The following is a 487587-nucleotide window of genomic DNA, read 5'->3' on the forward strand; positions in this document are numbered from 1 at the left end:
ACAACATCAAGCTTCAGATAAACTAGACGCATATCTAGCAGCATTACAGACAAAATGATGAGCCCTCAACCTCCCCACTTAGTGTGTATTCTCCAGCACCTTCTTCCTGTGTCCAATAATAAAAGCCAAAGCATCATCTCATGTGTCATTTATCTCTTCCATAACCCACACATAATCATAAAAACAAGTGCTTATGTATATTCTCTATGTGCTGGATACTGTTTTAATGAACACATTTGTACATTTAACCCTCCCAAACAACACTGTGAGGCAGAGTCTGTTATTACCATCCCTATTTTATAGATGAGAAAAGTGAGGCACAGAGGTTTAGTAACTTACCCCAGGTCACAAGGCTTAGACAGCAAAGCTAGAATTTTAATGTAAGCTGCCCAGTTCCAGAAAAGTGATCGTAATCATGACAGTCTACTCTCTGGATTTACAATTACATATATATTTTTATATATCTTTATGTATAATCACCAAAAAAAAAACCCTCTTTCAAAACAATTTTAGTAGGGGATACAGTAATAAACTAGCAGATTATCTGCCATCCTCCATAGTTTGGGCAATACATACCAATCCCTTTTTTTTTTCTTTTTTTTTGAGAGTCCCTTGGACAGCAAAGATATCAAACCAGTCAATCCTGAAGGAAGTCAGCCCTGAATATTCATTGGAAGGACTGGTGCTGAAGCTGAAGCTCCAATACTTTGGCCACCTGATGCGAAGAGGTGACTTACTGGAAAAGATCCTGATGCTGGGAAAGATTGAAGGCGGGAGGTGAAGTGGGCAACAGAGGATGAGATGATTGGATGGCATCACTGACTCAATGGACGTGACTTTGAGCAAGCTCCGGGAGATGGTGAAGGACAGGGAAGCCTGGCGTGCTGCAATCCAGGGATCGCAAACAGTTGGACATGACTGAGCGACCGAGCAACAACAACTAACCCTTTTAAATTCCAGAACACATGTATACCTGTGGCGGATTCATTTTGATATATGGCAAAACCAATACAATATTGTAAAGTCAAAAAATAAAATAAAAACAAAAAATAAATAAATAAATAAATTCCAGAACACAGACTCAGTTTATGTTACAATGGTCAACATCTCTTTCAAACTAGCTGGGATCTAAACCTTTGGTTCAGTGAATAAAGTGGCTTGTCAAGCAGCCTCAAGTATATAGGAAAATCTAAAAATGGGGAAGCCTCCAGTTGAGGCAGCTTTGCTGGTTCCCCAAATTGCTCTGGCCAGCCAGCCACCTCTGCTCTGGATCCATTAAACTGACCTCAGCTGAGATCTACCCCACCAAAAGCACCCCTTACAGTTATTTTCATGGGGTTTTTTTTGGTTCTCAATTCCACATCTGTCTCTTTATGCCTCAATTCCCTTAATTGTAAGGACTTCCCAGGTGACTCAGATGGTAAAGAATCCACCTGCAATGTAGGAGACCTGGGTTCAATCCCTGAGTTGGGAAGGTCTCCTGGAGGAAGAAACAGCAACCCACTCCGGTATTCTTGCCTGAAGAACTCCATGGACAGAGGAGTTTGGCAGGCTACCGTTCATGCGGTCGCCAAAAGTTGGACATGACTGAGTAACTAACACTTTCACTTCCCTTCCCTTCTCTGTAAAATGGGCTAAAATACCTATAGGATTTTTTTTTTAAAGAATTAAATAATGTATGTAAAGCTTTCAGAAGGCTGACATAGAGAAAGTGATAAGCATTCGCTGTTACTGTACCGTAACCCTACTGAAGATGCATTTTCTCCCTCATTTTGCTTTTTATGTGATGATCATCCCCTTCCTGTGGACTGTTCCACCCATCTCGTGACACTATCACAGACACTGTTGGTTACTGATTGTTGTGGATTGAACTGTGTCCCCCCACAAAAAAAAAAAGATATCCTGAAGCCCTAATCCCTAGAACCTCTGGATGTGGACTTTTTTGGAAATAGGGTCTTTACAGACATAATCAAGTTAAGATGAAGTGATATTGGATGAGGATGAACCCTACTCCAATGTAAATAGTGTCTTTATGAGAAACACACACACACACTCAGGGAGACTGATGTGTGACAACAAAGACTGAGATTAGAGTGAGGCATCCACACACCAAAGAATGCCGAGGACTGCCAGCAAGCAGAGCTAGGAAGAAGCAAGGAGGGATCCTCCCCTACGGCCTTCAGAGAGAGTATGGCCCTGCAGACTCCTCAATTCCAGACATCTAGCCTCTGGAACAATGAAAGAACAAACTTCTGATATTTTAAGCCACTCAGTTTTTGGTAATTTGTCACACCAGCCCTAGGAAAATTTTACATGAATATGGACTTTTCACATTCACTCTCTGGGTTTTCCTTCTCTAATCCAAACTGTGTCTCTCATAAAATTCCCATTCGTGTTTTTGTGCATGAAGTTCCCTTCATCTCTGTAACATCTATGGAAATATTCAGTCACAGGGGTGACAGAAACTGCCCTGTTTTAATTTGTTATACATTAATTCTTCCCCTATCTCAAAATATGATCATGCAAAAGAGGATATGACACAGAACGCTGGGTGTCTTGTGTTTAACTCTGTCCATGTTAGGGAGCAATCTGTTATCACTGGGATCAGGTGCCACTCTTGTCCTTCTGGGTTATCATGACTCCTCAGTTGGTTCTGGCCATTTGTAATCTTGATGTCCTAATATTCTTTCAACTGGGAGAGTGACACAGAAAGCACTGTCATTTCACCAACTGATTATTCAATTCCATATTCCTGAATCCCATCTTTTCCAGCTTCTCTGAGTTAAACATTACGTTTTATTTCAGCTAAATCACCCCTGTAATAGCTGAATCTTATTCTGTTAGAGGTTTTGATGACTTCTCCATAGATGGAACATAAAACAGTGTCTAGCATATATACATTTTTACAGTTTAATTCTAGGCTCCCAAAAGATAAATCGCGAACCAAATGGAGAAAGAGACATGAATAAATAATACCAGATGAACAGACTAAAATATGTAGGAAAAGTTAAGTCTCTCTCAGTAAATGTCAAGTATGAAATTGTTTTATATAATTTTATTCATCGGACCTAATCTACTCCCACAAGATTTCATTTGATTTTCAGAGATTGATACCATTATGTTCTGCATTCCAACTATGAGATCAAAACATTTCCAGGGACAGACTACAGTTTCCTGTACTGTAATGCAGAGCTCGCTTTAACAATAGAACAGAGTGAGGTCTACAGTTCAGCTACATCCTACCCAACACCGGTCACCGTGAACCAGAACGTGTGGGTAATCACTGAGTGAGGACTGGGGCTGCAGAGGGAGTCTCCACTACAACAGCCAGTTGGAGCAAGGAAGCTTAGTGCAAGAGCAGAGGAATCACTTGTATTTTCAGTGTTGCCCCAACTGGGGCTGACTGGAGAGGGCGCAGCAGCCACGCTGGCCACACATATAGCGGGGTGTGGGGGATCGTTCACCAAACCGTTTGTCTTTTCCTCCTAGAGACACAACCAGATTACATGGTTCATCAGGCTTGAGATGCAGGGGAAAAAAACATTTCAGTTCAAGTGCAAAGGCAGCAAAATACCAATGGCTCAGTTCAAAGGCCATCAAGTAGGAAGAGTTCTCCATAAGGCGTAGGTCAGCTTTTTGTTCTATTTAGGTCTTCAACTGATTGGACGAGGCCCACCCACATTAGAGACAGCAAACTGCTTTACTCGTCTACAGATTTAAATGTTAATCTTATCCAGAAACACCCTCACAGAAACACTCAAAATAACCAGATATCTGGGCACCCTGAGGCCTAATTAAGTTGGCATAAAATTAACCATCACACATAGTAATCTCACTTATTTGCACAGTGATGATCTGCCACTTCACAGGATCTTCCCAACAGCTTCTGAATTAAATATACTGAGATAAGTCAAGAGGTTAAGTGCGTTATCTGAGGTGCCAGCAAGTGGAGGAGCCAGGACTTGAAACCCATGACTTCATGCAGCAGTTGTTTCCAATGGTTTCCAGCATAAAGGTTCCTTTTTAATAGCAACAAAACACCATAATTATGTTTAAATCTTGATCCAAGAAAACAAACTATCAAGAAAAAAAAATTTTAAACACCTGGGGAGAACTGAATATGATCTGGGTTTTAGATGGTATTAAAAATTATTGTAAATATTTTTAGAGACAATATGACAACGTTAGGTAAAAACAAAAATCACAGACCATTACATGAAGATGCTTTGTTTGAGATGATACATCATTAATAAAGCTTTTTTTAAAACTGTGAGTTCTTCCAGACAGAACTCCATTATAGCATAGTAGCATCCATGGCATACCTTTATCAAATATTGAATATTGAACTTGCTTTAATGTGTTGATGTCTCTCTGAGTCAGGCTCTCCCCACATGATGGCAAGATGGATGCAGAAGTCCTAGCTCTCACATCCTCTCAGCATTTTGGTTAGTAGGGCAGAAAATGTTCAACTTCCTAAACAGTCTTCCCAAAGCCCTGAACTTCGCTCTCATTGGACCTAACTAGGTCACCTGCCTTTATCTGAACCAATCAACTACAGCAAGGAAGTTTAATCCTGGAGCTAAAAAATAGAGCCAACCCCATGCCATAAGACATATGCTCTGGGAGTTGGTGACGGACAGTGAGGCCTGGCGTGCTGCAGTTCATGGGGTCACAAGGAGTCAGACATGACTGAGCAACTGAACTGAACTCAAGATTGGGGGAAAGGTATTTGCCCAAGTAAATGTGGGGTGCTCTTAAGAAGTCAAAACAAATGATGAATACCCAAAAGCACCAATTTCACCTCCCATATCTTCCTAGCACACCCAGGTTTGACTCTGGGTGTACTGTTCCTTAAGTTTGCAGGTAACAAGGAAAGTTATCCCTTCGTGGACAGACTATTTCCAAAAGACATGGAAGCCTTATAAGTAATCAGCTCAGGACAGTTGTCCAATTTTGCATTCCATGATTTTCTTAAACAATTTATCATTTATTTTATAGGCCTGAGACTTTCTTGCCTTCACTTGTGTTAAGCTCTCTATTCAAAATGCCCTCCCTCTCACCCTCCTTCATCTTGTAAAACTCCTGCTTAACTTTGATGTCTAGTTCAGATGCCATTTTCTTCACAAAGGTTTCTCTGAGCTCCTCTACATCCAACCTCATTCAATCTCTTCCAAACCCCTGTAGCGCTGCATACCTCTTAGGATACCTTTGCTCATCTCAAGAATTCAAGGGATGCAGAGCTAAATTATCATCTTATTCTCCCTTCCAGATTATAAATGCTCTGATGCAAGCCTGTTTTCATTCATCTTTACACGCCCCAGTACCAACTCATTGTCAGAAGTCAGTGCTTACTGAATTCCATCCCACCCAGCTTGTAGAGATACATCAATTCTCAGAATGATTCCAACCACCATTAAAATAAGTCAAAATGTCCTATTTCTTTATCTGGGTTGTGGGTTCAAAAGCATCATTATCTTATTATTATTATTCATTCTTTTATTATTATTATTCATTCCGTAGCATGTGTAATATATATATATATATTTTATAGCAAATAGGAAAAATAAAGCCTGCATTCTCATGAATTTTCCATCATTTACACATCACTTTCCTATGTGATGAGCTGCTGCATTGCAGAGGGCTCTAGGTAGATCATGCCCTGGCTTTAATTCTGCTCTGGATCCTTCTTAGGCTTCTTAGAGCTCAGTCACTGCTATCTTAAGAAAGCACTAGTTGAAACTTGATGCCTATAATTCTTAATTACAATTGCATTGCTGGCTTTATGTGCATCTCTGTTCATTTAAACTGGATGCTGACTGACAAATTGTGCTCGTCTGCCTATTCCACAGTAATTTAGTCGGGCAACCTGCAGCTTGCGCCAGATTGATGAGCAGCTGTTTGATCTGTTTGGGTATGTGTTGCTGTTTTCTTGGTGTAGGCAGCTTTGTGCTGTCGCTGAATGGATGGTTGGTTTCATCTCCTCCAGTGACATTGTGGACACTCTGGATAGCCTTGCCTGTAACTCCAAATGCATGTTTTTTAAAAAATCAATCACCTCCCATCCCAGACATATTATCACAAGAAGGGCAGGATGACATGGCTCATCAGACTCAACACAAACTCATTGCTGTTTTCAAGCCTGTGAAAGTTCAGACTGATACCCAAAAGGTGGCTCCCCTTAAATTACAATCCAAAACCTACTTAATTGCAACACATGGTAACTTCTCTCTAAAGCCTTTCAGTAGAATAACTCTACTCATAACAATACAAAGTACAAGTCAGTACAAAATATTCTGATTCTGAACCACCCACTCTTCCTCTGCCATATCCCATGGTCTTCAGCCCCTTATGCACGGCAAGTTTCTGAGTTAATTACCTGAATCTCTTCAAGCTGTGAAGAGATCTCCTTCTCCCATGACTCACACTTTATTATTTTTCCAGTCCAGGTTTTTCATGGTCCCTGTGGCCTGAGAGCAGAGTGAAGGAAAAGTGTCCCTAAGGTATAAGCAACTACTTTATTGAGATATAATTCATATGCCATGCAATTCACCCATTTTAAGTGTACAATTTAATGGTCTTGCATATATTACAGTATGAAGTTTTAAATTGTGGTGAAATACGTATGTAATATACAATCAGACATTTTAACCATTTTTAAAAATACAGTTCACTGACTTTAACTACCGTTTCAACGTTATGCAACCATCATCACTATTTTTAAAACTTTTTCATTACCTCAACAAAAACTCTCTAAATTTCAGGCAATACCACCCCATACCACTCCTCCAAGCCCCTGGTAACTACTATTCCACTTTCTGTCTCTATGAATATGCCTATTCTAGGTACCCCAATAAGTGGAACCGTACTACATTTGTGCTTATGTGACTGGCTTATTTCACTTAGCATATTGTTTTCAAGGTTAGGCATATTACCCCATGTGTCAGAATTTCTAAAGCCGAGTAATATCCCATTGCATGTATACACCACATTTTATTTATTAATCTGTTGATGCACATTTGGGTTGTTTTCACTTTTTGGCTATTGTGAATAATGCTGCAATGAACATGAGCATATAAGTATCTGTTTGAGTCCCCGCTTTTGATTCCATTGTGTACATACTTAGGAATGAAACTGCCAGGCCATACAGTAATTGTATGTTTAGCTTTTTGAAGAACTGAAATGCCAAACTGTTCCATAGCACTTTTTTTTCCATTTTTTAAAAATTTTATAGCCATCGTATGTGAGCCACCACCATTTTAATCTTAGAGTCTGGGGTAGCAGTCTGCACAGGGAGCAGCAGAAAGAAGGAAACTGTCCAATGTGAGATACCACATTATACCACCACCCCTATAAGGAACTTAATCTGGATCAGCTTTATTTGCAAATGTTTTCTGGCAGCCTCACTTACATCCTATGACACTGAGGGATAGCACTGTAGCCCCTAAGGTCACAAAGATCTGTCCCACTTGGAAACATGGTATTGGTTCCTATTAAGGGACAATATCAAGTGAACTGGTCAGTCACCCATGGATGACAATACAGCACATGCATAGCACAGTAATATATTTTATATTCTGTGTGTACAGAATTCTCCAGAAGTTGAAGTCAAATATTGGGTGAGGGGAAAATCCAACTTTTGTAACTCAAGCTAGTAAAAATCAAACATATGCATTTTTCCCCCAAATTCCCAACCTACATACCAACTCAATATCATAACCAATAAGGTCAATGCCCTCTTCACTGAGAAAAAAAAAGCAATTACTGTGGGTTCCTCAAATCTCTCTTGCCCCAACAAAATGTGTTTTTATCTTCATCTACTGTCTGTCTCTCTTCCTGTTGCCTCTTCATCAAGACTATCTCCCCTCATTGCCTCCCTCTGCAATGTAGACATACATTTCATTTTTCCTTCCCTTGTGACTTGCAGACAATTCGAAAACACAGAAGAGCATAAGAATAAAAGTAAACCATACTTTTTACAAGAATTAGACAGACACTATAGAAAGTTTCCAAATAATATCTGCAGGTTTGAAAGGTATCCTTTCAAACACCTGAAACTAAATCTCGGGGTGTGTACTCTTTACTTCTCCAGTGCATCGCCACCTTTCCCTCCAATGTGCCTTCTTCCAGTTCAGAATTTCCTCTTCCCACCGATTCAACCTTCAAAACGGCTTTTCAAAACGCTTCTTCTCCCTTCCGCCAGCCAGAATTCATTTCTTCCAAATTCTCACAACATTCTGCACCTTTATATAGCGCTTACTTTTCATTTTCCTTCTAATTCCTTGAACTAAGAGGTTGATTGGGTCAGTGACTGTGATGGGCATGGGGACAGGCGGGATCCAATAAAGACAGCAAAGCAAGGGTGGCTTGGGGGGGAGGGCTTGACTGGGATGCAGGCTCAGGAAGCAAGCGATGAAGTCCGGACACCTGGGCTCACGTTAAGCCCGCAGGTAATGCCGCCAGGTGCCGGCCCCACTTGGGGGAGGGCCCCACCTATGGCCACCATGTCTGCAAGAATGTGAAGGGTGATATCTCCTATGCCCGCAGCCCCTCCCCCACTAGCCAGTGACCGACTCCGGGGTACAAAGCCCAACTCCTTGGCCCGGGTGGGACAGCTTCTCCAGAGGTCCTGGCCCCAGCCCTCCTCCCCACCCTCCTCAGGCCAGGACTGGCTTGACCTGAGACCATGCTTTGCTCCGCTCCTTCCACCCTTTCCTGTCACCCATTCACCCCTCGGTTTTCCTAAAAAGCCCATGATAAATCACATGTGCCTGAACCCCGGCTCCTCACCTGGCCTGGTACCTGCTGTGCGTTGGCGTTGGGACCTGTTCTGCATCATCTCTGAGTCGGGGAGGACGATGTCTCCCAGGGCTGTGGAGAAGGATCATGGTGGCAGGAACCGGCGAGCACCCAGGAAATGTTGCTGGAACTTGAACCTTAGCCCCTAAGGAAGACAGTCTTGGGACAGAAAGCAAACTATGACAGTGGCAAACGCTGTGGTGGAGGAGAGGGTATGGTGTTCCTCCTGGTAGGATGGGAAGAAACTAAAATACTGGGGTACATTCTGCCTGGCCTCAGCAACTCCAGTTGAAAACCGGTCCTTCACTCAGATCAGATCAGATCAGATCAGACCAGTTGCTCAGTTGTGTCTGACTCTTTGCGACCCCATGAATCCCAGCACACCAGGCCTCCCTGTCCATCACCAACTCCCAGAGTTCACTCAGACTCACGTCCATCGAGTCAGTGATGCCATCCAGCCATCTCATCCTCTGTTGTCCCCTTCTCCTCCTGCCCCCAATCCCTCCCAGCATCAGAGTCCTTTCCAATGAGTCAACTCTTCGCATGAGGTGGCCAAAGTACTGGAGTTTCAGCTTTAGCATCATTCCTTCCAAAGAAATCCCAGGGCTGATCTCCTTCAGAATGGACTGGTTGGATCTCCTTGCAGTCCAAGGGACTCTCAAGAGTCTTCTCCAACACCACAGTTCAAAAGCATCAATTCTTCGGCGCTCAGCCTTCTTCACAGTCCAACTCTCACATCCATACATGACCACAGGAAAAACCATAGCCTTGACTAGATGGACCTTTGTTGGCAAAGTAATGTCTCTGCTTTTCAATATGCTATCTAGGTTGGTCATAACTTTTCTTCCAAGGAGTAAGCGTCTTTTAATTTCATGGCTGCAGTCACCATCTGCAGTGATTTTGGAGCCCAGAAAAATAAAGTCTGACACTGTTTCCACTGTTTCCCCATCTATTTCCCATGAAGTGGTGGGACCGGATGCCATGATCTTCGTTTTCTGAATGTTGAGCTTTAAGCCAACTTTTTCACTCTCCTCTTTCACTTTCATCAAGAGGCTTTTGAGTTCCTCTTCACTTTCTGCCATAAGGGTGGTGTCATCTGCATATCTGAGGTTATTGAGATTTCTCCCAGCAGTCTTGATTCCAGCTTGTGTTTCTTCCAGTCCAGCGTTTCTCATGATGTACTCTGCATATAAGTTAAATAAACAGGGTGACAATATACAGCCTTGACCTACTCCTTTTGCTATTTGGAACCAGTCTATTTTCCATGTCCAGTTCTAACTGTTGCTTCCTGACCTGCATACAGATTTCTCAAGAGGTAGATCAGGTGGTCTGGTATTCCCATCTCTTTCAGAATTTTCCACATTTTATTGTGATCCACACAGTCAAAGGCTTTGGCATAGTCAATAAAGCAGAAATAGATGTTTTTCTGGAACTCTCTTGCTTTTTCCATGATCCAGCAGATGTTGGCAATTTGATCTCTGGTTCCTCTGCCTTTTCTAAAACCAGCTTGAACATCAGGAAGTTCACGGTTCACATATTGCTGAAGCCTGGCTTGGAGAATTTTGAGCATTACTTTACTAGCATGTGAGATGAGTGCAATTGTGTGGTAGTTTGAGCATTCTTTGGCATTGCCTTTCTTTGGGATTGGAATGAAAACTGACCTTTTCCAGTCCTGTGGCCACTGCTGAGTTTTCCAAATTTGCTGGCATATTGAGTGCAGCACTTTCACAGCATCATCTTTCAGGATTTGGAATAGCTCAACTGGAATTCCATTATTTCCACTAGCTTTGTTCATAGTGATGCTTTCTAAGGCCCACTTGACTTCACATTCCAGGATGTCTGGCTCTAGGTCAGTGATCACACCATCGTAATTATCCGGGACATGAAGATCTTTTTTGTACAGTTCTTCTGTGTATTCTTGCCATCTCTTCTTAATATCTTCTGCTTCTGTTAGGTCCATACCATTTCTGTCCTTTATCGAGCTCATCTTTGCATGAAATATTCCTTTGGTATCTCTGATTTTCTTGAAGAGATCCCTAGTCTTTCCCATTCTGTTGTTTTCCTCTATTTCTTTGTATTGATCACTGAAGAAGGCTTTCTTATCTCTCCTTGCTATTCTTTGGAACTCTGCATTCAGATCCTTATGTCTTTCCTTTTCTCCTTTGCTTTTCACTTCTCTTCTTTTCACAGCGATTTGTAAGGCCTCCCCAGACAGCCATTGTGCTTTTTTGCATTTCTTTTCCATGGGGATGGTCTTGATCCCTGTCTCCTGTACAATGTCACGAACCTCAGTCCATAGTTCATCAGGCACTCTATCTCTCAGATCTAGGCCCTTAAATCTATTTCTCACTTCCACTGTATAATCACAAGGGATTTGATTTAGGTCATATCTGAATGGTCCAGTGGTTTTCCCTACTTTCTTCAATTTCAGTCTGAATTTGGCAATAAGGAGTTCATGATCTGAGCCACAGTCAGCTCCTGGTCTTGTTTTTGCTGACTGTATAGAGCTTCTCCATCTTTGGCTGCAAAGAATATAATCCATCTGATTTCGGTATTGACCATCTGGTGATGTCCATGTATAGAGTCTTCTCTTGTGTTGTTGGAAAAGGGTGTTTGTTATGACCAGTGCATTTTCTTGGCAAAACTCTATTAGTCTTTGCCCGGCTTCATTCCGTATTCTAAGGCCAAATTTGCCTGTTACTCCAGGTGTTTCTTGACTTCCTACTTTTGCATTCCAGTCCCCTATAATGAAAAGGACATCTTTTTTGCGTGTTAGTTCTAAAAGGTCTTGTAGGTCTTCATAGAACCATTCAACTTCAGCTTCTTCAGTGTTACTGGATGGGGCATAGGCTTGGATTACTGTGATATTGAATGGTTTGCCTTGGAAATGAAGAGAGATCATTCTGTCGTTTTTGAGATTGCATCCAAGTACTGCATTTCGGACTCTTTTGTTGACCATAATGGCCACTCCATTTCTTCTGAGGGATTCCTGCCCGCAGTAGTAGATATAATGATCATCTGAGTTAAAGTCACCCATTCCAGTCCATTTCAGTTCGCTGCTTCCTAGAATGTCGACATTCACTCTTGCCATCTCCTGTTTGACCACTTCCAATTTGCCTTGATTCATGGACCTGACATTCCAGGTTCCTATGCAATATTGCTCTTTACAGCATCGGACCTTGCTTCTATCACCAGTCACATCCACAGCTGGGTATTGTTTTTGCTGTGGCTCCATCCCTTCATTCTTTCTGGAGTTATTTCTCCACTGATGTCCAGTAGCATATTGGGCACCTACTGACCTGGGGAGTTTCTTCTTCAGTATCCTATCATTTTTCCTTTTCATACTGTTCATGGGGTTCTCAAGGCAAGAATACTGAAGTGCTTACTACTTTGTTCCTTATCCCAGAAATACTCTAGCCCCTGGCCTTCCAGGAAGCAGATTGGAGGTTTGTCTTCCTGTCTTCTTGCTTGGCTTCCTGGAGAATAAACCCTCTCTTTGGCTGCAAACGTCACCTCAGAGTCAGTCATGTAGGCCACACCTCAGGCAGGACTAGGACCCCATTGGGTAACAATTGTTATTCTACCCTTATTGTTGCCTGTGAACCTGCCTCTCTTGATTCTCTTGTAAATTATTTCTAGTTACTCCTTTGTGATCCCTGTCCTCCTGGAAGGAAATAGTACTGCTTAGCATGCCATGGTTGGTCAATAAGCGCTGATTAGCTGAACACTGAGATCATCCAGTGGCTTGGTTTCCACGTGCATCTCATGCAGGTGGAGGGCGACGTGCCGCCTGAGAAAATAGGGCACAGAGGGGTGGGTGCTTAAGACATGAACAAGAGAGACCTGGTCATGAGGAGAGAAGCTCACAGAAGCTTCCAGAATGTATTTCCCCACTTGTTTCATGGTATATTAACTGTTTTCTGGCTCTGTGCTTGAGGCTGTGACTGATGGGCCCACCCGGTCTTTGTCTGCTTTTATATTTTGGTCCCCAAACATGGAGGATTCTGCTTACCTAGAATTCAGAGTCTCAGTTTAATTTGCAAGTACATAGAAGATCATCTGGGGGGTGTTGCATAAACAGTCAGAAAGGACTTAGCGACTAAACAACAACAAAAAGATCTTCTTTCAAATCAACTAAGAGCATTTCCTCTTTCCTTCCTATGACTTCCATCCTCAAGTACACAGTCAGACGTAGGAAAGAGCCATAATGGTCATAAAGTCAAACATCACCAGATAGTTTTCCAGTCTTGGCTATCTAAATACCATGTCGTCTGTGTTACATAACTCTTCCAAAAAGCATGCTGCTTTAATTGTGCGGCACAGATCATGACAGATTGCTCTTTTTTTAAAAAATCATTTTCTTCAGTGTTTTCTTCACTCTGAGTGCAGGGAAACTAATTCTACCCAGGTGGGGTCCAGGTGTAAGTATGTGTGCTAACTCCAGAGGGTCTGCTTATATATAAAATGATTTCATTGCAGCATTTGAGCTTTGAAAACTTGCTGTCTTGTCCCTTTTTAACAAGTGCTCACTTCTCTCTGAATGTTCCCCTATCATCATGCTGACTAATGAATGGCCCACTGAAGTTCTGCAGGGATGGGACGAGCCCTGAGAAGAATGAGGGCAGTCTCAGGACCCATGGCAGGTTCTGGGCTGCACCATTTCTTCTTCCTGGAGTCTCTCCGGAAACCTATCTTTACAATAAAGGGGCTCAGTCTTTAAATTATCATCGTCATAGTCAGTGCTGAGGTGATGGAGCCTCATTTCAAATTTAGACTAGAAAATTACCTTACGATACAGTCTGTCTCTATCACCATGAACAAAGCTAGTGGAGGCTATGGAATTCCAGCTGAGCTATTCCAAATCCTGAAAGATGATGCTGTGAAAGTGCTGCACTCAATATGCCAGCAAATTTGGAAAACTCAGCAGCGGCCACAGGACTGGAAAAGGTCAGTTTTCATTCCAATCCCAAAGAAAGGCAATGCCAAAGAATGCTCAAACTACCACACAATTGCACTCATCTCACATGCTAGTAAAGTAATGCTCAAAATTCTCCAAGCCAGGCTTCAGCAATATGTGAACCATGAACTTCCAGATGTTCAAGCTGGTTTTAGAAAAGGCAGAGGAACCAGAGATCAAATTGCCAAAATCTGCTGGATCATGGAAAAAGCAAGAGAGTTCCAGAAAAACATCTATTTCTGCTTTATTGACTCTGCCAAAGCCTTTGACTGTGTGGATCACAATAAACTGTGGAAAATTCTGAAAGAGATGGGAATACCAGACCACCTGATCTGCCTCTTGAGAAATCTGTATGCAGGTCAGGAAGCAACAGTTAGAACTGGACATGGAACAACAGACTGATTCCAAATAGCAAAAGGAGTATGTCAAGGCTGTATATTGTCACCCTGTTTATTTAACTTCTATGCAGAGTACATCATGAGAAACGCTGGGCTGGAAGAAACACAAGCTGGAATCAAGATTGCCAGGAGAAATATCAATCACCTCAGATATGCAGATGACACCACCCTTATGGCAGAAAGTGAAGAGGAACTCAAAAGCCTCTTGATGAAAGTGAAAGTGGAGAGTGAAAAAGTTGGCTTAAAGCTCAACATTCAGAAAATGAAGATCATGGCATCTGGTCCCATCACTTCATGGGAAATAGATGGGGAAACAGTGGAAACAGTGTCAGACTTTATTTTTCTGGGCTCCAAAATCACTACAGATGGTGACTACAGCCATGAAATTAAAAGACGCTTACTCCTTGGAAGGAAAGTTATGACCAACCTAGATAGCATATTGAAAAGCAGAGACATTACTTTGCCAACAAAGGTCCGTCTAGTCAAGGCTATGGTTTTTCCTGTGGTCATGTATGGATGTGAGAGTTGGACTGTGAAGAAGGCTGAGCGCCAAAGAATTGATGCTTTTGAATTGTGGTGTTGGAGAAGACTCTTGAGAGTCCCTTGGACTGCAAGGAGATCCAACCAGTCATTCTGAAGGAGATCAGCCCTGGGATTTCTTTGGAAGGAATGATGCTGAAGCTGAAACTCCAGTACTTTGGCCACCTCATGTGAAGAGTTGACTCATTGGAAAAGACTCTGATGCTGGGAGGAATTGGGGGCAGGAGGAGAAGGGGACGCCAGAGGATGAGATGGCTGGATGGCATCACTGACTTGATGGATGTGAGTCTGAGTGAACTCCGGGAGTTGGTGATGGACAGGGAGGCCTGGTGTGCTGCGATTCATGGGGTCGCAAAGAGTCGGACACGACTGAGTGACTGAACTAATCTGATCTGATCTGAGAGTCTGTTATCAAAAGTAACTGGAATTCTGAAGATGGATGGTGGTGATGTTTGTGCAACCATGTGAACTTACTAAATGTCACAAAACTATAGACTTAGCAAAAAGTGTACGTTTTAACCATGTTTTGTGTATTTTGCCAGAATCAAGAAAAAAGTAACAGGTTATTTTAACCTGGGAAGGATTGGGCTCAATGGAAATTAGTCATGTGGTTCAGACAGTAAAGAATCCGCCTCAAATGTGGGAGACCTGAGTAGGATCCCTGGGTTGGGACAATCCCCTGGAGGTGGGCTTGGCAACCCACTCCAGTATTCTTGCCTGGAGAATCCCCATGGACAGAGGAGCCTGGTGGCCTCAGTCCATGGGGTCGCAAAGAGTCGGACACTGCTGAGAGACTAAGCACACACCTTCAGAGCAGTCATATTTACAGAAACCCTCCATTCTATTGGTTACTTCAGAGACTGTCACCTTATGTTGATATAGAACTGCCTTACCGTTGGCAAAGCACTTCTACGTACTGTATTCTAGTGGACCCCCTGTGTGTACGAAACAAGTAGGTTTATCAGCATATTGCAAATGAGCATTTTTGTAGTTATCTTTGCTGAATAACAAACTACTCCAAAACCTATGACTTAAGAAAAATACCTCACTTATTTTACTCACCAATATACAATTATGGGCAGTGAGTGCTTGGCAGGGATGGCCATCTCTGCCCCATGAAGCATTAGTTGGGGTGATTCGATAAGGACTAGAGAATCTACTCCCAGGAATGGTTCTCTCACATGGCTGACAAGTTGGTGCTGGCATGTCAGCTAAGAGGTCTTGTCCACATGGGCCCCTCCGCAGGCCCCTCTGCTTGGAATTCCTACAATGCAGGGTTTCAAAAGTGGTTGTTCCAAAATTCAGGACTCTCCAAGTCTCTTAAGGCTTGAGTCCACAAGCTGGCACATCATCACTCGATCTGTGTCTACAGAGCCCACCAATATTCAGAGAACAAACATGGGCCCAAACTCTTCAAGGGAAGGATGTCAACCGATTCGTGGCCATCTTTAATCTTCTACAGGACGTCAAGGCTTAGAGTGGATTAGCTGTGGTTACTCAGCTAATGAGACCCTTTTCTTTCTCCACCAAACTATTCTGGATTGATGTGATGATTAGTGCACTAAAATCCATCTAAGTCATTTGCAATTATTTCTTTCCTTTGAAACCAGTAGATAATATATTCAACCACTCTCTTAACTTAGAGTACAGGGATGAGTTCTTAAGAGTAATTTTTTAAACTACAAAATGCTATGAAACACATCACTTCTGAGTCTGAGATCTAAGTGTATATATAAAACCCTTTATTTTAGTTTCTACCAATGATTTAAACAGTGGGCTTTAAACACTACCTCCCATAATATTTATCACCAGTAAAATGCATATGAATTCATTATGTGTCCTAAATCTAAGCAATCTAAGCAATTTTAATGCCAAAATGTTATGTTTATCAAATTATCTCAAGTAGGAAGGGAATTCATTTGTTACCTAAAAACATCAAAGATTAGAAGTGTTCTATTAGAGGTAAGACATCTTTCATGGCATGAAGGTCCCATTTTACTGAGAAGCACTATAGATGAGGTAACCATTTTGCTTGGAACAATTATATCTTGCAGCCAAACTTTCTGGAAAGAAACTATTCCACCAAGTGGGAGATAACTGACCTGTGATGCTTCATGTTGACAAATGAGGTTGTTAAGCCATCAAGACTTGGGGAAACATCCTTTGCAATAGAGAGACCTGGCTGTCATCACCTTAACCAAATGGTCACACTCTGCATCCATATCACTAATAAAGGAACAATCTGACATTATACGCTTCCCAGCATGATACAATAGGAAATATGCACTCGCCCTTGTAAAGTATTCTTGCTAAAAATGTAACTTTAATCTACTTTGAGACCTAACCCCTTTTTCAACTGAGGTTCCTCAGCTGAACCATCAATCACAGAAAATGAGTTGTGATGATTTCCTCAGTTTTCTCAAGAATGAAATGAAATTGTATTGTGTATTGTTCAGTCACTCGTGTCCAATTCTTTGGGATCCCATGGACTGCAGCATGCTAGGCTTCCCTGTCCTTCACCAACTCCCAGAGTTTGCTCAAACTCGTATCCATCAAGTAGGTTACGCTAGATGCATGGGTTAGAACTCAATTTGCTATATAAAGTGGGTGCCTTAGGACAATACAGCTCAATTCTTTCATGGATCTTTAGTTGTGAAGAATCAAGTTAAATGAGGAAAAGTCAGACAATCCTGAGTCAGAGGCATTCCACAAACTCACCTGGTCTCGTCAAAAAAGATGGCATGAAGAAAAAGTGCTGGTTGTTAATTAAAAGGAAACTAATGAATTCTCTCAATAGATTTTTGCCCATTTTTTTACCTTCATTCTCAAGGATTCATATGGTCTATACTCTTTGTATTAAGCTTGATTTGCTGATCATAATATACGAACTTCACCCAAGCTATTGCATGATTCAGTACCTTTCTCCTTTTTATGGCTGTGTAGTATCCATTTTCTTACTGATGGACATTTGGGATGGTTTCAGTTTGGGGAAATGATGAATTAAATTGCAATGAGCATTCTGGCATAGGTCTTGTAAATAATCATTTCCCTTGAGGGTATACTGAGGAATAGAATTGCTTGGGTCATAGTCAGTATACGTAAAATTTTATTAGATATTGGCAGACAACCTTCCAATGTAGTTGAACCAATTTACACATTCAAAAAAATCTGAGAGTCAGCAATTCCCTTGTGGTCCAGGGAAGTTCCCTGGTTAGGACTTCGTGTTTCCACCTCAGGAGGCACAGGTGTGACCCCTGATGAGGAAACTGAGATCCCACATGCTGGGAGATACTGCCCGGTGAGGGGGTGGCGTGGGGAAGGATCTGAGACTCCCAGATATTTCATAACCTCACCCCTTCTGGAAGAAGTTGAAGAGCTATTAACAGGGAAAGGGCATGAGGAAGCCTTCGGGGGTGATGAAAACATTCTATTTATCAATCTGGTTACTAGTTATGTAGGGGTTGCCGTTTAGTCACTCAATTGTATCCAGCTCTTTGCAACCCCTTGAACTGCAGCATGCCAGGCTTCCCCGTCCTTCACTATCTTCCAGAGTTTGCTCAAACTCATGTCCATTGAGTGAGTGATTCTATCTAACCATCTTTTACCTACATAAAAAACTCATCAAGAGTCTAAAACTGCTATAAAAGTCTATCTTTAAATTCATCAAGATATACATTTAAGATTTGTATGCTTTGAATGTAGGTTTCATCTCAATTAGAGAAGAGAAAGCAGGAGACTTTTAACCTAACAGCCAAATTTATAGGTGGGTCTTGACTGGCTCCTGGTTCTAAACAAAAGTCAATTACAAAAGATAGTTTGGAGTCAATTAGAGTCTTAATATGCACTAAATATTAAATGTTACTAGGAAATAATTTTTAATTTTCTTAGGTGTAATGGTTATTTTGTGGTTACATAGGAGAATATCCTATTGGGAAATGCATGCTGGAGTATTTAAAGGTAGTTAGAAAGGTGACGGAGAAGGCAATGGCACCCCACTCCAGTACTCTTGCCTGGAAAATCCCATGGATGGAGGAGCCTGCTGGGCTACAGTCTATGGGGCCGCTAAGAGTCAGACACAACTGAGCAACTTCACTTTCACTTTTCACTTTCATGCATTGGAGAAGGCAATGGTAACCCACTCCAGTGTTCTTGCCTGGAGAATCCCAGGGACGGGGGAGCCTGGTGGGCTGCCGTCTATGGGGTCGCACGGAGTCAGACACGACTGAAGCGACTTAGCAGCAGCAGCAGAAAGGTGAAACGTCATGTCTGTAGCTTACCTTCAAATAATTCCGTGAGAATGTTTGTATGTGAGAGAGAATGTACAAACATAGAGATAAAGATAAATACAGGGGAAAAAAATGTTAACCATTGTTGAATCTAAGGATCGCTGGTGGCTCAGAGGGTAAAGAATCTGCCTGCAATGAGGGAGACCCAGGTTCGATCCCTGGGTCGAGACGATCCTCTGGAGAAGGGACTGGCAACCCACTCCAACATTCTTGCCTAGAGAATCCCATGGACAGAGGAGCCTGGAGGGCTACAGCCCATGGGATCACCAAGAGTCAGACATGACTGAGCGACTAACACACACACACACATTGTTGAATCTAGGTAGTGGGTATAAAGGTGCTATTTTTTTCAACCTTTCTAAACATTTAAAGTCTTTGATAGCAGCAGTCCCCAACCTTTTTGACACCAGGGACTGGTTTTGTGGAGGACAGTTTTTCCATTCACACTTGGGAGATGGGGTGGAGGATGGTTTGGGGCTGATTCAAGTGCATTACTTTTATTGTGCACTTTATTTCTTTATTACATCAGCTCCATGTCCAATCATCAAGCATTAGATCCTGGAGGTTGGGGACCCCTGTTCTCTAGTAAGTGGGGGGTGGAGGGCAGGGGTGGAAGATGTAGAGCCCTGAATGACCAGCTCAGAGTGCAAAATAGCTAAGAGAAGACCCTAGAAGGAAATCTAGGACTCTTGGCTCCTAACCCTCTGTGCCATCCCCTGCCTTGTTCCTTTCTGTGTTGCAAACTGTTTGTTAGATTTGGATATGCCTTTTTAAATTAATCTCCCTCTGCAAAGTACTCCCAGTGGTCTAACTAGGCAGCACAAAGACACCCCCAGATTTCTCTTATAAATAAATGGCACTTGCATTCTGCCTGCAAACTCACACCTCCCTCTGGAGATCCATCTTCCCCTACCTCCCCACCCTCTCACCTCCTTCCTCCCCCTGCCATCCCCTCTCTCCATCTCTCTCTCAACCACTTTCAAAATCTCTCCACAACCACTCTATCCATGCCCACATCCCCTTCTTCTAATGCAGAAGCTAAATTGAAAGCTGAGTGGCCCTGCCAGCACACAAAGCCCCATGATTCCTACCCCTCCCCAACACCCCCAGGGCAGGAGGGGGACTCAGCGGAATGCACCACTTCTGTTTGAGGTTCGCTGGCCCAGCTGCAGTGCCCAGCAGAGCTTCTTAGGTGGCTAGGCCGCTTTGAAGGTTTACTTTCAATTAAAAAAAATAAGAAAGAAGCCAAATCAGCAGCTGTCAGGGATGCAGGGAAGATTTATTCAGGGTGGTCAAAGGGGAGTTTGGCCGGCAGGAAAGGCCTGGAGGTAGACGGGAAGGAAATTCCAGCTGGAGAGAGAAATTCCTCCTGGCAAGGTCAGGCCTGCACCAGGCTAGTCCTTCTGGGTCGGGCTGCATGGAATCCTGTTGCTGGGCTGGGTCACAGTGGGGAAAAGCGTCCTGTTTGCAGACACTTGGAGGATGGGTTTGGGGAGGGGAGCTACCAGGGGAAGCAAACGGGTAGGGCCTTGAAAGCACAGCTTATTAATCAGATGAAACCAGGCCTGCGGGATCAAAACATGACTGATTTTAAAATTGCTTCCTGATTCAAAAGCTGGTGTTGCCCACCTTAGAATGTGATGAGGGGTGAGGAGGCCAGGTCCCTGGGCAGTTCTACAGGCACAGAGCTTCCATTGAAGTCTGCCTGTGTGGAGAAGCCTTGCAGATGTGCAAAGAATAGCAGCAGCCAGAGTCTGTAGTTTTTATCACCTTTCATTTCCTGTCTCTGTTCTTCTATGGCTTTAGACATTTGATGGGCTATTGTGAAAACTAATGTGTGCTTTTCAGATGGAATGAGCCAAGTCCTGCGTTAACCCTGATCCATGCCCAAGGAACTTCTCAAAGTACAGAGTGAAGCTACAGGCAGGAGTTTGAAAAAAATTCTCAGCCTCGCTCCCTGTGTTGACACCCCTTCTCCATCCCACCCAATCTTGGATGGAGTTGGAATAGAGAAGCTAGGGTGCGCTCCATGCTCTATCCCTTTCGTGCGGAAGCAATAACTGTCCACATTATACCTGTTCCCATGGTACAGTGGGTTATTGTTGAAGCTGCTGGTTACACTAGTAGGTGTTGCCTAAGTATCCCAGACCTCATTAGCTGGTGACTATTTTAAACATAACTGTATATAAACATAGATATGTACATACAGGTATATACATATAGTTTTATTATTATATACAGGGGCTTCCCTGGTGGCTCAGATAGTAAAGAACCTGCTTGTAATGTGGGAGACCCAGGTTCATCCCTGGATTGGGAAGATCCCCTAGAGAAGGGATTGGCAACCCACTGCAGTATTCTTGCCTAGAGAATCCCATGGACAGAGGAGCCTGGTGGGCTACAGTCCAGGGGTTGCAGAGTTGGGCGTGATTGAGCGACTAACATTACTGCCACAGAGAGACTTAGTATTTTTAGAAACAGATTGTGATTAAGCTCAGCTTTGATTTCCAGACATTGGACTTGTACTGTCCTGACATTTCTGTTAATTCCTAAAGAGACGCCATCACACATGTCCACAAACCAGTCTGTCAGCTGCGGTCAGCATGGAGTGACCACCCTCTTTTCTGCCTCCAGCTCTCCTTTGTCCACCGTACATGGAGCCCCCTGGGGCGGGGGTTGGGGAGGCCCGGTGCTGTCACTACCTGCTGGGAGACTCCAGTGGTCACCCTGGACTCCAGATGACATGCTGCCTCTGGGGAGCCCCGCATGCCAGATTCAGATGTCAGAACAACACTGGGTTCCTCGGGGGTGGAGGAATAGCTTCCTTCCTAGCTCTGCCTCACGTTTTGACATGTGATCACCCAAGGCTGCTCTGTTATGCCAAGAGAATCACAAAGTCTCAATGTTTTATCAACTTCTGGGATCACCTCTTGCCTGGAAGGTAATCCTCCAGTAAAATAATTTTATTAACTTCCGGTCCTGGTTCCTCTCTTTAGAGGAGCTCAAATATAGGCCAGGAAAATAAATATATATTATTTTCCACTCCTTTCTTTTTATTCTCTTTCTTCCCAGCTTTTCTTTTCTAAAATAAATTTAAGTTGCAGAATAAAACCTCATAGGATTTTAATATGAAATATTGATGATAGAGATGAGATGAAGGTATTATTTTCATCAACAATATCTGGGACTCTCCTTTCTCAAAACTTTGAATAAATCTAAAAATCCTATCATCATGCCAACACTTAGTTGTGTTTTTCTTTTAAGCTGAGAGTTTCAAAAATAGATTTACCTTATGAATCATAAATAATGCCCACAGTGTGAAATAGACTTATTCCTGAGAAGTTGACCATAGAGAAATTTTTCCAAAATGTACAATATTCTCCCTATGAGCATCCATTATATCAAAGACACAGTCTCATAAGAACAAAATTTTAGAACTGAGATGCCCCAATTAAATGATAGGAAAATTTTTGATAAGAAATATTTTAAATGTGGCTAGACTCATGGCATCCAGCATAATATGAAATTGGAAATTACTTTATAATAAACATAATTTCCCTTTTTACCTCCTGATCATAGAATTACTAATACAAAAGAAGCCTATTGTGTCTTTGAGGCTGTGCGCTAACTGAGCTGCAACACCAAATCTAGCCAGTAGGTGGTGCTTTCTTAAATGGGAAATACTTGAAGTTGAAAATTATTTTTTTATGAAGACACATGACTGCAGCCATGAAATTAAAAGACGCTTGCTACTTGGAAGAAAAGTTATGACCAAACGAGACAGCATATTAAAAAGCAGAGACATTACTTTGCCATCAAAGGTCCATCTAGTCAACGCTATGGGTTTTTCAGTAGTCATGTATGGATGTGAGAGTTGGACTATAAAGAAAGCTGAGCACAGAAGAATTGATGCTTTTGAACTGTGGTGTTGGAGAAGACTCTTGAGAGTCCCTTGGACTGCAAGGAGATCCAACCAGTCCATCCTAAAGGGAATCGGTCCTGAATATTCATTGGAAGGACTGATGTTGAAGCTGAAACTCCAACACTTTGGCCACCTGATGTGAAGAGCTGACTCATTTGAAAAGACCCTGATGCTGGGAAAGATTGAAGGCAGGAGGAGAAGGGGAAGACAGAGGATAAGATGGTTGGATGGCATCACCGACTCAATGGACATGAATTTGAGTAAACTCCAGGAGTTGGTGATGGACGGGAAGGCCTGGTGTACAGCAGTCCACGGGGTCGCAAAGAGTCGGACACGACTGAGCGACTGAACTGAAGATACTTGAAGGTAGAGGACCATGACTTTACAGCTACCTGTGACTGTTAAAGTTTTGAATACTTTGGGATATGTGAGAAATAGACAACACCTTTAACGGATCACTGGAATATAAAGAGTAGATGTAGGGAAAATGCCAATAAAGTAATAGTTTAGGAAAGATGGGCATAGGTTTGTGTATGTGAAATCTTAGAAGACAACTATTCTTTTCCAGTGACTTTCAGGGAAGGAAGATTTTTATAAGCTTTGAAATTCCTGAAATGCAGTGATTTTTTTTTTTTTTTAGCCAATAACTTGTAATGTTTTTACAAAGGAAAGATTAGCAAGTGAAACTCATGAAATAGGCAAGAAAAAAACTTTTTATTGTCCTAAGGAATTTTAAGAGGTTCTTTGAGAAAAGATTCCTCCTCTTGAAGAGAGAGAGAGAGAGGGAGTTGGTTTATCTGTGTGTCCACCTGTGGGTTTGGGGGCAGTTAATCTGTGTGGGGGCGTGTGAGTCCGTATGCCCTGCCTTGTGTGAATGCTTTGTGGCAGCCTTACCTCGGTAGGGGGAGCAGTCACTACTTGTTTTTTTATAGAACTTATGTAGCCTTAACTGCTTTTCTGAGTTTAATTCAGTATAACATACTGGCAAGTGAGGAGGCTGTTATCAGATTCCTCTAAATTGTAGCTCAAAACGGTATTACCCATTTATCCAGTGGCTGCTCAGAAATAAAAGGGAGAAAAATTATGTGGAATTACTGCCATCTGGTGGAGAAAATGGGACACTGCTGGTGTAGAGTGAGGTGGGGGAAAGACCTTCAGATTTGAACTTTGTTGATTTCCTCATGCGAAGAGTTGACTCACTGGAAAAGACCCTGTTGCTGGGAGGGATTGGGGGCAGGAGGAGAAGGGGACGACAGAGGATTAGATGGCTGGATGGCATCACCGACTCGATGGACATGAGTTTGGGTGAACTCCGGGAGTTGGTGATGGACAGGGAGGCCTGGCGTGCTGCAATTCATGGGGTCGCAAAGAGTGGGACACGACTGAGCGGCTGAACTGAACTGAACTGATTTGATTTTGTTTCTTTAGGATTTAATTCAGGTTTTTGTTTAGTTCACTCACATTCACCTCCTAAAAGCTCTGATTCACTAACTACCTCCTCTGTCGAGTAAGAATAGCAGTGGTATCTATTTTACCGATACCATCTCTAAGGAATCCTGTCTGGCGAAAAGAAAGCCTCTCATTTAAGTTTCTGCGTTATCCATACAAATACTATTCTGATTTATCCATGCAAATTCTAGCCATCTGCAGGCAAAGCCTTGTCTATGCTCATCTAGGAGTACAGCTACACAGCCTTGACACGGAAGGACCGGGTTGCTTGGAAAGATACAAGGCCAAGCAGGGCAGTTGGCAACAGTTCTGCTGTAGCGGCTCCGCCCTCTCAGCCCTACGAGCGTAACTATAAAAGAAATAATTCCTCATGCTTTGTCACTGCACTGCAGAGCACATTTGTGTGCATGTCCCTGTTGATGTCAAGCCAGATGATGCATAACTCCTTAACTAACTTGCCCCCCATTGCCTGCTACATGGTAGAAACCCTGATGGGGCTATGTTCTCAAAGCAACAGATGTTTCCTCGGTCCTCAGAATAGTGTAGAGGAGTACGGCTTTCCAAGTCCAGACCCTCTTTTTCTTGGTCCTCATGAAAGCCGAAAAGTAAGAACACTGAGGAATAGACCATAGTGCCCAGCTCCATACCACGGGGGACTGCAACCCCTTGAGAGGTACTCCTGAAAGTGAAAGTGTCTCAGTCACGTCCCAGTCTTTGCAACCATGTGGACTGTATTCCGCCAGGATCCCCTGTCCATTGGATTCTCTAGGCAAGAATCCTGGAGTGGGCAGCCACGCCCTCCTCCAGGGAATGAACTCAGGTGTCCTACATTGCAGGTGGATTCTTTACCCTCTGAGCCACCAGGGAAGCCCCTTGAGAAGTACTCCTAACTCAGGGGTAATGAGGCCCTTCAGCCCAGCTTAGCCACATGAAGCCAGAGGGACAAAATGCAAAAATAAGGATTGAACTCAAAGTTCAGATTCCAGAACTCAAAAAGGGCAGAAGATCCAACCAGTTGCCTAACTGCCACCTCAGCCATGACCCAGATGCCCTAGAATGGGGTGTGGACACAGGAAGGATGGAGTAATAATTTAAAAAGAAGTTGTCTTCCCATTTCTAAGAAGGAGCTGATAACTGTCTTTCTATGGAGAAAAAAAAGCATGTCTTTTACATCTTTATCTTGACTGTTGGAAATGTTAAGTTAGAGTGAATGTCCGAAAGATGTTTTAAGTGACCTAAACATTTCTTAGGATTTCTGTCTCTGTGCTTACATTGTCCATCTGACCTTGCAGGCTGATTACCTCATCTACTAGAGACTGCAGCATATTCATCAGAATGGGTTTAAATTCCTAATCTGATAATTCCAACACCCACGCTATGTCTGGTTCCGATGATTTCTCGGTGTCTTCAAATTGTGGTTTTAGCCTTTTGATATGCTTTGTAATTTTTTCTTCATAGCTGAATATACTGCATAAAAGAAACCACCATAGACTTCTAGCAATGTGGTAGTGAGGTCTGGGGGAGGGGAAGTTTTTTGTAGTCCTATGATTAGGTCTCCATCTTTGAATGAACCTGTATCTCACTGTGTACTCCAAATGTATTTCTGGGAGATTTTTTTATCTCCACAACTTAGGTGGGTCAGAACAGCTAGAGACGGCTGGAGTTGACTATTTCCCTTCCCCCAGGTCAGCTAGGCTCTGATATTATCCCAGCAGGTTAGACTCTGGTTAACTAAACTAAACTTTTCCAGAAGGATGTTTTCTTTTATGGTCAGTTCCTTATGATCAGTGGTAAGAGAGCAGAGAAAGGCAATATAAAAATTTGAAAGGAGAGATAAATTCCACTTATTCCACTGATCTTCACAGAACTACTCATCATTAACCAAACTGGCTCATTCTACTAAAAGTCCTTCTTCTCTTATTCCCTGGTAGACATTTAATCACATTAAGAAACTGCTGCAGGCCTGAGCAAAAATAGGATTGAAAAGAGAGACTATTTAATACAAAGTGTATAACCAGTCTGTAGACTGCAGTATCTGACTTAAGATGGAAATGTGAAGAGACTGACCCTGATGATTGAAAGAGAAATGCACATAGCTAAGAACAGCTTAGCATTTCCAGTGGTCATGTATGGATGTGAGAGTTGGACTGTGAAGAAAGCTGAGCACCGAAGAATTGATGCTTTTGAACTGTGGTGTTGGAGAAGACTCTTGAGAGTCCCTTGGACTGCAAGGAGATCCAACCAGTCCATTCTAAAGGAGATCAGCCCTGGGTATTCTTTGGAAGGAACGATGCTAAAGCTGAAACTCCAGTACTTTGGCCACCTCACGCGAAGAGTTGACTCATTGGAAAAGGCTCTGATGCTGGGAGGGATTGGGGGCAGGAGAAGAAGGGGACGACAGAGGATGAGATGGCTGGATGGCATCACTGACTCGATGGACGTGAGTCTGAGTGAACTCCGGGAGTTAGTGATGGACAGGGAGGCGTGGTGTGCTGCGATTCATGGGGTTGCAAAGAGTTGGACACGACTGAGCAACTGAACCAAACTGAACTGAAGAACAGCTTGTTTTGACATTTCTCTCCCCAAGGTATATCTTTAGCCTCACGTGTGTATCTATCCTACTATTGTTATGTTGTCTAGTTTACAATATTTTGAAATCAGTTATCTTTGCTACTAAATCATTTTGCAGTGACTATGTTCCTGTAGAGAAGTAACCATGACCTTTAAAAAAATACTGTCCTGTTACATAATAATGTTTGTCTTTTTTTGTCTCAGTTACCACAAAAGAACAAGTGATATAAATCTTTATCTCTCTCTCATACTCAACTTTCAGAGGCTGGATTGAATACACTGGAAAGTGGACACTCCCCATGTCAGTTACCTATTACTGAATATCAGAGTGTTCCCCAGATGTGGTGACTTTCATTGCTCAGGAGTCTCTGGGTCAACTGAGCAGCTCTTCTGGTCTGGGCAGTGCTAGGCTGCAGTCAACTGGCCTCATTTAGCCAACATTTGCCCAGGCATCTCCAATCAACTGTTGAGTCAGCTGGAGGCTGGCTACTCTTAAGATGGTCTTAGCTATACCAGCTTGCTTCTGTCCTGGGTTGGGAACATCCCCTGGAGAAGGGAAAGGCTACCCACTCCAGTATTCTGGCCTGGAGAATTCCATGGACTGTATAGTCCATGGAGTCGCAAAGAGTCAGACACAACTGAGGGACTTTCACTCCACTTCATACAGTGTTTGAGTGGCTGAGTCTTAACCACTGAACTGCCAAGGAACTCCCAGCAAATTGTTTTCTTGAGGGAAGGTGGGCCCAATATTGCTGTATCTTCCAATTTCTAACAAAATAAACAACAACAACAAAAAAAAAACCCTGAAAAATCTCAATTTTAATGTTGAATTCCCCAGTTTTTAAATTATCGCTGCTGTTTAGTTGCTAAGTTATGTCCAACTCATACTCATGTCCATTGAGTTGGTATTCCTATCCAACAATCTCATCCTCTGCTGTCCCCTTCTCCTCCTGCCTTCAATCTTTCCCAACATTAGGGTCTTTTCCAATGAGTTGGCTCTTCATATTAGGTGTCCAAAGTATTGGAACTTCAGCAACAGTCCTTCCAAGGAATATTCAGTGTTTTAAATTTTTAAATAATAACACCAAAATCCACTGATCCTATAGGTCAGACACTTTCATGAACCACCAGCTTGGCATCTCTGTAGGGAACCCACCAATGATAACCACTGCTGAGTTCCATGCTTTCCTGGACTTCATTCCTCCGTCACTTGCATCAACATTAAAATATTGAACACTTCTTAAGCACTAAAGCCCACGTGATAAGAACAGAGGGGAAGTAAATTTTGTTGGAATGAGGGTGCTGGGCTTAGTGTTGCTAGAGCTGCTCCAGGTTTATGCTCAAAACCCTCCATCCCCCCACTATTAGCAAGAGTGTCCTTGCTCAAAACCTTCCAACCCTGCACCTTTAGCAGGAATGAACATAAATCTTTAAAGAATCTAGAGATAAGAGGAAGCTACACACACACAAAGAGAAAACCCAAATAGAACCAAGATGGCAACAAATATGATGTCTAACAAACTGAATCTCATCATATCTTGATTTTACTACATTAGCATATTAGTAACACACTTACCAGTAGCCAGGACCAGACAGTAAAGACCAATGTTTCTGCCTTGCTGGCTCCTATCAGAGGTACTAGCAGAAGCCCTAACTGCATTTTCCCACCCCACCCCCAAGGGTAGCCTGGGCACAACTGGCCCCATCCCTTTGGTTGTCCAAGCTCTACCATTGGCATCAGAAATTAATCAGGCCTTCAAACATTAACCCTCTAATGATTTCTCCAAGATCCTGAGTTCTAATGACTTCACTTCTCTTTTACTCTCTCTAGTCTTAAAGATGACTGAGAGTGCCAGGCTGCGATGGTGCAGGAGCGGCTGAGAGGAGCTACCCCATGCCCAAGGTCAGGGGTGGTGGCTGAGAGGAGCTACCCCACGTCCAAGGAGTGGCAATTGCACGGGCACAGGAGGGCTGAGAGGAGCTACTCCACGTTCAAGGTCAGGAGAGGCAACCTCATCCAAGGTAAGGAGCAGTGACTGCACTTTGATGGAGCAGCCATGAAGAGATACCCATGTCCAAAGTAAGAGAAGCCCAAGTAAGATGGTAGGTGTTGTGAGAGGGGATCAGAGAGCAGACACAGTGAAACCATAATCACAGGAAACCAGCCAATCTTATCACACAGACCACAGCCTTGTCTAACTCAATGAAACTAAGCCATGCCATGTGGGGCCACCCAAGACGGACAGATCATGGTGGAGAGGTCTGACAGAATGTGGTCCACTGGAGAAGGGAATGGCAAACCACTTCAGTATTCTTGCCTTGAGAATCCCATGAACAGTATGAAAAGGCAAAAATATAGGATACTAAAAGAGAAACTCCCCAGGTTGGTAAGTGCCCAATATGCTACTGGAGATCAGTGGAGAAATAACTCCAGAAAGAATGAAGGGATGGAGTCAAAGCAAAAACAATACCCAGTTGTGGATGTGACTAGTGATAGAAGCAAGGTCCGATGCTGTAAAGAGCAATATTGCATAGGAACCTGGAATGTTAGGTCCATGAATCAAGGCAAATTGGAAGTGGTCACACAGGAGATGGCAAGAGTGAATGTCGACATTCTAGGAATCAGCGAACTCAAATGGACTGGAATGGGTGAATTTAACTCAGATGACCATTATATCTACTACTGCGGGCAGGAATCCCTCAGAAGAAATGGAGTAGCCATCATGGTCAACAAAAGAGTCCGAAATGCAGTACTTGGATGCAATCTCAAAAACGACAGAATGATCTGTCTCTGTTGTTTCCAAGGCAAACCATTCAATATCACAGTAATCCAAGCCTATGCCCCATCCAGTAACACTGAAGAAGCTGAAGTTGAATGGTTCTATGAAGACCTACAAGACCTTTTAGAACTAACACCCAAAAAAGATGTCCTTTTCATTATAGGGCACTGGAATGCAAAAGTAGGAAGTCAAGAAACACCTGGAGTAACAGGCAAATTTGGCCTTGGAGTACGGAATGAAGCAGGGCAAAGGCTAATAGCATTTTGCCAAGAGAACGCACTCGTCATAGCAAACACCCTCTTCCAACAACACAGGAGAAGACTCAACACATGGACATCACCAGATGGTCAACACCAAAATCAGATTGATTATATTCTTTGAAGCCAAAGATGGAGAAACTCTATACAGTCAGCAAAAACAAGACTGGGAGCTGACTGTGGCTCAGATCATGAACTCCTTATTGCCAAATTCAGACTTAAATTGAAGAAAGTGGGGAAAACCACTAGACCATTCAAGTGTGACCTAAATCAAATCCCTTATGATTATACAGTGGAAGTGAGAAATAGATTTAAGGGACTAGATCTGGTAGAGTGCCTGATGAACTATGGACGGAGGTTCAAGACATTGTATAGGAGACAGGGATCAAACCATCCCCATGGAAAAGAAATGCAAAAAGCAAAATGGCTGTCTGGGAAGGCCTTACAAATAGCTGTGAAAAGAAGAGATGTGAAAAGCAAAGGAGAAAAGAAAAGATATAAGCATCTGAATGCAGAGTTCCAAAGAATAGCAAGGAGAGATAAGAAAGCCTTCCTCAGTGATCAATGCAAAGAAATAGAGGAAAACAACAGAATGGGAAAGACTAGAGATCTCTTCAAGAAAATTAGAGATACCAAGGGAACATTTCATGCAAAGATGGGCTTGATAAAGGACAGAAATGGTATGGACCTAACAGAAGCAGAAGATATCAAGAACAGGTGGCAAGAATACACAGAAGAACTGTACAAAAAAGATCTTCACGACCCGGATAATTACGATGGTGTGATCACTCACCTAGAGCCAGACATCCTGGAATGTGAAGTCAAGTGGGCCTTAGAAAGCGTTACTACAAACAAAGCTAGTGGAGGTGATGGAATTCCAGTTGAGCTATTTCAAATCCTGAAAGATGATGCTGTGAAAGTGTTGCCCTCAATATGCCAGCAAATTTGGAAAACTCAGCAGTGGCCACAGGACTGGAAAAGGTCAGTTTTCATTCCAATCCCAAAGAAAGGCAATGCCAAAGAATGCTCCAACTACCACACAATTGCACTCATCTCACACGCTAGTAAAGTAATGCTCAAAATTCTCCAAGCCAGGCTTCAGCAATACACGAACCATGAACTTCCAGATGTTCAAGCTGGTTTTAGAAAAGGCAGAGGAATCAGAGATTAAATTGCCAACATCCGCTGGATCATGGAAAAAGCAAGAGAGTTCCAGAAAAACATCTATTTCTGCTTTATTGACTCTGCCAAAGCCTTTGACTGTGTGGATCACAAGAAACTGTGGAAAATTCTTCAAGAGATGGGAATACCAGACCCCCTGACCTGCCTCTTGAGAAACCTGCAGGTCAGGAAGCAGCAGTTAGAACTGGACATGGAACAACAGACTGGTTCCAAATAGGAAAAGGAGTATGTCAAGGCTGTATATTGTCACCCTGCTAATTTAACTTATATGCAGAATACATCATGAGAAATGCTGGGCTGGAAGAAGCACAAGCTGGAATCAAGACTGCTGGGAGAAATATCAATAACCTCAGATATGCAGATGACACCACCCTTATGGCAGAAAGTGAAGAGGAACTCAAAAGCCTCTTGATGAAAGTGAAAGAGGAGAGTGAAAAAGTTGGCTTAAAGCTCAACATTCAGAAAACAAAGATCATGGCATCTGGTCCCATCACTTCATGGGAAATAGATGGGGAAACAGTGTCAGACTTTATTTTTTGGGCTCCAAAATCACTGCAGATGGTGATTGCAACCATGAAATTAAAAGACGCAGTAATTACTCCTTGGAAGGAAAGTTATGACCAACCTAGATAGCATATTAAAAAGCAGAGACATTACTTTGCCAACAAAGGTCCGTCTAGTCAAGGCTATGGTTTTTCCAGTGGTCATGGATGGATGCGATAGTTGGACTGTGAAGAAAGCTGAGCGCCGAAGAATTGATGCTTTTGAACTGTGGTGTTGGAGAAGACTCTTGAGAGTCCCTTGGACTGCAAGGAGATCCAACCAGTCCATCCTAAAGGAGATCAGTCCTGGGTGTTCTTTGGAAGGACTGATCCAGTACTTTGGCCACCTGATGCGAAGAGGTGACTCATTGGAAAAGACCCTGATGCTGGGAGGGATTGGGGGCAGGAGGAGAAGGGGATGACAGAGGATGAGATGGCTGGATGGCATCACTGACTCGTTGGACGTGAGTCTGAGTGAACTCTGGGAGTTGGTGATGGACAGGGAGGCCTGGTGTGCTGCGATTCATGGGGTCGTGAAGAGTCTGACACGACTGAGTGACTGAACTGAACTGAACTGAGTAAGTATTCATTTTTTTAATATTTATTTTAAAATAATTTTAAAATAAATATCTTTAATTTAAAAATTTAGTAAGTATTTATAAACCACCTATACTGGGAAGTGGAGGCTAGTAATTACTCATACTAGACTAGAAAGTTTCATTTTATGGTAAGTTTCACCTGAGGATATCTTGAGGCCGTTAGATCAAAGTTTAGATATACAAACATGTTTCTAGAAAATGGATTATGTCGTTCTTTTTTTAGAAACATCTACACCAAACTAATAATTGTCACTGGTTCTTGGGTAAAGAAATTGTTTAACTGTTGTCTTTTTATAATAAGTACATATATTTTCATTATAATGAAAAACATTTTAAAAGTTCTTACAGTGCAGATTTAAAAGACTGAGACTGACATTCCCTTTTTAAGGAAAATGCCTACTGCGTGCCTTTTCAAAATAGCTATGAAGTGGACTGTACTAAGAGAATCCCAATGTATTGGGTTGGCAAAAAAAATTATTTGGGCTTTTCTGTAAGATCTTATGATAAAACTCAAACAAACTTTTTGGCCAACCCAATAATATTTCTGCCCCAGGGAATCTAAATCTTATGTCAAGCTTCACAGTCATCTTTATAGTAAGTAGCTAATATGTGATAGACTCCTAATTCACATTTGTTTCATGAATACCTGAATGTACCATCAAAGTATTTTATTCAGAGTCTCACTTCATAGAAGATTAGCCCTGTTCTGTTCATTTCTCATACCTGGCTCACATTTCATCACTTCTGAAACATACATTTCTCACTTTTCAACAATTCTGAAATTAGAATAGGACTTCCTTATAAGTGTGATTCTTTTAAACCTTGTTTCATAGCACTTTCTCTTTTATAATGTAAGATGGTATGTCTTAGATGGACAGCATCTTGGATTGAATGAAATACAATACATATTACGTTTTCTGACTATAGAAAATACATATGACTATTTAGGCATGTTTCCTCTAAGGTTCAACTGGAAAAAGTTTTCATGGGGCCACTCCATTCAACGATCATTCAGACCTCCAGTAATGAGATGAAATCCACAACTACTGATTTACAAATGGTAAAACTAACAAGCTACAGCATTGTAAAAACTTATGTGTTTATAACGATTTATTTCTCAAATTTTTCAATTATGATTGAATATTGAACATGTATTTCCTGTTTTGAAACTAATGTTAATGTGTAAGTGTATATAAAAAACCATGTGCATTTCTAAGCATTTATGATATACTTCAAAGATTTTCATATTTTAATGTTTTAGATGAATCAAAAGTTTAAAAGATCTAAGATTTGAAAATGACTAATCTGTATTATAAGAATTCTAAGAAACTGTAGAAGAAATACTGGTAAAATGTTACTGAAGAGATTAACTATGAAATCACAATGAAATGTTATGACAAAGACAGGTAAAGAACACTATAAAAAAATTAATAATGACAAAAAGAACAAAATGTCACCAGACTAATAAAATGCAACTCATCAGTTAGGTATAACCTACATTAACTGCATAGTAAAGGAATCACTCCAAGCACTGCAATATAAAATATTGAGCACATGAGTTAAAACATCAAAGACAGAAATATATTTGATTCATAATGATTGACATATACCAGTTCTGTGAATGTTATACGAGATACATCAGGTTTAATCTTATAGTCCTTTTGGATCTCTTAGTCTTTCTCATTCTTTCCTATTTTCTCATGGAGAAGTTTTAGCTGATGTGCAAGTTAGGACAAGGGGGCAGGAAGGAAACGGGAAAGCCATCCTTTCAACCCATTACCTATCCCTCACCCTGTCATCCTATGATTGCCAGGGACTCCAAGATAACTTCATTGAGAACCTTCAAGAGCTGCAGTGACCTCCTCTTTCCCCCATCATCCCACACTTCCTTCTTTTCTCGGATCAGAAATGTAGAGTCTGGAAGTATATATGCCCTCTGCTCTTTCATCTGAGCACTCTCACCTCCTGTTCTGCCAACTCAAACCCTAATTCAACTGCCCAGTGACCATAACAGAGTTACCCACCCCCAGGACAAAGGGCTAAAGAGCTCTTTTTCCTACTGTATGCTTTAGGGAATGATCTTTAAATGTGATGAGTTTTCATCACTGTAAAATAAAAATGGAAATTCAGTTAAGACTGTAGCAACACTGAACATTTAGAAAGAAAACCAAAGTTTTTGAATTTCACAATCAAAATTATCTTAAGATCTAAAAGACAAAGAAGAGGTGATGACTAAGAAAAATATAGTGCTTTTGTGGCTCTGAGTTTACAAAAATATTATTGTCAGTTTCTAATGATGCTGTTGTTATTCACCAGAATAATTTTCCACTGACTTGTAGGTTCCAGGCGTTTTTTATTTGTTTGTTTAAGTTTTCAAGTGTTACAATTTTATGGACTTTTTCAGTAGAGTGGAAATGGCAAGATGAAAGCCAGACTCATTTATGTGAGAGCAAGACTGAAATTTACATAAGCAAAATGATTATCTTTAAGAAGATGTTGACCGATTGTGTGACGATATGGACTGCTTTTTCACACGAAATAATTTCAAGAAGGCCTTCTGAAAACGCTTGTGACACAGGGGATACAAAAAAGGATTGACAAAGGAATTGAACCACTGAAGCCAAAATGTGAACTCATACACAGGGTTTAAGAAATCTGAAAGTGTGCCATGACATGAACGAATAATTGTGAACAGAGAGTAGGGAGCCCAGCAAACAGCAAAAACACCCAAGAGAATGGCCAGTGACTTGGCTAGTTTCTTGCCTCTGCGCAGCTCAAGATGTTCCCTTTGGTGAAGAACTAGGGAATCCGAATGGGAGAGAGAGCTCGTTTTGGAAGCAGTTAAACTATTCACCCGGGTTCTTAAGGAAGAAAAGAGGCTGCTCTTCCTTCCTGATTTCTCAGAACGAAGGGATGCTGCTGATTCCTCCAGGTTGGAAAGAGATGGCCTCGAAAACAGTCCATTCCTGAATGAGCGTCCGCTGCTAATGGAAGGGGCAGAAATGAATCCAGAATGCCCCCTACTGAGATGACTGCGCTTCCATAGGCTCCAGTAAATATACATGTTGAAATAAGCCACTAGCAAGACTGGGATCAGGAATTCGAAGACTAACGTGAGGGCAAGGATATGCTTCTTTTTAAGGAATTCAGGTTTGCAATCCCCCCGCAATTCCTTCCTAACCTCTGAAACTAGTATTGGCCCATGCACTAAGAAGGCCGCCACCCAGACGGCCACCATCAGAGTCACAGTCTTCAAGGTCCCAGTATGTCGAGCTCTGTAAGACACCTAAAAGAAACCAAATAAATGATTTTTAATACAATGAGTACATGTTGATTGCACAAAGCATACTGTCAGCCCTCAGGAGTTTCCGTGATGTGCGCAGTGGAGCTGGTCACTGAATCTGGGTAACGTGATTGGGCCAGGGCAGAGGGTTTCGTTTTGGTGAACCCTGGGCCGAGATGTAGACTTTCTTAACAGTTTAAGGTTAAACGTCTGACGCTATGGAAAATGTCAAGGTTAATATCTAAAAGAAGAACACAGTTTTTCCTAGTCCACAGACACTAATCTGAACTGTTAACTGAGACCAACTGAACATGCTCACAGTGTTTTTAACCTGCCAGCTGGGTCGTGAGCAGCATTTTTAACAAATTGGGATAATCAATGTCAGAATGTATCACACATCATAAGGATGTGTATTGTTTGATGAAACTTTTGCTTTGGGAAAGCATTAATAAATATACATAAGAGAGAGAGAAATGTGCATACCGAATCACAGTGTAAAATGCATTTGTCACTGAAGTCACAATAAAAAAAGTTTGAAAGACAGAATCTATTCGCAGTTTATGCTGAGCCTTCAAGGTGGGGTCAAAAAGGAAAGAACTCTTACCTTCCTCTCATAAGATGATGCACAAAAAGAAAGAGAGTTAAATCGGCTGTAGGAAGAGACTACAGTGTTACTGAGCAGAACCTAACATTTCTTTCTACAAACGAATCCACCCAGCAAAAATGGTACTGAAGCAACGGTGGCCAGCCACTTGGGGAGACGTGGCTGTGGTGAGTGCCACGGTCTTTTTTAGGAGTGAAGAATATTCTAAGCCCATTTGAGCACAGGGACAGGCTTCTATAAGGAAAGATGAGATTCTGTGGGGGAGCGTTGCTCTCAGATCCCAGGACCTTTGATAGATTCTCAAATCTTGAAGAGTATCTTCTATAAGAAATCTAAGATGCCAACTACCCATATGAGGGGTAACCATGTGACCCAAGACTTTTCTAAGGGGACTTGGAGCAGACAATCTCTCCAAACCCCTTTCAGATCAGTAAGATTTCTTCCAACCACGTTCCATGTTTCTCTGCTTATACTCGAGGAAAAGGAAATGATTTACCCATGACGTGGGGACACACTTCCCTTTTCACCATCTTTCAAGTACCATTTTCTCTGAGTTTTTAAGTCTTGTCCTGAAGTATGTTCTCATTTTTATTAAAAGGGTATAACAGTGCCAAGCACTGTCTTTCTTTAATGGCTTGTATGTGCTGAGGAGGGCTCACCAACGGGCTAGAGTAAAAGGAGGTTTGTTTAAATTTTTTAAGTTACTTTTTAAAAAAAAATCAAGGAAGTGGGTTTTTTTTCTCTTTTTGTTACCCTTTTTCCAAATTACTGGTAATTCTGAGGCTAACCTAAAATGTATATGGTGCTAACCACAAGCTCCCATGTACAGTACATCTTTTTGCCTTCTGCTTCTCATACCACTAATTAATACTTGCACTTAAGTCTAATGATTATGAAGATAGTAACAATACCCAGATGGTCATAAAACTGCATTTGGTTGTTTAATTGCTTTGTTCAGCCTTCGTAATGATATGGTACAATACGCTGAAAAGTGATCTCTTTTCTGTTATGTATAAGGTCAAATGGGTAACAGACATCCAAGGGAATTGAGATGATGATGCCAATCTCTCCCTCGTCTCTGAGTAGCATTTTAGACAGATGACGGTTCAAAATTGCTTGAATCCAGGCCCATGCCTCCCTGAAATTCATCCGTGGCCCACTTCTCACTTTTACAGAATATGTCCATTATTCATGATGTCTCCTCTTACCCTGCTTCCTCCCCCACTTCCATAAGACATCCGAACATTCTGTCAGTCAGGTTTCTTTTGTGAGGCAGAGCAGCCCCTGGAACGTGCTGGTGTTAATAATGAGATGGGACTGCAGGGCCATTCTAAGTGCTTATCAGGCATGGCCATTTGCACTGAGCCTTCCTTTCCCCAGTTATTGTCAGATTTCCATTTCTCAAGCCCCGCCTGTCACCCTGACCTGTTACATTGTCTTCTCGACTTTTAGCTACAGCAAGGGCTCTGTTCCCCATGATCACTTCCTATGAGCTCCTGTGGTCTTTGAAGGTTTCCTTCTGGCTTCCTACAGCTGTGTTGGAACTCAGCCAACAGAGGTGCTGGTGCTGCCTGAGCATCCCCACGAGCACTCACACACCGCTGCCTTTAGCACCTGTTACACTTGTCTCTGCCGTGTCCTAGGGACCCGGATCCAGCTGACCTGGCCCTCACCAAGTTTACAGCCCACATTGTCAAGGAATTTCTCAGGGCAAGACCAAGGAATAAACCCATCCACTTTTCTCTCTGGACATCACTCCTCAACTCTGTAATGTCTAGGCCTTTTTTCTAACTGGGAAAGCCGCCCCTTTCCTTTACACAAACCTTAGGTTCACTCAAGAGCTTGAGCCTGCAGTGAATAAATGTCCCAGTGAACACTAACTAGGAACACTCAGTTGAGATTAAAAAGAAAACCCAGAAGGAAAGGAAATGTTAAAAGTACAAATGGGGAAGATAATTAACTAGAGCACTGCTTTTCAAACATTTTGACTGTAACCTAAAGTAAGAAATGCATTTTAAACCCTAATCAAGGATACTGACAGAAGTATTCATAAAACAGTTCTTAGCTTTATTATACACAGGGTACTCTGATTTACTCTAATTTGTAAGTTCTGTTCTACTTCTTTTCATATTTTTTCATTCTAAGAAAAAGTGACGTAACAGGCCACTGAACTGACTTCATGACTCAATAATGAGTTACTATCTGCAGTTTGAAAAATGTGAGATTACAGGCTTCTGGATTGCTAATCCAAATTGATCTGTACTCTCTCCAGAGTTCGTCCAGGACAAACTGCCGTGCACTCTGGTGCCAGTGACGTACTCAGTGTCAAGTGTCTGGCTGTCCCACCACATCCCATTCTCTACTTCCTTGCCATATGGCAGCTCAGCTAGAGAACACACTTCCCGGCTTCCCGTACAATAAGGTAAGGCCATGTGACTGCATTTCACCAGTGAAAGGTGAGTGAAAATGATTGTGTGACTCTGCACTACTTGGTTAAAAGAAAATCCTTTGCCCTGGACTTCTGCCTTCTGCTCTTCTTTTCTGAAACCTAAAGTGACAACAACTTGACTTTGAGCATGCCAAGGAGGTTAATGACTTAGGATGGGGGTCAGCAAACCACTGATCATGGAGCACGTGTGGCCCAGCAACTATTTGGATGATAAAGTTTTATTTGAGCAATTGCAACAGATACCATAAGTGCCTGGTCTAGAGAGTACAGAGCCTGGGTCCCTGGGTGGGCTCCTGGAGCAGAGCCTTCTAATCTTCCTGAAATGTTCTATGAGAAAAATTAACTTCTGCCTTACAGTCTGAGTCTCAGCATTTTGGAATCTCTTTGTAATGGCATTTTATCCTATCTTTATCCAATGCACCCTCCCAATCCTGTCTGCCTCCAAGATGCACAGCTCTCCCAGGACAGAGCTGTCCCTGGCCTCTCAATGCCTCCAGCACCACACTTAGTCCCTTTGTTTATGGATCCATTTCCACATTAGACTGTTATGCTCCTCAAAAAAAAAAAAAAAAAAAAGACTCTGCAGATTCAGTTCTGTATCCCAGTCCTTAATAAAATCCCTGTCACACAATCATTCCCCATACATTTAGGTCCCTGGGACTCAGGAGTGAAGGAAGTTTCCCATCAAGGTCTCAGACTCTTCAGATCACTGTCCCATTATTTCTGTGGCCTCCTCCCATCCCTCATCCTTACTAACATCAATCTTATTCTCTCCTTTGTTGCTGATAAATTTAGCTTGCTTAAGAACTGTCATGAACTAATTGATGAGACTATTCCAGATCTTGGTTAGTTCAGACTTGCTTGGCATGGGTCCTAAACTGGCACTGGTTAGTTCCACTGTTACAACCTGTGGCTTCCCTGCACACTGTTTTTTCCTTTGGTCATTCAAAATTAATTTCTTCATGACATTCAGAAGTCTGGGAGTCTTTCTACCTGCCCACCAAGTTCAATCCTGAAGAAAACATTCAGGTCTCAAGTTTTCTTAGGAGTTGAACAGATAAACCTCCTGTGAGATTCATGCATATCCAACCTACTACAGACTCAGTTTACCACTTCTTACACCTTGCCTTGGATTCTGTTGGACATTTTCCCATTTTCATTGGACGCAGGGGAGTGACTTAACCAAACACACAGTAAGTGTTCACTAACAGCCAATGAGAACTTAGTGCCAACAAAAGGGTAATCAGGCTTCTCTAAGGTTGGTCAATTAAACAAACAAACAAAAATTTTTGCTTAGGGACCCAAAATTTATAAAATTCACAAATATATAATCTTCTAAGCAGGATAAATTAATGTTTTGACTTACAGCATTGGAGACTGACTGATATCGATCAAAGCTGATGAGTACGATGTTATACACAGATGCTGTACACAAAAGATAGTCAGTAGTGAGCCAAAAGACACAAATGTTATTTTCAAACTCCCAGTTGAAGAGCTTGTGAGGGATGAATAAAGGAATGGAGATCATACCTGCATGGGCGGAAAAAAATGAAGATTAACAAATACAGCACGTATCAATGAATACGAAGAGACGCAAACATGACACAATGAACTATCTGAAATGACCAAAAACTGCTTGATTATAATTTAGAAATTCATGGTATTTCATCAGCAAATTCAGGACTGATCTCCTACACGTTCTGTAAATACCATTTTAAAAATAGCTGTCACAAACATCATACCTTCAATGGCTCCTTGTTACTTTCCAAATTAAGTTCAGGTCCCAACATGTATTTCCAGCCATACACAGCATCCATCATCTTTTGTGTTCATGATCCGACCCAGACAGGATGGGCCGCCCTTCCCCTAAACACATCTCACATTGCCACATCTTTTTGCTTTTGCCAAGAACGTTCTTCTTGCTTGAAGATCTCTCTTTTACAGAGAAGTCTATTTAACTCCTTCTCATTCTTCACTTAGTGTGAAAAAAAAAAAATGATATCTTTCTTATCATCTTTATTGGAACTTCCTAGGTAGAAGTGACCCTTTGCCACCTGCCCTCTCCTGGCACCTCAGTCATCTCTCCCTCTCTCGTGTACAGACACATCCTACTTTATAACATTGTCACGTGTTAAGATTGGGACCGTGTTGAAAGTCAACCTTTGTATTTTTCACAACATCTAGAGTTGACTAATGGCTCACACATGTAACTCAAATAAATTAATAGCAGCTAATAGGTATTGTACAGTTACCATATGCCAGACACTGTCCTGTGTGCATTACATATATCATCTCATCTAACTGTCATAGAAACTCTGTAAGGCAGGGACAGTGTGAGAGAAAAAACCCTCTGCTACTCCTCCACTCCTGGCTCACTCCTCTTCACCCTTGTTATTGTTCAGTCACTAAGTCATGTCTGACTCTTTGCAACCCCATGAACTGTAGTAAATCAGGCTCCTGTATCCTCCACCATCTCCCAGAGTTTGCTTAAATTCGTGTCCTTTGAGTCAGTGATGCTATCTAGCTGTCTCATCCTCTGCTGCCCCCTTCTCCTTTGGCCTTCCATCTTCCCCAGCATCAGGGTCTTTTCAAAGAGTTGGCTGTTCACATCAGGTGGCCAAAGTATTGGAGCTTCGGCTTCAGCATCAGCCCTTCCAGTGAATATTCAGGGTTGATTTTCTTTAGTATTGAGTGGTTTGATCTTCTTGCGGTCCCAGAGACTCTCAAAAGTCTTCCCAACACCACAATTCAAAAGCATCAGTTCTTTGGCACTCAGTTCATGGTCCAATATACATGTCTCACATCCATGTATGGTCTCACATCCATACATGACTATCGGAAAAAACAGAGCTTTGACAGTATGGACCTTTGATGGCAGTGATATCTCTCCACCCTATCTGACCTCAAATTCACCACACCCACACCCACACCCACACCCACACTCTCAGATCCTTGCATAGGTATCCTGGTATGCAGCACACTTCCCTCTACGAAGCCTCCTTCTGTTTACTCAAATGAATCTTCCTCAGTGAGCCCTAACCCTGAAGTTTACACTATAACCTCTACCTCTAACATACTTCCTCCTCCCTATGTTTTTCTCAATAGCAAATGATCAACCTCTAAAATGTTGTGTAATTTTATTTATTTACTTATTTATATCGTTTATTGTCTGTCTCACCACCCATGTTCCCAGAAAAAATACAAGCACCATGAGGGCAGGGATCTTTTTTTTTTTTTTTTTTACTGTATTTTCCCTGATATATCCCCAGCACCTAAAAGGGTGCCTGGTTCAAAATAAATTAGTATCAGACGAATGAATAGATAAAAACGGGGAAGTCTAGTTTCATTAAAAATTGCTGTCAATCCTGAATAGCCCCTTCTTTCTGAAGCCAGTTAAGAAGCTGCATCTTGTGGGAAGTGGGAGGGAGATTCAAGCGGAGGGAACGTATGTATAACTATGACTGATTCATATTGATATATGGCAGAAAAGTGAAAGTGAAGTCACTCAGTCGTGTCCGACTCTTTGCTACCCCATGGACTGTAGCCTACCACACTCCTCCGTCCATGGGATTTTCCAGGCAAGAGTACTGGAGTGGGTTGCCATTTCCTTCTCCAGAGGATCTTCCTGACCCAGGGATCGAACCTGGGTCTTCAACACAATATTGTAAAGCAATTATCCTCCAATTAAAAATAAACTTAAAAAAAAAACAAACTGCATCTTCCATGAGAAAATGACAGTCAAAAGGTAGAGGGGAAGCTGAAAGCCCTAGTGAATTCTTTGGGCCAACAGAGTAATGTGTGGATAACAGTGATTGTATTGAGGGTATTATGGACTGAATGTGTCACCCTCCCCCAAAATTCACATGCTGAAGCCCGAATCCCCAGAGTGATAGGGCCTATAAGGAGGTAATTAAAGTTAAATTAGGTTGTAAGGGTAGAGCCCTAATCCAACAGGCTTAGTGTCCTTAGAAGAAGAAACACCAGGAAGCTCGCTTGCTCGCTGTCTCTCAAGGCTGGATGAGGATGAAGCAAGATGGCAGCCATCTACAGGCCAGGAGGAGAGCCCTCAGCAGGCCCCAAATCAGCTGGCACCTGGTTTGTCCTAGACTCCAGAGCTCTGAGAAAGTGAACTGCTATAAAGTCACTCAGACTGTGGTTATTCCGCTGGGGCAGCCCGAGCTGACTAACACAGAGGGTAGAGAAGAGTCAAGGTACCAGCGCACTTCACTCTTGTGCTTCGCTTTATTGCACTTCACGGATACTGCATTTATTAGGAATGGAAGGTTCATGGCAACCCTGCAGCGAGCAAAGTCTGTCAGCAGTATTTCTTCCAATAGCATTTGCTTCCTTTGCGTCTCTGTGTGTCACATTTGCTACTCCTCACAATATTTTTATTTTTTTATTATTATATTTGTTGTGGTGATCTTTGACGTTACTGTTTTAATTGTTTTGGCGCTCCATGAACTTTGCCCACATAATCCAGTGAACTTCATAAATGTTGTGTGTGTTCTGACTACTTCACCAGCCTGCCATTTCCTTGTCTCCTCGGGTTTCCCTATTCCATGAGACATAACAACATTGCAATTAAGCCGATTAATAACCCTAGAATGACCTGTAAGTATTCAAGTGAAAGGAAGAGCCAACGGATGTGGCAAATTTCAGTGTTGTCTCATTTTAGGAAATTGCCACAGGCACCCCAGCTTTCAGCATCCACCACCCTGAGCAGTCAGCATCCATCAACATCATGGCAAGACCTTCCCATGAGCAAAAAGATTATGACTCTGTTAAGGCTTGGTAAATGGTTAGCATTTTTCACCATAGAATATTTTTAAATTAAGGTGTGTAAATTGTTTTTTTAGACATAATGTTATTGCACACTTAGTAGACTGCAGCTATACCTTTTACATGCACTGAGAAACCAAAAAATTCATGTGACTCCTATTTTGATTTTTGCTTTATTGCAGCAGTCTGGAACTGAACTCACAATACTTCTGAGTTATATTTGTACTAAAGATACACTTTGCCATCCTGAAAATGTGGTTCAGACTCTGTCATCAACAACAACCTTTTGCCCTTGAAGATCCTGTCTGGGTCATCCATCATGTGCTTATGTAGGCCATACATACCCACACAAATGTAGATATGAAAAAGGTACCCATAGATGGAAGCATTGGTCATGTGATAACAATTTTATAGGTATCACTATAGATATAAATATTTTTCTGGAATAATATATAGGTGAGATATGTTAATGCACCTGATACTGGAATTTTTCCTCAATAAATCTTTCCTTTTCAACTAAATTCAGCCTAGGAAGCTGCTCAGGTAGCACAAATTTTAAGAAATTGCTTCTACAGGAGGCCAGTTCAAAAACCTGTGACAAGAGGCCATTCAGCCAGAAAGCCCACCGTACGGAGCACGCGACGCTCTGACCTGCACTGGCATTGCTGCGTGGATGTGAGCTCTGAGTCTCATGACCCTAAATGTTAAGAACTGCCATCTTACAGCTACAGAAAGTCTCTCACAAGGCCCATCTTGGCCCATCACCCCCACCACCGTGAGGTCCTATAGGCTCAGAGCTAAAAAGACACACTTCGAGCATGGCAAAGGAGAAAGAAGAGCATTGACACAAAACTCAAATCTAGTTACAAAATGCTCTCGAAGACTCTGCCAAGCCCTGCGCTGTCATGGTAAATATTGCATTACATCAGTGGACCTCTGCATGAAGCTGGCAGGTGGCAGGGAAAATGTGAAGGATGAGACTGGCTGATTAAATGAGATTCTGGCCCGTGTCCAACTGCTCTCATCAGGAGCAAAGCCATTTCTTTTCCCATCCACCTGACGATAGAGGAGGACCACCAGGACTGCTGAATCATCACATCCGCAGGGACATTTCTCAAAGAGGAACCACAGATTGTGATGCTCAAGACCACGATGGTGGGCCTGCCATGATGCTGACCCTGGGCCTTATACAGAGGCATTCTGTTGTTGTCTAGAACCATCTTCATTCAAAAGCTTCAGGCCTCAGTCTCTCTCCCTTGGATATATTTTTACCCCATCCCTTCTGACCATGAGGTATACAAGTCTTTACTTCCTTTGGAATAGTCAAAATACATCATCCATTTTAAATGTTGAGTATCATCTAAAAGTTGTACAGCTTTGTGAAGAAGGAGGGGGATACATATATTCATAATAGAATATTCTCTGTTCACATAAATATACTCGTGTATTTATCTGTGTGGGCTTCCCTGGTGGCTCAGAGGGTAAAGCATCTGCCTACAATGCAGGAGACCTGGGTTCGATCCCTGGGTCAGAAAGATCCCCTGGATAATGAAATGGCAACCCACTCCAGTACTCTTGCCTGGAAAATCCCATGGACGGAGAAGCCTGGTAGGCTACAGTCCACGGGGTCACAAAGGGTCGGACGCAACTGAGTGACTTCACTTTTACTTTATCTGTTTATGTGAGCATAAAGGGCTTCCCTGGTGGCTCGGCAGCAGGAGACTTGGATTCGATCCCTGGGTCAGGAAGAACCCCTGGAGAAGAAAATGGAAACCTACTCCAGTATTCTTGCCTGGAAAAATCCCATGGGACAGAGGAGTCTAGCAGGCTACAGTCCACGGGGTCACAAAGGGTCAGACATGACTGAGTAACTGAGCACACACACCCATACTGCTGCTGCTGCTAAGTCACTTCAGTCATGTCCGACTGTGTGTGACCCTATAGGCAGAAGCCCACCAGGCTCCCCCGTCCCTGGGATTCTCCAGGCAAGAACACTGGAGTGGGTTGCCATTTCTTTCTCCAATGCATAAAAGTGAAAAGGGAAAGGGAAGTCAATCAGTCGTGTCCAACTCTTAGCTACCCCATAGACTGCAGCCTACCAGGCTCCTCCGTCCATGGGATTTGCCAGGCAAGAGTACTGGAGTGGGGTGTCACTGCCTTCTCCGACACAACCATGTACATGTGAGCAAAGAGAGTGATGTGGAAGGATCTATATCAAGTTGTTAGTGTTGGTTACCTGGAGGGGCAGAACTGAGGAGAAAAACAAGACTGCTGCATGTTTTTAATGCTTCTATATTAGTTCTCCACTTTTTTCTGTGATCCTGTCATTTTTATACCTGGATTCCTGTCAATCTTTCCAACTAGAGGTTTCCTCCAAAACTTTTATCATTGCAATATCAGAAGCATAAACTGCTTTCCCAAATGCTCCCTATTTCTCTGAGGAATGTCATACTTCTCTTGTCCCCAGAACTCAATCTTTAACACATCTTTTTCCTGCCTGACAACCCCACCCCCATTGCATCTCTGCCTCCTGAACTTATTTCCACTCTTACCCTCGTCGGCAAAGTAATGTCTCAGCTTTTTATTTAAAGCAGAAACATTACCTTGCCGACAAATTTCCATCTAGTCAAGGCTACGGTTTTTCCCGCAGTCATGTATGAATGTGAGAGTTGGACTATAAAGAAAACTGAGCGCCGAAGAATTGATGCTTTTGAACTGCGGTGTTGGAGAAAGCTCTTGTAAGTCCCTTGGACTGCAAGGAGATCAAACCAGTCAATCCTAAAGGAAATCAACCCTGAATATTCATTGGAAGGACTGATGCTGAAACTCCAATACTTTGGCCACCTGATGGCAAGAACTAACTCCTGGGAGAAGACCCTGATGCTGGGAAAGACTGAAGGCAGGAGGAGAAGGGGACAACAGTGGATGAGATGGTTGGATGGTATCACTGACTCAATGTACATGTGTTTGAGCAAGCTCCAGGAGTTGGTGATGGACAGAAAAGCCTGGCATGCTGCACTCCATGGGGTTGCAAAGAGTTGGACATGACTAAGTGACTGAACTGACCCTCGCTCAGAGCCTCACTGCTGATTTCTGCCAAGGTCACTGCAGGATTCTCAGAAACCAAGCCACCCCCTGCTCCGGCTTCACCCACCTCCTACATCTCTTCTGATGCCTCTAATGTGAAGCTTCAACCCAGTCACTCAGTTAAATATCACACTGCCTTCTGAATAAGCTCCAATCCAGACTCACACTAGTATTCAAAGGCCTTCATTGTATAGATTCCAACTATTTCATCTTCACCCTTTGCTGTTCTCATATAGCCCATTTGCACACAAGCCAGCCTGGAGCTCCCACTTAGGAAGGTATACGCAATGATTTTCTATCAGCATATCGCTGTTGATTCTTAGAATTCTCTGCCCTCCCCAACTCTGCCTATGGAAATTATTCCCATCCCCTTAAGTTCATTTTGGAGGCCACTACCCCCTAACAAAATGTGTTCCCCCACCCGCCGCCCCGCCTCTGAGTGCCTATAACACTTGGTAGCTCTTTGTGGGTTCTCACATCACTGTGTCCTGTTAGTCATTTCTGAACTTCTCTTAGCTACTGTACTATTTTGAAGGCTTAAAAAAGAAACAGACTAACCTAGTCCTGTCTATCTCTCATCATCATCTAATTGCACTTGGTACTTAACAGTACTTATACATGGTAGGTACTCTACTAACATTTGTGAACTTGGTTTGAGTTGACATTTGTCTACAGAGAAATCCAGAGTGAAAAGACTAACACAAGTTGAGCAATCACTACGTTCCAGGCACTAAACTTAATTGTTCTATTAGTTTTGCTTCATTTTAACATAACTGTAAGTATTTATGTAGCTATACACAATAACAAATTAACTAGGAGGTCCTATAAAACAATATCAGCAGTAGACACTTCTGCATATTTACTTATTATTACAAGGATATGCGCTTCCCTGGTGGCTCAGCTTGTTAAGAATTCGCCTGCAATGTGGGAGGCCTGGGTTCAATCCCTGGGTTGGAAAGATCCCCTGGAGAAGGGAAAGGCTACCCACTCCAGTAATCTGGCCTGGAGAATTCCATGGACTGTACAGTCCATGGGGGTCACAAAAAGTTGGACACAACTGAGTGACTTTCACTATACACTCACTATTACAAGGATTGTGGAAAATGATCATCAGGCAGTAAGAAATTATGAAGTGTACATTTTCAAAGAAAGATTACTTTGATTTCTATGATCTTACAGTTATTTAGCACTATGATACCATATCATACACAAAGTAGGTTAGTGTTGGGTGTACTTTATAACATGCTATGATGTATCATATCATAAAATAATATCAACTATACTATTTGACCTGAACATCCTATTTTCTGATTGTGCCAATTACCAGTACATGCATCATTTCCTATAACTTCAACACTGTGATATTAAAGAAACTATGCTTACTTAAAAAGGAATACTTATAAACCTAAACATGCAAGGAAAATAGCTCCAGAAACAAAAATAACTCTTAGATTAAAGCAATTCTGGACTTACTTTTATTCCATAAAAAGAAACTGTTTTTAGAGGAAAATTCCCCTATAAACCTTATTTACATATATATATATATATATATATATATATATATATAATCATTCCCATATAGTGCCATACAGCCTCCCCTGAATTTAAATCCTTAAACTTTTTATTTCTAATAGTACCCAATTTTATACAGTCCTTTGAAATAATAAAAGCTTGTTTTATGTTTTTAGAAATAAATTATAATAGAGAAAGATTATCTTAAATGTAACTTACCAACAAAGAAGTCTGAAATGGCCAAGTTAAGGAAAAAGTAATTACTTCGATGTCTAAGATTTTTGTCCACCACAAAAGCTAAAATGACCACAGCATTTCCTAGCATTATAGCAAAAGCTAGTAAGCTCATTAAAAATGCTAAAGCAATGTTTGAAAAAGAATATATGTCTTTACTAGCTGGCATCACAGCAGAAGAATTTGTGTCATTAGTAAATGGCATCACATGAGAAGAATTTATGCCATGAGTATACATGACATCAAACTTAATACAGCAAACTAAGCCAGCAAGACAATTCCGACAAGTGTCTTTCCAGTCGAATACCTAAAATATATAGTCTCCTACACATAACAACATTTTTTAAAAGTCTAATGCTGATCTCATAGTACTTCCTGATTCTTGATAAAAGCAAACTTGTGGTAACAGTTTCCTCTTAACTGATACTGAAGAAGTGTTTCCAAAGACAGTGAAAGGTTTTATCTTAAACATTTTGATGTAACTCATCTATTTCCCACTAATAGAGCAATATTATATAAAATATAGTTGATGCACTCTATAGGTAAGGAATTGGGCTCAAATGAGAAGATATAAATCCAGTTAAATGTCTCCTTCTGACCAAGATACAATATCAGGGGTTGAATTCACCATCGCAGCTGAAACAGTGAAAAAAAAATGGACAAATACATGAAACCATAGTTTTTGAGGCACAGGACATCAGGCAATGAAGAATATCGATCCCTGAGAGAAGAGGAGAAAATGAGGAGAGCCCTGCAGTTGCCCCAGCTCATTGTCTTGAGAGATCTTCCAGGGCACAGAGCAGAGAAGGGTATCCAGGGGAAGCCCAGCAAATTCCCTGCGATAGGGAGGTTAAGCTGAGAGTTGGGCAGTACCAGACAGAACTCTGTGCTGGGGAGCTGCAGAGGGCCCTCCTCAAGCATTCACCAGGATACTGACCAGCACAGTGTGTGGGGAAATGTTCTCAGACAGGAAGAAGAACCACTCAAAAAGATTAAAAACACCCAGGGGTCACAGGGAGCCAGTTACAAACTTTGTTCCCACCAGTTACACACGAAATCTCAATTCATGAGGCATTGAGTAATATTACATATTTAGAAAGCTCTTGCCTCAGTAGTCAGAAATAGGTAGCCCCTTACTGAATACTGCTAGGATCCTGCCTCACAAATCTTAAAAGCAAAACCTAAGAGGATCAAACTAGTTCCAAGTGACTTAACAGCAGCTCAAGAGTATTTGTAGAACATAAAAATATCCAGTCCCCAACAAGGTGAAATTTATACCATCTGAAATCCAATTGAGAATAATCAAACGTTCCAAGAAGCAGGCAAATAACACCCATAATGCAGAGAAAAATGAATCACTGAAACCCATAATGGACACAAATACAAAGACATTAAAGCAGTTATTCTAGCTGTATTACATATTTTTAAACAGATATATACAGATACAATTTTTAAAAAAAAAACAGGATGGCAGAGTAGAAGGATATGCACTCATCTTCTCCTGTGAAATCTCCAAAACTGCAACTAAGCTCTGAACAACCATCAACAGGAGAATGTTGGATCCCACCAAAAAAAGATATCCCACTTCCAAGGGCAAAGGAGAAGCCCCAACCAGACAGTAGGAGGGGCGAAATCACATTTAGAATCAAACCCCATAGAGATCTCGTCAAGAAAATTAGAGATACCAAGGGAACGTTTCATGCAAAGATGGGTACAATAAAGAACAGAAATGTCATGGACCTAACAGAAGCAGAAGATATTAAGAAGAGGTGGCAAGAATACACAAAGAACTGTACAAAAAAGATCTTTGTGACCCAGATAACCACAATGGTGTGATCACTCACCTAGAGCCAAACATCCTGGAGTGTGAAGTCAAGTGGGCCTTAGGAAACATCACTAAGAACAAAGCTAGTGGAGGTGACAGAATTCCAGTTGAGCTATTTCAAATCTTAAAAGATGATGCTGTGAAAGGGCTGCACTTAAAATGCCAGCAAACTTGGCAAACTCAGCAGCGGCCACAGGATTATAAAAGGTCAGTTTTCATTCCAATCCCAAAGAAAGGCAATGTCAAAGAATGTTCAAACTACCACAGAATTACACTCATCTCACACACTAGCAAAGTAATGCTGAAAATTCTCTAAGCCAGGCTTCAATAGTACATGAACCAAGAACTTCCAGTTGTTCAAACTGGATTTAGAAAAGGCAGAGCAATCAGAGATCAAATTGCCAACATCCACTAGATCATAGAAAAAGCAAGAGAATTCCAGAAAAACATCTATTTCTGCTTCATTGACTATGCTAAAGCTTTTGACTGTGTGGGTCACAACAAACTGTGGAAAATTCTTCAGGAGATGGGAATACCAGACCACCTTATTTGCCTCCAGAGAAATCTGTATGAAGGTCAAGAAGCAACAGTTAGAACCAGATGTGGAACAACAGACTGGTTCCAAACTGGGAAAGGAGTCCGTCAAGGCTGTATATTGTCACCCTGCTTATTTAACTTCTATGCAGAGTACATCATGCAAAATGCCAGGCTAGATGAAGCACAAGCTGGAATCAAGATTGCTGGGAGAAATATCAATAACCTCAGATATGCAGATGATACCACCCCTATGGCAGAAAGTGAAGAGGAATTAAAGAGCCTCTTGATGAAAGTGAAAGAGGAGAGTGAAAAAGCTGGCTTAAAATTCAACACTGAGAAAACTAAGATCATGACATCTGGTCCCATCACTTCATGGCAAAGAGATGGGGAAAGAATGGAAACAGTGACAGACTTTATTTTCTTGGCCTCCAGAATTACTGCAGATAGTGACTGCAGCCATGAAATTAAAAGATGCTTGCTCCTTGGAAGAAAAGCTATGAACAATGTAGACAGCATATTAAAAAGCAGAGACATTACTTTGCCAACAAAGGTCCATATAGTCAAAGCTATGGTTTTTCCAGTAGTCATGTATGGATGTGAGAGTTGGACTATAGAGAAAGCTAAGTGCCAAAGAGTTGATGCTTTTGAACTGTGGTGTTGGAGAAGACTCTTGAGAGTCATTTGGACTGCAAGGAGATCAAACCAGTTCATCCTATAGGAAATCAACCCTGAATATTCATTGGGAGGACTGATGCTGAAACTCCAATACTTTGGACATCTGATGCGAAGAACTGACTCATTGGAAAAGACCCTGATGTTGGGAAAGATTGAAGGCAGGAGGAGAAGGGGGCAACAGAGGATGAGATGGTTGGATGGCATCACTGACTCAGTGGACATGAGTTTGAGCAAGCTCTGGGAGTTGGTGATAGATAGGGAAGTCTGGTGTGCCGCAGTCCATGGGTTCATAAAGAGTCGGACATGACTGAGCGACTGAACTGATAACAGATATAAAGGGATTCCCTGGTAGCTCACCTGGAAAGAATCTGCAAAGCAGGAGACCCTGGTTCAATTCCTGGGTTGGGAAGGTTCCCTGGAAGAGGGCATGGCAACCCACTCCAGTATTCTTGCCTGGAGAATCCCCATGGACAGAGGAGTCTGGTGGGCTACAGTCCATGGGGTTGCAATAAGTCAGACACAACTGAGTGACTAAACACATAGATAAAAAAGATATTTTTAAAAGACCCAAATTAAACATCTAGAAATGAAAACTAAAATGTATGAACTAAAAATACATTAGAAAAGATTAATGACAGATCAGAAATTGTGGAAGAAAGGATCGTGAACAGGAACACAGAGCAATATAAACTACTCAAAGTGAAAATTGGACATAAAGGAGAATTGTTTTAATTTAACAGAGCTTTACTACACTGTAGAACAACTTCAAGTGACTTAATATATACCTACAGAAGTCCCTGCAGGAAGGTAGAGAGGAGGGAACATAAGGGGAAAAACTGCGGAAATCATGGCCAAAAGCTTTCATCATTTGATGAAAACTATAAGCCGAGAAGTACAGTGAAGTTTAAACACAAGAAACTTGGTGAAAACTGCACAAAGCACATCAAATCAAACCCTTAAAAACCGGTGTTTTAAGAAAAAGTCTTAAGAGCAGCCAGAGGAGGAAAATTGCATACAAAATTTAAAAATATATGGATGGCAGCAGATTTCTCATCAGAAACAATGCAAGCAAGAAGATATTAGCCAACATCTTTCAAGGGTTGAAAAAAAAAACATCAACTTAGAATTCTGTACCTAATAAAAATAACTTTCAAAAAAAAAGTTGAAATAAAGAATTTTTCGGATGTATAAAAGCTGAAAGGATTCACCATCAGGAAACTAGCACTGCAAGAAATGTGAAAGGAAGTTCTTCAGGCAGAGGAAAGTAGATCCAAATGGAAATAGGAATCTATACAAAGGAATGAAGAACAAGAGAAATGGAAGTTTTCTTGCTTGTTTCCTCTAAATAGAAGTAAGTTGCTAAGGGCTAAGGCTGCATTTTGTTTCATTTTGTCTTATTATTTTTTTGTCTAAGTATGATATATACAACAGAAGTACATAAATCACAACCGTATAAAGTACACACATCATAGATGTGTAACTGATTAATTTTTACAAATCGAACATACCCCTGGAACTACTACCCCGGGCAGGAAATAAAGCACCTTGGGAACTTCTCTGGTGGTTGAGCCTGGGTGGTCCAGTGGTTGAGACTACACGCTTCCAATGCAGGGAGCTTGGATTCCATCCCTGGTTAGGGAACAAAGATCCCACATGGCATGACCTAAATAAATAAAGGAGAAATTTTTTTAAAAAGAAACAGTTCAGGTCAGGTCAGTTCAGTCACTCAGTCGTGTCCGACTCTTTGCGACCCCATGAATCGGAGCACTCTAGACCTCCCTGTCCATCACCAACTCCCGGAGTTCACTCAAATTCATGTCCATCGAGTTGGTGATAACATCCAGCCATCTCATCCTCTGTCGTCCCCTTCTCCTCCTGCCCCCAATCCCTCCCAGCATCAGAGTCTTTTCCAATGAGTCAACTCTTCGCATGAGGTGGTCAAAGTATTGGAGTTAAGCACCTCAAAAATTCCCTTACCTAGTCAGTCAACCCTTGTGGGTAAAACTGTCCTGACATTTATAATCATAAATTAATTATGCCCATTTTTGTATTTTATAAATGAAACTATATGTTCAAATTTTACACTAAAATACTTCATATATTCTATATGACATGTTAAAGTATAAAGAAATTTGTATTAATATATTCTACCCCACTATAATATGTTAATTTCATTTGCAGTGCTTCTAAATTTACTAAAGTGAAGAACTGGCTACATTTCCCTTTTCTTATAATTTCAATGGAAGGGAAAAAAAGAACTTTTTTTCTCACTTGGTAACCATAAGCTGAGCCTGGAGCTTCCTTATTGGACAATTCTACTTCATATGTACTCATTAGGTAACCGCTTCAAAAACCAAGAGTATGATCTGGGTAATAAAAAAGGATATATACTTCAGAATCTACATGTGTTTCGAATATATATAGTTTTCCAAAGGAAAAAGACTGATGAAGGAAGAAGCAAACTGGTTCTTCCCATTCCTCTTACCTCACACTTGGTAGAAACTTAGAATGAATTTAGCCTTCCAGTGACATCTCTTGATATCAAGGTCCTCCATTCACTGCCCATGCAGGCAACAATAAGGAAAATAATATCACATACCATTGACTTATTTTACTTATCCATCCAAAAGTAGTAGGTTAATAGAGGGGATTCTCTGGTGCCTCCAAAGGTGAAGAATCCACCTGCAATGAAGGAGACCCAGGTTCGATCCTTGGGTTGGGAAGATCCCCTGGAGAAGGGACTGGCTGCCCACTCCAGTATTCTTGCCTGAAGAATCCCATGGACAGGGGAACCCAGCAGGCTATAGTCCATGGGGTCTCACAGAATGAGACATGACTGAAGGACTAAGCACAGGTTAATAGAAAATTGGCATGGATAACAAACACACTTACTTAAGAAGATGGCCATGACAAAGAACCAGAGGACTGATATACAAACCTCCAGCGCTGTGTTTTGCAACATAAGGTGAGGGGAATTAAAAATAGGCTTCTGTGAGATAGATGATTACACTTTTGTGGTGAAATTAAGGAGAAAGGGTTTATCTTTTACAGGAATTTACAAACAAGTCTTCCCTACGTCATCAAAATTTTCTCTCAGTGGTTAATCCCTAAAACTAGCGCTACCATTAAGAATCCCAAGAGTTGGATGCTACTGAAGCAACTTGGTATGCACTTATAGTTGATTTAGTGTTATGTTTAATTTCTTCTGTATAGCAATGTGACTGTTATACACGGATATATATATAAAAGTTACAGATACAGATATATATACAGATACAAAAAGATACAGATATATACAAATATATATATATATATATATAAAGTTATATCTTTTTCATATTCTTTTCCATTATGGTTTATCACAGAGTATTGAATGTAGTTCACTATGCTCTACTGTAGGACCTTATTGTTTAGGATTATCACATCTTGGGCCAGCCATATAGACCAACCCAGTGACTTAACCAGAGGGACCTTCATTAGGGAGAAATGTTTGGATCAAAGTAGTGATAAGTGGAAGAAAATTGAAATTATTGCTAAGGGGAAGTTAGCTAATCAATAGGTGTTACAAAAGGCAAAGTCTAATAAATTTTGGTGCCTTAAGAGAAGCATAGAGCAAGAGAATATTATTCTCTTAGTTTTAACTCAGAAGCCCTTGGGGTGAAGGACTCATTTATCAAAATCTTCTCTTTTGAATAATCAAGAAGTAAGCAGAATAGCCAACCCAGTGAACATACATATATACACTTGTGAGAGCGGTCTGTGTCCTCATGATGGATGAACGAAAGGTCTGACGGTAACCGTATGAACAATACGAAGGTGGCTATGCCTTTTGGTTCCTATTTCGTAGGATAGAGCTATTATGGAAGACCTGAGTTAGGAAGAAAATAAAGGGAATATGTATCCACACTGATTAACTATAATCTAGATGAACAATGGCATGCCCATTAATTTTGATGGTGAAGATTTAAGGAATATGAGAATAGAAGTTCATCTTCTGGAATACAGGAGTAGAAGTTCATCTCCTAAATGTTCCATCTGTCAAAGCATTGTGTGTGAAAATAGCTTCTTGCCCAGCACTGTGGGTGAAAAGCCATGAAGAGGCAGAGGAACAATGGAGACACTTGGGTCACTGAGAAAGGAAAAGAATTGAGTACCACTTGGTAGGCCCACCCTCCTGAGAATGAAAAGCCTGAAAGTCTGTGTGGATGGCTGTGGGAAGCTCTATGTCATATCCAAACCAAAGTCCATTTAGCAGTCACAAGTACTTGCAGTATCTTATAGCCTAAGGGGAGGGGGGTCAATGTGATCAGGTGCCAGGTGTATTTCCTAATTGTAAGAAAACTTTTCCTCAGCCGTGTCCAACTCCTTGCGACCCTTTGGGCTGTAGCCCACCAGGTTCCTCTGTCCATGGGATTTTTCAGGCAAGAATATTGGAGTGGGTTGCCATTTCCTCCTCCAGGAAATCTTCCTCACCCAGGAATCGAACCCAAGTCCCTATGTCTCCTGCATTGCAGGCAGATTCTTTACTGCTGAGCCATCAGGGAAGCCCTAATTGTGAGAAGCTAATACTCTAAATGTCAATAGTAGGTCTGGTGGATCAAACAGCTTTTGCCTGCTTGAAAAAAGAGAACCTTAGGAGAATTAGGAGCTAGTCTAGGAGTAATTGATGAAGAGGGATTCACTTTTAATAAGGAAAGATATTTTGAAGGAAAAAAAAAAAAGACTTCTGGAATAAATGGGGAACCTCCAAGGCATTTTCCTCCAGGAGGAAAGATAAGGATGGCAACTGGATGGTAACACAGCACTGGGAAAATGGGCTTTTCAACCAGCACAGACACTGTGATAATCTGCCTAAACTTAGCAGCGGAAACAGGCTTATATATCACCACATCTGGGCTCCTCGCTGTCATAACTCAAATGGAGTCTGAGGCCCAATAACCAGAGATTCTCACTGCGTGGGAGACCTGTGGGCTCTACAGTCTGTGGTAATTTGTAACTGGAGAATGTTACCTCTCAAAGTGCTCTTTAGCAGCTTTAGTGTCATGATGGCGAACCGTTCCTTTCCTGTAACATTACTAGCAGGTATTGGACAAAACTTTAAACAGGACTAGAGGGCTCCCCATAGAGAAGAGTTATTCCCAGTTGTGGAACATCTCACTAAGAACCACTGTCTCTCTGACACAGAAAAGGAATTTGACTGTCTTTTCAAGAGGTTTGGAGTCCTGAAATAACAGAGACACACATGGTCTCTAACCTACACCTCTCTGCAAACAGGTAGATTTTGTTGGAATGAACAAAATAATGATATGTAATTATATCTGATTTATATTGTACTGTGTATCCATGACACTTCTGTGTGGCATAATACACAAATCATAGATAAATTTAATATTGTAGAAGCTAATACAATTAATGGCATTACCAAGGTTGATCTCATGTATTATGGGATTATATTAAAACCCCCTCATGATGTTCTTCCTATGGAGGAGAAATGGCTTAATCTCTCTCATCTAATGGATATATACATTAAGTGCTGATAACTGTAAGTCAGGAAGACAAAAGTATTATAAAGTTAGTTCAAAATATGAGGAGGTTTGTGCTAGTCTGTACTAATATTATTGGATTGTTCATCTGTTTAAATCCATACCAAACCCTTGTTACTTATTACAGATGTTTGCAATTTGGTGAATTTTGATTGTCTCTGTGATTATGTCACCCACTCCAGTGTTCTTGCCTGGAGAATCCCAGGGACGGGGGAGCCTGGTGGGCTGCCGTTTACGGGGTCGCACAGAGTCGGACACGACTGAAGAGACTTGGTGGTGGAGGCAGCGGTGATTATGTCATGCTTTAAGGCAAGTAATTACTGTCAAACCAAGAGTTATCATTAGGTCTAAAAAGGGCTTGCTCATAGGTCAGGGAGCTAGACCATGCTGTGAGGGGAAGTTCCAGTTCCAGAAGACCTGGAATTAGCCAGATCAAGACATGGAATGTGCTAGTTAATGGAGCTGCTTTGGGACCATGAGTTTGAGGAGTTCCCAGCCAGTCTGTTGGAGAAGGCAATGGCACCCCACTCCAGTACTCTTGCCTGGAAAATCCCATGGGCGGAGGAGCCTGGTAAGCTGCAGTCCATGGGGTCTCGAAGTGTCGGACATGACTGAGTGACTTCGCTTTCACTTTTCACTTTCATGCATTGGAGAAGGTAATGGCACCCAACTCCAGTGTTCTTGCCTGGAGAATCCCAGGGACGGCAGAGCCTGGTGGGCTGCCATCTATGGGGTCGCACAGAGTCGGACACGACTGAAGTGACACAGCAGCAGCAGCCAGTCTGTTCCAGCTTTCAGCATTGTTGATCAGTAACAGTGAGACTGGTGATTTGCATCTGCTCTTCACGTCTCAGGAAGCTGTGCTGTTGGGCTGATTATGAAGCAAGAATATGCCTATGTAACCAGCAGGGAATAAGAAACCCTGGCTGAGACTCCCATTCTGGCTCCCTAGGTTCAAGGTGCTCAAAGTCAGTTGGTCCTAGGGAAGAAGCACACATGTGTGGCCCTTACAAAGAGAGGACATCTGGAGCTCAGCCTGACTTCTCCAGACCCTCTTTGTAAAGCAGCCTTGGGTGGTGATGTTTATCTTTCCTCTATGCTGATGCTGTATCAGATACCCTTCCTGCAATAAACCACGGATTTGTAAGCATTTTCATTTTGGTTCTGTGAGTCTTCCTTAGTGATTGAACCCTATCTAGCTGTCACCATTAATGCAGTTAGATTCCAGATGCTTTAGAAAAAAAAGGCATAACAGCCATAATTTCTCACCCTCATCTCCCCTTCACCTCCCCACCCCCACGCCACATACATACACACATACACACTCTCTCCTAGGATGACAGCTCACATCTCTCACCCAGGAGAAAGCAGGCCGCCTAAATAATACACAGTGGAAACTTGAGTCTGTCAAAAACTGCAAGATACAAGAAACTACTGGGACTTGACCTTATCTGTGGGGTGCGGGGAAATCCCAGGAAATAGTGGGGAAAGGGCTTTGGTAAGAAATGGGAGTGATGAAAGAAGAAAGACATGAAGAATGAGCTAAAAGGAAAATGTAAAGTAGGTCTGAGAGAGCATTCACTTGGAACACTGCTAAAGCCTTACATCCTCACTCACTGTGGGCCCAAAAAAGCTGTCACAGGACCCATCCATAAAACCCCAGCCAGTCTTCATCCACAGTACTGGTCAGACTCTACTGAAAGTTTACAGTAAAGAGCTACCTAAACCTGCATCAAGGATCAGTGTTGATTCAGAATCAACAAAACAGAAGAGAAGCCCAAGGCAAGTAAGGAACACCAGACAAGCCAACAGGTGTCTCCCCGCCCCCCCCAGGTGTCTTAATTTATGTAATCCAGAAGCAGATCCTGAGACAAAGATCTATACAAGAAGTTTATTTGAGAGCTGATTCCAGAGTACTAGGAGAAGAGTGGGAAAAGGAAGCAAGCCAAGAAGGGTGCATTGAAGTTACACTTTGACTAATGAAATCTTAATCCTCCTGGGACACTCTGGAAGCCAGTGTAGAATGCACTTCTCAGAGTTATTCCCATAGTTGTAAAGGAGCCAGAAATCACTGGATAAAGATTGCTAGAGTTTGAAGATGGCATCAATTTTCTGGTATTTCCAGCCTGAGGTACATATGCAGAGCAGTATCAGGCCACCAGAAAAAGCCATCAGCAAGGAAATGCAGATACTGGCAGGTGGGAGGTCAGCAGGGATGAGCCACAGCAGTGAGGTCAAAGGAGATAACAGGCTGGGCACTAACAACACAGTTATAATCCCAAGAGCTTTTCTCCAGCAAAGCGTAATAGCAACCTTTACTCTTTCCAACCTTTACCTTTCTTAGATGGCAGCTAAGGACTCATTTTGTAGACAAGAAGGAACGGGTTCTGTCTCATTGGTTACATTAGGGGCTCCCATGTAGGGCTTTTGAACCTGAATGCCGTGTCCAGCTATATCATACTTTAGATTCATGTCCTGGAACTGAGCCACCCAGAAGATATATGCCACCCCTTACCCAGTACCACCATGGACACAAACCTGTTAATGGATAGACACCAAGGGACAAAATTGGCCTAACTAAAGATGTAAGGGTGCTCAGAATACCCTCATAGAGTGAGTAGGATATGTGAGTTGATGCTACTAGAGTGCTAGAGTTTATGATGTAGTTAATGAGTGGATGTTCCAAAGAGTAGATAAAACTTTATTAATAAAATATATTATGCAGGTTTTAACCCTGTTGCAAGAGACCAAATGACATGCAAAGCCTGAAATATTTACCATCTGATCTCTTTTCAATGTTGACCCAATACTGTAAGCCACAAGTGAGTCCCCAACCCTAGTCAGGCTCTCAATACCTCACCCCAGGAGAGGAGATCTCAAGGAAGAACCAGAAGGATTGGCTGGTCTGCCTTTCTGTTGTCAGGGCTCACCAAGACCACCTTCATGTTCTGCGATTTGCTAGAAGGGCTCACAATGCAGTAAAGATGCTGTACTCACAGTCACAGTTTAATTCAGCAACAGGATACAGAGTAGTATCAGCAAAGGGGAGAGTCCAGGAGAGACCAGGCACAAACTTCCAGTGTCCTCTCCCAGTGAAGTCAGATGGATAGTGCATAATTTTAGCAATGATGAATAGCAACACGCATAAACTATTGCCAACCAGAGAAACTCACCTGGGCTTTGGTGTCCAAGGTGTTCTGGGGGATTGATCATATGGGCATTTAGCATCCACATAGTTGACCTTCATTACTCAGTCTCCAACCCTTTCAGAGATCACACTGATACCACATGGCCCAAGATTCATACCATGAATCACACTGTTAACACAGACTATCTGGCTTTGCCTAGGCCCCAAGTAAACAAAAACACTTAAATGGCCAAGATATTCCAAAATCTTAGAGGTTATTTCCAAACTTTTCTTTGAAATAGGAAGCGTTTGGACAACCCAGATCTGCTGAGTTAATCCTTTATTGCACCCTTGCCTTAGTGTTTTCCCAGAACTGGATGAATGATGGAGAAATAAAGAAGTAGCTCAGGAAAACATATCAAGAAGCTGGATGGAGAACAGCCTGGGGAGAGGCCTCCTAAAGAATGAGGAGCTGTGTTTCCTTCACCTCACAGTGGGCTCCTTCCTGGGTACTCATGGATGGTAAATGTTTTCGGTTGTTGTGTCTTCTGTGTGATCTTTCAAAAGCTTTCCACCAAGTTGAGGGACGTAAGTCAGAGGCAACTAGACAGAGCTGTGGGAGCTATAAAACATGGTATCATTAAACAATAAGAAAGCTTTAGCAAGTACTCCTTTAGAAATGCAAAGGGAATTAAATACACAAACTGAGAAGCATACAGAAAACTTATGGCAGCTTAACTTAAGAAAAAAGGAGACCAAAAAAATCAATATGTGAAAAAGAATAAAAGAAGGAAAAAGCTATAAAGAAAATGAAAAATAGTCTCAGGAAGAAAAGAGCTTGGTTTTTGTACTTTCTCTTCATCCCTAAATGTAAGCCTGCTAGAAAGTCCCTGCATGGTGATGGTTTTAGTCTCTTGTTGGTGGTTTAGTTGCTAACTCATGTCCAACTCTTGTGATCCCATAGACTGTAGCCTGCCAGGTTCCTCTGTCCATGGGATTCTCCAGACAAGAACACTGGAATGGGTTGCCATTTCCTTCTCTAGATGATCTTCCCAACCCAGGAATGAAACCTGGATCTCCTGCATTGCAGGCAGATTCTTTACCAACTAAGTGTGAGGAAAGCCCTAGTCTCTTGTTGGCTGAAGGAAGTGGAAGACGTTGGAGACTGAAACCGAGCAAGACCTATAGGGTTCCTAGGCATGGAAACCTTTTTGTGTTCCTCATTTCTTCTTTGTAGGGATTAGGCTTCAGCTTCTATGAGCTTCCCTGAGTTCCAAAGAGCAGGTTGCTAATCAGAAAAGGGAGGCCATGCAGAGACAAGAGAGGAGCAATCAAGAAACAATAATACAGCCTTGCAGGCAGGGTCCTGGTTCTGCCTCAAGGGATACATATAACAGTATCTAAATGAAGATGTTAACTACTAGATGACCAGTGCATTTTCTTGGCAAAACTCTATGAGTCTTTCCCCTGCTTCATTCCGTATTTCAAGGCCAAATTTGCCTGTTACTCCAGGTGTTTCTTGACTTCCTACTTTGGCATTCCAGTCCCCTATAATGAAAAGGACATCTTTTTTGGGTGTTAGTTCTAAAAGGTCTTGTAGGTCTTCATAGAACCATTCAACTTCCGCTTCTTCAGTGTTACTGGTAGGGGCATAGACCTGGATTACTGTGATATTGAATGGTTTGCCTTGGAAACGAACAGAGATCATTCTGTCGTTTTTGAGATTGCATCCAAGTACTGCATTTCGAACTCTTTTGTTGACCATAATGGCTACTCCATTTCTTCTGAGGGATTCCTGCCCGCAGTAGTAGATACAATGGTCATCTGAGTTAAATTCACCCATTCCAGTCCATTTTAGTTCGCTGATTCCTAGAATGTTGACGTTCACTCTTGCCATCTCCTGTTTGACCACTTCCAATTTGCCTTGATTCATGGACCTCACATTCCAGGTTCCTATGCAATATTGCTCTTTACAGCATCGGACCTTGATTCTATCACCAGTCACATCCACAACTGGGTATTGTTTTTGCTTTGGCTCCATCCCTTCATTCTTTCCGAAGTTATTTCTCCACTGATCTCCAGTAGCATATTGGGCACCTACTGACCTCGGGAGTTCCTCTTTCAGTATTCTATCATTTCGCTTTTTCATACTGTTCATGGAGTTCTCAAGGCAAGAATACTGAAGTGTATTCTGAAGTGCCTTCCCTTCTCCAATGGACCATATTCTGTCAGACCTCTCCACCACGACCCACCCGTCTTGGGTGGCCCCACGGGCATGGCTTAGTTTCATTGAGTTAGACAAGGCTGTGGTCCTAATGTGATTAGATTGACTAGTTTTCTGTGAGTATGGTTTCAGTGTGTCTGCCCTCTGATGCCTTCTTGCAACACCTACCATCTTACTTGGGATTCTTTTACCTTGGATGTGGGGTATCTCTTCACGGCTGCTCCAGCAAAGCGCAGCCGCTGCTCCTTACCTTGGACGAGGGGTATCTCCTCACCGCTGTCCCTTCTGACACTGAATGTGGAATAGCTCCTCTAGGCCCTCCTGCGCCTGTGCAGCCACCTCTCCTTGGAGGTGGGGTTGCTCCTCCCGGCTGCCGCCCCTGGCCTCGGGCGTGGGGTAGGTCCTCTGGGCAGCCGTCCCTGGCCTCAGGCGTGGGGTAGGTCCTCCCGGCCACCGCCCCTGGCCTCAGACGTGGGGTATCTCCTGTTGGCTGCCGCCCCTGGCCTCAGACATGGAGTAGCTCCTCTCAGCTGTTCCTGTGCCGTCGCAGCCTGGCACTCTTGGCCGCTGCCCCTGACCTCGGACGTGGGGTAACTCCTCTTGGCCACCTCCCCTAGGGCATGGGGTCCTCCAGGCTTCTGCCCCTGACCTTGGACATGGGGTAGCTTCTCTCGGCTGCGCTAAATGCGCCGGTCACAGCCGCCTACGCTAAGTGTGCCGGTCCCAGCCGCCCAAGCTAAGTCTGCTGGTCACAGCCTTGGAATACGGAATGAAGCAGGGCAAAGACTAATATAGAGTTTTGCCAAGAAAATACACTGGTCATAGCAAACACCCTCTTCCAACAACACAAGAGAAGACTCTACACATGAACATCACCAGATGGTCAACACCGAAATCAGATTGATTATATTCTTTGCAGCCAAAGTAGGAGAAGCTCTATACAGTCAACAAAAACAAGACCAGGAGCTGACTGTGGCTCAGCCCATGAACTCCTTATTGCCAAGTTCAGACGTAAATTGGAGAAAGTAGGGAAAACGACTAGACCATTCAGGTGTGACCTAAATCAAATCCCTTATGATTATACAGTGGAAGTGAGAAATAGATTTAAGGGACTAGATCTGATAAATAGAGTGCCTGATGAACTATGGACTGAGGTTCGTGACATTGTACAGGAGACAGGGATCAAGACCATCCCCATGGAAAAGAAATGCAAAAAAGTAAAATGGCTGTCTGAGGAGGCCTTACAAATAGCTGTGAAAAGAAGAGAAGCGAAAAGCAAAGGAGAAAGGGAAAGACATAAGCATCTGAATGCAGAGTTCCAAAAAATAGCAAGAAGAGATAAGAAAGTCTTCCTCAGCGATCAGGGCAGAGAAATAGAGGAAAACAACAGAATGGGAAAGACTAGAGATCTCTTCAAAAAATTAGAGATACCAAGGGAACATTTCATGCAAAGATGGGCTCGATAAAGGACAGAAATGGTTTGGACCTAACAGAAGCAGAAGATATTAAGAAGAGATGGCAAGAATACACAGAAGAACTGTACAAAAAAGATCTTCACGACCCAGATAATCACGATGGTGTGATCACTCACCTAGAGCCAGACATCCTGGAATGTGAAGTCAAGTGGGCCTTAGAAAGCGTTACTACGAACAAAGCTAGTGGAGGTGATGGAATTCCAGTTGAGCTATTCCAAATCCTGAAAGATGATGCTGTGAAAGTGCTGCACTCAATATGCCAGCAAATTTGGAAAACTCAGCAGTGGCCACAGGACTGGAAAAGGTCATTCTGATCCCAAAGAAAGGCAATGCCAAAGAATGTTCAAACTACCATACAATTGCACTCATCTCACATGCTAGTAAAGTAATGCTCAAAATTCTCCAAGCCAGGCTTCAGCAATATGTGAACCATGAACTTCCAGATGTTCAAGCTGGTTTTAGAAAAGATAGAGGAACCAGAGATCAAATAGCCAACATCTGCTGGATCATGGAAAAGCAAGAGTTTCAGAAAAACATCTATTTCTGCTTTATTGACTATGCCAAAGCCTTTGACTGTGTGGATCACAATAAACTGTGGGAAATTCTGAAAGAGATGGGAATACCAGATCCCCTGACCTGCCTCTTGAGAAATCTGTATGCAGATCAGGAAGCAACAGTTAGAACTGGACATGGAACAACAGACTGGTTCCAAATAGCAAAAGTAGTACGTCAAGGCTGTATATTGTCATCCTGCTTATTTAACTTCTATGCAGAGTACATCATGAGAAACGCTGGGCTGGAAGAAACACAAGCTGGAATCAAGATTGCCAGGAGAAATCTCAATAACCTTAGATACGCAGATGACACCACCCTTATGGCAGAAAGTGAAGAGGAATTAAAAAGCCTCTTGATGAAAGTGAAAGAGGAGAGTGAAAAAGTTGGCTTAAAGCTCAACATTCAGAAAACGAAGATCATGGCATCTGGTCCCATCACTTCATGGGAAATAGATGGGTAAACAGTGGAAACAGTGTCAGACTTTATTTTTCTGGGCTCCAAAATCACTGCAGATGGTGACTGCAGCCATGAAATTAAAAGACGCTTACTCCTTGGAAGAAAAGTTATGTCCAACCTAGATAGCATATTGAAAGGCAGAGACATTACTTTGCCAACAAAGGTCCGTCTAGTCAAGGCTATGGTTTTTCCAGTGGTCATGTATGGATGTGAGAGTTGGACTGTGAAGAAGGCTGAGCGCCGAAGAATTGATGCTTTTGAACTGTGGTGTTGGAGAAGACTCTTGAGAGTCCCTTGAACTGAAAGGAGATCCAACCAGTCCATTCTGAAGGAGACAAGCCCTGGGATTTCTTTGGAAGGAATGATGCTAAAGCTGAAACTCCAGTACTTTGGCCACTTCATGCGAAGAGTTGGCTCATTGGAAAAGACTCTGATGCTGGGAGGGATTGGGGGCAGGAGGAGAAGGGGACGCCAGAGGATGAGATGGCTGGATGGCATCACCGACTCGATGGACGTGAGTCTGAGTGAACTCCGGGAGTTGGTGATGGACAGGGAGGCCTGACGTGCTGTGATTCACGGGGTCGCAAAGAGTCAGACACGACTGAGTGACTGAACTGAACTGAACTGAAGAAACCTCCATACTGATCTCCAGACTTCCCTGGTGGCTCAGTGGCAAAGAATCTGCCTGAAATGCAGGAGATGCAGGTTCGATCCATGGGTTGGGAAGATCCCCTGGAGAAGAAAATGGCAACCCACTCCATATTCTTGCCTGGGAAATCCCATAGACAGAAGAGCCTGTTGGGCTATAGCCAATGGGGTCGTCAGAGTTGAACACAACTTAGTAACTAAAACAACATCAACATACTGTTCTCCAAGGTGGCTGTATAAACTTACATTACCACCAATGGTGTAGGAGGGTTCCCTTTTCTCCACACCCTCTTCTTACTGTGTCCCTCTTGACAAAAGCAAGGTGAATCTTTAAGTCTATGTTCAATTGCCTTCTATTCACTTTTTTTCCCACAGTGACTGGATAAGGCAAGGTAATGTTAATTTCTGTTCTTCAGTTCAGTTCAGTTCAGTTGCTCTTTCATATCCGACTCTTTGCGACCCCATGAATCACAGCATGCCAGGCCTCCCTGTCCATCACCAACTCCCGGAGTTCACTCAGACTCACGTCCATCGAGTTGGTGATGCCATCCAGCCATCTCATCCTCTGGCGTCCCCTTCTCCTCCTGCCCCCAATCCCTCCCAGCATCAGAGTCTTTTCCAATGAGTCAACTCTTCGCATGAGGTGGCCAAAGTACTGGAGTTTCAGCTTTAGCATCATTCCTTCCAAAGAAATCCCAGGGCTGATCTCCTTCAGAATGGACTGGTTGGATCTCTTTTCAGTTCAAGGGACTCTCAAGAGTCTTCTCCAACACCACAGTTCAAAAGCATCAATTCTTCAGGGCTCAGCTTTCTTTACAGTCCAACTCTCACATCCATACATGACTGCTGGAAAAACCATAGCCTTGACTAGACGGACCTTTGTTGGCAAAGTAATGTCTCTGCTTTTCAATATGCTATCTAGGTTGTACATAACTTTTCTTCCAAGGAGTAAGCGTCTTTTAATTTCATGGCTGCAGTCACCATCTGCAGTGATTTTGGAGCCCAGAAAAATAAAGTCTGACACTGTTTCCACTGTTTCCCCATCTATTTCCCATGAAATGATGGGACCGGATGCCATAATCTTCGTTTTCTGAATGTTGAGCTTTAAGCCAACTTTTTCACTCTCCTCTTTCACTTTCATCAAGAGGCTTTTTAATTCCTCTTCACTTTCTGCCATAAGGGTGGTGTCATCTGCGTATCTGAGGTTATTGATATTTCTCCCAGCAATCTTGATTCCAGCTTGTGTTTCTTCCAGCCCAGTGTTTCTCATGATGTACTCTGCATAGAAGTTAAATAAGCAGGATGACAATATACAGCCTTGACGTACTACTTTTGCTATTTGGAACCAGTCTGTTGTTCCATGTCCAGTTCTAACTGTTGCTTCCTGACCTGCATACAGGTTTCTCAAGAGGCAGGTCAGGGGGTCTGGTATTCCCATCTCTTTCAGCATTTCCCACAGTTTATCGTGATCCACACAGTCAAAGGCTTTGGCACTGTTCTTAGCTATATTAGCAAAGTTAATGAATTAAGTTAAAGGATCTAAACAATGTCAATAGATCTTGGACCACTAGTCACAAGCCACTAAAAGAAAATTATTTTACTTCGTTGTTTAATAGCAAATTGCTAATTGTTGGCGGGATTTATTTATGCATATTTTTGTTTACAGAGCTTGAATTTTTAAAGTACTATAGATACTTAAAGAAATAGACATACATCAGATGCGATAGAGAAGGAAGGGAACTGGTACACAAGTTACAGAAAGACTTGACACTTTAATAAATTTAAATAAATTCGAATAGAGTACCAAGAACAAAATTCTGAGCTTTGCTCCTAACAACTGCATGTTCACACAAGGTGAGAGAATGAAATGTAGCCAATGTGATTTCATCATTATTCTATTTCCTGAATGTTCTCTGCTTGGCAGCCCATATCTGTGAAAACAGTCAATACAACCTAAGGCTACGTCCCCAGGGCTGTCGAATTGCTTTCTCTTTCCACATAGAATTACAAAAAAAAAAAAACACTGCAGATTATCTGCACAACCATAAAATAAATCCCTGTTTACTTTCTGGGCCAACCTACTCACCATCTTATCTACAGTGGTTACAGTCATCTTGTTTACTTTTGCACCTTATCTAATACTACAAAATCAGCAGTGTATTTATCAACCTTGCTTTCCTTCCCCCTTCACAAAGAATGCTCTCTAGCCTCTCCAGTTTAGAGATTGGAATTAAGAAATTACATAAAATAAATGCTTCATTGGCAGGCAGATTCTTATCCACTGTACCACCAGAAAAGTCCCGTATCCATAGTTCTGCTTATTCTGGGCATTTCATATAAATAGAATCGTATGCTACATGCTCTTTTGTGACTGGCTTCTTTTACAGAGAATAATGTTTTCAAGATTCATCCATGTTGTAGCATGAATTTGATTTCATTCTTTTTAAATGACTGAATAATATTTCATTATGTGGATAGGCCACATTTGTTTATCTATTTGTTTATTGATGGGCATTTGGGTTGTTTCCACTCTGGGCTATTATGAATAATGTTGCCATAACATTTGTTTCTAAGTTTCTGTGTGGACATATGTTTCTAATTCTCTGGAGTTTATACCTAGGAACAGAACTGCTGGTGAAATGGTAACTCTATTTTTAACTTTTTGATGAGCAGCCAAATTGTTTTCTAAGGCAGCTACATCATTTTGCATTCTAATCAGTAAATCACAAGGATTTCAGTTTCTCCACATTATTGCCAATACTAGTTATTTTCCATTAAAAATTATATTTTCTTAGTGGATATGAAGTGATTTCTCATTGTGGATTTGATTTACATTTCCCTGATGTCTAATAGTGTCAAACATCTTTTCACGTACTTCTTGGCCATTTGTATTTTGTCTTTGGGGACATGTATATTTAAGTATTTTGCTTGCTTTTCAGTTGGGTTGTTTGTTACTTTGTTGTTGAGTTGTAAGATTTCTTTACATATTCTGAATACTCACCTTTATCAGATCTACAATTTACAAATATTTTTCTCCCATTCTCTGTGTTGTCTTTTCACTTTCTTAATAGTGTCCTCTGAAGCAGAGAGATTTTAATTTTGATGTATTCCAATTTATTTATTTTTCTTTAGTTGCTTATGCTTTTGGTGTCATATCTAAGAATCTATTATATAATCCAAGGTCATGAAGATTTACTATTACGTTTTCTTCAATGTAGCTTCTTCCAAACCCTTACAAAACCAAAATAGCACAGCAGTACAGTGGACAGACAAAAGACTGAAGAGTGTGCTTTAACAGTCTTAAGTAGAGAATTTATTTCCAAATCTAGTCATTATGACTACATTTAAACAAGTTAGATTTATTTTCTTGGGCTCCAAAATCACTGTGGACAGTGACTGCTGGCATGAAATTAAAAGTCGCTTGCACCTTGGAAGAAAAGCTATGACAAACCTAGACAGTGTATTAAAAAGCAAAGACCTAAGTTTGCCAACAAATGTCCCTATAGTCAAAGCTGTGGTTTTTCCAGTAATCATGTACAGATGTGAGAGTTGGACCATAAGAAGGCTGAGCACTGAAGAATTGATGTTTTCTAATTGTGGTGCTGGAGGAGACTCTTAAGAGTCTCTTGGACTCCAAGGAGATCAAACCAGTCAATCCTAAAGGAGATCAACCCTGAATATTCACTGGAAGGACTGAGGCTGAAGCTGAAGCTCCAATAATTTGGCTACCTGATGCAGAAAGGCAACTCATTGGAAAAAACCCTGATTCTGGGAAAGATTGAGGGCAGGAGGAGAAGGCGGAGACAGAGGATGAGATGGTTGGCATCATCAACTTAATGGACATGAGTTTGAGCAAACTCCAGGAGACAGTGAAGGACAGGGAAGCCTGGCATGTTGCAGTCCTTGGGGTCGCAAAGAGTCAGACACTACTGAGTGACTGAACAACAAAAATATATACAAACATGGTCTTAAAACTTCTGGTTTTGCATGTAAGGAACTTGGAAGTTGCCACTCCCTTCTGCCAAGTAAAAGAATGAATGGACTAAAAAGTAAACTTTTAGAATTCATAAAAGGAGAAAGGACATAGGGCAAACCACTCTCCCCAAAACTGGAGAGATAGACACAGAGCCCTAAGTTACTAGAGCAGAACAGAGTTTGAAAACAGGAAATGCCACGGGAACTAGCGCCAGGAGAGAAAGCCTGAACTATAATTGATTTGCTGGAGGATCAGTGTCGACAACTCTGAGAGTGAAAAACTCCAGGAAGGAGTCTTCCCTGGCGGTCCAGTGATTAGACTCTGTGCTTCCACTGCAGGGGACTCAGGTTCCATCCCTGGTCCTTAATGGCATGTGGCACAGCCAAACAAAAACTTTTAATTAAGAAAAACAACTCCAAGGGGATCCACTCACAGGTAAATCCACAATACTGTGAGATTTATCTCCGGGAGCTTGACGAGGTTCCCACAGAAATATCAGAAATACTCACTCATGCAGGGGAAGGGGAAAGGAAATACTGTGAAATATGACGGAGCACTCTGTCCTTCTTAACTAGGCCTACCCAGTGGAAACTAGTTAACTGGAGCCTGATCTACCACGGTTTTATCAAACCCTAACAGATATGGAGAAAGGGAAGTACCCAACTCCAGCCCACTGAAGCTATCCTGTCCTACCTAAGAGGGGAGGCAGAGAAAAAAAAAAGAAAAAAAACTTGAGAAACATTTGCAAAGTTCATAGTCCAGAGGCATAGGCTTACTGAGAGACTGAGATCTACTAATAATCACAGAACAACTGAACACTTCCTCTCCCTCATACACACCTCACCAGCACATTACTAAAGGCCTGTTTACAGCAGTGTTTTTAAACAGTACATCTTGGCTGGCCTTTCAAGGGAAAAAAAAAAAAAAAAATCACAAGGTATACTAATAGGCAAAAGACAATTTGAAGAGACAGAGCAATCATCCAAGCCAAACATGCAGGAATGTTAGAATTATAAGGCCAGAAATTTAAAACAACTATCATGAATATACTAAGAGTTCTAGTCGGAAAATGCAGGCAGTATGGGCAAGAACAAAAGGGCAAACATTAACTGGAAAAATAGATGCAGCCCCATGTTCATTGCAGCGTTATTTACATTAGCCAAGACGTGGAAACAACCTAATTGTCCTTCAACAGATGGCTGAATAAAGAAAATGTGAGATATATATTCTATAATATTCTAGTTTTGGAAACAGTGGCAAACATTTGTCATCCCTGAGTTCAGTTCAGTTCAGTCGCTCAGTCGTGTCCGACTCTTTGCGACCCCATGGACTGCAGCACGACAGGCTTCCCTGTCCATCACCAAGTCCCAGAGCCTACTCAAACTCATGTCCATCACATCAGTGATGCCAACCAACCTTCGCATCCTCTGTCGTCCCCTTCTCCTCCTGCCTTCAATCATTCCCAGCATCAGGGTCTTTTCCAATGAGTCAGCTCTTCGCATCAGGTGGCCAAAGTATTGGAGTTTCAGCTTCAACATCAGTCCTTCCAATGAATATTCAGGGCTGATTTCCTTTAGGATGGACTGGTTGGATCTCCTTACAGTTCAAGGGACTCTCAAGAGTCTTCTCCAACACCACAGTTCAAAAGCATCAATTCTTCAGTGCTCAGCTTTCTTTACAATCCAACTCTCACATCCATACATGACTACTGGAAAAACCATAGCTTTGACTAGACGGAACTTTGTTGGCAAAGTAATGTCTCTGCTTTTTAATATGCTGTCTAGATTGGTCATACCTTTTCTTCCAAGGAGCAAGCATCTTTTAATTTCATGGCTGCAGTCACCATCTGCAGTGATTTTGAAGCCCCCCAAAATAAAGTCTATCACTGTTTCCATTCTTTCCCCATCTATTTGCCATGAAGTGATGGGACGAAGAATTGATGCTTTTGAACTGTGGTGTTGGAGAAGACTCTTGAGAGTGCCTTGGACTGCAAGGAGATCCAACAAGTCCATTCTGAAGATCAGCCCTGGGATTTCTTTGGGAGGAATGATGCTAAAGCTGAAACTCCAGTACTTTGGCCACCTCATTTGAAGAGTTGACTCATTGGAAAAGACTCTGATGCTGGGAGGGATTGGGGGCAGGAGGAGAAGGGGACGACAGAGGATGAGATGGCTGGATGGCATCACTGACTCGATGGACGTGAGTCTGAGTGAACTCTGGGAGTTGGTGATGGACAGGGAGGCCTGGCGTGCTTCGATTCATGGGGTCGCAGAGTCTGACACGACTGAGCTACTGATCTTATCTGACCTGACCTGATGGAACCGGATGTCATGATCTTCGTTTTCTGAATGTTGAGCTTTAAACCAACTTTTTCACTCTCCTCTTTCACTTTCATCAAGAGACTCTAGTTCTTCTTTGCTTTCTGCCAAAGGGGTGGTGTCATGTGCAGAAATATCAAAAATCTGAGGTTATTGATATTTCTCCCATCAGTCTTGACTCCAGCTTGTGCTTCATCCAGCCTGGCATTTCACATGATGTACTCTGCATAGAAGTTAAATATGCAGGGTGACAATATACAGCTTTGATGGACTCCTTTCCTGATTTGGAACCAGTCTATTGTTCCATGTCCAGTTCTAACTGTTGCTTCTTGACCTGCATATGGATTTCTTAGGAGGCAGGTCAGGTGGTCTGGTATTCCCATCTCTTTCAGAATTTTCCAGTTTGTTGTGATCCACACAGTCAAAGGCTTTGGTGTAGTCAGTAAAGCAAAAGTAGATGTTTTTCTGGAACTCTCTTGCTTTTTCAATGATCCATTGGATGTTGGCAATTTGATCTCTGGTTCCTCTGACTTTTCTAAATCCAGCTTGAATATTTGGAAGTTCATGGTTCACATACTGTTGAAGGCTGGCTTGGAGAATTTTGAGCATTACTTTGCTAACGTGAGATGAATGCAATTGTGCGGTAGTTTGAACATTCTTTGGCATTGCCTTTCTTTGGGATTGGAATGAAAACTGACCTTTTCCAGTCCTGTGGCCAGTGCTGAGTTTTCCCGATTTGCTGGCATATTGTGTTGAGGGAAGGCAAACATGTGTCCTTGGCAACTCACAAAATCCTAGGGATAGGAGTAGCAGAGAAGCTCCAAGAAAAGAAAGTTCAACTGGTGTATTTATGAGAGTATCAGAATATGGATCCATGTCAATGGTTCATCCTATTATCTAGTACATCACTGGATTATAATTTTGCTTCCTAAATATCTTTGAAATCCATCTATTTCATCTCTCTTGCCATTATTCCTAGTCCAAACTATCACAGTCTCTTTATTACTGCAATAGCCTCTTAAATGCTTCCCATGATTCACTTTTGTTACGTTTCAATGTATTTTTTGCCAAGCAAGCAGAGTTATGTTTCTAAAAGACAAATCTGATTGTTCCCTTCTTCTGCTTAAAATCTTTCGGTTGTTTCATATTACTCTTTTTAAGATCTTATCAGGGTCTACAAGATTCTGCTTGACTGATTCATCACCTACCTTTTCTCCTTGATCTCACAAGATACTCTAGCCCCATGCACTCTAGTGACATCAACACTTCATTTCCTATAAATAGAAGTTCTCAATAAATTTATAACAGAAAAATGAACTGTTAGGTAGGTTCTTCCACCAATGAAATTCCCCAGATCCTTTATTTCAGTTGGGAATTTTTTTCTCAAATTCATCAGCCGCATGCCTTTGGCCAGCTTCCATCAGCTATCATCCTTTCACTGGAGTTTTCTTTCAGCTTTCTTCCCTCCTGCTTTGTTACTTCACCACAGTTAGAACAAAACCACTGCCACTCTAGACCACTTAGGGTCCTGTCACTATTTGTCTAAATTGCAGCAAAATACACATAAAATAAAATTGCGTATCTTAATCATTTGTAAGTGTACCGTTCAGTAGTATATTAACTGAATACACTAACTGAATATACTAGTAGTATATATTAACATTGTTGTACAACCAATCTCCAGAACTCTTTCAACTTGCAAACCCCAAACTGTGTACCTGTTTCCAACTTCCCATTCTCTAATCCTCTCAATTACTATTTTACTTACTGCCTGTATGAATTTGACTACTCTAGTTCTCTCATATAAGAATTGTACAGTATCTGTCCTTTTGTGATTAGCTTATCCACTTTTGTCCTCAAAGTTTATCCATATTGAAGCATATGTTAGAATTCCCTTCCTCTTCACAGCTGAAAAATAGACCATTGTGTATGTAACACATTTTGTGTCTCTTTTCATCTGTTGATGGACACTTGGGTGCCTTCTACCTTTTGGCTATTGTGAGTAGTGCTAACAGATGTAAAATCTCTCTCCAAACCATGCTTTCGATTTTTTGTGTTTAAATCCAGAAATGGAATTGCTGGATCATATGGTAATTTTATGTTTAGTTTCTTGAGGAATCACCATACTGTTTTCTTCCATAGTAGCTTCATGATTTTATATTCCCACCAATAGGGAACAGGAGTTCCAATTTCTCCACACTCTTGCCAACATCTGTTCTGTTCTTTTGTTACTAACCATTTTAATGGGTGCAGGGTGTTATCTCATTGTGGTTTTGATTTGCATTTCCCTAATGATTAATGGTGTTGAGCAGCTGTTTGTGTGCTCATTGGCCATTTGCTTATCTTCTTTGAATAAATATCTATTCAAGTCCTTTGCTTATTTTCAGATTGCAGGGTTTTTGTTGTTGAGTTTAAAGTTATCCATATATTCTCGATATTATTCTGAGTACTTATTAGAAACATGATTCACAAATATTTTCTCAGATTCCATAGGTTACCTTTTCACTCTTTTAATTGTCTTTTGATGCAAAGTTTTTATTTTGATGTTATCCAATTTATCTATCTTTACTTTCTTCACCTGTGCTGTTGGTGTCATTTCCAATGAGTCTTATTAGTTTGTATTTTTATACTGGAATCAGATATAGATAAAATAATAAATGGGAAATACTGAGTTTAAAAGAATAAAGTTTCCACATAGAGTCCACATTGATGCCTACTTTATCCATAACTATACAGTCTTATTTTTCTTGGAGCTCTATATTCTGCTTTTTTTCCATGATGCAATATAAACATCTGGTTCAAACCTATAGGTGTTTTCCTTCTATATACTGTCAAGTCTTACCTCTGACAAAATATTCAATCCTGCCAACATTCCTTATTTGACAATATTTCTGCCACTTTGAAATCTGAATTACCCCTTGGCTTCAGCTGTGCTGTTGTGCTTGACTCTATAGCGGTGTTTCTTACTGAAAGGAGAAAAGACTCCTCTGGGATTTCTCATGCACACCTTCCCACACAGCCCACCAGTTGAGAATCACAGCTGTACAGGAGCCAGCAGCCTTTCTTCCTGCACACCACTGCTGGTCTCATGACTCACTTTCCTGTCTGGGCTCCAAAGAGATTCTCCATGTTGATTGGAGATCAGCCCATAATGCTGATTTGATCATTCCCTTTTTTCTTTTTCCTTAATATTTATTTGGCTGTATCTAGTCTTAGTTGCAGCATGCAGAATCTTTTTTAGTTGTGGCAACTGCAGCATGCAGGATCTTTAGTTGTGGCATATGAACTCTTAGTTGCGGCATGTGGGATCTGGTTCCTTAATAAGGGATCAAACCTGGGCCCCTCGCAGGGGTCCTTCCACAAGGACCACAAGGGAAGTCCTTCCCTTTTTCAAGAAAGTTTCTGTGGGTTCTCTCATCAGGTAATCCAATTTCTCTGATGTCTGGCTTCTCCTTCATCCAACCTAATGCATCTGGGCCAGACAGAACCAAAGCATCACACCCAAACTGGCAGCATTCAGTAGGCAACAACCTGAGGGGTAGATGAGTAAGGTGGTAGACCAATAGCAATGAAGGGGCATCTAACTGGCAGTGAAATGGCTTCCCAAAGAGAAAAACAGGTTAGACTTAAATGGTACCTCCAGCTACCCAGGTCAGGACCTGAATGCCATCTTAACTCCTTTCTTCCCTGCTGCCCTCAAATCTAGTGCCAAGTTCTCTCAACTTCCTCAGTTCAGTTCAGTCGCTCAGTTGTGTCCAACTCTTTGCAACCCCGTGGACTGCAACATACCAGGCCTCCCTGTCCATAGCCAACTCCCAGAGTCTCCCCAAACTCATGTCCATCGAGTTGGTGATGCCGTCCAACCATATTATCCTCTGTTGTCCCCTTCTCCTCCCACCTTCAAATCTTTCCCAGTATCAGGGCCTTTTCCAAAGAGTCAGCTCTTCACATCAGGTGGCCAAAGTATTGGAGTTTCAGCTTCAACATCAGTCCTTCCAATGAATATTCAGGACTGATTTCCTTCAGGATGGACTGGTTGGATCTCCTTGCAGTCCAAGGGACTCTCAAGAGCCTTCTTCAACAGCACAGTTCAAAAGCATCAATTCTTCAGTGCTCAGCTTTCTTTATAGTTCAACTCTCACATCCATACATTACTGGAAAATCCATAGGTTTGACTAGACAGACCTTTGTTGGCAAAGTAACATCTCTGCTTTTTAATATGCTGTCTAGGTTGGTCACAATTTTTCTTCCAAGGAGTAAGCATCTTTTAATTTCATGGCTGCAGTCACCATCTGCAGTGATTTTGGAACCCCCAAAAATAAAGTATTTACCTCCTCAATACTCCTTAAATCCATTTATTTCCATCCACTTCCCCTATTAGTAACTCAATTCAGGCCATCGTCATCTCTCATTAGAGGCTCTTTTCATGCCCCTTTGCAGTGTAGGAGAGGAAAACAGATTTTCCCTCTACCATTCTGAATTCTTGGCTAAAAACAGATTAACAAGAGAAAACAGTTTATTAACACTATGCTGCATGTATACACTGGAGATAACCAGGAAAAAAAAAGGGTAAAACTTTCTGAGATGGACCAAGCCACTACTTTAAATACCATCCTCAGCTAAATACAAAGGAAAGATTTGGGGAGTACGGGGTGGGGAAAAGACAATTTACAGGAAGGTGAGAGAAGGAAGTTTCTCAGCAAAAATTGCCCTGCTGGCAGATAAATCTCAGGTTAAAAAGTTTTATCTGGTAAAGCTCTCTTCCGGGTATAGGTCACCCTTCTAATGTAAATTTTCTTCATGAATGTAGATTTCGCTTACAAAAAGGTAACTCCTACCCTGTTTTCAGAGCTTCTGCTGTGTTTGCAGTTTTCAAAAAAAAAAAAATCAGCTCAAAGTAACTCAATGTGCCAGAGATATATTAGGGTGGCATATTCAGGTGTCAGTACCAAGATCTTACTGATTACAGACAAATCTGATTTTTTACAAAAATATATTAACCCAACTACTGAGCTCCCACTTTGTGTGAAACTTTACACTAGTGACACTTCACACATTATCTCATTTTATTCAACCCTCCAAAATCCTATGAGGAAGGATTATCAGTCCCACTTTACAGATGAGAAAAATAAGGCTCAAAGAAGTAACAGACAAGTTACAAGATGGTTCCATGCCCAGTGGAAGCAAAATTTAAAGCTAACTCTGGCTTCCAAATCTACTTGATTTAGAAACATGTACTTGTGAGGTATGTCTGGCTGTCAAATGACAAAAATAATACAACTTGGTAATGAGTTTGATGTTCTTTATTCAAGGAAGAACAGTCCATGGATTGGTGGAGTGCAGTGCCTGGCAAGCAGCAGAGCACCCTTACTGAGAGATTTTGGGCAAGTGCTATTTTTACAGGGATTAGAAGAGGCAAGGCAGGAATGACATGATTGGCTAGGAGGTCAGGAATTACCTTCTAAGGTGAACAGGCCCTATTTTCTCGGGCAAGGTAAGCTAGCTAAACTGAGTTGGAGCATTGTGATTGGTGTAAGTTAGGCTTTCTGGACAGTCCAGGCTGACTTAGGTTTAGATTTGTGACATGGGACAGGCCACTGGGGCAGCCTCCATTTTGTGCATCCTGATCATATGAATTAACTTTATCATGCCCCTAAACAGTACGCAACTCAAAATCTGGGTTAAATGGAAAAAACAAACAAATTTCTTTCTAGGTCCAGAGACCCAAATCTCATCTGTTAGCATTATACTTTTGACCTGCCTGTTTCTCTTTCTACTTGGGTCTATACGAAGGGTTGGCAAAGTATGGATCACAAACCATAGTTTGCCTCCTGAGTTAAGAATGGTTTTTACATGTTGTAGTATTGTATTTATAGTTAGAAATATGTATCTGGTCTTCATCCCCGTATCTGGCACAGAACCCTTAATAGTTTATAATAGTGAGAAATTGGAAAAAAACCTAAATTATTGGAAACTAGTTTTTACTATATGGTGAGTAAATTTTGATGTACCCAGAATATAGAATATGACAAAGCCATAAGAAATTAAGCCATAGAAGAATATTTATTGACATGGGAAAATGTTAACAATATACCTCTATATGAAATATGCAAGATACAAAACAGTATATACAGTTTAATACCATTTTTATGGAAAGAAAAATAGCCATATATACAAAATCATGCATAGGAAAAAAATAGAAGCATACCAAATGTTAATAACGTTATCTCTAGACAGTGGAATTACAAGTGGCTATAGAATTTTCACAATAAATTTTACCTGCCTTCTCTGCTTCATGCTATTCTTTCTTGGTTGTGATCAATTTGATATAATTTCTCTTCAAATAGGCTCTGTATCATGATATATACCTCCAAATCATACTGCTATTCCATTTAAAAAGTAGATGCTACTGGCTCTTTCATACTGGCATATGGAGAATATTTTTAACTCACACAATATACTATAAAATATGCCACAGCATAGATCTGGCTATAGAAAATTATTATTTGGAGAATTTGAAAACCTTCTAATAGAGAGAAATTTTAAATAGACAAAAGGATACTATAACTAGTTAGGGGTCCATAATGAAGAGTGTGAAATAACTCAGGTTCCATAACTGGAGACTTCTGGATCTCTCCTTTTTACTGGGCAAAGGATATTAGAGTTTTTTTAGTCTGGAAAATGTGGTTAATAAAAGAAGCAAAAATAAGTTGTTGTTGTTGTTGCTGTTAAGTAAGGGAAAATGGGATCAGAGATTAAAAGGTTTTCTATAAAGATGAATCCCAGGGACGGGGGAGCCTGGTGGGCTGCCGTCTATGGGGTCGCAGAGTCGGACACAACTGAAGTGACTTAGAAGCAGCAGCATAAAGATGTAAATAAATGTTAGATAAAACAGCTAGAAAGAAATTCAAATTTGGTGTTGCAGAAAAATTAACTCACATTTTTCTGTAGCACCAGTTCTTACTGTTTTTTATCTTCTTTGACAGGTTTTGACAGGCCAAAACTGTAAAATCATTTTAATGTTAATAGCCTTTAAGTTCTTTAACAGTTAATACATAAAACATACTTTTTCAAGGAATTTGAGGTAAATGTTTTAAATAAATATGGGTTACAACAATTAAACACACTGACAACAAACGTAATTTAGATTTTACCTCTCAGAATCCATTCTAGAGTAAAGCAGTTTACTAAATTCTAATTAAAAATCCCAAGTCAAGATGTTGGATCTCCTAAAATTAAAACATTAGAGAATAGAAAAAAAAACAGTGTGTCCACCTTTCTTTGATGTTTTCCATGCTCCAGCACCATTCCAAACTGCTTCCTTATTTCTGTTCCCTCTCTTTGGAAGAGAATTTCAGGCAAATCTGTGACTAACTAATAATTTTTAATAGTTGCTTACAACTATTATCTGAAAGGGAATAGTTAATGACTTATAATACCTCACAGATAAATTTATTTTCTAAATGCCTAGAGTCCCGGGGACAGGGGAGCCTGGTGGGCTGCCGTCTATGGGGTCGCACAGAGTCGGACACGACTGAAGCGACTTAGCAGTAGCAGCAGCAGTAGTGGTAAACTGTACAACTTGCAAATGAAAAAAGCAACTTTTATAAAAAACTGATGAAAGGAAGATTTTATAAGAATGGGGGGGAAAAAAGGGGATTTTTCTCTGTTTTTCCCATCAAAGATTCGTTCCTTCTCTCCACAAATCATGGAGTTGAGAAAGATAGCTGCAGTATGAACAGGAAAAGTGCACCGCATTCACAGAACTACACGGCACACCGCCACTCTGCAGCAGCGGTGTCCTGCCACCTCTATGCCATTCCACAAATGCCCCGTTAACCCAGCACAGTTGTGGCACAGTTCTAACTCCTCAATGAAGATCACAAGAAAAGTACTTCCAGGTTGTTCGAAGAAACCAGACTATTACACCAATACATTTCAGCGGTGGGAGGAGACTACTGGCACACCATATTTATTGCTTAACAGTACAAGAATTAACCAAAAAAGTAGAGACTAGAAAATCACTTTGAAAATTCACAAACACCAATTTGCAACAGAAAACTGAGGCATAACACTTAAGCTAACAAATCTGTTAGATGAATTATCACTTCAGCACATTAACTGCAGGTGTATACTCCTGGATTTTCACTTAATCCATTACGCCATGATGAACAATATAAGATGAAAGGTGACGGACTTATGAACTAAAATCACAAGAAGAAACTCTTGAAGATCAATCTTCAGTGAGCCCCTAGTCCAATAAACCATAAAGAACAGTAAAAGGTAATACTCACTTAACAAAATGAGAATCCCAATGATGAGAAATCAGGTATTCATGTTCCTCTAGAGACACTTGTTCCCCACCTAACAAAGGCACTTGACATGTAATGAAATGGACAGTTAACTCAGGTACTGCCCTGGGCAACTGTTACCCTTCTAAAATTAGATGCAGTGGTGATTAACTTCAAATTAATCCTTCTGAATCAGCCTGAAACACACATGAAAATATCACAAGTTCTCTGTTTTGGCAGATGATACAACCAAAGAACAAAAAATATGCTGGTGTTCACAATGAATTGGCTGACTTGAACAGTCCAGGATTCTCTCTCTGCACAATATATTCTTGGATGACCATGGAATTTGTATATAATTATATGCAAATTAACCTTTCATATAGTTTCAGATGTTAATGTTCACTCCTTTTCTTGTCTTTTCTTACTTTTTTGTTCTTTCCCAAAGCCTTAGATGATTCCTCCTGAAAAAGACGTAAATTAATGTAGTATCTTCCTACACTTGAAAAGTGAAAGTGAAAGTCAAGTCACTCAGTTGTGCCCGACTCTTTGTGACCCCATGGACTGTAGCCTACCAGACTCCTCTGTCCATGGGATTCTCCAGGCAAGAATACTGGAGGGGGTTGCCATTTCCTTCTCCAGGGGATCTTCCCGACCCAGGGATCGAACCCAGACCTCCCGCATTGCAGGCAGACGCTTTAACCTCTGAGCCACCAGGGAAGCTCTTAGGAATCTTAAATCCCTACACTTAGGAATCTTCAATCTAGTCATATAGAATACGCAGAATAGTGAAAGTGTAATTACTTCCATATGTACCATCTTTCCGTTTTATAGGGCTCTTTCACTTATCACACTCTATTTTAATATTTCCAAAACAATCAAGGATAATCAAAGAAAACATTTATCTCAGTTATCTAACAGATTTATATTTGAGTTATTTCAATATTATTTATAAGCTTACTTTTTTATTGGGCTTCCCTGGTGGCTCAGACAGTAAAGAATTTGCCTGCAGTGCAGGAGACCGTAGGTCAGGAAGATCACCTAGAGAGGGAATGGCTACCCACTCCAGTATTCTTGCCTGGAGAATTTTATTATTTTCTGTGAATATATATATTTTGTCCATGCTGCAGAGCTTGAGGGACTGAACCCATGTCCCTGCAGTGGAAGCCTACAGTCCTACCACAGGATCCCTAGGGAATTCCCCTTAATGTTTTTTAATCTACTGTTTATTTTTCAAAGTAAGGCAGCAAAATTTAAATGAATTAGATATGAATGTATCTGAAATATGAAACAAAAACCTCAAAATATGAAGGGAGAAGGCATCTAAAGGCATGCCAGGGAAAAGGGGATATGCTTTGACACTAACAGAGAATATTAGAATTTTATGGATGTTTTTAAAGACCATCCAGTTCACTGTAGCATTAGCTACAACTTCTACAGGCCTCAGCTTTAGGGAGTGGAAACTGACTGGTCTTAAGGTTTTTATAAAACCCCATGAATCTACGAGATTAAGGTCTGAAGAGATGAATCAATCTGCCCAAGATCACACGAGTCAATCATATTGTTCTGACCAAAACCTAAGCCTCTAGTTTCCTAGTTCAATGGTTCTTCCAATATATGCCACTCATTCTAATTCACTCTTAATTTTCTTTTTCATGTTTTTCTTTCAATCTCACAGGCAACAGTGAGACACTCTTTAGATACAGTATCAGTAACCACTTACTGGTGAATTTGTGTAGTTCTTCTCCACTAGAATATTTCTGGCACAGTTGTTGATATGTTTGAAGCGATCTGGTCCGAGCAGAACCCCTCCATACCAGCGTGATACCACCACCATGACATCTCTCACATTCAAAATCTGTTATTTTCAGAAGCATAATTATGTACAGATATGGACAAGGACAAATGTGAGTTCTAAAGAAAAATGAAAAAAATATATATATACACACATATAAAATTGCACATAAAATTTCCCCCTGACTTTAATGGTATAACCATGAGTGAGCAGAGTGAGATTAGTAACAACTGAGGGGACAGATGTTAGAATGAGAAAGGAATGTGGAAAACAATCACTGTGCTCCAGTGTCCTCAAATCCCAAACCTGGGGGCCACCAGTCAGAGTGAAAGGGAGGCCATGCAGTAGGTTCCAGTTCTTGGTAACCTCAACCAGAATAGCTGAGCTTAGGCAGGTTTCTACTCCTACATCAAACAGCAACACAAAACCTGCTTCTGCACAAACTGCTAGATAGAACTGAGGCTGTATGAGTAATTGCTGGTGCCTACCGGTAAGGTCTGCCACAGTTTGACATTTGTCAAATGTTGCCCTTAACATGAAGCCCACCAGTCTACAGGCCTGACCCCCACAAAGCTCCTATTAAGGGAAGGCCCTGGTTAGAAAACAAACCACTACATCCAATGGCAGAACAAACTACAGCAGCTACCTTAGGGGAAAAAAATCAATCCATTCTTAAAATTAATGAGCAATCAATCATCACCAGACAGATGAAGAAAATCCAGCAGCATGAAAGAGAAAGGACAAGATAAACTAAAATGGACAAGGAGAAATTTAAGGAAGGAAACATCTGAAAAAAGAAACTCTAGTATACTCAGAAAAATTTTAGAAGACACTGCATTCATAAAAGCAGAACAGCAAGCACACTATGAAAAGGGAAAAATAGAGAACAAGAAAGAACTCCTGAAAATTAAATATGGTTGCTAAAAAAAAAAATTTTTATTCAACAGAAATTTTGGAAGGCAGTCAAGAAAATGTCTCAGAACATAAAGCAATGAAATGGACAACTTAATAAAAAAAAGAAACATTCTGGATCTACCCAGAAGTCCAATATCCAACCAACATGAGTTTTACAAAGACAGAACAGAGAAAACAGAGGAGAGCAAACTGTCATGAAGAAAAAATGATAACTTTTTCCAGAGCTGTAGATAATCTTCTATTGTCTATCACTGGAACAGCTTGAAAGCACAGCACAAGTTATCAACCTTTTGCTTTCTGCCCCATATCCAGTGGTCAAAATTGTCTCTCAATCAATGTTTAAAAATTATCTACTAATAAAACCAAATATGGCTCAATATATATCATATAACTGACTGACTTATTCCTAAATGGAGCTCTGTTTGGTTGAGAAATTTTACGGCTCACAGAACAGGATTGACAGGGTTTAACTCACACTTACCTCCATGAGATGGAGAAGACGCCCACCAGCTGCTGTTTCCCCGTCATCCTCACAGTCCTGTAAGAAGGTCTGCTTATCCTCACAGTATATTCTAGAAATCCATATCACAGTGTTATACTTTGAAACCTTGAAATACTGTAATAAAAGTTATACCCCTTCATACTTGTTGCCATTAATTTACTTCCAAAATTAGCATATTTATTTTTAAAAATCTTTCTTGATATATATTGGTTATATTTTTACTGATGATTTACTATCCAATATGCTTCCCTTTCTATATTCTGGAAAGTTAAAAATCAAGGGTACTTCCTGTGAATCAGAAATGCTACAATTTCAGAAAGTGAGCTTACACATCTGACACTCTGCTTCTTTTAATCTTGAAGCTGAGATTAGAGAGAGTAGTCACTAAAAAACGTTTACTGAGAGTCAGCTGTCTGAACATTACACATAAGAGGCACTAACAATGGTATAAAGGAAACAGGTGGTATACTGTAATCAGAGAGCCCAATCTCTAGTGAAGGAGACAAAAGGTACATTAAAAAAGATGGAGGTGCTAAAACCAACCTAAGTCAATATTTTATACTTTTCTAACATCTTATTCTAGCCACGAAGCATTTATCTTCCCCACTATAAGGACTGTAAGATTAATTTTTCTCCATAATTTCCCCCTGGATAGTTATCAGTATCAGAAATAAGTCACAGTGTTTTTACGCATTTAAATTATCTAGAAAGTTAGCATCTGGGATAATAAATAGGGCTACACTATAGTTGAATAAGCTTGGCAACTAAGTAAGAGGTATAAAAAGAAAACAGTGCCAGTTAAGATATGCCATCTAGTGGATTTTTTAGGCCCCTACAAATAGTAATATTCTATCTAGGACTAGGCAAATATAGCAAAGATATCTTTCCAGCTATTGTGATAAAAAGCCAAACACTACCTTATCTATACACCTAAGTCAACTTTATTAATTTTATTATACCAATCATATTCATTCATTCATTCATTCATCCATCTTTCCATCTACCAATCCATCTATCCATCCACCAATCCATTTATCCATTCATTTACTCAGTAAATATTTACTACCCAGTTCGATCCCTGGGTTGAGAAGATCCCCTGGAGGAGGAAATGGCAACCCACTCCAGGGTTCTTGCCTGGTAAATCCCATGGACAGAGGAGCCTGGCAGGCTACAGTCCATGGGGTCACAAAGCGTCGGCTAAGACTGAAGCCACTGAGCACACGCGCATTCATACACACACACTGAACCACACACACACACACACACACACTCTGAACCAAGCTCTACTATTATTTAGAGTTGGCCTGATTTCAAGAAAAGAAAGTTAGTACTATTAAACAAAATTTTATATGGCAACTTTAAGGTAAAAAGGAGTCAGGGATTGACTTTAAGGAACAAAAGAAGAAATTTAACTATATAAATCAGTACTGTTAGGTTTTGTTTTATTTTAAAAAGAAGTACCATGGACATTTTCACTAACCCTTTCCTCCCATGCCAGGAAGACAATGATGCAGCATCCAATACCTGTGTGGACCAATGGCCTGAAGAGTGCCCCATAACGCCAAAGCAGGAACACAGCCCCAGAACCAGGAAGTAACCTTAAAAGGACCCTAAGCATTCAAAACACACAACACAAAGTCCATGGACCACATTCAAGTTATTTGTTTAACTCCCCGTGGAGTCCTTTAAGCCTCCACTTTGTACCTTAGTCTTCTCTGACACACAATTATGACAAGCTAAGCTCCTTAATTCCCAAATATCAATTATATAAGGGGGTGACTTGGAGGGGCTGCTACATGCAGTCAGCTGACATCTGTGAAAAGTGATAACTGATCACCATCAATATGCAAAAATACTCAAGTACTTAAACCTGGGGCTTGAAATACACTATCTGGCACATTATTTAACTTTTAGATAACTTAAAATCAATATCATGTCCAGTGATTGTTGAAGGGGCAGCCACACAGCCATGTATTAATAGAATAAAAGAGATAAATAGCATTAAATTCTCAAAATCAGATCTACCACTTAATAATGATGTGATCTAGAAAGAGTTCACCTTTTTATAGTGGCACAATCACTTAAATAATTAGAATTAACTCATGTAAATTGAGTGCACAGAGTAGGCACTCAATAAAGATGCGAACTAAATGAATGATACCTATTAACACTTTTACAGCACATTCTAACCACTGAGAGCAAGCACAGTCTAATCTCTACTTTATATTGATGACCCTAACTCACTAAAACACCAAAATTCTATACCGTGATACTCTAATAAGTAGGGACTTATGTAACAAATAGGTTTTAAGAAGATTTGGCATTTAATGGGATGTGACTTAGTAATATTAAAAACTCCCCAGTCAAAAGTGATAATTTTTTTGAGTTTTCTGAATTTTAGATAGCCTAAATTTTACAGATAGTCTCTATCACATTTTAAGTTTACATCGAATTCCTATGTCTATATTCTGATCTATTTTAGTCCTAAACTATGTTAAGTCTGTATAAATTTGAATATTTTAAAAAATACACCCTTCATCTCTTTACAACAAATTTTGCAGAGATTTGTATAAAACCTTCATACTCAAAGATGTGTAATGAAAGAAGCACTCTAAATTCACTGCTAACGGGAGCATAAATTGGTTTAAAAAAAACTTCAGAAAAAATTTGGTAATATGGATTAAAAATTTCAAAAATGTTCACATTTTTTGATAATTCTACTTCCAGGAATCTATTCATTTTTTCCTTTTTACCTACTTCTGTTTCATTTCAAAAAAGAATATGAAATAACCAGAACCTATCCTGAGAAAATAATCTAAAAAGTATACAAAGATGTTCACAGGACTATTCTTTGTAATAGTTTTAAAAAATGAAAAACTAAAACAAAAAGGAAATGGTTAAATAAATTGTGGTATGGAACCTCAACCAAATATGATAAAGCCATTAAAATAATGTTTATAAAGCAATATAACAACACGGAAAAATGCTTTTGTTATCTTAAGGAAAAACCTGGATACTAGAATGAAGCATTAAAAAATAAACTTTGCATAGAAAAGACAGAAAACATTTCACAATATCAGTTACACTGAATGGCAGAGAACGGTTAACTTTTGCTTTTTTTCCTGCTGTTTCCAAATATTTCACACATGATTATTACTTTTACAATGGAAAAAAAACACATAATTGTTTGTTTGTTTTAAATCATGGATCTGTTCCCCACATTTTTTTTTTTTTTTTTTAATAAACTGCACATTGCTGAAGCAGTGATTGACGATCACTTACCGGTACGCATAGATGTTGTGGGTGGCACTAGCAATTTTCTTATTCTCATACAATTTGGCAAGAACCATTTTCACCTTAAAAGCAGCAACAATATAAATAAACTGATATATATTTTTTATTTGCTCTGTAAATGCTAAAAAAAAAATCTTAAAGCATATTGATATACATACTGTTGAACTGAAATTAACAGTTATTTAAAGAATCAACTACATTTTGAAAAAGCCATTTCCAAAGTTTTCTCCTCATTTTAGGGGCAAAACTGAATTACTCTAAATGGTATAAAAAAACAGTTCTAGAATTTTTGAGCACCAGTTTTCAAGAAATATCTGAGCAGTAACCATGTCCAAGGTACTTGCATATAAGAAATTTCCCCCATACTGTAGAGAAAAAGTTAAATGAGATTATGAGAATTTCTAGAAATGGCTCTGAAAATTTACCAGCGTGAGAGGTGCAGACTAATGGTATGTTTCAAAACTTATGAAACTAAACTCTCCCTGGAAGAAATAAGGTTCAGAGAGGACCTAACAAGAGCCAGAATTTGAAAGGTAAGTGACAATTCTGCATCAAAATGGAAGAGTAGAGTGGAACAAGAAGAAGTCATTCCTTCAGAGGAAAGAGCATGTACAGATGGACCAGATTTAGTAGGAAGAAATAAACAATGCTTAAATTTAACTGGGGGCTTCCCTGATAGCTCAGTTGGTAAAGAATCCACTTGCAATGCAGGAGACCCTGGTTCAACTCCTGGGCCGGGAAGATCTGCTGGAGAAGGGATAGGCTACCCACTCCAGTACTCCTGGGCTTCCCCTGTGGCTCAGCTGGCAAAGAACCTGCCTGCAATGCAGATCTGGATTCGATCCCTGGATTGGGAAGATCCCCTGGAGAAGGGAAAGGCTACCCATTCCAGTATTCAGGCCTGGAGAATTCCATGGACTGTACAGCCCATGGGGTCACAAACAGGTGGACATGACTGAGCAACTTTCACTTTGGGCTTCCCTAATAGCTCAGTTGGTAAAGAATCCGCCTGCAATGCAGGAGACCTGGGTTCAATTCCTGGGTTGGGAAGATCCCCTTAAGAAGGGAAAGGCTACCCACTCCAGTATTTTGGCCTGGAGAAATCCCTGGACTACATAGTCCATGGGGTCACAAAGAGTCAGACATGACTGAGTGACTCTCACTTAGCTGAAATGGAACTTTAGATACACCACAATATTTTTATTATAAGTATGACCTATGCAATAATGTTTATCTGAAATTCCAATTTAGGTAGGTATCCTGGTAACCTTAGCAGGGACATAAAAGAGAAGGTTCAGAAACTGACCAACAGTTTTATGTAGCTCTGCGTTCAGAGTATGAATGTAATGACAGATGTATCAGATGATTAAAGCAGGATCATATCACGAAGTGACTTGTATAACGTGTTTGAATTTCTCCTTGTAGCCCAAGGAAATCAGCAAAGATTATTGAGTATGTGGGGGAAGAGTATCTGACACGTGGTCAGATCTTCCAGAAAAGCAGTTGGCAAGAGGCACAGATGAAACTGGAGGTAGGGAAGACTGAGTTAGAGACGGGGGGAGACCAATTTGGATCAGAAATAATGCAATTTTGTGTTTCTCAGACTCAGATTCCTGATTAGTAAAGTAAGTAGACACTGACCTCTGAGATTTATTTCAGGTCTCACAAATTATGATCCTGTAAGTCTAAGTGACTATAATCAGAAATGGAAAAGGGATCCAGGATGAAGAGATTCAGAATAGAATGTCTAAGGACTCTGGCAACAAGATTATAAGTAATGGCCAAGGGAAAAACAGGGTTTCTGAGAGAACAGCTCAGAAGCTTGTGCCAGAAGCTCTTATCCCGATCACAAATTAATGAAGAAAAGAACTTCCTCTTCCAGAGACTAACAGAGAATTAAAAGGCAACCTGGTGCAAAAAATTATATTCCTATACATAGGGCTTTAGAAGAACTTGGAGAGACCAAAGGGAAGAAGACTGATGCTTATTCTAAGACTTCTCTGGTTAATTTAACTTTATAGGTATACTGAAATTGTCTCTTACATTCATAAAGTTTAGGGTAGATTATAGCAGCAAGGAAGAAGAAAACAATTCTGCTGAAGAGATTGAGAAAGACATAGAACTATGAATACCATTTTTGACTGAAAAGTTTCCCTAATGATATCCTTTGGTGGCTATCAGGTCACCTAAAATCAGAAAGCTGAAAGGAAAAGGAATTCAGGTTGGAAAGACTGGGCTCAACCAGTCTGTCTACTGTCCCCCTACTTGGGTAACAACAAATCAGGCCAGGTTTTACAGAACTCCCATGTGATGTGACAAATGATTTTTAACAAGTGAGTAAACCTCTTGAGAAATTTGTATGCAGGTCAGGAAGCAACAGTTAGAACTGGACATGGAACAACAGACTGGTTCCAAATAACAAAAGGAGTACGTTAAGGCTGTATATTGTCTCCCTGCTTATTTAACTTATATGCAGAGTACATCATGAGAAATGCTGGGCTAGAAGAAGCACAAGCTGGAATCAAGATTGCCGGGAGAAATATCAATAACCTCAGATATGCAGATGACACCACCCTCATGGCAGAAAGTGAAGAGGAACTAAAAAGCCTCTTGATGAAAGTGAAAGTGGAGAGTGAAAAAGTTGGCTTAAAGCTCAACATTCAGAAAACGAAGATCATGGCATCCAGTCCCACCACTTCATGGGAAATAGATGGGGAAACAGTGGAAACAGTGTCAGACTTTATTTTTCTGGGCTCCAAAATCACTGCAGATGGTGACTGTAGCCATGAAATTAAAAGACGCTTACTCCTTGGAAGGAAAGTTATGACCAACCTAGATAGCATACTGAAAAGCAGAGACATTACTTTGCCAACAAAGGTCCGTCTAGTCAAGGCTATGGTTTTTCCTGTGGTCATGTATGGATGTGAGAGTTGGACTGTGAAGAAGGCTGAACGCCAAAGAATTGATGCTTTTGAACTGTGGTGTTGGAGAAGACTCTTGAGAGTCCCTTGGACTGCAAGGAGATCCAACCAGTCTACTCTGAAGGAGATTAGCCCTGGGATTTCTTAGGAAGGAATGATGCTAAAGCTGAAACTCCAGTACTTTGGCCACCTCATGCGAAGAGTTGACTCATTGGAAAAGACTCTGATGCTGGGAGGGATTGGGGGCAGGAGGAGAAGGGGACGACAGAGGATAAGATGGCTGGATGGCATCACCGCTCGATGCACATGAGTTTGAGTGAACTCCGGGAGTTGGTGATGGACAGGGAGGCCTGGCGTGCTGCGATTCATGGGGTCGCAAAGAGTCGGACACGACTGAGCGACTGAACTGAAATGAAAGCATCATAATTTTCTATACCACCAGAATAGTTTTTTCTTCTTTGAAAATCCGTTAGTTAAGCCCTAATCAGAGTCTGCATATAATTTTGAAAGCAGTCATCATAAATATTCCATGATTCCCAATAATTTGGGGGTAGAAAAATCAGCAAATAATTTTTATCTTGAATGAAAATTAAAAGCAAAAACAAATATATTATTGCAAAACCATCTGCTTGAATTACTTTGGTAAAACAACATCAAAGTGAACTGGACACAGTAAATTTACCTGTTTGGGACAAACTACTGGAGCCAAGTGTGCCTGAAAAGTACTTCTTCGGTCTGTAATAGGAATGCCATGATCAATTGGAGGTAATTCTTCTATTTCTATAAATGTAAAGAATTATGTTACTTTTTAAAATTCTTACATACAAATACTAAAAAACTGGTAAATGGTATAGTGGAGGGAGTTAGGAAAGAGATGTAAATTACATGGCCAATCAACTCAAATAACCAACACTGGTTGTCTATTAAATTACAATTTTAAGTAAAATGTTCCCCCAATATATCCTACATTAAGATAAAACTACTTGACTTATAAATGCTTCTCACCTGCTAAGTGGTCACCCAGTGAAAATGGCAGGTTGGCACACAAATCCTGGACTGTTTCAATAGTATAAGTTGGCAGAATATCTAACTTTTAAGAGTATAAGGGAGTCCTGAGACCAAAAAGATCAGCTAACAAGGAGTATTTATTTATTTTACTGTTGATGGACCTCTGGGTTGGGAAACCTATGACTTCACTTTGTACAGCTGTAATATAGTACCTTCTGTTAATAAAACCGTTCTGACTTCATAGGATTGAATTCAATATATCAATAGTACACCATATTGGTATTCCATTGAGTACTTAATTTCCAGTTATTCTGCCCTTTAAACAAGCTTAAGAACAATTAATTTTTTTCTATTTCTACAAGCCAGTTTACCTTACAAGTGATGAAATACTTCAACTAATTCATATAAAAATATTTCTGGAGCATTATAAATAACTTGCCTCAAATCCCCGCTCTGGTTTACGGCAGGACTAGGATAAGAAGCCAGGTTTATGGAGGATGTTTGACCTTCCCCCCAGTTGTGTTCTCTTTTTGAAAAGATTGTGACCACTGTACTGGTACACTACTAAGGTCAATACGAACTGGATGTGATTTATTATGACTTTGATTTTCATTCTTTTTAATAGTGAATCTTCTTTCTCTAAAGAAATCCTATGCCAAATCCACAAATATGTAAATGAATAAAATGGGAGCTACTCAGAGTGAAGCAGGGGCAGGTATCCTGGGTCTTCTTCCCCTACTCATTCACTTCTTTGTCCTCTCTCTTCCACTAATTTTAGGACAGTATGCAAGAACTTTAAATTTCCATTCACTATTTAAAAGGTACTATATGACAGCAGAGGAAACTCCCTATCTTCAAAGAAAATGAACATCCTCTCTGGTCTATCATGGTTTTGTAAGACACTTGAGGAACTGACGATATCATTCAAAATTTTAAAATACTAAAATGGAACATACTTTCTGATAGAAACACAGAGCTTATTTATCACAGCAACCTATTCATAAGTTGAATGCTACTCGATTATGGAATAAATTGGAGCAAAAACTAAAATCTTAAAGGCATTTCATTAGCTTTAGTTCAGTGGTTGCACCTTCAATTACTGTATTTATATTTGTTAGCACAGACTAAAATTTAACTCTGAGCCATCAGTAAATCTAAGATTTTAAAAATACAAAAACAGGGTATGAATTGAAAACATTAACATAGCTTTCTTAGTTTCAATTTCTCCCATCACTAATTCAAAACTCTAATAGCAAAAAAAAAAAAAGAAAGAAAAACTAAATTTCTATTTTTGTCCTCACTATTCTGATAGACTTAGGAAACACCAAAATGACCAAGAGGCAGGAAAAATATAACCCAGTTCTCTGTAAATTAATAAGAATTCCTTAAAAGGTAACAGTTTACTAAATCTCTATACCATTCCAAAAACAAATCATAGTGCTACCACCCTGTGCTGTGCTGAGTCACTCAGCTGTGTCTGACTCTTGTGACCCCATGGACTGTAAGCACGCCAGGCTCCTCTGTCCACGGGGATTCTCCAGGTAAGAACACAAGGGTGCATTGCCACGCCCTCCTCCAGGCGATCTTCCCAACCCAGGGACTGAACCCAGGTCTCCTGCATCGCAGGTGGATTCTTTACCATCTGGGCCACCAGGGAAGCCCAAGGATACTGGAGTGGGTATCCTATCCTTTCTCCAGGATATTTTCCCAACCCAGGAATCGAATCGAGGTCTCCTGCATTGCAGGTGGATTCTTTACCAGTTGATCTACCAGGGAAGCCACATCACTACTGTCCTCAAAATAAACTAGTAACATTCACTATACCTGTTCGATTTTCACTGACATCAAAATCCAAAGTTTTAACTTGATTTTCTGGTTGACATGCTAAAACAAGATCATCTTCACATTCAACGTCTTCCTCTTCAGTTTTCTTCTTTACGTCTGGGCCTATGTGGGTATGAGACATTATGAGTGATCATACGACAGTAAGAAATGACACTTAAAAAACTTTGAGTCTTGATCTCTAAACATCAGTCTTCAACAGAATCAACCAGTGTTCCTACAAGTGGTTGTCTCCAGGTTGGGACAAGGAAAATGTAAGATGTAAGATGGGCTGGGACATCTTGTGATTGCAGAGAGTAAAGGAATGTTCAGAAAAAGATGGGAGCTTATAAAAAGAACACAGGAGCCCACCTGCGAGCATTCTGAAAGGCCAAATCTGGAACAATTTGAGCAACAAAATAATGACAGTATGGAATTTTAGCTCACTAAATAAAATGAGTTCATTCTAATGTAAATAAATAAATGTGGAGAAGAGACATCTTGTTCTCACAATACAATTCCAATTAACCATACCAAGAAGGAAAGAAAGAAGTGAGAATCACCATATTGTTACAACACTATATTGTTTATAAATATTGTTGGTAAGATACACTAATAGATACTAAAATCAGGGGGTGGAGGGATGAAAGTTTGAAGACAAATAGGGTATTAGCACAGCCTCAAAGTATCTCTCCCAAGAGACTTATCAACTGTGATAATTTGATATGACAACCTAGATAGACCATGGTACACAGATACTTGGTCAAACACTGTTCTACGTATTTCTGCAAAGGTATTTCTTAGATGGAATCTACATTCAAATCAGGTGACTTTGCATAAAGCAGATTGCTCTCCACAATGCAAGTGAGACTCAACCAGTTAAGGTCTTTTTTTTTTTTTTTTCACGTAAGGTCTTAAAAAGGACTGACCTCCCCAGACAAGGAGGGAATTCTGCCAACATACAACTTTCACAGCCTTGAGTTTCAGGATCATTTCTTCTCTACGTCTCCAGGCTGTCAGCCTGCCTTGCAGATTTTGGACTTTCAAGCCTCCATAATTTTGTGAGCCAATTCCTTAAAATCAATCAACCTCTCCCTCTGTCCCCAACCTTTCCTTCCCCTCACCTCTCTTTATAAATGTTGAGTTGGCCAAAAAGTTCACTCAGGTTTTTCTATCACATCTTATGGAAACCCCAAACAAACTTTTTGACCAACCCAATACATAGATACATCCACACACACACACATACATACATAAGACACACACATTTTATTGGTCTGTTCCTCTGGGAAACTTGATTAATATAGTAACTTTATAGTGGAGTCATTTAGCAGGTACCCCCTTAACCAAGGGATCAAGGTAAATATCACCAGTAATGAAGCGTATCGATATCATTAGCTCCTTGATATAGTGCATACACTATGCAGGACACAGTATCATTTCTGTGGTATTTTTGCCAAAATGCCTAGTCTTACTCCAGTCATGAGAAAACAGTGGACAAACTCAAGGTCACGAAAGGTCATAAAAGTGAAAGAAAGAATGGAGAACTCTTATAGATTAAAGGGAAGTAAGGAGAAAAAATGCAACAAAGAATCCTGGACCAGATCTGAGAACAGCAGAAAGAACACTAGTGAAAATATTATTATATTATATTTACCAATGCTTGCTTTCTGTTCTTGATAATTATACTATGGTTATATAAGATGTTACTCAAGGAAGCAGAGTGAGGGATACAGCAGTTATTTCTACTATTTTTGCAACTTTTCTGTAAGTCTAAAATTAGTTCAGAATTTTTTAACAGTTGTAAATAACTACTTCAAGATTTAATATTTCCATAGTAGAAAAATTAAAATAATAAAGAATAAATACATACTGAAGATTAGTAGTAAAATAAAAATGAATTACTTGTCAAGTGGGTGCCCTGGAGAAGAAAATTCTCATGAGATATCCTGATCACTTCCTTTTAATATGAAGTCTAGAAAATTTTTTATTAAAAAATTCTGAAGAAAATTTTGAAAAATTATAAATTATACAACCTAAATCAGTAACTCAAAAAACTGAAGTGTGGCAAAACTAAGTTATAGATATAGGTGGGAAAGGGAAAATACCATATTAAAATCAACAATTTAAAAACCTTCCTAAGAGGTGAGTGATTCCAAAGTATTGGAGTTCTACATTTCTACTAGTATACATAACACTTTTGCAAGTATCCCACATTCTAGAGTGGTGGAATTGGCAAAAACTGATTTTGAGACCACTCTTCTCAGATGCCCTGAAATGCCACAAAATCAGACCATGAAGCATAAAAAGTCAAGGAAAACACTTCAAAAAATACTGTCCCATGATCGGAATATCTTCAGACCATTTATCCCTTTGATTTTAATGGAAGCAGTAAAAATACTTGCTTCTATAGAAAAATTGTAAAATGCTCTGAAAAAATACATATTTCTATCAACTTCAAATGTATACTGATTTTGGTAAGGGAATCCTCAATAATTGGTTTCCTGTAAATAACCTTCTAAAAATTAGTAAACAGACTATTGAATTGTTGTTCTTTAATCTTTCTTCTCCCCAAACTGAAAACAATTCTATCAGTATAACAATAAAAGTCTATTTGGAAATAAAATCATACTTAGTAATTTACAAAAGTAAAGTCTTTTGTAGTAACTGGAGCAAAGACTAGCAAAGTAAACAGAAAACATAAGAAACTTCTATGCTGTTATGTACCTATGATTCAACAAAAGAATAATAATAAAGCAAAATATTAATTCTCAAATGTTCTGAAATTAGATAGTGGTGATGGCTGCACAACTTTGGAATTTACTAAAAACCACTGAATATACATTTTAAAAGGTGAATGATCATAGTATATGAATTCTATCTCGATTTAAAAATCAATTTTCAAAGTCACTTTTTATACCCTAAATATTGGTCATGTTTTCCAAAGTTCTTTTTCTATAAACATAAGGCACCCCACTCCAGTACTCTTCCTGGAAAATCCCATGGACGGAGGAGCCTGGTAGGCTATAGTCCATGGGGTCGCTAAGAGTAGGACACGACTGAGCGACTTCACTTTCACTTTTCACTTTCATGCACTGGAGGAGGAAAAGTGTTCTTGCCTGGAGAATCCCAGGGACGGGGGAGCCTGGTGGGCTGCCATCTATGGGGTCGCACAGAGTCAAACACAACTGCCGCAACTTAGCAGCAGCAGCAACACTCATTTGAAGCTAATGTCTAACTTATATCAATAATGCATGAAGAATGTTACATGGTTAATATTGCCATAGAAAGCAAAGGTTTTTGAGCAAAGTTCTTTAACCATAAAATTCTATCTCTGTAAGAGCTTATTGTAATCTGAAACCAAAGAGGCTGCACCTTATTGAAAGAAATAACCATATTTACATGAGTAAAGAACTTTTCAGAGAATATATTTTATCATGTAAAACCATAAAACAGCATATAGATCTTTATATTAAAAGTTCCAGTGAGAACATATACATGAAAATTTAATTACTGTAAATTAAAAGAGCAATGATAACGTTTTTCAAACATACCTGGTTCTGTCATCTGAGATTTTTGTATCAGGACATCTCTTATTTTCTCCACCCACAAGTAAAGAATACTTTCACCAATATTCTGGCTAAACAAAATTCAGGGGAAAAATTGTTATTAAAAAAATTCTTTCTCAAATTCAAGATAATATAGACATATTTATAATCTAAGAAATTAAATTATCTCTAGCCATGTGTTTTTTTTTCTGCCTTGCTGCGCAGTTTGTGAGATCTTAGTTCCCCAACCAGGGACTGAACCCAGGCCCTTGTAGTGATAGCTCCAAATCTTAACCACTGGACCACCAGGGAATTCCCTAGCCATGCCTTTTAAAAGGAAATTTATAAAAACATGAGATTTACTAACATTTGTAGATGAATATTTAATACATCAATATTAAAAATCCCAAATGGCTCCCAAATTAATATTGCTTACTTAAAATAAGTAGAAGAGCTACAACCAAAGAGGGGAAAGAGAATTTCTGAACTTGAACGGAATTAAGATAGACATAAATATGACTTTGTTTCTGTCAGTGAATATAACTGTAGTGCTGATGCCCAGTCACTGCTTGCTTTCCTCAACTTTTTGAACAATTTCACACCACTTATTTTGTATACTTATTTCAATAATTAAGAATACAAAGCATTTTAGAAACTCCCCAAGAAAGCCAATTTACAAGACTAAAAGACAAGCAATTTAAAGCTTTAGATTCTTATTTTGTTTTTGATATAATATTCTATTGCCCAAATTCACTTCGGTTCCAAAGAGCTGTCTGGCTGCATCAGATAATTGAGTCCATCTCAAAGGCTCACTGAGAAAAAGAAGTCATAGTTCATTTCCACAGAGTTATGTTAAATGATGGCAACAGCAATAAAATAAAGGCCCAAGTGTCTATTTTTTAGGGAATGATACTAATTTTAGATGTGTTAATATGTGTGTTTAAGGAACTCACCAAACTACAACACCTTACCCCTTCCTCTAACAGTTGCTCTTGAAACCATTATCTCTCTTTATCACCACTCATCAGCACCCAAAGGAAGCTTTCAAAACAAGCATACAGAAGAAAACAACACTGTTTTCAAATAATTTTGTACCCTCAAACACTCCCATTCCACCCATAATCCCTGAGCTAAACTAAAACGATCCTCTGTGCTCTTTGGCAACCTGTCTTATTTAGAGAGGGCAAAAGTCAACTGGAAAAGTTTTAAAAATTAAGAACGTTGGTTGAGTTTCTTTTAAACAATTCCTACTCCCTTCCTCTCTCTTCCATAAAATACAGAGAAAGGTAAAATGTATTGAATATATACTAAGCCCAAAGTACATTATATATTGATATAGCAACACATTTAATGCTCATAATTTTCTAACAGACTAGGCCTTATTTTCCCATTGTACAGATGAGAAAGCAGACCTGGAGAGATCAATTAACTTGCCTAAGACAGTCTTATAAGCAGTAAGAAGTCCAGAGCGAGAATGGGAATGCAGACTTACTCCAGAGCTCAGGTCGCCCACATCACTTTGCTCTCCTAGCAAGCAGCTGTGCCCTTAGGCAAGCAAGACACTTGAACTGCCTCAGTTTCCCCACCTACAAAACAGATTTACAGCACCTTGCTTACTTTACAAAAGCAGTCTCTTTTCAAGTGGACCTGTCTTAATTCACTCAACAGATCTGTAAGGGCCTCGCCTATACACCAAGCACTATGTGCAACCCTGAGGGTGTAGCAGTGAATGAGAAAACTGGGTCCCTGTCTCAGTGCTTGCAATTATTGTTCTTAAAACTGTATGCTTTTCTATGTAATTCCCTCCATCTCCTAACACCATTCTATTGAATTCATCACATCATCATCACCACCAAAAGGAGCAGCACTAATATCTAGTGTTTATTGAACACCTACCATATGTAAGATGTAGAAAATGCTTGGTTACTTCACTTAATCTTTAAGCCCCCTTTGAGACAGGAAAATCATCTCTCTGTGAATATATATTCACATTCAGATTTGTTATTTTTGTTAGGGGACTTTTGGGGGAAGGGACAGTGGAAAATGCCCTGGAAGAATTTCTGCAGTTAATAACTAATTTTTCCTAATAAGAAGAAGACATTAAACCTTAACTCCAAATTTCCTCTCCTCTAGCCCATGGCTTCCTGAAGAAAAATATTCAACAGCACTCCATCTAACATCATTTATTGACTGTTTCCTTTGTCCCGAGTATTTAACTAGATTTACTGAAATCCAGTTTAAGGAAGTTGTAGTAGATGTGAAAGGTTTCCTGAAGAAAATGAAAATTCTTTCCCTTGAACCTCCAATTCTATCACTGATGGTGGTTTGTGTGGTGTCACTGCTCCTGCTTTTTTGTGTTTTCTCTCACGACTGTAGTTTGTAACCCCCCCTTTTTTAAAAGAAGAGTTGATTATTCAGATCTTTTAAATGCAGACTAGGATTTGGTGGTTTTCAAACTTTCACCTTCACTGTAATGAAATTTCTCACAGAACCAAAAACAAATTAAAACAGACAAAAGCTCGAGTCCTCCCTCCTGTGCCCTTCTTTTCCTGCATCGCAGTGGTCCTGGAGGAAGTTTGCTGAATCCTAAAAATCGGTGCAAAATCTGAGAATACTCATTATATGGTGAGATGCTAAGCTTTTAATTTATGAAACTGTTGTGGTATAGTAGCTAAATATAAAAAGTCTAGAACAAATTTGTTTCAAATTGAATAAAAGATCAACTTGGATTAAAAATTGCTATTTTAGTTGAGACATAACTGTGATTAACTATACTTAAATAACTATAATCCAGTTCAGAACGATCAAAACAAAGTCAAGTTACTTGTGACTCTCATTTGACCTGTGGCTCTAATTTTCATACCTTTAATTCTCCAGTATGTATATTTGTTATTTAAGGGTAAAGATATTCATTAAAATGTACTACAAAGTTGCATAACCTCAGACAAATCACTCGATCTGAGTTTCCATCATCTCATTTTAAAAATGACAAAACTTGATGAGATGACTCTTCTGACAAGAACAAAAAGGAGAGCTGCTACTATACAGTGCTAAAATGTATCACACGGATTATGTCACTTAATCCTCACAATGATATTATTCTATTTTCCTCATTTTACAGATGAGAAAGAGGTTGCATTATTTCAAAAACTGACCCCAGAAGCCTGCCCAAGACACCCTTAACATCACCCTGATTAAACTTCAGACAGGCACAGCTTCCTGACTCTAGGTCCTGACCTCTCTGTTCTTAGAGCATTTTCTTTAGAGATCAGATCAGATCAGTCCCTCAGTCGTATCCGACTCTTTGCGACCCCATGAATTGCAGCACGCCAGGCCTCCCTATCCATCACCAACTCCTGGAGTTCACTCAGACTCACATCCATCGAGTCAGTGATGCCACCCAGCCATCTCATCCTCTGTCGTCCCCTTCTCCTCCTGCCCCCAATCCCTCCCAGCATCAGAGTCTTTTCCAGTGAGTCAACTCTTCGCATGAGGTGGCCAAAGTACTGGAGCTTCAGCTTTAGCATCATTCCTTCCAAAGAAATCCCAGGGCTGATCTCCTTCAGAATGGACTAGTTGGATCTCCTGGCAGTCCAAGGGACTCTCAAGAGTCTTCTCCAACACCACAGTTCAAAAGCATCAATTCTTCGGCGCTCAGCCTCCTTCACAGTCCAACTCTCACATCCATACATGATCACAGGAAAAACCATAGCCTTGACTAGACGAACCTTTGTTGGCAAAGTAATGTCTCTGCTTTTGAATATACTATCTAGGTTGGTCATAACTTTCCTTCCAAGGAGTAAGTGTCTTTTAATTTCATGGCTGCATTCACCATCTGCAGTGATTTTGGAGCCCAGAAAAATAAAGTCTGACACTGTTTCCACTGTTTCCTCATCTATTTCCCATGAAGTGGTGGGACCGGATGCCATGATCTTCATTTTCTGAATGTTGAGCTTTAAGCCAACTTTTTCACTCTCCACTTTCACTTTCATCAAAAGGCTTTTGAGTTCCTCTTCACTTTCTGCCATAAGGGTGGTGTCATCTGCATATCTGAGGTTATTGGTATTTCTCCCGGCAATCTTGATTCCAGCTTGTTTCTTCCAGTCCAGCGTTTCTCATGATGTACTCTACATATAAGTTAAATAAACAGGGTGACAATATACAGCCTTGACATACTCCTTTTCCTATTTGGAACCAGTCTGTTGTTCCATGTCCAGTTCTAACTGTTGCTTCCTGATCTGCATACAAATTTCTCAAGAGGCAGATCAGGGGGTCTGGTATTCCCATCTCTTTCAGAATTTTCCACAGTTTATTGTGATCCACACAGTCAAAGGCTTTGGCATAGTCAATAAAGCAGAAATAGATGTTTTTCTGGAACTCTCTTGCTTTTTCCATGATCCATCGGATGTTGGCAATTTGATCTCTCATTCCTCTGCCTTTTCTAAAACCAGCTTGAATATCAGGAAGTTCATGGTTCACATATTGCTGAAGCCTGGCTTGGAGAATTTTGAGCATTACTTTACTAGCGTGTGAGATGAGTGCAACTGTGCGGTAGTTTGAGCATTCTTTGGCATTGCCTTTCTTCGGGATTGGAATGAAAACGGACCTTTTCCAGTCCTGTGTCCGCTGCTGAGTTTTCCAAATTTGCTGGCATATTGAGTGCAGCACTTTTACAGCATCATCTTTCAGGATTTGGAATAGCTCAACTGGAATTCCATCATCTCCACTAGCTTTGTTCATAGTGATGCTTTCTAAGGCCCACTTGACTTCACATTCCAGGATGTCTGGCTCTAGGTCAGTGATCACACCATCGTGATTATCTGGGTCGTGAAGATCTTTTTTGTACAGTTCTTCCGTGTATTCTTGCCATCTCTTCTTAATATCTTCTGCTTCTGTTAGGTCCATACCATTTCTGTCCTTTATCGACCTCATCTTTGCATGAAATGTTCCTTTGGTATCTCTGATTTTCTTGAAGAGATCCCTAGTCTTTCCCATTCTGTTGTTTTCCTCTATTTCTTTGCATTGATCGCTGAAGAAGGCTTTATTTCTTCTTGCTATTCTTTGGAACTCTGCATTCAGATGTTTATATCTTTCCTTTTCTCCTTTGCTTTTCGCTTCTCTTCTTTTCACAGCTATTTGTAAGGCCTCCCCAGACAGCCATTTTGCTCTTTTGCATTTCAGCATTTTCTTTAGAGAACCTGTCATGAATTCTTCTTTTGCTCCTTTGGAATTATGGGTATATTTTTAGAAGCTATGTCAGCTTTAGAACCAAGAAGTGTCTTTCTCAGGGACCTGGGAGCCATTCTTCTGAAATGCAGTCATAGAGGAAGAGAATGCCCTGTTGCCGAGTCTCTGTTAGAAGGAGCATCTTAACTACTGATGAGCCACGATCTGCACAGACAGATGGCCTGACCACGGAGAAACACTCTTGCAAACTCAGGAAGTAACTTAATGTGCTGGACACTCTCTGATCAACCTCCCCCAGCATTCCCCTGTGCTTTTCTACAGCTTAGCACAGCTTATCCCAGCCCTCAAAACCCTGCTGCCTTTTGTTTCAGCCAGTTGAGTTCAGACCGAGTTCTGTCTCTCCCCTGTTACAATAGTCTTGAAGAGAATATTCCTCGCCTGTTTAACTTGGTTTCGTGCACTTTCTGCTTTGACAAGCCTCATTCTCTAGGTTCCAAATCTAAGACTTCATGTGATACACCATACTGTGAAGAGCTGTGGGAAATTAATCATTTTCTTGGATTTAAAAGTAAATATTGTTGAAATGAACTATCATAAATTCAAATTTTAAAAATGTTTAATCTTTTTCATTTTTCTGTTAATACCAAGTGGTATAATGTTTGAAATATTTTTTTAAATCTGTCATTTACCTTTTGTTTTATAAAAATCATTATTTTCATATATTCAAAATATTCATGTTTAAAATGCAAAATGTTTAAACAAAAATAAGGTATAATAAGCAAATAACTCTACATCTACCCAATCACCAAATACTAGTTTATGCTCTTCAGTATTCCTCTAACTGACCATTCTTCTCCCCTACATTCTTGTTGCCTCAGTAAAGATCTCCCCTGTCTCCCTTCTAGTTATTGACTGCTGCTCTGATGGAGTCCCTTCCTTCAGACTCTTCACTGCCCACCCTCCACACTGCCACATGGATCTGATTACATCATTCCCCTGCCTAAAATGCCTGGAGCCTACAAGATAATGTCCAAGCTCCTTACCCCAGGTAACAGATTCTTCTTACACCTATCAATTCCTATCCCCAGCATATCAGACTATTTGTTGAACTCTGCAGTTCCTTCTATCTGAAAATCTCTCCCTTTCTGATTATCTGCCAAGCACCACACCCAAAGGTCACCTTCACAATGGAACCCTCCTTTACAACCTCACCACATTCCCAGAGACCTCTAAAAGGAACAGCACTTGGTCCAAACCGCTCAGCAATTACGTCACTATAGTGCATTGGTATACATCTGTCTAAATGTTTAAACTCCAAACTCCTAACAAGAGTGCTAGCAAACAGAAAAACTTATAAAATGTTTACTGGACAAGACTGTTAGCTTTCAGACTTCTTCCTTCCTTGCATAAAAGAAAACATAGTTCATGTTCTTATCTAGGCAAAAAAATATTTCAGCAGTCAAAATGATTCTAAATAAATATGAAGATCTTGATAATGTTACAATATTTAGAACATAATGAAACTATAAACATTAAGAACTATATTTACACATTTTAAATGTTTACTTTTCAATGACCAATAGCATTTCACTTGTTGCCCCTTGCTGGGATTTTATGGGAATATATCATTAAAAGTTGTCACACAAAACTTTTAAAAACACAATCTACATTTCTACCTAGACCACATGTGTGAAAAGAATACTACTGGACTAGGGTTATTTTCAAGTGCTTTTAATAAACAAGATGGGACGAACCATATCCTATCTTCAGAACAAACTGCTTTGTTATTTCTGATCCTTCCTAATTCTCTAATAGCTCAAGAGAACTAGCTAAGGAGAACAGCAAGTTGTGCCCTATAGGAGGGTATCTCTTAATAAAGGGGGCACTTCGGGGTAGAAAAAAAGGCAGATGGAAAGCCATTTCAGAGTGCATGACACTGTGCAAAATAGGAGAAAAATCTCACTGATGAATATGACTAACAGGACGGAAGGCAAGTGTGGGAAGATTTTCCAAGAAGAGGAAGTGTTCAACACCACCAAAAGTTACAGAGGCCAAATAAGATAAGAACTGAAAATTGACCATAAGATGTACAATTATGACATCCTTGCTGAGCAAATCTGCAGTGTTATTTATCTTATTCTACTTTAGGGGGTACATTGGTAAATAGGCATAAATAAAAGATTACAGAACGAAGTTTGCTGGGGGCACAAAAGTTGGAATGGCCAGTAAGATCATGGACAGAAAACATTTCATTGAGAAAACATGTAGTATCTATATTCTGAGGATGATGGAATCACTAAATGGGAGCATCTCCCATTGATATCTCCAGTTCAAGGTTACTTCTTGAGTCAAATGTAAACCTAGGGACTCAAGGAAGACCACACTTCCTCTTGGTAGGAACCAACAGAATCAATTCCATGAAGACTTAGCATTTTTAAATTTAATATTCTGTGAGGAAAAGAACCCTGGTATAGACACAAAGCAAATTTGGAAAACTCAGCAGTGGCCACAGGACTGGAAAAGGTCAGTTTTCATTCCAATCCCAGAGAGGCAATGCCAAAGAATGCTCAAACTACCACACAATTGCACTCATCTCACACGCTAGTAAAGTAATGCTCAAAATTCTCCAAGCCAGGCTTCAGCAATATGTGAACCGTGAACTTCCTGATGTTCAAGCTGGTTTTAGAAAAGGCAGAGGAATGAGAGATCAAATTGCCAACATCCGATGGATCATGGAAAAAGCAAGAGAGTTCCAGAAAAACATCTATTTCTGCTTTATTGACTATGCCAAAGCCTTTGACTGTGTGGATCACAAGAAACTGTGGAAAACTCTGAAAGAGATGGGAATACCAGACCACCTGACCTGCCTCTTGAGAAATTTGTATGCAGATCAGGAAGCAACAGTTAGAACTGGACAGACTGTTTCCAAATAGGAAAAGGAGTTCGTCAAGGCTGTATACTGTCACCCTGTTTATTTAACTTATATGTAGAGTACATCATGAGAAACGCTGGACTGGAAGAAACACAAGCTGGAATCAAGATTGCCGGGAGAAATATCAATAACCTCAGATATGCAGATGACACCACCCTTATGGCAGAAAGTGAAGAGGAACTCAAAAGCCTTTTGATGAAAGTGAAAGTGGAGAGTGAAAAAGTTGGCTTAAAGCTCAACATTCAGAAAATGAAGATCATGGCATCCGGTCCCACCACTTCATGGGAAATAGATGGGGAAACAGTGGAAACAGTGTCAGACTTTATTTTTCTGGGCTCCAAAATCACTGCAGACGGTGAATGCAGCCATGAAATTAAAAGACACTTACTCCTTGGAAGGAAAGTTATGACCAACGTAGATAGTATATTCAAAAGCAGAGACATTACTTTGCCAACAAAGGTCCGTCTAGTCAAGGCTATGGTTTTTCCAGTGGTCATGTATGGATGTGAGAGTTGGACTGTGAAGAAAGCTGAGTGCTGAAGAATTGATGCTTTTGAACTGTGGTGTTGGAGAAGACTCTTGAGAGTCCCTCGGACTGCAAGGAGATCCAACAAGTCCATTCTGAAGGAGATCAGCCCTGGGATTTCTTTGGAAGGAATGATGCTAAAGCTGAAGCTCCAGCACTTTGGCCACCTCATGCGAAGAGTTGACTCACTGGAAAAGACTCTGATGCTGGGAGGGATTGGGGGCAGGAGGAGAAGGGGACGACAGAGGATGAGATGGCTGGACGGCATCACTGACTCGATGGACGTGAGTCTGAGTGAATTCTGGGAGTTGGTGATGGACAGGGAGGCCTGGCGTGCTGCAATTCATGGGGTCGCAAAGAGTCAGACACGACTGAGCGACTGATCTGATCTGATAGACACAAAGTGGGTTTTCTCACTGTGCCAGGTGGGGAGGCCACCTGGAACGCGTAAGACAACTCTTACCAGTTCCTGGATTACAGTAAAGCTGATATTCCAGAACATTATTTGTTGTACTAAATTAATATATCTCAATACAATTCACCCGAATCACAGAAACACCTTCTCTGGACTATTGCACCAGCCTCCTGATTGATATCCCAAATCTAGTTGCCCGCTTCCAGTCAGTTCTCCACCTGGACACAGAACGGGGTTTTCAAAATGAAAGTCTCACCACAAATCATAGTACTTCTCGGCTCTTCTGAGCTTCCCACAGGTCTCAGGACAAAGACAGACACTCCACACAGCCTACAGAACTCTCCATAACTTCCCCTGCTCACCTCACTGCTTCCTTTCCCACCATGCTCCCTTTTCCAACACCCCCTCCTTATACCACCATTATTTTGTGTCTTCATATGTTCCAAACTCCTTGACACAGAGCCTCTGCACGTGCTGTGGTCTTTGACTGGAGTTCTTTTCATTTAAATAACTCAGCTCTTAAGTCAAACAAGTCATCACTCACCTGCTACTAGGTCAGGTCTTATTTCAAACTCATTACTACACATTAATATCCTTCTTTCATAGAACTTATCACAGCTGCAGTTTGACATTCATTTTTACAGAGTTATCAGTAATATCTCCCCTACCAGCAAATTCTAAATGCTATGAAAACTGGGACCATTTCTGTTTCTACTAATTCTATATATCCAGGATCTAGTATAATACCTGCTATGTAGCATCTGCTGAATGAATGAGTGAAAAATACAGTATACTATCAATAGACTCTCAGTCCTATGGCCTAATACAAGAACATTACCATTAACAGTACATGGTAGTTTAAGGAATGGTTATGCTTAGGATTCTGCTGTTACCAGTTTCATTCAACATAGCCTATGAAAATATCAAAATAAGAACAGTGTCTCTGAATTTACTTTCACAGCTAGCTAAGTGTTTTTATAGCTATTAGGTCTAAATAATACTTTTATTTTTGTTTCTAAATAGAATTTTATATCAAATGTATATATAAAACTATATAACTAATCTTTCAAGGATTCTTCAATTGTATTCTTTTTGTTAATGGAAAAACAGCTTAACATAAAGTTTACAAAAGGGCCTAATATATCACAGTTCCAACAAAGCCAATAACAGAATCACTAATAGCATTGTTTTTAATCATCTATTACTTACATGTATATTTCCTCAAGGCTATTTGATAAATCTGCCCGTTCTTGCCCTTTAAGCCAAGGAGCACTAAGATTAAATAAAACAAAATAAAGATGATTACTCAAAGACTGTGTTTATATCACAAAGAAAAAATACTGATTAATCACAAACTGATTTTAAGTTTTAAAATTTTTCTACTTTGATCAAAATATTATTTTATGTTATATAAATCTATACAGTTCCAAAATGCTTTCATTTGCATTAACTCATTTAGTCCTCTTAGGAAACCATGATGACACCAACACCATCATTATTCAGTTAAAATATAGTTTAAAAAATGGAGTGCATAAGATATCATAAAAGCTGCCTAAGTTTACCTAAGTGGCAGAATATGTTCCAGAATCTATATTTCCAAATTCACAGCATTTGCCACACAACCAGAGTTCCCAATTTTTTCTAACTGATGTCCCCAAAAACAACTCTAACAAGTAAGTCAATTGCCACATGACTGTAAATCAACTTTCTCTGAAAAGAGCACTTATGTTTATAAGCTTTCTATAGGCCTATCTTTCATTTTCAATGAATAAAAATGAAAAATTACAGAACCATGAGTGATAGCAAACTTTACTGCTGTGGTTTTAAAACACTCAGGGAAACAGGTTAGGAGTGAGTCTACAGACCAAGGTTTCTAGATTACTAGATTGTCTAACGAGGAAGATTTCCTTCCCCATCTCTAATGACATTCTGTAGCTATTTTATCCCCTATGAATCCTTTGATTCTTTTATACTAAGTGGCAAATGTCAGTGTGTTTTTACATAATTTAATTTTTAAATGTTAATACTCTACATTAACTCTAATTTTAATTTCTATATACATTTTGACATTTAAACACAGGGTACAGTACAAACAATCTTTGCAAAGTAAAACTTTTTATAAAAATATAAATGTAGAAATATAGCTTACTTCAGTTGATAAATAGGTGGAGCTGTACCTGGGTATTCATTTGGTAGCATCACCTACAAAGCAGTTTAAAAACAAACCTGCTTATATTTTATCGTGGTTCAAAAACAACAACACTCATAAAGCCAGTCACCAGACAGATTTCTAACTTGCCAAACTAAGACACAAAACCATTGTTATATCAAATTTCAGAAGCGAATTCCCTCCTCACATTTATGCTTCCACCTTAAATATGTTGTTAGAGTTAGTTGCTCAGTTGTGTCCGACTCTTTGCAACCCCATTAACTGTAGCTCACCAGGCTCCTCTGTCCATGGAATTCTCCAGGCAAGAATACTGGAGTGGGTTGCCATTCCCTTCTCTAGGATAAATATGTTGTTAAGATGATGCCAACTTTTAAAGGAGATTATTTGCTGAGAAAGTATAAAAGCAATTAAATTTAGAAAAAGTGGGGTGGACAAAGACAAAGGGAAACTGAAATAGAGTCGTTATACCCCAACCCCGGATGACGAGGGTGGCATTATAACATGTTCCAGATATTTTTAAGAAATTAAAAAAAAAAATCCTACCAAATACTATTAAATAGCTAACAGTTACTAGAAAACCATGCATGTTTCTTTTGAAATCAGTATTACTATAAAAATGAATACTGATAAAAACTCAATTCGGCATCTTTTATGTTGGAAGTGCAGTCACCAAAGAATAAGCATTAAACACAAAGCTGTAACTGATCGTTTCCTGTATGTATCCTAACCACAACTGATTCCCAGTTAACAAAGAAATGAGTTATCTACTCTATGAACCATCTAAATTACTAATCTATTCTTTCTCAGAAAATGCTAGCCATTTCCCAGGTTTATACCCTCCTCTATTAAATGGAGAAGATAATGAAAGGAAGTGAAACTCAAGTCTGCCAAAGGTACATGAAGAACACTTCAATAACTGGCATAGGAAAGACCGATATTATCAATGAAAGCATTACTGGAGAGTGATCTAACTACCCATACATTTAGATCATCAATCGTTAACAAAAGTCAGCAACGAAATGACAGATCAGAACAATTCACACAAGAAAAATTAGAGAAATACAACAGTAGTCAATAATACAAAGTCAATACTGTAACTGGAAAACGGCTGTAGATGAAGAAAAATACCTGTAAGCAAAGTGTCCACTTGGGGTCATCTATATCGTCGCTAATTCGAATACAAAATATTTTGGCGCAGTCATCAATGACACACCATTCCTCGCCATATATAGCAGCCATTGCTTCAATTTCCTCATTCTGAAACAGGTTGATGAGGGGAAAAAGCCAAAAATTTTTTGACTACCCTAAAAACTCTGAGTCTTCCTTATTATAAGGTATTTGCATTTAACGTAACCATTTTGGGTGAAGGAGCCCTAAAGGAACGACACCAAACGTTCTCAGCAGTGGGTCAAAATGTCCTACTCCCTGGGTACCAGACTCTATAGCAATGACGGGCCCAACCTTACTGAGCCAAAATATATATGCACTCCTATACTCTGTATGATATTCACAAGTGAAAGGATAAACGTATCTTCTCTGCTCCGCCTTCTCTTTTTAACAGGTAACCCCTCCCACCCGCCCCCCCCCCCCAACCCCTGGACCACTGCTACCCATCATGTTTGCCCTTATATTACTACTGCCTATCTCCTGCTTCGTTTTGTTTTGAATTTGGCCACCAGGCTGGGTGATTGTTGGGGTTTTTGGTAATCAAATCCTCGAAACGTTTCAGAAATTACTTTTGGTTTCAGGTTAAGAATAAAACGGGATCTAAAAGTAAAAATGAGGAGCAACGTACACTTCCAACATTGTATGATCTCATTTTGTCCTTAGGGCCCATTAGGAAAAGCTTCAATAACGCCCACGTGAGCCACACGCTGGGGGTAAGCTCAAGCCCAAGAGCATTAGATCCACGGGTCCTCAGGGGACTCCAGGGTCCGTGTTGTAATTGCCCCTTTTGCAAACGCAGAAACTGGGGTCTTAAGTGGACACTCCAAGGTCACCCGGCAGAGACAGGCTGGGAAGCAGAACCCTGGTTTCTGCCTCCAGCCCGGCGCTGCTGAGTCGCGTGCTGATGGTTGACGATGGCACCGTCCAAGGCAGGCCCAGCTCGCCGACGCCCGGGAGCCGCCAGCGCGAGAGATGGCCTGAGCTCAGGCGCCGGGAAAATGGGACGCGGCTGAGCGAATGGCGCAGCCTCAGCCCCTGGCGGTGCGGGCGAAACCGGGGGTGGCCCCGGGCAGAAGCCCCCTCGGCCGAGGAGGCCCGGGGCGGCGAGACGAGGCCGAGCCGAGCCTGGAGGTCGGCGCCCCGCCGGGGCCTCACCTGCCTCTGGTCGCTGCCTGCGTCCCCCTCAGCCATGTGGCCCCAGGAGCTGCCGGGCGGCCACCGCCTGCCCAGGTCCGGAGTGCGGGGGCGGGGCGCTGCGGCAGTGAGCGGAGCGCGGGCTGCAGCGAGACTCGACCCGGAACCGCAACCCCGCCACGCCGCGCGGCTCGCCTCTGCTTCCGGGTTGCGGGCCAGGTTGAGCAGGGGGCTGCCGGCGCTAGGGTCTCGTCACGCCAGCCTCTTCCGACCTCTTCCGCCGCGCCTCGGAACGCAGTCCCTTCCAAGCAGCGGCAGGAGTCCACTTGCAATTTGCTCCTGAAACTCGCCGCGGCTGGGAGCTTCTGCTCGCCCACGGCGCCGTCGGTGCCATCGAACCCACCTGGAGACTGGAGAGTCGGGTTCACCGCAGCGTCCCAGGAAGGGACTCACCGCAGCCCACAGCCCAAGACTCATCTTTGCATTTTAAGCAGGGTGGTGTTGTTTTGTTTTACGTGTTTTAAGATGTTTTTTTGATTTGAACAAGGGTAAGTTTAATTTCCCCAAAACTATAGAGCAGGAGAAGGCAGAAGGCAATTTTGAAAACCTGCTGAAAAACTTAGCATTCGCTGTTGTCTTATGATAATTTTCTTGGGTGTTCTTGGACTATTTTTCCGGAAGAGCTTTCGTTCAAGACGCTAGGCTTTACCAGTCAACATAAAGGTCGTTGTTTCACTGTCCCAAAATTTGGGTCTGTTTGTGTCGTTTCTCTCCTGTCCCCAACCCATGCATTCCTGTATATTGGTTGTGGCTAACATGTGTCACTTTAGATGAGACATCTTAATCAAGTCCCTTAATGTCTTACTCGAAACACAGTTCATCCCCTTTTGCTTCACTTTCTTCACGCACACACACAAACTCAAAATATTGCATCTTTCCTCTGTCTTGTCTTCCCTAATCACGGGCGTGTTTTATTCCCTCTTTAAAACACATATCTGAATCAGGAGAATTACAAAAAGAATTCCACCAGAATTAACTTTGAAGGGATCTTATTGTAAGTCTTGTGGATTTATTAATTCAACAGACATTTATTAGGTTCTTACTGTGTTAAACTTTCGAAATGAAGATTTAGATGTTGTGCATTGTCTTTAAGAAGCTAAAATGAGGGAGAACAAAAGTAAATTAGTATTTAAATGGGTGGGAATTAATATCCTGTTTGTAGCCCAAGGAAGGGCCTCTACTGAATGCCTTCGCTGTTCTCTTGAAACGATCACATTGTTTGTTAATCGGCTATGAGTTAATAGAAATTTTAAGATTTTTTTTTTTTTTTAAAGGAAGGGCCATCTATTCTAATTTTATTGGGCTTCTCCTTCCAGAGGATGCGTGAAGTGAGTTACGGAAGAAGAGGTAGAGATTAGCTAATTGAAAAAGGAAGAAAATTGTTTCCGATGGAGAAAAAAATATTGGCAGAAAAATCGTGGCCCATTTAGGAAACATCATGCATTTCATTGCCTCTGACATCACAGCTGTCAACCTCTTTTTGTCATATGACTTGCATAATCCCTTTATGATTGTCTCCATAAATCTGCACATGTGCACTCATTTTGGTTCCAAGAGAAGGCCTGAAGGACTTAGCCCTCTTTCGTCTCAGTCACACCCCCTTCCTCCAATTATTTGATTTGGATAGTATGTTTTCCTTCATCTTCAATAGAAGCAGTTTTAAACTCCTCCTTCCAATCAAGTAGGGCCCCAAAGTTCATGTGCGACCAGTCCATCGCGGTTATTTTCTTCTTGGTGAGGATTTGCCTGAAAGTTCCCTGAGGTTTGGGCTTCCCTGGTGGCGCTAGTGGCAAAGAACCCACCTGCCAATGCAGGAGACATAGATGATCCTTGGGTCAGGAAGATCGCCTGGAAGAGGGCAAGGAACCAGTCCAGTATTCTTGCCTGGAGAATCCCATGGATAGAGGAACCTGGCAGCTGTCATCCATAGGATGGCAAAGAGTTGGACACGACCGAAGCAATGTAGCATGCACACACGCACTGTGAGGTTTGGCCACTGTGCATCTCCAGGTCGCCTGAAGCTTTCTGCAGTTACCATCCTAATACTACCTAGATGACCATCTATTCTTAAACAGCTGTTTTTCTTCCTTCACTCTGAACTCTACTGATCTCTTCTTAACATCTTACAACTTCTGTTGCAAAAAATAGGAACTGTCACCCTTAAAGAAGAAGAAGAAAAAAAAGCCATAGAATCCTTTCTTCAGTGAAAGCTTATGTAAAACAGATTAGGTTGTTCTGCCTGAAATAGTGGTATTGGGCCTGAAGTCCCAACTACCTAGCAACTTCCCTCCCAGTGGACCTGCAAAGACATTCAACCCAGATTTTAAAACTATTGCATTAAAATAGAAAACAATGTGCAGCACAATTTAACCTTCTAAACAAGGCATAGTATTAGTATATCTAGTTTCTCATACATAGCACCTCTTTTCTTGCCACACACATCAACCCAGTCTATTTTACCTTCTGGAGATTGCACCCATGAGTTTCTATTGATTCCTACTTCATAGCTAGAGTCTTTAAATCTTTTGAGCTCAGATTCTAAATTGAAGTTACTCTTTCTGCCAAATGCACAAAACAAAAATATTTACAGCACCACTTTATGAAATGATTCATTTTCAAGGCATCAACTGCTGCTGCTGCTGCTAAGTCACTTCAGTCGTGTCCGACTCTGTGTGACCCCATAGGCGGAAGCCCACCAGGCTCCCCCGTCCCTGGGATTCTCCAGGCAAGAACACTGGAGTGGGTTGCCATTTCCTTCTCCAATGCAGGAAAGTGAAAAGTGAAAGTGAAGTCACTCAGTCGTGTCTGACTCCTAGCGACCCCCTGGACTGCGGCCTACCAGGCTCCTCCGTCTATGGGATTTTCTAGGCAAAAGTACTGGAGTGGGGTGCCATTTTTGCCTTCTCCGAAGGCATCAACTACTTTATGCAATATCCCGTCGCACTAGAAATGTTCCCTTCTGGGTCTACGCACAGAGGAAGTTAAAGTATGTCCTTATGAATACTAACATGATTGGAACAGCTTATTATAACTATTCCCACCTAAAAATGTATTTTAAGGGGCATGAGATTAAGGATGTTGCAAATTGAGATTGTGGCTGTGTCTATTTCATATTGCAAATAGGACCTCGGAGAAGGCAATGGCAACCCACTCCAGTACTCTTGCTTGGAAAATCCCATGGGCGGAGGAGCCTGGTAGGCTGCAGTCCATGGGGTCGCTAAGAGTCGGACACAACTGAGCGACTTCACTTTTCACTTTCATGCATTAGAGAAGGAAATGGCAACCCACTCCAGTGTTCTTGCCTGGAGAATCCCAGGGACAGGGGAGCCTGGTGGGCTGCTGAGTCGGACACGACTGAAGCAACTTAGCAGTAGCAGCAGCAAGCTTTTTTTTTACTCTTCACATCATTCCCTGCAAACAACCCTGAATAAGGTTCTAAACTCAGATATGCAAAGAGCACTTTGGAAAAAGAGGAGGGAAACAATTACTGAAGTAATAAGTGTGGCAGACAACCTACATTTGCAGAAAGCAAGACTTTATAGGCAGTTTAGTTGAAAAGGCTTTACTTAATAGGAACTTTGAGCAGTTAACCAGTTGCTGAGAATGGACAGCAAATAACAGATCTGGATACATGCAGGGTCTCTACACCAGATCCTGCTGATTTCTCCATCCATTTACCTAAATGGCTGGTTACGGAACATCTTCCTCAAACTCAGTATGTCTAAAACAACTCAGTATCTTTCTCCCTAAACCTACTCCTCTGCCTATCTTCCCCATTTCCGTATTGGCAACCCCTGATCTCTGCATCATACTTCCCTCCTGGCTCAGCCAGTAAGGAGTCTGTCTGCAATGCAGGAGACCTGGTTTCGATCCCTGGGTTGGGAAGATTCCCCTGGAGAAGGAAATGGCAACCCGCTTCAATATTCTTGCCTGGAAAATCCCATGGACAGAGGAACCTGGTAGGCTACAGTTCATGGAGTCACTAAGAGTTGGACACAACTGAGCGTCAATAATTGGCCAAGCCTGAAACCTGGGAGACATACTCTACAATTTTCACTGTCTTCATACACAGATAACAAGTTCTGATGATTCTGATTCCTTAATATTGCCTACCTTCCTTACAGTCTCCTAGTTTTTCTGATTTCATCTGGACCCTCTAAGTTACCCACCTCACATCTGCCAGAGGAATCCTTCAAAATGCACATGTCTGATGTGTCTTTCCTCCCTGGAAATCCTTGCTCCCCATAGCTTTCATGGTAATACTTAAACACCCTAACACACAAGATGTGTTCCTGGCTACCTCTCTGATTTTATTTCCCGCTGTTTTACCCACACCAGCCTCAACTATTTTACTGAAGCTTTCTTTGATGAAAAAATTCTATGGATTTAGCGGGAGGCAGGGGGAAATGTGAAAACTGCTATTTAGAAACTGGGGGGTGTTAAGACATACAAAGTGAAAGTGTTACTCCCTCAGTTGTGTCCAGTTCTTTAAGACCCATGGACTGTATAGCCCATCCCTGGAATTCTTTAGGCAAGAATACTGGAGTGGGTTGCCATTTCCTCCTCCAGGGGATTTTCCTGACCCAGGGATAGAACCCAGGTCTCCTGTATTGCAGGCAGATTCTTTACAATCTGAGCCACAAGGGAAGATGTACAAAGAGACCAGTGAATGGAGTGAAGGAAGAGGATGCATCTGTTTAACAATAGATGGACAGCTACATGGTATTAGGATGATAACTGCAGAAGTCTTCAGGTGATGTGGAGGCATTTGGCCAGAACTTGCCCATAGAGGAGAAATATGATGACTGCCTGCACCAGAATTTCTATGTAGAGTAGACTTCAGAACCCAATATGATTGGAAGGAGGTACTTAAAACTTTTTGCTTAAGATTAAGAAACACCTTGGACTGCAAGGAGATCCAACCAGTCCATCCTAAAGGAGACCAGTCCTGGGTGTTCATTGGAAGGACTGATGCTGAGGCTGAAACTCCAATACTTTGGCCACCTCATGCGAAGAGTTGGCTCATTGGAAAAGACCCTGATGCTGGGAGAGATTGGGGGCAGGAGGAGAAGGGGATGACAGAGGATAAGATGGCTGGATGGCATCACTGCTCGATGCACATGAGTTTGAGTGAACTCCGGGAGTTGGTGATGGACAGGGAGGCCTGGCGTGCTGTGATTCATGGGGTCGCAAAGAGTTGGACACGACTGAGCAACTGAACTGAACTGAAGAAACATAAACTGTCCAAACTAAATACATGGAAGGAGAAGGAGTCATACTCAGACCATAAAGGACCAAAGTTCTCTCTTGGTACCAAAATGAGTGCATATAGAGAGAGAGATGTTGTGGAAATGATCATTAACAGGTTATATAAGCAATGTGACAAAAGGGTTGACAGCTGTGATAACAGGAAGAGGAATGAGTTATTTGAATGGGAAAAAACCTAACCTGGAAGTATATGCATCTGACTGTAACTGAGATGACTGTCACATCAAGTGTGAGGAAAGAGGCCTGTGAACAGTTCTCCATAAACCTATTTCAACCTACATTGATGGTTTGAATAGGGGTCTTCTAAATATTCTCTAGAACCTTGCTACTTAAGGTGAGGTCTGTGGACCAACAGCATCATGTTATCTAAGAGCTTGATAGAAGTATGGAAACTCAGGCCTCCATGCCAGACCCATTGGGTCTGCATTTTAGTAAGATTCCTGAGTGACTCTTCTGCAAATTAAATTTTGAGAATCTTGTGTGATGGCCATGGGAAAGCACTTCTCAGATCTTGGAGAACAGGGAGGGTAATTGACTGAGGGCCCCACTACTGTGCTCTGAGATCTGTTACTGTGTTTGTACTGAGACTACTTCCCGTGGGCTGCCCTCAGCCAGGCACACAGCAGTGACCCAAACGGACCCATTCCTGAGGGATAAGACACTCCTCTGATGGGAGGCTTGGGCTCCTGGGCTCCCAAAGGTCTTGCTAAACTTTCCTTAGGTTTACTGCTTCAGAGTCACTGCAGACAGTGACTGGAGCCATGAAATTAAAAGACGCTTGCTGCTTGGAAGAAAAGCAATGACAAACCTAGGCAGCATATTAAAAAGTAGACATCACTTTGCCGACAAAGTTTTGTGTAGTCAAAGCTATGGTTTTTCTAGTATCCATGTGTGGATGTGAGAGTTGGACCATAAAGAAGACTGAGTGCTTCTTTTGAACTGTGGTACTGGAGAAGACTCTTGAGAGTCCCTTGGACAACAAGGAGATCAAACCAGTCAATCCTAAAGGAAATCAACCCTGAATGTTCACTGAATATTCACTGAAGCTCCAATACTTTGGCTACCTGATGTGAAAAACCGACTCATCGGAAAAGACTCTGATGCTGGGAATGGGGGCAACAGAGGATGAGGTGGTTGGATAGCATCACCTACTCAATGGACATGAGTTTGAGCAAACTCCGGGAGATAGTGAAGGACAGGGAAGCCTGGCATGCTGCAGTCCATGGGGTTGCAAAGTCAGACACAACTGAGCAACTGAACAACTGCTACACAGCCTTCCTCTGTCCCTTCTTTCTGTCCCTCCACTCAAGGTCAGATGTGCATCAGTTTGATGGCTCTCAGAGCCTCTTCAGGCTCTTTCCTGTTTTTTCTCACAGGCATTTCCTCCAGCAAGTTTCTTGCACATTTAACCTCATGTTGGCATCTGTTTCTTCAGGACCCAGCACAGGCTGCTTTAAGATACATTGTAACACGGATGAATTCTGCCTACATAGTACTGACTTGAAGTCATATATGTTCCTGAAATATTTTTCTAAGGGAAATATGTCCTTAAAATATTTAAGAAGCAAAACACAAACACCTTGGCACACTATTAATGAGTCTTTCCTCGATTTCCTGTGCTTATTGTATGCTCCCAGCTAATGAAAGCTAATGTGGCAGACGCAGGCCAGTGAATGCTGAGGCTGTAGGTTCTCTTTGTCCCATTTGTGTTCTGGCCAACCGTTTGACCAATTATGGCCAAGAAATGTGACAGAGGCACAAAGGAGGATTCACGTGATGCATATTAAAATATAAGTTTTAAGGAGAAGCTCTCAAAAAAAAAAAAAAAATAGTCAAGGAAACAGAGCCAAGATTAACAGGCAACTGGGGAAGGAAGGAAATCCTTGAATATTTTAATATCACCATAAATAACACAGCAGCCTAAGAAGATTAGCTGGCAATTGTACAAACAGTAGCAAGAAACAATAATAATTTTAGGCACTTCCTGACTTCAGGAGATTTAAGAGAATGGAAGGCTGACACCTAATGTATACTACTAGAGCTCATATACCATGGAACCGTGGGGTAAGGACCCTGATAGCACTGGTCTGATCAGCACCCCCATTTCAGAAATAGGCACCCCTATCTCCAAACAAGGTGTGCGGCCACTTCAGTGACCTCAAGGGCAGGGGCTGATTTCTCAGTAACGATGTGTCCAAAGGTGTATTCCAAAGAAATTCATTTCTCAGAGAGGAAGGTGGTAAAGTGAGGTGTTCCATGGTCAATTGAGTTTATCATCTCTGTGCTAAACACACCTCATCTGATAATTTTGTGTTAAAACTCTTAACGCCTTTAATATTTTAACGTACAGTATAAATCTCCAAGAGAAGATAGTAGTATGCAGCTTTTCTGAAAGAATTTAACTAAGGAATGCCCACCTCTCTCCACCCGCTAAAATCTTAGAGCAGTAGAATTACTAGAACACTTTTTGATAAACACTATCCCCACTTAGCATCATTATACCTTATGGTCCCCTGGTGATACAAGTTCAAGGTCACTGTTGTATTTATTTCTGATCCAATATTAAGAAGGACTTGGGTCCCCACTTGCCAAAAATACTAACTCTGGCTATAAAAAAAAAATTTTTGTTTTAATTTTTAAGAAACCTGCTAACAAAGTTCTGTTGTTAGTTGTTAAAACCTTAGAACGGATTGAGTTACGGCCAACAGAGAAGAAGGTCATGGAAGGGAATGAGAGGAGGGAACCAGGGGTTTGGCTTCCCTCAGCATCAAACACAGTGACCCTGTCTTAGCCCAGGGTTCTTCCAACTCCTTTCCTCTTACATGGAACTTCAGTTTTCTTTTCCTCTAAAAGTTTTCCTCGGACTGAAAGTAGAAACAGAATGGGATCAGCTCCCTCTGTACCCCAAAATCAGTGTCCAAAGGAGATGATCATGTGAAATTTTTAAATGTTTGATGAAAATACTGGGGCTTCTCAGGTAGCGCTAGTGGTGAAGAACCTGCTGGCCAAAGCAGGAGACGTGAGACAAAGTTTCCATCCCTGGGAAGATCCCCTGCAGGAGGGCATGGCAACCCACTCCAGTATTCTTGTCTGGAGAATCCCATGGACAGAGGAGCCTGGTGGGCTACAGTCCCTAGGGTCGCAAAGAGTCAGACATGACTGAATGGACTTAGCAAGCACATACCCTCAAATGCTTCTTTGTTCAGTAATAGTGTAAAGTTTTATTTTTTCCTATTGTATCAAGTCTCAGTTCCTCTGCTTGGCTTTCAAAGACCTTCAGGTCAGCTCTCCTAATGCAGCTGTTTAATCCTATTCTCCAAGACTCTCCACTGTAATTGCCAACCCTGTCTATTGTTACTGCAGCTTCCCGTCCAGGCTCACTGCTCACCTTAGTCCAGGCCCTCTCAGCTCCCCCTGGACCACTGCAGTAACTTCTTAGTTCATTTTCCTGACTCCAGACATTTCCCTTTCCCATCCTGCTTCCTGCCAACAGAACGCTCTCACTGAAGGATCACTGTGATCATGTCAGTCCTTTGTTCAAAAGTCTTTCCATCTTCTGCGATCCCCATCTCAGTAAATGGCGCCTCTCTATACCAACTGCCTGTGGCAGACACTTGGGCGCCACCTTTACTCTTCCTTGTCTCTCACCCCACTCATGGAATCAGTCACCAAGTTCTTTATGTTCTGTCACTTGTATCTCTCAAATCAGTCTCCCACTACTTTTCTCCATCTTCAAAGTCCTTGTCAAAGCTGAGGCCCCTTGACTGACCACTACAACAGCCTCCTAACCTGCTTCTGACTTCACTGTCTTTTAGCCCATTCTCTGCCTTGCCACTTGACATAGCTCTCTCTCTGATAGAACTCTAGTGTTGTGACTCTCCTGCTTAGAACTCTTTGGGGTTTTAATTCCACACCTTTGAGGATGAATCTCAAAGTCTATGACACTCTGTAAAGGATGCTTTGTGATGTGTCTCCTTAACTCTCTGTCCTGCACCTTCTCTTCTAGATTTATTGAACTAGATCCACATCCTCTCAGAAGGCATGTGATCGACTGCTCACCTGCCTGACTGCTCACCTCTAGCCCTTCTCAAGTGTTACTCCCTCTACCTGGAATGTTCTTTCCTTCCACATCCAACACATTGTTTTGGACTTGGCTTCCTTGATGGCCATTATCATGTCTTTCTTCATCTTTACCTTGCAAGCACCCAGTACAATGCCTGCCATTGGGTGGGCTCTGAATTCAGAGAAGTTAAATTGTTCATGGTCATACAGCTGGTAAACAGGTAAAGAAAGTGAAAGTGGTGTTAGTCGTCACTTAGTCATGTCCACATGGACTGTAGCCCACCAGGCCTCTGTCCATGGCATTTCCCAGGCAAGAATACTGGAGTAGGTCGCCATTCCCTTCTCCAGGGGATCTTCCTGACCCAGGGATCAAGCCTGGGTCTCCCACATTGCAGGCAGATTGTTTACCATTTGAGCCACAAGGGAAGCCCCTAACAGGTAGAGAGCTGAGATTCAATTCAGGTTTCTGAGTTTTGTGTACCTGCCATTTTACTGCATTGCCTCCTAACTTGGGATAAAACATTTTAGACATAAAGTCCCAGTTCATTCATTCATTCAACAAATATGTTTTGATTTCCTAGTATGTGCCATGCATTGTGTTAGATAAAGGGGGTGAACTGGTGAACAAGGCATTCCTTGGCTTTAGTATACTTCTTCTCTGATGAAAGATACAGATGAATGAAGACACATTTGTATCACAATGTGACAGATATTATTATAGGAGTAGGTACAAGGTAAACCTGAAAGACTATAGGAGGGGGTCAGGGAAGGCCTTGGAAAGAATTGATTTCTAAGCTCTGACAGTATGTAGCATAAGCCTCGGGAAGATGTGGAAGCTGAGGAAGAGTGTTCAAGGCACAAAAGGACAACATCAGCAGAGGTCTTAAAGCATCAGAGACCACAGCAAATCAGGGAACTGAAAGTTGTTCAGAATTGCTGAAGTGTAGAAGTGTTCAGTCGCTCAGTTGTGTCTAATGCTTTGTGACCCCATGGACTGCAGCATGCCAGAATTCCCTGTTCTTCACCATCTCTTGCAGTTTGCTTAAATTCATGTCCATTGAGTCGGTGAAGCCATCCAACCATCTCATTCTCTGTTGTCCCCTTCTCCTGCCTTTGATCTTGTCTAGCATCAGGGTCTTTTCCAATGAGTTGGCTCCTTGAATCAGGTGGCCAAAGTATTGGAGTTTCAGCATCAGTCCTTCCAATGAATATTCAGGACTGATTTCCTTCAGTATTAACTGGCTTGATCTCCTTGCTGTCCAAGGGACTCTTAATAGTCTTCTCCAGCATCACAATTTGAAGGCATCAATTCTTCAGCACTCAGCCTTTTTTATTGTCCAGCTCTCACATCTGTACATGACTACTGGAAAAACCATAGTTTTGATTATAAGGACCTTTGTAGGCAAAATAATGTCTCTGCTTTTTAATATGCTGTCTAGGTTTGTCATAACTTTTCTTCCAAGGAGCAAGAGTCTTTTAATTTCATGGCTGCTGTCACCATCCACAGCGATTTTGGAGCCCAAGAAAATAAATTCTGTCACTGTTTCCATTGTTTCCCCATCTTTTTGCCATGAAGTGATGGGACCAGATGCCATAACCTTCATTTTTTTGAATGTTGAGTTTTAAGCCAGCTTTTTCCACTCTCCTCTTTCACTTTCATCAAGACACTCTTTAGTTCCTCTTCACCTTCTGCCATTAGGGTGGTGTCATCTGCATATCTGATGTTACTGATATTTCTCCCCACAATCTTGATTGTGCTTCATCCAGCCCAGCATTTTGCATGAGGTACTCTGCATATAATTAAATAAGCAGGCTGACAATATACACCCTTGAGGTACTCCTCTCCCAATTTTGAACCATTGTTCCATGTCCACTTCTAACTGTAGATGCCTGACCTGCATACACGTTTCGCAGAAGGCAGGTAAGGTGGTCTGGTATTTCCATCTCTTGAAGAATTTTCCACAGTTTGTTATGATCGACATACTCAAAGGCTTTAGCATAGTCAGTGAAGCAGAAATATATGTTTTTCCGGAATTCTCTAGCTTTTTCTATGATCCAACGGATGTTGGCAATTTGATTTGAAGTGCAGACTACCACAGATGCAATGACAAGAGCCGAATGGTGACATTGCAGGAAGCAAGGAAAAGGCAGAGTAGTGTTCTAAGCAAGAGAATTAGTTGATATGATTGAAATTTTGGAAACAGCCTCTTACTACAGAGTGAAGAATAGATTAGGGCTGCATGTGGGAGAAAAGGTAGGGTGGGGAGAATAAGGAAGAGAGACCAGAGTGCTTGCCACTGAGAATGAGAACAGGAGGGAAGCGGGAGAGGAGCTGCACTTTGAGTTGTGCTGAGTTGGACGCACAGGTGTATGGTCAGAAGTTCAGCAGTGGTTTTTGGACCCGTGTTACAGATTGGTGAGACATGAGCAGACAGAGAGTTAGGAAGCCATGGGGACATGGAGCTCTTCTACGGAGAGTGTGAGGAGAGGGGAGTTTAAGGAAGAACCTGCAACACTGCGGGGAAGGAGCTCAGAGAAAGTGAGGGAAGAGCATTCCAAGGAGGCAGGAAGTGGTCACTGGCGTCAGATGTGGCCAAGGGTCAGTTAAAGTTAGGACTCTTAAGGGGCTCTTTGGCTTTTGCAACAGGGAGGCCTTTGGGGTTCCCAACAGGAGCAGTTTCAGTGGAGTAGTGGGAGCAGAAGCTGCTACAGAGAGAAGATGATAGAGTGCAGAGGAGATGGTGAGAGCCAGTGGAGACTGAGTTTTAAAGCAGTTTAACTCCAAAGGAGTTATTGATGCTGAAGCTGAAGCTCCAATCCTTTGGCCACCTGATGGGAAAAGCCGACTCATTGGAAAAGACCCTGATGCTGGGAAAGATTCCTGGTGCAGGAGGAGAAGGGGATGACAGAAGATGAGATGTTTGGATGGCATCACTGACTCAAGGGACATAAGTTTGAGCAAGCTCTGTGAGATAGTGAAGGACAAGGAAGCCTGGTGCGCTGCTGTTCATGGGGTTGCAAAGAGTCAGACACGACTGAGTGACTAAACAACAAAAACTCTGGAGGAGGAGGGAGACAGGGTACCACCCTCTGGAGGAGGGTTTTTAAAAGATGGCAGCGATTAGGCAACCCTTGTGGAGTGGATTCATCTCGAGAGTTGGAAGATCTAGGAGAGGGTTGATGGACAGGGTTGCTGAGGAGGGGGCTCGGCAACACTGAGCGGGGTTCTGGCCTTTGACAGGAGGAAACGTAAGAAAGGCGTGACTGCAGGTAAGCATGTTGGTTTGGTGGTAAGAAGATCAGGGGGTTCTCAACTCATGGTTTTGTGTCCTTGGTAAGAGTGCAAATGAACATGTTAGTCACTCAGTCGTGTCCGAGTCTTTGTGACCCCATGGACTGTAGCCCACCAGGCTCCTCTGTCCATGGGATTCTCCAGGCAAGAATACTGGAGTGGGTTGCCATTTCCTTCTCCAGGGGATCTTCCCGACCCAGGGGGTCGAACATAGGTCTCCTGCATTGGCAGGTGGGTTCTTTACCACTGAGCCACCAGGGAAGCTGTCCTTGGTAAAGTGGGCAGCACAGTCATCTGCTGAGGGTGTTCTGGGGAGCTGGCAGGGAAGGGATTTTAGGAGAAAAGAAAGTGCAGTGAAGAGCAGGAAATGAAGCTCAGTCCTGGCCCCTTATCTTCTCACTCTGTTCTTTGTCCCTAAGCCATCTCCTGCAAAGCTCAATGCTCACATCCCCTTGACAAAGATGGTCACAGATGTAGTTCTCTGGTTCAGAGCTCACCTCTGAGCTCTCAACCAGAGTCTACCTGTCACCTCCATTTGAGCCTCCCCAAGCTCTTTCCACTACCTGCTCCTGCAGTTTCCACTCAGAACTGCTAACAAGGAAGGACAAAGGATTGCTGGGCAGCGCTGAGAATCCAGCCAGTGTCCGTCTCACGAGTCTCACTGTGGTCTGCACCGTGTAAGGTCCTGCGCTAGTTTATGTTGCCCACCCCCTCTTAGCCGGTTTTGCTCACAGTCTTATCTGCTTAAAAACCATTTGTTCTATTTTTTAGGTTTGGCTGAGACAGTACATTTAAAAATATTCCATGCACTATGTCTCCTCTTTTCCAAGAGTTCTTATGTAAAAGTTGTATACATTCCTGAATTTTGTTATCATTCAGTTGCTCAGTCATGTCTGACTCTTTGTGACCCCATGGACTGCAGCACACCAGGCTTCCCGGTTCTTCACTATCTCCCAGAGTTAGCTCAAACTCATGTCTATTGCATCAGTGATGCCATCCAACCATCTCATCCTCTGTCGTCCCCTTCTCCTCCTGCCTTCAGTCTTCCCCAGTATCAGTCTTTTCCAATGAGTTGGTTCTTCACATCAGGTGGCCAAAGTATTGGAGCTTCAGCTTCAGCATCAGTCCTTCCAATGAATATTCAGAGTTGATTTCCTTTAGGATTGACTCATTTGATCTCCTTGTAGTCCAAAGGACTCTCAAGAGTCTTCTCCAGCATTTCCGTATGCTCAGATCCTATCCATTAATGGCTGAACTTTTTTTTTCAAGCTTTAAACTTTTTATTTTGTATCAAGGTATAACTGATTAACAATGTTGTGGTAGTTTCAGGTGAATTAATGGCTTAACTCTAAAAGCCATCTTTCCTCTAAAGCATTCACTAATATCCCTGGCTTGCAAACGAAACTTTCTTCCTTATTCCTCCTTTATCTGAAGTTTTCTTATGGTTCTTATTATTTTCTATCTCTTAATTCACCTGCTGATTTATAAGTCTTACATTGCCTCATCTGTGTCCCTAGATTCTTAAATTCCTGAAGGCAAGGCTGTTTCAGAGTTATCTTTTTCTCTCTCAGCCTGAAACAGTGCCTTGCACATGTATCCACTCACAAAGTCATGTCAGTTACTAGGTTAATATGTATATACTGACTAATGAGGACACGAATTAATCGATGATGAATGAGAGGTTCTCTGCTGTTATAAGTCCTTGCATGTCATTACTCTAATCTTCTTTCTGTTGGTAATCCTACAATGTCATGGATATTTGTGCATGATTCACAAATCTGTTTCTAGCCCTAAGCTTTTGCCCCCAATAAATTCTCACATCTTCAGTTTCTTGCTGCATCTCTCAAACTTATTGTGTTGAAAATACTCATTTCCCATTTCCTATTGTTTCTGATCTAAAGCTGTAGCGAAGCGTATATACCACCACTTCTATACATCTTTGTTCTAGTCCTCACTGATCTCGTCTTCCCAAATTCTTTAGAATTTGTTTTATCAGTTATAAGTGTTGTCATGTTTTTTTTTGTTAGTTTCCATTGTATACTTTGCTTCCAAAATTAGATTATAAACTTCATGAGGCCACGAATCTGTTTATGAATGTAATCACTCTTTTTTTCTGCACTACCTCCATTCTTTCTCTGATCTCTTTTCTCTCCCAATTCTATCAATTGAGGAAAAAATCACCACCACCAGGGGGCAGTGGAGAGGTCAAGATAATGAGGTTGGGAAAAAGGCAAAGTTTAGTTTCATAAAGTGGATATAACAGTACTAAGATTACTGTTTCTAGTTTTATAGAAACATATGTGATTTGCTTAATCCTGGGTGCTAAATTTTAAGAGATAAAAGTACAAACTGGGTTTCAGAATGCTACGACCACTGGAGCCTGATCACAGGCTGGAGCCTCTGGAAATGTAAGCCCAGGAAAGAGTAATTAAGGCAGCTCACTCTAGTCTTCTTTAACTTTTTAAAATAACAGCCTGTGGAAGGCTAATACAGTTTATTCCATTTATCTTTACATTGAATACCTGGTGAGAGCTGTGTGGAGTGGGTATTTGCCTCTGTAGGAGGAACTTCTACCAGTAATAATTCAGCCAGGAGAGTGGTTTGAGTTGCACAGAGGAGCCCCGATGGCTACAGTCCGCAGGGTCGCAAAGAGTTGGACACAACTGAAGTGACTTAGCACACACGTGAGGCGGTGATCCAGGAAGTTCCCGGGCTCCAGACAGGTAAATTCCTCTTTGCAATGTGGTTGAAGACCATCTGGCTTTATGTGTGATGTTGGGCTGGTAGGTTTCTGCTGACTCTTCCAAATCTAAGATCCAGGAGTCTGGAATCTGATCTGTACTTCCAACTCAGGCCCCAGGCTGGCCCATCAAACCCCCTTTCTTCCATCTTTGTGATTTCACCAAGTGAACTCACGTGGCATGCTATGGCCACTCATCAGGTGTTGACAGGTGACTCTGGAATGGACAGTGGGAGTAACTGGGGATCTGGAAAAGAGATGTGTTCTAGAAGTTTCAAAAGAGTTGCAGAGACCTTGAAGCGAAGGGTGGCTGTTGTAAGGCAGTATCGACAGGATTGTTTGTTAGAGATCAAGAGCAGGAGAGCTGAGAAAAAGAAAGGGGTCATCATGGGGTGAGGCTCTTTCTGGGTTCAAGGAACAGAGAAACAGGTTACATTAGGTGTAAAAGTGTAGGAATTTACTGCAACGATATATAGAGATAAAAGCAGAAACATCTGTGCTGCCCTGACAGGTGGTTGGAGACACAGCTGAAGCCAGTAGTTAGCGCCTTCTCAGCAGGAAGCCTCACCCTTCATGCCCTACACAGGTCTCAATCTCTCTCTGCTCTTGCCTCAGAGATTCCCAGTCTCCTCTCTTCTCTCCTTCTTGACCACCCATGGTTTCTGCTTTCTCTCTGCCTTCACTTTCCTCTGTATGTTTTCCTGCTTCTGCCCTAAACACTGTACTTTGTGTATTGCACAGTCAAATGGACCCACAGAGAATCGAGATGGTTTATACTAGACAGTTTATACTCGTAGTTTACTACTACCCAGCAGAGATCTATTCTGTTGGGCAGAGCATGTCTGCAGACTTTTGGTAAGCCTGAAGGAAGGTGCTGTTTGTCAGGTCCCGCCCCTGCACATTCCACTGAGCCAGGAATCAGAGGCTGTGTAAGGAAGCCCTCAAAGAGGGGCTGTGGGCAAGGCGGACTTTCTGAGGCTTCCAGGAAGGGGTAGTGTAATTGTCAGGCACACTGCTTGACCAGACAACTGTGGATGACATCATAGCCTTGATGGTATTGGGTTAATAATAACTACAAAGTACTTAATATGTAGGTGTAGGGGAAGGTTAATTTCCCCCAACTCAACAGTTTATCTGGATTTGCCTGGTGACATCTGACCTGTTTTTCAGCATTCCAGATAATAATTACCCAAAGTCCTCCCCAAAGTCTCAGTCCATAAAACCCTCCTTTTAATAAGCCTTAATAAGCCTTTAGTGCGCCTTCTGCAGCACTTCAAAATCACACAGGCACCAGGGGAGTGTTTTTAAAACATGCAGTTTGTGAAGTGCATTCTGCGGCATTTCAGGCTTAAGACAAAACTGCAGGGATGCAAACATCGGGTACTATCATCTGAAGGGAATCTTATTCTGGTGGGAAACGCTGGGATGTGGGGTGGGCAGTAGTAGTTGTGGGCTCCTGGGCTTCCCAGATGACTCAGTGGTAAAAGAATCCGCCTGCCAATGCAAGAAACATAAGAGACGCAGGCTCGATTCCTGGGTTGGAAGATCCTGTGGAGAAGGAAATGGCCACCCACTCCAGTATTCTTGCCGGGAAAAGCCCATGGACAGAGAAGCCTAGTGGACTACAGTCCATGGGGTTGCAAAGAGATGGACATGACTTTGCAACTGAGGATGACGAAATTATCTGAAACAAGCAAATGAAAGAACCCTAAGTGGATCCAGTCTGAACCAGGCCATGGGTAATTCTGATGAAGCACACTGTGATCTGAAGATGGTTAACTTTCCAGTTGGGTCAGGCAGGCCTGGGAATGGCAGGGCAAAGAGTGAGTTTCTCCCAAACACCTTTCCTATTCACCCAGAGCTACCAATTCTGTCCTAGTTACATTCATTGTAGATAAAAGGGTGACACAGTAACTTTAACATGCTCCATCTGCGAAGTTAAAATATCTACCTGTTCACAAGCTCAGAAGAGTTTATTAATTGTTTCCAGATGTTCTGTGTCTATCAAACACTTCTCAAAATAGAGTATGATACAGTTGGGGGCAATATAGTAATTCTTTGTTGTTATAGAATAGCACTATCCATTATGGTTGCTGCTGGCCACATGGTAGCCACATAAGGAAGTGGGCTTCCCTCATAGCTCAGTTGGTAAAGAATATGCCTGCAATGCAGAAGGCCTGGGTTTGATTCCTGGGTTGGAAAGATCCCCTGGAGAAGGAATTGGCAACCCACTCCATTATTCTCACCTGGAAAATCCCACGGACAGAGGAGCCTGGCAGGTTACAGACCATGGGTTTGTAAGAGTCGGACACGACTTAGCAACTAAACCACCACCAGCCACATGGTGGCTATTTAAATTAAAATTACATAAAACTCAATTCTTTAATCACACTAGCCAAAGTTCAAGAGCTCAGCAGGCATATGTGGCTGGTGGCTACTGTACTGGACAGGGTAGAATTATATTAATAGAACATTTCTATCATTGCAGAAAGTTGCATTGGACAGTAGTGCTTTACAATAAGAATTGTTACACCCTTGACGTGTTTATATGTATACTAACGGAGAAGGCAATGGCACCCCACTCCAGTACTCTTGCCTGGAAAATCCCATGGATGGAGGAGCCTGGTAGGCTGCAGTCCATGGGGTCGCTAAGAGTGGACATGACTGAGCGACTTCACTTTCACTTTCATGCAATGGAGAAGGAAATGGCAACCCACTCCAGTGTTCTTGCCTGGAGAATCCCAGGGACGGGGGACTCTGGTGGGCTGCCGTCTATGGGGTCACACAGAGTCAGACACAACTGAAGTGACTTAGCAGTCAGAAATAAAAATGCGGAAGAGATACCTTTTCCTAAAGATTGTCTACATATATATCAAAGAGACGCCTGTAAAAATATGTACAAGGAGTGATCTTACCAAGATTAGAACTTTTTATTGGTAGTCATGGTGATTACCTCCTGTTACTTTCATCTTCCTATTGGCTAGGATGTTTACAAACTCAATTTCGTGAACTGAAAAAAGAAATGAGTAGTGAATTTAGGCAATTAAATCATGTTAGTGAGAATTAAGGCTTTTGTGAAATAATGTGGATAATTTATTCAGGTAGTCAATTTTTGTTTTGGCTGTGAAGGTAATTCAGTATTCTTAGAAAATAAGCTCTGAAGTTTCCTTGTGAGGCAAATATGACTGCCTTAGTTACCACACAATTCACCCTTGAAGGATTGTGCTCTTCAAGTGCCTTTTTCACTAAGAAAAGATGATGCTAGCCTAGGGCATATAAGCAAGGTTTCTTGTGTTCTCCAGGAACATTCTAAGAGATCTGACACATCATGTATCACAGACAAGTGCAATAGGTTCTCAACCAGGTTTCTAGACTTAACTGAAAACCTACGTCCCTTAAATATGATACCTGTTATTAATGTTCATTACAGAAGAACATGTTCATTAAATACACTGGAAAATACAAGACAGTTGAAAATTTTTTCGTATGCTCGTAACTTCGTCTTTTTCAGCTATGCATGTTTTTAAAAGGTGTAATTACACTACAGTGTGTACTTTCATATAATAGACTATGTATTAACTACTCTGGCTAGACCTGTTGTGCGAGTCCGTAGAGATGGACTCTATGAAAGCTGTGTGATGGGGGGACGAAGTGAAGGAAAACTTAAATCTCTCTTTAAGCATACCTTACTCATATCCACGGAGAAGGCAATGGCACCCCACTCCAGTACTCTTGCCTGGAAAATCCCATGGACGGAGGAGCCTGGTAGGCTGCAGTCCATGGGGTCGCTAAAAGTCGGGCAGGACTGAGCAACTTCACTTTCACTTTTCGCTTTCATGCACTGGAGAAGGAAATGGCAACCCACTCCAGTACTCTTGCCTGGAGAATCCCAGGGACGGGGGAGCCTGGTGGGCTTCCGTCTATGGGGTCGCACAGAGGCGGACACGACTGAAGCGACTTAGCAGCAGCAGCACTCATATCCATCTTAGATGCTTACACCTGTATAGGATTTAAAGATCATCATGTGACATGTGAAAAGAGAGGTGCAACTAATTTACACTGCCGATTAAGTTCCCACGAGTAAAGTCGCAACCAAAGCAGAAAAGAAAAAACCTGGGCAGCTGGGTAATGCACTGAGTATTTATAAATATATTTGCTTTGGCTTGGAGGGCTTCCTTTCCGTGCCACAGCTCTTGGGTGTCCTCGAAGTAGGGTCCGTACTTCTCTTGGGGCGGGGCGTGTGGAAGAAGCGTGAAGTCCTTGTTCCTCCAGACAGCAGTTGGCAAATCCTGGAACCATCCGCGGCGATCCGAGCGGGACTGGAGCGTGCTGGGGGCGGGGCGTGCCAGGTCGGGGGCGGGGCGTACCATCCGGGGGCGGGGCCGGGGGCCGAGCGCGCCACACGGCCCGCGCGCCGGTCACGTGGTGCCCGGGCAAGGCGTAAATAAAACCGGAGCGCGCGCGCGCTCGCGGGGCTGGTAGCGCGGAGGGGCGGTGCCACCTCGCTGAGTGGTCCCAAGCGGCCTCGCGCTCCGCCGGGCGCTGGGATCCCCGAGACCGACGATCCGCCGGGCCGCGAGTCTTCCGGGAGTGCGAGCCAGGTGACGGCCGCCTCCTGGGCGTGACGCGGGCAGCCTGCGATTGTGGTCCCCACCCCGGGAGATCTGGAACCCGGGTGACCGCGTAGGTCAGTTTCCTAGGGCCGGCTTCAGGGCAAGCGGGCTCTTCCCTGCATGGTGCTGGGGGAGGTCTGTCCGCGCGTGGTGGGGAGTGAGGGCACGTCTCCGAGGATGGGCAGAGTCTGGGTCTGGAGGTACCAGGCTCGGACCCAGACCTCGACCGCCCCGAAGTCCCTGGCTGCTCCGGCGCTGCAGGGAAGTTGTTGCAAGTAGTAAGACGTTGGCATTTCCACTCTGGGTGTTAGGACTTCGTCCCGGTGTCTCGTGCATTCCCTGAGAAGTCATCAGCTGCGTGCTTTCTAGGTACTTGGATGTGTGCATCCCAACTTTGAGTTTCCTACTATCCTGAGGAGGGTTGATTCACAGTGGAAGTCACGAGCTGTTCACGTGACCCTTCTCACTGTGTGCCTCGTGGTCAGTTCCCACTAGCACCAAAGACCATCAAAGGAGTTCAGAAACAGTATGAAAGATTGCAGCTGCCGAATAGAAACAATGCTGCAGTCCACGGGGTCGCAAAGAGTCGGACATGACTGACCGACTGAACCGAATAGAAACAAAGATTTATTTACCCGGTGGCCCTGCTGTTTGGCAGGAGGCGTTGAAAAGTGTTGCCTTCATGTAGTTAATGTTAGTTGTGAAAGTCTTAGCTTTATGCAGATAGTGAAGTGAACCGTTGGCATGTGATATTAAGTTAAACTAGACTGTTAGAATGTTGCAAATTTAGTGATTAGGTGTTTGTGGGTAGAATCAGAGATGTATTTTTCTTGATAATCTCAGCCATATGGTAATATTGTAATTGATGCATTCTGGGTTTAGAGTTCAGAATGTCCTCACCTCTTATTTCAGAATTTGAAAAATACTTCGATTTGTTTTGATGGCTTAGGAGTGTTCGGGTTCTGACTCTGATGCAAGGACGTTTTTTGCAGTGAGTAGTAGGTATAGTTTCTGGATCCCCCTGCTGAAATTTTAAAGGTCTCGGTGTTAATTACAGAATAGTTACAAAATCCACCCTCTTTTCCTCCCCTAGTTCTACTCTAGGAGCTCTACCTACTACAATCTGTGGGTGGAGAAAGGGGAGAAAACTGTCAGTAATGGTTCCTTTTTAGAAAGTATCTTTTTCTTCTAGCCTTGAGCAACTGATAGGCAAAACAGGAGTTAACTGCTGCAAGTTGAATAGATTTATCTGAAGCAGTTGTGTATTAGTGTAGGGTTTTGCCAGGGCCTGTTTATCAGATGACACTTGTTGAATATCTCGTTTTTCCTCAGTAAAAGGTTGTGGGGTGGCTGATCCTTGTCTCTGGAGGCTCTCAGCCTTGCAGGTATTATTTGCACAGCACTTACACCTGTAATTCAGAGCAGCTAAATGTTATTTCTGTAAAACATTGCTTTTTCCACCCTTTCCCCAAAGCAAAGGGAAATGATGCTTGTTTGGAACCAGCAACTAGGTAGAAAAATACAGCCAGTTTCTTTTGCATGATAACATGATGCATTGTCTATTTAACAAAATAAAATTTTTCTTCATGTGGTTTTATTTTACCTAGACACATCTGTATTTAATCATAATATATCAATCTTCATGCTTTGACAGTTTCTTACCTCTTGCTATTACAAGGAGCTGAGCTTTTGTACATTATGTGTATTCACTGAGAAAAGTAGTCAGGAGAAAGTAGAAATCATCTTAACTAATAACATATGGGGGAGAAAGCCAGGGCATGTAAAAAAAATTTGAAGTGGTTAATAAGCCAAGTCTGTTGGTAATTAGAACTTTATTGATTTGTAAATTCTTTCCAGATCCTAAAAAAGGACAGGTGTTAGCAGTATAATTAGCAACAAGCTTATACCGATCTTTTCAGAAGTTATTAATAAGGGCTCAGAAAAGATACTTTCGTGCATTTTGTACAGAATATATTGGTGATCATATCATATAATTATCTTATAGAATGTTCTTGATCCCTAGAAATGTAGGGTTTTCTCACTTACGTGTCCTCTTTCACTAATAACGTAGGCAAGTATAAGAAATACTTTTTAAACGCTTAAAGAGGATGTAGTAGGTCACTCTGAGTCACTATATTCATCAACCAGCAAACAGGGAATTCCTGTGCTATACAGTGAAAGTGGCCTTTAACTGTACAGTTTCCTAGCATGTGACAATGAAAGGTAACCACATTTTTACTTTGGTTAAAGTTTTCCTTTAAAGAAAAAGTTCTGGTCATATAGTGGGTAACTGACCAGTACTGCAGTATATTTCATTAGGGTTTGGAAGATAATTTTCAAATGTGGAAATAGGATACATTTAAATACACTTTATCTGACATATAAGGAATTTTATCATTAGAACGTGGTAGTTGATCAGCCTTCTTTTGGTGAATATTATTGTTATATAAAACTATATTCATCTAATTTGTGGACTTCTATGGGTCCAACCTATTTTGAAACTATAGTTAATAGTTTTTAGAATCTATGAAGTTCAGATTCAAATCAGGGATGAATGTAAGTGTTAGTTCTTGGTTGTAAAAGCAGATAAAATGCATAGCAATTTCAGGTTTAATCACTTTCATAAAGCAGGGAAGCTTATTTAATTTTTACCGGTTCTTTTAAACATTAGCATTTTCAACTGAATGAAGAAAAATCATAGCAAGAAGGATTATTCTTTTATTATGTCTGTATGGCATCCAAGTCAGTATGGGTATGTAATGAATATGAATAAGAGAAGATAATGTAAATAGGTCAAATATAATTTGGTATAGGCATTTTACATTGATTTCAGTGGCTTACAAACTGTAGTAAGACATACTACAATTATAGCCAGGTGTCTCTCATTTCTCCTGCAAAAAGGATGATGCTTTTGATCTGGGTACAGAGTCCTGTTGAAGTTAGAAAGTTTCACTGAATTAAAAATAAAGCGATTTTTAACTTAATTTCATATTTTTAAAAGAAAGAGGCAGGTGCTTCCTAAAATGACTTTAAAATTTGCTGTCATTTTCCTTAAATTGCCATATCTTGGATATCTTATTTCAATGAGTAAAGCTTCTTAAAATGAGAGGATTAAGCTAAAATTCAGATTCAGCTTCCTTGGTGTTCACACATGTGAACAATAACTAGGATCAGGGACCTTTAATTTTAGAGGCTGAATTGAGTTTTATGAAGTATATAGCATTAATAATATTTCATCCCTTGACTAGAAGTTCTAAATTCTGGTTGTGGCTGGTAAAGTCATACCCTTAGCAAGTACCCTTCGTGCTGTTCAGTTTCTTCATCTCTAAAAGTGGTGTTAGGTTAAATATGAATCTGTCTGCTGCTGCTAAGTTGCTTCAGTCATGTGTGACTCTGTGCGACCCCATAGACGGCAGCCCACGAGGCTCCCCCGTCCCTGGGATTCTCCAGGCAAGAACACTGGAGTGGGTTGCCATTTCCTTTTCCAGTGCATTAAGGTGAAAAGTCAAAGTGAAGTCGCTCAGTCCTGTACGACTCTTAGCGACTCCATGGACTGCAGCACGCCAGGTTCCTCTGTCCATGGGATTTTCCAGGCAAGAGTACTGGAGTGGGGGTGCCATTGCCTTCTCCATGAATCTGTCTACCAAGGCTAAATTTCTAAAACAAGCAAAAATGCATTTAATTATTTGTGTTAGCAGAAATGTCATAGTTTTATACATATATGTTTGTATACACCTGTGTACAAATAGGTATATACACACATATACCTGGGATATAGAATATAAAAGAACTTAATAATTATTTGCTAGGAACTAATAAGATTGATAGCTGCTGCTGCTAAGTCACTTCAGTCATGTCCGACTCTGTGCGACCCCATAGACTGCAGCCCACCAGGCTCCCCTGTCCCTGGGATTCTCCAGGCAAGAACACTGGAGTGGGTTGCCATTTCCTTCTCCAATGCATGAAAGTGAAAAGTGAAGGTGAAGTCGCTCACTTGTGTCCGACTCTAGTGACCCCATGGACCTCAGCCTACCAGGCTCCTCTGTCCATGGGAACAAAGCTATTTTATTTCTGTTGTCATGTTTTAATAGTCACTTTTTAAATATTTTCCTTATATTAAAATATAGTATTGGAAAAATATCGGGGAAAAAATATACCATTAAGCAGTTGAGTACTTTGGAATACAGTGCTGAGCACGCTGGGGTTTTTTTTTTTTTTTGGTTTTAAAGACTTGGTTTGTAAAATATATTCATAAATATTTAATTTTTCTCACTATTCAAATTCTTAGCATACAGTATAATTCAAATATTTTAATAATGTATTACCAAGCATAAAATCAATATCTGAGAATTTTAAAAATAATCACAACATAGTCATAAGGTGTTTTGAATAGTTGGCTTCCTTTGACTTTTTACTAGTACAAAAGCTATTTGGCACTTGTTAGACTCATTTCAGATGCTTCCTCATTTTTTTAAATTGTAAATTACATAGAACATAAAATCTTAGCCATTTTAAAATATATTATGCAGTAGCCACTGTCTCTGTCCGTCTCTAGAACTTTCTTATCCCAAATGGAAGCTCTGTACCCATTAAACACTAACTCTCCATTTTCTTCTCTTCCAGCTTCTGTTCACCACCATTTCAATTTTTGGCTACATGAATTTGTCTGCTCCAAATATCTTATATAAGTGGAGTCACGTATTTGTCCTTTGGTGTCTGGCTTATTTCAAATAATGTGTTCTGGCTTCATCGTTATTGTGGCACGTTTCAGGATTTCATTCCTTTTTAAGGCTGAATAGTAGTCCATTGTACATTTGTAGTACATTTTGCTTATCCATTCATCTGCCAGGGGGCACTTGGACAACTTCCACCTCTTGGCTGTTGTGAAGAACACTTCTGTGATCGTGAACAGATACCTCTTTCAAGAGTCCCTTGAGTTCTTTCGGGCGTACACTCAGAGAAGTGGAATTGCTGGATCATCCGGTAATTTTATGTTTAAGTTTTTGAGCATCACCGTGCTTTCCTGATATTTTATGATGTCCCGTTAAACATTGCTGTATTTGTGATCTAATAAAGTTAGCCTTGGATGTCTTTGAATTTTAACTTCAGACACCTTTAAGAACTTTTTTGAAAGGTAATTTTTTTTTATTCTTGTAAGATTGCACCATGTGGCATGTGAGATCTTAGTTTCCCCAGCCAGGGATTGAACACAAGCCCCTCTGCACTGGGAGCACAGAGTCTTATCCACTGGACTGCCAGGGAAATCCCAAAGCACATCATTTAATATTTTGAATTTCTGGTACTTGAGTGAATTGGCTCTGATTATTGAACTTTACTGTCTTTGATTTCTCTAGGAATTTTCTTTTTTGATTCTGTAAAAGTTCAGCTGGAATAGTAAAGAAAAATAGACATTCAGTTTGTAACATAACAGACCTCTGACTGAATTGAATGAGTTGATTGCCCTTTAAGTTACAGTTTTAGGGTTTCTCTGCCAAGATTTCAGAGTTGTTAGAGCCACAATTTATCCACTGTAATTAATGGACATTTAGTGGCGTATATCAAGTATGCTGCTGCTGCTAAGTCACTTCAGTCATGTCCGACTCTGTGCGACCCCATAGACGGCAGCCCACCAGGCTCCCCCGTTCCTGGGATTCTCCAGGCAAGAACACTGGAGTGGGTTGCCATTTCCTTCTCCAAGGCATGCAAGTGAAAAGTGAAAGTGAAGTCGCTCAGTCGTATCTGACTATTCGCGACCCCATGGACTGCAGCCCACCAGGCTCCTCCATCCATGGGATTTTCCAGGCAAGAGTACTGGAGTGGGGTGCCATTGCCTTCTCCGATATCAAGTATAGGAACCAGTTTAATTAAGTAATGTACAGGCTTCCCTTGTGACTCAGCTGGTAAAGAATCCGCCTGAATTGCAGGAGACCTGGGTTTGATCCCTGGGGTGGGAAGATCCCCTGGAGAAGGGAAAGGCTTCCCACTCCAGTATTCTGGCCTAGAGAATTTCATGGACTGTATCATCCATGGGGTCGCAAAGAGTCAGACACAACTGAGCAACTTTCACTTCACTCAGAGTGTTTATACAAGAGCAAAATGTAAATTTGCTTTCCACAAAATAATTCAGAATTAGAAGCTTGTCTTCCCCAGTGAACCTTGGAGGAGGGAAGTCAAGGCAAAGTGGCTTCTAGTCTCCCAGTTTTTGAAGCTTAAGATGTTTTTGTCTATTTTCTTGAACATTCTCTTGGCCATTAAAATCTCGTTAATTAATCTTAAAAACAAGAGTTTGGAGCTGCATGTATGTGAAAAGAATGGCTGAATACATCCACAAAGTGATACTGAAAAATATCTATACTATGTGTACTGACAGAATGTTGTTCAAAATCTAGTCTCATAAGATGCACTAAGGTTTACTTGTCCTTCTTTTGGCTTAAACATCAGAGACAGTGCTTTTCTGAAATAAACTCTCCTGAGTCCAAAGAGTATTTTTTAACATCTATTCAACATTTGAATTTGGATTCTTTGATTTTTGTATTTTTTCTAAAGTTAACTGTTGTTCATTCACTAAGTTGTGTCCGACTCTGTGACCCCATGGACTGCAGTACCCCAGGCCTCCCTGTCCTTTACTATCTCCTGGAGTTTTGTCCAATTCATGTCCATTGAGTCATGAGTGATGGTGATGCTATCCACCCATCTCGTTCTCTGGTACCCCCTTCTCTTCCTGCCTTCAGTTTTTCCCATCATCAGGGTCTTTTCCAGTGAGTCGGCTCTTCACATCAGGTGGCCAAAGTATCAGTCCTTCCAATGAATATTCAGGACTGATTTACTTTAGGATTGACTGGTTTGATCCCCTTGAAGTCCAAGGGCTCTCAAGGGTCTTCTTCAGTGCCAGAATTTGAAAGCATCAGTTCTTCTGCACTCAGTCTTCTTTATGGTCCAGCTGTCACATCCATACATGACCATTGGAAAAACCATAACTTTGACTATGCGGACCTTTGTGGGCAAAGTGATATCTCTGCTTTCTAATAGGTTTGTCATAGTTTTCTTTCCAAAGAGCAAAGGTCTTTTAATCTCATGGCTCAGTCATGGGCTGCAGTGATTTTGGAGCCAAAGAAAATAAAATCTGTCACTGTCTGCACTTTCCCCCCTTCTATTTGTTAACTGTTAACCACAAATTATTCATAAGTTAGAGATGTATTAATATCCAATTAGCAGTGATCATCCTCAATAATCCTGGAATGTATACTTTAAAAGATCTTCCTTTTTTTGCTGTGATTTTAGTATCTTGTGGCATATAAGGGGGAAAAAACCTTCATTTTTTGATCACTGGATGAAAATGTACCACTTATAATAAACACGTTACTTTTAGACCTTCCTGTCAGTCTATCTTGGTTGCTTTGATCTTGAAAAACTTAAGTCCACGTTCATCCATTCATCCATCCATTCAATGTTTGGTTCTTGCTGTGTTCTAGGTGCCTTGCTGGATACTAGGGATAAATATAGTGGGGACGCATAATAGACTTGGGGCCCTTTTTCTAATTAAGTTTCTAGTATAGTATGGGGAGAACAAAGAAATGACCACACGAGCACCTACAGACTAATGTTTGTGGCAAACATGAGGTGCTGTGAAGGCTTACTAAGGGGAACTAGTTGAAGTTGGGAGTGGAGATGGCAAGTTAGACCGTGAGAAATGTGGATAGTAATTTATTTGTACAGTTGACTCTTCTATAACATAAGTTATCAGGAATTCCCTGGTGGTCCTGTGGTTAGGACTCTGCATTTTCAGTGCCATGGCCCAAGTTCAAGCTCTGGTTGGGGAACTAAGATCCTGCAAGCCTTGCAGTGTGGTGCCTGCCCCCAAATATATATAAATATTATATATATTTAATATGTACTATATATTAGAATATACATAAATAGATAAATTTGTTTTATATGGATAAAATATAAAAATATATAGATAAAACAAACATATTTTTAAATATTTTAAATATAAATACATAAACATATATTTTTAAATATTTTAAATATAAAAATACATAGATAAAACATAAAGTTATCCTAATGCAAGGCCTGGTTTTATTCATTAGTGTATCACCACCTAATAAAACGGTGCCTGTACCGTGGTCCGCCCTCAGTGAAGTGTTTATTGACAGTAACGCAGTGACAGAAGAGAAAGGGAAAGGGATGCTGGCCTAGTGGTGGTGAGCAAACTGCAGCTCCTTGTGGACTTCACGGTGGACACCTTCCTGGCCCATGCTGGCTAGATGCCAACCTGAGTGAAGTTTTAGCTACTACAGATGTATTGAATTTAGCATCTTCAGGTATGCATAGATAGCTGCAGACTTTGCCTTATAATGGTTCTTGGATTAAGAAAAAATACAAATGTTTTTATGTCTTGGTTTGGAATATGATAGTTTGTTTGCGGCATAGCAGAAAGGAACATAACGATCATGTTTTACTGGGCTAATTAAATAGTACTGTTATCATTTTAAGAAGTTTGCTTGGTCTTTAAATTACAGATATTTTTGGAGCTGTGCTGCTCTGATTTGGTGTTAGAGCCACTAAGGGAGAAGGAAAAAGTGTCAGCCTGTCAGCCCCCTCTCCTGTCCCCCCACCCTGCCACCCCTCACCATTCCTTTCCAAAGTAACAGAAGTTTAGAAAGGAGCAGTGTTGAAATGCCTGCTTGCATTTTGGGATTTATCCTCAAGGTCTTGGTTATTTGACTGTGTCCCAAGCCAAGTGTTAACAGTTGCAAACCTTTGAGTCTGCTTAGCCTTTGGACAGAGCGGCTAGTTTCAATGGATGTGGTGGTAAATTGTTTTGAAAAGGAGAGGCGACCCCCTCCCGCACAAGCCCACTGTCAGCAGCTGTCCTGTCTCATACTAAGACTGCTGCTGCTACGTTGCTTCAGTCATGTCCGACTGTGCGACCCCATAGACAGCAGCCCACCAGGCTTCCCGTCCCTGGGATTCTCCAGGCAAGAACACTGGAGTAGGTTGCCATTTCCTTCTCCAATGCGTGAAAGTGAAAAGTGAAAGTGAAGTTGCTCAGTCGTGTCCGACTCTATCGACCCCATGGACTGCAGCCCACCAGGCTCCTCCATCCATGGGATTTTCCAGGCAAGAGTACTGGAGTGGGGTGCCATTGCCTTCTCCGCATACTAAGACTACTCTCACCTATTAAGGTACTTAAAAATCTGTGTCTCAGGAAGTTGTCAGCATCAGAAAGGAGCTCTATCTACCCAGCCTCCACTGGCCCTTTAACCCCTACCCCCAGCCGGCTTAGTGTGGGCTTCCTCTCTTCAAGGCTAATCCTCCCCTTGGGCTTTTCATCCACCTACTTCAGGCTCTTCTAGGATCTTTCTCATCTTCATTCTTTCTCCTGCCTTTCAAGCTTTTCCTCTCTCCTGGCTCTAGCCCCACAGCTATGAACATGCCCAGGTATCTAAAAATCTGAAAACGGAACTTATCACCAGCCCTTCAAACAAAGTCTCTCTAAAGGAGTTTGCTGCACTCTCTCCCCATCGTCCCACTTTTACTCCTCAGTTTACCCCCGTCTGTTTGCGGGTCTGTCATTTCTACTTGAAATATTCTGGAATTCACCTTCTTCTTGCCAAATCAGCTGCGTTTTCAGGCCTTGTTCCTGCTCTTCCTTCGACATTTCACACCTTCTAACCCCCGGAAACTCCTCCTCTTGGTTGACACTCCCTCTTCTGGTACCACCCCACCCCGCACCCCATCCATGCTTAGATCTTTCTTGCTACATCGTAGTTGCTGGCCTCCTTTCCCTTCACTCTTGCTCTTCTTTCAGTAAGAGGTCCTGATTACCCCCATGATTTTCATGAACACTAATGTACTGACTATTGTACTTCTCCCCTAGAACTGTTTTCTTGTGCTCAGGCTGGTATAAGCTGGTTGCTTACCAGACATCTCCCTCTCTTTTTTCGACAGGAATCTCAAACTCACCACGACCAAATGGAATCACATCTTCACCCAAGACTGTTCCTGGTGTAACAGTTGTCCAGCTGGGGCAGAAACCTTTGTCCTGCTGGTCTTGGTGACCTCCTCAGTCTTCAAGTCCCAGCTTGAATTTCACTTTCTCTGTGGTTCCTTCCTTCACTAATGCAAGTAAAGGGCTAGTCACCCACTTTGTCCTCTGGACAGCCACTGTCCCTTGCTTATTACTGTACTTGGCACATGTTGGTGTGACCGAGCACATGTGTGCCCTGTCTGGAGGGCAGCGACTGTGTGATACCTCCAGTGCCTGTAGCAGTTTCTGTCCTTGGTACTTTGCAACCTTTGAATAATTTTTTTTTTTGACCATGCCCCTCGACTTTCAGGATCTTCGTTCTCTGACCAGGGATTGAACCTAGGCCCCAGCAGTCCTAACCACTGGACCACCAGGGAATTCCCAAACCTTTGAATAATTCTTAATCTCAGTTCCAGCACTTTTCAGTAACTGTTGTGGTGAATATGATATTATTGAATATATGAATATTACTGTGGACTGTTAAATAAATAATAGACTTGACTGTACCCTTTTCATATTTATTATACAGAAGTTGAAAAACTTTACAACTTTTTTTCTGTAAACCCAGTATGGTAAGAACCCAAGGTAACATTAAACAACTTCTAGTATGTTCTGAAGATACTTCAAGTGTTCTTTGATTCATTCTTGAAAAACAGGAGAAAAATATTAAATGAACATTTTTTTGTGCCATCTCTTATGCCAGCAAAAGTAGATTGTCACTTCTTATAAAATGTACTTGTCTCGCTAAAATATATATAAAAAATCACCTATGATGAAATGTCCATTTAATTTGACAAGATTTTTTGTTTTATATCTTCAGTAACTTTTCTTATAAGGATTAAATGCTGTTATATTGTAGGGAGTTCAGAAAGCATAACTGTCAAAAGACAATCAAAGCCATTCATAACTTCACTGTAAGAAGTAACCACTGTTATCCTAATGCATTTTTCTTTTTCTGTGAATTTGTAAAGAGATTGTTACATTAAATCCGTCTGACTTGATGATACATTGCAGTGCCATGGTTTTAGAAATTCCTTTTATAACCTTGTTGATGATTTTATAGTATTCAGTTTTGTGAACAAACCTTTACTAATGGACATTAACATATTTGCTTTATAAATAGGGCTGCAGTGAATATAAGTATAAAGCTTTTTAAATGACTAATGGAGTGTTTTAATAAGCATGCACTATAAATGAAGCGGAGGTGATTTAGGGTGGTTAGTGTAAATGCCGATCAACAATCTGTTGAGAAGAAAGGACATTATGGTGACTGCTAGATGACATCTCCTAGGAAAATATTCTCTGAAATCAGTCCCTGGGTTAGAGTCTGAGTTTGTTTTCCCTGAGGGTTTATAAGAGCCCTTTCAAGGGGACGTGAGTGAGTTCTGGGCGCTGAGGGGTTATCTGGTAGCGCTCTGAAGGGACCAGGTTCTGGGCCCCTGCCGGCAGGAGTCTGTGAGGTAAACAGGCTGCTTTTCCTGTTCTTCTCAGCACACGGAGGCCCAGCTCTAGTTCTCAGGAATGGGTGGACACAGAAGACTTGCAAGGAGGGACATGGGTACCCACAGCTGATCAGGCAGCAGAACACAGACAAGCAGAAGCGTGACTAGCACAAAGCCCAGACAGTCCAAGGATGGTTAAGATCCAAGCCAGGCACACACTTAACTCCTAAGTATTTTACTCTTTACCCACTGCCTTCTGGCCTTCAGAGTTTCTCACAGAAATATGATCATCTTATCGAGGATCCCTTGTGTGACATTTTGCTTTTCTCTTGGCTTGCTTTCAAAATTCTGTTTTTTGAAAGTGTGAGTATATATCTCCAATTTCATCTTCGTGTTCCTTGACTTCTTGAATATTTATGTTCATGTCTTTGACCAAATTTGGGAAGTTTTTGGCCATTATTCAAATGCTCTACCCACTTCTCTCTTCTGGGACACCTGTGATTCCTGTGTTAGTTTGCTTGTTGGTGTCCTACAGATCTCCTAAGTTGGGGTCACTTTTCTTCAATCTTTTTTGTTTCTGGTCCTCAGAGTTATTAATTTCTGTTGTCCTGTCTTCAAGTTCACTGATTCTTCCTGCTCAAATCTGCTTTTGAATCCCTCGAGTCAAATTTTCACTTTAGTGACTGCACTTTTAAGCTGCAAAATTTCTTTTTGGCTTCATTTTAGGTTTTCTACCTTTATTTCCATTTTGTTTATACATCTTGACCTTCTCTGGTTCTTCCTTTAGTTCTTAATCATTTTTAAGACAGTTGTTTTAAAGTCTTTGTCTGGTGTATCTGCCATCAATTCTTCTTCAGGGACAGTTTCTGGTGTATCTGCCATCAATTCTTCTTCAGGGACAGTTTCTGTTGACTTGTTTTTTTCCTTTGAGTGGGCCCTGCTTTCCTGTTTCTTTGTGTGATTTGTGTCTTTTTGGGAGGGAATAGCACTGCTGAAAACTGGACATTTGAATCTAATGCAATAACTCTAAAAATCAGATGCACCCTCTTCCCCAGGGTTTGCTATTTTTTTTGTTTTGATGTAGACTGCCTCTGTGCTGAAGGCCAGCCTGAGGTATAAACTTAAGGTTGTCTCATGTCTTTTGGGCTTTTGGGTGGGAATGAGCAGTCATGTTGTAATTTCCCCCACATATGCATTTGGTTGTAAATGTCCTAGTTTTTACTAGAGGAAAATTAAGGGGAAATTTAGGGGGAAGATGGAAAAATGAATGGGGGGCAAAAGGGTGCTAGCTGTTTAAATCTTCTGGCATTCCAGCCCACTGGAAAGACCTGCAACAAGGAGCCAGATGCAGCAACAGTGGCTGCCCACTTGTTTGTCTGCATGTCTGTGATCAAAAGCAGCAATCAGTGATCAGAGCCTAGCTCCCCAGTATTTGGAGCACAGGGTCCTTTTTGCCAACCTTGACTGCAGCAGGCTGCTCCAGGAGCATGTGTACAGATACCTACTAAGTGTCTGAAGGATAGGGAACCGCTGCTCTGCTAAGAGCTGAAATCACCACAGTTACCTTCCAAGTCTTCCTGGGCAGTTGCACGTCTTCAGTAGGCTCCAGAGTTCCACAGTAGTTACATCAGACAGATTCTGCAAGTGCACTTGTTGTGCAGGTGGAAAGACAGGTCCTGGAGTTTCTTACTTGGCCATCTCCTGGCATCCTCCCTGGGTATTTGCGTATTTTGAAATTATTTCATCTTGGCAGTTTGTTGTCTCTTCCTCCCTCTGCAACATATGTGTGCAATAACTTGTGTGTATAACGTGTATAATAACTTGGGTGCAAGTCATATATAATATGCATAATATTAACGGTTTACTGGACTGCACATTTTCTGTTCATGCCAGCATTTGGTGTGTTTACTTTTTTTATTTGTGCTAATGAGGTAGGCAAAAAATACCATTGCTTGATCTGTTTGCCTTTAACTGATTATTGTGCTCAGTCACTTCAGTCATTTCCAGCTCTTTGTGACCCCGTGGATTGCAGCCGGCCAGGCTCCTCTATCCATGGGATTTTCTTGGCAAGAGTACTGGAATGGGTTGCCATGCCCTTCCCCAGGGGTCTTCCCAATCCAGGGATCGAACCCACATCTCCTTTACTGCAGGTGGATTCTTCACCTTCTGAGCCATTGGGGAAGCCCAAATGATCATTAGTATGAAAGAAATTTCTATTTTTTCTGGGATAAATGCTTTAAATTTGGTTGTTTTCCTCTATAGTTGTCTTGAAGCTTGATAAGAAAATGAGAGTTTATTGATAAGTATGGTGGCTCTAGGATCCTTATCTGTCATTTATTTTCTCACAAGTTTCCAATGTGTTCATTTAGATCATTTCAGTCTTTTGATAATTCTATATGAACTGATGAATTGCCATATTTTAACTTTATAGACATAAGGTTGTTAATGTTATACTAATAACTATTTACAAAATACTTTGACAGTTAGTTTTCATAGACACAATCTTACCACAGGTCATGAAGTTGATTGTATTTTGCAGGTAAGGAAGCTGAGGCTTCAGTAATAATACACAGGGCACAGAGTCTTGAGGTCAAATTTTGACCCTGCAGCTGATTTGTTTAATTATTCCTTTTGTCTGTCTTATTAGCTACAAAATGAAGATGATTTTTTCCCCTTTCTCTGTTGGCAGAACATCCAAAAGCTAATATATGTTCTTAGATTAATAGCAGTGTTACTATTTTTTAAATCTAGAAATGAGTACAGACGCAGAACAACAGCTTCTCCATCATGCCAGAAATGGCAACGCTGAAGAAGTAAGACAGCTGTTAGAAACCATGGAAAGGAATGAAGTAATTGCTGACATTAACTGCAAAGGTAAGCCTTGAATGTCTTTTTTCACTTTTTCTTGTGAGTATGCACTAGATGGCTCAGTGGTAAAAATCTGCCTGCCAGTGCAGAAGATTTGGGTTCAGTCTCTGGGTTGGAAAGATGCTCTGGAGAAGGAAATGGCAACCCACTCCAGTATACTTGCCTGGGGAATGCCATCGACAGAGGAGCCTGGTGGGCCATAGTCCATGGGGTTGCAAGGAGTCGGACATGACTGAGCGACTAAGTTCACACACACGTATTCACTACTTTATCATTTATTTAGTGCTAATCCTTTTGAACTTGCCTGCCATAAATTTCCATCTCTTATCCTAGGAAGAAGCCCTGTAAGAGTGGGTACTCTTCTACTCCCCTCTAAGTAAGAGAAATTGAGTGCCAGTCTTTCTTTTCTTAACTCTTTATTTTATATTGGAGCATAGCCCATTCATAATGTTGTGATAGTTTCAGGTGGACAGCAAAGGGACTCAACCATACATAGACATGTATCCATTCTCCCCCAAACTTGAGATCCAGTCTTAAAATTGTCATGGATCCTAAACCTTATGAACTACAAAGCCTTAAAGGCCTACTACAAACCTTAAAGGCCACCTTAAAAAAAAGGCCATCTTAATGAGATGAGCCCACAGGATACATGCTATGACAGTTTCTTCTTCTCAAAGACATTGCAGTTGAAGCAGCAGTTTTGAGTGTTTTCTGTATGCCCAGGATCATGTGAAGTACCTTAAAATACTGTCAGACAGGATCCTTCCCTCACTGAGATTGGTAGATTACTAGCTCAGACTAGTCTTTATTGTACAATATGTACAAAGTATGGGAGCTATGACATGTAGAGTATCATGGAATATATAAGAAGTATGTAACTAGAACTTGAAGGATTAGTTTCTTGGAGGAACTCATCCTAAGGTGATATATGAAGAGTGCATAGACGTACCAGGTAAAAATAGAGAAGAAAAGGGCTCAAGGCAGAAGAAAGGTCACGTGCCAAGTGAGAAGCAGCCTCGATGGCAGGGATTTTGCAGATAGGAGGGGTGAGTAAGTAGCAGCCACCAAATCACAGCGTGTCTTGTGTAGCACGGTTACAAATACATTAAACTCAGGTGTGCATAGAATTTATTTTTTAAATTGGCTCAGATGTTTCAACAAGCGCTTTCTCCTTCTGGGAGTTTGGAGGACTAAATGTTAGTCTTCGGGTCCCTCCATCACAGTGGCTTTTTTGTAAAACGATTGGCCTCCCAGAGCCTCTCACCTGTGTCCTCTCCCATCTCAGTGTGTGCTAAATCACTTTAGTCGTGCCCATCTCTTTGTGACCCCATGGACTGTAGCCCGCCAGGCTCCTCTGTCCATGGGATTTCCCAGGCAAGAGTACTGGAGTGGATTGCCATTTCCTTCTTCAGACTATCTTCCTGACCCAGCGATTAAACCCAAGTCTCTTTTGTCTCCTGCACTGGCAGGCGGTTTCTTTATCCCTAGCATCAACCTGGGAAGCCCATCTCATTAAGGTGGCCTTTTTTTTTTTAAGGTGGCCTTTAAGTGTGAAGGCGAGCCTTTCTCTGTGTGTACTGCCTTTGGTTCCTCTGCAGCCTCTCTTCCTAGCGCATCCTTGTAGCTAAGGTAAAACACACAGGGAGTCACACCCAGGTGTTTCAGTTTATCACAAGCACAGATATGCTCCTCGGCTGCCTCAGGAGTCTCACCTTGGCTCTTGCTGGCTTCGTGTCACCCTGACCCTCTCTCGAATCTTCCATCCGACACGTGGCCTAGGCTTGCTGGTTCACGTTGGACACACTCCTTGGGTGTGGCCACAGGGTCTTGAGTGACACGTGGAGGCTTGGAGCAGCTCTGGGGACCAGCATTTGACCTTCCCTCTGCCCGCACTGCCGAGTTTACTTTGACTTGGCCGCTGTGCAGGTTGGTGCTCGGCTCAGTGCCTGCTGGGGGCCCTTTTCCTAGCATCCCACCTGTCACTACCCATTCTCATTGTTCCCTGGACCTACCTCGCTCTCTGGGCTCAGGGTCAGGAGCCACGTGTCCCATCTTACGTCTTTTCATCTCACATAGCCCTGAGTCCCTAATGGGTATTTTGTTCTGCCATGTCACATTGTCCTCCTCTACTCGAGCAACAGACCTCACGGCCTCACCCTCAGTGGGGACAGAGTATTATCTTTGCAGCAGGGAAGAAAACATGCTCTGAGTTGTCCAAAAATTAGCCCGAGATGGAATGCAAAACGAATTCTAAAAATCTTCTCATCCTTCACCAGAAACCTGGTTCTATTTAAAAAAATTTTTTTTAATTGGAAGGTAATTACAATGTTGTGATGGTTTTTGCCATCCATCAGTATGAATTGGCCCTAGGTACGCTTGTGTCCCTCCACCCTGAACCCCCCTCCCACCTCCCTGCCCCCCATCCCTCCAGGCTGTCACGGAGCACTGGCTTCAGACTCAGTGGGAGAAGGAGAGGGTGGGATGATTGGAGAGAATGGCCCTGAAACATACACATTACCGTATATAAAATGGAGACCTGGCTCTTAATCTTTACCTTGGAGTTCTGTTCTGAATGCCAGAAGCATGCCTGGTTGGATCATCATCAGGGACCCTTTACTTTCTACTCAACTTCCACCCTGACCATGGTTACCTCGGGCTAGTTCTTGGAAAGTCACCTGCTAGGAAATGTAAAGCTGAGAGACAGTTAATGCTTTTTCAAAATTTCACCCTCATTATACTTGTCAGTCAGGCTTGTCTTAAGGGTGGGTTGAAGGGTTTATGCAGAGGAACAGCATAATCAGGTGAGGTGAGTTCACCCACAGGACTGAGTAGGGAGAGTTGGGACTGGGCCTGTGAAAACTCAGTCTCGGTGCCTGCCGCTTCTTGATTTTCTATCTCATTTGTTTTTCCAAACCCTGAGAAGTTGAGAAAATGGTAAAGTGTAGTATAATTCTTCTGCAGGATTTAAAGCTCAACAGTCAACATAGAGATGTGATTGGTTGGAAGGAATCCAGCCGATACGATGTCAGGTTGAAGGGAGAGAGGGAACTATGTAGGTGAAGGTCAGTACTTCTAGGCTTGGGGCACAAAGGAGGAGCTAACTGGGCAGTTTTGTTTGTAGCTGTTGCCACGTTAGAAGTGTGTGTTCGTCTATTGCTAATGGTGAGACAGTCTTGCAAATAAATGCTAATATGTTTGAATAACATGCTTTATATAAATTCTGTGAGTAGTATTCCAAGAAATAAGTTTTTAAAGCAAAGTAAGAGCTTGTATTGGTAATATAGAGATGATTCTGTACGATGCTGTCCTCTCACTTTGTTGAGTATTACCCATAATGTGTGTATGTGCTCAGTTGCTCAGTCGTGTCTGACTCTTTGTGACCCCGTGGGCGGTAGCCCACCAGGCTCCTCTGTCCATGGAATTTTCCAGGCAAGGATACTGGAGTAGGTTGCCATTTCCTTCTCCAGGGGATCTTTCCTACCAGTGATCAAACTCCCGTCTTTCTTGTCTCCTGAATTGGCAGGCGGGTTCTTTACCAGTAGCCCCACCTGGGAAGCCCATCACCCATAATATCTGCTGGTGTTTCCCAGTGTTGTACTATTCAGTGTAGGGTACGATTTTCTGTACATATTTCTAAACTTATTTCTTACTGATCAAAAATTTTGGATATCTATAATAGTAAAGAGTGTAAAGGATATTTGGAGTATTTTAAGAATAATTTAAGATTTTGGAAATGTCATCTTCTTGATCCAGAGTCCCATGTGGAAATATTAGATGTGAGGAAGCTGCTGAGTAACTCAAAGGAGACTGCTGTGGGTCATGTGGGACTGGAAGCAGTGGGAGTGGTGAAAAGTGTTTAGATATAGTTAACATTTAGGAGGTAGAATTGATCGAACTGATTGAGTTGTGGGAGGGGTGAAAGGAGAAAGCCAGCAAGTGGTACTTTTTTCTCCCATCCAAGTATTAACCAGGTCCAACCCTGCTTAGCTTCTGAGATCGGACGAGATGGAGCCCTTTCAGGGTGGTATGGTCATAGAAAAGTGGATGTTGTTCTTCAGTTGCTCAGTCGTGTCTGACTCTCTGTGATCCCATGGACTGCAGCACACCAGGCTTCCCTGTCCTTCAGTATCTCCCAGAGTTTGCTCAAACTCATGTCCGTTGAATCGATGATACCATGCAACCATCTCATCCTCTGTCGCCCCCTTCTCCTCCTACCTTGTCTTTCCCAGCATCAGGGTCTTTTCCAGTGAGTCGGGTCTTCACATCAGGTGGCCAAAGTATTAGAGCTTCAGCATCAGCAGCTTTTTTCTGAATTGAGAAGTGAGGTGAATAATGGGACAGTTGATGGTGAAAAGTGGGAGTGGGGACAGGGAGTTTTTGTGTGCGAGTGTGCATGTGTGAGATAAGTGAGTTCAACTTTGTGCTTCCTGAGCAGAAGGTATTCCTGTGTCCTCCAGGTGGAGGTAAACAGTAGAGAGTTGAATGGTAGAACTGAGTAAGAGATGGAAATGTGGAGTTTGAAGTCACAAGCATATAAGCAGGTAAAGCTGTGGGAAAGGGCCAGGAGGTGTCATTGTTGGAGATTCCAGTGATGAATGGCCCAGTCAGAGGAAGTAGAGAAAGTGCAAGTTTGCACAGAGCCCTCGGAGGAGGTGCAGGGCTCTGGAGGCTCGTGGGCTGGGCTGGCTGACACTGTCCAGTGACGCAGTGTGCTGCCTGCTGGAAAGTGCCCCTAGGATCCGGCGGCACAACTTACTGGGATAAAGTGAGGACAGCTTTAGTGTTGTGGTGGGAAGTGAACCTGGTCTGCAGTCAGTGGATAGCTCCTGGAGGGAACGAGGTGGAAAGAGTGTAGATGAGGAAGGGGAGGGCGAGAAGGAAGGGGACAATGGTCAGAGGGGGTTCAGGACCAGAGAGGAATTGGGTGCTTTTGCTCGTTGGATGGAAGACCTGCAAATGCTTATCTGTTCCTTCCTATTTGCGATGAAAAAGGGAGCGGTTAAAGATAAGGAGGAAAAGGAGCACCCAGAAAGTAGGAGGAGAGCATGGGATCCAGGGTATGGGAAGTGTGATTATCTTGAGGCCGCAGGAGGAAGGGCGGAAGGGTGCCTGTGGGCAGAGGTGTGGGGGTGGATTGGTTGCTACGAAACCCAGAGAGTCCTATGAAAACTTCTCTTTTCCCTGAAGCTGAGAGGAGAAGCAGGTGTCTGGGAAAGAGGCTTGAGGGGAGTAGTGGGGATTGAAGTATCTGTGGTGGCGCGTAGGAGAGACCCCTGAACAGGGCGCTGTGGCAAGGACCCTGGTGAGGGCTTTGCCTAAGCGTGAGATCCTGACCTGATGAAGCCACGAATCCACGGGGTTCTGTTATTTTTCTTCCACCGCTGTTAGCAACCTGACTGTGGTTATAGACAAATTGAGCAAATGTATTTATTAGACTCTGGGGTTTTTCTAAGCTGCTGTGACAAAGATAGGATATTGGAGGGTATCGGCAGAGAAATGTTGATGTGAGGACCAAGAAATAGACGCTGGACTGATTGAAAGAAGTGAGGATGGTGGGGATGTTTACACATAAGCAAAGTGTTTAAAGAACTTGACGGTTGGTTACATTGAAGAATGAGCTGGGGATTTGCCTGTGTGAACAAGCTGGAAAGTGGGACTCTGTTCCTGAGTTCAGACATGACAGTGATATTCGGACTCAGGCTCTGGGATCAGGTACCCAGTGTAGAGCAGAGGCCACGTTTGTGGGGAAATGAGGGAAGCTGAGAGTCTGAGACACCAGGTTACTGAATTGCAGTAGACAATGGCGGTGGTAGGATTTGCCCCAGAGAGAGACTGTGTTGCCCAGAGTTGAGTGGAGAGGGGTGAGCCACTAGGAGACTGTAGATGGCAGCGGAGAAAGCCTTCTGGAGTGGGGGTGGAGGATGGGGTAGCTGTGCTTAATGGCAGGAGCCTCAACAGAGGGATCGTAACATGAGTGAGGTCACTGACCAAAGACTGAGTTGGGTTTCGATGGCGAGAGTCACGGGGCTTCTGTGCCGTGAGGACCAGTGGGGCTGTGGAAACTGGAGGGCCTCCCCTGTCCAAGAGATAAAAGAGAATCTTTCATCAGAAAGAGCTAGCTGCCAGTTAAGGACAGAGGGTAAAGAGAAAGGTTACGTGAGACAGACTGTGGCTCACGGATGTGTTGCCTCTGGAGTTAGGGGCTCTGGTGGGCGCCCGTTGAGAGGAAACAGGGCTGGAGGCTAGTGAACGGAAGACAGTCACAGGGACACTGTTGGCACTGGCAGTCCCTCTAGGAGCGGTTAAAGGTCTGTTCTGGGCACAGCGAGGCTGACGGTGGATTTCTGTTGGCCCCCAAACCTGAATCCAGGAGCTGAGAGCAGCCATTCTCTTCCAGCTCCTCCTCGGGGGGCCAGGGGGCTTCTGGGCTTCAGTGGACCCTCCAGGGCAGGGGGCTCTGGTGCTGTGACAAGCTGTATTCTCTCAAGCTTGATTGGGAAGTTGGGTGACCTTCTGAAATTTCTCAGCTCTAAACTACAGTGCCTTTTTTTTTCTTCCCTAAACTGAGTTACACCGCTCGTTTTCACCACACTCGGTTGTTCGCCTCTCCTCAGCTGGGATCTCGTTTTCACCACACTCGGTTGTTTGCCTCTCCTCAGCCGGGATCTCGTTTTCACCACACTCGGTTGTTCGCCTCTCCTCAGCTGGGATCTCGTTTTCACCACACTCGGTTGTTCGCCTCTCCTCAGCTGGGATCTCGTTTTCACCACACTCGGTTGTTCGCCTCTCCTCAGCTGGGATCTCGTTTTCACCACACTCGGTTGTTCGCCTCTCCTCAGCTGGGATCTCGTTTTCACCACACTCGGTTGTTCGCCTCTCCTCAGCTGGGATCTCGTTTTCACCACACTCGGTTGTTCGCCTCTCCTCAGCTGGGATCTCGTTTTCACCACACTCGGTTGTTCGCCTCTCCTCAGCTGGGATCTCGTTTTCACCACACTCGGTTGTTCGCCTCTCCTCAGCTGGGATCTCGTTTTCACCACACTCGGTTGTTCGCCTCTCCTCAGCTGGGATCTCGTTTTCACCACACTCGGTTGTTCGCCTCTCCTCAGCTGGGATCTCGTTTTCACCACACTCGGTTGTTCGCCTCTCCTCAGCTGGGATCTCGTTTTCACCACACTCGGTTGTTCGCCTCTCCTCAGCTGGGATCTCGTTTTCACCACACTCGGTTGTTCGCCTCTCCTCAGCTGGGATCTCGTTTTCACCACACTCGGTTGTTCGCCTCTCCTCAGCTGGGATCTCGTTTTCACCACACTCGGTTGTTCGCCTCTCCTCAGCTGGGATCTCGTTTTCACCACACTCGGTTGTTCGCCTCTCCTCAGCTGGGATCTCGTTTTCACCACACTCGGTTGTTCGCCTCTCCTCAGCTGGGATCTCGTTTTCACCACACTCGGTTGTTTACCTCTCCTCAGCTGGGATCTCGTTTTCACCACACTCGGTTGTTCGCCTCTCCTCAGCTGGGATCTGACATTTCATCGCTTTTCTTTTGGTTCTTGTCCTCTAGCTGGACTCGACCACACTGGTAACCCTTACCCTCATCTCCCCGAGGTTTTCTCTGAAGTCAGGACTCCGTTTTCAGTCCCTGTCTGCAGCGCTGACTGCTTTCCAGACACAGGAAAGACTGGTTCTTAGTTTCCTCTTCGTATCCAGCCCTCTAACACAGGACAGATTTTCAAAAAGAGGTGCTTTTCATGAAATGCTGTGGCCAAGAGAACCGCATCTTCGTTTGATGGTGGCAAAATGGTTAGACACTCGGCACCTTAGAGCCACAGACTAGTCGGAATATAACCCCCATCAGGCCTCCTGCCCCCCTTTAAGAAGAGGGCACTGAGTTAGAAGGTGGCAAGAATCTGGGCCCTGTGAGTCCTAATCCATCTCACTCCAAACCCTCCTTAGTGTCGAGTCTCGTGCCTCCCACACATCAGCCATGCTGGGTGAGAGGGACCCCCTGGCCAGGATGTTGGAGCAGCTACTAGGGAGAAAATTTACTGTAAAGTTACCTCAATAACATTTAAAAATGCCTCTTTCCATTTTTTTCTTTTTTTTTTTTTAGGAAGAAGTAAGTCTAATTTGGGCTGGACACCTCTTCACCTGGCATGCTATTTTGGACATAGACAGGTGGTCCAGGATCTATTAAAGGTATTTTTATGGCTTTGATTTTTCAATAAATAAAAACTATAGCTACTGTGTAAATTATAGAAGTCTTAGGAAAAGCCATTTGGGCTATAATGCATAACAGCCTTAGCAATTGCTTATCACTTGATTTTTCTTTGCTAAATACACCAATTTGATTCGCTTAATTAAAATTCTGTCTTTTTAGTTGTTTGATTTTTACATTATTGACTTTTTAAAGTTGCAAAAATAGACATAGGAATTAATGAAGATACTACATTGTTTTTTTGAGCATAGTTTAAAAAATAGCCAAAGCACATTTTATGTATTTAAAAAATAATGTCATAATCTCTTAATGAGCACTGTGTAATTTAAGAACTCGTATTTCTCAGTTCTGTGATGAATAATTTTTCACTCATACTGATATTTCTGAAATTGGATCACATTTTAAAATTGATCTGTTGGCCCCAAATATGAAATCTGGGAGCCAACGTGGCACTTAAGCCTCTAGTTCCTCCACCATTTAATTGGTGATATCTCTTTCTTTTTTCCCCCTAAAACTTATTAAATTGGTGGAGAAACTATGCTGTTTTATTCAGAGACGGTTTTCCTTTTTTTTTTTTTTCTTCAATGTTTGTGTTTCTAAAGTAGAGTGAAGGGCAGATAGATTTTTGAACAAAAGAAACTGTTTTCTGTCTACCAAGTAGATTTTTACTTTCAGGAAGCTTACTATTGGGTTGGCCGAAAAGTTTGTTTGGGTTTTTCCAAACAAACCTTTTGGCCAACCAAGTATATTAATGTGAACTGAGTTATTTTTACTAGTGACAACCAGTCACTGTTAACGAGTATTTTAATTTTTTAAAATATTTAATATATTCTTAGGGAGTTACTTTCACCTTTGTATGTTTCTTGGTATGTGGAAGATGTTTAACGCTTTCATGTTCACTAGGCTGGTGCGGAAGTAAATGTACTGAATGACATGGGAGACACGCCGCTTCATCGGGCTGCCTTTACAGGACGAAAGGTGAAAAACATTCTGTGTTCAGTGTTTGCAAGTGAAATGTTGGAAATGCACTCACAAATGTTTTCTCCTTTATAGCCCTAGGAATAGCAACTGGGAAAAGCCGCAAAAAATGTATATACCAGCACTTTGGGTCCAAAAGACCACAGGCTCTTAGTGACAGACAGTGAGGTCAATTACGAAGGTCATGGGGCTCCACTCTGGTGTCCCTGATAGAAGCTCATTCAGTCTCTGCTTGTGTCCCCAGGACTGGGGAACGCCTGCACCTTCTTTATCATTTTTTAAAACAGTTTTATTGGGGAATAATTTACACTGCCTGAAACTCACCTGCTGTAAGTATACAGTTCAGTGGTTTTTTTGATGCGTTTACACAGTCGTGCAGCCATGACCACAGTCCAGTTTTGGAGCATTTCCATTTGCCACAGAGTTTCCTCGTGCCTGTTTGTATTTATTTCTTGTTTCTTGTCAAGCCTCAGACTACCACTGATATGCTTTCTGTCTCTAGATGTTTGTTTTTTCTAGACATTTATTGTAAATGGAATCATATCAACATTTGTGTCTAACTTCTTGAGTATAATATAGTTAAGTTTCATCCATGGCATAGCGTGTAATTTGTTCCTTTTTTGGGCTGAATAACGTTCTGTTGTATGCATATACCACGTTTTTTAGTCTGTCTTCTGTTATTGGAGAGACTTTTCCCTCCGTATTGCCTCGACACCTTTTGTGGGAATCAGTTGATCATAAATGGGTTTGTTTCTGGACTTCCGTTCTCTTTGTTTGATCTATATTCTATCCTTACACCAATAACACACTGTCCTATTACAGTAGCTTTGTAATTAAGTTTTGATATTGAGTAGTGTAAGTTTGGAGAAGGCAATGGCATCCCACTCCAGTACTCTTGACTAGAAAATCCCATGGATGCAGGGGCCTGATGGGCCGCAGTCCATGGGGTCACTAGGAGTCATACACGACTGAGTGACTTCACTTTATTTTTGCACTTTCATGCATTGGAGAAGGAAATGGCAACCCACTCCAGTGTTCTTGCCTGGAGAATCCCTGGAACGGGGGAGCCTGGTGGGCTGCCATTTACGGAGTCGCACAGAGTCAGACATGACTGAAGCGACTTAGCGGCAGCAGCAGTGTAAATTCTCCAACCTTTTGATCTTTTAAATTATTTTTTCTATTCTCAGTCAAGTTTGTTTCTATATAAATTTTAGGATTATTCAGTCAATTCTTATGATGGGATTTTGATAGAGATTGTGTTATCTTGAACCTATAGATAAATTTGGGAAGAAATGACAGATTAAAAACACTGCCTTCCAATCCAAGGACATCAAATGCCTCTCCTCTTATTTAGATCTTTAATTTTGCTGAGTGATATTTTGAAGTTTTCAATATATAGATCTTGTATTCTTTGGTTAAATTTATTCCTATGCATTGTAGTTGTTTTGGTGCTATCTTACATGGAGTTTTTCTCTTAATTTCTTTTCTTGATTTCTTATTGCTGCTGAATAGAAAGACAATTTTTATGTTGTTCTTGTGTTCATGCTGAACTTGCTTTTTAGTGTTAGTATGTTTTGGCAGAGCCCTTAGTATTTTCTATATACCGGATATACCATCTGCAGATAAAGACAAATGTACTTCTTGCTCTAAAACGCAAGATCCTTTTTCCCCTTCTTGGTTTACTAACTAGATTCTGGTTCAGTGTTGAATACAATAAGAGGAGAAATCTTTGCCTTGATTATTTTATTTTTGGGGAATAGCATCTAGTCTTTAACCAGTAAGAATGATGTTAGTTGTAAATTTCTCTTAGACGCCCTTCATTAGGTCAAGAAGCTTTCTTCTGTTTCTAGTTTGTTTTTCCTTTTTATCATGAATGGCTCTCATGTCTTTTGAAATGATCATGTGGTTTTTGTTTATAACTCAATACTGTGAGTGTATGCGTTGCTCAATTGTCCAACTCTTGTGACTCCAACTCTGTGACTCCATGAATTGTATCAGGCTCCTCTATGGGATTATCCTGGCAAGAATACTGGAGTGGGTTGCCGTTTCCTACTCTAGGGAATCTTCCAACCCAGGGATCAAACCCATGACTCCTGCTGCTCCTGCATTGGCAGGCAGATTCTTTACCAGCTGAGCCACATGGGAAGCCCATTAATATGGTATATTACATTAATTTGGAGATGTTAAGCCAGCCTTGTGTTCCTATATAAATCCCACTTGGTGTTGATTAATCCTTTTTCTATGTTGCTGGATTCTATTTTCTGATATTTTGTTAAGGATTCTTTGGGTCTGTATTCCTGAGAGATACTGCTCTGTAGTTTTCTGTAGATGTGTTCATCTGGCTTTGGTAACAGGGTAATACCAGCCATGTAGAATGAGGTGAGAGGTGGTTTTTCCTCCTCTGCTTACTGAAATAGCTTGTGAAGGATTTGTACTATTCTTTCTTAAATATTTGATAAAATTCACCAGTGAAACCATCTATGGTTGGATTTTCTGTGAGAGAAGGTCTTAAATTACCAAATCAATTTCATTTAATACAGATCTGTTCAGACTTTGTGCTTCTTCCTGAGTCAGTTTTGGTTATTTTGTCTTTCTAGGTGTTTTCCCTTTTTACCCAAGTTGTCTAATTTGTCTGTGTAAAGTTATTAACAATAGTAATTTATAAATTTCCTTGTGATTTCTTCTTTGACCCACAGGTTAAATAGAAGTATATTGTTTGCCAAATATTTGAAGATTTCCAAAATTTCCATTGTTAATTTCTAATTTAACTTCCCTTTTGATCAGATAACTTACTTAAATTATTTTTTGAACAATGTATTTTAAACTCTTTTAAAATTTATTACGAATTATTTCACAGTATAGCATTTGATCTGTCCTGGAGAATGTTCCTTGAGTGCTTGAAAAAATATCTACTTTGAGGCAGAGGATTCTATAAATGCTGCTGCTGCGAAGTCGCGTCAGTCGTGTCCGACTCTGTGCGACCCCATAGATGACAGCCCACCAGGCTCCCCCGCCCCTGGGATTCTCCAGGCAAGAGCACTGGAGTGGGTTGCCATTTCCTTCTCCAACGCATGAAAGTGAAAAGTGAAAGCGAAGTCGTTTAGTCGTGTCCGACTCTTCGCGACCCCATGGACCGCAGCCCACCAGGCCCCTCCGTCCATGGGATTTTCCAGGCAAGAGTACTGGAGTGGGGGTGCCATCGCCTTCTCTGTCTATAAATGCACATTAGGTTAAATTACTGGTAGGACTGTTCAAATCTCTTATCTTTAACTGATTTGTTTTATCAGATACTGAGAGTGTGAGGTATTGATGTCTGCAACTATAATTCTTGAATTGTGTATTTTTAATTTTGTCGGGTTTTGCTTCATAACTTTTGTGGCTCTGTTAGATGCATATCCATTTACGGTGGGATTATGTGGGATATGTTATATGGCATATGCATACCTTCCTGATGTATTAAACTTTTTATCATTATTTGTCTTTCTTTGCCTTCAGTAATATTTCTTACCATAAAGTTAATTTTGTTTTATGTTAATGTAGCCACTCTAGTGCTCTTACAGTTACTAGTTATGTCTTTTCTCCCTTCTTTTACTTTCAACATCTTTGTATCTTTGAATTTAACATGTCTGTTGTTGGCAGGATATAACTCAGTTGTGTGTTTTTATCATCTGAAAATTTCTCCTTTTTGATGTCGTATTCAGCCTGTTGTTCAATCGCTCAGTCCTGTCCAACTCTTTGAGACTCCCACAGACTGCAACTCTCCAGGCTTCCCTGTCCTTTACGATCTCCTGGAGTTTGCTCAAACTCATGTCCATTGAGTCAGTGATGCCATCCAACCATCTCATCCTCTGTTGCCCGCTTCTCTACCTGCCCTCTATCTTTCCCAGCATCAGGGTCTTTTCCAGTGAGTCGGCCCTTTGCATCAGATGGCCAAAAAGTATTGGAGCTTCAGCATCAGTCCTTCCAATGAATATTCAAGGTTGATTTCTTTTAAGATTGACTGGTTGGATCTCCTTGCTCTCCAAGGGACTCTCAAGAGTCTTCTCCAGCACCACAGTTTGAAAGCATCAATTCTTTGGTCCTCAGCTGCCTTTATGGTCCACCTCTCACATCTGTACATGACTACTGGAAAAACCATAGCTTTGACTATATGGACCTTTGTTTAGTCTATTCACATTTAATTATTATAACTTTGGACTTACATTTTCTATATTGTATTCATTTTCTATATGCCTCAGGTTCTTTGTTCCTTTGTCTCTCCTTTACTGTCTGCTCTTGTTTTATACAAATATTCTTTACTATATCATTTTATCCCTCTGGATATTAAACTTCTGGGGCATGTAACAGCAGCTTTATACTTTCTCTCTGCTAAATTCAACATATGCAGATAACACCACCCTTATGGCAGAAAGCAAAGAGGAACTAAAGAGCCTCTTGATGAAAGTGAAAAGGGAGAGTGAAAAAGCCAGCTTAAAACTCAACATTCAAAAAATGAAGATCATGGCGTCTGGTCCCATCACTTCATGGCAAATAGATGAGGAAACAGTGGAAACAGTGACAGACTTTATTTTCTTGGACTCCAAAATCACTGCAGATGGTGACTGCAGCCATGAAATTAAGACGCTTGCTCCTTGGAAGAAAAGTTGTGTCAAACCTAGACAGCATATTAAAAAGCAGAGATATTACTTTACTGACAAAAGTCTGTCTAGTCAAAGCTATGGTTTTTCCAGTAGTCATGTATGGATGTGAGAGTTGGACCATAAAGAAAGCTGAGTGCCAAAGAATTGATGCTTTTGAACTGTGGTGTTGGAGAAGACTCTTGAGAGTCCCTTGGACTACAAGGAGATCCAACCAGTCCATCCTAAAGGAGATCAGTCCTGAATATTCACTGGAAGGACTGATGCTGAAGCTGAAACTCCAATACTTTGGCCACCTGATGCAAAGAGCTGACTCATTGAAAAAGACATTGATGCTTGGAAAGATTGAAGGCAGGAGGAGAAGGTGATGACAGGGGATGAGATGGTTGGATGGCGTCACTGACTCGATGGACATGAGTTTAAGGAGGCTCCGGGAGTTGATGATGGACAGGGAAGCCTGGCGAGTTGCAGTCCATGGGAGTCTCAAAGAGTTGGATAGACTGAGTGACTGAACTGAACTTAAATTCAACATATGGACCTACTGCAAGTCAGCTTCTACTGCTTTTTTGGGAGGATGGGTCATATTTCCTTTTTTTGCATGTTTCACAACTTTTTACTGAAAACTAAACATTCTGTATAATGTATTTTAGCAACTCAGAATTCTGATTTTTTTCCCCTTGAGGTTATTATATATGTATATTTTTTTTATTAACTTGCTTAGTCTTCATCTGTGAAATCTGGAATGTGTCTGGCCTGCTGGTGTCTCTTCTCTCTCTCTTTTTAAACATACATATATATATATAGAGAGAGAGAAGTTTTCTTTTTTTAATTATATATTTACTTGGCTGCATCAGGACTTGGTTGCAGCATACAGGATCTTTGACTGTGGCACAGGAATTCTCTAGTTGCAGCTTATGGGTTCAGTAGTTGTGGCATGATTTTAGTTGCCCCGCAGCATGCAGGATCTTAGTTCCCCAACCAGGGGTCAAATCTACATCCCCTGCATCACAAGCAAAATTCTTAACCACTGGACCACCAGGGAAGGTCTCTGCTGATTTTTAAAAAACTGTCTTAACGTCTGAGCATGGTTTCTGTTATGTACTGGATGTCTGTGTTCCCCTGAGATAGAAATCCCAGTGTGATGGTATTAGGAGGCCTTTGGGAGGTGATTAAGTCATGATGGTAGACCTTTTGTGAAGGAGATTAGTTCTCTTACAGAAGAGACCTTAGAGGGTTCTTGTGCCCCTTCTGCCAAATGAGGACAAAGTGAGAAGGTGGACATCTGTGAACCAACAAACAGGCTTTCACCAGCCATCAGCTCTGTGCCTTCATCTTAGTCTTTCCAGCCTCGGAAACTGTGAGAAATAAATCATATTTAAGCCATCCAGTCTGTGGTGGTTTTGTTGCAACACCTTCACTGGACTGAATTTCCTAGACTTCACCCCCTGCATCTGCATAAACTAGTGCTCAGCCAGTGTTCAGATGGAGGCTTTACCCGAATGCTCAGTCCCACGAGGCTTCTACCCTCTGCTGACAGGGTCCGTGCGTGTGTGGAGAGCGCTGTCAGCGTTAAGCCGTTTCTCACTTCTCCCTCTGCCTTTACTTTGTGCACGGCCTTCTCCTATGTCCCCTGCACTCTCAGCCAGGAGTGTGTGGGTGGCTTGCCTCATCCTTCGTTGGTTCTCTCGCTTCCAGGCTGCTTTGCCATTTGCCCTGTGTGGTAGGCATAATGTGGCCTTCCAGAGATGTGCTCATCCTAGTTCCTGAAGCCTGTGGGCGTGCTGGGTTACATGGTAAGGGGAAGTCACAGCTGCAGATGGGATTGAGGTTGCTCATCAGCAGACCTTAAAATAGGAAAGTTGTCGTGGATTATCTGGTGGGCCCAGTGTAACCACAGAGGCCCTTAAAAGTGAGAGGGAGGCAGAAGAAGGGTCAGAGGGAGAGGGAGATGTACCAAGGAGAGAATGGTCAGAGAGATACAGTGATTCTGGCTTGGAAGATGGAGCAAGGGGACCAAGGCATGTGGGCAACCTCTAGAAGCTAGAAAAGCTAGGCAGTGTGTTCTCTGCTAGAACTTCTGAAAGGACGGTAGCCTTGCTGACGCCTTGATTCTAGCTCGGTGAGGCCCATTTTGAACTTCTGAAATCCAGAACTGTCAAGTAATAAATTTATGATGTTTTCAGCTGCTGGGTTTGTGGAAACAGACTCAGACGGCTGATATACTCTAATGAGAAAAGGAGCCTTGTGATGTAGGTTTTTCCATTTATTTCCTACTGAATTTGCTACTTTTACTGACAAGACCTCTTGTCCTATTGCTCCAAATCATTTCCCTCTGGCAGAGCTACTGGTTTTCATTGCCGGCCCTGGCCTGGTCAGATTTCTTGGGGAGTGGGGGTTGGGGGCGTGACCATAGCCTGTGGCTAGGTTAAAGACTCCTGTTGTTCTTACCTGAAGCTCTAGTTCCTGTTGAGTGTGCCTCTCAATTTGTTTCTCTAATCCAGTGATCCCCAACCTTTTTTGGAACCAGGGACCGGTTTCGTGGAAGATGGCTTTTCAAGGACCGGGGGCAGGGAGGGGTGGTTTGATGATGATTTAACTGCATTACGTTTATTGTGCACTTTGCTTCCATTATTATTATATCACCGCCACCTCAGATCATCAGGCGTTAGATCCCGGAGTTTGGGGGCCCCTGCTTTAGTCGATACCTCGCCCCATGAAATGAGTAGTTTTCTAATTTTGTCCAATTTTGTCCCTATTTTTCAGGATGATAATTCACTGATCTTATGCCACGATAGCCAAAATTTACTTCACCTTTTTCCTGGTACTTTTTAAAATTATTTCAATGATCTGGTAAATTAACTATGACATAAAGTGAATTTCTTGTTTGTTCTGATTATTAACCATTGTCTAACATACTCCATAAAGGTAGTTTTGTAATCCCCATAATTGGAAGATTTATCTGCATATATCACAAGTTAAAAATTAATGTATTATATGGTTTTATACTTTTCATTATTATGATTAGACTTAACTGATTTTCATACAAATTATTAATCAACCCAGTAAGTGTGTGCTCAGCATGTTTGAATTAGTACATTCCACACTATTTGGTCTATTTGTTCATATATTGATATTTGTGGACCAGATACAGAGTCTTTAATGGATAAAAATACCCATTATACTTAAAAAATTAAGGTAGTGGGTTAATTGCTATGCTTGACTCTGAGGTCAGAGGAGAGGGGAGGTTAAAAAATTAGCTGCAGATAGTTTAATTTTCCTGACTCATATGTGAACTGCTTGCTGGTTTCCTTCAGAGCCCTTCCCTTCTCATCCTTCTCTATGCACCTAGGAAAGTTCTTGGCCATCTATTTCTACATGACGCATGTCTACCCATTCTTGAGAGTGTAGCTCAAGTGCTGTCTCCTTAAATTCTTTCCTGACTTACTGCAGTGAGAAGGAAGCTGTTATTTTCCAGATTGCCTGAGAATATTGTAGCATTGCCATTCATCTTCTACGTGGTATCTTAGTTGCTGTGTCTTAATTCTACCACTAGACTGTGTTAGTCTTGCTCCCAAGGAATTGTATACATTCCACTTAATTTGAATCCTCCACAAGCACCAGTCTTACTGCATAATTACCATCTGTGTAATTACCTAGATCCAATCAGTTCATTGATCTGTGCTGGCTTCTTTGCATATTTGACTATTTCCTTGAACTTGGAACATAAGACCATGCTAAATCAGGCCTTAGTTTGATTTGAACATTAGCATACACATGATGTTATCACTTGTGTTAGAAAATAAGATTGAGCTGAAGCTAAATGGTCGTGCCACGGACGAAACATTAAAAATTTATGTGTTCAATATCTAAGCATGATTAAATTTTGAAAAAGTTTAATTTCTAATTGTACTCATGAAAGGAATCAAATTATCCTCTTCTGATGTGATCTTTTACCACGGAGATAGTTTAAAATATGATTGAGTGGGATTTGATAAATAGAATGAGGAGTTGAAAAGGGATGTGGTTTGTTACAAAGCACTTTAAATTCTTATCCTTTCAAATATATAAAATGCAGCTTCCAAAATTTTATAAGGAACCTGTAGGCTTTTCTTGGTCCATTAGCGACCTCTACTGTTCTTTAATAAAAATTAATATTTCAGGATTTTAAGATGTTGTATTTAGCATTTGTTCCTTTATTTTTCAAATGCAGTTCTATTTCTGGGGTTTTTACATCTTCTACAATCAATTGAATATTGGAATACAGTCAATACAGTTAATGATTGGATTGTAGTATGGATGTAGTATGGACTTTGTTTCCACTTACTACCTTCTACTGGAGCTAAGACTACATAAAAATCAAGGCTTCCTGTGTTCTGTGTCTCAGGTATTTTGTATCTCTCACCTGGAATCTAGAGAATACAGATAATCCTGGTGTTTACATAAGCTTTACTTGTCTTGTTCCCTAGGATATGCTTTCTCATGCTTATATACTGAGTGTCTTCTGTGAGTCGAGCACTATCCAGCCCACTTGATGTGTATTGTTGTATTTACCACAACATGATGTCCCTAAAATTTAGGTATAAACGTTGCTATTTCTTGTAGATTGAGCTTCTGAGAAGGCAGACGGAGATGGAGGTTAGTGTGCAACAGGCTTCTCGGAGTGCTAGGGATCACACCTGTGGAAGGAGGGGTGAGCGGAGGCTGAGGTCAAGCTGATGCTCCCACGAGGGCTGCCTCAGCTGACTGTGGGGAGCTCCTGTTGCTGTAATCGGCTTTGGGGCCACAACTGAATCTTCTTCTCCCTCTTGTACTATGTGCTCTATTTCCCCTCCCCTCGGCTAGCAGATCATGTCTTTGGGGCTTACCTGGGGGTGGGGCTCAGGCCCTCAAGGCTGGAGGTCCCAATCCTGGGATACCATGCCTCCTTAGACTGGGGTTGTTACACTTGTCCATTTACTGTCCAAAGTTGGACGAGGAAACACCAGGAGACACTTCAGTGTGTCATCTGCATGTGAAGTGTGATCCTGTGTTTCTGTTGTGTGTAGTCCTCCTTTCTTCTGATGTTCAAGTTAAGTACCTCTGCTAAGACGGTGACTCTTCTTGCCTCCTGGTCTTTTGATACAGGAGCCGAATGTTCAGGTCTGCTCTCTCATCTGGCACATGAATCAGAACGTTTCTGCTCAATGTGGAATATGCTGTCCCCGAAACGGAAGGAAGGCGTTGTGCTTCCTCCTTTGTTTCAGGAAGTGCAAGTTCATCCCTTTGGGGACAGTGTCCTGACATGACCCATACCACTGAACCCCTGAGAATTTACTGAAACGAAAAAAGCCCCCGAATCATAAGATGCCCACCCTCTGTAGCACATATATCTTACTAAGACCTTCAGCATTCTCCTTCGTGCTCATCTGGTTTTATTACCAGGACATCATTGGTGAAGTGGACTGGGATGATTTCTGCAGGATGCCCAGATGGTTCTGAGGCAGAATTATAAGTGTAAATGTGTACTGTTGTCTGTGTGAATACAGTGTCTTCTGTCTTTTCTTCTTAGTGAGAATAGAGAGGAATATGTTTGCCAGATCAGTTGCTGTGTACTGTGTACTTAAGTAGTATTAACCAGCTCCAGCAAAGATTTGGCATCTGGCAGAGTGGCTAGAATTGGGGCTGTTCAGTTGAGTTTGTGGGCTTCCACTGCCATCCTCTGCTTTCCTTCTGGTTTCGCAGTGACAGTGGTGAGTTAAATGGAAGCATTGTAGGGACCGTCAGCCCTACATACTCCGGTTTTTAAGGGTGGCGCTAATTGCTGTCATCCTCCCCAAGTAGGATATTGGTTTTTATTTATCCTGGCCGGGATATGGGGTAGGGCAGACTTAGAGCCTTCCACATGGCTTTTTTTACACTGTAGACCAAGGAAGGGATGTGAGTTTGCCAACAACTTAACATGTCTGCTCTAATTACACATTTAGGCACCAGGAGAGTGTCCTCTGGATGTGTTTGTGGACTCAGTGCATACACTCTGAAGTGGACCTGGCCCAGGTGTCTTTTAGTATCTCACTTCTCTGTGTGCCTTGTGTCTAACAGAGGGACCAGATAAAGCTGAGTCTCTTGCATCTTATAGTTAGTAACTTGTGAAATATTTGGGTTTTCCCATTTCCCAGCGTACAGTTACTTGAGTAAATGGTCATTGGTCCCTTTGGGGATGATCTGAGAGATTCATGACTGAATATTTGCTTTGGGGCTGCAGAATCTTCTCTTCCAGGGTCTGGCCTCTCCTTCGATAACATAGTTCTAAGTCTGAAATTGAATCAGGTCCAGAGACTGGACAAGGTATCATGACTTTTATTGGAGCATCTGTCTTTGGCTTCTGACCATTGTTGATTTCTTTTGATGGTACAAGTTGAGGTGTGTATGGAAGGCTCCTAGCAGCATGAACAAAGCAGTGGCCCCCATTATAGGGGTCAAAATGCCAGAAATGCCATGGCAGGTAATTGAAGAAGGTTTTAAATAAGCAGACATGCTGAGTTGAATATGGATCATACCAGATAGTTTTGTGCCCTGGGAGGGCCTGGAGATGCATCATCTAGCAAAACACTGAGAAATCGTGGGCAGAAAAGGCCCCAGCACCACTGAGAAACTGTTTCTATGTCCTCTGAGGTCCAGGGCTGCCTTTAGGAAATTGCGTTGCGAGGAACTTCCCTGGGGATCCAGTGATTAATACTCCGTGCTTCCACTGCACGGGGCGTGGGCTGCATCCCTGGTCAGGGAACTGCTAAAATCCTGCATGCCACCAAGAAAAAGGAAATGCCTGTGCAGATCTGCTTCATTGGTAGCAGTGGGGATAGGACCCCAAAACAGTAGAGGCCTGGAGGTGGCACGTAAACGTCAGAAATCAGGTGGCTGTAGTTACGGTAATGAATGAGTAAGTTCAGAGCGTCGAGGTCAAGAGGGCTGACCTGCAGAGAGTTGTGGAAATGGTTAACAGGATACGGCATTTCAGAAGGCTAATTGCCCTGGAGTTACCAGGGCAAATGGTAGCAGATGCTGCTTTCCTCATCTTTTTTTCCCTTTTATTCTTTTTTGCTAGATTCAGAAAGTACTACTTCATGCACATTCTTCAGTAACTTACTATACATTTGTTAAACAAATACTGTCCACAGACATAGGTGCTCAGTTCTGAGTCTTCTCGCTTTTCCCCTCTTCCTACCACTTCCTCCCTCCATGACATTTTTTTCTCTTAGTGTTTGACTAATTTCTGTTGACCTGTCTTCAGGTTTACTGATTGTTTTCTCAACTGTGCTCTGATGTCTACTGAGGTCATTAAAGGCATTCTTTATCTTATTTCTAGCATTTTCCTTTGACTCTTAAAAAAATTTTTTTTTTAATTTAATTACTGGACTGTACTGGGTCTTAGATGCAGCATGCGAACTCTGAGTTGTGGAGTGTGGGATCTAGTTCCCTGATTAGGGATTGAGCCCTATCTCCCTATATTGGAAGGAAGTCTTAACCACTGGACCCCCAGGGAAATCTCAGTGATTAACTATTTTTAAAGTTTCGTGCCGTATTTTCCAGAGCTGTGCTCTCACAAAGCTGATCACTCCTCTGGGAAAAGGCACTGCGGAGTCCGTTTCTCTTGCTGCATCCTTGGTTGCTCTTCTGGTTCCTACCTGTGTTTACTCATTTTCCTTACTTTTCGTTTTAGGTGTTCCTCTGATTTTTTAAAAGCCATTCTTCTCTTTCCTCTTGAAACTGTCTCCATAAGAAACCCATCCACACTTAAGACTTCATTGTTTCTCCTGGGGGATTATTTGGAAATCTATCTTGACCTCATACTTCTTTCCAGGCATCCAGGTCTTCTGTCTTCACTGTGTGTTTGGACTCCTCACCACTCAGGGATCTGGAATTTCACGTTTCTAACATGGGATGTCTCTTCCTTCACACAAGTTCTTTATGCAGTATTTGTATTGGTCATTGAAATACTTGTCACTTTAAATTCTCTTTTTTACTGACTGCTTGAGAACATGCTCATTGCTTTTTACCTGGACTGCCCTGTTTCCCAGTGCCTTTTCCAATCTTTTTTTTTTTCCAACCTTGTAATTCCACCCTGTCCAGCAATGCCCCAGTCAGTATCCTAATTTCAGCTCTGATTTTCGTCAACACTTTCTCTTTCTCGGATCCCTTCAGTATTCATCATCCAAGTATGTTTTCCCTGACGTGTGGAGGGTCTTGTACAATGTAAGAGCTTAAGTATGTTAACTGAATAATTAATGAGTGTGGAGAGTTGGCAGACCGTGCAGAAGAGAACCACATATTCAGCTGACACAAGGAAGACTTGTTAGGGAACAGGGGTTGGAGCTGGAGTTTTGTGAAAAAGCATCAGAGACTGCTCAGGGCTTTATTAGGAATTCTAGATCCTGAGGGATGAAGAAGATTACAGCTAATCTTTTGCTGTCTTACAAAATGTTAGGTCCAGTGCAGGAGATGAAAGAGATGTGGGTTCAATTCCTGGGTAGGGAAGATCCCTTGGAGGAGGAAATGGCAACCCACTCCAGTATTCTTGCTAGAAAATCCCATGGACAGAGGAGCCTGGCAGGCTGCAGTCCATGGGGTCGTGAAGAGTCAGACACAGCTGAGCACACACAGTGTTAGAGGGCAGGATGGTCTTTAGTTTTGGCATAGAGAAGCACAGTTTGGCTTAAAAACTTCTTTTCCTTAAATATAAGAATAATGCTACAGCAGAACCTTGAAGAAAATTAAAACTTCCTCTACCCACTAAGATACTAAAAATCACTGGTGACCTCTCTGTTCGGGGTGTTTCATTCCCATCCCTGCAGTAGAATCCAACCACTGAGCTGCCTTCTTTTTTCTAATTGTGATTTAAATAAAAACCTCTTCTGATGACTTCTGCCCGAGCACTTGAGTTCCTTACCTGGAGGGCTTCTTAACCTACAAGTTTCTGGGTCTTATCCCTGGCATTTCTGATTCATGGGTCTGAGAGGGGCTTAAGAACTTGCACTTCTGCCAATTTCATGGTTCGTGCAGATACTGCAGGTCTGGGGACCACACTCGGAGAACGTTTGCTCTTCTTCACAGGGTGGTCAGGTGTTCTTTGTAACTTGCAGTCTGATATCATTCCTCTGAACCCTTTCAAAGGTGTCGCTTCCCTTGCCAAACCCCCGAGATTGCATGGAGTAGCTCCGACCCTCTGCATTGCCTTGATTCCCCCTGTAGCCTGTTTTCACATAATTGAAGCATATTCTGTTTTATTAAAGGTACCTGTCTATCTCTGTGCATACCATTTCTTCTGCCCATTTTCCATAGTCCAGCCCTTTGGGGATTTATATCAGTCTGGCTCCATATTAATTCTTTTTTTAAAAAAATGTTCTTAAGTAATTTGGCTGTCCTGGGTCTTAGTTGTGGTATGAGGGATTTCATCACTGTGTGTGATACTTAGTTGTAACATGTGGGATCTTGTTTCCTGACCAGTGATTAAACCTGGATCCCCTGCATTGGGAGTGTAGCATCTTAGCTGCTAGACCACCAGGGAAGTCATTTTTTTTTTTCACTTTATTTTTTTAATTGAAGGATAATTACTTTGCAAATTTTTGTGGGTTTCTGTCACACATCAACAAGAATCAGCCATAGGTACACCCATGTACCCTTCCTCCCAAACTTCCCTCCCACCCCACCCCTCTAGATTGTCACAGAGCCCCTGTTTGAGTTTCCTGAGTCATACAGCAAATTCCCATTGGCTATCTATTTGACATATGGTATTGCAAGTTTCCATGTTACTCTCTCCATACATCTCACCCTCTCTTTCCTCTCCCCCCTCACCCCCCACCATCCCCTGCCTCATCCATAGGCCTGTTCTCTATGTCTGTTTCTCCATTGCCTAAAGTTTTACTTTTGTTTCAGGTTTGAAGGAGTCATTAACAAAAGAAACCACTTATTACACACAAATAAACAGTTTCAGTATTTAATAGAGGATTATATAACTTAATTTCAATATACAGTCATTAAAAGAAAAGAGAATAGAAACAATGGAGAAGAGTAACAGCTCATGCATCACCAACATCCAGGCTTAAACCGCATGCTCGGGAGTCCTGAGAAACAGCAATCTGGAGTCCTAATTGGGAAAAGGTCTTGAGCAGTGTTTCCACTCCACGGGTGAGACTTCAAATTGCAGTTTCCAGGGTTCCCACTTATAATCCCAGGCCACAAACAGATATCACCATCAATTTGCATGCAAAAATGCAGCTCTGGTTTTACTGTAACCTTTTTACAATGCTGTTTTATCTTATGAGTTAAGATGATGCTGTTAAAGTGCTGCACTCAACACGCCAGCAAATTTGGAAAACTCATCAGTAGCCACAGGACTGGAAAAGGTCAGCTTTCATTCCAATCCCAAGGAAAGGCAATGCCAAAGAATGTTCAAGCTACTGCACAATTGCAGTCATCTCACACACTAGCAAAGTAATGCTCAAAATTCTTCAAGCCAGGCTTCAACAGTCTGTGAACTGTGACCTTCCAGATGTTCAAGCTGGTTTTAGAAAAGGCGGAGGAACCAGAGATCAAATTGCCAACATCCATCGGATCATCGAAAAAGCAAGAGAGTTCCAGAAAAAAATCTACTTCTGCTTTGTTGACTATGCCAAAGTCTTTGGGTGGATTGCAACAAACTGGAAAATTCTTCAAGAGATGGAAATACCAGACCACCTGACCTGCCTCCTGAGAAATCTGTATGCAGGTCAAGAAGGAACAGTTAGAACCGGACATGGAACAACAGACTGGTTCCAAATTGGGAAATGAGTGTGTCAAGGCTGTATATTGTCACCCTGCTTATTTAACTTATATGCAGAGTACATCATGTGAAATGCTGGACTGGAAGAAACACAAACTGGAATCAAGATTGTCAGGAGAAATATCAATAACCTCAGATATGCAGATGACACTACCCTTATGGCAGAAAGTGAAGAGGAACTAAAGAGGCTCTTGATGAAAGTGAAAGAGGAGAGTAAAAAAGTTGGCTTAAAGCTCAACATTCAGAAAACTTAAGATCATGGCATACAGTCCATCAGTTCATGGCAAATAGATGGGGAAACAATGGAAACAGTGAGAGACTATTTTTGGGGGTTCGAAACTCACTGTAGATGGTGATTGCAGCCATGAAATTAAAAGACACTTGCTCCTTGGAAGGAAAGCTATGACCAACCTAGACAGTGTATTAAAAAGCAGAGATGTTACTTTGCTGACGAAGGTCCCTCTAGTCAGAGCTGTGGTTTTTCCAGCAGTCATGTATGGGTGTGAGAGTTGGAATGTAAAGAAAGCTGAGTGCTGAAGAATTGATGCTTTTGAACTGTGGTGTTGGAGAAGACTCTTGAGAGTCCCTTGGAGAGCAAGGAGATCCAACCAGCCAATGCTAAAGGAAATCAGTCCTGAATATTCACTGAAAGGACTGATGCTGAAGCTGAAACTTCAGTACTTTGGCAACCTGATGTGAAGAACCGACTCATTGGAAAAGACCCTGATGCTAGGAAAGATTGACGTCAGGAGAAGGGGATGACAGAGGATGAGATGGTTGGCTGACATCACCAACTCAATGGACATGAGTTTGAGCAAGCTCCAGCAGGAGTTGATGATGGACAGGGAAGCCTGGTATGCTGCAGTCCATGGGGTCGCAAAGAGTTGGACATGACTGAGCGACTGAACTGAAGTGTAAGTCACAGGATATCATTAAACCCCTGTTGGCAGGCCTCTAGAGACTCAATTCCAAGACCCCACTACCTTTCTTATTTAAAGTGCTGCCTGACTAGCTGTGCTTTTGGGAGGTACAGAACACGGGCAGTGCTCAGGCAGATCAGAAGCAAGGTCAGAGGTCTGCTCTCCTGAACAAGAGTTGTTCTGAACCCTGAACAAGAGTTCCTCCATTTTAATTTCCCTAACAGGAAGTCCACCACATTAGTTCTTATACTTTCTTGAAAATCAGGATGATTAATTACTAGAACACTGGTGCAGTTGCAGAGATTGTATGAAACAATTAGATGAGCTGGATTGAGAAATAACATTTATTAACTTGAATGTGCCATGTGGTACCCAGCTTGAATAATCTCTACTCTTTCTATAGGCACATGATTGTGGTCTATTTCATGTACTTTACAGGTCACCCATATAGAATTCAGTGATCAGGTATGTTGACAGACATGTGCAACCATTAACACAAATCAGTTTTAGAACATTTGGATTACCCCAAAAAGAAATCTTGTACTTACAAGCTGTTATTCCATTACCCCTTCTCCCCAGGCTCTGGCAACCACTAATTTACTGTCTCTCTAGATTTGCGCGTTCTAGACATTTAACATTAATGGAAGCATATAACACATGATTTTCTGTGACTGGATTCTTTTACTGAGCATAATGTTTTCAAGGCTCATCCATGAATATAATGTATATCAGTACTTCATTTTTTATTGCCACATAATATTCCATTGTAAGGGCTCCCCTGGTAGCTCAGTTGGTAAAGAATCTGCCTGCAACGCAGGAGACCCTGGTTTAATTCCAGGGTCGGGAAGGTCCCCTGGAGAAGGGATAGGCTACCCACTCCAGTATTCTTGGGCTTCCCTGGTGACTCAGGTGGTAAAGAATCTGCCTGCAATGTGGGAGACCTGAGTTCAATCCCTGGGTTGGGAAGATCCCCTGGAGGAGGGCATGGCAACCCACTCCAGTATTCTTGCCTGGAGAGTCTCCACAGACAGAGAAGCCTGGTGGGCTATAGTCCAGGGGTCGCAAAGAGTCAGATACAACTGAGCAACTAAGCACAGCTTTCCAGTGTATGGAACAACATTTTATTTATCCCACCATCTGCTGATGGACATTTGGGTTTCCAATTTTTGGATATTATGAATATTCTTTGAACATTCATGTGCAAGATTTTTGTCATGGACATGTATTTTCATTTCTCTTGTGTCTGTACCTAGGAGTCGAATTGCCATATTCGACTCCTAGGTCGACACATGGTATTTCTATGTTGAGTATTTTGCAGAGCTGCCAAACTGATTTCCAAAACAGCTATACACCGCTTTACTTTCCCACTGGCCTTGCGTGAGGGTTTCATTTTCTCTACATCCTCATTGCACTTGTTGTTAGTCTTAATTTTAGGCATCCTAACGGTTGTGAAATGGTATCTCATTTGGTTTTGATTTGCATTTCCATATTGATTTATTGAGCATCTGTTCATATACTTATTGGCCAATTTTCTTTAGAAAAATGTCTATTGAATCCATAGCCCATATATTTATTATTTAATTTTAAAGACAAATTTGTAGAGTAGTTTGAGGCTCACAGCAAGACTGAGAGGAAGATACAGATTTCTCATGTATATTGTGCTTACACACATGCATCTCATTATCAACATTCCTCACCAGTGTGGTCCTTTTTCTTTTTTCCCTTAAAGCAAGTTATGACCCTACACTAACACATTGCAGCCTCCCAAAGTCTGTAGTTTACTTTAGGGTTCACTCTTGTTGTGTGTGCAACGAGAAAAGTGTAACGAAATGTGTCGGTCATTACAGTGTTTTCACTGCCCTAAAAATCCTCTATGCGCTCCTTGTTCATCCCTCCTCCTACTCCAGCCCCTGGCAACCACTGATCTTTCTGTTGTCTCCATAGTTCTGCCTTTTCCCAAATGTCATGTAGTTGGAATCATAAGGAATCAAAGGTATGTGACCTTTTCAGATTCTTTGCTTATTTTTAAAATCGATAGTTTGGTTGGTTGGTGTTGAGTTATTTAGGAGTTATTTACATATTCTAGATATAAATCCTAGATCAGATACATCATTTTCAAATATTTTCTCCCACTCTGGATTGCCTTTTCACACTCTTGATAACTGCTGTTCGTTGTAGAAAATTTTTAATTTTGATTTAGTCCAGTTTATTTTTTTTTAACCTATGTTTTTGGTGTTGTATCCAAAAAACCATTGCTAAATCTAATGTCATGCAGCTTCCTCTTATGTTTTATTCTAAGTTTTCCACTAAGTCTTTCATCTATTTTCTGTGAATTTTTGTATGTGGTGTAAAGTATGCGGGTCCAGTTTTATTTTTTCACATGTGACTATCCAGTTTTCCCAGCACCATTTGTTGAAGAGACTGTCCGTTTCCCTTTGAATGGTTTTGGCACCCTTGTCGAAAATCATTTGAACACATATGTGAGAGTTTACTTCTGGACTCCCTGTGCTCTCCCATTGGTCTGTATGTCTGTCTTTATGTCATTATAGCACTGTCTTGATTACTTTGATCAGCTTGGAGGTAAATTTTGAAAGCTGGAAGTGTAAGATCTCCAATTTTGTTCTTTTTCAGTATTGTTTTGGTGATTTGGAGTCTTGAGATTCCATGTGAATTTTAGGGTGGGATTTTCTGTTTCTGGGCAAAAAAAACATCATTGGGATTTGATAGGGATTGAGTTGAATCTGTGGATTGCTTTGGGTAGTGTTCACATCTCAACAATATTGTCTTCCCATTCATGGTTCCTAGATGTCTTCTCACTCAGTTATGTCTTCTTTAAGTTCTTCCAGCTATATTTTGTAGTTTTAGTGTACACATCTTTCATCTCCATGCTTAAGTTTACGTCAAAGCATTTTATTCTTTGCGATGCCATTGTAAATGGATTGTTTTTCTTAATTTCCTTTTCTGATTGTTCGTTTTATTTTTGCCCATTTTTAATTGGACTATCTTTTAATTGTTGTAAAAAGTTCTTTATATATCCTGCATGCAGTTTCCTTTTCAGATATGACTTATAAATATTTTATATCATTCTGTGTTCTTTCTTTACTAATATGAACTCTTTGCATGAAGCATGAAAACACTTCTCCCAAAATCTTTTCTTTAAAAAGATAGGAAATGTGAAGATATTTTATAAGAATTCACTGACATATTAGACTTCTTAGCAATTTTTCTATTTGTAAAATGTGGTAGTACATTTTATAGAATAATATTTAGTGAAAAGTATGTTCATGAACACTTCAATAGCCTAGAAAATGATATATTAGGCAAGTGAAGTATAACTTAATTGTGTCATACAAATAAAATTATATTTTTTTGAAAAATCTCAAACTTATGCATGGGAAAAATGATTAGAAAGAAACCTGCCAAAATGTTTATGGTGGTCATGGAGTGACCAGGACAATAAGTATTTTGTTTTCTTCTTCCTGTCTGTTTTTGGATGTATATTTAAGGGCTTTTTTTTTTAAACTATAAAAAGTTCTTTTTCAAGGATGGTAAAAATTGTGTGGCCCAGTGCAAAAATGAAACTCATAGGAAAATGTAACATGTAATGACACAGAATGTCAGTTCCTCCGGGTAGCAGTGTAGTGTCACCCTAGAGGTGAGGGTAGCACTGTGTTTCATCCTGCCTTCTTGTAGAACTAAAGAGCAAGTATTACCACATCCCCTGCCTGAGTGCTGCACACCCCAGTGAAATTAAACATTAAATCTCTAATAGTTTCCTGTAAATCTCTTGCACGCTCATCCACCTGTACTGTCTTAAGTTATATAACTGAACCAATGATACTGGGCTGATTAGTTTCAAATTCCTGAGAGAGCTGTTAGCCACTTAGAGTAAATATGAAGGATGTAGCTTATACTCCGTTGTTGAAAATTGACTTCAGGAGGTCATTTGCTTCATTATAACGCATTCCTTTGTTAGTATTGTATCCCATCAGTCTATATCACTTCAGAAAATTATGTCTTGTTTCTTACAAACATTAAAATTAATTTTTAAAAGATCTAAGTCTGCTGAAGAATTTATTCTTTTTCAACAGGCCTTGGAATAATGTTAAATGAATGTATTGTCTGCTCTAATTATCTAATTTAAATTACTACTTTAAGTAACAGCTTTGTTAACTCATATTTAGTGTGACCACATGAATTAATTTGGTAAAACAGATAATTTACTTTAAAAATCAATTACAGAAGTTGTCTGTGTTAATTGGAAATTGGCAACTGTGTAGGCAGTCATCGGTTATCACAATTAGTTGAACTGTAGAGTATTCCATTTATGATGCTTACTTAGTAGTCATTTAGTTTAAACAGAGCTGAAGGACTTTAAAGATTCCTACAGTCATTGTTTCTATTGTAAACATTCAGTACTAATTAGAAATTTGAAAAAGGGCTATAGTACAATAAAGTTTTAGTTTCATAATAGCTAAAAATAATTTCTCTGCTGTTTTAGGAGTTGGTAATGCTTCTTTTAGAGCACAACGCTGATACTACTGTTGTTAATGGGAATGGACAGACAGCAAAGGAGGTCACTCATGACAAAGAAATCAGAAACATGCTTGAAGGTAAATATTACGGATCTTACTCTGGACAGCATTTATCTTCATTGTAGCCATGGCCCAGGATATAAGTAGAAAATGGCTTCTGAGATGCCAAAATAGATGACACTGAGCCTGTGCTCCAAAGATAGTGTAATTTGAGAGTCATCGATTGGAGGTAAAACTGTATGAGAGCTTCCTCAGAGCTTTTGAATTCTTACTTTATATAACATTATGGCAAGTTTTAAAAATTCAGTCTCCAGCATAATTAAAAGTAAAAATTAGCGACATGAGAGAGTACCCCTGAAAGGCTGCAGAAGTGTGATAATGAAGGAATACAGGAGCACAGAAAAGTGTGTGGTTCCTGGGAGTCGTGTGATTCTAGCAGAGATCTCTGGCCGCTCTGTTATCCTGAGGGCATCATTGTAACGCAAGGGCCGCAGTAACTTCCTCATGGATCAGCTTCATCGCTGGATGAACTTCAAAGATTTAATTACATATAAGAAGACATAGGAGGGATTTCTCTAAAAATAGTTTAAGACAAAAATATTTCAATGCTTACATCAGGAAGCTTCATTTATTAGGATTGTTACCCAAATATCTAGGGCTTTGGCTGTAATTATTTTTGGGTAGTACTTCTGTAGGAGAGAAGGGAAGATTTCTTATTTACTCTCTTATGAATAAAGGTATTGAATTTTAAGTTGCAGTTTCACATACATCCTTTGTTTCTTTCCTTTGCAGTTCAGAGGAGGGCACGAAAATCTTTCATTTGAAGGGCATTGACTTATTTATTAGTAGTATTTTTATCTATGTACAAAGCACAGTCTTGCTTTTTATTACTTTCCAGTTGGCCTTGAAACCTAAAATCTCCCTTGTTTCTCTAGTTATAAGATAATGTCTGCTTGCCAGACATCTTTTAGATCAGTATTTCTACTCGCTCTTCCATTTAAAGTGAACCCTTTCATTTTTAATAAAGAAATCAACACATAACATCTTCTATAAGGCTCAGTATTATGTGATTTTGGGGGAGATTGACCATGCTAGATGTGATCCCTGCCTTTAACAAATCATGATCTGATTGGGAGGATGAGGTACTGTCTGTTTGTAATAAGTGTTTGAAATGACTGTTCTGTCATTTTGTTTGTAATAAGATGAGAACCCAGAACTGATGGTCTCCTGATGGGCTGGGATACTGGGTTTGCATGACAAGTTGACATTTCATGGGGCTAGTTGTAAAGACATGCTCTAAGCACGCGACCTCACACCCGCACAACCCAGCTGTGTTAAGGGCAAGAGTTTGGTTGACTTGATGAGTTCTGTGATCTGTCAGCTACAGTATGATCCTGGCTGGGGAAGTGGAAGCAGAAATTGAGAGATTTTGCTCTGATTCCCTTAGCCACATGTGATATCATTTGTGGATAACATGATAAATGGGTCAGACTACAGGGAGTGCATCCATAACCTACCAAGACCACACACTGGGAGACCAGAAACCCTATCATAGGGTAATGCGTGTAGAGATAAGAAATGTTTCACCCCAGAAGGACAGACTTTAGTAGATGTAACAATCATACTCAAGTACTTCAAGGGCTGTTATATTGGAAGATGGATATTCTTATTTGAGGCTGACCAGGGCCAGTGGATAGTCTAGTTAATGGAGTGCCAGGGAGTTTATCTTTGGGTCCAGTCTATTGTAATAGTGGCCTGGGTTGCCTTAAAAGATGTAGTGAGCTTCCCAAACACTTCTAATCCTGGGAGAGGATAGATTACTACTTCTCAGGCACTAGAGAGGACTCCGGTACCTTCTTCATATCATTTGAGTTTTTTTATTTTGAGAAATATCTAACCTATAGGAAGGTTTCAAGAATAGTACAACAGACACTTGTGCATCTGCACTTAGTCACTGGTTATTAACATTTTGCTACATCTGGTTTATATTATTTAATGTTACTTATGTACTTTTAATTTTTTTCCTACACTATAAGGGAGTAATTTACAGACATGATACTTTAGCCCTAAATACTTCAGTATGTATGTCTTAAGAACAAGGATATTTCCTTATATAATGATCAACTTCATGAGATTTAACATCAATATCATAATATTACTATTGTAGAGTGCCCCTCTGGAGAAGGCAATGGCAACCCACTCAAGTACTCTTGCCTAGAAAATCCCATGGACGGAGGAGCCTGGTAGGCTGCAGTCCATGGGGTCGCTAAGAGTCGGATACGACTGAGCATCTTCACTTTCACTTTTCACTTTCATGCATTGGAGAAGAAAATGGCAACCCACTCCAGTGTTCTTGCCTGCAGAATCCCAGGGACGGGGGAGCCTCGTGGGCTGCCGTCTATGGGGTCGCACAGAGTCGGACACGACTGAAGTGACTAAGCAAGCAAGCAAGAGTGCCCCTCAATTTGGGCTTTTCTCTTCTCATATTATTAGATTCAGGCTATCTGTTCTTGGCTTAGGTTGTAGTTGGCATAGGGTGAGTTTGTATGCTTTATACCAATGCTTCGTTTTAGGTACTTGATGTCATTTTGTTCTACTATTGGTGAAATTATCTCTGATCACTAGTAGTCCACTGTAAAGGTACTTACTACATAGTCCCACTTTTGTAATTAGTAAATAATCCTTGGGGAGAAAAATTGAGACCATGGTAACTATCCTGATTACCGACAAACTTCAAATCAGTGATTTTAGTGTTCATTGATAATTCTTGCCTGAATCACTCATTACTATAGAAATTGCAAAATGGTGATTTTTGTTGTTAATGAAGTACATTTGCTAGTTTCTCACCTGCATTTCAGGTGTACTGCTATTTAACCTACCCTGGGCATGTATGTGAGTGTCTTCTCAGGATAGAGTTAGGCTTCATGATCTTTGTGGTCTTCCCTAACTCTGAATTCTGATTGAAAAGAGCTAGTTTACAGTCATATAACATTTAAAATTTAAAGGACAAATTATTTGGGGGGGTAGAGTATTGGCTTTAAAAACATTTTTGAGGTATAAAATATATAGATAAAAGTACACATTAATAATGTATGGCTTGCTGTTTTCACAAGGGAACATATCCATGTAAACAGCACCCACATCAAGGAATAGAATATTACTGGCACTCTAGAAACTTTAAGTCCCTTAAACTAGAGTACTTGTTTTTATTGACTAGACCAACAGTCTTTTTTTCAGTGTCCAGAATGAATATAGGACAGGAACATAAGCAGAGTTTTCACCTCTAGATCCTGTTTGCCTTCATTTATGAGCCTAGACAATCTAGAGAGAAATCGTAGGGAAACATAATGACCCTTCCTTAAAGTCTGGAATGATCATTATTAAGCATTGTTTGATTATTCAGAGACTATTTATTGGCTAAACATGCACTGTGCCAAATACTGTCATAAGTGCCTAGGATACACAGAAGAGTAAAAACAGGTACCTGGCTTCAGGCATGACTGTGGGGACAAAGAGCAGCTCTGGGAAATACATGCAGTAGCAGAGGTATGTAGGGAAGGCTAGGGACTGTCCTCAAAAGCTCACAGACCGGTGGCCGTAGAACCAGTGAGAGGAAAGGCTGAAGAGCATCAATTCCAGCGAAAGAAGGCAGTACTGGGAGCCTGTATGGAGGCTTGGCAGCCTTCTTCCAAGATGGAAAGGGAGGGGATCTGGGTGTGGAAATAAATATGTGAGAATAGCAGATGCTGGTATATAGTGATGTTAGTTCTTTAGACAAAGCTAAACTGGTTCCAGCTATTCTGGCATTCAAGCTTTGTGTTTCCTGTAGTTCAAATGCACGGGCATGCATAGTGTCTTGAACAACTGTTAGTGCATAGTAATTACTAACTATTAATAAATGTTCGTTATTTCTCAGGAAGACCTGGGAAAATTTTATACCTCCCCTGCAGCCTTTGCACAGGACCTTATACACATATTTTAAGGGGGATTATTGCTAACCTTTCTATGAAATTGCTTCTTTTCTGCAAGCCAAAACAGAACTCAGATATAGTAGAAATGAGACCTTATTACATATTCTACTGTCTTAAATCAGATTGCTGTCATTCCCTGCAATTGTGAGCAGCACAGAGTAACGGTAAGAGCAGGTACTCTGAAACCCACCTGCCCAAGTTCAAATCCCAGCTCCTCCATGTCCTGACTGTGACTTAGATTAAGTTTCTGCCTCAGTTTCTTCACCTATAAAATTGGGAAAATAGTAATGCTTCAAAGAGTAGCTATACAGATTTAGTGAGTTAATATTTTTTAAGTGTTTTGAAAGGTATTTGGCATTTGTTAAGGACATAAAATATTCTTATAAAAATCCGGACTTTATCTATAAACCTAAATATATTTATATGGTTTGTATGTCTTAGTGGACATGAGTATGAGCAAACTCCAGGAGACAGTGAAGGACAGGGAAGCCTGGCTTGGTGCAGTCCATGGGGTTGCAAAGAGTTGGACACGACTTGGTGACTGAACAACAACAATAATGTCTTCCTATTAACACTATTTCTTATTGTTACTTTTCACATTCTAAAGTTCTGGAAGATATGAGCGCCTCTCCCCACTTAATCTGTCTTTCCAAGGCACATAAATAATAATATTTCAGCATAAAAAAATAATTGATAATTATCTGTGATGGGTATTGTAGTGAGTAACATACTTAAAGACCTCTAAATTGAAAACATAAATTCATCTGAACGTGAGGGAAGTCCAGCTCTGTAATCTGAATCTGAGGCAGTGAGAATAATAATGAAGTCTCACAGCATTTGAATCACAATTCAAAACATTGTGACTTCTCTCACCACGATCCCTTTATTCTTTACGCATCTCTGTGATAAATGTGCTAATAGGATCCAGCCTAGAAATAGAGTAATATGTACTTCTCCTTTTGCAGCTGTAGAAAGGACTCAACAAAGAAAGCTTGAAGAATTACTTTTAGCAGCAGCAAGAGAAGGCAGAACAGCAGAACTTACAGCTCTGGTAAAAAAAATAATAATAATAATAAATGTGTTATTTCTTTACGCTGTGGGAAATTTTCGATCTAATGTTGAGTTCATAACGTAGTCAAACTGTGGGACCAAAATACTCGAGATCAGAGTGATCAGAGTAATAGAGTAGAAGTCTTTAAATATCTAAAAACACAGTCTGGTGATACTTTTAAGCAGGATTCATTTTACATGATGGTGTTTTTCTCTGATTTACTTCCACACTTTCTACTGAAAACCTAATGGTTAAGAAGCTGGTTTTTCAAGGTAAACGTTTAATGTTAGGATAGTTTTCTTTTTTTAAATGATTAAGCCAATTTAAAATTGACGTGTAATGTATAGAATCCTATAAAGGAATATCTTTCTCTAATTTTGATGAGTAATTACTTCTGAAAGGTGTGCTGTACTTCCAGAAATTAACATACAGACAAGGGACATTAGTTTTGAAATATTTATATCATGTTAGAACAGGCGGAAAACTTTACCAATTTTATTTTTTTCTCCTTAGGAGACCTACTTTCCAGTTTCCATTTCCTGAAAATAGTCTCATTAAACAAAAAACTATGAATGTGTTCTAAATTCAAGACTGAAGCACCGCTATTTGCCTTAAAGTTATTTCAGCTTGCTTGAAAAGGCTTCTCTGGTTTCCAAGTATGGGGCCTAAAATGTTTCTTATAAACGTTCTGAAATGGAGACTGTAAAGAATTGTTTTTAAAGGAGTCAACCAGGAACAACAAATTCAGTAGCCCTTTAACATTTACACACTTAACGTTTATGGCTTTAACTCTTATGAATGGCTGTCTCTGGTAGACCAGTTTGTAATCTGTTCTCGCAAGTGTGAATTGCAAGACTGGTGGGAGCGAGCGGATCTTCGTGGAATCCCAGTGCCCCGGCTTGGAGTGTGGTGTCTGTGGTCAGGGAAGTGTGGGACCTGAGCCCCCATGGCAGCTTGAGGGGAGCATGCAGGGTGATGTGGGTTCACTGCTTTTCCGAGCAGGAAGCCACTGACAGTCGAGATGCTAGGGAGCCCAGCTGTGCCCAGGCTCAGGAGCGGGAGAGTCCACCTGAACTATTGGCTATGTGGTTTTATGGGAGAAAGGCTGTCTTCGGCATATAATTCACATTGCATCTCTTCAATTGTTAGCTCAACCGGCCGAATCCTCCTGATGTTAACTGTTCGGATCAGTTAGGCAACACACCCTTGCACTGTGCCGCTTACCGGGCCCATAAACAATGCGCCTTAAAGCTTCTGAAAAGCGGAGCAGACCCGAATCTGAAGAACAAGAATGGTAAGCATGGCGGTGACAGCCATTGATGGTCATTTTGAAGTTATAAAAAAAGCGTTTTGTTTTAGTATCCAGCCTGTGTTAAACTGTTTAATTTTGAAGTCAAGGCATTTATACAAAAGAAAAAATTTATTGATTTACTTCCCAGTTAAGACCTAAATGTTTAATAATGCCTATTTCACCTGAGGCACTAAAGATGGCTTAAAATCTGATTCCTACTCTCAAGGGGAGGAAACGTTCCGTTCAGTCGCTCAGTTGTGTCCGACTCTTTGCGACCCCGTGAATCGCAGCACGCCAGGCCTTCCTGTCCATCTCCAACTCCCAGAATTCACTCAAACTCAAGTCCACTGAGTCGGTGACGCCATCCAGCCATCTCATCCTCTGTCATCCCCTTCTCCTCCTGCCCCCAATCCTTCCCATCATCAGGGTCTTTTCCAATGAGTCAACTCTTTGCATGAGGTAGCCAGAGTATTGGAGTTTCAGCTTCAACATCAGTCCTTCCAATGAACACCCAGGACTGATCTCCTTTAGAATGGACTGGTTGGATCTCCTTGCAGTCCAAGGGTCTCTCAAGAGTCTTCTCCAGCATCACAGTTCAAAAGCATCAATTCTTCAGCACTCAGCTTTCTTCACAGTCCAACTCTCACATCCATACATGACCACTGGAAAAATCATAGCCTTGACTAGACGGACCTTGGCAAAGTCATGTCCCTGCATTTTAATATGCTGTCTAGGTTGGTCATAACTTTCCATCAAGTAAGTGTCTTTTAATTTCCTGGCTGCAGTCACCATCTGCAGTGATTTTGGAGCCCCAGAATATAGGTTCTTATTATTTGTGGTAGTTTTGTTCTATTAATACAGTGTTGCTGGGACCTCTGAATTAGTGGATACTGAACCATTGCTCATAAGGAAAATACAGAGTGAGGCTCCTATGAGCCTTTGGTCACAGCATTCCATCCACAGATTGCACGTAACCTTGTTTTATGTGAGCCTCTGTGTAAAAACACCTTGTTTAATGTATATTATTGATGATTAGCATTGAGCTCACTCCCAGGAACATCATATCTCAAGCCTGAACTAGGATCCTGTAACATGTCTTCTGTCTGGAAGGCGCGTCAGAGGCTCCTTGAGCTTATGAGCACTAGACAGCACTTCACACCATGCTTGGGGGCAGTTTCAGCAGTGAAATCACCAGAAACAAGAAGCAAGGAAGGTGGAAAATGCAGCCCTAGGTAGACTGTGACGGGGACACTTGTTTACAGTCTGAGAGCTGAGACAAGAGGGCAGAGCATCAGCCTTTCCACTTCAGGGAACTAATGCATCAGAAGACTCACATTTTTTTCTCTTAAAAAAAAAAAGTTTATTTAATCAGCCTTTGAAGGCACCTAGTTTGTGTATGAAACAAGGCAGTAAAATGGCAAATGTACAGGGTTCATGATGGGTGGAAACATGGAGAGGTGGGCAGAAGACTCCAATTTTTTATTAATCTGAATGTGTCTGTGAATGACCAGAAAATTGCCATGAGTATTGATCAGTGATAAGTGAATTTTAACAATAGGCAAGTTTGTAAATGCGGAGTCCTCAAATAATGAGGATAGACTTATACACCCAGGACAGTGTCGATGACAGTCGGGTAACCTTAAGAGAAGCTGCAGGGTGTGTCTTGGGTATTCAGTGGAGGGACATCCCAGTAGGGCTGCTCCACATCCCCTTTTGTGGACCTGGAGGACTGGAATTTACGGTTCCTGAGCAGGGGAAGACGGTAGGAGGGGCAGGTGAGCAGATGCTAAGAATTAGGGGCTCGGTTTTTAAGACATTACAATTCTAAAATACTATGATGTAATCCACATGATAGAGTTAGAAAAAGAACTTTGAGTCTAGGGGGGAGGGGTCTGGGTAGAGATACAAATTTGGGGATCATGTGTAAAAGTTAGATCTAGATGGATCAGAGATGTGAACATAAGTGTTAAAACCATAAAAATGTAGAGCAAAATGCAGGAGAAAATCTTAGTTATCTTGGGTTTTGCAAAGATTTCTTAAATATGACACAAAAAGTATGAGTGATAAAATATTGATAAATTGGACTTTATTAAAATTAGAACATTTTCCTCTTCGATAGGCACTGTTATGAAAATGCAAGTTATTTTATGGGAGGAAATATTGGCAAAACATACACAACAATGAACCTCTATCTAGGATATATACAGAACCTTTATAACTCTAAGAGGAAGATAACCCAATTCTGAAAAGTTTCGGCCATTTCACCAAAGATACACAGATGGCAAAAATCACATTACTAAAAGATCCATATAGAGGTATAGAACTTAAAATTCATTTCCATGAAAAAAGTGCATTCACATAAATACAGGGAGTATGTACCATGATGTTTATTTCAGCTCTATCTAAAATATTAAAAAGATGGGCATAAGCCTAACAGCTCAAATCAGCTGATGTTTGCTTTAATACTTGCAGTAATACTAAAATCGATAGAACAGGGGCTACTTATATCAATGTGGATAAATAAAACAATGAGCAAAGAAAGGAAGTTGTAGCATAATAGATAAGCCATTATTTCGATATTAACACCATACTGAACATGTGAAAGCACTTCATGGGGGGCTTCCCTGGTGGTCTAGTGGCTAAGACTCTCTGTGGTCCCAGTGTAGGGGGCCCAGGGTCGATCCCTGGATGGGGAATTAGACCTGCATGCCACAGCTAAGAGTCCACATGCTGCAACTGAGACCCAGTGCAACCAAATAAATAGACAAAAAAAAAAAAAAAAAAATTTAAAAACACTTCATGAGTACATTCCTATATAATAAAAGGGGAAAATCACGCTTGGGAATGATGATACTACCAATTTGTGTCCTCAAAAAAATGAAAACAAAATAATAAAGCTGGAAGTGGGGAAGAATCATCATGATTACCTATGAAAGTTAGTAGCAGTTTACAGAAGGATTGAAGGGTAAACTTCTAAAAGTAATGGAAGGTGGATACAGATATTTGGAAAGTTCAGCATGCCTGTTAAAAGATGTTAATGTGTTCTTGATAAAAGTTAAGATGGTGCTTTTTGAGAAAGTATTTTTTTCTTACCATAAGAGTAAGAAAAAAATAATAAGTTTTTAAAAAAATTTTTTATTTTTTAAAAAATAAGAGTTTTTCTTTTTTTTTTATACTTTTAAAAGCTTTATTTTTTAATACTTTAAGAAATATATACTTTTAAAAGCTCTTCTATACTTTAGGAGAGTGTATGCTATAAGTACATACTGCATGATTCTTTAAAAAATAACTAATATATTAAAAAATGTTTAATTTTTAAAATTTTGAGATAATTGAAAATTCCTAGGAAGTTGCAAAGAGTATATATCGAGGTTATCTATATTGTTCATCCAGTTGCTTCCAATAGTGATGTCATACATTACCATAGAACAACATCAAAAGAAGGAAGTTAACCCTGGAACAATGTGGGTGTGTAATTCTGAGCTGTTGTATCTGGTGTATAAATTCACATCACCATCACAATCAAGATTTTGAATAATCAGATCACCCCAAAGATCTCCATCCTGCTTGAACAAACACACGCCCCTGATCCACATCATCCTTAATCCCTAGAAACCATTAATTTGGCCTTTATCCCTACATTTTGTCATTTTGAGTGTTATATAAATGGAATTATACCGAGTGTGACCTTCAGTTTGCTATTTTCCATTTGGTATAACACCCCTGAGATCCATCCACGATGCTGTGTGTATCAATAGCTAATCCCCTTTTACTGTTGGGCAGTATTCTTAGGGTGGGTGGTGGTGGTGTTCAGTCGCTAAGTCATGTCCAATTCTTGGAGATCCCATGGACTACAGCACACCAGGCTTTCCTGTCGTTCACTATCTCCTGGAGTTTGTTCAGTCTCATGTCCATTGAGTCAGTGATGCCATCCAACCATCTCATTCTCTGTTGCCCCCTTCTCCTCCTGCCCTCAGTCTTTCCCAGCATCAGTCTTTTCCAATGAGTCAGCTCTTCGCATCAGTGGCCAAAGTATTGGAGCTTCAGCTTCAGCATCAGTCCTTTCAATGAGTATTCAGGGTTGATTTCCAGTAGGATTTACTGGTTTGATCTCTTTGCTGTCCAAGGGACTCTCAAGAGTCTTCTCTAGCACCACAATTCGAACACATCATTTCTTTTGGTGCTCAGCCTTCTTTATAGTCCAACTACCACATTCTACTACCATAAGAGTAATAGTGTCTGCATTTTAGGAAGTTTTAAAAATAGAGACAGAACATAAATTACTACAATACAGCCTCTGGTATTTTGGCATATTATATACCATTCGAATTTATTCTCATACCTATTTTTGAGCATTTTTTAAAGTTTCAAAGCATGCTTCTTTTTTGTGGCCAAAATGAGGAAAATGAAGACACTGAAAAATAATCACCTCTACCCAAACACCCAAAGATTTAGGTTTTAGTCGCTATTCTATGGTAGACTAGATTTTTAAAATTTTAAATAATAGATACCAACTCGAGAGTATAAGCAAAAGAAGGATCATATATTATTAATATAAGAATACAGAGGTATCTCTCTGTATTTCAAAACAGGAAATGCTGTTCACCATCAGAGGGCATGGAATCAGGAAACAGGATGCTGTTAGGCCCGAAGGGGGCTGCCACTCATGGTGTGCGCGTCTCTCTTCACTGTGTGGCCCCTCATTTCTGTCTCTTAGCAGATGAGCTCTCTCGTTTTCCGGTGTACATGAGGGAAGATGGCCGCCTGGCAGCTACATTCGGTGGATCATTATCCGTTAACCTGAGTTTTAAGTGGGAGGCGGTGTGATGGCGCCCACTTCTGTTAGGTGTCCACCACTGGTACAGCCAATAGGAGTTGGGTGGAGGTACAAACACAGTGACTGGGGTCTTCCCCTGTGGGGTGTAGAAAGGGCAGAGGGTGCCCAGAGGATGGTGGTAAGTATGGGCCGGCAAACACCTAAGACAGTATTTACCATTCTAGTTTATGGCTTGTAAATAGAGTGGACATATTAAAAACCTACTTATATTAAGCATCAGCAGTTTTCCATGTTATTCTTGGAAGCATGGTCTTCATAGCTCGCCTTCTGCGTAGTATTTTGTGTGAATATAATGTGCTCCATGTCCCCAAACCTTCAGCGATAAGAATAATGATAATTTCTGTATTTTTTATGACTAAATTTTCCAAGTCTTTTAAAACAAAGATGTTTTAAGCCAAACTTGTTGGTCCTCCTCTTTGATTTCTTCTAAAACCACTAAGCTTAGGTAGCAGTTGGGGTATATCCAATTCTGTTCTCCCCTAGTGTGTCTGAGGCACGTTTATTCAACACATGCCGAGCCTCTGCTGTGGTACTTACTGGCAACCCAAAAGTGAACAAAGTCTGTCTCCACGCTCTTGGAGCTTGTGTTCTGGTGGGAGGAGACAGACAAAGCAAAAAATACGTTCAGTGTCGGGCAGTGATGTGCGGAAAAATAAAACAGGCCAAAGGGAATAGAGGGTGAGTCAGTGGGGCTGTTGTTTTGGGAAGCAGGGAGGGAAGGGAAGGTCGCTCTGAAGTGACCTTGAGCAGAGAGCCAGACCAAGGACAGGAGGGAGCCCTGGTGAGGGATTCAAGCAGAAGAGCAGTGAAAGCAGAGGAGAGGCCAGTGTGAAAGCTCAGGGTAGGCGGGCAATTGACATATTTGAGGAAGAGAGCTGCCTGGGTGCCTAGAAGGTGCTCATCAGGGAGAGTGGTATCTCCAGACAGTAGCTAGAGGCTCAGCCCTGCTGGCCAGTGTGGAGGGTTTTGAGCAGAAAAGGCGATGTGAGCATGTACTTAGGATGTGAGACCCTCGACTTGCTAGTCACTTGCCTCTGCAGCCTTTATCAAAGCGTCTGTCCATTCCTCTTCCATTGCTCTGTTACCCCTTTCTCGTCCACTTGAAGCACTGGCTGTGTGTTCTCTGTACTCACTCATTGCCTCATCTCTACCTTCCTTCACCAGTGTAGCACTTTTAATGTGTGTTTGTTTAAGGTTTTATTAGCTGGTAATCTTTCCCCGTACTATTCTTTGTTGAGGATTTTCCTTGACAGTCTTTCCTCAATTGTTTTTCGAAATGGCTGTAATTTTCTTGGGTTCTTAGTAAAAATGCTGTTGGCCCCTAATTGAGATTGCATTCTTTGTAAATTAATTTGAGGCGTGTTGACATTTGTATTTGGTTTTCCCATTAAGGGCCAAGTCTGTATCATGCGAAAATTTAAAAACAGGATCATTCCTGTTTTTTACTTTATTTTGTTGTGGTTGATAAAAGGTGGTGCAATTCTGAAATAGCTGGTTATGGTGCCCAACCAGGAAAGAAAGCTATTTCATTCAGTCCAAAAAACATTTTATTAAATTTTCATGATGTGCTAGGTACTGTGGACATTGAATCCGGAAATGAGGGCTCTGTATGGGACTTCAACTGGTTGGCATGAGTTCAGAATTTATTTTTGGTGTTAGGACAGAATTCTGTGAAAGAAATCACATTGTCTTTCTCTCTACCTAAAGGAATAGTTTCTCAAAAGTGTGCTGTAGATGGAATAAAAATAACAAGTTGCTAGAGCTTTTCAGAAGACATCCTTGTATGTGCTGGCTAGAAAACCTAAAGTGATTATCAGTTGCTCAGTTAACATTTTAAAAAGTTTTTTCCCAAGAAAGTAATCTGTGGCCAGTCTAAGTTTTATCCATCAGCAGTCTGATAAATCTACCTCAAAAATAAATCTCAAACCCAGGTACTTTTCTCCATACCTACTGATGTCTCCATTTTGCTGCTAACTCTCTAGTTCAAGCCACCAGTATCTCTTTTTTAAAATCAATCTTTATTGTAGTATGGTTGATCTGTAATGTTTTAGTTTCTGCTGTACAACAAAGTGAATCAGGTATACATACCCATATATCAACTCATTTGTAGATTCTTGTCTCATATAGGTCATTACAGAGTATTGAGTAGAGTTCCCTGTGCTCTACAGTAGATTATTAGTTATCTATCTCTAGCAGTGTGAGTATGTCAATCCCAGTCCCCCAATTTACCCTCCCTGAGCGCCAAAGAATTGATGCTTTTGAACTGTGGTGTTGGAGAAGACTCTTGAGAGTCCCTTGGACTGCAAGGAGATCCAGCCAGTCCATTCTGAAGGAGATCAGCCCTGGGTGTTCATTGGAAGGACTGATGCTAAAGGTGAAACTCCAGTGCTTTGGCCACCTCATGCGAAGAGTTGACTCATTGGAAAAGACTCTAATGCTGGAAGGGATTGGGTGCAGGAGGAGAAGGGGACGACAGAGGATGAGATGGCTGGATGGCATCACTGACTCGATGGACGTGAGTTTGAGTGAACTCCAGGAGATGGTGATGGACAGGACTGCGATTCATGGGGTCGCAGAGAGTTGGACACAACTGAGCAACTGAACTGAACCGGTGACCATAAATTTGTTTTCTATACCTGTGACTATTTCTGTTTTATAAGTTCATTTGTACCATTTTTTAAAAAAATTCACATATAAACAACGTCATATGATTTTTGTCTTTCTTTGACTTACTTCACTCAGTATGACAATTTCTGGGACCATCCATGTCACTGCAAATGGCATTATTTCATTCTTTATTTGTGGCTGAGTAGTAGTCCATTGTATATATGTACCACATCTTTATCCATTCCTCTATGGATGGACATTTAGGTTGCTTCCATGTCCTGGCTGTCGTAACTAGGGCTACAGTGGACACTGGGGTGCGTGTATCTTTTTTGAGTTATGGGTTTTATCCAGATACATGCCCAGGAGTGGGATTGCTGGATCATATGGTAGGTCTGTTTTTAGTTTTTTAAGGAATCTCCATATTGTTCTCCATAGTGACTGCACAAACATATATTCTCACCAACAGTGTAGGATGGTTCCTTTTTCTCTACACCCTCTCCAGCATTTATTATTTGTAGATTTTTGATGATGATGGCCATTCTGACCAGTGTGAGATGATATCTTATTATAGTTTTCATTTTCATTTCTCTGATTTTGAATATCTTTTCATGTGCCTCTTGGCCTATGAGAAATGTCTATTTAGATCTTCCACCCATTTTTAAATTTTTTTTTTATGTTGAGCTGCATGAGCTGTTTGTATGTGACTAGTATCTTTCACCTGGACCTTTGCTTTGTAACTTGTATCCTTGCTTTTCTCTTGCTCACATTTACAAGCTTTTCCCACACAGGCACTGTAGTGATCTTTTTTTTTTTTTTTTTTACTTTTTATTACAGAAATTATCAGAGCTTAAAAAAGAGTATAATTGATGTAAAAATTATCCTCTCTCAGGCATTATCAATAATCCACTCACCAGATGTCATATTATTTTGTCTATAAATTCTTTTTTATAAGATATGGTCTTCTTTAAAAAAAAATAATGTGATAGTTGCACAACTCTGTGAATATACTAAAAACCATTGAATTGTACACTCTAAATGAGTAAATTATATGGTGTGTGAATTCTCTCAATAGAGCTATTAAATAGCCACAATGGCACTATCCTGTTAATAATTTTATAATTTCTCAAAAATCATCAAATAGCTAAAGTCCACATTTCCCCAGATATTCTTGAAAAGGTCTTTTAACACACTTTGACAGAGTTTGAAACATAAGTCAGATCATGTTATTCTTTTAGCTAAAACCTTTCTGTGGCTTTCCATCATATTTAGGCTAAAACCCAGACTCCTTGTACTGGTTCACAAAGATGTGACCTACCAGCAAGCCCTCGCAGGATGTGACTTCTCACTCCCTCTGCCTCTCTCTTGCCCACCTAACTGTTCCTACCGGCAAGCCCTCACAGGATGTGACTTCTCGCTCCCTCTGCCTCTCTCTTGCCCACCTAACTGTTCCTACCAGGAAGCCCTCGCAGGATGTACTTCTTGCAGGATGTACTTCTCGCGCCCTCTGCCTCTCTCTTGCCCACCTAACTGTTCCGAACAACAGGCCCTCGCAGGATGTGACTTCTTGCGCCCTCTGCCTCTCTCTCGCCCACCTAGCTGTTCCTACCTCAGGGCCTTTGCATCAGTTGTTGCTTCTGCTTGCAGGGCCTCTCCCCTGGTTTCTCATGAGGCTGGACCCCTTTAGTTTAAACATCCTCCCTCAGAAGGACTTTCCTCATCACTCTTCTAGTCTCCAATCTGAAGTGGCATCTCAGTCATTCTTTTTCAGAACATTCACTTAAAAATGTTGGCATAGCGTGGGTGGTGGTTTAGTTGCTGAGTTGTCTGACTCTTTGCAACCCAATGAACTGCAGCATGCCAGGCTCCTCTAACCTTCACTATCTTCTGGAGTTTGCTCAAACTCATGTTCATTGAGTCAGTGATGCCATCCAACCATCTCACCCTCTGTGGCCTCCTCCTCCTCCTGCCCTCAGTCTTTCCCAGTATCAGTCTTTCCAATGAGTTGGCTCTTTGCATCAGGTGGCCAAAGTATTGGAGCTTCAGCATCAGTCCTTCCAATGAATAGTGAGGATTGATTTCCTTTAGGATTAATTGGTTTGATCTCCTTGCTGTCCAGGGGACTCTCAAGAGTCTTCTCCAGCACCAGAGTTCAAAAGCATCAGCTCTTCAGCCCTTAGCCGCCTTTATGGTCCAGCTCTCACAGCCATACTTGACACCTGGAAAAACCATAGCTTTGAGTTTACAGACCTTTGTCAGCAAAATGATGTCTCTGCTTTTTAGTATGTTGTCTGGGTTTGTCATAGCTTGGGTTATTATTTGCTGTATCCCATTTTATTGTCTGTCTTTCCCTTTTTCTATATCACTCCCCCCCCCCAATTTTTTTTCTGTCTTGTTCACTACTGAATCCCAAGTGCCTGAAATATTGTCATATAATAGACTCATTAGACAATTTTACTGGAGAAGGCGATGGCACCCCAGTTCAGTACTCTTGCCTGGAAAATCCCACGGATGGAGGAGCCTGGTGGGCTGTAGTCCATGGGGTCGGGAAGAGTCAGACACGACTGAGCGACTTCCCTTTCACTTTTCACTTTCATGCATTGGAGAAGGAAATGGCAACCCACTCCAGTGTTCTTGCCTGGAGAATCCCAGGGACGGGGGAGCCTGGTGGGCTGCCGTCTATGGGGTCACAAAGAGTCGGACACGACTGAAATGACTTAGCAGCAGCAGACAATTTTACAAAAAATTGTCCTACACATACCAGGTGATTGGTATTTAGAAAAAGTTTATTTGATAGAATGTGTCACTTCCTGTGTAGATAGAGTTCCAGTCTGATAGGTTATTTCTTCAAAGACCTGGGTTTTTTTTTTTTTTTTGTAAATATCTTTTGTTTCTCTGGGCTTCCCTTGTGGCTCAGATGGTAAAGGATTTGCCTGCAATGCAGGAGACCCAGGTTCAGTCCCTGGTTGGGGACGATCCTCTGGAGACAGGAATAGCTACCCACTACAGTATTCTTGCCTGGAGAATTCCGTGGACAGAGCAGCCAGGTGAGTTACAGTCCGTGGGGTCGCAAAGAGTCGGACTCCACTGAGCGACTAACACTTTCACTTTTGTTTCTCTAGGAATTGGAAACTCTTGAGGGTACGAGATGATTGTTTTTCATCCTTCACATAGTACTCTGCTCACTTCAGAACTCATTAATTTACACACAAGTTCTGTTTTTGTCACTTGGTAAAACACAGAGTGCTTGTGTGTGTGAGCTTGAGAAAGTTCCCATGGCACCTTGCTGGTTTCATTCTCTGTGACCCCTTTTTCCTTTTGTCCTCAGTTATGGACCGTCACAGACCGTCTGTGAGTTTTCTCTGCCACCTGTTCTCCAGCGAGATAGCTTAAGAGCAGCTGTGATGAGCTAAATAATGCTCCCCCAGTGATGTGGTTAGTTGAGTATCTGGAGATAGAGAATCCTGAATTCTCCAGGTCGGCCCAGTGTAATCACGAGGGTCCTTCCTTTTGGGGAGGAGGCAGGAGGATCAGAATATTGAGAGAGAAAAAAATGTAAACAGAGGTTGGAATGATGCACTTTGAAGATGGAGGGAGGGACCACAAATCAAGAGATGTAGGCGACCTCTGGAAAAGGCAAAGAAAGAGATGCTCCCCAAGAGTCTCCAGAGGATGGCAGCCCCACCAGCGCCCTGGTTATTGGACCAGTGAAACTGAGTGTGGATTCATGACCTCCCCAGCTGCATGGGAATCATTTGTATTGTTTTAACCCACAACATGCGTGCTAAGTCACTTCGGTCTTGTCTGACTCTGTGCGACCCTATGGACTGTAGCCCGCCAGGCTCCTCTGTCCATGGGATTCTCCAGGCAAGAATATTGGAGTGGGTTGCTGTGCCCTCCTCCAGGGGATCTTCCCACCCAGGGATCGAACCCATGTCTCTTACGTCTCCTGCATTGCAGGGGTAATTAATTACAACAGCAATAGGAAACTGACGGATTGACTTTTGGCAAGAAAGCCTGAACGATCACAGAACTTATCCAGAGTGTTCAGAATTTAGTTTGATTTGCTGGCTTAATAGTTACTGAAAAAGAGGCTGTAAAGAATTGAGATGGCAACTTCAGGTAGGTGATTTGGGTCGTAGTTGATGGAATAGGAAAGATTATTACGTGCTGTCATAGCAGCATCAGTTTTCTAGTAGAATTAAGCTCTTGATGGCTTGCTTTCTTGTATTTTACACAGATCAGAAGCCTCTTGATCTTGCCCAGGGTGCTGAAATGAAACATGTTCTTGTTGGTAATAAGGTATGTGGTAATGGATTGCATTTGTATATGTAGAAAAAAAATTGGGGTTCTTGAAACACATAGATGCGCTTTTAACAAAAACGTGTTTTTTTAAATAGATCGTACACAAAGCTTTGAAGCGATATGAGGGTCCTCTCTGGAAGGTAGGTTGGAATGCGTTTTTAATTATAATACCTGGAAAAAAGATTTCTTAGGTGATCCCTTGTTAAAATTTGTTGGCGTTATTTTCTGAAGTATGTGATTTAGTAATTATTTGATCTTATGATGTAAACCATTATTATACTGCTGGACTTCATTAGGCATCTGGTGATCGTAGCAATTTACCGTCTCTTGTGTTGGTCTGACACTGTTAGGTGGCCAGGTTTGTACAGAGCAGAGTGGAGGGATGTTTTTTCTTAAGCATAGGATTACACTATCATTTTTGTTATGAACATTGATCTGTAGAAGACTCAGGAGGAATTTAATATTTAAATTGTCAGAGAACACACATGTAAAATCTTTCCGGTTATAAACACTTCTTTGCATTTTAGAGTTCAGTTATTTTCTAGAATTAACTATTTTGGAGCACGTCATTTCTTCTGCATTTGAAAACGCTCCTTCTATATATTTATGTACATGTCTGTCTGTAGTGTATAAAATTTAGGATAATTTTCCTTTTTTAGAAGCTCTTTCAGAACTTTGAGGAAATTGTCTTTGAAGCCCACAACTGACACATTTCCCTATAAATATCCTAGCATAGTATTGTCAGAACTATAAACCGTGTTCATTGTTGATCTTACCAATAAGGCATTGCTTCTGTTCCTGTCACTCGGTAGGGTATGTTTTCATTTGTGCACTCAGTTTCTAGGTAACGTTTGATCATTTTTGAGTGTGCAGTGGTACTGTCAAGATGAAAGGCTCAGATAGAACTATCATAACTTAATTACTTTTTATCAGTCAAGCATTTGAATCTAGATGTATCAGCTTGGAAAAATCTTTGTTGTTTTTCCCTTAGAGTTCCAGGTTTTTTGGCTGGAGGTTATTCTGGGTAGTGTTAGAACATGGAGTCCTCTCATGGTATAGGAAACAGTGAGTATTATGATCTTTAATACTTCTTGAGTTTCAGCATCTACATTTTGAATGATTAAAACTTTTCACTGATCTCTTTTCCTTTTGCCTTGATAATTTATATTTATTTTGAAGGCCCGATGCAGTCCATAATACTTATCGCCAGGGATGCAAGCACCTAACTCAAGCAGTCTGCACGGTAGGATGACACACGCATCTTTTGCTTAAACTGTGAACTCAGTCCTGCGAGTGATTGCGCTCAGTCATTGGAATAAGCCGCTTTGTAAAATCTTGGGGTAGAAAGCATGTGTGCAGTTTGGCCCTCCCTATTTGTGACTTAATTCCAGAAAGTTCCAAAAAGCAAAACTTGAATTTGCCATGCACCAGCAACTATTTACATAGCGTTTGCATTGTAATAGGTATTATAAATACTCTGGAGATGATTTAAAGCAAGCCAGAGTTGTGTGCAGATACTATGCCATTTTATATAAGGGCCTTGCGCTTCCGTAGATTTTGGTATTCTACTCGTATGTCTGTCGCCCACAGATACCGAGGGATGACTGCATATGTTTTTACTTGAGAACAAGTAAAGTTGTGGAATTCCATTTAAAAACTATAATCAACTTTTAAAAAAAGTCTGTGTATTGTGGGATAAGAGAAGCATGATCCAAAAACATTTATACAGAATGTTTACCATTTTGTATGTGTATGTATATATATGTGTATGTGTATATATTAACACATGTGTATGCACGTAGATATCTATATATGTGCATGTACGTGTGTGTGTCTTTGAACATGGGTACATCTGGATAATGAAAATTTTTCTGGTGGTAAAATTTAAAGCCTGTATCAAAATCAGGATGTTTAGGTTCTCCATAATCCCATCTGGCTGTTTTACTTTTACCAGCCAGGAGAAAAGAGTTTTTCCTCCATGGAGATTAGTCTAAGACTGGAGCCTGGACACACTTGTTAGCTTGCTGCTTCAGTTTCTCTAGGGTTGTCAGCATGCCACAGCGGTGCACCCTTTTTTTAAAGCATAGGACTCAGAACTTCCCAGGTGGTCCAGAGGTCCAGAGGCTAAGACTCCGCAGTTCCAGTACTCCACTGCGCAGGGTGTGGGTTCGATCCCTGGTCGGGTAACTAAGATCCCACATACTGCACAGCCAAAAGTTAACTGATAGCACCGTTTAAAAACAAAAATAAAGAAAAACAACAAAACCCCCAGCACCCACCTTTCTGTGTGAACACTCCTGGGGGAGCAGCAGCACCACCCTGGAGAAGTCACAGGCCTGGTCACCTGCACCTGCAGTCCGGCCTCCTTACACACCTGGCCCCTTAGTGTCCTCACACCTCTTTCTCCCTTGCATCGGACCAGAGGGCCAGGGAGGTGCTGTCTACACTCAGCCATCTAAACTTCTCTTTTGTTGGTGCCTCCCAGCCATTCTCATCTGTTCCAGCTTTTGATTCATTTATTGAACTCAGGTTTTTCCTCAGTTGGGTTCTTTCTCTTTCTTTTTTTGGTCATTGTTCTTTCTCATTCTTGTCTACCTTAAAAAATGACAGAAGTTGTTCCCCTGATCCTTTTAAAATTTCCTGATCTTTAATTTCTTTAGAATTGCTTAGATCCTGCTATGTTACACTTCACCTTGTGTATAGTTTTTGCTTCTTCTATAAACATCTGCTTAAAGCCTGCATTTATGAACCCATATGGATCCATTGAAGGTAATGGGCATTAGGTGAGTGACCACTATGAGGCAGGCTCTGTTTACATTCTAGACTCTAAAGGTAGATGCTTAGGTCATTGATTTGAGACCTTTTTTCTTTGCTAATATAGATATTTACATCTATAAATTTCTTTTTTAAAAAATTATAGTAAAATACACATAATGTAAAGCTTACCTTCTTATTTCAGTAGTGTTAACTCTGGGCTTCCCTGGTAGCTCAGCTGATAAAGAATCTGTCTGCAATGTGGGAGACCTGGGTTCAATCCCTGGATTGGGAAGATTCCCTGGAGGAGGGCATGACAACCCACTCCAGTAGCAACCCACTGCCTGGAGAATCCCCATGGACAGAGGCGCCTGGTGAGCTACAGTCCATGGGGTTGCAAAGAGTGGGACACGACTGAGCGACTCAGCAGCAGCAGTGTTAACTGTATTCACTTTGTTGTCCAGCACATCTCTAGAACTTTCTCATCTTGCAGAACTGAAACTTGATACACATGCAAGAGCACCTCTCTGTTTCCCATACCCCCACCCCCGGCAACCACCATTCTACTTTCTGTTTCTGTGCTTTGCCTACTTCAGATATCTCACCTGAGTGGAATTATACAGTAATTGACAGGTTTATTTCACTTAGCATAATGTCCTTAAGGGTCATCCATGTTATAGCATGTGACAGGATTTCTTTTCTTAAGGCTGAATAATATTCCACTGTTACATATAGACCACATTATCTTTATCTGTTCCTCTACTAATGGATGTTTGAATTGTTTCCACCTTTTGGCCGTTGTGAATACTGCCGCTATAAACATAAGTGTGAAAATGTCTCATCAGATGCTTTCATTTCTTTTCGATGTAAACCTCGGTGTGGAATTGGTGGGTCATGTGGTGATTCTATTTTTCATTTTTTAAGGAACTTCCGTACTGTTTTCCATAGCACCTGCGCCATTTTACATTCGTATCAACACTGCTCCACTTTCCCCACATCCTCACTGCAACACTTATTTCAGAGGGTTTTGTTTCTTTGCCATTCGAGTAGGTATGAAATGGCATCTAACTATAGTTTGATTTCATTGCCTTGATTGTTAGTGACATTGACCATCTTTCCATGTACTTATTGACCACTTGTATATTGTCTTTGGAGAAATGCCTGTTTAATTCTCTTGCCCATTTTTTAATCAGGATTTTTTTTTTTTTCCTTGTTGGTGTTGAGTTATAGGAGTTCTTTGTCTATTCCAGATATTTTCTCCTTATCAGGAACATTTTTTTTAATACTTATTTTTTTATTTAAATATTTGCAGTATTTTCTCCAATTTCATAGGTTGTCTTTTCACTCTGCTAATAATGTTCTTTGCATAGACGTTTTCATTTTTTGTGTAGTCTAATTTATGTTTTTTTTCTTTTGTCACTTGGACTGTTGGTATCACATCCAGGAAGCCACTTCTAAGTCCAGGGCCATGAAACTTTCTTCCCATGTTTTCTTACAAGGATTTTACAGTTTTAGCTCTGACATTGAGGCATCTGTTTCTCCCGAGGCATTTCTCCTTGGCTTGTAGGTGGCGGCCTTCTTGCTGTGTCCTCACATGGCTTTGGCTTTTCCCTGTGTGCAGGCATCCCTGCTTCCTCTTTCTCTCCTTGTAAGGACATCAGTCATACTGGACTAGGATCCCACCCTTATGATCTCATTTCACCTTAATTACCCCTTTTAAAACCTTATGAAAAGCCCTATCTCCAAATGTAGTTTCACTGGGGATTAGGACTTCAACATATAAAGCCCTTAATCTGGTTGAGTAAGTCCTTTTTCCTTTCCTAGTTAACTGAGAGTCCTCATTCTGAAAATCTGTTGAACTTTTATTAAAAGCTTTTCCCATATTATCAAAATGCCCATATAGTTGTGCTCATTTTGTTAATATGATTATATTGATAGACTTTAGGGTGTTAAAATCAATCTTACACTTCTGGGACAAATCTCAGGAGGTTGTGATATATTACCATTTTAATATATTGTTCATAAATACTTTGTTAAGAATTTTTGCTTTTTTGTTCACGATGGATACTGGTTTATATTTCTCCTGTGGTGTTTGTATTTCTCCAGTGGTATTATCTGGTCTCACATAATGAACTGGAAAATGTTCCTTTTCAGTTTTCTAGAAGAGTTTGTATAGGATTAGGTTACTGCTTCCTTAAATACTCGCTAGAATTTGCCTGTGCAGTCACAAGGGCCAGGGGGTGGGGGTGTGTGTATGTGTAGTGGGGAGAGGATTGTCATTACAAATTTGACTTGTTCAGTTGCTATAGGGTATTCATATTTTCTATTTCTTCTTGGCTTGGTGTTTGTTATTTTTGTCTTTCAAGGAATTTGTCCCTTTCTTTTCCTTTGGCTATGAAACTTAGAGTAATAATATTTCCTTGTGTTTTTAATGTCTGTGTGATAGGTAATGTTGTACACTCTTTTGCTTTTTATATTGGTAATTTATGTCTTCTCTTTTTTTCAAAGATCAATCTGCCTAGCACTTTGTCACTTTTATTTTCGAAGTGATTGATTTCATTGAAATTTTTCTTATGATTTCATTCTCTTGATTTCATCGAAATTTTTCTCAGGCTTTTGCTATTTCATTGATTTTTGTTCATTTTAAAGAATTTCTCCATGTTTTGGGCTTAATTTGCTCTATTTTATAGTTTCTTAAGGTTGTAGGTTAGATTATTCAAATTACTATACAATTCAAAATATATTCTAATTCCTGTTGTGATTTCTTCTTTGAACCAATGGATGTTTAGGAGTGTGTTGTTAAATTTCCAAATAATTGGAGTTTTCATGATTGTGTTTTTGATTTATAATTTCATTTTGGTCATTGCACATTTTCTATATGATTTCCGTCTTGTCAAATTTATTGAGACTTGCTTGATGACTCTACATATGGATTATTGTGGAGAATGCACTAGAGAATAACATGTATTTTGCTCATGTTGGCATGTCCTATAAACATTCAGGCATGATGGTTGATAGTGCTGTTTAGATCTTTTGTGTCTTGCTGACTTTTTTTTTTCATTGTGTCAGTTGCTGAGAGAATGGTGTTTAAACTCCAGATATATTTGCAGCATTATTTATTTCTGTTATTGTTCACATGCATATTTGTGATTATTTTCTTCTTGATTAATTGACCCTTTTATCTATTCTGGTGGCCATCTTTATCTCCTATAATAATGTGTTTTGTTTTGAAATCTATTCTGTTTGATATTAATATAACCTTTCAGCCCTTCTTATGGTTATTGTTTACATAGTATCTCTTTTTGTATCTACTTTCCACCTACTATATCTTTATATTTATTTTCTGTCTCTTGTAGATAGTATATGTTTGGGTCCCTGTTAACCATTCTGACATTTTTGCCTTTTAATAGAATTTCTTTTGAGATTGTGGTCCACTTTTTTGGATTGTATCACTAAAGTTAAGTTCTAGAGATCCTGGATCCTATTATTTTTCTCCATTGAAGGTAATTTCCATTGTTTCAGATCATTTTCGTGGCTAGGTTTGATTGTAAACTGTTTCTCATACAGTGGCTCTGGTCTGCATTCAGCTAGGCGGTATCTCAGCGACTGCTTGGTATCTATTTTCTGTGCATCAGTAAGAGATGTGAACAGAGTTGGGGAATCCCATCTCTGTTTCCTTTGGAGGACTCCCCTACTGTCTCTGGTATTCATGGCTGCCTAGCTTTGCTTTCTTAATTTCCAAAGACAGACTGTTATCCAAGTATGTACTTGCTGCTGTTGTGTCTCCCCCCAGGACTGTGCTACCTCAGTGAACAGTCTTGAGGATTGGAAGTGTTAGTTGCTCAGTTGTGTCTGACTCTTTGCTACCCTATGGACTGTAGCCCACCAGACTCCTCTGTCCATGGGACTCTCCAGGCCAGAATACTGGAGTGGGTTGCCATTCCCTTCTCCAGAATATCTTCTCAACCCAGGGATCGAACCTGAGTCTCCTGCATTGCAGGCGGATTCTTTACCGTCTGAGCCACTTGGGAAGCTGAACTTGGTTGCAAGGTGACGTGCTCTCCCATCGAGTTGGCCAGCCCTTGTTCAGACTTCAGCTCTTCTTTTCTACTCCTCACGCTTTTACACTCAGTTCATTCTCTATACTCACATCAAACAAAAGGTTCAGGAGAGTGGCATGAATAAGAAACTGGAGCTCTGATATCTGAAGGACTTTATAGCCCAAGTGCATGTTATGCTAAATATTTAATAGGATGAGGGAAAAACTATATACCTAGTGTATATTATTAGTATTTACTTTGAGTAATGAAGCATATGAAAGCCAGACTTGATGTAGATAAGCTACAATGCATTTGATACTCCCAACGTTATCACTTTTTTCTATTTTAAGTGTTTACTTGGGTATTATTGTCATGTTAATAGTGTTGGTTTTATGTGTAGATCATTTAAGGGTTCTGTTTTATGGGCATGAATGGTATTGTCTTACTGACTTCTTTTTATCCAAGGTAAAATCCACTGATAGCTGCCTCTTCTTTATTAAATGCTTCGATGACACTGTTCATAGCTTCAGGGTTCCCAAGAACAGCCTTCAGCAGACAAGAGAGGTAATTTTATGGATTTGTCTTTCATAAAACAACATTTAAGGACATAAAGAATATCAAATAGGCTCAATATTAACATCTTGTTGATTATGCCTTTTTAATGGGAGTGATGATATAAAACTTTTGAAATTTGGCTTATGAATTAATTCCTTATCAACATGTACCTGCAGGTATTTTCTCTTCTTTTAAGATTTTGCTTCTGTGAAAGTTAAGGGCCCCTAGTGGTTTTAGGAAAAAGCCTAAATGATTATTCATTCTGCCCCTGAATTTATAGGTGAGGTAAGATTGAAGTGCCCTCTTAACGGTCCTGCAGCTGGCCAGCGACAGAGCCTGGCTCCAGCCCAGGTGTTCTGCTTTATTACACTGTAGACTCAGCTTCTCTTTGTGGTAATTTGAATGATAGCAGCAAGCAAGAAAATTGGGATTGATGTGACAAAAATTCATTGTGTAGTTATTTAATGGAGACTGCATATTCCTTTCGATCAAGGCAGTATTGTAAACTTACCTTGTTTTTTTATAAATCATGTAAGGGGTTAAAAGCATTTGTTTTCCAGGGGCTTCTCTTAGTAGTGGGCTTCCCTGATAGCTCAGGTGGTAAAGAATCTGCCTGCAGTGCAGGAGACTCTGGTTCGATTCCTAGGCTGAGAAGATCCGCTGGAAAAGGGATAGGCTGCCCACTCCAGTATTGTTGGGCTTCCCTTGTGGCTCAGCTGGTAAAGAATCTGCCTGCGATGTGGGAGGCCTGGGTTCAGTCCTTGGGTTGGGACTATCTCCTGGAGAAAGGAACAGCTACCCACTCCAGTATTCTGGCCTGTATTCCAGAATTCCATGGACTGTATAGTCCATGAGGTTGCAAAGAGTCAGACATGACTGAGCAACTTTCACTTTTCCCTAAGTAGTATAGTGTATAAGAATCTGCCTACCAATGCAGGGGACACGGGTTTGATCCCTGGTCTAGGAAGATCCTGGAGAAGGCAATAGCACCCCACTCCAGTACTCTCGCCTGGAGAATCCCATGGACAGAGGAGCCTGGTGGGCTGCAGTCCATGGGGTCGCTAAGACTCGGACACAACTGAGGCCTTCACTTTCACTTTTCACTTTCATGCATTGGAGAAAAAATGGCAACCCACTCCAGTGTTCTTGCCTGGAGAATCCCAGGGACGTCGGGGCCTGGTGGGCTGCTGTCTATGGGGTCGCACAGAGTCAGACATGACTGAAGTGACTTAGCAGCAGTAGCAGCAGCAGCTAGGAAGATCCTATGTAACACCTACTGAGCCTGTGCTCTAGAGCCCAGGAGCCTTAGCTACTGAGCCCATGTGCCCTAGAGCCTGTGCTCTGCAACAAGAGAAGCCACCACAATAAGAAGCCCTCACACAACTGGAGAGTACCCCTGCTCTCAGCTGCTAGAGAAAAAGCCTGTGCAGCCAAAAATAGATATTTAAAATAAAAATTTTTCTAAAAATGTGTTTCCAGAATGATTAACTTTTGCCTTGCAGAGAACATTGAACAATCCAAACCATGTCTGTCCTAACGTTTCATAAAAGGGTAAGACTTCATCCTGAGAAATGCTGTGAGAAATGAGGTAGAAGGTAGGTATTTTTAGGGCAAACATTCCATATTTTTGTAAATCACTGATTTTTTAAAAACAGTAAAGCCGTGAAATTAAAAGACGCTTACTCCTTGGAAGAGAAGTTATGACCAACCTAGGTAGCATATTGAAAAGCAGAGACATTACTTTGCCAACAAAGGTCCATCTAGTCAAGGCTATGGTTTTTCCAGTGGTCATGTATGGATGTGGGAGTTGGACCGTGAAGAAAGCTGAGTGCTGAAGAATTGATGCTTTTGAACTGTGGTGTTGGAGAAGACTCTGGAGAGTCCCTTGGACTGCGAGGAGATCCAACCAGTCCATTCTAAAGGAGATCAGCCCTGGGATTTCTTTGGAAGGAATGATGCTAAAGCTGAAACTCCAGTACTTTGGCCACCTCATGCAAAGAGTTGACTCATTGAAAAAGACTGATGCTGGGAGGGATTGGGGACAGGAGGAAAAGGGGACGACAGAGGATGAGATGGCTGGATGGCATCACTGACTCGATGGACGTGAGTCTGAGTGAACTCCGGGAGATGGTGATGGACAGGGAGGCCTGGGGTGCTGCACTTCATGGGGTCGCAAAGAGTCAGACACGACTGAATGACTGAACTGAACTGATTCCTTAAAAAACTGGAAATAGAACTGCCTTATGATCCAGCAATCCCACTGCTGGGCATACACACTGAGGAAACCAGAATTGAAAGAGACACGTGTACCCCAATGTTCATCGCAGCGCTGTTTATAATAGCCAGGACATGGAAGCAACCTAGATCTCCATCAGCAGATGAATGGATAAGAAAGCTATGGTATATGTACACAATGGAGTATTACTCAGCCATTAAAAAGAATACATTTAAATCAGTTCTAATGAGGTGGATGAAACTGGAGCCTATTATACAGAGTGAAGTAAGCCAGAAAGAAAAACACCAATACAGTATACTAACACATATATATGGAATTTAGAAAGATGGTAACAATAACCCTGTATATGAGACAGCAAAAGAGACACTGATGTATAAAGCAGTCTTTTGGACTCTATGGGAGAGGGAGAGGGTGGGATGATTTGGGAGAATGGCATTGAAATATGTATAATATCATGTATGAAACAAGTTGCCAGTCCAGGTTCGATGCACAATACTGGATGCTTGAGGCTGGTGCACTGGGATGACCCAGAGGGATGGTATGGGGAGGGAGGAGGGTTCAGGATGGGGAACACATGTATGCCTGTGGCGGACTCATTTCAATATATGGCAGAACCAATACAATATTGTAAAGTTTAAAAATAAAATCAAAGTACCTTAAAAAAAAAATAAAAGATACTTAACAGCAACAACAAAAAACATCAGGGCAATTTTTGGCTCTCTTAAAATGATCTGAATTTCTTGTGCTTAAGGCAGCTTAGTAAATTGTTGCTAGACGTATTATTATGCAATAACTTACTCAACAGGGTTGAGAACCTATAATTCTTAAGTGAAAAATTCTCCACCCATTGTTTTGTTTTTGTAATGTGTTTCAGTATTAATATGAATGAATATGCAAACTTACAGATGATGTTTTTTAAAGGATTGGGAAAATTTTTTATCTAGACATGTTATAAACGAGAGACGTGCATCATTACTTCGTTGTTGGGTATTCTGCTTTGTTTTTTTGAAGCCATAACATTTTTTTTCCTCCATGTAAATTTTATGCTTTTCAGGTTGTTGTCATAATACGTGTTTCGAGTTAAAAGTGTATTTCACCTGTTTAAATCCTTGGATTATCTCAGGACTGGCTGGAAGCAATAGAAGAGCATTCTGCTTACAGCACACACTACTGTTCCCAAGACCAAGTGACTGATGATGAAGAAGACGATGCAGTTTCTGCTGTAGACTTGAAGGAATCCTTAGAGGTAAGTAGAAAATGTAACTTGACCTGTACAGCTAACTCTATCACTCAGGTTTTACTAAGAATATTTTTCTTAATATGAGGTTTTGAATTTAGATTTCTGTCCAGAATGCAAATAGTATTACTCTTTTAGTAATATTCTTCTGCTACTTATACTGTCTCTCTTATGGTAATAATGATCAAATATCTCTGTAAATAGGCTGTAATGATAGGCATGTGCCTACGTATATATTTTTTGGTTAACATGTTTATGCTGTGATCAGATGGTCATTCTCTTTGAAAACTGCTGCCAGGAGGCGAGACATGCATTGCTTGCCTTACTGCCCTTTATGACTTCACTATATATTTCAGAGTTTAAATAATGCAACCATAGTGATACCTTCCCTGGTCTGTAGTTTCATTTAAAAGCATGTGTAATCTCTAACTTCCTTGATTAGAGGTAAGGTTAAAGCATCAGTGATGAATGGAGAGGCCCTCATCTGAAGTGACATCAATGCCTCATCCACAGAGACACACCAACATAAGTAACTGAGATCGGTATCTTTTTTCTTGGCATCAGTTTTGTGGCTGTACCTTTTGAATGAATGGGTTTGGAAGAATTAGAACTACAAAAGGATAATGTGTTTTGATTTAAATAATTATATCAGAACATGTGAATTTGCCTACGCAATTTAATCCTTTTTTAAATGAAATGAATTTATTGGAGAATTTGAATGTTTCTATGTCAACAACTTTAGTGAGTTTAAGTTTACTAATATCTAAGGAGTTTTATTGACTTAAGGATCTATCAGCTTAAAATAAGAGATTCAGATATTTTGAATCCCTAATCTTATTATGGAACATGAAAAAATTTGAGCCCTTCCATGTTTGTTGAAGACATTCCCCAGAAGTTAACTGTTGCCTTACCAGCACCCCTTCTCTTTTAAAGTCGAATATGTAAAATGACAACCATAAACATAATTTTCAGATTGGTGAACTTTGCAAAAGTAACATGTAACATCTAAATAACATTAAAACTCTTCAAATAAAGAAGGTTTAAATATTTATAGCCAAAGTCATGTTAGGCAGTAAAAAATAAAACTGTGCTAAAATATTTTAACTTTTAATCAGTGTTCCTTAAGTGAAAAATCCTTCCCTATTTATGTACCTTCAACAAAAGGGTAAATAATAAAACCTGGAAGGGCTTACAAGGCATGACAACTTCTTTCCCAGGATTATGGTAATTTTAAGACCTTTTTAATGGAAGCTACAGGTAAAATATAAGCATACTAAGTTGCATATCATTTAAAAAAAACTTCCTTGAGGAAATGTTTCTTCTTTAGCTTCATTTTCAAATTTTAGAGTTATCAAGCACAACTGTACCTTTTATTCCTTAGTTGAACATTGAATTCTTACATTAACTTTAAATTCATGAGGTTTTTGCCTTGTAGATTTTATAGCACCTGAAGTCGGTGAGAGTTTCAGCCAGTGTTAAGTACTTGAGGTTTTGCAGGTTTACACTTATCTCTTTCTAGCAGAAGTTGAGTGCTTTCCTCTGTCTCAGTTTCTGGAGGTTGGTCAGAAAAGGTAAAATCTGACACGAGCCTGAGTTGTAGCTTGTGGTAGACCGGCTCCAGAACACCCTCAGTCCTTGGACTCTTAGGCTGCAGAGAAATACTGGGACCAATTTGTGAAATAGATCTATTCTAGATGTCTATAGGCTTTCTAAAGGAAATGAGGAACTCTCGGACTGGAATGTTCTGCAACTACCTGAATTAACAAAAATTAACCTCATTCCCTCAACATGGTTTTGAACGAGTAAGTGGACTTAGAAGAAATTGGGGGGGATAGGGGAGTGTCCACACAGAGTGACTGTGTCGTATGATGCTCTTGGTCCCATTGTACCTCTTCAGGGAGGGGCCTTCAGAAACTTAAAACATTTTGTCTGAGCCCTCAGTCTGTCACTGTCTTGAGGTTTGGCCTACAGGGAGAAAAGTGTAAGACAGATCATAAAAATATTGGCCTTACAGTTATTGCCTTCATGGCAACTTGAAAATATTTCAGAAATAAAAACTGGAAGAGAAATTCAAGCAGGTGTTGGTATAGAACTCTACTGTCTAATATGATTGCTGCTAGATACATGTGACTATTTACATTTAAATGAATTAGAGTTAAATGAAAAATCCAGTAACTTTTTTTTTTAGTTTAATTTTTGTAGCTGTGCTGGGTCTTCATTGCTCTAGTTGTGGCAGGCGGGGGCTACTGTCTGGCTGCAGAGGGCCAGCTTTCACTGTGTGACTTCTCTCATGGCGGAGCACAGGCTCCAGGGCACGCAGGCTTCAGTAGTCGCAGTTCCCGGTCTTTAAAGCACAAGCTCAGCAGTTGTGGCACATGGGCTTAGTTGCTCCTTAACATGTGGGGTCTTCTGTGACCTGCAGTCTAACCTGTGTCTCCTGCATTGGCGGGTGGATCCTTTACACTGAGCTACGGGAGAAGTCCTAGTTCCTTATTTTAATTAGCCACGTTTCAAGCGCTCAGCATTTCGGACTCTTTTGTTGACTATGAGGGCTACTCCCTTTCTTCTAAGGGATTCTTGCCCACAGTAGTAGACATAATGGTCATCTGAGTTAAATTCACCCATTCCAATCCATTTTAGTTCCCTGATTCTTAAAATGTTGATGTTCACTCTTGTTATCTTCTGTTTGACCACTTCCAATTTACCTTGATTCATGGACCTAACATTCCAGGTTCCTATGCAGTATTCATTACAGCATCAGACTTGTCTTCCATCACCAGTCACATCCACAGCTGGGTGTTGTTTTTGCTTTGGCTCTGTCTCTTCATTCTTTCTGGAGTTACTTCTCCTCTGTTTTCCAGTAGCATATTGGGCACCTACCAAACTGGGGAGTTCATCTTTGAGTGTCTGTCTTTTGCCTTTTCATACTGTTCATGGGGTTCTCAAGGCAAGAACACTGAAGTGGTTTGCCATTCCCTTCTCCAGTGGACCATGTTTTGTCAGAACTCTCCACCATGACCTGTCCGTCTTGGATGGCCCTATACAGCATGGCTCATACTTTCATTGAGTTAGACAAGGCTGTGGTCCATGTGATCAGTTTGATTAGTTTTCTGTGGTTGTGGTTTTCATTCTGTCTGCCCTCTAATGGAGAAGGATAAGAGGCTTATGGAAACTTCCTGATGGAAGAGACTGACTGAGGGGGAAACTGGATCTTGTTCTGATGGGCGAGGCCATGCTCCATAAATCTTTAATCCAATTTTCTGTTGATGGACAGGGCTATGTTCCCTCCCTGTTGTTTGACCTGAGGCCAAACTGTGGTGGAGGTAATGAAGATAATGGTGACCTCCTTCAAAAGGTCCCAAGCACACACTGCCACACCCAGTGCCCCGAACCCTGCAGCAGGCCACTGCCAATCCACACCTCTGCTGGAGACTCCTGGACACTCACGGGCAAGTCTGGGTCAGTCTCTTGTGGAGTCCCTGTGCCTTTCTCTTGGGTCCTAGTGCGCACAAGGTTTTGTTTCCCCAACAGTCTGTTTCCCCAGTCCTGTGTAAGTTCTGGTGGCTCTGTGGAGGGGGTTAATGGTGACCTCCTCCAAGAGGGCTTATGCCGTACCCAGGTCTGTTGCACCCGGAGCTCCTGCCCCTGCGGCAGACCATTGCTGACCTGTACCTCCACAGGAGACACTAAAACACTCAAAGGCAGATCTGGCTCAGTCTCTATGGACTCTCCTGGTGCGCATAAGGTTTTGTTTGAGCCCTCCGAGCATCTCTGGCAGGTATAGGGTTTTCTAAATGCGATTTTGCTCCTCCTACTGTCTTGCTGGGGCTTCTCCTTTGCCCTTGGACTTGGGTATCTTTTTTTTGCTGGGATCCAACATTCTTCTGTCAGTGGTTGTTCAGCAGTGAGTTGTAATTTTGGAGTTTTCTCAAGAGAAGATGAGCACACGTCCTTCTCTCCACCATCTTGCAAGCTAAATGTGGTACTTGGATGCAATCTCAAAAACGACAGAATGATCTCTTTTCATTTCCAAGGCAAACCATTCAGTGTCACAGTAATCCAAGTTTGTCCTCCAACCAGTAATGCTGAAGAAGCTGAAGTTGAACAGTTCTATGAAGACCTACAAGACCTTTTAGAACAAACACCCAAAAAAGATGTCCTTTTCATTATAGGGGACTGGAATGCAAAAGTAGGAAGTCAAGAAACACCTGGAGTAATAGGCAAATTTGGCCTTGGAGTACAGAATGAAGCAGGGCAAAAGCTAATAGAGTTTTGCTAAGAGAATGCACTGGTCATAGCAAACACTCTCTCCCAACAACACAAGAGAAGACTCTACACATGGACATCACCAGATGGTCAACACTGAAATCAGATTATATTCTTTGCAGCCAAAGATGGAGAAGCTCTATACAGTCAGCAAAAACAAGACCGGGAGCTGACTGTGGCTCAAATCATGAACTCCTTATTGCCACATTCAGACTGAAAGTGAAGAAAGTAGGGAAAACCACTACACCATTCAGGTATGATCTAAATCAAATCCCTTCTGATTATACAGTGGAAGTGAGAAATAGATTCAAGGGATAAGATCTGATAGACAACCTGAAGAACAATGGAAGGAGGTTTGTGACATTGTACAGGAGTCAGGGATCAAGGCCATCCCCAAGAAAAAGATATGCAAAAAGGCAAAATGGTTGTCCTAGGAGGCCTTAAAATAGCTGAGAAAAGAAGAGAGAGAGATGAAAGAGATCAGTCGGTCAGTCGTGTCCGACTCTTTGCAACCCCATGAATTGCAGCACGCCAGGCCTCCCTGTCCATCACCAACTCCCGGAGTTCACTGAGATTCATGTCCATCGAGTCAGTGATGCCATCCAGCCATCTCATCCTCTGTCGTCCCCTTCTCCTCTTGCCCCCAATCCCTCCCAGCATCAGAGTCTCCTCCAATGAGTCAACTCTTTGCATGAGGTGGCCAAAGTACTGGAGTTTCAGCTTTAGCATCATTCCTTCCAAAGAAATCCCAGGGTTGATCTCCTTTAGAATGGACTGGTTGGATCTCCTTGCAGTCCCAGGGACTCTCAAGAGTCTTCTCCAACACCACAGTTCAAAAGCATCAATTCTTTGGCGCTCAGCCTTCTTCACAGTCCAACTCTCACATCCATACATGAACACAGGAAAAACCATAGCCTTGACTAGATGAAACTTTGTTGGCAAAGTAATGTCTCTGCTGTTGAATATGCTGTCTAGGTTGGTCATAACTTTCCTTCCAAGGAGCAAGTGTCTTTTAATTTCATGGCTGCAGTCACCATCTGCAGTGATTTTGGAGCCCAGAAAAATAAAGTCTGACACTGTTTCCACTGTTTCCCCATCTATTTCCCATGAAGTGGTGGGACCAGATGCCATGATCTTCGTTTTCTAAATGTTGAGCTTTAAGCCAACTTTTTCACTCTCCACTTTAACCTTCATCAAGAGGCTTTTTAGTTCCTCTTCACTTTCTGCCATAAGAGTGATGTCATCTGCATATCTGAGGTTATTGATATTTCTCCCGGCAATCTTGATTCCAGCTTGTGTTTCTTCCAGTCCAGCATTTCTCATGATGTACTCTGCATATAAGTTAAATAGGGTGACAATATACAGCCTTGACATACTCCTTTTCCTATTTGGAACCAGTCTGTTGTTCCATGTCCAATTCTAACTGTTGCTTCCTGACCTGCATACAAATTTCTCAAGAGGCAGATCAGGTGGTCTGGTATTCCCATCTCTTTCAGAATTTTCCACAGTTTCTTGTGATCCACACAGTCAAAGGCTTTGGCATAGTCAATAAAGCAGAAATAGATGTTTTTCTGGAACTCTCTTGCTTTTTCCATGATCCAGCAGATGTTGGCAATTTAATCTCTGGTTCCTCTGCCTTTTCTAAAACCAGCTTCAACATCTGGAAGTTCATGGTTCACATATTGCTGAAGCCTGGCTTGGAGAATTTTGAGCATTACTTTATTAGCATGTGAGATGAGTGCAATTGTGCGGTAGTTTGAGCATTTTTTGGCATTGCCTTTCTTTGGGATTGGAACGAAAACTGACCTTTTCCAGTCCTGTGGCCACTGCTGAGTTTTCCAAATTTGCTGGCATATTGAGTGCAGCACTTTCACAGCATCATCTTTTGGGATTTGGAATAGCTCAACTGGAATTCCATCACCTCCACTAGCTTTGTTCGTAGTGGTGCTTTCTAAGGCCCACTTGACTTCACATTCCAGGATGTCTGGCTTTAGGTCAGTGATCACACCATCGTTACTATCTGGAAAAGAAGAGAAAAGAAGAGAAGTGAAAGGCAAAGGAGAAAAGGAAAGATATACTCATTTGAATGCAGAGTTCCAAAGAATTGCAGGGAGAGATAAGAAAGCCTTCCTCATTGATCAATGCAAAGAAATAGAGGAAAACAATAGAATGGGAAAGACTAGAGATTTCTTCAAGAAAATTAGAGATACCAAGGGAACATTTCATGTAGCGATGGGCTCGATAAAGGACAGAAATTGTATGGACCTACCAGAAGCAGAAGATATTAAGAAGAGGTGGCAAGAATACACAGAAGAACTATACAAAATAGATGTACATGACCCAGATAAACTTCTTCATGACCCAGATAACCACAATGGTGTGAACACTCACCTAGAGCCAGATATCCTGGAATACAAAGTTAAGTGGGCCTTAGGAAACATCACTATGAACAAAGCTAGTGGAGGTGATGGAATTTCAGCTGAATTATTTCAAATCTTAAAAGATGATGCTGTGAAAGTGCTACACTCAATATGCCAGCAAATTTGGAAAACTCAGCAGTGGCCACAGGTCTGGAAAAGCTCAGTTTTCATTCCAATCCCTAAGAAAGGCAATGCCAAATAATGCTCAAACTACCGCACAATTGCACTCATCTCACACACTAGAAAAGTAATGCTCAAAATTCTCTAGACCAGGCTTCAACAGTATGTGAACCATGAACTTCCAGATGTTCAAGCTGGATTTAGAAAAGGCAGAGCATCCAGTAATCAAATTGCCAACATCTGCTGGATCATCAAAAAAGCAAGAGAGTTCCAGAAAAACATCCATTTCTGCTTTATTGACTATGCCAAACCCTTTGATTGTGTGGATTATAATAAACTGTGGAAAATTCTTAAAGAGATGCAAATACCAGACCACCTTACCTGTCTCCTGAGAAATCTGTATGCAGGTCAAGAGGCAACAGTTGGAACTGGACATGGAACAACAGACTGGTTCCAAATTGGGAAAGGAGTGCGTCAAGGCTGTATATTGTTACCCTGCTTATTTAACTTCTATTCAGAGTACATCATGTGAAATGCCAGTCTGGATGAAGCACAAACTGGAGTCAAGATTGCCAGGAGAAATATCAATAACTTCAGATATGCAATTGACACCACCCTTATGGCAGAAATTGAAGAAAAACTAAAGAGCCTCTTGATGAAAGTGAAAGTGGAGAGTGAAAAAGTTGGCTTAAAACTCAACATTCAAAAAACTGAAATCATGGCATCCGGTCCCATCAGTTCATGACAAATAGATGGAGAAACAATGGAAACAGTGAGAGACTTTATTTTTCTGTGCTCCAAAATCACTACAGATGGTGACTGCAGCCATGAAATTAAAGGACACTTGCTCCTTGGAAGAAAAGCTATGACCAACCTAGACAGCATATTAAATAGCAGAGACGTTACTTTGCCAACTAAGGTCTGTCTAGTCAAGGCTATGGTTTTTCCAGTGGTCATGTATGAATGTGAGAGTTGGACTGTGAAGAAGGCTGAGCACCGAAGAATTGATGCTTTTGAACTGTGGTGCTGGAGAAGACTCTGGAGAGTCCCTTGGACTGCCAGGAGATCCAACCAGTCCATCTTAAAGGAAATCAGTCCTGAATATTCATTGGAAGGACTGATGCTGAAGCTGAAACTCCAGTACTTTGCTCACCTAATGCGAAGAGCTGACTCATTTGAAGAGATCCTGATGCTGGGATCGATTGAAGGCGGGAGAAGGGGACAACAGAGTATGAGATGGTTGGATGGTATCACTGACTCGATGGACATGAGCTTGAGCAATCTCCGGGAGTTGGTAATGGGCAGGGAGGCCTGTCATGCTGCAGTCCATGGGGTCACAAAGAGTCAGACATGACTGAGTGACTTAACTGAGAAAGTGCTCAATAGTCACATGCGGCTGTCACCTTGGACAATGCAGATATAGAGTGTTTCCATCATCATAGAAAGTTCTTTTGGATCAAACTGAGATGGGTGCTTACATTTGGGGTGGCACTAGGATAGCGGGGGTTTTATTCATTGAGGATCTCTTGATTCTTACAGGCTCTGAACTATACCTGTGTTATAAGAAGTAATGAACAGATGATGCTAAATTTTAAACATATGAGAAAGTGATATCAGACTTTCTTGACTGACGAGTAAATGATTCCTAATTAAAGTGAATGTAGGAAGATGAGTGTACATCAGCTCAAAGCTGATAGAGTGGTACCCATACAAGAAATCAAGCATATATATATATATATATATACACTCCATATATATATATATGGAGTATGAAGTTATCCTTGAAGTGGATTTGGCTGGAGTTTGGAAAGTTTGGAGATGAGTATGGGGCTCCAGGGCTCAGGATGCTGGCTGTTGTCTGCAGAGGAAGGTTATCTGGATTCTACAATCCAATATTTTTAAAGTTTAATGTTATTAAGGTACAATTTTTATGTAATAAAATGAGGGCATTGTAGTGTCTTAAGTTTAATATGTTTTGACAAATACCCTGTGCAGCCGTCCCTCCTATCCAGGTGTGGAATGTTTTCATCACCGCAAAAAGATCTCCATTCCCCTTCCAGACAGTGCTCTCTACACCGTCTCGGGCAGCCACTGAGCTGCTCTGTCACCACGGTCTTTGTCAGCTTTGTCCACTCTAGGATTCCAGCTACATGGAATCACACCATATGTCTCTGGTGGCTATCATCGTTCACCCACAATGTTGTGTGTATCAGTAGTTTCTTTTTATCGATGTTGGAAGGCAGTCTGCTTTGATCCTTTTTCAAAATTGAGGTGTAATTGATTTACAGTGTTGTGTTAGTTTCTGATGTACATCAGTGATTCAGTTATCCATACATACTTTTTCTTACTGTTTTCCATTATGGTTTAATATAGGATATTGAATATAGTTGCCTGTGCTGTACAGTAGGACCTTATTTTTTATTTTATATATAGTAATTTATATCTGCTTATGCTTCAGCTCTCAATTAACCAACTATGGGATTGTCTGTATGTGGCAAATAGGCTGAAATTCATGACCTCTCTGCTATCCCAGCCACTCCTCCGTAGATACCTACTCCTTTGATACACAGTTTTGAACTGTCTCCTATGTCAGGATGGACAAAGCAGTTTAACATCAACTTAAAACCAACAGCAGAACTCTGGATGGGAAGAAGTAGCAGCAGGAGACCTGCGTGGGGCCCAGCTGCTCACCCGGGCGTCTGCCACCCTCTGTGGCCGAGGTCTGTGGGTGTGCTCCTGTTCTTGGGCTCTGTGCCCAGGTATCCTGGGTATAAAATACTGTCACACTTCAGCTATTAGAATACTGCTTGCATGGGAGCTCATTTAAGTAGGGTCAATAAAAATGGAAACCTAAGGAGTCCCCGACATAAGGTGCGTGGCATGGAAGTCAGTGAGACACTACGCTGGGCTCTGCGATGAACGAATGAACATTAACCTTCCTCAATCCCTGGTGGCTCCGACGGTAAAGAATCTGCCTACAATGCAGGAAACCCGGGCTCGATCCCTGGGTCGGAAAGATCCCCTGGAGAAGGAAATGGCAACCCACTCCAGTATTCCTGCCTGGAGAATTCCATGGACAGATGTGGGCTACAGTCTGTGGGGGTGGCAAAGAGTCGGACATGACTGAGACTGAGTGCACACACACTATTAGATTTTCCGGTTTTTGTACTGCAACCAATAGCCACTAAGAGGAACTGATAACAAATTGGAGAATGTGGATTTTTAAAAATTGTGTTTATAACTACTGCTGCTTCTTAGCATCAATTAAACGACATTAATTGTTTAGAATAGCAGATACCTGTTTGTATACAACTATGAAACAGCATGTGTAGATGGAATCTTCTCCAGCTTACCTACTGTGTAACTCTTAAGTAAATTGTGGATCAGGGTAAGATTTTTACTGTTAGAGATGCTGAAGGATGATGAATATAGTTCAAGTATTTGAGGATGATGCAGGAGAATGTTTCTTGTCTTTAATTGTAACCACAGGAACTATGATTATAGATTCACAGTCTGCAAATGAAGCTCTTGTTTGCTTTTGTGCACCCAGCTAACTTTTCAGCATAGAAAAAAAAGAGACAGAAAACAGTAGTATTGATGCACATGGGTAGGGGTATTAAATATGTATAGAGTGAAATGACAATTTTCTATAAATAAATTATGAGTGATACATTTGGTTGTGTGGTACATGTTTTCAGTGGCCCCTGATCGACTTTTTTCTTGCCTTAAATGTGTATTTAAAGACTGTGTCTGAAAGAATTACCCAGCATATCGTTTCTGTTTCTGTGGTGGCACAGAAAGGTATTGGCACAGTGTAGGTATTCTTCCTATCTCCCTCCCCTGCAAAAAATGAACCGCATTTTTATGTTGTTGGAGCTCTCAAAATGGAGTAATGTACATTTTAAAGAGAACATTGCCTGTCACGAATGTGGTACCGTGATTAATTCCGCTGGGGTTGAGCTGAGTTGAACCACTGAAAGATTTATCAGGTGGGGAGCATGCGTACCTGTATCACCTTGGCACGTAGGTCTGATTTAGGGGGAGTAAAAATGTTGGGTGATGAGCCAATTGATGTTAGGAGTACAAAGTAGAGAAGATTCATGCGTGCGTGCTCAGTCATGCCCGACTCTTTGCCGCGCCTTGGACAGTAGCCCACCAGGCTCCTCTGTCCATGGGATTCTCCAGGTAAGAATACTGGAATGGATTGGCATTTCCTTCTCTAGGGGATCTTCTCAATCCAGGGATCAAACCCTGGTCTTCTGCTTGGCAGACAGATTCTTTACCACTGAGCAACCAGAGAAGAATTCATAGGCTTAATGTATTACTCAACCTACAACAGTATGATAATCTTGATAAGCTCAAGGTTCTCAGAATATTTTCTTATTGCCATAACCAGCCAACTTTACAATGATGATTTTCTTGCTTCTTATTCTTGCTTCTTAGTTTCCTTTAAAGGGAAACTAAAAAAAACTTATTTCAGAATTACAGATTTATCTGATTTTTCATTTTTGGACTTACGAATCTATACTAAGATGGGATGCAGTTTACATCATGAAACTCTGTTTTTCTTTTAGGGATCTAAATATGTAGAAATTTCCGATTACACGGAAGACTGCTTTACCTTATTTTTATAAGCTTTCACTGACTGAAAAAATGTCCTGCTGGTCTGATTATGTGGGGGCTGTGCTCACTTAGATTTGCTGAATGAAAATCCGGTTGTGGTTTCCAAATGTTACTACCATCTGGATTTTTTCAAACAAAAACAATTTCTAAAAGATATTCTTAATGAGTGCATTTTATAATTTCTCGATGAATTTAACAAGCCTACTAAGTGTGAATAAATCAAATCTCAGATATATATTGTGTAATGAGTTATTAGAAGTAATTGATACAGTTGTGTAGTATCTTGACATGTTGAATGTATTTAAAATTTAGAAGATTTTTTTATTAATCTGTACATGGTTATGTTCAGTTTCTAAGGTGATTTTCTCTCACCCTTTTCTCTCTGTTAGGAACATGTCTCGATTATTACAGTATATCAACCTGTGAGATAAAAAGTTTCAATGGCAATATTAAAGCATATGTACTGTAAAAATCCTGTATTTAACTTTTCTTTTGTTTTCTTTTCCAGAAAGCACAGATATGCCAACAGAGACTAGATAAAGAAATTTCCAACTTTCTCAAGATGATCAAGGAGGGTGACATGGCTCAAGGTAAAAAGAAGTAAAACCCCACTCTTTAAGACACCCATCATCATAGATGTTCATCCTTTGGTTGGTTATACATTACAGATAATTTTTGGTTTTGAATTCAGAATTGTATTTGAAAAACAAAGTTAACCTTCTGGGGCTGTAATTCATTTTGGCTATGGAGTGAGAGCTCTATTTACGAATCCCAGAAGACTTGGGTTTTGGAGTCAAATTGTCTTAGATTTGAATCCTTGTTCTGCCACTTGTTACTTTTAAGCGGGACAGTTAATTTCTCAGAGGTTTAGTTTCCCTGCCTATAAAATGAAGGGGTTGGCAGTTCCCAGACCTTGGTCTTTTGCCATTCTGTGAATGTATACATGAACTTGTCTAATTATTAATCTCCTTTTTAAAAGTAAATTTTTATACCTTTACTCTTCTTTAGTTATGAATTACCAAGAGTTAATTATAAGTACTCCAGCAATCAAAATACAACCCAATGCAAAATACAAAAATCCCAATATAAAATCCAATATGCAAATTAGGTTTTGAGAAAAAATTGATTACTTTGTAAATTAAACAGTAATCCTGTGCCTTAGACTTGAGACTTTTAACAGTTGCTTTAGACTTTAGCTCTGATATGTTTGTAAATAACTCCACTAAAATTTAATCAACTTAGTTGTCTATGAGATTATGACTATATCAATTTTAATAATGATCTAGTTTTGTATGTGCCCAGGAAAGGTGAAGGTATGTTGATATCAGAATAAACTGAGCATAAAAGTTCTGTATCTGTCCAGATGTACCTCAGGCATCACTTTGCTTCAGTTCAACAAACACTTATTTATATGAGTGATGACAGCTTGGGAAGGATAGCAGTCATTTTGATTATTAACTGCTAGCTGGAATATTTTATTACTTATGCTGTTTATGCTCAGTGGGCTTTTAAATAATAACAGCTTCATTATATTTAATTCACATAAGCCTAGAATTCCCCTATGTGGAGTGTATCAGTGGCTTTTAGTATGGTCACAGACTTATGCAACTATGACTATTTATGGGCTTTTAAAATACCATCCTCACCAAGAATCATCTAAACTCAGCTGAGATACTAACAACATTTAAAAGATACAGAAACTGTGCAGAGTGAGGTGAAATGTAAAGATTATTTTTTTTCATCTGGACCAAAGTAAGAAATTATATCAGAACTACAACCAAATTGTTTTTCTTTTTTTTTTTTTTTCTTCTTTTGAACCTTGAGACAGATGTCTTGGTTCAGGTCACCTGTATGACTTGCCACTCATAATAATGGCATGCATGTATGTCTTAGAGACATACATGGTATTCAGTACCAAGAGTGCGTTCACTTTGCACAGTGACGTCTGGGAAACTTTGAAAAATATTTGTGATTTGACAGTGCTACTTCATGTATCTGCAGTAAAAGTCAGTGGGTTTATACATGGACGATTATGGACATTATTTTCTGAAAGACTGGTGTAGGTAAATAGAACAACACAGGATCAGAAATAGAGTAGAGATAATTTCATGAATGGAGTTAGAGCTTTGAAGGTAACTGAGTCTGCTCTTAATGCCAGTGGATTGTACAGAGTAACCGGCACATGGGCTTTATTAAAGGAAGCTGATAGATACACATCCTACTCTAAACTGCCTACGTAGTTTTCCAGTGACATCTCAAGAGGAAAAACTAAAATGTTTGTGGACGGAATCCAGATCTTGTGGTTGGGATTGTCAGTTGGTTTACGTTTTGGTACAAAACTGTATGAATGTGAACTTTTAAGACTCCCACCCTCTTTCTTACTGCATCTTCTATGGTACACATTCCGCTCCGTGCTGCCTGCGTCCAGATCACTGCAGCGCCTGCCCTTTACTCTCCCTGCCTTCTGGGAACCACCCCCCCCCACACCCTCTGCATTCCATGCTTAAAGGGGGTTGAGTCAGAAGGCTTTCAGGAACTCTTCCAATTCAAATGCTGTGAAGTACTGCATTATTGCTGCCAGATTCATTTTAGAAACTTACCGTTTAAAAATGATTATAAATGTGTTTTTTTTTTTTTTGGCCTGAGAAAATCTTTTAAGTGTCCTTGAAACTGCAGAATAAAATACAAACTTTTTATCTTGGCATTTAAGGATGTTCTTAACCTGATTTTTTAGCTTTATTTACAGTTCTTCTCCCCATGATCCCTGTGAACACTTTTGACCAAACACTGTGTCTCTTGGTCCTCTGTTAAAGTAATGCTTTTGTTTTCATGTGTGTGTTAGTCATTCAGTTGTGTCTGACTCTCTGTGACCCCCATGGACTCTAGCCCATCAGGCTCCTTTGTCCATGGGCTCCAGGCAAGAATGCTGGAGTGGGTTAGCCGTTTCCTTCTCCAGGGGATCTTCCCAACGCAGGGATTGAACCCTGGTCTCCCACATTGCAGGCAGACTCTTTACTATCTGAGCCACTGTCGTTTTCATGAGTGGACCTTAAGCCTAATTTCCATCTGGATTAATACCAAAGTTACGTATCTGACATGGACAACACATCGTTCAAGGTGTAAAGGATGCAGTACTGAAATTGCTACAATTTGATCTTTACCAAAAGCCTGGTTGCAAAAATGAATAAAATCACTCAAACTTATAAAACTTTTGGAAGACTTCCCGAAGGCCATGTAGTCAATCTGTTCTACCCGACAACTCTAAATTTACCCTTAGGTGTAATAGCCAGGTTTTGACCATTGTAAATAATGTATGGTACACTTATATTTGACCACATCACTTTATTACCATAGAATTCTGGGCAATGAGATTATGGGTGAAAATATATTAATGTTTTTGAACCTATTGATACATACTTATAAGTAACTTTCCAAAAAAGATACATTACTTTACAGGCCAAGTTTAATGCATGCACTTTATTGCTAACTGTGTATAGTAAATCCTTGGTTGAAGACATTATCATGTTGTCAGTTACCGAAAAGAAGTCTTGAAAAGCGCTTTTGTTCAACCCACTTACAACTTTAGTCAAAGTCCTGGACTTTGAGTAAGGATTCTTACCACCCCTTCACTGTTGCCATACCAGTCCAAGCCACCCTCATCTCCTTCGTGTGCTATTAAAAACAGCCTCCTGACTCAATTCCCACCTGTGTCCCTACAGTCCCTGCCCCAGGGATCCTTCTAAAGCATTAGCGGGTTGATACTCTTAGCTCAAAACACCCCTTTGCTTCCATGTCTTCTCACTTAGAGACAAAGATGAAGCCCTTCTAATGATCTACTCCTTCTAATGATCTACAGAGTCTCCCTGTCCTGTCTCACCTCTCTGTCCTCCTCTCCTGCCTGCCTCTCTGCAGCCTCACTGGCCTTACTCTTCCTTAAAGCTGCCTGGGTGTGCTGGCCCTTCTGCCTGGAAGGCTTTTCTCCAGGACTTTCCCTGACCCCCGCTCCCCTTGCTCCAGCAGAACCTTGCTTGATGCCCTGGGCCCTTGATCACTATCAACTTTAGAAGCATTCTTAGGGCTTCTTTGCCCTTGGCCCTCTGATTGGCTCCAGCTGACAGAGACTTTGTCAGGAGATGGGGTAGGGTGGGAGGAGGGGTAGGTTGGGGTCACCTGGCTCCCTCCGGCATGACTGTGGTCTGCCTGTGGCTGGACTCCCCTCTTGATGGGCCCAGGGCTCTTTCTGCCATGATGTTATTGATACCAAGTCCTGTCTCAATGTCCGACTCGGACTCTCTGCATCTCCAGCCATGCGTTGTTCTTCTTTGTCACTTACCAACCTTCGTGTGTGTGTGTGTGTGTGTGTGTGTGTAGTTGACTGTCTACCTCTCCTGTTGGAATATAAACTCCATGAAGGGAGGAACTTTGTTTTATTCACTGATTATCTTCAGCACCTAAACTATGTGCATAGCACATAGTAGGCGCTTGTGTTCCCTTGGCCCTTGTCCAACCTCCCCTCCCCCTTCCACACACACACACACACACATTTTGAGTGAATGAAATGAGTAACATATTTAGCTAATAAATTTATAATATTTCTGTTGAATTTGGGGAGATACAAGTACTACATTTGTTCTGTCAAGTTATTGAGTATACAGATCATACAATTCAGTGAAATCTTTTTTTTTCCACTTTATTTATTTACTTGTTTGGAGGGTAATTACTTTACAATATTGTATTGGTTTTGCCATACATTGACTTGAATCTGCCACAGGTATACATGTGTTCCCCATCCTGAACCCCGCTCCCACCTCCCTCCCCATCCCATCCCTCTGGGTCATCCCAGTGCACCAGCCCTGAGCATCCTGTATCATGCATCGAATCTGGGCTGGCAATCTGTTTCACATATGATAATATACATGTTTCAATGCCATTCTCCCAAATCACCCCACCCTCGCCCTCTCCCACAGAGTCCAAAAGACTGTTCTATACATCTGTGTCTCTTTTGCTGTCTCGCATACAGGGTTATTGTTACCATCTTTCTAAATTCCATATATATGCGTTAGTATACTATATTGGTATTTTTCTTTCTGGCTTACTTCACTCTGTATAATAGGCTCCAGTTTCATCCACCTCATTAGAACTGATTCAAATGTATTCTTTTTAATGGCTGAGTAATACTCCATTGTGTATATGTACCACAGCTTTCTTATCCATTCGTCTGCTGATGGAGATCTAGGTTGCTTCCATGTCCTGGCTATTATAAACAGTGCTGCGATGAACATTGGGGTACACGTGTCTCTTTCAGTTCTGGTTTCCTCGGTGTGTATGCCCAGCAGTGGGATTGCTGGGTCATATGGCAGTTCTATTTCCAGTTTTTTAAGGAATCTACACACTGTTCTCCATAGTGGCTGTACTAGTTTGCATTCCCACCAACAGTGTAAGAGGGTTCCCTTTTCTCTATACCCTCTCCAGTATTTACTGCTTGTAGACTTTTGGATAGCAGCCATTCTGACTGATGTGAAATGGTACCTCATTGTGGTTTTGATTTGCATTTCTCTAATAATGAGTGATGTTGAGCATCTTTTCATGTGTTTGTTAGCCATCTGTATGTCTTCTTTGGAGAAATGTCTGTTTAGTTCTTTGGTGCATTTTTTGATTGGGTCATTTATTTTTCTGGAATTAAGCTGCAGGAGTTGCTTGTATATTTTTGAGATTAGCCCTTTGTCAGTTGCTTCATTTACTATTATTTTCTCCCATTCTGAAGGCTGTCTTTCCAGCAGACAAAAGCCCACTTCCAGCAAACTAAAGCCCAGGACCAGACGGCTTCACAGCTGAATTGTACCAAAAATTTAGAGAAGAGTTAACACCTATCCTACTCAAACTCTTCCAGAAAATTGCAGAGGAAGGTAAACTTCCAAACTCATTCTATGAGGCCACCATCACCCTAATACCAAAACCTGACAAAGATGCCACAAAAAAAGAAAACTACAGAACAGTATCACTGATGAACATAGATGCAAAAATCCTTAACAAAATTCTAGCAAACAGAATCCAACAACATATTAAAAAGATCATACACCATGACCAAGTGGGCTTTATCCCAGAAATGCAAGGATTCTTCAATATCCGCAAATCAATCAATGTAATACACCACATTAACAAATTGAAAAATAAAAACCATATGATTATCTCAATAGATGCAGAGAAAGCCTTTGACAAAATTCAACATTAATTTATGATAAAAACCCTCCAGAAAGCAGGAATAGAAGGAACATACCTCAACATAATAAAAACTATATATGACAAACCCACAGCAAACATTATCCTCAATGGTGAAAAATTGAAAGCATTTCCCCTAAAGTCAGGAACAAGACAAGGATGCCCACTCTCACCACTACTATTCAACATAGTTTTGGAAGTTTTGGCCACAGGAGTCAGAGCAGAAAAAGAAATAAAAGGAATCCAGATTGGATTCCTCCAGAAGAAGTAAAACTCTCACTGTTTACAGATGACATAATCCTCTACATAGAAAACCCTAAAGACTCCACCAGAAAATTACTAGAGCTAATCAATAAATATAGTAGAGTTGCAGGATATAAAATCAACACACAGAAATCCCTTGTATTCCTATACACTAACAATGAGAAAACAGAGGAATTGAATTAAGGAAACAATTCCATTCACCATTGCAATGAAAAGAATAAAATACTTAGGAATATATCTACCTAAAGAAACAAAAGACCTATATATAGAAAACTATAAAACACTGGTGAAAGAAATCAGTGAAATCTTGTAGGAACTTAAAGAGGGAAGAAACTGTCAGCCCTCCCCTTGGGAGCAGTTTGCATTCTTTAACAGATGGGGTTTCCACAGTCAATGCCATTGGTTTTTATATCGGATTCTTCTCTGGATTCAGTGGTTTTCCTGAGACAAACCTTTGAATAGTTCTTTTCACTAGGGATCTGTGAGTAGCAAACTTTCCCTCTCATCTAAATCTTTATTTGACCTCCGCTGGGTTAGTTACTGTCCATTAGTTTTTTTTTTTTTTTTTTTTAATATATAATTTTATTTAGTTTTTACTTTTGGCTATGGGTCTTTTGTTGCTGAGTGGGCTTTTCTCTAGGTGTGGCAAGCAGGGGCTACTCTCTGGGTATGGTCTCAGGCTTCTCAGTGTGGTGGCTTCTCTTGTGGGGGGCACAGGCTCTGGGGTGCACAGGCTTCAGTAGCTGTGGCACGTAGGCTTGGTAGTCTTGCCTTCTGGGCTTAGTTGCTCCTCAACATGTGGGATCTTCCCAGATCAGGGATCAAACCCCCTGTTTCCTTAATTGGCGGGCAGATTCTTTATCGCTGAACCTCCAGGGAAGCCCCTCCATTAGTGTTTTGAAGATGCAATTCCAATTTCTTCTGGCTTCTAACATTCTAATGATGATTCTTTGATAGGCTCTTTTTTTTTTTCTTTTTAAAGTTCTCTTATTGCTTTTCAGGAGAAGGCAATGGCACCCCACTCCAGTACTCTTGCTTGGAAAATCCCATGGACGGAGGAGCCTGTTAGGCTGCAATCCATGGGGTCACTAAGAGTGGGACACGACTGAGCGACTTCGCTTTCACTTTTCACTTTCATACACTGGAGAAGGAAATAGCAACACACTCCAGTGTTCTTGCCTGGAGAATCCCAGGGATGGGAGAGCCTGGTGGGCTGCTGTCTATGGGGTGGCACAGAGTCGGACACGACTGAAGTGACTTAGCATAGCATTGCTTTTCAAAGATCTCCCCTTTGTCTTTGTCGTTTTGCAGTTTTAAAGTGTCTTACGTTTGCTCTTTGAGACTGTGTTTAATTCAAAGACTCGTTCACTCCTCCTTCAGTCTAGGAAAGTTCTTTGTTGTCGCTTCACACTTTACTTCTTCATTCCTTCTCTTCCGCAGAAACTTCTTGGGAGGCTTCTTATTTTATCCCCCATCTCTTAGTGTCTCATTCTGTTTCTATTTTTTCTGTGTTGTATTCTGAGTAATTTCCTCAGATCTACTTTCTAGTTTCAGTTTCTTTCTCAATTTGATCTAGTTGGTCTGTTTAGCCCTCTGACTTTCTAATCCTAAAGGACTGTATTTCATCATTGTAGAAATTCTAGGTGGTGGTTTTAAAAGTTTTTATTTTTTTCCATAGAGGACTGCTCTTCCATAGTACATATATTTCTAACTTTATTGCTAATAATTTTAAATATATAAAACTAAGCCCTTTTCAGTGTGTTCTTATGTCTCAAGCTGTTGGTGGAGCCGGTTCTTTGGTTTTGTTGGCTGACTGTCCCTTGGAATGGATTGTTTGCTTCACTTTGGATTTTAACTTTTCATTGAGAGTATGTTTTTCCTCCTTCTGGATTATGGAACTGTCCCTTCACAGTAGTTTTGTTTCTGTTGAGGATGTAATCATTTTAAAATCGGATTGCCTACTAAATGTGGTACAAGCTAGGGATTTCTGTTTTTCATGATGCCCACCCAGAGCACTGGTAGGAAATGCCCTTCTTCACTGCTGCCCTGCCCATTTCTGTTTTTTCTGGGGATCCAGCCCTTTACAAGGCCTTGCTCTGCTTGGTAAGATCAGAGCCGCATCTCCCTTCACGAGGATGTGAAGGAGCAGCTCTCAGCTCCCCCACTTTGTCCAGCTGACCTCTGACCCCCCAGGGCTTGGCCTTCCCCATTGCACCTCTGCCTGTTCCTGTTCTGTCAGCCTTGACTTCTCTGTTGGTTTCCAGCATATCTGGGATTTTGTTCTTTCCAACTCTGATATATATTATATTATTACTATTATTTTATCAGCATCTTTATGGGTTTGGGTTGGAAGGATGTTTCCTCATCATTGTAGTCAGCTAGGTACCACAAGTGTCCCATGCACTTTCTAATGTGAAATATGTCAGTAATGCACAAATTGTATTATCCAGAATACACGCACATATAGCCCTTTTTGTGTGTGCATTGTTTTGTGTACTTTTCATATATTTACTCGTTTTTAAAAAATATTTATTGATTTGGCTGTCCCAGGTCTTAGTTGTGGCACGGAAACTCTTAGTTGCAGCGTATGGAATCTAGTTCCCTCACCAAGGATCGAACCTGGGCCCCCTCCATTGGGAGCGTGGAGTCATAGCCACTGGACCATCAGGGAAGTCCTTATATTAACTCTTTTATTCCTTATGACAACCCAGTGTTAGTGTATGACTATTATGTCCATTTTATAAATAAGCTAACGGAGGCACAGAGAGCTTACGTAACTTGTCTTGGGTCATACAGTTAGTAAAAACCAGACAGAGTTTGATCCTAGGCAGCCTGGCTGCAGAGACTGCTCTTCACCAGTAAAGAACCTGGACTAAATAAAAAATTCTGTATTTCCTTCTAAACTTTTGATCTGTGAGCTAGAAAAGGTTACAGATTTTCATGCCTAGATCTGCATCTACAGTGAAAGGTAGAACTCATTGAGGACAGTCACTTGGCTGCTGCAGCTGAGGTATTGTTCCAGTCCTTAAGGTCTCCCGTTCAGAAGTTCAAGGGGACAGTGGAATTGAAGCAGGGCCAAAGTCTCCAACTCACAACAAAAAAAATCCTTTGTAATTTTTCTGTCAATTATTGTTATTATTTTTTTCCTCTTCTCTTGTCCTGAGGTTCTTTCCGGTATTTCTCATCTCAGAGAACACATCTCCATTTGATACGCTTTCCCAAGCCCAAGCCTTGGAGTCATCTTAACCTTGGAGTGCATCCTTGCAGCGATGCACATCCTGTGTCTCCTGTATCTCTCCTTGTCCCTTTCTCTGTTCCTCTGTCCCTGCGCTGACACTGGCCACAGCCATCCTGCCTGTAGGTTGCAGCTCTTCTCATCTGGCCATGCTGCCTCCAGGGAGTGTTGTACATTGTAGTTTGAGAGGTGCCTCTGTCCCTTGGACTGCAAGGAGATCCAACCAGTCCATTCTGAAGGAGATCAGCCCTGGGATTTCTTTGGAGGGAATGATGCTAAAGCTGAAACTCCAGTACTTTGGCCACCTCATGCAAAGAGCTGACTCATTGGAAAAGACTCTGATGCTGGGAGGGATTGGGGGCAGGAGGAGAAGGGGACGACCAAGGATGAGATGGCTGGATGGCATCACTGACTTGATGGACATGAGTCTCAGTGAACTCCAGGAGTTTGTGATGGACAGGGAGGCCTGGCGTGCTGCAATTCATGGGGTCGCAAAGAGTCGGACACAACTGAGCAACTGAACTGAACTCTAAACACAAATCAAGTCTTGAGACCTCAGTGCCTTAGTGAGTAATCGAACTCTACCTTGACCTGTGTCTCCTCACTTTAGCAATATCACCTCTCACCTCTTCCTTCCTCTTACTCAGAGTTCAGCAATGCTGAACTTTTCTCATGCCTTAGGGTCTTGTTCTCATCATGTGAAATACTAGCTTTTCCTCATCTTTTAAGTGTAGCTTCTAGAAACTTCTTGGCTTCTCTAAGACTAGCCTACAGGCTCTTACTTTGTGTTTCCAAATGACCCTCCAGCTCATTCGCATCACTGTACCTCTTTCTGTTTCCATTTCCCCCTCTGGGCAGACCTAGCTGCCTCAAGTCTCAGAAGGGGACAGAAGAACAAGCAAAAGTTCAAGCCACTACCTTTCCATCTGCCCAGGCCTGTAACATGGGGGCTTCCCTGATGGCTTAGTCGGTAAAGAATCCGCCTGCAATACAGGAGACCCGGGTTCCATCCCTGGGTCGGGAAAGTCCCCTGGAGAAGGGAATGGCAACCCACTCTTTCCAGTATTCTTGCCTGGGAAATCCCATGGACAGAGGAGCCTGGTGGGCTACAGTCCATAGGGTCACAAAAGAGTTGGACATGACTTAGTGACTAAAGCACCACCGGTACCACCCTGCTCTGAGAGCTGTCCCCGATCTCAGTAGGGACAGGGCACTGGGTGGAGGGCGGGCTGCTGTTCTGGTCCAGGCTTCCTTTCAAGCAGCCAGGTGGGAGGAGTCAGAGAGGAGACAAAGTGGTTATGAAACCGAGTGGCTTAGTACTCTTTCTTTGCCTAGTCCATGGGAGAAAACACCATCACTTTCTCTCTCCTCACCTTAATCACTGAGGCACAGACCTGACCAGCACTTCCCTCCTGACTTTGCTGGAGGCAGAGCTCCCTGGGTCACACGTGACTCTGTATCATTTGTTTTGTTGATTGGGTTTTCTCTTAAGATTACTCCCAAAAGGTTAGGAGCCACTGCCAGGGCAGTTTAGTCACGGGTGATGCAAATCCAGTTACAGCCTTTGGTGGAGATTTTAATCCAATTTTCCTCCTTTTCTTCTATTCACTCTTATTTGTAAGAGAATGCAAAATACATTTCATAGCTCTGCTGGCTTCTTCCTGATTTTGAACCCAAAAGGTCTTCCCAACTGGTGCTTTGTTAAATTAATTAATTTTAGTTTTTCTAACAAATATATGCTTTCCCTCTGACTACTCTAAAGACTCCCTCTGATCAATACTGTTCATTCAATAATAATTGTTTTACTTTCTGTTTTCCTTGCCAGACTGTATTGTAAGGACAGAAACTGTTTCTCAGTTACTTACTTACCCCTTTATCTCAAGCACCTGGAATGTAGTGCCTGCCACATGATAGCCACTCAATAAATGGTAGATGCAAATCCTCTTACCTCTCAAGTTCTCATTGATCATGATTCTGAGACTCTTCTTCTCAGAACCAGTATTTTCAGACCATCTGAAAATAATAGATATAGATATTTTAGATACATTTGTTTTATTGGGCATTGTGTTTAACAATAACAGACTTAGTCTTCAAGATCTGACCCAAGTACCATTACTTTTATCAAACTCCCCTTTATTATTGCATCCCATAATGGTAGCTCTTTTCTCTAAATGTGTGACATTTATGTGTGTATAGTTTGTTTGCTCTTTATATCTTGCAGCATCCCTGTTATGATCTTTTTATTCTTATTTAACTCATGATTTTAACTCATTTAACACATGCTGCTTGAATTATATATCTTATACTTCCGTTGCAACTAGTATAAATTTACAGATGTAGATACATAGATGAAATGCTCAGTGGTGCTTGTTTAGTGGGTGATTGATTTCAAGCTAATCATCTTAATTTGAACAAGAAATAGATAAATTTATATTTTTATATCTTACATGATGCCACCAATCTTGATTTTTTTTTTCAAGTTATGGTTTTATGTAGTAGAAGTTTTTTAGAAGAGTAGTTGATTTTTATGTCCAGAAATCTTTTTCTCCATTTTGGGGAGAGAGTATTGATTGTCTTGAGGGATTTATATAATTCCAATGGAGTATGAATCAATTTCAAAAATACCTTTTCTCATGCACATAGTCAGATACATTACATTTTCTGTTTTCCACCACAAGAGAAAAAATTGTCTTATTTTGATATTTTCTTTATTTCCTATGACCTTAGCTTTGTCACTAGATAGCTTTGGGACTATTTATTCTCAACTGTTTGTGTTTACTTAAAAACAAAACAAAACAAAACAAAAAACACTTAAGGCAACACTGTGTCCAAAAGGACTAGGGTGAGAGGGTGAGGAAATGCCATTCATCCAGTTTTTTCCTCTTTTAAATATCTTGTCCCCAATGATAGAAATATTTGAGTTAAATTGAAAAACAGACAAAAGAGATTTTCTTGTGCCTCAAGTAAAAAGAAAATGTAGTTTAAAATAGTACATTTATCCACCTGTGCTAATTAACCAACCTGTAGTAATATAAATGAAAATGTTTATGTCTTAAATATTTCTGGGGCTTCCCTGGTGGCTCAATTGGTAAAGAATCTGCCTGCAACGTGGGACACCCGCGTTCAATACTGGATCAGGAAGATCCCCTGGAGAAGGGAATGGCAACCCACTCCAGTATTCTTGCCTGGAGAATCCCATGGACAGAGGAGCCTGCTGGGCTACAGTCCATGGGATCGCAAAGAGACGGACACGACTGAGTGACTAACACTTTAGCTAAAATATAATAATTCTTCCGTTGTAAAATAAAATAACCCAGAGTGATTTGGATTTTCTATGCAAGTGAATGGAAATAAAATATTTTTTATTATTTTTCCTTATTCTTTTAATATTTGAGCCTTTTCTTTGTACAAGGTTTGGTGTACAGTATTTGGGGGGGCGGCGCGTTAAAGAGGTTTAGAGCTTACTGAGAATAGCAGCATACAGTGAGCATATGTACCATGTACATACGAGCAGAGTAGCAGAGCATGTGCAAAGGGCCTGAGTTCTTAGCAAGTGGATGTGGCTACATATGGAGTCCAGTAGAAGAGGTCGCCTCCCACAGTGATTTTTAAGGAAGGCTTCATGGGGAGAATGGCATTTGAACTTGACCTTAGGATTTTTTTTTTAGTTAAATGGAGAAACTTCTTAATATGAATAATTACTATTTCCAGTATTCACAGAAAAGGGAACATCGTTAACAAAAGTTTAGAAGTAGTAAAATAGGATCATATTTCTAGGAAAACAGATATTCCCGGGAAAATAGTCTGGCTGAAACTGACCATTTGTGGAATGATTTAAATGTTAATCTAAGGAGAGTAGACTTTTTCTGTATAAGGAGAACAATGGAGGTGTTCTGTATTAGGGTTTCGTTTAACAGCAAGAAACAAGCACTTCCCTACTAGTTTTAAAACTTACCCAATTAAAAATTGTACATTGTAATCATGGAAACGACAGATTGTGAGCTTTTTATACATGTCTCTAAAGTTAAGCTTTTCACATATAATCTTCCAGCATCTTTCCTGAGTTCAACAATATTTTTAGTACAAAAAATAACTTTTTCTCTCAAATTAACTGGTACTATTTAAGTGTCCAATCCTCAGGGTAGGCCAGATATGGTAACATACTGCCTTTTTGCATTTATTATAGCTCAGTCTCTGAATATTACTTGGCTAAAGCATATTTGCAGTGATTGCTACTTGGTAACTTTTCTAGAAGCTTAGCAGTTCTCCTTTATGTAATCAGTATGAGACATCATTGCATAAGAGGCATACTGGTGTCAACCAACTGGCCTTGATCCATAGCCCTGAACCAGTGTGTTTACCATAGTAAATGATTCCTACACTATCCCACCGTGCAGGTTAATATTAATTCTAGCATCTTGTTTGGACGCTAGATTGTCAGAGAAATTAGGTAACTTTTGACTATTTTGGACAGAAGAATTTGACATTCAATAAGAGATTCTTATAAAAACTTGTCTTAATATATATTTCTTGGAATATTTTTCGAAAGCTTGTTTAAAAATTTGTAAAGTGCCCCTGAAACTCATTGGAGAAAACCCTGATGCTGGGAAAGATTGAGGGCAAGAGGAGAATAGGGTGATAGAGGATGAGATGGTTGGATACTAACACTGACTCAACGGACCTGAGTTTGAGCAAACTCTGGGAGATAGAGAAGGACAGGGAAGCCCGGCGTGCTGCAGCTGATGCAGGCGCAAAGTGTCGGATACAACTTGGTGACTGAGCAACAACAGCAGTGAAATCTATTTTGACATTTAATGTTTTATGGAAATCAATAAGTATCTTAAGTGTGAGATATCTAAAACATAGACATAATTGGAGGTAATGATGGCATTTAATAAAAAGAAACATATCCACGAATGGACTGTGCTTCCGTTTCTCTGTCCTTTGTGCCATGAAGGTGAAAGATTACTAGATTACCCAGATAATTTACGGGAGGCAGAGGCTGTGTCTGTTTTTTCTTGTGCATCTCCTCACATCCCTCGTCCCCAGCGCTGTGTAAGACATCTGTTGAGGTACTATTTAAGTCACATGGCATCTAGCATATGGTACTCTCTTTTGCTATTTAGCAACTAAGTACAGAATAAATCTTCACAATGTGTATCAAAGATTGCAAAAGAAGTATGTAAAGTCAAATTTATCTTAGAATTTAGTAGTTTCCAAGTATTTGGGTGTCATTAATAATAGCAAACCCTAGGAAACTATCCCATGAGATGAAAAATATGATAAAATGTCATTTGGTCTTTATATCGATATGAATAAAAGACTGTTCTTGCTTCATTCACTATGATCTTTTCCTTTTATTGCATAGTTTTGCCTTATGAGTTTTAAGAAAGAATTTTTCCAAGAAAAGGACTTGTCTTTGCTAAAATAAATCTCATTCATATAGAACATTTGGAAAATTTAAAAAGAGAACAGGTTCATACAACTTTATCACTTAGAAATAACGGCTAAATAATTTGTCATATTATTTCCTATAGATTTTCCTCCCACTGGAAAATTTTTGTTCAGATTTGTTGGCATTTGATTCACTTGATTCTTTTTGTTTACTGACTTTGTTTACCATGTTTTAAGAATAGCGGTTTAGGTACATCAGGATTACTTATAATACAGAGGATGCGGCAGACTTGTCTTTCTCCCTTTATTTTTTCCTTAAAGCTTTCTTATTATAATTTCTCTTTTTTGATGGAAGGGACAGATTTAAAGGATCTTAATGTATAATTAACATTAAATTCCAGGCTATTTCAACTAAGTACACTTTTTCTCACAATATGACATTTCACTTGTTTAAGTGACAAGTATGCATTTTGTTGTTTTTGCTTGCCAAAAAAAAGAATGATGGGAAAAGTGGATTAAGATTTTCTTTAGGGGTCTAAGGAAGATACTGATATTATCATTTATTTCCCAACTTATGTATCCGGCAGGATACTGGACCTTGACAAGGCTGTATTTTTGAGAGCGAAAGACCTATTTATACAGAACGTTTATCCAAATAAGAAGTAGAGGAAGTTGAGTTGATACCGCCTTCAGATCTCTTAGCTGTCATGTCAACTACAGAATTATTTTTGTCTCTTTTTAGCACTTTGCCTTGGAATAAAATTACTTATCTAGTAATGAATATCATGAAAGGGGAAGTGTTAATATTTTATAAGTAATGATATCATTTCTGCTTGACAACTGTTTTTCTTAAACATTATTTATGTCTATAAAATTTTTGTTTCTTTTTTTTTTTTTAGTCCTGGCTCTTCTCCTTTTAAGATATAGGCTTTTCTAGGTCAAGGCTTTCTCCTTTTCTTTTTCTATATGAATTTATATGCCCTGCATACAGTAGGTGCTTAATAATCATGCCAGAGGAACAGTAATTGTATGCTTAAGGCAGCTAGAAGGAAAAATGAGGTTAGTAGATATGAAATATGTTCGTGGTCTTGTTTTACTTTATTATTACTTAAAATCCCACTCATTATATTTATTTTATTTATAGAAATGCTTCCATCATTTCTTCAGAAAGTTGAAGTTGTCGCTGAAGCTTCTAGAGAAACTTGCGTAGCTTTGAGTGACTGCCTTCATCTCTTCACTAAACAAGAAGGGGTAGGTCCTTTGGAATTGAATTTTTATAGTCACTGGGTGTCACATGCTTGATTATCCAGTACATCATTGCTTTCAAATTGTCCAAAGATAGGAGGAAAAAATAGTTAGTAAAGGAAATGAAAGCTTCATTTTTCACCAGAAGTTAGAACTTATTATTTCTTGATTAACTAGATTGATTCTGAAATAACTTCTGTTCATATCATCTAATTTGCTTATGTACCCATGTTTAACAAGTATGTTTATAGTTGATCTATTCAGAGTTGTTGTGGCGTTTTGATAAGAGGGGTATGAAAATATTCTAGAAGCAAAAAGTCTATGTGAAAAATACATACTTTTGTTTAGATAATATATTGCTCTCACACTTACCTATGTGAACTGAACTTAATGGATTAAATGTTCATTTGTGTTCTTTGCCATTTATTCTTTCCCATATAAAAATCTGTCATTTGATCTTCCAGATATGAGTAAAAGTGGTATGCTATCCATTAGTAACTGTTTTTCTAAGGACTGAAAAGTTGTTAAAGTGCGTTTTGGCTGCTTGAAGTTGGACTTTTCTTTTGTAGGCTTCCCCCCGCCCCCCATTTTCATGATTTTATGCATGCATGCATGTATGTATGTTTATATGCCATGCTGCACAGTTTTCGGGATCTTAGTTCCCCAAACAGGGATTGAACTTGTGCCCTTAGTGGTGAAACTGCAGAGACCACCAGGGAATTCCCCCATTTTCATGATTTTAATGCAAGCCAAGTAGCAATAGGCATTCTTCCATATAAGTTCTAGGTATGTGTTTAATCTTCAACTTTTTAGATTGACACCAAATTTCTGTTATGTTTATTTTTTTAGATTCCACATATATATAAAATTGTAGGATATGTTTTTCCTCTGTGTTACTTACTGGACTTAGCACAATACCTTCCAAGGACACTGAATTTCTTATTCTTGTTACAATTGATTTGTGCCTTTTGTTTAGAGTTGAAGTTTTGGTAAAAGAAGGTAGATTAAAATGGTTTTATATATACATATATATATAAAATTTAGATAAGAAAGCTTTCTTCAGTGATCAATGCAAAGAAATAGAGGAAAACAACAGAATGGGAAAGACTAGAGATCTCTTCAAGAAAATCAGAGATACCAAAGGAACATTCCATGCAAAGATGGGCTCGATAAAGGACAGAAATGGTATGGACCTAACAGAAGCAGAAGATATTAAGAAGAGATGGCAAGAATACACAGAAGAACTGTACAAAAAAGATCTTCACGACCCAGATAATCACGATGGTGTGATCACTGACCTAGAGCCAGACATCCTGGAATGTGAAGTCAAGTGGGCCTTAGAAAGCATCACTATGAAAAAGCTAGTGGAGGTGATGGAATTCCAGTTGAGCTATTTCAAATCCTGAAAGATGATGCTGTGAAAGTGCTGCACTCAGTATGCCAGCAAATTTGGAAAACTCAGCAGTGGCCACAGGACTGGAAAAGGTCAGTTTTCATTCCAATCCCAAAGAAAGGCAATGCCAAAGAATACTCAAACTACTGCACAATTGCACTCATCTCACATGCTAGAAAAGTAATGCTCAAAATTCTCCAAGCCAGGCTTCAGCAATATGTGAACCGTGAACTTCCTGATGTTCAAGCTGGTTTTAGAAAAGGCAGAGGAACCAGAGATCAAATTGCCAACATCTGCTGGATCATGGAAAAAGCAAGAGAGTTCCAGAAAAACATCTATTTCTGCTTTATTGACTATGCCAAAGCCTTTGACTGTGTGGATCACAATAAACTGTGGAAAATTCTGAAAGAGATGGGAATACCAGACCACCTGATTTGCCTCTTGAGAAATCTGTATGCAGGTCAGGAAGCAACAGTTAGAACTGGACATGGAACAACAGACTGGTTCCAAATAGGAAAAGGAGTATGTCAAGGCTGTATATTGTCACCCTGCTCATTTAACTTATATGCAAAGTACATCATGAGAAACGCTGGACTGGAAGAAACACTGGAATCAAGATTGCTGGAAGAAATATCAATAACCTCAGATTTGCAGATGACACCACCCTTATGGCAGAAAGTGAAGAGGAACTCAAAAGCCTCTTGATGAAAGTGAAAGTGGAGAGTGAAAAAGTTGGCTTAAAACTCAACATTCAGAAAACAAAGATCATGGCATCGGGTCCCATCACTTCATGGGAAATAGATGGGGAAACAGTGGAAACAGTGTCAGACTTCATTTTTCTGGGCTCCAAAATCACTACAGATGGTGACTGCAGCCATGAAATTAAAAGACGCTTACTCCTTGGAAGGAAAGTGATGACCAACCTAGATAGCATATTCAAAAGCAGAGACATTACTTTGCCAACAAAGGTTCGTCTAGTCAAGGCTATGGTTTTTCCTGTGGTCATGTATGGATGTGAGAGTTGGACTGGGAAGAAGGCTGAGCACCGAAGAATTGATGCTTTTGAACTGTGGTGTTGGAGAAGACTCTGGAGAGTCCCTTGGGCTGCAAGGAGATCCAGCCGGTCCATTCTGAAGGAGATCAGCCCTGGGATTTCTTTGGAAGGAATGATGCTGACGCTGAAACTCCAGTACTTTGGCCACCTCATGCAAAGAGTTGACTCATTGGAAAAGACTCTGATGCTGGGAGGGATTGGGGGCAAGAGGAGAAGGGGACGACAGAGGATGAGATGGCTGGATGGCATCACTGACTCAGTGGACGTGAGTCTGGGTGAACTCCAGGAGTTGGTGATGGACAGGGAGGCCTGGCATGCTGCGATTCATGGGGTCGCAAAGAGTCGGACACAACTGAGCGACTGATCTGATCTGATATACGGATCTAAAATTCTGTTTTCCCATCTTTAGAATAGAAGCCTTGAGAATTAATAGGAATTTAAAAAATGCTGTGTTTGTTATCTATACCACAAATTCTGTAATTCTTTTATTTGGGCAATAAAATCTATGTGGGAAGTCCCTGGTTGTTCAGTGGCTAGACTGTGCTTTTACTGCTAACGGCCTAGGTTCAATCCCTTCTTGGGGAACTAAGATGCCATAAGCTGTGAGGTGCGGCCAACAAGGAAAAGTAATAACAATCTGAACTTGTTTAAACAAACTTACAGAAAATTAATAGAATTTTGTTAAATACCATACAAAAAAAAAATTGTTCATTAAGCATGTTAAATGACTGAGTCATCTCATGGTTGAAATCATCACTTCTCAGCATTTCTATTTTTGGTGGTTTCTGAATTTCATATTCTAGCTTGTTTAAATGAGGAATGATATAGTGACTTCAGTAAATCCACATAGGATGATACCATCTTATCAGAACAAACACAACAAATTTTGATGTTACGTGATTCAGGTAATATTTATTACGTTGTAAAATTAAATTTGCATCTCCTCTGTGGTACAGGAGAATGTCTTGATGGCTCTTTTGTTGAGCCATTCTTGAAGGCAAACACTAGATTAGAAGTAACGTAATTTTCTTGAAGAAGCTGACCTATTCTAATCTTTAACTGATTAGAAAAGGAAAAAGGTTGGGTAATCACCTCCATGTGGAAATTTACATGTACAAAAATATTAGCTTTAAGTTTAGCCTAATTAACCTCTTTAAGTCTTTAAAATTTGTCATGAAGATGAAATAAGCCTTTAAAATTTGTCATGAGGATTAAATAAGATAATTGTGAGCAAAATGCTTAGCATGGTTCCTAAGTAAGCCTTGAGTATAAGTCAGTGGTTGTTACTGCAGGATGCTGTCTAATGAACACTTATGACCCCTTTTCTCTGATGCCTGGTGCTTCTGTGTCTGTACCATTGGTTTTATCTTGTTTTGGATGGAGGTGGTGTGGTGTAAAGAATATTTACTGGACCATTGGTGGAATGACTGTGCTGCGTTTCCATCCTTATTTAAGAGATGATAGTCTGCTTAAGTTCTCTGAACTTCGATCATGTCGTCTTGGAAATAAGAGAGACATGTAGAAAATCATTAAGAGCCCTGGTGTGAAAGTCTAATTGACCTTTTTTAAATCTCAGTCTTTCTCTAACCAACTGTAGGACCTTGGGTGCGTTTCTAAAGAATGAAAATATATGAACTCCTGAATGTTGGGAATGGCGATCAACTGTGTGTTGATGAATAATATGTAAGGGACTATATCAGCATATCAAAGGGCACAAGGTATTCGTTTAGTAAATAGCATTTATTGCTTCAAACTTTCAGAGTATCTTCAAGTGTTTTTTTTTTTTTTCCCACCATAATTCTGTGAAATATCACCCCTATGGGTCCCTAAGTAGAAATCCATGGATTTCCTTCTGAGAAATATGATTATAGACTATTTGAAGGCCTAAAAAATATTTGAAAGATAAATGGTATCACTGAAGTTGGTCTTATCAAGTAGCTAAGAATTACAACATAGGAATTTAATAAGCTTAAGTGAGGTCAGAGTGGAATAATTATACACCATAATGCCTTATTTATCAGGCATCATAAATTAAATTTTCATTTGGAAATTCTATGCAAAGAGCATTGATAAGATTTGAACTCACAGACCTGAGTCCAATTCCTGACTCTGCTCTTTAATCCCTTTGACTCTGTTTTAAAATACAATCTCCTTTTTAAAGTGGTAACCAACCAAAAAAGAGTGTTTTGAGGAGTAAATGAGATCAGATTGGCAAACACGTCCCATAGTAGGCAGTACAGAATATGGACCAGTAGATGTAAGTGATCCCAGCTCCAACTGGCAGAAAAAAAAATCCTACTCTAATCTTTTTTGAGGACAGTTACTCTAAGTGTTACACATTTAACTTCTTAAGCTAAAATGTTCATCCTTTATCTCTCCTGGCTGCCTCAGGACTGTCCTTTTGTATGTTCATAATTACTCTGTGCCTTAATACAGAGGTACCTTCAGGGGATAATGTTTATAGGACTCTTTTTTGATTAAATGGCCCAATCCTGCTACTGCTTTTTGAATTCCTTTTTACACTCTTTTGGTTTAAAATTTTTTTCTCTCCTGATTTTTAGATCAGCTGGGTGCCTCTCTCTAGCAGTGGAATACTGAGTCTTTCTCATTTACTCATACTAATTGCCTGTTTATTAAAAAGAAAAACAGTAGTAACCAAACTTGGCAGAATTACGTCCTCAGTAAGAATAAGATGTTCTTTATAGGGGTTGACAGTGAGCACAGACCTCAGTCTGGACCTGGAGCATTCTAGCCTGTGATGCTCTTTGCTTATTTGGAGATGCTCTGATATGGCCTAGATACTCCAAGTATCCATGTGACCGCTCTATAAATGAGGCATTATGTAGGCATATTTTACATGACATAACACTGCTTATGTTGTTAAAAAACAAACAAAAAACCCCAGCAATATATAAAATAAGCTGTAGAGTCTGTGATTGATCTACTAAAGGGAACCTTTGTTGTTGCTTGGTTGCTAAATCATCTCTGACTCTTTCGTGACCCCATGGAATTGTAGCCCACCAGGCTCCTCTGACCACGGGATTTCCCAGGCAAGAATACTGGAGTGGGTTGCCATTTCCTTCTCCAAAAGGGAACCTTACTATATGTTTTTAGAGTGATGTGCTTGGGAAACATAACAATATAATGGCTATGGTTTTTCTTTAACTTTGTGAGCAAATTCTGTTGAAAAGGCTAGAAACTGGTTTTGTGAATCATTGTTGCTGTAGTTTTTCTCACCAGTGGGTGGTATCAGTGGTTAAAAGATCATTCAGAAGTCATCATTGGTGCCCTTCTGGTTCTGTGCATTATTGAGCTACCCTCAATATGATCAGTTTTTAAGGTCAACTTGCTTATGTTTTATACTTTCTTATTAAATCTTCTGACTGATAAAGAGCTATAACCCAAATGTGTGGTTGGGATGGTAGTGATGCCAAGCTTGTGGTGTAATGGAACGATTCAGACAGTTGGTACCAGCCAAAGGAACTCCTGCTCTGGGCCAGATGCTAAAGTCTTTGGAGAGAATTCATGCCCTCATGTGGATTCCTCATGTTGTCAAGGCCTGGTTTGTGTTACTCATTTAGCTTTCTGAGCTGTTCATAGGCCTTTAATCCCCGTCTCTTTCATCAGCAATGTTTACATCTTTCAGGCCTTTACCTTCTCTCATCTCTATTCTAAGCAAAATTCTTTGTTAAATATTAGGTGATCACTGTATTATGCTATCAACTCCCTACCACTCCCTGATTCCAGGTTTGTTTGTTTTTTTTTTTTAATCTATCTTCTTTCCTTTTATTGGTGGCATCTGTCTCCATCTTGCTTCAAAAACAGCTACTCTCTTCTGAATTCTCCCTTATAGCTTCTAGCTCCCTGCATCCCTTTCCAGATCCATTTTTGGAAATGTGATACCGTCTGTTTCTACTTTTTTTTTTTATTGCTCAGCTGGTCCACCAAGCCTGTTCTTGCCAGTATCTCCTTGTTGCTAAATCAGAGACACCTTTAAATTATCTTGCTTGTCCTTTGAAGGATCTGCCATTGACTGCTGCTTGCCTTTTGGAATGCTTCTCTGTGAAGTCCATGGTGCCTGCCTCTTCAGGCATTTCTTTTCTATATAGCCACTCCTCCCCAGTTTTCTTCTGAAGCATCTTTCTTCTGCCTGTGCTTTGCATGTTGGTAGTCCCTAGGTTTCCGGGGTGACCTTCTCACTCAGTATTCTCCATGGATGATCTCACCCATTCCTTCAACCCAGCAATCCATGATGATTAAGATATCTCCGTCTTGGATCTCCTGAGCTATGAACCAGTATATCCAGATGCCTTTTGGACATTTACGTATGGATACATCAGAGGCGTTTCAAAACCAAGTGTCTAAAACTGAGTTGTGGATCAACCCAAAGTTACCTACTGGGTAACTCAAGCTGGAAACTTGGGAGGTGTTTTCTTTATTCGTCCTCATCTTATCTTTTACTCAAAGATTATTTTTACTTCCTGTATCTTAGTTATCTTAGTTGCTCCCCTAACCCAGCACACAGATTCCTCATCACCGTTCTGTTAGATAAAGTTCTCAGGATTCCTGTTGGAGAACTGCTACCATTTCCCAACCCCAGGTTCCACCTTTCAAAACTGAGTTAAAGTCCATCCTATTCTAGGGCTTCCACGCTGTTGTATTGCTTATGACATTGTGTATATTTTACTTGTCTGATTACATATTTACTTAACTAGAACTCAAGTATCTTGTTTTTGTAGCATCTGTGTCTAGCATAGCGCTTGCTTACTTTGTTGTTGCTCAATCGCTAAATCTTACCTGACTCTGCGACCCTATGGACTGCAGCACGCCAGGCTTCCCTGTCCTTCACCATCTCCCGGAGTTTGCTCAAACTCATGTCCATTGAGTCAGTGATGCCATCCAACCATCTCATCCTCTGTTGTCCCTTTCTCCTCCTGCCTTCAATCTTTCCTAGCATTAGGGTCTTTCCCAATGAGTCAGTTTTCGCATCAGGTGGCCAATGTATTGGAGCTTCAGCATCAGTCCTCCCAATGAACATTCAGGACTGATTTCCTTTAGGATTGACTGGTTTGATCTCCTTGTAGTCCATAGTGAATGTACATGAATAAATGAATAATGAATGCACAAGTAGAGAGGATAGGCTTTTGGGTCAGACCAGTCAGGACCTAAAATCTGGACTCTGAGCAAATTAATGTGTTTGGGAGTTACATTTCTAAATCTGAAAATGAGGATACAAATGAGTTGTTTTATGTGAAGCTCCTCAGTACAGTGCCTGGCACATTTTAGGTGCTCTGTAAAGTGCCTTCTGAAACAAAGTAGCCTTTATTATTGTTCATTGTTCCCTCTTGCTGCCTAGTACTACTTTTGTAAACTGAATTCATTCTCTAATTCTTAGGGCCTTGGGAGAAAGAATCTGTAGCAAGGTCTCCTCTTTATTGCCAAATGTGACTTTTCAAAATATGGTAATATTTAGTGACCAATTTAGAATGGGAAGAAAAAATAGAAAACTGACTTTTCAAAGACACTGTGAAACCTCACTGACATTAATTCCCCCTTTTCCAAGTGTGGCCTTGTCTCGTTTTTCACACATTTCCCATCTCTAGTGCAAGTTCACTGCTAGAAGAGTGAACTTAAAGTGCCCTAGGATCTTGTCAACAAAATATTTAATTTTGTTCAGTATTTCTCTGCTTCCCAAAGTGAAGGACACATTTATATACCATAGAAAGGTTTAAAACTACCATTGGAACAAAAAGGTTTGTTTTTCTTCAACAGAGCCTCATAATTAACTAGGAATTTCATTAGCCTGAACATCCCACTGAAGTATAGCATTTACGTGGCGGGTCTGCTTGACCACTGCTCCTTCGTCCACCCTTTAAGCGTGGCCAGAATCTCAAACCATCTATTTCACGCGAGTACGTTTCATGTTAGTACGTTTCACTTTAGTAGGGTTAGTTACTGTTGTTTTCCTCATTGCTCAAAGGGGAGCCCAAGGAGTGCATACAAAAAATAAATAGGTGCAGACTAGCTCAGGCTTTGCAGTTAACTCTTCAGTGTGAGCCTGAGTGTCAGTTACCTTCAAGTGGAAGACTGCAGAAGAGAGGATCCCTCTGCTTTCCTAGGGGCGGATTTAAAAGTTGCCAGGGCCGCGTCTACAGGACGGGCGGGGACACAGCGCCCGATCCAGGGCCGGGCCGGGTCGGGGGCGCCTCCGCGGATGCTCACCGAGCGAGCGCGGGGTGCGGACCGCCTTCCCCGGAACCCCGGCCGGGCAGCTCCCGGGCCGCGCGCCGCTCCCGCCGTCCCCCGGCAGGTCCCTACCTGCGCCGCGGAGCGGGCGGGCGGGCGGAGGGGCGGGGAGGAGGGACGGACGACGCCAGCCGCCGCGGAGCCGCCCGCCGCAGGCCATTCGCCGGCTGTAGCCCCGGAGGGCGGCGGTGCGGCCGAGGGGCCAGCGCGGACCTCGGGCGGCCCGGGCGCTAGTCCTGGGCCGCGCCTCTCTCCCTGCTCGACCTCGCCGGGAGCCGGGGGCGGGCCGCGCGAAGGTGACTTAGAGAGACCTTGCGGTGCCGCCCTGGGTCGCGCCTCCCAGCTGGGCTGGAGGGGAGGCGGAGGGACAGGCCGAGCGCATTCGTGCGAGAGCTGAGAGCTGCGCCGGGCGGAGCCCGCCGCCGGGGGCAGCCCCGACCCCGGCCCAGGTGGGTGGGCGAGTGCCGGCGCCCGGGCGGCCTCGCTCCGGGGCGCCGGGGAGGGGGCGGCCGGGCGGGATCGGGGGCTGTGAGTGGGTCCGAGGAGAGTTGGACGCGAGCGTACGGAGCGCGGCCGCTGGCGCCTGGGGAGGGGTGCGCGGAGCCGGGGACCCTGTCCGCCGGGCCGCGGTGGGTTTGCAGTGGCTCCTGCGGGAAGAGCCGCTGGGGTCAGGGGTGGAGGGGGGGACTGTAGTGGAAGCCCCTTAAACGGGTATTTTTCTCGGCTCAGTATTGGTAGTAGGTCAAGTAGGGCCGGAGTGGGAGGAGTAAGACAGTGAAAGACATTGTTGTCCTAAATAACCTTTTCCAAGTTGGTGATTTTTTCGTTTGTCTCTGCCCTGGCTGACATTGAGATGAACTTAACCGTACGCTGTTCAGAGGCTGCTAAAATTCCCCGAAAAAAAACGGAGGAGGGGGAAATGCTGGAGTGGATTGAGAAGAGAAAGGGAAATCATACTGGGGTTGGGGAGCGGAGAAGTGGCTTTTAACTTTGTTTTGATTAGCGATTTTTGATTACTCATAAGCTTTCTTTGTAGCCTAAACCAGTGGAGTCACGTTCTGCAGCATTCATCACATGTGGCTAGTTGTTTTGTGTTTTCTGTTGTGCGGGGTTTTTTGTTTTTTTTTTTCTTTTTTTCTTCCTGGATTTGGAGGGAGGGTGGTACTGGGGAAGATGCCAGAGAAGAGCTTCTGCAGCTTTTGAGAGTTATTAAAGCTATTAAAAGTTTCTTAATTTTAATCAGGTTCAAAGACAGAACGAAGGCATATCATTTAGAAGACATAGCATTGCTTAGCAGGAATCTTTTGCAGAAGAGAAAAATGCTTGAAATGCGTGTTGGTGGAGTAATGTGTAGGCTAGAATCTGGAGATCTAAATATAAATTTCCTTTTCAGTTTGAGGACACATCAGAGTTAATCTCCGGGCCAAATAATGTTTGATTTTGACCCGGAAGCTGTTGACTTTGGCAAGTTAGCTCAGCTTCAATTGAGTAGATATTTAATCTGATCGTGAAGACCTGAGAGCTATTTTAGCCTTTGTCACAGTGCGGCTTTTACTAGATTGGGGGCCTAATGGGATTTGTATCACTGTGAATATAATGGCAGAACTCTAGGCTTCCCTCTGTAGAAGCTCTTTAAACGTTAATTTCAGGGGATTTCTGTGATGGTGAAAGTGGCCCACATAATCTCCCTTCCCTTAGTTGTCTACTGTGCATAATGGGGGGGGGATTAAAAAGTTTATTAGGTTTTCCATATTAAAAGCAAATGCATCTACTGATAATCAAGGTACTATATAAGTACAGTTCAAGCACATTTTAAATATTGTACATAATTTGCAAGATAATTGTGCAGCATCCTATTTTAAGCTCTAGAGTTTTTTACTTTGTTATTTACATTTTCTTAAAAAGGACTGTGAATTGTGATTACGTAGTTATGATTGTTTATCAACTCCACGAAGATTGTAAGGCAACTTCTAATTCCTTTAAAAAGTAGAAGTTTAGAATTTTTATTCAGTCTACATTATTCCTGGATTTTTAGCTTGTTGTGTATACAATCCAGAAGTATACTGCTGCAAACTAATCTTAGAAGCAGCTGGGACATAATTAAATGCCAAGTTTATGTACCATTAAGCTGGTTTTCATTTTGATAACTTTTGTGAACTTTTTGAACAGAAATACATCAGGTTTCTATTAGTGTGAAGTGTGTGGTTTGTGTGTACTAGCCTTGCGATGCTTGGTGTGATCAAGACTTACCCTGATGTGTTTTTGTATCTCACACTTATAACCTGCAGACAGTTCTGTTTGTGTTGTTTGCTGCCATTTTCTTATCAGAGGATGTGCAGTGCCCAACTTCTACTCTAGCTAAAGAATTTTGAATGAGTTATAGGTATACATAATTTTCCTCTCATTTTTAACTTCAGAGTGTTAAAGATATAACCCCTGTACATCTTTCTAATGATCCACGATGGACTTGGTATCTGTTACTTTATGCAAAATCTTCTCTTTGGTTCAGTAAGTATTTACAGAATGTTTACGTTACCAGATACTGCTGTACCAGTCTGTCTCCATAAAACTTAAGAGATTACTGCAAGAGCCAGATGACTGGGCTCTTAGAAGAAAGCACAACATATCCAGTGGAAGAGAAAGGGATGAATTCCAGCAAACAGTTCATTAAGACTGGAACAGAGGGGGATAAGTAAAGAGAAGTCAAGGCTAGATGAATAGAAGCAGAGTCTTCTTGAAAAACTCTGTAAAACATACCTGAAGACTTTGGATCATTTGGGGCAGTTAGAATCACTGAAAGATTTTAATCAGGGGAGAGATTTAATCAGATTTGTTCCTTATGAGAAGGATTAGAGGGCAGGCCTGAAAGCAGGGCGGCCAGGTGCAGAAACTCAAGAGAGAGATAATCAGAGTCTGAGCCCAGCTGGTGGCTGTGGAAAGGAAGACACAGAGCAGAGAGAAGGAGGAGACTTTGAGATAAACAAGATGACTAGGAGCCGATCATAGATTGGATAAAAGGAATGAAGCAGGTGGAGTCAGATAACCTTAGTCTCAGGGCGTAAGTCGTGGGCTAGGAGGAGTCTGACGTAGAGGGTAAAGGGGAGGATGAGTTCACCTTTGAACACGCTGACACACAAATAAGATCCTCCTGACTAGTCCAGGAAAAACTTGGGAATCTTTAGATTGGGAGTCACCTAGGTTTTACATGGTGATCCAGGCTGAAGAAGTAAACATCACTTAGGAGAAGTGTCCCTTGAAATCAAAGGATTGAATTCTACCTCTGGAAGAGAGCCAGTGGAACGGACTGAGGAAAAGCAGCCTGAGAAGGCAGAGTCTTGACCAGGGAGCCCAGAGGACAGGAGGCGAGGAAACAACTCAGACTCATCTGTTAGATTTGGTAGCCAGGTGTCTTTGATGAGGGAAGTGTTCAAAGCAGGAGAGCATGAAGCCTGGCTGCAGTGAGCAGAGGATTGAGCGGGGAGTACAAAGTAAAAATGATGAAGATAGACTGGGATTCAGTCTCTGTAGACAGTCTGTGGATAATTACACTTTTGTTCCTTTCTTTCAGTCCTTCACCTCTTATATATTTTTCTTCTTGCTGCCCTGGTAGGGCCTTCTAGACAATGTTGAAATAGAAGCCCAGATGGTAGGAATCTTTGTTCGTGCGTGGTAGGTTTTTTTGGCCTCAAGGCATGTGGGATTGAACCTGTGTCTCCTACGTTGGAAGCGCAGAGTCGTCACCACTGGACCACCAGGAAAGCCCCTGCCCCTAGTGTTTAAAAGGAATCTAATGATTGCCTGTTAAAATATTTGGTGCATACCATTTATAAGATAAATGAAGTTCCCTCTCATTCTTATATTGCTGAGGGTTTTTTAAATCATGAAAGGGTGTTAAACTTACCAAATGTTCATTTATCAAGAGAATCATGAGGTTTTTCTTTTATTTGTTAAGGTGGCAAGTTCTATTTTTAGATTCTTTTTAGTGATAAACCATCCTCGTGTACCTGGAATAAACTTAATCTGGTCAAAATGTATTATTTTCAACATTAGCCTCAAGTTCATTTCTTTCGGTTTTTAGCATCTGTTTATAAGTGAGATTGGTCTGTAGTTTTCCTTTTTTGTTCTGTCCTCATCGGGGTTTAATATCAAGGTTACACTGGCCTCATATAATGAGTTCAGGAGTGTTCCAGTTTGCTGTTCTCTGAAAGAGTTGTATAAAATTGAAATGGTCAATTCTTTTAAAATTTAGTGGAATTTTCTTATGAAACCAACTTTGTGAATTTTTTGACTGCTAATTAAATATATTTAATGGTTATAGTGCTATTTTAGTTTTCTTTTTCTCTTTGGGTCAATTTTGACGCATTATATATTTCAAGGAATTTTACCTTTTCCATTTAGGTTTTGAAATATGTTGTTGTAAGGAAGTTCTTAATATCCTTTTATTGTCTTTTTCACCTATGTTTGTTATGTGATTATATATTCCCTTTTCTAATCTTTTCCCATTTTTTCTAATATTTGGCCATTTCCAAATGAATTTTTCTCTTTGTAAGCTCAGACTCATTAAGGCTTTGATTATATTTCAAAGAAATATCTAGCTTTTATCTAGTTCATCTTTTTCTTTTAAATTTCTGTAGTTATCTCTATCTTTTATTCTTGAGTATCTATACATTTATTCTGTCTCCTTAAAGTGGATGTGTTCAAAATTCTTTTCCAGATTTTAAGTTGTATGTTTAATTCTAGTGTTTTCTAATTTAGTGAATATATCACGGTTAGCTTTATCCATTATTTTGATTATTTTGTGGACTTGAATGAAATATTTCCTAGACTTCATCATTACAGATGAAGGGCTGCTAATGTATGTAGAGTTTAGTCGCTGAGTCGTAGCTGACTCTTTTGCCACCCCGTGGACTGTAGGTGCCAGGCTTTTCTGTCCGTGGGATTCCCCAGGCAAGAATGCTAAAGTGGGTTGCCATTTCCTCCTCCAGGGAATCTTCCTGACAGGGATCGAACCGCATCTCCTGCATTGGTAGGTGGATTCTTTACTGTTGAGTCACCAGGGAAACCTATATGTAGAATAACACCCTCCTAATATTTAAAATACCTGAAACTTCTGGAAGGTTTTGGTGACTTAGTTTTTTTTTTTTTTTTTCCTCTTATCCAACTTTCCTTGTTTTCATTGCTTGGCATTTCTGTCCATTTCTCTTCCCCACCTCATTGGTCACTTTCTTTCTCTTTCCCTCTCACCACCTCTTTTGTATCCCTAGATATTTTATGCAGTGGAAGAAGGATGACCGTCTTCCCTTCCCCTCTTCCCTACTTTTTTCTTCTGTCTCCCGAGCTTTCTACCCTCTGACCCCCACCCCACTTCCATACCTGGAGAATTCTTCCATTAACTGCTTCCACATAGTCTGTCTTGTTCCTTCCTTCTTAGAACCCTGGCTGCAGTGCAAAGGAGGAAGATGCCAGTAACTTGGGTCTAATTTCCTTTAGATGCTCAAAGGTTCATCATTCTGTATGTCATGATTTTTATTATTCCTTAGGCAGTTCAACTGACAGCAAGGTTAGGGAGAGGATAGGGTAGGCCTAGGGAGGTGGCCTAGATAGTGGAGTATGAGCTGCTGTTACTTAGAGTCCTGAAATGTGGTCTCCAGTGTTAGTGACTCAGGACCTCACATTCCTCCTGTGTAACAGGGTTATTGACATAGATGCCTTCTCTCTACTTCATGAGTTAGTGTGAGACTCAAATAAGATAAGCATAAACCCGTCGGTCCTATGTAAGAGAGCCTTCTCATGCTTATTTTTCAGAAAAATGTCTTGAAAGGATTTTGTGCTCAATTCAGGGACAGAGAAGTGGCATAAAAGTGGTTTGTGGCCTGGGGTGTTAGATCAGAGAAACCCTGGTGGGAAGAAGCAGGTGGAATGACCAGAGCCCGGGAGCTGTGCTCAGCGATCCAGCAGGATTCATAGGGAGGCCATCGTCCTCTGGGGTGGGGAGCTCACAGCCTCCCTGGCTGGAGACACAGGCGCGCTGTTACATGTGGCAGCCGGATCCTAAACTGCATCGATACCATCTGTTCCTTTACCTGTGGTTTTATTTGATGCATTCAGGACACTGTGCCTTTGTGAGGCACTTGAGAAATCACCCTGCACTGAAAATGTTGATATGAGGGAGATTTTGTTGTTCTAGGGTCTAAACAACTGCATTACAAATGAAGTTTGGGGATATAATTCTCCTTAATAAAATTTCTTAGAAATGATTTAAACTTTCAGAATTTTCTTCACTTATTTTTGTTACTTTATTTTGTGTTATGGATGAATTGTTTAAAATCACCAGTCAGTAGGCTCAGTCTTAGATTGTAGAGTGTCTCCTTTGGTGCTGTTAAGGTTTTATTGCGGGCTAAGGAAGACTCTTGAGAGTCTCTTGGACTGCAAAGAGATCCAACCAGTCCATTCTAAAGGAGATCAGCCCTGGGTGTTCTTTGGAAGGAATGATGCTAAAGCTCAAACTCCAGTACTTTGGCCACATCATGGGAAGAGTTGACTCATTGGAAAAGACTCTGATGCTGGGAGGGATTGGGGGCAGGAGGAAAAGGGGACGACAGAGAATGAGATGGCTGGATGGCATCACCGACTTGATGGACGTGAGTTTGAGTGAACTCTGGGAGATGGTGATGGACAGGGAGGCCTGGCGTGCTGCGATTCATGGGGTCGCAAAGAGTCGGACACGACTGAGCGACTGAACTGAACTGAAGGTAGATCCCAAGCTTCCCAGGTGGCTCAGTGGTAAAGAATCCACCTGCCAAGCAGGAGACTCTGGTTTGATCCCTGGGTCAGGGAGATTCTCTGGACTAGGAAATGGCAACCCACTCCAGTATTCTTGCCTGGGAATTCCATGGACAGAGGAGCCTGGTAGGCAACTGTCCTTGGGGTTGCAAAGAGTTGGACACAACTTAGAGACTAAGCAACCACAAAGATAGATGGGCAGTGTACAACGGAGAGAAAAGTAAAGACACCTCTTCCACTGTGGTGCCTCCAAACAACAGAGTTTGAAATAACTGATACGGTCGATCTCTTCTTCATTTTTACAGATGAGAGTAGGGTCTGGGGAGAGGGCTTGATACCCCCCCGAGTTTGTGTAGTTAGAAGGGGCTACTCTTAGAGCCAGAACCAGGAATCTGCTTCTAATTGCTATGCTGAAGAACAAGCTACTATATCACACACAGCTTGAATTAGGAAAATTCATCTGTTATAGCGAAGACAGTTCACCTTGTTTCGAAGCTGAAGTGGCCATTTATAAGCTAATTTCTCAGCTCGACAAAAGGATAACAATTTTAAAAATAAGCAGATGGCCAAGAATATTGCAGTGTCTTCACATTTTGCACAGAATAGCTGTATTCCAGGTCTTCAACAGGAAACACTATCTTTTTGTGAACATTTTGCTTGGTGTAGAGATCACATTTTTTGGAATACATAGAATTTATCCATGTCTCTAGATATTCTAAATTTCATCCTAAAATTAAACGAGACTATCAGAATGCTACAGCCTGGGTTATATTTTCTTGATTTTCTGAAAAATGTCCCTCACTGAATTTTAAGTTGCAATTACACCTTTAATTTCTATTGAGGAGGCATTTCAAGAGCTGAAAGTGGCATTATTGGTTATTCTGCAAATACTCTTAATCCCCTTATATATTACACTGAATGAGAAATTAGAGCCAAGGGCAAAGAGGGAGTTTGTTTTCCCTAAAGAACCAGTTTTTTTTTTTTTCCTGTGGATAATTAAAAGGGCATAATTGTATTTCACTTTCTGTTGTGGCCTTAAGAGAATTCAGCCCCAGGTTTGTGACTTGTCCGCGGTGTCTGTGTAGACGCCATTGCTTGTGGGTCCTACCCTAATCTGCGCCTGAAGTCATTCTGTTTTCATGGTTCAGAGGTCACGGAATACAGCATTCTCTTGTGAACCGACTGGATGTGGCCGGGCCTCAGAGTGCATTCAGATACCATGATGGTAATTTGAGTATTTTTCTGCAAGTAGTAAATTCTAAGTACATAGTTGTTAAAATGTTTGGAATAGATTTGTACTTAATAACTGTGGTTTTATCTTATGTGAAGAACATACACATTTTGATATTTAGTTGACTTTGTAATAGATCATTGCAAGAACCCAATTTACACTGTATAATGGATGTTACAATGGGAGCCTTTTTTTTCTCATGTTAATGCAAATCAAATTAGCTGTATATTTTTTATTTGCAGAAAAAGGTTTAATTATTTTTATTTGTTGTAAAATTCACATAGCATTAAATTTACCATATTAACCGTTTATAAGTGTATAATTCAGTGGCATTGAAGTACATTCCTACTGTGGCATAACCATCACCACCATCTATCTCCAAAACTCTTTTCATCTTCCTAAACTGAAAATCTATATCCATCAAACAATAACTCATCATTCTCCTCTCCTCCCAGCCCTTGCAAATCATTATTCTACTTTTTTGTCTCTCTGAATTTGACTACTTTAGGAATCTCATATAAGTGGAGTCATACATTATTTGTCTTTTTTTAACTATCTTATCTCAGCATAATTCCTTAAAGGTCCATCCATGTTATAGCTTGTGTTAAAATGTCCTTTTTTTTTTTTTTAAGGCTGAATAATACTGCATCGTATGTAAATATACCACATTTTGTTTATCCATGCATCCATCAGTATTGCATTTGGGTTGATTCAGCCTTTTGGCTGTTGTGAATAATGCTCCTGTGAACATGAGTGTACAAATATCTCTTTGTGTCTTTGCATTGAATTCTTTTTAGTGTATACTCAGAAGTGGAATTGCTGAATCATGTGGTCTTTCTATTATTTAGTTTTTGAGGACTTACCATACTGATTTCCATAGTGGCTGTACCATTTTCCATTCCTACCAACAGTGTGCAAGGGTTCTAATTTCTCTGCATCTTCACCAACACTTTTTCTTTTCTGAGTTTTGTTTTTGTTCTTATGGTAGCCATCCTATTGGGTTAAAAAAAAGAATTTTTTATAAGTGGAGTTAATCCTGTTTTCGATCCACATATTAACCCTATGGTTGCCAGACTATCTCTTCTTACATTGGTTCATAATTGACCTTCAGAGCAGTAGGCTTCCTCTTGTCAAACCATTCAGAAGTTGCCCTGGCTGACGTGTGGTGAAGGATGCACACTCTCAATTCTCCTTAGTCCCTTCTTTTTCCTCCAGCCAGTAAAAAACAGCCACACAAACCAGGGATGATTCTTAAGGTTTCCATGGACTTTAGACTTTTGGTTTAAGTCCATGTATGTGTATTCTTCTTTAATACTATCTTTCTGTACTTTGATACTAAATGTTGATTTGTATTTTGAAAGATAATTGCTCAGTTGAAAAGAATTATGTTTGCATAGGAAAATGAAAGCGAAGATATGTTTGAATCATGGAAGATATAAAGGATGAGACAAGGAAACTGAAACACAGTTGACCCTTGAACACTGTGGGTTTAAATTGCATGGATTCACTTACATGCCATTATTTTCTAATAGAAAATACTACAGTACTACACGGTCTGTAGTTGGTAGAATCGGCAGATGTGAAAGAATCTTGGATATGGGAAGAGGATTATAAGGAACAGTGGATTAACCCCTGCATTGTGCAAGGATCAGCTGTACTTGAGAAAAGTCAGGCCTACCTTCAGTTGTTCAAGGGAAGTAATCAAATAAATGTAATCAAGTAACGTGTTAGTCAAGACCAGAGCATGATAATTCTAAAGTGTTAGAATTGGACTGGGAATTTAACATATTCTGTAGTGAAATTATTATTATTTAATCTTTAGTCATATTTAGGAGTACAGAATTTCTATAAACTCTGAATATTTTAAAAATAAGATGGAAACTTGGGAAAATGTAACCACAAAATTATAAAAAGGGATCTTAGAGGCTATATAATTTTCCTCCCTTTGCAAGAATCTTATCTCCAACTTCCTGCCAGCGAGAGGTACTTTTTTTACATGCTGTGTAAACACTGCCATTCATGGGCATACAGGTGGTGGGTGCCGGTGGTTACAGGCTTGGAGCCTCAGTCAAACAGACCTGGGTTTGAGCCCGGGCTCCATCATTTACTGGTTCTGCAATCCTTGGCGGGTCATGTCATCTCAGTGAGCTTGAGTTGCCTCATAATTAATGAAACCTACTTCATAGGATTGTGGGAGGATCACATGAGGTGGCACACCAAGTATTTATTGCCACAGCATCTGACGCGTGGAAGACATACCTGGATGTCAGCTCCTGCTCTTCCAGGTGCTGCTACTGCTGTTACACATGGATAATCTTCTAGGGGGCCACCCATTCCACTGTAGGAAAATGATGAATACTAGAAAGTTAAAAAATTAAGATGAGGTTTTTCTTTTCTCCTTTCCTTTTTAATTCATGGTTTCAAATCTGTGCTCTGCGACTTTTTCACAGAAAAGTAAAAGGAACTCTTTGTCATCGCTCAGGCGCTCCATTGTGTCTGACTCTTCGTGACCCCATGGACTGAAGCCCGCCAGGCTCCTCTGTCCATGGAATTTTCTAGGCAAGAATACTGGAGCTGGTTACCGTTTCCTACTCCAGGGGGATCTTCCTGACCTAGGGATCGAAACCTAGTCTCCTGCAGTCTCCTTAGAGATTCTTTACCTCTGAGCCACCAGGGAACTACTGAAAAGGAACTACTTCTCTTGACAATTCCTCTGGTATTTGGAGCATCCTGTAAATTCCTCCTTTCCCCAAGCCAGACATCTCCAAGTTCCTTCCGCAGTTACTCGTGTGTCAGCCTTTCCAGACCCTTCCTTCTTACTCTTCACAGAGCCCCTGCGGGTATTGTCTTGAAAACATGTCCCCCAGAAATGAGCCTGGCACGAGTCCCGTATGATGCCCTGTGGGGTGAGGCTGCCTCTCCGGCCTCTCCTTTGCTTCCCTCTCACCCAGCTCACTTTGTTCAGAGGACAGTGGCCTCCTGTTGTGCCACAGACTCACTGGTGAGCCCCTTCCTCCCTTGGAACTTCTGCTCCTCCCCTTCCGGATCACTCTTCCCTGACACCTGCCTGCCTCGCCCTCACCCGGGTCGGCCTTCAGTCCAGTGGCGCCTGCCCGGGTGAGTCCTCTGGACACCCTGGCTCCCAGGGCTCCCTTCCCCCTCACACCTTTATTTTTGTCCTTAGCGTTTCCACCGCTTAACACACCGTGTGTTTCCCGCCTTCACCTGTTTCTCTCCCCACGGTAGACCGGAAGCCGTGTGCGCGCAGGTATTTTTGTCCGCTGCGTTCCCTGCTGACGCCCGCAGCCTGGAATGCCCGGCATGGTGTAGGCGGCGGATGAATGTGGCCTGACAGCACAGTGCGAGCGAGGATCGACTTCCCTCTCCTTAGAAGCCGGATCGTACTCTGCTGGGAAGGGGTGCTTGGGCGCCACTGGTTCAGTCATGGCTTACTTCTTCTTTTGAAAAAAAAAAAAAAAAATTCAAAAGATTTAAGTGCACTTGAAGTAGGAAAAATTAGAATCCATGTTCATTGTCGCCAGACTTTGAAAATTTTTTCCAGTCACTTTGATTGCTTAATCAACATTTTATATAGAATCTTATTTGCTCATAAGGTTTTTGTTTTGCAAAAATCAATATCGGTCATTAAAACAAGAATATGTATTCTTTAAATGTTACTTAACAGGGCTTTCCAAGTAGTGGGCTTAAGAGTCATGATGTTTTCAACCCTTCGACTGGCCGGAACCCTACGCCAGGTGCTTGGTCTCTGCTGCGTGTCAGGACTTGCAAAACTTGGGAAGCACTGCTTTAAGACACTTGATTCATTAAAAACAAGTTGTTTGTTTTTAATTGGAGGATAATTGCTTTACAATATTGTGTTCGTTTCTGCCATACATCAGCATAAATCAGCCATAGGTGCCCCCTGGCTCTTGAACCTCCCATCCCATCCCTCTCCTCTAGATTGTCACACAGCACAGGTTTGAGCTCCCTGAGTCATACAGCACATTCCCACTGGCTATCGACTTAACTCATTATTGACTGGGGGACTTTTGCAGAAACTGACCCCTGTGGCTGGCGATTTGTTTTGTAAATGAATATTGAATGATCTCCAGACAATAAAGTCTGTGTAACAAAAGACATATTGTAAGTAATAACATCTCTGGTCAGTAATGTGTTAAAGCATTTTCTTCAGATAGAGTTAAAACCTATTTAGTTATGATTCCGATGTATCATCCCCTCGACCCCCAGTTTGAGAACCATGAAAACTACTCATCAAAACAGAATAAACCATCAAAATTCTGTGGACTTAATGGTGTTCAACATGTATGTTAGAAAGGTGTTTCCGGAGACAGAGCTGAAGGCATTAGAAACAGGGAGTCAGCGATGGTGGCAGGGCTGTGCAGTGGATTAGTCCTCAGCAGTGAAAAAGACAGAACTGCTCATGCTTGCAGCAGCATGAATGAATCTGAAATTCTACTGAGCGAAAGAAGCCAGACCCAAGGAGTAAACTGTGCATAATTCCATTTATTTGAAGTTCAAGAGCAGACAACTCTATCGCCTGAGTTAGAGAAATCAGAGCAGTGGTTGCCAGAGCTAGACCTGGGAAGAACAGGGAGGGTGACTGTAAAGGAGGGCAGGGACCCCAGGGAAGGAGCAAAGAGAAATGGTCTATATCTTCATAGTGGGGCTGGTTACATAGGGTATTCGTTTGTGACTATTCACTGAACTGTGCATTTAAAATTTGATTTTTCATTGCATGTAAGTAATCTCTCAAAGTTCATTTAAAAAATTAAGAGTCAATAGGGTGTTTCTTCTGCTATTTATAACTTTTTCTGTTTTCATCAACAGAACTTGCAACTACAGAGCCCTGGAATAAGATCTGACAGTAAGATCTGTTTAGATTAGGATTTAACTTCTTTGCTTTTAAAAATGATTGTTTACCTCTAGTGGCATATCTCTAAAAAGAGAAATGCATTTCAAGGATACATAAGATATATAAATCTGTGGTGAGTGATTATATAAGAATAAGCTATTTTTAGGTAGAAGCTTTGCAGCCATGGTGAGGCAAGAGTGTGCTTAACAGAATCTCAGATTGGGTTCCTATAGTAGATGGCTAAGAGAGCCTTGCACACTGCACTATTGGAGAATACTTTATAAGTAAGCATCATTTTGTATTTGATGCAAATACAGATTTTTCATATTTGTGAATCTGATGCAAAAGTTTGCAAACATCACTTCATAAATAGACACATTTAAAGATATTTTGCTTATTGTGAAATTATGAGACACAAAAGACATTAAAAAAATTCTGTTAAGTATAGGCAAGAATATAAACACTAGAACCTGACAACTACTGGCAGGAGGTTTTGATTGGTCTTGGTCCGTTCATTGGCAAATACATAAATAGAGTATACAATGCAGTTTAATATCCTTCATTGTCTTCAGTAGTATCAGAGTATTTTTCTTTGTCATACATATTCTTTGACAGTATATAAGAAATGTATTGTTTAAATTCCCATTGTCACTAAGTGAGCGGTCTTTTCACTATGCCCTTGCTAAATGTGCTCAGTTTTTTAGCTGTATTGAGGTATAATTGACATACAATAAATTGCACACATTTAAAATGGAGTTTAGTGAGCTTTGATGCATGTTAACATTGTAAAACCATCATCATTTTCAGAATTAGGAATAATTCTGTTACTCACCAAAGTTTATTCCTGCCTTAGTAGTACCTCACCCTCTTTCCTGTCCACAGGCAGCTATTGGTTAGCTTTCTGTCACTGATTAATTAGTGCTCAGTAGGCATTTCCTAGAATTTTACATATGTGGAATCGTACCTTTGTGGGCATGGTAGAGGTTCAACTTCTTTAATTATTTGCAGATCCATCTGTGTTGTTGCTCAGGGCAATAGTTCATTCTTTTTTAGTGCTGAGTAGTGCTCCATTTTATGGATGTACCACAGTTTATTCACCTCTTGATGGACATTTGAATTGTGTCCAGTTGTTGGCTCCCGCACATCTTTGTGTGGACATAGCCTTTCATATGTCTTAGGTGAATCAGATCAGATCAGATCAGTCGCTCAGTTGTGTCCGACTCTTTGCGACCCCATGAATCGCAGCACGCCAGGCCTCCCTGTCCATCATCAACTCCCGGAGTTCACTCAGACTCATGTCCATCGAGTCAGTGATGCCATCCAGCCATCTCATCCTCTGTCGTCCCCTACTCCTCTTGCCCCCAATCCCTCCCAGCATCAGAGTCTCCTCCAGTGAGTCAACTCTTCGCATGAGGTGGCCAAAGTACTGGAGTTTCAGCTTTAGCATCATTCCTTCTAAAGAAATCCCAGGGCTGATCTCCTTCAGAATGGACTGGTTGGATCTTCTTGCAGTCCAACTCTCCAGAGTCTTCTCCAACACCACAGTTCAAAAGCATCAATTCTTCTGCACTCAGCCTTCTTCACAGTCCAACTCTCACATCCATACATGACCACAGGAAAAACCATAGCCTTGACTAGACAGACCTTTGTTGGCAAAGTAATGTCTCTGCTTTTCAATATGCTGTCTAGGTTGGTCGTAACTTTCCTTCCAAGGAGTAAGCGTCTTTTAATTTCATGGCTGCAGTCACCATCTGTAGTGATTTTGGAGCCCAGAAAAATAAAGTCTGACACTGTTTCCACTGTTTCCCCATCTATTTCCCATGAAGTGATGGGACCGGATGCCATGATCTACGTTTTCTGAATGTTGAGCTTTAAGCCAACTTTTTCACTCTCCATTTTCACCTTCATCAAGAGGCTTTTTAGTTCTTCTTTATTTTCTGCCATAAGGGTGGTGTCATCTGCATATCTGAGGTTATTGATATTTCTCCTGGCAATCTTGATTCCAGCTTGTGTTTCTTCCAGTCCAGCATTTCTCATGATGTACTCTGCATATAAGTTAAATAAACAGGGTGACAATATACAGCCTTGACATACTCCTTTTGCTATTTGGAACCAGTCTGTTGTTCCATGTCCAGTTCTAACTGTTGCTTCCTGACCTGCATACAGATTTCTCAAGAGGCAGGTCAGGTGGTCTGGTATTCCCATCTCTTTCAGAATTTTCCACAGTTTATTGTGATCCACACAGTCAAAGGCTTTGGCATAGTCAATAAAGCAGAAATAGATGTTTTTCTGGAACTCTCTTGCTTTTTCCATGATCCAGTGGATATTGGCAATTTGATCTCTGGTTCCTCTGCCTTTTCTAAAACCAGCTTGAACATCAGGAAGTTCACGGTTCACATATTGCTGAAGCCTGGCTTGGAGAATTTTGAGAATTACTTTACTAGCATGTGAGATGAGTGCAATTGTGCGGTAGTTTGAGTATTCTTTGGCATTGCCTTTCTTTGGGATTGGAACGAAAACTGACCTTTTCCAGTCCTGTGGCCACGGCTGAGTATTCCAAATTTGCTGGCATATTGAGTGCAGCACTTTCACAGCATCATCTTTCAGGATTTGAAATAGCTCAACTGGAATTCCATCACCTCCACTAGCTTTGTTTGTAGTGATGCTTTCTAAGGCCCACTTGACTTCACATTCCAGGATGTCTGGCTCTAGGTCAGTGATCACACCATCGTGATTATCTGGGTCGTGAAGATCTTTTTTGTACAGTTCTTCTGTGTATTCTTGCCATCTCTTCTTAATATCTTCTGCTTCTGTTAGGTCCATACCATTTCTGTCCTTTATCGAGCCCATCTTTGCATGAAATGTTCCCTTGGTATCTCTGATTTTCTTGAAGAGATCTCTAGTCTTTCCCATTCTGTTGTTTTCCTCTATTTCTTTGCATTGACTGTCACTCAAAACATATTTATAACTTCAAAATAGAACCCTGGGGATGAGATGAGATGGGGAGAAGGGTGGGAGGGAGGTTCAAGAGGCAGGGGACATATGTATCCCTATGACTGATTCATGTTGCTGTATGGCAGAAACCAACACAACATTGTAAAGTAATCATTCTCCAATTAAAACAAAAACAAAAACCCTGTACCCATTAAGCAGTCACACGGTAAAGCGTCTACCTCCAATGCGGGAGACCCGGGTTTGATCCCTGGGTCGGGAAGATCTCCTGGAGAAGGAAATGGCAACCCACTCCAGTATTCTTGCCTGGAAAATCCCATGGACGGAGGAGCCTGGTGGGTTACAGTCCAAGGGGTCGCAAAGAGCCCCATGCCCAGTCCTGCTCCCAGCCCATGAAAATGACTAATCTGTGTTTGTCTATGTGGATCTGCCAGTTTGGGGCCATTCCTGGAAGTGAAATCACTCACGTGTGGCCTTTAGTGTCACTTCTCTAGCTGTTTTCGGGCATCGTGTGCACTGTAGCGTGTATCAGGACTTTCTCACTCACGGTGGAATAGTTTTCCATTGTATATGTGTAACACATCTTATTCCTTCATCCATTTATGGATATTTGAGTTGTTTTTACCTTTGGGCTATTGTGAATAGTGTTACTCTGAACATTTTGACACAAGTATTCGTTTGGACACATTTCAGTTCTTTCAAGTATATACCTAAGAGTGAAGTTTCTGGGTCATATGGTAATTCTGTGTTTAGCTTTTTCAAGGAACCACTGCAGTGTTTTCCACAGTATCTGCACCATCTTACATTCCCACCAGCAGGGCACAGAGATTCTATTTTTCCACATCTTTGCTAACACTTACTTTCCTGGTGGGTGTAAAATGATACGTCATTGTTATGATTTGCATTCTTCTAATGACTAAAGATATTGAGCCTCTTCTGCTTGTTGGCTACTTGTATATGTTTGGAGAAAAGTCTGTTCAAGTTCTTTGCTCATTTTAAAATTGGGTTGTTGTGTAAAAACCTTTGGTCAAAATAACTGCTTCATCAGGATATTACATTTATATACATTTATATATATACACAATTTTTCCATAAAACATTTTTATTATTATTGAAAATATATCTTCTTTGATACATTTTTCCCTTAGAGGTTCATTTAAATAAAAAAACAAACCTAATTCTTGTAGTTCATTACTCTAACATGGTTTAGCCAAGACATGTTCAAAGCAGCTGTAATTTTCTATAGAGCAAATATCCAACACTAAATTGTTTTTCTAAATATCTTCAGCAGTTTTTTCTATCTTACAGCAGTATTTTCTGACATAGGAATATATCTGAATTTTTCATCACATTATCTTCTGTCTGCTGTTTTCTGTACTTTGAGAGTGTTTTCTTAAGTGATGTAGCTTTTTGTTTTTTCTATTAAAAACCATTAAAAGACTGCTAAATATTTGATTACATTTAGTGAAGAAATTTAAAGGCTAAAATTTCTGTATGTCTTATGATTGTAAGTAAACCTCCTCAGATTTCTTCAGTGGTATCTTCAGCTGCTGGATGCTCAGATTGTAAATGGTGAGAAAAATGTCATGACTTCATGTGCTTATTAGTTTTTATCTCAAGACATAATGCATGCACATGTGCTCAGTCACGTCTGACTCTTTGTGACCCTATAGACTGTAGCCCACTAAGCGGCTCTGTCCATGGGATTTCCCAGGTAAAAATACTGAGATAAGTTACCATTCCCTTCTTCAGGGCATCTTCCCGACCCAGGGATCAAAAGAAAGAAAGTGAAGTCGTTCAGTCATGGCCGACTATTTGCAGCCCCATGGACTGTAGCCCACCAGGCTCCTCCATCCATGGAATTTTCCAGGCAAGAGTACTGGAGTGGGTTGCCATTTCCTTCTCCAGGGGATCTTCCTGACCCAGGGATCGAACCTAGGTCTCCTGCATTGCAGGCAGACGCTTTACCGACTGAGCCACCAGGGAAGCCCAGGGATTGAACTGGGACTCTAACATCTCCTGCATTGGCAGGCAGGTTTTTTACCACAGGTGCTACCAATAACCCATGAATAGAGGGTGACCTGCACACATGCAGATTTCTAGGGGGGTGTGTGTGTGTATATATATCTCTACATACATCCATATTTTATATGGTCTTCTGGAGAACTGGCTTATTGTCATCTGATTATATGTGCTCTCTTTTGTTTTTTAATCAGGGTAGCTGACAAAGAGCTCCTGCTGGCAGTAGAAGCCTTTGCTCTATTCTCTTTGCTCCTTTTGTTACCATCATCAGTATTATCTTCAGTCTGGAGTTCTTTTGGCATGGTCTTGATGCTATGGTTGTATTTTGTGAATTAACTATAAATCTAGATAATACAGTCCATAAGTCCTTATAACCATGCTCTTATGAAGTGCAGTGTGCATCACGATACCCTGAAAGCAGCCGCTTCGGTCAGCCTCTGAGTGGGGTCACCACTCTTCCCTGAAGTTACTGGGCATCCTGCACTTGACCCTTGACCAGGTGATCCATGGAGATGCATGTGATGGCACCGTTGTCAGTCTTGTCTATATCGTATTTGTATATGTAACATACATTCTAACATTTTTTACAAAAGTAAATATAAAGGATTTTCTAATATTCGTATGTCTCATGGATAAACACACTCCACTTTGGAGACTGTAAGGGAAAGCAAATAAAGAGCCATTAAAAAGGTTAAAAGTAATGCTGAGTTTGCATTTTAAATAGGTGTACTGGGTAGGAGTGTGAAGCGGCTGTCTTTTCTCCTTCTGGACTATAAATTATCCAAGGATTCACCAATCTCTTCTTCTGCTTTGTATCCCTAGCCCTACCTTGAAATATAGTAGTACATGCCCAGCAAATATTTTTTAACTAAATTGGAATTCTCCTGAATTGGCAATTCTTCTTTGAAAATTAATTAATTTTTTGGCTGCACTGGTTCTTCCTTGCTGTGCATGGGCTTGCTCTGGTTGCCTCGAGTTGGGGCTACTCTTTAGTTGGGGTGTGCAGGCTTCTCACTGCGGTGGCTTCTCTTGTGGAGCACGGACTCTAGGTGCATGGGCTTCGGTAGTTGCAGCATGTGGGCTCAGTAGTTGTGGCTCGCAGACTTAAAGTTGCCTCATGAATATGGAATCTTCCTGGACCAGGGATTGAACCCATGTCCCCTGCATTGCAAGGCAGGTTCTTAACCACTGGACTACCAGCGAAGCCCCTAAACTGGCAGTTCTTACCCAGAAGTCACCTTAGAATACTTAGTGGTGCTTTTGAAAAAACACTACATGGCAGTTTCAAGTGTTAGGGGTTGTTCCAAATACCAAATTCTAGTTAGGAGGAAGGAAGCAGATAAGCAAGCAGAAAATAGGACTGTGCCCTTCCCTTTAAGGAGACCCGGTGAATTCCTTAAATTACTTCCATCTTGGCCAGAACTTAGTCATGTGGTCACAGCTGCCAGAAAGACTGAGCAATAGAGTTTAAGATGGTGTTCATTTTTGTTCAGTCGCTAAGCCGTGTTTGATTCTTTGTGACCCCATGGACTACAGCATGCCAAGCTTTCCTGACCTCCACTATCTCCTGGAGTTTGCTCAAACTCAAGTCCACTGAGTTGGTGATGCCATCCAACCATCTCATCCTCTGCCGCCACCTTCTTTTGCCCTCGGTCTTTCCAGCATCAGGGTCTTTTCCAACAAGTTGGCCCTTTGCAGCAGGTGGCCAAAGAATTGGAGCTTCAGCAACAGCTCTTCCGATGAATATTCAGGGCTGATTTCCTTTAGGATTGACTGATATTGTTAATTAACCATGTTTCAACATAAAATAAAAAAATTTTTTAAGAAGATGCAGGGCAGTGAGTTCAGTTAACAAAGTGGGTTTCTTACTAAGGAAGAAGAGGACACTAGATATTGGGAGAAATCACAGTACATGGACCTTGTTCATTTTTTAAGTCTTGAGGCAGTAGGTTGGAGCTGAAACTGGGCCTTCTGATAAAAAACCAAGCCAGCTCTACAGCTGCTCTAGGTACACTCGTCATAGTGGAGAATCTTAGCTCTAAGCAGGTTAGGAACAGAAGAGATCTTTAAAAAAAAGAAACCCTTCTCCTGGAGGGTGTGGTTGCAGTCAGGTTCCTAGTCTGTGTAACAATCTCATCATTTTATAGTGATGTCATTCCTGACCGGAGTCCAAGGGATGGTTTTATAACATGCTTTGCTGTGGTCCAGGCAGCTCTGCTTGCCCTCCCTTATCTGTCTGGCCCATCAGTGTAGTAACCCCATCTACCCAGAAATGTGAGACCCTCTGGCAGTCATGTATGGATGTGAAAGTTGGACCGTAAAGAAGACTGAGTGCTGAAGAATAGATGCTTTCAAACTGTGGTACTCTACAAGACTCTTAAGAGTCCCTTTGACTGCAATGAGATCAAACCAGTCAATCCTAAAGGTAGTCAACCCTTATACATTCATTGGAAGGATTGATACTGAAGCTCCAATACTTTGGCCTCCTGATGCAAAGAGCTGACTCATTGGAAAAGACCTTGATGCTGGGAAAGATTGAGGGCAAAAGAAGAGGGCAGCAGAGGATGAGATGGTTGGATGGCACCACGACTCAGTGGACATGAGTTTGAGCAAACTCCGGGAGACAGTGAAGGACAGGGAAGCCTGGTGTGCTGCAGTCCATGGGGTTGCAACGAATTGGACATGACTGAGCAACTGAACAACTGCTTCTAAGACTGTTGATCGTGAATTGCTGTCAACAGTGTTACTGGGTGTTTTGGTTATTGGCAGTGCCATGAGTTGGAAAGCTTATGGGGTTCCAAGTTAAAAGATCTTGGTTTCAGTTTTTTATTCTTTTGCTAACCTTTGGCAAGTTACTTAAACTTTATCATCTTCAGTTTAAATATATATGCATTCCTCATAGTATTGTTAGGAAGATTTAATGAACTCTAACAGTGTGTAAAAGTGCCTTTTAAAAACTAAAATGTTATGCATGTACTTTATCAGTTGTTGACACAGTAACAGCCCTGTGTAAGCAGAACCACTGTTTACACAAATGCTTATGAAGTCCTTTTTTTTCTTTTTCTGGCTAGGTGAACTATTATACTGAAGTTAAGAATACACAGATTTTAAGAGACATTTTTGCTCACTTAAATGACTGGTTCTGGAATAAACTGTGAAAAATAATACTTCTTAATACTGGTTAAAGAGATTTTATGATAAAAGTCATTTTACATTTGGTCAGTCCCCATCTATTTCTCCTGGTACTGCACTCCTGAATTTTCTTCATTTTAAAATGCTATTTCAGCAGTTAACTGTTGAGCATGTCATAGGCAACCCATTCTGGGCACTTAGGGAATATAGTTATGAACAGGTATTTAATGGAGAATTTAAGAGACATGGTTAAAAGAATAGGCCTTTTAAAATTCCAGAACTTGTATTGAGTAGGTTGATTTGGAATTTTACCATTTTCATATAGCCAACAATGATTTTTGATATTACACTGAATTTGTTTGCAGTGCATTTAATACATGCCATTACATGGCAGTTTAACATCCTGTTCTGTAATTTACATGATACATAAAAACCTTCTGAAATTTTTAATACACTATAATCTAGAATAATTTGGAGATTATACATTGATGTGGTGCTTTTAGGAATGTAATTCTATAAGTGCTAACTTCTGGAATGTAAAATGTTCTTAGTTATGGAAAGTACTGGTTATTGTAGTTCCTTATGTGACTGTTACAGTTTCAACTGACTCAGCTTTGCAATTGAAAGAGAAAATTACTATGAGATCTTACTTGTACCGAGTTATTTTAAATGCCAGAACTATTGACCAAGGGAGTGAAGTTCATGTGTATTGAATGTGCTGTTGGTGGCATACCATGCAGTGAATGGTACTTTTGTTTCAGAAGACATTTTTCTTTTTTGCTTCTTTTTTTTAAAAAAAAAAACATGTAAAACCTCAACTTAGACATATTGTCATTTGTCTATAGCATTATTCTCCCATTGGTTTTATTTTTATGAGAGGTTATTTTTAAAATCAATCTGACAAAAATAACTATCAAATATTCTGGGTTTATATTGATTCAAGTATCTTAAGCCCTTGCTTTTAAAACTCATCTATGTACTACATTGCTTGAGTGACTATTTACTGGGCTCTGTCCTACATGTAGGACTACACAGTTATTGCACAATTCCTCCTTGATTTAAAATGTCTGAAGATACATTTGAGAGTAATGGATTTAACAGATGATTAGCAATTACCAAGCTCCACTGCAGTCATTTTACTTAGAGCTGTATCAGTAAGTCAACAAGCAGATAACACCCTCTCCTTCATTCCCAAGACAGAGCTGAAGGGCAAAGAAGTATAGAGGCAATTCCCAGCAGGGTTTCCTTTCCTGTTGGCTGGAGCCAGATTGAGGAACATGGTAGTGCCAGTAAGAATGGAGTATGTAACAGTGCCAGGAGCAAGCCATGGTCTCCTATAAGCAAAGGGAAAATGCAGGAACAGCTGCTTTGTGTTGGGTTGACCAGATTAGTGTGAATGAGGCTTTGGAGGGCCTTGGATCTGATCTCCTTTGAAATCTCAGGGTGTACTTTTCAGTGCTGTGTGTAAGGCACATGCTGGGACCTACTGGTTGAAAACCTCTTTGTTTCCTGTTCTCTCTAGTTCTTACGTGCACCAAGGCAAAAGGAGCCACTGAAAGAACACTTGGGTACACATACCTACCTGTCTGCCTCTGGACACATGTTGTTTAGTCTCTTAGCCGTGTCCAGCTCTTTTACGACCTCATGGACCATAGCCCACCAGGCTCCTCTGTGGGATTTCCCAGGCCAGAATACTGGAGTGGGTTGCCATTTCCTTCTCCAAGGGATCTTCCCGACCCAGGGGTCAAACCCGCATCTCCTGCATTGCAGGTGGATTCTTTGCTGCTGAGCCACTGGGGAAACCTGCGTCTGGACACATACATGCTGCTTTTTTCTCCTCCAGCTAAGGGTGAGATGTCTTGTCTTAGCGAAGGCCAATTGTACTCGTATGGATTAGATCCCATCCTTTTTTGCAAACTCAGAAACATTATTCTAGCAGTTCTCTCCTTTGACTCCTATATCATTAATTTCCCCTTTGTTGACTCTTCCCCATAGATGTAGAAACACGCTGGCATATATTTCATAATAAAGCCTTATTGACCCTCACCCCCTTTCAGCAATTGCCCCAATTCTCTCCTTTCCTTTCTAGCAGAAAGAATGGGCCATACTTGCCTTTTCCAAGTCTCCTCTCATTTCTTCTGACTCCTGTGAAGCCTTTGTCTTCAGCATTCTCTCACTGTTCTGCTAAACCTGTCCTTGTCAAGGTCACCATTGACTTCCTCATCATCAAATCCAGAGGGCTTTTCTTAGTCCTCATGTTATTTGATCTGTCATCAGTGTTCAACATAATCACTTGTTCCCCCTTCTAGTACTTTGTTTAGGCTTCTAGAATTAGCACACACTCCTGAGTTTTCTTCAGTCAACCCCCCACCTTCCACCTTTTTTTGTGTGTTTCCTTTGCTGGTTCTTTCTTGTCTCTCCTATCAGAGGGAAATCTCAGTCCTTAGATTTCTTCCTTTGCCTGTCTCACTTTCTCCCTTAGTGATTCTATCTAGTTTTACAGCTTAAAACATAATCTATTTGCGAAGGACTCTCAGATTGTATCTCCAGCCTGGAATTTGTCCCTGAAGACCTGCTTCCCTGGTGGCTCAGTCGGTAAAGCATCTGCCTGCAATGCAGGAGACCTAGGTTCGATCCCTGGGTCAGGAAGATCCCCTGGAGAAGGAAATGGCAACCCACTCCAGTACTCTTGCCTGGAAAATTCCATGGATGGAGGAGCCTGGTGGGCTACAGTCCATGGGGCGGCAAAGAGTTGGACACGACTGAGTGATTTCTTTCTTTCTTTCACTTATCTACATGACATCTGCACTTGAACGCCTGATGATACCTCCCACTTACCATGTATGAGTTCCTGCTTGTTCCAAGTCCTTCCTGTAGTCTTCCTGCATTGGGTCACGATGACTCTGTCTTTAACTATGGAGTCATCCTTGACTCTTTTCTCGCATCCTGTAGACCTGCCTTCAGAATATATGCAGAATCTGACTACTACTCATCACCTCCATTGCTATTATCCATCTCTTACTGGGATTGTCCCAGTAGCCTCTTAGAGATCTTTTTAATTCTAATTTGCCCTCCCCTCCAGGTCTCTTATTCAGCTTTTATCAGTCAAAGAAATTGTGTTAAGGTGTAAATCAAATAACATTACTCCTCTGCTCAAAGCTGTCCAATGGCTGCTCTTGTCAGTCAGAGTCAAAGCCAAAGTTCTTATATTAATCTGTAAGGTCTGTGGTCTTCCTGGGTAGCTCAGCTGATAAAGAATCCTCCTGCAATGCAGGAGACCCCGGTTCGATTCCTGGGGCAGGAAGATCCACTGGAGAAGGAATAGGCTACCCACTCCAGTGTTCTTGGGCTTCCCTGGTGGCTCAGATGGTAAAGAATCCACCTGCAATGCGGAGACCTGGGTTTGATCCCTGGGTTGGGAAGTTCCCCTGGAGAAGGGATAGGCTACCCACTCCAGTGTTCTTGCCTGGAGAATCCCCCTGGACAGAGGAGCCTGGTGGGCTACAGTCCATGGGGTCGCAGAGAGTCAGACACGACTGAGCAACTAAGCACAGCACAGCAGGCTCTGTGCAGTCCCCCTCCCCCCACACACCTTCCTTCCATATACTCCCTCATCTGAATCTCCTCCCATCAGACAAATCTGCTTGGCTACTGAGGCGTCTTTATTTTTAAATGTCTTTCTTAGTAAGAGGAAAACTGGGGCGGGCAGGGGAAGGGGGGGAAAAGGCTTGAGAAACAAGAAAATTTGTGCAGTTGGAGAGGCATTGGTGAGATGGCGTAGAAGCAGGGCTTGAGAGTCAATGAAAACCCTAATGTGTGCAAGGGCACTTTGTAAATCTATAAATCAAAGTGTGTGCCTACCATCCAGTCTTGAAGACGTGTTTCCATACTTGATCATGCCTGGGACATGAGATCAAATCTTATTTTTCCTGAACTGAGAGCATGATTCAGCCTAGCTGTGAACCTAGATAACCTCTGCTTGCGTTCACATGAGAGCGCTGTGCCTCCCACCTCCAGTAACGCTATCATCTTCTACAAGCAGAAGAGCCTTTGTTGTTGTTGTTCAGTTAAGTCTTGTCCGACTTGTGACCTCATGGACTGTAGCCCACCAGGCTCCTCTGTCCATGGGATTTCCCAGGCAAGAATATTGGAGTGAGTTGCCATTTCCTACTCGAGGGGATCTTCCCGATGCAGAGATAGAATCTGTGTCTTCTGCATAGGCAGGTGGATTTTTTTTTTTTTTTTTACCACTGAGCCTCCAAGGGAGGCCGGCAGAGCCCTTACCCAGCTGTAAAGGACCAGACCCACTTTTCAACAGCAATGTGGCAACAGCAGAGAAAAGTCAGCATATCATTGGTCCTCTAACCACAGAAATAAGTCTTAATGTAATTCTTTATCTAAGAGGTAAAATTAGATGTTTTTGGATTTAAGATGTATTTCAGTCTGAAGCCAGTATGTTCTGTTATAGCCATACATCCAGTAATAAGAAATGAGAAAGGCTGATGCTGAAAAAAGAAGATCTCAATAAAGGACAGAAATGGTAGGAACCTAACAGAAGCAGAAGATATTAAGAAGAGGTGGCAAGAATACACAGAAGAACTGTACAAAAAAGATCTTCATGACCCGCTTAATCACGATGGTGTGATCACTCACCTAGAGCCAGGATGTGAAGTCAAATGGGCCTTAGGAAGCATCACTACAAACAAAGCTAGTGGAGGTGATGGAATTCCAGGTGAGCTATTTCAAATCCTGAAAGATGATGCTGTGAAAGTGCTGCACTCAATATGTCAGCAAATTTGGAAAACTCAGCAGTGGCCACAGGACTGGAAGAGGTCAGTTTTCATTCCAATCCCAAAGAAAGGCAATGCCAAAGAATGCTCAAACTACGGCACAATTGCACTCATCTCATATTCTAGTGAAGTAATGCTCAAAATTCTCCAAGCCAGGCTTCAGCAGTACGTGAACCGTGAACTTGCACATGTTCAAGCTGGTTTTAGAAAAGGCAGAGGAACCAGAGATCAAATTGCCAGTATCCGCTGGATCATGGAAAAAGCAAGAGAGTACCAGAAAAACATCTATTTCTGCTTTCTTGACTATGCCAAAGCCTTTGACTGTGTGGATCACAATAAACTGTGGAAAATTCTGAAAGAGATGGGAATACCAGACCACCTGACCTGCCTCTTGAGAAACCTGTATACAGGTCAGGAAGCAACAGTTAGAACTGGACATGGAACAACAGACTGTTTCCAAACAGGAAAGGGAGTACGTCAAGGCTGTATATTGTCACCCTGTTTATTTAACTTATATGCAGAGTACATCATAGAAATGCTGGGCTGGAGGAAGCACAGGCTGGAATCAAGATTGCCAGGAGAAATATCAATAACCTCAGATATGCAGATGACACCACCCTTATGGCAGAAAGTGAAGAACTAAAGAGCCTCTTGATGAAAGTGAAAGTGGAGAGAGAAAAAGTTGGCTTAAAGCTCAACATTCAGAAAACTAAGATCATGGCATCTGGTCCCATCACTTCATGGCAAATAGATGGGAACCAGTGGAAACAGTGGCTGACTTTATTTTTTGGGGCTCCAAAATCACTGCAGATGGTGATTGCAGCCATGAACTTAAAAGACACTTACTCCTTGGAAGGAAAGTTATGACCAACCCAGACAGCATATTGCAAAGCAGAGACATTACTTTGTCAACAAAGGGCTGTCTAGTCAAGGCTATGGTTTTTCCAGTGGTCATGTATGGATGTGAGAGTTGGACTGTGAAGAAGGCTGAGCGCCGAAGAATTGGTGCTTTTGAACTGTGGTGTTGGAGAAGACTCTTGAGAGTCCCTTGGACTGCAAGGAGATCTAACCAGTCCATCCTAGAGGAAAGCAGTCATGAGTATTCATTGGAAGGACTGATGCTGAAGCTGAAACTCCAATACTTTGGCCTCCTGATGTGAAGAGCTGACTCATTTGAAAAGACCCTGATGCTGGGAAAGATTGAGGGCAGGAGGAGAAGGGGATGACAGAGGATGAGATGGTTGGATGGCATCACCAACTCGATGGACATGGGTTTGGGTGAATTCTGGGAGTTGATGATGGACAGGGGGGCCTGGCGTGCTGAGATTCATGGGGTTGCAAAGAGTTGGACACAACTGAGTGACTGAACTGACTGACTGATGCTGTTAATTGACTGGGGTGTAGCTGGTTGAAAGAGCTTTACTAGATTGATCAACAGGGCCAGTATGTCACCTAACCTGTAATTGGATAATTGGACATGGTGTTCTCTGAATACTAATCATTTACTCCCACTTAGTGGTGTGTCTTGCCAGATTTAATCATTGCCTCTGCCTGACTTAACCTCTTGGGAACATAAAATAGCAGGGTGCTTTATAGAAGGAGAAGAAGAAGAGAAGTCGCTCAGTCGTGTCCGACTCTTTGCAGCCCCATGGACTGTAGCCCACCAGGCTCCTCGGTCCATGGGATTTTCCAGGTGTGAATACTGGAGTGGGTTGCCATTTCCTTCTCCAGGGGATCTTCCCGACCCAGGTATCGAACCCAGGTCTCCCGCATTGTAGGCAGACACTTTACCGTCCAAGCTACCAGGGAAGCCATAGAAGGAGAAAGTTGATAAAACGTACATTGGCCAGCACCAAGCTTTTTAAAACTCTGAATTCTTTTGTTGGCATCCATTCACTGATGGAGTGAAGAACACTTTGCAAGTATTCATTGTGAATTTCTTCTGCCAGCATGAAATTGAGTAAGATGAAAGGGGGATTGTGTTAAAGTGATTCTGGAGATTATTGGAAAGGCTTGAACGTGCATTAGTCTGAAGGAGCTATAGACGCAGAGCGATGTGTCTACTAATAGTTAATAACAATGTGTAACTATTAAATGTGATGATTCAGTCCTTAAATGTTTCTAATAAAAAGTTTGACATTTATGTTTACTTGGTTTTATGTTGATTTCTGTTGTGGCAAAGTGGCTGAGGGCGTGAATTTTATGTGAAATTTGAAAAAGAAAATGTCCATATGCTGGAAATGGTCTAATTATAAGCACATGTTGGGTTTTACTAATTTTGTGAAGTTATCTGTTGTTTGAACAGTAATAGGGTAGTTGTCCTTTGAGTCATCCGTGTGCGAGTACTGATACACATGAAGGTGAAGAGCAGCACTTAGCACTGCAGAGAGGACTGCATGCGGGTACTGTTTCTCTCACACCACAGTTGCTAAACTAGCAAATGAGAGTTTGGAGACAGACTTGGAAAGTAAGATGAGGTTTTTATGAAGTTACGCTCTGCATAGCTTGATGAGTAGTTTACACTATCCCTGCAGTGTTTCTGAAATACTGAGACGACAGCGGGCTTAGAATTGGGTTGTTCCAGCTGACTGTTCCAGCTGATTGATCTGATGGACCAAAAAGCATCCATGCCAGGGAAGTATGTGCTTAGGTGCTTCTTTGCAGCTCTTCACTAGCACAGTTTCTATGCTACACACACCTGCTCTCTCAGCTGCATCACTTTTCCGGATGGGGAGGTGTTGCCATTCAGCAGGAAGTTTGAGAGTAACATGCCTTCAGTATCGCAGACCCCGTTAGACTTGAAACTAATACACGTGTCCTCAGATCAGCTGACAGATAACAGCAAGGTGAGGTCCAGTCTGTCATCAGAGCCTCTGCTCCCCCTTTTGTTTCCACCCCCTTTCCCTCCTTCTCTGAGAACAGATGTTGAGGCAGCAGGATACAGGGATGCTTACTTTTCATGGATAAAAAGATCAGGATTTTGAGTACAATCTTGTTGGGAGAACTTGATATTTTGGAGCCTCAATCATTTATTTTGCCCCTTTTCTGAAATCTAGGGATTGAGTTTAGGTATTTAAACTTAACATATATGTTTTATAGCAGTGAAACCAATTTTTTTTCAGTAACTGTAGTAGTTACCCCCTTTATCCTTGGGCAAGGGTTTATCCTTTATCCAAGACCCCCAGTGGATGCCTGAAACTGGATTTACTGAACAATATGTATATGTACTGTTTTTTCCTATACATATGATTACATACATAATCATATACCTGTGATTAAGTTTAACTTATAAAGTAGGCACCATAAAAGACTAACAATAAAATTAATAAACTAGAATTTACATATTTTTTACCCAAAAGAGGTAACTTAGTTGATTCTTATGTAGAACAGTTGGAGAAGGAAATGGCAACCCACTCCAGTATCCTTGCCTGGAAAATCCTCATGGACAGAGGAGCCTGGTGGGCTGCAGTCATGGGGTCGCAGAGTCAGGCACGACTGAGTGACTAACACTTTTTAAAACACTATGTAGAACAGTACAGTGTCAACAGCGCATTTGCATTTTGATACTTGAGCAGCTAAAAAAAAAAACAAACCTAAGCTTAATGAAAGAGGAGTGGATGGGGTGAAAGAGTTTGAATCTGCATTGGCGTATTTTGGATTCTACAGCAGTGCTGATGTTTTTCCATCTAAAGAAGTGTTCATTTTGGATATTATGATGAATTCTGTAGTCCTTGTTTATAGATAAATGAATTGTCTGACTGGTTAAGTGGAGGAAAAACAGCTTTTTTTTTTTTTAAGGTTGATTTCAGCTATACCAAGAGTATTTCCTCCTTGGATATAAAATTTTAGATTCTAGGAACATTTGCATGTATTTTTCAGTTTCTTAAAAATTATAATTATATACCTATTTACTTTTTCCTGTTTTCTGGGTCTTCTCTGCACATTATTGCTTACCACTTATTGCTGTTTATATTTCATTATTGTAATTCTAATAATAAGCACGTTCCTATAATGATAATAAATACTAAGGTACCCGAGGACTGGAGCTGTTCCCAAAATAATGAGGGTTTAATGCTGTTTTTATTACACACTTAGCATTTTATGGTAGGGCTATGTTGTAAGTCATATCCGGGATTCTTGGAGCATTGTCCCTATACGTGTGACTGTGGAGTCAGAATGTGGAGGAAGATGCTGTGTCCTTGGGCACCACAGAAGGAGACTGAGAGAAAGGCCAGGAAGTGGGAGTGGAGTTCAGCAGATCGCAGCTGGGAGCCCTGGGGAGAGGTCACCAGGGTGAAGACCCAGGGGCAGGCGTTTTGACTGGAGAGGGGTTCAGAGGTCACCCCATCTCATGCTCCTCGAACTGTTGGAACAGTCCCTGGCTTTGGGCCTGGAGGGGAAAGTCCAAGAGGCTCCCCATCCGGACCCAGCGTCCTATGCACTGCTGCTTCCTGAAACATTGGATTTCATGCATTGAGATTTGAGAAATAGGTTGTGCTGTTGAATTTTTTTCTTTTTTTTTTTTTGAAGACCACTGAGTTGAAGCCACCGATGAGACTCTTCCCTGGCAGTAGAATCCTGATTTTATAGGTGAAGAAACAGGCATAAGAGAAATCTGAGATTAGGTGGATCCCAGCTCTTCCAACTAAAGACCCACGTGGCCCCTAGAAGTTGAGGGAGTTGATGGAGTAGCTGTGATTTTCAGAGTTTTCATACAAGAGTGGATGAAACTGTTCATACCGAATCTGGTACCTGCTATTTTATATGAGAATTAGACTACTTAAACTTTAGAAGGCTTTAATTAACTTCAAATTCAGAAGCTCTTGAATTAGATAGGAAGAACAGATTATATCATCAAAGGAGTATGACTTTGCCTTCTCTATAATCTTTTATTTATTTATATTTGTTCACTAAACTCAAGGTAAAATATGGAACCAGAATCAAAATCTGGATTGGAAAATGGTAATTAAAACATCATTACCTAGCCTCTTGTTTCTCTTTATTTGATATACCAACTCTTTTGAGAGTAAACCGGAGGATTATGTCTTAATCTTTGATGTGGTTCACATTTTAATATTTACAACAGTTTTAATTCTTTATTTTGTTCAAAAGCTGGCTTAATTTGATTAATGTTGAATGAAATACTCTCTATTTAAAATAATTTTTTAATATGATTTTCAAATTGACTGATGTCTTTCTACTAGGGTCCTGATCATTTGGGCTGAATTTGTTTGCTTTTTCTTAATATATTTGCATTGGCCGGAGGTGTTTTGAAAAAAGTCCCCATGGGAAGAACAAAATTAGCTTAGTAATTTTGCTCATTCAAGCGTGCATATGTAGCACCACCGTCTTCATTCCTGATGTTGCAATTGAACTGGGTCTAAAAGCAAGTTATTTTCACATCCTTTTGAGTAAGTCTGTCTCTCCTGTCACTCTGAAGTCTTTTTTGTATTATCTGTTTTCTTCTAGGTGAGGAATTTTAAATTGGAACAGGAACAAGAAAAAAACAAAATTTTATCAGAAGCGCTGGCGACTCTAGCCACTGAACACCACGAATTAGAGCAGTCTCTGGTTAAAGGTTCCCCGCCTCTGAGCATCTTTAGTGAGGACGAGTTCTATGATGCACTGTCAGGTAATTCTAGAACCCCGCCATCTGGGGCTTTGGTAATTCACAGTTGACCACCTAAATGTCGTCTTAGGGTAGATGGCACTTTGAGTTCCCTGGAGTAAACAGATGGAAATGTATTGCTACAGCTCCCCAATGACCTACTTTTTGTGTGATGTTTTTAAGGCAGGAGCCCGAAAGTTTGAAACAGAAGTCATCACTGAGTCTGCCTTTTTGACAGCCTGTGCTCTGCTAGGGCCAGAGGGCTGCGAATCTGGTTTATTATTTTATTCTGTTAAATACCTCCTGGTACAAGGTGCTTATTACCTGTTAAAGGACAGAGAGGTGGATAGTTTATATCTCAGAGAGGTCTAAGAGTAAAGGACACAGATAAGAAGAATTGGTTACAATATGGTATGCTGTGTGCCGAAGGGAGAGGTGAGGGAGAGGTGAGGCCACGGTGTACCCGGAACAGAGAAAAGGAAGAACCTCACTTGGCCTCAGAGCAGTGCAGCACACTGGCAGCGGGCAGGGGCTTCAGAGCCAGATCCTCTGAATTGAAATCCTGCTTCTGACACTGGTGTGACCTTGGGCAAGTCCCATGACCTCTCTGGACCTCAGGTTTTACATGTTTAAAATGGGGATAATTACAGTTTCCATTGCAGTGGGTTGAGTCGGGATTAAATGAATTCGTATGTTCAGTAGTGCCTGACAGGTACCAGATATTCAAAAAATGAGCGATGTATGTGGAGGGGTGAGAATGACTTTCAAGAGGAGGTACTGCTGAGTAGTTTTGACTTTTTATGAATTTCCTTTAGAATTTGAGGTGGATGTGGGCGGACTCATGGAAGGAATCATGGAGGGGATGGCTGGAGATGATTGAGACTGAGAACAATTCTTTTATGTTAGGAAATTAAGTGCTTATGTATAGATGAACATGTACAATTTCTGGGTCTCACAGAACTTGATGGTGGAAGCAGGAGATCTCAGTGGGTTTGGAGTTAAAGGGTCACATTTGTAATAGGAAACTAAAGGAAGCACAGTGAGAGGTCACAGAAGTGGGAACTACAGAAAGTTTGGTTAGGGAAGTTAAAGTGCTGTGATGATATAGGACAAGGAAAATGATGTTGGCGGACTTAATAGAGAAGAGGTGCATTACAGAAGATCAGCAGAGCACACAGGAACATTAATTTTAGAAGTGTGACATGATCAAAAGATGGGGGAAAGCTAATTCTAACAACCAGATTGGAGAATATTAGAGAAAGGATTGTAATGACTACGATGATGGCTATTAGATGGGGGTATTTGTGAAAATAGTGATTCAAATTGGGAAGAGAAAGTAGAAATCAGATTTGAAAGCAGTGGAATGAGTGGCGGGGTTAAAGGAGGCTTTTAGCCTGATTGGGGGAAGGGGGAGAGGTCACTAAGGCTGCTGACATGTCTTCCCGTCTGTCCTCTGCCACATCCTGTCCTGTTATTCCCTGTCCTTCTGTTCGGACATCCAGAAAGAGATGTGAATGTAAAAGAACCTAGATGCTTCATCTGCTCATCATTGATAATCTTTTTTTTAATATATATATATTTTATTGAAATATAGTTGACTTACAATGTTTCAGTTGCACAGTTAAGTGATTCAGTTATACATATACACATATATTATTTTTGAAATTATTTTCCTATGGGTTATCACAAGATATTGACTGTAGTTCCTTCTGCTATACAGTAAACGTTGTTGTTTGTTGCATTCGTCATTGATGTCTTTAAAAAAAATTTAGTTTTTAAGAAAAAACTTGTTATAAACAGTTTAAGAGAGAAGTACTTATAGTCTCCAGTGAAATTTTCCCTTCATCCCTCATCCTGATTGCACACTTCTCAGGGGTTCTTGTTAACAGCTTGATACATTTCTCTTGCAGACCTTTTTAAAGCAATCCCATGTATATGTGCCTGTGTATCTATGCTGTTGTTTTTTTTTAAATCATGAGTGGAAGTAGCTGTGTAATTGTCCTGGGTCTGCTTTTCATGTCACAATGTATCTTGGAAATATACACCAGTATATTTCCCACCAGCACTACAACTCTAGCTCATTCTTGTTAAAGGTTCCATGAAAGTCAGTGATACGGTTGAGCAGAATTTTCTGTCATTCTCTGCTTGATAGACACTTAGGGGCTTCTTTCATCTTTCTGCTTCCCGGGTGTATTTTAACATTTATTTCCATAGTCGTCTCCTCGGGGAGAAGGAGATAAAAAGAACTACAGTCTCTCGGTCAGGATTGGAAAATGACTTTCCTCTCAAGTGCCAGTTCAGGTCTGTTTGCAGGACCTGCCTCTTGCTGGGTTGCTGTGTTGAGAAGGATCCCGGCGTGGAGTCAGTGCCCCGCTGAGTCAGCGCGCTCCACGTGGCTGGAGGAGATGAGGGAGAGGGACTGTTGCCCTGAGTGACTGTTGCCCTGAGTGACCCACCTGAGTTTTACTACATTTGCCTGAACGTAGTAGCCTTTCTTGGGCCACTCCTACTTCCTGCCGCAAATCTTGGGAATCCCTTGGTGCAATGGAGAACTCTATTAGAATTACGAGTCGGCTACCCAGGGTTGGAAGTCTTGCCCTGCTGGTGACCCAGCCACGTAATTCACGGAGATCATAAAAGCTGTCATTTGGGAATGACTTCATCTTCTCACTGTAATCTACACATTAACCTTCATTCCCACTTCCTCTTTCTCTTCTGTTACAAAAGAAGTGTTCCCTTTTAATTAAAGCCATTTCCTCCTGATTCATTCTGGTACCCATCTCCTCGTGTCTCCTCCAGAACTTTGGTTTAGTTATTTTTTCACCTACAGTTTCTTTTTTTTTCCCCCTCTATTTTTTTTCTTCAAGTTTTATTGAAATAATTGACCTACAGCCCCGTCAGTTTAAGGTGTACAGCATAATGATGGGGCTTAAATCATGAAATGTTTATCACAAGTTTAGGGGAACATCCATCATCTCATAAGGTACAAAATTAAAGAGATAGAAAAAAAGTTTTTTCCTTGTGATGAGACTTCTAAGGATTTACTCTTAACTTCATGTATAACATACAGTGGTGTTCATTTTATTTATCCTGATCTATGTCACATCCTTAGTACTTAGTTATCTTATAACCAGAAGTTTGTACCTCTTGAACCTCCTTTCATCTATTTTCCCTTCCCTTTCTCTGCACCTCCAGTAACCAAAAATCTGAGCTTTTTCTGTGGGTTTATGAGCTTATTTGCTCTTGAAGTATGATTGACCCACACCACTGTGTTAGTTCCTGTTGCCCACCCAGGGACGCCCTTCCCTGCTATTTGGGCTTCCCTGGTGGGTCTGACAGTAAAGAATATGCCCACAATGTGGGAGACCCAGGTTCGATCCGTGGGTTAGGAAGATCCCCTGGAGAAAGGAACGGCAACCCACTCCAGAATTCTTGCCTGGGAAATCCCATGGACAGAGGAGCCTGGCAGTCTACTATCCTTGGAGTCGCAGAGAATTAGACATGACTGAGCGACTAACACTTACTTACACAACACAGTGATTCGATATTTCTGCACATTTTTAAATGGTCAGCTTAAGTCTAGACATGTGAAAGTTTGTACCTCTTCATCTCCTTCACCTGTTTCTTTGAATATCACATTATCTTAAATACTAACTTAGAATTCCTATAATAGTTTCCCATTGCTGTCAGAAGAAATTAGCATAAATGTAGTGGCTTAATGCAGATTTATTCTCTCAGCTCTGGAGGTCAGAAGTCCTGTAATCAAGGTGTTGGCAGGTCTGTGTTCCCCTAGAGGCTGTAGAGAGAATCTGCCTCCTTGCATTTCCAGCTTCTAGAGACCACCTGCATTCCTTGGCACGAGGCCCCATCCTCCCATCTTCAAAGCCAGCAAGTTGACTTCTTCCAATCTCTCTGACCTTCCTCCCTTCCTTTTATAAAGACCATAGCAATCAAAACGGACCCATCCAGATAACCCAGGACAACCTCCCCAAGTCAAGGTCCTTAACTCAGTCACACCTGCAGAGTCCTTTTACAATGGAAGGTGACCCATCCACAGGTTCCAGAGACTAGGAGGGACAGTTGTTCTGACTACCACAGTTCCGGAATTTGTTTCTCCAGCCCTGACCTCTTGTGAGATATGTATATACACTCAGTTGTTAGCTGGATAAATAAAAGATGGATTCTTGATCTTCCTCCTAGGTCCTTTTCCTCCTTGAATTTGCTTAATTTTAGTAAATGGTTCCTCTTTCATCCCCTAAAGTTGTAAATCTGGGAGATTCATGGCATTCACATGCCCCCTCCAAGAAACACAGGCCAGGACCCATCCATTATGCCCTTCCATCATACCTTCAATCCATCTGTGTTCTGTTATTGCAAGGTGATCATTAAAGGTGTAGGTGCTGCTGCTGGAAGACTGTTGATAAATGGTGGTTCTACCAATTCCTGTAGTCTTTGGAAAATGACTTCACTTTCCTGTGCTTCATTTCTTCATCTGCAAGTGGGTCATAGGATTATCGGAGGGAATAAACAGCTCATGTGTGTACTGTAAGCAGTGCCTGGCACCCTGAGGGGCTCCCCGCCGTCACTCACAGCATCATCACCTGCGCTGCACCTGCTCTTGTCCAGCCTCTTAACTGATGGCTGTGCTTCCCGCCTTGCCCTCTTGACTTTCACTCTGTACATACCACCCACACTGATGCTTTATAGACTGTCACGGCATCATGTTCCCCTGCCGGGAATCCTTCAGTGGCTCTTCACTGCACCTGGAATAAAATCCAGACTCCCTAACGGGCCTTCCAGGCTCCCGACGTGACCCCCACCCTGCCCGTCCCTTGTTCGTTCCAGCCGCACCGGGCATCTTCCATCCTCACCACGCACCCGTGACAGAGGCTGTTGGGTGGGAGGTAAACGAAAACAGGAACAAGTATACAAACCTGCATTTCACGTAATTTCTGAATCAGAATGATAGATTAAATCAAGCCTACCTTAATGTTTAAAAGAAATGAGAAAAGCGTTTTTAAAGCTGCTACTTTTAAAATACTTCTAAATAATTTTCAGTAAATGCTTAGTTTGCTTTTTAAAAGTCAGTCACAACTTGTTACTTCCTTTAAAATTAAATCCATGTGACTTCCTGTTTTCCCTTTAAATTTTTTCAGATAAGCAGGGTCAGTGAAAATGTAATACAGTAGGTGAGACAAACCTTGATATAAGCCTACAGGGTATTTTTTCCAACCCCATGTGGGTCTTTTAATTATTTAAATTTTTTCCCAGTATGCTCAGTGACTTAAAATTTCAGCAGATCCCATACGGCAAACATTCTTTCTCACAAATTGGGTTGAATTCCATTCTATAACAGATGAGAAGGCGTTAAACCTAATGAAGCATCACATCCTGTCTTCATTGTGTGTCTGTCTGTAAGGAATGAAATGGTTGAGTGAAATTTCTGATATTACTACCTGTAAGTGAACACTTCCTGGGAAGAGGGCTAACATTCATATGTATTAAAGGATTTAATGAGAAACTAGAGAGTAGTTCTGTAGAAAAATTCTATTCTGCAAGTAGAATACAGAAATTATACTATGTAGTAGGTTCCACTTTAGGGAAGAATGAAGCAGCTCCTTCTCCATGTTCCTGCTATCTTTCTGCTCTTTCCATTTCACTCCCTTCTCCTGCCAAAACTCTCAAATGTCTCTAAATGATCAATATCTCCTCTTCTGGGTAGCTTTTCCCACCCCCTCAGGCACGGTTAGTGTTTCATCTTTCGTGTTTCTTCCCTTTACATTTCTTTCAGGGCCCTTTGGCTGTATTGTGCCCGTCTCTTTTCAGTGCTAGTACTTGTGTGCTCAGTTGCTTCAGTCATATCTGACTCTTTGCAACCCTGTGGACCATAGCCTGCCAGGCTCCTCTGTCCATGGGATTCTCCAGGCAAGAATACGGGAGTGGGTTGCCATGCCCTCCTCCAGGGAATCTTCCCAACCTAGGGATCAAACCCGAGTCTCTAATGTCTCCTGCATTGGCAGGCAGGTTCTTTACCACTAGCACCACCTGGGGAGCCCATCTGATGGGAGACACCCTGTCTATTTATATTTCTGAAGTACTTAGCATAGACTAAATTGCTCTCTAAACGTTTATTAAGTGCAGGTTGTTGAACAAATGTCATTGATATTTCTGTCCTCCCTAAAAATATATTGGTTTTCAATCAAGAGCACAAAAGAATCCATAACACTTGCTAATTTCATGCGGCCTGCATGCTCCACTTTGGATACTGTGTGGAACAGGAAGGGTAGGTGACAGAGGGCGTGAACTCGGATGAGATGTTATTTAAAAGGTAAAATCTGTTCTCCAGGAATTTACCATCATGTGGGAGCTAAGAGACTGGCTCTTAGAGAGAGGGGTGAATGAAAAAGTAGCTAAGGGGGAGAAAATTTAAGGTGCTTGACCTTATGAATCGCTAGTGAAGGCGTTATTTTTGAAATGTTTCTTAACTAGTTAAATAACTTCATGGCTCTTGCTCTTTAGTACTGGTCTGAGATAGCAGTTGCACAAAAATTTCTGCCTTTTGAGTTTTAAAACTTCAAAATTTATTGTTTTTCTTACTGTCTGTTCGCTTTCCTTTTTAGAAACATGTTGAGATCAGTTGTGCAAAAAAGGCTTTCTTACTTAAACTGTTAATGCTATTTTGGTCAAATTGCGCATGAATAATGCATCCAAATCCTATAGTGTAGATTGGCAAAACCAGTGGAAAGTTAGGTTATGAAATCAAAGCTAGCTTTAGCATGTCTCAGCAGTTGCAGGGGTGGGTGCTCATATCTTTTTAAATCAGAGCTTGAAGAGTGGAAAGTGGTAACATAATGACTTTGATTTTGTCTGGAGGAGAGTAACATAGGAAGTTATGACCCATGTGAAATAAGGTTTAATCCAACAACTACAACTGGTAATAGCTGAGAAAAGTAATGACATCTGCTGAGAGTTTCACATAGAGGATGCAGGGTTTGATCAAAGTGATCAGGAGTGTTGGCAGGAAGGCTGATAACCATGTGTTCTGTTCTTTATGTTCCTAAGCCCATTGTCCTCTCCTGCATTTTAGGTGTTTTTTAATTTATTTATTTTTACTTATTTCGGTTTTTTTTTTCCAGCTCTTCTGGGTCTTCCTTGCTGTGTGTGGTCTTTCTCTACTTGTGGCTAGCCAGGGCTACTCTTCACTGCGGTGGTGTCTCTCGTTGTAGAGCACAGGCTCTGGGTGCATGGGCTTTAGTACTTACAGCACATGGGGCACGGGCTCAGTCACTCTGTGGCATGTGGGATCCTCCCGGACCACAGATCAAACCCATGTCTAACTGCGTTGGCAGGCAGGTTCTTATCCACTTCCCTTATCCACAGGGAAGTCCTGTGGTTTAGTTCTGAAATACCTGGACATTTCCTGCCTGGGCCATTTCTGTGAGTCTTTACTGTGGTCTGGACCTGCCCAGGACTTGAAGAGCTCACTCACTTGTGTATTCCTAGCACTTTTTTCTCTTGTTCTTATTTATTTATTTATTGAATGATTAGCCATACTGCCTTGTTCTTGCCTTGTTTCTTGTTATATAACTTTTTGTGCATTTCTTTCTTGTCTTTCCCCAAGCCTGCATTTCCCTCAAGGACAGAGATCTTATCATATGAACTTGTGTATTTCCTCTGTTGCCCAGGACAGAACACGTTCATTGGTTGGTCTGATGTGCAGCAAATTGAGTACCACAGACTGTGACTGTTATTAAACACCTTTTGTATGTAATATGGTACAACATTCTGTGGAAAATCTTAAGTAGTGCCAAGGGCTCTTAATCTCACTTTGTGCTTATAGCATTAAAAATTATCCAGCAGCTTACTCATGATGTGTGTATGTTGTAGGTAAAACACTGGTGAATGTAATTTATCCTCTGTGTGTGCGTGCATGTTCAGTTGTGCCTGACTGTTTGTGACCTGTAGCCTGTCAGGCTCCTCTGCCCGTGGACTTCTCCAGGCAAGAATACTGGAGTGGGTTGCCATTTCCTACTCCAGAGAATCTTACCCAGCCAGGGATCGAACCTAGCACTTCAACCTTCATCAGGATATTAGTATAGCTCCTTATCTCTCCCAGGTAATCAGTTACTCCTAGTTCCCATCAGCTGTCTTAATCTTTCAAAAATGCTGTGTCCTATACAAATACCTTTGACCTGCATCACTTTGCTCTTCTAGTATTCTCTCTCGAACAGCCTCTATTTATGTTTGTTCTCATGATTTCCCAGCAGCCGCTCTTGACCAGGTCACCACTGTCGCGTGCTCAGCTGCCTAGTTGCATGGTCCTGTCTCAGTTTGCATCTTTGTCGGCCTTTTACTAGCACTTCAAGTTGCTGATGCTCCCTTCCTTCGTGGAATGCTTTCTTTACTTGGTTTCCAGAATACCACTCTCATTTGATTTTATTTCTCAGTTTCTTTTGCTGATGTTCTTGCATCCTTCTCACTTCTGGTAGTAGAGTGTCTTAGAGTGCAGTCATTCTTTTCTTTTCTGCATTTACCCTCAAGATCAGAGGTCCCCAGTCACCTGGTCACATACCAGTATCGGTCTGTGGCCTGTTAGGAACCAGACCACACACCAGGAGGTGAGCAATGGGCTAGTGAGTGAAGGTTCATTTGTATTTACATCCGCTCCCCATTGCTTGCATGACCGCTTGAGATCGCAAATGATGGTGGCCTTAAAGATACGTTTGAGACAATTTCAGATCTCCATGCATTCTGAATTACAGTCAAGGTAGAATATCCTAAGATTGCTGCAAAAGCACTGAAAAGCCTGCTTCCATTTCCAAGATTCTCTGTTTGTGAAGCAAGGTTTTCTGCAGTACAGCAATCAAAAAGTTCACGCAGTAGATCAAACATAAGCAGTGCACTCTGGGTGTCACTGTCTCCCATCACTCTCGGTCTAGTTGCAGGTAAACAAGCTCAGATCTCCCACTGATTCTGCATTATGGTGAGTTGTATAGTTATTTCATTCTATATCCCAGTTTAATAATAATAATAGAAATAAACTGCACGATAAATGTAATGCACTTGAATCGTCCCAAAACCATCCCCCACCATCCAGTCTGTGGAAAAATTCTCTTCCGCAAAACCAGTCCCTGGTGCCAGAAAGGTTGGGTTGGGCTGCTCTAGTGCCCTTGTGCTCAGAGTGTGGTCTGAGTAGCGTTAGCTTCATGTGGGAGCTTGTCGGAATTGCAGAACCAGAGGTCCCAACCCAGACTTAGTGAATAAGAATTGGCAGTTTTCTTCAAATCTGTAGGGATCGTCCAGACATTAAAGCTTGAACAGCTTGCCTTGCGTGACGTCACCTAGTCCCACACCTGCGAATATTGCCCAAATTTGGATAAATCTGTCAGTTTGTGTCTGTAGATGCAGTCTTGTCTCTGAATTTCAGACTCCTGTCTAATTATCTACTTGGCACGTTCACTTAAGTGAGATCGCCTAAGTGTCTTAAAATGTCCAGAAGAAAATTCTTCACTACTGCTCACAAGCCTGCCCCTCCTGCATATTTTGGTAGATGAAGGATGCGTCTTTACAATTGCTTCAGCTGAGGTTGAGAACCTTTGAATTATCTGTCATAGACTGTGGGTTGTTTTGTTTTGTTTTGTTTTTTTTAATTGTTCTTTGATTTCTTTTATTTCGGGGGTCCAGAGGAAAGGTGTCGTATCCCATGTTCAGTCCATCAACACATTCTGTCAGCTCTTCCTACCACATTTAGCAGAATCTGACCCCTTATCATCATTCTACTCCCACCACCCAGATCCCCGTCATCTCTCGCTTGGATTGTGACAGGGGCTTTCTGACTGGTCTCTCTGCTTGCACAGCAATATTTCAAGCCCAGTGTTCAGAGTGACCGTTTCCAAATGTGAGTCTCTTCAGGTCAGTTCTCTACACGGGACCCTGTAATGGCTTTGCTTCCAGCTGGAATAAAAGCCAGAAGCCCTCCATCTGGCTGCCTGCCGCCTTCTGAGGTCTGCCCACCACCTTCTGAGGTCTGCCCTGTCTTCCTCAGTCCCTTCCTTCCATCACTGACCTCAGCAGCTGTCCCTGCTCTTGCCAGGCGTGTCCCCCCAGGCCTTCGCTTCCCCTTGCCTGGAGCTCTCTCATCCCAAACATCTGCAGGGTTTACCCCTCCATTCCATTCCTTTTTCTGCTCAGAAAGACCTTCACTGTATCATTTTCTCTCCTTTTTCTCTTGCCTTAAAAAAAAAAAAAACTTTCACACATATTGTTCATTTGTTCCTGGACTCCTACAAGTAGAGTGTAAGCTCCTCTGTGAGGGAAGCGTTTTTCTTGGTGCCTGAGTAAAGAGTCAGTAAAGAGTTCTCCGGCAGGGTAAGATGGAGGTGGAGTATTCTTTGTGGAAGAAGCTAACGCACACGAAGGTAGAGAATTGTTTTCCAAGACATCGTGAAAATGCACTGTGGCCGAAGCAGGGGTTAAGTGTTCCAAATGCTGAGAAATGGTAATGAGGTGAAGCCACAAAGGTAATTCAGGACCAGCCTGTAATGAGTCTTGTGATAAGGTTCTGAAGAATTTGCTTTTTAATCTGTAAGTGATGGGGAGCAGCAAACAAGTATACTGATCATGTCAGGTTAGTATTTTATAAAGTTTCCTTTTTTAAAGTAAATATTGTGGATTTTTATAATATGCTTGCATTATACTAAGAATTGGAAATTAAGAGCAAATAAGGCATGATCCCAACTCAGGAGTTTACAGTCTGTTAGCAAGTGAGTATGTTGAGAGTTAAAATTGATTTGAGGTCCAGGTGTCCTTGATGAGAGATGACAAGAGTTTGCATGAAAGCAACTTAACTGAGATGGAAAGTTTCAGTTCCTCTCTTTATTGCTTTAATGAACAGATATCCTAACCTTTGTTCCTCAGGGAACCTGCTTGACTTTGGACTAGATCAGATCCCCACTGTTGATGCCCTGTGCATCATCAGTTCAGTCGCTCAGTCATGTCAGACTCTTTGCAACCCCATGGACTGCAGTACACCAGGCCTCCCTGTCCATTACCAACTCCCGGAGCTTACTCAAACTCATGTTCGTTGAGTCGGTGATGCCATCCAACCATCTCATCCTCTATTATTCCCTTCTCTTCCCGCCTTCAATTATTCCCAGCATCAGGGTCTTTTCCAGTGAGTCAGTTCTTTGCATTAGATGGCCAGAGTATTGGAGTTTCAGTTTCAGCATTGGTCCTTCCAATGAATATTGAGGACTGATCTTTAGAATGGACTGGTTGGATCTCCTTGCAGTCCAGGGGACCCTCAAGAGTCTTCTCCAACACCACAGTTCAAAAGCATCAATTCTTCGGTGCTTAGTTTTCTTTATGGTCCGACTCTGACATCCGTATATGACTACTGGAAAAAACAAAGCTTTGACTAGACAGACCTTTGATGGCAAAGTAACATCTCTGCTTTTTAATATGCTGTCTAGGTTGGTCATAGCTTTTCTTCCAAGGAGCAAGCATCTTTTAATTTCATGGCTGCAGTCACCATCTGCAGTGATTTTGGAGCCCCCCAAAATAAAGTCTCTCACTGTTTCCATTGTTTCCCCATCTATTTGCCATGAGCTGATGGGACTAGTTGCCATGATCTTAGTTTTCTGAATGTTGAGTTTTAAGCCAACTTTTTCACTCTCCTTTTCACTTTCATCAAGAGGTTCTTTAGATCTTCTTCACTTTCTTTCATGAGGGTGGTGTCATCTGCATATCCGAGGTTAATGATATTTCTCCCAGCAATCTTGATTCCAGCTTCTGCTTCATCCAGTCTAGCATTTCTCATGATGTACTCTGCATATAAGTTAAATAAGCAGGGTGACAATATACAGCCTTGACGCACTCCTTTTCCGATTGGAACCAGTCTGTTGTTCCATGTCCAGTTCTGACTGTTCCTTCTTGACCTGCATACAGATTTCTCAGGAGACCAGGTAAAGTGGTCTGGTATTCCCATCTCTTGAAGAATTTTCCACAGTTTGTTGTGATCCACACAGTCAAAGGCTTTGGCATAGTCAATAAAGCAGAAGCGAAGCGAAGTTGCTCAGTTGTGTCCGACTCTTTGCAACCCCATGGACTGTAGCCTACCAGGCTTCTCAGTCCATGGAATGTTCCAGGCAAGACTACTGGAGTGGGTTGCCATTTCCTTCTCCAGGGGATCTTCCCAACCCAGGGATTGAGCCTGAGTCTCTCGCATTGCAGGCAGACGCTCTACCGTCTGAGCCACCAGGGAAGCCTCATATACCCTAAGTGTACTTGCTCAAACCCACCTCCCCAAATTCCTTGAAACTAGTCTGCACAAAGTAAAAGAGAGATAGGATCAAAGTTAACCCATGATTCATGTGTCATAAGACTAGATAAACAATGGATATTTATCAATAGGCCTGGGGTCATATCCTGATAAACATAATAGAATTTACCACTTTGTTCTGTTACAGAGATAATTAGCATATTCTTAGAAGTAGATGTTTTTCTGGAACTCTCTTGCTTTTTTGATCCAACGGTTGTTGCCAATTTGATCTCTGGTTCCCTCCCTTTTCTAAATCCAGCTTGAACATCTGCAAGTTCATGGTTCATGTACTTTTGAACCTTGGCTTGGAGAATTTTGAGCATTACCTTGCTAGTGTGTGAGATGAGTGGAATTGTGGGGTAGTTTGAGCATTCTTTGGCATTGCCTTTCTTTGGGATTGGAATGAAAACTGACCTTTTCCAGTCCTGTGGCCACTGCTGAGTTTTCCATGCTTCATAGTCTCATAGCATTTCCTGTAGTTGACATTTTATATGATTTTTTTTTCCTGCCCTGTCACTCAAGCAGACAGAACATTCCTTAAAGAACTTTGCACCCCTCGCAACTGGCATAGATTTCATCACAAATTAGGAGTGCAGATATTTGAGTGAAAAAAATTTGGGGGTACATTTCAAAGGCTAAATTGAACTTGAGGATGAGTTGGTTGTGGAGGATAGTGATGTTCTTAGACTTTGCATCTATTTACTGAAAAGTCCTACTTTGGCCCAAAGCATCTCAAACTCCAAATAATGGAAACTAGACTTGTCATCCTGACCTGCCCCCTTGTCATCCTGATCTTGCCTGTCTTGGCTGATGGCCTCCTTGTCTACCAGCCGTGCAAACTACAAATGTGAAAGTCATCTCTTACCTGCTTTCCTCACATCCTCCCCATTTCTGAGTATCTAGTTGTCTTCTTGTCTCTCTGTTTCTCCCCCAGTGTTCATGGTCAGTGAATCCATTAAGTTACAGTCATTGTTACAGTGGCCCTGGGATGCTGATGCATCAGAAAGTGAAAATGTTAGTTGCTCAGTCGTGTCCCAACTCTGAGATGCCATGGACTGTAGCCCACCAGGCCCCTCTGTCCATGGAATTCTCCAGGCAAGTATACTGGAGTTACCCACTCCATTATTCTTGCCTGGGGATTTCCCAACCCAGGGATCAAACCCAGGTTTCCTGAGTTGCAGGTGGTTTCTTTACCATTTGAGCCACCAGGGAAGCTCAGAGTTATCTGTAAAGTCTAAAATGTGTCTTAACCTCTCCCTGACAGAGCATCCAGTGGCTCCATACTCTGTAATTACAGAGTTGGTATAAACTCTGTGATCTGACCCACTTTTCAGCTTTATCTCTGATGACCACATCTTTTCCTCCTGGCTGCCCTTCTCTCTAGCCATGCCAGATATTCTTGGACACATACCTTGTTCTTTCAGGCCATTGGACTGTTTGCTGTTCCCTCACCCCTGGTATTCTCTTTCCTTGCCTTGAATTCTTAGTCATCATGGCAGCTCAAATGCCGTCTCTGCATGAAAACTTTCCCTGGTTTCCCTAAGAGTGACTTCTTCAACTCTTCCCACACTTTGTGTAGACATTTGTTTACTTATCTGTCTTTCACTAGATTGGACTTTGACTACTTGGAAGGCACCACCCATATCTCATTAATCTTTCGAGATTGTTTCAGCAACAAGCCCTTTACCTGGTATGTGATAGCTATTTGGTGAGCGTTGATTTATTAAACTGAAGTCACGTGAAAACACTTCATTTTTGTTTTTATGAATTACTTTGTAACTGGTCCTTAGTTCTAGAATTATTTTCTTTGTAGAGTGTATGCATAGGTGACCTTGAAAATGATTTTAAGGATGTCAACAAGACAAATGGGAAGCTCCAAATTTAGTCATTCAAAACAGACAAAATTTTCAGTAGCCCATACACCACATTTTGAATAATTCCTCATCTGCAATTACATGTGCAGATTTTGCAAGTTGCCGAAAACAGTAGTAGATTTAGTTGCTTGGGGACGTGCCAGTCCTTTTAAAAAACTCTGTGGTAATCAACACTATACCATTTGCTTCATTTTGACCTTGCGCCTCGTTTGGGGAGGATATGTCTAGAATGGCTCTGACTCTTGTCGCTTGCTGCCAAGATTCTGTTTCAAGCTTTTGTCACTTCCTCTGTAGGTTATTGTCGCAATCTCTTGGCAGCCCCTTCTGGACTCATCCTGGTTCCTGATTTTCTGTTTAAAATTTATTTTGAATGTGGTAGGCCTCATTGATTTTCCTTGTGTCCTTTGTATTTACTATGTTATTTTTTTAGTCTGTAAAATTGTATTTTAAAGCTGAATAAAAATGTAGCACTGATAGTTTCAGGTTGGGTTACTTAGGGTTACCTTGGACATTCTTAGACCATGCCTGGTTCTTGGGGAAACCATAAACAATGAAGGTATTAAATTGAGCGTGTGTGCCTCTCGACCATTTCCTGTTACCTTAAGGAACGGGGAGGGGTTATTTGGACACTGTCCACAGTCTTCCACATCTTGCTCCTTTGTACTGTTTGTTCTTAAGCTAGTTTTCAAAGGTCATGTTAAAAAAATGTTTATCAGGAGAACATAAGAATCGTTGGCTTGTTTCTATTGTTAACTTTGACCTCTTCTTTCAGCCTTTTAATAGGAATAACTCAAAAATATAGAGGTAATGATCCTCTTAATGTGAAGGGTTTTTTTTAAGCCACTTTATTGAGATATGATTGACATACAAGTTGTACACCTTATACAACTTGATGAGCGAAGTTTCCAAAGCCAAGTTAACCCAGTCACAGCCATTGGCTTCCATGCTGTTTGGTTGAAAGGGGATAGATGTGTTAGAAATAATTTTAAGTCCCCACTTGGACAGAACCTTAAAGATCTGGGCCATCAGAGATTTGTAAACAAACTTTCTACTAAGACTGTTGATTTAATTGGGAAGTTAATCAGGCAGAGAATTTTGTCTGCCTTAAATGCTTGTACACAGACTAGAGCATTTATCTTGTGGGAAACAGAAGGAAGAGTGAAAGACTAATTTTGTCAGAAATCTCACTATGGGTTTTGTTAAAGTTTCTGCTGCTGTGTTTAAAAATACACCTGTATACAAATCCATCAAGATTGCTGTATGTCTCTGTGGCTTTGTTTTGTCATTGGCATTGAGGTGAGAGATGACAGAATGAGAATATAGTCCACACATCTAGCATGATAGATATGTGGCTTTGGCTTGACAGGTTTTTGTTTGCTTGTTTGAGTTTCATTTTGGTTTTATTATGGTAAAATACACATAGTGTATGGGCTTCCCTGGTAGCTCAGATGGTAAAGCGTCTGCCTGCAATGCGGGAGACCTGGGTTTGATCCCCGGGTTGGGAAGATCCCCTGGAGAAGGAAATAGCAACCCACTCCAGTACTCTTGCCTGGAGAATTCCATGGATGGAGGAGCCTGGTAGGCTACAGTCCATGGGATTGCAAAGAGTCGGAGCAACTTGACATACGTCATGTATATACCATTTTAGCCATTTTTAAGCACATAGTTCAGTTGCATCAAGTACATTATTGTGCAACCAACAGTGCCATCCATTGGCAGAACTTTCCCATCATCCCCCAAATGAGACTGTACCCGCTAACCAGTAACTCCCCACCTCCATGGCCCTGTTTGTTTTTAAAGCATGTACAGTATTCTATTACTATCGTGACCACCATATGACACGTTAAGCACAGTCTTTCTAATACTTGATACTTTCCACTAAGGCATTAATGTGTTGCCCAGTAACACGGAATGGTAGATAATGTCTGTCCTATTTGATACTTGTATGTTCAGGCAAAATTGAAAAACCTGATGTTTTAAGATTGAATTATCACCTTAGTTGCACTAAGATCTGTCACTTGAAAATTAATCTTATAGGCAGGCTTCGCCTTCTTAATAAACCTCCACAGTGTTTGTGACCTCTTTGCTACTTAGGTAAACATGTTTGAATTTAAATATATCTGAATCTGTGGGTCTGCAAATGAAATGATGCTTTGCTGGAGGCAGATGGGTATGACTCATACCTATCATATGAAGGCATAGAAGTTGAGGTTGGCTCTCTATTGCCAGTGGGCTTGGCTCAGTGGTAAAGAATCTGCCTGCCAGTGCAGGAGACGTGGGTTCCATCTTTGGATTCGGAAGATCTCCTGGAGAAGGAAATGGCAACCCACTCTAGTATTCTTGCCTGGAGAATCCCATGGACAGAGGAGGCTGGCGGGCTACAGTCCATGGGATTGCTAAAGAGTTCGACACGATTTAACAACTAAACAACAACCTTATTGCCAACAAAGTAAGTATGTCGTACTATATACATAGTACTAGAAGTAACTGAGTTTTTGAACTTTTATGTTTATTGAAGTATAGTTGTTTTACAGTGTTGTTAGTTTCAGCTGTACAACAAAATGAATCGACTATACATATATGTGTATCCCTCTTACTTGGATTTTCTTCGCATTTAGGTCACCACAGAGCATTGAGTAGAGTTCCCTGTGCTATGTAGTAGGTTCTTATTAGCAGCTGAGCTTTTTGTTCTCAATCAACAAGTTTTTATCTCGAGGACACTGTGAATCATGTCATTGATCTCCTTTCCTTCTTTGCCTCTGAAGCTAGAATGCTTAGAGATGACCTGGCGATTTGCTTCTAGCAGGTGTAAGAACCTCATGGCAGGTACTAGGGTACTACCCTGTTCCTGCTTCAATTTATTCCCTCCTTGTCCCACTGCCTGCCCCTGATTTTTGTTCAGCCTGAGTGGTCAGCTTCATGGCTGAGTCATAGCTTCGTGTCCACCCAGCTGCCCCATCACCACTGCTTTCTGATGTTGTCCACTCTCACCTCCCCGAATGTTCTGTTCTCCCTGCCGTGGACCGTCCGTTCCCTTTGCTCAGAACAGTTCCTCTATTGTCACTCTCTCCCCCACCCCCACTCTTACTCCTTGTCAGCTTACTCAGCTCAACCATCAGTCACAATCTTCTCCAGACACCCGGTCCCTCACTGGGTGAGGATGGCTGATGCTGCCTCTGTGACCCAGTGCCCCCGTGCAGACTTCTGTTCCAGCACCAGGAAAAAAAATTCACTGAACTCACGTGTTCACAAAACAGTCTGCCTCTGCTTAATGGGGGACAGGGACCAGATCTTACTGTTCCTTGAATCCTACCATGCCTTGCACAAGATAAAGAAGGAGAATGAATTAAGCAGTGTCAGCTGTGGTAGATGAGTCACCATAAGAATTTACAAATGATCACTGGACTGACTTTGCAATATGGAGGTAGTTGGTGACCTTTGGTAGAGCCCTTCAGGGGAAGGGTGGGCATAGCCTGATTCTATTAGAGGGAGAAGGAGGTTGGGAGCATGGAAGAGAGAAGTAAGGGTTGGGAGGAGGAGCAGGGAGAGAGAGAGCCTAGGAGAGGGGCAGAAAGAGGAAGTCGAGTGGAGTGATCAGAGTCTATACTGTCATCTGACAGTGTGTCTCTAGGGGTAAGCATAGCGCTCCCGTGCTTGTGTGAAGGTGGCTGGTCTCCAGCTGGTGTTCAGTAAGGTGAAATCTTACTTTGAGTGAAGTCTTTACTTCTTCGCAGCAGCTCTTTCTGCCTTACCTCTTGTTTAGTGTTTACTGTGTATCTGCTTTTTGTTAAGAATTTTCTTTTGAGGTAGATTTGTCCCTGTCTTACGATTTGTATCCCTTCAATAGCAAACACAGTATCCTGTGCAGAGTGATGTTCAATAAATGCTTGAAGGTTTTGCTTCAGTGCCTTTTGGTTTTCCTGACATCTAAATTATAAAGTAACAATGCATCTTGACTAATACTAACCAATAAAGGCAAAATTATTTTATTTGGCACTTGAGATTCTTTTTTCACATGAAACAAATAGGAATATGTAGAAGTGAACAAACCACCCCGGTCTACCCCCCAAGACCACTGTCACCTCTTGGGTCCGGGTTGTGCCTCATGCTGCTTCCTCTGAAAACTCCTCTCTGAGCACAATGTTCATTGTTTTGAGACTTACTTGCCATACCATTGTAGGCAGCTAAGGCGAGGGGGCTGGTGCCCAGAGAAAATGAACCAAACTGGGCATGGCTTTCTTGATGTAAGAGAAGCTTTTCTGGGCCTAAGCTGTTTTGTGATCTAAAGTGAAAGTCGCTCAGTCGCGTCCGACTCTTTGCGGCCCCATGGGCTGTACAGTCCATGGGATTCTCCAGGCCAGAATACTGGTGTGGGTAGCCATTCCCTTCTCCAAGGGATCTTCCCAGCCCAGGGGTGGAACCCAGGTCTCCCGCATTGCAGGAAGATTCTTTACCAGCTGAGCCGCAGAGGAAGAGCTAAGCCTGGCCTGAAATGCTTGCCCTTGAGTAGGTCTCAGTAATTAATGATCAAAGGAAACGAAACAGAACTGTTATCAGGCAAGAGAAGTGACAGTAACAAAGTTAATAAATCAGTTGTAAAGACTCCCAGTTCTGTTTTCAAAGTAAACATTAGCCTGAAGCACTTTGAGCTCTTGTGTAGAATTCCAACACCCCTCTCTCTGCCTTGAGCCCTCAACCACAAGATCAACTGGAACCTAAGGAAAGATGCTCTTGGCCTTTTCTGACCCTCATAACTTCAGTCACCTGAAGCTTGGGCTCTTGTCAACCTTTGCCCCAGTTCGGTGCAGAATTTCTCCTGTGCTCAAGACCCCTTCATGAATACCCATATACTGCCCAGCCCGCTTCATGCAGATGTGTGCACTTAGCTTAGAACTTTCCTTGTTTTGGTGTTGGGGAGACATTGCCTTGAGAAAGATCCCTGGTGTTTTCTTTATCTGCTGCGGTCAAAAACTCCTTCCTTCTCCCGCTCTCTGGCTTGGTTGTCTCTTTCTGCTTGACACCCACTGAGATATGAATCCAATTTTGGGGAGATAGCACCTCTCCTGTATCCTTTGCCTGCCCCAGCAAATGGACTCTTCCCCTCTTGGCCTCACTGTGCCCAGGACAGACTTCTGTCGCTTCACTGTTCTCGTTTGGACATTTAACCTGTTTACCTGAACCAGACTGGTTTTTTCTTTAAGGCAGAATAAAATTAATTTTTTTTTGCTTGTATTTTAGAGTTGTAAAATGGTAGCCTGATTTTTTTTGTCTTAACATTATGTTAAAAGTATTTTTCTATTTTATTATAATTTTAGCAGCTGCTTATTTCATCAAAGGAATGCCTGTCTCCTGTCACTGGCTATGCAGGTTTTCAGTGTTTTGCAATAAAATGTTACTGCCTGCCAAAATTGACAATGAAAGAAATATCCCTTAAACTTAACATTAAAATATTTTTCATTGCTATACGGTATATGTCAGGACAAAGCTGTATTTACAGAAAATAAAGATGACTTCCCTAGTACTGAGTCTTTTGGGCAGATAACTTGCACCATTCCGAGGGTCCAGAGTTTAAGGTGCGCTGTGCAACCTGCAGCTGTCCAGCAATCGTTACTAATCGATTCTAATGTGATATAAAGAAGGGCCCGTGATTTGGGCTGAATTGCAGAATGTAGTAGTGGGAAGAGAAAGTACGATTTCCTGAGCACCATAATACATACTAGGCAGATGGGTGAAACTTTTATTTAAATAGGGCGTTTGCTTGCATGTATGTAGGAGGCCTTCCTAGAGCAGAGGACAGTTATTTGTATGGTCATCTGCTGAAGGACAGTTGCACGTTATCTGGAATTTACTTATTAATATAAACGTAGGCCTCTTTCAAAGTCTCTTGGAGATTAAGTGGCTGCTACTTTGAACATTATGCAGAATATTATATATATATGCATATATGTGTTATATTTATATATGCATATATATGTTATATATATGCAGAATGTTAGAGAGTCAGAAAACCCAACTAACAAACCAGGAGAGCATCAGCACACTCATTAACACCATAGTCCTCCTTCCTCATGCCCAGAGCACCCTGGAGATGCTGAAAGGAAAGGAAGGACATGTGTGTGCCTAAACACTATACCGTATTGTATGAAAAGAAGTTGTCCTGCTATTCCCAATCAGGCAGATGGCTCCACGCTCAATACACAGGCAGTTGGGTATGTGGCATTTTCATTCCTAAAAACGCCTGCCTCATAGTTAGATTCTCTATGGCTACTTCAGGCTGTTGCTGTTGAGAATTTAAGTAATATAAAAACCAGAAGTGTTTTTTTAAGTATTTAAAAATTACCTTTGCACCTCTAGTATCATGAAATGTATGCTTTCCCCAAGTACAGCCAACTGTAACTTTTTCTTTATATATGAATGTTTTAAAAATGCTTTTTCAAAGTTATCTTTAAACTGCTTTGAAAAGGGAAGGAAAAAAACTACTTCTTTTAGGGGGGACACCACTGAATACAATTTCTTAAAGAATTAGGTAATCTTTGTAAAGTCTCTTTTAATGTATGAAATCTGTTTAGTTGTAAGTTTATATGATCCTGTATCCGTTTTCTAAATCCCCTTTCGCCTTACTGGGTGCAGGTTCTCTGAAATCCCTGAGGAGGAGGTAACGGCTGGATTGTTTGAAGGACAAAGTAGGCTGCTTAAGTTTCAAAGCCTGATGCATGAAGGGAGGGAATCCATTGTTACGGCAGCCTCGCACCAAAGCCCAGTTCACTGACTGTGAACCTGCTCTGTCATAGATTCCGAGTCCGAAGGGTCCCTGAGCAGACTGGAAGCAGTGACCGCGCACTCCTTTGACGAGGAAGCAGAACCCCCGAGCAGTAGACAGCACAGAATGTCCGAAGGCAAGGACTGTGGTGGTGGAGACGCGCTCTCCAATGGCATCAAAAAACACAGGTAGGAGGGCCTTTCCCAGCCATCACTGCTGCCTCTGTTCTCAAGCGCATTTGGGTTTGTAAACCAAAGTGTGTGGCTGTCTCCTCATTTTTTTTTTTTGCTTTTTTCTCTCTGCTGAACATTTATATTGCTCTAGCACCTCAAGGAAAGGATTCGGCTTAAATACTTTGTCCATTTACAGAAAGAACATCATCAGCTGTCATTGCAGGAACTAAATACAAAACGTGGTTTTGGCTACCATGATTTTAGGGAACCGTAAATCCTTCAACTGGCTATTTAGAAAGGCTCTTCAGAGCTCCCTGTTGAAAGTGATGCTGGCTTCCTTTTTTTGAGCATGCATCTTTTATGACTCTGCCTCTCAATGCTATTTTAGTTTCTTGTCATTTGATCTTCATGTTGGTTTTATTAAGAATGGATGGTAATATTGCCTGCCTATTGAAACAGTTTAGTTACATTTAAACAAAGACTTTTATTAAGACCTGGGGTTTGTTGAACATAGCCCTTTAATAGTGTCTAATAACATTAGTATTGTTTTTTTATTCCCTTGATGACTTAGTCCTAGAGATTGTCCCAGTTTAATGAGGTGTCACAGACACTTGAGTTCTCTGGTTTCACACAAGTTTATAGGCACAATGCCTTGTGTAAATGCCAGTATTCATAGGGTACAATATTTTATCAAATTGTCAGTGAAAACTATATTCTGTTGTCATTGTAAAAAGCACTTTGGGGATAAGTAGTTACTAATTTCTACAAGATAGTTTTTTACTCTTGTTTAATATTTATAGATTTGTATAGCTTTAACTTCGTTTCTGCATAGGATTCTGGCTACCATTGGTCTCAACTGTTGTACTGAAAAATGGTACTCAGCACTTCTGATATGTATCTGCCCCATGTTAACAAGAAATGTTTTTTCTTTGTACTTATTTGAAAAAAATCAGTGAGTTTTAGAAAACAGAGTTTCCTTCTGTGCAGTTAGAGGGTGTCCTCTAAACGTGCTCGTTGATGGTTATCTTTTGATGGAGGTCATCACGGCAGCTGATATCGTGAGCCGCGAGGGCCCATCCTGACTCTGCACTGCAGTTGCTGTCCTCTCCTTTGTGGTCTGGGACTCAGTTCTGTGCAGGCCATGAAGTACCTAAGTAGAAACCCAGCAGATCTCAGTTTCCTGGTCTCTAGAGAGAAGACAGCCTTTAACTGTTTAACATACATCATGACAGTCTAGTGACGACACAGGAAAAATCTTTAGAATGTTCAAAGAAGTACACAAGTCGTCGATAGAATCATTAAGATATCAGAAGGAACGCTGTGCTTACTAGATGCTGTCAGAGACTATGGCTGAAGGGGGAATTTCTTGGCTTTTCAAAAGCCCGGGAGCCTGTTTGTGTGTGTGCCATAATGCATCATAACAGGAGTTATTTTGCATCTGACAAATTTATTATATTAATACTATATTCACATAGTCTGTGTTCTCTCTTATTAGTCCAACCCAGAATGGCACAGATGTGGAAGTCTCTCCCCTTAAACTCCCCCCGGCCTCCCGTCTCCTGCTGTGCTTGAAATCACCTTACCTATTTCATGTTCTTAGCCAACAGAAGTACTCAGGCTTTACTTTCTGTAGTATGGATTATGGAAGCAGCAGGTTCCCCCCAAATATAATACATGAAGCCACTGCAGACCCTATTCCTCTTCCTCTCTGGGGTGTCAGCAGAAAGTCCCTGGGAGAGTGCCCACCACACGGGGGAGAGTGCCCACCACACGGGCAAGAGCGCCTACCACACGGGCGGCAGTCAGTGTAAGTGCCCTCTTTTAACTGTTTACTCTCCTCCTCAACAACGATCTGCTGAACTCTGGAGAACCTCTGCCCTCTTGTTCCCTTTTCCACCCCATTCTCATAGGATGACATCATGGAGTGCAGTGTGAAAAATCTCTGACCCAGAGAATCATAAGCTGTAAGGCCTATGTCGTGGTCATTTAATGTAAAACAAGGTATGCCAGACTCATTGAGTTTATTTCTAAGATAATTAAAATAAAGATATTATGAATCTTTAATCCATCCTACGTGATGATTACCACAAAAATAATTCATCTGTTGACTAGGTAAATTAAGTCATCTCTTAAATAAAAATTTGGACTAAATGAACTGAGTTCTCCTCTCACTCTGAAAGTCTTGTGATTGCTAACTGAAATCTTGAAAACATGATTTTTCTACCATATTGAAGTTTAGGAAACTTCTACAATGTCTTTTGATATGATTAGACTTGTGGGAAACAAGTATTTTGTGTTTTTTAATTCACTCTGAATTACTGATAGGCTGTGTACTCTGCTGGCCATTGATCTTTTCTGTGGTTCTGTGCTCTCTTTGGGCTTTTAGGTTAGTTGTAGAGAAATATCAACAGAAAGAATCAGAGACTGGTTTAAGACCTAGAACCAAAAATACTGCGGAGATAGAAAACACACAAAATAAATGCTTTGTTTTGGTGGCACTTTTTTCCAGAAAATACATTGAGTTGCCTTGGGGAAAGCTAGCTTTCACCATACTGGTCAGGTTTATGTTTATAGGGCTTCTTGTCATCTCAGTGGTCTGTGTTCTGTGGGATCAGTTCTTTAGTCTTGGGCCCAATTTATTACACTTATTCTGAGCTCTCCTCCTCTAACGTTTTAGGAGTTTGACCTAAGTTGGTATAATTGGTAAAGATACTGATATTTATCTAATCTGGATATATATAATGTAAAAGATACTAATGTAGAACAGGTTAGTCAGAATCTGAAATGTTGGATTCATGTTATGATGCTATAAATGGTATTCCCAGTATTACTAGATTAAAAGATAAAAGCCTGGGATCATCCTAATAAAGAAAAAACATTCAATGAAATTAGTCATTCATGATTAATAAACATTAGCAAATTACAAATGGAAGAGAACTCCTTTAATCTGGTTAAAAGTTGGAACAAATAAATACTTGATAATGAACTATAAACAACAGTTCTAATTTCAGGAATAAGAGAAGGATGCCTGCCATCATCTTTTCTGTTCAACATTGTTTGGAGGCCATAGCTAGAGACATAACACAGCCCTCAGATTTAGAAATAAACAGAACCATAGATGTCTACAGACAAATCATTATAGTTACTATGAAAGTTTGGCAAGGTTGCTTTGCTGCAAAGTCAGCTAACTATTAATACATTTCTGTGCACCATCAACAGACAGAAACTGCAGTTAAAACTGGGGGTGGAGGTTGATTTTAGAGTATTTATTAAAAAGTCACTTACCTTGAAATAAATACTGAAAGATATAAAACTTACCAAGAAGAAAAAGTCATTGTCATAAGTTTGATTTACCAAATTGATCTATAGACTCAAACATGCTTTTAATTAAAGTTGCACTTTACCTTGGAAGTTGAAAAATGGATTCTGAGCTGTCTCTTTAAGCTCAGAGGGCTTTGAGGAGCCAAGGTACTGCTCAAGAACCTGGTTTCAGGGAGGGAAGGCATTTGCCTAACTAAATGCCAAGTTGATTACAAATCTTTAGTGCAGAATTGTCCTGCAGGCAAGACTGATCTGAAGAATGAAAGTAAAAGGTCCAAAGACCCAGACATAAAAGGAAACCTGGTATATGTAAGAGAGGCAACATAGAAGATTGGGGAGGGAAAAATGGGCTGTTAGGTTAGGGCTGCTGGGAGAGTCATTTAATACAGGAAAAAAAAAAAAAAGAAATGGCCCTCTATTTCACAAATATAAATTAAATTCTAGCTGAACCAAACATAAATGTGTAAGGCCAGAACTTAATAAAATTTTCATAAGAATATGTAAAAATACCTTTGCAATTTTAAAATACAGAAGGGTTTTTTACAACAGAAATGTGATAGGGATTAAGTTTTATCTGACTCTAATTAATGTACTTGTTCTTGATGTATTTACCTGAATGAAAGCCTTGCATTCTTTCATAAATGTGGCCAAGAATCTTAAATGTTTAGTTTGCCTAAATGGTAGATTCAGACTCCAGGCAATCCCTTAGTTTACTCTTGGTTTATCCCTCGTGACTGCTTTAGAATTATTAGGTGACCGAATAACAGCTGTTTTCTGTATGTGAAAAATATCCTGACATGTTGAAGTCAAACAAAAATGTTGAGAATATAAGCTAAGACAGTCTGCCAAGAAATACTGAGAAAATGTTGTTAGTTGTGAATAAAAGTTATTCAGCTTCCGATATATTTTATCAGTAGTACAAACCCACCTGAACTTCTCTGGTGGCTCAGCAGTAAAGAATCCACCTGTCAAAGCAGGAGACATGGGTTCAGTTCCTGGATTGGGAAGATCCCCTGGAGAAGGAAATAGCACCCTAGTCCATATTCTTGCCTGGAAAATCCCATGGACAGAGGATTTGCAGTCCAATGGGTGGCAAAGAGCGAGGCATTACTGAGCACTACTACTACTACTAAGTCGCTTCAGTCGTGTCTGACTCTGTGCGACCCCATAGACGGCAGCCCACCAGACTCCGCCGTCCCTGGGATTCTCCAGGCAAGAACACTGGAGTGGGTTGCCATGTCCTTCTCCAGTGCGTGAAAGTGAAAAGTGAAAGTGAAGTCGCTCAGTCGAGTTACTAGCAGGTCACCCCACTTGGAGGCCCTCAGGTAACCTGGGCAGAAAAACACCCTTGTCTGTCAGGAAATATTTGGGGTAGCTCCTTGTTGTCATGTAGTGACCAGGGGTCTAGAGACACCTAAGGACCTAGGGGTAAGAGCCTTGCCCAGAATTAGCTAGATTTGAGGTAGTGCCTGGGGCTTCCCAGGTGGCGCTACTGGTAAAAACTCGCCTGCCAGTGCAGGAGACACAAGAGACTCAGGTTCGATCCCTGGGTCGGGAAGATCCCCTGGAAGAGGGCTTGGCAACCCACTCCAGTGTTCTTGCCTTGGAAATTCCATTGACAGAGGAGCTTGGTGTGCTCCAGTCCATAGGGTCACAAAAAATCAGACATGACTGAAGCATGCAGGTTCCAGAGACACCATGTTCTGTGCTCTCACTTTACTCCCTGACTCAGAGTACTTGTTTGCTCTGGAAAGCAGAGGACTGTAATTTAAAAAAAAAAAAAAAGTATCACTAGAAGCTCACACAGCTCTCCTGTGGGGCCTTGCTCACTAACAAAGCAGACCCCAGCTTGTGTCACTAGCCTGAGTGAGAAAAGTGCTCAAGACCAGGAAACTGGTAACAACTCAAGGAGAGAAGGTTGAGAGAGAAGGTACTGTATCCTCTAAAGAGAGAAGCTGGGCCAGGCCCCCACTGGGCTGCAGCCTGGGCAGACCGCCCACGATCCTGTCTCTGGAACCACGGGACTCTGTCATCAGAGGACACGGAGACTGGCAAGTTGGATGACAGTGGCTAACGCTGAGGAGTAAGAGCCAGCAGGCCACTCTGATTCCGTGCAGCACCTCTCTCTCCGGCAAAAACATATGTGGGGATTCCTTGACCAGGAGAAGGGATTACCGGCTTGGCAGACGGGGGTTAGTCAACCAGCAAAGAGAGTTCAAAAGATAACCTGAAACAATAAGCAAAACTTTAGGATAAGAAGCTGGCAGGCTGTGGTCACTTGGGGTTATGTTAGGAAGGGGGAAAAAAGGTAGTGTGAGTCAAGATTTATAATCATTATCTTCACAAACCAAAGTGGACTTGCTGAACTTACGTAGCCAAGAGTGACTCTAGGAAAATGGAGGCATCTTTTTTTTTGAAGGCTTCCTGAGGGTTTCTTTTTCTTTCCTTTAATATTTATGTATTTGGTTGCATCAGGTCTTTTTTGTGGCACTTAGGATCTGTCGTTGCAGTACACCAGCCCTCTAGTTGGGGCACTCGGGCTTAGTTGCACCAGGGCATGGGGGATCCTAGCTCCCCAACCAGGGATTGAACCTCTGACCCTGTATTACAAGGCAGATTCTTGACCACTGAGGAAGTCCTGGAGGCTTCTTTCTAGAGAACTCAACCTCTTCCCAACCAATTTTTAAAAGTCAGTTAAAAGGAGTTGCTCTTTTGAAAGAAAGAGCCGAGGCTTGAATGCCCACAGGCCCATCTTCTGATCTTGCCCCTGACCCCTAAAACGCCTCTTGGGAGCTTGGGGATCTATAAAACACAGTTGGAAAAACACAGACTCTTTCCATGTACACTTTTGGTCATGCTTAGGAATTCTAAGCGAAATACTTAATAATTAAAGTCATAATTTTGGGTGCTAATGATAGAGAACCTGCCCGCCTTTGCAGGAGACACAAGAGACACGGGTTCGATCCTTGGGTCGGCAACATCCCCTGGCGAAGGAAATGGTAGTATTCTTGTCTGGAGAATCCCATAGACAGAGGAGCCTGGTGGGCTGCAGTCCGTGGGGTCTCAAAGGGTCGGACACGACTGAGCAACTTAGCACACAGCATGAGCAGATTTCAATTCTTTTGGTCTCGTTTGCTTTGATATTAGTCAGTTGGGTTTTTCTTCAACAGCTCTTTAAAAATGCATGTGTGTGTGTATGTGTGTGTGCAGAGATGATTCTCTTTAAAAATATTGGTGATTCATGTGGTTCAAAATTCAGAAATGTAATAGGGTATATTTTGCAAATTTTAACTTCCACTTTTTAAAGTATCCACTCCTCTGCCTTTTCCCAATTGCAATCATTAATCCATACAATTTTGTTTTTTCACACTAATGATAGAAAATGCAGGCATACAGTTCTTGCCCTTGCTTTTTAAAAATATATATGTACCAAATTATTTGTTTGACAGATATATTTTGAGCTACTATTCATGCCACATTGTATTCAAAGTGCTGAGGTTACAGTAATGAACAAGCCCCTGTTCTGTGGAAGTGCCCATTTCTGAATTGAGGGAGATTGAGAATCTTTCTGTGATCTCTCTGTACTTTTTTCCTGTGAATTGCTAATACATCTTGCCCATTTTTTTCTAGGAGTGTTCAACTTACTAATATTTAGCTGCTCTATAATACCATTACTAGCTTTTTGTATGTGATACGAGTTGAAAATATTTTTTTCCAGGTTTGTCAAAAGGGAAGATAATTCTTAGAAAAATCTCTAATTCCTCCCACATAGCAGATAATTACCATGTAACTCTTATCACTATATGTCCTTTGGGAAAACTGTGACCTAGAAAACTGTAGCCGTTAAGAGTTACTTGGGTTTGATCTCATATCTACCACATTCCTGACTGCAAGCAAGTTGTAATCACTTTGAAACCTAACTTCTTCTGTAAAAGGGATGTAATAACAGGACCTACCTTGTTGGGTGGTTGTGATAATTAAATGAGATAATCTATGCAAAGGAATCATAGTGATTTTAACTCATTAAATCTCAGGTGCTGTTATTAGTAGAAAACTGATAAACCTTAAGCAAAAGTAAATAAATGGAACTGTTTTTTTTTTTTCCTTTTAGCTCATAAGAAAAGGACTTTGGATGGGTTTTAGGAGTTTACTTTGGCCTTTGAAATTTGGGAAACGGGTTGTTGTTGCTCAGTCGCTTAGTCACTTTCGACTCTTTGCGACCCCATGGACTGCAGCACATCAGTCTTCCCTGTCCTTCACCAACTCCCAGAGTGCGCTCAAACTCACGTCCGTTGAGTTGGTGTTGCCCTCCAACCAGGTCATCCTCTTTCGCCCCCTTCTCCTGCCCTCCATCTTTTCCAGCATCAGGGTCTTTTCCAGCATCAGGGTCTTTTCCAGTGAGTCAGCTCTTTGCATCAGATGGCCAAAATATTGAAACTTCAGCTTCAGCATCAGTCCTTCCAGTGAATATTCAGGGAAACAGGTAGCTAAAATAAAAGTGTTTATTTTGAAATACAATTATTTTCTTTTGAATGCTAAATAAGGAAAACTATCTCTTATGGTTGCTTTTCATTAATTTTATAAGGATGTTTTAAAGTAATGGTTATATCTAAACATAGTTTTTCTTCATTAAGATTACAAAGGTGTGGCTGGTTGTAAGCTTATGTTGTCAAAAGTGTAAACAAGAGGTGACTAGAGGCTTGAAGCGCTGTTATTCATTCCTTAGTCCCTTGATATTACGTTCCCCTTGCAGAGGTCTCATTACTTCTCTTTTCTATCCCTAGGCTTCTTGAATCTCTTAGGTAAATATCCATTTTCTATTTCAAGTTTGCTTTATATGCACTTATAATCCTCAGAATGTCAGAAGAAAGAAGAAATTAAATATTTAATAAAATGTATTTCCTTGCTTGGCATCTTACTCTATTTGAAGATGTACCCTCCTTCTCTTCCTGTACATAAACACAAGGTTCTGAGTGCTTGGGAAATAGTCAGTGTAGCTTAGTCTTTTAATGCTCTGCCTTATTCTGTTTACTCTGCCCATTTCTTAATTACAGTAACTCATAGACTGGGCATCTCGGCTTTTGATGACCTGTGGGGTTTGATCTTTACAAATACATCAAAGTGTCTCCCATTGGAGCTGTGCCAACCTGAATTTTGCCTGAAGGAGAAAACAGCCTCAGGGGACATAGAGTTCTTGTGTATAGTTTGCTGTGCTTGTTAACACAGGAAGATTTTCCTATTTTAGATAGCACCATATATAAGAATAAGGAGTTGTTATTGTTGTTGAATCGCTCAGTCGTGTCCGACTCTCTGTGACACCATGGACTGTAGCCTGCCAGGCTACTCTGTCCATGGGATTTCCCAGGCAAGAATACTGGAGTGGGTTGCTATTTCTTTCTCCAGGGGATCTTCCCAACCCAGGGATCAAACCCCAGCCTCCTGCAATGCAGGCCAGCTCTTTACCATCTGAGCTACCAGGGATGTCAATAATGATTTGCAATGTGTAAATTAGGAAAGTTATTTTGTTTTCAAAACAAAAAGATCCGTTAACCGTTTCTTTGGCTTGTACCTTTAAAATCTTCAGAAAATGTGGTTCATGCACAAGTCTTTATACAATGCATTCGGGCTTGTAGAACATGACAGATCGTATTCATGGAGTACAGCCTGTTGAGTCATGTTGATGCAGCACCATGCTTAGCCTGGATTTGAAGTCTAAGCATGAGCTGCCATTCTGCCGTAGTGAGTATTCTCAGAGCCAATTCCTTGCTCTTCTGGAAAAGACTCACATTAATTACACATCCTGGTTCTCAAGCAGGAAGCGTTGCCTCTGTATCTGACAAATGTGGAGAGCGTAGATGACTGTCATCAGATCTGCATGCTGTGACGATATATGGGGAATGTCATGTGACTTGTGCTAGAGCAAGGTACAGCCAGTGGTAAGAGATGGAGCCTGGTGTCCTCCTAGAGCTGGAGTGAAACAGTGTGCTTCTGGGCTGTGAGAAAGCCCAGTTTCAGCAAGACTGGCTGGGTGAACCAAGTAGGTTATTTATAACCACAGATCCTTCACAATATTATCTTTCTTTTGTACTTTGATGTTTTGGGTCTTTGAGTCCCTTAAGTAGATTGTGATAAATTCTAGTAGGTGAAAGTGTACCATGATAATAAAGCAATCGAGAACTGTCAACATAGTGCACTTTCCTTCTGCATCTGGTTCTGGCTCTGTGACATAGCATAGCTTTGTGGCTTTAGTAAGCATTTAGCCCATCCATGCGTCATCTCTGACTTGAGCAACGCCTCACAAAAGCACAGTCCAGAAGCAAGATGTTAGAACCTAGGTCTGAATGTTTGCTGGAGCCACTCTCTTCTGGCTGTAGAGTGTTAACTTCAGACCCAGAGTGCTTCTGCATCTTCAGATGCATAATATTAATGGCCCCAATGTACTTTTGGATTATAAATTGATGTATATAAGATACTTTCACAAACTCCATAGCTTTCGATTCTCAGAATAGCTCTGAGTCATAGGTAGGGCAATTATTATTATATCCTCAATTCTACGGATGAACAGATTGAAGCACAGAAAGTTTAACTGACTTGCCCAAGATCACTTAGCAAATAAGTGATAGGACCTGCAGGCAAGCCAGCCATTCTGACTTCAGAGCCTCTATTCTTTTCTTAACATTTAGAGTCTTCATGGATGTTTAGAAGAACAGAGATTTATATGCCTCGGCAAATTCCTGGATTGATATTCTGAAATGTAAAACAGTCTGTCCCAGCTTTTAATTAATGCAGTTCTATTTGTTTCTTTTATGTAATAATTTGCAGAGAATTAACATCATAGTCCCAAAGAGTTTATTAATCACCCATCTGCTCTTGGCTCAGAGCTAGGCACTATTACTAATTACAGTGGACATGGAATGCGTTTTCTGGGCCTTTGTACATTTCCACTTGTATTAACATGAGCATACAAAAGAACACATGAACGCATTGAAAATTCTGCCAATTTCAAACAGATATAAAAATTTCTCTTCCTATAATCTCTATTGTCTACCAACTTCCTTCCAAAGTAGAATATTCCAAAGGATGTAGGAATGATGAAAGGTGTAATGTTCCATGAAAATTGTTCCTCTTCAATAACTGTGCGTTCTCTTATTATGAGTGAAGACCAAGATTTTTGGTTTTTTCCCCAGGATTATGATTGACATTATCTTATTGGAAAGGACAAGAAAATCTCAGAAAGTGAGGTAGACTTCTTCCTCCTGAATGTTGTGTTTGAGGACACTGTGTAATCTTTATTTGCAGAAGAAACCTTCTTAGGAAAGAGAGGAATACTGTTCTTTGCAGTACAGGTATCTTACTGGGCGCCAAGAAATCAGAAAGGAAACTGGCATGTATGTCAAATAATGTCCATGAAGGTGTTACGTGTCACAGAGAAGGAAGGAACCAGAAATTCAGCTCTCCTTAGAAATTCTATCCCTCTGATGGGTAAGCAGTCAAAAAGATCTCAGGTCACTCTAAAAGGAAGTTAAATCAGGCTATTGAACTGGCTAAAGCAGATCGCAAACTGTTATATTCATTCTAGAAAAACGCAAGTGGTTTAAAGGGCCAGCTGCTCTCTAAACTGAAGGGCTGGTTCCTGGGTATGTTTTCATCAGTCCATGTTGGCTTGGCAATTCTATAGGCTTTCCTCTTTATCCAGTAATGGTATTAAAAAAGTTCAGAGCCACAGAAAGAGGCAGAGTAGTGTTTGCAGAGGGATACTTAATTATCCAGTGCATATCTGCTCCTCTATGTGTCTTCTTTTTCTGTTGACCACAGTTTGCATAGTCCCCAGACTCTTGTTTTGGGGATCTGAAGCCCTTGACTGCAGTGTCCAGGTGACATGCAGCCTGTTAGACACAGCTTTGCTCCAGAGTTGGGTTCTGGCCTCAACCGTTGCCATCAGGCGCTCAGGGCTGCTCTGGGGTCTTGCCATACCTCTCGCTGCCTACTGCCAGACTCCTAGTCCAGCTGGAGCACACCCGGGTTCTAAGACAGAACCTTTCCTAGTGTAGTGTCCAAGAAACTCCTGTTATAGTCAGGAAAGGCTGCTTTCCCATTTCCTGCCAGCAGAATTACTGGCAGCGAAACAGCTTTAGATCCTTTCTGGAACGTGGGAAGGTGTTAGTGGAAGATTCCATGCTCACTGCCTCTGCTGCTTAGCTGTGCACACTGCAAGAGGGCTTAGGCCAGCCTTTCAGATGAGACAGGGATGAAGAAACTGGCTCTGACTTGTACTGCACGCAGCCTGCATTTTGCCTATTCTCTGTCATTAAGACCATTTCCTTTAGGCCTTAGATGACCTTATCATGACCTGCTCTCCTTACTTTCACTAGTTGACGTCTGTTCAGCTCCCTCATTGCATGAAGTCTTAGTTAATTCTTTGAGATAAGGTGAGCAGAGAATACATACTCTGTCCCTAAGTAAGGTCTGCCTTAACTTAACATGTCATGCCTTCTTGCCAGCTGTGCCAAACACCATTCAGTAGGCTTGACATGAGGAACTCTTGTTGCCCAGGGGGCCAACTTCTCTCTAAACTGAAGGACTGCTTCCTGGGTATGTGTTCATCAGTCCATGTTGGCTTGGCAGTATGATGTTTCTGTAGGCTTTCCTCTTAATCCCATAAAGGTAATAAACTAACAAGAATAGGAAGTCAATTTATTACGTTACTGAAGTTGGACAAAGAATTCTAAATTTTAGAAAGCCAATATGGAAAGCAGTTTGAAATTTTAAATATGCATTTTAACTTATTAAAATCAAAATAAGTAATAGCTCTTATAAAACAAGGCCATATATGAGCCAGATTTATTAAGTGGCAATTACAGGCTTTTCATAATTTAAGAGAGCAAAATGAAAAATAATCTTTAAAATACAATGCAAAACCAGATAGCAATATCAGATAATTACATAAAGTTACCACAGTAAGCTTAAAATAGGAAACCAAGTTGTCGGACTTTTATGCATAGTCCCTGAAAAGGCGCTGGACTAGTCTCAGGGATCTCATCTTAGACTTGTACGGAGTTTCTTCTAAGACCAAAGGTGATTTCAGTTGAAGATGTCTAGAAGGAGATTCGGAGAAGATAATGGCACCCACTCCAGTACTCTTGCCAGGAAAATCCCATGGACGGAGGAGCCTGGTGGGCTGCAGTCCATGGGGTCACGAACAGTCAGACACGACTGAGCGACTTCACTTTCACTTTTCACTTCCATGCACTGGAGAAGGAAATGGCAACCCACTCCAGTGTTGCTGCCTGGAGAATCCCAGGGAAGGGGGAGCCTGGTGGGCTGCCGTCTATGGGGTTGCACAGAGTCAGACACGACTGAAGCAACTTAGCAGCAGCAGGAGCAGATTAAATACCCAGCTGTCCACCTAACCCCATGACCTGTATGTCTGACTCAGCCCTAAGTTAGGTGCTGATTCTGGGTATGCAGAGAGAACTTGCAGCTCCTCTATTTGTCCAGATTCAAGTCTGGAAGTTGGTAGAAGGTATATCACAGTATCAGTCATGGAAGAAAAAGTTGTAAGAGATAGGGTCTCTTTTTAAGACTCATCCAAGCTTGCTTCTGTTGAAATGGAGATAGATTTTAGGAATTTCATTGTATTGTATAGGTGTATTTTAGTTATTTTGTGTTGATACTAATATATTACACTTACGAAATGTTTCATATAAACAAAATGCCTTTGAAGATCTTATATCTCCATATATATTATAAGTACAACTTTGTTTACTCTTCCATGACTGAACAATGATAGCATTTTTAAGACTATGGACATAAATCAACTTTGGAGGGCAAACACTGTTTTCCTTGGTTTAATGAAAGCATCATTTTCATGATGAAAAAACCAGATTGCATCAACTTAAGCTGAAATTGTTTGAGTTGCAAAGCCAGAGAAACTTGTTTTATACCCAGATTTAAATGTTAAAGTATTGAAACAGACTCCAGAAATGAAATAACGTTTTGAAACTGAAGTATCTCAACTGTAAACATTCTTGAGTATTTTGTGATCCAGCCTCCTGTTAGTCACAAAATCAATTATAGTAGTTGAAATTCAGTCCATATTTATTGAATCAGTTTTTTTTAATTTACTTGTTCTAAAGTTTCCTAAAGATAACTTGTGGAAAGCGGAGGGCCCCTTTGCTGACTGTCTATGCCAGTGCTTCTATAAAATAGTCTCTTGACCATTGTTGGGGAGAGGGGGGTCCCCTAGGACCCTTTTAGGGAGAATCACAAGGTTAAAACAAGTTTCTTAATATTACTAAGATATTAGCCTTTTTAAAATTATTATTCACTAAGAACCGTACAGTGGAGTTTTCTAGATACTGTGTGATGATGCGACATCACTGATTCAGTGCAGGAGCAGTTATGAGCAACGAGCTGTCTTCTGTAAAACCGGACATTAAAGGGACTGCAAAGATGTTTAATAATGTCACTCTTCTTACTAAGGTATTCTTGTTTTGGACAATACAGTTACTTTTTTTTCATAAAAATGTCATTTAAGTTAGCATATTTATTTTACTGTTAATAAGTAAAACGTGTGTGTGTGTGTGTTTTCTTCTGATATAGTAAGTAGTGATAGATGTAATCCACAATAAAAGAAAACTCATTGGGACCACAAATAATTTTTAAGCCGAAGAATTGATGCTTTTGAACTGTGGTGTTGGAGAAGACTCTTGAGAGTCCCTTGGACTGCAAGGAGATCCAACCAGTCCATTCTGAAGGAGATCAGCCCTGGGATTTCTTTGGAAGGAATGATGCTAAAGCTGAAACTCCAGTACTTTGGCCACCTCATGGGAAGAGTTGACTCATTGGAGGAGACTCTGATGCTGGGAGGGATTGGGGGCAAGAGGAGAAGGGGACGACAGAGGATGAGATGGCTGGATGGCATCACTGACTCTATGGACGTGAGTCTTGGTGAACTCCAGGAGTTGGTGATGGACAGGGAGGCCTGGCGTGCTGCGATTCATGGGGTCACAAAGAGTCGGACACGACTGAGCAACTGATCTGATCTCTGAAGACCAAAAAGTTTGGGAAACCAACAAATTACAGTATAGTTTCTTTTTGCTTCTTTGTTGAAATCAAGTTAGCATACTTTGAAATTCAAGCTCTTAAATATACAATTTGATGAGTTTTGGCAAATTCATATACTCATGTAACAAACCCTCCCTCCCCCCATCAAGATGTAGACTGTTTCCATCATTCCAGAAAGTTCCCTGTAACTGCCTCCTGGTCACGCCCCGCCCACCGCCCATAACCACCCTCCATTCTCATTTCTGTCGCAATAGATTAGTCTTGTCTATTATTGAACTGCATTGCGGATGGAAAGTGCATGGTCTCTTTTTTTTTTTTTTTAACTCTTTGCTATGTATTGGAGTATAGCCATTAACAATATGATAGTTTCGGGTGAATAGGGATGGAACTCAGCCATACATGTATCCATTCTTCCTCAAACCCTGGTCCCATCCAGGCTGCTGCATAACAATGAGCAGAGCTCCAGGTGCTGTACAGAAGGTCCTTGTTGGTTATCCATTTGAAACACAGCAATGTGTTGCATGTAATCTTTTTTTTAGTGTGGTCTTAATCGCTCAGTGTTTCTGAGAATCATCCATGTCATGTGTTTCAGCGTTCAGTTTTTTTAATGCTGAGTGATAATGCCATCCTTTGAATATGCAGCAGTTTGTTTCTCTGTATCCTTGTTAATGGACATTTGGCCTTTTCTCACTTGGGAGTTTTATTGAATAAAGCTGCTTTAAGCATTCTTAAACACATCTTCCTTATGGCCAGTTTTTCACTTTGTTCTATAGGAGTAGCATTTGGGGGTTCTAGAAAAGGTGTGTACCAGAAAGTTACTGTAATGTTTGCCAAAGTCAGTGTACCGTTTCTCTGTGTGTGAGAATTCCAGTAACTCTACAAGCTCACCAATGTTTGATGCTTTATGGGTATAACACAGAATCACGTCCTGGTTTTATTTACATTTCGTAAATGATTTTGAGCACTTACACATGCATTTATGAGTCAATTTTAAAGTTTTCTTAGGGAAGTGCCTGAGGCTTATGCCCATTTTAAATTGGGTTGTATGTTTTTGTATTATTGATTTATAGGAACTCTTTCTATATTTTGGATATAACTTTTTTTCAATTTTCAAAATTAATTTTTAGTGGAATATAGTTGCTTTACAGTGTTGTGTTTCAGCTGTATAGCAAAGTGAACCAGCTACATGTTTACATATATCCCCTCTCTTTTGAATTTCCTTCCCATTTGGATATAGTTCAGTCGCTCAGTCATGTCCGACTCTTTGTGACACGATGAATCACAGCATGCCAGGCCTCCCTGTCCATCACCAACTCCTGGAGTTTACCAAAACTCATGTCCATTGAGTTGGTGATGCCATCCAGCCAACTCATCCTCTGTCGTCCCCTTCTCCTCCGGCCCCCAATCCCTCCCAGCATCAGGGTCTTCTCCAGTGAGTCAGCTCTTCGCATGAGGTGGCAAAAATATTGGAGTTTCAGCCTCAGCATCAGTCCTTCCAATGAACACCCAGGACTCATCTCCTTTAGGACGGACTGGTTGGATCTCCTTGCAGTCCAAGGGACTCGCAAGAGTCTTCTTCAACACCACAGTTCAGAAGCATCAATTCTTCGGCGCTCAGCTTCACAGTCCACCTCTCACATCCATACATGACTACTGGAAAAACCATAGCCTTGACTAGACAGACCTTTGTGGACAAAGTAATATCTCTTCTTTTGAATATGCTATCTAGGTTGGTCATAACTTGCCTTCCAAGGAGTGTCTTTTAATTTCATGGCTGCAGTCACCATCTGCAGTGATTTTGGAGCCCAGAAAAATAAAGTCTGACACTGTTTCCACTGTTTCCCCATCTATTTCCCATGAAGTCATGGGACTGGATGCCATGATCTTCGTTTTCTGAATGTTGAGCTTTAAGCCAACTTTTTCACTCTCCTCTTTCACTTTCATCAAGAGGCTTTTTAATTCCTCTCCACTTTCTGCCATAAGGGTGGTGTCATCTGCATATCTGAGGTTATTGATATTTCTCCTGGCAATCTTGATTCCAGCTTGTGTTTCTTCCAGCCCAGCATTTCTCATGATGTACTCTGCATAGAAGTTAAATAAGCAGGGTGACAATATACAGCCTTGATGTACTCCTTTTCCTATTTGGAACCAGTCTGTTGTTCCATGTTCAGTTCTAACTGTTGCTTCCTGACCTGCATACAGATTTCTCAAGAGACAGGTCAGGTGGTCTGGTATTCCCATCTCTTTCAGAAGTTTCCACAGTTTCTTGTGATCCACACAGTCAAAGGCTTTGGCATAGTCAATAAAGCAGAAATAGATGTTTTTCTGGAACTCTCTTGCTTTTTCCATGATCCAGTGGATGCTGGCAATTTGATCTCTCGTTCCTCTGCCTTTTCTAAAACCAACTTGAACATGTGCAAGTTCACGGTTCACGTATTGCTGAAGCCTGGCTTGGAGAATTTTGAGCATTACTTTACTAGCATGTGAGATGAGTGCAATTGTGCAGTAGTTTGAGCATTCTTTGGCATTGCCTTTCTTTGGGATTGGAATGAAAACTGACCTTTTCCAGTCCTGTGGCCACGGCTGAGTTTTCCAAATTTGCCGGCATATTGAGTGCAGCACTTCCACAGCATCATCTTTCAGGATTTGGAATAGCTCAACTGGAATTCCATCACCTCCACTAGCTTTGTTCGTAGTGATGCTTTCTAAGGCCCGCTTGACTTCACATTCCAGGATGTCTGGCTCTAGGTGAGTGATCACACCATCGTGACTATTTGGGTCGTGAAGATCTTTTTTGTACAGTTTTTCTGTGTATTCCTGCCACCTGTTCTTGATATCTTCTGCTTCTGTTAGGTCCATACCATTTCTGTCCTTTATTGAGCCCATCTTTGCATGAAATGTCCTGTTGGTATCTCTAATTTTCTTGAAGAGATCTCTAGTCTTTCCCATTCTGTTATTTTCCTCTATTTCCTTGCATTGGTTGCTGAAGAAGGCTTTCTTATCTCTCCTTGCTATTCTTTGGAACTCTGCATTCAGATGTTTATATCTTTCCTTTTCTCCTTTGCTTTTGGCTTCTCTTCTTTTCACAGCTATTTGTAAGGCCTCCTCAGACAGCCATTTTGCTTTTTTGCATTTCTTTTCCATGGGGATGGTCTTGATCCCTGTCTACTGTACAGTGTCACAAACCTCCGTCCATAGTTCATCAGGCACTCTATCTATCAGATCTAGTCTCTTAAATCTATTTCTCACTTCCACTGTATAATCATAAGGGGTTTGATTTAGGTCACACCTGAATGGTGTAGTGGTTTTCCCTACGTTCTTCAATTTAAGTCTGAATTTGGCGATAAGGAGTTCATGACCTGAGCCATAGTCAGCTTCTGGTCTTGTTTTTGCTGACCGTATAAAGCTTCTCCATCTTTGGCTGCAAACAATATAATCAGTCTGATTTCTGTGTTGACCATCTGGTGATGTCCACGTGTAGAGTCTTCTCTTGTGTTGTTGGAAGAGGGTGTTTGCTATGACCAGTGTGTTCTCTTAGCAAAATGCTATTAGCCTTTGCCTTGCTTCATTCTGTACTCCAAGGCCAAATTTGCCTGTTACTGCAGGTGTTTCTTGACTTCCTACTTTTGCATTGCAGTCCCCTATAATGAAAAGGACATCTTTTTTGGGTGTTAGTTCTAAAAGGTCTTGTAGGTCTTCATAGACCCTTTCAACTTCCGCTTCTTCAGCGTTACTGTTTGGGGCATAGGCTTGGATTACTGTGATATTGAATGGTTTGCCTTGGAAACGAACAGAGATCATTCTGTCGTTTTTGAGATTGCATCCAAGTACTGCATTTTGGACTCTTGTTGACCATGATGGCTACTCCATTTCTTCTAAGGGATTCCTGTCCACAGTAGTAGATAAAATGGTCATCTGAGTTAAATTCACCCATTCCAGTCCATTTTAGTTTGCTGATTCCTAGAATGTCAACGTTCAGTCTTGCCATCTCCTGCTTGACCACTTCCAATTTGCCTTGATTCATGGACCTGACATTCCAGGTTCCTATGCAATATTGTTCTTTACAGCATCAGACCTTGCTTCTATCACCAGTCACATCCACAACTGGGTATTGTTTTTGCTTTGGCTCCATCCCTTCATTCTTTCTGGAGATATTTCTCCACTGATCTCCAGTAGCATATTGGGCACCTACCGACCTGGGGAGTTCCTCTTTCAGTATCCTATTAATTTGCCTTTTCATAATGTTCATGGGGTTCTCACAGCAAGAATACTGAAGTGGTTTGCCATTCCCTTCTCCAGTGGACCACATTCTGTCAGACTTCTCCACCATGACCCGTCTATCTTGGCTGGCCCCACACGGCATGGCTTAGTTTCATTGAGTCAGTCAAGGTTGGGGTCCGTGTGATCAGATAGGCTAGTTTTCTGTGATTATGGTTTCAGTGTGTCTGCCCTCTGATGCCCTCTTGCCACACCTGTCGTCTCACTTGGGTTTCTCTTACCTTGGACGTGGGGTATCTCTTCACGGCTGCTCCAGCAAAGCGCAGCCGCTGCTCCTTACCTTGGACGAGGTCGCCTCTCCTGACCTTGAACATGGAGTAGCTCCTCTCGGCCCTCCTGCGCCGAAGCAGCCGCCGCTCCTTGGATGTAGGGTTGCTCCTCTCGGCCGCTGCCCCTGACCTCAGATGTGGGGTAGCTCCTCTCGGCCGCCGCCCCTGACTTCGGGCGTGGGGTAGCTCCTGTAGATTCTCATTAATTATCAGTTTTATAAATATGTGGAACACTTCATGACTTTGCGTCATCCTTGAGCCGAGTCCGTGCTAATCTTCTCTCTATTGTTCCGGTTTTAGTATATATGCTGCTCACGTGAGCACTGGATATAATCCTTTATCAAATATATGTTCAGTTCAGTCGCTCAGTCCTGTCCGACTCTTTGCGACCCCATGAACTGCAGCACGCCGGCCCTCCCTGTCCATCACCAATTCCCGGAGTTTACCAAAACTCATGTCCATTGAGTCGGTGATGCCATCCATCCATCTCATCCTCTGTCGTCCCCTTCTCCTCCTGCCCCCAATCCCTCCCAGCATCAGGGTCTTTTCAAATGAGTCAACTCTTCACATCAAGTGGCCAAAGTATTAGAGTTTCAGCTTCAACATCAGTCCTTCCAGTGAACACCCAGGACTGATCTCCTTTAGGATTGACATATGTAACATGTATATTTTCTCTGAGTTGATAGCTTATCTTTCCATTGCCTTAATAATAAATAGACATCTTAATACCTTCTTTGAACAGAAGGTTTTGGTTTTATGAAATCCATTTTACAACTTTTCTCTTATGTTAGGGCTTTTTTGGGTTCACTCTAAGAAATCTTTGCCTCTGCCTCCCCCAAATATTAACCATTGTCCTTGGTTCTGTCTAGTATCATTAATGATGTGTGTTCTTCAAGTTAACTTCACCAGTATCTTTTAATGAGAATGCATAACAGCTTGAGAGTAAATAAATAGCCCTTTTTGATTACTATTGAAAAATTATAGGACAAATGGATTGTGGGACTCAACCTAGAGCCCTAGTTAATAGAAAGCCAACTGGCATAAAATCTCAACATTTACTGCGTACCTGCAGTGTTCCAACCACAGGTTCAACAGAGTTTAGAATCTCATTTAATAAGAATTTAAGTAAATGCTCAAGAGAAGTCTTGCATGTCCTTCAGTAATGAGTGGAGGGTTAATAATGTTATATTCTCTATGGTTGTTTGTCTTGACAAGGAGGAAGAAAGGGTAGAGAGGAGTGATCCACTTCCAAAAATGGAACTTGATAGCTTTTAATTAACTTTTAAGTAAGAGTATCTTTTTGCATTAGTGTTGAGATTACTAGGCTTTTCTGCCCGTTATTTTCTTTAAACGTTGATAAAAGATTTGCGAATTGTACCCCAGATGAACTATGTAAGATTTTACGTAATTGGTGAAAATAAGGCTTTTAATTACTATGATAATTTACTCCTGCAGCATCATTTTGAAATCTAGTCTTCAATTTTTTGAATATAATTTTATTCTGTAGTTTATTCCTAATGGTTTCCTTGTTTGGAAGACTTTCATTTTGGGTGTTTAGCAAACATCAGTAGTGCAAGCAAAATTACAAATGGTTAGTTTCAAATACCAGCTGTGTTGGTTAAGGTCATATTTAAATTGGGACTTATGGAAGGGATGATTTGGGGGAAAAGAGAAGAAGAATTCGGAGAAGGCAATGGCACCCCACTCTAGTACTTTTGCCTAGAAAATCCCATCGATGGAGGAGCCTGGTAGGCTGCAGTCCATGGGGTCGCTAGGAGTCAGACACGACTGAGCGACTTCACTTTCACTTTTCACTTTCATGCAGTGGAGAAGGAAATGGCAACCCACTCCAGCGTTCTTGCCTGGAGAATCCCAGGGACAGAGGAGCCTGGTGGGCTGCCATCTATGGGGTCGCACAGAGTCAGTCACGACTGAAATGACGCAGCAGCAGCAGCAGAAGAATTCTGATAGTTGAAAAGGAGAGGTGATAAGCACCTAATGATTGCAAGAAGATACACACACATAAGTATAAAACACATAATACATGTGTAAGTGTACACATACAAATTTTCAGTGTTACAGTTATACATGTATTCAAGTCTGCTTCTCTATGAAATTTTCTTAGATTTTTAGTTCTTAGGATTCTTTTGATCTTGAATCAGAGGTTAGAATTAGATTGTTTTATGCTTTTCTAAATATCCTAATGAATATTCTGCAAAAAATGGTTATTCCTTCAGAAGATTTAAGAAATGGATGTTAAGGAATTTGGTTTTGAAAATGTTCTATTAAGAGATGACTTAAAGGCAGAAAATTTGATTATCTGTGTTCTTCATGCCTCATTTACCACTTATTCATATCTTTCATTTTTTTGCTGGTTTTCTTTCTGTTGCCCATTTTAACTTGGGATGTTAGGTAAAAACATACAGTACCTGTTAACATGCAAAATACTCTGCAATGTGGGGCATGCAGAAGAGAGTAAGACATCGTCCCTGATCTCAGGGGGAACCGCAGTCTCTAGTAAGTGACAGATGTGTACAGAAGTAACAGGGGATATGAATGAAGATAGAGAAAATTAAGAACTGTGAAATTTAAGCATACCATGGAATACCAACAAACCTCATTTCTTGAAATTAGCACATTGGAGTGCGTTTAAAATCACATTGCTTAGACATGGCCAGCAAACACATGAGCATCTCTCATTATTAGAGAAATGCAAATCAAAACTGCAGTGAGTTATCACCTCACTACCCGTCAGAATAGCCATCATCAGAAAATCTACAAACAGTAAATGAAGGAGATGGTGTGAAGGAAAGGGAACCCTCTTGGACTGTTGGTGGGAATGTAAATAGATAACAGCCACGTTGCAGAACGGTATGGAGATTCCCTAAAACACTAGGCATAAAACTACCATCTGACCCAGCAATCCCACTGCTGCGCATATACCCTAAGAACACCATAATTGAAAATTGGCATATGTACCCCAGTGTTTTTTGCAGCCCTGTTTACAATAACTGGGGCATGGAAGCAACCTAGATGTCCATTGACAGATGAAATAGACGAGGAAGTTGTAGTATATGTGGGATATTGCTCAGTCATAAAAAGGAACAAATTTGAGTCAGTTCTAGTGAGATGAATGAACCTGGAGCCTGTTATACAGAGTGAAGTCAGAAAGAGAAAAACAAATATTATATACTAATACATACATATGGAACCTAGAAAAATGGTACTGATGAATGTGTTTGAAGGGCAGGAATACAGATGCAAACATAGAGAACCGACTTTGGACACAGTAGGGGAAAGGAACGAGAGGGTGGGATGAATTGAGAGAGTACCATTGAAACGTATACATTACCATATGTAAAATAACTAGCTAATGGGAAGTTGCCGTATAACACAGGGAGCTCAACCCTGAACCAGTTTTTTAGATTCAACATATAGGCGACATCATATGTATAGCTCTTTTTCTATCTGACTTCACTCAGTAGGACAATCTCTAGGTCCATCTTGGATGTCCCTTTTCTCACTGCAGATGTAGCTGCCACCTGAAGTAGATCAGCCAGCCAGATCACCCTGCTGGAGATTAGTCCCCAGTTAAGGGAACGGCTACCCACTCCAGTATTCTGACCTGGAGAATTCCAGGGTCTGTATAGTCCATGGGGTCGCAAAAGGTCAACTGAGTGACTTTCACTTTGACTTTCATGCTGGGAGGCAGGGGCATGGGCTGCAGCCCTGGATCCCTTCCCCTGGGTCTTTCCTCCCCTTGTGTGAGGGCCTACACCGCCTGTGCTGGCATTCCCATGGGGCACATCCGTGCCCATTCCCAAGACCCAGAGGAGCTCAGTGGCCTGGTGAAGACAGAAGCATCTCCCAAAGGTATGGGGGCCAGTGGTCTGAATTTGCACAGCATGTTCAGAGCAAGGGGAACCCAGCACAGCCTCTGTGAGTCACGCTTCACGTTAACTCGGTTCAGCCGGGGGTCTGTGTACACCCTGTGATGCAGGGCGTGGTGTCGGGGCAGCGGCTGAGCCCCGAGCAGCACGGAGATGAAGCAGCTGGGACAGGACCCTCCTTTAAAGACCATTCATTGTGCCCTTGTGCCCACAGTCAGAGTGGCATCTGTATGGTTGAAAATAGAACCGGGCCACATCGCTCTCAGTCCCTGGTACAGGGTGTTTTCTCTCTGTGTGAAGGGAAAAAGGAAGCATAGAATTCAGGATAATGACTCTCAGATAAACTCGAAGGCAAGAGAATGATTGATCTGTGTGCTCAGCCTGGAAACTCTGAGGCCCGCTCTCCATGGTTCTGATTTCTGCCTGGAGTAATGATGCCTCATCCAAGATCAGTAGGGAATTCTTACTATTATTCCTTACCCCGCGTGGAAGGAGTGAACATTTAAAATATAGAAAATATACCCTTTTAAGTACAAATCATTTTTTTAAACTTTAATCTACCTAATTTAAAAAAATCCATTCCCTCTGCTTCTTTAGATAATACTGCAGATTTCACATCCTCTTAATGATTGGGCTGTGGACTGTTTTGCTTCTCATTGACTTTAGACTCATGTAAGTGAGTAATTTTGTGCTCTTCTCTACAATCTGAGAGCAATCCTAGCCTTTTGTGTTCAGAAGTAATCACGGAAATCCATTATGTCCAATAGTAGACACAGGTGATTTTTGAGCGTTTGAAATGTGTCTAGTGTGACCAAGAAGCTGAGTCTTTAGTCTTATTTAATTTTAATAAGGATAGATTTTATTGTGTTAATTTCATAATATAGTTTGTAAAAGTGAAGCAGTAACAAGTATTTTGCCATTAAACATAACATTACTGCTTTGGTAAGACTACATTTCACGGTATTAAAAATGTGGTAGCTAAATTGAGATGTGCTCTAAGTGTAAAATCAACACTGGATTTTGAAGACGTGTGGGGAGAAGTATAAAATATCTCACTAATATTTTTACATTGATTACATTTGAAATGCTAATATTTTGGACCCTATTGGGTTAAATCAAATATATTATTAAAATTAATTTATCTTGTTGCTTTTTTAAAAAAAACACTACGAAGTTTAAAATTATCTGTGTAACTTTCATATTTCTGTGATACAGTATATACAGTATGTGTTAGTTGCTCAGGCATGTCCAGCTTCTTTGCAACCCCATGGACCATAGCCCGCCAAGTTGCTTGTCCATGGAATTCTCCAGGCAAGAGTACTGGAGTGGGTAGTCATTCTCTTCTCTAGGGAATCTTCCTGACCCAGGGATTGAACCCAGGTCTCCTGCATTGCAGGTGAATTCTTTACCATCTGAGCCACTGGGGAAGTCCCATTTCTATGATAAGTCTCTCAACTTTGGCAATACTGACATTCAGTTCAGGTCAGTTCAGTCGCTCAGTTGTGTCTGACTCTGCGACCCCATGGACCACAGCACACCAGGCCTCCCTATCCATCACCAACTCCCGAAGTTTACCCAAGCTCATGTCCACTGAGTCGGTGATGCCATCCAACCATCTCATCCTCTGTCGTCCCCTTCTCCTCCTGCCCTCAATCTTTCCCAGCATCAGGGTCTTTTCAGATGAGTCAGTTCTTCGTACCAGGTGGCCAAAGTATTGGAGTTTCAGCTTTAGCATCAGTCCTTCCAGTGAACACTCAGGATTGCTCTCCTTTAGGATGGACTGGTTGGATCTCCTCGCAGTCCAAGGGACTCTCAAGAGTCTTCTCCAACACCACAGTTCAAAAGCATCAATTCTTTAGCTCTCAGCTTTCTTTATGGTCCAACTCTCAAATCCATATATGACTACTGGAAAAACCATAGCCTTGACAAGACGGACCTTTGTTGGCAAAGTAAATGTCCCTGCTTTTGAATATGCTGTCTAGGTTGGTCATAACTTTCCTTCCAAGGAGTAAGCATCTTTTAATTTCATGGCTGCAGTCACCATCTGCAGTGATTTGGAAGCCCCAAAAAATAGTTAGCCACTGTTCCCCCATCTATTTGCCATGAAGTGATAGGACCAGATGCCATGATCTTAGTTGTCTGAATGTTGAGCTTTAAGCCAATTTTTTCACTCTCTTCTTTCACCTTCATCAAGAGGCTCTTTAGAAGCTGGATAATTTTTTGGTGTGGTGACCTGTCTCGTTCCATATGAGATGTTTAGCAATATCCCTGGACGAGCTGATGGAGACCAGCTTCCCACCCAGCGCAGGAATGCCTATCAGGGCCATGACCGAAAGGGGTCCTCCAGCATCTGTTTGAAGCCCTTCCTTGTTGAGATCTCTTGTCTCCCCTATTTGGAATTAACTATAAGACAGGTTATTATGTTAGCCGTTATGTTGTTACTTAGTACCTAAGTTATGACCGACTCTTTTGCGACCCCATGGACTGTAGCCCGCCAGGCTCCTCTGTCCACGGGATTCTCCAGGCAAGAATACTAGAGTGGGTTGCCATTTCCTTCTCCAGGGAAATCTTCCTGACCCAGGGATCAAACCTGTGTCTCCTGCATTGGCAGGTGGATTCTTTACCACTGAGCCACCAGGGAAGCTCCTAGCTGTTATGTTAGCTTTATAGAACGTTAGGTTTATATTATATTTAGCTCAGCTTTTATGTTATATTTAGCTCAGCTCTCTTGTAGCTTCCACCAGTGATCCTAGTGTTGATCTCTTGAGTAGCACAACATAAACCAAATTCTTTTTTTTATTTAGTTTTTAATGGAAGGATAATTGCTTTACAATATTGTGTTGGTATCTGCCATACATCAACATGTATCAGCCACAGGTATACACATGTCCCCTCCCTCTTGAACCTCCCTCCCACCTCCCACCCCATCCTACCCCTCTAGATTCTTTATGAAAGCAGTAATGTGTACCAAAAGGCCTTATAAATTTCCAAAACTCATTCATCAAATACTTAAACCTCTACTCCAAGTAAAGCTTGGATGTCTCTTATCTCCTGCCTTCTTGCTTGCAAAATATGTGTTGTTTTTTTTTTGTTCTTCTTGCCTTTAATTAGAATAGTAACCTATACACATACATTAAATGTAAGCATCTGTCGGGGACGATACAGTCCCTTATTCAGTTTTCACAAAACTTATTTTAGGCTCATAACTTCCTAGACATAGATTTTGTTTTTTAATAGACAAGAAATGAAAAATGTAGTTGATATGCATCTGTAAAACTGTATTATACATGCAAATGCTAGGTAATGGCAGAGATTCTACCCCTTGATTCGATTGTTCACGTCATTGAGATTGATAGTCTTAGATTGTATAGAGAATGTGATTTCAGTACCATCTGTGGCCACTTATCCAGCAGATTGGGCAGATAACAAATCTGCCAAATGAGCAGTGTATGTTCCTAAAAAAGGAAAATCAGAAGGATTCTACCACGGAGGATCTTAAAATATTATTTATTTAAAAGCTTAAAATTTTAGTAACTTGTATAACTCGAGGTAGTTTATAGAACATAGATTCTATAGAAGGTAAAAATTTTAATATTTTCTTATTTTTTTAATTTATTTTAATTGGAGGATAATTACTTTACAATATAGTTATGGTTTTTGCCATATATCAACATGAATTGGCCACAGTATACATGTGTCCCCTTCATCCTGAACCCCCCTCCCACCTTCCTCCCCATCGCGTCCCTCTAGGTCGTCCCAGAGCACTGACTTTGGGTGCCCTGCTTCATACATCCAGCTTTCACTGGTCATCTATTTTACACATGGTAGTGTATATGTCTCAATGCTATTCTCTCAAATTTTCTTTAATGTTTTAGTTACACGGGTATGTTTCAAACAGCATTAGAAAACCAGCACCCTTGACCATAACCTAAGAGAATGGAAAAGAAAGCATCATTATAAGGGTGTTTCAGGAAGGTGTTCCAGGCACCCCCTGCTCCTGCCCCTGGTAGTGCTGAGGTCTCAGGATGCCTGAGCTCAGGTATGTTGCCCATCGGAACAGCAGACCCTTCGCCAACAACAGCCACCCTCCTCTCAGCAACTTCTCAGCTCCTGCAGAGGCTTTGGGAATGTTCCTTCTCTAGAGGTTAATTTGTAAAGGATTTTCCCGTATATCCAGAATTGGTTGAGTTTGGTTCAGTATCAGCATCTCTGGGAAAGTACTGATATATGATGCACAGTCTAAATTTTACTTTGGGTTTGGAGTTGGCATTTTCCCACTTAATTTCTTAAAAACAACCTGATACTAGGTTCTCTGATGGCATTTTTGTTTCCATTATTTAATAGCTGAAGGAAAATAATTTATTGAGTAACAGAATGTGATAGGTCTGTCTTAGACCAGACAGCAGGTCAGATATGCCAGCTTGTGAAAGAACAGTGTCCCTCTGAGGTGGTTTGAATAGCTGGACACCAGCACAGAAGGGTTAGGAGAATTCTGATCAGGACAGTTGTGAAGATGTGGGGCCAGTTGATCTGCCCTGAAACTTTCTCAGGGCCCAAAATAGCAGTGACTAGGGATATAAGCCTAGAATGACCCTGTTTTAGCCTCTCTATGGTGATGCACATTTTTTCCAGTTTTGTTGAGAAATAATTGATATACCTCACTCAGGTTAAGGTGTATAGTACGGTGGTTTGAGTTACATGTAGATTACATTTCACAGTATTGTGACATGCTTACCACAGTAGATTTAGTCATCATCCATCATCTCATATAGATAAAAAGAGAACTTTTTTTTTTCCTCCTGGTGATGAAAACTCTAAAACCTACTTTCTTAACTTCACAATTGTATCTTAATTGTATCTTCCAGTGTTACCTATAGTCAGGTTGTACATTATATGCATGGTAGTTCTTTATCTTATAATTGAAAGTTTGTGCATGTTGACCTCCTTCCTCCATGTCTCTCCAACCACAGATCTGATCTTTTTTCTGTGAGTTTTATGTGGCTTTCATTGTCATTACTGTTAGATTCCACATGTAAGTGAGATCGTGAAGTTTGTCTGATTGTCTGATTGTTTCACTTAACATAATACCTTCAAGGTCCGTCAATTTTGCTGCAAATGGTTGAATAATATTCCTCTCTTTGCGAGTGTGTGGGTATGTATGTCTGAGAGAGAGAGACAGAGAGAGAAATACATACCACATCTTCTTGTTCATCTATCAGTGGACCCTCAGGTTGTTACCGTGTCTTGGCTTTCATAAGTAATGCTGCTATGAACATGGGGTGTAGACATCTTTTCAAGTTACTGTTTAATGTGTTCCCAGAAGTAGAATTGGTAGATATTATGCGAGTTCAATTTTAATCTTTTGAGGACCCTATACTCTTTTCTGCAGTGGCTGTACCAGTTTACAGTCCCACCAACAGTGCACAACCTTCATTTTTCTCCACATTCATGTCAGCATTTGTAATCCCTTATCTTTTGGGTGATGCTATTACAGGTGTGAGGTGATATCTCATTGTAGCTTTAATTTGCATTTCCCTAATGACTAGTGATATTTAGTATCTTTTATATTGTTGTATTTGCACATGCAGATTTTTATATGCATTTTAATGTCTCATTAATGTATGCCTGTGGCTTTCATGGTAATGACAGTAGCTTTTTTTTTTTCTACTGCCAGTGCTATTAAATTATTTTTCTTTTTTTCCAGAACAAGCCTGCCCTCCCCTATGTTTTCCAGAAATGACTTCAGTATCTGGAGCATCCTCAGAAAATGCATCGGAATGGTAAGTTAACTCTCATTTCCACAATATGAAGCTGATACGTGTTTCATGCATATCCTTGGAAGAGAATCTTAGTGTTGGCATAAGTGATACACAATGTTTCTGAAAACTTAGAATCAGAAATTAGGAAAAGTCTTAACACTAGGTTTTCCGGACAGCATTTTAACCATTTATTATGCTATTTAATATGACTTTCATGTGACTTTTCATTATAAGGAAATAGAAAAAGAAAATGCTCTTGCCCCATTGTCATACCACGTTTGTATGTACCCATGGAATTGCTCTGGAGAAGGCACTGGCACCCCACTCCAGTACTCTTCTTGCCTGGAGAATCCCACGGCTGGAGAAGCCTGGTAGGCTGCAGTCCATGGGGTTGCAAAGAGTCAGACACGACTGAGCGACTTCACTTTCACTTTTCACTTTCATGCATTGGAGAAGGAAATGGCAACCCACTCCAGTGTTCTTGCCTGGAGAATCCCAGGGACTGGGGAGCCTGGTGGGCTGCCGTCTATGGGGTCACATAGAGTCGGACACGACTGACGCAACTTAGCAGCAGCAGCAGCAGCATGGAATTACTCAGAAATACTCTCAGAAAGGACAGACTCCCCACAGTATAGAATATAATTTCACTTACACTTCTGTGCACAGAGCAGATTTTTGTACTTTGTAAGTGTGGTGTATGTCAGACATTTGGAATGTGTCTTTGCTTAGTTATCTGCAGGTGGATCTGATTTTTCAGGAGCAGAGAGATGGCAAAACTATTATATATAAATCCTACGCTTAACTTCAGTTGTGTCCAACTCTGTGACCCCATGGACTGTAACCCACCAGGCTCCTCTGTCCATAAGTTTCTCCAGCAAGAATACTGCAGTGGATTACTGTTTCCTCCTCCAGGAGATCGTCCTGATGTAGGGATCGAAGCTGTGTCTCCTGCCTTGCAGGCACATTTACTCTCAGAGCCACCTGAGAAAGCCATATAAATCCTTAGATTCCCTTTAAAATAGTAGTCCATGTCAGCACCCTGACGCTAGTCAGGCTTGGATTCTGAGTAAAGTTCTCTTACTTCTTCCAGCATGATCTTTGACCAATTAGAATGATGAAAATTTTAAAGCATGTGAGTCTTGAACTGCTAAAGAATCTGCTTGGGCATGACCTTTCTTAATTTTGCAGTTTAATGTGCGTCCTCAGTACCCCAGGAACTGTCCCTGCGCTGGGAAATGTGCTGTGCTCAGTCACTTTAGTCGTGTCCAACTTTTTGCGACCCCGTGGACTGTAGCCCACCTGGCTCCTCTGTCCATGGGATTCTCCAGGCAAGAATACTGGAGTGGGCTGCCATTTCTTGCTCCAGGGGAATCTTCCTGACCCAAGGATCAAACTTGCATCTCCTGTGTCTCCTGCATTGCAGGCAGATTCTTTACCCGCTGAGCCACCTGGGAAGCCTGCTGGGAATGTAGTCACTTCCTAAACATGCTCATTCTGACGTCTGAAATCCTTTTCAGCTGCTGGGGTGCCCATGTTAGCATTTTTTGAACACTTGGGTTCTCTGCATGTAGTAATGTCATCTGAGACTTCCTGAGCATAATTTCCAAGGAAATAATCTCAGAAACATCTATTTTAAGGGCTTCCCTAGTGACTCAGTTAGTAAAGAATCTGCCTGCAATGCAGGAGACACGGGTTTGATCCTCAGGTTGGAAGATCCCCTGGAGAAGGAAATGGCAACCCACTCAAGTATTCTTGCCTGGAGAATTCCATGTACAGAGGAGCCTGGCGGGCTACAGTCCATGGGATCACAAAGAGTCAGACACGACTGTGCAACTAAGTTTCACTTTCACTGTATGGAGAGTAATTCAGCTAACCTCTCTGTAGCTGGATAACAAGATTTATCCCGGTCTTACCACTTCCTGTCTTTGAGACCCTAGGCAAGTTGCCTTACTTCCCTGAGTAAAGTTAGAAGAATAATTAGTACTTTATAGCTGTGTTGAGAGATACATAAGATAACTTATGTAAATGTCAGGACAGACCCTGGTTTAGCTTAATGCTCAACATTATTATCAATAGTTAACGACACTTAGTGTTTCCCTGATAGCTCAGTTGGTAAAGAATCTGCCCACAATTCAGGAGCCCCCAATTCGATTCCTGGGTTGGGAAGATCCACTGGAGAAGGAATAGGCTACCCACTCCAGTGTTCTTGGGCTTCCCTGGTGGCTCAGATGGTAAAGAATCTACCTGCAATGCTGGAGACCTGGGTTCAATCCCTGGGTTGGAAAGATCCCCTGGAGGAGGGAAAGGCTACCCACTCCAGTATTCTGGCCTGGAGAATTCCATGGACTATATAGTCCATAGGGTCGCAAAGTCAGACTTGACTGAGAGACTTTCACTTTCACTTTTCAATCACATTTAATTGGAACACCTGGACTCTTAACTCCATTTGGTTTACATTCAGACTCATCAGGACAAAGCAAATGTATTTAGGCAAATGTATATATTCTTAAATAAAATGTTAATTATACACATTAATCTCTTAACTGGAATTTTCAGGACAAAAAAATGATATCCTATAGAATTTATATTTTCAAACCCTTAGTAAACATAATTGTCAGTGAGATCCAATATGTAAGTATATAAGTATTGTTTGTTTAAAATTAAAGCTAGTTTCATAAAAAAATGCTCATCATTAAAACAAATGATATTTTTTCTATTAGATCAATGCTGACTCTAGCTCATTAAATTGATTTTGTAACCTGCTAATGAAAGGGCTTCCCTGGTTACTCAGACGGTAAAGAATCCGCCTGCAATGCGGGAGACCTAGGTTTGATTCCTTGGGTCGGGAAGATCCCCTGGAGGAGGGCATGGCAACCGACTCCAGTATTCTTGGCTAGAGAATCCCCAGGGACAGAGGAGCCTGGCGGGCTACAGTCCATGGGATCGCAAAGAGTCAGACACGGCTGAGAGACAGAGCACAGCACAGTGTGTGAAATCCAGTTACTGCAGAATTGGTATCACGTTTGTTGAGTCAACAGAATCCGTATGAAAACCAGATGTGCTTTGGTGTTTTTTGGTGATCAGGGAAAGTACAGCCTTCTGTATTTCTCTGGCTTAAGTCTGTCATCTACCATCTCCTGTCTCACTGGACGTCAGATTTAGCAGTAGTGTCATGAGTTTGTTCAGGCTAGAAACTGATAATCATCTGGTGTATGTGTCAAGCAAGGATTATGTCTAAATGGAAATGAACCATCCTTTTGAAAGATGGTAAATAGTGTTATGTTGGCTTGTACCTGCATTCTCTGAAAGATGCGCTGTTTCTTCAGAAGAATGGTTTTACCTTTATTTTCAGGTGCAGAACTGTTTGTACAGAGACAGGCTGAATCATAGGGAAAGCAAATAAAAGCAGAGCTGTTTGGGTTGAAAGGGGACCATGGTGTGTTTTGAAACTTGTGTCTGTAGAACTTTCTGAATAAACTCATAGAGAAAGAGCTGCAGGGGAGGCAATATTTCGGGCGAGTGTTCTCTGGTGAGGTTTTGTAAGAGAGTAACGTTCTAGATGAATATTTATTAATGTGTTCTGGCATTTGGAAGTATTGTACTTTGGGCACTGTTGTGGGCTCCCCTCTAAAGGGCAGCAGAATCAGTCCAAAGGGGCCAGCATTGTGCACAATGGAGATTTAAAGTGCAGCGGGTCTTGAGAGAGAAAGCAAGTAACATCCCCAGAATAAATTTTTAAAGTAGTTTTTGGTATCAACCCCTCTCATATCTGCCTCCTTCTCCCCCCTCCCAAGGAAAATAGGTCAAAAATTAGAAGGTATTAGCATTCATAGGGAGAAGGCAACGGCACCCCACTCCAGTACTCTTGCCTGGAAAATCCCATGGACGGAGGACCCTGGTGGGCTGCAGTCCATGGGGTTGCTAGGAGTTGGACACGACTGAGCGACTTCACTTTCACTTTTCACTTTCATGCATTGGAGAAGGAAACAGCAACCCACTCCAGTGTTCTTGCCTGAAGAATCCCAGGGAAGGGGGAGCATGGGTGGGCTGCCGTCTATGGGGTCGCACAGAGTCGGACACGACTAAAGCAATGCAGCAGCAGCAGCAGCATTCATAGAGTATTAGTCATAGAGTTTATTAACTTAACTTCAAAGCGTCAGTCCCAGGTGGTGCTAGTGGTAAAGAACCCGCCTGCCAGTGCAGGAGACATAAGAAACACTGGTTCAGTCCCTGGGTCAGGAAGATCCCCTGGAGAAGGAAATGACAACCCACTCCAGTATTCTTGCCTGGAAAGTCCTATGGATAGAGAAGCCTGGTGGGCTATAGTCCATGGAGTTACAAAGAGTTGGACACGACTGAAGCAACTTAGCACCCCTCAGGAAACAGCCTGTGTGAGGAGGTAGGTGGCTGTGAAACCAATTGGAATTCGAATTTGAAGTGAAGGTAGATTTGAAAACTCTCCCACTGCACTTTGGTGATTCTGTTCCACTTAACAGTCCAGACACTTGGCTTCAGGTCCTTTCTGTGTGAGTAGATCTCAGAAGCTGTGGACAGACCCTTCAGCTAGCTCTTCCCATAGCTTCACGTTCAATTTCTTCTTTTCATGAGAAAAAAAAAGTGTTGGTCGCTCAGTTGTGTTTGACTCTTTGCAACCCCATGGACTGTAGCTCACCAGGCTCCTCTGTCCATGGCTTTCTCCAGGCAAGAATACTGGAGTGGGTTGCCATTTGCTTCTCCAGGGGATCTTCCCGACCCTGGGATTGAACCTGGGTCTCCCGGATTGCAGGTAGACTCTTTACAATCTGAGCCACTAGGGAAGCCCTGGCTTATCTTTTTATGATAAGAAGTCTCAAAAGTTGCAGGGGAAATCTGATATGCACCGTAGCTTTTCACGACATCTCTGTCGACTTGAGCATGTGAGAGCAGAGTGGGGAGTGTGGACACTCTGCTGGAGACCTCCCGGTTCCCGTTCAGCTGGGGTCTGGTCCCAACTTTCTCAGAAGTCAGTGCTCCTTATTTATGATGTTGTAGTTTATGGTGTAGTGTCAGGAAGCCAATAAGACATGGCTTTTCAGAATCCATGATAGGCGCTTGCCTGCCAGGTGTGGTCTAGGTATAGCTTCATTTTATCAGGAAGGAATGGAGGAGGAAATGGCAACCCACTCCAGTATTCTTGCCTGGAAAATCCCATGGACAGAGGAGCCTGGTGGGCTACAGTCCATTGCGTCGCAAAGTCGGACACGACTTAGTGCCTAAACACCACCAATCGGGAAGGAAAGTCAGCGTCTTCAGGCATGTGATGCCCTGGGTCCCTGAGCACCTGCTCCAGCCAGGCTCATTGTGCTCCATCCTCCACTGCCACATACAGGACACATTCTACTTTGCTTTCTTCCCCAAAAGAACACAGGGACTTAGATTTCCAAAACTAATGGCACCCTTTTTTTTTTCTCCCAATCTGTTTTGGACAGGATTATGTTACCCAGTGTTGGGTTATATACTACACGAAATGAATACTTTACATAACTGGAATTCAATCCTAAATCTCTCTGCGATTGAAGCTCTTACCAAACAGATTCCCATCTGAGAGTTACTACTGGTGCTGGTTAGGAGTTGGAACTCTTTGTTCCTTATTTCCTTATTCCCGTCGTCCTTTAAAGGATTCTGGTGTCATAATCCCGTTGTCTCCTGTTTCCCCTGTTTTCTTTCTCCTCTTCTCTCCAATCCTCTTACAATTTGTCAGCAGGACTCACCCAGTGGTTAGGTCATGGGTCACCATGCTTAGTGACTTTGGAAACCAGAACCAGCGCCAGGTTGAGCAACCAAGGCATCCGGACACAAAATTTGAGTCAGTGCCTGCCCCTGAGGGCACTTCTACTAAATGTCTTGGAGTTGTAGAATATTAATGCTGAATTATTATAAAAGGGTGAGGAAGATCTGTTATATTATAAATACTAAGTTACTAAAGTAAAAATATTCTATCATTCTTAAAGTTACCCAGTACAACCAAATTCCATAAGAGATTTGAAAACTTTATCTGTTTTTTTTGCTCCTTTAACTCCTGTTTCCACTCTATATTTACTATAGAGTATTACTCTAACCTAATTTTTTTCATCTTTGTAAGTCTTTTATTGAGTACTCTATCATACTTTGCTATCCCAAAAATATAGAGTAAAATTAAAATTTAAGAATTTATATGTTATGGCCATAAGACTTGGGTACTAAAACTTTCAATTTCTTCTTACATGAATGATCAAAATAACAAATGTTACAAAGTTTGTGAAACTATACCACAAAAGATAAAATGTTATTCATTAAAAAGGATTTTTTCATTTGCGTTAAGATATCCAAGAATGAATTTCACGCATTGCTAGAATGAGGGCACTAACAGTTATGTTCTTATTTTTTAGTAGATTTGAAGATTAAGAAGACTTGCTTATATTAATAGATGGGAGTAGGAGTTCTGTGTTTTTTTAATATCTAGCAATATCATCTGTTCTTTGGCCTTTTCCCGACTGTATGTCGAGTCAAATGGTAATATATCATCCATCAAAAATAATTTCTTATGATCCACAAGTTGACAGCTCAATTAAGACTTCTTTTTTTTGGGGGGGGGGGGGCAAACATTTTTAATTGTGGTAAAATACATATAACATAAAATTTGCCATTTTATGGGCCAAAGAACTAAACGGACATTTCTCCAAAGAAATATACAAATGGCTAACAAACACATGAAAAGATGCTCAACATCACTCATTATCAGAGAAACGCAAATCAAAACCACAATGAGGTACCATCTCATACCAGTCAGAATGGCTGCTATCAAAAAGTCTACAAATAATAAATGCTGGAGAGGGTGTAGAGAAAAAGGAACCCTCCTACACTGTTGGTGGGAATGCAAACTAGTACAGCCACTATGGAGAACAGTGTGCTGCTGCTGCTGCTGCTAAGTTGCTTCAGTCGTGTCGGACTCTGTGTGACCCCATAGACGGCAGCCCACCAGGCTCCCACGTCCCTGGGATTCTCCAGGCAAGAACACTGGAGTGGGTTGCCATTTCCTTCTCCATTAAGACTTCTTTTAACGTTATTGGAAACCACATTTGAAAACTCTTAACTTGCAGGAGGTCTTGTTACCCTCCTTGGAGTCCTGGGCGTCTGGGTCTCTGGGAAATGCCGCAGAGACACATTGCCAGGGCTCTCAACTTTGATTCTTGTAACTCACATCTACCTTGCAATACTGAGAAAGGGTTGAGAAAACGGAAAACATTTTCCCTAAAACGTACCTTGTATAATCTTTTTTTCATGAAATACTTTTGTCTTACCATGAGCTTTAAATGTTTTCCCTGAAAACCTCCGACTCATCTCATTCCCTTGACACAGAGTACCTGCCAAGTGACCTCAGAACCAGACGCATCCCTGGTCAGTCACTGTCAGGACTGTGGTGCTATTTTGGGGTTCAGATAAACACATTGGTCTGTGTCACTGTGACAACTGTCTGATTCTTGAATTCTAAATATAAGCTCTAGATAAGATTTGGAGCTTTGCCCAAACGAGTACATTATAACATAAATACTGACTTAAGAGACAGGAGGCAGAAGAGGCAAAGTAGTTAAACAAAATGTGTCATCTCTACCACCCCACTCTACAGTGATCTGAAATAAATATCCGAGAAGTGACCAGAAGACCCTGCTTCTAATGTCGGGTCTTTGTCTTATGAGAAACAACAGGCCTTGACTTAAGGAGATTTCCTTGGTACGAACCAGTACTGTATTTCTTTCTTCTTTTTTTTCAACTTTTTATTTTGCATTGGGATATAGCCAGTTCACAGTGTTGTGATGGTTTCAGGTGAACAGCGAAGGCACTCAGCCATGCATGTACATGTATCCATTCTCCCCCAAACTCCCTCCCATCCAGGCTGCCACATAACATTGAGCCGAGTTAGCTGTGCAATACCATAGGACCTTGTTGGTTATCCATTTTAAATATAGCAGTGTGGCCAGTACTGTATTTCTAAACTTCCTTTGCTTGGTGCCCTGAAGATTTTCCCACACTGGGGCAAAACTGCTATGCTAGGATTCAGGATGGTGTAAGGGGTGGGGTCTCCCACCCCTCCCCACACCAAGTAAATGAAAAGTGAAAATGTTAGTTGCTCAGTCGTGTCCAACTCTTTGCAACTCCGTGGACTGTCCATGGAATTATCCAGGCAAGAATACTGACGTAGGTTGCCATTCCCTTCTCCAGGGGATCTTCTCAACCTAGGGATTGAACCTAGGTCTTCTACATTGCAGGCAGATTTTTTATCAAACAAAGGGCGTTGTAAAAGGAGAAGTGGGAGAAGGGCCACAGTGTGCCTTCCAAAGCAGGTGCATCCTTGGCCCATCAGTTCTTAGGTAGGAGAGTGTGTGGAGGGTGAGCACCCATGGGTCAGTTCCCCTTCAGCATCCCTGCCCACAGTCACCGGGAACCTTCGGAGACCGTGGCTCTGGTCCAAGCGTCCAGCCAGTCTTTAGGCATCCTTCCGTGTTCCTGCCTCGTGCTGGCCTAGTAAGAGGGCTCGCGCAGCCTCCCAAGCCTGACAACGTTCAGCTATGAGACAGGAAGAACAGGAAAGGAATATATTGTCCCTCAGTGCTTCCCTTGTCTTCTTCCTCCCTGGTTTTCTTTTTTCTGTCTTTTTTTTTTTTTCGCCACTGGCTGCATCCAGCTATCCGTGGTGTGGTTCATTCAGTTCACACACAGACACCCCTGTCCAGTGTGTAGATTCTTTGTTTCTGGGTGGCGTGCTCCCCAGGGCTGGTCTGTGAGAGCCAAGGAGCAGAGGTGTAACCACAGCAAGAGGCAGGAGAGTGGCAGGCTTGTTCAGTCTGCGCATCCAGAGTGGTCCCCAAGGGCTGTCCTGCGAGGTCTTGGTGTGGCCACTTTGGGCGTGATTGGTGTATTAGGATGGCAAGAACCCCTCCGCAATGGTCAACTTATAGAGGTTAGACCTCTTGTGGAGAGGGAGGGGACTGGGTAGCATGAGACGGGAGAGACCTTTGACCATCCAAGGCCCTTCTGTGTAAGGAAGATACATTTTCACGTCTTTGGTAGCTGTGCAAGGTAGGAGGGCTGTTGTGGAGAGAGGATCCAGTGCCAACCTTGGCACACCCAGGGGACAGAGCCCAGGCTGCTGCCAGTGTTGCCCGTCAGTGAAGAACCTAGAAGCCCACTTAGTGCTTGGGTCGCACACCTGGGTGAGCATCCTGCCTGCTGGCAGAATTAGCTTAAGACCGAAACTGAGCTGCTCTCTCTAACCCAGGTCTTAAATATTTGCACGGTTGGCCATTACGATGCTAGGCGTAACACTTATAAACTGTTTTTCATTTCAGACTTGGCCTTGCCTGTGGGTTGTTTATATAGTGCTTAAGGGACAAAGCAGCCTGCTTTTTTTTTCTTCTCAGTTTGTCAGCTGATGAGCAGCTGCAATTAAGAGTTTCTTCAGTTTCATCATTGGTTGCTATTAATTTGCATGGATAAATTTAAACTTTGCTTTCAGCTGGGTCACAAGGTAGAATTGCCTGGCATAAATATTTAATTTTTCCAGCTGACTGAAGCTTTCAGTGATAAAAGCATTCTAGCTCATGTTTCTTCCTGAAACTTGACCTTCATAATATGCATTGTTGCTTTTCCTATTACTGGAATATATACCCTATTAATTGGTTGTATACAGCATCTAGAGAATCCAATACCAAACTTCATTGTCTTGTAAGTAAAAATGGTGTCTCTGTGAATTTCCAAAAGGAGTGAAATATAATTTGTATTGCCACGTTTTTCATTATATATCCATTATATAAATTTAAATTTAAGCAATTAAAATAATTGTAAGATTCAGTTCAGTCGCTCAGTCATGTCCGACTCTTTGCGACCCCATGAATCGCAGCACGCCAGCCCTCCCTGTCCATCACCAACTCCCGGAGTCCACCCAAACCCATGTCCATTGAGTCAGTGATGCCATCCAACCATCTCATCCTCTATCGTCCCCTTCTCCTCCTGCCCTCAATCTTTCCCAGCATCAGGGTCTTTTCCAATGAGTCAGTTCTTTGCATCAGGTGGCCAAAGTATTGGAGTTTCAGTTTCAACATCAGTCCTTCCAGTGAACACCCAGGACTGATCTCCTTTAGGATGGACTGGTTGGATCTCCTTGCAGTCCAAGGGACTCTCAACAATCTTCTTCAACACCGCAGTTCAAAAGCATCAATTCTTTGGCGCTCAGCTTTCTTCACAGTCCAACTCTCACGTCCATACATGACCACTGGAAAAACCATAGCCTTTGAGTAGATGGACCTTTGTTGACAAAGTAATGTCTCTGCTTTTTAATATGCTGTCTAGGTTGGTTACAACTTTCCTTCCAAGTTTAATAATAATTACAGGCTAATAGAGGCAGAAAAATTGCAAGTTCATTGCTGTATTTTAAACAATCTGTTAGACTGTTCTACGCAGTCGAGGTGGTTTTTGCGGTTGTCTGGATCTGTATTTGTATGTTCCATCGGTGCTTTTTCTGTCCCTTCCACTCCCTGTTGCCTGGGCCACAAGCTTGCCTTTTCATTTCCTTGAATGCTTGCATTCTGAGTTACTGAAAGAAGCAGGAGGAAGGTGTTTAAATTATTCTTGATTACAAAATTAGATTAAAAGACCCTTTTAGAATTTGGGGAGCTTTTCAAATGATTAAAAAGGAATTTGCCCATTGAATGGATGATAAAACCATGTCCTTTGTAACTTGGTCTCCAGAGTTGACACCACACTCTTTCATTGACTTGCTGCTTCATATGAAGTCTAACCAACAGGTGCTGAATAGCCAGTGTCTACCAGGCTTGTGCGGAGAAGGCAATGGCACCCCACTCCAGTACTCTTGCCTGGAAAATCCCATGGACAGAGGAGCCTGGTAGGCTACAGTCCATGGGGTCGCTAGGAGTTGGACACGACTGAGCGACTTCACTTTCACTTTTCACTTTCATGAATTGGAGAAGGAAATGGCAACCCACTCCAGTGTTCTTGCCTGGAGAATCCCAGGGACGGGGAAGCCTGGTGGGCTGCCGTCTATGGGGTCGCACAGAGTCAGACATGACTGAAGTGACTTAGCAGCAGCCCCAACAGGCTTGTGACTGTCCCATTGTTGCTTGTTTATTTTCTCAGGAATATATATGTGAGGGTACGGCAATGCATAATATAGAGAGAAAAGATTAAGGCCCTAGGCCTGGATTCCCCTCTGTCACCGTCATTGTTGTCTAGTCGCTAAGTCATGTCTGACTCTTGTGACCCAATGGACTGCAACCTGCCAGCCTCTTCTGTCCATGGGATTCCGCAGGCAAGAATACTGGAGTGGGTTGCCGTTTCCTTCTCCAGGGGATCTTCCTAACACAGGAATCGAACAGGTCTCCTGCATTGCAGGTGGATTCTTTACCGACTGAGGTATGAGGGAAGCCCTGAGCCACAATAATTGTGTGTGTGTGCGTAGTGTGTATGTGTGTGCTCAGTCGTGTCCAACTCTTGTGGCCCCGGGGATGGTAGCCCACCAGGCTCCTCTGCCCATGGAGTTTTCCAGGCAAGAATACTGGAGTGGGGTGCCGTTTCCTACTCCAAGGGATCTTCCCAACACGGGGATCGAACTCGCATCTCTTGCATTTCCTGCCTTAGTAGGCGGATTCTTTACCAGTGGCGCCACCTGGGAAGTCCACCATCATCATGAAAGCAACAGGTGTCACCCTCTGGTATGTCTTTTGTTCCCTCAGAGAGTGTTTAATAGTCATTCTAGTATTTTTAGGGGGAAAAGTTCAAATTCAAACTTCCAGATAAAGTTCTTCATTCCTTTGCTGAATAAATCCTTTTAAAATTCCTTTAAACCTCACCCTGCTAGTGTGCACCACAAAGCAAAATGTAGAAACGAGAGCAGAGCCAGAAATGGCATCGCTCACGTCACACACCGTCAAGGGCCAGGGCTCACATCGCCGCCCTGGTGAAGCCCGTCTTCTTGGCGATTGGACCAGACAGAGAGCCTTGGTGGGCCTACACGATGCCTCCCGGCTGGGGCGGGGAGGAGGGGGAAAAGAGGTGTCCTTCCCTCACTCCCTCACCTTTTAAGCTCAGAACTCAAGCCACGCTGCCCCCAGGGTGGTGCTTCTGCAGCTCGGCTGCCAGGTGACAGGACCAGGTATCCCAGCCTTTGAAGCCACCTTGCCTCCTCACAACCTTGGAGGACTTGGCAGTCTTGCGTGTTCTATTAACAGTAATGATTATATAGTTGACATGTATTGCTCGCTTAATGTATGCCTGGCACTGTGGTGAGTGTTTTGTGTGAACTAATCTAATCCTGACAGCGAAGTCCCCACTTGGTGAAGTGACACAGGCATTAGGTAGCAGGGGCGTGTGCTCTCAGCCCATTCTTTTCTGTTGTTCTTTTCAAGTTATAGGATACATATAGTGTAATGGTTACCATTTTAGCTGTTTGTAAGAGTGCAGTTCAGTGACATTTGTGCATTATCTTTGTGCAGTCGTCAGCTCCACCTCTCCACGAAACTCTTCGTCTCACATAGCCGATGCTCTGCATCCCTGCATCAGCAGCTCCCCGCACCCAGCCCTGGCAGCCACTGTTGTGCTCTCTGTTCCGAAGGCATTCTTTCAGCCACAGCCCTCTGCTGTCCCTGGACCCCAGGACTGGACCATCCTGAGTGTATCTAGCTGCTCCTGCTTTCCCATCATGCCAGATACACTGTGTTTCTTTTGTCTGTTTTATGACTAGCAGAATGTCAGCCTGTGTGTCCTAAGGTGTTCCACCTTCCGTGGTTCGAGGTTGTCAGCTTCCCCATCCCTTCCTTTGGCCAGGCTGAAAGTGTTAAGATTTTTAAATTGTATCTCTTGTTTTACCCCTGATGGTAAGAGAAATACATGTCCCTTTTAGGAAATTTAGAAAATACAGAAAAGCGCAAAGATCATCAAGATTACCTGGACTTCCAACTCCTAGAGACAACCGCTGTTAACTTTTTGATACTGCTACCTTCTAATATTTGTCTATATAACATATAGTTTACAAAATATTTTTAAACATGTTGCATTGTAACCTATTATTTCACACATTTTCTCACGTGAACTAGTATCCATCATTCAACAAGAGGGTTCTGAGCTCAGGGAGTTGGTATTCCAGTGAAAGAGTCGAGAGAGGCTAGTGCTTTGTGATAAATGCCCGAATCGGAGTAAACTCGGGGCAGTGGGAGTACACGGGAGCCCGTGGGGGCAGGGGCACCTGTGTTGTGCTCTGTTCTGAGGGGATGAGGACACAGCCAAGTGTGAGCTTTCACCCTTCCCTCGGGAGTTGTGTCACTGGGTACTTAGCAAGTTGTGCTGGTTAGTACCCTGACATAGCAGCAGGTCGTCCAGTCTGTGATCAGATGCTCACTTGTACAGTACAGATTATGTGTTCCAGGAGCTGGGAGAGGTGAGAAATCGAGGAGAGGCTTGAGCTGGGCTTTGAAGTTCTGCTGGGGAGGAGATACAAGCGTTAAGGGAAGTGAGGAGGGCGTTCCAGGTCAGGATTGGCTATAACAAGACTTTTATGTTTTTAAACATTAATTAATTGATTAGACTGGGCGGGATCTTTAGTTGAAATATGTGGGATCTAGTTCCCTTGAACAGGGATCGAATCTACACTCCTGGGAGTGTGAAAAGTTTCTAGAAAGATACGTTGGAAGAATTTTATTTCTATATGTGTACTTTGTATGGTCAAGTTGCTTTAAAAGAGATTATCTTGGCGAACTTTTTTTTTTTTTTTTTTTTTTAGGTACAATTGACAAATATTAAAAGTCTGTATCAAGATGATGGGATGTATGTATGTATTGTGACAGGATTCCCCCATCAAGCTAATTAACACACTCAGCTCCTCACATGTGTAGCTTTTTTTGGTGACAGCATTTAAGTTCTACTCTTCTTTCATTTATACAAAACAGCATTATCGGTTGTCTGCCATGTTACGTGGTAGATCCTCAGGACTTATTTATATTATAACTGAAAGTTCATACACTTTTACCAACTTCTGCCTAATTTCCCCACCCTGAAGCCCTTAGGCAATGACTTTCTACTATGTTTTTATTGGTTCAGTATTTTTTTTTTTTATGGTTTGCCTGTGTGTGATACAATGCCATATTGTCTGACTGGTTTATTTCACTTAGCATAAGTACCTCCAGTTTCATCCGTGTTGTCATAAATGGCAAAATTTCCTTTTGTGAGGCCAAGTAATATTCATGTGTATGTGCACATATAGATACAAACACACACACATACACACCCCCCATGTTTTCTTGATCCTTTATCCATTGATGGACACTTAGCTTGTTTCCATTGTGTGTTCTTGGCAAGAATTAATTGACCATAAATGCATGGATTTATTTCTTGGCGCTCTATTCCATTCATCCACCTGTCCATTTCTATGCCAGTTCTGTACTATTTTGATTAGTATATCTTTATCATATAGTTTGGAATCAGGGGGCTTGATGCCTCCAGCTTTGTTGTTCTTTCTCAAAATTGGCTATTCAAGGTCTTTTGTGGCCCTGTCAAATTTCGGGATTGTTTTTCTTTTATCTGTGAAAAAATGCCTTTGGAATTTTGATAAGGATTGCGTTGACTAGATCACTTTGGGTAGTCTGGACATTTTAACAACTTTTGTAATCCATGAGTACAGAATATGTTTCCATTTATTCCTGTCTTCTGTGATTTCTTTTGTTAACGTCTTACAGTTTTCACTGTAATCTTTCACCTCCTTGGTTAAATTTATTCCTAAGTATTTTATTCTTTTTGATGATATTGTAAATGGGATTGCTTCTGATAGCTTATTCTTGGTGTATTGAAACACAACTGGTTTTTATAAGTTGGTTTTGTGCCCTGCAGCTCACTGAACTCACATATTGGTTCCAGTGGTGTTTTGGTGGAGTCTTTAGGGTTTTCAATTTATAATATCATTTGCAAATAGAGATAATTTTACTTCTTACTTCCTAATTTGAATGCATTTTCTTTTTCTTGCATTAGTACTCTGGCTAGAACTTACCATGAAAGGATGAATTTTGTCAAATGCTTTTTCTGCACATCTATTGAGATGATCATATATTTTTATTCTTCATTTTACTAATGTGGTATATCATGTTGATTGATTGGCTTGTGTTGAACCATCCTGCTTCTCAGGAATAAATCCCACTTGATCATGGTATATGACCCTTTAAATGTATTGTTGAGTTCAGCTTGGTAATGTTTTCTTTTACATCTGTGTTCATAGTGGATATTGGCCTATAATTTTCTTTTCTGGGTCTGCCTTTGTCCTTCTCTGGTTTTAGTGTCAGGATAATGTTGACCTTTGATGCTTTTGAACTGTGGTGTTGGAGAAGACTCTTGAGAGTCCCTTGGACTGCAAGAAGATCCAACCAGTCCATTCTGAAGGAGATCAGCCCTGGGATTTCTTTGGAAGGAATGATGCTAAAGCTCAAACTCCAGTACTTTGGCCACCTCATGCAAAGAGTTGACTCATTGGAAAAGACTCTGATGGTGTGAGGGATTGGGGGCAGGAGGAGAAGGGGACGACAGAGGATGAGATGGATGGATGGCATCACTGACTCAATGGACATGAGTCTGAGTGAACTCCGGGAGTTGGTGATGGACAGGGAGGCCTGGAGTGCTGCAATTCATGGGGTCGCAAAGAATCGGACACGACTGAGTGACTGAACTGAACTGAACTGAATGTTGACCTTGTAAAATGACTGGCAATGTCCCCTCCTCTTCTGTTTTTGAATAGTTTGAGAAGGATCAGTATTAATTTCACTTTAAATGTCTGGCAGAATTCACCAGTCAAAATATCTGGTCTTAGACTTTTGTTTGTTGGCAGGTCTTTGATTACTGCTTCAGTCTCTTTACTAGTAATTGGTCTGTTCAGATTTCCTGTTTCTACATGATTCAATTTTGTTAGGTTGTTTTTTTCCAGGAATTTATCCATTTCTGAGGTTGTTGATATTTCTTCCTACAGTCTTGATTCCACCTTGTGATTCATCCAGCCTTCTCATGATGTACTCTGCATATAAGTTAAATAAGCAGGGTGACATTATACAGCCTTGTTGTACTCCTTTCTCAATTTTTAACCAGGCATTTGTTCTGTGTCATTCTAACTGCTGCTTCTTGACTTGCATACAGCTTTCTCAGGAGACAGGTAAGGTAAGGTGGTCTGATACTCCCTAATGTTTATGTTTAGGATTCTGTTTTTTAATCTTCATTCTAGAGTTAAAAGTGAACTACTTAGCCCCATTCAATATTTGACTATCCTTCAGTTAAATTTTTCTGTAAAGAAAATGACCATGATTGAATGAACAGATTGGAAGTACTGCTCCTCCCCTTGATGTTAAAAGAAAATGTGACTTCCAGGCAGCAGTAGTAGGAGTACAAATAGGATAAAGGGTTTTTGGAAGGCATTCAGCTTGGTAGTAATGATAAAAATTTTAAATGAGTGCACACCTTTGACCTAAAAAACCCACTTATAGAAATTTACCTTAAAACCATACTTGCTCATGTTCTAAAATATTAAATTGTTCATGGTATAGCTATATATGAAAGTGAAAGTGAAGTTGCTCAATCGTGTCTGACTCTTCGCGACACTGTGGACTGTAGCCTACCAGCCTCCTCCATCTGTGGGGTTCTCCAGGCAAGAATACTGGAGTGGGTTGCCATTCCCTTCTATATATATATAGACTTAAAAAAATTTTTTTAATGAATAAATGTAGCATTTGCTAATGTGCCCAGAACTAGTCTAAGTGTTTTGCAAGTATTGGTCTTAGAAGAATGCCTTGTAGTAGATTATGCTATATACATTGTTGGATTAATGCCATGGTATTGTAAGGACGCTGGCAGAGTTTAACTTGGCCGGAGTTGCATGACTGCTAAATGAGAGAGCCTGTCATGGAGCTCAGCCTGGTTCTGATGTCTTAACCACTGAATAGCACAGGGATTACAAAGAACTTGACAGACTTAGGGATGTACTGTATGTGTGCATAAGACCTCCAAACACAGGGACAGCAAAAAAGGCAAGTAAATGAGCCAGTACACAGAGCAGATGCCATGCGTTAAAAAACTCCAGTAAGGTATATGTGTGCACACACATGTACACACATGTGTGCAAACGCACAGCAGTGTGTCCCAAACTGTGGTTGATGCTTCGGCTCTAAGGAAAGGAGCATTTTCATGTTTTTACTTCTATTACTGAGCATTGCATATTCCTCTTTAAAAAAAAAAACCATGAAGGTATTTTAAGTAAAAGAGAGAGAGTCTGAGACATCTCAGTTAAGACAAGCCTTGGCAGTCCCCGCTTTCTTGACTTGGCCCACCAGTGAGTTTCTGCATTTACCAAGATCTCAGGGTGTCACATAGTAAAGAGCCTTCTGTTCTTTATCTCCTTATACATTCCTATTCTCTTTTGTCTTCCCAGACAGGCAGTGTAAACCTATCATTTCTTTTCATTACATTGAGCTGCTACATCTGTCTGCATTCTGCAGTATTTTATGATAATAAATGAGCTTCTTGTGTGTGTGTGTGTGTGCGTGTGCACATGCTGGTTGTGGTTTTGTGAAGGTCACTTTATTCTTAATTGTGCACATCTGTAAGAATGTAGATGTTTAGAGGGGTGGGCGGAAGCAGGTGGCATTCCACCTGGGTGGTGCCTTGGGGTTGTTCACATGACCGTGGTTTTAGTTAGCAGGTTTCATGAAGGACCTGATTCCCATGAGAAAGGTAAATAATGATAGGTGGAAGGTTGGGAAAATTATCAGAATAATCTAGAGAAAACCAAGATCAGATCAGATCAGTCACTCAGTCGTATCCGACTCTTTGCGACCCCATGAATCGCAACATGCCAGGCCTCCCTGTCCATCACCAACTCCCGGAGTTCACTCTGACTCACGTCCATCGAGTCAGTGACGCCATCCATCCATCTCATCCTCTGTCGTCCCCTTCTCCTCCTGCCCCCAATCCCTCCCAGCATCAGAGTCTTTTCCAATGAGTCAACTCTTCACATGAGGTGGCCAAAGTACTGGAGTTTCAGCTTCAGCATCATTCCTTCCAAAGAAATCCCAGGGCTGATCTCCTTCAGAATGGACTGGTTGGATCTCCTTGCAGTCCAAGGGACTCTCAAAAGTCTTCTCCAACACCACAGTTCAAAAGCATCAATTCTTCGGTGCTCAGCCTTCTTCACAGTTCAACTCTCACATCCATACATGACCACAGGAAAAACCATAGCCTTGACTAGACGGACCTTTGTTGGCAAAGTAATGTCTCTGCTTTTGAATATGCTATCTAGGTTGGTCATCACTTTCCTTCCAAGGAGTAAGCGTCTTTTAATTTCATGGCTGCAGTCAGCATCTGCAATGATTTTGGAGCCCAGAAAAATAAAGTCTGACACTGTTTCCCCATCTATTTCCAATGAAGTGATGGGACCGGATGCCATGATCTTCATTTTCTGAATGTTGAGCTTTAAACCAACTTTTTCACTCTCCACTTTCACTTTCATCAACAGGCTTTTTAGTTCCTCTTCACCTTCTGCCATAAGGGCAGTGTCATCTGCGTATCTGAGGTTATTGATATTTCTCCCGGCAACCTTGATCCCAGCTTGTGTTTCTTCCAGTCCAGCGTTTCTCATGATGTACTCTGCATATAAGTTAAATAAACAGGGTGACAATATACAGCCTTGACGAACTCCTTTTCCTATTTGGAACCAGTCTGTTGTTCCATGTCCAGTTCTAACTGTTGCTTCCTGACCTGCATACAGATTTCTCAAGAGGCAGGTCAGGTGGTCTGGTATTCCCATCTCATTCAGAATTTTCCACAGTTTATTGTGATCCACACAGTCAAAGGCTTTGGCATAGTCAATAAAGCAGAAATAGATGTTTTTCTGGAACTCTCTTGCTTTTTCCATGATCTAGCGGATGTTGGCAATTTGATCTCTGGTTCCTCTGCCTTTTCTAAAACCAGCTTGAACATCAGGAGGTTCACGGTTCATGTATTGCTGAAGCCTGGCTTGGAGAATTTTGAGCATTACTTTGCTAGCATGTGAGATGAGTGCAATTGTGCGGTAGTTTGAGCATTCTTTGGCATTGCCTTTCTTTGGGATTGGAATGAAAACTGACCTTTTCCAGTCCTGTGGCCACGGCTGAGTTTTCCAAATTTGCTGGCATATTGAATGCAGCACTTTCACAGCATCATCTTTCAGGATTTGGAATAGCTCAACTGGAATCCCAAGATAAGTTTGTTATCTAAAGAATGTTTATTTAAGATCCTATGGTGCTCCTGTTTGCTGGCAGGATATGGTAGGGAAAGTGACAGTGTTAGTTGCTCAGTTGTATCTGACTGTTTGCTTCCCCATGGACTGTAGCCCACCAGGGTCCTCTGTCCATGCAATTCTCCAGGCAAGAATACTGGAGTGGGTTGCCATTCCCTTCTCTAGGGGATCTCCCGACCCAGGGATTGAACCCAGGTCTCCTATGTTGCAGGCGGATTCACCATCTGAGCCACCAGGGAAGCCCCAGGATATGGTAAACAGAGGTGAAAGGTTGCAATTGAGGTTAGATGACCCCTCCCAGTCATTAAATTATTCTTGGAAGTCTACATGATTGTGTCGTTCTATCAGACAGAACTAAATATCTATTCTGCAAAATATACATTAGCCATCAACACCCTAGTTCATAATGTATATGGACGTGCTCAGAAAACCTCAGTATTGTCTGTGAAAAGCAGTCTGAAGTTCTTCTGAAAAATTGTCCACAAAAGTGGTCTGAGTGGTAGCTTCCTAGCCCGGTGTGGAGGTGCTCGGTCTTGCGTCCCCATCACCTTCATTTGTCATTTGCTAATTCTGATCTGAGGCAGACTTATTAACAGTCGTCATCTCAGTGATCAGACTTATTAACAGTCGTCATCTCAGTGATCACTAGTAGACTGCAGGCTCCTCGAAGCCAAGGAAGAACGTCTGGGTAGTCTTTGTATTTCCTTCAAGGCCTAGAACAGTATATTCCACATGGTTAGATGGTCTGGGAAGACTTAGGAAATTGAACTAATGCTAATTAAATTTCATGGGTCGCTGTTGTCTGTGACTTTCTTTCCAGGAACATGTTATGTCGAGACGGAAGCATGTAGGTTTACTGTGTATTTTGGACATCAGTTTCCATTTTCTTATTCACTAGGAACTCTCCAAGATCACCATGCCAGTTATATTTAATGAGCCTTTGAGCTTCCTCCAGCGACTCACTGAATATATGGAGCACACATACCTCATCCACAAGGCCAGTTCGCTCACTGATCCTGTGGAAAGGATGCAGGTGCGTGTCGCCAAGCCCTGGGAAAGACTGACAGACGTCTTGGAAGGTCTTCTCTGCCACCTCCCCTACCTCCCCGCCCCCAACCTACACGCACAGAGGTCATGTTAAGTTTAATGCGAGGTTAGGAAATGTTATTAATACATAGCATGTTTGGAGTGTCATCTGTGTTCCTTCTGCAGACCAATGAGGATTGGAAGAAAGCAGAAAGGTCCAAAACCAAACCTGAGTTTGGTGAGCTGTTTCTGAGTCATTGTTTTAGAAAGTGGCATTGTGTTGGGGGAAGACACTTCAGCCTTTCAGACTTCTCAGAGTGTTTCTAGGAAGACATGTATATACATACACATATAAATAAGTGTATTTATGCTTATGTGTTTATATAAATATGCACATACTACTATAGGTTGAAAAAGAGGACAAGAAGGAATTGTACTTCTTGATTTTTTTTTTGAAGGGAAATAGTCATGTGATGTATATGGATGGACTAGACACAGGGAGAGTAGATACATTGTTCTCCTTCCAACAAAGCAATAGCATTCTAAATGGAGTCTTGTGTCCTTCCATGTATGTAAAGCAGCTTTTCCCAACCTCACTGGACTTGATACCAATTTGTTTGGTTTTATCTTTTCACCCCATCCTAAAAGGGATGTGAAAGTGTTAGTCAGGCATGTCTGACTCTTTGCAACCCAGTGGACTGTAGCCTACCAGGCTCCTCTGTCCATGGGATTTCCCAGACAAGAATACTGGAGTGGGTTGCCATTCCCTTCTCCAGGGGATCTTCTAGATCCAGGGATCAAACCTGAGTCTCCTGCATTGCAGACAGATTCTTTACCATCTGCTGATGTACTTTTTAGAAATTGTAAAGGAATTAAAAGTAATGTCAGATTTGAGAGTCTTTTTTTAAAGTCCTTGAGAGTATTTGTAACACTGTGAGTATATTTATAAAAACCACAGTTGGGATGACTTACAGGAAGAGACTCAGAGTCATTTTCATTCTGAATATCCACATTGGCTTATTAGTTTGCTTATTAAGCCATCTTTAACATGCAACATAATTAAACTCCGCAGAATCATTTTGTACATTACTGTCTTCAGCAAAATTTCAGTTCCTGAAAGAGTAAGGAGCCAGCGAGGCTGTTTTTAACTTATGCTCACGCTCTGTCCCCCAGTGTGTGGCTGCATTTGCTGTCTCCGCTGTTGCCTCGCAGTGGGAACGCACTGGAAAGCCTTTCAACCCGCTCCTGGGAGAGACTTATGAGTTAGTTCGGTAAGATCTTCCACTCTATTCCAGGCAGATATTTGAATTTGCATGATTTATATAGCTCTTCAAGTGAAAATGGGTATTTTTTGGGCATTTACCAACATTTTGTAAGACTGGAGAAAAGGTAACGACTTTGATGTTTGTTTCTGTGATAGTTGTTATTTTAGAGACTGTCAAAAATATGAAAGCATATATAAAGTGGACCGTTATTAAAAGTAAACGCAAGAATTTCAGTATTCCTGATCTTGCAGGATTAGCTATCATCCTTTCTACTTATGTAGCCCATTAGGATAGATTTTTAAAAAATAACTGTATAAAATATATTAGCATAAACTGTGATTGTTGGCATAGAGGCAGTGAATGTGTCTAAGGGTGCAGTACTGTCTGCCTGCCGTCGCTTGCTTCTTCACACACACAGAATTCATTTGTCTTTTGTTTTTCTGAATCTCTCTCGGTCCACAAGTTTTGATCTCATTTATTCCCTAGATGTTTGAAAAGGAAACAGTGTAGATTCTTCTTAGTATAAAATGGGATGATACGTTTTAAATTTACATGGCTAGTATTGTCAGTTCATGAAAATCACTGCAGTTCATGGGTATTCCTTATTTTAATGTGTTTAAGTAGCTCGATGTATAATAACATTGGTTTTAGTTGTTTGGGATGCATTTTTGCAGTTTCTCATGTATTGTCCTTTTCATCAGGATGATAATAAAGAATCGTTCAGTTTGTCAAATCCGTTTCCTTAATACTTTAACATTGCTTTTTAAAAAGATTTATTTTTAATTGGAGCATAGTTGCTTTACAATGTGTTGGTTTCTGCTGTACAACGACATGACTCCGCTATAAGTATACATATATCCCCTTCCTCCTGAGCCTCCCTCTCACCCCCGCACCCCCTTCCCACCTCTCATCACAGAGCACCAAGCTGAGCCCTCTGTGCTATACAGCGGCTTCTGATGTATATTTTACACATGGTATATATATTAGCATTGCTTTCAGACTGAAATGACAATAATGTATATATTTTGTGATGAGTTTATTATAACACTACCTTTTTTTTTTTTTAAATCTTAAGAGATGACCTTGGTTTCAGACTCATCTCTGAGCAGGTCAGCCATCACCCACCCATTAGTGCATTTCATGCTGAAGGATTAAACAATGATTTCATCTTTCATGGCTCAATCTATCCCAAACTGAAGTTCTGGGGGAAGAGTGTAGAAGCAGAACCCAAAGGAACCATCACGTTGGAGCTTCTTGAGTGAGTTGGAATCATACGTTTTACTCATTTCGTGTGTACCTATGCTATGCTAAGTCACTTCAGTCGTGTCCGACCCTGTGCGACCCCATAGACGGCAGCCCACCGGGCTCCCCCGTCCCTGGGATTCTCCAGGCAAGAACACTGGAGTGGGGTGCCATTTCCTTCTCCAATGCATGAAAGTGAAAAGTGAAAGTGAAGTCACTAAGTTGTGTCGACTCATTAGTATATACACTTACACGCAGACCTGACCTTGTTGTTCAAAAGCTGGAGAAAACAAAGCTGCTTTTATAAGACACAAATTTTCTACTGTCATGTAAAAGACTTTGAGAAATGTGGCAGCAGCCATGGTTAATCAGCCTAGGTATGTGTAAACAGTTTAACTTGATATATGACAGTGGTTTTATGTAGATCTATTTTAAGATTAAGTGGAGTTAATCAGTCCATGACATTATCATGGTAATAATGCCTTGTTTAATCATCTTTTACAATGAACTCACTTTGAGAAATATTGAAATAACAATCACATTGGCACATCTTAGGCATTAGGTTAGTTGAAAGTTCTCTTCTTTTGTGATAGAAAAAAGATTGCCATGAAATATCTCTCCATTTATTTGTGTCATCTTCAATTTTGTTCATTACTGTCTTACCATTTTCAATATACAAGTCTTTCACATCCTTGCTTAAATTTATTTCTAGGTTTTTTCTTTTTTTTTTTTTTGATGCAATTGTAAGTAAAATTGTTAATTCTGTGCTCATGGATTGAAAAAGTACTGTTAAACTTTGTCATACTATACAAAGCAGTGTACAGATTCAGTGTAGTCTCTATCAAAATTCCAATAACGTTTTTTGCACAAATTAAAGAAGACAGTGCTACAGTTTGTATGGGATCACAGAAGACCCCAAATTGGCAAAGCAGTCTTGAGAAAGCAGAACAAAGCTGGAGGCATCATGCTCCCTGATTTCAAACTGTATTACAAAGCTATAGTAATTAAAATATATGATATTGGCATTAAAAGAGATATATAAATCAGTGAAACAGAGTAGAGAGCCCCAAAAATAAGTCCATGCTAGTAGGGTCAACTAAATTAAACAAAGAAGGCAAGAATATACAGTGGAATGACAGTCTTCTCAGTGGTGTTGGAGAAATTGGACAGACACATGCACAAGAGTGAAACTGGACCACTGTTTTATACTATACACAAAATTGACTCAAAGTGGATTGCAAACTTGAACATAAGACTGAAAGTCATAAAACTTCTAGAAGAAAACGTAGGTGGTAGACTCCTTGACATAGGTCTTGGCAATGATGTTTTGAATCTGACACCAAAAAGAATAAAAGCAAAAATAAACAAGTGGGACTATATCAAATTAAAAAGCTTCTGCACAGTAAAGAAAACCATCAACAAAATGAAAACGCAGCCTACTGAATAGGAGAAAATACTTGCAAATCATATAGGCTAACATCCAAAATACAAAAAGAACTCATACCACTCAAGAGCAAAAGAAAAAAAAGTAATTAAAAAATGGGCCAAAGATCTGAATGGACATTTTTTTCAAAGAAGACATACAGATGATCAACAGGAATGAAAAGATACTGTATGTCATTAATCAAGAAAATGCAAATCAAACCACAGTGAAAGGGAACCCTTGTGCATGGTTGGCAGATGTAAATTGGTTCAGTCTCAATGGAAAACAATTTGGAGATTCCTCAAAAAATTAAAAGTAGAACTACCATGATCCAGCAATTGTACTTTGGAATACTTAGCCAAAGAAGACCAAAACATTATCTCAAAAAGATATCTGCACTCCCATGACATTATTATACATATTATACCTGTATAATGTGTTATATTATATTAATATATATATACACACACCTGTTCCACACAACAGCCAAGATACGGAAGTAATCCAAGTATCCATCATTAGGTGAATGGATAATGAAACTGTGGTACACACACATACACGAATATTATTCAGCCATAAAAAAGAATGAAATCTTGCCACTTGCAACAACATGGTTGGACCTCAAGGACATTATGCTGAGTGAAATAAGTCAGAGAAAGACAAATACTCTATGACCTCCTCATATGAGAAAAAGAAGGAGAAGGAGAAAAAATAATAAACAGACTTTAATCCTAGAGTGACTCAGATATTGAAATTTGTATCAAAGATTTTAAAGCTGCTGTTACACTCCATGACATAAAGATGAACACTCTTAAAATGAATAGAAAGACGTTGAAGCAAAGAAACTGAAGTATTTCTGGAAATTTTAGTACTGAAAAAATACAATAACAAATGTAATAGCTGGGATAGACTCAATAGCAGAATAAAGATGATAAAATATGTACAGGATCCACAGGCTGAAAGCTATAAAACCCTGGTTACGGGAATCAAAGACTATCTGAGTAATGGAGAGCCTACCATGCCTCACTGTACTTGGAATCCTTAATGTAATTCATATGTTTGTTCTCCTTTAATTGATCTATAAACAGTGTGTATTAACACAATCCAAATTTAAACGTCCCAGGATGAATTTTGGTAGATCAAGAGATAGTGGATCCTAAAATTTATTTGGAAAGACAAATGAAACACTGTAGCCAAAATAGTTTTGAAAAGGAAGAACAGAATGATGAACTCCTACCTCCTAATTTTAAGACTTTATAGTGAAGCTGTTGCCATCAAGACTGTTATATTGACAGAAAGACAGACACATACATCAGTGGAACAGAGAATAGCATCCAAAAACTGACCCACAGAAACATGGTCCACTGATTTTTCACGAAGGTGAAAGAAAGCACTATTCAGTAATGAAGGGTGGTCCTCTCCACACATGGTGTGAGAACAGTCCGACATGCATGTGTTAAAAAATGAACCTCAACTTACACCTCACACCCTAAGCAAAAATGATCCCAACATAGATCATAGGCTAAAATCTAATGTACAGCTTTAAGCTTTTGGAAGAAAACAGGAGAAAATGTTTATAACTTTGGGTTATGCAATGACATCTTATAATACCAAAGGATAATCTAGAAGAGACAAAATTGATAAATTAGATTTTATAAAAATCTGTTGCTCAGTGAAAAACACTCTTAAGAGAACAAAGAGAGAAGTTAGAGATGGATAAACATTATTGGTGAATCATTTATCAACAAAGGACTTGTATCTAGAATGTATAAAGCATTCTCAAAACAGTAAGAAAACAGACAACCCAGTAAGAAACTGGACAAAAGATGTGAACAGATACTTTACCAAAGAGATATATGAATGACAAATGAGCACACAAAAACACGCTCAACAGCCTTGGTCATTAGAGAAATGCAAAATTAAAATCATAGTGCGATCCCACGACACACCTATTAGAATGTCTAAAATCAGAATTTTTAGAGCTGACAGTATCAAGTGCTGACTAGGATGCAGGGCACCCAGAATCTCATGTAATACTGGGGGATCTGGTAAAAGAGTAGAGCCACTCTGGAGAATAGTCTGGCTGTTTCTTACAGAGTTGACCTTGTGTTAACCAGATGATTCAGCAGTCCACTCGTAGGCATTTACTCTGGAGAAATAGAGAGGTGTATTTTCACAAAGACCCGTGTGCAGGTGTTTATAGGAGTGTTACTTATAACCACCAAGAACTGAAAGCAACCCAGCATGCTTCAGTGAGTAAATGGTTAAACTGTGATACATTCATATAGTAGAATACTACTCAGAAATAAGGACAAATTATTGATACATAGAATTTGAAATGCATTATACAAATGAAACTAATCTCAAAGGTGACATGGTGTATTATCCCATTTATGTGACACTCTGGAAAAGGCAAAACTATTGCAATGGAGAACAAATGAGTTGTTTAGGAATTCCAGGTGGGGGAAGGTTTGACCATAGAGGGTCAGCATGAGCGAATTTGTGGAGGGTGTGATGGAATTTGTGGTTGTGGTACTAGTTACAGTGATCTACACATGCACTGAAGCTCACAGAAGTGAATTTTACTGCTTGTGAATTAAAAATACATTTAAGCATAAGTGTACGAAGATGTAAAATGAATGTTTTCAAAAGCAAAGATTGTGTAAAATTGGAACTTACTCACATACACAAGTTTTTCCCTTTGGCAAGGTGGAAAGTACCAAATAGACCATTTTTCTTTTCTACCTCTAACTTAATTTATTATGTTTTCACCAAACTTTTGAAGGCTTAAGATGATTGTATACATAGTTTAATTTGGAGTTTGGTAGAAGCATAGTTTTGTTTTTAAGTTTTTGCATCCTTTTAAGAAACAATAAGAATTAACTAGATGATACCTGTTTTACTGGGATTAACATCAGTTTTTATAGTCTTAGAGTTGAGTGCTCTCCAGCAGTCTGATAGGTTATCCTGAGTCATGGCATTTGAGGCAGATGTGCTTTTTAAACAGAGTAACACTTCTCACTTCTTTGTCTGGGCTTTGGCTTTCTTTTTGTTTCCTAGACACAATGAAGCATATACGTGGACGAATCCTACGTGCTGTGTGCACAACATCATTGTGGGAAAGCTCTGGATTGAGCAGTACGGCAATGTGGAGATCACAAACCACAAGTGAGCCGGTCCATCGTCCCCGCCCCTTCATTTGCATCAGAGGGGTCTGGTAGTCTTTCTGTAAAAGTTCTAGTAGAGGACATCCCTGGCAGCCCAGTGGTTAAGACTTCGCACTTCCCATGAAGGGGGCCTGGGTTTGATCCCTGGTCTGGGATTGTAGATCCCACATGCCATGTGGTGAGGCCAAAAAAAAAAAGTGCATTGCATTGCAAGGAGTTTCCTGGCAGTCCAGTGGTTAAGACTCCACACTCGCACTGTGGAAGGCCTGGGTTCAATCCCTGATTGGGGAACTTGGATTCCACAAGCTATGCAGCTCGGCCAAGAATATATGTATAAAGCATTTTTAAAAGTTCTGTATATATGGGTATATTTAAAAAAAATCCTAGTAGAGTCTAATGACAACTTAAGAACCAGGCAGTGTAACTCTGTGGTAAACTGAAGCCAGTCCATTTAATGAACAGAATTTAGTAGCTGTGGCTCCCAGGCTAAGTTGCCCCATGGTACGTGGAATATTCAGGACCAGGGATCAAACCCATGTCCCCTGCCTTGGGTTCTGAACCACTGGACCGCCAGGGAAGTCCTTAATGAATAGAGTTTATATTTTTAAGTCTCTAGTTATGGAAGACTGGTGAACTCAGAGCTTCGGCAGCCTCAGGGAATCTTCGTTCCTGCCTCCCTCAGGTCATCATGCTGACACGTTTAGCTTGTATTGTTCACACGGGGGCAGGCGACAGGAGGGACAGGAGAGTTGGAAAGACGTGGATTCAAATCCTACTGTGAGCCTAGGCCTGTATCCTAGTCAGCTCGGGCTGTGGTGACAGAACATGGTGGGCCAGGTAGCTTCAAGGGCAGACATTTATTTATCATGCTTCTGGAGACTTGAGGCCCAGGTCAGGGTGCTGGCAGACACAGTGCTGGGTGAAGGCCCTCTTTCTGGTTTGAAGTTGGCTATCTTCTCAAATCTTCGCCTGGCAGAGTGAGGGATCATCTCCCCAGAGTTTCTTATTCAAAGAGCATACATCCATTCAGTTCTACCCTTAGGACCAGATTACCCGCCTTACATGGGTGACAAGGCTTCACCATATGAATTGGGACGGGGGGTAGGCAGACATTCATTCCATAGCAGCAGCTCACTTATTTTTTATGAACCTTGCTTTTTCTTTGTGGTGGGTTCAGTACTGATTATGGATTAATTGTGATACTCTCTGTGTGGAGCCTGGTGTGAGTTAGAAAATCAGTAAACAGCAGGTGCTGCCAGAGGGTCACTGTTCTTTGCTGCTGCTTCTGTGTTGAACAATAACCCAAGCTCACTGTCTCCTTTACAGGACTGGGGACAAATGTGTGTTGAATTTTAAGCCGTGCGGCCTTTTTGGTAAAGAATTACACAAAGTTGAAGGCTACATTCAAGATAAAAGGTAAAGTTCCATTTTAAATGTTGACTAGTATAGGTGTTGTTCACTAAGTAAAGTGTTGTTATTAAAATCTGCCAACACCGGAATTCCCTGGTGGTTCAATGGTTAATACTGCATGCTCCCACTGAAGGGGGCACAGGTTCGATCCTTGGTTGGGAAACTTAAGATCCCACATGTTGCGTGGTTCGGCCAAAAAATTTTAAAAAAGGAAGAAAAAGAAAATCTGCTGTTACCTCAGTTCAGTCGCTCAGTCGTGTCTGCCTCTTTGTGACCCCATGGGCTGCAGCACACCAGGCTTCCCTGTTCATCACCAACTCCTGGAGCTTGCTCAAACTTACAAGTCAGTGATGCCATCCAGCCGTCTCATCCTCTGTCATCCCCTTCTCCTCTTGCCTTCAATCTTTCCCAGCATCAGGGTCTTTTCCAGTGAGTCAGTTCTTTGCATCAGGTGGCCAAAGTATTGGAGCTTCAGCTTCAGTCCTTCCAGTGAATATTCAGGACTGATTTCCTTTAGGATTGACTGGTTTGATCTCCTTGCAGTTGAGGGGACTCTCAGGAATCTTCTCCATCAGTTGGGAGAAGCATCAGTTCTTAAAAAGCATCAGTTCTTCGGTGCTCAGCTTACTTTGTAGTCCAGCTCTCACATCCATACATGACTACCGGAAAAACCTTAGGTTTGACTAGACAGAACTTTGTCAGCAAAGTAATGTCTCTGCTTTTTAACATGCTGTCTAGGTTTCCTGCTATTATCTAGGAAACAGCATTTCAGTAAATTGAGAAATTCTTCTGCAAGAAATATCTATTTCTTTAAAGAATCTGATTCATAAGCATCTTTATTTATGAAAAGAAGAGCTTCCTTGATGGCTCAGACTGTAAAGAATCTTCCTGCAATGTAGAAGACTCAGATTCTATCCTTGGGTGTGGAAGATCCCCTGGAGAAGGGCATAGCTACCCACTCCACTCTTGCCTGGAGAATTCCATGGAGCCTGGTGGGCTACAGTCCATGGGATCACAAAGAGCTGGACATGACCGAGCAACCAATACTTTCAGTTTATGATAATATTCAATTACCCTGAGACACGGGTTTAATTGTTGGCTCAACATCGATTTCTCCTGACAGCAAAAAGAAGCTCCGTGCCCTCTACGGGAAATGGACAGAATGTTTGTACAGTGTTGACCCAGCCACGTTTGATGCTTACAAAAAAAATGATAAGAAAAATACTGAAGAGAAGAAAAACAGCAAACAGGTAAACAATCCCAGAAGATGGTATCGAAGGGATCCCTGGATGGTGGCCTGATAGTGGGTCACAGCGTTACCTTTTACACTTGGAGCTGTGCATGTGATGTTTCTCCTTGACCTTTTTGTTGTTGTTGTTACTGTTTTTAACAGCAAAAACATTTTGTATTGGGTAAAGCCAATTGGAGACTCCAGTTGGATTCCTGGGTCGGGAAAATCTGCTGGAGAAGGGATAGGTTACCCACTCCAGTATTCTTGGACTTCCCTGTGGCTCAGACAGTAAAGAATTCGCCTGCAATGTGGGAGATCTGGGTTCGATCCCTGGGTTGGGAAGACCCTCTGGAGAAGGGAACAGCTACCCACTCCAGTATTCTGGCCTGGAGAATCCCTGTGGACAGAGGAGCCTGGCAGGCTACAGTCCATGGGGTCGCAAAGAGTCAGACACGACTGAGTGACTTTCATATAGCCGATTAACAATGGTGTGACAGTCTCAGGTGATCAGCAAAGGGATTCATCCATACATATACATGTATCTGTTCTCCCCTAAACCCCTCTCCCATCAAGGCTGGCACATAACATTGAGCAGAGTTCCATGTGCTATACAGTAATGAACAGATGATTGGACTTGCTACTGATTCTTGGGATACTCTCCCATGGAGTATGGGTGTGTGCTGTGCAGTTACACACACAGTGTTGAATTCACATCGCTTTGGAAAGTTGGAGTTCATCTTAGTGAGACAAATATTCTTACCCTCCTTTCTGTTTATGTGCATTAGCAGTTGAGCGCTTCTGAATATTTGAGATTACACCCAGAATAATCACGTGGGTTTTCATGCAGACAGCAGTGTTATTGCCCTCCTCTGTATCCGAGATCCCGGGAGCTGAGAACATTGCAGTTAAGGGAATCGTTGCTGGACGGCCATCCTCCTCTTATGAAGCTTCCTCCTAACAGGACAGTTCAACCTTAGACTCTCCCCTTGTGAGGCCACAGCTTCTTGTCGCAGGACCCTGGGAGGCTGGACTGCTCAGTGGAGTCTGAGCTAGAGAGAGGTTGCACCTGTTTGCACAGGAAGCATTGGAGGACTGATTATTTTCCAGTAACGGGCATCAGGGATCAGAACACGAGCTCTGCTTGGAATTCTGCCTCCTCCGCTTCTGAGTGGTTTGATCTTAGGCAGATCCCTACTCTCTCTCTGCCTCAGCGCCTCATCTGTAAAATGGAGACAGTAATAGCACCCTCATGTCAGAGCAGTTGACAGAGGTCAGGGGCCCCGGGTGAAGACAGCTCAGGTCCCGTCCTCTTTGAGCATCACAGTCTGGCTCTCTGCTCCCGGCTCCCCTTGCCCTGCTGTGTTGCTTGCAAGAGGCAGAGCCTCGCTCTCCCCTTACAGAAGTGGGGTTCAGTACAGCAGAAGGCATTGGGGAAATTCCAGAAAATCTCCCTCATGTCCCATAAAGCCCTGGTCAATCTTTGTAGACAGAAGGGCCTCGGCCCTTGGAGAGGGCACCCTCACGCTCTCCCTGTGTCTGATCTCGCCTCCCAGGGCCTCGGCCACTGTGGGTTTCTGATGCTTCTGAGGATATTCAGATGCCAGGCGAAGCTCATCACCAGTGTCGTCCCCTCCTGGTTGCTGTTTGTAAAATTCCATGTCTCAGCCAGTAGTTCTAGATTTGGTAACAATGACATTGGGAATATGACTTCACTTTCCAGAGGCTTAAATTCTTTATATATAAAACTTTATGGGCCAGTTACGTAAGGACTAAATATACAGAGAGCTGCTGGCATAGCTCTGCTGGGGAAGGGGAGGGAGCAGGCAGCTAGTGGAAATGCTGCTTTCTTTTTTAGCTTAACATCTTTTGATTGAATACTTTCAGGATCCCTGCTGGTTTGGGTCATTGATAAATTTAGTTAAATGCTCCAAGAATTTAACCTTTCCTTGCCCTAATAGTGTTCCACGAACTACTTAAATGAGTTATTTTGGATTTTAAAAAAAGCTTTAAAAATATTAAAACACGACAGTCAAGGCGTGATGACGACAGTGGTGCTGGTAAGGCCTTACGTGCTCATAGCCCCTAAAAGTGACACAACGCAGGCTCACAGGCTCACAGCATGGACTCGGTCGCTCGACCCACATTTATTGGCTTCCTGGCCTGGATTGAAAGGTGAGGACACGAGAATGAGAAAGATACAGTGCCCTGGCACTCACGGGTTATGTTCTAATGCCACACAGTGAGAACTGCTGATTTTACAATTTGTTGCTGCTGTCGGTCAGTCACTAACTCATGTTCGACTCTCTGCGACCCCATGGACTGCAGCATGCCAGGCTTCCCTGTCCTTCAGTAACTCCTGGAGTTTGCTCAAACTCATGTCCATGGAGTCGGTGATGCCATCCAACCGTCTAATCCTCTGCCGCCCCCCGGCCCCCTTCTCCTCTTGCCCTCAGTTTTTCCTAGCGTCAGGGTCTTTTCTGGTGAGTCAGCATTTTGCATCAGGTGGTCAAAGTATTGGAGCTTCAACTTCAGCATCAGTCCTTCCAGTGAATATTCACGGTTGTAAGTACTATCTTTTTAAACATTTCAGTTTTGTTCCTCTGTTGGTTCTTCCAGATGAGCGCTTCTGAGGAGTCGGATGAAATGCCAATGCCGGATTCCGAGAGCGTGTTCGTCATCCCCGGGAGCGTTCTCCTGTGGCGAATAGCCCCACGGCCTCCGAATTCAGCCCAGGTAAGGCCTCCTGTTTACTTGGATCTGAGGGCGCTCTTTCCCCAGCCTGGTCAGAACCAGGAGGAGGGCGGGGGTGAGAGGCGGGTCATCGAATTGCTCCTCAGTCATCCCTCTGTGGTTCCCCCCCAGGACTTGGCATTGCTGCCTCCCAGGCCTCCTGGTGTCTGACCGAGATGCCTTGGGGTGGGCCTTTGGGGGGCTTCCTCCATACATACGGGTGTGGGCCTTTGAGGGGTTTCCTCTACACTTACTGAGGAGTAAGATCGACTCTCTTTAAGTGCGTAGTGACGCAGCCAGATCCAAGTGAGACTTTTCATGTGGAATGGAGACTGTTGGTTTTGCTTGGAGCTGATGGTGGTGAATGTCACCTGGGGGGTTTGCTTGAGACAGACTCCCACAGCTGGCACAGACCCGGGTGAAAACATGGAGATGTGTGGGCGCAGAGAGGCCGGCCATCATCACCCTGGAGCAGAGTGGGGGATCCCTGTCAAATCTTCTAGCTTCAGGGTTTCATTCTGCATTAACCTCCAGTACATGTTAATTTGAACATTTTCTTCTTTTTAGATGTACAATTTTACTAGCTTTGCAATGGTTTTGAATGAAGTAGACAAGGAGATGGAGAGCGTGATTCCTAAGACAGACTGCAGGCTGCGGCCTGACATCAGAGCCATGGAGAACGGGGAGATAGGTAACGTGCCTGGCGGCTCCAGGGAAGGTGGATTTCTTTGAGGAGGATGGTTTGCCTTACTCCCAGTCACTGTCTGCGTTTTAGTCTGTTAGGGCTGAACGTTTTATATGTTCGCACAAGCATCTTACATATTAGCATTTTAGGTGTTAGCACAAGCCATCCCTGGTGGCTCAGATGGTAAAAAATTTGCCTGCCAATGCAAGAGACCTGGGTTCGATCTTTGGGTCAGGAAGATCCCCTGGAGAAGGGAATGGCAACCCACTCCAGTATTCTTGCCTGGAGAATGCCATGGACAGAGGAGACTAGCGGGCTATAGTCCTTGGAGTCATAAAGAATCGGACACGACTGAGCAACCTATACTTTTCCCAGGTGATGCTAGTGGTAAAGAGCCTGCTGCCAGTGCAGGAAACACAGGAGACTGGGTTTGATCCCTGGGTCAGGAAGATCCATCCCCTGGAGGAGGGCATAGCAACCCACTCCAGTATTCTCGCCTGGAGAACCCCATGGACAGAGGAGCCTGGCGGGCTACAGTCCATAGGGTTGCACAGAGCCAGGCATGACTGATGGGACTAAGCACATGTTTGCTTATTTGCCAGACCTCAGTTGCAGCACGTGGAATCTTTTAGTTGCAGCATATGGGATCTAGTTCCCAGACCAGGGATTGAACCTGGGCCTCCTGCATTGCAAGTGCAGAGCCTCTGGACCCTCAGGGAAGCATTTTAACATGACTTCTGAGGCCTTCAGAATAAGCAGGCTCCTTGGGTAAACACAGAGGCTGTGGAAGGAGGTGAGAGGTCCCGGATGCCAGCGTCACCTCTCAGCGGCCTGGGGCTGTGTTCAGTTTTGACATGCCGTGACTGTGGTGCTTGTGTTCTGATAAAGGACGGCGGTGCTAACACCTGCCTCCATGGAATGAGTGTGCAGGTGCTGTCCCGGGTGGCCTCTGCTTGTACAATAACCGTTTTTTCACTGCTACGCTGATTCTAGATCAAGCTAGTGAAGAAAAAAAGCGACTCGAGGAGAAACAGAGAGCGGCCCGCAAGAACAGGTCCAAGTCGGAGGAGGACTGGAAGACGAGGTGCGCTGAGGGGCTGGGGTGTGTGGATGGAGGTGGGGTGCTGACAGATGTGTGGACTACAGAGCGGGGCTCACCGCACCCTGCGAGTTGTCCCCAGGCCTGAGAGAAAAGTACTTTCCTTTGACCAAGTTCAAGCTGAAAGGGCTGCATGTGTGCAAAGCAAATGGACTATTTGGAAATTAAGGTTAAAATATTTCTATACAGTTCACACAGGTCGATGTCAGTTAAGCAAACTCTCTTCCTTATCCAGCTAAAACACTTGTCCCTTCTGTAAGAGGGAAAGTAGAGTTACAGATTTTGGTATGAAATAGGTTCAGAGTTGTTTGTTTGGGTGAATTATAGGAGCTTTGCTTATACATATATCATGGATCAAGGATATTTAGACAGTGCCTTTACTCTTCCAAATACACAGCACACATCATGGAAATACAGTGTGTTAAAGTGACATCTTGGATTCCATTAAGAAACAGAAACTGGGCAGTAAAATGTGCAAGTTTTGAAAATTTTTCAAAAGAATCAGGAGTTTCTTAGTCACTTGGGTTGAGTAATAGAATCTCTTGTAAAGAGGAATAGAACGAAAACATTTTTTACACTTATATAATAGAAACCATTGTCCCATTATTCCAAGTTGTTAAGTAAATTTCAGAGCCAGTGTGGGCATAATTTCACAACCAGTTTAGTAGATATTACTTGGTAGCCCCTTTGGCGCCTTATACCTTTATTAGAACTAGGAATGATCTTAGGTATCATCAAGTCCAACAGTTTTGGGATTTTTTTGTTAGCATCAAAATCTTTCTTGCCAATGAACATACGAAGGATTTGCAAATACAGAGCACATGGCCACAGAGCTGCGGGGATAGGATGAGGCCTGAGCATCGAGGTTCACCTTCTCCCACCCACGCACATGCAGGATCCGGGGGGAACCTCTGGAAAGCCATTAGTCTAGAAATCCCCTTGTACGTGAAGAAACAAATGCTGGTTGTATTTCATTTGAGAGAGTTGCTCAAGGGCAAGTACACCCCGCAGACCATGATTAGAAAGAGCCACAAAAACCAAAACCACACTGCTTTACTGCAATCCCTTCTGAAAAGACTTGATACATTTTTATCATCATTTTTAGTCTCTCTTGCAGAAAGCCCACTTTGTGCTGTATTTCTAATTAACTCCTTTATTTTTCTGACCCCATTTTCAAGTGTGCAAAGTAAGCGAAAGTCCAATAAGCATGTTTACTGTTGGGTGAAGTCTTACTTTCAGAAAGCAACGAGCTTTGCACAGCTCTGTGGTGGCCTGGAAATAAAACTGGAAGCTAGGTTTGTGAGCTCCAGTTTGGAGCCTTACACATGCTTGCTTCCACCACTGTCTCTTAGCATCCAGAGTTCTTATATGGATATACAGACCTTAAAAACGATGCTGCTGACCCTTGGTCAAAAGAATATGTGCTTGGAGCCCTTTCCCATTAGGGGTGAGAGGTGGTGTTTGCTGACTGGGTCTTCTGGCTGATAATGTGCTTTTGAGCAGCTGGGTTCAGTTTGTGTCAGGGAAGAGGTTGTACAGCTTATAAGGGGATGTGTTTTGCAGGGGGGAGTTGAAACCAGTCCTTGGAAACCACACCCAGAAACTTATAACCTGTCCCAAACTCATCCACACTAAAAGCTGGCTTTCATGTTGATACCAGTTTCAGTCATTTGAAAAAAGTTCAGGCTCTAGGATTTTTCAGGCTTTAAACTGCAGTTCATACACATGAAAATGGCTGCTTGTGAGCCTGCCCTGTTTTCCAAGAGAAGCCCAGAGACCTTAGCAAGTGGGGTTATGTGGAGAGGAAGTGGTGGGACTGGTGAGAGACACGGCTTTGAAGAGAAGGTGGGTGATGACGCCACAAAAGGTGGTGAAGTCATCTCTTCCCCCAGTAAGAGCATCATGCAGAATTAATAGCGTTCTAGAATGTTATATTACTGATTACATTATAGAATGTTGTATTACTGACATGAGGCTTCCCTTGTAGCTCAGTTGGTAAAGAATCTGCCTGCAGGAGATTCGGAGACCCGGGTTCAATCCCTGGGTTGGGAAGATCCCCTGGAGAAGGAAATGGCAACCCACTCCAGTATCCTTGCCTGGAAAATCTCATGGACAGAGAGGCCTGGAGGGCTGCAGTCCATGGGGTCGCAAAGAGTCGGGCACGACTGAGTGACTAACACTTAACACTTATGTTACTGATTACATTATAGAATGTTGTATTATTAACATGGGGCTTCCCTGGTGGCTCAGATGGTAAAGAATCTGCCTGTAATTCAGGAGACCCAAGTTTGATCCCTGGGTCAGGAAGACACCCAGAAGAAGGGAATGGCAACCCACTCCAGTATTCTTGCCTGGAGAATTCCATGGACAGAGGAGCCTGGCAGGCTGCAGGCCATGGAATCACAAAGAGTTGGACACGACTGAGCGACTTACACACACACACGTCAGTCATTGACTAACACACATTACTGACATACACTCATGGATTCTTAGAAACATTGACTAAAAGGCAACAAAGACATCTCCCCATCCCCTCTTCTTTTGCCCATGCTTGCCTCAAGTGTTTGACTTTGGAAAGACAGCATAGACTTTTGTGTTTGTGGAGGGGATACGCTGACAGCAGCAGAGGTTTCCAGACCTGAGTGCTGGAAATGAGAAGACCAGACATTGAGGGAAACTCTAGTCCTTAGTATCAGATCCTCAAACCTGATTGTCTTCTGTGCTGTGTTCCAGTTCTCCCCAAGAACAAGTGCTCCCCATAGGGAGGCCCTGCAGACATGACCTTCAGTGGCTTATGTGTAAACCCAAAAAAGTCCTTTGCTATTGAATGAATCTCCTGTTCTGTGAGGTCTCTGCACTTGACTTGCCCATTGTCCACTTTGTATAGAGGAAGTCCTGTGGTGCAGGCCTGAGGCTTGGTTAATTTTTAGAGTCATTTTTGATGACCTTGATTTTGATTTGATCGATTTTCTGAAGTGCTTGGATTTTGTTAAACCTGATTACAAAAGTGCTTTTATTGCTTGGACTTTTGAGACCAAAAGGAGTGAAATTGTATGCTTCATTTAGGCAAAAATTCTGTGACTTTGATCAAAGAAAAATCCTTAAAGTATTTCCAGCATGGTTACCAAAGTCTTGGGAAACACATATCTTGGTAAATATTTGATATTGATATTTGACTTTTAAATTTTTTAATTAGGGAAAAGTCCCCAAAGCTAAATAACTTCTGTAATAATTTAGAAATTTGGGCCTAGTGGGCATTTACTTTCTCAGCCTTCAAGGAATTAACCTAATCTAAAGCATGTTTTCTGTCTTAGGGCTTTTAATGTTGCTGCAGTGGTTAACAGGGACCACTTGGGATTTATCTAACCTCACTCTAATTGTTAAATATTTTTGAGGCAATTTATTTGGAAAGAATGACAGACATGAAACTATTTTTATAAATATTACTCTGAAAAACTGAATCTTACTAGAAAATGTTATACAAATTCATATTTGAACCTTTTGAAGAAGTAATTTTGCATTTCCATTACCTCAAGAAAGCTGGGAATATTTAAGAAATGGGTGAATTGTTTTTTAAAGGGCAAGAAAATTAGGGCAGCTCTTTCTAGAGTTTGATCAGATGGGTAAGAATGTTAGAAGCTAGATGCAGCCTATAAATCTACATTAGTGTGGAGAAAAGAGACCCAGGAAGATGTGGGCCAGATTAATTTCAGTGGATTATGTGTAACATAGGATATTTGGAAAATGATAGTCTTTAAAAAGGCTTATTTGATATCATGGTTAGCTTGGGCAAGTTATTTAACTTCTCTGACATTGAGCTCCTCATTTGTGAAATGGAAGTAATATTTTGGGGTGGGGAGATTTACTCTGAATCAGGCATCTTCCTATTACTTTAGGTAGACTGTAAAAGTCTCCTCACCCTGATTCCTTATTCCTCATTGCTTAAAAGCTGCTTTATTCTGGAAGGTAAGCAGTGGACAATTAGATACCATTACTGAATGCCATGGAAAATCCTTATCTTTCAAGTGGTCTTATTACACATTTCAGAATATTGTTTTACATATTCTGAGCACGACTGGGTACATGCTCAGTCATGTCTGACTCTTTGAAACCCCCATGGACTGTACGTAGCCCACCAGGCTTCTCTGTCCTGGAGTGGGTTGCCATTTCCTCCTCCAGAGGACCTTCCCAACTCAGGGATTGAACCCGTCTTCTGCACTGGCAGGCGGATTCTCTACCACTGAGCCACCCGGGAAGCCCGTTGTTGTACATAAGTGCTCTCTAAAAACACTTAAGTCTTCTCGGAAACCTCTAGCTCACAGAATGAAGTGAATCGCTGCAGTAGGGGAGTCTGCAAACTGGTGAAGCAGTGAGGATCCTGTGATTGCAAACAGTTTCCCCTGTAAATCTTGTCTTAACAGGTGGTTCCATCAAGGCCCTAATCCCTACAGCGGAGCCCAGGACTGGCTTTATTCAGGCAGCTACTGGGACAGAAACTACTTCAATTTGCCTGACATTTATTAAAATGTAGACAAGTTGGGGCATTTTGACTCATCTGCAGATAAGTCTTAAACCTATGTTTTAAAATTTTCTTCTTTGGTTTCTACTCATCTTTTAAAAAAAAACGGAAAAAACCCTCTCATGATAACTTGCCCTTCACCCAACAGAAGTGGGGATAGGGTGATACCAGTGATGAAAGTCTTAGGAAGAATGGGTGATTCTGCTATCCGGTCGTGCTTCTTTGGAATACTGTTTTATACAGAGGTATGGGAAACTGCTGGCAAACATGCTTTTGATGGTTGCTGTTGCCATATTTACCGAAGGTTTATACCTAAATGTAACTTTAGCTTTATGGAATTATATAGTAACCCAAATCATTTTGAATATTTTTATGCTGTCATGCTTGAATGTTTTAGATTTAACTTTGAAATGTTTAAAATTCTCCTATACAAGGTTTATATGCTCAAATATAGAGGTGTATGTCATTTTGTAAAGATTACATTGAAAAGATGGCTTTACATTAATCCTCTCAATTTTTCCCCCTCCCATCCCTAAAAAGAAAAAAAAAAAAAAAATGAGTGTTCGGAAGAGACATTCCTAATTTGAAAATTCGAAACTGGAAAAGGTATTTCATTTGCTTATTTTAGTACTATGAATTTACTTTTACAATTTTCTATAATTAATGTCATTAGAATAAAAAGGTGTTTGAATTGTATGTTTGAAAATATGTATAAAACCTAGCAATTCACAAAAATACCATAGAAATAGAGGTTTTAGGCACCATCATTACATAATGACAAACCTTTTTAAATGCTTCAACTTCCAGTGGCAAATGCCACCAGAGAAACTCAGTTGTATTCATGTATTATAAATATCAAACTATATAAAAGGAGGTCTTATGCATTTCAGGTTTGCAAGGCACCTGTGTACTTAAGATATGTACGGAGACCTACTGTACAGTAGCTTTGCCCCTTTAATTGGGGCACATTAATCACATGGTATTTATCTACCCAACCCCAGACTGAGATTTTGCTCCTAGGGGCCTTAGGTAACTGCCAGTAAGTTATTTCAATGGCTGTCTCAAAGTTAACAAGTGTTATAATGAAATAATCTACCTGATGCTAATAAAGGCTTTAGAATGTTCTAAACAGTGTGGTTTCATTTAAACTTTCAAATATACTCATAATTGCAATTCACGTGATCCTGAATTGTCAAGCATGTCCTTACAAAGAAGTCCCTGTGGTGCCAGAGTTTGCGCTGAGTGTCTTCTGGGTAAGTACAGTAGAAGAGTAAGGTGCCACTGTATTCACTCGGTGTGAATGCCAGATAGGGAATGATTAACTGGAGAACCTTGCTAGCAAACTGCTCGAGTGGAAATACATATTTTTTTTACAGTGTGTACTTAAGACCTGGTTGTGTTGTTTCTATACCCCCTAAGTTACAAAATAAGCAAGATGACAAGGTTTTATGCTTGCATGAAGTTTATTGATATAGTACGCTTGGTGGCAGACTCCACCTTGAACGTCGACTCAAACAATGTCCTTTTCGGCATCTGTTAGGAATAATGTAAACAGTAAATTGTTTACTCAGACAACTGAACATGTAAAATGAGTGGATGATCAGAAATGCAAGTCCTATGCTCCTGCTCTGCTAAGCTCATAACTAATGTTACCTGTGCACTAAAATATCCTGGCATCTCATGCTCAAGACAGCCATTTGGACAGTTCCACTGGAAGTCTACAAAGGGTGTGAGTAAGTCAATGTCCTAAGGTATTTGGAACACAGGGCCTCCTTAAATAGTCATTATGCACTTGAACTTGCCTCTAATTGACATCGAGCTTCTGGGGTTCAGCTGCTGTGTGTCTTCTGGTTTCCCACTGAACTCTTAATCCCATCTTTTCATTTGGGAGGCAGGTCCCCTCTTCCCACCTGACTTCACCTTAAGGGTCTCTCGTCTGTTCTTTCCTGCCTTTGGACTCTGGGGGCTCCTTGCATGACCAGCTTCTCCTAGGCACATGTCCGTTTACACTGGGACCTGAACACCCCATCTACTAGACAAAGGCCTGCACCAATACCTCTGTGCTCGCGTCAGGGAGGAGAGACTGACGCTGTATGTGGTAATAAGTACTGGTTGAAGAAAAATGTACTGATTTGTGAGGATAAAACTATTTACAGTTAACGCTGCTTTTTTAGCACTCTAATGTGTCTCCACCCTCTTTGTTCTGCTCTGAATACTCACTGTACGAGGGAGCCCGCTTAGCACATGGACCGAGTGCTCCTAAGTGTGCTCCCTCTAGAACTGCCCAACTTGCTCCTCCCCGCCCTTTAAACCTGCCAACTAGATTATAATGCCCACATAAGACTGTCTTTCTGTGACTCCATCCCCTTGGCATCTTCTGTAGGGCTGGACAAAGGACTAGGCATTCCAGGGTAAACGAGTTGGTTGACTGGTGCACGTCTGACACCACAGCCTTGGTGAGCGTCCCTGGTGCCGTGTGCCTGCCACGCACCGAGTAGTAACTGGGCGTCAGGGAGGCATGCATTCAGCTGTCTTAAAATACCTTTGTCTACAGGCCAACAAATCAAATTGCTGAGAACACACACAAATGTGTTAAGGCCCAGGTACACGAGGAGGAGAATTTACCTGCCAGTTTTAAGTTTCTGCTCTGCGAACATGGGCAGTAGTCACGGTTATTTCTCCAGCAATACCGTAACTTCCAAAGGGAGAACGTTTGTCACCAGATCCTGAACCTTTTTTGGCTACATCTTCTACCGGGAAAGCAACAGAAAGAAAAACTGGGCTTTTTGGTCTGGGCACATCTTGTCCACTTGTAGGAGGACTAGCATTCTGGGGGTTGGGGACGTGTTTCTGGAATTTCTGATCTGCAGGAAGAGCAACGGGCACTTGCACTGCAGCATATCTCTTCACGGCCTCTGACTGGGAAACAACAGCATGTCCAGGAACAGGCTTCCAATCCTGTGCTTCCTGAACATTTGAGCCCACTAAAATAAAAGGCGGGGCACTGGTCTTCTTGCTGTCGTCCATCATCACATAAGTTGGAGAAGTAACTTTCGGTGGATGCTGCAGAAACTGTGGATCCTTAGGATTAGAAAGATAGAGGGTCGCCTGGGGGAAAGGCCCAGGTACAGGTGGCGGTGATGGGCGGCTTTGTTGATTCATATCAGTTAGACAATAAAGGGTCCACATGTTAGAATATGGTGGTGGTTGTCCTGCTTCACTTGCTGCTATCGCTACAAAAAAAAAAAAATTTGCAGGCGTTAAAGGTTTGGTCTCTGTATCAGGCGCTATGCACAGAAATGTCTTAAATTTTTTTTTTTTTACATATAAACAAACAGCTGTAGTAATATGTGCCATAAAGCATGCTATAGAGAGGGCTAAATAAATTGTGTTTGGTAATGTGAAAGAAGAGAGATTCTCTACAGTTGGAAAATGAGAACAGTGTTTTGATAGCGAGTGGCGGGGACACTAGGGTTGTGGCTGAGGAGCAGTCTCATTCTAAGCTGCTGTTTCCAGGAACTTTAGACCTGGCTTCTCCAGGGTCCTCAGGAAATGAGTCAGCACTTCCAGCTCCACCAAAAGAATCAACTGAAGAGCGTGTGAAGCCACTGGAAAAAGTGTTAATGCATCTGCATAGTGATTCTTCTCTTTACAGAAGAAATCAGCACTCAGCACTTAGGTGGCATCTTTTGATCACATAATCGGTTATCTCGGGCCCTTTGCAGGCACTGTCGTCGCCCGCCAGTTGGTCACCATACACAAAACACCACATAATCTAGGACTCATAATCTAGAGCACTGCTCGGGCTTAGGCGAGGCTTGAAATTATAGGTCCTAGGTGGCAGTAGAAGGCTGCATGTTCTCTCAGTGGCTCTTTAAGGAAAGAAAAAAAAAAGGTCTTGGGGTGTCATCCATTCACTTCCACCAAGGATGCTATCATGTCAGGTTAGAGTTGCCTACTTGAAGCCAGTGCTGGTGTGGAGAACTGAGTCCCAGAAGATGGGACAGAAGAGCAACATATAGCCTTTGTGCAGGTTTTTTTTTTCTTCCTCCTTCAGAAAAGAAGACGACACTATGCACACGATTAAGCTACGTTTTCAGGCTCCTGAAACTGACCCCTCTGGAAGCTAATTAAAGATAAGCACAAGGGAAGTCGTCAGGTGTCTGTGAAATACCTTTAGTGCTTTGGAAGCAGTTAAGCCACTTGAGAACAGTAACTTGGGATGAAGTGCTGCCTAGGCCACAAGTGTAATGCCAGCCCCCACAGGCTACGCTCCAATGCTGCCCCCTGCCTTTCCAGCTGTGCAGAGTCCCCGTCACACTGCCAGACAATTTCATCTCTAAACACCTGCTGTGGTAACACCTCTTTATCATTCTGACTCTGGTAAGAGTCATGATTGAGAGAGCTTCTGCAAAAGGAATGGGGGGCTGTTGGTTCCTGCACGTCCCACCTACCTCAAGGGAGAAGCATCGCGGCACTCGTCTGGATGAAGGAGGAGGGCGGGTGGACTGAAGGCCATTAACTAGACCGAGATGGGAGGTCAGATGTGCATCTGTGTCACAGGAGAGCGGTAGTGATAGTTCAGCAGCCAAGCAAGCAGGTTGATTTAGGCTCCTGTTGGGGTAACGATGGAAGCCAGCCAGCCTTGACACATCCATCCTTCCTGCTGCCGCTACCACCCCGCTCCCCTGGGGGACAGAACTTCACCTTGACCTTTCCCCTTTCCATCTGGCTATGAAGCTGCTCCCTCCGCTGCGAGAAGCCCCCAGGCAAGACGGCAGTGCTCAACCAGCCCCCCAGACCAGCTTGCAGAGCTCTCCCTCAGCGCGAAAGCAGTCAAACACACCACCATTTCTTCCATGTTTCCAACGCCACCACCTAGGTAAATGCATTGTTGTCTTTCGCGTTTACGTTCACGAGTGAGAAATTTCAAACCAACACTCCGTGATTACAGTTTTGCAGTAGCTGTATCCAGATCACATGAACACATTTGTGCCTGACAACAGGTTCGAACATCTTTCGCGACACAGTATGTCCAAACAACAGAAGAGCACTCGATGACCAAATTTTGAGGCCAAGCGGTGGTTATGTCACTTTAAAATCACTCATCTCATGAGAGTAAAATCTCAAATACAACAAAGCCTTTATTTAAATAGGTTTGGCATTTTCAGTACTATTGAAAGACTTCTGACCAGTCTGCAGGGAGCCTACCTAGATGGTCACCTGAAATAGAGATGTCACCAGAAGTGTAGTTTTTAATTTTGTAAGTAATTTTCTTACCTGGCTCCATCAAACCTCGTTGGAAGGTGCTGCATCCCGTTCTGGTTCCATTTCTGGTTCATAAAGACCTTCTGGAACAGGAGGTTGGGGGCCACTAGATGATCTTACGGACCCTGAGCGCGTGGGTTTGACCTCCGTCTCCTGGGACGCAGGGTTTTCCCCGGACTCCTGCCCAGCACTGCCAGGGGCCAGCGCAAAGATCTCCACTTCAAGGTGCATAGATTTCTCAGAGCTCACTGCTTTGGTAGAGCCGTCTGCCTCCACATGGACTGAGGAGTCATATTTTGTACTCTCCAACTGCACAAATTTTGCGGAACCCACAGATTTTTCAGACCCGCGTGAGGCTGTTTTGCCTACTACAAGTATGGGACTGTGTGGTGGTGACTGCTCCTTGCCTTTAAGACGAGCAACGTGATCAGAGAAGGGGATAACTATTTGTTCTGGTAACTGCTCAACATAAGTAACTCCTTCGATTACAGGCTCATCATTATAGATAGAAGCTATGTGCATGGTGGATGTCACCTCAATGTCAGCCTGCAAAGGGACCTCAGAAGCATGGTCACAAGCAGGAGGTTCTTGTTCACCCTGCAAGGGGGATGAGGAAGCCGTTGGTGATTCAGCCTTACTGCCCACACGTACATGGACAGATTTTTCGCTCACAACCTGCTCTGCTACCAGCTTGCCAGAACACACACTAGGAGGGGCCACCACGTTCTCTTCAGCAGCCTTCGAGCTCAGCGTCTCCTCGGAAATACCAGGCATACTTGTTGCCACATCCACCATTAAAATTTCAGATTGATCAGAATGAACAGATGGAACATTACCTAACATCTGAGCAGCAAACTGGGCGGGGTCCGCAGGGACATAGGCAAACTCGGAAGTGACGGCTGCTGGCAACGGTGACGATGGTGGGGTGGCGTTCTTAGGGGTGGTCGGTTTGGATGGGCCCCGGAGTGCTTCGCCTGCGTCCTCAGGCTCTGGGGACAGGTCGGCCTGGACTGAGGGGAACTGAGTGGTTTTGCTGCTGAACAGCGGAGCTGCTATGTTATCCTCCTCGGTGTCCGTCGATTTCTCCATCCGTTTAGGCTCTAGGGAAATGGTAGATGTTCTTTCTGGTTCTCTCACACATTCTGCTTTCTTCTCTTGGGCCGCTCCTTCCGACCATTTCTCCACTAAAAATGAAGGTCAAATGAGTTAGTAAGTACATAGTCCTCAAAAAAGGAATTTTAAAGGAAGCACAGGTTGAGCATACCAAAGTCGTCATGTACGCAACCTTGAAAGTTCTGTTTCACTGTCCGACATCTGTAACTTAAGTGTGGGCAGTGAAACTCCCCTGTCCTTATCTACCGAAGAGAGACCTCAGTTCATTACCTTAGAAATAAAGGACTACTTAAAGTAGCACAGTGACAAAAGCTAATAATCAGATACCACCTTCAGCTGGATCATAACTCTGCCTAAAAATCAGCTGAAAACACCCCTGAAAAAATCTCCTGATCCAAACTTCCACAGAAAACTGGGGAAAGGAAAAAACACTTCATAACTTAAATGAAACACATGCTGTCATATTAAAAGGCATTCTCTAAGAAAACTGGTATATAAAGTTCAATTTACTAAACTGTAAAACTGGGCTACCATAGCATATTTTTACATTAGGAAATGTCATGTATTCTTATCTAAACATGCTAGCACCTGCTGGCGAGGTGGGCTGATGCGGCCGAAGCACTGACCCAGACAAGAGCAGCAGAAAGAGCTCTGGAAGAGGGCCTCAGCGAGTCCTTGGAGGGGAAGAAAATAACCATGGCTCACAAGCTCAAGTCAACTGATGACATACAGAAACTCCCAGAGCTGGAAAACTGCTGTGAAATCATGTTCTGGACTCAACATTGTGCTTGTCACTCACGTTTGTCTAACCACCTGAGTTAGGACTCAAACGTTTTCACATCTGCCTACTTTACTCAGGATTACCTCTTTGGGGAAGCATTTCCCTAATGTCATGAAATCAGCAAGAAAAGTTAAATTTGCCTCAGGAGAATATATTTGCTTCAAGTCAAAACTTTGGAAACGAGTCTTCATGGTAAAGAAATAGGTGCTTGGGGTTTAAGTCCTGGCCCTGAGTGTTCTCCCTCAGCCCCTTCTGCCACACTCTTGCCCCTGGGGGCAGCCTGCTGTTTCTCATCGATGATGCCAGGCAGGGACTCGCTGACCCAGGTGGTCCTTTCTCACTGTTCCTGTGGGTCATCCATGGCAGCTGATCTCTGCTTTCTATCTGTGGTCAGTTTTGAGCCAGCGGTAGGAAGGAGCCCTCTATTTGGTGTTGACATAGGACTTCTACCCTGCTTCCATCTTTCACAAAGGGCCTATGAGTGTGAACTTCCTGTGTCTGGAATCCCAGACTCCTCCAGCCGGACACCCAAGTCCACCCTTAGGGCAACGGCAAGGTCAGGACGCCCACTGCCACCATGAAACCCAAGCCCACTCCTCTCTAGACTCACCTACCCACTCTATGCCAGCAACTCTCTTTTCCCTCATGGGGACTTCCAATCCCAAAGTTGGCAGTCGTTTATTTACCATGAGCATTGTCAAGAACACAACCAGCTTTGAGATTGGATCACTGAAGTCCATAGATCGCCTGCATGGGACCCATCGGAGATGTCACTTACAGGAATTCAGCAACTGTGGGAAGGCCATGTGCCCTTTTAAAACAGGCTTATCATTCCTGAAAAATCTAAGACTAATCCTTACGCTTATTTTTGCCTTTGGAAGTCCCCTATTAATCACCATTCCGGAAAGGTAAGTGTTAGTAGCTCACAGTCGTGTCTGACTCTTTGTGACCTTATGGACTGTAGCCCACTGGGCTCCTCTGTCCATGGTGTTCTCCAGGCAAGAATACTGGAGTGGGAAAGGTAAAGCATTATATAATTATGAATCATGACAACTCATCAGAGGATTTATGACATTGCTGCCTTCCCCACAACTTCTCATTGTAAAAAGGTACATGAGAAAGTCTGGATCTCAGTCCTGACTGAATAGATTTAATGGCCAAGCCAATGGTTCTGAGCTTCAGCCTCCTAGTCTGTAAGATCTTGAGTCTTTGTAGAGATTAAATAGAATCATTCACCTAAAAGTTACTCTATAAACGATGAATCATGTATAAATGGGGAAAGAATAAATCAACACTTATTTAAAAAGTTTTGAAATGTAATATCAAATTAAAAATTATAAACCTATCTTTAAATCCGCTTTGATTAAAATTAGTTGGCTATTTCTTAATCTGGTGATAAGATGCAGGATGTTTTTCCCCATTATACTATATGTCTATATATATACACACACACACGTCATATTTCATCACATTGAGATCAAATGCCTTAAGCTATAATAATGGTTTTGAAACGTAAAGCAGTAGGTTAACCACTAGGTTTGGTTTAGAATACATAAGAGAATGTTAACAAATATATACATATGTAACTTAAATTTATATTGAGTTTCTGTTTATCTATTACTACAGAAGGTAAAACATTCTAATGTTTTAAAGGTCTGTTTAACAATTCCAAAGATTGCTGACTTGTAACCTTAGCTTTTGTCTGCCTGAGAATGTATTCTTTCATTTTTAAAGGATGTATTCACTGCATATATACATTCATTCTAGGTTGGCAGCTTTTTGCTTTCAGCACTTTAGAGATGTCATTTCATTGTCTTTTGGCTTCTGTAGTTTGTTAAGAAATCTGCTGTTTGTCCGATTATTCTCCTGAAAGTAATATGCCTTTTTACTCTTCCTGTTCTCATGATTTTGTCTCTTTCAGCAATCTGACCATGATGTACTGAGGTGTCGTTTTCTTTGTCCTTATGCTGCTGTGTGTTCAAACTTTTTGAATCTGTAAGTTGATGTCTATCAGTCAGCCTTAGATAATTCTCGGCCACTTTTTCATCTACTCTCTTTTCTCCTCCTTTGACTGTAATTACACATTTTTCCCTCCTTTTGATCATGTCCCACACATGTCTTACACTCTGTCCTCTTGTTTTTCTTCTTGCTTCAATTTGGGTATTTTCTACTACCCTGTTTTTTAGTTTCCAATTTTGTCTTCTGCTAGTAAAGCTGTTTAATAAGAATAACTGTTGTTGTTTTTAGAGCCTTACTCTGTTGAAGTTCTCCAGCTTTTCATCCATGCTTTCTATCTTTTAATTATCTTGTTCTAATAATGGCAAATATGATCCTCCTGAGACTTCCTTTTATATTTTGTCAAAGTAGGTATATTACACTTTGTTCTTACTCCTAGCACATTGTCTTACTCCCAGGCTGTGATGTTCCTGGGGTCTCAACTGAATTGCCAGTTTCCAGAAGTCTCTTCATTTTGGCTGAGTCTAAACTCCAAAGCCTCCCCCCAACACTGTACCACTTGTGAAAATCCTACTTAGCTTTCAGTCTTCCAGCAGCTCTTCTCTGCTAAGCCTTCTCAAACCTTAGAGTCCACACATGAGCACCTTAGGAGTTGGCAAAATAACCAAAGAAAGTATCTTTGCAGACTTTTGGGAAACACTTCTCCACAAATGCCTCCTCTCTGGTACTGTCGTCTAGATCCCAGCCTCGTCAGGAGCCCCAAACTCTGCTGCTGTTTTCTCTTCCTGGAGTGACTTCCAGTTTCTGCTTGGTCTCTTTTCCTGCACATGAATTTGAAAAATGCTACCATGGTGAATATGGGGCTCAAGTTTTGTGAACTCTTGTGGTTGAGCTCTGGCTCTGACCCACACACTGTGCTTTTCTGCTGCCTCTTAGTTACCTAGGTAGACGCGTAACGCATACTACCTGGGTGCTGCTCTCTGACTCGACTGTATTTACTACTCACGCTTCTACTTCGTGGAAAGTGTGGCCTGTGTGCTTATTTCACTGAAGGACTAAGATATTCTTCATAATTTGGTTGTCTTTAGCAATTAAGGACCAGTTGACAGTATTTTAGTCCCAGCTTGGACATTCTGCACTTAGCTCTCTGCAGGGTTGAGTCACTTCAGTTTTCCCATCTGGATTACTTGCTAGTCAGGACTCTGAGACATCTAAACACATTTGGACGCACGAAAAGCCAGACAGACCATAGGAAACAAATATTCTCCCAGGCCTACCTGAGAAAGACCTCCAATATTTCAATCCAGTGCATAAATGCAGTTGGTTTATTCAGCCAATATTTACTGAAGGTCTGGTCATGACAGTTATAGTGTAGGATTTGAATGTAGCATGTGACGTGCTCAATGCAGCACCATGCTACCAGTGAGCTACCCAGTGAGCTTCTGAGGAGCATGCATTCTCTAGGCAGCACAAGAATGCAGAGAACAAGCCACCTGCTTGGGTCTCAGGGAATTCGGATCAGAAATTCTACCTACCTTATCGCCAGTTTCAGCCTCAGCTGGCATTTCTCATGCACCACAATCCCACTGTCAAGGACTTTCTATTTCCCTCTCCTATGCAGCAGGAAATGGCCTTTGAGCCTGTCTTTTCTCCTGCCTCCTCTATGGTTTATCTAAAGTAAAAACTTGATTCTGTTAACACTAGGTCTTAAAACACCTTTGAAAATTCCAAGAAAATCTCTCAACAAAAACAGGCTCCTATACAACTCCAAAGTTTTAGCCTTTTAATTATGAACCGAGTAATGGATTCTTTGCTGCAGACTCTATTTGCCTTTTCCCTAAAGCAAATTAATGCTTCAATGGGTAGAGATCAACAGAGCAAACAGGAAAAAATAGAGGTAATCTAAACCCGGGGTATACTAATTTATTATCTTTTAGAAATATACCTACAACACTGAAGAGTTGGGATTGACAGGGAGCTATCAAAGTGTCTGGCCAGCAGAGTCAGATGCTTAGCTTATGAGGCCCAGGATGGTCTTGCTTCTTATACTGACCTCTCCTTGTGTTCCTGACCTCATCTGGTTTGCTGTCCTGGCTTGCATGGCTTTCCTTATCTGCTTCTCAGCCCAGCATTCTCCTCTCTTAATCCTGTCCCTAGTCTTGACAATCTGACCCCAATTCTCAACTATACCCTTTTTCCTAGTGATTTATTTGCCATCTTTAGTATAGCTGCTGTTAAGTTGCTTCAGTCGTGTCCGACTCTGTGCAACCCCATAGACAGCAGCCCACCAGGCTCCCCCATCCCTGGGATTCTCCAGGCAAGAACACTGGAGTGGGTTGCCATTTCCTTCTCCAATGCATGAAAGTGAAAAGTGAAAGTGAAGTCGCTCAGTCGTGTCCGACTCTTTGCGACCCCATGGACTGCAGCCTACCAGGCTCCTCTGTCCATGGGATTTTCCAGGCAAGAGTACTAGAGTAGGGTGCCATTGCCTTCTCCGTTCTTTAGTATAGACTACTACCAAAATACTTAATCTTACCACAGCATTAAAGCATGAAGGACCTAAGCCCCACTCCCAACAACATCGCCAGATAATCATTCCAGTTTTTTAACTTAATGAAATTCTTATCTTGGTACAAATTACCACCCTGCCTAGGCAAACACATAATTTCAAGAAATGAAAGACTCCTTCTGACACAATACTCATCTCTGTTTAGGAAATCAGTATAGCCTTACTTGAAAATACTGCCCAGAAATGTAGAGTGAACACCCAAGCCTCATAAAATTTGGTATGGATAGTCCTGAAATAGAGATTCCTTTTTTGTTTAATAAAGGTGGATAAGCTACAAGTATGTGTAATGAATTCTATAAGGCATAAAGATAGAATTGGGCTTAAGAAGCTGGAGACATTATTATATCTAATATGACTACATAAGACAATATTTAATGGTACACATAACTACTGTGATGCTACATAAAAATTGAAATTGGGCTCAGTGATCAGCAGCAGTTCATGACTCTAATTACTACTCTATGGCCACACCAAGAACATCCGACCAGAATCAGTTAGAATAGTTCGTTAACAGGCTAACTCGGTTAGGGACCTTGGTGGCCTAGGCCTTCTTGATTCTTCCAAAGTAGTGGCTATCTCCTGCCTCTGTTGGAAGTCAAGACAGGAATAACATCGGAAACTAGACTCAATTAGGCTTAGGAGGATGGAAGGTGCCACTCTGATGGAGAGACCACAGCCCTCTTCATGGAGTGGTGGCAAGGTCAGAATTAGTACAATCTGGGCTGTAGGCTCCATACAAGAAGCTGACAGGAGGAAGAAGTGAAAAGTGGGAGATAATGTGGGAAAAGAGAATTGAGATTTTGCTCCAAGTTCAAAAATTAAAGTTTTTTCTAGAGGAATGTTACTGGTATGTTACTCTGGCTACTGCGGAAAGAGAGTCATACTACTAGGAAAATCTTCATGCTACTAAGAAGATCTAAGTTTAGATCCCAACTCTACCAAATAGTATTTTAGAAACTTACAAGTTACCAACTCACTCCCAAGCATCAGATTTCTCTTGAGTAAAACTGTAGGATGTCACCTATTTTATACAGTTGTCTTAATTGACAAAACATACTTTTTTGCCTAGGACAAAACAGGTAGTCAATAAATTCTATTCTCCTTCTTTCTTTTCCTAGATATACTAAGTGGTAGAACTTGACACAACTGTTTTGCCTTAAAATAGTGCCTGAGTTTCTCAAGTCCCCTCAATGACTCATGCAGATTAGTGAGGAAATTCTCCTGAGAAGACTGACACACAGAAACGCTCTCACTGATTCATACATAGTGAGACCTCTTTAATCAAATGGCAGAAAAGTCAAGAGGATCCAAAAGAGGGTTTTACATGAGCAGCTTTGCGAATGAGCACACGTGGGTGAAAAACTTGCTAGAGTGGAGGCTGGATAGAGGCAGGCTCTGGAAAATGGGAGAAAAGATGAGAAATGACAGAAGTGAGAAACGTTTGCTCCCATATCTGGTTCTTTTCTCTCCATCACCTGACTCTGCGTGAAATTCTGAAGGCGGTGGGGCGATAGGTAAACAGTACTGGTCCTGTGACAAGGCCTACCAACAGTGGGGTCCTTCTAGGAAAAATCCCAGATTGAAGTGTTGGAACCAAACGGTCTGTGCAGGACATAGCTATCACCATACTTGCCATGCGTACAGGCAGCTTGGTAGTAATGCTGCTAGGCAGCAAACTCTCCAGTTTGGAAATAACTTTGGGGGATACATCTGGTATCTGGGAGATGAGTGGACACCAGTGCATTAGGGATGGCAATTTAGCTCTTCCCCACATAATTAAGTCTTAATAACTGGTGTTGTCTTTTTTTAAATAGAGGTATAGTTGATTTACAATGTGGTGTTAATTTCTGCTGTACAGCAAAGTGACTGAGTTACATATATATCTATTTTTATATTTTCCATTGTGGCTTATCACAGAATACTGAATATACTTCCCTGTGCTATACAATAGGGCCTTATTATTTATCCATTCTATATATAATAATGAAGAAGTCCATTAAGCCATTTGGGATGACAATAAAAGGCAGACATCGATACTGGACTGTAACATTGAACTTTTCTGGTCATACCTTCGTGTTACCTTCCCCCGCTCTCTGGTAAACTAGAATAAGCAACATTTGTTTTTGCTCTGCTGTCTAAAGAGCAATCTGTCTCTACAGCCATACTGTGAGCTTGCTTCCAGGATTATCTGTACATGCTCTGTCAATTTCCTTGATATCTATAGTTTCTAGAAGAGAAAGAGCAGTGTCTCTTACCCCTTAACCTCCATCAGAAGTACAGCTGCTCCATTAGTTCAGTCTGTTTATTTTGAACCTGAGATTCAAAGATGTTAATCCCTGCTGGACCAAAATCCATCCCTTTAGTCCATATCCTAAATTGAATGGTGGATAAACTCTTCAGTAAACAAGTTAGTCTCAAAGGCTACCACTTAGTTACCTGCCACCATGAAGATTCACTGACTTTATCACCATTCTCAAACATAGCCAGCCTGCACAGCCAGTCCTCTCAAACAGCTCCTGGTATAAACTAGTAGAAAGGCCGTAACAACTTTGCCTGCTGTCCCTCCTCCAGAAGGTCTTCCTAACCCGGGGATCAAACCTGTGTCTCTTACATCTCCTGCACTGGCAGGCAGGTTCTTGACCACTGGTGCCACCTGGAAGCCTCAAGGTTATAAGCAAATCCCAGACCTGTTTCCCATGGTAAGCTGAGAACGCCATCAGGACCCTACAGGGAAGCAGCCAGACTAGACAGGAAATGAGATACATAAAAACGTTCCTATTTGAGTGGCGACTCACTCCCCTACCCTGTGAAATGCTGACTCTTGAGATTCCTAATCTTGTTTTCTGTTTTGGGTGTCTCTTTCACTGTAGGTCCAAGCCCTCAGGATTTTTACATTTTCCTAGGTTTTATCCCTAATTTCTCCCTATCTTGGCTAAGTTATCTATTAATATCAGTAGCAGAGAATAAACATGGATGTAACTCACTGTTCCTACCTTTTTTCTCTATGGTCATTCCAAAATGTTGGTCAGCCAATGGAGCATTATTTAGTTATTTCGTCACCATTTTCTCCACAGAATTCTTCCAAAAGCTTTTTCTTACAATTCTTTTAGACGTGTGCCTGTTCTTGGGATTTAACTAATACAGACTCTTTTGCTCATTGATCTTTCCAAATGTTCATCATGTAAACTTTGCCTTTTACATTTTTCCCCTTCTGATTTCCTCACTGTTCATCCATCCTCAGTTCCATTGTTATGTTCACATAAGATAGACATTTACACACATATACATAAAACAACTTTTTCCTCTAAGCAGATATATACAGCCTCACATCGCAAAGACAGGCCAGAGACCACGTAATATGGAAAATTTATCTGAATTGTCTATGAAAAGTATGTTTAATGACACCTAATTGCTGCCCTGTCCTCCAAGCTGGACTGCAGTTTAAAGCATCATGGGGAGGTGAAAAACAAATGTGACTAACCTTTTCTATTAAAATAATCTTCCAAGAAGAGAATACACAACATTCCTAAGTAATGTGTCTCATTATAATTTGAGTCTTTACCACTACAAAATTCAGTTCAAAGATGGCATACTGGAAAGGGTTTACACACCCTTCCTTCTAGATCTCATGGTACCAACAAAAGTTGAGGGTTTCCTGCAAAGTGTCAGATTTCTTAAAGAAAAACTGATTCAGTAATAAAAATAAAGCATCAGTGTGATTAAACATCAGTGTAATTATTTAAACAGTATATCATTCTTAAGTTGGAGCATATGTTAGGCATGATACAGTAATTCATAACTAGGTTTTTATGAAACTATTACTACTTATGGCACTTACCTTTAATCTGATGAAATTGTTTAACCAGATCTTTTATATCCAGACAAGGACGTCCTGAAGAAATAAGAACAGGAAATGAGATACATAAAATTCCCAATTTAAAATACTTTCTTGTTCAAAGCAACAAATGTATAATCTAAAGCAGTAACAAACCTTCTCTAAAGAGAATAAGTTCTCTGAAATAAACTGCTGCGAACTGGGTGATGTTTGGTGGATTGGTTTTGAGTATGGCTCTGCTAACTCCCTCAAGCAGAGTCTTGAGGCCATAAGGTACGACAAGTCTGGGCTTTGAAGAAATCATGCTGGTGGGATGTCTGTAATCTCAACTACAATGAAGAAAAACAGTCTTATAAATAGTATGGAAGTTTACTATTGAAAATGTTACGAGTTAACTATAGTTTCTAAGAATAAATCTATTAAAATTATTAGTTTTAGTGCAGATTTCTAGGTATTTATTCAAGAAAAACTGTTTAATGGTAGTTTGAAAAATAAAAAAAGAACCATACTACCAACAACATATCATGTGCAGATGAGCAATCAAGTACTGTTAAAGAAATCCATGGGAAAAGCCCTGCCAGAAACACCAGAATGATACTAAAAACAAAGATCAAAAACCAGACAAAACCTATTTTTACAAAATTCAGTAAGTATTTTGTGCAGTAGAATTTCAAGAAAGATAAATTAAGCTCATTTATCTATGCCTAAGAAACATCCTTCCAAACCACATGGGAACTGGCTTTTCTGTACATTCATCAAATAGAGTTATTACAAATTAAATTTCTACAAGAAAATATTTTCCCCGCACTTTCCTAAGTATATCCTCAGACACACTGATCATCCTTAAGTGTATATATTTTAGCTTTGTTTTTAAAATTAGAGTAGTTACTTGTGGTATTATACCAGCCACCACCATCCATTCTTTTCTATCTTCCCTTGACCTCTACCTTAGTTTTCCTCTCTCCCTTCTCTTGGCTTTCTGGATTTTTAAGTGGTACCAAGGGCATTGTATAGCCTTTACTGTGTAACTCTAAGCTGCAGAGGTTGCTACCCTAAACTTGTGTCAGTGTGTGTGTGTGTTTTGTTTCATTCTAAAAACTTTTAAGAAGGCTTATGAATACTCATAAAGAACAATAAAATATTTAAGGAACTCAGTTCAGTAGTTAAGAGGAAAATTATGGTAGGAAAAATAGGATTAAGCCACAGGTAAAGTTAGTATCCCAATACAAACCTTAGGTCCTACACTAGAGATGGATTGTCAGATCAGCCTTCTGAATTACCTAGAAGCCATCACATCATAAAGAGTTAAATGATCAGGTTTCCTGAGATTAAAAAACAAATCAGATGCTTGGGAGAATCACAGCTATTCTGGGCAATGAGTCCCAGGAGAAATTTCTCCTATGGGTCCTCATAAAGAGAACAGTGTAATCATGTACCAGGTCCTCAACAATATCTCTGTAGTAAATAGAATAATGAGTTTCATAGAGTAAGTGACACAGTTCAGTTATAGCCATTATACAAGGGGCCAGCCTCTAATAAAAAGCAACTAATGTGCTGAAGAATTGATGCTTTTGAACTGTGGTGTTGGAGAAGACCTTTGAGAGTCCCTTGGACTGCAAGGAGATCCACAGAGATCAGCCCTGGGTGTTCTTTGGAAGGAATGATGCTGAAGCTGAAGCTCCAGTACTTTGGCCACCTCATGTGAAGAGTTGACTCATTGGAAAAGACTCTGATGCTGGGAGGGATTGGGGGCAAGAGGAGAAGGGGACGACGGAGGATGAGATGGCTGGAGGGCATCACCGACTCGATGAACGTGAGTTTGAGTGAACTCCGGGAGTTGGTGATGGACAGGGAGGCCTGGCGTGCTGGGATTCACGGGGTCAGAGTCGGACACGACTGAGCAACTGAACTGAACTGAATGTGGCATAGCACCAAAGGTCAAGAAAAAAAAATGTTTTGGCCAAAGCAAACTCTTTGAGAACATAATTAAGAATACTGTATTCAAGCCCCTAATGAAAACTTACTATTAAGAGTTTCATCTAACAGGAGCTTCACTGAATTAAACCATCTTTAAAATAACTAGTGGTGCACCTCTGGCAGGCCCACATGCTGAATGTTAAGGGACATAGTAATTAAATGGATGACACATGTACATTTCATATGTATGTATTTTTTAAAGTATATCCTGTGCACCCCAGTGTGAGTTTCAAAGTGGCTTACCAGGAACCCCGACAGCTAACTATAGTCAGCACTTGGTGCTACCAACTGTGAGGAGAGCACCCCCACCCCACCACACGCGAATATGCGGGGTATTTAGCGCCCCAGGACCAAGGATTGTGCGTCCTGCGATGCAGTGCCTTACAAAGAATCGTCCTGAAGATGAGAAATGACCGTGACACGGATCGTACCTATATCACCGGGTAAAGTCACACATAGGGCCGTTGAGGGTTGTGTAAAATGACAGCTTATTAGTTCTCCCCAAACTAATATTTGACCAGTATTTGTCTAAAACCAACAAATTTTACAACCCCTACCCCGACAGAGGAGTAACGCCTGAATAGGAACGGCGCGCCTCTGGCTGAAGATGCGAGAGTAGGGGGCTTCGGAGCCACAGTTCGTCAAGGGTACCCACCACTCACTCCCTAAAGACTGTGCAGGGTGCTCGTTTTTGCCGTTTGGTTGGTTTGGTGGAAAGGGCAGAGAGACCTGGGAGAGCAGGCGTCCCAATTCCACATCGACTACTTTGGCGGTGGCGGACCTGCCGACCCGGACCCCGGACCCCCAAGTCCGCCCCAAGGGCGCTGACCGCCTCACTGGCGGATGTGGGCCTGCCCCTCCGCGCAAGCCTCCCACTCTCCTGACGCTAGAGGAACCTTCCAGCAACCACACCGCGCTCTAGAGGCCTCGAGGGCCTAACGGCCGCCAAGCCGCAAGGGGGTGGGGGCGGGGGAGGGGGCTTTCCTCCAGAATCGCCCCACCTTCTCCTTTCCGGCTACGCTCTACTGAGCTTCCTCCTTGCCCCCTTGCCGGCGGCTCCTGGAGGAGACGGCGCTCCCTGCAGGGTCTTTTATACCCCTGGGGGACGTCAGGCCTACGTCACAAAGCCCCGCCCTCCCTGAAGCTCTGAACGGGCGCGGGAGGAGGCGGGAGTTTAGCGGCCACAGCCAATGGGAAGCCGAGAGAGACAAAGGTCGGAACTCCTCGGAGCAGGGAGGAGTGTTTTTGCCTTTTCTAGCAGAATACACAGGAGCATAGGAAACAGGAGTCTCCATGCCGAAACAGGAGTCTCCATGCCGTAACAGGCTCTCCATTTTGGGTCTAGCTTCGAAGAAAACAGATTTACGGCAGTTTTGTGTGGCTGTCACTGCATCACACTACTCTCCCCTCGTCCCCCTTATTCTGTTGCTCTCTACTCACCTTTTTGAAAAAAAAAGAACTCTGCCGATGTACACAACACACACTGGTACAATAATAGGATGCAGCACAGCACTCCTCTCAAGACACATGCCTGCTGAAAGAGAATCTGGCATTGATCCTGAATCTTCCTGTTTCTCGTAATTCCGGATCTTGCAATACTTCAGGCATGGTATATCCTTCGCAAACCATACCATCAGCTGCAGGTTGCAAGTCCATAAGGACTGTGTGTAACTTTAGCTCCCTTTTACCCAAGTGAAACTGACTCCTTCAAATACCCTCTCTGCTTTTTTACCCCGTTCGGGCTCTAATGTTTGTGCTGGGCATTTATACCATCGGAGTCATGATGGTCAAATTCCAAGCAGCCTTCGTTGTAATCCATTTCCACACGTTTAAAAAGCAACAAGAATCACTGTAAATCAACGATTAAATAACATCATCAGGGCATATATCCGACAAAACTTTTTAACTTGAGAAAAAAATGAAGACTACCAGAGCACGTTGCAGTAACAAGCGATGTTAAAACCCTGGCCTACATCTATGCTGCACACACCACTTTATGAGGATATTAATTTGTCCATTACCTATTACTGAGTGCCTATTATGTGGCAGACAAGCCCCTTCTTCTTATATTACGTTTTAAAAGAAGAAATGCTCTTTTAGTGTGACTTGAGTGTGATGATAGATCTGCAGGTGGTACACTTTTTGGTTCTCATCGCTGTCTCCTCGCCCCCCCTCCCCCCGACTTTGTAGTGTAAGTAAAAGTGAAATGAAAGTGGACGATTCCTTTCCACTTGTTTAGTTTATAATATATTTAATTATCAAAGGTGTAATGACTCTGAGCTAAGAACCCCAAGTACAAACATTAGATATCTCATTTATGGTGACTTTTGGAATGAGGGACATATGCTTATGTCGCCTAACCAAACTTGGTCGGTCACCTTGAACACGGATTAGGTGTTATGTACTGTGCTAAATCTGCAACACAGAAGGCAAGCCTATATACTTTTCCACATTTCTGCAATGTGGAAGTTCTGTCCAAGTTCCTCTGAAAAGCAAACTGTTACAGCAAAAGCACCTAACAAATTTTAAAACCTCTATGTGCTGCTTGATTTCTAGAACTCCTAGGGATCTGATGTGGCTTTACAATCTTCTTGTCCTTGTGTTCATCTCTCTCAGTCACTGGGGATCTAACTAAAATCCAAACCTACTTTGTTCTTCATTGCTTCCCGTCCCTCCCTGCTGCAAATCCTTACTCCATAGAAGTCCATGGTTCTTGCTGTGACCTGTGCAACTATCTCATCTTACCATCTGGTTTCCATTGACCCTCGAGAGACTGGACCTGAAGACACGTGCCGTTTGTCACTCTGTGCCTTTGCTCATCAGGTCCAAGGCCTGAGACATCTTTCCAGCCGTCATTTTCACATGACTGCATCTTTCTCCTCCTCTAAAACTCAGCTCAGCAATCTCCTACTTTAGAAAACCAGAGGGTTAGAAGCATTTTTTCCAGCAGCCCCATAATATGTATAACTCTGCCATACAGTTGACTCTCTGATTTACTACTTACCAAAAGATGATAACCTAGGGCCATCTCTCTCTAGTGTATTCTATCTGCATTAGCCTTATCCTAGGAGTCTGTTAAAAAGGTCTTCCTAAGCCCTACTTCAGTTCAGTCGCTCAGTCATGTCTGATTCTTTGCGACCCCATGAACTGCACCACACCAGGCCTCCCTGTCCATCACCAACTCCCAGAGTCTACCCAAACCCATGTCCATTGAGTCGGTGATGCCATCCAACCATCTCATCCTCTGTCGTCCCCTTCTCCTCCTGCCCTCAATCTTTCCCAGCATCAGGGTCTTTTCCAATGAGTCAGCTCTCTGCATCAGGTGGCCAAAGTATTGGAGTTTCGGCTTCAACATCAGTCCTTCCAATGAACACCCAGGACTGATCTGCTTTAGGATGGACTGGTTGGATCTCCTTGCAGTCCAAGGGACTCTCAAGAGTCTTCTCCAACACCATAGTTCAAAAGCATCAATTCTTCAGTGCTCAGCTTTCTTTATAGTCCAACTCTCACATCCATACATGACTGCTGGAAAAACCAGAGCCTTGACTAGACAGACCTTTGTGGACAAAGCAATGTCTCTTCTTTTTAATATGTTGTCTAGGTTGGTCATAACTTTCCTTCCAAGGAGTAACTGTCCTTTAATTTCATGGCTGCAATCACCATCTGCAGTGATTTTTGAGCCCCCCAAAATAAAGTCAGCCACTGTTTCCCCATCTATTTGCCATGAAGTGACGAGACTGGATGCCATTATCTTAGTTTTCTAAATGTTGAGCTTTAGGCCAACTTTTTCACTCTCCTCTTTCACTTTCATCAAGAGGCTTTTTAGATCCTCTTCACTTTCTGCCATAGGGTGGTGTCATCTGCATATCTGAGGTTATTGAGATTTCTCCTGGCAATCTTGATTCCAGCTTGTGCTTCCTCCAGCCCAGCATTTCTCAGATGTACTCTGCATATAAATTAAATAAGCAGGGTGACAATATACAGCCTTGACGTACTCCTTTTCCTATTTGGAACCAGTCTATTGTTCCATGTCCAGTTCTAACTGTTGCTTCCTGACCTGCATAGATTTCTCAAGCCCTACTTAGAATCTATTGAATTAGTATCTCTTTGTAGTTGTAAAACTACAACTTGAGAACCACTCCAGAGTCCATCTAAGCTACAAGTATGTTGTTTCTATTGAATGTCCTGATCAACTAGGAACTCAGCCCCCTTGCTAGTTTCACAAGTTAGCCAAATGGGTGAATTGTGCTCACTTTAACCGAAGGAGCCCATCTTTTAGGAACTAACTTTCCCTTTTCTCGTTCTCCCTTCCCTGTACTTTTCTAAATTTTCTAAGTATTTCCTCTTCCTAAGTTCAAGTTCAAGCTTCCCCCCACCCCAACTATGTCTTTTCTTGAGAGGATCTGGGCCTAAAAATATTTTTTCTATAAAATAAAACCCTGGTGGCCCAGCAATAGACTCTGAGCTTCCACTATATGGGGCATGAGTTCAGTTCCTGGTCAGGGAACTAAGATCCCACATGCCAAGTGGTGGGGCCAAAAAATATGTAAATAAAATGTACAAACAACATCCAAACCAAAAAAAAAAAATACATAACAAACAAAACATGACTGTGTGACCATGTATCTTCACAGGTAAGGATCCATATTTGAATACTTGCCACCACAATCTGCTTAAGGAAGCAATCAACTAGGAAAGTTTACATAGCAAAGGAAAGAGAGTGTGTGTGTGTGTGTGTGTGTGTTTTAAAAAACCATGTATACGCTGTCTTTCAATTTTAGTTGGCAGAAAGATAAAAATGCAAATTCTCTAAATAATTGACTTACACAATATGGGACAATAAATATTCTAATTTTCTGTGACATCTGAAAGTAATAATTCTTTACTTAGCTATCATGTGCTAAAATCAAAAAGATACCTATCCCAATAAAAGTAAAATCTTAAATGCATTAATCACAGAGGTACATATTATTATTACTAGACCATGCCTCCAAGTGTGTCAGATTATAATTGTGTTCCAAGTACAGAAAATATACATTAGAGATTTCTCTCATCATAGGCACAATCTAATACAAAAATATATCTGACACTTATAAATTAGAAGGTCCACTTGACAGCCTCCAAAACAGGAAAAGGGGAAGGAATGATGCCAACATTAAAAAAGCACACACAGATGCAAACATGATTATTGATTATTTTCTTCATCAGAGAGGGGTAAAGAGCAATTTACACCAAACTAGGTTTCCAGGCAGTTAACAGTAACTCAAAGGTTGGGTAAGTCATGGCACGCAGGCCAGACTGTTATAAATTACTCCACTCAATACTGTACTCAGATTTCAGTGAATCTAATGGCTTTGTATACTCAGCACAGTTTTGTTATTTTAGTATTTTCAGAACCACTGTCTACCCCCTCTCAGAGCTCTACCACCAGGTTCCAGATAAACCACCAGGGCTATCCTGCATCAAACCCAGCAGAGACAGTTTATAAACAGATCTATAAACGGACTAGTAGAGACGACTCACTGAGCAGTGTTGCAATCATGTGTATTCAGTGAAGTGAACTGAACACAGATTTATTTGAAATCCTGAGATCTCTCTGGAAAAACAAAAAGTTTTAAAGCAGTTAAAGCAGAAAAGTATGGAGCCTTATGTAATCTTTTACTACTGAATAGTAAGTAGCTTGAACAATACCTGATCTGAAAATTCAAATAAGTATGAATACTGGAGCAAGAACTTCATGATTCCGAACGCTCCACAATCATAAGTGAGAAATTTGCCATATAAACTATAACCAAAAGGACATGAAAATGGCGAGAGCCATATTTTAAAGATTCATAACATTCTTTCCTTCAAACCAGGTATCTAAAACTTTTAGACACCAATTTTCCCCTTCAGAAGGCATCTACCTGGCTCCTGGATCTTCCCGTTCATGAAAGTACGTAGCATCTTTTCTCTCTGGCTAGCATCTAAAACCCATGCAGCAGTCCCACTAGAAAGAAAGTCAACGTTAATAAGCACTTTGTAAGTGAAAAAACATGAAGCAAGTTCAGCCAAAGTCAGTGAAGAGCAAGCATTTTTTTTAAAAGAAACTATTATTCCCTCAAAACCTGATTAAGTAGATTGAAGCTGCCAAAGCTGTAGCTGCCCCTCCCATGTTTGTTTTGAAGTGAAATATTAAAACTGCTGATGTTCTATGAGATCATACTTCAGCTAAAAGGATATGTAAATTAAATGACACTCCAAGAGGATATTCTATAGGGCACTGAAAATTTTAAAAATAACTACCCTTAAGATTGATCCAGGTTAGCCACACAATGATGAAATAAATTTTAAAATGACTGAGGTATTTAGATTCTTTGAAAATACAGGTATGCAGTACTGAACAAAGAGGTAAATTCAATGACAATAAAAATTAGCAACAAAGGATTAAAAAATAACTTTGAAGTCTATTTACAATATCAATAACCTGAGCTAAGGGGAAAATGATTAAATCCTGGCAACAGACAGCCCAGCAAATCCCTCACCAGCAAATACTTTGAGGCAAAAAAATCTGTGTGCTTTCAAGAACAGCCTTTTCATGCAATTTGCTGAAAAAGTTCCAAAACTTGGAAACTAGACAATTAATTACAAAGGAAGGGAAACACCTATAATGTAGGTGTTATTAATCCTGTCTGTAGTCTAGGTCTTCTAATACATTCGCAAAACAGCTATACTTTGGGCTGTAAAACTGTCTTCTATTTGCTTTCATGTTGCTGGCTTTCAAAGGGAAAAAAGTGTTTGTCCTTTGAAACATTTTTGTAGACAATCTGGAGATAAATATTTTGATGACACAACTTCAGCTGAGAAGTATTTTTTTTTTAAAATAAGGAAAACTTGGAATTCTGGGTTATTAACATATTTGTTTTTACAATAAAAGAATTATTTGGTCTGTGGTCAGGAGACCTGCATTCTATTCAAGACTCTATAATAAGAGGAATAATTAATTGGAATAAGTCAATTCGCTTTCTTGTGCCTGAGTCTCATTTTCTGGACAATGGAGATTAGAATATCTGTGCTATTATTCACAGGAATAGTTTGAGGATAAAGTAAAACTGGAAAGCACTGCTATTTTTTCAAAACACAATATAAATACTATGTTGTGATACTGTTAATAATTTTACAGGTACTTTGTGTTACCCAGTCAGATGTGTGCTTCAGGTATGCATTCCTACAAGATCGCAGGTTGAATATTTAGTTTACTTTTATTTTAAAAATAATAAATCACAAAACTAAAATGTTTGAACAAGGTCACTTAACCCTCTCCCCAGGTGGTTAGTTATTATCCCTACCATCATCATCACTTTTCTTTTTTAAGCTATGTGTTTAAAAGAGGAGATCTTGAATACATCAGCCTAACTGAGGAAACGTGTCCTGGGTCCAGGTGGTTTTCGAAGAAAAGCTGATCTTCATAAGAGCGGTGTGCTCTGCTTTTAAAGTGCAGAACCTGTGTTGGGGAAGGACACAGCAGGAACTTGGGGTCTGTCACTGAGGGACCAGTTCCCTCATTGAGGCCAGAGCAGCATGAATGCGGACATGCAACCTGTTTTCAAAGTCGTAGCCAGAGAAATCCTCCTGCAAGACCAGAGAGAGAGACTATTAGCTAAGCTGTCGGTGCTACTACGGTATTAATCACACGGCACTGTCTGCTTCCCACAGTAAAACTCCTTACGCACTTAATAATGGCTTCACATTCACTTTTTTTTTTTTCAATTCCCCAAACATCAAATTCTTATCTGTTTTTAAAATGTCAACTGAATGTTATTAAATGCTGTCTTTGGAAAATTTCCCTCATGTTATTCCTAAGACAGTAGTCTGATGCTGGGCTCAGTGGAAGTTACTGCTAAACTTCTTAAGAACACAGTTGTGAAATCAACAGTTATTTTCCCAAGAACACAGTTGTGAAATCAACAGTTATTTTCCCACTCAAACAAGAAGAGTTTCTATAAAGCATGATGAGCAATTTCATCGGAATTTTTTGTGTAATTTTACTTAAAAATCAACTGCTCACTGATTCAGTTATGACTTCCTCCTGATTCAGTTATGACTTCCCCCTCCAGAAATATTATCAACCAGGACAATCGTTTCACAAAACCTCTTGAATTCAGGCTCCAGAGTACACACAGAGGACAAGGTCACTGGAAAAAGAGAGACTGGGGATTTTGGGGCATTTTTACCTTTGCTTGAAGGAGGAGAGTTCTGCCTCTTCCTACAGTCTATGAATATAAGAAAAACACATTATCTCTTAACACCTGTGTTTATGTACTCAAGCAGAAAATGTTATAATAGAAGACTTGTTAATTCCAACAATTCATGGTGACCTAGAGGGGAGTCAACTGCTCATTCAAGCATAATGACTCAATTTTTCTTTAATATAATGGTGTTTATTTACATCAAGGAATTACTTGATAATTTTTCATAATTTTAAGTATTATTCTATAAACAACTAAAAGAGTTAAAACAGTTTAAGACCCTACTAAACAATCTAAATTTGATAATTTAAGTTTATTGGAAGTCAGTAAGCTAGATCTCTTTTTGAAGGCAATACTAATTGAGAACAATCAGCTTCATTTTTCAAGAGATAAATCATACTTGTTGTATTTTATGTATATGTATTCTAGGTTGCATTAAGAGTAAAAATTTTCTTAAAGAATATGGCATTAGAAATTTCTACCAAAATTCATAAAAACTGCATTTTCTCTTTTGGTAAAATTAGAATTTCAAATGAGAAGGCTTATCAATTAAAAGCCTTATCTTTGGCAAGATAGGTGACATATTTAAGGATTAGGCTAGAATATTTCTGTTGATTTAGCTCAACTTTTAAAAAAATCCATATATTTGAAAGCTGACTTGAATGTATTGAAACCTAGAATTTTATATAGTCAATATTATGTAACTGAGCTTCTAAAAGAAGGTATTAAGCAAATCCAGCACTGTTGAAATTCTGTTTTTTAAAAACTGTGCCATTGTGCTTAAATATACATCTTAATAATCCATCAAATTTACAAGGTATTCTAAAAAATTTTAAGTAATCCTACACATCATCCTCATTTATTCTCACTACAGTCTTTATTAAATTGGAAAGGCAGGTATTTTTTATCTTGTTTTATAGATTAGGAACAAAGTATATGGTTAAGTAACTTAATTGGTATCATACACTAAAGATAAAGGATAGCACTAGGATCACAATGAAATTCTGTATTCATCTGAATAAACCACATTACATCATATTATAATGATTATAATATATTATAATCATATTATAATTATAACTCTAAAAAAAAGACAATGATTTTGCCTCAAATGAATTTTTGTTCAAAAAGCTATGTTTCTTTTTGTAACTCCAGGGAATAGATTACCTCCTTCAACACAGTAATATAGGATTAGTAGCTTCTTGGATTCATCCCGTGTAGAATCAAGGAAAACAAAACAAAACAAAAAACCAACTTGTTTTAAATGAAGGATGTTTTGTGCCTGTTCACTTCCACAGTTTTGCTGATGAACGTTATTTAAGAAAATAGGCAAGATCTTACCTCTGGTTTGTCTAATAGAAGACAGCCAAGTTCATAGCAAGCATATGGCTGAACGTATAAGTTATTCTGCCGACATAACTCATCTTTGACAGCTCGCTGAAAGAACTGAAAGTAATACAGATGTTCTTAGAATGAACAAACAAAACTGTCTGCCTCCTCACTTCCTCTTCCACCACTTGAGACGGTCATCTTTGATAAACAGATAATGCCAGAAAAGGAGCCCATAGGTGAAGAAATATTCAAAGGCTCTGAAGTCACATTAAGAACGAACATGAACCATCACCAACTTCTGGCATCTGAGAGGATGACCTTCATCTAATAAAGTGGATGAAACTCACACTGTGATGGGAGACTGGCTTTGCGTAACACTTTCCTTTTTCTCATTCACAAGCCCACATGTAGTTTTTCATAGTTCAGTTTTCTTAGCTATGACACCACGTGAACAGTTTACCTGAACAGCATCTTCTGAGTTCCCTAGACATTTGTGTATGGCACCAAGAAGCAAATACTTTAATCCAACGACAGATGAATCATCTACTCCATGGCAAGCTTAAAGAGAAGACAGCAAGAAGGGAATACATTCATCAGGAGTTAAGAATCTCATTGCTTAGTGACTCACTGAGTTCAAACTGAGAAGGTTCCCCTTCCTCGTCCATTAGTGAGTCTCCTTAGTCCAAGAAAGTGATAATCTTTCTTATGCCTGCCAATTACTATTTTATATTTGCATGTGTGTTTGAATTATCTCTAAATACATAGCCTACACTTGTGCATTCAAAAGAACATAGTCACTAAGATTCTTCACTGTTCCTTTGTGTTAGACATTAGTAGATATTCCAGACTAGCATCAACAACCAGGAATGGGTTTTAAATTATGAATATTTTTAAACAACAGAGCAGAACTTGAACATCCAAAAGCAATTTTATTTCCTTTCAAGTAATCTCCTTGGGAGGGTTACTGCTGCTGCTGCTGCTAAGTTGCTTCAGTCATGTCCGACTCTGCGACCCCATAGACGGCAGCCCACCAGGCTCCCCCGTCCCTGGGATTCTCCAGGCAAGAACTGGAGTGGGTTGCCATTTCCTTCTCCAATGCATGAAAGTGAAAAGTAAAAGTAAGTCGCTCAGTCGTATCCGACTCTTAGCGACCCCATGGGCTTTACACACCTACTCTAATTACAGGGCCTCTGTGTACAACTTCTTTTGGAGTTGTATTACTCTGCTCTGGAATATCAATACTGACAAACTTTTTGACCTTTGAAAGGAAACCTGTTTTTTTCTTAATAAGCAAAAGGCATCTGCAGAGAAGTCTGATGATAAAAGCATGGGACTCAGGGGCTTCCCTGGTGGCTCAGTGGTAAAGAACCCATTTACCAATGCAGGAGACATGGGTTCGATCCCCAGTCTGGGAAGATCCCACCTGCCGTGGAGCAGCTAAGCCCGTTTGCCACAACTACTGAGCCTGTGCTCGAGAGCCCGGGAGCTGCAACTACTGAGGCCCCTGTGCCCTAGAGCCTGTACTCCGAAACAACTAAGAAAAGCCACTGCAATGAGAAGCCCGCACCCTGCAATGAAGAGCAGCCCCCACTCTTGCCCCATCTAGAGAAATGCCCGCATGCACCAACAAAGACTGAGACTAGCCTAATTCCATTGGAATTCAATGGAAAATGCTATATTTGATCACAAACAAGTGTCACTGCAGAACAATCCAATAAATTGGAGTCCAAAATATTAATACAAAATCAATTCTGGAGAAGGGCAGCATATACGCAAGATGACATTTCCAAAAGATTAATAACCCCGATGATCAGAAAGCATCACCACACACTCCTGAATCTGGCCCTTCCAGTGCTTTCTATCCCCAGTACCTGTGATGGAATTTTCTTAACCACTAGGCCATCTGTCCCAGAGAGCGACAGATTGGTACTCTCTGAGTCAGAGCAGATGAGTGAGACCCTGAAGGCACAGGCTGCTGTGCGCACTTTGTTATTTACCTTGACTCATCCTCTGTAGGTTGGGCGGGGAGCAGTTGGGGAGGGCTTTCCACAAGTACAACACTTCGATGGACGCCAGCACACAGAGTGCTCTGGTTGGGGTTTGTTTCCGAAATCTCTCTGCCTGCAAGCAGTTAGAATGATTAGGCTACATTTAAAACAAACAAACGAACTAACTAAAAAAAAAAAAAAAAAAACTTCAGAGACATTAAAAAAATGCTGGTTCATATTTGATATGAACAGTCCCCTCCCACAAGGCTAAAAATGAAAATTTCTGTGTTTTTGTTGTATTGGTAGATATCCCTTTCTCTCATTATTCACTTCAATCTACTGTCGAGTTCCAGGACATATTTTAAAAACTGCAGGATGAAACCAGATTCATTTTGGTTTAGGTCAAAGGAATTTATAAAAGCTGGGTGACAGATATTAACTTAATGGGTTTATATGAAGGCTGTAACACTAGAGGCCTTTCAGTTATGGTTTTATTGACTTTTTCGTTTTCTAATTAGTCCCAGTCCTCTTGGGGGCATTCCCCATTACAACCCAGTTTATACTCACACTAAGCCATTAAATGTTCATTCAATAAAAACTTCCAACTGAAAACATGCAGAATTCAGGATATGACAAGTTGTCCTATAACCTATGGTAATTCAGCTAAACTGTATTCTTAAAAAAGTACAGAAATAAATGAGGGCCTTTCTCACTACAGTCCTGGGCCTTTCTGCTGGTCAATTTGATGCATGCTCTTGCTTTTTATTCATCACCCAATGTGATGGTTTCACTAGATGAGAACCCAGAGTCTGTATCTCTTGCCCAGGTTTTGCTGATCTGCACTCCTCTGAGGCTACCTCACCCTTCAGATATACACACTCCCTCTCCAGGGGCTCATGAGCTCCACAGGGTCAGTAATATCTCTATTCATTCAAAGAAACAATAGCAAACAATAGCTTTAATTATTTGCAACCAACCAGTACTTTGCATTCAGAGCAGGATGACACACGAGAATATTCTCTCACAGTCGTGAGCTACTTGCTCAGCAAGGAGATCAGCTTTGCACAGGATTTCCTAATTTCCTAGGATTTCCATTTGCTGTCCAAGGTGACCATGGTTAGAAATATCCATTATAAACGACACACCAGATCAACAAGTTCCAACAAACCTTTTTCACAGAAAACTGTTCAATCTGATTGTTTTTCCTTTTGAAGAGCTTCTGAACTTCTTTAAAGACAATCTGTGCCCCGTCCACATCACCGGTGGCTCCCTGACAAACTGTAAGAAACCATCGTCATAATCTTTAAAGTATTTAGGGGGAAAATACCACTAAGGGATACCCAGGTTGATGACACTTGGAAAAGGTTATTACCAAAGGAGAAAATGGGAGGAGATATTTCTAAAGACTGTTACATGTGGGACTATACCAACCTGCTGCTCATCATTCCACTGATTCAGTAATTATTTCCCTGCTGCTAGGTTCCCTGAGCTTTACAGGAACACGTTGGGAAAACTATGGTCGTAGATACTGTCACGGAGCACAGTCCCATTCGAGCTCACACACTTGGAAAGTGGAAGAAAAATGAAAACTAGGCAAGAACAGTTAGGAGCTGGGAGGACTGTGAGAGCGTCACACTGGTAGAGGGCTATCCCTGTGCCTGGAAAGAAAGTCATGAAGTGTCCTGTATCTGACAGTCCTTCACCGTCATGAAGTAGTCACGGGTGTGTTCACTGGGCACCTACCACCTACAGCCACTATCAAGGATGTGAAGAAGAAATACACGTTTACACCCAGAAGAAACTTGGATTTCAGCTGGAGAGAGAACACCCACAATTCCAGAGCTACAATGGATGCAGTGAAGAGAGCCTTGGGAGTCCTGACATCAAAGTTACTTTCAAAAAGCTCAAGGAGGGAAGGGATGGTTTCTCTTCGGCGTGGTCGCACAGCTCTGAGGGACCAGAGTCAAGGTGAGCCTTGGAAGGGGCTAAGACTTCGATCTTCATCTCCCCCAAACCCCAGGCAAAGACTCAAGTCACACTGCCTCTGCTTCACCCGCTCTCTCCCTTCTCCAAACTTCACACCAGGCTGCAGTCCCACCTCCTCCATCTGACTTTACCAACCACTCTTTGTCATCCTCTTTGCAACTCCCATGACACTGAATTCCTTTCTATTAATTTCTTGTTGATTTTGTCTCTGGCACATACTGTTTTTCAATCCCCACTTGGAATGTCCATTGATTTGCTAGTTCTTCCTTCTTTATTTGAGCGATCCTAAAACTAGATGGTCCCATTCTCACATTTTGGGGCTTGGTCAAGCCGGGCACAGGGCTGTGGCATGTCAGAGGGTGAGCAGCTACTGGAAGGTCAAAGAAATACAAGCAGCAAGGCTTGGAGAAAGCTGAGGACATCAAGGTGATGGGAAAAGCAGAAGATTTCTACTGGGAATCACTGGGATTAGTCTGAATATGAAAAGGGAGAGGTAATTCCATTCCCAGTTTTGGAAGCAGCGCTGGTCCGGATGTGGGGTCTGAACCCATCCCAAATGACCTCATCTGTTGTGTTACAACATTTCAAAACCAGAAGGAAGCTCGGTGATTGTTTTGTAGAACAACTCCATGGTATTATAGACCCAGGAAAGTTAAAAGACTTGCCTGAGGTCACACAGTAAATCAATGAAAAAGAGTAATTTCTGCTGCCCCTAGCTTGAGGTTTCCGTACATAACTGATAATATTATTATATAGTCACATAGTTTTCTAAAAAGGAATGAGCAAATGTGGGCACACAAGAGAGTCATAAATATCAACAATATCAGAATCTGAATCACCTTTGCAGGTCTATAGCTCTAACACCTCAGATCCTGAAGAATATGTATACCACTTCCTTTTCATAAGTTACAGACAGTTGCCTCAAAGGATGCAGATATTAGAAAGCAGAGCATCTCTGATTTATCCTAAGTCTGAGACCTACACAGACTTAGGATGCTCAGCCTGTCCATTAGGACTAAGCTTTATTGTTGTCATTAGTCGCTCAGTCATGTCCGATTCTTTTGCGACCCTATGGACTGTAGCCCATCAGGCTCCTCCGCCCACGGGGTTTCCAGGCAAGAACAGTGGGGTGGGTTGTCATTTCTTTTTCCAGGGGATCTTTCTGGATCAGGGATCAAACCTACGTCTCCCCCACTGGCAGGTGGATTCTTTACCAATGAGCCACCAGGGAAGCCCTTCAAGAGATATTCTAATCTTTTGGGGTAACTTATTTTTATGTAATTTCAAACGCATAGAAAATTTGCAAGAATAGTACAAGGATATGGTCCAGCCATCCCACTTCCTACATCACCCTTCGGGTAATGTGCTAAATGGCACTGGAACCAGGGCCTCAAAAAGAACCACATTCCCAGCAGCATCATTCACGACAGCCAAAGGGGGGGAACAACCCAAGAGTCTACAGACAATGAACAAATAAACAAAACATGGTCTGTACACACAATGGAATATTATTCAGCCTTAAAAATGAATGAAATCCTGACACACACTACATTATGGATGAACCTTGAGGACACTATGTTAAGTGAAATAAGCCAGATTCAATCAACAAATACTGTTGAGTCCACTTACTTGAGGCACCTAAAATAGTCAAATTCATATAGACAGAAGGAGCAGAGTTTATTAGGGGTTGGCTTGGGCAGGGGGTAGGTAGTTCTTGTTTAAAGATCATAGAGTTTTACTCCTAAAAGAAAAGGGGGGAACGAGAGTGTCAATTCCTAAGTAGGTTGATAAGAAGTCCCGGTCCCCGAGGAGGAGAAAGGGGTCTGGAGCTTTTGCAAAGGGGACAGAGGTCTGGAGTTCTCAAGGAGAAAAGGACCAGCACTTTTTCTACACTGTCTTGTCTTGGTCAATGTAACAATGTATCTTGCTCCAGGACATGTTTCTCCTTCACAAGAACCTTCTAACTAATCTTGTTACCTTAAGAAGTATGTTGTGGGAGTGGATCTGGTAAGACCTTTCTGTTGTTAGTTCTAATCTTGTTAATTTAAGATTTATGTTGTGGGAATGGGTCTGGTAAAAGGATATAAGCTTTGATTAACACTAGCAGTGGGCACTCTCCATCCCCCTTCTGATGTCTGTGTCAGAAGATTTGTCTGTCCCTTTTTCACTTTAATAAAACTCTGCTACACAAACACACACACAAAATAAATAAAGATCACAGAGTTTCACTTTTCAAAAAGAAAGGTGGGCAGTGGCGATGGCTATCAAAGAACTTAATGCCACTGAACCACATACTGAAAAATGGTTAAAACGGGGAAATCCCTGTCGGTCCAGTGGTTAGGATTCTGGGCTTTCACCTTCAGAGGCCTGGGGAAATAAGATTCTGCAAGCTGTCCAGCGTAGCCAAAAAAAAAATACTTTTTTAATGGTTAAAGTAGATTTTACATTATGTATATTTTACCATAATTTAAAAAAAAAACCTCTCAGCTATAAGATAAACAAGGTTTGAAGATCTAATGTATAATAACATGGTGACTACATTCGATAATACTGTATTGTAAATTGAAATCTGCCAAGAGTAGAAAAAAAGACAAAAAAAAAAGTGATTAAAGAAAAAACCAAGGAACTAAGTTCCCAGTGGCAGTGTTTCCAGTCCCTTAATGCTCATCTTCTCAGGCGCTGCTTATAACACATACCAGTCCTTCAAGCCAACTCAGGTAACAGCTCCTGCAAGCCGCCTGCACTGAGAGCGCAGCAGCGAGCCGCCCCACCTCCCAAGCCCTCTTTATGTGGAGCTCTTCACACATCATCTTCACGGAACCCCCGTGGAGACGTGGAGACTGGAGTCTTTCACGCTGTATCATCTCCTACAACTGGTGTGATCCTGGGATTTCCAGTGAGAATAAATGCTCCTCTATAGAGCCACACTGTACATTTATTTCTTCATGCTCTATGCTCCACAAAGATTTTTAAAAAATACATAGCTCATCAGTATCACCTTTCTAGATTCCATGTATGTGCGTGAATATATGACACTTGTTTTTCTCTTTCTGACTTACTTCACTCTGTATAACAGCCTCTAGGTTCATCCACCTCATTAGGACTGACTCAAATGTGTTCATTTTTATGGCTAAGGAATATCCTATTGTATATATATACCACAGCTTTATCCATTCATCAAGCAATGGAGACGCAGACATAGAGACAGACTTGTGGACACGATGTGTGAGAGGGTGAGACGAATGGGGAGAGTGGCATGGAAACAGAACTACACACGTAAAACAGGCAGCCAGGGGGGAAGTGCTGTATTATGCAGGGAGCTCAAATCATGTGCGGTGTGGCAACCTAGAGAGGTGGGAAGGGGTGGAAAGTTCAACAGGGAGGGGACATATGTATACTTGTGGCTGATTCATGTTGATGTATGGCGGAAACCAACAAAATATAGTAAAGCAATTACCCTCCAATTAAAATAAAACAAATACCTGCCCACACTGACTACCTGATCCTATTACACCACAACAGCAGCAGCTTGTTTTGGTTCATCACCGTGCAGGGCACACCAAGCCCACTCAATAAACAGCTGCAATTTTCATCTGAGATGCCTCTGAGTTCCGTAAACCAACCCTTAGAGTATCCTAGCAGCATACTGAAAATAATCTTACTCAAACATCAACAACAAGAGCCAGATGAAAATGGATTAACACCCTGTGGGGTCTATAGGAAGGACTGAGGGTGTAAGGGCTTCCATCCTGATTGCTAATGGACTGCAGTTCCAGAACATTCTGGATATACACAGGGTCACTGTTAATTCTTTCCCATTTTAAAGAGACCAGTTACAGGGATGGAATGACAGGAGATGTTCTGTTAAATGCAAACCTTCAGAGAAATAAGAACACATTTAAAATAATGCTTGGATCAGTTTTAAATTTCAAGGAGAAGAATCGCTTTTGTGGGTGTGTAAGGAAAGCTCACTGTTAGAGGCAGGAGGAGTACACTCCCTGGGTCTCTTCAATCGCTTCCTAAACCACTCTGCATCACACAGACAATTCATGGGGCTTAGGGCACAGACAGCGGTTCTGTCCACCAGGTGGCAGCATGTCTTCACCTATCTGTTCATGTCAAGGGAAAAGGCAACGCACACGATACTCCTGTCAGAAAGCGTAAGTTGTTTCTGCCATAATGACATGCAGTGTTGAAACACCTTGTACTCCGCAAAATCACACTAATTATAACAGGGGTAAGAGGCAAAACAAGGCTGGAATGGACTCCTCAAAACCTGTGCAACTCACAACGAGGGCACTAACAATTGAAAGGAAGATATGAACACGATTTAAAAGACATGTTCAATGCTTTAAAATTCTTTAAGCGCCTAATAAATGAAAAATAGATTTGAGGAAAAAAAGGAGAGGGGTGAGGGTAAGTTGAGGCTGTTTAGGACAAAGTGTACGAAAATGAGAAGCTCATAACGAGCATGTCCAGGACCCAGCATGTGACGGACCCAGCCCTGGGGGGATACTGGAAGGGGCAGGGCGTGTAGCATCGAACTTCCCAACATTCCACTGGGTGGGTGGGAGCTGTATTCAGCTGCTATTCACTTGCAGTCCAAAACAGTACTTTAGCCACCTGTTCTGAAGATCTGATTCACTGGAAAAAATCCCAATGCTGGGAAAGATTGAGGGCAGGAGGAGAAGGGGACAACAGAGGACAAGATGGTCGAATGGCATTACCGACTCAATGGACATGAGTTTGAGCAAGCTATGGGAGATGGTGGAGGACAGAGGAGCCTGGCTACTGGAGCCCATGGGAGTCTCAAAGAGTCAGACACAACTCAGCGACTGATCAGCAACAAACAACACCACATGCTGTGGGAAACTGTCAAGAACACCACTTCTGCATCTTCTGCCCATCACTCTCCATCCAACAACAAGAGGGAGCTAGTCTGAGACAGAGGAGGGCGTGCTGTGACCATGTGTACTGGGATCCACTCACCTGCGGTTAGGTAGGCATAATAGCACTGGGACCACCGGGACTCGTTTTTTAGCCTCTCAAAGGAATTGAACGCATCCTTGAAATTCAGCTCTATCATGCTGCACCAACCTGTGAAACAGATGTTTTTAGAAAAGGATCCTAAAGTAACACAGGCTTCCCTGGTGGCTCAGTGGTAAAGAATTCGCCTGACAATGAAGGAGACACAGGTTCGATACCTGGATTGGGAAGATCCCTTGGAGAAGGACATGGCAACCCACTCCCGTGTTCTTGCCTCAAAAATCCCATGAACAGAGGAGCCTGGTGAGCTACAGTCCATGGGACTGCAAGAGTCGGACACGACTTAGCGACTGAACAGCAAAATAACACACTTTTCAGCCCATGTGTAGGTTACATATCCCTCATCCTGCTGACTTCCTCTGCAAGTGTTCCATGTAAACTACCTGAGAACTTCATAATTCTTTTTTTCTTCTTAAACATTTTCAATGGGATGCTTTGAGGAAGATACAGCATCTCTGATTTCACAACCGGTGAGGCAGTATAGAAGGGAGGCGCATAAAGATTTTGAGGAAAATGGTCTAATTTGTCTCCAGTTGTGCAATAAACCTAAGCACAGTGCTTCTCTCCAAGAACAGGTAGAGAAAAAGGAACGATGCTACTAGATTATATAACACGGTGACCACCTCGGAAGTCTCACATACTCACCAGCGCGTTGATGATCACTGGTAATTAGCAAACTGCTCAGAGGAGTAGAGAGCGAGCCAGTGAGACATTAAGTACTTGCCACCCTCTCTCTGAGAGGCAGAGAAAGGACCCAGCTCTCTTGGAGCAAAACATCCTTAGGCTGGCATCCTGGGGATAGGTACGGGTGGGGAGAAGCAACAGCAGCAAGGATATAAGGAGTGTTACTCTCTGCTGTTAGTAACAGCAGCTCCCCATCATAGAGCCAGCCCTGGGTGTGCCAGGCACCTGATGTAATTCTCTCTAATCCCAGTGCAGTCTTGGAAAGGTGGCTGATGGTGCCGTACCTGACCAAGGAGAAAGCCTAAGGCATGAAGAGGCTTCGTGACTTGCTCAGGGTCACACGGCTTAGAAGAGGGAAGGGCTGAGGATCAAAGGCCATCGCACTCTCCTGTCTGCGAGCTGCCTAACAAATTCTGTTATCCACTCCACGAAGTAGTCACGTCACCTGACACCCTACAGGGATGAGGGGAAGCCACACTTCCAGGAAATTCAGTGTCAAACTCCACGGGATATGATGTGAAGTTGACGTATTTTAAAGATCAGATCAGTCGCTCAGTCGTGTCCGACTCTTTGCAACCCCATGAATCGCAGCACGCCAGGCCTCCCTGTCCATCACCATCTCCCGGAGTTCATTCAGACTCGCGTCCATCGAGTCAGTGATGACATCCAGCCATCTCATCCTCTGTCGTCCCCTTCTCCTCTTGCCCCCAATCCCTCCCAGCATCAGAGTCTTTTCCAATCAGTCAACTCTTCGCATGAGGTGGCCAAAGCACTGGAGTTTCAGCTTTAGCATCATTCCTTCCAAAGAAATCCCAGGGCTGATCTCCTTCAGAATGGACTGGTTGGATCTCCTTGCAGTCCAAGGGACTCTCAAGAGTCTTCTCCAACACCACACTTCAAAAGCATCAATTCTTCGGTGCTCAGCCTTCTTCACAGTCCAACTCTCACATCCATACATGACCACAGGAAAAACCATAGCCTTGACTAGACGGACCTTTGTTGGCAAAGTAATGTCTCTGCTTTTCAATATGCTATCTAGGTTGGTCATAACTTTCCTTCCAAGGAGTAAGTGTCTTTTAATTTCATGGCTGCAGTCATGATTTTTCTAAAGTCTTTTAATTTCATCTGCAGTGATTTTGGAGCCCAGAAAAATAAAGTCTGATGCTGTTTCCACTGTTTCCCCATCTATTTTCCATGAAGTGATGGGACCAGATGCCATGATCTAACCCTAACCCTAACCCTAATTTTAGAGTAAAACCTGGGGCAAATTATTTCCATCCTAAAATAGACTTCAGGGTAAGATTTGGATTCAGTGCAAAAGTAGAGGTGGGAGGTAGCACCAAACCAAAATAAGGAGGCTGAGTTCCGACTGCGCTGTTCCCACCCTCCAGCCACACCCCAGGTCAACCCTCCTACGTCCTTAGCTCTGGGTTCCATGATTTCTAAGCTTTCTGCAGCTCTAACTTTCTGCCCCACCACAGACCCAGAAGTGGTGCACACACAAGAAAAGGCCACCATGATCAGTCTGCAATATATACAGTATCAAATCTTTATGTTGGACACTTTACTAATGTTACATGTCAACTCTATCTCCATAAAACTAGAAGAAAAAAAGAGTATCCTAAACAAGAACCATGAAAGGTCACCAAAGCTAGTTCTTCAAGTTCTATACTACTACATCAGTTGTGAAATTAGAGATGCCTTGTCTCCCTCAAAACATCACAGTTACCGTGTCTCATGTTCCATTCCGCATTACGGCTACACACCAGAGCTCCAGCAAGTTGGTGGCTGTTGTTTAGTTGCTAAGTCATGTCTCTTTTGTGACCCCATGGACTGTAGTCCACCAGGCTCTTCTGTCCATGGGATTTCCCAGACAAGAATATTGGAGAGGATTGTCATCTCCTTCTCCAGGGGACCTTCCTGACCCTGGGATCAAACTCAAATTTCCTGCATTGGCAGGTGGGTTCTTTACCGCTGAGCCACCAAGGAAGCCCCCCAGCAGAGGTTAGACTGCAGAAAAATATATTTCCCACTGGATCACATTTGATCTTCACTTTCTAAGCTATAACAGATGTATAAAACATAGTACTGTTTATTGGGCAGTTCTCAATCAGCACTCTTCTTTAAAAAAAAAAAAAAGAAAAGATTCAGGAAGACAAATATATCTATGGCAGGCAAGCAAGCAGCAGGCACTGTAAGGTCCACTCTGCCAGGTGACAACTGCCTCCCCAGGCTTCCTCCATCTCTTCTTTTGTGTCTCTGATGACAGCCTTTGGAGTCTCAATTTCACTTTTGGTTCTCATCACCACCTCATCCTTTCTCCCGTCTCTGCTCCCTCCTTCATTCCTTGTAGGTGCGCTATATACAGTGTGACCTTGCAGTCTTGGCTCAAATTCTAAAAAGCATGAATCCCTTACTAAAATGTGTTCCTGTTGTTTCAAGTCCAAAGTTGTGTTTATGCTTCTCAGCATAATTAAGCCACTGTCACAGTCAAGGATTATGGAATCACTAACGTATTTTAGTGCAGTCAGCCAAAAAAAAAAAATTTAAAGCAACAACTTTGAGGGAGGGGAGAGGGGGGCTAAATCTTGGGCAAACAAATGCCTCCAGGTCTGTCTATAAATGCATCTCCAAGAGGGGAGAAGCAGGAGGAGGTGGCTAACACGTGTGCCAAGTACCCTGCCTCAGGCTCATCCGGGTACTTTCATCTAAACCACACAGCTGCTCCAAGGGCGACTGCAGGGCGAGGGCTCCTAGTTAGTTGGTAGAAGAGCTAACTGGGCTTGGAATCCGTGCACCCAACCTCTCCTAAGCCGGACTTTTCTTCTCAGGTACACATTGGTGGGAGGGAAGAGATAGCAGTTCTGAATTCTAATATCCAGTCCAATAAAAGAGTCAAAATTGGTTCTTTTTTTTTTTTTTTAATTGGTTCTTACTCAATTCAGTCAACTGTGCCTATTAGCCTAGAGTCAAATCATCAAAGGAACAAATTATTGGAAAGAAGTAACAAGAATTCACTGAGATAAGTATCGCTACTTCCACCATGGTAACAAAGTCCTGTTATTACAAAAGGCAGCCGGCATTTCACAAAGACACAAACTGAACAGCATTAACAGGGAAAGAGTGCACAGGAATGCATTAACACTTGCGGGACAAGAAGCTGGACACAAACTGCTGTGTTAATACACTATTTGATGACAGGCAACTGGACTGACATTCAACACTTACCAATTTCATAGAGACAAACATGCTGGATTTCTCTCTGGTCTACCGCAAGTTCCAGAGCAGTATGGAAGGAAGTCAAGGCACTGTTGATTTGACACTACGGAAAGAAATGAAAACCACGGTCACTGGCTTAAGATCTATCGTTAACATTGCGACAGAGGATGAGATGGTTGGATGGCATCACCGACTCAAAGTTCATGAGTCTGAGCAAGCTCCGGGAGATGGGGAAGGATAGGGAAGCCTGGTGTGCTGCAGTCCATGGGGTCGAAAAGAGTCTAACGCTACTGAACGACTGAACAACAAAAGCGTTGTTTTTCCAAATTCAAAAGCGTCTTTTCCCTTCTAGTTACTTTAAACAGATTAAGCAGTTATAGAAGAGAGTGATCTGAAGACTTCTGGGGAAATGGCCCCGTCCATGGCTGTGAGCTGAACCGAGGTCAGAGCACCTCTCCTTCTGCTCAGCCAGAAAGACTCCCCGGGATGGCGTGGCCCACAGCCCCTCCTGCCACTGGGGCTCTCTGTGCACCTGTACACTAGAACTTAGAGGAGTCCAGTGATGAGCTGAGCTGATCCTTGGGATGGGTGACTTCGACAGGAGAGGGACTGTACGTCCTCCTGTGTATACCCACAGGACCCAGAGAGACTCGCAGTCAGCACTGTCGGGAGCCAGTCCCTGGGTCCAGCCTCAACTGCTCTCCCTTTTGGGACCCCCTCACTCTCGACCCCACAACTCAGTGCTATTGTCAGATTGCTTCTGGTCATCACCTCTCTTCTCTGGACACTTTAGAAACTGAGGATCCAGATTTTACTTCCTACTTTTACATTCATCCAGTACTGTCTAGAGCCCGAGAGACTCTCAAATGTCTGTCCTGCTCTTTGCTGGTTAAATACATTTAGTTTTTCTTTCCATGAAAGATCTCTTTCAAAGTCTGCTGATCTGAGGCCATAAGCAACTGGTAAGATCACCTAAAAGGCATCATCAGGATGAAAGGGAGGTAGATTAAACCCTAAATATGGCAACGACAGGCATTAAGTATCATCTATCACTAAGGATACAGTGATATAAATCCTAAATATAAATCCTAAATGTCCCGAAGTCCTGATGCACGCTCAGAAGTGTTCCTTTCTCCCTCCCGCGGGTGCCTGCAATGCGATGCTCTTCCACCCTGCACTCAGCGCTCCGTCCTGTGCATCTCCCTTTGCTGCTCCCAGGGAACTCCCTTTCCAACGCTCCAGCTGCCTCTTCTCCCTGCAAGCAGCCAGACTGGGGCATGAAGGGTCTAAGAGGGGCTGTTGGTTCCCTGAGCCCAGCCCCCACCATATTCCTCAGTGACATGATGTCTGATCACTGCAGGAGGCCCCCGGACCCTACACAGGGCACAGATGAGTCAGCAAGGAGATGTGCAGGACAGTCTGTGACTCAGGAGCACTAGGAGCCAAATGACTCATGAACCAAGGCCATGGCTGGGCCAGTAACTGCTCGTGCCCCGTGGTAACACTTCACTCTGCTGGCAGCAAGCTTCATACTGAGTGCTCAATCCGTGTCACCCCAACAAGTGCTCGGCAGGTAGCCACAGAACACACCCATCACTGCCTCACTAACATGTATTCTCAAGGAGCTCGACACTGAGTTGAGGGGACCCTCATAGGAATGAAACAAGCTCCCTTCTCTAACCTCGAGACGTTTACACTGATTGTGAGCACAAAACCAAGATGTGTGTGTGTATATGTATGCATGTGTTTAGTTGCTCTGTGGTATCTGACTCTTTTGCGACCCAAAGGACTGTAGCCAGCCATGGTCCTCTGTCCATAGGATTCTCCAGGCAAGAATCCTGGAGTGGGTTGCCATTTCCTCCTCCAGGGGATCTTCCCAACCCAGGGATGGAATGTGCATCTCCTGCATTGAAGGCAGACTCTTTACTGCTGAGCCACTGGGGAAGCCCACAAAGCCAAGATACAAAAGGTAAAAAATCAATCTCTTATGAAAAGTACGTATGTGTGGAAGGATCTGGACACTCATTATGCCCATTTATAACTTTCTGGATCAATCGTTCCTTCCTGGACCTTCCTGATGGTCTAGCGGTAAAGAATCCATCTGCCAATGCAGGAGACACAGGTTTGATACCTGGTCTGGGAAGATCCCACAGATCAACTGAACAGAGCAACTGAACCTATGCGCCACAACTACTGAGCCTGTACTCTGCAACAAGAGAAGTCACAGCAAGGAGAAGCCGGTGCGACTAGAGAGCAGCCCCCCACTTGCCACAATAGAGAAAGCCCACACAGCAATGAAGACCCAGCACAGCCAAAAGAAATAAAAAAGTTCTTCCCTTGCATCACACAGGCACTCAACTTAGCCCATTTACAAAGAAACCACAGTGTTAGGGTTTCTGCTTTGCATGGATCTCCCCAGTTTCCCAAGTTAATGGCTCTCAACTCTTACACAGGGATGGGCCATCACTACCAATCTGACCCCAGCTGGGGTCCAGCAGATGGCAGTGCAATGCCACACTGCCCTTCAGAGGGCAGAAAATGACTCAGTCAACATTTATCAGACAAATACTGTGCCTGGGATGGAATGGGCTCCGGAGATACACAGATGAGTCCAAACTAAGCTGTCAACTCAAGAAAATAAGAAACCAAGTAATAGCTGAATCAACATTATTTCTCTTAACCCTTTCCAAGAGTCTGAGATAGGTGTATATTAGTTCCATTTTCAGATGAAGGAACGAAGTTCAAAGAGGTTAAGTAGCATGGGGGCTAGCAATTGACTAGTATGTAAATTCTGCTCCAACTGCCTCCAGAGCATGCATTCTTCAGGGAGAGAGATGCAGGTGTGATTAAACGAAGGATCTGGAGAAGAGGGCCAGTTCCTGGATTATCCAGAGGGCACTAAATACAATCAACAGAATCCCTACAAGAGGGAAACAGAGAGAGCTGACGCAAGTAGGTGGTGGTTTAGTCGCTAAGTCCTGTCCAACTCTTGCAGCCCCACGGACTGGAGACCACCAGCCTCCTCTGTCCTCGGGATTTCCCAGGCAAGAATACTGGGGTGGGTTGCTGTTTCCTTCTCCAGGGGATCTTCCTGACCCAGGGATTGAACCTGGGTCTCTTGCACTGCAGGTAGATTCTTTACCATCTGAGCCACCAGGGAAGCCTGATGGAAGTAGAAGTGGTGGCACTGTGACCACAGAGGCAGAGATTGGAGTGATACGGCTGCAGTCCAGGAATCTACGTGACCACCAGAGGCAAAAGGCAAGGAATAGAGTTTCCCTACAGCCTCCAAAGGGTGCACTGCCCACCGCCTTGATTTGCACCCAGAGAAACTGACTTTGGACTTTGAGCCTCCAGAATTGTGAAAGAGAAAATTTCGGTCATTTTAAGCCATGAAGTTTGTGGTAATTTATTAGAAACGTCTTGGGAAACCAGAGCAGTATACCTCTTTAAAGATTAAACTGTGGGGATTTCCCCAGTGGTCCAGTGGCTAAGACTCCGAGCTCCCAATGCAGGGGGCCCAGGTTTGATCCCTGGTCAGGGATATAAGATGCCACAGGCGGCAACTAAGACCCGACACGGCTAGCTAGCTAAATAAGTAAATCAATAAAAGAAAAATTAACCTGTGAAGAAAGTCCCAGGCTCTTTGTGTTATAAGCACCTGATCAGAACTGGAAAGTACTGAAGCCATTTATGGAGCTTAACGGCATTATCCCAGGAGCAAGCATAGCTACAAAATTAATTCCACTTCTAGTCTGATCACTCATCAAGGAATTACGATGAATAGCCAATAAAATTGTAGAAATATGTTTCCTTCTTTTCACCAAAACAATTCAAAACAAAGTGATCCATGGGAGTCCTTACGGTTACAAATTAAAATACCCACAGTTCAGCAGAGAAAGGAGAATTATTCTCAATTTGACACTCAATTCCCAGCTTAATTTTTAAAGAAATGCATGTACCCTGAAGAAAACACAGAAAATAGATTAGTATGAAAAAGCTAGGACATCAAGAGTTAGTATCACACCGGCTTTTGTCTCATGAATTGTGCCCTGATACACTGTCACAAAAATGACAAAAAAAACCTCAGTTTCCTTACTGGTAAAAGGAAGGAAAAAACATTGGCAAGCTTTAATCTGCCTCCAGAGGAAGCCATGAAGAATAAAAGCAGGAATCTCTGTCAGATTAAATGGAGCATATTTATTGCCAAATTAAAAGCAGCAGGATTGACGGCCACTGCACTGTCATTACAGAGATTCCAAGTGTTTTTCCAGTTACTCGGGACTTCCTGAGGTGTCTTCTTAGGCATTTTATATCTTTTGTTGGAACTGAAAAAGGGGTCTGTTGCTCCATTTTATTCTCCAAGTGAATACTGCTGGTATGTGGAAATCTTTGCATTTTTTTTTCAAGTATAATATTTGTTACACTCCGGAATTTTTAAAATTCTTAAATTTTTTTATTCTGGATTCAAACCATTTGCACATAATGACAGTGCTGTCTCTTCATTTACAATAGACAACTGTAGCTGGCTAGGACCACTGGTTAAAAAGGGCTTTCCCAGAGGCTCACTGGTAAAGGATACACCTGCAGTGCAGGAGACACAGAGACAGGAGTTCGACCCCTGGGTTGGAAGAGCCCCTGGAGGAGGAAATGGCAATGCACTCCAGCATCCTTGCCTGGAAAATCCCATGGACAGAGAAGCCTGGTGGGCTACAGTCCAGGGGGTCCAAAGAGTCAGACACGACTGAGGGACTGAACGAGTGTGCATGCACGCACACACACACACACACACCAGTTAAAATACTGAATATTAGCAAGCACAAAACACATATTTGCTTTATTCTAATATAAAGGAAAACATTGGTTTTCATTCCAATCCCAAAGAAGGAAAATGCCAAAGAATGTTCAAACTACCACACAATTGCTTTCATTTCAAATGCTAGCAAGGTAATGCGCAAAATCCTTCAAACTAGGCTACAACAGTACATGAACTGAGAAATTCCAGATATTCAAGTTGGATTAAGAAAAGAGGAACCAGAGATCAAACTGACAACATCCGTTGGATCATAGAAAAAGCAAAGGAATTTCAGAAAAATATCTATTTCTGCTTCATTGACTATGCTAAAGCCTTTGACTGTGTGAATCACAACAAACTATGGAAAGTTTTTCAAGAGAAGGGAATATCAGACCATCTTACCTGCCTTCCTGAGAAATCTGTATGCAGGTCAAGAAGCAACAGTTAGAACTGAATATGGAACAACAGACTGGTTTCAAATAGGGAAAGGAGTACGTCAAGGCTGTATATAGTCACCCTGCTTATTTAACTTATATGCAGAGTACATCACGCAAAATGCTGGGCTGGAGGAAGCACAAGCTGGAATCAAGATTGCCGGGAGAAACATCAATAACCTCAGATATGCAGATGGCACCAGCATTATGGCAGAAATCAAAGAACTAAAGAGCCTCTTGATGAAAGTCAAAGAGGAGAGTGAAAAAGTTGGCTTAAAACTCAACATTCAAAAATTGAAGATCATGGCATCTAGTCCCATCACTTCATGGCAAATAGGGCAAAAGTGGAAACAGTGTCGGATTTCATTTTCTTGGGCTACAAAATCACTGCAGATTGACTGCAGCCACAAAATTAAAAGACACTTACTCCTTGGAAGAAAAGCTATGACAAATCTAGACAGCATATCAAAAAGCAGAGATATCACACTGCTGACAAAGGTCCATGTAGTCATTCTCCTAGTAGTCACATATGGATGTGAGAGCTGGACCATAAAGAAGGCTGAGTGCTGAAAAAATGATGCTTTCGAACTGTGGTGCTGGAGAAGACTCTTGAGTCCCTGGGACTGCAAGGAGATCAAACTAGTCAATCCTAAAGGAAATCAACCCTGAATATTCATTGGAAGGACTGGTGCTGAAGCTCCAATACTTTGGCCACCTGATGCAAAGAGTCAACTCACTGAAAAAGACCCTGATGCTGGGAAAGACTGAAGGCAGGAGGAGAAGGGGACAAAAGAGGATGAGATGGTTGGATGGCATAACTGACTCAATGGACATGAGTTTGAGCAAACTCCAGGAGATAAGTGAAGGACAGGGAAGTCTGGTGTGCTGCAGTCCATGTGGTCAAAAATAGTTGGACACGACTTAGTGACTGAACAACAACAATGCAGTAATTAGTAATTCAGCTTCTCACAAATTATTTCAGAACGCTGGAAAACGTTCCAGGTTTGTTTTTAATTGTAAAGTTAATTTTTTTAGAGCAGTATTAGAGTGTGAAAGTCGCTCAGTTGTGTCTGACTCTGTGACCCCATGGACTATACAGTCCATGGAATTCTCCAGGCCAGAATACTAGAGTGGGCAGCCACTCCCTTCACCAGGGGATCTTCCCAACCCAGGGGTTGAACCCAGGTCTCTCGAATTGCAGGTGGATTCTTTACCAGCTGAGTCACAAGGGAAGCCCAAGAATACTAGAGTGGGTAGCCTATCCCTTCTCCAGCGGATCTTCCTGACTCAGAAATCAAACTGGGTCTCCTGCATTTAGAGCAGTATTAGGATTATAGCAAAACTGAGCAGAGAAGTCAGTATTTTATTATAAAATATACTGAAGAATGAAAGACTTGTTAGTTTCTCATAATTGTATTTCTGCCAGATTCTTATTATATTTAAGAAAAAATGCTATTTCTTAGGAAGAAATAACTTTAAGCTTGTTACAGTTTAGTTGTCAAGTACCGTAACATTTGAAACCAGCTTTGTTCCCTTTAATACATTTTGCCTTCAATTCTGAAATTATCATTACTGTCTTTTTTTGTCCACTCACGTACACCTGATTTATTTTGTCTACTCTTTAGCTTTTACTTTTGTATCACCATTTAAATATTTTTAGTTAGCTATGTATCTAGTTTGTTCATTTCTTTTTCATCCTAATCTTAGTCATAATCTTTTATATAGAGATAATGGTAAACATAAATGGATTTAGACAACTAATATTTTTGTATTAATTTCTGATTTTGTTCCCAACAGTTACTTTTTTCTTATTATACGAGCTATTTTACTTGCTTCATCCTCTACATTCCTTTAGATGGTGTAAACTGTTTTTACAATTCTGCTTGTGGTCACCTAGAGGTTGAAAAAAAAAAAAAAAAACTAGAGAAATTCCTATTTTATCTAGCAGGTATAAGTAAGAGCTGTTTGAGTCAAGAGTCTACCACAAATACACAAGTGAGTGCTCTTGCCTGAAGGGGACAAAAGAAAATAAAACATGTAATACAAAGGGACAGACAGACCATGGGCAACATTTCTACCCAATTTAAAACAATTAAGTTATTCTGTTGGTATTTCCACATTAATATATTTTTAAGCTACTAAGAAAGTAGAGATGGTGGACCTCCCTAGCGGTCCAGGGCCTAAGACTCCGTGCTCCCAATGCTGGGGGCCTGGGTTCAACCCCTGATCTGGGAACTAGACCCCACACGCTGCAACTGAAAAAGATCCCCGTGCCACAACAAAGATCAAAGACCTCATGGCCTGCCACTAAGCCCCAGCGAAGCCAAATAAATGAACGAAAGAATGAACGTATAGCTCTCAGAGCACACTGTGAAGACACGGTAAGGATGAATGATTTTCAGAGTCAGCACGATAAGCGCAGTGTCACATCCTGTTTACTCAAAGATTTTCACTAGCAATAGCAAGCTGACAGGATTCTCTTGATTCACCGACTGAGCAAAAAGTCCCATTTCTAGAGTTGCAAAAAAAAGCAAAAATGGAAACAAGGCCAAGTTGTTTCAGGGGCCTGGCCCAAACTCTAGTGCCAAAGGGAAAGCAAGTTCCAGACAACCCTGAGGCTGAAGCGCCAAGACTCCGCTTCCCAAGCGAGCAGTTTTCTCCTGTCCCACCTGAAAGGTGTGTTTCACATTAAATGACAGCACCAACTCACAGAGTGGTCTCAGCTCAGAGCCCGTCCTCTGGCCTTCAAATGAGGCTGGTGTCACCTAACTCTGTGCGTTAGACCCCAGGGCGGAGAGCGCACGGATGGTGCACAGAGGGTGGCAGCCTCTCCGGGGACTCGGCTACTGGGGAAGGCCACTGCCCCAGTGGATGGCGCTGTGTCTGCTTTGGAATTCTCAGCCCTATTAAACAAGAGTCTGAAACACAGGCACGTTCTCTCAAGACATTTTAAGTAATCGGTCAGTAGAGTTTGTTAGACACAGGTGGAATTCCTGAGATGTGTTCATACAAATCAACCTCAGAAATGTTGATGGGTTCTGTGTTTAAACTAAGAATGTTGATCAAGTGCAAAGGCTATAAGAAGAGTCCTCTGAAATTCCTAATAAAATCCCATATATAAGGGAGGGACTGTCTGATGTGAAGAACATGAGAAATGAAAGAGACTCAGCAAGAAAAGATGGTGACGTTGTAGCACATTTCTTAGCAAATGCAGTGAGTCCCTAAGCACTGGATGAATGCCATGCGTCCCTGCCATCTACACAGAGTACAGATTAGTGGATGATGCCCAGACTTCTACACCACAGGGATGTTCTGTGAACCCCCACTTACTCTTTCATGGCCTGTGCACGTTTCTGACACGAGAACTCCCCCAGAGCCTACTGTGATTGACTATTTAGAAGACACACATCTATAACTGATAATTCTAGTCAATACTCTGGAACCTCGAGAAAGGTAAACAGTAGCTATTTCTGGAATACAAGATTTGTATCTGTTCTTTGAAGTACTTTTGTATTTTACCATGTCTCCAAACTAATATGCATTTTTTAGACATAACAAAGTGTGTCAGTGGCTTAGTCACGTCTGACTCTTTGAGACCCGGTGGACTGCACCCCTCCAGGCTCCTCTGTCCATGGGATTTCCCGGGCAAAAATGCTAGAGTGGGGAGCTATTTCCTTCTCCAAGGGATCTAACGAGGCAGTTGAAAATATACATTCTTATGCTGCATTAAAAAACTTTTTAAGCATCTTTTTAAGTGGACCATTTTAAAGTCTTTATTGAATTGAAACACAAATACTGTTTCTGTTCTATGTGTTGTTTTTTTGGCCATGAGGCATGGGGGATCTTAGCTCCCAGACCAGGGATCAAACCCACACCCCCTGCACTGGAAGGTGAAGTCATAATCACTGGACCACGAGGGAGTCCCCTCCCTGCCTTTAAAGATCATTGCTGAAACAAGCTTATTCTGGTCTAAGCATCGCCAACACTAAAGCTAACATATGTGGCACTCTTTATCATGTGCACGTTAGACGGAGAGCTGTTGGAAAGGAAAGCAAGACTCCAAAGCCAACAGTCCTCACCTCCGTGCCTCTCATTCTACAGACCGGCTCCCCTCCCAGTCACCTCCAGCCCCTCTTCAGTCATCACCACCCACAACCACCACCCGTTCATCTAGCCCTTGTTACTGTCTTATACAATCACCTTTTCATGCATTCACATTCCAGTCTTAATAATCAAACTGTAGGTTTATTTTGGGACACAGGCTTTTTCTAGTTCTCCTGGCATCCCCTCCAGAAGGCCTTTTCCATTACAGGCTACAAATCTCTGATTACACACAAATGCAATACAGTAGTAGTGTTTTCAGCACCTCCGTGTAAATGGACAGCACCCTCCTTGGTAAGTGAGTTAGGTAACCAAATCCACCATTAAGGGTAGAGGAGCTGAATAATGTACCAGTTGCAGGATTTCCTTGGTCCCTCAACAGTAAGGACCATGACTTTGACAAAATTTGTGAGGGCAAATGCTTTATATTGGATTTACAACCAAGACACAATTCTATCTAAACAGGAAAAGTCCTGACCAAGCATTGTGTGCTTAGCCCTCTGCAGAATCCATGCTACATTATTTAAGGCTGACAGGGGAGGCACTGTCCTCTCTTTACAGACAAGGACACACGCTCAGAAAGCTCAGCCAGCCAGGAAGTGGAAGAGTCTGTTTTGAGCTCAGCTACCCTATGCTGCCTTTGAAAATTGCAGAGGAGGAATCTATATGAAAGATGGCAGTAAATTTAAAAAAGATATATTTATTTTAAAGGTGCTATCAAAGAATTTTCAACACGAATGAAGGAGAAGATGATGCAAAGAATTAACCCAGAAAAACAAAGACCACAGATATACATAAAAACAGGTCTGCAGAGAGTCACACCCTACAGAAAATAAAACAGGAAATTCAAGATAAACAGAAAAACCTGGGAAACTGATGGAGGGGATTAATATCCACAGAGATTTAAATGAGAGGAACAAATAGAAGCCATAATTAGGAAAGTGAAAACTTTTCCTAGAACTGAATGACCTTTTCTGTAAAGGATGTCAATTGGACAAACTGGTATATGGGTTTTTCCAACGAGGAATAAAAAATAAATTGTAAAAAGCAGAAATGCCAGGTAGTCACAGTTCTGAAAATTCAAGAGCCATGAAAAAATTTTTATGTAACAGTTTGGAGAAAATTCTTTCCTTTTAAAGTGTATAATTCAGTGGCTTTTAGTACATTCACAGAAGCATGCAACTCGAAAGCTGAAAGAAATCTTAAAAATGATGTAGCCTAGTGTTTCTCAAGGACTTCATAGTGGCTCAGTGGTTAAAAAAAAAAAAAAAAATCCTCCTGCCATACAGGAGACACAAATTCAATCCCTAGGTTGGGAAGATCCCCTGAAGGAGAAAATGGCAACCCACTCCAGTATTCTTGTCTGGGAAATCCCATGGACAGAGGAGCCTGGCGGGCTACAGTCCACAGAATTGCAGTCAGACATGACTGAGCACGGCACCGTAGCAGTGTTTCTCAAGTGTGTTATACTGAATGTTTCTATGTCTCACAGGCTACAGTATGAAAAAGAATCCTCCTGGTCAAGCAACTTGGGTGAACACAGCAGATATGCAGACTATCTCCCTCATGATGCAACACTAAACTCTCCGAGAAGCCCCAGGATATCCTAATTTAAATGATATGAAACCTCTTCATGGAAGATGTTATTAACTAGTCCATCAAATCAGTGCTCCAAGGAAGATACTTCAGGAAAACACTGATTTATTTCAACCTTCCTGATTTTCCAGGTAAAGGACTAGAGCCAGAGAAGACTGAGTGGCTTCACCGAGGTCTCACTGCTCTTCAAAACTGTTTGACATGTGACCAACCATGTGGAAGTAGACACAGTTTTCATTCTTCATGAAAGAGCCAAAACCAGACCTTCAGACTTTTAGTCCAGCGCTCTTTCTACAATGTGTATGTTTGTTTGTGTGTGTGTGTGTGTGTGTGTGTGTGTCAGTTGCTCGGTCATGTCCGACTCTTTGCGACCCCATGGACTGCCGCCCTCCTGGCTCCTCTGTCCACAGAATTCTCCAGGCAAGAATACTGGAGTGGGTTGCCATGTCCTTCTCCAGGGGATCTTTCACATGGCAGGCAGACTCTTTACTGTTTGAACCGCCAGGGAAGATCTTTTTACAATGCTACATGTCAAAACCTGAAGCTCTGAACAATGACAACAAACTCCCAGAGCCACAGAAAAATGAGGACTAGCACAAGAAACAAAGAAACAAACAGATTGAGGAAACCAGCGTGCCCACACACTGAGAGTCCAGAATCATAAAGAAAAACGAAGAGTTCAATGCAATACTATGAGAAAACACAAAATTTCAAAGAAGAGCTCTGGACAGGGGCAGCTAAAGTGGGGAACTGCTGCTGCCAAGTCTCTTCAGTCGTGTCCGACTCTGTGCGACGCCAGAGTCGGCAGCCCAGCAGGCTCCCCCGTCCCTGGGATTCTCCAGGCAAGAACACTGGAGTGGGTTGCCATTTCCTCCTCCAATGCATGAAAGTGAAAAGTGAAAGTGAAGTCGCTCAGTCGTGTCCGACTCTTCATGACCCCATGGACTGCAGCCCACCAGCCTCCTCCGTCCATGGGATTTTCCAGGCAAGAGTACTGGAGTGGGGTGCCACCGCCTTCTCCAAAGTGGGGAACACTATTTCTTAAAACTAGCTCTGTGAAACCCAGCAATGGGAGTTTGCCGGACACTTACTGGCCTTAGGAGAGAGAGAACAAAGACCCAGAACGCCACCTGTGTGGATACACAACCTGCTTTTAAAAATGGCAGAAAAACAATTAAAATACAGTGATCATCTTTTCAATCCAAATTGAAGGAAAAATCCACCCCAGAGTAAACAGAAATGAAAACAAACATAATCATAAATGCAACTCTGAGAGCAAAGGAAAACACATGCTTCATATACATAACATGTATAAGAAACTCCTCTGTAAGAGCAGAGAGTGGGAGTAAGAAAGAATTCAGATCATCTGTTGCTTCTGGGGTCACCCCAACTCCACCAGCATCTCTCCACCAAATGCTCCAGCCCTCTTGAGCCTGGACCTCTCATCGTGGGGCCTCTTCTTGGGTCTAGGCTTGAATGCAGGATCGTACCCCATGCTCCCATATCTATCTGGAAACTCCTACTGACTCTTCAAGAGCCAATCCTAATATTCCCTCTCCTGGGTCATCTTCCTTAGAAGATGAGGGTTGCACCAAGGGTGACCCACATCCTGCTTGCCCTTCCTACAGGCCTGTTTCTGTATTTCTCAAAGCCTGGCCTTCTTCAGTGATCAATGAAAAGAAATAGAGGAAAACAACAGAATGGGAAAGACTAGAGATTTCTTCAAGAAAATTAGAGATACCAACAGAACACTTCATGCAAAGATGGGCACAATAAAGGACAGAAATGGTATGGACCTAATGGAAGCAGAAGATATTAAGAAGAGGTGGCAAGAATACACAGAACAATTATTCAAAAAAAGATCATGACCCAGATAACCACGATGGTGTGATCACTCACTTAGAGCCAGACATCCTGGAATGCAAAGTCAAGTGGGCCTTAGGAAGCATCACTACAAACAAAGTTAGTGGAGGTGATGGAATTCCAGTTGAGCTATTTCAAATCCTAAAAGATGATGCTGTGAAAAGTGCTGCACTCAATATGCCAGCAAATTTGGAAAACTCAGCAGTGGCCACAGGACTGGAAAAGGTCAGTTTTAATTCCAATCCCAAAGAAAGGCAATGCCAAAGAGTGCTCAAACTACCGCACAATTGCACTCATCTCACACGCAAGCAAAATAATGCCCAAAATTCTCCAAGCCAGACTTCAACAGTATGCGAACCATGAACTTCCAGATGTTCAAGCTGGATTTAGAAAAGGCAGAGGAACCAGAGATCAAATTGCCAACATCCGCTGGATCAAAAAAAGCAAGAGAGTTGCACAAAAACATTTACTTCTGCTTTATTGACTATGCCAAAGCCTTTGACTGTGTGGATCACAACAAACTGTGGGAAATTCTTAAAGAGACAGGAACACCAGATCACCTGATCTGCCTCCTGAGAAATCTATATGCAGGTCAAGAAGCAACAGTTAGGACCAGACATGGAATGACAGACTGGTTCCAAATTGGGATAGGAGTATATCAAGGCTATATATCGTCACCCTGCTTACTTAACTTATATGCAGAGTACATCATGCGAAACGCTGGGCTGGATGAAGCACAAGCTGGAATCAAGACTGCTGGGAGAAGTATCAATAACTTCAGAAATTATGGCAGAAATCGAAGAGCCTCCTGATGAAAGTGAAAAGGAGAGTGAAAAAGCTGGCTTAAAATCCAACATTCAAAAATTGAAGGTCATGGCATCTGGTCCCATCACTTCATGGCAAATAGATGGGGAAACAAAGGAAATAGTGAGAGACTTTATTTTGGGGGCTCCAAAATTACTGCAGATGGTGACTGCAGCCATGAAATTAAAAAACGCTTGCTCCCTGGAAGAAAAGCTATGACCAACCTAGACAGCATATTAAAAGCAGAAACATTATGTTGCTGACAAAGGTCCATCTAGTCAAAGCTATGTTTTTTCCAGTAGTCACGTATGGATGTGAGAACTGGACGATAAAGGAAAGCTGACTGCCGAAGAATTGATGCTTTTGAACTGTGGTGTTGGAGAAGACTCTTGAGAGTCCCTTGGACTGCAAGGAGATCCAACCAGTCCATCCTAAAGGAAATCAGTCCTGAATATTCATTGGAAGGACTGATGCTGAAGCTGAAACTCTTAATACTTTGGTCACCTGATGTAAAGAACTGATTCATTGGAAAAGATCCTGATGCTAGGAAAGACTGAAGGCAGGAGGAGAAGGGGATGACAAAGGATGAGATGGTTGGATGGCATCACTGACTCGATGGACATGAGTTTGAGCAAGCTCCGGGAGTTGGTGATGGACAGGGAGGCCTGGCATGCTGCAGTCCATGGGGTTGCAGAGTCAGACACGATTGAGTGACTGAACTGAACTGAACAAAGCTTGGCCACCTCAGCATCTGCTGACATGCCTCCCTGCCATGTGGTCCCCAGCTCCCCCAGGGCCGGAGCTCTGCTGCAGTGGCCTGTACTGCTGCAGCCCCCATGGCAGACATAGCAGTGCTGTCAACATGTCATAAACACCAACAAGGACCTGCACTCAGAGCTCCAAAGCAGCACACACCTCCAAAATCACCACTCCCTAAACCTCAACAGCAAAACTACACCCAGGGTCCCACCATAGACCTCACCTCAACAAGGAGAGAAGGCTTAAAGAGATTAAAGGTCTTGTTCAAACCAGTCAATCCTAAAGGAAATCAATCCTGAATATTCATTGGAAGGACTGTTGCTAAAGCTGAAGCTCCAATACTTTGTCCACCTGATGTGAAGAGCTGACTCATTGGAAAGGACCCTAATGCTGGGGAAGATAGAAGGCAGGAGGAGAAGGAGGCAACAGAGAATGAGATGGTTAGACAGCATCACTGACTCAACAGACATGAATCTGAGCAAACTCCCGGAGATAGTGAAGGACAGCGAAGCCTGGCGTGCTGCAGTTCATGGGGTTGCAAAGAGTTGGAACCAACTGACCGACTGAACAACAACAACAAATCCAGGCCAGAGTGGAGGAGCCAGGACTCAGCATGGGCAGTCAGCCTCCAGATCTGAGCCCTCAGCTACAATGTGTATCTTATTACATCACAGTACCACAGCTTCCCAAACACTCCCATTAAGCCAGCGAAATGCAGGCTGAATTTCAAGGGATACAATCAAATCCCTAAACAAAAACACTAACATTTCACTATTCTTATAAGACAAATATGTTATGATAAAATATTAAGAAAATGAACTATAAAAGAAGCTAAATTAAGGAAAACCAGAAATAAAGTGGAAGTAAAATATGAATTGATTAAAAAAAAATCAAATCTCTCTCTATAAAAACCAATATGAAAGTCTTAAGCCCAATCATAAAATTAGGAAAGCATAAATTTATAAAAACACCACTAGTAATAAAAAGTAATATCACATTTACATGCTTGGATATAGTCATATGTCTAAAAATATGTGGAAATAAGAAAAAGTAAAATATAAAACTAAGATGAGTATAACAGTAAGTGGACATCTTCAGATTATTGAAGAAATAAAAGAAGTTATTAAAGAATTAATTTCAAAACTACTTAACAACTGAAAAATACTTTCAAATGTTTAATGATGTTTTAATTACTTTAACTGACTTGCTTCTCCAAAATGTAGAAAAAAAATATTCTATTAAGCAACTCATTTTTTAAAAATAGTAAGTTTATTTCTAAAGCCCAATAAGAATAAGCCCTCTTGGATATTTATATTTATAATAATATTTCAGTTCAGTTCAGTCGCTCAGTTGTGTCTGACTCTTTGCGATCCCATGAATCCCAGCTCGCCAGGCCTCCCTGTCCATCACCAACTCCTGGAGTTCACTCAAACTCATGTCCATCAAGTCGGTGATACCATCCAGCCATCTCATCCTCTGTCGTCCCCTTCTCCTCCTTCCCTCAGTCCCTCCTAGCATCAGGGTCTTTTCCAGTGAGTCAACTCTTCGCATGAGGTGGCCAAAGTATTGGAGTTTCAGCTTCACCATCAGTCCCTCCAATGAACACCAGAACTGATCACCCTTAGAATGGACTGGTTGGATCTCCTTGCAGTCCATAATAATATTTAAATATATGTTATTTGCTAGTAAGATACATATACTATTATTACATATACGTAACATTACATTTAGAATATATATAAAATATATAACACATATATATAACTTATTAGCAAATAAAAGCTAAAAAGAGAATTGGGTTGAGACAGAAGGCCTGAATTCTAGTTCCTCTTTAATCCAAAATAACTATGTACATGTACACGTATTATTTCACTTGAACCTGTTTAGTATACACAGATGTATGTAAAAATATAAAGTAACGAGACAAAGGGTGACATGAGTAAATGAACAGACACCATCAGAAATGAGTAAGAAATAGATATTAAAATTTCCTTATAATACACAGAACCTGACAAACTGATAACTGTACAGAAACAAAAGTATAAAAATACTAAATAATATATATTTTTAGAGGCAGTAGTCATGTATTTGTTATATGAACCACAATTGTCAAAGCCACTTAACTTTCATTTTAAAACATCTATTATAGGTAGAAAATAAAGATAAAAATAGATTCCACCCATCTTAAGGATTTAGTTCAATAACAAGAAGATAAACAACCTTAAATAAAACAATGTTTGGATGGACCTAGAGATTATCCAACTGAGTGAAGCAAGACAGACACAAAAAGATAAATGTATGATATTGTTTATACATGGAACCTAAAAAGGGTACAAAAGAACTTATTTACACTACAAAAGTAGAGTCACAGACATAGAAAACAAACTTATAGTTTCCAGAGGGTAGGGGACAGGGATGTATAAATTGGGACTGACATATTCACAACTATATATAAGACAGGTAACTACTAAGAATCTACTGTATAGCACAGGGAACTCTACTCAGTACTCTGTAAAAGCCTATATAGGAAAAGAATCTAAAAAGAAAGTGGGTATCTGTATAAACAACTCACTTTGCTGTACACCTGAAACTAACACATTGCAAATCAACCATGCTTTAATAATGATTTTTAAATGTTAATATTCCTGAATCGAGTAGGTTTCAGAATTAATAGCCATCTGCACATGCAAAGAGGTATGGGAATATGAGTTTTTAAAATATCATTTTACAATCTGAAGAAAAAGTATTCTGTGTGTCCCACTTTGAGAAGACAAGCATTATTTCTGAAGAAATGAAATCTGTTGTAACAAAAGCGTGTATGTTTGAATGTTCAAATTTTCACAATAAAATGTAAAGACTGTTCTCAAAATGACAGTAATAGAAAAGGGGAAATATATGACAAACATAACTTATGATTACATTAGACATGAGAATTTGATTAAATAAAAACATTTCTTACTCAAAAGTCAAACTTGACTAGATCAACAGATTATATCCAAAGGAAAAAAGAATATATACTCCTACTGAAAATACCCTCAGTAACACTTTTTGGAAGCGTTTTTATTGAGATATAATTCAAGTATTACAAAATTCACGAAGTATTCAATTCAGTGGTTTTTAGTATATTCACAGAGTCCAACAACACAAGAGAAGACTCTACACGTGTACGTCACCAGATGGTCAACACCGAAATCAGACTGATTATATTCTTTGCAGCCAAAGATGGAGAAGCTCTATACAGTCAGCAAAAACAAGACCAGAAGCTGACTGTGGCTCAGATCATGAACTCCTTATTGCCAAATTCAGACTTAAATTGAAGAAAGTGGGGAAAACCACTAGACCATTCAGGTATGACCTAAATCAAATCCCTTATGATTATACAGTGGAAGTGAGAAATAGATTTAAGGGCCTAGATCTGATAGACAGAGTGCCTGATGAACTATGGAATGAGGTTCGTGACATTGTACAGGAGACAGGGATCAAGACCATCCCCAAGAAAAAGGAATGCAAAAAAGCAAAATGGCTGTCTGGGGAGGACTTACAAATAGCTGTGAAAAGAAGAGAAGCAAAAAAGCAAAGGAGAAAAGGAAAGATATAAACATCTGAATGCAGAGTTCCGAAGAATAGCAAGGAGAGATAAGAAAACCTTCCTCAGCGATCAATGCAAAGAAATAGAGGAAAACAACAGAATGGGAAAGACTAGAGATCTCTTCAAGAAAATTAGAGACACCAACAGAACACTTCATGCAAAGATGGGCTCGATAAAGGACAGAAATGGTATGGACCTAACAGAAGCAGAAGATATTAAGAAGAGGTGGCAAGAATACACACAACTGTACAAAAAAGATCTTCACAACCCAGATAATCACGATGGTGTGCTCACTCACCTAGAGCCAGACATCCTGGAATGTGAAGTCAAGTGGGCCTTAGAAAGCATCACTACGAACAAAGCTAGTGGAGATAATGGAATCCCAGTGGAGCTATTTCAAATCCTGAAAGATGACGCTGTGAAAGTGCTGCACTCAATATGCCAGCACATTTGGAAAACTCAGCAGTGGCCACAGGACTGGAAAAGGTCAGTTTTCATTCCAATCCCAAAGAAAGGCAATGCCAAAGAATGCTCAAACTACTGCACAATTGCACTCATCTCACATGCTAGTAAAGTAATGCTCAAAATTCTCCAAGCCAGGCTTCAGCAATATGTGAACCGTGAACTTCAGATGTTCAAGCTGGATTTAGAAAAGGCAGAGGAACCAAAGACCAAATTGCCAACATCTGCTGGATCATTGAAACAGCAAGAGCATTCCAGAAAAACATCTACTTCTGCTTTATTGACTAAAGCCTTTGACTGTGTGGATCACAATAAACTGTGGAAAATTGTGAAACAGATGGGAATACCAGACCACCTGATCTGCCTCTTGAGAAACCTATATGCAGGTCAGGAAGCAACAGTTAGAACTGGACATGGAACAACAGACTGGTTCCAAATAGCAAAAGGAGTACGTCAAGGCTGTATATTGTCACCCTGCTTATTTAACTTCTATGCAGAGTACATCATGAGAAACGCTGGGCTGGAAGAAGCACAAGCTGGAATCAAGACTGCTGGGAGAAATATCAATAACCTCAGATATGCAGATAACACCACCCTTATGGCAGAAAGTGAAGAGGAACTAAAAAGCCTCTTGATGAAAGTGAAAGAGGAGAGTGAAAAAGTTGGCCTAAAGCTCAACATTTAGAAAACTAAGATCATGGCATCGGGTCCCATCACTTCATGGGAAATAGATGGGGAAACAGTGGAAACAGTGTCAGACTTTATTTTTCTGGGCTCCAAAATCACAGCAGATGCTGATTGCAGCCATGAAATTAAAAGACACTTACTCCTTGGAAGGAAAGTTATGACCAACCTAGATAGCATATTCAAAAGCAGAGACATTACTTTGCCAACAAAGGTCCATCTAGTCAAGGCTATGGTTTTTTCAGTGGTCATGTATGGATTTGACAGTTGGACTGTGAAGAAAGCTGAGCACTGAAGAATTGATGCTTTTGAACTGTGGTGTTGGGGAAGACTCTTGAAAGTCCTTTGGACTACAAAGAGATCCAACCAGTCCATCCTAAAGGCGATCAGTCCTGGGTGTTCATTGGAGGGACTGATGCTAAAGCTGAAACTCCAATACTTTGGCCACCTCATGCAAAGAGTTGACTCATTGGAAAAGACCCTGATGCTGGGAGGGTTTGGGGGCAGGAGGAGAAGGGGATGACAGAGGATAAGATGGCTTGATAGCATCACCGACTCGACAGACACGAGTCTGTGTAAACTCCAGGAGTTGGTGATGGACAGGGAGGCCTGGCGTGCTGCGATACATGGGGTTGCAGAGTCGGACACAACTGAGCAACTGAACTGAACTGAGCACAATCATTACAACAACATATGTTTAGGGTATTTTCATCAACCCCAAAAGAAATACTGTACCTATTAACAGTTACTCTATATTCTCCCCACCCATCCCCAAGTAAGCTATCTGCATACTCTGGGGACTTCATCTAAATAAAATCACACAATGTATGTTCTTTCGTGACTTGGCTTTTTTCACTAAAAGTGTCTTCAAGGTTCATCCATGCTGTAGCAAGTGTCAGTACTTCAGTCTTTTTTTCAATTGCTGAAAGTTATTCCATCGTATGGATACATATTTGTTTATCCTTCATCAGTTGACAGACATTTGAGTTGTTTGCACTTTTTTGCTAAGTTATGAATAATATGGACATATGTTTTCATCTCTCTTGAGTGGAACTTCTGGGTCATATAATCAATCTATGTCGAATGTTTTGAGAAACCACCAAACTGCTTTCCAAAGTGGCTACACTATTTTTCATTCCCACCAGCAATGAATGAAGGGTGCAACTTCTCCACATGCCTGTCTTCTTATTGGGTGGTCTTTATTGTAGCTACTCTGGTGGATGTGAGACAGCGTCTCACTTGGCTTTGATTTGCATTTCTTCATAATGAATGATGATGATGAGCATCTTTTCATGTGCTTGTTGGTCATTTGCATATATTCTTGCATGTACATTTTTAACAGTAAGTACTATCAATACAGCTGAGATTATGAAGTACACATCTTCCAATTTTGTTCTTTGTTTCCAAGACTGTGTTACATATTTAGTGCAATCCCTATCAAAATCACAGTGTGCTTTTTCGCAGAAACGTACGAACTGATACCCAACTCAAGGAACCTGAAATAGCTAAAACAATCAAGGGAGTATTGCCATCTTAGCAGTACGGAGTCTTCTGATCCATAAACAGAAGGTCTTATCAGTAATATTTGAGACACTGCTGCTGAAACCATGTACAAACTAATGAAGGATTAGACTGACTCACTATTCCTTGAGTATCATCTTTCATCGTTCAGTAAAAGTTACAAAGTGTGAACTGTGATTCAAACAATGACACCACTGAAGCTATAACCTAAGGAAATAATTCAAGAAAATAAAAAGTAAAAATATGCTAAGATAATACATGGTCTTTTCTATTACAGTGAAATGCTGGGAAATCACAGGTATATAACTGTCAAATATCCCAACAATTGAAAAATCAAATTAGTAACCATGGAAATCTACACAGTTTCCATAGCACTTATCTATAAAAACTATCTTCAAATACATAAACACTAGATTTGTAAGCAAAACTGCCTGAAGTTTCATATATATACATTAAACATCACAAACCAACTTGAAGCAAAACATCTTAATTATCGCTGGGCTATTTTTATGAAGTTGCTTCACATCTTAAAATAAACTATTATGTGTGTGTTTTACAGAGAGGCGCCCCCTGTCACGTGTAGCAAGCATTAGGACATGATGTGACAACCCACTTGCACGTGACTCAGCATTATAGCCGTGGAATCGGTTTAGCGGTATTGCTGTCAAGGACACCTAACAATAGACCCTGCCTCTAACCCCTGCCCTCAGGGCCAGGGCTCGTGTAAGCAAGGCAAAGCTCATCCTCTTATGCACACTTAGTGAGCTTGGGGATATAAATCGGTGTTAACCTTCTACTGGCTTTTCAACCCAACTGGCCTGTAACGGTAGAGATAAAAGAAGAGCAAATGCATTTAACCAATTAGCAATCTGAGTTATCATCATCTCATTTCAGTGAACAGTCATTAAACCACACACTGGATTTATCGCACTGGAAAGTGAAGACAAACTGATCCTCCACCTCCTACATCAGATTAAACCCATCTCTCACTCTGTGTCCTAAGAATAAACGGCTGCTGTACCTCCTGGTGCCCGAAGTCATAACGAGAACCACGTAGGTCGGAAGAGAAGACTACAATTAATAGAACCCTGGGGAATTACTTCTCTTCCTGCATTGCCTTTTTCCTGATCCTATAAATAACAACATTACCTCATGCTGGCAAGGCGTGCTGTTCAGATACAAGAGGCAGGCTTGCTCATCAACACTGCCACCCGACAGCTCTGGTTAGTCATATGCCCCTGAGATGGGTGCCTGGGCACAGGCCCCCCTGGGTTTGCCATTTCTGCTCTGGCCCCTAAGTTCCAAGCCCCCCGCAGCCCTCCTGCCTCTTGTCTCTGTCTGATAAATTAATCACCAAGGGGATCAACCTTCACTTTTCTGTCCCTGCCACAATCATGAGCTGAGGGGCTAAAAAAAGCAACACAGACCTCTCGTTTATTGTGGGGAGCACCAGTTAAACAATTAACTGTCATCAGTAGAAGTACAGAGAGAAAGAACTACAGCCTGAAATAATGAGTGGGAGGAAGGTCCAGAGACGGAATGATGGGGCAGAAGCATAAAGGCCTTTCACGCAGACAGAACCGGAGAGGTAACAGAAAGTAAGGCGATGGAGCGCCAGGGTGACAAAGTCAAGGGCAACCATCAAAGCTGTCCCTGTGGGCACTGCTCATGGGGAAAAGAAACCACATCCTATCACACAGCTTTGTGAGAAGCAAGGGCTGGCAGGAGGAGGACAAACCCGAGCAGGCTGTTGCCTTGAGGCTCTGTGCACACTCCCCCTTGGTTCTCATGGAGCAAGGCCGTCATCTTTGTGATCATCAGGGGCTGTCACAGCACAGACCTCACCCGCCTGAGCTCGGGGAGTGCAGAGGCTCAGCCCTCCAGCAACAAGCACAGACCTCATGGACACCCACTTACTTTTTCAGTTCCTGTAAATTTATTTCTTTCTTTAGAGTCATGCTTCTTTAGCCAGCCCATCAGGACTTCAGTATCTGAGTTGGTACCCTGACACCAAATGTTGAGACCTTCCTGCATCATCACCTTCTGTGTTGGCTGTAGAAACAGGCTGAGGTGCCACCAAGAAAAGGTGACAGTCCTTGACAACCAGCTTCCTCCCTTAAAGAAACACCATCACTCACCCTGATCAACGGACTTCCTGCCAACAGACTCATCAGTCCATTCGATAAAAACACACTGAGCGCCAGTTTCGTGGGAGATCCATTTCTGCTCCTGAAGAACAAAACCTGTGGTTTTTCCATGCCAGCATGCAGGACACAGAAAGTATGGGTGCAAGCTTGGAAGACAGTTTCACAAATGTTCCCAAACTGCATTAAGTAACTTCTTTAGAACATGTCCATCAACTGTCATTCATTCAAATATTTGAGCAATGAGAGAAAGACTAATATTAAAAAATAAGTCTCATAACTAAGTAGTCACACCATGTAAGGTGTGTATATATACATAAAACCAAATACATGTATCTGTATATTACATACTAAGTAGATTATTAAAAGGGAGGAGAGGGGAATTGTGCCAATCCATATTGTTTAAAAAAAAAAAAAGGACTAGAGAGAAATAGGAAGTTTACTGAAATGTAGACTTGTTCCTAATAATTTTAAATAACCAAGAAAAATATTTATTAATCACTTGGATGGTAATGGACTTATCACTAACATAAGTTTAAGGGGATGAAAAATATATAAAATTCAAAATTATAACCATTAGCTCATATTTTAAAATGGAGATTGCTATATAACCCCTGGGTCCACTTCCTAACAGCTGTGTGCATTATGGAAATTCAGGGAAAAGTAAATGCGGGTACTGTGCAGTAGCTCTAAGTCTTCCACACTCATTTTGCCCATCCCAGGCCTAGCTCAATTGATAGCTCTCAATACCAAAGCGAGTTCTTTCTCCTAAAAAGAGAGCAAATTTGGTAACATGACTTCCCAGGCTTAAACACTCAATAACAACAACCATCACTCCACTACCTGAATAATGTTTATCACACGCCAAGTACTGTGTGAACCCATATATTCTTCATGGCTACATGCTAAGTCACATGGAAGAAGCCTAGAGACAGGACAGGTAAGGAGGATAAGACAAGAGGGTGGAGGAGGCTGGAGGTGGGGGTACTGTAGACACGCAGTGGGGAGAAGCCAAGGTGGCAAAGAAAGAAAACTCTTCTTGCAACCTGGCCCAGACTCCCAAAGAGCAGAGGAGCTTGGCGTCCTGAAGATGCATAAGGACCCCACGAACCACTGATGGTGCGGAACTTCACTGCTGTGACGAGTTAGACCATGACAACATGGAATAATGAAGACACGGCCACAAGGGCTATGCGAGTGGTGGGATGGGGTGGATGTGCTCAAGATCACCCTCCCCATGGATTTCAAACTGTCCCAAACAATGAAGGGCAAACTATGTCAAAGGTTGTTCACGAAACTTAGAGAGTAGGTACCTGCACTTGATTTGCAAAAATCATAAAGGAAAATGAACACTTATCAGCTGGGGTTGAGTCGGTCATCCTGGACAAAAGCAAGCTGGCACAGAAGCAGCTGTTCAAACAACGGGAAGTTCTGAGTCACCAAAGAAGCGAAGTCCAGGTCACATGATCCACTTGCCAAAATTAGGAGCCCCCAGACCATGTTCCCTAGGAGCTCGTGGATAAAAAGACCGCAAGGGTATGGGGTGGGAGGGAGGTTCCAGAGGGAGGAGACATACGTGTACCTGTGGCTGATTCATGTTGTTGTATGGCAGAAACCAACACAACATTGTAAAGCAACTATCTTCCAATTAAAAAAAAAAAAGCCTAAAAAAAAAAAAAAAGATCTCAAGAGGCCCTATCTCTAACCTAAATGCGCACTGAAAAGAAAAAAAGATTTTCTGCAAGCAAATTCGTCAACTGAACGCTATGAGTTTTCATAAACTGACTTGGGAGCTTAAAGGCCTTGCAATAAGCGTCTGAGAAGAGCTATGTCACATCCTCTCTGAGCAATTCATCAGTAAATGAAGGATGCCACCATCTGATACCTAGCTACATGACCATTTGGGAAGATTAATGAAACACCAGTGTCTGGATGCCATGAAGATAATGCCAATAATATCTCAAGTTAGCCTTAAAATTCGCTTATCCTGTAAGCCTTCAGGAAGAGCCAAACAGAAACAATCACATTTCACTTGACCCTCAGGCTTCAGCTCACCAATCAAGAGCAGAAACGGACCTTTCAGTGTTTTTTCCTTAAAACCAAGTATCAGCTGGATAAGCAAACTGCTCCATGACAAAGCAGCTCTAAAGTCTACCACCGGTACTCAGATCCCAATGACCTACTGTGAAAGAGACTGAGGGCTATCATGGTGACTGTGTGCCTTCCCAAATCATCATCCTTTGATGATGCTGTGCCTTCCTCATTTCTAGAACCAACCCAATGACAATGAGTGAGCACTCAAAGTTAGTTTTCACTCAGTCCCTACCAAAGATGATTTGTGGACAAGGTAAAATCATGCTATTTGTAAGCCCTCCTCAGACAGCCATTCTGCTTTTTTGCATTTCTTTTCCATGGGAATGCTCTTGATCCCTGTCTCCTGTACAATGTCATGAACCTCTGTCCATAGTTCATCAGGCACTCTATCAGATCTAGTCCCTTAAATCTATTTCTCACTTTCACTGTATAATCATAAGGGATTTGATTTAGGTCATACCTGAATGGTCTAGTGGTTTTGCCCACTTTCTTCAATTTAAGTCTAAATTTGTAAATAAGGAGTTCATGATCTGAGCCACAGTCAGCTTCCGGTCTTGTTTTTGCCAACTGTTTAGAGTTTCTCCATCTTTGGCTGCAAAGAATATAATCAATCTGATTTTGGTGTTGACCATCTGGTGATGTCAATGTGTAGAGTCTTCTCTTGTGTTGTTGGAAGACGGTGTTCGCTATGAGCAGTGTGTTCTCTTCGCAAAACTCTACTAGCCTTTACCCTGCTTCATTCCGTAGTCCAAGGCCAAATTTGCCTGTTACTCCAGGTGTTTCTTGACTTCCTACTTTGGCATTCCAGTCCCCTATAATGAAAAGGACATCTTTTTTGGGTGTTAGTTCTAAAAGGTCTTGTAGGTCTTCATAGAACTGTTCAACTTCAGCTTTTTCAGCATTACTGGTTGGGGCATAGGCTTGGATTACCATGATATTGAATGGTTTGACTGGAAATGAACAGAGATCATTCTGTCGTTTTTGAGATTGCATCCAAGTACTGCATTTTGGACTCTCTTGTTGACTATGATGGCTACTCCATTTCTTCTAAGGGATTCCTGCCTACAGTAGTTGATATAATGGTCATCTGAGTTAAATTCACCCATTCCAGTCCATTTTAGTTCACTGATTCCTAGAATGTCGACATTCACTCTTGCCATCTCCTGTTTGACCACTTCCAATTTGCCTTGATTCATGGACCTAACATTCCAGGTTCCTATGCAATATTGCTCTTTACAGCATTGGACCTTGCTTCTATCACCAGTCACATCCACAACTGGGTATTGTGTTTGCTTTGGCTCCATCCCTTCATTCTTTCTGGAGTTATTTCTCCACTGATCTCCTGTAGTATACTGGGCACCTACCAACCCGGGGAGTTCCCCTTTCAGTATCTTATCATTTTTGCCTTTTCATACTGTTCATGGGGTTCTCAAGGCAAGAAAACTAAAGTGATTTGCCATTCCCTTCTCCAGGGGACCACATTCTGTCAGATCTCTCCACCATGACTCTCCCATCCAGATGTTCAAGCTGGTTTTAGAAAAGGCAGAGGAACCAGAGATCAAATTGCCAACATCTGCTGGATCATGGAAAAAGCAAGAGAGTTCCAGAAAAACATCTATTTCTGCTTTATTGACCATGCCAAAGCCTTTGACTGTGTGGATTCACAATAAACTGTGGAAAATTCTGAAAGAGATGGGAATACCAGACCACCTGACCTGCCTCTTGAGAAACCTATATGCAGGTCAGGAAGCAACAGTTAGAACTGGACATGGAACAACAGACTGGTTCCAAATAGGAAAAGGAGTACATCAAGGCTTTATATTGTCACCCTGCTTATTTAACTTCTATGCAGAGTACATTATGAGAAACGCTGGACTGGAAGAAACACAAGTTGGAATCAAGACTGCCGGGAGAAATCTCAATAACCTCAGATATGCAGATGACACCACCCTTCTGGCAGAAAGTGAAGAGGAACTAAAAAGCCTCTTGATGAAAGTGAAAGTGGAGAGTGAAAAAGTTGGCTTTAATGCTCAACATTCAGAAAACAAATCTGGTCCCGTCACTTCATGTCAGATAGATGGGGAAACAGTGGAAACAGTGTTAGACTTTATTTTGGGGGGTCCAAAATCACTGCAGATGGTGATTGCAGCCATGAAATTAAAAGACGCATACTCCTTGGAAAGAAAGTTGTGACCAACCTAGATAGCATATTGAAAAGCAGAGATATTACTTTGCCAACAAAAGTCCATCTAGTCAAGGCTATGGTTTTTCCAGTGGTCATATGTGGATGTGAGAGTTGGACTGTGAAGAAACCTGAGCGCTGAAGAATTGATGCTTTTGAACTGTGATGTTGGAGAAGACTCTTGAGAGTCCCTTGGACTGCAAGGAGATCCAACCAGTCCATCCTAAAGGAGATCAGTCCTGGGTGTTCATTGGAGGAACTGATGCTAAAGCTGAAACTCCAATACTTTGGCCACCTCATGTGAAGAGTTGACTCATTGGAAAAGACCCTGATGCTAGGAGGGTTTGGGGGCAGGAGGAGAAGGGCACGACAGAGGATGAGATGGTTGGATGGCATCACTGACTCGATGGACATGAGTTTGAGTGAACTCCAGGAGTTGGTGATGGACAGGGAGGCCTGGCGTGCTGTGATTCATGGGGTCACAAAGAGTAGGACACGACTGAGCAACTGAACTGAATTGAACTGAAAATCACGCTAAATTGAGTTTTTTAGGGGAAAAGAAGTTATTAGGGATTTCCTTGGTGGTCCAGTGGTTAGGAACCCACCTTGCAATAGACAGGATGTGGGTTCAATCCCTGGTCAGGGAACTAAAATCCCACATGCCACGGAGCAACTAAGCTGACGCATACAACTACTGAACCCACGTGCTCTGGAGCCCATGAGCTGCAATGAAAGACGAAGCCACATGACTCAACGAAGATCCTGCTTCCTATGTGCCACAACTAAGACCTAAGGAAGCCAAATAAATATAAATAACTGTTTTCTAAAATAAAAGGTTTTTTTAATATAAAAAAAGTTACTAGTTTTAACTACAAGATAAGCATTGTTTTTTTAAATTAACTTATTTATTTTAATTGGAGGCTAATTACAATATTGTGGTGGGTTTTGCCGTACATTAACATGTGTCAGCCAGGGGTGTACATGTGTCCCACCATCCTAAACCCCCCTCCCACCTCCCTCCCCACCCTATCCCTCTGGGTTGTCCCAGAGCGCCAGCTGAGAAATTAATGAAAATGGGAAGAGTCAGTTCAGTCGCTCAGTCGTGTTCAACTCTTTGTGACCCCATGGACTGCAGCACGCCAGGCCTCCCTGTCCATCACCAACTCCTGGAGCTTACTCAAAATCAAAATCATGTCCATTGAGTCCGTGATACCATCCAACCATCTCATCCTCTGTCGTCCCCTTCTCCTCCCGCCTTCAATCCTTCCCAGCATCAGAGTCTTACAGAAAGTGTAATGAAACATAAATCCTGACTTTTGCATTTCTATTTAGCAGTTTCAAAACCCAGTTTAGAGCACTCATTGATCAAGGGAGAGAAGGAAGGGCATCCACTGACCAAGAGAGATCTAGACATGCCTAACGCCTGGCCTCGTTGCCGTGGTGCACACAACTGCAGGCTCTCACCCACACTGGGCAAGTGTCCTTTGAACACTAAACCTAGTATTGTCATGTTCAGAGTTATTGAGAAGGTCCATGTCAATTTCTTAAAGGAAAGGCATCATGCACCCAAGAAAGCATTTACCCTGTACCCAGCTTTCTTCATTTCAGAAATGGCCACTGAAGTAAGAAGGCTGAATCAATTAAAAATTTCCTTCTACAGGCTTATTTCCCCCTGCACAAACCCAAGGGAGTATGGGAACTTGAATAGCCTGGACATCCTTCCCCACTTATAGGGCCCTAACCCTGAGCTTGAAAGAACAATTCACTAACAGCAGACTGGATCACACAGGAGGCTGATCAAAAGTACATTTTTAAGAAAGCAAAAGAAGAGAATTGTCACTGAAGGCTCATGAGCCTGACTTGAAACAAAAATGGTGTCAAAGTAATGAGAAGAAAAATGACTTGGACATGGGTTTACATGAGTCTTATCCTGGGGAGCTTTCAGTGTTGTTTCAGTTGTAAATTATTAGTATAATCTTTAGAATATGATTCCATATATAAACGTAAGGTGTCCTTGGATTTAAGAAGACACTTCATGGAGGAGAGATATTATTGGGGAAGTAACATACACTCCACTGCCAACAAGAAATTAGTGAAAGAATCACTCCCTGTGCTTATGAAAACACTCCTAGGCAACCATATTCCCATCATGTGCGGGATTTTTTTGGGGGGAAGGGGGCTGACTTCTAGCATGGATTATGTTGTGGACACTTGGTTAACTGAGGGTAAAGGTTATTACACCTCATACGGATGCACTAGTGAGCTGCTAGTGAGCATGTGGGTGGAACATGTGGGTGGAACACTGTGTTAACAGTCACCTTCTTTCACTTGCGTGATTCAGTTCTTATAAAGATTTTCATTTTACCATAATTAAAGAAGATACATGTACCCCAATGTTCACTGCAGCACTATTTACAATAGCCAGGACATGGAAGCAACCTAGGTGTCCACTGACAGATGAATGGATAAAGAAGTTGTGATACATAAATACAATGGAATAGTACTCAGTCATAAAAAGGAATTCATGTGAGTCAGTTCTAGTGAGGTGGATGTTACACCAAGTGAAATCAGACAAGCAAATATCATATCAATTACATATATATGGAATCCAGAAAAATGATACCGATGAACCTATTTGCAGGGCAGGAATAGAGACTCGGACATAGAGAGCAGACTTATGGATGCAGTGCGGCAGAGAGAGACTTTGAGAGACTGGCACTGAAATACATACATTACCGTATGTAAAACAGAGAGCTAGTGGGAAGCTGGTATATGACACAAGGAGTTCAGCTTGGTGCTCTGTGATGACCTAGAGGGCTGGGATGTGGTGGGAGGTGGGAGGGAGGTTCAGGAGGGAGGAAACATGTGGATACCTATGGCTGATTCACGTTGTTGTATGGCAGAGACCAACACAGCACTGTACAGCAATTATCCTTCAGTTAAAAATAAATTCATTCTTAAAAAAGATTTTCATTTTTCTTCAGATCCCTGTGCCCTCAAGCAAGCTGACATTAAAAAAAGAGGTGCAGGTATTGGTAGGCAGGCACTGAGATGGTATAGTTCTTCCTGTAGAGTATTCTGTACAATTAGGTCCACATACTAATTGTATTCAGACATACTCAGTTATGTCTGACTCTTTGCAACCCCATGAACTGTAGCCCGCCAGGCTCCTCTGCCCATGTTCTCCAGTGGGTTGCCATTTCCTTCTCCAGCGGATCTTCCCAACCCAGAGACTGAACCTGTGTCTCTTACATCTCCTGCATTAGCAGGCAGATTCTTTATCACTGAGCCACCTAGGAAGCCACAAAAAAAAAAAAAAAAGGTGCAGAGAGAAGCAGAACCCCTCAAAAGCAAGGGTAGGTTGTGTTTCTGGAATGAGATAGCCTAGCCTTGCTCGCTGGGTGAGCTCCGAGGTCACGTGAAGCCTGTTCAGACCCCTGTTGACCTTCCCTGTAAAATGCGGGGGATCATTCTCTCCGTCGTGGGCTTGTTCTGAGGATTAAATGGGATGGTGTGTGTGAAAGCCCCTGGCATGGGACCTAGCCACATGAAGAGCATGAAAAAGTAATACGGGCTACTACTGTTTCAGAGTCTTTGCTGTCCTTGACATTTCAGGCAATAACATGAGCATGAATCAACTGTCAGCCGGGACGAACATTTGGAAATAGATTATCGGTAACTCCAGAGAAGGAAAAAAATCATATTGGGTTGGTCAAAAAGCTTGTTCGGGTTTTTCACATTACATCTTCTGGGAAAACCCGAACAAATGTTTTAGCCAACCTCGTATTTTAACTAAGACATTCGCAAGGGCTCCCGTGTCTTCAACTCAGGGCACAGCATCTTGTCTCACCTCTGAGGGACCCCGACCCTGCTTCACCCATAGCTGTGAACAGAAGGTAACTGAATAAACACTCCGGGTTCCTTGAAGAGGCTCCCACAGCAATGACGAATGCAAGGCACAGAATGTCAGCCCTGTGACATTCGGGCTCCTTATGAGCTAGCCCCTTCCAAATGAGAATTACAGATTCAAGCAACAGAGGCTTTATTTTTAAAAAAAGCTGGAGAAGGCACAGTACCTCTAGTCGTTGTATGCGTCCCTTGAAAAACATAAAGAGGGAAGAGTTTGGATAAGCAGCTTCTTTTTTGAGGAGAATTTCCTTCGCTTCATCCAGGCCGGCTTTGTTATCACTTCCATCCAAGGCAAAAAATGGGCGGACCACGGTATGATACCAGAGCAGCGCTAATCTGAAGAGGAGGGACAGAACCCGTGAGAGAGGCGGACTTTGCTGACAGTGTTTCCAATCTTGAAAATAATCAGCCTGTGCTCCTCCCATACACACTCCTTCCAGAAAACTCGCTAGGCAGTCCCTGAGTGAGTAAAAATCTGTATCTTTCCCCGTGTTATTTTGATTCATATTTGGAAAACCACCACTTTTGAGCACAATGTATAAATCAGCATACTCCCACCAGGGGAGAGAAAAAGGTGCCAGAAGAATGCAGTTCTTCTGAGGCTTCTAGATGGATTGCTGAAGGCATCATTAACGTAAATCTCTGAATCCTACTCCGTACTCATCAATGCATAAATTAGAAATGGTGACTGGTCATCATGAATTTACTGTCCCCTTATAATTACTTTCCACGTTACTTTTTACAAAAGGAAAGCATTTGTTCTCTCTTGTGTTCACAAAAGTTAGACTGTAAGTAAGCCTCACGCCCTGAATTTAAATACAGGGACCATAAGCAAAATTACACAAAATTAAGTAAAAATAAGTGACAGGAACAGAAGAAAGGCCCTTTCTCTAGCTTTTGAAAACCACACAAATAAGTTACTTAAAATTCTCTCACTTCAAACTCGTCCCTTTCAAGAAAAAGGCCATGTTAAACTAGGTAAACAAAATAGAGTCACTGGGATCGGCTTTAAAAGACAAAAACCGTGTAACCAACACAACAAATATTTTTATGTAAATATATGCTTCCAATGTGCATAAATTTGATCCTTTTCTGGAGATCAGACTAATTTACATTATTTTTAATTCAATTCATTCCTTTCTCAGAAAATGTTATTAAAAAAAGACATTATCACAAGTTATAAACCTGCTAAGTCAAATTAACGAAGGACCACTGTTAGTATAATATAATGAGTTTGGGAAGGCATGAATATTTTTACAATGAAAAATTAATGACCTTTCTATAGTCACTACCAAACAATTAGGAGTTAACATCCAAATTCCTCAATACTGACATAAGCAGAAACCCAGCTCACTAAGGTTCTCTGTGATATCAACATCTTTTGGAAAAATTATGATAAGTGGTGCAATATCAAAGCACAAACAGTATTTCATAAAATTACTCAAATTGCAAATAGTAGTACATATTTTAGTTCAGTTCAGTCACGCAGTCATGTCCAACTCTCTGTGACCCCATGGACTGCAGCACACCAGGATTCCCTGTCCATCACCAACTCCCGAAGCTTACTCAAACTCATGTCCATAGAGTCAGTGACATTTACCAGATTTGGGGGGGAAAAAAAAAATCGCACCATTTTTAATTGATGATGAAATGGATAAATCCTTGCTCTGGATGGTTATATCAGCTTCTTCACATTTTTCTGTTTAAGTAATTATCATTTAAGTCTGAACAATATAATATAACTCAATTTAGTTGAACAGCACAGGCTGTCCAGGCCACAGTAAGAGACCAACGGACCAACTAGAGTCATCAAGAAAAATTATCCAACATGAGGATATAAGAAGAGAGATTTCAGAATCACAGAACAGCCTTATGAAATTTATATCCTCTGAAGTCCAAAATCAGGATTATGAATCTCAGTGACTGGTCAGGGTTACTGCTTTTAAATGCTTATAAATCATGATTATTTTGCCTGTTTAAAATACAAGACTCATCAAAAAAAAAAATTTTTTTTTAAAGAAAATGGTGAAGAAGAGGGACTTTCCACAAAAATTAAAAAATGAGTAAATAAAAATCAAATACAGGACTCATGAGACTTAAGAACAGTGCTCTGTTCTTCAAAAGAAAGTTAGTCACTCACTCGTGTCTGACTCTTTGCGACCCCATGGACTGTAGCCCGCCAGGCTCCTCTGTCCATGGAATTCTCCAGGCAAGAATAGTGGAGTGGGCTGCCATTTCCTTCTCCCTGTTTCCCAACGTTAACTCCTAAACATCACCAAAACACGGTCCTTGGCATCCATTGAAACATAAAAGGCATGGCAATGGTCAACCAACCAAGCATTGATTTTACCTGCAGTTTCCTATAAAGGTTTTGATTGTCGCTTACGTACTTTCAACTACATTATCTACCAAAGCATTGCAATATAGCTACTCACGTAGCTAAAGGGGCCTTCATGTCCTTACTTTCGCTTGCATACATCAGTGAAGAAAGCCCCTGCAGGCGGTCTCCAGGAAAACCCAGCAGGTTGATGATTTTGAGCAGGTTTGGGGGCACCATGGATATGCAAAGGTGAAAAAGGCCGTATCCAAAGCTCACAGCACCTTTCAGTCTGTTCAGAGACTCCTCAGACACCCCTTCAGCCACAATGTGGTTATCATTTGCAGCGTCAGAAGTCAAACGTTCCTCTCTTAGCTTCTTCTGATACAGCTCCTGAAGGGCGTTGATGTCCAGATAGCATTTATTGTAAATCTTCCAGGCTTTCCTAAGGATCCACCCACCTTTTATATATGCTATAAAGATAAGGGGAGAAAAACATGAAAAAAATAAGCATTCGAAATAGTTTTCCTACACTAATAATAAAGATATTGAAGAATGACTTGAAAAAAAAACAATACAAACTATTATCTACCATGACAACTTGTTTTTCTTCACATGGCTTAAATTCCTTATTTGAGGCCTGTTTTGGGGCTCCCTGGGTAGCTCAGATGGTACAGAATTTGCCTGCAATGCAGGAGACCCTGGTTCAATCCCTGGGTCAGGAAGATCCCTAGAGAAGGGAATGGCTACCCACTCCAATATTCTTGCCTGGAGAATTCCATGGACAGAGGAGCCTAGTGACTATTGTCCATGGGGTCGCACAGAGTCAGACACGACTGAGTGACTAACACTTTCACTTTACTAGCTGGATGGCAAGAACCATGTATTATTTTGTTCATTAAATAGAGTCAATCACGCAGTAGTGAGGGTGTAGCATCTTTGCTGTTTTTCAGTTGCTCAGTCGTGTCTGTCTCTGCGACCCCATTGACTGCAGCACCCCAAGCTTCCCTGTCCTTCACTATCTCTTGGACTTTACTCAAACTCATGTCCATTGAATCAGTGATGCTATGTAAACATCTCATCCTCTGCTGACCCCTTCTCCTTTTGCCTTCATTCTTTCCCAGTATCAGGGTCTTTTCCAATTAGCATCTATTATCAGCTGAACGAATAAATGCAAGCATCATCTGAATCCAACTTATCCCACGTGTAGTGTCAAATCCTCTACCGCATTCCTGAACTACCACTGGCAGTCTCTATGACACCACTGGAGTGCTCTTGGCTAAACCCTATTACACTTGTACTTCAGACACTTGGCTGTTCTGCAGCATCATCTCCAAGTAACAGTGCAGATTCCTTCCTCGGGTGGCATGGAAGAGCCTGTCCCCCTCCCCAGCCTCCCTACCACAAATGGTAAGCTGGTGAGTCCTGAGGAAACTCAGGAAGAAAAGAATACCTGCCCTCTAGCAGTCATCAGACGGCAGCCACTCACTACAGTGAGCCCTGAGGAAGCTCAGGAGGTGAAAACAGGATACTGGCCCCAGACAGCCGAGGTGCACATCAACAGAATGATTTCAGTGAGCCTAGACCCTTGCATCTTCTCATATATAGAAAAGCGTTAAATCCCTTAAGTTGGGTTATCTGGTTTCCTTTAATCAACAATCATTTTTTGATGTTCAGACTACCTGCTCTTTGTTGCAAAACTTCTGTATAACCTGGCTCCTCCTTCAACTCCTTGGAGCAGTTTTCTCAGAATTACTTGAGACACTGTCTCCTCGGCTTGAAGGCCTAAAAATTCCTACTGAATAAAAGAGCTGTCAACTTTTAGGTTCTGAATATTTTTTTAAGCCCACAAAGGTCTAGAAAGTCCACATTTAGGAGGTCACAATAAAAGTTAAATCCTACTTTTTACTTGAGCCAAAGAGAAACAAATCATCTTCAAGCATGAGATGGAGACAGAGAAGAAAGAAAAGGAAATTGGCTGTCAGTAGTCCAGATCAAGAAAAGTGCATGTCATGACTTAGCAGCAACAAACCCTTCTTCACTTCAGTTGGAAGAAAATGCTTTTCTCATTGTGATTTATAGTTGATTTCCTTATTGAACACTCATTTTTTTCAAGTAGACCCTAGCTACCAAAGGGGCAGATATCTGCCATCAGCAGCACAGATATAAAACCACATAAGAGGAAGAAGTAGTATCAAAGTTAATCTTCCAGTGAACTCTTGAGAGTCTCCACTCCAATCTACACCACTCAAGGTATCAAAGCTACAAAATCCTTGTACAAAATTTGTCTTGGGCAAACTAAACAAGAATCAGTTTATACTCCTCAGTAAGGGCTGTTACAATGTTAGTCATTCAGGTATGTTAGGAAATCTTTAGCACACACTCAGGCTTTCAATAACAATTTTCTGAGAAACAAACTGGTTATATTTCACTTTAAATGGCAATTATCGCAGCTTGATTCCCACCCACACACCAAAAAAACCTATCAATTTATTACTCTATCTAAGGCACAGGTAATATCTCTAAGTATGACAGACTATCTGCAGACAAGAGGATGAAAAAGATTTTGGAACTAAAACTATTCCACTAAATACACATTAAGCACTCATGGTATCAATTTCTCAATAAATCAAAATCATGCCCCAAACAGGTGCCACATGTTTTCAAAGACTGAAATACAAGGTGTTCTAAAAAAAAAAAAAAAAAGTGTGGGGTATTACCAATTGTGTCCACTAAATATCAAAAACTGTTAAAAACAATGCTTTAGCATACCTGACAACTCTTGCTTTACAAACGAGAGCACAGCCAGGTAAACTTGACAGTCAGCTATGATTATCTGCCTCTGAAGCCGATCAACCATAGAGGGGGTAGATTTTCGGACATCAACCTGTTTGGTGGGAAGAAAGTACACACGGATAAATCACACCTGAGAACAACAACACTCTTTCCAAAAAACTATTATTTTACTGGGCAGAATAACTTCACATAGGAAGTATAGAACAGTAGTCACTAAAATCCAAGACCAAATTTACACTACACCCTGAGCCTGGGACTTCTAGCTTCCTCCATTAAGTCTAGCTTTATTTTGTTATGAACACAATGCTGTAACTCAAAGAGCCTTGTAACTCAAAGACAAATATTCTCAATAATAGAAACACTTCATTGGAAATATGAAAGCCCACACAAAACTTTAGAGTTTTACCTTTTTCAAAACAATGTAAGTTAAAAATTTATTACATTATATAAGTTGTATAAGTTAAAAACCTAGACAGTTTATTAACAAGCAGAGACATCACTTTGCTGACAAAAGGTCCCTCTAGCCAAAGCTATGGTTTTTCCAGGAGTCATATACAGATGTGAAAGCTGGACCATAACGAAGGCTTAGTGCCTAAGAATTGATGCTTTTGAACTTCGGTGTTGGAGAAGACTCTTGACAGTCCCTTGGACTGCAAGGAGATTCGACCAGTCCGTCCTAAAGGAGATCAGTCCTGGGTGTTCGTTGGAAGGACTGAGGCTGAAGCCGAGGTTCCAATACTTTAGCTACCTAATGCAGAGAGCCAACTGACTGGAAAAGACTCTAATGCTGGGAAAGGTTGAAGGCAACAAGAAAAAGGTGCAGCAGAGGATGAGATGGTTAGATAACATCACCAACTCAAATGACTCGAATTTGAGTAAACTCCCAGAGATAGCGGAAGACGGAGGAGCCTGGCGTGCTACAGTCCACGGGCTCACAAAGAGTTGTGCATGACTTAGCAACTGAACAACAGGAAGAAAAGCAACAAAGTTATTTATCCAAAAAAAAAAAAATTACTAAAGGTATAAAACACCACCCCAGGTAAACAATGTGAAAAGCCACCTTACAGTCATCTGCCTTCAGGAAGGACCCATATTAGAGTTCATTCCTTTGGTGCATTCATCTGAGATGTGAGGGTTGGAACCTGATTATGACGTTAGTTGAGGAGAAACACCCTCAATTAACAATTAGCTTTGAATGAATCACAAACTGAACTTGAAATTTTAGTCAATACCCTCTAAAGGTGACTACCTAAAGCCCTATTTTGTAGTAAGATTTTGGTTTTATGAATGCTAAATGAAGAAAATTCACTCTGAAATAGAACAGTGCCTTCTTAACATAAGGTAAACCTGAACAGAACAGGTTAAATAGTTTTCACATGCTTTCATGATGATATCAGAAATGAGAGGCTTTTTGCAAACATGACAAAAGTATGCAGAGTATATGTGACAAAGTAGCTGGCTTCTTTTTTTTCTAGATTAGCAGAATTCACCCATGGTCCCTGTTATTCCCGGTCCTACTTCTAGCACCTGTTACTTTGTTTGCTCAAGAAAACGTCAATCTATTGATGCCTCTGTTTTCTTTGCTTATAATAACATCTACTCTGCAGGGCTGTTGGAAAGGCTAATGAGATACTCTGCATGTGATAATGCTTTTTAAATTGCAAGGACCCATTATTAATGTTGATTATTAACTATGTGCTGGGCATGGTACTAGATGCTGAGGACAGACACGTAAATAAGTTTACAGTCTAATGAAGGCACGCTGATGACCATATAATGGAGTAAATGCGCTGAAGGATGAAGTACAGGGAACTATGGGACCCTGTAGGAGACACACTAACAGGACCTGGGGACTAAATATATGAGTCTTTGGAGAAAATGACATGGAGGAAGAACTAAAGAACAGACAGGAACCAGGTCAAGAGGGATACACATATTCTATGGAGAGGAAAAGTCAATGCCAAGTCAGTCACGTTACGAAGTCTGGGTTTTAGTGTGATGGCAGTGGTCGCAGGGAGGGGGCGGGGACAGTGAAATCAGCAACATGTAATTTGCATCTCAGTGACTGCACTTTGGAGAACAAATCAGAGAACAGCGAGACTGGAGGCAGAAACGCCAGTGAGGGTTGTCTTAGGCAAGTGGAGACAGTGGCCGGCCTAGGAAACTGGCAAGGGAAGGAGATGAACTCAGGACGTATTCAAGAGACAGGCAAGGAGACTTGGTCACTGACTGATACAGGGTTTGGAGAGACAGGAATCGAGAACTCTGGCCCTTCTGCAGACTCAGGGGATGGTACTCTGGGCCCATCTGCGGCTTCCTCATGGGAGACCCCATAAGCCAGAGCAGAGGTGAAGCCACCTGGAGCAACATAAAGGAGCAGAAAAGACAAGCGGCTTTTGCTGTCTGAAACTAACAGACTGGTTTGTCAGCTAACCATGTGGCATGTGTGAGACCCCTGGGTGCTCCAGAAACATCAGGGGTAGGAGGACACCTCTCTAAAGTCTAGTGCTTTTGCACTGAAAATTGAAAGGAAAAAAAAAAAAATCAGAAGAGTGGATTATGATGTCATTGTGACTATTTTATTACCCAAGACCGGGAAGGCCTGGGGAAAAGGAGGTAATAGCTAAATTCCTGAATTATGCCAAAGTGCAAAATATGAAATACATATATGAAAGCCTCATGACAATCGTCCTTGCCACACAGCCGACTGTGGAAGAAGATAATGTTAAAATACCAAGAGGACATGCACTGAAAAGTTCTAATGGCTAAGGGGGATTCTACTGACTTAAGAAACATGCTTTAGGAACTTCCCTGGTGGTCCGGTGGTTGGGGCTTCACCTTCCAACGCAGGGGCTGTGGGTTCGATCCCTGGTTGGAGAGCTAGGATCCCACATGCCTTGGGGCCAAGAAACCAAAGCATAAAGCCGAGGCAGTGTTGTGGCAGATTCAATAAAGACTTTTTAAATGGTCCACATTAAAAAAAAAAAGGAATATGCTTTACATAATCAAAAGCTGTAAGACTCATTCAGTGCTTCAGTCATATTCTAACCACCAAAAACCAAGTAAATGAAGAATGTTCTAAGTAAGAGGCACATAGTTCATAACCTAAAGACATAGTACTTACATTCTTCTTAATTTTATTCTTGATTGTTTCAATTACTCCAGCCTCTTCACTTTCACACAGCTTTTCTGTAGTTTTTAAGTCATCACACGCCAACTGCATTTTTTCTTCCTCAAATGTCATCATGGCATTCTTCCAAAGAAAGAAATAAGGAAAGAATGAATGAATCGTAAGTGTCTGAAAATTTAGGCCAATTTATCACAATACAACTCCAAACTAGGAGGGAGGGGGGAAAGCCATCTAAATGACTTACTCCTAGTAAAAGAATCAGAATGCTACCACATACACTATTCATTGAAAAAAATATAATCTCAATATGAAACAAGAACATATCTCCATTACACCGGCATGAAAAAATACATGCTTAACACATCCTTGCAATTACTGTTCTACAAGTTTTTGTTATTAAACACAGTAACAAAAACATTACTGTATACAATTTCTGATTGGCCCACTTAATAATTCAGCTTCTAGAATAGAGACTTTCTACCCATGCATGGGATCCCTGGGTCCATCAAGCACAGCACAAAACGCTAATGAAACATCAGCCAGCAGGTACTCTTTGAAAACTATCGGTCTTTTCAGGGACAGCAATTCCAATGGATTCATTTATAAAGAACTCATTTCTTATTGTTCCCAGTGAAAAATTCCCACAGACAGCTTGTTTCCGAGCACCCAATCCTGGTAGACTTTTTCAGGCCACATTGGGATAGAAATGATCACTTCTTTGCTGAAAACCTGCTACTTTCCCCCAGAAGAATTGAGATTTCTGAGATGAATGGGCTACAGGGGCAGAGACAGGACACCGGGTTCTTGGAAGGACTTGAACTCACTGTGACTAGTTCTCCACCTCCATCCCATGCAACCTGCCCACTCTGGTATCCTAGGCCTTCTCTGTATGACTCTAGACTACTTTTCCATTCCAGCCAGACACTAGCCACCTTTGCCCAAGCCTCCCTCCCTGCTACAGGCTCCCTCCCCCACCCACCTCCTCCCACCCAGCAAGCCTTCTGTCATGTCTCCCTAGCATCCTTCCTTGCTACATGGGTGGGTACCATTTATGACCCCTACCCAGTACCACTTTCCTTAAGATCTGAAACTATGTTGCAAACAGTAGGCCTTAAGAATTGTTAAAAAGATTTATTGTATTAGCTGATAATAAGAATAAAGAAGCCCGAATGAAAACTCATGTCACCAGAAGCTGGTCTGGTGCCTGTCACTGGTGCTGCAAGGCTGCAGACAACACGCCCCTTTGGTGAGCTTTTTCTGTCTGGAATCTAAATGCCTTCTCCATTTTACCTCTCTCAGTCTCTACTCAAGATTTTTTTTTTTTTTTTTTTTTGCAGTTATATACAGGATGCTGCTGCTGCTGCTGCTAAGTCGCTTCAGTCGTGTCTGATTCTGTGCGACCCCAGAGATGGCAACCCACCAGGCTCTGCCATCCCTGGGATTCTCCAGGCAAGAACACTGGAGTGGGTTGCCATTTCCTTCTCCAGTGCATGAAAGTGAAAAGTGAAAGTGAAGTCGCTCAGTCGTGTCTGACTCTAGCGATCCCATGGACTGCAGCCTACCAGGCTCCTCCGTCCATGGGATTTTCCAGGCAAAAGTACTGGAGTGCGGTGCCATTGCCTTCTCCTATATACAGGATACTTTTCTTAAAATTATGTTTGAAAGTAGTTTGTATAAGTATTTCTGAAAAATAAAAGCAGTCAATTTTCTGCATTGCCCAATTTACTTTAAAACCTAACTGCAACCTATTACCTCAATTCCTAAATACTAACAACATTCAAAACCACAGTAGAAACTGAGAAACTTTAAGTCTGCTAAATTAACTTGTCTTCAGTCCACATTTATTCAATAGTTTTAAACTTTTGATAAATAATAATAAACCTTTGATAAACCTAATAAAAGTTTACTTTCAAACTTTTATTATCCAAAGTCTGACTATTTTCTTTTCAACTCTAATGCATTTTTAATTTTTGGAAAGTGTCTCAGTCCTGTACGACTCTTTGTGACCCCATGAACTGTAGCCTGACAGGCTCCTCCATCCGTGGGATTTTTCAGGCTAGAATACTGGAGTGGGTAGCCGTTCCCTTCTCCAGGGGATCTTCCCAACTCAGGGACTGAACCCAGGTCTCCTGCATTGCAGGTGGACTCTTTACCAGCTGAGCCACCAGGGAAGCCCTCCGATCTTTCAATTACATTTTTATTTTAAAAACGATTTTGCTTGGAAAAAATATAATACTCTAGAAAATCTCTAGAAAATATAAGCATTTAATTTTTTAAATTAAGGAAGGATAGAACTGGACATGGAACTGGACATAACTGGTTCCAAATCGGGAAAGGAGTACGTCAAGACTGTATATTGTCACCCTGCTTATTTAACTTATATGCAGAGTACATCATGCAAAATGCTGGGCTGGAAGAAGCACAAGCTGGAATCAAGATTGGCGGGAGAAATATCAGTAACCTCAGATATGCAGATGACACCACCCTTTTGGCAGAAAGTGAAGAGGAACTAAAAAGCCTCTTGATGAAAGTGAAAGAGAGAGTGAAAAATTTTGCTTAAAGCTCAACATTCAGAAAACTAAGATCATGGCATCTGGTCCCATCACTTCATGGGAAATAGATATAGAAACAGTGGAAACAGTGGCAGACTTTATTTTTTTCGGCTCCAAAATCACTGCAGATGGTGATTGCAGCCATGAAACTAAAAGATGCTTACTCCTTGGAAGAAAAGTTATGACCAACCTAGATAGCATATTCAAAAGCAGAGACGTTACTTTGCCAACAAAGGTCCATCTAGTCAAGGCTATGGTTTTTCCAGTAGTCATGTATGGATGTGAGAGTTGGACTGTGAAGAAGGCTGAGCGCCGAAGAATTGATGCTTTTGAACTGTGGTGTTGGAGAAGACTCTTGAGAGTGCCTTGGACTGCAAGGAAATCCAACCAGTCTATTCTAAACGAGATCAGTCCTGGGTGTTCTTTGGAGGGAATGATGCTAAAGCTGAAACTCCAGTACTTTGGCCACCTCATATGAAGGTTGACTGATTGGAAAAGACTCTGATGCTGGGAGGGATTGGGGGCAGGAGAAGGGGACGACAGAGGATGAGATGGCTGGATGGCATCACCAACTCGATGGGCGTGAGTTTGAGTGAACTCTTCGAGTTGGTGATGGACAGGGAGGCCTGGAGTGCTGCGATTCATGGGGTCACAAAGAGTTGGACACAACTAAGCGACTGAACTGAACTGATCTCATACGTGTTGGTGTATAGACAAAAGTTATATTCCAGTTTTAAACTGCAAAAGATTTTCCACAAGAGTGTATCTATATAGCCAGTAACCATTAAAAGACAGACATTATGTGTTTGCTTCCTTCCCACCACAACCTCTTCCCACATCAACTTACCAAAAAACTGACAAAGCTGGCTCCAAAACTCATTAACGGGCTATGATTTCTGTTAAGAAAACAAAGTAAAATTAAAATTACTTTCTTGTAAAAATTTTAAAAACATTTGATATACCAGGATCACTGCAGACTCCTAATAATTATTTAATGTAAGTTGTTAAGGTCTTCAAGTCGATTTAATTACCCCAAGAGTAAAGTTAAAAAGGCACGGAAGTTCACAGATCTATCAGGACAGAACCTCCCCCTCACCTGACTCTTCAAAGCAAGGAGAACAAGGTCATATTATAATAGATGTTGCTTTAGTAAATCAATCTGATATCTGGAAAAACGTGGCCAAAGGAAGATTATTAACATTATTATTTTTTTAATTTCCATATATTTTAAAAACTGAAGTACAGTCGATTTACAATGTTTCAGGTACAGAGCAAAGTGGTTCAGTTCCACATATATTTTCAGATTCTTTTCCACTGTAAGTTATCACAAGGCACTGAATATAGTTCCCTGTGCTATATAGTAGATCCTTGTTGTTTATCTATTTTATATATAGCAGTATGTATGTTAATCCCAAATTTGTAATTTATCCACCACCCCCCCCACCCTGTTCATTTTCCTCTTTGGTAACCATAAATTTCTTTCCTATGTCTGTGAGTCTATTTCTGTTTTGTAAATAAGCTCATTTGTATTGCTTTTTTAGATTCCACATACAAGTGATATCATTTGACATTAATATTTGCTTTTAAAATGCAAAATATGCTCAAAAGTTAGCACACATAAAATATTATTTTCAGAGTAGATCAAAAGGTTTTATAACAAGCCAAACTCACTTATACCATGCAAAGAACTTTCAGAATGCCTCATGGAGCCAGTCACCACCCTGCTGTAAGATATAGTCATTATCCCAATTTTATACATATACAGCCAGATCAAACTAGTACAGAAATCCAAAGCTCTGTAAACGGCACTAAAAAGGAAAGCAAATTGTAACAGCCTTCTTAAAAATAATGGTCCTGGCTTTTGTTATTATGTAAATAATATATACTTACTATAAACAAAGGCACAAAAAATGTACTTAGACAATCCCCTGTAGGAAATTTAGTCTATGTCCTATGTAACCATGTGTGTGTTTGGGGGTAGGAAGGAAACGGCAACCCACTCCAGTATTCATGCCTGGAAAATCCCATGGACTGAGGAGCCTGGTGGGCTACAATCCATGGGGTCACAAAGAGTCGGACATGACTGAGTGACTTCTGTGTGTATGGGAGGAAAAGTGTGCCCATTTAGATGGATAAAATGGCAACCCACTCCAGTACTCTTGCTTGGAAAATCCCATGGATGGAGGAGCCTGGAAGGCTGCAGTCCATGGGGTCGCTGAGGGTCGGACATGACTGAGAGACTTCACTTTCACGCATTGGAGAAGGAAATGGCAACCCACTCCAGTGTTCTTGCCTGGAGAATCCCAGGGACGGTGGAGCCTGTTGGGCTGCTGTCTATGGGGTCGCACAGAGTCGGACATGACTGAAGTGACTTAGCATCAGTTAGAACTGGACATGGAACAACAGACTGGTTCCAAATAGGAAAAGGAGTACGTCAAGGCTTATTTAACTTATATGCTGAGTACATCATGAGAAATGCTGGGCTGGAAGAAGCACAAGCTGGAATCAAGATTGCCGGGAGAAATCTCAATAACCTCAGATATGCAGATGACACCACCCTTATGGCAGAAAGTGAAGAGGAACTCAAAACCCTCTTGATGAAGGTGAAAGAAGAAAGTGAAAAAGTTGGCTTAAAACTCAACATTCGGAAAACGAAGATCATGGCATCTGGTCCCATCACTTCATGGGAAATAGATGGGGAAACAGTGGAAACAGTGTCACACTTTATTTTTTTTTGGCTCCAAAATCACTGCAGATGGTGACTGCAGCTGTGAAATTAAAAGACGCTTACTCCTTGGAAGAAAAGTTATGACCAACCTAGACAGCATATTCAAAAGCAGAGACATTACTTTGCCAACAAAGGTCCATCTAGTCAAGGCTATGGTTTTCCCAGTGGTCATGTATGGATGTGAGAATTGGACTGTGAAAAAAGCTGAGTGCTGAAGAATTGATGCTTTTGAACTGTGGTGCTGGAGAAGACACTTGGGAGTCCCTTGGACTTCGAGGAGATCCAACCAGTCCATTCTGAAGGAGATCAGCCCTGGGATTTCTTTGGAGGCAATGATGCTAAAGCTGAAACTCCAGTACTTTGGCCACCTCATGCGAAGAGTTGACTCATTGGAAAAGACTCTGATGCTGGGAGGGATTGGGGGCAGGAGGAGAAGGGGACGACAGAGGATGAGATAGCTGGAATGCATCACTGACTCGATGAACGTGAGTCTGAGTGAACTCTGGGAGTTAGTAATGGACAGGGAGGCCTGGCGTGCTGCGATTCATAGGGTTGAAGAGTCGGACACGACTGAGCCACTGACCTGACCTGACCTGAGTGATGGGTGAAGAATCCCACACCAGCGCTCACAGCCAAGAACCAGCTCTAACACACCTCCCGAGCACGCAGGGCAGGCTCCATCCTCCCAACTCTGCACCAGCCAGGTCAGAGGTCAGTTTTCCACTCCACGGCTCTCCCCTAACCTGTCATGACAGACTCCCATCTCGCAGTATTATAATCTGGATTGTGTAATCAGGGTCCTCTCAGAATGCTATTTTCTGCCTTGTCCCCCTCATCGTGTTGCCTTACACACAGTGGGCAACCAACAAAGATGAATCAGTGATGGAACGCAAGAGCTCCACCTTTCAGAAACAGACACACTTCAATCAAGAGCTGAGCAGCCCGGCTTCCCCCATCCTTGCCCGCTCCCTACTTACACATCAGCCACTGTCCATGAGAGAAACGAAAGAAGCTAATCAAGTGCCTAGTGTTGCTATTGCTACATTTGCTTCTTGTTCTGGACTAAAATTAGGTTTCTGGGAGCCAAGGCTATTAATGATTCATGGTGCCCTGGCCAAGCCCTTAGTACTTCACATACCCTCTTCTCATTTAAGTGACAAATCAGCCCAAGAGAAACATTTTTCCCTCCTTGAGGTACTGTCTCCATAAACCCCAGGGCACCGAGGTGCATTAGCCACTTGATAATGAACTGATGGAGAAGCAGGAATCTTTCTGCTGCCCTTAGCCTGGTGCTGTATGCACTTCATCTAACAAGAGTCCCTTGTTCCATTCACCTGATTTTCTTTAACTCAACATGATCCAGGTGATCATGTATTAATTGAGCTCCTCTAAATCAATCTTGGCCCCTACATGTGTTTCTACATAAAACTGATTCAATTTGGAGACTTGGAAATGTTCTCAAAGAGTCCAAGGATCATCACTTCAACACCAATGCTGGTGGCAAAGAAGGAAAGATGCTAGTTTCTACAACAACAATAAAAAAGTGTAAGGAGGAGAAAACTGCAAGGGAGCTTGTGAAATATATATAAAACAACTGGGACGTAAGAGACATATAAAACCACAAACACAAATTCGTGTGCGTGCTTAGTTGTGTCCAACTCCTTGCAACCCCAGGACCACAGCCCACCAGGCTCTTCTGTCCATGGAATTTTCCAGGCAAGAATACTGGAATGGGTTGCCATTTTCCACTCCAAGGGATCTTCCTGACCCAGGGATAGAACCCACATCTTTTTCATCTATATCCACACATACACTAGCAACAATTACAAAACGAAACCTAAAAAATTATCAATCACAATAGCACCAGAATATTAATAGTTAAGGATAACTCTACCCAAGATGCACAACACTGCTATGCCAAAAACTCACAACAATAAAGAAAATGAAAAATCTAAGTCAACATTTTGCAACAGTGGCACTCTTAACATTTGGGACCAGATAATTTTGTTGGGGAGGTACTGTACTATGCATTGTAGAATGCTGAGCAGCATCTCTGTCCTCTACCTACAAGATGACAGGAGTACAAGCCACTGCCTCCCTCTACACACACCGCCCCCAAAGGCTGTGACAACCAAAATGTCTCTAGATTGCCAAATGTAATATCAGGACCAAATCAACCCTAGTTGTGAAACACTAATGTAAATAAAGAGACATCCAATTCTTACGGATTGGAAGACTCATAATTGAAGAGATAGTACCTTCTCCAGAGAAGGCAATGGCAACCCACTCCAGTACTGTTGCCTGGAAAATCCCATGGATGGAGGAGCCTGGTAGGCTGCTGTCTATGGGGTAGCACAGAGTCAGACACGACTGAGCGACTTCACTTTCACTTTTCCCTTTCATGCATTGGAGAAGGAAATGGCAACCCACTCCAGTGTTCTTGCCTGGAGAATCCCAGGGACAGGGGAGCTTGATGGGCTGCCGTCTATGGGGTCCCACAGAGTCAGACACGACTGAAGCGACTTAGCAGCAGCAGCAGCAGGAGCAGCAATGCTTTCTCTTAAACTGAACTGCGGCTCCAATACAATCTCCACCCAGGGGAGGGTGTGTTGAAAAGTTGATTCTAGAATCTACATGGAGATAAAAAGTGCTCCATAACTAAACTAAAAATATACATGGAAAAGCAAAATACTTAGAATGGCCAAATCAAATCTGAAAGACCAACCAAGCTGTAGATTTACATTACCCAATAACAGAACTGAATAAAATTGAGAATTTCTGGTCACTCACAGGAGGGTGAAAAAGGCAAATACACATATTCAACAAACAGCTCATCTTGAGACCACATAAAGAGCATCCATGAACTAGTTTAAAAAAAAATGACTGGCAACCCAGTTAAAAAAAAAGGGGGGGGGGCAGAAGTCTTGGACAGACACTTCACAAGAGAGGATATCCAAAAGTTAATACGTATATTGAAAAGTGCTGAAAAGCACTCATTATCAGAGAAACACAAATTAAAACCAAAATGCTGCTGCTGTGTCGCTTCAGTTGTGTCCGATTCTGTGCGACCCCATGGACTGCACCCCACCAGGCTCCCTCGTCCCTGGGATACTCCAGGCAAGAGTACTGGAGTGGGTTGCCATTTCCTTTTCCAATGCATGAAAGTGAAAAGTGAAAATGAAGTCGCTCAGTGGTGTCTGACTCTTAGTGACCCCATGGACTGCAGCCTACCAGGCTCCTCCATCCATGGGATTTTCCAGGCAAGAGTACTAGAGTGGGCTGCCATTGCCCTCTCCGAAAACCAAAATGAGATACCAGTATATGCTCATCAGACTGGCCACAGTACCATGTAAGGACTGGTAATAATACCATGTGTTAATGAGGATGTGGAGTCTCTGGACTCTAAAACACTGCCTACCAGTATTTACTAAAGCGATATGCCTACTCTACTAAACCCCATCCACACTTCCTCCCCCCACTCCCATCCACATTTCTGATCTACTAGTCACAGGCCTATCTATGACTCAGTAAGTTCACTCCTAAGTATACATGTACAACAGAATTGCATTATTATGCTCCCAAAAGACATGTATGGTTTTTTAATACTATTATTCTTAGCAGCCTCAAACTGGAAACAATTCAAATGCCCATCAACAGCAGAATGGATCAAATAATTGCAGCAGTGGACGAAATAGTTCACAGTTGTGAAAACAAACTACTGCTGAAGGTAAAAACATGAATTAATCTGACAGATGCAGAGTGAACGAAGTCAGATATACAGGAGTGTATACTGAATGATTCCACTTACATGAAGTTCAAAATGACTATTCTGACCTCTAATGATGACAGACTGCACAACAGCGGTACCTCTGAGGGGGTACTGACTGAGAAAGAGCCCGAGGAAGGATGCTGCGGTGTTAGAAACATGTTATCTGGATGTAAGTAGTTAACACTGTGATATTTACATATTCTTTACTATATGGAAAGTTTTTCCTTACGAAAAAGAGAAAATTCAGAAAAATAAATCAGATAAATGATCACTGATATGTATTTGATGCTATTAGTGAATCAGTATTAATTTTTTAGGTATGAAAATGGTATTACTCCTACATTTTAAGGACTTTTTAAGAGATGTATATAAAAGCATTTACAGATGAAATGATGGCTAAGATTTGTTTCAAAAATAATTTGAGGTAGGAGAATTAAAAGTCAGCAGAAGTATACATAAAACATGATTTCCCATGACTTGATTAATGCTGCCTGATTGGAACATGGGAATTGATTAAACTATTTTATATACTTTGGAAGCTATAGGCTATTTTTCAAGATAAAAACTTAAAAAAGCATAAAAACACTCCCCAAAGGTGATGTCTTTTGGAATTCTTTGATGAGAAGGATTCTAATAATCACTGTCATAGTTTGCTTTTTGAATATGAACCATCAGTAATAAAATGACTTAAAATTTTCTGTCTGAAGTCTCTCCCAAAGGTGGGAAAACTGTTAAAAACACAAAGATGCAGTGGATATTCTGTTTCTAAATTTATGAACATTGCCATGGAAATTTAAAAACAACAAAATTTCTCCAACATATTAAAAATTGGATTGATGAAGACTGTTTCTTAAAATACAGTGGGAGGTAAAGTTTAAAAATAAAATAAAATAAAATTTCTATTAGAAAAAAAATACAGTGGGAGGTAATATACATATTTGATTCTCAAAGGGATATCCTTCCATTAAATACCTATAACTAACCGAATATGCTTTTTCAAATGTAATTTTCTCCCCTAAACATGGTGGCAAATGGCTGGAGTTAAGACTGATTTTTCTGAAAATGTCCTGTCTTCATATAATGTTATGTTCTTAGAATCCTCCAAAATTGCTTTTCTCCCCTTCAAATGAGTGGGGGGGCTGGACTTTGTGTATTACCAAGGAAATCTGGGTCCATCTGAACTTCATCAGCCCATGGCAGTCACCCTCAAACCTGAAGACTGAAGAAACAGTCACCTAAATTCAACCCCCTACCCCAACTGCTCTTAAAAGGCCTGTGCCTTTTCTGTGACCCATGCTGTTTTCAAAATCACAGTCCCAGAGGATCATAAGGGTCAAACAATCACCCATCGAGGCATCATTAAGTGCTTCTCTAGAAGCCTCAAACCATCCTTCAGAGACACAATGTTTGCTAACAGGACCAGTGATAGCCTCTGCTCTGACCAGTATTTTCAAACACAGGCTTTAAGGAGACGAAACTGATTCAGCGTTTCACTTGTCTTTCTACAAGTAAAGGAAAATAATGCCAACAGAAGAAAAAAAGCTAAGTCCATGAAGTCATTCACTGCAGCATTATCCAGAATAAGAAAAACCTGGGTGGAAAAAGTAACTGTCTATATAAAGAAAAAGCTTCATGACGCTGGATTTGGCAATGATTTCTGTGCCAAGAGACACAATCAACAAAGTGAAAAGGTAACCTATGGAATGGCAGAAAATATTTGCAAATCACACCCGACAAAGGGTTAACGTCCAGACTAAATAAAGAACTTCTACAACGCAACAAAAACAGCGAACAACCTGATTAAAAAGTGAGTCAAGGACATGAATCGATATTTCTCCAAAATGATATACAAGTGACTAATAAGCACATGAAAAGTTGCTCAACACCACTAATTATTAGGGAAATGCCAGTGAAAGCCACGACGAGATATCACATCACACCCATTAAAATGGACATTATCAAAATAAAAGAAAACATACTGATACAAGTGTTGAAGGACATGGAGAAATGAGAACCACTGTGCACTGAGTGGCGATGTAAAATGATGCGGCCACCACAGAAATCAGTATCATGGCTCCACACACACACAAGCAAAACAGAATTACCACGTGACCCAACAATTTCACACGGGTATGCACGCAAAAGAACTGAAACCAGGAACTCAAATAGATTTTTGTATGCCCATATTCTAGCAGCATTATTCACCGATAACCAAAGGTGGAAGCAACCTGAGTGTCCACTGACAGATGAACAAAACGTGGTGTATATAAACAATGAAATACTATTTGACCTTAAAAAGAAGTAAATTCGGACACATGCTGCAATATGGATGAACCTTCAGGACACTATGCTAACCGAAATAAACCAGTTATGAAAAGTACTGTATGATTTCACACGAGATACCTAGAGCAGTCAAATTAGAGACAGGAAGTAGAAGGGTGGTTGCTAAGGCCTGGGGGTTGGAGAGAACGAGCTGCAGTTGTTTAAGGGATATGAAGTTTCAGTTTTGCAAGATGAAGAGAGTTCTAGAGATGGGCTGCACACCGACGTGAATGTATTTAAACACACTTAACTGTACTCCTAACAATGGTTAAGATGGTAAACTTTATGTTATTTACCACATATGTTATTTATTTTATTTTACCACAACGAAAAATTTTCTGAAAATGGAAAGAAGTCTACAATAGAAAAGATGAGTCATGAAATAACCAGATGGAATATTATCACCTAGAAAAATGCCTGACAGAATTTAACATGACAACAAAAGTTCTGTGTACATTATGTTCCAGTATGTATAAATAGTAAAAAAAAAAAAAAAAAGAATATTGGTTGTGGGGGAGGGGCAATAAGATTAAAGGTGATTCTGTACATGATCAATGTGTACATCGGGGAATAAACAGTCACGACTAAAGATGCTCTGATCACCATGTGTGCCTCAGTAATGTCACTGCAGACTTTCTGCACTTAGACACCTTTTAGAGAGAAAAGTGCATCATTTAAGTCAATTTACTTGTTCTAAATACTCCCTGTGTTTCAGTCATTGCTTTGATACAATTTCTTAACAGAATATATATATATATATATATATCATCCAGTCAATCAAACAGAATAATGGGGCGATTCAACAGCACAACAGCCCAAACCTGCTTACATGGGAGTGAGTTACTCACTTAGTGACTAGCTGTGCCCAGCTGTAGCCCAGAGTGCTGTTAACACAAGGCTGATAGAGAAATGCACCCCCCCCCCAAAGGAAAGAGAGAAACTTATATGAGGGGACTCCCAAACAGTTGGATTGTTTTCCAAAAATAAATGCAAATGACTTGGATATTGCTTTTCATATTAACTACTTAAGCAGTGTAAGATCTTAAATGCATCCCTTTCAAAATAAAGAAAGGAGACAAGAATTAATGCTTTTAAACTGTGGTGCTAGAGAAAACTCCTCAGGGTCCCTTGGACTGCAAGTGTAGACAGAAAGTCTGCAGTCAGTCAAATCAGTCAGTCCTAAAAGAAATCAACCCTGAAAATTCATTGGAAGGACTGATGCTGAATCTCCAAAACTTTGGCCACCTCATGCAAAGAGCTGACTCACTGGAAAAGACCCTGATGCTGGGAAAGATTGAGGGCAGAAGGAGAAGGGGGAGGCAGAGGATGAGATGGTTGGATGGCATCACTGACTCAATGGACATGAGTCTGAGCAAACTCTGGGAGATAGTGGAGGACAGGGAAGCCTGGCATGCTGCAGTCCGTGGGGTCGCATAAGAGTCGGACACAACTTAGCAACTGAATAGCAACAAAGATATCAAATAGAACCACAATTTTTTTTTTTTTTGCCATTTGAATGAATTATCTCATTTTTTTCATTTTTAATACTGAAATCTTCCATCTAGCTAACTCCTCCCTACAACTTGTAAGAAAAATAATCAGTAAAAAGCTCAATAGGAAGGAGTTTAATGAAAGCTGAGTTAAAATCTAAAGCACGCTGAAGTCCGTACTAACTGGATTAAGTCTTGAAATGTTTCGATTTCTGGGGATGCCAACAACCTGAATGCAGACCTCACTTAATTTGTACTTGTGGGCCCCTGAGTGATTGGCTCAATTTTCACTGCCCTGTGTTTCAAGTTCTCCAACTTTGAGTACACTGTGAGCACAAGAGCTAAGACGAACTTGATTCTTCTGCAATCAATTATGTTTCCCAAATATACTGATCTTACTTTTTTTTCAAACCCTACTCAGAAATGGGAAATTCTCCCAGTGAGTTACTTGGAGGTTTCAATCCTAATTCGAGGATGTGGCAGCAATAATATAGACTGGGATATCTAACCTTCCCGAGTCAAAGATATGAAACTGTCCTCACTGACTAAAGACACTGAAAGTTTTCTCTGTTCTCATATCATGAAAGCGAGGAAGAACAGCGATGTTCTCAGCAACTCATTCACCACTGTGCAGTCAACAAATATGGCTAAAGAGAGCATGTGCTGGGTGCAAAAGAGGGCCCTCAGAAGCAAGGAAGGAAAATCTCTAGAGCACAGGCCTAGCAAGAAAAGTACCCTATTCCCTCAGATGCTAACTGAGGAAAACAGAATGTGAAAGGATTTTTCTTGACATGATTTGCAATAGATAAGGATATTTTTCAAAAGGAAAATCTAATTATTCTGAAAGCACCTTAGTTAAAAAGTACATGCTTCCTTTACATGTGATATACAGCATCCCTTGGTCTCATATAGGATCAGAGTGCATCAGTGGAATATTTCCCTTTGAAACTTTTTACAAGCTGGAATATAAAATTCATGATCTGGTTTTTCTAGAAAGAAATCCCCTTCATAGGAATCCCAGTGGATCTATCCCATTCACTAAGTATCATCCCCCTGACAGATCTGAGAATTAGGAAGCCGGTCCACGGACCCCATCGCTCCACTTCTTCTAATTCTCCCTGATAAATTTCCAATTTTAAAGCAGCTTCCCGTAGCACGCAACCACCTCTGAGCCTGCGCAGTGAAGGACTCAAGTGTCAAGTTTATCCAAGCCAAATAATAAGGAGAGTGATTAAGAAACCAGGCCCAGGACTTCCCTAGTGGTTAAAAACCCACCTGCCAATGCAGGAGACGTGGTTCAATCCCTGGCCCAGGAAGATCCCACATGCCTCGGGGCAACTGAGGCTGTGTGTGCGCCACAACTACTGAAGCTCCTGTGCTCTGCAACAACAGAAGCCTCTGCAATGAAAAGCCTGCACACCACAATGGAGAGAAGCCCCCTGCACACCACAACTAGAGAAAGCCCAAGCACAGTCAAAATTAAAATTAAATTAAAAAAAAAAAGAAATCAGGCCCAACAAAAGCCAACAATTTACTACCGGAGTCAAAGAAACAAGCAAGGGTTTTCCAGGCTGCTCTTCATTTTCATCAACAAAGTTATTTAGGTGAAAACTATGCATTAACTTAAAAAAACAAACGTTTAATTTTAAAATCATATACGCAGGTCATAACATTCTGTAATTTAAAACTAAATGAAAAATGACCTCTTTTATACACAGTGTTAGAGGAAAAACACTAATAAACTTTGGGTCATTCTTTCATACAAACTATATTTCTTAATACCAAGTATATAGTATATTGCACTATGCATTAGAGACACAAAGATAAACACGAAGGCTCATGCCTGTTCATGGAGCCCACACAGTCCAGTTTGGCTGCTAGAAATATTCCAAGAACAAATGGTGATAGAAAGCGAGTGGATAGTTAATTTTACTCAAAGTCATCCTTTGTCATCATCCTTTTCAAGGATGAATGAGGCATCCTTGAATATCACATTTGATGAAATCTAACAGAGGCTACTTGCCAACTCTGACTGTCGCTTTCTCTAGCGTTTCTTAAGAGGATATATTAATAAGACTAATTGCATCTCTGCATTTTAAGTCTCTGCAGAGTGCTTGCTATTTTATATTTATCTCATTAATCACTCATCTGTTTGAATAAGTGAAAGCTCCCTAAGGTTGGAAGCCCATCTTCGCCAAGTGCCATTGTGTTGAGCTTACAGGACAGAACCTAGCAGATCACTGGCCCCAATCCATTCCTGTCTAATAAATCCACCACTCATCTCCCACGAAGTCCACGCTTCATGCCACTTCATCTGATGGGCATTCCTCCACAGGTTCTAACAAATTCCCAGAAATGACACTGTTATCAACTCGAGCCCATAAAAACTCTGCTCTAAAAAAAATTAAACATGCTTGCTTCCTTGATCAGAAGACAGCAGTGGAGGATTTCACAGAAAGGCTCTACTCTTTTTCAGAAACAATTTATAGTGTGATCCTTGGGCGATGTTTTAGCTAAAGGATAGCCTGTCTCTAACAACATGGATCCTTACAATCAATCATTCAGCTGATGACTTTTGATTTATGAGCATTTGGATCAGGTCTGATCTTCTGTTCGGACTTGCGTTTATCGTCTGCCCACTCTTCTTAGGGATTTGGGAGTCTTCAGCGCTCCCTCACCCGGCCCCAGGGGCTCCCCACTGAGGTCCAGGAAGGCCGCCAGTTCCCAGGGAGCCTGTGTTCAGCAACATTTGCACTCACAGCCACTAGGGTGGCTGACTGTTTGCTTTTGTTACATTGACTGCTTGTGATGTGGCCTTGCATCTTATCAGAAAATGACCTTGCAATTCACTGCCTGGTGCCAAGAAACCATGAAAGACTCTCACTGGAGTGAGAGTGAAGTGAGGCCATCAGCTTGCAGTGGGGCATGGGAGGATTTCTGGGGGCGAGACTCAGGTTCCTCCCCACACAGGGGCAGCAGCAGACAGCTTGAAGTAATTATCTACAGGTAGACAGAACGAATGAGCCCCTCTACACAGTACTGAGAAAATAACTGGGCCCTTGAACCTGACTTCCTACAGACAACAGTCCCAGGAAAATCTCCTAGGCACAACTGTCCCAATGGATGCATTTCTAGGATGTTCCTACATGAAGAATGCATCCCCATGCATATGGCAAGACACCCCTCACAGCCACTATAGTAATTTAAAATACAGACTCGTTCTACAATTACGCAGCAAAACACAGGACTTCACTTTTTAGGCTTGTCTCTGGTATCCTGCAAAGAAGAGCTAGTGGATTCAGGGGTGTATGTCTTAGCCTTGGGATGAAGGGCAATTTGGGGACCAATTACAGAAGAGAAATGGTGAGCAGGATGCAAGACCCAGAGCACTTAGCTGGTGGGGGAGCTGGCAGCCTGGAGAACTGAGGGCCACCCTCCAAGTGTCCCCAGCACCCAGCCAGTGAGGCCTGTGACCCCAAAAGCAAAGTGAGAGCCAGGGAGAACAGTGTGGCCCCAAGTTCCCATCTTTCAACTTCCAAATGATTTCTTGAGTTAGAATTCACTGGTGTAATGAATGCTCAGTCACGTCCGCCTCTTTGTGATCCCCATGGACTGTAGTCCACCTGGCTCCTCTGCCCATGGAATTCTCCAGGCAAGAATACTGGAATGGGTTGCTATTTCCTTCTCCAGGGAGTCTTCCCAACCCAGGGATCGAACCCATGTCTCTTATGCCTCTTGCACTGGTGGGCAGATTTACCACTGCTCCCCCTGGGAAGCCTTAACTCACTGAAAAGGTCTAATGAATATGACCGACTATTGAGCGTGGTGATATTTAGAATGGAAAACATCCACATAAGAAGTGTTTGAGACAAAAGCAGGGAAACTTTTTAAATGTCTCCATTCCCCCCTCCCCCACCCAGTTTTCACTTTAACCCATAAAATTTCCCAGTCAAGATAAACCGTGAGAAGGGACTATCATGCTCTGTTGCCTTGGGCTTTCGCACACTCCCTGACCTTCCCTTTCCTCACTGGCCCCTGTTCATCCTCCCGGCCTTGGTCCAGAAGGCGCTGCCTCCAGGCCACCCTTCCTGGTCCCTCTGGTCAGGCTAGTGCCCTTCTCTGGGCTGTCGCTCTTCCTTAGCCTTTGCCCTTCAGAATACTACTCACACATTAATGTATCTTTTCCCGCCAAATGGTGCCCAACCTGGGCTGCCATCTAGAATGCCATTCATCCACTGAATAAATGAGTGAAGCAGTGCAAACAAGCAAAAGAATAACTACAAGAAAGCAGAGAAAGTGATATCTGCATGTTGAGTTATGTCAAGGGTGAAATTGTGTATCTCCTTTCATGTTGCCAACCTATTCTGCTAAGTGGAGAAATTCATTAAACAGTGGCTGGCTTAGGGAAGGTAAAATGTAAATATTGAATAAGGGCAACAAATAAGGGACTGGTCTACATAAAGAAGTGTCTTTCTCATACCTAAGAAGCTACTCCTGACAACAGGATTCATTCTTGCCCTTCTTGTTGTAGCTTAGTCGCTAAGTCGTGTCAGACTCTTTGTGACCCCATGGACTGCAGCACGCCAGACTTCCCTGTCCTTCCCTATCTCCCAGAGTTTGCTCAAATCCACGTCCATTGAGTGGGTGATGCTATCTATAGTCTCTAGTATAGATAAGATACTTAAAAGTGATTTCTTGCCTTCCTTGTTCACTCACCCTACAAGCATATTTCTTATTCACCTCTAAGACTCTAAAATATATTTATGGTGATATCATAAAGGCGGATTCTGAAAGTAAAACTGCTTTATTATGTAATTATAAATTTTCTCTTGAGTTGGCAAACATCTTAGGAACTTCACAATCACGCACTGGTACATTCCTTTTATAACTGCATTTAATTTTTAACAATCTGAAATTCAAATAATCACTGTGGTTTTCACTAAGAGCATAGTCTACAATAGGAAATAACTAATCTGTTTTTTGGGGTTTGGTTCAGCCTAAACCCCAAAAGAACTTCCTGCTTTGAGAAGCCCACTGAAGATAAAACCAAATTCAAAATGGCAGTCACTGATACATCCCATGAAAGCAGTATCTTAAATTTCTGTGATGATTTTTTAATAAACAGAATTATAGTACACAAAAAGAAAGCAATATTTACTCAAATGTGTGCATGCTTAGTTGTGTCCGACTCGTAGTGATCCCACGGACTGTAGCCTGACAGGCTCCTCTGTCCATCGGATTCTCCAGGCAAAAATACTGGAGTGGGTTGCCACGCCCTCTTCCAGGGGATCTTCCCAATCCAGGGATCGAACCCACATCTCCTGCATTACAGGTGGATTCTTTACCTCTGATCGACCAGGGAAGCCCATTTACTCAAATGAAGTTACAGTAAAACTGCTGCTCCAGAAGAAGAGACATAGAAAAGACTACCTCTTTTAACCAAAACTTCACATGGAATTCAAATGTTTATCCCATCATTCTTTTTAAGTCAACAAGCAATTCAAATCAAAATGACAGAGCCTTTAGATTTCCTACTCATCTTGGCCTGACTGCCTTCAGGCTGTGTGCAGCTTTGCATAAATGAAAACGGGCAGCCTGTAAAAAAAGCTTATTTGTTTAAGGAAGTAAGAATAGGGCACTTAACGAAATTTAACAAAATCAATTCACTCTCACAACCCCTTAACTATTTGTGCAACTATGTCTTAACAGTTTACGAAGTATATCAATACTCCAAACCTTCATTACATTTTAGAAAGTGCATGTATTTCCAAATTCACTGGTGTGTTAGTCTCACACAAATTATTAACTATAATGCTGTATTTTTATTTCTATATATATATAGTAAAGGCTCTATCAGACCACAAAATCATATAAAAAGTAACATTAAATCTGTCTACAAGAAATTCTGTTCAATATCAGAATGAAAACATTTTTTGCCAAATTAAAAATGCTGTGCTAATATTTGGGAAACCTCAGATAAAAACAGACAGGCATAAAAGACTACTACAAACAACTATATGCTAATAAAATGGACAACCTGGAAGAAATGGACAAATTCTTAGAAAGATACAATCTCCCAAGTCTGAACCAAGAACAAGTAGAAAATATGAACAGATAGACCACAAGTACTGAAATTGAAACTGTGATTTGAAAACACTCAACAAACAAAAGTCCAGGACCAGGTGGCTTCACAGGTGAATTCTACCAAACCTTTAGAGAAGAGTTAAAGCCTATCTATTCCAAAATTTGCAAAGGAAGGAATACTCCCAAACTCACTCTATAAGGCCACTATCACCCTGATACCAAAACCAGACAAAGATACCACAAATAAATAAATAAATTTATAGACTAATATAACTAATGAACATAGATACAAAAATCTTCAACAAATCAGTAACAGTCTGAAACCAACAAAACAACGAAAGGATCATACACCACAATCAAATGGGATTTATTCCAGGGATGCAAGGATTTTTCAATATTCCCAAATCAGTATGATATATACCACACTGACAAATTGAAGAACAAAAATCATAGGAACATCTCAAAAAAAGGCATTGTATCAAGTAAATACGGTTAAATGAATAAAATGGTGTTCCATTTTCATATCCTTTCTCTTCCCCTGTGGGTCTGGTCTCCAATAAAGCACTATCAATATTATATTCTATAATGATCTCCTATGACTTGAAATATTAACAGTAGGTGAGATTTCTTTCAATAGTTTTATCAAACATTCAAATAAAGCCTCACATAAGCACTTTAGAAATGGTCTTCTTGGCATTTATTACAACCTTTCAGTAAATAAACTTAATATGTCATAAAAATGTTTTAGGTTATAAAATGTGTTTTAAAAGTCACAAGACGACAGTATGTTGAAACTTTGCTTCTCAAGCTTTACTTCACATTCAAATACTGCCTTTTAATGCAGATTCTCCTTCGGGTGGTCTGGGGTGAGGCCTGAGATCTCACATTTTAACAGCCCCCTCAGTGATGCTGATGGTCCCCAATCACACTCTGAATATCAAAGTCTTAGAGGCAGTGTGCCTGCAATGTGGGAGACCTGGGCTGGATCCCCAGGTTGGGAAGATCCTCTGGAGGAGGGCATGGCAACCCACTCTAGTGTTCTTGCCTGGAGAATCCCCATGGACAGAGGAGCCTGGCGGGCTACAGTCCAGGGGGTCACAAAGACTGAGCGACTAAGCACAGAGGCATTGTTAAAATTTGTGTTCAATTGTGTTCAACAATGCTGGAAGACTACTGCAAACTAAAATACTCTGGATTCTAATGTCAACCTTTTAGAAAGGAAAAACTGAACACTGTTAGTATCTCCTCCCAGAAGTAAAGAATTCTTGCATTTACTAAGGCATGCTTTGTTAAACCAAATTTAAGCTCCCCTTCCCCAAAGTATTTCTCAGTCCTTCCACTTCGACAGCCAGCTCCCTCATCTTCCGGTCTCTGGGAGCTGAGGGCCCTGTCTTTCTGTTCCTCCCCTCCCCCGTTCCTTTCACACCAGCCTCCACCTCAGCCTCACTGTCTCACACCGGCCTCCCCCAGACTTCCTGCACTCTCATCTTCCGGCCTCCGGGAGCTGAGGGCCCTGTCTTTCTGTTCCTCCCCTCTCCTGTTCCTTTCACACCAGCCTCCACCTCAGCCTCACTGTCTCACACTGGCCTCCCCCAGACTTCCTGCACCAAAAAAGCAGCCTTCCCTGGGGACACTGTAATGTGCCCCCTGCCCCTGCCCACCAGCCTCTGTCCATCATGCGGCAAGAACAAACTCCTGCCATGGTCCCCCAGCTGTCCGGCCCTCACCAGCTCTGTCTTTCTCAGCTCTGCACCCCTGCAAGCCCTCGACCCCCTCACTGCTGGTCTCCTCCTCTCAGCCTCTGCATTTTCTCCCCTCTCCTCTTTACACCCGACGCCAACCCTGAAAACGATCCCGCTTTTCCCAGGGTGCCTCTCTGTGACCTGTGCCTACGGCAAGAAACCAGGATTCCCAATGTGCTCCATGGCTCCAGCAAACTTGGTTATGAAGCGCACACACACACATGCAAAACTGTTCTTTCCATCAACGTCCGTGACAGAAGTTTCGTTCCCAACAGGTGAAGAATCCAACAGGTGGAGGGTAAGGAGACTTTTGGCAAGAAATTAACATGCTGTCCTGACTTGTGAGATGCTGTACATGAGAGGTAAATGAGCCTGGGAGGAATTCCTTGAAACACTCTGCAGGTGCAAAACAGCTTCGATCCTGTGCCTGCTGTAATCACCTTAATGCCACACGCCACAGGTTTTCCTCCCTTCCTGAGAGCTCCCACACCTGCACCCCCTCACATACCCTTGCTCAGGGATGTCTATGGGCCCAGGGGTTACTGCTGCTGCTGCTGCTGCTAAGTCACTTCAATCGTGTCCGACTCTGTGTGACCCCATAGACGGAAGCCCACCAGCCTCCCCCGTCCCTGGGATTCTCCAGGCAAGAACACTGGAGTGGGTTGCCATTTCCTTCTCCAATGCATGAAAGTGAAAAGTGAAAGGGAAGTCGCTCAGTCGTGTCCGACTCTTAGCGACCCCATGGACTGCAGTCTACCAGGCTCCTCTGTCCATGGGATTTTCCAGGCAAGAGTACTGAAGTGGGGTGCCATTGCCTTCTCCGGGGGTTACAGCTCAGGGCCAGAAATCATCTGTGGACTCTGATGAGATGGCATGAGTGTGCGTGGAAACACCGAGTGTGGGACAGCATGGGAAAGTCTGGGGCCCCGTGTAGAGCATCAGCCCAGCAGAGCCTGGCAGGCGTCCGGGACACGTCCAGAGCGCCTGGGCTGCCACTCAGCACAGGGCCTGGTGTCTCTGGCCCAGTCCATTCTCAGAAAGCTCTGGTTTTCCTGCTTTCATTTCCCAGTGTGTTGGCTAAGTGCTCTATAACTTGTTTCTCTAAACCTTCAGGTCTAAGATCTGGAGGAAGGAAAAAAAAGAGTTATCACCAAGTAGTTTTTGATTCCTCTCCTTTTTTCAACCTATGCTGCTTCTGTTGAATTTAAGCTATTTCTATAAATTTTACTTTCTACCACTCTTAGTTTGCTTCAGAAGTGTCTTTCACATATGTATGTTGTAGAACCCCAGCTAGATTCAAAATTTCCTGAGGACAGAAATCATGCCTTATTTCCCCCATATAATTTCATGTATTTTATCACCAACATGCACTGCTCCGCAGGCACTGTACCCAGGAATTTTTACGAGAAGCATGGTCCCTGCTCCCAACTGCTTATAGATGTCCCCACAATGCCTCAGTGCACAGGTATGCTCAACATACAGCTGGCTCCCTGAAAAATTCCTGCGGCCCTAAATGCCATTAGGGCACTGTATCTTAAAATTTAAATTATATATGGATATATCTATATGGATAAGAGGACAAGCATTTCAAGAAAAATCTGTGTGGCCCGGGAGAGAGATTTGGCAATATATATTAACACGGATCCTTCTAACACATCATTCCACCTCCAGACATATACACAGATAACATTTTTCACATGCCCATCATGTACAAAGATGTTCATTAAGCCCTGCTAGGGGTCTGAAGGAAACAGAACTCACCTAAACAGTTACTGGTAATGAACAATTACATCCTCTACTTACATAAACATTACGTTGAACAGTTAAAATGATTACATTTGACTTACATGTATCAACATGGGTAGACTTCAAAAATGAAAAACTAGGTGGAAAATATAATCTGCAAAGGATCCTTATTATATACATTTAAAAACACAGACATATGTGTTGTCTATGGAGAGAAATAAAGGTGTAAATGTGGTTGGAAAAGACATGCCAATCTGAGGGCAGTGGGATGGGAACCAGGGAAACTGGCACTGCGTGGGAACACAAAGGGGATCTTAACTGTAAATGCAATGTCTTATTTCTCTAAAAATATCTGGAGTGAACATGGCAAATGGTAATATCTGCTAATTCTGGGTATGAAGGACACCTGTTTTTAATAATATGCTGTACTTTTTATACATTCAAAATACTTGATAATACAAAAAACGATATCATACCCCCATTCAAATCATTAAGAGAACTGATGTCTCTCCATTGTTAAAATGACTAAAGCAAACCAGGAAAACAGACGAGAGGGGAGAGATCACTAAGATGGTTCCCAATCACTAGCTACTCCGACCTTAATGACAAAGACCAGTACTGCCACTGGGCCATGCATCAGAGAACTTTTGCATCTCATGTTTCCTGGGTCTCTTCTGAGCTGGCAAATAGCACTCCTGGGCCACCCCCTGCACTGTGAACCCACCACGGAGTCACTGGCTGGGTGCTCTGCCCACCGCGCTCCATGAACGCAGGCTCTCTGCAGAGGGAGGTGAGTGTTCTCCTTCGGTGCTAGCTAATCAATGCTAATCCTGTCATCAAGGGAAAGTGAGTGAGTTTCTGTTATAATGGACTTACTGTGCAGGTTGTTTTAGAAGCTACAATTAGCCATGCCTTTAGCACTTCTAGAAAGTGGGTGGGCTCATTTTGAAGCAATGATCATTTTCACTGACAGCATTAGAAATCTAAGAAGTCATAAATTATGAAAGGACATATCTAAGTCTCAAAGGGAAATAATTGTACACATTTCTCACAAAGAATGTAACAATCCCTCGGGTCTCCCACTTCTTTTCTTGAATTTGATTCATTTCACTACTGTATCTAATGAGAAATTCCACTAGTATGAGCTTCATTTTAAACTCTCATTGTAGAATGTGTCCTACTACCCACAATTCCTTTTTGTAACTGCTATAAACATAATCAGAAATTTAGACTGCAGCCCAGAAAACTATGGTACCACCCTCTCAGACTGATGCCTGCAATTGTTTATACATGTACAAGCACACAAAACTCAACCACTTCCCACTCACCTAAATCTCCAGATTACCCAAGATTAGAGGGAGAGAAATAGATGCCCTTCACCTACCAAACACTCCAGCCAGTGGGTTCTTTCCCTGTGTTTACTGAGAGAAGGGCAGTAATTGTGCCCAAACATGTTTGTGCCTGTTGCCTTTATTAACTGCAATTATCGAATTCATTGTTTACTGTGTAAACAGATGAAACAAGACTCCAAAAAGTGTTATATATGAAAAATAATTATGAGCTTTGAAAAGACTGATAAAGGCATATGACTCTGAAAGCTCCTTTAGGATTAGATTAAAAGCTCCTCAGAGTGCTCTGCCAATGACTTTGCCCTCTGGCTCCTCTCTAAAGACCCTGACGCTCAAAATCACAGGAATGCTTTATAGGTGAGGCTCATGCAGGGAACCCAATTGAGAATCCGTCAGCAAACTCATAAAAGGCAAGGCCTTGGCCTGACATCAAAAGTCAGAACACAGTGTCTACTAGATATTCTTCCAGTATATAATCCCTTGCAATAACTGATTTTCTTAAAATTTATTTATTTATTTGGCTGCATCGGGAGGGTCTCAGTTGTGGTGCATGGGATTCAAGTTCCCTGACCAGGGATCAAACACATGCTCCCTACATTGCAAAGTGGATTCTTAACCACTGGACCACCAGGGACGTCCCTAACTGACTTTTTAAATAATCACTAGTAATTCATCAAGGTCCGTAAGAGGCCCCTCCAATACACTCACTTAGCTCCTTCAATTCCTTTTCTGATATTCAGTACAACATACATTGCTTTCCCAAGACAGTTAGAACACTTGGTATAACATTTCCCAATTGACAACAAATTGCTGAAGAAATTGTTACATTACTTAATCCTTCCAATGTGTTCCTCTTTCTATATTCCTTGTCTCTCTGAATGGCAGCAACATCAAGTCAGTGACCTAGAATACCTAAAATTCCTCCCCCAACAACAAAAATCAAATGAAAACCAAACAGTCCTGTTGATTCTACTTCCTTAAACCTTTCTCGTGGATTGCCGGTGCCCTCGCAGCCCCGGTGTGTGTTGTAACAACTGCCGTGGAACTTCTTTGGCTCCAAGTTAACTGTGTACACTGCGCTCAGCATTAGCTTTGTGAAACAAAAGACTTACGTCACTCCTCTGCTCAAAAACCCCCAATGGCTCCACCAAAGGGCAAGATTAACAACCCGTGGCACAGAACGTACACCCATCTACTTCACTAGCAACGGTCTCCATCATCGCTTCTCATGCACGCTCTCTGGGCAGCCAGGGAGGAGCGGATACAGCACACCCAGAGTCAGAGCACCTGCGCGAGCGCCTCCATGCCACCTCCCTACTCATCCCCAGGGCACCTCCTCTGACACTCCTCCAACTCCCAGAGCCCTGGGTTCAAGACCTGGCTCTGAAGTGAGTGGTCTTGAAAAACAATTTAATTCTGCCAAGTCTCGGTTTCCTCATCTGTTAAATGGAAGGAAACGGCAGTTTCCATCTCACAGTGTCACAGGAATGACTGAGTGAGAACACGTGGCAAGTTCCTGGCACATGGTGAGTACTCATCAAGGTCTGGGATGCTTATCATTATGGACTCAACTGTGCTGCCTTCCACCTGCCTCTAATTCACATGCTGAAGCCCTAATGTCCTGTGTGACTGGACTTGGAGACTGGGCTTTTAGGAAGTTATTCAGGTTAACTGAGGTCGGAAGTGAAAGGGGCTTCTCTTGTGGCTCAGCTGGTAAAGAATGCGATGTGGGAGACCTGGGTTCAATCCCTGGGTTGGAAAGATCCCCTGGAGAAGGGCAAGGCTACCCACTTCAGTATTCTGGCCTGGAGAATTCCCATGGACTGTATAGTCCACGGGACTATACACGGGGTTGCAACGTCCTGTGTGACTGGACTTGGAGACTGGGCTTTTAGGAAGTTATTAAGGTTAACCGAGGTCAGAAGGATGGGTGTCAAATCCAAAAGGATTGATGACCTTATAAGAAGAAGAAGAGGTTCCTCTCTCCTCTTTCACTCTCCACTTGTATTCAGAGAAAAGGTCACACAAGGACATGGTGAGAAGGTGGCCACTGGCAAGCCAGGAATAAAAGCTCTCATCAGAACCTGACCATGCTGGCACTCCACTCTTGGACTTCCAGCCTCCAGAACTGTGAGAAAATAAGTTTCCGTTCTTTGAGCCCCCTAATCGGTGGTGTTTTGTTAGGCAGCCCTAGCAGACTAATATACCTATTTTCTTGTTTCCCTCCTCATTCTGAGACTCCATTTAAATTAGATGCTGTGTGATCATCCTCGCCAGATTAGTACTTCTTTGAGAGCACAGAAAGGGTCTCTTCCTCTTAGGACCTACCATGGTAATCTGAACACAGTAGGTAATCAATAAATCTTTAATTTATAAATGAAAATAATGAGAGTTCGATTTTAAGCAAACGTTACCCTCTCGGGTGGCACTACTGGTAAAGAACCTGCCTGCCAATGCAGGAGACATGAGAGACGCAGGTTTGATCCCTGGGTAGGAAAGATCCCCTGGAGGAGGGCATGAAAACCCACTCCAGTATTCTTGCCTGGAGAATGCCATGGACAGAGGAGCCTGGTGGGCTACAGTCTGTGGGGTCACAAAGAATTGGACACAACTGAAGCAATGGCACCCCACTCGAGTACTCTTGCCTGGAAAATCCCATGGATGGAGGAGCCTGGTAGGCTGCAGTCCATGGGGTTGCTAGGAGTTGGACACGACTGAGCAACTTCCCTTTCACTTTTCACTTTCACGCATTGGAGAAGGAAATGGCAACCCACTCCAGTGTTCTTGCCTGGAGAATCCCAGGGATGGGGGAGCCTGGTGAGCTTCCGTCTGTGGGGTCGTACAGAGTCCGACATGACTGAAGAGACTTAGCAGCAGCAGCAGCAGAAGTGACTTAGCACGCACACACACTTCCAGAAAGCTGCTGGATTGTGAGAGCTAAATGTCATTGCCAGACTTGCATTTGACTATTCAGAGACATGAATGTATAGTACAGAAACTGCTGCTTTTTTAGGTTCATTTTTACTGATTCCCAAGTTGAGGCTCTACCTGCAGAGAAGTCTCAATATGTAGCCTAAAGAATGAAAAAAGATAAAATGTCTTTTCTCTTGACCTGATCTCAGGCACCTGTCTCCCACAGGTGCACATCTGTGCAAAATGCCACAGCCCTTTACGAGCTCCCTGAAGCACTGAGTTCCCAACAGTAATGCTGACACCAGGTTCACTTTACCACCATCATACCTTAATTCTGTGTTTTACTTAATACAGAACTGCATTTCAATAAATAATACCTTAATTCTGTATTTTAAAAGGGATTGTATCCAGTGTCTAAGTGGTAAATGGATAATACTAAGCGTCACAATAACCAGCGAATACTCCACAGAATGTCCCACAAAGGTAAGCTTTAAAACAAGTGAGAGATACTATCTCACGGTCTTATCTAATCTTCCCAGTGAGACGGTTGATTCGAGACCAGCCAATGCTACTTCCCAATACCCCAGACAAATCTTCTATCACATGGCATCTGCACACCTGAAGTATGGGGGATGCATGACATGTACACAGGACTCCCAGTAAAACTCACGTTTGGAAGCAAGGTCTATTCATGCCACGTTTACTGATTGAGCGCCTACCACACGCCAGACGTTAGGCAAGGTGCTGGGGTACAAAAGTGAACAAATTAGACAAAGTTCTTAATCTTAAGGAGTATAGTCTAGTGGAGGAAAGTATTACATTAGGGAATGTAAGCAATGCCCCTTGACACAGCAGTTCAGGATCTCCAAAAGGACCCTGGCATGCTGAAACATGCAAAATGACCTTAATGATAAATGGGAAAAATTATGATTGACCTCTGACCTTTAAAACTTTTTTATCAAAACATTAAACCCACCACAAATATCATACTCGATGGTGAAAAACTAAAAGCTTTTCCTCTAAGATCAGGAACAAGACAAGGGAGCCCACTCTTACCACTTCTATTCAACACAGTACTGGAGGCATCCTGCTGATATTTGGGAAAGCTGCACCTCAGATAAAAAACAGGCATCAGAGACTACAACAAGCAACTATATGCCAATAAAATGGACAACCTGGAAGGAATGAACAATTCTTAGAAAGGTACAATCTTCCAGGGCTAGGCCAGGAAGAAACAGAAAATACAAACAGACCAATCACAAGTACTGAAATTGAAACTGTGTTTTAAAAACACCCAAAAAACAGAAGTCCAGGACCAGATAGCTTCACAAGCAAATTCTATCAAACATTTAGAGAAAGTTAATACCTACCCTTCTGAAACCATTCCAAAAAATTGCAGAGGAAGGAATACTACCAAACTCATTCTATGAGGCCACCTAATGCCAAAACCAAAGACACCACAAAAAGGAAAATTTTTTTCTAGACTAGTATCACGATGAACATAGATGAAAATACCCTCAAAAAAAAATATACTAGCAATCTGAATCCAAAAATACATTAAAAAGATCAAATACTATGATCAGGTAGGATTTATCCCAGGGAGACAGGGATTTTTCAATACTGGCAAATCAATCATGGTTTGAAAATATACATGTACTCCAGTGCTCACTGAGACCCTGTTTGCAATAACCAAGACATAGACGCAACCTAAATGTCCATGGATAAATGGATAAAGAATATGCAGTACATACATATAATGGAATATTAGTCATAAAACAGAATAAAATAATGCCATTTGCAGCAACATGGACAACCTGGAAATTATCATACTAAGCGAAGTCAGTCACACAGAGAAAGACAGATATCATATGATATAGCTTATATGCAGAATCTTAAAAAATGGTACAATGAACTTATTTACAAAACAGCAAAAGACTCACAATGAACTTATGGTTACCGGGGAGGGAGGGGAGAGGGAGGGATAGATCAGGAGTTTGTGATTAACACGAACACATTGGTATATTCACACACTACTCTATTTAAAATGTCAATAGATAACCAACAAGGACCTACTGCATAGCACAGGGAGTTCTGCTCAGTGCTCTGTAATAATCTGTCTACATGGGAAAGAATCTGAAAAAGAGCAGGTACATGAACATGCATAACTGAATCCCTTTGCTGTACACCTGAAACTAACACAGCACTATTAATCAACCACACTCCAATAAAGAACAAAGTTTTAAGGACTTTCAAGTGGCAAAAGACATGAATAGAGACTGCTCCAAAGAAGATATACAAATGGTCAATAATCACATGAAAAGATGCTCAACATCACTCATCATTACGAAAATAAAAATCAAAACCACAATGAGATAAGACTAAAAAAAAGAAAATAATAAGTGTTGGTAAGGATGTGGAGAAATTAGAACCCTTGTGCCCTGTTGACGAGAATACAAAATGGTACCACAATTATGGAAAACAGTACGGCAGTTCCTCAAAAAACTACAAATAGAATTATCATGCATGTGGGCTGTGCTTAGTCACTCAGTTGCGTCCAACTCTTTGCAACCCCACTGACTATAACACACTAGGCTCCTCGGGCCATGGGCATTCTCCAGGCAAGAATAATGGAGTGGGTTGCCATGCCCTCCTCTAGGGGATCTTCCCAACCCAAGGATCGAACCCAGGCCTCCCACTGCAGGCGGATTCTTTACTATCTAAGCCACCAGGGAAGCATGATCCAATAATTCCACTCTGGGTATATTCCTCCCAAAGTTGAAGACAGATCTCAAAGACACACCTGTATATTTGTATTCATAGCAGCATTATTCGCAATAGCTAAAACATGGAAGCAACCCAAACATCCTCTGATGGAGAGATAAATGAATAAACGAAATGTGATACACATGTACTATGGGTATCATTCTGCCTTAAAGGGGAAGGAAATTCTAACACATGTTATATCATGGATGAAACTTAAAGACATGCTAAGTGAATAAGCCAGTCACAAACGGACAAATACTATACGTATTCATACATATTAGTACTATACATATAGTGCATATATAGTACTATATGTATTTTATAGTATAGTAATGAAATATAGGATTCCATTTACACGAGGTCCTCAGAGTCATCAAATCCAAAAAGACAGGGTAGAAGGGTAACTGCCAGGGACTGAGAGGAGGAAGAAATGAAGAGTTGTTTACCAGAAACAGAATTTCAGTTTGGAAGGATAAAGTTCTGGAGATGAATGGTGGTGACAGCTGCATAATGACGTAACTGGACTTAATGCCACTGAAGTGTACTCTAAAAATGGTTACAATGGCAATTATATCCCTCTGTATGTTTCACAATTTAGAGCAGTTTAAACATTCTTACTATCAGTTATAAATGTATAGGAAAATTAAAAATAGTAAAATTTATTTACTTAGTAGCTTGTAATTGAAACCATTAGAAACACTGAGCATTAAAGGGTTTTACTTTTCAGTAACTAACATATCAGGAGTGTTTGAACAGCACATGCTTTCTCTGTCATAGAACTCAAGATGCAGAGTGAGCATTTTTGTTGCTATGCAAAAATGGTGAACTGTCATACTTCTCACCAAGTTTAGGTCGGCTTCCAACATTGTAGCCTTTGTGCTTTCAAGGTTGTCAAAGTGCTTCTGACTGCTTTAATGTGAAGGGATTCCTTTTTCTCTGCTGTACTTTTATCCTTGTTTGGTCAAATCTCTCTTTCAAACAGCCATTTCTGTAAAATGTCACACGGGTTTATCAGTATGAGACAAGGAGGCAACAATATACTCTGGTGTTTGTGGGAACTAAGAGGTGTGCAGTGATCAATGACAAGCAGACTCTGCAAGAAGTGATGTGATTGGCCACTGATCATGATATGTATTTGTTACATCTATGGGGATTTGTGGGCTGAAGAAGTAGCAGCTTGTGTATGGTTATTCACAGTTTATACACTGGTGGGACTGAAATGTGAACTGTTATTGGCGGACTGGTTATTTAACTAATAACCTCCAGGAACTGAAATGCATACAGATTAGAACCAAGCAAAGCAAGTGCTATCTGTGTGTAATCATAAATTGAGGCAAGAAGCCCAGAGGAAAGAAACATGATTCTTTGAGAATCTTCAAGAATTTGAAAGTAGTTAGAATAAGAGAAGAGCACACACGTGCAACGTAAGGCTACAGAGGACATGACGGACAAAGCGCTGATGTTTTAAACCAAGGTTAATCTAGATTCTTAAGCTTGTTGAAACCAACATCACTGTCAACTTAAAGCTACTTTACTTTTCCAATTTTATATAAACCATCATATGAAGGTGTTTCCCTGGTGGTTCAGACAGTAAAGAATCCGCCTGCCATGCTGGAGACCCAGTTTTGATTCCTGGGTCGGAAAGATCCCCTGGAGGAGGGAATGGCAACCCACTCCAGTATTCTTGCCTGGAGAGTCCCATGAACAGAGGAGCCTGGTGGGCTATAGTCCATGGGATCACCAAGAGTCTGACACGACTGAGCAACTAACACTTTCACTTCATCATATGAAAAGAGGAGCTATGAACCTATTCTGCAGCTTGAGCTTCCTTGGCTTTGTTCAGCCCCAGCCTAGAAGGAACACAATGAAATTATTTTGAAATATAAGGAAAGAAACCAGATAAAGCAGTAAATGGTCTAGGGGCAAACCAAACAGAACCAAGGCACGCTGCAGAGAAGCTGTCAGAAACTTTGGTCCTGATCCTGAGAGGAGGAGGAGGTTACTTCTAGTTTCCTGGGACTGCTGCAATAAGTTATCACAAACTTGGTGGCTTAAAACAGTAGAGATTTTTCCTCTCTCTCAGTTCTGGAGGCCAGAAGTCCAGAGTTTCCCTGGGCTAAGATCAGGACGTGGGCAGGGCTGGGCTGCTCCCTCTACAGGCTCTCCAGCGAACCCATGCCTGGACCTCTCCAGCTTCCAGGGACTGCCCGAATTCCTGGGCTGTGGCTTCAATCACTGCCATCTTCAAGGCTGATGTCTTCAAACCTCTCTGCTCTGTTTTCATAACAGTCTTCCCTGCTGCGTGTATAAAATCTTACTTTGCCTCCCTCTTACAAGAATATGTGTGATTACAGCCTCACTCCAGGAGGACTGGCTACCCACCCAGATAATCCAGGATCATCTTCCCATCTCAAAATCTTTAACTTAATCATGTCTGTAAAGATCCTTTTTTTTTTTTTTTTTTTGCCATCTAAGGTAACACCAGGAGCTTCCCAGGTGGCTTAGTGGTAAAGAATCCACCTGCCAACACAGGATACATGAGTTCAATCCCTGGGTTGGCAAGATCCCTGGAAAAGGAAATGGCAACCCACTCCAGTATTCTTGCCTGGGAAATCCCATGGACAGAGGAGTCTGGGACATGGGGTCCATGGGGTTCATGGGGTCACAGAGTTAGACAGGACTTAGCAACTGAACAGCAATGGCAGCAAGATAACACACAATGGTTCCAAGGATTAAGATACAGGTATCTCTTGGAGGACCACTTTCAGCCTACCACTGAGGTCATGAAAGTGTTCTCAGCAGAGGCACTACGACATGAAAGATCACTGGGGGCTGGGGAGGAGGGACAGAGAGGGTAAGAGGAAGTCAGCTGGGCTCTGCAACTGCCCGAGGAGATGTGGTCTGGATAATGTGGTGGTGGAGAGAAGCGAATGGACTCAAGGGGTACTCAGGGAGGAAAGCTGGCAAATGCAGAAGATGAGAGAGGTGCCAACAGGACGTTTGAGACTTCTGAAGTCTGTAAGCTTGTTTCAAGTGGGGCCACCCACTGAGCTTGGGGACACCAGAAGAGCAGAAGCGCAGGAGACCCTGAGACTGCAAGACTGCTGGGTGATGCCAAGTTGCACAGCAACAGAGTTCTTTTCGGAGGAAGCAGGGAAACCAGCGTACGCTCTGGGGTTGGGGCCAGATGTCCCACTCAGTCTGTTAAACTTGGGTTAGGACTTCACTGTGTCAGGAGCCAAGTGACAGTGATAATACTTATCTGCATGGCTGCAGAGAGCACTGGGATTAAGGGTAAAATGCACCCGTCAAAGCGTGTATTAACGGTAAGCACTGATCCCCCACTTGATTACCACTCACTGCCGCTCTTTGCCTGTGCAGTAATGCAAGCATAGACAGAGTCTGCTGTCTGATTACCAGACTGTGATACCTCTTACTTTATTCCGATTCCTCTCTAGCTTTGCTAATTCATATTCATTTATTGCTAAAGACTGATGCTCATTTAGAGTTACTGATCTACTCTGAAAATAACTCTCCAGGCTAAATAAAGTCAATTTTTTTCCTACAGTTTTTCTAATTGTGTCATTAATGTGTATCAAATATCTCCCTAACTCATCAGCATTTAGTTCCTTCTCTATCTTAAATCATACAGACAATCAAATCAATTATTTCCATTAGGATGGGATGGGGAGGGAGGTGGGAGTGGGGTTCAGGATGGGGAACACATGTACACTCATGGCAGATTCAAGTCAATGTATGGCAAAACCAATACAATATCATAAAGTTAAAATAAATAATTAATTTTTTAAAAAAAGAAACAAAAAAAATTATCTCCATTAATAGCAGACGGCACCAGTGTTGATAAGTAACTTAAACAGAGGTCATCCAAACCACACATTATCAACTAGCTAAAAAGTCTTTCCAACAACCCTTCAAAGCTTATTTTTTAAGTAAACAAAATTGATAATGTTTTCATTAATTTTCTCATCTTTAAATTAACATAGGGTCTCCTTTATTATCTGTGGCAGTAATCCACAAACTGCATGAACACTCTGAGAATTAAGTACACTCAGCTATCTATACAAGCAATTCAAACATTAAATTATCTTAATCACCTAGAAATTCTAGATATCCCTATTTTTCAGTTGAAAAGGCATTTCAAAGTGAAACTATAGAGATGTACTCTTTGTAAAAAACTTTTAGTAAACTGCTGCTGCTGCTAAGTCGCCTCAGTCGTGTCCGACTCTGTGCGACCCCAGAGACGGCAGCCCACCAGGCTCCCCCGAACCTGGGATTCTCCAGGCAAGAACACTGGAGTGGGTTGCCATTTCCTTCTCCATGCAGGAAAGTGAAAAGTGAAAGGGAAGTCGCTTAGTCGTGTCCAACTCTTCGAGACCCAGTGCTCAGTAAACTCTGAACTTCGTAAGAAAGTTTTTTTCTCTCACCAAAACACTATTATTTTCCTTTAGTTTTCAGTAGACCATAAGGCAGAAAGAGCTTCCCTGGTAGCTCAGGTGGTAAAGAATCTGCCTGCAATGTAGGGAACCTGAGTTCAATCCCTAGGTCAGGAAGATCCCCAGGAGAGGGGAATGACTACCCACGCCAGTATTCTTGCCTGGAGAATCCCATGGACAGAGAAGGCTGGTGGGCTACAGTCCATGGGGTCACAAAGAGTTGGACACAACTAAGCGACTAACACTTTCACTTTCTTTCCATAGGGCAGGAAAATTTCATTTGGGTTTGGTTCATTATTTACAAGCTTCTTTATAAACTTAGACTTGAACAGAATAGATCCTTGATGAGGTTTCGTTTCGAGGTAAAACTCAGTCTTCTATCAAGAGAGAAGCTCACAATTTCAACTCAGCCTCAACTATCCTCTCTTGCTGCAGTTCATGGGGTTGCAAAGAGTCAGACACGACTGGGCGACTGAACAACAACTGTCCCTCATAAGCCCAGCTCTGATCCAAGAATACCACACAAGGGACACAAAAAAACCATTCTGTCATTTCTTGCCATTTTTACACTGATAATCTCTCCAGAAGAAGAATCCGGAGGAATTTCACCACAGCAGGTTCCAAGCCTTGGCTAAACTATTTTAGACAGCTGTTTCCTCTCACCCATGGCCCTTCCCTCCTCCTTTCCCTGCGGTCTTTCAAGAGGAGTAATTTCCAGCTCAATCTGTAATTTTAATAATTCAAGGGAATGAGTGTCTCATCAACCATCAATACAGAAGTAACAAAAAACTTGTGAAAGCCCACGGTTGAGAGCTGAAGCAAACAGCATTCCAGCTATAAACTCACAATTGTTCTTTTCTGGGCAATTGAGTTGCTGCAAACCTTGGTGTTGGCCAGGAGATGGCCAATTTCTCCAACAATTGCAGGCTTACAATAGCCAGCCCCATTTCGCCTTGGATAGCTCAAGTGTCATATGTCAGACCAGTATGCAACTGATGGGTTCAACGTGTTTCTTTATTTTAGACCCCAATAAAGTTAAGGGGATCGTGACATCTAGTCCCATCACTTCATGGCAAATAGATGGGGAAAAAATGAAGACAGTGACAGATTTTATCTTCTTGGACTCCAAAATCACTGCCAACAGTGACCACAGCCATGAAATTGAAAGACTCTTGCTCCTTGGAAGAAAAGCTATGACAAACCCAGATAGCACGTTAAAAAGCAGAGACATCATTTTGCCAACAAATGCTCGTATAGGCAAAGCTATAGTTTTTCCATTAGTCATGTTTGGATGTGAGGGTTGGACCATAAAGACTGAGCACCAAAGAATTGATGCTTTTGAATTGCAGTGCTGGGGAAGACTCTTGAGAGTACCCTGGACAGGAGGAGATCAAACAAGTCAATCCTAAAGGAAATCAACCCTGAATATTCATTGGAAGGACTGAAGCTGAAGCTCCAATACTTTGGTCACCTGATGCAAAGAGTTGACTCATTGGAAAAGACCCTGATGCTGGGAAAGACTGAAGGTGGGAGGAGAAGGGGACAACAGAGGATGAGATGGTTGAATGGCATCACCAACTCGATGGACATGTGCATGCTAAGTCACTTCAGTCATGCCCGACTCTGCATGACCCTATTACTGCCAGACTCCTCTGTCCATGGGATTCTCCAGGCAAGAATACTGGAGTGGGTTGTCATGCCCTACTCCAGGGCAGCTTCCTGACCCAGGAATCAAACCAGGGTCTTCTGCATTGCAGGTGGATTCTCTACTGTCTGAGCCACCAGGGAAGCCCTAGAATACTGGAGTGGGTTGCCATGCCTTCCTTCCAGAGGATCTCCTCAACCCAGGGATCGAACCTGCATGTCTTATGTCTCCCGCATTGGCAGGTGAGCTCTTTACTGCTAGCGCCACCTGGGAAGCTCTCAATGGACATGAGTTTGAGCAAATTCCAAATTCGCTGAAGGACAGGGAAGCCTAGTGTGCTGCAGCTTATGGGGTCGCAAAGAGTCAGACATGACTGAGCAACTGAATAACAACAAAAGTTAAGGGTGAGCATGACTGACAAGACACAAAGATATTCCATTCTTTTTTGCTCCAGAGATGAGCTGACAATACATAACTAGAGATTTTGCAATTCACTATTCCAAACAAGGGTGGAAAGGGCATAAAAGCAGCACTTGAGGCCTTAACAGGGACTGATTATCCTGGAAGCAGTCCCCCAGATGCCATGCAGTGTGGATTTCCATTTAAACCAATTGCTTCCCAAGACCCGAATTTCTGTTATTTAGTAAATTCAACTTGGATTCGGATATAAAAAGTCATGTTTCCTCCTTTTCTGTCCAGTTAGAATAGTACCAACATTTTTTACTTATGATAGAGATGAAGTGATACAAACGTTTGAAAATCTATTTATCCAGTGAGTGATTTACATCATGGAAGTAAAACCTGAGGGAGGGTTGCTATAGTAATGAGGCAAGAGAGTGAATTCAGAAGCAAAAGGCACCCGTCTAGACGACCAGAGGCCAAAGTGGGAAGAACGGCAAGTAATGCTTACTAAGCATGGGACCCAGAAAGAGACGCATCACCCTCAGATTCACTTTGCCCTAGAAAAGCCCCACCCAGGAGTCCAGTGACGCAATCAAGCAGGTAAAGAACAGGTTGAGCACACATGTACTGTGGGATACAGGTAATGGCGTGGCTGAGGGTGGGACCATGGAGAGTTCTGGGAGTCTGTGTATAGAGGTGCCCTACCTGAAATTAAACTGTGTGTATGTGTGTGCGTGGTGGTGGTGGGGTTCCTATTAGCTGCTTTCAGAAAATCGACATGACACTTTCTGCCATATTTCCTTCCATTCTAGAGGAATCACTTTTGTGGTCCCCTTGACTCTCTAACTTTGGGGCAATTGCATCCTAATTTCTGAGGTTTTGACCCCTTTTGTGTGGGAGTAACCTACTCCCTAGCAAACTCCCTAGTAACCTAGCAAAAAGCTCGCTCACCTCTTCAATCTTGACCTTTTGATTAGGTTTTTAATACAATCATACTTCTTAGGAAGGACATGGACTAGTTTATACCCTGAGATTCACAGTTAGGATGACCCCAGTGGGACACTCGGGAGAGGAGGCCTTTGAAATGAAATCATCTGAGGCTGGAAAGACACGGGTCCTGCAGGCTGGCTCTACAATGAGAAAGAAGACGGGACGGGGCCCCAGGGGTCCACCTTCCACCTGGAAGGGGACAAAAGAACCTGCGCTGACATCCCTTCCTGGAGGTGTCTGGGCCCTAGAAGCAGTCGTGTGTGACCTGGAAAAGCAGGGGTTTAGAAGCAGCAACCAGTGGGGCCACCCCTGGAGGAGCCCTACCCTGCACTCTGCCTTGCACCAGGTCACAGACTCACTGGGGCACTACTCCCTCCAGCACAAGCGCTCTGCGGTGCCCCTGCCAGCCAGGGCTTGCCTCTCCTTGCTGCTGATCCCAGCAGCCCTGGGAGAGACAAACCTTGTCTTGAGCTCCACACCCGCAAGCCCAGTACCTCTTAATTGAGGTGCTTGGGAAATCTGTGGGGGCCATTTTGGGGCGACACGACAACTGTAGCAGAATGCGCCCAGGACCCCGGCCATCCTTAATGTGCCAGACTCCTGAGTATCACCCCATGTCCTGCACAACCTCCAAACGTGTGGAAATTCACATGCATGACACCGTTTTCCATTGTTTAGTTCTAGAATCCACTTCCCTGGACACAGAAGCACAAGACCATTCTCCCCTTGTTCAAATATACCCTTTGTCAAGACGTCTTCACAATTTTAGAAAACTATGCCTCCAACAGCAACACCGCTTGTGGCATTTGAGCTGACAACACACCACAGCTACGCCAGCCCACGTTTGCAAAAGTCACATGCCAGAATTTCACAGGGATATTGAAAACTCCTTTAAATATAGTTAAAGCCAAATTATTAAAGACCCATGAAAAACCAGATTTTCGTTCATATATTTATTTAATTCATTAAGGATTTTCATGAATAAGCTTCATTTTTGCCATCCACTATTAAGGATCTGTAGCATGTTGAAATTTGTATCGTTAGAATTGCACACAGTAATTATTTGGGGTTTCTTATTTTTCTGTCTTACTCTGACACTGCCCTTGGGGGGAGTGTTATACATCTCCTGCCCCAGCTTCCCTATAAACTTTTTTCCAATTCATCCTCTAATCTGAGAAATCTATTACAGGCTTTGGTCTCCAGAGGACTTGGTTTGGCAAGGGATTTAAAGATGGGAGTTCGTTTTGTGAGACCCTCTGTCAGCATACATCCCACATCCTAATACAAGGAATTAATTATGTTGACACAACCTTGACATAGGCTCATTACAAAAATGCCATGCTTCCTTATTTTCTCCATGTCAACAGCCTGTGGCTTGCTGTGGCATATTATCTTACTTCAATTAAGGCCTTCCCTGCTTTCTCTTAACTACACAGAACAGTGTGGTCTGTTACTTCGTGTCAAATGCACCTACGCTCTCATTTTTCTGCTATGTAATGGCTTCTGATTGTCTCTCAAATCCAAATTTATTCATTACACACAGGTGCAAGCACCTAATGACTTTATCTGCTAATGAAGGTGTGCTGAGCATTTGTGTTTTGAAATACGTGTGATTTTGTGTTATGAATTTCTTTTTTATTCTCCGTTATGATACTATTTGGGCATTCTGCTGACTTTTAGACAGTGTATGTGTCACGGGTCATTTTTTTCTTAGGTCATTTCATCTATCAATTTCATTTTAGGGTCGTGGCAGGAGAATTACAAAACATCTGTTACAAAAACAGGGTGTTAGATTTGAGAGAGTTGCGAGCCACCTGTCTGGAAAGCTTCTCCTTCCAGCCTCCAAGTTTTTCCAGAGACCAGTTCGTCCTGAAATTCAGGACAGGGGCTGTGGAGCCGGGAAGCTAGATTGTCTAGATTGTCGCCCTCTCACACCAAAGACGCAAGTGACACCAGAACGTCATGCCTCCCCAGGCAGCCTGGAGTACCAGGCGTGGCTGATGGGAGACGCGAAAGCTGGGTCTGCCTGCCAGAGGCAACAGGAGCAGAAGATGGCTCAGCCCAGGAGCTACCTGCCCGGGCTGGATGCAGTTGAGACTCGTGGCCACTTTAGAAGCAGAAGACTTCATCAGGGCCGCTGCTTCTCCTTTGATGGCACCTGTCAAGACCAGGACGTGCTGGCTGGCAGCCCTGCTCGGCACTGCCCCTCACCAAGCACTGGGCAGCCTGGATGCACCAAAGGGAAGAGGCTGAAGGGCCAGACAGGAGCCCTGCTACCTGCATGTGAAATGCAGAGCGCCAGTTCAGGGGTGCTCAGAGCCCCTCCACAGGGTCTGGATGTGCTCACTACACATCAGGATGCAGGAGGGGTTTGAGGAAGCAAGGCTCCTAACAGGCGGTGCCCCTGGACTGAAGGTGCAGATAAAGGGGCACTGACAAAAACAAAACCTCGTGGACTCCACGTGACTGCAGCAACCTCAGGAAGGGTGGCCTCAGGCACACCCAACGAGATGTCCACCCATTTCAGCCCTCACACCCAGACAGGCAGCCATGTCAACAGTGACCTCACATCGAAGAGCTGGATGAAGGGATGGAGGAGCAACCAATGGGCCACACCACCTCCTCCTGGGAACCTGAGTTGTGTCATGAATGACAAGTCAGAACCAGTCAGATGATGCAAAATTCTCCAGCACAGCTAAGGAGGAAGGGACCAAGGAAGGGGCAGGAGGGAGGCAGGGAAGCAGACCAGCCAGACTGGAGCACATCCATCCTAGGACAAGACCTGGGACCTCACCCTGAGGCCAGCTGGCAGGACAGGGCATCTGAAACCTGGCTGACACACTCCCTGTGGACAGACCTCTCTGGTGGTTTACTGGGTTGCCTGTGGGTGCTGGAGTGTGCGCTGCAGATTTTGGAGTGGGGAGTTCACCCCAAAATGACATGAGCTGCATGCAAGCCAACTTCTCATAGTGTAAGGGTTATTACAAAAGCAGAAGTGTGGTGCAGTGGTTAAAAACACAGGCTCTGCAGCCAGACACCCTAGGGTCAAACCCAGCTCATCCACTTACTGTGAGACCTTGGGCAGCTCATCCAGTATCTCTGGGCACCACGCAACACCACCCCCAGCCCCCGCCTCACCAAGAGGGAGGTGACAAGAGCACCCTGCACAGGACTGTGGGGAAAATAAAGTGAGGATGAACACACGGGGAGTGTGTGACCTAGTACAGAGAAAGTACCTCCTAGTATTTACCAATAATTTATGATTCTTATGTATCTATTTTGATGTATCTTAGGAAAAGTCACCTAAACCAGTGATTTCCCAGACATTCCAGCTTTGAGTAAGACTGCTAAAGTGACTGTGCAGCAGATTGACAGGTATTCAGTGAGCAACAGCTGCTTGAAGCAGGCACCTGTTTTTCACCTTTGAGTCCAGCACACAGTAGACCTTCTCAAGGGGCTTTCTCTGTCATAACAGACTGACCGTTTTCCTGTAAGACAAGAGTAACTCCCGTTGTGTATCGAGTTCTCATGTTCTGAAATTCTTGAGCAAGGAGGAAGAGATGGAGAAAGCAACCTTAGCTAGAGGGAAAAGGGTAGAGTTGGCCAACCAGCAAGCATCTCTACACACGAAGGAGAGTCCAGTCCCGTCTTCAAATCAGATTTCAGAAGTCACTACACCGAGACAGCAATTAACAAATAGCCTTCTAGGATGTATGTTTGTAACTATAGACAGTGACAAATGTTAACTAGACTCACTGTGGCGATCGCTGCACAACACATATAAACAGCACATCATTGTGTTAACACCTGAAACGAGGGTGCTGCATGTCAACTATACCTCAAAGAACAGGCATGCAAAGTCTCCTGTCCAGAAACTAGGATGCACCTCCTCAAATCATAAGGCTTTAAGTAAGGATTAGATCCCCAGGTCCACCCCCAAAAGATCTTCGATCCTGATTAGACCTATGTCACCAGCTGGACAGCATACTGTGAACTTGTGGGACAGAGGAAGCAATGGAAAAAGTCTAAGACAGAGAGGAATTCCTCCCCGGGCACCCCAACCTCTTTCACGGGGCAGAACTGGCACTAAGCAAGGTTTTGAAATAAGTCATCTACTCTCTGGGCTTCCCTTATCTTCTATCTTCTCTGAGAGTCCTTCTCAGCCAGTTCCCTCTTCATATTCCCTCTGCTTTCACTGGGTAGGTAGGAGGGCAACCCTGACAGAGAGAGGAGTTGTTATTATTCAGTCGCTCAGTCGAGTCCAACTCTTTGTGATCCCATGAACTGCAGCACACCAGGCTTCCCTGTCCTTCACTCTCTCCTGGAGCTTCCTCAGACTCATGTCCATTGAGTTGGTAATGCCATCTCTGTCGACCCCTTTTCCTCCTGCCCTCAATCTTTCACAGAACCATGGTCTCAATGAGCTGGCTCTCTGCATCTGGTAGCCAAAGTATTGCAGCTTCAGCATCAGTCCTTCCAATGAATATTCAGGGTTGATTTCCCTTAGGACTGACTGGTTTGATCTCCAGAGGAGACTGGGGTGTAAAAAGCGGGATTTAAAAGTCAACGCAGGGACCTCCCTGGTGGTCCAGTGGTGAGGACTCTGCGCTCCCACGCAGGAAGCCCAGGTTCAATCCCGGGTCAAGAGAACGTTCCCACACGCCACAACTAAGACCCGGCACAGCCAAATAAATGTTTTTGCTTTTTTTTTTTTAAAGAGTCTGTGCAAAAGGTCTGACCCCTGAAGCACAATGATGTGCTTGGGGGTCTACAGGGGGTTTCGTATAACTAGAGGAAGAGAAAGCTTCATGCCACCCCCACCCCTGCTATAGAAATGGTCAGTTTTTCCTAATAATTTCCTGTAAACTAGCCCGTTATTCTACAGGCAACTGCATTTTTTTTAAACATCCCAATTAAGCCAAATGAATATTTAATTAGAATCTTTTCAGACAGTGCAATAGTTGGGAGGAGAAAAAAATGCCCCAACCTTTGCATATACACACCGCTGAGCTGAGGAGGGTGGAAAAGGGCAGCGGCTGAGCCTCCTCCCTCCCGCCAGTTGCCCACACCATTTCTGCTTCCTGTTGCTTCTCCTTTCTTGCATCTCTGCACCTATGGACTCCCCGGGGCCTCTGGCAGCCAGGCGCAGGCACCCAGCTCTGGGAGCAGCCAGATCATGTGGAGCCCACAGGCGACCTGCAGGCTCCCCTTGGAGTCCAGAGCATCCGACACACTGCTGGGCACACGAAAGGCTCACACACGTGTGGGTTCAGGTCTCTTACACCAGCCTCTCAAGTTCTTCCAGGGAGAACAGTGGTTTGTACCAGACTTCATCAAACTTTCTGTAAGGGTCCAGAAAGTAACTATGCTAAGCTTTGTGGGCTGTAGGCTCTGTATAGCTATTCATTTCTTTATGGAGAAGACACCTTGTTGTTGTTCACATAATATTTTGCTGTTGCTCAATCACTCAGTCCCACTCTTTGCGACTCCGTGGACTGTGGCCCGCCAGGCTCCTCTATCCATGGGATTTCCCAGGCAAGAATACTGGATTGGGTTGCCATTTCCTCCTCCAGGGGTTCTTTCCCGACCAGGGATCAAACCCATGTCCCCTGCAGCTCCTGCACTGGTAGGCAGATTCTTTACCACTGAACCACCAAAGAAGATATTGGGTTGGCCAAAAAGTTCGTTTGGGAAGTGAGTCTAGCTATATCCTAATAACTTTATTTACTGGGCTTCCCTGGTGGCTCAATGGTAAAGAGTCCACCTGCCAAAGCAGGAGACACAGGTTCAGTCCCTGATCCAGAAAGATCCCACATGCATATGGAGCAACCAAGCCCGTGCACCACAACTACCGAGCCTGCGCTCTAGAGCCTGGGAGCTGCAGCTACTGAGCCCATGTGCCACAATTACTGAAACCTGCGGACCCTAGAGCCTGTGCCCTGAAACAAGAGACGTCACGGCAATGCAAGTCCTGCAGACGTGCGACTAGAGAGTAGCCCCCACTCACCACAACTGGGAGAAAGCCCGTGTAGCAGCAAAGACCCAGCACAGCCAAAAATAAGTAAAAATTTTTTAAAGCACTTCTTTTTTAAAAAACCTTTACAAAACCAGTCAACCACATTTGGCCCATGGGGTCTAGCCTGAAATCTCGAATTATACTGAGCCATGTCTACAGTGAAAGTGGCTCTATAATCAACCTGCTTACAAGTAAGGCCACATGTAATACGGTTTGATTGTATACACCATAAACTGTGCTAAAACAATTTAGGACCCATACATTCATTTTAAACATGAGTTTTTGTTGTTTTGTTTTTAATACATTTTTGCCATTTTTATACTTTAAGACAGAAAAGAAAAATATCACAATTGGCAATACCAACTATGCACTAATTCTCTATCAAGCCCTTATTTATGCATATTTATCATCAGTGATCATTCATTCTATTATATGCTTTTTGTTTGATCTGACAATGACCAAACAGGACTTTTTAATAATATCTACAGCCAGAAAGGGGCAGTCATATTGGCAGGGGTAGACAGTACTGATGTCTTAGGGTCAGAAAGAATGCCAGGAATTAAAGCAAAAGATGGAGATGGTGGCCTCAAGGGGTAGAGGGACAGTAAATGCCAGGCCTGTGAAATAAGAACCGCAAAGCTCTTCAGCTCAGGAGCTCCAAATGTCCCCTGTCCTCCTTGGAGTTCAGAGTTTCACCTCTCCTTCTAGTCTGCCGATTACAAAAGTAACATCTCAAGCCCCAAAGAGAAAGAGATGGTGACATCAGGACCCTGAGGCTCGAGCAGCTGGGTGTTAATTACAGATGTGAGGGCCACACGGTGATGGGTGAGGGCCACACGGTGGCAGGTGAGGGCCACGGAGAACATGAGTTAACTGAACACCCTGAAAGGCAACACTGACTCACAGGAAACGTGGACCAAGCAGCAGATCTGAGAAGAAAACAAGTGTAGAAAACGCATCTGACGTGACAACCTAATAACACTGATCAGCTGCCAGGTCTCACCCCCCCTTCTCCAGATGCCAACTCACATCTCTCTCCTAGAGTTCCATGTCCACCCACCTCCGCTCGCGTTCTCCTCCTCCCCCACCCCTCCCCCAATTCCTTCTCTTTCAACTTGCTCACTTCCACCCCATCATGGCTCTCAGCCTCAGTTCCTCTGTAAGATTTTCCTTCAAGCTGGGTTACACGTTGCTTCTCTCTAGTCCTACAGGCCACAACAGCCATGGCTACATCTCCAGATTCTCCCCACCAGCCAAGCTTACCTGCAACTCAACACCTAAAAATCTAGAGCCTGCCTCATGCACATAACCACAGCCTCTTGTCACAAGTCTGAGTTCCTAAAGGTCTGAGTGTGTATCACACACATGATCATCAGTTAAAAGTGTGTGTAGGAAGGGGAGTGAGCACTGCTGCATTACAGCACTGAGCCCCCAGACCAACACAAAGAATGTGATTTCGGAGGATCAGGATCACACACTTACAAAGGTACATATTCTTGGGCTTAAATCAGCACCAATCTGTCTCAGCCTCTGCAAAAACATCTCCAAGCACATGATGGGGGCTCAGCATCAACAACTGGGCAGCTTGTTATATTATTACTATAGTTACTACAGAAGAGACAGCTCCATTTTGAAATTCCAGCGATGGAGTCTTATATCTCAAGAGAAAGCCTCTATTGTGCATGTGCATGGATGCCAAGTTGCTTCAGTCACATCCAACTCTTTGCTATGGACTGTAGCCCACCAGGCTCCTCTGTCCATGGGATTCTCCAGGCAAGAATATTGGAGTGGGCTGCCATTCCCTCCTCCAAGGGATCTTCCCAACCCAGGGATCGAATCTATGTTTCCTGTGTCTCCGGCACTGGCAGGCGGATTCTTTACCACTGAGCCACCTGGGAAGCCCACATTCCTGCCTGTATAATATCTAAATTATACAACCCCAGCTTTCCCTAATTCTGACCTTCATGATTATGTTTCTACGAAGTAATCATTTCTCATCAGGTAGCTGCTGGTGAAACTATCATCCTAGTAATGTGGCAAGAGAAAGTGACCTTCTTGCCTTAATTTTCTTAGTGTTACTGTTACACTAGACAAATGTTTCTATTGTTAAACCGTAATGATAAAATTCTAGAATGTTTACTGGAAAGGGAAGGGTGGTGAAAGAATCCTAAGGAATGAGATAATCAAGTTGTTCTCTCTTCAGCAAATAAACTGAGTTTGAGGTGTTCCTCAAACAGTATGCAATCACTGCTGGCTTTCCCAGCAGGCCATTCAACCCTGGAAAGGGAAGAGAAGTGTCCCAGTGCATAGTAGGACCTAAGTTTTTGAAATGCATTATGTGAGGGCTTCCCTGGTGGCTCGGCGGTAATAAAGAATCCTAGTACAATGCAGGTGACGCGGGTTCGAACCCTGGGTTGGGAAGATCCTCTGGAGAAGGAAATGGCACACCACTCCAGTACTCTTGCTGAGGCAGTCCCACAGGCAAAGGAGCCCACCAGCTATAGCCCGTGGGGTAGCAAAGAGTCGGACGCGACTGAGCACGCACACAGTCCAGGCCAACTTTAAAGAGAAAGGCTATCTGCATTCAGGACGTTTTGTCTTCTACTCAAACCACACCATCAAGTAGAAAGTACTGTAATAGTGGAGAAGGCGCCAAGTTCAAAAGTTAGTGTTTGATGGCTTACATGGTGCCAGCTACCATGGATTCTAATACTAACCACCCTATGGCATGTGCGACTCCCATTTTACAGGCAAGTAAGCCAACGGAGAAACCAAAGTCAGCAGCTACAAAAGTAGCGAAGCTAGGGCAGCCCTGGCTGCCGGGAAGCTGATAGGATGATGCTACTACTATCCACCCCTAGAAGAGTTTAAGTTGCTGGCAAACAAGGTCACGGGGAAAATTACAAAATATAATCAATCAGATGGGTCAGAATGGTTTAATGAAAAGAGCCCTGGATTTAGAACCACAATGCCTATGTCCTGGCCCATGCTAAACACTGAGAAGCTGAGTGCCTCGTAACTAAAAACACTGTGAGGACAAAATAACACCTCACTCCTTTGTCGTCACTAGAATAGCTCGAATATAACGAACTGTGCTTGGCAGAGAAGAGCTACCACAACATGGTGTTCCTTTATCTTTGGTTCCCATTTCAAAACCCAAGCAGACAGCCACAGCTCCTGTGCAGTGGAAATCCTGCCTGGACACCTCCTCTCCTCAGCCCCAGCACTCGCAGAGAAGCGCCTTCCCAAGCACTCATAACACCCTCTAGTAATAGTGCACAGGGGCTTCCCAGGTGGCTCGGCAGTAAAGAATCCACCTGCTAATGCAGGAAATGTAGGAGACAGAGGTTCCGACCCTGCCCAGGGAGGAAAAGATCCCCTGGAGGAGGAAATGGCAACCCACCCCACTATCCCTGCCTGGGAAACCCCAAGGACAGAGAAGCGTGGCAGGCTACAGTCAGACATGACTGAACACAACAGAGCACAGAGTTGTCTAGATGAGGCAAAGCGAGTTATTTCATGCTTTCAGTATCTGGGAACCATGAGACAGGAATTTAAGTACATTAAAACAATGGGGGGGGGGAAGATGATTAAAATAAGTAACAGAACATTTCAAAGCAAAAAGTATTGAAATATGCAAGTACCCATATCTTGATCAACAACCAAAGAAAACAAACTTGACTCTATAAGACTTTCTCCATCCCCTCTCATACAACATAAATTAGTATGTCTTTTTGGAAAAGTCAAAGCACAGTAAATAAAATTTCTCATTAAATACATTCTCAGATGGCTCAAAAAAAAAAAAAAAAAAAACCTGCACGAGAGATTGTGAGACAAGTAAGTCTTTTAAATCTATCCTCTGGAAATCCCTGATGAAACTCTGGCTTGAAATCAGATTTGTATGCTTTAAAAATAAAATGTTCTGAATAGAGCTAAGAAGTTTCCATTTGCGGGTTTTTTTTTTTCCTTCAAAACTGATTTAAAAGTAAAATGTCTTAGTGGAAAAGTTTATATTTGTTAAATACTCGCTTTGCCATTAAGCTTGTGGACGCTCCCAACGGTAGAAACCACCATTCTTTTATGTCTGAAAACTTCAGGCGCCTGCATCCCAGGGGCTGGGCTCTCCTCTCATTTGCTTACAGGCAGTGGCGCTCAATCACAGCTGCACAGGAGTTCCCTAAAACCTACCAAACACCGGCCCTAAAGACCGGCAGCAATTGGCCCTTAAAACACTGACAGGAAAGCTGCCAATCAACATCCTTGAGTCCTGACACTAAAAGGGCAAATCACAAACTTTCTTCCTAAACCAGAAAGCAGGTTCTTCTGCTCCGCAAAGAAATTGAAGGCTCCTCCCACACACACGAGAAAGCTACGAGGTTTCAGTTCTTTCCCTTCGATGTTTTAAAAAGACGAATCAAACAATTAACTGAACACACGTGTGCTTCCTCTCACTCCCACGTATGTTTAAAATCCCTCCATTTTCTTCTACCTCTGAGTTAAGAGAAATCCATCATAAATACATACGCTTACTTGAAAAGCATAAGCAACTCATTTTGGGGATTGAGTTTGAGAAAAAAGGCAGACAGAGGTGAATGAGCAGAGTTCGGCTGGATTTTTTTTAATTCCTGCATGGCCACGCAGTTATGCATATCTGTTTTCAAACAATGAAAGCGTCTGGAATGCACAACGATGCACAGTAGCGCGAGGAGCACGAAGCAGGCACGCTGCAGCTGGTGTGGTCCGTGTCACAAAGGCGGCACGGGCGGCGCGCCTCGCCGGAGTCACGGCCCTGCAAGTCCGGGGCTCGCTGCCGCCTCAAATCGCGTCCGGTCCAGATCTCAAAGCCCACGGGCTCCGGACCCGGCGGCGGGGGACGCGACCCGCGAGAGAGAAGCGGACGAACACCGGGCGCTCCTCTGGCAGGACGAGGCCGAGAGAAAGTCAGGGGAGACTGCGGGTCCCGCGGAGAGAAAGGACCGCGGAACCTGGGTGGGGGCGGAAGGGAAACGGGGCCAAGGCGCAGAGGCCGGGGGATGCGAATTGGGGAAGCGAGGACCTGCCAGGGAGTAGTCATCGCCGGGAAGGGGCGAGGGAGCGGGGCGCGCCGGTCACCTGTATTGTTTGAAGAGCTGGTCCGACTCCCGAAAGCCGTTGTTGAGCAGCATGTTGATGCCGGCAAGGGCCAGCTCAGCGTCCTGCAGGGGCGCCGCCGCCGCGTCTCCGTCGTCCAGCCGCCGCGGCCGCTGCTGCTCCGAGCCGGCCATGGGCGCGCGAGGCTCTGCTCGGGGCCGAGGTGAGGTGGGGTGGCAGCCGCTGCGGCCCCCGCGCGCGCCCGGAGCCCGGCTCTACCTGCGCGGGGCGCGGGCGCGGTGGGCGGGCGCGGAGGGAGGAGCCGGGGCCGGGCTGCAGCGCGCGCGGCGGGGACGTGGGCGCCCAGGCCGCCGCCTCCCGCCGCCGCCGCCGCGGGGATTACTCAGCAGCCGCCCGCCCGCCCGCTCCCCCTCCGAGACTCCTGGCTCGCGCGGCCACCGAAGCGGTGAATCCGTTTCCGGGTGTCTCTATCCGGGCGGAGCGGGGGCCGAGCCCCGGCTGCCCTCGCTTCCTGCAGCCCCTGCGCGCCACCCGGGCCCCGGCCCTCACACCGCGCCCCTCGCCCGGCAGCCCGAAGCCAGCGCGTCGAGCCTGCTCGGACACGCTCGAGGCTCCGAGGCCCGGCCCTTGACCCCCTCCTCCAAAAGGACCGGACCCAGGAGTCGCGGGGAAGCTGGAGAGGGCGAGCGGGTTCGGAGAGCGAAGCGGGAACTCCGCCCGGGCCGCGGCGAGAGCGCGCAGTGCTTTTACCCCGGGCGCCCGAAACCCCACGCAGGCGGCGCGCGCGCCACCCAACTTTATCCGCACCCTGGGACCGCCCACTAGCCGCGGAAGCCAATCCCCGAGGAGGTGGGCGGCTGGGGCGGTGCCCCGGGCACCTGCCCGAAGGCTGCCCGGAGCTCAGAGTTGAAGAACTAGAGGGGCAAGGGCCTGGGTCTGGCCACCCACCCGCTCCGGACCATGGGGCAAGGAAACAAATAGGGGTTCAGATAGCACACACCTAAATATTTAAGTTATAAATTCAGCTGTTCAATTGCGTTCTACTCTCACCCTAACAATTACACTTTCATATCAATGCAACAGAAAAATGACTATAAAGCTGCAGTTTCCGTAG

The 487587-nt window shown here is 41.8% G+C and overlaps 5 protein-coding genes, 1 non-coding gene and 1 pseudogene across 42 annotated transcripts; 2 read left to right on the forward strand and 5 right to left on the reverse strand.

Annotated features, from left to right (window-relative positions):
- Window positions 1-34609: 34609 nt before the first annotated feature.
- On the reverse strand, window positions 34610-48583 carry HRH4 (histamine receptor H4). Its single transcript, XM_086372922.1, has 3 exons — window positions 48213-48583; window positions 39979-40142; window positions 34610-35562 (listed from the first exon to the last, which is right to left on the reverse strand). The coding sequence occupies exons 1-3, from the start codon at window positions 48463-48465 to the stop codon at window positions 34762-34764; spliced, it is 1218 nt and encodes a 405-aa protein (XP_086229048.1). The 5' UTR covers window positions 48466-48583; the 3' UTR covers window positions 34610-34761.
- A 29047-nt stretch (window positions 48584-77630) lies between these two features.
- On the reverse strand, window positions 77631-109317 carry IMPACT (impact RWD domain protein). Of its 14 annotated transcripts, none has more exons than XM_086372929.1 (13): window positions 109234-109317; window positions 108040-108168; window positions 106891-106943; window positions 105951-106013; window positions 97174-97267; window positions 95688-95773; window positions 92137-92259; window positions 89987-90084; window positions 86372-86445; window positions 84614-84699; window positions 83069-83159; window positions 81601-81791; window positions 77631-80341 (listed from the first exon to the last, which is right to left on the reverse strand). In XM_086372929.1, the coding sequence occupies exons 6-13, from the start codon at window positions 95698-95700 to the stop codon at window positions 80328-80330; spliced, it is 690 nt and encodes a 229-aa protein (XP_086229055.1). In that variant the 5' UTR covers window positions 95701-95773; window positions 97174-97267; window positions 105951-106013; window positions 106891-106943; window positions 108040-108168; window positions 109234-109317; the 3' UTR covers window positions 77631-80327. The 14 variants fall into 14 exon arrangements, 10 of the variants coding, with proteins under 10 accessions (XP_086229055.1, XP_086229056.1, XP_086229050.1 ...); XM_086372930.1 differs by having other exon boundaries at window positions 108707-109317; XR_015153793.1 differs by lacking the exon at window positions 97174-97267 and having other exon boundaries at window positions 81601-81735.
- Window positions 109318-124577: 15260 nt separating this feature from the next.
- On the forward strand, window positions 124578-360384 carry OSBPL1A (oxysterol binding protein like 1A). 22 transcript variants are annotated; one of them, XM_086372944.1, is made up of 29 exons: window positions 129106-129321; window positions 133871-134230; window positions 143474-143596; window positions 151701-151786; window positions 152709-152783; window positions 173637-173748; window positions 178607-178692; window positions 179842-179986; window positions 191665-191726; window positions 191825-191869; window positions 192721-192794; window positions 192909-192972; window positions 198989-199087; window positions 202438-202560; window positions 214489-214570; window positions 230237-230343; window positions 270283-270445; window positions 291406-291562; window positions 320077-320152; window positions 340357-340491; window positions 341658-341755; window positions 342825-343007; window positions 347475-347582; window positions 348908-348997; window positions 350115-350241; window positions 352839-352955; window positions 353520-353643; window positions 354631-354721; window positions 359158-360384. In XM_086372944.1, the coding sequence occupies exons 3-29, from the start codon at window positions 143476-143478 to the stop codon at window positions 359258-359260; spliced, it is 2853 nt and encodes a 950-aa protein (XP_086229070.1). In that variant the 5' UTR covers window positions 129106-129321; window positions 133871-134230; window positions 143474-143475; the 3' UTR covers window positions 359261-360384. The 22 variants fall into 22 exon arrangements, with proteins under 22 accessions (XP_086229071.1, XP_086229070.1, XP_086229069.1 ...); XM_086372943.1 differs by having other exon boundaries at window positions 134097-134230; XM_086372945.1 differs by lacking the exons at window positions 129106-129321; window positions 133871-134230 and adding an exon at window positions 124578-124617.
- LOC147346015 (U6 spliceosomal RNA) lies at window positions 310702-310806 on the reverse strand. The gene has a single exon (XR_015154208.1). It is a non-coding gene; the product is annotated as a U6 spliceosomal RNA (small nuclear RNA).
- Window positions 360385-360699: 315 nt separating the features above from the next.
- Window positions 360700-377815, reverse strand: CABYR (calcium binding tyrosine phosphorylation regulated). Its single transcript, XM_086372964.1, is given in 7 exon segments — window positions 360700-360788; window positions 361881-362488; window positions 364536-364557; window positions 364560-365707; window positions 374781-374834; window positions 374934-375106; window positions 377756-377815. Coding segments are annotated over 5 exon segments (1971 nt in total). The 5' UTR covers window positions 375082-375106; window positions 377756-377815; the 3' UTR covers window positions 360700-360788; window positions 361881-361889.
- On the forward strand, window positions 377164-378519 carry LOC147346017 (uncharacterized; annotated as a pseudogene). Its single transcript, XR_015153484.1, has 2 exons — window positions 377164-377181; window positions 377374-378519. The product of XR_015153484.1 is annotated as an uncharacterized LOC147346017 (transcript).
- Window positions 378520-381928: 3409 nt separating this feature from the next.
- Window positions 381929-487244, reverse strand: TTC39C (tetratricopeptide repeat domain 39C). Of its 2 annotated transcripts, XR_015153800.1 has the most exons (15): window positions 486495-486789; window positions 441817-441865; window positions 438412-438540; window positions 435264-435378; window positions 432610-432964; window positions 430342-430510; window positions 421984-422074; window positions 399247-399340; window positions 395278-395385; window positions 389471-389580; window positions 388312-388435; window positions 386775-386872; window positions 386324-386428; window positions 384968-385006; window positions 381929-384365 (listed from the first exon to the last, which is right to left on the reverse strand). XR_015153800.1 is itself a non-coding variant. In XM_086372965.1 (14 exons), exons 1-14 carry the CDS (start codon window positions 486644-486646, stop codon window positions 384276-384278), a joined length of 1737 nt encoding a protein of 578 aa, XP_086229091.1. In that variant the 5' UTR covers window positions 486647-487244; the 3' UTR covers window positions 381929-384275. The 2 variants fall into 2 exon arrangements, 1 of the variants encoding a protein (XP_086229091.1); XM_086372965.1 differs by lacking the exon at window positions 421984-422074 and having other exon boundaries at window positions 486495-487244.
- Window positions 487245-487587: the final 343 nt, after the last annotated feature.

The sequence above is a fragment of the Bos grunniens genome, chromosome 24 (assembly GCF_055505025.1).
Source record: "Bos grunniens cultivar Pamir isolate PY7600 chromosome 24, Bosgru_T2T1.0, whole genome shotgun sequence".
Taxonomy (NCBI): Eukaryota; Metazoa; Chordata; class Mammalia; order Artiodactyla; family Bovidae; genus Bos; species Bos grunniens.

Coding starts and splice junctions, on each gene's coding strand:
- IMPACT (XM_086372923.1), bottom strand. CDS start 108,748: ATGGGCCCTAAGGACAAAATGAGATCATACAATGTTGGAAGT. Junction 108,169..108,706: donor GATCATACAATGTTGGAAGT/GTACGTTGCTCC, acceptor AACCTGTTTCAG/AATGAGGAAATTGAAGCAAT. Junction 106,944..108,039: donor AGTGGACACTTTGCTTACAG/GTATTTTTCTTC, acceptor ACTGCTTTGTAG/GTGATGCTACCAAATGAATA.
- OSBPL1A (XM_086372945.1), top strand. CDS start 143,476: ATGAGTACAGACGCAGAACAACAGCTTCTCCATCATGCCAGAAATGGC. Junction 173,749..178,606: donor AATCAGAAACATGCTTGAAG/GTAAATATTACG, acceptor CTCCTTTTGCAG/CTGTAGAAAGGACTCAACAA. Junction 348,998..350,114: donor GGCTACATTCAAGATAAAAG/GTAAAGTTCCAT, acceptor TTCTCCTGACAG/CAAAAAGAAGCTCCGTGCCC.
- HRH4 (XM_086372922.1), bottom strand. CDS start 48,465: ATGTATACTCATGGCATAAATTCTTCTCATGTGATGCCATTTACTAAT. Junction 40,143..48,212: donor CATTTCAGACTTCTTTGTTG/GTAAGTTACATT, acceptor CCGCCCATGCAG/GTATGATCTCCATTCCTTTA. Junction 35,563..39,978: donor ATCAGTCAGTCTCCAATGCT/GTAAGTCAAAAC, acceptor GGTTTCTTTTAG/GTGTCTTACAGAGCTCGACA.
- TTC39C (XM_086372965.1), bottom strand. CDS start 486,646: ATGGCCGGCTCGGAGCAGCAGCGGCCGCGGCGGCTGGACGACGGAGAC. Junction 430,511..432,609: donor ATGAAGGCCCCTTTAGCTAC/GTGAGTAGCTAT, acceptor CCTCCTCTTCAG/ATTAGCGCTGCTCTGGTATC. Junction 384,366..384,967: donor CTCTCCTCCTTCAAGCAAAG/GTAAAAATGCCC, acceptor CTGGTCTTGCAG/GAGGATTTCTCTGGCTACGA.